The 576,716-nt window shown below is 42.1% G+C and overlaps 2 protein-coding genes across 15 annotated transcripts in view; one reads left to right on the forward strand and one right to left on the reverse strand.

Moving 5' to 3' along the window:
• bmpr1ba (bone morphogenetic protein receptor, type IBa) overlaps window positions 1–51,103 on the forward strand; it is a 602,440-nt gene extending 551,337 nt beyond the window's left edge. For 10 of the 11 annotated variants that reach the window (XM_063046872.1, XM_063046868.1, XM_063046873.1 and 7 more), the window contains 7 exons: window positions 12,922–13,018; window positions 17,173–17,311; window positions 18,876–19,068; window positions 32,864–33,161; window positions 37,283–37,458; window positions 40,693–40,823; window positions 46,694–51,103. In XM_063046872.1, coding sequence (XP_062902942.1) covers window positions 12,922–13,018; window positions 17,173–17,311; window positions 18,876–19,068; window positions 32,864–33,161; window positions 37,283–37,458; window positions 40,693–40,823; window positions 46,694–46,819 — 1,160 coding nt within the window. In that variant the 3' untranslated portion in view covers window positions 46,820–51,103. Of the gene's footprint in view, window positions 1–12,359; window positions 12,548–12,921; window positions 13,019–17,172; window positions 17,312–18,875; window positions 19,069–32,863; window positions 33,162–37,282; window positions 37,459–40,692; window positions 40,824–46,693 lie in introns of those variants that run through there. The other variant, XM_063046877.1, reaches the window with a different exon arrangement.
• Window positions 51,104–68,091: 16,988 nt separating this feature from the next.
• Window positions 68,092–444,360, reverse strand: LOC134345733 (netrin receptor UNC5C-like). Of its 4 annotated transcripts, XM_063046878.1 has the most exons (17): window positions 443,875–444,360; window positions 171,878–172,099; window positions 156,624–156,767; window positions 153,515–153,618; window positions 132,055–132,235; window positions 124,915–125,082; window positions 117,138–117,302; window positions 110,323–110,379; window positions 105,174–105,365; window positions 103,768–104,121; window positions 102,479–102,566; window positions 96,135–96,303; window positions 91,514–91,747; window positions 87,953–88,102; window positions 85,908–86,072; window positions 72,865–73,034; window positions 68,092–69,275 (listed from the first exon to the last, which is right to left on the reverse strand). In XM_063046878.1, the coding sequence occupies exons 1-17, from the start codon at window positions 443,969–443,971 to the stop codon at window positions 69,110–69,112; spliced, it is 2,826 nt and encodes a 941-aa protein (XP_062902948.1). In that variant the 5' UTR covers window positions 443,972–444,360; the 3' UTR covers window positions 68,092–69,109. The 4 variants fall into 4 exon arrangements, with proteins under 4 accessions (XP_062902948.1, XP_062902949.1, XP_062902951.1 ...); XM_063046879.1 differs by lacking the exon at window positions 110,323–110,379; XM_063046881.1 differs by lacking the exons at window positions 171,878–172,099; window positions 443,875–444,360 and adding an exon at window positions 156,860–157,035.
• Between the last annotated feature and the right edge of the window lie 132,356 nt (window positions 444,361–576,716).

Below are 576,716 nucleotides of genomic sequence, written 5' to 3' on the forward strand. Positions count from 1 at the left end.
AATTGACTTGGTACAACATTGTGGACTGATTGGCCAGTCCCTGAGCTTACTGTTCTGTGTTCCTCCAACATCTCAAATATAAGTGCAGGTTGGTTTCATTGTATTTGTACCACACAATACTGGTGCATTTGACAGTAAACTTGGCTTTTCAATTGACCACTGTAAATTGCCCCAAGTATATAGGTGATTGGTAGAATCTATGGGAGATGATGAGGGTGTGAGAAGAATAACAAAAATGGGATTAATGTAGCATGTTAAATATGGGGTTAATGTAGCATACAGTATTTCAGAGCATATACCAGCAATATTAAACCTAATTTTGATTCTGACTAGTGTAACTGAGGTTGATGGTCAACATAGACTTGATGGGTTAAAGGACCTGCTTCTATCCTGTCTGCATTTTAAGTCATACTAAGTGTGTGTGTGAATATATTCTGCATGTTGTCTAACTACAGGAGAGGAGTTCAACACTCCAGCAGGCATTAATGCTATACTGAGCTGGTTGTATTTCCTTTGACTGTAGGTACTCTTTTGCTTTGAAAACTCCCCATCTTGTTATACCACAGCTCTAAGCAGTTTTTTCCAGACACAATGTCCAACATAAGACCAAAAGACATTGGAGCAGAATTAGGACATTTGGCCCATTGAGTCTGCTCCACCATTCAGTCTTGGCTGATCCTTTTTTCACCTCCTCAGCCCCACTCCCTGGCCTTCTAATAATACACAAGGTGAGGCGCACCAGTCCCTTATAAAGCCTCATCATCACACCCCTGCTCTTGTATTCTAGACCTCTTGAAATAAATGCCAACATTGCATTTGCCTTCCTCACCACTGACTCAATCTGCAAGTTAACCTTTAGGGTGTTCTGCGCTAAGATTCCCAAATCCCTTTGCACCTCAGATTTTTGGATTTTCTTCCCATTTAGGAAATAGTCTGCACTTTTATTTCTACTACCAAAGTGCATGACCATGCATTTTCCAACATTGTATTTCATTTGCAACTTTCTTGCCCACTCTCCTAATCTGTCTGAGTCCTTCTGCAGCCTTCCTGTTTCCTCAACACTACCTGCTGCTCCACCAAACTTCGTATCATCTGCAAACTTGGCAAGAAAGCCATCTATTCCATCACCTAAACTATTGATATACAGCACAAAAAGACCAACCCCTGCGGAACACCACTAGTCAATGGCAGCCAACCAGAAAAGGATCCTTTTATCCCCATTTGCTGCCTCCTACTAATCAGCCAATGCTCTAGCTGCGCTAGTAACTTTCCTGTAATACCATAGGCTCTTAACTTGGTAAGCAGCTTCATGTGTCGTACCTTGTCAAAGGCTTTCTGAAAATTCAGCAATACAACATCCACTGCATCCCCTTTACCTATCCTAATTGTAATCTCTCAAAGAATTCCAACAGGTTCCTTAAGCAAGATTTTCCCTCAAGGAAACCATGCTGACTTTGTACTTATCTTTGACTTATTTTGTCATGTGTCACCAAGTACTCCATAACCTCATCCTTTACAATTGACTCCAACATCTTCCCAACCAGGGAGGTCAGGCTAACTAGTCTATAATTTCCTTTCTGCTGCCTCTTTCCTTTCTTAAAGAGTGTCCTCCAGACCCATGCCAGAGTCCAATGATTGTTGAAAGATCATTACTAATGCTTCCACAATCTCTACCACTACCTATTTCAGAACCCTGGGGTACAGTTCTCCCTTGTAATAGTAACTACATTCACTTCTCTTCCTTCACACCCTTCAACACCTGGCACTCTGCTAGTGTCTTCAACAGTGAAGACTGATACAAAATACTTATTTAGTGCATCTGCCATCTTCTTGTCCCTCGTTATCATTTCTTCAACCTCATTTTCTAGTGGCCCTATATCCACTCTCATCTCTCTTTTATTTTTCATATACTTGGGAAGAGCTTTTTCTTTCCACCTTGATATTGTTTTATAGCTTGCTTTTGTATTTCACCTTTTCTCTCCTAATGTTTCTTTCAGTTGCTTTTCTGTAGGTTTTTAAAAGCTTCCCAATCTTCTATCTTCCCATTAATTTTTGCTTTGTTGTCTGTCCTCTCTTTTGCTTTTATGTTAGCTTTGATTTCCCTCGTCAGCCACGGTTGTACTATCTTGCCATTTGAGTTTTTCTTTGTTTTTGGAATACATCTATTCTGCACCTTTCTCATTCCTCCCAGAAACTCAAGCCATTGCTGCTCTGTTGTCATCCCTGCCAGCATCTCCTTCCAATTTTGGCCAACTCCTCTCTCATAGCACTGTAATTTACTTTACTCCACTGAAATATTGTTATGTCAGACTTTACCTTCTCCCTGTTAAATTTCAGTTTGAGCTCAATCATGTTATGATCACTGCCTTCAAAGGGTTCCTTTACTTTAAGCTCCTAGTTCATTACACAACAACCAAATCATCCTGTTTCTATTCCCACTGGCACGTGGCACATGTAGCAATCCAGAAATTACTACCCTGGAGGTCCTGCTTCTCAGCTTTCTACCTAACTCTGTAAATTCTCTCTTCAGGACCTCATTGCTTTCCCTTCCAATGTCATTGGTACCAATAGTGCCATGACATTTGGCTGCTCTTCCTCCCCCTCCAAAATGCTGCGGACATGAGTTGAGTTATCTCTGACCCTGGCACCTGAGAGGCAACATACCATCTGCGTGTCCCGTTCTCATCCACAGAATCTCTTGTCTGTTCCACTGATCATTGAGTCCCTTATCACTACCGCTCCCCTCTTCGCCTTCCGCACCACGGATCTATGCTCAGTGCCAGTAACCTGGTCTCCGTGGCATTCCCCTGGGAGATCATCCGCCACGACAGTATCCAAAACATTATGCTTAAATTAAGGAGAGTGGCCACAGGGGTGCTCTGCGCTAACTGCCTATTCACGTTTCCATTTCTCCTGACAGACACCCAGCTGCCCACCTCCTGCCACTTAGGGGTGACTGCTTCCCTGTAACTCGGATCGATGATCTCCTCACTCTCTCGTACAAGCCGAAGCTCATCCAGCTGCTGCTCCAGATCCCTAACGCGGTCTTCAAGGAGCTGCAGCTGGATGCCCTTCACGCAGATGTAGCTCCCTGGGAACTACTTGTTTCACATTGATAGGAACTGACACCTTAAACTGCTACAAACCACACATTTTAGAAAGAAATAAAATGCTGGGTATAAATGCTAAACGGTTGATAAATGGTGTAAGACATTACAGTCGGGCACTGAAGTGAGAAACAATTCCCTGGAGTCAAGTCTCAGTTTCAGCTAATGCTTCAACAGAGCAGGGACCATTCACACCATTTGTCTTATGCTACAGGAGAGAAAAACCTTTTTTCTCTCTTCTCTTGTAAGTTATTTTACAAGAAGTTTATCTCCCGCCCCCCCCCCCCCCCCGTGAAACCTAATTCCTTCATTAGCTTTTGATTCATCTCCCGGTACTCAGGCGAACACAGATCGGAACAGATTACAAGTTGACCCATTATTGTCTTGCCGAGCGAGGTACCATATTTGTCGGCTCTTGCAGACCTGTATGATGGTAAGGGAATATTCCCCCAGGAGCAACCCTTGTCTTTGCTTCTTCAGTGTTATCATGAATCTGAAATCTAATAGCTTGATATCAGTAGAGATCAATGAGTGTAGGATTCAACCCATTTTCCTTATTCAGCTGTTTCCCTCTGTACTCTGGGTGTGCTTGGCTGTTTTGTGCTGAAGGGCCTCAGATAACAGGCTTTGGTAACCCTGAATCAGGAAGAAAAAGGAGGTGTGCTTAGTAGTAATAGGAAGTAAAAAATGCAGACTTACGCTGGAGCATCGTTCTGATTAGAAGCTATCAATACGTTTGATTATATTGACTGCTTTTCTGAGGCTGCGTGAAGTTTATACAGAGCCTGTGGAAAGGAGACTGGTTTTCATGATGTGCTGAACTGTGTTCACAACTCTGGAGAGGACTCTTGCGATTATGGTCAGAGCAGTGGCCAAACCAAGCCATAATACATCTGGATAGAATACTTTCTTTTATGAATCGATAAAAATTGGTGAGGGTCAAAAGGGACTTGCAAAATATCTTTATCTGCTTAATCAAGTAGAGGCACTGGTGAGCTTTCTTTGCCATGATCTCTGCCTTGTTAAAGCCTTGTACCTTGCTTGTCTACCTACACTGCACTTGCTCTGTAACTGCAATGCTTCATTTTGAATTTTGTTGTTGTTTTCACTTGTAGTACATCAATGCACTGAAGTAATAAAATGATCTGTATGGATGGCATGCAAAGTTCTTCACTGTACCTTGGTAATGCGACAATAGTAAACCAATTTAATTTGCATTTGAGTGTAGAAATTAGGAACGGCAGTAGACTATTTCAGCTCTGGCCTTCAGTTTGCAAGGCTATTTAATAAGATCATGACTGAAATGATTAACCTCAACTTGATATTCTGCCACCTTCCCAGCAACATTTCGCACCCTTGCATATCAAGAAATTATTTACTGTATGTCTGCCTTAAAGTTACGAGACTCTTATGTCCACTAAGGAAGAGAGTACACAAGATTGGTGATCTTATAGTAAAGCATACAATTTAAAATACAGTAAATATCAAGTGTTTCCAATTGAAGAAAGGTTATTATTTTTATTGATCCTTTCTTGCATATGCTTGCTTGATTAGTTGAAGCATTGAGTTCAAAATTCAGGAAGTAAAATCTTGCAACTGTATAAAACTCTGGTTAGGGCACATCTAGAGTGCCACAGTCAGTTCTAGATGCCCCATGATAGGAAAGCTCTGGAAGTTATGGAGAAAGTGTAGAAGAAGTTTACCAGGATCCTGCCTGGATTAGAGGGTATGTGCTCTAAGGAGAAGCTGGAAAACTTAGGTTGTTTTCTCTGGAATGGCAAAGGCTGAGGGAAGACTTAATAGATGTTTACAAAATTATGAGAAACATAGATAGGTATTCGGTATCTTTGCCCCAGGGTCAATATGTCTAATACTAGAGGGCACATATTTAAGATGAGAGAAGGGAAGTTCAAAGGAGATATTCTGAACACTCTTTTGCACAATGTGATGGGTACATGGGATACCTGTTCTTCCTTTCACATTCATAACATTTCAGAGTAATATACAATCCTTTCAAATTGTAGTCGCTGTTGTAAATTTAACAAAATCCTCACAACCATCTCCCACCAACAACAATATAGTTGTTGCCTACAAAATATCTTAAGAATGAATATTGCACTTGATAACTCCCTTGCTCATTATAAGACAGGAAGTAGAGAGAAGAACAAGCCTTGTATAGAATAATGTAGAAGAGAACTTTGACAGCCGGCTAAGCCCTACTTGACCATATGTTAAACTTGTCAAAAGCTATTAACATCTCTGGCTATAAAACAATTAAATTTTATAAAAATTAGAGTATCAACTTTAAATATTTAAACTTATTAAAATTTAAACTGGTTGAAAATCAGTAAAATTATTTAATTAAATTCTATAAAAAATGTGATTGACCAAATACTTATTCAGAGTTGTCACAGTTGTTCCTCTACATTACAATGAGTAAATTGCTCTTGTTGACATTGGTGCTGCTGATTCTCCAAGTGGATCCTGGTGAAAATGCTCATTCCCCCATCACAAACTAGCTGGCATCTAATTGATTATGCGTACCTTTGATTCTGAGTGGAACTTCAGGAATATTCTAGCAGATTCCAGCTCAATGGAGTTTTTGTGGCAACTTGGATGTTTCATAGTCACCACTGTTGATCCTGGTTTAATAAAATTCCTGGTTCATTTCAGTAATTAATGGAATTAAAATTCACTAGTCCTTTAGAGGCAGATACACGCTTTTGTGGTAAGCTAAACTTTATGGAGATGCACACTTAAATTGTTTTATTGACATAATTGCCACACGTCAAGAAGGTTAAGTTCTTCAAGTTTCTAAGAGTGAACATCACTAATATCATGCTCTGGCCTAGCCATGTTGACGTCATGGTCAAGAAACCTCACCAGTGCCTCTATTTCCTCAAGAGACTAAAGAAATTTATCATGCCCCCTTTGATTCTCACTGATTTTTATTAATGCACCACTGAAAGAATCTTATCCGGATGCATCATAGCTTGGTATAGCAACCGCTCTGCCTCTGACTACAGGGAAGTGCAGTGAGTTGTGTACATAGCTCAATAAATCACAGAAATTAGCCTCCCCTTCAGTAAGTCTGTCTATACTTCTCCATTCCTTTGTAAAGTGACCAATTTAATCAAAGACTTCACCCATCCAAGGCATTCTGCTTACTTCCCCTCTCATCAGGCAGAAGATGCAAAAGCCTAAGAGCACTTAACAACAGGTTCAAGGTCAGCTTCTAACCCACTGCTGTAACAATATTGAACAGTCCCCTAGTACAATCAGATCTCACAATCTATTTTTTTCTCTATTTAACTTGCTAGTCTTGCACCTTATTGTCTACTTACATTGCACTTTCTCTGTAACTGTTACACTTTATTCTGCACTCTGTTATTGTTTTACTTTGTACTATCTCAATGTAGTGTTGTAATGTATGAATGGTATGCAAGACAAGCTTTTCCACTTGGTTCAGGTGACAATATGAATTGATTTACCAAATTACCAAGGTACAGTGAAGAATCATTTTGCATGCCATCCCTACAGTTAAAGATTAAAGGTTAGCTTTATTTGTCATGTGTACATCGAAACATTGAAACGTACAGTGAAATACATTGTTTGCATTAATGACCGACACAGTCCGAATGTGTGCTGGGGGCAGCACAAGTGTGCTGCCATCCTTCCAGCATTAGCATACCCACAACTCACTAACCCTAACTTGTAGGTCTTTGGAATGTGATAACAAACCGGCACACTTAGAAGAAACCCACGTTATTGAACCCAAATTGCTGATTACTAATCACTATGCCACCATGCTGCCCTCTCAAGCTGAGCTCCCAATGGAAATTAAATATATTCAGAAGATACCATAATATATCTTGCTGGGTCTAAAGCACTTGGAGACAACTGGAGGCCTCAAAAGGCATAGTTTTTTTTCCAGTTAGAAACTTCACCCCAGTTGGTTGTACTCAACATGTAGTACAGTAGTGACTACGCTCTGTTTCCATAATTCTGTCCTCTTGACTTCAATGAATCCAAATTTTGAAAGTTGAGGATAGAATCAGAAAATACTGGAAATGATCAGCAGGTTAGGCTGCATCTACACAAAGAGTAACTGCCCTACTATTCAGGCCAAAGGCTCTTTGAAAGTAGAGTTCTTTTTTACTGCACTTTCAGGGCTGATGAAGGAAATTGCAACATCAGTCAAAGGATCAGGGATGACTTTATGGAGGTTCATAAAATTATGAGAGCAACAGCTAGGATAGATGGATTGGAAACACAAGAAACTCTACAGATGCTGGAAATTGAAAGCAATGCACATAAAACGCTGGAGGAACTCAGTAGGTCAGGCAGCATCTACGGAAATGAATAAACAGCCGACCTTCCAGGCTGAGACACTTCAAGACTGGAGAGGAACAGGGAACGTGACAAAATAAAAAGGTGGGGGAGTGGAAAGAAGATAGCTAGAAGATTATGGGTGAAGCCAAGTGCATAGGAAAGGTCAAGGGCTGGAGAGGAAGGAATCTAATATGAGAGGAGAGTGAATCAGAGGAGAAAGGGAAGGAGGAGGGGACACGGGGAGGTGACAGACGTGATAAAAGGCAAGAGGCCAAAGTGGGTAATGGAAGAAGAGGGAGAGAGAAGGAATTTTTTTTTACTGCGAGGAGAAATCAATGTTCACGCTATCAGGTTGGAGGCTACCCTGACAGAATATAAGGTGTTGCTCCTCCACCCTGAGGGTGGCCTCATTGTGGCAGAAGAGAAGGCCACAGACTGACATGTCAAAACAGCGATGGGAATTGGAATTAAAATGTTTGGCCACCAAGAAGTTCCACTTTTGGCAGATGGAATGGAGAAGATCGACAAAGTGGTGCCCCGATAGATTGGATCTCTTTTCGTCCCAGGGTCGAGGAGTCTGTGCTAGAGGGAACAGGTTGACAGTGAGAAAGGTGATATTTAAGGGAAGTATGAGGGATTAGTGCAGAGCATGGTAATTATCTGGAATAAGCTGCAAGAAGTGGTGGTGGAGGCATATGCAGTTACAAAGCTTCGAGTTTGTTTGGGCAGATATTTGGATAGGGAGGGATATGGACCTAATGTGGGATAGGCCTAATGGTCAGCATAGACAAAGTAGCCCAAAAGGGCCTGTTTCTGTGCTACTATAAGACCATAAGATCTAGGAGCAGAGTTAGGCAATTTGGCCCATTGAGTCTGCTCTGCCATTTCACAATGGCTGATCCAGTTTTCCTCTCAACCCCAATCTCCTCCCTTCATGTCTTGACCAATCAAGAACCTATCAACCTCTGCCTTAAATATATATAAAGACTTGGCCTCCACAGCTGCCTGTGGCAAAGAATTCCACAGATTCACCAATCTCTAGCTAAAGAAATTCCTCTCCATCTCTGTACTAAAAGGACGTCTCTCTATTCTGAGGCTGTGTCCTCTGGTCTTAGACTCTCCCACCATAAGAAACATCCTCTCCACATCCACCCTATCAAGGCCTTTCACCATTCAAGCAACATGCATAAAAGTTGCTGGTGAACGCAGCAGGCCAGGCAGCATCTCTAGGAAGAGGTGCAGTCGACGTTTCAGGCCGAGACCCTTCGTCAGGACTAACTGAAGGAAGAGTGAGTAAGGGATTTGAAAGTTGGAGGGGGAGGGGAAGATCCAAAATGATAGGAGAAGACAGGAGGGGGAGGGATAGAGCCAAGAGCTGGACAGGAAATTGGCAAAAGGGGATATGAGAGGATCATGGGACAGGAGGTCCGGGAAGAAAGACAGGGGGGGGGGACCCAGAGGACGGGCAAGGGGTATATTCAGAGGGACAGAGGGAGAAAAAGGAGAGTGAGAGAAAGAATGTGTGTATAAAAATAAGTAACAGATGGGGTACGAGGGGGAGGTGGGGCATTAGCAGAAGTTAGAGAAGTCGATGTTCATGCCATCAGGTTGGAGGCTACCCAGACGGAATATGAGGTGTTGTTCCTCCAACCTGAGTGTGGCTTCATCTTTGCAGTAGAGGAGGCCGTGGATAGACATGTCAGAATGGGAATGGGATGTGGAATTAAAATGTGTGGCCACTGGGAGATCCTGCTTTCTCTGGCGGACAGAGCGTAGATGTTCAGCAAAACGGTCTCCCAGTCTGCGTCGGGTCTCGCCAATATATAAAAGGCCACATCGGGAGCACCGGACGCAGTATATCACCCCAGCCGACTCACAGGTGAAGTGTTGCCTCACCTGGAAGGACTGTTTGGGGCCCCGAATGGTGGTAAGGGAGGAAGTGTAAGGGCATGTGTAGCATTTGTTCCGCTTACACGGATAAGTGCCAGGAGGGAGATCAGTGGGGAGGGATGTGGGGGACGAATGGACAAGGGAGTTGTGTAGGGAGCGATCCCTGCGGAATGCAGAGAGAGGCGGGGAGGGAAAGATGTGCTTAGTGGTGGGATCCTGTTGGATGTGGCGGAAGTTATGGAGAATAATATGTTGGACCCGGAGGCTGGTGGGGTGGTAGGTGAGGACCAGGGGAACCCTATTCCTAGTTGGGAGGCGGGAGGATGGAGTGAGAGCAGATGTACGTGAAATGGGGGAGATGCGTTTAAGAGCAGAGTTGATAGTGGAGGAAGGGAAGCCCCTTTCTTTAAAAAAGGAAGACATCTCCCTCGTCCTAGAATGAAAAGCCTCATTCTGAGAGCAGATGCGGCGGAGACGGAGGGATTGCGAGAAGGGGATGGCGTTTTTGCAAGAGACAGGGTGAGAAGAGAAATAGTCCAGATAGCTGTGAGAGTCAGTAGGCTTATAGTAGACATCAGTGGATAAGCTGTCTCCAGAGACAGCGACAGAAAGATCTAGAAAGGGGAGGGAGGTGTCGGAAATGGACCAGGTAAACTTGAGTGCAGGGTGTAAGTTGGAGGCAAAGTTAATAAAGTCAACGAGCTCCACATGCGTGCAGGAAGCAGTGCCAATGCAGTCATCGATGTGGCGAAGGAAAAGTGGGGGACAGATACCAGAATAGGCACGGAACATAGATTGTTCCACAAAGCCGACAAAAAGGCAGGCATAGCTAGGACCCATACGGGTGCCCATAGCTACATCTTTAGTTTGGAGGAAGTGGGAGGAGCCAAAGGAGAAATTATTAAGAGTAAGGACTAATTCCGCTAGGCGGAGCAGAGTGGTGGTAGAGGGGAACTGATTAGGTCTGGAATCCAAAAAGAAGCGTAGAGCTTTGAGACCTTCCTGATGGGGGATGGAAGTATATAGGGACTGGACATCCATGGTGAAAATAAAGCGGTGGGGGCCAGGGAATTTAAAATCATCGAAAAGTTTAATAGTGTGAGAAGTGTCATGAACATAGGTAGGAAGGGATTGAACAAGGGGGGATAAAACCGTGTCGAGGTATGCAGAAACGAGTTCGGTGGGGCAGGAGCAAGCTGAGACAATAGGTTGGTCAGGACAGGCAGGTTTGTGGATCTTGGGTAGGAGGTAGAAACGGGAAGTGCGAGGTGTGGGAACTATAAGGTTGGTAGCAGTGGATGGGAGATCCCCTGAGCGGATAAAGTCGGTGATGGTGTGGGAGACAATGGCCTGGTGCTCCTTGGTGGGGTCACAATCGAGGGGTAAATAAGAGGAGGTATCCGCGAGTTGTCGCTGTGCCTCGGCAAGGTAGAGGTCAGTACGCCAGACTACAACAGCACCTCCCTTATCGGCGGGTTTAATAATAAGGTTAGTATTAGTGCGGAGGGAGTGGAGAGCAAAGCGTTCCGAAGGAGTGAGGTTGGAATGGGGACAAGGTGCGGTGAAGTCGAGACGGTTGATGTCCCGTCGGCATCATTCTTCTTTCACCATTCAATATGTTTCAATGAGGTCACCCCTCATTCTTCTGAATTCTAGTGAATACAGGCCCAGAGCCATCAAACGCTCTTCATATGACAAGACATTCAATCCTGGAATCATTTTCGTGAACCTCCTTTGAACCCTCTCCAGTTTCAGCACATCCTTTCTCAGATAAGGGGCCCAAACCTGCTCACCATACTCCAAGTGACACCTCACCAGTGCTTTATAAAGTTTCAACTTTACATCCTTGCTTTTATATTCTAATCCTCTTGAGGTAAATGCTATCATTGCATTTGCCTTCCTCACCACAGACTCAACCTGCAAGTTAACTTTTAGGGAATCCTGCACAAGGACAAGGACTCCCAAGTCCCTTTTCGTCTCAGTTTTTTTTATTTCTTTCCATTTAGAAAATAGTCAACCCTTTCATTTCTTCTACTAAAGTGCATGATCATACACTTCCCAACACTGTATTCCATCTGCCGTTTCTTTGCCCATTCTCCTAATCTATCTAGGACCTTCTGTAGCCTCTCTACCCTCTCAAAACTACCTGCCCCTCCACTTATCTTCATATCGTCTGCAAACTTTGCAACAAAGCCATCAATTCCATCATCCAAATCATTGACATATAACATATAAAAGAATCAGTCCCAATACAGACCCCTGTAGAACACCACTAGTCACCGGCAGCCAAGCAGAAAAGGCTCCCTTTATTCCCACTCTGCCTCCTGCCAATCAGCCACTGCTTTATCCATGCTAAAATCTTTCCATAGAGTCGTAGCTTGTTAAGCCGCCTTGTGTGTGGCACCTTGTCACAGGACAAACCTCTAAGTTGCTTTTCTGCATGATGTATATACAGATCATGTTGAGCACTTTGAGAAATTACTTCTGTAAAAAATATACAGCATCAAATAATTTCCAGACTAGGGTGCTTTTTTTTTTAAGTCGATCCAAACCAGAGCTAACTGGACAGTAGAGTTCAATTTCAGTTTGCTACTCGTAACAAAAGCATTTGATCATTTGCAGGATGATGGGGTTTCCTGGCTCCCTCATACACAGCACAAAATTATAAGTTATTGCTCAAGAAATGTAGTGGAAGCTAAATCTACCAGTGATAATAGCCTTCAGGAAAAAAATCTATGAGAAAGAATTTCTAAACATGTAGATTATCCACTTGAAGTACATATAAACAATAAATACAAAGATTAAAGTAAAATTCCAGAGGGCTTTGCAAATCAACTTTTACTGGGTGAAAGATGTCCATTGAATTTCCCTGAAAGTAATCACACCACTTCAAGTGGATGTGGTTTCAGATGCTGAGCCCCAAGATTCTAGAAACATCCTCTTCCAAAAAAAAGCTAACCACCTCCCTACCTTTCCTTAAGACCTACCGTTTCACTTGAGTAGTTGTCCTCCACAATGACTCCTGGTCTGTGGTGACAGATTAGTTTTTGGAAGGAGATGGAAATTAAAATAAAAGGGATGGAAGCACTCGGCAATTCAAGCAGCATCTATAGAGAGGAAAACAGCACTTCAGGCTATGAAGCCATTCTGCTGTACTTTGCATCTTTCTACTATTTTGTGCTTGCCACTATCTTTTTTGGAGATACAAGAGACTGAAGGTACTAGCAATCTGAAGCAACACTCAAAGCAGATGGGAAAACTCAGCAGATGAGGGAGACTAATGGAGAGAAATGAACAGTCACTATTTCATGTCAAGACTCTTCATCAGAACTGGCCCAGAATTCTCGACCCGAAACATCAACTGTTCATTTCCCTCCATAGATGCTGCCTGATTCACTGAGTTTCTCCAGCTCCTTTGTGTGTTGTTCTGTATTTATTGTTACCATATATATTGTTCATTCTGTGAGCTCCACGTGAGTAAGGATCATTGCACCCTGATGTATATGGCAATAAGCTGATCTGCTTCTGACTGGGTACGGGTTTGTTTGTGTCCCAGGAGGTAACTTGCTTTTGATTCTGTGTTTTCGTACAGATTTTGTCGATGGAAGCACGCATCACTTGGCCCTGCTGATCTCTGTTACAGTTTGCAGCATCGTTCTTGCACTGCTCATTATTTTCTTCTACTTCAGGTCAGTACCAGGCAATTAACTGCATGTGACTGCACAGTAAGCTGAGCTGAAGATATTGCCTCTTTTAGAAAGCTTTGCTTCGGTGCCCTTTCCTGACCTGTCTGTATCAGGTAACACATAAAATGCTAGGGGAACTCTACAGGTCAGGCTACACCTATGGAGGAAAATGGACAGTCGATGTTTTGGGTTGAGACATTTCATGAGGACCTTCAGCTTGACCCATTGCATTCTCCCACATTTTGTGTGTTGCTCCAGATTTCTAGCAGCTGCATTCATTCTTGTGTCTGTGTCAAGTCCTGTTTACTCCTCATTCCAGTGCTGTCTGTCTTACTTAAGCTCCCCATCCAGAGCGTGAAGAAATTAATTAGGAGCAGGAGTACGCTACTTAGCCCCTTCAAGCAAGTTCTGCCATTTCATAAGATCCTGCTGATCCAGCGCATTCATGTTTACCTTTAACAACCTTTCATCTCCTTGCTTATCAAAGATTCATCTACATAGCCTTAAAAAGTTTCAAAGGCTGTACTTGGACCATCCTGTGAAGGGGCAAGTCCCAAGACTTCACCACCCCTTAGAAAAAAATAAATTACTTCACGTTTGGTTTTTAACTTGGCAACCCCATATTTTCTCTGACTCTAGACTCTCCCATAAAAGGAAACATCTTCTTCACTTTCAGGATCTGATACATTTCAATCATTAATCCACAACCTGCTGTCCAATCCACTTGCTTTTGGAATACAGAGTCATAGAATTCTAAAGCACAGAGAAGGGCTCATTGGCCATTGCCCCCATGTTGACAATTGTAATCATTTATACCAATCCATTCACTCTTATTTGCTCTGTAGCCTTCCATACCTTGGTGATTCAAGTGCCTGTTTAAATGCTTTTTGAAAGTTATGACAAACTTTGCTCCACTGCCCCCTCAAGCAGTGTGTTCCATATTCTTGCCACTCTTTGTGAAGAAACAGTCCTCCTCAGATCCCCTGTAACCCTCCTACCTTTCACCTTACACCTGTGCCATGTTTAGGGATTCCTATCAAGGGAAAAAGATTCTTACTATCTGGCCTACCTATCCCCTGATACTCTTCACTCTCTCCGACTCTTCAAGGTTGCTAGCCTTGTTGAAGAACCCCTCATATGACCCTGCTGATCTACATTTTGTTGTTCTCTTCCTCAGTAGCGAAATTCAAGTTCAGCATCAACCGTTATTATCATTCAACCATGCACATGTATACAGCTAAATGAAACATTGTTCCCCTGGGGGCTAGGGGCTAGGTGTAAGTATAGTCACACAGCACGTGTAGTTATGATCCAAAACAAATATCAAGAAAAGTCCTTGAGTGGTGTGGCGTGGCCTGAAGACTGGCAGAGTGACATCATGAGTGAGGTGCATCTTTATGTAAGACAGTATAATGTTACTGGCACTATTATAATAAAACAAGCTGTATTATAAATGTGTGAAACAGCAGCGATAAAAGATGAGAGGTGACCAGTGCAGGATGAGAGGTGTGTCTGTGGATTGGGAAGTGGGGTTGGGGGGTGGGGGGGGGGGTGGTTTGGGCATTCAGACAGGGTGTGCATCTGTGCAGAGCAACAGCAGGGTATCAAGAACTCTCACAGCTTTGGGAAAGACCCTGATTACCCAGCCTGACAGTTCTGATTCATATGCTGTTGCAGGGTAATGTAACGGGTGATGGATGACACATATTGTTCATAATAGAAACTGTTCTACATAGTTCACAAACACTGTCATTAAGTCGTGCATTCACTTCAAGAGACAGTGTCTGATGTAATGACATCAGTGTAGGGCACTGCTTTTGGTTTTGTTTGTGATGGAAGTAAGGGGTTGCAGCTTTTGTTAGGCACATTAAACAACTCTCGCATGTTTTATTCACAAAATCCTACACTGTGATACCTTTTGCCCAACAGCATGAGGTCAAAGAGATTGTGGGAGGGATGGGAAGGATCTCTGACAATGCTGTGTATGCAGTGTTCCTGGTATGTATCCTGACTGGGATGGGTGGGAGAGAGACCCAGATGATATATTCAGCAGCGCTGACTGTCCGTTGCAGGGGCTTGTGATCTGACGCATTGCAATTCTCGGTGATGCAGGTGATCAGGACACTCTGGATGGTGCACTGGTAGAATGGGGTGATGGAGGAGCCTCGCTTGCCTCAGTCTCCTCAGGAAGTGAAGGTGTTGCTGTGCTCTCTTGACTAACGAAGTGGTGTTGACAGGCCTGATGAGATTGTTAACACCATGCAAAGAAGCTTGGTGCTCCTGACTCTCTCCATGGAGAGGCCATGTCTCTAATTGCCAGTACCCTCCCTGAGACTCTTTGATTCTGTACTAATTCTCTCTCCTGGTTAGTCAACCCCTGCACAAGCCACTGCTTTGCCCTTTGCTGACAGAACACCTTGGGTAACGGAGACAGCCTTCCCTGTGACACTCACCCCATCAGTGACTCAAAATAAATCACATCCACCAAACTGCAACTGTTCATAGCATTGTGTAAAGGAATCCAATGATGTGATAAAAATCTGCTTCCCCACACCTCTCTGAAAAGAATTAGAAAGTGTTATTAGGGAGCAAAGCTGAAGCAACTGTCCACTGTTAAACCAGACATTAATCAGGGGCTTGTCTGCAAATATACACACATCTCCAGTAGAACTAATTGATTTTTTTAAAGCTGGTTATCAAAGACAAAATGATCTCTTGTACTGAAACAGGGTCAGTGTGTTCCCAAAGCTTGAAGAAAGCAGCATCTTAATGAAAGGAAATAACCCATGTGAATAGGCCAGAGGACTGTGAATGCACTCTATTAACATTACAGCTGTCTGCTATCAAAGCCTTTGATGATTGGCAAGAGAGCTCTGACTCACACAGTTATGGTTTCAAGTCCCACTCTGGAGCTCAGAAATCTAGGCTGGTCCTCCAGTGCGCTGTTGAGGTAGCGTTGTAACATCATCAGTTGGGACTTTAAGCAAGTGTATACAGAAGACAGTCATGGCTGGTAGAGCCACTGCCTCATAAAACTGGAGACCCCATTCAGTTTGGACCTTGAGTGCTATCTGCAAGGAGTTTCCACATTCTCCCTGAGGCTGCATTCTGATGCTCTGGTTTCCACCCAGACCTCAAAGACAAGAAAGGTCAGTAGATATTTTGGCTGATATAAGTAGCCCTAATATGTAGTGGAACCTGGGGGTAACTGAAGGGAAGGTGGTGTTAGTAAAATAAACTGCAGGATTACTGTAAATGGATGGTTGATGGCTGTCACTCTCAGTGGGCCGAAGGGCCTGTTTCTGTGCTACATCACTACAACACTTTCACATGGCACCCTTCTGAGTAAGAGTGGGTGGAATTCAAAGTAACCAGCCAGTTCAGACCACAAATAAGATTCATTTAGCTTTAACCACTTGTTTCTTGCTGTGCACGATTAGGCCACCAAGTTTCTGACATGACAACAGTTACTGCACTCCCAAAGTATGTACTTACCAATACATCACAGGCTTATCCCTCCACACCATCAGTAGTATTTACAGATGGTGCTGCCTCATGAAGACAACACTCATCATAGAAGACCTCCCTGATATGGGCCATGCCATCTTCTCGCAGAAACCTGAAGTCCCAAACCACCAGTTTCATGGACAGCTACTTCCCTTCAACCCTTCAGCCCTTGAAACAACCGACACAACAATAATCACTACTTCAGTACGGCAACGCTATGACCACTTTGCACTAAAATGCATTTGGTGCTTTTTGTTTATTCTAATTGTGTTCTTTTTCATTAAAATCGTGCATGATCTAAGTTTTTTCTTGCGAACGTTGTGTATCTGACATTAAGTGCCTGTGATACTGCTTTAATTAAGATCTTCATTGCACCTGTGCATATGACAGTAAACTCAACTTTGACTTTGCTTGTAAATTAGAATCAGAATCAGGTTTATTCCCACTGACATAGGTTGTAAAATCTATGGCTTTGCAGCAGCAATACAGTGCAAGACATAAGTTACAAAACAAATTAATAGTGCGGAAGAGGATAATGAGGTAGGGTTCATGGACCATTCAGCGATCTGATGATAGAAGGGAAGAAACTGTTCTTTAAATATTCTGAAAGGTGTAAGTGTTTGCTTTAATAATGCCCGTTCTTTGTGAAGGTATAAAAGGCAAGATGAAAGGCCGAGATACAACATGGGCATCGAGCAGGATGAGACTTTCATTCCAGCAGGTGAATCCCTCAAAGATCTGATTGAGCAGTCTCAAAGCTCAGGCAGTGGTTCCGGGCTCCCTCTACTGGTAAGCAACTCAAACTTCAAGTGTGTTTCACTGAAACAAGAGAAAATAATTCCTATGGGGCTCGACTAGCTGACCTGAACAATGTTTCTCCTGGCAGGGCTGCCACTATGAGTCGTCACCCTTACATAGAAAGATGTTATTATACTAGAAAGAGTGCAGAAAAGATTTCTAAGAGGCTGAATTAAAGAGAGAGGCTGGGCAGGCCAGGACTTTTTTCCTTGGACTGTAGGAAAGTAAGAGATTTTACAGGGGTGTATAAAATCACAAGGGCCATAGATGTAGTGATAGTACACAGTCCTTTAACAAGGATTTGGAAATCAAGAACTAGAGGACACAGCTTTAGGTGAGAGGGGAAACATTTAAAAAGGACCTCGGGGCAATTTATTCACGCAGAGCGCGGTGCATATGAGGAATGAGCTGCCTGCCTGAGGATGTGGTTGAGACAGATACTACAATAACAACTCTTAAAAGACACTTGGACAGGTATCTGCATAGGAGGAGTTTAGAGGGGTGTGGGCTAAATGCAGACAAATGGGACTAGCTGAATAGGTGTTTGGCCAATATGGATCAGTTAGGCTGAAGGGTCTGATACCATGCTCTGAGATACTGACTGTATCTGGTCAGCCATTTGCCACTGAAATGAGAAGAAATCTCTTCACCCCAACCAATTGAATCTTTGAAATCCTCTATTCAGGAGTGCTGGGGAGGTACAGTCACTGTTCATGACTGGTAGGATTTTAGTTCTTAATGGGATGTGAAGTTAGTGCGGGAAAGTGGTGCAGAGGCGATCTTACAGAATGGCACACCAGGCAGGAGGGGCAGAATGGACAGATCCTGGTTCTCAAGCTTTTACGAGTCACCCCTACTCGCATGCAGAAGAGAAGTACGTGCCTGCTCCCACCTGCTTGATACTGAACTGATCCTAGCCTCATCTTCACCTTGGTGCTGTCCAGTTCCCCAGCTCTAGAGTCTACTGTCAGAGCCAGTCCATCTCTGATTTTCATCTCTTGACAATATTTAGCAGCATTTCATGATCTTGTACATAACAGCACAAATAAGCACATGCATATACAGTAATGTGCACGCGCGTGTGCACACACACACACACACACACAGAGCTCTTTCTCTGTTGCTGTTGAACTTCATTCTGCGTTCTGTTATTGTTTAACCTTGTTCTACCTCGATGCACTGTGTAATGAATTCATCTGTATGAATAGTATGCAAGAGAAGCTTTTCATTGTGCCTCGGTACAGTTCCAATTCCATGCACATAAACACATATATATGCATACACATGACATGTGCACTCTGAAACATGTGTAAGTAAAATATTTGAGCTGTGAATTAAAGTTGCTACTGCTGTCAAAATCAGTCTGTCTTGGCTTTTCATATTCTGCCAATATTCAGCAGTTTATGTTGTTTACGGTCCATTACATGCACACACACACACACACACACACACACACACACACACACACGTATACAGTACATTTATAGACATGTATGTGAGTAGAGCTTTTGAGCTGTGAGTTAAAATTGCCGCCATTTGCTCTGCCTTTTGACAGGTACAAAGGACGATAGCAAAACAGATTCAGATGGTGAAACAGATTGGAAAAGGCCGTTATGGTGAAGTCTGGATGGGGAGGTGGCGAGGTGAGAAAGTTGCTGTGAAAGTCTTCTTCACCATGGAGGAAGCAAGCTGGTTCAGGGAGACGGAGATATATCAGACCGTGCTCATGAGGCACGAGAACATCCTAGGTGAGTTCACACGGCCTGGTGTTCACCTGCTTCTGTCAGCGCCCCCCCCCCCCCCCACTTGACTCTGTGTCCCAGCTTGGAGTTCCCACCAGGCAATGCTGCAGTGTTGTCGGACTTCAGTCAAGATGGAACTAAAGTTGGGGGCAAGGAACACAAAGCTCCCAGTTCCTCAGGATTTAGCTTCCCTCTACCAGTTTAACCACCTTGCGATTTTCAGATCTGGAGGAAAATTTGGGGGGCCTGACAATGACTCTGGATGCAGTGCTCTTGAATAGACTGCGTGAAACGTTCTTGAGGACCAGAATCAGGTTAACTATGGCATATGCATAAAATTTGTTGATTTGTGGCAACAGTACAGTGCAAAGACATAAAATTAATATAAATCACAAGATAAATAAATAGTACAAAAATATATGAAAGATGTTATTAAACTGAAAAGAGTGCAGAAAAGATTTACAAGGCTGCCAGGACTTGAGGGACGAACTTATAGGGAGAGATTTGGCAAACTAGAACCTTTTTCCTTAGAACGTAGACACTGTGAGGTGATCTTATAGAGGTGTATGGAGCAAAGAGTGAATGAGTGCACCATTTTTTCGCAGGGTTGGGGAATCAAGAACTGCAATGCATGTTGAAGGTGAGTGGGGAAAGATTTAACAGAAGCTTGAGGGACAACACTTTACATAAAAGATTGTATGTATGTGGAATAAGCTGCCAGAGGAAGTGTCTGAGGCAGGTACAATAACAACCTTTAAAGGGCAGGTACATAAATAGGAAAGCTTTAGAAGGTTATGGGTCAAACCCTGGCAAACATCTTGGTTGTCATGGACAAGTTGGGCTGAAGGGCCTGTTTCCATGCTGTATAACTCTGTGACACTATGGGATGTCTATTAGCATACACTGTCCAGGTTCACCAATGTACATTTGGTGTCTCCTCGGGGATCTGTGGTGTTGGAACCATTGCACAGCCCAGGGTCATTAAGAGTGGATAAGAGAGGGAAAACTGCGAGAGAGAGAAAAAGTGTTTAGAAAACGCCTTTGACAATTCAGGAAGGCACAGCCATGTAGTTGGTCATGCTCCCACTTCACAGCACCAGAGACCCAGGTTAAGCTCGGACCTCAAGTGATGTCTGTGTGGAGTTTGCATGGTTTCCCAATGAGCAAGTGGGCTTCTTCCACAATGCCCCTAGTGATAAAATCTGGATGGAGTTGATGAGGAAGTGGGGAGATTAAAATAGGATGAATGTAGGAGTAGTTTAAATGGATGGTGGATGGTTGATGTTTGGTCCGGACAGTGGAATAAAGTCGGTGTTTCCATGCTGTATCTGTTTATGATTATGAGACGGGAGGCAAGTCTTCCATCGTCCAAACAGTTATTAACCATTGGATATTGATTTCAAGTAATCAGTTAACAGCTTGAAGGCGGATGAGTACAATGCAGTTGTAAGCTGGAACACATTGCCAAAGCGACTGTTCAACCGGTGCTCCAGTTAAGAGGAAAACGTTTACAATTTGGAGATTGATTAAATGGTCTCGGAGGTCCCAAAGATCAGAAGGGCTGAATGGTTTGCCTCTGATTGTACCATGAATTAATCACTGCATAAAGAATAGAAGGGTTTGTAGGGCTGGAGTCTACATCTGGGCCATTTATTTTTAACCCTTACAGACCAATACAATACTACATTTTTACCTCTATTACTTTTTACTTCCGGTTTAACTGGTACCCCCTTTTAAAGGTACAAGAGCCTTTTGCCGCACCTTGCAACATTTAACCTGTAATAACTTCTCCACATGTCTTGCGGCACTGCTCCCTCTATCCAGCACTGGCACAGAAGTTCGTGCAGGTGGTTTAGCAGGATGTCCTTTGCGCATTTGATGGCCTCTGGTGGAATGCCTGGTGCCTTTCCAGTGGGCAGCCTGTCGATGGCTTTACTCAGCTGTTTGGCAGTTGGCAATGCATCCAGTTCCTCCATGTCAGGCAGGCATTCCACGAACTACTGTGCCAGTGCTGGATAGAGGGAGCAGTGCTGCAAGACATGAGAGACTGCAACATTGTCATCATATATAAGAACAAAGGGGACAGAGGCGACTGTAACAGCTTCGGGGGAATCTCCTTGCTGAGCATCGTTGGGAAGGTCTTCACCAGCGTGGTCCTGAACAGACTGCAGAAAATAGCCGAAAGGGTATATCCCGAGTCTCACTGCGGTTTCAGGTCTGAACGCTCCACAATCAACATGATCTTCTCCCTTCGACAGCTACAAGAGAAATGCAGAGAGCAAAGGCAACCACTCTACGTCGCTTTCATTGACCTTACGAAGGCTTTCGACCTTGTGAGCAGAGACGGCCTGTTCAAAATCCTCACCAGGACTGGTTGTCCCCCAAGGCTCCCCGAGATCAACAGACGGATCGGACGAGCAGCCTCAACATTTGCCAGGCTGACAAAGAGAGTCTGGGAGAACAGAAAGCTGGCGACGCACACCAAGATTGCGGTCCACAGGGCCTGCGTCCTCAGCACACTGCTTTATGGCAGCGAGACCTGGAGCCTCTACTCCAGACAAGAGCGGCGTCTCAACGCCTTCCACCTTCACAGCCTGAGACGCATCTCCGCTGGCTGGGCCACGTACACCGCATGTCAGATGGGGGGATCCCGAAAGACCTGCTGTACGAGGAACTGATCACCGGCAAGAGAGCACAAGGGCGGCCCCATCTTTGTTTCAAAGACGTCTGCAAGAGAGACATGAAGTCACTGAATATGAACGTCGAGAGGTGGGAGGACATCGCAAGTGATTGCTCTCGCTGGAGGCTGGAACTACGCAGAGGTCTAAAAAGAGGAGAAGAGAAGCTGAGGCTTGCTGCTGAAGAAAAGTGCACTCGCCGAGAAAACAGCACCGAGACAACACTGGAGGACAGCACCTTCAAGTGCAGTCGCTGCAGCCGAGACTGTCACTCCCGTGTGGGCCTCTACAGCCACAACAGACGCTGCTCTACCAACACAGACTGAAGCAAGACTTTCCAGGCGCAGATCCATGGTCTCGTGAGACTAACGGATGCCACCAAAATTAACACCAACTTCTCCACATTAGAGAACGTGCTTATAAGGTGTGAGAGAGGAAGATTAAATTTGATAGGTGTGGCAAGTTTTTAACACAGGCAGTGAGAATGGACTGCCAGAGGTGGTGGTGGAAACAGACAAGATAGTGGTGTTGAAGAGGCTTTTAGACAGATTCATAAATATGCAGTGAATGGAGGGATATGGGTCATGCATAGGGAGAAGAGATTTAGTTGAATAAGGCATCACGTTTGGCACAGACATCGTGGTCTGAAGGCCTGTTCTGCGCTTGACTGTTCTATGTTCTGCATTAAGTAACACTTGGAAAAACCCTAAAACCAGAGAGTACACAAAATATACTCTGGGTGAGTTTTCCAATATCCATGTCAAGAGTGGCTTGGTATAACCACCACTGACCAAGGTGGCCAGTAGGACACAGCTGCCCGACTGGGCCTGTGGACATTGAGAGTGAATCAACCCAGAGGAATGAAGCTACTTGACTTCATCTTCACCAATCTATCGGCAGCAGATGCAGCTATTAGTCTTCACAGTAGTGGCAGATTCATCAGGGACAATTCTTAGAGAGGCACTGGAATGATAGAAAAATAAAAGGCTATGTAGGAGAGAAGAGTTAGATTGATCTTAGAGTAGGTTAAAATGTTGGCGTATCATTGTGGTCTGAAACGTCTGTACTATGCTGTAGTTTTATATGTTTACATAGTTAAAGTGAACAGCACAGTCCTTGCAACAAAGAGGACACCCTCCTTTGTACTGCGTGGCTAGAGAGTGGTGCAAAATAAGATGGTCAGAATAGATCTGATTCCCAAAACCTCGCCTCCATGGCAATAGTGGAAATACACACCACCAAAATTTGGCTATCATTATGGGGATTGCAGAAGGGGAATCTGAAGAAGGATTGTCTACCTGGTGAAAGTGCAACACTGTGCACTCAACACCGGAAACAACATGTAACAGACAGAACTGAGGGATCTGACAACCAATCGATCTGAGCAAAGCTCTGTAGTCCTGCCTAATCTTGCAATATGTGGCAGTTGACAATTAAACCGATGGTGGAAGAACATAACTATTCTACAAGATTTTGTACCAGGTGATCAGTAAACATTTGCAATCATGTGAAATCAGAAGTATTGAATGGATGACCTGTGAACTCTAACACCACAGATATCAGTTTATACCCAATTACTTTCACTCTACATTACACGAAGAATCATCTGAGATCGTTGGATAAAGCAAAGAGTATGAGACCACTGCACATCCTGGCTGCAGTCCAGTATACCTGCAACCCAGAACTAGCTGTGCCTCTAGCCAAGCTGTTCCAGTATAGTTACAACACTGGCATCTAGCCAGCAGTGTGGAAGATTGCCCAGGTACGTCCTGTTCACACAGTCTGCTCTCAGTCAGAAACATGAACATGAGGCAGTATTACAATGTGAACTTTCCTGTGAGCAGTGAGAGGTCCTTGTAACTATTTTTGATTTTTATTAATGAATAACCTGTTCACTGACACCTAGATTGGGTTTCACCATGACCACATTGCTCCAGATCCAATCACAACGCTGGACCAAAGAGCTGAGCTCCTCAGGACACGTAAGAGTGATAGCCTCAAGGAGCCTTGTTAAAATTTATCGAGAAGCATCAGGCAGAAACTGGAGTAGTATCTTGCACAGCAGAAGATGGTTCTTCAGGGTAATGCCATAGTCCCAACCATCTTCAGCTGAATCATAACAGAGGTCAGGAATTAGTCATGAATTTTGTTTATTACAGGCACATGAACAGTTTCATCTAGTATGACATCCATACAAATCATTTTGAAATGTAAGTGCATTGAAGTAGTGCAAGGGAAAGGCAACAAGGTGCAAGTGTCATAGCAAAGTAGATTGTGCAATGTGTAGTTGTGTAATTTTTTTATGTGCAAGATGTCTGTTCAAAGTTCTTATAACAGTGGGGTGAAAGCTGTCCTTGAGTCTGGTGGTGATGGAAGGGAGTGAAGAGATGTCTGGGGTGGGAGGGGACTTTTATCATGCTAGTTGCTTTTTTGAGACAGAAGTGAAGACAGAATCTATGTAGGGAAGGCTGTTTTTTTTTGTGTGATGGACTGAGCTATGTTCACAACTCCGCAATTTCCTGGGCAGAACAGTTGCTATATCAAGCTAGATAGGATGGCTTCAATGATGCATCTATAAAAAACGGGGAGTATTTGCTTATTACATAATGTTCAACTCCATTCAAAATTCCCTGTAAATAAAATGGCCAAAGAATGACAGCAGCCACTGTCACTTGCATCACACAATGGCCAGGTGATGACCATGCCTTTCAATGGAATTACCATTGCTGTGTACCTTACAATCACCTTCCTGAGATGGGGAGTGTCACTGTTGACCAGAAATTAACTGGACCAGATACATCAATACCTGGACTACAAAAGCAAGTTAGAGTTTGGGTATCCTATTAGCTGGTAACGCACCTCATGACACCCAAAAGTACTTCCAAATGACAAATCAGTAGTCTAATGGAATACTCTTCACTCGCCTGGATGAGTACAATACCAACAGCTCCCAAGAAGCTCAACACTATCCGGAACAAACAGCCCACTTGCTGACATCCATCTGTCCATCTGTCTCTGGAAAGGTATATTTACTCTACCACTGGCACACACTGGGTATAATCCATATGATTTACAGTAGCCATGTACAGAAGAGCATCTCTGAAACCACAATACATCGAAGCTTGAAGTGGATGGTTTACAGCAGCAGAAAACCACGAACATACACTCAGTGACTCAGTGACCACTTTATTTGGTACAGGAGGTACCTAATAAAGTGGCCATTGAGTGTACATTGGACGTCTTACACTTAGCAAAAGATATTTTGTTTCATCTCATTTCCAATGACTCTTCTAACCATTACAACTCATCATTAATTATGTCTTTATGCACCTCATTCAACATTTCTTCGTTATGTGTCTTGTCATATGACATGGACGATCATGGTTCTTGGAAAATTTTTCTAAAGAAGTTGTTTGTCAGTGCCTTCTTCTGGGCAGTGTCTTTAGAAGACAGGTGACCCCAGCCATTATCAATACTCTTCACAGATTGTCTGCCTGGTGTCAGTGGTCACATAACTTGGACTTGTGATATGCACCAACTGCTCATACAATCATACCCCACCTGCTCCCATGGCTTCATGTGACCTTGAATTGGGGGGGTGGGGGTTGCGAAGCAGGTGCTACTCCTTGCCCAGGGGTGACCTGCAGGCTAGCAGAGGGAAGGAGCGCTTTACAGCTACTTTCATAGAAATGAACCTCCACCCTGCCACCTAACATACAATGTTTAAAGGTCTGTGAACAGGAGAAGTTTGGAAGGATAGGGACCAAACACAGGCAAACGAGACTAGATCAGGAAGGCACTTTAATCAGCATGAATAAGTTGAGTTGAAGGACCTGTATCTGTGTGACTCTAGGACTCTATGGTTGGATTGTTGTTCTCTGATCTTGGCAATTTACTTGCAAATGTTTCATCTCCATGTGAGGAGACACATGGTCAGTGTACTGTTGATTGTGGTGTGTCCTCCAAATGCTTGGCCTTGATGTACTTTTCAATCAGCTGGCTGGACGTCATTTCAGCTACTCAAAAGTGATGTGGGGAAGAAACCTCATTGCTGATGGGCTGTGTGGCAAACTTTGTGCACTGTTCTCTGGAATTTTGCTCCCGTCTGCTCATAAATAGGATTGAGGTTTTTATTTGCTTACAGAAGTGCTCACAGAAATCCACACTTCTAGGAATTCTCCTGCATGCCGTGTGTTCACTTGTATCATGACTTTTACTGGTGCCAGTCAAATTTGTGCCTCTCTCGATCTTCATGGATAGAGACTAGGGAGAGTTGGTCATGTTGCTTTACAGTTAGTTCATGATCGTGGAACACACACAAAGTGCTGGAGGAACTCAGCAGGCCAGGCAGCATCTATGGAAAAGAGTAAACAGGCTCAGGACTGATGAAGGGCCGAATCGTTGACTGTACTCTTTTCTGGCCTGGCCTGGCCTGCTGAGTTCCTCCAGCATTTTGTGTGTGTTGCTCCGATTTCCAGCATCTGCAGATTTTCTTGTCTTGATGTTCATGGATCTGCGTGGATAGTTTTCTCCCAGTTTGGTCGACATAATATTTACTGCAGTCCCCATATTGTATTTCATAGGCCATACTGGTCTTGTTTTATAGTCTGGTTTGCTCTTCTGGTCTGCAAAGTTGCTGTTGGCTTGGCTCTATGCATCCTTTACTTAAATAAAAATTCTTAATAAATCTTAAACTCTTATTTGTTATTCCCAGTGGAAAACACCCCAAACACATTGTTTTTTTTTTCCCTTTCCCCCCTCTATTCTCAACCCTTTCATCAGAGGGTCTTTACTTCATGTTTTCAGTGCTTAATGTCAACATCAAGGAGGTCTACTGGGAACTAATTATTTCCTTATTTAAGTTTCATTGATCTCTTTGTCTCTGTCAATCCTGGAATTCCAAAGGGAACATTGAAGCTGGAATTAGAAGGGAAGAAATTCTAACATTGTTTTACATCCTAGGGCATGACAGCCAATAAAATGCCTCTGAGCACAATCCACATGTGATAGTGATGCAGACTTCCCAAAGTAAGAAGAAAATGTGGACACCGTTAAGACCCTAGCAATGATGCCAAGGTGGCAGTGACATACAGCAGTCAGCATCTGTGTGGATATGCCAGTATTAGGTTGTCATATCTCTTGCTGGTAGGTTATATCAGTGGTTCTCAACCTTTTTCTGCTTGTGGCCCCACCATCTATTGGTTCCGTTAGTTGCTCTACTTTTATTTGGTCAACTGTACTAATTATTATAATAAACAGTCAATATTTATGTTTTAACAGGTTATAGGTATTATTACACATTAAGCATAATGTTACAGGTGTAGAAGGAAAATAAAACTACTTTGAAGATTGAATAGGATATTTTATATCCTTGAGCACGGCACTTAACCACACAGTGCTCTGCGACGACACTGGTGCCAAGCTGTATCAGCCCTTGCCCTTCCCTTGGACAGCATTGGTGTTGTGGAGAGGGGAGACTTGCAGCATGGGCAACTGCCGGTCTTCTATACAACCTTGCCCAGGCCTGCACCCTGGAGAGTGAAGACTTTCCAGGCGCAGATCCATGGTCTCGCAAGACTAACGGATGCCTTTATATTATATATATATTTCCAACGCTAAAAACCCAAATAAAACTCTCTCCACCAGCATGTTAGAGAGGGTGCAGCTTCAATGTGTTACCGTGAAAAAAAATACAACAAATAACGTAAGTTGAAAAAGTAAGAAAACTAGTCGGAACGGCTGCATGCACGACCGGTGCATGCGCACTGATTACCTCTTTTTCCAACATCACAATGGTTACAAGCTTTTGGTAGCTGGTGAAAAGCTTGACTAAAACCACATTCAACTTGATGAGGAAAATTCAATTAAAAATAACTTTGCTTTCTCCCCATGAGATGTCAACATCATTCTTGCAATGTGATGTCAACATCATTCACATTCATTCCAAATGGATCCACCACCCAGTCTGGAATGTGCACCTCCAGCATGTCTCTGGACCGAAATTCCGTTATCAGTGTGCAGTTGATTCAGATAATCAAGATATACAACTAGATCATCATCTTGCAATTCTATTTTAAGCGTGGCCACTGAAGGAAATTGCATAAACACAGAATGTCCTATACTACTGCTGAAAAGTTGCGTGAGTTTTCCAAGGAAAGTGATAATATCCTTTTTGCATGATAAGAGATTGCAATTTTTACCTCGCAATTGTTCAGTTTTTCAAATATATCTGACAGGTAATACATGTCAGACTTAGCAGTGACAATTGTTCTCCAAGCAGCTTATCACCTAGAAATGCTGCAAAACTATCAAGAAAAGCAAATTGAACTTCTTTTCAAAAATGATAAGTATCAGGGATTTAATTGAAGTTGTAGTGGTAGATACTGATGCAGCGGTAGACTTCACTCAGTCTTGCCTCTCTGCAGTTTAGCCATTTCTGGCAGATGACCCCATGTTTTATAAGTATAATGTGCAACAGTCACTGGAAGGCAAGCAGAACCGGCCTCCTGCTGCAAACTCACTGACTGGCCTTGCTGCAGACAGTCCTGCCCAATCTGCAATTTGTGATTTGGGAGTGGATGTGGGACAGGCTGCCTACAGGGTGTGAATGGTGATTTGTCTCTGGTCAAGCAAGAGCAGATATATCACACAAACACCCTGCCCCCCCCCCGCAAAACAAACAAACACACACACACACACACACACATCAAAGTTGCTGGTGAACGCAGCAGGCCAAGCAGCATCTCTAGGAAGAGGCGCAGTCGACGTTTCAGGCCGAGACCCTTCGTCAGGACTAACTGAAGGAAGAGTGAGTAAGGGATTTGAAAGCTGGAGGGGGAGGGGGAGATCCAAAATGATAGGAGAAGACAGGAGGGGGAGGGATAGAGCCGAGAGCTGGACAGGTGATAGGCAAAAGGGGATACGAGAGGATCATGGGACAGGAGGCCTAGGGAGAAAGACCGGGGGGGTGGGTGACCTAGAGGATGGGCAAGAGGTATATTCAGAGGGACAGAGGGAGAAAAAGGAGAGTGAGAGAAAGAATGTGTGCATAAAAATAAGTAACAGATGGGGTACGAGGGGGAGGTGGGGCCTTAGCGGAAGTTAGAGAAGTCGATGTTCATGCCATCAGGTTGGAGGCTACCCAGACGGAATATAAGGTGTTGTTCCTCCAACCTGAGTGTGGCTTCATCTTTACAGTAGAGGAGGCCGTGGATAGACATGCAAAATGGGAATGGGATGTGGAATTAAAATGTGTGGCCACTGGGAGATCCTGCTTTCTCTGGCGGACAGAGCGTAGATGTTCGGCAAAGCGGTCTCCCAGTCTGCGTCGGGTCTCACCAATATATAAAAGGCCACATCGGGAGCACCGGACGCAGTATATCACCCCAGTCGACTCACAGGTGAAGTGATGCCTCACCTGGAAGGACTGTTTGGGGCCCTGAATGGTGGTAAGGGAGGAAGTGTAAGGGCATGTGTAGCACTTGTTCCGCTTACACGGATAAGTGCCAGGAGGGAGATCAGTGGGGAGGGATGGGGGGGACGAATGGACAAGGGAGTTGTGTAGGGAGCGATCCCTGCGGAATGCAGAGAGAGGGGGGGAGGGAAAGATGTGCTTAGTGGTGGGATCCCGTTGGAGGTGGCGGAAGTTACGGAGAATAATATGTTGGACCCGGAGGCTGGTGGGGTGGTAGGTGAGGACCAGGGGAACCCTATTCCTTGTGGGGTGGTGGGAGGATGGAGTGAGAGCAGATGTACGTGAAATGGAGGAGATGCGTTTAAGAGCAGAGTTGATAGTGGAGGAAGGGAAGCCCCTTTCTTTAAAAAATGAAGACATCTCCCTCGTCCTAGAATGAAAAGCCTCATCCTGAGAGCAGATGCGGCGGAGACGGAGGAATTGCGAAAAGGGGATGGCGTTTTTGCAAGAGACAGGGTGAGAAGAGGAATAGTCCAGATAGCTGTGAGAGTCAGTAGGCTTATAGTAGATATCAGTGGATAAGCTGTCTCCAGAGACAGAGACAGAAAGATCTAGAAAGGGGAGGGAGGTGTCGGAAATAGACCAGGTAAACTTGAGGGCAGGGTGAAAGTTGGAGGCAAAGTTAATAAAGTCAACGAGTTCTGCATGCGTGCAGGAAGCAGCGCCAATGCAGTCGTCGATATAGCGAAGGAAAAGTGGGGGACAGATACCAGAATAGGCACGGAACATAGATTGTTCCACAAACCCAACAAAAAGGCAGGCATAACTAGGACACACACACACACACACACACACATACAGACTAAGCTGTTTTGCTGCCTCATTTACATCATCTAGCATATTTTTCCATTGATTTCATTCAGGGTTCTAACTAAATTACATATTCATTTCTTTTTATTTAATATATTTTCATAATATTTAATTAAAACAGTAAACTTATCATGGCTCATTCAGAAATTCCTGTGGCCGTCAGATTCTTGTTTTTTTACTTGTGACCCCTTTGAAGTCTGGCATGGCTCCTTTGAGACAAAACTGGGTTATTTGACCACTGTAATTTGTTCCCAGTGAAGGCAGTTGGTGAGAAAATTAGGTGGAACACGTGTGAGAAAATGGGTTACAAGGAAAAAAGTAATGGGAATGTGAGTGTTGAATACAGAAACTATCACTGCCTCAGCATAGTAACCACTTTACACAACAGACTTTGTTTTTGTTCATTCTAGTTGTGTTCTTTCCTGTATAATTTACATAGCTAATCTAGGTTTTTCCGGTGAATGGTGTGTCTCTGGTGCATGGATTGCTCTCAAAGCAGACTTGGAAACAATAAGCTGAAAGTTGTCCTTCAGTATCATAAGGATTAAGCTGTTTTAATTTATTCATTCATTCATAGGATGTAGCTATTGCAGGCCAGGATGGCATTTACTTGGTCTGGAGTCACAAATGAGCCAGACTGGGGTAGGTAGGTAGATCAGGAAGACAAGGTGTGGCCAGGACAGTAAGTTCTAGGCAATAGAGAGAGATTGGACAGGCTGGGACCTCATTCATTGGAGTACAGGAGAGTGAGTAGCAATCTTATAGACCTGTTGAAAAATCATGAGGGGTATAGATAGAGTGCTGCACACGGTCTTTTCCCCAGGATGGAGAATCAGGAACTAAAGGGCATAGGTTTAAGGTGACAAGAAAGAGGTTTAATAGGAACCTGAGTGGTAACTTTTCACACTGAGGGTGGAAAGTAGATATATAGTATAAAGATGTGGTTGATTCTTTATTCTATATATTAACCACATTGGACCAATTCATGGATAGGAATGATTTGGAGGGAAATGGGTCAAGTGCACCCAAACAGGACTATATTAGGGCACCTTAGTTGCCATGGGCTGGTTGGGCAGAAGCCTGCTTCCATGCTGTACGAGTCTATGACTCTACCTCTTTCTCTGAAGCACATGTGTAAACCAGGAGGGTCTTCACAACTGTCCAGTAGTGTTACAGTCTGTGCTTCTGAGACTTGCCTTTTCTGTATCAATGCTTCTCAGCAGCCAGTCCCACACTTTCTCTTGTGTGTTCTAGGCAAGTGTTATAGATTAATTAAAACAGGATTTAGTGGGGAAAATTGAGAGGCTGAAAGAGCTGTGTTTTCAACTCTATCAAGGGCTTGATGAGCTGCTGCCGATCACTCCCCAGGGTCAAATTGACTTTCAAAATAACTGAAATCCAATCCATGCTGTCAGTCGTTCTCCTTCCACTGGAGAGTATCGGCTTTATTTTAGACACCTCTCTTTCAGGTGACCTTGTAACGCCAATCACCAAGTTCATTCCCACTGGGACCAAGCACTGTCTTCAGCTAAATCTGAACAAAGTAGGAAATAACCTGACAGTTTCAGTAGTGGTGTCAATATTTGTACATAAGAACAAAACAGACCTCGTACTAACTGTGCATAAATCCTTGAAAGTGGCAGGACATCTGGTTACTAAAGTCAATGCAATTCTGATATTTATCTAGTGCAAAGGCAAGGAGTTACTTTGAAACTGTGCAAAATATAGATTAACCCACAATTGGAGTATTGCAGGATGTGAAGATCCTAGTGAAGGTGAAGTAGGAATGAAATGGAATGACTCCAAGGAAAGGGATTTCATCTTCAAGGTCAGGTGCAGGTTATTTTTCTTGTACCAAAGATGATGGTTGGTAGAAGTTTTGACAGTGGTGTAATGATTGAATGGTTGTTGTAGATAGTGTAAGTAGAGGGGACACAGATTTAAAGATTGATGGTGGCAAGGTTTTTTAAATTTGGAGTTTGTTGCTTGAAGATACGATGTAGAGTCAGAAAGGAATTCAAAGTATAACGTCAGAATTTTGTGTAGAGCAAACTCTCACAGGTAGCAATTACAGAAGGATTATTTAAGGGTCCCCTGGTATACCAGCTCTTTTCTTTTCAATGCACTTGCCTTGGGGTCTTTATCACCTTGCTGTGATGTTTCCTTCAAAAGACAGTGCAGAACACCCTTTATTAATTATCTCTTTAAGTTCCAATGGAACAATTTCAGCTTCACTTGTCGGCAGGAATCACTTATTAGGCTTAGATATAGGAACAGAATTAGGCCTTTCAGCCATTGAGTCTGCACTGCCATTAAAATCATAGCTGATTTTTTTTAAATCAACCACATTCCCTTGCTTTCTCTTTGTAATCTTTAACTCCCCCCCCCACCCCAACAAGGACCTACCAATCTGCTTAAAGTATACCCAATGACTTGGCCTCCACAGCGCTCCATGCCAATAAATTCCACAGACTCAAAACCTCTGTCCACCATTAGAAATTCCTCCTCATCTCGTTTCTGAAAGGATGTCCCTTTATTCTGAGGCTGTCTGTTCGGATCCAAGATTCTCCTGCTAATGGACACATTCTCTCCATGTTCACTCTATCCCGGCCTTTCAGTATCCAGCAGGTTCCAATGAGATCCCTCCCCATCTGCTCCCCCCCACTCCTCATCCTTCTGAACTGTGTCAAATACTGACCCAGAGACATCAAATTCTCCTCAAGCCAATTCCAGGAACCATTGCTGAAAATCATTGTACCTGTCCCAAAGATTTGATAGGATAATTTGTTCCTAATTTGATTGTCAGTTTGAACACCAATGATGTGTGCTTTATTTTCAGGTTTTATTGCTGCTGATATCAAGGGAACGGGGTCATGGACACAGCTGTACCTGATCACAGATTACCATGAAAATGGCTCTCTCTATGACTATTTAAAGTCCACTACCCTTGACACAAAAGCCATGCTGAAATTGGCATATTCTACTGTCAGTGGACTGTGCCACCTGCACACGGAGATCTTTGGCACTCAGGGAAAGCCAGCCATTGCTCACCGGGACTTGAAAAGCAAAAACATCCTGGTGAAGAAAAACGGAATGTGCTGTATCGCAGACCTGGGTTTGGCTGTTAAATTTATCAGGTGAGCAATGTCAGAGTCCTACAGCACAAAACAGATCCTTCGGTCCAACTGGTCCATGCCAACCAAGATAATCCATGTACTTCTGCAAGTGCCTCTTAAATGTTGTCACCGTACCTGCCTCAACCACTTCCCCTGGAAGCTCATTTCATATATTCTGGGTGAAAAGATTGTCCCGAGAGTTCCTGTTAAATACTTCCCTTCTCTCCTTGAACTGGAGCTCTCTTGTTCTTAAGTCCTCAACCCTGGGAATAACTGATTTTATACACCTCAATAAGATCACTTCATTCTTCTACATTCTAAATAAAGTCCGAGCCTGCTCAAACTCTTCCGCCAGTGCCAGCAATACCCTCTGGTAAATTTCCTCTTCACTCTTTCCAGCATCTTTCCTATAGCAGGTTGATCAAACTGAACACAACATTACAAACATGACCTTACTAATGTCTTGTACAACTACAACATAAGATGATGAGTACTGAATAGCTTCTATACTCGGTACTCTGATGAAGGTCAGCATGTCAAAAGCCTTCTTCAAAACCAGGGACCAAGAGAATAATTATCATTGCCCAGATCTCTGCAGACATAACATCCAATCCTTGTGCTTTGCAGCTCAATTTGCCTTTCAAAGGTGTCTTTAAAAAGACAAAAGCCAAACTTTGATAGTGAGGTACCAACTAACTACAGGCCTACATCTTCCATTCTTGGGCAAGATTCTTGAAAAAGTAATTTTCAATCAACTCACCAAATTTCTGAATGAGAACAATTTTCTAGAAAAGTTTCAGTCAGGTTTAAGAGTAAACCACGGCATGGTGATGGTCCTTACCAAAATTGTCAGTGACCTTAAGCTCAACACTGATGCCAAAGGCGTCTCAGTTCTAATTCTTCTACAAACCCCATTTCCAGAAAAGTTGGGATATTTTCCAAAATGCAATAAAAACAAAAATCTGTGATATGTTAATTCACGTGAACCTTTATTTAACTGACAAAAGTACAGAGAAAAGATTTACTGACCAACTTAATTGTATTTTGTAATTATACACAAATTTAGAATTCGATGGCTGGAAATGCAGTTTTTAGATCTAAATGCTGCCTTTGACACAATTGACCACAGCATTCTCTTGGATCACCTTGAGAACTGGCTTCCCCTCTCTGGTTGTGCCCTTAATTAATTTCTTTCACGTATCTTAGAATTTTTTTAGTTTGTCTTGGAGATGTTAAGAGATATGATGTATAATACCTTCTGGTGTTGCAATGGGAAGATGTCTCAGTCCCCTACCCTTCTCCTTATACATGCTTCCATTAGGAGACATCATTAGGGGTGGAGAATTGGTTAGCAGACAGGAAGCAAAGAGTGGGAATAAACGGGACCTTTTCAGAATGGCAGGCGGTGACTAGTGGGGTACCGCAAGGCTCAGTGCTGGGACCCCAGTTGTTTACAATATATATTAATGACTTGGATGAGGGAATTAAATGCAGCATCTCCAAGTTTGCGGATGACACGAAGCTGGGTGGCAGTATTAGCAGTGAGGAGGATGCTAAGAGGATGCAGGGTGACTTGGATAGGTTGGGTGAGTGGGCAAACTCATGGCAGATGCAATTTAATGTGGATAAATGTGAAGTTATCCACTTTGGTGGCAAAAATAGGAAAACAGATTATTATCTGAATGGTGGCCGATTAGGAGGTGCAACGAGACCTGGGTGTCATTATACACCAGTCATTGAAAGTGGGCATGCAGGTACAGCAGGCGTTGAAAAAGGCGAATGGTATGCTGGCATTTATAGCGAGAGGATTTGAGTACAGGAGCAGGGAGGTACTACTGCAGTTGTACAAGGCCTTGGTGAGACCACACCTGGAGGATTGTGTGCAGTTTTGGTCCCCTAATCTGAGGAAAGACATCTTTGCCATAGAGGGAGTACAAAGAAGGTTCACCAGATTGATTCCTGGGATGGCAGGACTTTCATATGAAGAAAGACTGGATGAACTGGGCTTGTACTCGTTGGAATTTAGAAGATTGAGGGGGGATCTGATTGAAACGTATAAGATCCTAAAGGGATTGGACAGGCTAGATGCAGGAAGATTGTTCCCGATGTTGGGGAAGTCCAGAACGAGGGGTCACAGTTTGAGGATAGAGGGGAAGCCTTTTAGGACCGAGATTAGGAAAAACTTCTTCACACAGAGAGTGGTGAATCTGTGGAATTCTCTGCCACAGCAAACTGTTGAGGCCAGTTCATTGGCTATGTTTAAGAGGGAGTTAGATGTGGCCCTTGTGGCTACAGGGGTCAGGGGGTATGGAGGGAAGGCTGGTGCAGGGTTCTGAGTTGGATGATCAGCCATGATCATAATAAATGGCGGTGCAGGCTCGAAGGGCCGAATGACCTACTCCTGCACCTATTTTCTATGTTTCTATAACACCCTATCTTCCCTGACTTCTGGTATGGCTGCAATAAACAAATGGATGAGCAATAATTTCCTAAAAAAAACAAATATAAAACTGAAATACTTTTTCTTGGTCCCAAAGCCAAAAGAGATAACTTCTTGTTAAACTTGGGAACTTGGCTCCCCTTGTAAAATTGGAAGTAAACAAGCCTGGGTGTTATCCTTGACTCAAATTTGTATTTTAAATACCACATAAAGAAAGTGACCAGAGCAGCATTTCTACATTTAAGAACTATTACAAAGGTACATTCATTTCTGTAGGGTAATAATGCTGAAAAGCTAATCCACATCCTTATATCAAATAGACTGGATTACTGCGATGCACTTTTTAAACTGGCCTTCCAGAGCAATCTATTGACCAATTTCAACTCATTTAGAATACCACTGCTAGATTTTTAACTAAAACCAGGATAAGGAGACATATCCACTCCCATCCTAGCTCCTCTGCATTGGCTTCCTGTATCTTACTGAATTGATTTTAAAGTTTTCTTACTTGTTTCTAAAGCTGCTAGTGGTCTGGGACCAGAGTACATCACAGAATCATTTTCATTTTATAGTCCTGCTCAAGCTCTCAGGTCTTCTTCTACCAGTCTCTTAAATTAAACAGTCTCCTTCAAAAGATAATTGACAGGTCAGCTTTATTGAATTACGCTCCTAAACTGTGGAATTTAATACCTTAAACTATAAGAAATGCAAACTCAGTTGACACTTTTAAACACCAGCACAAAACTCATTTATTTAACTTTGCTTTTAACTAACATCTTTTAGTCTTTTATTTCTATATTTATTATTATTTTATTTTCATATTTTCACTTTATTCCATTGTAAAGCACTTTGAAACACATTATATTATCTGTATGAAAAGTGCTCCATAAAGAGTTGTTATTTTTATTATAGAGGATTGGCGCTCTCAAGGAAATTATTAGTACAAATTGTAATTTCACATGTATTTTGTTCTAATTCATTCACTGAAGCTGGGCCTCATGGTCAGCAGTTCCTTCCCATCCTTCTTTACTCTTTGAACTAGTGAACTTCCAGGATACTTCAGGGGCGATTCAGAGTCAATCAAACTGGTGGGTGAGGTGTCATAGGTGGAGGAGACTGGGTAAAGGTATCACACAAGCTGCTTTTTCTGCATGGGATTGGGCTTCTTGTATGTTGTAGCCGTGCTCATCTGTAAAAGTGGGGAGTATCCCATCACATTCCTTCAAGAAGTGGAAAGGTGTTAAGAGTGTCAGGATGAGTTATTTGCCACAGAATATCCACCCTCTGACTTGTTTGCGTGGCTATGGCATCTATGTAAAGGTCCATTTAGCTGTCCTGTGAACACCCAAACCCAGCATGTTGATGACGATGAAAAACTATTAAAATGTCAGAGACAGGTGGCTAGCTCTCCCTTGTCTGTCTGTGAAGGAAGAAGAATTTGGCACTGGTCTGTCAAGTTTTGATAATTTAAAAAACTGAATTAGAGTGGACTTATTTGTGATGCTTATCCAATTGTTTTTTGTAGGGTCTAATTACATTTCAGTACTTTAGACCAAAAATTCCAAGTTCAGAGCACCAAATAGTTATCACTCATTGTCAATTGATTTATGCATTTCTTCTCTCTCATGTAATTATTCACTTTCTTCTTTAACAATAAAAGGTAAGGTATCTTAATTCTCTCCCATTTTCATTTTCTCCACAGTGACACTAATGAAGTAGACATACCGCTCAACACCAGAGTAGGGACAAAACGATACATGGCTCCAGAGGTGTTGGATGAGAGTCTTAACCGTAATCATTTCCAATCATACATCATGGCAGATATGTACAGTTTTGGACTGATCTTATGGGAGATAGCACGGCGTTGTGTGTCTGTAGGTAAGATCCTGATTGATTGTATTTGTTTTGTCTTCATGGGGAAAATTTGTGGAGAGATTTGCCAGGCAACAGTAATTTCTATCTTGAACATGGAAAAGAATTGCCAAGCACTTTACAGCATACTAAATTTAGCAAAACAAAACTTCATAAAGAGGAACAGCAGCTCAAGTTCTGCATGGGCAGTGTATAACCTGATGGCAGGGACACTGATTCTTCAGCTTTCAGTCACTGCTCCCCCTCTGTCCCTTATCTCTCTCCTCCTGAACTACCTGGCCTCCATCATGTGTTCCTGATAGAGAGGCAATCGGCAAGGTGACCACAACTTTCTTCAAAGATGGTCTTGAAAGTGGTGGAGAGACGGAGGGGTATCCCAGAGATTCAGGGGCCAGGCTTTTGCCAGTGGGGAAGTGATGGATACTGGGAAGGCCAAAGGCCTTAAAAAGTTGCCATTCACATAACTACACTATGTGAGATAAATGAAATTAAGAGATGTTTTACTGAATAGATGCATGTGCATTGGGAAGGGATTTTGAAAGATTTGAAATACTAGATTCACTTTTAGCATTTACATTGAAATATACAGTAAAATGTGTCATTTGCATTAAAGTCTGTAGATGTGCTGGGGGCAGTCTGCAAGTGCTACCATGCTTCCGGCACCAATGTAGCATGCCCACAGCTCACTAACCCTAACCTATACATCTTTGGAATGTGAGAGGAAACACACACAAACTCCTTACAGACAGCAGCGGGAGCTAAACCCTGATCACTGGTGCTGTAAAACATTATGTTAGCTATTATGCTACAGTGCTGCCCAAGTGGTTTGAGAGTGGGAGAGTCAAACTGAGTTGTGATCTTCAGAGAAAACCAGCTGTGCAGCCTACTTTTACAACTCACAGGGTAATACAGCACAAAATAAGCCCATTGTGCCAGCTGAAATGTTCCACAGGGATGGATAATCACTTTCCAGGCCCAAGAAGCTTATTGCTAACCTCAGCTTCTTAGTACAGCAGCAGAAACTGTCCAAGGTTCAAGAAGATTGTTAAACTTAAAAATAATACTTTGCCCACCCTGTTGACATACTCAGGAGAAACAAGAGGGTCCACGTTGACCATCCACCTAACCTCATCAATGTTTAATTATTGGTTGATACATTGAGTGGCACAGGGGCGTAGTGGTTTACAGTGCCTATGATCACCATTGTACATTATTCCAGCGACGGCACAAGTTTCCTCCCATATGCTCTAGTTTCCTCCTAAAATTCCAAAGACATATGAATTAGGGTTAATAAGTTGTGGGCGTGCTCTGTCGGCACTGGACACATGGTGACACTTGTAGGCTGTCCAGACCAATCTTTGTTCATTTAATTTAATTGAAACAATGCACTCCACTGGATATTTCACTGCAGTTGTGCCAAATAAAGCTACCTTTATCTTCAATATCCCTAAGGTGAAAGTATTTGTAGATACTTATTCCAGAAAGGATTTAAGTTTAGGACTACTGAATGTGTACACACCGTGTCATCACTGCCTAAGCTAGTACCATTTGCCCGTATTTGGCCCATTACTCTCAAAATCTTTCCAATCCATGTACCTATCGATATGTCTTTTAAACGTTGTTAGCTTTGAACTAATAGACATTTGCCTTTTCAGTAACTGATGAAAATTCTTTAAGATCAGTGCTCCAGTGGCTTGCTCCTGGATTACAGAGTGATCACACATTGTAGTACTCAACACACATTGTGCTGACTATAGATAAATTTATCTTTCACATTTAGCAACAAATAAGATGTTAGAGAGAATCACTGGGTCAAGAAGTGTCTGCAGAGAAAATAGACAGTTGATGTTTTGAGTCAGGACCTTCACCTGGATTGAAAGAGAAGAAGGAAGATAGCTAGAATAAAGGGGTGGTGAGTAGAGATGAAACAAAAGCTGGCAAGTGGTAGGTGGATCCAATTGATGAGGGCTGACAGAGGAGGGAAGAGTGGAGGCATTAAAAGGCTGAATGTGATGAAATCTGATCAGAGAGATAAGTGGAGCATGGAACCAATGAAGGTAGGGGAGATGAAAATAGTATGGGGGGCATTCAGTGTAATAGGTGAGAGATAGATGGAGGAGGGGAAAGATACAGAGTGATGGGTGGGGGTTGCCACTGTGGTAAGAGTAGTGTAGCCTCCTGGTAAGCCTCAGGCTCGCTCAGCTCGCTTTCGTTTAGGGGGAGCGGCCTTCGGCCCCAGCAAACTGGGTAATCAAGTTGGTGTAGATGCTGTGTGATGTACCCCACCACGCCAAATAACAGACAGTACACCATATGCGATTAAATGATTACACTTTATAAGTATTTCTTGGTGATGGGTTAGTAGAAACAAATACAATAAAGGCGCCAAGTCAGTAACTCTATCAATTCTTATAGAACCGGGTCTCTCTTTCCTCCAGCCGATGTCCTCCAAACTCCGCCGACCCTCGAATGGGACCACCCTTGGTGGTTGACCAAATGCTCCATACGAGTCTGTCCTCGTCTCCTCTCCTTGCCAAAGACCCTGGGCCTCGGACTCCCGCTCGGGGTCCGTTCCTCGCCCATCTTACAGCATCTCTCTCATCACGTCTCCTCTCTCTGTCCCCATCACGCCTTCTCCCCAAAGCCCATGAAAACAATAGCTTACAGACACACAAGAAAGAATAACATCTATCCCAATTGGTTAGCAAATGAATACAATTCTTGTTATCAGTAATTATAACCCAAACAAGCTGCTACCATTAACTCAGCAGTTAACATTACAGAGAAGCCATTTTATTACAACATAACAAAGAAGCTATTTTATTAGCCTTAGCAGTAACAAAAAAGAACCAGATAGACCAGGAGGAGAATAAAAAGGGAGAGAGGGACCACAGGTTATGTGAAATTGGGAAAATTCAAGTCTTCATATTGATTGTCTTCCCAAAATAGAACTGAGGAAACTTCTCTCTCTCCTTTGCATGTTGGGATCTCTCTGTGTAACCAGACTGTTGAGAGGCACTCAGCAGAACTATGGAAGGAGGAAACGCTAAGCTACATCCTGTTCTAAAGTCTGTTATAAACAGTTGGTTGGCATGAATGACCTTGGGAGCAGGCTGCCCTTGCTAAGGCTCATTGCATACATCAGACACTGAGAGAAGGGATAAAGTTTCAAGGCTTGTGTTTCAACAGAATGCACCTAGTATGTATGGTTTGCCAAGGCTGTGTTTTTTCCATCCGCAGGGATTGTTGAAGAATACCAATTACCATATCATGACTTGGTGCCCAGCGATCCATCCTTCGAAGATATGAGAGAAGTTGTGTGCATCAAGAGGCTGAGACCATCGTTCCCCAACAGATGGACCAGTGATGAGGTGAGGAGCAACCTTGTTAATGACCTGAATTTGATAGACAACGGCATCCAGGATTTATTACTGTCTCATTTCTTTGAGGTTTTATGAAAACTCCTGGATATTGAAAGGCCTGGAGAGAGTGGATGTGGAAAGGATGTTTCCACTAGTAGGAGAGCCTAGGATCCAAAGGGAGAGCCTTAGAATAAAGGCACAACCCTGTAGAACTGGGATGAGGAGAAATTTCTTCAGCCAGAGAGTGGCGAATCTATGGATTTTTTTTGCCATAGTACGCTTTGGCAGCCACGTTTTTGGATCTATTTAAGCCATAGCTCAGAGAGTTTTTGATAGTAAAAAGGTTAAGGGTTACAGGGAAAAGATGGGAGGATGGGGTTGATTAAAAAAAACAGCTTTGAATGGCGGACCAAATGGCTAAATTCTACTCCTATATCTTATGGCCCTTGGTTTTGGTCTTGCTTGTATAAGTACACTTTCTATGCAATTCAACCTCTCAAACCAATGCATTATCCTAAATGTCCAGAGAAATATCCTCAAGTTCAGAGAAATAGTTCCATCTCCAGGCTACTTCTGCGGGTTATATTTGAATCCAGCCAAGACTAGTAAATGGAAATCCTCCTTCATTGCATTGGTAAAATGGAGCAAGAAGGTTTATGACAAAATATAAATTACAGAGCTTACGAATTGGTGTTTGAAAGTACTGCCACCAGTGGTAGAATGAGTATGTTTGAGACTGTGGGTAATGCAGAACTGGAAGAGTGCAGCTGAAAGAGCCTTCATACACATAAAGCAATGAGACAGGCTTGAGCATAAGGCTTTCATACACACAAGACTGTCACTGCTGGTATTTGGAGCAAATAACAAGATTCTGGAGGAACTCAGTGTGTCAGGCAGCATCTGTGGAGAACGAAGAATGATTGAACACTTCCTATGCAATTCAACCTCTCAAACCAATGCATTATCCTGTATCAGGACTGAAATTGTATATGGAAGATGGCCAGTACAATGGGGTGCGAGGGAGTGATGAGACAGGTGGCAAGACTAAGAGACCATAAAATATAGGTCATTCGGACCATCAAGTCTGCTCCATTATTCAGTCATTGCCGATTTTTTTTTCTCTCAACACCATTCTCCCACTTTTTCCTAATAACCCTCCATTCCCTTACATGGAAACATAGAAAAATAGAAAACTTACAGCACAATACAGGCCCTTCGGCCCACAATGTTGTGCCAAACATGTCCCTAGCTTAGAAATTACTAGGCTTACCTATAGCCCTCTATTTTACTAAGCTCTATGTACCTATCTAAATGTCTCTTAAAAGATTCTATCGTATCCGCCTCCACCACCGTTGCCGGCAGCCCATTCCATGCCCTCACCAGTCTCTGAGTAAAAAGCTTATCCCTGACATCTCCTCTGTACCTACTCCCCAGAACCTTAAACCTGTGTCCTCTTGTGGCAACCATTTCAGCTCTGGGAAAAAGCCTCTGACTATCCACATGATCAATGCCTCTCATCATCTTATACACCTCTATCAGGTCACCTCTCATTCTCCGTTGCTCCAAGGAGAAAAGACCAAGTTTACTCAACCTATTCTCATAAGGCATGATCCCCAATCCAGGCAACATCCTTGTAAATCTCCTCTGCACCCTTTCTACGGCTTCCACATCCTTCCTGTAGTGAGGCGACCAGAACTGAGCACAGTACTCCAAGTGGGGTCTGACCAGGGTCCTATATAGCTGCAACATTACCTCTTGGCTCCTAAATTCAATTCCACGATTGATGAAGGCCAATACACCATAAGCCTTCTTTGCCACAGAGTCAACCTGCGCAGCTGCTTTGAGCGTCCTATGGACTCGGACCCCAAGATCCCTCTGATCCTCCACACTGCCAAGAGTCTTACCATTAATACTATATTCTGCCATCATATTTGACCTACCAAAATGAACCACTTCTCACTTATCTGGGTTGAACTCCATCTGACACTTCGTAGCCCAGTTTTGCATCCTATCAATGTCCCGCTGTAACCTCTGATAGCCCTCCACACTCTCTACAACACCTCCAACCTTTGTGTCATCAGCAGATTTACTAACCCATCCCTCCACTTCCTCATCCAGGTCATTTATGAAAATCACGAAGAGTAAGGGTCCCAGAACAGATCCCTGAGGCACCCCACTGGTCACCAACCTCCATGCAGAATATGACCCGCAAAACAATGTCCCCTTGGATCCCATGCCTCTGTACTTTCTCAATAAGCCTTGCTTGGGGTACCTTATCAAATGCCGTGCTGAAATCCATATACACGACATATACGGCTCTACCTTCATCAACGTGTTTAGTCACATCCTCAAAAAATTCAGTCAGGCTCATAAGGTACAACCTGCCTTTGACAAAGCCATGCTGACTATTCCTAATCATATTATACCTCTCCAAATGTTCATAAATCCTGCCTCTCAGGATCTTCTCCATCAACTTCCCAACCACTGAAGTAAGACTCACTGGTCTATAATTTCCTGGGCTATCTCTACTCCCTTTCTTGAATAAAGGAACAACCTCCGGAACCTCTCCCGTCCCCATTGATGATGCAAAGATCATCGCCAGAGGCTCAGCAATCTCTTCCCTCACCTCCCACAGTAGCCTGGGGTACATCTCATCCGGTCCTAGTGACTTACCTAACTTGATGCTTTCTAAAAGCTCCAGCACATCCTCTTTCTTAATATCTACATGCTCAAGCTTTTCGATCTGCTGAAAGTCATCACTACAATCACCAAGATCCTTTTCCGTAGAGAATACTGAAGCAAAGTATTCATTAAGTATCTCTGCTATTTCCTCTGGTTCCATACATACTTTCCCACTGTCACACTTGATAGGTCCTATTTGTTCATGTCTTATCCTCTTGCTCTTGTAGAATGCCTTGGGGTTTTCCTTAATCCTGCCTGCCTAGGCCTTCTCATGGCCCCTTCTGGCTGTCCTAATTTCCCTCGTAAGCTCCTTCCTAATAGCCTTATAACCTTCTGGATCTCTAACATTACCTAGCTCTCTGAACCTTTTGTAAGCTTTTCTTTTCTTCTTGACTAGATTTATTACAGCCTTTGTACACCACAGTTCCTGTACCCTACCATAACTTCCCTGTCTCATTGGAACATACCTATACAGAAATATCCCCTGAATATTTGCCACATTTCTTCCGTGCTTTTCCCTGAGAACATCTGTTTCCAATTTAAGCTTCCAATTTCCTGCCTGATAGCCTCATGATTCCCCTTACTCCAATTAAATGCTTTTCTAACTTGTCTGTTCCTACCTCTCTCCAATGCTATTGTAAAGGAGACAGAATTAAGATCACTATCTCCAAAATGCTCTCCCACTGAGAGATCTGACACCTGACCAGGTTCATTTCCCAACACCAGATCAAGTACAGCCTCTCCTCTTGTAGGCTTATTGTGTCAAGAAACCTTCCTGAACACACCTAATAAATTCCACCCCATCTACAGCCTCGCTCTAGGGAGATGCCAATTGATATTTGGGAAATTAAAATCTCCCATCACAACAACTCTGTTAATATTACACCTTTCCAGGATCTGTTTCCCTATCTGCTCCTCAATATCCCTGTTACTATTGGGCGGCCTATAAAAAAACACCCAGTAAGGTTATTGACTCCTTCCTGTTCCTAAGCTCCACCCACAGAGACTCCGTAAATAATCCCTCCATGGCGTCCACTTTTTCTGCAGCTATGACACTATCTCTGATCAACAGTGCCACGCCCCCACCTCTTTTGCCTCCCTGTCCTTTCGGAAACATCTAAAATCTGGCACTTGAAGTAACTATTCCTGTCCCTGAGCCATCCAATTCTCTGTGATGGCCACCACATCATATCTTACCAATCAAGAAACTATCAATCTTTGCACTAAATTCATCAATGACTTGTCATCTGTGGGAACGAATTTCACAGATTCACCACCCTCTGGCTGAAGAAGTTTCTCCTTATCTCGGTTATAAAGAGACATCGCTTTATATTAAGCTATGGCCTTGGGTCCTGGACTCTCTTACTACTGAAACATTCTTTCCATGCCCATTCTATCCAGGCCTTTCACTATTTGGTAGGATCCCCTCTCAACGTTTTGAATTCCATCAGGTACAGGTCCAGAGCCATCAAAGCCTCCTCATATGCTAAAACTTTCCTTCATGGGATCATAATTTGTGAATTTTGTCTGAACCCTCTCTGAAGCCAGCACGTTTTTTCTTAGATACAGGATCCAAAATTTAGGACCATAAGAATAGGAGCAGAATTAGGCCATTCAGTTCACTGTGGTCTGCTCCGCTATTCCATCATGGCTTCCCATAACCTTTGACACCCTGACTAATCAAGAATCTATGAAACTCTGGTTTAAATATACCAAATAACTTGGCCTCCACAGCTAGCTGTGGCAATGAATTCCACAGATTCACTATCCTCTGGATCCAATTCCGTGTACACCACTGTAATACTGATACACCTGATTTTAGCTTCTCCCTCTTAAACTGCAGGGTAAAAACTTATTATATTATGATTACTTTCTCCAAAGGGTTCCTTTACCTTAAGCTCCCTAGTCAAATCTGGTTCATTATACAACAGTGAATCCAGAATTGTCTTTTCCTTAGTGGGCTTAACCACAAGCTGCTCTTACAAATCCTGTAGGCATTCCACAAACTCCTTCTCTTGGGATCCAGCACCAACCTGATTTTTCCAATCTACCTGCCTGTGGAAATCCCCCATTGCTATTGTAACATTGCACTTTTAATATGCCTTTTCTATCTCTGGTTATAATTTGTACCCTACATCCTGCCTACAGTTTGGAGGTCTGTATATAATTTGCATCATGGTCTTTTTAACCTTGCAGTTTCTTAACTCTACCCACAAGGATTTGATATCATCCTATCCTATGTCACTTTTTTCTAAGGATTTGATTTTAATTTTTTACCAACAGAGCCACCCCACCCCCTCTGCCCACCTACCTGTCTTTCCAATGTGTATCCTTAGGAGTTAAACTCCCAAATATGATCTTCCTACTGCCACGTCTCATTAAGGCCCACAACATCATACCTGCCAATTTCTAACTGTGCTACAAGATCATCTACTGTACTTTAGTCCAGATACTGTGTGCATTCAAATATACCACCTGTATTCATCAGCCTTGCAAATTTTACCCTGAAGTTACATTTCAACCTATCCCACCGACTGCAAGTTTGCCCTAACATCTGCCTGTCCTTGTTCACAGTCTCACTACACACTGCATTTAGTTTTATACGAATTGTCCCTATCCCTCCAGTTCCCATCCCCTTGCCACAACTTTATAAATGTCTCAAAAAGCCTCAGCAGTACACCCTCACTTTTATATTCCAGGTGTGGACGGCGATAATGGGCAGATAGAGCTAGATGGAGGAGGGATGGGGGGATTTCATTTACCAATGAACAATAACTATCTGCTTTAATGAAGAGTAGATATACAGGCAGCTCAGAGTACTGGAGACACATATTTAATCCTGGCCACTGGTGCTGTCTGTGTGGGGTCTTGTTCTCCTTGTGACTACGTGGGCTTCTTCCCACATCCCAAAGACGTTCAGGTTGATATGTTACTGTAAATCACCTGTCGTGTGCAGGTGACGGGTAGAATCTAGAAGTTGGGGTGACAGTTGGAGGGGAATTAATGGGAATATGGGAAGAACAACATGAGTAACATTAGTGTAAATCAGCTCTTTCCCTAATCTGTCACTTGGTGGCTCTAAAGTATTGGAGAAATGTTGCTGGCAACTGGCTATGACTTGTGTTTGATGTAGCAAGTTTATTTGTATCTGGGCATCACTGATGTTTCTCCGTGCTTGTGTCTGTTCACTTCCACAGTGTCTGAGACAAATGGGTAAAGTTATGAGCGAATGCTGGGCCCACAACCCAGCCTCCCGGCTAACAGCCCTACGAGTGAAGAAGACCTTGGCCAAAATGTCCGAGTCCCAAGACATAAAGCTCTGATGTCAACCCAGAACTCCACAGTTCCAGAGAACCCTTGTGTAGCACCTGACCCACAACAACTGGAGGGAGGTGTGACCTCTCGACCCTTTTCAAATATTTTCCTTCTTGTTGTCTCGTTCGCGATGCCATCGAGTTGGCACTGCCGTAAGGGAGGACTGCACTGTCCAAATCACCAGGAATGGGCTGCAGGAGCATTCATGGGGTTTTCTTTTTGTTTGTTTATGCTTGCATCTAGCAACAGGTTTCAGAGATCAGTGCAATGGAGATTGCATGCTTTGCTTTCTGTGAAAGCTGCTCACGTCATTTTTTTTAAAGTATTAAGCATTGCAAGACAGATGGCAATTTAAGTCTGTTCTGAATTGTGCATAAGCTGAGTAGGTTGCTCACCCTGTTAACTCCAAGCATGTCTTCACAAAGATGCTATCTGTTTAACTTACTCAAGCTTTTAAGAACTGAGGGCTGGGAGCTGGAAAACCCAACTGCACCGTGATCTGCTTCCTGAACCCAAGTTGGTTTGAAGATGGAGGATCTGCTCAGAAGCTCCAGTGGATTCCACCATTGTCAGCTTTGAACTGAAATGTTTTGTTGTGATCCTTTTATGGGATTTGGCCATCATGGGCAATACCAGAGTTGATTTCCTCTCCCCAGTTGGCCTTGAGGAGGGGTAGTGAGCCATCTCCTTGAAAGGCTGCAGTCCGTACACTGAAAATGCTTCCATAGTGCTGATGGACAGGGAATTCCAGGATTTGGACCCAGCCACTGCAAAGGAGTGGTGAAGTATTTCTAAGTCATAATGCGGAACATATTGGAAAGGAATCTGCAGGGAGCGATGTTCCCGTGTGCCTACTGCCCTTGTACTTCTTGGTATTAGAGCAGTCGGTTTAGGAAATGCTGTTAGAATAGCCAAGTATACACACTGAAATAACAACAGTGCATTTTTATTGACATACACTGAAGCCACAGCATGCCATTGACATAGGGAATGAACGTTTCGGGTGACGGTTCAGTACCAGCCAAGTGCTCTGATTTGTCCTGGATGGTACTTTATAACTAACAAGTAGTTGGAGATGGACACCTTTAACAGGAGCTAAATGCTAAAGATCATACAAGAAATGTAGAATTTAGCAGAAACACAGAGACATATACACTGCAGGGCTGATTTCTTTAACTTCCTGTAATTTTTCTCCCCCTCCATTCCCCATTCTGGCTCCTCTCTTACCCCTTCTCTGTGCGAGATTTTTGTCTATTGTAGTTCCCCCCTCAAGGAAACACATCCCAAAGCTCCAATGTATCACCTTCAGAGAGCAGGAGAAGGGAAGTGTTTTCGCTGAGTTAATAAATGAAGGTCCACTCTCTCTAAAATGATCTCACAGTGAAGGGGCATTATCCTTGCTCACTCTGAAAACAATTAAAATCAGACCAGTCTTTCTGGTGAAGGTGCTCCCACTATACTGATGGGCATGGTATTCCAGCATCCACTCCCAATAATAGAATGGCAATATCTTTCCAAAAGGCAGGAGTGATCAGTAGGGCAGGGGAGGGAGGTTTGGTAGCATTTCTGGTTCATTGCTTTCCCAGGTCTTTAGGGGTCAGGGTTAAAGGTTAAAAACATATAACAATATAGTATAGTGAAAGGCTATTGGACTCAAGATGTTGGAAATGACTATGATATCACTTTAAACTAGCTCCATTTGGCTGCATGTGATCTTTATCCTTGCATTCCCTGCCTGTTCATGTGGCAATACCTCTTGAATGCTGTAATTGTATCTGCTTCAACCATTTTTTAAAATTCCATTATGCCTGGTCCAGGCAGCTACCTCTCTCTGCTGAAAAACTTACCTTACAAATCTCCTTTACGCTCCCCACCCCCACCTCCACTTTAAAGCTGTGCTCTCCACTACTGGAGAGAAAAGTGACTTAAGCCTGATTTATATTTCTGCGTCAAATGTATGCCGTACGTACTACGTACCCTACACCGTAGGGTGACGTTCACCTCCCCAAAGAAGTAACTCACGCATCGTGGCGAGGCAGACCGCAACAACTGTGATTGGTCCGCTTTCAGTAACATCACATTTCCGCTTGCTTTTCTCCGCCATGTCCGTACACTGATGCAAAATAAATGGTTGGAGATGATGAACCAAATCGTCAAATCTACCTGCCGACATCCGAAAAAACTTGAAATGCATTTCCTTGTCCATGTCTCTCATGAAGAAACTCAACACAGTGGCATAGAAACCCCACCACTAACTAGCGTTTTGGCGGTGAGTTGCAGAGGGACGCAGACACAACAACACATGCTCGCTGCAGTGTAGGGCTACGCAGAAGTATAAATCACACTTAAGCCACCAATGCTTCTCAGAATTTATACACTTCTCTCAGAAGTGGACAATTCAGCTCCCCACTCCATTTTGCCTGGTTATTTCATCCAAATCATTGATACAGTGGGTGTACAGTTGGGGTCCCAGCACCCAGCAGTTGAAGTGAAAATGTACAGTTGAGAAGTGAAGCAGGCCCCACATCTGAATGTCAGTTCTGATGTTAGTCAGGGGTAATAGTTAACATTTCACTGAAGGGAATGTGTATCAGAAGGGTGCAACATAGTTTTAGTAACCAGTGAATTACATAATGGGTTTGCACCATACAGCTATGGATCACACTTAATCAGTTTGCAGAGTTTCTCCACCCCTTGTGGCTGCTCATGCTTTGAAGTTGGTACTGTGTCTTTGGCTAATAAGGAATCCATTTGTCACTAAAAGAGAGAGGAGAGTGACCCAGTCTAGACACTAAGGGCTCAGATAGGGTGCTAATGGTGAGGCTATGCCACTTACCTTTGACTTTGGGGAAAAAAAAATTCTGCTAAAAGATCTAATGAACTCAGTGACTTGAACCTACCTACTCTTCACCGACATCAATTTCTGTCAAGTCTCAGTTTGGTGAGATTCCTGATACTCGGAGTTGTCATCAAGCTGACTGGACAGCCAATCACATTAAAGAATTATTTGGCTGAAAAAGCACAGTTGTAAACCCACATTTCTTAAACCTTACAAAATAAAAAGCACAAACATAAGAGCAGAATGTATAGACAGAGTTAAACGCAATCAGGATTATCATGAGTAGACTCTGATATTTTAAAATATTTTATGGTCCATTGTATTTTGATAGATTTATCTGGGAGAATTATAAATCCAAACACATAAATTAGGGATAGACAGGTTGCAAACAGCATTTATGACTCAGTATACTATTAAGATCCAGTTTATCTTACAAGGAGAATAGTTTATAAACACCTGAAGATTACATTCCCTTACATACAGTGCTTTCTCCAGAGGAGCTGGAATGGACCCAACATCAAATTCAGGGTTTTCTTGTTTAGTTGTGCATGTATGCATTTGAATTAGCAGTGTAATGACAGCAAGCTCCAAGCCATTGAATTCTCATGCAAATTCTGAATATTAAAACGAGGACTATGCACCAGAGCTTGCATTGGACAATCAGAAACTCAGTTGGAAAGAAGATTAGGCACAATATGCAGTAATTCAAGCTTATGTATTATTTTGTTTTAAAATAAATATAAACCCTTTAAGTGCACATCTGTGTCTCAGTAGATTGTGCTCCCATTTTTAAGGAATACTAATTTTATCTCTCCTTTAACCTCACCCTTTTTGGTTGAAACTGCAGTGTTTAGTTTTATGAGAGCCTGAGATTGAAGTTAAAGGGAATTGTTCCGTGCTGTGTTTAGTGTCTTAAAATATGGCAGTGAACAATTTCAGTTGTGCGTTCTTCTCTCATCCCACACTCCTCACCCACCCCACCCCTTTACCCTTCCTCTCAGTCCTGTCAGGTTTCAGGCAGGATTGAGGAAATGCTGTTTGCTGCTTTTGTGAGCCAAATGAAGTCAGAAAAATAATGGGCCTGAGGGATCTCAGATTCCCTCACCACCAAGGGGGTAATTGGCTCCAATCGCTACATCAGGAAAGCTGAAACCGATGACAATGTTAGAACACCTGAACTTTGCAGAGAGTGTTGTACTTTGTTAAATTACTAATGAAACTCTCTTGATTGTATAACTGGAAGCAAACCATTGTTTTATTTTACATCTGTATAGATGAAATATGATAAACAGAAAGCTGCAGCTCACTGGGAAACAGTGCCTTATTTAAACTGTACATAGTTGTAAATCAGAAAGATTAGAAGACAGAATATTAGTTGTATATGCTATAAATATGTACTGTGTTTACCATTTCCCTAATAAAGAAATTCAGACAACCACACTTCCAACTCGCTGGTGTGCTTGTGCCTTCCCTCCCCTTTAATTTAATTGCTATATTACAGGTAATGTCACAAAATGAACTTTCCGCCCAAGCCAGGCTTTGATGAATAAATCTTTTTGTGAAATGCAGACTTATACAAATTGTTAGAATCAATACTTCTTCCTTCAGACCCAGCTCCATCTGTCCAGGTGCTACAACTCAAATTTGTACTGATGGGTGCTCGTGCCTTGCCACTCTTCAGGACTAGTTTTATGTGCTGGGGCGCTGTTGAGGCTCAGACATTGAGTCCATTCAAGCCAGAGATGAGGAGATTCTCAAAGAGCAGGGGAGTCTAGGATTATGGAGATGGTGTAGGAAAGTGTCATTGAGGTAGAAGATCTGTGATGATCTTGATGAATGACAGAGGGCTCAAAGAAGCAAATAGCTCTAATCCCGCTCGTATTTTCAACAAACAAGAGAAAATCTGCAGATGCTGGAAATCCAGGCAACACACACAAAATGCTGGAGGAACTCAGCAGGCCAGGCAGGACCTATGGAAAACAGTACAATCGATGTTTCGGACCCAAACCCTTTCATGTAATACAGAGTCACAGCATGGATTCAGGCCCTTTGGCCTAACAAGTCTGTGCTAACCATGGTTACCACCCCGGGTAGTCCCAATTTCCTGCGTTCAGCCCATATCGCTCCAAGGCCTACCCCTCCATGTACTTATCCAAGTGCTCTTAAATGATACTAACACCCTCAATAAAAACTTTTCACAGTTCACTTCCATACACTCCTCACCTTCTGTGTGAAAAAGATGCCTTAGGTACCTTTTAAATATTTCCCTTCTTACCGTAAGCCTATGCTCCCCAGTTTTGGACTTCCATACGCTGAGGAAAAGGCTGTACTATCCACGTTATCTGTGCTTCTCATAATTTTAAATACTTCTATAATGTCACCCTTCATCCTACATTCTAAAGAATAGAGACCTAGCCTGGCGAATCTCCTCCTAAAACTCTAGTCCTGGCATTCTTATCATAACCTTTCCTTACAACTTTAATCCTGGCATCATTCTCTGCATTCTTTCCAGTTTATCAATGCCTTTACCATGATGGGGCAACCATGAATGTACACAGTACTCCAAGTGGGGCCTCACCAATGATGTATATATCTGAAACACATTCCCAACTCTCGTACACGAGGGAATCATGGTTAAACTGATAGCAGTAGAACAGGAGTGAGAGAGAGTCAAAACACTGACTGAACTGGCCAGATGGTCTATTTCTTTGCAGAAAATAGCACTTATGGCTAATACAAGGGGGGCATAATTTGAAGGTGATTGGGGGAATGTCAGAGGTAGCTGTGCTTTTTTTTAAAAAAAACAGTGTGTTTGGAATGTGCTGCCAAGGGCGGTGGTAGAGGTAGATACATGAACATTTAAGCTCTAAGAAAGGCACATGGATGATAGAAAATGTAGGAGGAAAGGGTTAGATTGATCTTAGAGCAGGTTAAAAGTTTAGCATAACATTATGGGCTGAAGGGCCTGTACTGTGCTGTACTTTTGTTTTAAAGATTTAGTGACTTACAGCACAGTAGCATAGGACCTAATTCTGCTCCTATATCTTATGGTCAAATATGTTTCCCATCTGAGTGAATGCATTCAGTTATCCCACTGTGTGCATGTGTTACTGTGGGACAATGGGTACTTGCAATGAAGTTTTATACAGAGTGCATTATTTTCTGGTGTAATTATGTAGAAGAGTTCATTGTGGTAATCACGTTTGGGGAGAAAGGTGCAAAAGCAGGTAATTTAGCAAGACACAAGAAAGAACGTTACCTGTCAATCAACTGGAAATGAAAGTGCAGTCAATTGCAGAGCAGAATTCTTGAATGCAGGAAAATAAAACCAGGATCAGAAGTTGACCACTCAGCAACTGAAGCTTGTCCACCATTTAGTATAACCTTGGCCTCATCTTCTCTTCTACACACTTCTTACACTCAATTGCCTGTATTATGCATCTCCTCTTTAAATGCCTCCACTGATCCAGCATCCAAATCCCTTCGGAGATTCACTGCTCTCTGTGACACTGCCACTCAATAAATCCCCAAAAAACACTTTCCTCGGTAATTATAGAGACCAAGAGTCCTGCACATTTTTGTGGTGATCTACAAACCAAGAAATAGGGCAATGATAGACCATTGCCATTGGGAGATCCGATCATTAGAGGCTTACAGTTACCATTACCCTGACCTCCACACCATTTCCCATGCACGAACCTAATCAGTCTTTGCCTTTTCAAAATGCAAATAAATCCCTTCTCTCAGAATCTCATTAACTTTCCCACTACTGATGCAAGGCTTACCGATTTATAGTTCCCTGGGTTACTACGGCTGCCCTCTGAAATAAAGGCACCCCGTTTGCTATACTCCAGTCTTTGGGCAGCTCACATGTAGCTAACAAATCTCTGTTCTAACCATCTCTTCTGTTGTCACTCAGGAAACACTAGATCAGCCCCAGGGATTCATTTACCTTTATACCTCCAACAATTCCTACTTCACCCTGATAAAAGGTCTCAACCAGAAACATGAATAGATGACTCCTGACCCCATTTCCTCCAGAATTTTGTGTAAGTTGCTTAAGATTTCCTGCATCTTGCGTCTCATATGTAATGTTGATATCAGGTTGTCACTTTTCCCTCCCATGAACTCAACAGCTTCCAAGTCCTCCTCAGTGAATATAGATGAAATGTACAGTATTCATTTAAAACCTTATCCTCTCCCGGTGGCTCCACAGAAAGCTTACACTACTGACCCATTCATCATTCAGGATGAGGTAGTAAATTGGATTCAATATTGGCTTAGCGGGAGAAGCCAAAGAGTAATAGTAGATGGTTGCCTGTCTGACTGGAGGCCTGTGACTAATGGTGTGCAGCAGCGATCAGTGCTACGTTCTTTTATGGTAAAAAGCAAGGAAGGCTATCATCTCGCAGAGGGATCTGAGCCAGCTCGAAAAAAAACATAGCAGGTGGAACTTAATGCAGACAAGTGTGAGGTGTTACACTTTGGTAGACAAATACTTGGGGTAGGATATACACAGTGAACTGTGGTAGAACAAAGGGATCTGGGAATGCAGATTCATACTTCCTTGAAAGTTGCATCACATGGAGATAGGGTCAAAAAGAAAACTTTAACACATTGACCTTCAAAAATAGAAATACTGAACACCTTCCTAATTTTCTTGTTAAGTGCACTCCCACAGTACATTCTGTATACTCCCCAAAGACTAACGTAAGTAATCCCAATTGCCTTTACCTGACATATGCCTCCTTTTTCTTGAATAAATTCCCAGTATACTTGACAACCAAGATCTCATGATCTTGTCATCCTTACCATACTGGTAGCAGTACATTACAATACATAAAACCTATAAATTACAATAAATATATACACACACACACACACACGGGGTGATTGGTAAGTTTGTAGCCTAAGGTAGAAGGAGTCAATTTTAGAAAACCTAACACATTTATTTTTCAAGCAACACACATAAAAGTTGTTGGTGAACACAGCAGGCCAGGTAGCATCTCTAGGAAGAGGTACAGTTGATGTTTCGGGCCAAGACCCTTCGTCAGAACTAACTGAAGGAAGAGCTAGTAAGAGATTTGAAAGTGGGAGGGGGAGGGGGTGATCCGAAATGATAGGAGAAGACAGGAGGGGGAGGGATGAAGCCAAGAGCTGGACAGTTGATTGGCAAAAGGGATACGAGAAGATTATGGGACAGGAGGCCTAGGGAGAAAGAAAAGGGGGAGGGGGGGAAACCAGAGGATGGGCAAGGGGTATAGTGAGGGGAACAGAGGGAGAAAGAGGATAGAGATAAAAAGAATGTGTGTATATAAATAAATAATGGATGGGGTACGAGGGGGAGGTGGGGCATTAGTGGAAGTTTGAGAAGTCAATGTTCATGCCATCAGGTTGGAGGCTACCCAGATGGAATATAAGGTGTTGTTCCTCCAACCTGAGTGTGGCTTCATCTTTACAGTAGAGGAGGCCGTGGATAGACATGTCAGAGTGGGAATGGGACGTGGAATTAAAATGTGTGGCCACTGGGAGATCCTGCTTTCTCTGGCAGACTTTCCCAGTCTGCATCGGGTCTCGCCAAAATATAGAAGGCCACATCGGGAGCACCGGACGCAGTATATCACCCCAGCCGACTCACAGGTGAAGTGTCGCCTCACCTGGAAGGACTGTCTGGGGCCCTGAATGGTGGTGAGGGAGGAACAACATAGTCCCCTCCTACATTGACACACTTTGTCCAGTGGTCGTGGAGCATACGGATCTTGGACCTCCAGAAAGTGTCCACAGCAGGGGTGATTGATAAGTTCGTGGCCTAGGGTAGAAGGAGATGAGTTATACGGCTCTTGTTACATGCACGTGCAGTTCATCGCTGAGTGTTTATGCAGAAAGTTTGAATTTAATAACTCATCTCCTTCTACCTTAGGCCATGAACTTATCAATCACCACAGATGAGTTATTAACTTTAAACTTACTGCATAATCAGTCAAAGAGTTGAACTGCATATGCATGTAACGAGAGCCGTATAACTCATCTCCTTCCACCTTAGGCCATGAACTTATCAACCACCCCTGCTGCAGACACTTTCTGGAGGTCCAAGATCCATATGCTTCACGACCGCTGGACTAAGTGTGTAAATGTAGGAGGGGACTATGATGAAAAATAAATGTGCTAGGTTTTCTAAAATTGACTCTTTCTACCTTAGGCCACGAACTTATCAATTGCCCCTCGTATACTTCTTATTGTAACTTATATAGTCATAGAACACTATAGCAGAGAAACAGAACCTTCTGCCTATCCAGTTTGTGGTGAACTATTAATCTGCCTAGTTCCATCGACCAGCTTCTGGATGTTAGCCCTCCATATCCCTCCCATCCATGTACCCATTCAAATTTCTTTTAACTGTTGAACTCACCCCACACCTCCCACTTATGCTGGAAGCTCATTCCACTCTCACCACTAAGTGAAGAAATTTCCCCCAATATCCTCCTTAAACATTTCACCTTTCACCCTTAACCCATGAACTCTTGTTCTAGTCTCACCCAACCTCAGCGGAATAAGCCCACTTGCATTTAGATTATCTATACCCCACATAATTTTGTATACCTCTGTCAAATCTCCCCTCATTCTTTGAAGCTGTAGGGTGTAATGTCATAACCTATTCAACCTTTCCCTATAACCCAGGTCCTCAAGTCCTGGCAACATCCTTGTAAATTTTCTCTGTACTCTTTCAGTCTTAATGACATCTTTCCTCTAAGTAGGTGAACAATACTCCAAATTAGGCCTCACCAACATCTTACACAACTTCAAAATAGCACCCCTACTCTTGTAATCAGTACTTTTCATTATGAATGCCAGTGTGCCATAAAACTCCACCATGGATGGTACCAAGCTTGGTTGCAAAAGGAGGAGGGTTTGGCATGAAGCTAGCAACCCCATCCTATAAAGCTCGGTGCTACAAAAAAGCTACTTTGAACTCCAAAGATCACATCCATGGGAGAGGAAGGATCTAAGATGGGTTCTAACAGTGACAATTTGAAAGACTGGCCCAGGACAGAGGATTCTGGTGAGTTGCTGGTGGCAGCCTATGCCCCAGTAGAGCCGATGGGCTTAGGAAAAAGAAGAATGAGCCAGAAACTTTTTTTATGACCCCATCCACCTGTGACAGTACTTTCAAGGAATTATAAATCTGTTTTCCTAGATCCTTCTGTTCTACTGCAATCCTATCACTCCATGCAAGTCCTACCCTGGTTTGTCTTCACAAAGTGCAACACCTCAAACTCGTCTGCATTAAATTCCATCTGCCATTTTTCAGCTCATTTTTTCCAGCTGCTCCAGATTCCACTGCAATCTTTGATTGTATTCCTCGCTGTCAACTGCACCTCCAATCTTGGTGTCATCTGCAAATTTGCTGATCCAGTTATCAACATTATCATCCATTATATATAAAACTTTTTCCCATTACTATTTGAAACTATTACAATTTTAATCAGTGGTCACAAAGTGCTCCCTTACTGGCAAACTGATTACTTGGCTAGCCTCATTTCCCAACAGGAGGTCCAGTGTCGCCTGCTCTTTAATTGAGTCATCTAAGAATTGCTTCATAAAACTTTCCTGGACACACTTGTAAGATTCTGGTCCATCTAAACCCTTGGAAGTAAGGCAGTCCCAGTCAATATTAGTTACAAATCACTATTTCATCTCTGTTATTCCTACACCCATCTTTGATTTTACTACATATTTCCTCCTCTAATCCCCTGTCACTATTGCTTGCTTAGACTTTGACTTACCCTGCTGTAAAATAGAGACAGCTATGGTTCCAGCCTACCTGCTGTTGTATTGCCCAAGAAGCCATCCAACCCTGAGCATTATCCAAAATACGATACCTATTACAGATGGGCACAGGCACAGGAGACTCTGCCCTACCTGCCTGATCATCCTGCCAGTCACCCATCTATCTGGTTGAACCTGTGGTATGAGCACCTCCCTGAAAATCCTACGTGTAGCACTCTCTGCCTCCCAAGTGAGACCTAAGCAGTAATGCTGAGGCTAAACCCACCTCCTGCAAATGTAGTCACCACATCCCTTTGCTTCCAACTTCCTTCCCTTTGTTTCATGGACTACTGTCCTCTCCTATCAGATTCCTTCTTTTTCAACCTCATACCTCTTTCATTTATCACCTCCCAACTTCCTCACATTATTTCCCTTTATCCTCCCTCCCCCATCCACCTACCTTATCCCTCACCTGGTTTCAACTATCTCCTGGCAGTTTGAGCTCCTCTCCCACCCCCACCTTCTTATTCTGCCTTCTGCTTCCTTCCTTTCTAGTCCTGATGAAGTCTCAGCCGGATATATTGTCTAAATTTCTTTCCATTGATGCTACTTGACCTGCTAAATCTCTCCAGCATTTTGTTGCTCAAGATTTCCAGCATCTGCAGAATCTCTTGAGTCTGTATGACACTGGCTGCCATTTCTACCTCTGAAATTAGTGTTGAGTTAAAAGAAAACAAAAGGAAACGATGAATCTTGACTTATCTTACCTAGTCACTGCTCAGCTTCCTCATTAAAGCCTTATTTGTCAAAGCCTCTGCTCTAGGACTTCAGACACAGCACTTTAACCTCCATGCACAAGATGCAGCCTCAAGAACTAGCCTCTTTATTTTTAAATGTGCTGGACCTTGTCCACAAGGTCTGTCAGCGTGGAAAAGGAGTTATTTTTATCTTGCTCAGCCTTCTCACTTCTCAATCTGCTCACTAAGCCTTGACAGGAGGTTCTGGTTGATAGTCACTTGACAAAACTTCCACCGAGGTTCTTCCAAGTGCTGCCTCACAGCTGAGATCCGGATTTGTCCCTGATCCCTGATAGTGTTGGTGCAGAATTTGTACATTTTCCCCATGGTATTGAAGGATTCCTCTAGTTTCCTTCTATATTCTCAAGACATGCAGGTTGCTAGTGTTGTGTATTTAATATTTCAATAATATTTGAGTAATCTTGTTTGATTAAGCATGCTCATTCATTTAAATAATTAATTATAGGGGTGTGTGTACACACACACACACACGTGAATGACATATGTTATCATGCTACGTGATATGTGCATGCCTCGCTTAAAGTAAACTCAAAGTTAGTCTCACATTTTGGACTCCTGTGTCTTCCTTGGAATTAGTTTAATGTTTTGAAGTTACAAAACATAAACGGGAGGTTAATTGGCCACCATAAATTGCTGCCTAATGTGTAGGTGAGTGACAGCAGGATCAGGGAGGGGTTAGTTGATGGGGAACTTTAAGGAAAATGGGATTAATGTAGACAGGTGTGCAATGATTGGCATGGAATGAAGGGTCTGTTTACATACTGTATCTTTTTGAGTTGATGGCCAGTTCTAATATGCATCAAACTCAACCAAGACAGCTCCATGCTGGTACCAATTAATGGCAGAATGAATTCAATTTCCCCTTGTCAATGGGCGGAGAACTGATAACACTGTTGAAAAATTCTTGGTTCAGTGATAGCAGATGTGTTTTGGAAAGTGTTCAAATGCAACACTGGAGAATTGAGCACAAATTCTAGGCTGAAACTCTGAGAGATTCCTGTATTGTTGGAAGATCTCCAAGGCCAAAGCCATCAACTAAACAATGCTGTCAGATTATGATATTCCTCTGTACCTCTGCAGCTCGTTCTCTCTCACATGCTTCTCAACTCTCCTTTAGCTCTTTGTGATGAAATTTTAAACCAAGACCCTATTTACTCTCTAAGGTTACATATAAAAAGATCCTATTCAAAGAAGAAGTAATTCTCCAAAACAAATTCCAAGTTTCAGAAATCAATTTGTTCAATTACCTTATTGTCTTTTGAGGAATCTCACTTTCTGTACATTAGCTACTCCTTCCACAGAGCATAACACAGGAAAGCACAGGACCAAGCCCTACAGCCTACACTGCACCAAACACAATGATAAATTAAAACTAAAACTCTTCTGCCTGAACAGTAGCTCTCCATTACTTCATACTTCCACTATCCTATCAGCTCCCACCATTTCCTTGGTAACCAGTTCCAGGCACCCACAAGGTCAGTAAAATATCTGCCCCACGCATCTTCAAACCTTGCCTCCCTCAACTTAAATGTGTCCTCTAGCACTTGACATTTCTACCCTGGGAGAAAGATTCTGGCTGTCCACCTATCTAGGCCTCATAATTTTATAAGACCAAAGATTAAATGGTCTTGTCTTCGCAGACATCCACAAAGAACAGATGTCAGATGTGTACAGCAAGTCATTCCCCCCCCCACCCCGCACAATTAAAGCATGGAATAATCTTAGAACATAGAATAGTACAGCACAGTACAGGCCCTTCGGCCCACAATGTTGTGCCGACCCTCTTCATCCTCCCACAGTCACACAACCAAACCCAATTAAATTTAAGGCAGCTTTTCTTCTTCAAAAATCTCCTTCTTAAGCCCATCCTCCACCACCTCCAGTTTAAATTCCATGCGGAATACTTTGGGAGGATCAAGAACCAAGAACAGAAGAATCCTAAAAGAATAAACAACAGAAAAACGTTGGATCCCCAAAGCCCCCTCCCCCTGCCCGATTCAGGAAAAAAGCGTGAGCACCAACCATCCGCCAAGCACCCAAAGAGAGACCAGGATGTGCAGTCAACAAACACTATTGTTTACCTGACAATTCGACATGCCACAGGCTCGCTCTCTCTCACTAACAAGGCACAGAGGTATCACCCATTTCACAGGAAAGGGGAAACTGACAGTTGTTGTTGCGGTATTACAATCAGCGCTGTTGTACTGACCACCCTCCTGTACGGCTCCGAGTCGTGGGTCACCTACCGTCACCACCTACGACTCCTTGAGCGTTTCCACCAGCGCTGCCTCCGCACCATCCTCAACATCCACTGGAGTGACTTCGTCACCAACACTGAAGTCCTCGAACAGGCGGAGGTCACCAGCATCGAGGCCATGCTGTTGAAGACGCAGCTGTGCTGGGCAGGGCACGTCTCCAGGATGGAGGATCATCGCCTGCCCAAGATTGTGCTGTATGGCCACCGTGACAGAGGGGCACCGAAGAAGAGGTACAAGGTGCCTGTCACAGTGACCATCGCCAGTGGTCTAATCTAGCCTCCGATTGCGAGGCCTGGCGACACACCATTCACCAGTCTGTCTCCTCCTTCGAGAACGCACACAGGGCTGGCATTGAGGACAAATGGAGAAGGAGGAAGAACCGTGACACAGAAGCACTAAACCCAGAACAGAATTTCCCTTGCAGCCGCTGTGGCCGGACCTGCCTGTCCCGTATTGGCCTCGACAGCCACCAGTGATCCTGCAGCGGACGTGGGTAGCCCCCTTCCTAAATCTTCGTTCGCGAAACCAAGCCATGAATTACAATCTGCCGCGTCGCTTTTTATTCCGAGATTCTCCGACTCACAACACATTATTCGGCCATTCACCCCATCGACTGTGCTTCGCCATTCCTTATCCCTCCCCTGCCCTTGTTCCCGTAACCTTTGACTCCCTTACTAATCAAGAACCCATCAACCTGCGCTTTACAGATTAACAAATGACTTGTCCTCCACAGCCGTTTGTGGCAATGAATTACACACCAGCAATTTATATCAGGTGTCCCCTCAGACTATAATGCTCTAGAGAAAGGTCCTTTCCCTAGATTTTGCCCCTTGTGGAATCAGGAGGTAAATTGGCTAAAATCAATGTGCAGTTTCTTAATCTTTCCACAAGATTTAAATTTTTCCAAAATGTATGAAATGAGTCTGATCTGTACTAATAAAGAACATTTTGCACCTCATATTAAAAAGGTTTTTACAAACACAGATACTAGTTTTCAAGTTGCTTATAAATATAATTTATTACTTGTTTTAAAAATTCCTTTGTTATACTTTGTACATGTTGAGGTGGCGGAAAGAACTCCAAGCACGCCAACAGATAGGGTACACTAAAAAAAATCATCACAATGCTTTATCAGTATTTGGTAAGGCTCAGGTTAATGGTTAGCACTTGGATTGTTAATTCTGTTGTCTTAAGTGAATCTTGTTTTGCAGAATAGGTGCAGATTTGGAGAGAAATCAGCCAGCAGAAGTGGATGGCAAGCACTTACATCTCAGGTACATACTGCAAAATTTCAAAATATCCCAGTGAAAATATTTTGTCATTTGAATTTTGCTGTTTTTAAAAATTCTTACACCCACTTCTTTGAAAATACGTTTTTTTTTCCTTTTTTCAGCTGATAAAATTCTTTCAGCAAGATTTATTACAAAGTGAACAATATATTTTGGTTTCAGAATGCATCCTTGATGATGCAGATACTGTCGAATCACATCATTTTCTCCATATGTATTGGGATAGTCAGCGTTGTGTCTGACCAAAACTGAGAGTACTGAGAAGAAGACTAACTAGTAAGAATAAAGGCAACAAGAACTTATTTATTCTCATTTAGTCACTACAGGCCATCCCCAGGTTACAAACACTCAACATACGGACACCCCTACATAGGACAAGCTTACATAATATTATTAAATTCAAAATTTTGATGTTCCTCTATGTACATATGTTGGTTTCTTTGAATTAGAACCGTCATCTGCAGAAATTCTCTGATGACTCAGCAATAGTTGTGTGTATAAAGGGAGGATGGGATGATGAATACAGGGCCCTGGTGGAGGACTGTGTCAAATGGTGCAAGCTGAATCATCTGTAAGACAAAGGAGATGGTGATGGACTTTAGGAAGACCAAGCTTGCATTGTTCCATAACTATTGATGGTGAGGACATGGATGTGGTGAGTACTTGCAAGTACCTGGGGCGCACCTATAGAGGCTGTGTAAAAGAAGGGCCAGAGTCACCTCTTCTTCCTGAGGAGACCGAGGTCCTTTGGAGTATGAAGGCCTCTCCTTCACATATTCTACCAGTCTGTTGTCACCAGTATAATCTTCTATGCAGTGGTGTGCTGGGGCAATGGCATCAACACGGGTGATGCCAGCAGGCTCAGTAAACTGATTAGAAATGCTGGCTCTGTTAATAGGATTCAAAGTGGACACATTTGAGACTGTGGTAGAACAAAGGACCCTAACAGAAAATCTTGGCAATTCTGGACGTTTTTTACCCTCTGCATGCCACCTTGGCTGAACAAAGGAGTACTTTCAGTAATAGACTAAGACAACTACACTGCTCCAACAAAATGAGATCATTCTTACCCTCAGCCATTAGGCTCTACAATGAGTCAACCTATAGCCAGGGGAGTGACAACCCCCTCCTGTTAGATTGTTTGTGGTAACTTATTTTTTATTCTTTCTACTTCTCTTCCAACATTTGTATCTGTGCACTTGTGATGCGACTGTAACACTGTAATTACCTTTGGGATCAATAAAGTATCTATCTATCTAGTTTATTCCCACTCTCCAATTTTAGTGACTTATCTTTCTTATAAGTCTTGTGTGCTTTTGATACTGTGGAGGGATGGTAACCATATTGTGTGAATTCTCTGTATTTTCCTGATTTTTTGTACAAAAATCAACAAATGAACATCTGTAAAAGCAGTATATCTTTTCAATATCAGGGATGGCCTGTATTACAAAAAATAAAAGTTGGTAAATTTGTCTAAAGATCTTTTCACAATTGAAATGGCCGAATTTTGTAGTTTCTTCTGATAAGACAACCGTAATTTGAACATGAAAAAAGTGAAAAATTCAAACTCAATTTATATGTTACTAGTGCCCAAAAATTAACCATCAGCCAAGCCATTACATCAAATGACATATTAAGAAAAGGTTTTAAAACACAGTGCAGTGTTTTAATCCTTTGCAAGTACACACTGCAAATCAAAAATAATCTGTCTGTGTTTGTGAGCAGTAAGACACAATGAGAATCATAGCATTAATATATATAAAAAGTCAAAGACTAAATTAACAAAGCATCCTTTAAGTCAGAGAATCAGCCAAAGTTACATAACCTTTAATAGTTTTAGATAGGTTTAGGAGGACACCATAGAACTATGGTGCTGACCCAGTGATTCAAGTTCCCTACCCGCAGTGAAAACTAATCCACTTACTACTGTTCAGAAATGAAAAATTTTCAGAGGCTGTTCTTTAATACGTCTTTTGGAGTCAATAAAACAAATTAGCAGCCCATTTTATATGGTTTGTGAGTGAGATACTGTGTGATTGATGTAGCTTGCATTTACATGGCGCCTGTCTTAACCAAGAGAAGACAAGAGGACAAGCAAGTTGAGACTGATGTAAATAGGCTGATTTGCTTATTAGGCTCTTGTGGTCTTGTTTGAGACAGATTGCTTGAAAAGGTGACAGGTGAAGGAGAGAGCGTTTTAGAAAAGCTCCGTTTTCAGGGGAGGAAAACGCCGTTTCAGTGTGGACAGAGGGTCAAAACGAAGAGAAATAGCTTCGGTTACGGATTTATCTGGTCTAGTGTGGACGTAGCCACAGAAATAAACTGGCTGCTGTGTAGGTCCTGGATACTGAGTTTCAAATGAGGACAAGGCCATTCTGGCATCTTTATTGACATCTGTCACCAAGGGACCTACTCAAAAATGGTTCTTAAAACTTTTAACGACAAAAGAAACATTAAACTTTGTGAGTGGTTTGGATGCTTAAAAATAATGTTGGACAAATACAAAATTGCTATATACTGTACTTGTTTCTGTCTGTGTTGCCTGCCTTTTTTCTTTTTCTGTTTCTGATGCTGCTGGATATAATGGTGTTTACTACAGCCTGCAAGCTTCTGGGTCCATCACAAACAGGCTTGTCCACACCCTGAACCTATCCTCTTCTTTACAAGTAGCTGGCAATATGCAAAACTTATTTATGCTTTGTACAGATACCATTCTACATGAAGAGCATTCAAACAGAAAATAGACTCTGCACTTCCTTCTATAGACAATTAAATTCATTAAACTGGCTGGTTCTAGAAGATATTTTCTCTACATTGTTTAAATGATGCTGGCAAGGTTAGAATTTGTTACCCATTTACAACTGCTCTGGATAAGGCAAGGGTGAGCTGCTTCCTTGAATCATTGTCGTCCCTCTAGGAGGGTGCATGAGATCTGGTGACAATGATGGAACAGTGATGTATTTCCAAATCAAGAACCGGCACTAGGGTAGTGGTGCTCCCCTGCATCTACAAATCTGGACCTTCTTGGTGCTGTGTTTGCAGGCTTAGGAGGAGCTCTCAGAGTAATGTAGGTGCGTTACTGTAGAGCTTCATGACAAAGGTTCACTTTGCCATTACCGTGTGCTGATGGTGGAGGGAGGAAGCATTCAGAGTGGTGATTGGAGTGCTAGCCATGCAGGCTGCTACACCCTGAGTAGTGTCGAGTTCCTTGAGAGTTTTTCTTTCAAATACGCTCAATTAGGCAAGTAGAGAATGTTCCATCACATTCGACTTATGGCTTGATGTTGGTGGAAAATCTCTGGGGTGTTGGGAACTGAGACACTCACCAAGGGACTCCTGGCTTTCTAACCTGTGCTTAGAGTTGCAGTATTTATGCACCTGGTCGCAGGTGGGTGAATATTGAGAATTGTGAAGCTGTTGGAATAGATATTACTCAAATCAGCCCAATAAATAATGTTATCCCTTCCCTGCCACCCATACCTCATACCCATCCACCTCATGCCCCTGAGTTACCCCATGGCTTGCGTCAGAACACAAGAAACAGAAGTAGCAATAGGCCATTTGAACCCCTCTCTTCGGCTTTGCCATCCAACAAGATCATTAGTGTTACATTCTTCCAGTGAACCATCGAACTATAGAGGCATACAGTGAGGAAAACAGATTCTTCAGCGCAGCTCATCTATTCCAACCAGCTGGCCCCTAATACCCAAACATCCCTTGATTCGTATCTTATGCATTTTTAGAGACTTGAGCTTCCACCGTCCTCCTGAAAAGTAAATTCTGAAGATTTTCTACCCTATGAGTGAAAAAAATCATCTTATCTCATTCTCAATACCCTATCCCTTATACTGAGTCTGTGACCAGCACTGATTCTAGTGGAAACATCATCCCTGCAAGCACCAGTCCCACTGGAATTTTCAAATGAGATTGTCCTACATTCTTCTACACTCCAAAGTTTATAATCCCAGTCCGCTTAATCTCTCCTCAAATCCCTCTGCTGCCTTTGGCTGTGGAGAATTCACTCTGTTCTATGGATCAACATATTTCAATCAATGCTCTTCCAGGTGACCCAATCCCACTACAGATTGGCGTCATCACTCAATGCACTGTCCTCAATTTGTTTTTGCCAAATAAGTATGTCTCAGTTTAAATAAGGTGGTATAGATAGATGGGAATGTAATCACTTGGAAAGCACGTATCATCAAACTTAAGACCACTTTCTATTCCACTGTTATCAGAATCTTAAATGGATCTCTCCATTACTGAAAGATGAACACTTGATCTCCCAACCTATCTCATCATGGCCATTGTACTTTATTTGTCTACTTGCACTGGACCTTCTTTGACACTGCAACACTATATCCTGCATTCTGTTTTTCTTTTGACTCCCTCAATGGTATGATCTGTCTGGATGGCACATGAATAAAAACTTATCACTGTATGTTGTGACAATACGAACACCAGTACCAATATTACAGCCAGGGTCTCTAGGCCACATTTACTTGGTGCAACATTGTAAACCCATGGCTCTGGGTGTCTACATTTCACAGAGTGGAAATGGCGTCTGAGCATCAAGTGTTGTGAGTCCCCATCCCAGCTGGAGGCCATACCTCAGATCATCTAGTGTCCTTCTAACAGCTTGCTGTTGTAAAGCATTCTATCAGTTTGTTTTTAATTCACTGATAATCCAAGATACTTAAAAATAGTCTGAACACAATAAAAGATGTTGATTAAAATAAAGTAGGAAAAAGGGCACTTCTCTCCACTTAGTGATTTACTGTCTCAACCAAGGGTAGAGAGCATTTTGAACGAACATGACCAGAGTATACACACCAGAGGTAAATCGGGGTGGGGGGAGTGGTGAGGAGTGATGGGGAGTTCACTGAGTCCCTGCATTTTTTTGTCTCACCCTTGGTGAATCTTACAGCAAAGCGGAGATCAAATATACTGGTATTAATCTTCATGAAGTTACGTATAAACACATAGGGAGGTGAGGTCAGGAACAAGATAGCATATTTTACTGGAGAGGAATCTCTATCTGCTGAAGGTCACTCCAATCTGGTCCTCCATCACCAGCCCCACACAAGGCCCGTTTCCACCAATTCTGTTCCTTTCCAGGAATGAACGTGTAACTGACCCTGGAGCCATGATGAAGCAAGCTTCCAATTAAATAACCCCAGTATTCAATAGCCCTCTGGGATGTCTGGGAGCAAATACATTAAGGGATTGTCCAGAATATTCTGTTCACCCAAATACTGGCAGAATTTTCTACTTCCAGAAAAGCAGAGGAAAGATTAAATCAGACTTTTGGACAGATTGGTTTGAGAAATCTTCCCGATTCTAACACACAGGGGAATAAATGCACATGATCCTCAGTAATCGCATGGAACTATCTACTTTGATTAGCATTTCCCCAATTGGCCTTAACACAAATTCCATCCATCACCGGAACACAGTAGGTGCAGTACGTAGCATCTGTATAATGCACAGTAAATGCTGCAAACAGCATCAAACAGCAAACCCGAAACCATTACCAGAAAAAAGGACACGTGCAACAGGTACTAATAGCCATCGCCAGCTGTAAGTTCCCCTCTCTGTGCAGTATCCTGACTTGAAAATGTATCACCCTACTAGGTTCGGTGTGGTGGAAAGAGGATTTTTCATTCAGGACCAGTGGAGCCAGATGAGGCAAAAACTAGACACTATAAAGCTGGAGACACAAGAGACGGCAGACGCCAGAATCTGGATCAATGAATACTCTGCTGGAGGAACTCAGCAGGTCGAGCAACATCTACGAACTGTCAATATTTAGGATTAAAACCCTGCATTAGGAGTTTTGATCGAGGATTTCATCCTGAAAGGACAGCAATTTCTTTCCTTCCACAGATTCTGCCTGACCTGCTAATTCCCTCAATAGATTGTTAGTCAGTATCAAATTAAATAGATCCTGCCTGCGTGTCTGTTAGTCCATATTTGGAATCTGCCACAGGAAGGATGACCCCTGTGGTATAGCCGAATTGTGGTAATTTAACTGACTAGTAATCTGTGGACCAGTAACCTAGAGATTTGGGTTCAAGACCCATCTCAGCAGCTGTGGAACTTAAAGTGTTCAGTGATGCTCTTCTGGAAAAAAAAATCTATTGGCCTTAACTCTGCTGGTCCACACTATGGGAGCGCTATCACTATAAAGGCTACATCCAGCTTCAAGATACAACTCATTTACCAAGGGCAGTAAATGCAGATTTTGCCAGTGACCTCAAGATCCAATGACTGAATTTCAGGAAGTTCCTTCCTATAGGGTAATAAAACCTCCAGGATCCAGTGCAAATTACCATCTCAAAAAGCGGAATTTATTCAAAAATATTCTGAATTCACAAGAGCATTGAGGCGTTTGATACAAATTAACGATTTACAGTAAAACTTTTATACACATCTTACCACATCTTCTTATAATTCATCGATTGGAAACACACTGACACACCTCAATATGTCTGCCCCAGATTTGCCTGAAAGATTTTGCCTCTGGTTAGCACGACAGAGAAGAAATTCAGTGTATGTAGAAAAACAGAAAGGGTTCTTCAAAAAAAAGCACAGCTGAAGGGAATATTCTGGGCAGAACTTGTGTGAATGTAGACATGTGACACGGTGTTGTGTGATATGTGTGTTGGGGTGTGGACCTGGATGTGTGGGTGTGGACAGGGGGGTGTGGATGTGGAGGTGCGGAGGTGGCAGTGTGGGAGTGTGGACTAAGTTAGCTTTTCGTTCCTTGCACCAGCGGTGTGTTGTTCTCCGGGACTGTCGATCGGTTCCATTTCTGTTGACGCGCTTTGTGCTTGAACTACAAACAGAGAAAGATGTGCCAGGGAGTATCCGGACAATTTTAAGAGTTGCCAACTCGAGAAGAAAAGCAATCCTCCACCGGGTGTGTGAAAACGTTGCCAAGAACCTCAGCATAGCCGCAGGAGAGGAGGGAGTGACAACGAGCCGACACTTCAGACACAGGAAGCAAGTCCGTCTCTTGTGAAGTGGCAGAAACAGGGACTGCTGGAGAGGTTCGATCCATTCATTTGGATAAAAAATTCCGTTTCCTAAGAAACTATAAAGAAATCTGTACCAGGCTGTGTACAGTCAAGCTGAGATGAAAGCAGCAAAAGGCAGGTCGGGGAGGTGTCAGTCAGACTAGCACAATGTTGAAACCTTGCGTTATCGCGCAGAATATTAGGAAGGATGGTTTCAGTATGGCTGATCAGATGTGGGGCAGACTACTTGTTATCCAGTGCTCCCCCTTCAACTAAAGCAGGCTCGCCCCACCCCCACTCCTCTGTGCTCAGCGTTTCATCTCTGTGGCCAGGGACATCACCGTCTCGTGTCTTCCCATCTCTTCAAGGGCTGCAGCCAGAGAGCTGAGGTTCCCTTCTGGAAAGTTCTGGGCTTCCCATAGGTCCAGGATGACACCGGTTGGGCTGGATTTGGTTGCAAAGTAGTTCAGGTAACTGGAAGGAAAAACAAACAAAGGGAACAGAAAAAAAGTGTGTGAGAGAGATGCTTGCCACTTTGCAATTGTACACTGTACAACAGAGAAGGTTCAGGATAATTATAAATTGTCACCTATACTGAGATTGATGAAAGTTCGTTTTGCACCCATTCCAAACATAAGTACATTTTGTGATCTCAGCCTAGTCAATCATGAAAACAGCCTCCCCTCCACTGACCCCCTCTACACTTCCTACTGCCTCGGAAAAGCCTCCACATAAATGCACCACCTCTCAGATGTTTGGCATGGCATCTGCTTTGCCCAGAGCTGCATGATAGGGCAGAGAGCTGTGGACACAGCCCAGTCTGTCATGAGAAACGACTTCCCCTCCTAGAACTCTGTTTACACTTTCTCCTGCCCTGGGAAAGCAGCCAACATAATCAAGGACCCCTCCCATTCCCTCTTCTCCTCTTTGCCGTTGGGCAGAAGATACAAAATTTTGAGAAAATGTGCCAGTAGGCTCAAGGATAGTGTCCATCCTGCTGTTATAAGACACTTGAACGGACCTCTTGTATGTTAAAGATGAACTCATAAACTCTCCATCTCCCTCAGTATGGCCCATGCACTTCATTTATCCACCCGCACTGCATTTACCACGTAACCACAGCACTATATTCTGCATTCTGTTACTGCTTTCCCTTTGTACTTCCTCAATCAAGAAACTTAATGGAGGCATTTTACTATCATAGGGAAGTTGTCAACAGTTGCTTGGTATGGCACACTGCCTATGAGTTTGAAGGTTAAATTCTAAGCTCCAGCCTCGAGGCATAGGCTGGCATTCAGGTGCAGCACTCAGGGGAGTGCACCTCTGTCCTTTGGGATGAAACGTTGGGTCAGTTTATATGGGTAGGTGCAACTTATCCTGTGGCACTGATCTGAGGAAAAGCAGATGACTTCTTCCTCGTAGATCGGGGGGCAATGCTCATCCTGCAATCAATGCATTGCCTGTTGTTGGAACTGCAGTGTGAAAACAACTGGGGAGAAGGGGAGTGCACAAATGAACAAAATCTTCCGTGGATTTAAATGCAACCTTGCGGCAATCTTCAAGAGCCGGTACCTCAAGAAGGTGGCATCCATCACTCAGGACCCTCACCATCCAGGACACGCCCTCTTCTCACTACTATCATCGGGGGAATAGGTACAGGAGCCTGAAGACCCACATTCAACGATTCAGAAATAGCTTCTTCCTCTCTGCCATGAGATTTCTGAACAGTTCATGAACACTATTTCTTTTTGTTTGCACTATTTATATATTTTGTAATTTATAGTACTTTTTCTGTACTTGCACTGTACTGCTGCTGCAAAACACTAAACATCAGGTCACTGATAGTAAATCTGATTCTGGTTCTGATGGTTCCTGCTTGATTGGAGGTGGTACCATTCTGCCACCCTGTGGTAGAATCAGTTATTACAGCAGGCAAATCTGGTGTGTAACTCACATGTGCATTGAAACGTACAGAGAAATGCAGAATATGTGTTAACAACTATCACACCCAAGGATGTGTCTGGGCAGCCCACAAGTGCTGCCACACATAGCATACCACAATATTCCACAGGACAATCGAAACAGCAAAAACAAGACAATTGTTTCCCTGCTGCTGTCTGTAAGCAGTTTGTACATTCTCCCCATGATTGACCAGGTTTCCTCCCACCTTCTAGAGGGATATGTAGTTAAGGTTAGTGAGTTGTGGGCATGCTATGTTCAAAAGTTCCAAGTACATTTAATATCAAAGTACGTTCAGTAAATGTCATAGTATATGAACTTCAGTAGAACAAAGAAATACAATAGAATCAATGAAAAACTACACACAAATGACAAAAGAAGACAAACTGTGTAAATACAAAAAAAAGAATAATAATAAACAAGTAAATAATTAATACTGAGGACATGAGTTGGCATTGAAAGTGACATGATTTGCTGCAAAACAATGCATCTTTCCCCAGGGCTGAAATGGCTAGCACGAGAGGGCACAGTTTTAAGGTGCTTGGAAGTAGGTACAGAGGAGATGTCGGGGCAAGTTTTTTTACACAGAGAATGGTGAGTGGTGAGAGCTATGGGTAACCCCAGGTAATTTCTAAAGTAGGTACATGTTCGGCACAGCATCGTGGGCTGAAGGGCCTGTATTGTGCTGTAGGTTTTCTAGGTTTCTGTGTTTCTATTTTCATTGGGTTTCTGTATCTTAACTCCATGATATTTCTGACTTGGTTGTCACTTTTGCCGGCTATTGACTCTAGCAAGACTACATGAACTACAAATCTGAAAATAGACTCTTTCAAACGAATAAGGACTCACAGGAAAATAGTAGAAGGAGGCGGCCACTTGGCCCTTCAAGCCTATCCCACCATTCATTACAATAGTGGCTAATTTACCTCAGGCCCCTTCTTTTCCCTGGGCCATTTGGGCAAGGCAACGTCTTGCCAATGAAGTAAATCTCAGTGTTTCACTGCAGGAAGCATATCAGCCAATTTACACACAGCAAGATTGTACAAATAGCAACAGCATTGTGATTAGACATCCTAGTGTCATAGAATCATATAGCAAAGAAACAGGTCCTCTGGCCCCCTGAATCGGTACTGACCATCAAAGGCACTTTTACAATAATCTATCTTGTATTCTCCACACTTTCATCGACTCACTCAGAATCTACAACGCACCTACATGCGAGCTATATTTTACAGTAGTTAATTAATCTACAAACCTTGAAATGTTAGTCCTGTTTCTCCCTCCACAGATGCAGCCTGAGAATTTCCAGCATTTTCTGCTTTCATTTTAACTGACATATCTTTGGGGTGCGGGGTCATGGTCAGAATGTGTAAACTGCACACAGACTGTGCTGGAGGTCAGGATTAAACCAGATTGTCGGGTGTGCAGTGACAAAATTCTAAATTGGTAAACTGGTTTATCAAGGTCATGTGTACAGTGGTAGAGTGAATAATTTTGTTTTGATGCCAACCATTGATCATTTCATCACGTCAGTGCACTAAGGTGGTTCAAGTAAAACCAGTAAGAGGATACAGAATAAAGAACAACAGAGAATGTGCAGTGCTGGTAGATAATAAGGGGCAGTGCCATTACTAGGTAGGTCGTGAAGTCAAGAGTCCATCTCATTGTACTAGGGGACTGTTCAATAATCTTATAACAGTAGAATAGAAACTGTCCTTGAACTTCATGGTACGCGCGTTCAGGTTTTTCTACCTTCTGCCCAAGGGAAAGGGGCTGAAGATGGAGTGTTTGTGTTCAGTGGGTCTTTGATTATGTTCGGCGCTTTTCACGGAATGCTCTGCTCATTATGGAGAACATTTGATTAGAAGCAGCTTTAAATCAGGGCAGCGATAGATCATTGCTATTGTTCTCGTCATTTTTCTCAATGTGGCTTGTGGGAGCCTGCTGTGCACAAGCTGACCACTGTGTTTCCTGCGTCACAGCGGTGGCTCCATCTTCAGAGACACTTGATTGATTGAAGTCTATCATGGCCTACCCAAAGATGTGACAGGGATACATCAGTATGAACCCCTGTTGCTCAACCATCTCTTCCCTGCAGACTTACCCGTCCAGGTTAAGCTTATGTGCCAGCAGCCTCCAGTCGTTCCCTCTGTTGTTAGGAGCATCCAGGCTGCTGCAGATCTTCTGTCGGATGGAGAACGGGATCCTGAAGGCACTAGGGCCCACCAGGCAGGTGACACTGGTCTCTGGCTCCATGTCCACTGGCTGCATTTCCTGTGGAAGATAAATTACATTGCATCAGGTTCAGTCGCTGCAGTCTTTCTTCATAATCAATTTCTGCAGCCGAATTGCACACCTTCAGGTGACCAAATAGAGGTTTGTAAAATCATGAGGAATATAGGTAAGGTGGATGGTCACAATGTATTTCCTAGGACAGGGGAGTCTAATACTAGAAGGTATTGGTTTAAGATTAGAGGGGAAAATCTAAAGTAAGAATATTTTCCCACAGAGAGTGGTATCATAGAAATGGTAGAAACAGGTAAATCTAAAATGTTAAAAAAATTATAAGGTATTGGGACAGAAAAGCGTTCGGGCCAAATGGGAGTAACACCCAAAGACACTGGGGGGACCCAGCAGGTCAAGCAGCATCAATGGATGAAAATGAATAGTCAATACTTTGGGTTGAGCCTCTTCATCGGTACTAATTAAGCAGGCAAATGAGATCAGCTTAGACGGGAATTGTGAATCAGCATGAAGTGTTGGGCCAAGATGGCCTGCTTCCATGTTGTACAGGTCCATCAGCAGGAGTTATTAAACTATTTGTCCTGTGGTCAGGATCCTCCACCACGAGTTCCAGCATGTCATTGCCGTGCTGGTAAGTGACCCATTATTAAGGGAAAGACTCATTCTGAGTACTTGGAAGAGGACTGATGGGATGGGACCTGTAGATAATTAGGATCCCAAATGGAGACTGATGGAGTTTTGGACATTGGAGGAAACTAGGGATTGGCAGCCTTTTTCCTTCTTGCCTCCTCCAGCAGCTGTCTCCACTTCTACCCTCATTCCTCCTCAGGCTCCATCTGTCTGTTTTTTTCTTATCTGTCTCCAACTATCATCCATCTGCCTCTCTCTCCCAACTCACCCATCCCCCTTCAACACTACCTGGCTGGATTTGCCTGACCTTTGCTCTCTTCCTCCTTCTACAAATTATCTACAGGACCCATCTCATCAGTCCTCTTCGCTTCCTTATACTGCATCCCTCCCTCTCCAATCTCAGTCCTGATGCAGGGTTTCATTCCAAAATGCTGACAGTTGCTTTCTCCCACAGACACTGCTCAGTCCACTGAGTTCCTCCAGCAGTTTATTTGCTGCTAACACAATATCACCCTTCGATAGGCCTTTTTTATCTTGGGCTCCAAATGTCAACCCATTCAAAACACATCATGGCAATTTGACCAACAGGAGATACACACATAATAAGACGAAGCAGTGAAATATTTAAAGATGTGCTCATAAAATCTTTTAAAGATGAACTCCAATCATAATTTCTGTCCAGAAATTTCAATACATAACTCGATATACTGATATCTCACCTTGGCCTTCAGCTTCTATACCCGAAACTGAACTTGATTTTGGCATGCAGTGTTAGACTCTGAATTTATGCAGGGGAAATCCATGCCCTGAAACTATGTTGTCTCCACATGAGCTGTCAATCTTCAAGCTGCAACTGGGGCTTCTGGCCAATAGGTGGCCCCATGTAGCAGATTTGGCATTATTTCTCAGCCAATTATGCACCATCACAAATTGCAATGTCAACATTCATGATGAAAATGTGACATCTGGCCAATAGATTAAACCCATGCAGCAGTTTTTAGCACTTCTTCCACCCAATCATATGAAAATCTTGCACGTATGAAAGGCCACTTGCAGACATTGCTGTAGGTTTTGTTTAAATCTCCAGTTGACAAAGAATCAGTTGCTGAGTCATGCCCTCTCTACTTCCCTCCAACCCCACAACTTCAGAGATCTCCGTGTTCCAGCAACCGCCTGTTTTGGGGTATCTTTGATTCCCAGTTACTCCACCATTGGTTGTCATGGTTTCAGCTACCTGGGTGCTGAGCTCTAGAATTCTCACCTGTTTCCTTTACAACTCTCAGGATGTTGCCTGGATTAGAGAATATTAGCTATCAGGAGGGGTTGGCTTGCTTTCTCTGGCATGTCGGAAGCTGAGGGGTGACTCGATAGAAGTACATATAAAAATTCTGGGAGGCATAAATAGGGCAGATGGTCAGGGTCTTTTTTTCTCAGAGTAGAAATGTCAAATATTAGAGGGATGGGTTTAAGACAAGAGGGGTGAACCTCAAAGGAGAAGGGTGAGGCTAGTTGTTTTTTTTTTACACACAGTGTGTGCCGGGTGCCTGGAACGTGGGCCCAGGAAGATTCTAGAAGCAAAAATCATAGTAATGTTTCAGAGACGTGTACAGTAGCTAGACACATGACCAGGCAGGAAATAGTGGATATAGACCATATGCAGGCAGATGGGATTGGTTTAGATTGGCACAGTGATGAACACAGACATGGTGGGCTAAAGGGACAGTTCCTGTGCTCTACTGTGTCTCATATTCTTTCTCCTCTTTCGACTTGCCAAAAGCCACAACTTTTTGAGTCAACATCTTTTTATGACTGAAGTGTCAAATTATTTTTGAGTGGTTTCAATGCATTAAAATACTGTACAAACAGTGTTAAGGATCTTACAAATAATATCTGATCAACTCTAGATGTTGGAAAGTAACAGCACGGGCTAATGCAATTGGAGAGAGGAAGTGCTCTGCGAGGGATGGGATGGGGACAAGATGTCGACCCAAAGAAGCACACTAGCACCTCCACTTCCATAGAAAGCTAAGGGAATTTGGCATATCCCTATGAGCCTTATTAATTTTAACCAATGCATCAGAGAAAGCATCCTCTTCAGGTGAATCACATCTTGTAAGGTATTTGTTCTATCCAAGGCCTAAAGAGACTGCAGAGATTTGTAAAAACACAGCCCAGTCTATTACAAAACCAGCCTCCTTTTTATTGATTTATGTCGATGGCGTGGCACAGAAGTATAGCAGTTAGCACGACACTTCAGAGTGCCAGCTGTGTGATAGGGTTCCTGCGCTGTCTGTAAGGAGTTTCTTCCCATGATCACAAGGGTTTCCTCCAGGGGCTTTGCTTTCATAGAAACATAGAAAACCTACAGCACAATACAGGCCCTTCGGCCTACAAAACTGTGCCGAGCATGTCCTTACCTTAGAAATGATCTAGGGTTACCCATAGCCCTCTATTTTTCTGAGCTCCATGTACCTGTACAGGAGTCTCTTAAAAGACCCTATCGTATCCTCCTCCCACATTCCAAAGTCATGCAGAATGAGTTAGGGCTAGTAAGTTGTGGGCATACTATATTGGCACTGGAAGTGTGGTGACACTTACAGGCTGCCCCAGCGCATGATTGACACGAGCAACTTATTTCACTGCGTGTTTTGATGATGTGACAAATAAAGCAAATCTTTAAATCTTTAGATATCTTTAAATCTGCCTCGGGAAACAACCAAAATAGTCAAAGACACCTCAGTCATTCTCTTCTCCCCACTCTCAATGGGCAGAGTTTGAAAACACAAATGACCAGGCTCAAGGACGATGTCTATCGCACTGTTATCAGACACTTGAATGGACCTCTAATATGCTAAAGATAAACTTTTGATCTCCCAGTTTACCTCAACATGACCCTTGCACTTTTTTTGTCTACCTACACTGTACCTTCTCTGTAAATGCACCACTCTGTAAATTGGTTTATTATCTCACATACCAAAGTACAGTGAAAAACTTGTGTACTATCCAAAAAGATCAGTTCGTTACATGGTGCATTGAGGTAGTACAAGGTACAACAATAACAGAATCAGAATAAAGTGTTACAGTTACAAAGAAAGGGTGGTGAAAGTAGACAGTGAGCAAGAAGATCATGACGAGGTACATTGTGAAGTCACACCATCTTATTGTACTAAGGAACCATCCAGTAGTCTTATAACAGAAGCTGTCCTTGAGTTTGGTTGTGTGTTTTCATGCTTTTGTATCTTCTGCCCGACAGGAGAGCGAGAAGAGAGAATACTTGGGGTGGGTGAGGTCTTTGGTCGTGCTGGCTACTTTATCGAGGAACTGAGAAATATAGACAAAGTCCATGGAAGAGACATGGGTTTCTGAGATGTGCTGAGCCACATCCACGACTCTGCAATTTATGGACGTGCAGTTGTCATATTAAGTCCTAATGCATCTGGATAGGATGCTTTCTATAGTGGATCAATAAAAATTGATGAAGCTCAAAGTGGACCAATTTAAATGGCATATTTAATTTGAATTCAAATAGTTAAATTTAAGTTAACCAGTTTAAGTGGTGACTTTTTAATTGGTTCAAAATAACATAGCTACTGCTGAAATATGCTTTCTTCCAAAATCATGGATCGATAGACTTTTATCCTCCTCTCTTCTCTCACTGTCCTGTGACAACACTTAGGGAAGGTTCTAGAGGTGGCTGTCACTGCGGAACTTGGTAGAGTTTTCCACACAAAACCCAGCAGCTGGGGTCACATCAAGGTCAGCAGCACTGATCTTCACAATCAGGTTCTAGAAAGAGTGTGTGTTTTGAGAATGGGAACAGGAATGGGAGTCACTTCAGACAAACACATCACGGCTTCCATAACTTATGAGTTCAAATAAAAAATAATTTCCACTGTCTTTGATCCTGGTTTAACGATATCCTATTAATCTTGTTCAGTTCTGTCAGGACTTGGAACTCTACAGATGTCTTGGCAAGCTGTCAAGACCAACTTCAGAAAACAAAGGGCTGTGCGTTGTGTAAATAACACTAGATATCTGTCCTTTGACTGATTCTTTCATCTTCACAGGCACTAATTAGCATCAGTGGAGATCCTTCAGACCTATGGGACAGGAACTGTGACTTGCGCAGCAAAGCAGAAAACAACACCCGGACTTAAGCAAGCTGCTCCCTGCCTTGTCATACTGTTAATGCTACGTCTATACTCAGCTTGCTGGTCTGGTTTCCCACAGCTCTGTTAAGTTAGAGGATAATGCAACAGGCAGGTCATGAGAGTCATAGAGCAGGGGTCCCCAACCTTTTTTGAATTGCGGACCGGTTTAATATTGACAATATTCTTGCGGACCGGCCGACCGGGGGTGGGTAGGGTTGCCAACGGACGAGAGTAGCAGTCAAATACGTTGTTTACCCAGATAAGACTACAATGACCATGAAGCCTTGCGCGGGCACCTGTGTGCGCATGCGTGTACGTCTGGATTCCCCACCCCCCCTTACAGATTGAGTTTAGCGATTCTCTTGGGGGGGGGGGATTAATCATGACCGGAATACAGGTGATAAGTGGCTAGTGTACTCAATTTCGTTTCTAAAAGGGTTTATCTAACGAATTTAATATTAAACACAGCGCATATTTTCCTCGCATGAATATAGAGATACGTCAATTATCAGGGGAGCTTGAAATAAGTGTGGCACGAAGTTCCAATAGAAGTGGTAGACGCAGGTTCGATATTATCATTTAAAGAAAAAATGGATAGGTATATGGACAGGAAAGGAATGGAGGGTTATGGGCTGAGTGCAGGTCGGTGGGACTAGGTGATAGTAGCGTTCGGCACGAACTAGAAGGGCAGAGATCGCCTGTTTCCGTGCTGTAATTGTTATATGGTTATATAAGTCAATGGCATCATAACATTTTAAGTAACGTTTGGATATTAAACACACAGCATATATTTTCCCCATATGAACATATAAAATCATTGCAACACACCAATATCGCTGAATCAGTGGGAGCCCTGGGCTTGTTTTCCTGCAACAAGACGGTCCCATCGAGGGGTGATGGGAGACAGCGATACTGGAAGGGGGTTCCTTATGTCCAGTCTATTCCGCAATTTAGTTTTCGTTCCATTCATTGCAGAGATAGCAACGTTTTCAGCGCTTTCGTGGCTATCTCAGGATATTCAGCCTTTACTTTGATCCAGAATGCCGGCAGAGATGTTACGTCAAACATACTTTTCAGCCCGCCGTCATTTGCAAGCTCGAGGAGTTGATCTCCTTCCCGCGCTGACATGGATGACGCGCGGGTAATGACCTCACGTGCATTCAAGCTCAACAGTGCGGGTGACAGGGGATGAGAAAAGGTGCAGCTGACTCCTATCGCCAAAACATATCGTTTCCTCGCGGCCCGGTAGCGCATGCTTTGCGGCCCGGTGGTTGGGGACCGCTGTCATAGAGCACAGAAGACGGCCCTTTGGCCCATCATATCTATGTCAACTATCTACACTACCTACATTAATGGCTTTGGATAGCACTTCTGAATGGTCTTTCCCGTATAACAACTGTTTATTTCCTCTCTATAGACGCTGCTGCTAACCTGCAGAGTTCCTCCCAGAAGGTCTTCTCTGACATTCAAAGTTCGAAGTATATTTATTATTGAAGTATGTAAAGCATACACAGCCTTGAGGTTCAGCTTCTAGCAGGCAGCCACAACCAAAGAAACAATAGAATTCATCAAAAACCCCACACAACAAAGATGGTTAAACATCCAATGTGCAAAAAAAAAGAACAAATCGCACAAACAATAAAAAGGTACACAAATAATATACAGAACATGAACCACAGAGTCTCCACAAGTGAGTCAGCCGCAGAGCCAGTTCAGCACTGAGGTGAGTGGAGCCTGATGGCTGCAGGGCAACAAATGCTCTGGAACCCATGGCATGGACACAGGGTCCTGTAACACGGTGATTAAAGTTTTCAACTCGATACTTCTTAAATGTTGTGTGGGTCTGCCTGCACCATCCACTCAGTCAGTGCATACCAACTTCTAACCACCCTTTAGATGATAAAAAAATCTTTTTAATATCTACCTATCTATACATTACTAAAATTCTCATTCTGTTTATCTGTTTGTCTGTTTGTGCCCTCAATTTAGCCCAAACGGTGCATTAAAGCAGCACTTTCTTTGACTAAATTGACTTAAAATGAGCTAACTTACAGAATGCATGTAAACGTCAGGGTTATATTCGTTTAAAATTGCTCACTCATCAACAGGCCCCGCTTTCCACACCTGATCCCAGCTTTCGTGGAAACCGCGACACGACACCACGACGCACGCCAGCCTCAGCAGCGACACCAACCACAGCAAAAGGGCAGGGCAGCTCTATTTCGAGTGGTCACATTCTGCTAATCACCATCAGCATGTGTAGGATTGGGACAGATCAAACTGCGACCCATCAATAAGAGATAATTAAATCTTATTGTAATGAAGTACTTCGAAACACCCTATTCCCAGATTCTACACTTGGACTAATAAGAGATGGGAAAGAAGGAGAATGGGGAAAAGAGTGGAGGACTACTCTGGGATTTTTGAAGCAAATGTTCTGGGTTGAATGTATACCGTTTCTCCACGAAGTGGTGACCTCTACTATTTGAGACTTCTTCTTCATCACACAAAGGGACCAGTATCTTTCCATCATTGAAAACACATGATGGAGATATCCTTCCATCATTCAAAGACGTCTGCAGAGAGAGAGGTTTGTTGCAAGCTAACGATCATTGACAGCAAACTATGGAAGAGTCAGAGAGAACAAGAATGCCCAGAGCAGTGAGAGGTCTGTTTGTCATCTTGCTAACAAACACTGAAATCAACAATCCACAGTAATTATGGAACCGGTTCAAGAATGCAATATCTGAAGATTTCTTACAAATGGAGAGCAGAACTATCAATGATCCTAACATCATGATCGATGAGAGGCATCATGGACAAACTCTTCTGTATTTCCAGGAGAAGCTTGAGAACTTGGGCAAAACACTCGAAGAATATAACTTGCCGACACCAAGAAACAGTACAATTACTCAAAGCGCTGGCAATCTGGAATTTTTGCGTGAACTGCAATACAACAGAGACAAACAGCGGGAATTTGTTTCACAGAAGGACCCCCTATTGAATAATGAGCAAAGAGAAGTATATGAATATGTGTGCGACTGCTTGGAAAGGAATCTCTCTTCAATGATTTTCTTTGATGCACCAGGAGGAACGGGCAAGACATTTATCATCAACTTGATCCTTGCTAAAGTTAGGGGAGATGGACGTGTTGCTATTGCTGTAGCATCATCCAGTATTGCAGCAACATTCATGCCTGGTGGTAGGACAGCGCATTCAAGGTTCAAGATACCCCTCAAAGTCAATGAAGATGCCCTTTGTAACATCGATAAAAACACCAAATCTGCAAATTTACTCCAAAATACGAGGCTTATTGTCTGGGATGAGTGCCCATGATTAGGAGGGAGAGCTTCAAAGCCATAGACTGGACTCTTTGTGATGTATGTGGCACGAATGAGGCCTTCGGGGGTATTTTAACCATTTGCTGTGGCGATTTCCGTCAGCTTCTAGCAGTTGTGAAACGTGGAAATGATGCTGATGTGGAGAATTCATGCATAAAAAAAATCCTACTTATGGAGAAGCTTCGTCAAGTTTCAATTGAAGAGAAACATGCATGTTGAGTGAGGGAGAAGGACGATATTCTGAGTTCTTACTGGACGTTGGAGAAGACAAGATTGAGAAAAATGAAAACGATGAAATCGAATTACCTGAAGATATGATTCTGCCAGCAAAAACTATGGAAGAATGTATTGATTTCATCTACCTGACATTCAACAATCCTGCAGAACTGTTCTTGAGGAATTTTATCTTGGTTCCTCTCAATGAAATGATGTGAAAAATAAACTTCACATGCATTAGAAGCTTCCTTGGAATCATGAAAGAATATTGTTCCTTCAATGCTGTAAGTGAAGGAGCTAATGCCACTCATTTTCCAACAGAATTCCTTGATTCGGTCGAACTCTCTGGATTTCCACCACGTAAACTGGAATTGAAGAGGGGATCTCCCATCATTTCAATGAGGAACTTGGATCCACCAAGGCTTTGCAATGGAACGTGAATGATGATGGAAGAACTGCACGACAATCTCATCGGAGCAAAGATAAACATTGGTGCATTCAAAAGTGACATTGTCCAAAGAATTACTCTCAGTTTATCAGAAGGGGAAGATGTCCCTCTCCAGCGGAGCCAGTTCCCGATACAGTCATGCTTTGCTATGCCTATACGTAAGGCGCAAGGCCAAACCATGGAGAATGTGCTGATTTTTCTGGGGAAACTAGTATTCCAGCATGGTCAGCTGTATGTGGCTTTAAGCTGGGGAAAAAGAAATGAAAACCTTAGAGTATTCTTGAAGTGTGGCAGATCAACCAGAGATGTTGTCACCAAAAGTGTCCTTTGTTAAAAGAGGAGGAGCTATATTTGTCTTACTACGTGTCTTTCTTCTTTAATAAACTGAGCTGTTCTTCTTTAATTTCTAAAGCAAAGCGACAGCAATAGCATTCAGGGAAATTTAATGTTCATTCTGGTCACATCAGACTGCACTATCTTTCTCTCAAAGGGTGCCCCAACTGGTCACCCGGTTGTCTATTTTCTTATAAATCTCTTACTCCTTAACTTAAACCTATGGTTATAGACACCTCTGATATACAGAAAACTGGCGTTTTTATTTTCAGAATTATTTTAGACAAGAGAGGGATTCCTCTTCTCCACCTGTACTCCAAGGTCCCTCCTGAGATACTTCTATATTTCAGTAAACATAACCCCTCACCTTGTTTATTCTCTCTTCTCCCCTCTCCCATCAGGCAGAAGATATAAAAGCTTGAGAGCACGTACCACCAGGCTTAAGGTGTTTTTAGAACTTTGATAGCAGATTCCTGAACAGACCCCTTGATCATCTCTTGATCTCCCAATCTACATCATTGTGGCTCTTGCATTTTATCTGTCTACCTCAACTGCACTTTCTCTATAAGAGGAACACTTCCTGTTTTCCTTTATACTACCTCAATGTGATTATATATGGTATGATCTGACTGGATGACAAACAAACTAAAGCAGCGGTCCCCAACCACCGGGCCATGGACCGGTACCGGGCTGCAAAGCATGTGCTACTGGGCCATGAGGAAACGATATGAGTCAGCTGCACCTTTCCTCATTCCCTGGCACGCACTGTTGAACTTGAACATAGGGTTGCTAACTGTCCCGTATTTGCCGGGACATCCCACATATTGGGATAAATTGGTTTGGCCCGTATTTCCCCAGCTAAGGTAGAGCGTTCTTATGAAACCTTTCATGCCGAAATGGCATGAAGCAAAGAAGCAATTACCATTAATTTATATGGGAAAAATTTTTGAGCGTTCCCAGATCCAGAAAATAACCTAACAAATCATACCAAACAGCACATAAAACCAAAAATAAATAACACTAACATATAGTAAAAGCAGAAATAGAAACATAGAAAATAGATGCAGGCGTAGGCCATTCAGCCCTTCGAGCCTGCACCGCCATTCAGTATGATCATGGCTGATCATCCAACTCAGAACCCTGCACCAGCCTTCCCTCCATACCCCCTGATCCCTGTAGCCACAAGGGCCGTATCTAACTCCCTCTTAAATGTAGCCAATGAACTGGCCTCAACTATTTCCTGTGGCAGAGAATTCCACAGATTCACCACTCCCTGTGTGAAGAAGTTTTTCCTAATCTCGGTCCTAAAAGGCTTCCCCTTTATCCTCAAACTGTGACCCCTCGTTCTGGACTTCCCCAACATCGGGAACAATCTTCCTGCACCTAGCCTGTCCAATCCCTTTAGGATTTTATACGTTTCAATAAGATCCCCCCTCGATCTTCTAAATTCCAACAAGTATAACCCTAGTCGATCCAGTCTTTCATCATATGAAAGTCCTGCCATCCCAGGAATCAATCTGGTGAACCTTCTTTGTACTCCCTCTATGGCAAGGATGTTTTTCCTCAGATTAGGGGACCAAAACTGCACACAATACTCCAGGTGTGGTCTCACCAAGGCCTTGTACAACTGCAGTAGTATCTCCCTGCTCCTGTACTCAAATCCTCTTGCTATGAATGCCAGCATACCATTCGCCTTTTTCACCGCCTGCCGTACCTGCATGCCCACTTTCAATGACTGGTGTATAATGACACCCAGGTCTCGTTGCACCTCCCCTTTTCCTAATCGGCCACCATTCAAATAATAATCTGTTTTCCTGTTTTTGCAACCACAGTGGATAACCTCACATTTATCCACATTAAATTTCATCTGCCATGAATTTGCCCACTCACCTAATCTATCCAAGTCACCCTGCATCTTCTTAGCATCCTCCTCACAGCTAATACTGCCACCCAGCTCCGTGTCATCCGCAGACTTGGAGATGCTACATTTAATTCCCTCGTCTAAGTCATTAATATATATTGTAAACAACTGGGGTCCCAGCACTGAGCCTTGCGGTACCCCACTAGTCACTGCCTGCCATTCTGAAAAGGTGCCATTTATTCCCACTCTTTCCTTCCTGTCTGCCAACCAATACTCTATCCACATCAATACCTTACCCCCAATACCATGTGCTTTAAGTTTGCACACTAATCTCCTGTGTGGGATCTTGTCAAAAGCCTTTTGAAAATCCAAATATACCACATCCACTGGTTCTCCCCTACCCATTCTACTAGTTACAGCCTCAAAAAATTCTATGAGATTCGTCAGACGTGATTTTCCTTTCACAAATCCATGCTGACTTTGTCCGATGATTTCACCGCTTTCCAAATGTGCTGTTGTCACATCTTTGATAACAGACTCTAGCATTTTCCCCACCACCAATGTTAGGCTAACTGGTCTATAATTCCCCGGTTTCTCTCTCCCTCCTTTTTTAAAAAGTGGGGTTACATTAGCCACCCTCCAATCCTCAGGAACTAGTCCAGAATCTAACGAGTTTTGAAAAATTATCGCTAATGCATCCACTATTTCTTGGGCTACTTCCTTAAGCACTCTGGGATGCAGACCATCTGGCCCTGGGGATTTATCTGCCTTTAATCCCTTCAATTTACCTAACACCACTTCCCTACTAACGTGTATTTCCCTCAGTTCCTTCATCTCACTGGACCCTCTGTCCCCTACTACTTCCAGAAGACTATTTAAGTCCTCCTTAGTGAAGACAGAACCAAAGTAGTTATTCAGTTGGTCTGCCATGTCCTTGTTCTCCATAATCAATTCACTTGTTTCTGTCTGTAGGGGACCTACATTTGTCTTAACCAATCTTTTTCTTTTCACACATCTATAAAAGCTTTTACAGTCAGTTTTTATGTTCCCTGCCAGTTTTCTCTCATAATCTTTTTTCCCTTTCCTAATTAAGCCCTTTGTCCTCCTCTGCTGGACTCTGAATTTCTCCCAGTCCTCAGGTGAGCCACTTTCTCTGGCTAATTTGTATGCTTCTTCTTTGGAATTGATACTATCCCTAATTTGATAATATGATAAATATACAGCCTATATAAAGTAGAAATAATGTATGTACAGTATAGTCGGGAAGATGAAGGCAAAGACGATTTGTGGGGAAAATAAATCGGCACATACGCGCATGCACACATCACATGCGCAGGTCACATGCGCACGTTACGCATGCCCACAAAGGTGCCCGCGCAAGGCTTCACGGTCATGGTAGTCTTTCTTGGGTTAAAGTGTCCCGGGATTTGACTGCTACTTTTGTCCCTTATTTGGGAGTGAGAAAGTTGGCAACCCTGACTGTAAAAGACATGTTGAGGTGAGTTTAACCCTACTTGAACACCACCCCCCCCTCCACCGGTCGGCCGGTCCGCAAGAATATTGTCAATATTAAACCGGTCCACAGTGCAAAAAAGTTTGGGGACCCCTGAACTAAAGCTTTTTTCTGAATCTTGATATACATGTCAACATTTCTAATTCAAATAGTATTAAACTCTTGCAACCCTTTGTGATCCTTGTCACCATCTCTCTCCACTCTCTGTCTTCCAAGTTTTGAACCACTGCCACTTAATGCAAAGGAGCAACAATCTGCTGGAAGAACTCAATTGGTTGAGCAGCATCTGTGCGGGGAAGGGAATTGTCGATGTTCAGGGTTGAAGCCCTGCAGCAGGACACATTCCAACAGCTTCAACCTTTGGTGTCTCCACCAAACGCAAAGGGTTAGGTTCACAATAGTGGACATACCTCGGACAAGGTGCTCTGGATCTGGAAGATCTGTCCCTCTCCCTCCACTTGCCGCACGCAGAGTTTACATACCAGCTCGGCAGTGACGAGACTGAAACGTTCTAGTGTGAAGCTGCAGTGTAGGTTTTGTTGACACCCACTCCAAATCTGCTGGAATGGAATCTCCTGGTTGAACAAAAAGTCAGATTTAATTACTGAGAGTTCGGGGCCACCACAGAAGTACCCAGATAACAAACCAGGAGTATTTCTAACTGCTGAACCCATTCTCATTACATCTTTTCACTACCTTGAGGTACTTATATACAGTTTGATCTGTCTGGTTGTCATGCAAAAAAAAGCTTTTTACTGTATCTTGGTTCACATGACAATACTAGCCCAATGCCTTCAAACTGAAATGGGATTGCCTTGTGCTAAGTGGTTAATTTTTAATAGATTCAACCCACCAATGGAAGGATACATGACATTGACTTTTAATGTCAGTCCACCAGCAATTTACAACATGAGATTGACCTTCTGCTCAGCTAGTCCATTCGACCATTAACCATTCACGTACACTAACCTTAAATTAATTCCATTTTATTTTCTCTACGTTCTCATCAACTCCCACCAGATTCTACCACACACCTACACACTAAGAGCAAAGTTCAAAGTAAACTTATCATCAAAGTACATGTATGTCACAATATACAACCCTGAGATTCATTTTCTTGTGGACATTCACAGTACGTACAAAGAAATGAATAAAATAATGATAATAAATAAATAAGCAATAAATATTGAGAACGTGAGATGAAGAATCCTTGAAATTGAGTCCATAGGTTGTGAGAACAGTTCAGAGATGGAGTGAGTGAAGCTATCCCCTAGGAAATGGATGCCAAAAGGACAATGTTGCAATAATCACGGGGAATTTTAATATGCAGGTAGATTGGGAAAATCAGGATGATATGGGATCCCAAGAAGGGGAATTTTTAGAATGCCTATGAAATGGCTTCTTAGAGCAGCTTATGATTGAGCCCAATAAGGGATCAGCTATTCTGGACTCAGTGTTATGTAATGAACCAGAGCTGATCAGAGAGCTTAAGGTAAAAGAACCCCTAGAGATAAGTAATCATAATATGATCGAATTCACCCTGAAATTTGAGAAGGAGAAGGTAAACTCAGATGTGTCAGTATTTCAATGGAGTAAAGTGAATTACAGAGGCATGAGAGAGGAGTTGGCTAGAATTGATTGGAAAAGAACACTGGCAGGGATGACAGCAGAGGAGCAACAGCTGGAATTTCTGGAAGCAGTTCGGAAGGCACAGAATATATACATCCCAAAGAGGAAAATGTATTCTAAAGGCAAGATGACACAACCATGGCTAACAAGGGAAGACAAAGCCAACATAGAAGTCAAAGAGAGGACATATAATAGAGCAAAAAATTAGTGGGAAGTTAGAGGATTGGGAAGCTTTTAAAAACCAACAGAAGGCAACTAAAAAAGTCATTAAAAATGTAAAGGTAGAATACGAAAGTAAGCTAGCCATTAATATTAAAGAGGATACCAAAAGTTAGATACATAAAGTGTAAAAGAGAGGAAAGAGTGGATATCAGACCACTGGAAAACAATGCTGGAGAGGTAGTAATGGGGGACAAGGAAATGACTGATAAACTAAGTAAGTGTTTAGCATCAATCCTCACTGTGGAAGACACTAGAAGTATGGTGGTAGTTCCAGGTGGCAGGAGTCACGAAGTGTGTGAAAGCTCTTGGGAAAGTGAAAGGTCTGAAGGTAGATAAGTTACCTGGACCAGGGTTCTGAAAGAGGTGGCTGAAGAGATCGTGGAGGCACCTTGAAGAGATCAGCGTAGTCACAGGGAGAAGTGTGAATTCCACACAGACTACACCTGAGGTCAGGATCGCACCCAGCTTTCTGGAACTGTGAGGCAGGGGCTTTACCAGCTGTATTACAGAAGAGTAGGGCTAGGACAAATAATGTTCCTAATTATATAGAGCCTTCCCTCCTCAGCTGAAAGCAGTTCACCATAAATTTGGAATTTATTCCTACCTGGTACTTTGTGAGCAGTTTGCTTCGCCAGAGTGAGTGTGGTATATCATGGACAGACAAGCGCAAGTTGTAAGTGCTGTCCTTAAATAGAAGGGTCTTTGGTTCATCCACCAATTGTCCGCCCAGTTGTCTCTCCAGCTGAATTACTTCCTGTGAATAGAGATCAGTATTGAATGACTACAGGACATCCAGTGGTTTGGTTCGCAATTAGCTACAGGCATCTGTTAATGCTCCACCATAATTAAGCTTATCCTTGCTACATTTGCCCAGATTTATCTCATCTTAATGATGAAAACTAGTTTGGTTTAGATGTCAATTAACTTCAACACAATTAAACTTAACTTAAATTATCTACTCATTCCAGAACTTTAAAGGGATGAAGCTTGTAGAAGATCAGGAATGCTTGTGGATGGGCAAAGGCCAATCCTACCCCTTCCTCAAAATATTTCTCTCAAAGGGCTTGAGTGGAAGACACACATTAGCACTCCTGCAGCAATTCTGAAGGGATGCTGCACTGTTAACCAATCTAAGGTCCTCTGAAGATGAGCAGGAGAGACTCCAATCAACATTCATCTCTCAAAGATCAGATTATCCATTCATCACATTGTGGGCTCTTGCTGTGAAGAGAACATAGAGCAACACAGCACAGTACAAACCCTTCAGTCCATGATGTTGGACCAGTCTTTTAACCTATTCCAAGGTCAATCTAATGTTTCTCTCCCACATAACTCTCCATTATTCTTTCATTCATGTGCCTATCTAAGAGTCTCTTAAATGTTAAGTTTATTGTACTTCAACCAAACACATGTACGCTGCTAAACAAAACATCGTTCCCTCTCGTATGTTATGCCCTCTCATTCTAGTCATTTCTGCTCTGGGAGAAAGGTGTTGGCTGTCCACTCTTATCTTTGCCTCTTAACAATGTATACCTCTATCAAATTATCTTTCATTCTCCTTCATTCTAAAGAGAAAACCCCCGGCTTGCTCAACCTTTCTTCGTAAGATATGCTCTCTAATCCAGGAAGTTCTGGAGAATCTCTGTATCTTCTCCAAAGCTTCCACATCCTTTCTATAATGAGGCGACCAGGTGTGGTTTAACTGGGTTTTCACAGAGCTCCAACATTACCTCGCAGCTTTTGAACTCAATCCCCCTGACTACTGAAGGCCAACACACCATACTGTTTCATAACCACCCTATAAACTTGCATAGCAACTTTGATGGATCTATGAGTATGGACTCTGAGATCCCTTTCTTCATACACACTACAAGAAACACACGAATTGGCTGCCATATTTCTCACTGAATTGGTTCCTGGATGTTTGAAGCCATAGCATAACTACCCATACAAGTTGCACTGAGGGTCTTCCTCTTATTCTTTCTCTCTGCTCATTCAGTAAACCCACCAATAAGACTAAGGAGCTGGTGGTAGACCTGAGGAGAGCTAAGGTACCGGTGACCCCTGTTTCCATCCAGGGGGTCAGTGTGGACATGGTGGAGGATTACAAATACCTGGGGATACGAATTGACAATAAACTGGACTGGTCAAAGGACACTGAGGCTGTCTACAAGAAGGGTCAGAGCCGTCTCTACTTCCTGAGGAGACTGAGGTCCTTTAACATCTGCCGGACGATGCTGAGGATGTTCTATGAGTCTGTGGTGGCCAGTGCGATCATGTTTGCTGTTGTGTGCTGGGGCAGCAGGCTGAGGGTAGCAGACACCAACAGAATCAACAAACTCATTCATAAGGCCAGTGATGTTGTGGGGATGGAACTGGACTCTCTGACGGTGGTGTCTGAAAAGAGGATGCTGTCCATTGGCCATCTTGGACAATGTCTCCCATCTACTACATAATGTACTGGTTGGGCACAGGAGTACATTCAGCCAGAGACTCATTCCACCAGATGCAACACAGAGTGTCATAGGAAGTCATTCCTGCCTGTGGCCATCAAACTTTACAACTCCTCCCTTGGAGGGTCAGACACCCTGAGCTAATAGGCTGGTCCTGGACTTATTTCCTGGCATAATTTACATATTACTATTTAATTATTTATGGTGCAACTGTAACGAAAACCAATTTCCCACGAGATCAATAAAGTATGACTATGACCATGACAATAGAAGAATCCATGACTTCCTGAGAGTGGCTACACACACACAAAGTGTGAAGAATGTGTATGGCATTCAAATGGGGCAGTGAGTGCAAGGAATTGGATGCCACACGCCAGCTGTACAGGACTTTGGAGGGACAGCACCTGGAACATTGTGTGCCATTCTGGTCAAACTTTAGTGTGAATATGTTAAAGTTAGAGATGGTGCAGAAAAAATCGACAAGGAGGTTGTTGGGACTGGATGGATTGAGACTGAATAGTATGGGACTGCCTTTCCAGGAGAGAAAGAGGCAGAGGGGGGGACATAATATAAGTTTATAAAATCAAGAGGGCCATAGATAAAGTGAATGGTGATGGCCTTTCTCTTGGGGTAGGAGAGTATAAACTTAAAGGACAAAGTTTTAAGATGAGAAGAGAAAGATTTAAAAGGGACCTGAGAGGCAATTTTTTTTTTCACTCCGAGGTTGGTAGCTGAATGGAACGAGCTGCCAAAGGAAGTAAAAGATGTTTGGACTGGTAATTGGATAAGAAGTGTTCAGAGGAATATGGGCCAAACGTTGGCAAATGGGACTCGTTCAGGGAGATGTATTGGCTAGCATGGATGAGTTGGGCTGAAAGCCTTGTTCATGTGCTGTATAACTATGATATCTAGGAAACAGAATTGGAACACTGGTTTATTGTTGTCTCATGTTGCAGTGGAAAACTTTGCATGTCATCCATACAGATCATGTTATCACATCAGTGTATTGAGGTGGTAGAAAGGAAAACAATAAAGTGTTACAGGGAAAGAGCAGTGCAGGCAGATCAAAAGGTGAAAAGCCATAATGAGATAGACTGTGAGATCATCGTATCATACTAGAGGGCTGTTCAAAAAGCTCAGAACAGCTAATTGAGTCTAGGCAGTAGTTAGTTCATGGCAAGATTGGGGGTACAGCTAATTATAAAGTCGAAGTACATTTATTATCAAAGTATGTATATTACATACAACCTTGCAATTTGTCTCCTTACAGGCAGCCACAAAACAAAGAAACCCAATAGGATCCATTTTTAAAAAAGGCCATCAAACCAAAATGCAGAAAAAATTGTGCAAACAATAAAAGCAAGCAAGTAACATTCAGAACTGAAGTTCAAGAAAGGGAGTCCACAGCCATGAAGCAGTCATCACTGCAGTCTTAGTTCAGCGCAGAGATGGGTAAACCTTGTGGAGCAGCAAGCTGAACCATCCCATCCCTCATCTCTGGCCCTGACACCTTGACCTTTTCAATCTGGCCTGATGCTTAAATCGTCCAAACCTCGGGCCGTTCCTCATTCTCAGACCCAGGGCCTGCCACTTCAGTAAGTTCTCAGGCCTAATCTAGTCATAAGGGTAACCTTATTCTGAATAGAGCACTCGTGTGTAAGAAGCATCATGGCATCCTAGCAAAGGATTAAGTTTCTTTTTCTGTGAATTACCTTCAGTCCATCCTGTGTATCGTGCAGGCAGTAGACCCGCATGGTGTACTCCAGTGAGGCACAGACTGCGGGTGCAAATATGGCCAGCTTCAGGCGCCTGGTTGCAGACTTGTTGACGGATTGTCCTACCAAGCAGTAGGTACCAAGATGCTCAGTCACGACATGGCAAGCGTGGGAATCCAGCTGGACGTAACACGGGGTGCTGAGGGTCTCTGCTCCCAGTACCACCACATCCTACAGAGGAAGAGAAAACACATTTACAGATTTGAACTACTCTCTCCAGTTCTATCCACATTCAGGGCTGCAATCCACCCTTACATTCAAAAATAGGGACAGTAGAAACAGTCAATGATAGCTTCCAAAAGTGAATTGGATATGCAGTTGAGAGGGAATTGTTTTCAAAAGTACATTAGAACAGGAATAGAAGTTGGCCAGTTGGCTCCCCAAGTCTGTCCCTGCGTTCACTGCAGTCATGGCAGATCTGAAACATAGAAACATAGAAAACCTACAGCACAATATTGTGCCAGACATGTACTTTAGAAATTATCTAGGGTTACCCATAGTCCTCTATTGTTCTAAGCTCCATGTACCTATCTAGGAGTCTCTTAAAAGACCCTATCGTATCCGCCTCCACCACCGTCGCTGGCAGCTCATTCCCCGCACTCACCACTCTCTGCGTGAAAAACGTACCCCTGACATCTCCTCTGTACCTTCTTCCAAGCACCTTAAAATTGTGCCCTCTCGTGTTAGCCATTTCAGCCCTGGGAAAAAGCTTCTGACTATCCACACGATTCAGCTGTGTTCCACACGTCACTCAGTTCCCTGTTCTTTCAAATTGCATCTCCTTTCTCTTTAATTATCCACAGTGGCATCATCTCCACAACCCTCCGGGGTAGTGAAATCCAGCTGACTGCCCTCTGTTCCCATACAGCTCAATGACCATCCCCTCATCTTGCAAATATGTTCTTGCCACACCTCCTCAGCATCTTGTAGGTTTTAATGAGATCATTCTACTTGGAATAAACCCTCCCTAGATGGTTATTTGTTATAAATGGGGCAATGATTGTGCAATGAGTTATTAATCTAGATATTCAGGGCAAGTTCTGAGGGACCTGTGTTCGGATCTCACTAAAGCAGATGGTGGTAATTTTGAAAATGGCCTCTGGAATTAAAAAGGTCTACTAACGACCATAAAAAAATTGTTAATTGTTGTAAAGGCCTGTCTGGTTCAGTGCCAGAGGGGAAATCTGTCATTCCTACTTGGTCTGACCTACATGCGACTTCAGACCGACAGCAGTTCGACTTTTCACTGAAGTGGCCTAGCAAGCCATGCAATTGTAATAAACCACAAGAAATCCACACGGAAATCACCATTTTGAAAAGGCAGCTCACCAGCACCTTGTCAATGGCAACTATGATGGGCAGTTGACTCCTGGCTCAGCCTGCAAATCCCTTGAACCAACATTTAAAAAAAAATTAATGCAGACAATCATTATAATGGAAATAGTATGACCCATACACTAGAAGGAAGATGTAGTGGGGCGGATGCAAAGGGGAAAAAATTGCTTGTACATTGTAGGTTTGCAAAGAAGAAAAAATAAGTATTTGTATTGTTACGAGAATACACATAAAATTAAGATGTTTGCTGGCCTGGGCTAGCATCAGTGGCATCAGCAGTTGGTCTGCCACCTGCCCTCAGGGGAAGGAGAGATAAGGAACAATGGAGCAGCGTCTGGAGATGTGTAATGGAGGGACGTGGGAGAGGGAGCTGTCTGGAGCGGCTCCCCCTTTGAACCCTGAACTGTTTGAAGTGATGGACAGGCGATACCCCAGCAGGGGGATAAAAAGGGGACAGGTTCACTAAGACAGGGACACACGCCACCCGAGGTAACGAGACCCTGGAAGCGGTGCGCCTCTCACGAGTGGATGAGAAGTACCAGACAACGACAAGGGTGGAAAGGTACGATCAGCGGGAACCCGGTGTGTGTCCGCCCTTGCCTGGGTGCCGGGTTCACTGCAGAGGATCGACCGCATCTGGAGGAGGGGTCACAGTCGGTGACCTCAGGTGACATCACCAAGGACCCGCCCAAAAGTTGCTCGTGAGCAATCTCGCTGGTCTGTGAGTGAAGCTGTGCTGAATGATGAGTTGTTCCTGTTCTCTCTGTCTCTCTTCCCCCACCTTGTCCATCGCCATGGCAACGATTACTGCGAACTGAACTACTAACTGGACTGAACTTTGAGTCATTTTGAAATTGGTCATTTACCCCTAGACAACGATAGAGCTTGATTGATGCTGTTATCTTAATTCTGTGCACATGTGTGGTTATCATTGTTGAATTGTTGCATTTATTATCCTTTCGATTACTGTGTTGCTTGTTTCTTTAATAAAACTTTCTTAGTTCTAGTACTCCAGACTCCAACTGAGTGATCCATTTCTGCTGGTTTGGCAACCCAGTTATGGGGTACGTAACAGTATTTACATAACAACTTATATATGTAGGATTCTCCAAAGTGCTTTGCAGCCAACAAACTCAAGGAATTGATCGTAACCAAAAAAAAGATACTTTTTCATTTAATTTTCATGAACTTATAGAGTCATTGAATCATAGAATTTTAGGGCACAGGAGGAGGCTATTTGTCGCAGTCTTTCAGAGATGAACCAGTCACATTTTCCCCAGTGATTTAAACATTCACACTGCACACACAATAAAAAAAAAGATGCACTTGGACAAAACTTTTCAAATGACAATGGAAATTTTATAGAAGCATTATCAAACAAAACCGGATAGTGAGTTACTGATGGTCTGATAAGGTGGGGTGTCCAAAGGGTCACAGTCCAAAAGAGAAGAAAGAGGCAGGGACAGATTTAATGTCTCAGCAACTGAAAGCAGGCCATCAGTGGTGGAACGGAGAAAACTGGGACTACTTAAGAGGTTGAAACTAGTGGAGTGCAGAATCACATCACTCAATAGAGTCCATCTGCAGCATCCCTTTCAATTCTGATATAATATGGGAAGAATTAATAGAGGCTAGCCCAAACCATCAACTCCATCAAAACTTCAAATACATCAGCGGACCTTTGGAGATTTGAGAATAGCTCTTGGTGGTGCTAAATTGATTCTAATGAAAGGAGTGTAAGAATCAGGACTGAAATGACATGGAAGCAGGAGCGAGCCAAAAATAACTGAACTTCTTCAAACTTTCTCCTGAGAACTAGCAACATCCAAGAATAACACTGCAAAAATATTAGGAGCTAATTCTCCTTACAAGCCCCCAGAAAGCACAGTTAACTTTTCTGCTAAATGCTTTTTATTGTTTTGTGAATATTATTCTTTCTTTTTGAGTTTATTTTAGATGTTGCAGTTATTTCTGGCTGTACGGAGGCACTGATTTCCTTTACAATGACTCTCACACTCAGCACTATCAAGGCTGACATCCTTCCTGCTGGATGCCACTTTTCCTATCTTGTATGCCTGCTCTGTACCTTCAACTTATGCCCATCTCTGTGCCCTCTGTCAGGGACTACCAGCCCACTCCAGCTGGAGCCTCACGGGTTTGAGTGAGTAGGAAGTCCTGGGCACTTTGCTTTCAGAAGGACCTCAAGTCCACTCACCTCTGACATTACAACAGTGATTGCACATCAATAAAAAAGGAAGGAGTAAGCTTTCAACTGTAATAGATAAACAGAAGTGTCAGTTGTCAATACTAGTGTCAGTTTCTCCATTTACTTGGTTGTAAAATAGATTTGAGGGTTTTCGGCTTAAAATGGGCAAATGGGATTAGCTTCGGTGGGAATTTTGGTTGGCATGGACCAGTTAGCCCTGAGGATCTGTTTCCATGCCGTAGAACTCAATAGCTCAATACGTAAAAAAAGAAGTTTCATAGAGTTAATGCATTCTGTAGTGTAGATGGGAACTGTTTACCTGTGTATGGTCTTTGTAAGAGTAATCTAAATAATTCATATCACTCTTGCTCATTCTCTCAATTGTCATGTGAAACTCTCCCCTTAATTGATTTCTCCAATTCTTCCCTTGAAAATATTATTGAATCTGTTTCCATGCTTTTAGAATTTAGTAATTCATAAATCAGACCCAACACCAACCCTTGCAGATGCTTGCGACTATGATCAGAAAGGGGACCTGAGTGGTAAGTTTTTCACACAGAGGAAGGAAGATATATGAGATGAGGTGCCAGAGGAAGTGGTAGAGGTGGGTACCATGACAACAATTAAAAGGATTTTGGCCAGACGCTTGAATAGGAATGGAATAGTGGGATCTGGACCTAATGCGGGCAGATAGATTCAGTCACAATTGGTATGGTAGGCCGAGGGGCCAGTGTCTGACTCTGTTGCTCATTGTGGGAGCTTGCTGTGCACAAATAGTCTGATGTTGTCCTGAATTACGACAATATTTCATTGGTCGCAAAGCACTTTGGGGTTTTAATGAAGGACGTCTTAAAGTAAAAGTGGTTCCTAACCATTCCAACAGTCACAGTTGTTCGGCTGATTTTACCTGGGGTGGGCAACAGGAAGGAATGAGAAGACAACCCCTGAGCACTGAACTGTGCCCCAGTGCCTCAAAGACAGCTTGCTTTCCCATGCTGACCGTTAGTGGTCTCTCACCTCCCAGGTTCCTTCTGCGGACATGCTCTTGAGTTGGAAGATCCAGTCCTCCATGTTCGGCTCAGCGCAGTGATGGATGGTCAGGACGACAGGTCTGGTTAATAAAGCACCGGCTGGTCCACAGCTCACCACCGGGCTCAGCAAGGTCTGGCTGCCCTCCAGTGCTGGCCTAAGCAGACCACAAGAGTCAAAAGCTATCAGTCTCTGCTCTGCACAATCCCAGGCTTCACCCTCTGCAACCCACTGAAAAAGCACAACAGACCCACAAGGGATTCTGCAGATACTGGAAATCTTGAGCAATATACACAAAATGCTAGAAGAACCTGAGCAGTATCCACCATCAAAGACCCCCACCATCTGGGCCATGCCTTCTTCTCACTACTACTGTTGGGTAGGAGGAACAGCGGCCTTAGGTCCCACACAAACAGGTTCAGGGACAGATGTTATGCAACGACCATTAGGCTCCTGACCGATGTGGATAACATCACTCTGAACTGATTCTACAACCTACAGACTCACTTTCAAGGACTCCTTACAACACGTTCTCAGTATTATTTTTTTATTTACACAGTTTGTCTTCTTTTGCATATTGGTTGTTTTTCAGACTTTGTGTATATTTTTTCATAAAATACTTTCTCATAATATTCTATTGTATTTTTTCTCTGTAAATGCCTGCAAGAAAATGAATCTCAAGGTTGCATATGGCAGCATACGTGGTGGTTGTCCATTGTGTCTGATGATGACAGGAACCCCATGTGGGAAAGTTTTTAAAGCAGAAAAGCCCATGCACTGGAGCTATTCCACTCTCTCAAACTCAGAAGTCCGGGTCCACTGGTACGAACAAGCGCCACAATCTGGGGTCTTCCTTGGTTACCATGGACGACCACAACGACAATGTGCCTTGTCATGCCCTTCACTCTCCATGGAGTGTTGGAGTACTGCCTTCCTGGCAGAGGGATCTCACTGTCGATCTCATTCGCCCAGTCCAGCAGATCTGACTAGGACAGGCATGGCATCATATACATACTTTGATAGTAAACTTACTTTCAACTTTGAATCTTAAATTCAGCAAGTCAGCCAGCATCTATGGAGGGAAGTAAACAGGTAATATATTGGACTGAAACCTGTTTATTTCCCCTCATATTTAGCTTTATTTGTCACATGTACTTCAAAATATGCAAACAATCAAACCTGCTGCCTGATCTGCTGAGTTCCTCCAGCATTTTGCTGCGGAAGAGCAGCTCTTTCCAATTTAACCAGGTGGCTCGAGCCTGGACTCAGCCTTCCACAGATATGAGCAATCTATTGGACTGACACAGTCTGCAGAATGCTGTATTTTATGGTGTATAGCCCCAGAAGCCCGGTGGCCATGTTATTGGACTCAGTGACCACTGGTCCAGAGATGTGAGTTCAAGTCCCACCTCAGCAGGTGGTGAATACAAGTCTAGGCATTTAGCAAAATGTGGAACAATCTGATGGGTTCAGTAATAGTGATGATGTAACAACCAATCTGGTTCATTGAATTCCACATGGGAAGGCAAGCTGGCATTATCACCTACCCTAATCCAGACACAGCAATGCAATTGGCTCTTAACAGCACCCTCTACTAGCTTGGGGTGGACATGCTTGCTGACCATAGTTCTGACATTTGCTCAGTTTTATTTTAATTTAATATCCTTATCATTTTTGTACATTAGCATATCAATAAGCGCATTTCAGGGTTCAATTCCTACAGATGCCTGTAAGGAGTTTGTACATTCTTCCCACGTCAGTATTGGTTCCCTCCAGGAGCTCCAGTTTCCTCCCATATTCTAAAGATTTATAGTTAGAGCTAGAGAGCTATGGGCACATTATGTTGGAGCCAGATGCGTGCCATCACTTGCAAGCTGTCCAGCACAATCCTTGCCGATTTGATTTGATGCAAACAACGCATTTCAGTATATGTTTTGAAATTTTGATGTACAAATGACAAAGAAAGCTAATACTTTCTCTCTTTAAAATCTTCCAGGATCTAGCGTTCTCCCTCTGTCCACATCTACATACTGCCCATGTCTGGTGTAATACTGCCAAAACCAAACAGTCCTCTCTATCTCTCTCACACACACGCACACGTGTGTGCTGACAGGTGTACTGCTTCACAGAGGGTGGGTGGGTTATTTAGTATCTAAGGACAGGTAAAATTCCCTGCATAAGTCATGTTTTCCCACCAGTGACCAACTGCTGATGTGTGTGGCATTGTTTTTCAGAAGACAGAAAAAAGCACAAATGCAGAGACACAAGAGACCGCAGGTGCTGGAACATGGAGCAACAAACAATCTGCTGAAGGAACTCAGCTAGTCGAACAGCAGCTATTGGGGGAAAAGAATTGGTGAGAGTTAAGACCTTGATCCAGGACATGAAATGTCAACAATTTGCACAGCATAGCAACGCGTAAAAAACACTCACATGAGTGTGGGAGGTTGATTGGCTGAGAGTTGGAAGTGATGCTTTGACCACATGATTGGATCACAGTGAGGCAGGAAGCCAAGAAACTGGAGAATCCCAATTGCACTCACTCGTGCTAATGGAACACAGTCTTTCCACCTAAAAACAAACGTTAGCTAACCAATACAAAATGGGAATGACAAAGGGCTCAGGAGTGGTATGCAGGGCTCTGATATGTCCTGGTGAAATAGGTGTCTCTTAACTCCCAACTTCTAGCTAATTAGTTTTCTCCTTTAGACTGATCCTGATGTTATGGTTATGAACATTTGTTCCTGAAAGATTCTGCTGCTGGCTATTCGGAATACCTGCCAGGAGATCAGAGCTTCCAAAAGGAAGGACAATTTCAGTCCTTCAAAATAAACATTTACAAGGTCTAGCTATAGTTTATAAAGTCATTACGCATTGTCCATCCCTTTACACCTTTGAGAAGGCAGTGGTGAACTATGTTTTTAAGCTGCTGCAGTCCTTCTGGTGAAAGTGCTGAAGGAGAGGGTGTTCCAGGATTTGGGACAAAGCAATGATGAAGGAATGTCAATGGTTTTCCAAATTAGGATGGTGTAAGACTTACACAGGAACCTGCAGATAGTGGTCTTCCCATTTACCTAACACTCTTGTTTCTTTGGTAGTGAAGGTTTGTCTTTGGGAGATGATGTTGGAATGGTGTGGATGTATACCTGTAGTGTGTTTTGGAGATGGTACACATTGCGACTACAATGGAAAGAGGGATTGTTTAGGGAGTTGGGTATGATGTTGGTTGACATAAGGTTGTGGATCAACATCACTATCCAACTCCTCACACGAGACTTAAAGAAGCCTGCTGCTTAACTTTCAAAATATTCGTATTCAATACACAGGTTTCCCCCGCCACCCTATGAAATGGTTCGTAAGCCGAAATGTCGTAAAGCAAAGAAGCAATTAGCATTTATTTATATGGGAAAATTTTGTGAGCGTTTGCAGACCCAAAAATAACCTACCCTAATGCCAAATAACACAAAAAAACCTAAAATAACAGTAACATATAGTAAAAGCAGGAATAATAAGATAAATACACAGCCTACATAAAGTAGAAATACTTCTCCACAATCATTGCCGGCACTGTTCGCCGAAGCAAAAATCTCATGCAAGCGCTGTTGGCAAAAACACTCTCTCCAGTAACTTTTAAGCTATGAAGCTGCCAAATCATACCAAATAACACATAAAAATACACAGCCTATATAAAGTAGAAATAATGTATGTAGAGTGTAGTATCACTTACTGGAATTGGAAAGACAGCGCCGAGCACACTGATGATGGTGTTTTAGACTGAGTCATCGCAGGTTGGGGTGGTGCAGTGCCCCCACCCTCTGGGCCGCCGACTGATACATAGCCGCGAAGCATGCAGGGGTCTAGCAGTAGCCGGGAGGCACACAGCACGTCTTTAAGAAAAAAGCCGAAACAAACATGCTAATTAATTAGGTGCCGCCCGACACGTAATTGTTGGCTCAGATCAGTGCCGATTGCGTCATCTCTGATCTGGGCCGACAATTACGTGTCGGGCGGCACCTAATTAATTAGCATGTTTATTTTGGCTTTTTTCTTAAAGATGTGCTGTGTGCCTCCCGGCTACTGCTGCATTCTCCGCGAATCCGTATCTGTCTGTGGCCCAGGGATTGGGGTGGTGGGACACTGGGGTGTCATTTTGTCGTCTATTTCCATTAGACCAGGTGGCTCATCTTCTCCTATGACTGCCCGCCTCGATGTCGAAGGTCGAGGTTCGTCGTCTGCTGTGGCTGATGTGGAAGGCTTGCTTGACTGCTTAGCCTCGCGCATTTTTCTCTCATACAGTTCTTTGTAAGGACTCAAACCATCTTGCAAATATCCCCTAAATCTACGTACCCTTTCAAAATTAAAGTCGTACTTTATCATTGCAGCGAAAATCTCACGCAGTTGCTTCACGTTCATTTCGCTACTGCATTCGGTTTTGATTGCTATCCTTTCCTCTTCCAATTGCATCAGCTCTTCATCTATCAGTTCTTGGTCATGGGATGCCAAAACCTCTTCTACATCATCTTCATCAGCTTCCAGAAGCCAAATTCACACTGTCCTTACTTGGTTCACCACGATCAAAACGCTTAATTATGTCTAGTTTTACGCTGAGTGTAACACCCTTACGAGCTCTTTCAGGCTTTTTCAATACCTCAGAACGCAACTTGCGAACGGCTGCTCACAGGCATATGTTAAAACAATGCCGTTCCGAATCCGGGGGAGAGCAGCCGCTCAGGGCGCGCGCTGCCTTTTATCGCACGCTGATTTTTTTCGTAACAGTGAGGTTTCGTAAAGCGAACGTTCGAAAAGCAGGGGACACCTGTACATTTATTATCAAAGAATGTATAAATTATACAAACTTGAGATTTGGTTGCTTATAGGCAGTGGCAAAGCAAGGAACCTGAAAGGACCCAATTTTTGATAAAGACCAACCTCCAATGTGCACCGAGAAAGAGAGTAAAAAAACAAATCATGTAAACAATAAAAAAGCGAGCAACAGCAGCATTCTGAACCAAATTGAGTCCTTAGATCCAAACTCCCGGGGTAGCCTGGAGTAGGTGCAAAGCCTTGGTATTCTGTTCATCACATTAGCGGGGTGAATCACTACAAAATTAGCAGAAACGAAGCACGGGTGCAGTCTCACAGCTTTGGCATCGCGCAGAGAGGAGCCTCCAGTCTATCTGGGCTTGCATTTAAACTGTCCAAATAGCAGATTGCGCCTTGCATTAGGATCCAGGCCCTGCCGCAGCAGATAGATTTCACTGCTGAAGAGGCCGTTCTTGATCTCTTTCAAATTGGCTTGGCGCCCAGAGCGACCCAACTTCGCCCAACTCTCAACAGCTTACACTTCCAGATATACGGATCAGCGTTTAGCTGTTCCAAACAGTGGATTGTACCTCACATTAGGACCCGGGCCTTGCTGCTGTGAGTTGCTCCGGGCCTAGAACACGCCACCCAGCCATTCACTTTGGACCTGGATTTCAATGCCGAAGAAGCCGTTCTCGACCTGTCTAAATCGGCTTGGCACCTAGGGCAATCCATCCTCACACCCGGGTCAGCTGATGGGTATTGGAACTCTCTTGTCCCATTTTCTCCCCTCCAAATCGTCCACTCCAACCAGCATGGCTCCAACTCCAAGTGCGTCAATTTTGCAGTGCACCGGTGGGGCAAATCTTGTGAAATCGCTCTTGCCTTTGCTCACCTCTTCATTGCTTGCGGTGATAGTTCATCACAATTCACCTCCAAAGAAGTGATACTAGTATTGTTTTGAATTGAATTCCTTTTCTTCTGAACTACCAGTAAGCTGTTGGATTCCTTCAGTAGTGCCACGTTTGACATTGAAAATGTCCTCAGTGAGCTTGCCTATTTGTTAATATGACCTTGTTGTAAAGTAGGCAGAAATCTCCAACTGCTCCATTGTGGCCAAGTTATGGTGATTCTGTGAGGGAATTCTCAAAGAAAGTTATTGACCTTGTGTGCACATACTCCATGGGTTCACTCAGGTCTCAGTTCTGTCCTCCTCACAGAAGACCTTTCTGCTCCTTACCATGGTACTCCTCACTTCTTCCAGACTTAATGTGACATCCTTCATGTGCAAGTCAAGATTCAAGATTGTTTAATGTCACTTCCTGTACACAAATACATGGAAACCCATGTGGTCACAGGTGGAACATACAAACTTCACACTGATAGCACTGAAGATTAGGATTGAACCCAGGTTTCTGGAGCTTCATAGTGGTAATTGTAAATATAACAGTGATGTGAAGTCCTAAAGAAGTTGGACAAAGACATAAATAACTTCCGCAAAGTACAAGTTAGTGAGGATATCTCATTACCTGATATTGTCTCTCCGATGGACCGTCACATACACTTCATAGGCTCTTCCTGGGGGAATAGCTCCTGCTGGCACCAACAAACTCACACCTGGAGTTAATGAAACAGGAGATGAGGACAAAATCTTATCTTACATAACACAATTTTTCATAATTGACAAAGAAAGTTTTTTTCGTCATTTCTAAATGCCAATGCTTCAGAATATGCCAAGGTTTACAGTTCTGGTTGGAAGTTACCAGACACAAAATTTCTCTTTGAGGACTAGATGAAACATTCTTCTTATAGTCAGTTTCACTGCTGTTTGTGGCTCAGTAAACATCAGTTTAAATGCAGATGTGAGTTAAGAGCAGCCAGTGCCGACACTCAAAAGAATGAGACATTCAAGTTCCAGTACACTTATAAGGAGGCTATTTTGCCTTCACTACGATTACCTAATTTACAGCAGTCAATTATCTATCACCTTGTATGTTCTTGGGATGTGGGAGGCAACCATAGAACAGAGGAAATTCATGTAAGAGCATACAAACTCCACACAAAGAGCACCTAAGTTAGAGTCATGGAGGCATAGAGGAGTACAGCACAGTAACAGGCCATTCGGCCCATCTAGTCCATGCCAACAAATTTCTCTTTGAGGACTAGATGAAACATTCTTCTTATAGTCAGTTCCACTGCAGTTTGTGGCTCACAGTTGCCTGGATGAGAGAAACTTCAACACCCTCAAGAAACTCAACACCATACAGGACACAGCAGCCTGGTTGGTAGGTATCCTATTCACAGCCATTCACACACCCAACAATCAAATAGAAAGTCTCTGACTATCTACCCTATCTACACCTCTAATTATTTTATATATTTCTCAGGTTTCCCTTCAGCCTCCGATGATCCTTGGAAAGAAAATCCACATTTGTCCAAATTTTCCTTTCTAATCCAGGCAATATTTTAATGATCTCTTTTGCATCCTTACCAATGCTTCCACCTCCTTCCTGAAAAAGGCGATGTTCATCAAAACCTGGAGGAGATGTATCATCAACGTTTTCCTAATGAATTATGACAAGTTTGACTTGGGCATCCCTTTCCTTTTGTCTGAAAATAACATCAAATAGTTGCTGAACCACAAATTGTGCAGTGGCAGATAGAACATCATTTAAAAGACATTTGGTCAGGTACCTGGATAGTGATGTTTTAGATGGATGTGGACATATTAGATGGGCAGCTTGGTTGGCATGGACCAATAGGGCCAGAAGACCTGTTTCTGTGCTGTTTTGCATTGACTCTAGAGTAAGTTACCAACCTGAGTTGGGGATGCTGAGGTGTCCTCCCAGGATGTTGAAGCTCCCCAGGGCACTACACGATGGATCCAGCTGTGGGAACAGACTTTGGTTCTTGATGTTCTGAGCCTCATTGTCAAGTAATGACTCTGTTAGCTGTGGTGAGAGCTTCGAAGCCAGGTCCGCGGGCTCGCCTTGCGGTGTGACCCCACAAGATGAGTTGAACACCTTGATCTTGAGGTTGGGCAGTGGATCAAGCAGCGGAGAGTTGGTCATCGGGATCTTGTCCGAGATATCATGCAGGGCGTACATGGGGCCTCTGTACATGGCTGCAGCAGCAGTGAGATCTGGCTGCACGGCGAGGAGGTGGGAGTTATCTGCACAGGGAGAAGGCAGAGGATCATGGTATGTTGGGTTCTATCAGGCCCCAACGGCAAAAGTCAAGTACTAGTTCCTCATTTCACTCCTCAAGAGAAAGAGCTGATATACAACTTGACCATCATACCACACTTTCACAGGTCACGGTTGTTCACTGGATCAATTCACATTCATAACACAGCATCTGTCAGGTGACCCTTTGACCTTTTATTTTGCTCCCCCATGACTCTGAAGAGAAAGGAAATGGATGATCCTAAAGTTCTCCCCTTTCATTGCTAAGATCACAAGCACAAGTTAACCTAAAAGTTCTTTATGTTTACTAATAGTGTAAAGACCTTTCTCACCTTATTCCCAATGGACAGATGCTCACCATACAGTTGACCAGCAAACAATCTGCTGGAGAAATTCCAAGGGTCAAGCACCATCTGGGGTGGGGCGGAAGGGGGAGGAAGAATTGTCCCTATTTCAGTTTGAAAACCTGTATCGGGACAAGCAGGTTGAAACCGAGAGATAGTGGTGGGGGCAGGGAGAAAAGGGAGAGAATGACAGAGAATGATAAAAGGGAAGAGAGAGAGATAAAGGACGGTACAAAGAAAGATTGGAGGCAAAAGAGTGGAAAAATCATATGAGGAAGAGTAAGCGACCGAGGAAAGAGACAAAAGATAAAAAAGATAGAGATATAAAGGAGATATAAAAGAAACATTATACAACACATAGAAAGAAGGGAAAATAAGGGAGAGAGAGAGTGCCTGACAGGGTGAGAGGAACAGAGAAAGGCAAAAAGGAAAAGAGAGAATAATGGTGCGAGGGATAGGGAAGAGAGAGGGGGAGATGGAGTTTCTGTTGTGTAAGTTCTTAAGTAGCATTTTTTGACATTGGATTTTAGTTAGTGTCTGAGATCTGGTGGAAGGTTTATAGTGTAGACTTAAATGATGATAAAAGATACAGACCCCCAGTCCTACCCCTTCTCTCCAGAGGTTCAAAGTATATAACAAGCCTGAGAGCACAATATTAGGTCAAATTTGAAACATTAAGAAGAGTCTCATCCAACCTGGCCTGGACGTCTTGACATTCACTGGCTGGAAAGCGCCGTTCAGGGCTGCAGTGTCTCTGATGTCGGATCTGAAGTCGTGGTGGTTCTTGCGGTATACAAACATCACCACCACCAACAGAATGGCCAGGCACACAATCACAGCCACAGCCACTGCCACGTAGAGTGCGATGTCGTCAGAGCCTGGCGCAGCTGCAGGGGGAACGAGAGCAGAGGGAGTTGGAAACCACCACCAGCCAGCAGGCACATGGGACATGCTTATCAGGACTGCCCCTTGCCCTCCAACTCTTGTGGTGCGAGAACCCCTCACTATTCCAGAGTTTGTACTGTAATTGTCTCACTGCTTAGGCTAGGTGATGATAGACAAATGCCAGTCTTGTTTCTGCTGGCAATTCTCATGTTGGATTCAGGAAATTGATATTTCAAATCTCTGTACAGTGACTTGAGCCTGGAATATAGGTTGATGCTCCCAATGCAGAATGGGGTCGGATGGGATGTTAAATTAAGGCCTCAGCTGTCCTGGATGCAGAAGATCCCACGATATCCCAAAGAGGTGCAGAGGTATTAATCCCTGGAGACCAGATGGATACTTATCCTCAGTCACCATCAACATTACTTACTTTGTCTGAGAAGATGCAGTGAGCAAATTGACCTTACAATGATTATGGTCAACCATTTTTGAAATAGTTTGTGTCACCCAATTTCTATATTAATCCCATTTTTTAAATTTGCAACACATTTTCCATTAACTCTCTCCAGTCTTACACTTACCTACATACTAGGGTTAGCTTACAGTAGTCAATTAGCCTGTCAACCTGCACCTTATTGGGATATAGGAGGAAACCGAAGCAACTGGGAGAACCACAAGTAACATGCAAACTCCACACAGACAGCATCAAATGTCAGGATTGAACCGGGGTCACTAGCTGCACTACTGACTGTGGCGCTGTCCTGCCCTAGTAGAGGGAACTCTTCAGAAGTCTCTCACTACTTCTAAAGAGCCGTAGAATGGCTCACGGTTACAAATGAAAGTAGATATTTCTATTCTTTTTCAGAATGGGAGACCATTTATGTTGACAGCTGAAGGCAAAATCCAAACTGACTTAGAGCTCAGTTCAAGGTATAGGGCTGAGTGTCAGCATTACACCATCCTTGAAGCTGTATCTCAGGTTTTCAGCATCTGCGGGTTTTTGCTTCTCTAATGAAGGCACAGTGTTTGGCGGGAGTACAACCTGTTGTCATTCAAAACTAAACCCTCTGCAGACTAAGGACTTCAGAAGAATGCAGGATGCAGGAGCAGGAGCAGGTCACTCGGCCTCTCAAGCTTGTTCTACCCTTCAATATGATCATGGCTGATCTATGCTGGCTGCAACTCCTCTTCTATGCCAGACTCAATTTTTCACATATTTACTTGCCTCCATCTCAAATTTGCAAATGATCCAGCTTCAGGGGCAGGGAACACCGGAAATCCACCTCTCTCCAGGAGAAAATTTAAATGGCTGGCTCCTGATTTTGGAGTTAAGTTTTTTTTTCTGTAATTTCCCCCCACTAGAGGAAACATCCTTAAGATTGTATAAGTTCACACCACACTCTTCTAAACCCCAAGGAATATAGACCCAAAGCTTTTCAAGGTAGGAGAACCTTCTCATCCCAGGGATTATACTGATGTATCTCCTCTGAACTGCCTCCAGTGTTACTCTATCTTTTTTGTCTCTGGTAAGGAGATCAAAACTGTGCACAGTATTCCAGCCGTGGCCTGACCTATGTAAACTAGTACAAAACTTCCTATTCCTTAACTCCAAATCCTTTGCAATAAAGGTCAACATGCCATTGGCCTTCTTAACCACATTTTGGACCTATTTGCTGGCTTTTTGTAATTCATGAACTCGAACACCTGATGTCTTTGTACTATTTTCAATCTCTCTCCATTTAGCGAGAAATTGAAAATAAGTAAATTATCTATCTACCTTTTGATCCCTCTTACTGAAGTGCATGTCCTCACATCTCTTCCCCATTCTGATGTTAGGTCTGAACAACAACTGAACCTCTTGACCAAGTCTGCATGCTTTTATGCCACTGAGTTGCATATTTGCATTAATGAGCAGGTGTACAGCTGTTCATACATAATAACGTGGTGACTGTATTTTGCCTTCGTTCTTCCTCATCTACTTTTTGCAAATATAATATGCATTCAAATAAAGACTGAGCTTTGATTCTTTACTATTTTTACTAACTCTAGATTTTTTCTGAGCTGCTTATGTGTATTTATATTTTCTGCTCCAGCCTGTCACACTTGTCTCATCAAATCTTACCTTACCCATACTGTGACACCACTCTCTCATTTCCTTTTGATTTAATAACCATCCTGTTCTTGGAGACCCCCCTTATTATTTAATTTAAAAGCCTTTCTCAAGCCGTGTTTATGCAATTCACCAGGACATTGGTCCCAGTACGATTCAGATGTATCCCATCCTTGGTGAATAGTTCTCTCCTTCCCAGCACTGGTGCCACTGAAGATTATCACTCTTGTGGTTCTGCTTTTCAATTTTGTCCTGAACTCCTCATTAGCCCCCAGTAGAAGATTCTCCCTCATTTTACCTTTCCCTATAACATCTTTGCCAACCATGACTACAGGATTCTCTCTCTCCCGATCCAAATTCTTCATTATCCAGATGAGCTCTCTTTAAACCTGGCACTAGGCAGACAACACAGCTCCTGAGACTGTCTTTATGGCAAAGAGCGGTGCCTGTTCTCCTAACTATGCAATCCCCAGTAACTACACTTCTCTTTCCTCCCTAGCCCTCCTGCTGCACCACCTGAATGGCTCCTAGTACATGGTACTATGTACAATTTGCATATCCTTCCTGCATTCCCCACCCTCATCCACAGGGGGACCAAGAATCTCCTATCTGTACAACTACACCAATTTGAATTTACGTAGCAGCCTACCTGTACCATCATTTATGTGCAGAGGCATTGCATTCCTGAAGAGCCTAACATTAAGTTTGGGATTGTTTCTTCAAATTCTAACTCACTGGAGGAAATAAATTCTCTGCTTCCACTCTCTGACTCCTCTTTACATCTCGGTTAGATCACCCACTAATCTCAGAGGATTATTGGCCAAATTTACGAACGTTCTAAACCCTTTCCTTCAGTTTCTTTCCATTAATAAAATGGAGTTGCTCAGTGAGGGAAATCAAGATCAATTCTGTGAACCTTGGAAACACTGCTTGTGTTTACCTTCAAAACCACATTAGCTTGCAGAAGCAGCAATTCTTAAAGTAAACCAGGATAATTGTTAACACCACTCTCACTGACAAATTAAACAAACAATTTCTAAATGTGCCCAATGCATAATCTGCTGCAGAAACTCAGCAGACTGAGCAGCACCTGTGGAGGGAAAGGAGTTGTTGACAATTTGCTCAGAACTCTGCATCAGTCTTGATGGTCCTTCTATCCCCACAGATGCTGCTTGACCTGCTGAGTTTCTCCAGCAGATTATGTATTGTTTCAGGTTCCAGCATCTGCAGTCTTTTGTCCTCCATTCTAATCTGCCTGGGGTTCTCTTCATTTCAGCTCTGATTGGTTGATGGACAGTGTTAATAGTTACAGGAATATGAAGACTCTGACCAAGATATAGGAAAGGCAGGATAAGCTAGCATTTAGTATCTGATAAACCCAGTCATTATAGAATGTGGCATAACTCCAGCAATGTGGGTTTAATTCTGACCTCTGGTGCTGTCTGTGTGAGCTGTTGTAGATTGCTCCTAGTATGTAGGTGAGTGATGGAGTCTGAGGCAAGTTAATGGGAATGTGGAGAGAATAAAATGTGTTTGGGTAGAATTACTGTAAATGAATGCTTGATGGTTAGCATGAATTCAGTGGACTGAATGGCCTGTTTCATTCTTGACCCTTTAAAGAAACTTACATTTGTGATAATTAATGTAGTGTCCAACTACTTCCATCCAGTTTAGGGAAGGGAATCTTATCACAACTGCTTTGGAAATGGCTGAGAGGGATGGAGGGAAGTCCCAGAGGGAGACAAAGTGAGAGGGAGGGAGTGAGGAATCCAGGTTTCCAACTCCTCCTGTATGTAGGACTGTTTCAAACTTCACATTGAAATGTTTGGCCCCATTTTGTAGACTCTGCCTCCTAGTCCCAGACACCCAATCCCTCCTCCCTGTTGGTTCTCCCTAACCTCCTAAACTCTTTGAACAGTTCAACTCATAACCCTGTAAATTCTAGGAAATACAATCACAGTTTTTGTGATCTCCCTAACACAGTAGCAAAGAGCAGGAGAGCATGGCAGTGGGAATCTTGTTAACCTGCATGATTGAACTTTCACACAGTCACACACACACACACACACACACACACACACACACACACAGAGTTCCTACACATCACTGCAAGTAGCCACCCCAGTTCTTTCTGCACCTACTCATAGCCAGTACACTAGGAATCTCCTTTGTCCCTCAAAAACACAAACATGTGACTAGCAGGGAGGGTGTATCAAACTAGCGCAGGGAAGGCACAAAAGATTCCTGCATAGTATTCCAATTTTCCAAAATTCCAAGGAATAAAGTTGCAGCTTGCTGAATCTTTTCCTGTAACCTCTGAGTCCTGGCAACATTCTTGGAAATCTCTTCAGCTTATTGGCAACTTTCCTGTAGCCGAGTAACCAAAAATGAACACAACAGTCCAAGAGCGGCCTCACCAATGTCTTGTTTAACTTCAATATTGTATCCCAAATTCTATTCTCAGTGCCCCACTGATGAGTATGGAGATAGGACACTGATCACCCAGTGCAGGCTTGATAGACTAACCTGGTGTCAACTGGATGGGAGTGCTTCAGAACAACATTGGAGGTCACAATGCTTTCCTTATCACAAATGACGTGTTTGATTCTATTTGGAAAGGATTTCCAGATGTCCAACGAATCTACCTCTCAACCAACAGGTCGACATTTAATATGCAAATCAGGGAGCTGCGAAGGGCAATGAGCTGCAGTTTTACCCCAGATCCTGAGCCCCATCACTCCATCCACCACCTCAGATGCGGACGACACTGCAGCAACAAATCCAGCATGTAATCTCAAAAGATGTGGTAAACAAAAGTAAAAAAGGAAACACAAGGGAATATAACTTACAGGAATATCCAAAATCTGTGCGACCTTTTGGTTCTTTGGAAATTTGATAAAACAAACCTTAAAGAAAATAAGCAAAGAAAAAAGAAAAGAAATGAAAAAAATTAAATGTTCACAAAAAACACAGGCATTAACATAACAACAGGCCAAACATGGCAGCCATGTTCTCAATATCACCAGTGGAAGGCCATATAGTGTTGACTGGATTCGGCAATTCTGGGCATTAAAGTACCTGATTACATTATATATTGCAATTGGGGTCAGAAAGGCAACCACAAGAGAACTTAAATTCTTTGACAAATTTAGTAGATGGAATTCCTTTTTGTGCCAACATGTATACTTAAGAGCCTTTTAAGCTCCAGTGTTCCTTAGTTCTGAACACAAGTGGTGTGTGGGATTATTCTGACTGACTTTGTGCAGGGTGCTGGCCAAGGGCTGTAGTTTTAGGGGCTCTCTGATATTTTCCCTGTTTAAATTCAATGTCTACTTATTAGGTGGCACAATAGCTGCTGCCTCCCAGCTGCAGTGACCTGGGTTCAGTCTAACCTCAGGTGCTCAACATGTGGAGTCTGCACGTTCTCCCTTTGAATACATGGGTTTCCCCCCAGTGCTCTGGTTTGTTCCCACATCCAAAAGAGCTGTGGGTTGTTTGGTTAATTGGCTGCTGTAATTTGCCCCTAGTATGTAAGTGAATCTGGGGGAAGAGTTAATGGGAATATAGGGAGAAGAGGTTGCAGAGAATTTAAGGGGATGGGATTGATTAGAGAGGTAGCACAGACTCGAAGAATCATAGGGTTATGTTTGTGGCAGAGAAGCAGGCCATTCGGCCCAACTTACCCATGCTGTCTAAGTTGCCCGTCTAACCTAGTCCTAGTTGCCTGTGTCAGGCCCACATCTCTGTACAGTTTGTTTAACTGTGTCTCTATCTTTTCTCTCAAGTGGAATTAAATACCTTTTTGACTAGAGAAGTGCAGGCTGAGACCCAGCAGGTGCTCTAGATAATATTGATTCTTCAAACAGCATCACCAAAACAGATTGTTCAGCTATCATGCCATCATTGATCCTGGGACCTTGCTGTGCACAGCATGACTGCTCCATTTCCCAGCACTACAACACGTGAAGTGGGACGGCCCGAGATTGTAGAAGAAGCTGCATAAATATAAGATGAATCTTCTTGCAAACCACTGACAGCTACCTAGTTGAGAGCAAAAGAAATCTTCTGGAGGACAGAAATACTTAGAAGGTGCAAAAATGTTTTTTCTGTATTTTCTTTACAAAGTTGTATTTGTTAGTAATGGCAAAAAGAAGGGTGAAAGTGAAGAACTTGTCTTGTAGGGTAATGAAAAGCACGTCTACTTTCTGACTGGCTCCAGTACATGGACTTGTAATGCTAGGGGAACCAGTGAGGGGAGTGGAGTGGGTGCAAGTAAATGGTCACCTGACAAATCTCCAGGAACATTCGGTCAGCTGACAACTCTTTCCAGTGGCCACGGACATGGTAATTAGTTCTATTACACAGTGACCGATATGCAGTCTTTTTAAAGCAGTTACATAGTCAGAATAAAGAGTCTGGTGGAGGATCTCAGGAGGTCGAGTAGCATCAATGTGATCAATGTGGAGAGAAGAACTGTGGCTGTGTTGAATTGAAACCCTGCACTCATTCCCCAAAGTTGCTGCTTGACCTCCCTTGTTCCTGATGCAAGGTTGCTCCAAGTTCCAGCATCTGCTCTCTCTTGTGTCTCCAGATAATTAGGATAGTTTGCCATCATTAACTGGGAGAAAGATTTTGCCTTTTGGTTCTTCCGTTTCAATTTTAAACATCATATCGTGTGGAAAGGGGCCACGGGGAGGGAGACAATGATGGGGATTGAGCAGATTAGGACAGAGATTTCTGCTAGATTGGCTAAATGACATCCACCTGCTCTGTGCCAACCCTACAAAATTATCCCTCTTTTCCCCAGATTCCCCATGGACACCTTCTCCTGAACGTGGAGAAAGTGGATACTTGGTAGGCTATTCCATAATGCTTGGCATCTCATTGCTTTTGGTCAGTATCCGATCACCATGCCCGCATCAATCACTGGAGAATCGGTTCCAAGGAGCAGGAGGCCACCCGGTCTTTGAGTCTGTTCTAGAGTTCTATCACATGACACCCAATCCCAGCTAGCTAGAACCTCTGCCTCTGAGTCGGAAGACTGCTATGTTCATGTGGCACTTGAAGGGAGTGCAGGAGTGCAGCACTGACAGAAATGGTCTTTTAAAATACCCTCCCTGCCCCAAGGGTATAGAAGATCTTTGCTGCTCCTTTTAAGAAGAGTGGAAGTAGTCCCAATATCCGAACCAATTGTTCTCCCTCAATGAAACATGGTCATCAAACTTACAACTGATGAACTTGTAATCAGTGTTCAGTGTCATTGTCATAGAGAAACAGTGTGGAAAGGCCTTTTGGCCCATTGAGACCATGCCAACCATCAAGCATCTACTTTTACACTAATATTGCCCTAGCCTATTTTGTTTACTCCCATCAACTCCCTCCAGACTCTATCACTCACCTACACACTAACAATATTCATACATCTTGCTATATTCATGCTGCTGTGTAGGTTTTGTATAATTTATTTTAATTTAAGCTGATTAAGTTTATGCTTAGGATGTACTGTGCTGCAAAAAGCTCACTGTCATGGTATTTATACCCCACACCAAGCATGAACTTAGACTTGGACACCTGGGGAAATTTACAGCAACCAATCAACCTACCAACACACAAACTGGAGAGAAACCTATCCAATCACAAGGAGAACATGTAAACTCCACATAGGCAGCACCCGAGGTTAGGACTGAACCTGAACCTGGGTTTCAGTCAGTCAGAAAGCTGCTGTACCAACAAGACCAGTGTGTCACCCTTGTCATTTGTAATCGTGGCATCTAAAAGCACATTTAAAGCACTAGTGAGGATTGGCAGAATTCCTTCCCTAAATCTGGGATAACAATTAGGTGTAATAATGATGGAGCGTGACATTTCTTTCTAGGTAAGTTCCTGTCTGTTTCTGTTATGTGATGTGAAAGATTCTGTATTGTAACTTAAAGTGACCCATGTGTCCCTCAATAAACATAAACAAAATTGGAAATAATTTGCAAATCGGGCAAAGAAGCCTCCCTGGAAAATGAAGCAGAGTTAACATTTTAGTTCCATCATGAGTTCTGGGACAGGGTCTTCGATCTTAAGGATTAACTCTGGTTCATTCCGCCTGATCTGCTGAGTGCTTGCAGTCCTTTCTTCTTATTTTACAGTTACAGAACCTGCAAGTATTTTCCCTCAGTTTTTCAATCAATAGAATTGACGTGGCCCTTAAGCACATTGCTATTTTGGGATCTTGCTGTGCACGCATTGGCTGCCATATTTCCTGCATTACGACTCTGACTGTACTTGAACTACACCCCTGTTGGCTGTGACACTTCCTGGGAAATCCTGAGAGAACGCAAGGTGTAGTGGCAATGAGTGCCTTTCTCTCTCAACACTTTGGCCTGCCTCTGCTCCATAATCAAGTGCCAATGCGCAGGGCCGGCTGAGCGCTGGGGAAATCCAGCATGTCTGGTTTCGGCAGCGTGCTGGTCTGCTGACAATCCCGCCTTGAGGTTTCATTTCAAAGCAACTGCTGTCTACACTTCTTGCTGCCTCAGTAAAGCAGCCAATATAATCAAAGCATCCTCCCACCTCAGAAATGTTCTCTTCTACCCCTTCCCATTGGGCAGAAGATTCAAAAGTATGAAAGCATGTACCATTGGCTGAAGGACAGCTTCCATTCTGTTGATATGACTATTGAATGGAACTCTCTTACCAATCTACCTGGTTATTGTCTTGCAAAGTATTGCCTGCAACTGCAACATGTATGTATTGTCTATAACTGCAACACGTTATCTGCATTTTTTTCCACTTGTACTACCTCAAGGTAGTGATGTGATGAAGAGATCCAAATAGATGGCATGCAGAAACAAAGCTTTCATTGCGCTTCTGACAATAATAAACCAATTTACCAATTGCTCATTCCCTTCCATGTCTATACTCCCCCCACAGCTCTGCAAATACTTTCCATTAATTATCCACATCTCCATGTAATTTGCTGGCCAGTCCTCTCTCCATTATTCCAAATGGGAATTCAAACATGGCTCTGTAGCTCCACATTGGTGGGCTTGTGTGTGGGAATATCTATGTTCCCTACACTGGAACATTACCCCAGATTCAGGGAGGGAATTCTGCTGGTCCTCAACCATGCTTTAAATGTGCTTCTAGACACCATGGTTCCAAATGACAAGGGTGGTCAGGCACAGATGCCAGTACTGCTTCCTGACAGTCCCAGAGACCCAAATTCAATCCTGACCGTGGGTACTGGCTGTGTGAAGTTTGCACACATTCCCTGTAACTGGGTGGATCTCTCCCAGGGCACCGGTTCTCTGCCATATACCAAAAACATGTAGGTTAGTGGGTTAATTGACCACTGTAAATTGCCCCTAGCTGTAATGTACTATTCCTGTTTGCATTCACTATTAAATCAAGTGGGTTAAAATACTATTACCCTGCCCATTCTCCCGTACACTCTAATTGACGGGAAAATTGGTGCATGAGGCAAAGCCTCACAAACACTTCGTGGGAACTTGGTGCTGCATTTCTCTACAGGGAGGTAGCAGTAAAGATATAGACAGCCTCATGACCAGCACTGCCACCCAGTGGGGTATATGGGTATTGCCACCAATTGTAAATGCACGCTTGCAATAATTGGAAACTCTCATATCTCTTTAGCATATCAAAGGTAGCTATTCTATTTATCGTCCATGCCAGCTTATCAGTGCATTCCACCCTTATTTCCCCATAGCCTACATTGTCACACGCACCCTTGATTCTCCTACCATCTGCCAACATTTGAGGTAATTTACTGCAGCCACTTAACTGACCTATCCACACATTCTTGGGATGTGGGAGGAAGATGGAGCAATCAATGGAACCCACCCAGTCACAGGGAAAATTCCACACAGATAGCACCAGGATCGAACTGGGGTCCCTGGAGCTGCAAGACAGCAGCACTACATGCAGCACCACTCCCTCTAGGCAACGGTGTTTCTACTGTGTTTCTTATTTGTTGATTATTTTATATTGACGTGCACTGATTCTACTCTTCCTTACAAGTGCAGACAATCTCTCTATGCCCATTTGGTTAAAACCTTCCATAATTTTAATTTCCTTTATTAGGTCACCCCTCATACTTTTGAAGGATATTTCTAAGATTCCTTTTCTCTCTGGGAGTTGGGTTTGGATTAAAGTTACCATATTTTGGATACATTCTGTTTTAAATCCACATCACACAGTAAGAGTTTTGCTTTATACACAGCTCTCATACTTGTCAATTAATATTATTTCTTTCTTATGAAGAAACTCAAAATAAATACACTGCTACTTCATTTGTGTCTCTGTGCCGTTAAACCTGAGTTCCACACTCACAATCAGGTTGGGTAAGTGGGATAGGTGGACAGAAAGCATTTCCTCAGGATGTCCTAAAGCATTTAGAAGCCAAGGGCAGTTTATCTTGAAGTTCAGTCAATGAGTCATAACACAGCAAGACTATTAATCAGCATTATCAGTTAGTTAGTTTGAGGTTACATGGACGAAGGAATAGGGTTAATAAAGGAGACCAGTGGCCTCTGTGCAACAATGCTACAAAACTATTGCGGAAAGCAGGTAACATTGTCTGCATTCTGCAATGGGGCTTGAACCCACAGCTCCCTGGCTCAGAAAGAGCTTACCTCGAGCTATAGACAAAAGCAAACAAGCACATAATTTGTCAACTGTGTGACAAGTGCTTTATTTGATGGCTTGACTCTCCTTTAAATTCTGACACATTACCCATTCAGTGCTGGCTAAAATGTAATTGAGTTTCCCCGATACTGTTCCACTCTGAGATCAACCCTTAAGTTCTGGGGCTTCAGCAGGAAGGTTATAGGTGTGTAGTTGGAGAGGGGAGATAGTGTTTTTTTCTAGCTGTACGTAATCTCCTCCAAGGGCCCTTAGCTACAAGCATGGACATGCACACACACAAACTCACAAATGCAGACACTGAAATACATAAACATGCACTCAAACACACATGTGTATAGATATTCATACATACTGTACGTAAATATAAGCACACTGATATACACAAACACAGAGCACACATATGCGTATACACACTTACACATTAAAACATGCAGATAAGCACACATATATGTTAACATGCAAGTACATACAAACATATACACATAAATCCACACGTTTGCACACATCCATAAATACAATATATGCACACATGGATATACATATGCAATTACATCCATATACATGCACAAACACACACAGATGCAAAGATAAGCACACATGTACAGAATTATATGTGCATGAACATAATGACAGAATGAGACACACTGATGGGTGCAGAAGTCCAAACAAAGGATGCACTGACACACACAAGGACAGCGAGGCATTTAGACAAAGACTCAAGCTGCCTATGCTTATATTGGACTACTTTACTACAGTGGGTCACTGACTCTGAAACACTCTGGGACATGCTGAGGTTGGGAAAGACACCGAGTAGATGCCAGAAGTTTGATGCTTGGTCACACTTCTGCAGGAGGAGTCGACAGATGGCAGGCACACAGTATGGAACAGGAAGGGAAGGCGCAAAAAGCTCAATATTATAGCAGGGAATGGGCGGAGGGTTCAGGAGAGGGTTACACAGGTGAGCACTGTGACCGTGGCAAGGGTACAGTGCACGTGGCTCCTCACTTACTTTGCATGCATAACCCATCAGTGCAGTTTTTGGAGTCTAGCACTGGTCCTTGGCAGTCCTTCCCACCGGTTTTAGGGGAGGGGGCGGTGCACTCCCTCCTCCGCCAGTGCATGCATTCCGTCCCACACGTTGACCACTTGCTCCACTCTGTCCACCCACCATCCACTACAAGAGAAAAACGTCAGTACACAAGTTCACAAGGGGAGATGTTGGCTTCCAGTTCCATTAGTAAACCACCCACCATGCTACTTAGGATCACAAAGCCATACAACATGGAAACTTGCCCTTTAGACCACCTGGTTCATGCCCAACAAGGTGTCCATTCAAGCTGGTCCTACTTGTCTGAGTCTGGCCCACTCCCTCCAAACCTTTCTTATCCATGTACTTGCTCAAGAACTTTTGAAATGTTGTTGCTATACCTGCCTTAACCGCTTCCTGCGGCAACTTGTTCCATAGACTGAATACCATTATTAACGTTTCACTTTCCATTAAATCTGTCTTCTCTCATCTTCAGTCTGTGCCCTCTAGTTTTTGACTCCCTAACCCTGAGAAAAGATTGTGTGCATTCACCCTATCTTGTGTGGCCGGGGATGAAGAAAGGTTCACCCACCTCCCTATGATCTTCACAGATCCATGTGATCTCCTCCAATGTTAAGTTAAGTTATCAACTTCAGTAAAGTCCTTTGTGAACCACTGGAAAGTTAATTGTATCTCTAGCTGAGTCATTGTATGCACCAGAGCTGAGGTGACAGAACTTTGCATTAAGTGCAATCCAAAGTTATATTGTATAGTTAACGAACACATTTGGAAATAGTGCTGGCAGACAGGCAGACATAGGCAGGTATATAAATAGGCTGGAGGCAGGTGTTACCTGATGTTACCTGAACATTATGTAAATAAAATAATAACACTTGATCACCCAGACTAACTTGTAAAGGACCTTGCACTATATTTGCATAACTTCTTACATAACTGCAACACTATATTCTGCATCCTCCCTTCTTTTGTACCAGCTTGATATATTTATGTGTGGAATAATCGATCTGCAAAGGATTTCCACTGTTTCTCAGTGCACGTGACAATAATAAACCAATTCCAACACCAGTAAATTTTTATTCTTTGTGAGCTGCATGGGAGATGACTCAAGCCTCCATTTTATCTACCAACTCCAGTAGAAAGACTTTAGTGTGCTAAGGAGGAGGTACAATGATTGTCCACAGTGAGAGTGTTGATTATTGGGTTATTATTAGTCATACTGTCGCACTTTTGGCCCAGCAGCACAGCTGGTAGAGCTGGTGTCACACAGCTCCAAAGACTTGGGTTCAATCCCGACCTCAGGTGCTGCAGAGTTTGCACTTTCTCCCTTTGGCTGTGTCGGTTTTCTCTGGGTGTCCCAGTTTCCTCCCACATCCCAAAGATGTTCAGGTTGGGAGGTTAATCGGCTGCTGTAAATTGCCCCTAGTGTGTAGGTGAATGGTAGAATTGAGAGCAGTTGATGGGCACGTGTTGTGAATAAAATGGGGGAAGTGCAATACTGTGTAAAAGTTTTAGTTAATATGCTAGTTGACTACTGTAAATTGCTTTTATATGGCTGGGATGAAAATCAGGATTTTGATGAGGATATATAAGTTACAGAGAAATGAGAAGTTAGATTAATAGGACTTTCTGAAAGTTGGCCTAGATGTGATGGGCTGAATAGCCCACTACTGTATATTGTCAGGAGATGTGAGAAACCTTGGGAAGGGCTTTGAACTTCATGAACCACAACTTTGGAGGTAAGAAGGAGACTGTGGAAGGGGCCCCTTCCTCCATGCTCCACTCTGCTGTTTCCTCAGCTCATATCGTGTTTCAGGTCCCCACACCAGCAATGCACCACAGCTTGTAATCTCCTTACTGGCATTGGATCAAGGCCACACCATCTGGCCTTGAACCATCTCTGTTCTGGGGAGAAGTCTGGGTCAGTACTCAGACAATGCTGCTCCCAGGAATACTGCACAGATTGAAGCTGCTGGTCCACTCCTGCGCTGGTTTATCAGTGTGGTGACCTGTTTCATTGCAATAGACAACACACACAGAATACAGGAGAACACAATGCTAGAGGCCAGGGAGCACCTGTGAAAGGAAATGGACAGTCAGTATTTCAGACCCTTCATCAGGACAGGGCTGACCTGATGAGTTCCTCCAACATTTTGTGTGTGTTACTCAAGGTTTCCAACAACTGCAGAATCTCTTGTGTCTCGTTGCAACCAGGGCACCTACCAACTGGTATCAAGGCATTTACATGGTTGGAGGTCACAGAGTCACAGAGAGGTATAGCACAGAAAACAGACACATTGGGCCCATCAAGTCCGTGCCAACAATCAACCAACCATTAAAAACTAATGATACCATGAACTATTTTATTCTTCCAAAAACACTAGCCATCAACTCCTTTCAGTTTCTGTCACTTTCCTACAGACCAAGGGCAACTTAGAGCTGCCAATTCATCCACCGACTCTCACCTCTTTGAAATGTAGGAGGACACAGAGCACGCAGAGAAAAATCACGTGGTCTCAGGAAGAACCTGCAGTCTCCACACAGACAGCATTAGAGGTCAGGAGTGAACCTGGCTCTCCAGAGCTGTGCGATAGAGAGAGGCTCCACCAGCCGAGCCACTGTTGTGCTGCCCCGTAATATCCTGCTACAGAAAGGAGATGGGAGAGGATGAATCAGTCTCCATCTGCCATGCATGGATTGGAGAGGTGGAATCTAATACAGAACAGAGGCCAAGAAGTGGACTTTTTCCAATAGTTCTGTCTGATGCTTAAGGTCAGATTTGTTTCTAATGTGCCTGAAAATTAATGGAGTAACCCGTAAGTTGAATTATTTGGTTTCAGTAGAGGCTAAATGACATGGAACATAGACCAGCACAGGTTCAGGACCTTCAGCCCAGTGTTGTACTGAACCAATTAAACTCATGACACCTAACCCCTTCTGGCTGCACATGGTCTGCGTTTCCCCTCCACCATTCTCTGTACACTTAAACACCACTATTGTAAACTTCCTCTACCGGCACTCGAAGCAGTGCATTCCAGGCACTCACCACTCTCTTTGTAAAAAAAAATTAGCCCCTTCTCATCTTAAATGCATGCCCTCTGGTATTAGATATTTTTTGGGGTAAGTTTTTTACTCAGAGAGTGGTGAGTGTGTGGAATGGGCTGCCGGTGGCAGCGGTGGAGGCGGAAACGATAGGGTCTTTTAAGAGACCCCTGGATGGGTACATGGAGCTTAGAAAAATAGAGGGCTATGGGTAAGCCTAGCGAGTTCTAAGGTAAGGACATGTTTGGCACACAGCCTTGTGGGCCGAAGGGTCAGTATTGTGCTGTAGGTTTTCTATGTTTCTAACCCTGGGTAAGAGATACCAGTTGTCTACTCCATGTCTCTCATAATTTTACAAGCATCTGACAGGTCTCCCGTCAGCCTCCTCAGCTCCAGTAAAATTAACCAATGTTTGTCCAACCACTCATAACAGATGTTCTCTTTAATCCAGGCAACAATCTGGTAAACCTTTTCTGTACCTTCTCCGCAGCTTACAATGGTCAGATCAGAATTGAATATAATACTCCAGATCTGGCCTAAGCACACTCTTACTCGAAGTACATGAATAAATGCAAAGGCATTAATTAAATGAATGTGTTTGCATTCAGGAAATGTTAGTGTTGAGTTTCTTTATAACGCCTGAATAAAACTGGAGATACCAGATATAAGTGGAGACGCCCGTCCATCACCTGTGAGGCTCACTAGGGGTCAAGATCTACATGGTGTTCAGGTAACATCAGTTTGTCTGCCTGCCTTCTAGTCATTTAGTTCACCAATTTATGTACCTGCCTTCCACCTTTTTGCTTAGTTATTTATCAGTTCTTTGTCCAGTTATCTTCCTATCGATTTACCTGTCAGCTTATTCATCTGCCTTCTTCCACCCTATCTATCTCTCTATGTGTTTATCAGTTGGTGTGTCTCTACACAACATGGCAATTCCTAACTTTGGCCTGCTAATTGATCTAAATCTCCTTGGAAGACTTCTGACATACCATATTTTGTTTTCCTCAGTAATCAAAATTTTGATGTTCATGCATGACTTAGATCTATTTTAAACATAAAGAATGAGGATTTGTACTGTGTCTTCAGGGATCAACCTCACCAGAGTACAAGCTGTAAGTGACATCAGGGAAAACTCATGAGGAGGGGAGCTGAGGGGGAACAACTGGAGGGATATCCAGGGGGAGGAAGCTGGGAGGTCAAGGACAAAGGCTGCAAAGAATTGAGTGTGGAAGATAGATCAAGAGAGGGCAGGATAGACAGATAGATAGAAGAGCTTAGGGAAGGAAGCAATGGAAAGTACAGCAGGTGAGGAGGTACTGCTAGGACTGGGTGAGCACCACCACTTAACCAAGTATTTCTGAAAATGAGGATTCCTCGAGAGAATGAGTGGGTAGGACTGTACAGAGGCCAGAGAAGTTCAGGTTTGTGGAGCAGAAGGGAGATAACTGGGAGGTCAATATCACTTGTCCATGTGCAGTGACCAGAATATATACCAATACATTTGATGAGCAACACACAAAAATGCTGCAGGAACTCCACAGGATAGGCAGCACCTACAGAGGCAACTAAACTGTCTACAGTTCAGGCTGAGACCCTTCATAGTCATGGAACACCACAGCAGAGAACATCTAGTCGGTGCTGATTTGGTATTTAGCCCAGCCCCACCGACCTGCTCCTGGACTCAGAACTCAGCCTGAAAGGTCAAGTGTTTCTTTACCTCCATTGATGCTGCCTGGCCTGCTAAGTTCCTCCAGAGTTTTGTGTGTGTTGCTGAAGATGTTCAGCATCTGCAGAATCAATTGAGCGCAGTACGTATGTTGCAACTCGTTGTCTACAACAACAGGACAAGAATGACCTTGTCAATTTTAGTGTTATCTTTGGAGCCTCCACTGCCCACAAAGTCTTCTTCCCTCTCCTCTCCTCCCCATTCCTCACCTTCCCACTTCCTGCTTCCATGCACTACTCTGGATTGGAATGGCATGAAGCCAGTGGGAGGTGAGTGTGATGGAAGATGCCCTTGGCTGGCACAGGCTTTAAGTCTGAGTGGGTCTCCACACTGATCGATGGACGTGAGGGAAAGTTGTCTCATTCCGGAGGATGAAAGGAAAGCAAGAATGGCAATTCAGTTGCGATAACTGGCTTTACAGATACAGCTGACAAGGTACACAACGGTCGATGAGGGTGAGGAGCCTTTTTAATGAGGGCTGTGCTTCTGGGACATGACTCTGAAGGTTTTATTGATAAAAGGCAGCAGCGAATTAAAGGCTTCTTCCCCATGGGCAGCCCAAGGCTTCCTCCTCCTGCAGACACCGGATTAATCAAAACTTCTCCTGAAGTACTACGGGCTGGAACAGCTCTTCACCCCAGTTAGCCAGAGTATTCTACCATTCTCTCAAATGTTTTGCATTGGTCCCCAGGAACTCACTGCCTTGCTATGCAGGCAGGAGCTAGTGCCTGGTGTAAGAGCAATGCATTTTTTTTTCAGCAAGGGGCTAAGGGGGGCAGTGATTGAGCACAGGGTCCTGTTGGTAAATATGCAGAGGTCACTTGTGCAGAGACAGGGCTGGAACTGGACCCTTGGTGCCCACACCAGTGTGGTTGATGCTGCCCGTAAATGAGCACCTTGACAACTGGAGAAGGTATACAATGGCTCATTCCACCAGGCATCTCATGCCTGCCTTGCACTCCTGTAGATCACACACAGGTAAACTCTGAGATAAAATAGCACTGAAATGCTGTATTATCTTGTTCAAAAACTTTTGAGGGAAGTAATCTGTTCCTGAGCTGGTGTAGATGACATGTGACTCCAGGCTTACCAATATGGTTGATTCTGGTCTACTCTCTGAAACAGCTCAACACGTCACTTGTTCCAAGGCAGGAGCAGGGCACGGTGAAGGAACAATCTTGGGCACCACTGATAAACTGAATTTCCAACACATTCTATACTCCTCAATATTGTGATTCACTCTAAGTAAAGACAATTTTCAATTCCACCACTTTTAAATGGCTTTTAAATAAACAACATTATGTGATTGAATTTCTTGTATAGTTTCTTTCAATATATGAGGAGGGAATCACTGGATTGTTCAGTATCTGTGGAGGTAGGGAAGACCTAATATGGGTCAATGACTCCATAACAGTTTGAGATTTCTTGTGTCTGCAAAACTTACGGGTAGATTTTTATTGGGTACAGGTTACAACAGCGTTCCATTCCTGTGAGCTGTTCATAATCCAGACACTTGATCAGTTGTAAATCCAGCTGTGAACTGAGTTCCCAGGCAGCAGAAGGTTCCTGCAGCCCTGAAGGAGCCATCAAATCCATTCCTACAGTACTTATGTTGGGCATTTGTAACCGGGGAGGACCTGTATGGAACCAGGGTGAACGAAAAGGGTTCAGATACAGAACAGGTAACAGCTATGCCTAGTGGGAGATTTCAGGGGCTGGGTTATCTACTTGGACTTGAGTAGCCTATTGTGATCCACCTGTTCCTAGATTCCCATTCCTGATATTCCTGTCCTTTACTTCATTCCACTGCTGGTATATACATATTTAAGATGTAAATACGTCACATGGGTGTAAAATGCAATGGCTTCTTCATGTGTATGTATTGTTTCTGACATAAACACACATGTTAGTATGTCTGATAATAAGATCAGACAGAAGTACACATGCTTGTTTGGAAAGCTCATGTATCCTATAGATATTGTGGTTAGACTTTACCAACTCTTCTGGCAATGCACCAAGTCCACTCCTTAATTCAAGGTTGACAGAGAAGACAATGTTCCAGGGAGGGGACTTGGGCAAAAGATACAAAAGTCTGAATCTTTGGTCTTCTCCCATTAGGCAGAAGATACAAAAGCCTGAAAGCACATGCCACCAGGCTTAAGGACAGTTTTCATCTTACTGTTATAAGAATCTTGAATGGTTCCCTAGTACTATAAGATAGACACTTAACCTCAACAATCCACTCATTATGGCCTTGCACCTGCACTGCACATTTTCTGTAACTGCAACGGTTCATCCTGCATTCTATAATTGCTTTTCCTTGTACTACCTCAACACACTGATGTAATAAACTGATCTGCATGGACAGGATGCAAGACAAGTTTTTCACGATACCAATTTAGATCTTACAGGAATTGGTGAATGTCAAGATCGAGCAGGAAAGTGGGGTTGAGGAAAAAACTACCACAGTCTTATTGAATGGCAGAGAATACATAGGGCTTCAAATGACCTATTCCTGCTACATTTCCTCTGTTTGTACACATTACAGCAGTTGTCTATGGGTAACAATTAACACCAGTTAAAGAGAAAGGAAATCTCCACTGATATCTTGTGCAGGTCAATAGTGGAGCACACAATTAAAGGTCAATATAAGCCTTGCAAGTCAATTGCCTGATAGAGCATGACAAAACAAGAACTTTGTCTAAACAGTAATCAATAGTATAGTGTAAGCACAATGGAAGATGAGTATTGTACACACTCTGTAGCACAGTCGATTCATAGGTCTCTTGTACCTCTGTCAGTTCATAAGAAATGCACTTGTTTCAGTGGAGGATCTCCCTCCCTACATTAAACAATCTTCAGCAAGTACAACCTTTTCCACACCAGTTTTCAGAAGGACCAAACTGCGGGACAATCCACTACAACATGGTCAGGGAGGTTAATGGTGTTATCCACTGTGTTTCCATTTACCAGGACACATGGTGGTGCAGGCAATTTTCTGGACACTTTGGCCCTCGCAGAAGGCCCCTCCATTGAGTGGCGCAGGATTGGTGCAAGTCCGCGTTCGTTTCTGGTAGCCCCGCCCACATCGGCTGTTGCAGGCTGACCACTCTGCCCATGTGGACCAGCCTCCATTTACTGGAGAGAGGAAGAGAGGAAGAGATGGTTAATTCAATGTCTGCTGGTCAAGGGCAATTAGGGATGGGCAATAAGTGCTGCTGAAAAATGAATAAGGTAAAATGTATCAACAAGCATCAGACATTAGTTTTAACTTTAAGTTCAATACAATATTTTCCTTTTTTTTTAGACTGGAAATTAAAGGGTGTACAGGAGCGAGATATACCAGCTAGTTGAGTGGTGTCGCAGCAACAAATGAGCACTCAATGTCAGTAAGATGAAAGAACTGATTCTGGACCTCAGGAAGGGTAGGATGAGGGAATATGAACCATTCCTCATAGAGGGAACAGAAGTGGAGACAGTGAGCAACTTCAAGTTCATGGGTGTCAAGATCTCTGAGAATCCAACCTGATCCCAATATATCGATGCAGCTGTAAAGAAGCCTAGACAGTGGCTATTTTCCATTGGGAGTTTGAAGGGATTTGGTTTATCTAAAACTCTTGAAAACTTCCACAGACGTTCCATGGAGAGCATTCTGACAGGCTGCATCACCGTCTGGTATGGGATGGGGTGCGACTGCACAGGACCAAACATGCTACAGGAAACTGTAAAATAAGTCAGCTCCATCTTGGGTACTAGCCTCCACAGTATCCAGCACATCTTCAACGAGTGGTGCCTCAGAAAGGTGAAATCTATTATTAAGGACCCCCAGCACCCAGGGCATGCTCTCTTCTCATTGTTACCATCAGGAAGGAGGTACAGGAGCCTGAAGGCACACGCTCAGTGATTCAGAAACATTGAATCCATGGGCACTACCTCACTTGTTTTTTAATATATATATAACTTCTGTTTTTAATCTATTTGATACACTATCCAATATAATCTATTATATTAGATTCTGATATATATATATTTTGCTTGGTTAAGCATTCTTGTTAGTTTATATCACCACATAATACACGCGCCTCGTTTAAAGACGAAGTTACGCCCATATTTTCAGACTTCCATATCTTCCTCTGAATTAGTTTGATGTTTTGAAGTTACAAAACATAACAGGTTGCGTCATGGTCTGAAAAGAGCAGAAACGTAAGAAGCTGCAGGGAGTACTGGACTCTGCCCAATACATTACAGGCACATCCCTCCCTACAACTGTTGCCTCACTAAAGTTTCATCATCAAAGATCCCTATGAGATTTATCATATTTTTATTGAAATGTGCAGTGAAATTTGTTGTTTGCGTTAAGAACCAACACAGCCATGGATGTGCCAGAGGCAGCCTGCCAAGTGTTGCCACGCATTCCAGTGCCAGCATAGCGTGCCCACAATGTTTAGCAGAACAACACAAGCAACAAAAACAACAACTACAAAACACGACTCTTTACTACCCTCCCAACAACCTGATCTTCGGGGTTCGACCCCAGGGCTCGCCAATCGGGGGTTTATTCTTCGGGTCTTGTCCTCCAGACCTCTGACCCCAGTGACCTGGGGAGTCACCAATTCTTGTGACTCCTGCCTGTATGGAACTCTGATCCAGGTCTTGTCACCCTAGGGATAGTTGGTCTCCTCAGTGCCTGCTGACTTGACCTTTGGGCTAGCTGACCTTTGACCACTGAGCGCTTCAGTCTGTATTCTGAACACAAGCTCCTGCCCTGACTCTTCATTTATTGTCATGATCTCTAAACTCTCCTTAATCCATGTCCCAAAAACCATCACTATGAACCTAAAAAACAATGAAATCTGATCTATGACATCGATGACTGGGGTATACAAGTGAAGAAATCCAGGATACAATTGTATAAGGAGGTATTGAGGCCAAGGTCTTGGAGCTTATTGATTAGTTATGAGGGAATGATAGTATTGAATACCGAGCTGTAGTCAATAAAAAGAATTCTGATGTATGCACCTTTACTGTCCGGATGTTCCAGGGTTGAGTAAGGGCCAATGAGATGGCATCTGCTGTGGACCTGTTGCCCCACTAGGTAAATTGAAATGGATCTAAGTCACCCCTCAGGCAGGAATTGATATGTTTCATCACCAACCTCACGAAACACTTTATCGCTGTGTTTCCAGATGATAGTCATTGAGGCAGGTCACCAAGTTCTTCCTAGGCACTGGTATAATTGAAGCCTGCTTGAAGCAGGTGGGTACCTCAGACTGCTGAAGTGAGAGGTTAAAGATCTCAGTCAACACTCTAGCCAGTTGATCAGCAAAGGTCTTTAGTGCTTGGCCAGGCACCTCAGCTGGGCCTTATACTTTTCATGGGTTCACCCTCCTGAAGGATGCTCGCTTGACGGCCTCAAAGACTGAAATCACAAGATCATCGGGCGGGGGCTGTGGGAATTCGTGATGGTTCCTCCATGTTTTGATGGTCAAAGCGAGCACAGAAGACACTGAGCTCTTGTGGATGTGATGCCCTGTTGTCGACTTTGTCGCTTGATCTAACTTTATAAGAGGTGGTAGTATTTAAGCCCTGCTACAACTGTTGAGCATCCTTCATTGATTCAAGTTTAGTCTGGAATTGCCACTTTGCCTTTGAGAAGGTTTTCCGAAGATCATACCTGTCCCCTTTGTAACCTTCTTGGTCACCAGACTTGGATGCTTTTGATCTGGCCCACAGCAGATTGCAGAACTTGTGGTTTATCCAGGGCTTCTGATTGGGGAAGACTCTGAATGATTTTGTGGGGATACACTCTCTTTGTTGTCCTAATCCCTGAAGCTTTGCTCTTTAGCCTCGCCTCTGCCTGTATGCAGGAAGAAGGACAGAGAAGTGATCCGGTTTACTGAAATGTGGCCAGGGCATGGAATAGTTGCCATTCCTTATCTTAATATAACAGTGGTCTAGTGTGTTGGGACCTCTGGTGCTACTGGTTATTTTCTGATGGTAATTGGGCAGGGTTTTCTGAACTAGCCTGGTTGAAGTCCCTGAGTATGATTTGAAATGCATCGGGATGGACAGTTTCTTGTCTGGAGAGGGTATCATGCAGTATCTCAAGCACTTGATTATAGTCAGTCACTGGAGGTATGTAAACTGTGGTCAGGATTATGGAGGAGAACACCACAGGTAAATAAAATGGATGGCATTTGATCATTAAGTGTTCAAAGTTGGCGTAACAAAACAGCCACAATGAAACACACACCTCCACCTTTTGCCTTTTCTGAATCAGCAGCTCAGCCCATTCGGTAAATTGAAAAACCTTCCGGTTTGACTGCTGTATCTGGCATGCTGCAAGAAAGCCACATCTTGCTCAGACATAGAACGCAACAATCTCTCATTTCCTCTGATGCAGCAATCTTGCCGCAGGTCATCAATTTTTTTCTCCAGTGCTTGTGAGTTTGCTAACAAGATGCTGGGCAAAGGAGACCTCATCCCTCTGCATTTCAGCCTGGCTTGGAGTCCCTCCCTCCTGCCTCGCTTCTGGCCATGGCAATGAACTTTCGTCTGCCTAAAGGTGCCGTACCTGCTTGGCCTGCCAAGTCCTTCAGAAGATTGTGACGTCTCTAGATCATTAAGTTGATCACTACCTCAGTATAGCAACACTGTGGACTTACTTTTTGTTCTAAATGTGTTCTTTCTTGTATAATTTTTGTTAATGTGTTTTTTTCTTGTGAATACAAGCAACACACAAAATGCTGGTGGAACGCAGCAGGCCAGGCAGCATCTATAGGAAGAAGTACAGTCAGGACGAAGGGTCTCGGCCCGAAACGTCGACTGTACCTCTTCCTATAGATACTGCCTGGCCTGCTGCGTTCCACCAGCGTTTTGTGTGTGTTTCTTGAATTTCCAGCATCTGCAGATTTCCTCGTGTTTGCGTTTTTCTTGTGAATGTTGTGTTTCTAGTGCCACGTGCCTGTGATGCTGCTGGAACTAAGTTTTTCTCTGCACCTGTGAATACAGTACATGGTACATATGACGATAAATTGAACTCGACTTGACTCAGCTAGCTCCATTGGGAACACAGAGTCAGGAACGTGAACCTGGCCAGTCTTCTGCAGCTGGTTGTGATTAGAGCCTTGATGTTTTGGACATTGACCTAAGAGAAGATGCCCAACACTGGTTCCTCTAATATATATTAAACAAGACCTTCAGTGAAGGATTAGATTTCTGATCTAATGTGGCAGCATAACCACAATTTAATTTGGAGCTGATTACTTGCAAATACCACTTCAATGAAATCTGGACGCTTATTTAATTAAGAAGGTAAAGATGACCTAATTAACTGAGATTTAATCACAATAATTTCAGTGTACAACTTCCCTATAGTGGGGCAAAGGGATTTTACAAGGCACACATTCTTTAATGTTTCCCATAATTATTTACCGTCTGTTAAGTCAGGAATAATTTCACACATGACCACTACTCTGTTTGACACTCCTGTGTTCTTATCGTAACATAAAACAGAAATACAGTGTTGGTTGTAATGCAGTTTGGGACCTCCAGGTGCTCTAGTAATCCAGATCTTGCTTTCAGAATCAGAATATGTTATCATCATTGACTTATGTCGTGAAATGTGTTGTTTTGTAACAGCAGTACAGTGCAATAGTTAAAAAGTACTATCAGTAACAACAAGAAATATGAAAAGAAATAAGCAGAACAAAAAGTAAGGTAGTGTTCATGGACTGTTAACAAATCTGACAGCAGAGGGGAAGAAGCTGTTCCTAAAATGTTGACTGTGAGTCTTCAAACTCCTTTACCTCCTCCCTGACGGTAGTGACGAGAAGAGGGCATGTTGTGGATGGTGAGGGCCATTCATGATGGATGCTGCCTTCCTGATGTATCGTCTTTTGAAAAAGTCCTCGATGGTGAGAAGGCGTGTGACTATGATCGCGCTGGTTGAATTTATAACCATCTGCAGCTTTTCCTAATACTGTGCACTGGAGCCTCCATATGAACCGATGATGCCAACCAATCAGAATGCTCTCTATGTACATCTGTAGAAATTTGCCAGTGTCTTTAGTGACATACCAAATCTCCTCAAACTTCCAATGAAACATAACTGTTGTTCTGTCTTCTTCGAAATTGCATCAATAGCTTGGGCCCAGGACAGAAGCTCAGAGATGTTGATGCCCAGGAACTTCAAATTGTTCAACCTTTCCACTGCTGTCCCTTCAACGAGGTCTGGTGTGTATTCTCCCAACTTCCCCTTTCTGAAGTCCACTATCAATTGTTTGGTCTTACTGAGGTTGAGTGCAAGGTTGTTGTTGTGAAAGCACTCAAACCAGTGGACCTACCTCACTCCTGTATGCCTCCACGTCACCACCTGAGATTCTACCAACAGCGGTCGTGGTACTGGCAAATTTACAAAGGGCATTTGAACTGTGCCTAGCCACACAGTCATGGGAGTAGAGACTAAGCACGCATTCTTGAGGTGTCCCTGTTTTGATTGTCAGTGAGCAGGAGATGTTATTTCTGATCCGTATTGACTGTGGTCTCCTGATGAAGAAGTCAAGAATCCAGTTGCAGAGGGAGATGCAGAGGCCTGGGATTTGAAGATTGCTGATTAGTACCAAGGGGATGATGATGTTGATGACCGAGCTGTAATCCATAAACTGCAGCCTGACGTAGACATTGCTGACATCCAGGTGGTCCAAGGCCAAGCTCAGGACGAGTGTTAGTGCATCCACTGTAGACCTACTGTGGTGGTAGCTTATGACTCTGTGCATTGCCCCCACTGTGTTTTCATGAATCTTAAGTATTGGTTCACCCATGTCTGTCTGCAACAAGCAGGTGGTCAACCATTTAAAATCCATTCCTCATCCTCATTCTGACATATCAGTCCATGGCCTCCGTTACTGCCACAATGAGCTCACTCAGGTTGGAGGACCAACACTTCATATTACATCTGGGTAGCCTCCAACATGATGGCGTGAATATTAATTTCTCCATTTTCTGGTAATCTGCTCCCCCCTCCCCCTTCTCTCTTTTTCTACTGTCCACTCTGGCTCCACTCTTACCCCTTCCCTTCTCCTCATCTGTTATCACCTCGCTCTCTTCTACCGTCTGCGTGAGATGATGGGTTATCGGAACTTTGAGACGTTTTTTACCGTGCCCATGGTCTGCTTTTATCAAATTACGGTATTGCTTTGCACTGCTGTAACTATATGTAATAATTATGTGGTTTTTGTCAGTTTTAGTCTTGGTCTGTCTTGTGTTTCTGTGAAATCATACCGGAGGAACATTGTATCATTTTTTAATGCATGCATTTCTAAATGACAATAAACGAGGAGTGAGTGTCCTCATAATCTAATCTAATCTAATCTTGGTACCCCTCCTGCTCCCATGGTCCACTTTCCTCTCCTATCAGATTTCTTCTTCTTCAGCCTTTTACCTTTTCCACCTATCATCTCCCAGCTTCTTGTTCCATCACCCCTCCTCAACCCACCTACCTTCCCCCTTACTTGGCTTCACATAACATCTTCAAGCTTGTACTCCTTCCCTTCTCCCCCACTTTTTTATTCTGGCTTCTTCCCCTTTCATTTCCAGCCCTGATGAAGAGTATTGGTCCTAAATGTTGACTCTTTATTCCTTTCCATAGATGCTGCATGACCTGCTGAGTTCATAAAGCATTTTCTCTATTTTACTCTGGATTTGCAGCATCTGCATAATCTCTTGTGTTTATGTCAAGGTTTCTGTCATAATGACTCCAGTTTTTACCGTACTTGTTCTATAATGATGGCAATTCTCATTTACATAGCGTCTTTAACATAACAAAACATGCCAAGAGGCTTCACAAAGATAAGTTAGGGCCCAGGATCCTCGTCTAAGAGGCAGGTTTATGGAGGGAATTCTTGATTCTTGGCAGCTGATGGCTGTCAATGGAGGGAAGATATCAAGGAGGGTGAAGTGGTTGGAAGTAGAGGAGTACAGAGACAGTGAAAGGTAATACTGCTAGTATAATGTATTAGCTGCTGTGCTTTTGCTGCTTACAGTACTGGAATGTTACCCAGTTACCTAGAGGTTACAATATCCCTGCTTTGGTTAAGTGAGTTAACTCACCATAAACAATGACAGTGGCAGTCGTACTTCGACGTCGGGCCACAATATTCTTGGCGACACATGTGTAGTTGGCGGTGTCAGACAGCCGGGCCTGCTTGATGATCAGATTGTGGTCAATGGTCAGGTAGAAATTCCGGTCCTCCTCTGGGTTGATGATCTCCTCGTTCCTCAACCATTCCACCTTGAGTTCAAGAGAATGAGCCACACAGTGAGAATCTACAGCAGCTGCTCACACCTTTGATCAAACACACTATTAGGCACTGGGTCAAGCACCTTTACAGAGGTAACTGAATGCAGTCTCCTTACTCCCACTGGTCAACGGAAACTGAAAAAACTTTGACCAGAGCCTAGACAGGGGATAAATTTCATTGTTGCCAGAATTAAGGAGAATAGGCGGTCAATTCATCCAAGACTTATTGTACTTTCATGCGACATGACTGCACTGGCTGGGGAACCATGTTTTGTTTGAATTTCCCCTGGGCTCTCCAGTTTCCTATCACACTCCAAAGATGCGATATCTGGAATTTGTGTAGGTGGATGATACAAGCTTGGGAGGGTGGGGTGTCAGTGGGAATGCAGAGAGAATAAAGAAGAATACTGTAGAATTAGTGTAAGTGCATGCTTTATGACTGAGATGCAGCAGGATAGGGCTTTCCCGTGCTGGGTGACTCAGTGACATGACTATATTATGTGATGGACGGGTAAAGCACTCCCTTCCCTACCATTGAGCACATCTACACGGAGCGCTGTCACAAGAAAGCAACATCCATCATCAAGGCCACCCAACCAACCAGGCTATGCTTTGTCCTTGCTACTGGCATCAGGAAAAATGCGCAGAAGCCTCAGGACCCATACCATTAGGTTCAGGAACCGTTACTACCCCTCAAACCATGAGGCTCTTGAACCAGAGGGGATAACTTCACTCAGTAACCACTGCACAAGCTGCTGTGGTTAGAAAGGAACGTAATTAAACAGGAGAGATGCAAGATGCCTTGTCTCAATTCATCCCCAGCAGTGGGCAATAGGAGACTCTCTAAGCTACAGGCTGTTGCTAAGAGTACACACTGAGACCGACATCAAATGTTGCTGGAAGATCATCAAAGATGCTTTTTGGTCTGCCTGAAACTTGTTTGTCTTCCAGCACACTGAGATGTCTGTAAGGGAATGCTACCAACGGGCACATTCCAGGCTGTAGGTGTACTTGTGGAGGGGTTAACAGAAACTTGGTGCAGTCAGTGATGTGTGGGGCAATTTTTTTTTACACACGGAGAGTGTAGGTACCAGAAACACACTACCAGGGTTGGCGGTGAAATCAGATAGGAAAGTGGTACTTGAGAGGTTTTTAGATAGGTACATGAATATGCAGGGTATGGAGTGGTATGAATCATATGCAGGTGAAGGGATCAGTTTAATTTGGCATGATGGTCTGCAAAGACCGTGGTATGCTCTACTCTTTTAGTGAGTGATAGAGACATCTAGCATGGAAACAGACCATTCAGCTCAACTGATCCAGTTCAAGATTCCCATTCCAGCTAGTCCTATCCATAGACTTGTCTGTGCCTTTTAAATGTTGCTAATATACCTGCATCCACCATTTATTTTGGTATCTCATTCCATATACAGACTAATTTTTGTGTAAAAAAAAGTTGCCCCTCAAGCTGCTATTAAAGCTTTCCCCTGTCACCTTAAAGCTGTGCCTTAAGTTTATGATTTCCCAATTCTAAGAATATTACTGTGCGTACTCATCCTATCGATGCCCCTCACGAATTTACCCATCTCTATCTGTTCAGCCCTCAGACTTCTGTGCTCCGAATAAATTTCCAGCCTGCCCAGCATTTCCCTATAACGCAGTCCCTCAAATCCAGGCAACAACCTGTAAATCTCTGCTGCACTCTTTCCAGCTTAGTAACATATTTCGTAACCGAAACTAAATACAATACTTCAAGTGTTTCATTATATCTATTTTTCAATCTATGTTTACATTATCTGGTAAACTAGCCTTCAATTTATATCTGCCCACCATCCGTCCCTCAGTTGGTTCTTTATTACTTAATCCTTGCCTATCAAATTCCATCATCTACAGCCCTTTATTGCCTCCATCTATCACCCTCAGCCTCTCGTCATTCTTCACTCTTTTCACTTTTCCCTCCTCCATCTGCCTATCAATCTCTCCTCACCTGGATCCACCTATTGGTTACAGCTCTTATTTCAACACTTTATACCTACAGTATACTGGCTATCTTCCTGCCGCTGTTTTAAACTAATAAACAAAATGTCAACTGTCCATTTCCCTCCACGGATGCTACCTGACCTGTTGAGTTAATTCCGCAATTTATTTTATCATCCTCAACATACGGGCTGGCTTTTCCTTTTAGGCAGTTACTGCATGCTACCACCAGGTGGTGGCATTGCTCTCTGCTGGTTCCCATGTCTCACCTAGATTGGCACATCTCTATCATTAGCCCAAGGTTGTACACCAGAATGTGACTATTGAGGTCCTTGTCACAGTGCTGTTTGTGGGAGTTACTGTGCACCTTTTTTTTACTATAATCTTAACAACAGCAGCAAATTGGAGCAACAGGTAGCATTGCTGCCTCACAATTTCACCACAACACACACAAAATGTTGGAGGAACTCAGCATGCCAGCCAACATTTCCAACATCAGCAGACTTCCTCTTGTTGGCAATTCCATCGATGTGGGTTTGATCCTGAACCACAGTGTTTCAGAAATCAGCATCGTATTTATTATCATCAATTATATGACATGAAATTTGTGGTTTTATGGCAACAGTACGATGCGGATAAAAATTACTATAAACTATAAAAATAAATAAATTGTGCAAAAAAAAGAAGAAATAAAGCGTTAATGTTCATGGACCATTCAGATGTCTGATGGTGGAGGGGAAGGAGCTGTTTTGTTGAGTGTGGGGCCTTTAGGCTCCTGTACCTGCTCTCTGATGGTGGTAATGAGAAGCTGCACGTCCCGGATGGCGAGAATCCTTAGTGATGGATGCTGCTTTCTCGAGGCACTGCCTGAGATGTCCTCAATGGTGGGGAGGGTTGTGCCCATGATGGAACTGGTTAAGTGTATAAACCTCTGCTGCCTCTGCGATCCTATGCATTGGACTTTTCTTACTGGGTTGTGATACTAACAGTCAGAATACTCTCTTACAGATATACAGTGGCATGCAAAAGTTTGGGCACCCCGGTCAAAATTTCTGTTACTGTGAATAGCTAAGCGAGTAAGAGATGAACTGATTTCCAAAAGACATAAAGTTAAAGATGACACATTCCTTTAATATTTTAAGCAAGAAAACTTTTTTATTTCCATCTTTTACAGTTTCAAAATAACAAAAAAGGAAAAGGGCCCGAAGCAAAAGTTTGGGTAGCCTGCATGGTCAGTACTTAGTAACACCCCCTTTGGCAAGTATCACAGCTTGTAAACGCTTTCTGTAGCCAGCTAAGAGTCTTTCAATTCTTGTTTGGGGGATTTTCATCCATTCTTCCTCGCAAAAGTCTTCTAGTTCTGTGAGATTCTTGGGCCGTCTTGCATGCACTGAACTTTTGAGGTCTATCCACAGATTCTCGATCATGGTTAGGTCGAGGGACTGTGAGGGCTATAGCAAAACGTTCAGCTTGCGCCTCTTGAGATAGTCCATTGTGGATTTTGGGTTGTGTTTAGGTTCATTATCCTGTTGTAGAAATCATCCTTTTTTCATCTTCGGCTTTTTTACAGACCGTGTGATGTTTGCTTCCAGAATATGCTGGTATTTAATTGAATTCATTCTTCCCTCTACCAGTAAATGTTCCTCATGCCACTGGCTGCAACACAAGCCCAAAGCATGATCGACCCACCCACGTGCTTAACAGTTGGAGAGGGGATCTTTTCATGAAATTCTGCACCCCTTTTTCTCCAAACATACCATTGCTCATTCCGGCCAAAAAGTTCTATTCAAAGGTTGAAAGGAACATCTAAACAAGCCTGATGCATTTTGGAAACAAGTCCTGTGGACTGATAAAGTAAAAATAGAACTTTTTGGCCGCAAAGAGCAAGACGGCCCAAGAATCTCACAGAACTAGAAGACTTTTGCGAGGAAGAATGGATGAAAATCCCCCAAACAAGAATTGAAAGACTCTTAGCTGGCTACAAAAAGCGTTTACAAGCTGTGATACTTGCCAAAGGGGGTGTTACTAAGTACTGACCATGCAGAGTGCCCAAACTTTTGCTTCGGGCCCTTTTCCTTTTTTGTTATTTTGAAACTGTAAAAGATGGAAATAAAAGAAGTTTTCTTGCTTAAAATATTAAAGAAATGTGTCATCTTTAACTTTATGCCTTTTGGAAATCAGTTCAACTTTTACTCGCTTAGCTATTCACAGTAACAGAAATTTTGACCAGGCGTGCCCAAATTTTTGCACGCCACTGTATATATATTTTTTTAAAGAGTCTTTGGTGACATACTAAATCTCCTCACAGTTATAAGACTCCTGAACAGAAATTAGGAAGAGCCAGCATGGTTTTGTGTGGGGAAAATTGTGTCTTACTAACTTGATTGAGTTTTCTGACAAGGTGAGGAGGGTGATTAATGAAGGTAGAGCTGTGGATGTTGTCTATATGGATTGTCTACAAGGTGTTTGTCAAGATCGCTCATGGGAGGCTCATCCAGAAGATTAAGACGCATGTGATCCATGGTGAATTGGCCATTTGGATTTAGAGCTGTGTTGCCCATAGAAGACAGAGGGTAATATTTGAAAGGACTTATTCTAGCTGGAGGTCTGTGATTAGTGATGTTCTGCAGGGATCTGTACTGAGACCTCTGCGGTTTGTGAGGTACAGAAATGATGAGGATGAAAACTTAGGTGGGTGGGTTAGTAAGTATGCAGATGATATGAGGATTGGTGGTGTTGTGGGAGACTGGCAAAGCATACAATAGGATATAGATCAGTTGCAGATAAAGGCAGAGAAATAGCAGATGAAATTTATCCCGGTCAAATGTGAAGTGTTGCATCTTGTTAGGTCAAATGTAAAGAGACACTACACTGTTAGGGACAAGATCCTTAACAGTGTTGAGGAGCAAAGGGATCTTGGGGTTCAAGTTCATAGCTGCCTTCACAGGTTGTTAGGGTGGTTAAGAAGGCATATGGTATGCTTGCCATATTGGCAAGTCCCTTTGTTATGTCTCCCCTCTTGTCGTGAAAGGGGACACCTCTTTTTCCCTTTATTAGGGAGAGAGAGAGAGACTGCGGCATGGTGAATTGTCGGGTAAGTGATTAGCTTTTGTTGTACTGCAGATCATAGTCTTTCCTGGGGCCCTTGCTATTGCTTGGTAGGCGGAGGGTGCTGATGCTTTTTTGTGGAAGTGGGTGGGGAGGGTCATTGTTTTATGCGTAGGAGGGGGAGTGGGGGGCTTGGGGTTCTAATGTTTAACTGTTTAACTCATTCTAATGTTTAAGTGTTTAACTCATTCTTTGGAGGCACTCTTCTATTTTCATGGATGTCTGTGAAGAAAAAGAATTTCAGGATGTATATCGTATACATTTCCCTGATATTAAATGGAACTATTGAACTGTTAAACTATTGAACTTTTTGTTGAAGAATTGAGTTCAAAAGTCAGGAAGTTATGTTGCAGCTTTATAAAACTTCAGTTAGGCTGCATCTGAAGTAGTGCATACAGGTCTGGTCAACCCATTATAGGAAGGATGTTGAGGGTTTGGAGAGGGTGCAGAAGAGGTTTACCAAGATGTTGCTTGGAGTAGAGGGCATATGTTATAACAAGAGGTTGGACAAACTTGGGCTGTTTTTTTCTGGAGTGGTAGAAGCTGTGGGGAGATCTGATATTTATAAGACTATGAGAGGCATAGTTAAGAAGCAATATCTTTTCCCAAGGGTTGAAATGTCTGATACCTGCTACCAGAAGGCATGTACTAAAGGTGAGAGCAGGTAATTTTAAAAGAGATGTGAAGGGCATATTTTTTTTACACAGAGAGTGGCAGGTGCCTGGAATGTACTGCTTGGAGTGGTCATGGTGGTAGATAAATTAGGGGCTTTTAGGAGATGTTTAGGTAGATAGGCGAACGTGAGGACAATGGAAAGCTACGGACATTTGGACAGAAGAGATTAGTTAGTCATATGATTACTAATTTATTTGGTTCAACACAACATTGTGGGCCAAAGGCCTGTTCCTGTGCTGTAATATTCTATGTTCTAGATCTCTTGTATGATTAAAAAAGAATCCTGATCTTTTAATTTACTTGGGTCATGCTCCTTTCATCTTACTGGCTACCTGCACAGCACTTTGTCTGTAACTGTAAAACTACATTCTGACTTCTGTTAACACACACAAAATGCTGGTGAACGCAGCAGGCCAGGCAACATCTATAGGAAGAAGCATAGTCGATGTTTCAGGCTGAGACCCTTCGTCAGGACTAACTGAAGGAAGAGATAGTAAGAGATTTGAAAGTGGGAGGGGGATGGGGAGATCAGAAATGATAGGAGAAGACAGGAGGGGAGGGATGAAGCTAAGAGCTGGAAAGTTGATTGACAAAAGGGATACAAGGCTGGAGAAGGGAGAGGATCATGGGATGGGAGGCCTAGGGAGAAAGAAAGGGGGAGGGGAGTGCCTTGTGTTTGCGTTCTGAATTCTGTTACTGTTTTTCTTTTTATACTACCTCTATGTACTTACGTATGGAATGGTCAGTTTCTGGATGGCATGTAAAGAAAGCTTTTCACTGTACCTTGTCACACATGACAATAATAATCCAATTAGCAATTAACCACTGAACCTTTGCCTTGATTGCTGGGTCAGGAATTGGCATAGAGGATTCTTGGATATATTCAAGTCAAACACAGCAGCTCAACTCACAGAAGGTTTTTCTCTTTTTTTAAACTAAAAGCTTCACCTTGCTTCTATTGTGATACTCAGCTTTGCAGTTCCTTGACTTCCAATTACACGAGCACTCAACAGTATTTTGCCTGCAGAATTCCTCTCCACTCCTCCAAGTTCAGAAACTGTCATCCAACTGCCAACCACAACTCTACCTGTTTAAATAATTCACAGGCTGATCAAGTGCTTCAAAATTTCAGCACTGTTTATCTGTTTATTTTCATTTGTGCTCTTTAAATACAAGCTTGCACAGGTTCATTAAGAATTAATATATATTTTAAATCTGCTCGTTTGCCAGTTCTCAGCTCTTTTTCTTTCTACCGACTGACATTTGCATTCTCCTTAAAGTTGAGCAGCAGTTTCTGAGAGTTAATTTGAACAACTGTGTGGGTTATTTCCATGGCTCTTAGGAATTAAGCAGGTAATTGAACTGAACATATTTTTCTCTCCCCACCTCCCACACCCCCAAATTCCTTTCCTCATCAGGGAGGCATGAAGTCAAAATGAGCTCTTGCCCAGGTGTAATCTCGTGGGGAAATGCCACATTAAATTGTGCTTTTCTTAAAGACTTTAGCAATTCATCACAGATTATAGTTCTGTGTAGCTGTGTAAGTACACAGGCTCAGTTAGAAGCAGCTGACTAGTTTGATAGAAAGAAAAGTTGTCATTCTCCATCATGTCCATCAGCAGATTAGGATGAGCAGAATGAAGCAGCATTTCTGTAAGCTTGATTTGAATCACCAAACACTGGAAGGTAACTTTCAGGATAGCTACGGATAAGGATAGGCCTGGTCCTTGTGGGAGAATTTTAAATTGGGTAGGGCAAATTATGAGGGCATTTGGCGGGAACTAAAAGGCGTTAATTGGGAACACTTCGGTGCTCTACCAGAAGCTGCTCACACAGCTGATGCATGATTGTGTTGCCAGATCTAGCTCAAACCGTGTCATCAAGTTTGTGGGTGACACAACAGTGGCTGGCCTCATCAAGAAAGATGACGAGATGGAGTATAGAGAGGAAGTGGAACAGATGGTGGATTGGCGTGAGAAGAACAACCCAAGCCTGAATGTAGAGATGACAAAGGAAATCATTGTGGACTTCAGGAAGGTGCAGTTGAACCACTCCCCTCTGCGAATACATGGCTCCTCTATAGAGAGAGTTAAGTGCACCAAGTTCCTGGGAGTTCACATCACGGATGACCTCACCTGGTCCCTTAATGTCAGCTCCCTGAACAAGGCACAGCAGCACCTCCAATTCCAAGAAGACTGAGGCAAGCAAGGCTCCCCCCATATCTTAACTACATTTTACAGGAGCACTATTGCGACCGTCCTGACAAGTTGCATCTCCATCTGGTATGGGAGCAGTTGAGCATCGGATCATAAGTCCCTACAAAGTACAGTGAGAACAGCTGGGAGGATCAGTGGGGTCTCCCTACCATCCACTGGGGACGTTTATCAGGAGCGTAGCATAGATAGAACCTTTCGTGTTATTACGAATCCCACCCATCCATCCAGCATCCTCTTTGACCTTCTACCATTAGGCAAGAGCCTACGATGCATAAAAACAAGAATAGTCAAGATGAGAAACAATTTCTTCCTCAGGCCATTAGGCTTCTGAGCTCCCTGCCACACTGTATTTGAAATGTCACTGGTTAATCTGTTCTGTACCTTAAAATATTTAATACGAATGCGCTTTAGTTTGTTATTCATATGTGATTCATCTGTAGATTTTATCCTTACCTTCATAAGTTATCATATGTTATGTGTGTTATGTGTACTATTGTGCTTTACACCCCAGTTCAAAGGAACATCCCATTTCTATAAACATTATATGGTCATATATGTCATATACATGTTTATAGTTAAATGACAATAAACATAACCTGACTAGACTTGTAGAAGGTGCTTAAAGACCAATTGCATAGTGTAGAGGAAAAGTATGCTCATACTAGAAGGAAGCTCAGGGATGGAAAGATAACAGAATCTTGGTTGTCCAGAGAAGTGATGAATTTAGTCAAAAAGAAAAAGGAAAATTATGCAAAACTTCAGAAGTTACGGTCAAATGAAGCAGATGAGAAGCACAAAGACAGCAGAAAAGAACTAGAGAATGAATTAGGAAAGCCAGGAGGGACTGTGAAAAGGCCTTGGTAAGAAGGAATAAGGTGAATCCCGAGGTATTCTACACATACATCAAGAGCAAGAAAATAACTGGGGAGAGTGCGGCACCACGCAAGGGTAAAAGGGGGAACTTTTGTTTAGATGTGGGGAATGTGAGTGAGGTACTTACTAAGTACTTTACTTTAGTACTTACCAAGGGAAAGGATATGGAGGACAAGGAGATCAGTGCTGAGTATATAAATACATTGGGACATTTCAAGGTCAATGAGGAGGAAGCATTGAGTTTCCTCAGGAGTACTAAGGTGGATAACTCCCCAGGGCCTGATGGCATTTACCACAGGTTACTGAAGGAGACAAGAGATGAGATTGCTGGGCCCTTGACCAATACCTTCATGTCCTCTTGAGCCACAGGTGAGGTCCCGTGTCCTGGAGGACTGGTGAGTGGCTAACATTTACCCCTATTTAAGAAACAATCAAGCGAAAATCCTGGGAACTATAGACCAGTGAGTCTCATGTCAGTTGTAGGGAAATTGCTGGAGAAAATCCTTTGGGATAGGCTATACGAGCATTTGGAAACCCATGAACTAACTGGGGAAAGCCAGCATGGCTTTGTGCATGGCAGGTCGTGCTTTGCTAACTCGATTGAGTTTTTTGACAAGATGATGAGAGAGATTGATGGGGGAAGGGCAGTGGATGTTGTCTACATGGATTTTAGTAAGGTCTTTGACAAAGTCCCTCATGGGAGGCTAGTCCAGAAGATTAAAATGCATGGGGTCCACGGTGAATTGGCTGTTAGATTCAGAACTGTCTTGTGCATAGAAGACAGAGGGTAGTGGTTGAAAGAATTTATTCAAGCTGGTGATCTGCAGTTAGTGATGTTCTGCAGGGGTCTGCACTGGGACCTCTGCTGTTTGTGACGTATCTAAATGACCTGGATGAAAATGTAGATGGGTGGGCTAGTAAGTTTGCAGATGATACCAAGACTGGTGGACTAGTGGATAGTGTAGAAGACTGGCAAAGAATACAGCATGATATAGATCAGTTGCAGATATGGGCAGAGAAATGGCAGATGGAGCTTAACCCAATAAATGTGAGGTGCTGCGCCTTGCTAGGGCAAATCCAAGGAGACAGTACAAGGAGAGCAGAGATATCTTGGGATCTAATTCTTGGCTCCTTGAAAGTGGGTACTCAGGTCAATAAGGTGGTTAAGAACGCTTATGGAATGCTTGCATTTATTAGTTGAGGCATTGAGATCAAAAGTCAAGGGGCTATTTTGCAACTTTATAAAACTGCTTAGGCCACATCTGGAGTGTTGCACACAGTTTTGATTGTCCCACTATAGGAAGGATGTTGAGGTGTTGGAGAGGGCGCAGAAGAGGTTTACCAGGATGCCACCGGGTTTAGAGAGCATGTGCTATACGAGAGGCTGGATGAACTCGGGTTGTTTTCGCTGGAGGCTGAGGGGAGATCTGATAGAGGTTTACGAGATTATGAGAGGCATAGGTAGGGTGGACAGAGAGTATCTGTTTTCCCTGGCTGAAATGTCTAATACCAGAGGGCATGCATTGAAGGTGAGAAGGGGTAGATTCAAAGGGGGATGTGAGAAGTAAGATTTTTTACTCAGAGTTGTGGATGCCTGGAATGCGCTGCCTAGTATGGTGGTAGAGGCAAATATGTTGGAGGCTTTTAAGAGATATTTGGATAGGCACATGGATGTAAGGAAGATGGAGGGATATGGACGGTGTAGATAGGTGGGATTAGTGTTTAGGTGTTTTTGATTTGCTTTTTAGCTGGTCTGGCACAACATTGTGGGCTGAATGGCCTGTTCTTGTGCTATACTGGTCCACGTTCCATGTTCTGATGACTTGGTGCAGGCAAATGAGGTGAGTATAGATGGATGCAACCATCAGCAGGAACATGACGGGCTGAAGGGCCCATTGTGCTGACTCTATTTACATAAACCATAGCCTCACCCCGGTGGTGATGAGTCAGCATACAGGAACAAGATAGGACATCTGATTAAGTAGCAAACTCTTGCTCAATATAGGCAAAACAGATCTGACTGTTGAATTCAAGAGGAGGAAGAGAAAACATATGCCAGTCTACATGGGGGATTGGCAGTGGAGAGAATCGGCAGCTTGAATTCCTGAGTATGAACATATTGGAAGAGCTGTCCTGGGCCCCGCATACAGATGCAATTATAAGGAAAGTGCGTCAGCATTTTTACTTTTTTTCTGAAGGGCAGTGTTGTCAGTAAACACTCAAACAAACGTTTGAGTCAGACGTACCTTTGAAAGTAGCCTGCCTGGTTACAAGAATCACTACCTCATGAAGACAACAGCTATCATTAAAGACAAAATACTGGAGGACCTCAGCAGGTCAGGCAGCATCTACGTGAATGAGTAAATAGTTGGTGAGACCCTTCATCAGAACTGGAAAGGAAGGGGGAAGATGCCAGAATAAGTAGGTGGGGGCGGGGGGGAGGAGAAGGAATACAAGCTAGAAAGTGATAGTGGGTGGGGGAGGGAGGATGAAGTAACAAGCTGGGAGGTGGAAAAGGCAAACAGCTGGAGAAGAAGGAATCTGATAGGAGAGGGGAGTGGACCATGGGAGAAAGGGAAGGAGGAGGGACACAAGGTGAAGGTGATATGCAGCTAAGGAGAAGAGGTAAAAGAGGGCCACTCATTTCCCCTCACCTACCCACCTGGCTTCACCTATCACCTTCTAAATTTTACACATTCCCCTCCCCCCACCTTCTTATTCTGGCAACTTCCCCCTTCCTTTCCAGTCCTGATGGAGGGTTTCAGCCTAAAATGTCGACTGTTTATTTATTTCCATAGATGCTGCCTGACCTGCTGAGTTCCTCTACTTTTCTACAACCATTTAATTCTTGAATCAACCATGAAGATCCTAATCACTACAGTTTATCAACACTACGACCACTCTGTACTCTATTAGACTATATTTGTTCTAATGATATCCTTTCTTGTAAAAATTGTGTAAAATATGTTTCTTTTCTTGTGATTGCTGTTTAGGTGATGTCATGTGCCTGCAGTGCTGCTGTAATCTTTCTATTGCAAATATCTACTTGTGCATGTGACAATGATAATAAATTTAGAACTCAGGAGTCAGCGATGTGATGAGTGATCTTGTTTGAAGAGTAAATATTGTGTGGTCCTCTAGTGAGAATTCTTCTCTTCCAGGTACATCCATGGGATCCTTCACACCTCCCAAGGGGTTAATTCCATCTTCAAAAGATGGCACCTCCGGCCATGCGACATCTGATCCGGCTTGAGAGAACAAGTGGCCGTATTGTGCTCCTAATTTTCCTCACGCTCGTGACTGGCAGTGGGATTTGAGCCTGTTAACTTGAACCACATTTGATCACTGTGTTCTTGAAATTTGATTCATTGGTACTTGGAACATAGGACACAGCTCTTTGAGTCTTTCCTCTCCATTTAATTAAACTGTGGTTCACCTGTACCTTACACTTCCTATACCACATCCATCAACACTTTAACTCAGAAGATTACTGCTTTTGTGTTTTCAACTGATCCCTAATGTCAGTGCGTTTCTGAGAGACCTTCAGTCATTCAACATTCCCACGGCAGGGGAGTCTAGGACAAGAAGGCACGACTTCAGGATTGAAGGACCTTCTTTTAGAACTGAGATGCGGAGAAATTACTTTAGTCAGAGGGTGATAAATCTGTGGAATTTGTTGCCACGAGCTGCTGTGGAGGCCAAGTCATTGGGTGTATTTAAGGCAGAGATAGATAGGTTCTTGATTAGCCAGGGCATCAAAGGGTATGGGATGAAAGCAGGGGAGTGGGGATGACTGGAAGAATTGGATCAGCCCATGACTGAATAGTGGAGCAGACTTGATGGGCCGAATGGCCCACTTCTGCTCCTATATCTTATGGTCTTATTCTTTATAGAGTAATACAGCATGGTAACAGGCTTTTTGGCCCAACTCATCCATGCTGACCGAGATGCTCTTCTAAACCAATCTTATTCGCCTGCATTTGGACCATTTCCCTCCAATACTTTCCTACTCAGATATTTGTCCAAATATCTTTTAAATGTTTTTATTGTACCTACCTGAACCACTTCTTCTGTCAGCACACTCATATTGAAGGAGAGCTCTCCTAAAGTTAGTCCTCAATGCTGGGCTCTCAGTTTAAAGTTAACACAAGTCATCCGGCACCTAAATAGGTCCTTCAGCTCACAATGCCGATGCCAACCTTCAATTGTCCACACTTCCCTTATCCTATTTACCAGCACAATTCATGAACTTTTATGCCCTTGGTAATTCAAGAAGACATCTAGATGCTCCTTAAACCGAAGAGGCATTTTTCATATTCTAACCACTGTCTAGGTGAAAAAAAATTCTTCCTGTTATCAACTCTAGTCCTTTCCACTCTTATTTTTGGCTTATGCCCTGCAGTTTATACCTCTGTTACGAGTACATTTTTTACTGTCTACCCTGTTTATGCCCCTTTTAATTTTGCATATTTCAACCAGCCTCGTCCACTGAAAAACTACATTCCAGTCGAAATTCTGGTATAAATTCTCTACACCCTCTCTAGCGCAATCACATCCTTCCTAGAGGGTGCTGAAAAATCTGGACTTCCTCTTCAAATGGAGAATTTCTCTGTGTAACTACGAATGCAGCATGTAACCTACCCTAGCTTTTAAATCTAATCAATTTCCTCTTTAAGATCTCATTTGTCCTGTGTAGTTTGGACTTTGAATCATGGTTAGCTTGAATCCAGCCAATAAATATCACATTCAGGTGGTTCTATTGATTAAGCAGTGAGGTTTCTGCTATCACGCTGTGCTCCATAATGGAGATCTATTGCTATTCACCTGTTACCTTCACACTGATGCAGTCATCAAGAGAGTGCATCAGCATAATCATTTTCTTAGGCATCTGAGCAGATTCACACATATTCATGACGGTTCTCTTGAACTTCTACAGATGCACTACAGAAAGTATTCTGAAAGGTTGCATCTCCGTGTGATACCATCAATGCTCTGCTCTTGACTGACTGAACCTGCAAATCCCATAGTAGTCTCACATCCGGACCAGCAGATGTGGAGATATTGACTAAATGGTCCCTAGACACTGATTCACTATAATTATGACTAAACCAGTCTTCATCTCTGTACCACTCTACCACTCTCTCCCTATATCTCCGGACCCTATTGGTTGCAATGCTCTCATTCAAGTCGCAGTGTTCTAGTTCATGTTGCAGCTGTATGAAACTTTGGTCAGGATGCACTTGGAGTATTGTGTACATTTCTGGTCACCTCATTACAAGACAGATGCTGAGGCTTTGAAGAGGGTATAGAAGAGGCTTACCAGTATGCTGTCTGGGTTAGAGGGTATAAATTAATAAGGAGGGATTGGACAAACTTGGGTCATTTTCTCTGGAGTGTCAAGGACTGAGAGGAGACCTGATATAAAGTTTATGAGATTATGAGAGGCATTAATAGGGTAGACAGTCAGAAACTTTTTGCCATAGTAAAAAAAATACCCAATAATAGAGGACATGCATTTGAAATGAGATGGGGAAACATTAAAGCTGTACATAATACTCCAAGTGCGGCCATGTCAACATCTTATATAACCGCATATTAGTTTTTGTGTGTCGTTGTCACAGGTTTGTCTATGAGATCTTGCTCCAACACAATTTATTTATTTAAATTTATGGATACAGAGTGGCCCATCGAGCCGCACCACTTAGCCACCCACTGATTTAACTTTAGCCTAATCACCGGGCAATCTACAATGACCAGTTAACCTACTAACCGGTACACCTTTGGACTGTGGGAGGAAGTTGGGACACATGGAGGAAACCCACGCATGCACGGGAAAAACAAACACCAACAGCCTGAGCTGTAATCGTATCATGCTGACCGCTAAGCTACTGTGGCGCCTACATTTTCATCATTGCAATATCTGCTTTCCTAGAGCACTTCAGTGGTTATAAAGACTGAGAAGAGAGTGGAAAGCATTACTGAAATATGAGGGCTGGCTTTCTTTTATAATACCTTAGCAGAAGCATATTTGAAACTGCTTGTGAGAATGTAGCCAACATAATCAAGGACCCCTCCCACCCCAGTCATTCTCTCTTCTCCCCCTTCCCATGTGGCATAAGATACAAAAACGTAAATATTACCACCATGGTCAAGGACAGCTTCTCTCCTGCTGTTTTAAAACTCTTGAACCGACCTCTTGTACGATAAAGATGAGCTCCTGATCTCTCAGTATAGCATATTATGGTCCTTGCACTTTATTTGTCGACCTGCACTGTACTTTGTAATTGTAGCACTTAATTCTGTATTCTGTTATTGTTTTTCCTTTTGTAGCACCTCAACATATGGAATGATGTCTGGATGGTCAAAGCTTTTCATTGTATCTCAGTTCATGTGGTAATAATAAACCAATTATCAATTAGCAAATGGTGCATAATTGGCTATGAGAAAGTCTCACTCCCTGTAACTCTTGTCTTGGCTTTCTGGGCATGGCATCCAATTCTGAATGCCTCGCATGCCTGCTTGCAAATCTCCTTGAAAGCAATTGCCAAACCAAGTTATCGATTGTCAGAGTTGCCTCCTAATAATTTGATTTAGTGCATGAATTAATGCACTGTATAGGGTAATGGCAGTCTACACCTCAGTGCAAATCAGACAATTATCTTCAAAGGTTAAGATTAAACATTTCCAGCTGCACTCTGATTGGAATCAGTGGAGGCTACAGTAAAGAAGTGTTTCCAGTTTGAATATGAAGAAAAATTGGCATTATGAGTTGTTAATAATTCAACCCATGAGGCACTGTGCATCACTTAAATCTGAACACCTGGGTGTTGAACAAACAACTGTTATTTATTCAATGAAGAAAGGATAATGGCCTTTAATATTTTAGTGATATGCAGATCTGCATAGGAAAAGGCACAACATGTCTGAGGTTAAGGCTCAGATAGTGTTTAATAATTAAAGAAGGCTGGGCTTTCATATGTAAAAACAGAAATCCATGCCTATACCAAAACAACACAATCAATCTTGCTCCTCAGTTCTAAAAATACTCCCTCGTAATACTTATTGCAGCTCAGAAAGCCTGTCAGTTTCATTAGCAGCATTTGTGGTCTGCACTTTGCATTGATCCACAGAGTCGCAGTCTGCGGCAGCAAGATATTGAAAATTATGTGAAAGTTATCGACAGGTAGGTGTCTGTTCTAAATTTACAAGCTCATGGCTGACTCCTTTACCTCAGGGAATAAAAAAGCTGACTGGTCACAGTCTTTTCTCTAGTGTAGGGAATCCAAAACTAGAGGGCATAGGGTTAAAATATATTTTTGCATAGTAGGGGAATTAAGGGCTATGTGGAAAAGGCAAGTAGGTGGAGATGAGTCCATGGCCAGATCAGCCATGATCATATTGAATGGCGGAGCAGGCTCGACAGGCCAGATGGCCTCCTCCTGCTCCCATTTATATGTTCTTAAAATTTTGAATTAACCTATTAATGCTATTAAATTGGAAAGGATGCAGAAAAGATTTACAAAGTTGAGAAAATCTACAGATGCTGGAAATCCAAGCAACAGCCTAGCCTGCTAGTTCCTCCAGCATTTTGTGTGTGTTGTGAAGATTTACAAAGTTGTTCCCAGGACTGGAAGGCCTGAATTGTAAGGAGAGGCTGGATGGACTGGGACATTTTTTCTGAACCGACCTCTTGTACGACCTCTTTATCATACAAGAGGTTGGTTCAAGAGTTTTACAACAGCAGGAGAGAAGCTGTCCTTGACCGTGGTGGTACTGTTCACATTCTTGTATCTTCTGGAGTGTAGGAAGCTGAGAGGTGACCTCACAGAGGTTCATAATATCACCAGGGTCATAGATAAGCTGACTGGTCATGATCTTTTCCCTGGTGCAGGGGGTCCAAAACTAGAGGGCATAGGTTTAAAGTGAGAGAGGAAAGATTTATAGAACAATACAGCATAGATGCAGACCATTCAACTCAACAAATCCATGCCAACAATGGTGCCCAACCATCTAATCCTAAATTCCTGTGTTCAGCCCATATCCTTCTAAGACTTGCCCCTGCATGTACTTATCCCTAAACTTAGATAATACTATTATACAATCTGTGTGCTCTGCCATGGATTGTGGTGGAGGCCAAGTCCGTGGGTATATTCAAAGTGGAAGTTGATAGATTCCTGATTGGTTGGGACATCAAGGGATATGGTGAGAGGGCTGGTGTATCGGGTTGAATGGGGTCCGAGATCAGCCATGATGAAATGATGGAGCAGACTCGATAGGCTGAATGGCCTTATTCTCCTTCTATAACTCAAGGTCTTATGGTCTTATACCTGCCTTAACCAATTACTGAGGCAGTTCCTTCCATATACTCAGCACTCTTTTAAATCTTTCCTCTCTCACTCTAAATCGTGCCCCCCCCCGCCGCCCCCCAGTCCTAGACTTCCTTATCCTGGGGAAAAGACTGCTGCTATCCACCTTTTCCATGTCCATCATGTTTTTATAAACCTCTTTTCTAAAGAACTAGCCTGGAAAACATTTCCCTACAACAAAGCCCTCCAGTCTTGGAAAAATCCTTTAAAATCTTTTCAGCACCCTTTCCAGTTTAACCAATCTGCCTCTCTGGTTTGATTTCTCAAAATGCATCACCTCACACTTATCTGTATTGTAGTCCATCTATCACTCCTGAACTTAATCAATTAATTGGTCAAGATACTCTCACTTCCCTGATCAAGATACTCCTGTAATCTATGATCCCACTTTAACTATCAAAAACACCTCCTAGTTTCGTGTCATCCACAAATTTACTGATGAAGAGTAACACATACAGAATGCTGGAGGAACTCAGCAGGTCAGGCAGCATTGATGAAGAGGAATAAATAGCTGATGTTTCGGACTGGGAAGACTCATCAAGACTGGAAAGGAAGGGGAAAGAAGCCCGAATAACAAGGTGGGGGGAGAGGAAGTACAAGCTAGAAAGTGATAGGTGAAGCCAGGTGGGTGGAGGAGGGGGTGAATTAAAAAGCTGGGAGGTGATTGATGGAAAAAGTAAAGGGCTGGAGAAGAAGAAATCTGATAGGAGAGGAGATTAGAATCATGGGAAAAGGGAAGGAGTAGGAGTAACAGTGGGAGGTGATAGGCAGGAGATGAGAAGAGAAGAGTTAAGAAGGAAGCAAGAGTAGGGAATGGAAGAGTGGGGAATGGAAGAAGAGGGAGGAAGTGAATGGACAGGTGTGGCCCCTCTTCCACCTGCAGGGGGAAGTGCCAAGAGGGGTGAACTGACAAGGGAATCGCGGCGACAGCGATCCCAGCAGAAATCAGAGAGTGGGGTAGAGGTGAAAGTGTGCTTGGTGATAGAATCCTGTTGTAGATGGTGTAAATTACAGAGAGTGATTTGCCGGATGCAGAGGCTCATGGGGTGGTAGGTAAGGATAAGAAGAACTCTATCCCTGTTAGGATGGCAGGAAGATGGGATGAGGGCAGATGCCCAGGGTGAGGGTAGCATCAGTGGTGTAGAAAGAGAAACCGATTTTTTGAAGAAGGAAAACGTCTCTGATATCCTGGAAAGGAAAGCCTAATCTTGGGAACAGGAATGTTGGAGACAAAGGAACTGAGAAAAAGGAATAGCGGTTTTACAGGTGACAGGGTGGGAAGAAGTTGACAGATGTGACAGTCAATTACTTTATAAAAGGTATCAGTAGACAATTTGTCCCTAGAGATGGAGACAGAGATTGAGAGAGGAGAGAGAGGTGTTGGAAATAGATCAAGTAAATATAAGGGTAGAATCAAAATTGGAGCCAAAGTTAACGAAATTGTCAAGCTCAGCATGGGTGCAGTAAACAGCACCATGCAGCTGTCAATATGGTGCAGAAAAAATTGGGAAGCATTATCGGAGAAAACTTGGACCATGGACTGTTCCACATAGCCAACGAAAAGGTGCGCATAGCTGGGGCCATGGCCACACCTTGCATTTGGAGAAAGTGGGAGATGCTAAAAGTGAAATTGTTGATCGTGAGTACCAGTTCTTCCAGATGGTAGAGATGGTGTTGGTAGAGAACTGATAGTGTCTGTTGAGAAGGAAGCAGGGCGCTATAATGCTTTCTTGTTTTGGGGATAGAAGTGTATGAAGACTGAACATCCATGGTGAAAACTAGGTGATTGGAGCCAGGGAATTGAAAGCTGTTGAAGAGATCAAGAGCATGTGAAGTGTTGTGGATGTAGATGGGAAAGGAATGAAACAAGGGGGATAAAATGGAGTCGAGGTATGCAGGGACGAGTTATAACTTGTGTTTATAACTTACTGATCAAACCTTATATGTTCACATTCAAATCAATTATCTGAAAAACAGGAAGATGAATATATTTGGGACCAAGTGTGGGCAAATGTGGATGACCTCAGTTAGATAACTTGATTGGCATGGGTGAGCTGAACAAAGCACCTGTTTTCCCTGTTCCATAACTCAATGACCCAATAAACCATCATCAATTAATATTTCCAAACTCTTTGTAGAACTGCTCCTGAGTCCCTGGCTGTTGACCCTATCATCTGGTTCCAGATTTTTCAAACAATTTCCCTCTAACTACCCTCAATATCTTGGAAATCTCAATCAAATCACTCCTTTAATCTTCTAGATCTCAAGGAATGCAACTCGTGTGGAATCTCATGTTGTAATTTAACGCTTGGAGTTTAGGTATTATTCTGGTAAATCTACACTGCACTCCTCCAAGGGATTTTTAATACTCTTGTTTATTGCTCTACCAGTTGCTAACCTAGGATTATCCAAGTTCCCAAAATCATGATTTCCACTCTGTAGAAGGACAAGGGAAGCAGGTGGGTGTAGGGTGTGTCACTGCCATGTTCCTCTTCATAACTTGGAAATATATCACTGTTCCTTCATCACGTCTGGATCTAAATCCTGGAATTTCGTGTCTGACATTGCTAGGGGATAATGTTCACTTCCCAAACTACAGCTACAGCACTAGCTCAAAGAACAGCTGCTTCCCTTCAACATTTGGTTCTTGAACCAAACTGGACAAGCCTAATCACAACCTTAGTATAGCACTATAATGGACTTACTTTGTTCTAATTGTGTTCTATCTTGTATAATTTTATATACTTTATGTTTATCTTTTGAATGATCTGTCTCTGATGCTGTGTGTCTGTGATGCTGCTGCAACTAAGTTTTTCACTGCACCTGTTCATACATGTACTTGTGCATATGACAGTAAACTTGACTGATTTTAACTTGATGTTTCAAGAAAGAGGCTGCCTAACAGCTTCTGGAGGGTAACAGATAGTGATCATTAATATAAGCTTTGACAGGGACATTCACACCTGAGAGTTAATTAAAAACACAGTGGATTAGCAATTCTTCCTCTGTTCTGCTTGATGAAGGCATGGAATATAAATACATGCACAATAAACCCCACTTCTGAAATCTGGATCTCTTGAAGTCAAGTGCATTTTTCATTTAACGCATGCAGCTGAGGGTAATTTCCTATGAGTTTGAAGGCAGCAGTTTGACTTGTTGATTCTGTAATTATTGCAATGTTTTCTCAGACTCAATTTTCAGACATGTCACTCTCAAATGCATTCTAGCGGAGAATTACTGAATGAGTATTTTCAAAACTTTTGTTGAATATGGGATCACCTCTCTGTTCTTCAATAACTTCTTTGGGAAGTCCAGTGCTCAGAATTCCAATACGTTGTTCCAGATTCTACAGTCTCTTGTGCCTCCATGATGTCACCGCATTGCGTCAGACAGAGGAAACCAGAGCACCTGGTGGAACCCCATGTGGTAACAGGGAGAACACACAAACCACATGGGTAGTGCTAAAGTTCAGGGTTAAACTTGGGTTGCTGGAGACACGAGGCAGTGGGTCTACCAGCTCTGACACTGTTGCGTCCAGTATAGAAAATACATTTGCCTTTGGTTTCTGCATCTCAGCAGCAATGTGGAGGGGGTCACACAATGCTAATGGTGTGAAAATGTAGTGGTCCTGGGGTTTTGTTGGAATGTGGTTAGGGGATCTTGGAGATAGCATACCATTAGGTTGGCAAGCTCACTTTTCCTAAAGAGCCTGCAGGATCTTGGCATGGTCAAAACCTTCCCAACATATATGGCCCTTAAGTTTTCAGTAGGATAACCTGTGCCTCAAAGGAGCCCCACAGAGAACAGCCAGAACATATTCCCAGCTGGATTTCTTAATTGACTGAACAGAATTCTTCAACTGAATTTGAATCCATTAATCTTTCCCAATCAACCTCTATTGCCAGAAGCACGGAGTAACTAATGTATTACAACTCATTAATCATATCATGTTGTATTTGTTTAATGTTATGGCTTCCCATTAACCTTGGAGCAGATCCAGTTCAGGGTGGTTGATGAACCAATTATAGATGGAGGAAGTTGTGACAGGCACTCACCTCAGCCAATGGGATACCTTCAGGGGGACGGCACTGAAGAAGCACCTCTTGCTCCATTGATACCTCTTTGCCTAATGGTTCCTGTTCAAAGGTCTTCCGCAGATCTGGACAACAGATTAGACAGGTCTTTAATCTCTGGCCTGCTGAAATAATTGAAAACATGGAAAAGCTGCACTGATATGACTTGGATATAGAAAAAGGCAGAATGTGCAGAATGTTGGGTCTATCTTGCCTTTATGGGCTGAGATGGCAGTGAAGAAGATTATCAAAGTCGAATGGTAAAGGTTATCTTAAAACTGCAGTGAAAAAACGGCGAAGGAGCTTATCAAAAATTGTAGGGGGATGTTGATCAGCTAAATTGAACACTTCAGCTAAAAGTGAGCTGTTGCATTTCTGGAAGTTAAATCAACGTAGGACAATCGCAGTGAATGGTAGTGTTGTAGAACTGAGGCATTTTGGAGTTCAGGTATATGGTTCCCTGATAGTGGAATCATGGCTATTCAGGGTAGTGAAGAAGGTTTTTGGCACGCTGGCCTTTGTCAATCAGGATACTGAATATAGAATTTGAGAGGTTAGTATACAGTTGTGCAAATCAATGGTGATGCTGCACTTTGAGTATTTTGTTATAAGAGGGATATTATTAATCTAGAAAGAGGGCAGAAAAGATTTACGAGATTGTTACCAAGACTCCAGGGACTGAGTTATAGGGAGGGGCTGCATAGGCCAGTATTTAATTCCTTTTGAGCATATGAGACTGAGAGGTGATCAAATAGAGATATTAAAATCATGGGGGGCATAGCATAGACAGGGTGAGCGCACACAGTCTTATTCTCAGGGTTAGAGAATCAAGAACTAAAGGGTTTATTGTGAGTGGAAAAAGATTTAATAAGAACTTGAGGGGAACTTATTTTTTACACAAAGGTAGGTATGTATGTGGAATGAGCTGCCAGAAGTGGTTGAGGCTGGTACAATACCATTTTTAAAAAGGCAGTTGGAAAGTTACATGGTCAAGAAAGGTTTAGAAAATTATGAGCTGGATAAACTCAAATAGGACTAGCTTGGATTATCTGGGCTGAAGGGTTCTGTGACTCTATGGCACGTACATGAGTTCAAAGAATGCACTGTTCCAGAGACTGCAAAATAAATTTCTTGGCTTCTGCACCTCTGCAGAACAGTGCTGTGTTTCAGATGAGATTGGAACTAACACCATCTGCTGTCATCGGTGGAAGTAAAGATCTCTCGACAATTAGCCCAGGGGCAATTAGGACATGGAGCTGTGAACTAATTTAGCACAGAAACAGGCCCTTCAGCCCACAATGTCCATGCTGCCTGTTAAACATATTTACGCTAATCCCTTAAAATACATGAAGTTCATAGCTTTCTATGATTTGGGGATTCAAGTACTTGTTAAATACAAGAGCTTCTTAAATGTGATGTGAGTATCTGTTTCCACCACCTATTAGGGATGGACAAAAAATGGCATCATTGCCAACATTGCCCCCATCTTATGAATAAATAAATAGCAAACTTGTTTTCATACAGGGGTAGGAATATTGGGAGTTACGCCTTTTCTAACCATTACTTAATGACTTTGGGTTTGACAGAGAAAATGGAATTTCTAAAAGCTGAGGAGAGACTGAGTTTATTTTAAATAAAATGGACATATAAAATATCAAATAAGCCAAGTAACGGTGAGGCAGCTTTACTGGCTACAGCCCATTACTTTGGAAGTGTGGTTTGAATCTTACCAGGGTTGTCTGTTGAAGAACCTAACCCAAAATGGGGGAAACATGGCTTTGGAATGTCACAAAACAACAGGCTATTCCTGGGTTACAAACAGGTTCCATTTTAACAAATATTTATAAGTTGATTCTGTCCAGACAAAGTGAAGTTTATTGTTCTATGCACAATTACTTGTACGCATTGGTGTGATGAAAAACATACTTGTAGCAACATCACCAACATACCATAAGAAAAACAAATTTCACAAGAGAAACATAGATTAGACAAAATTATAGAGGAAAGAGGAAAGAAAAGTCCATGTAGTGCAAAGTAGTCATGGCGTTCCTATACAGAGGCGTTGATTAGGGTCTATAGAGTCATACAGCACAGAAACTAGTCCACACTGACCATCAGGCACCCACTTACACAAATCCTACACTAATCTGATTTTATTTTCCCAAATTCCTATTACCTGCCCCCAGATTCTACCACTCACCTACATACAAGGGGCAACTTACTGTGGCCATTTACAGTAATCTGCTATCCTGCACGGTCTTTAGGATGTGGGAGGTTACCAAAGCATTTGGAGGAAACCCATGCAGTTACAGGAGAATGTGGAAACTCCACACAGACAGCACCAGAGGTCAAGATTGAACACGAGTTTCTCTGCGACAACAGCTCTATAGTTTGCACTACTGGGCTGCTTCGCGTATGTGTATGCATTAGAAGGAATCTGATAAACCATAGACTTCCAATGGACTCAGGCTTATTGTAAACGAATACCCATTAAATTACTAGCTTTTAACATAATTTAATGATATGGATACCAACTCTTCACAACTGGAATAAAGACCATTGCTGGAGAAGAATTAAAAGTATTAAAATATTTAGTGTCCTTTATGAATGATTTTCAACATCTCTGCTTACTGGCCCACTCGAGTTTAGAAGAATGAGAAGTGAACATATCAAAACACATAAAATATTTCCAAGTGTTTCAGGGTTGATGTAGTTGATAATCCCACTGGCTGGGGTGTCTAGAGACAAAATAAAGGGCCGGCTGGTCAGGGGGGAAATGAGGACAAATGTTTTCACTTGAAGGGTAATCAATATTTGAAATTCATGATCCTGAAGATTATTATTGCACATTTATGGAAAGCATAAAGGACAGAGGTTGGTAGAACATGAAGGAAATTGAGAGAAATGAGTGCAGGAGAGTGGTAGAGACCAGCTATGTTTTTAATTCTCTTCTGCTTCAATTTGTTGGGGAGCATGAGACAGCATTAGTGCTTGTGACACCTAGCCGGTTAGTTGGAGAGAGAAGGTCATTCCTGGGCCTTTCTTCCTAAAGAGCAGAAACTAGTTTACAATTCTTTGCAGCAACACTTACATGCAATCCGGACATAGGACTTGTGACTCTTGGTGGTTCCAGAAGAACTCCATGCAACACACTGGCACCAGTAATCCTCCGGTCCAAAGAGTTCCTCCACCTGCTGCCGAGAGATCTCGATGCTTACTTCTTTCACAATAAGCCCTGTTGGTCACAAGAAAGCATTGAAATTGTTAACCTCACTTCATATCTGGAACAGAGTGATAGCCTGTTGGGACTGTCAGAATGAAGTAGACCTTGGAAACACTTCAATAGTCATTTAGTAATCTTTGAATTTAGACTGAAATGGCTCCTCGATACAGAACTGGAGGAGGTTTGCAGATTTAATTGTAATTCTCAAGTGGGAACTAACTGGGTAAATATCTAAAAATTCTGAGGATACATGATGGGGAGAGGTAGGCAGAGAAGATATTTCTTTTTCTTTATATTTATTTATTTTATTTAGTGGTACAGCACAGTACAGGTCCTTCTGGCCCAATGAGCCTGTGGTGCCTAATTAGACCCAGGTGACCAATTAATTTACTAACTGTACGTCCTTGGAATGTAGGAGGAAACTCTTTCGGTCACGGGGAGATTGATAAACTCTGCTCAGACAACGGTGGAATTGAACCTGGATCACTGACACTGTAATAGCATCATGCTAGCTGCTGCATTTCCATGCTGTCTCAAGGACAATCGATGGGCATAATTCACGGACATTTTCTAGTTTGGGGACAAAGTAGATAAAATGCTTTACATTTGAAACATTATGACTGTTGTACACATCAATTTATTTTGGATATTTGAGATTTAACCTTGACTATATTTGTAATATAACACATAATATAGCCTGTTCTTGTGGAGGATTACAGAATTGGAGGTCACTGTAAAAGTGATAACTCAGTTGACAGAGATGAGTTAAAATATTTTAATATTGACAGTCACAAATCTTTGGAGCTCTCTTCCTTAAATGGCAAAGGAAGCAGATACTTTGAATATTCTTAGGCCAGGAGTAGAGAGATTCTTTTCAAGCATAGAGGTCAGAGCTTACAGACTGTAGGTGCGAATATGGAGATGAGTCACAGAGGAATGGATGCATGGATTCAGGCCTTCAGCCCAACCAATCCATGCCGACCATGTTGCCCAATTTCCTGCTTTTGGCCCATATTCCTCCAGGCCTTTCCTCTCCACATACCTATTCAAGTGTATTTTAAATGATATTATTTTACCTACCACAATTACAATACTTCCACTAGCAGCTCATTCCATATATTCATCATGCCCTGTGTGAAAATGTTGCCTATCAGCTCCTTTTAAAATTTTCCCCTCTCGTCCTAACTCTACACCTCTTAGGTTTGGATTCCACTACACCGGGGTAAAAGACTGTAAACATCCACCTTATCCATGCCTCTCTTAATTTTAAGCTCTTATAAAAGTTAACCCCTCATACTCCTATGTTCCAAGGAATAAAGACCAAGGCTGGCTCCCTATAACTCAGACCCCATAATCTTGGCAGCATCCATGCAAATCTTCCCTACACTCTTTTCACTCTAACCACATTGTTCCTAAAACAGGGTGACCAAAACTATACACAGTACAAGTATGGCCTCACCAGCAACTTATAAATCTGTAACCTAAGGTCCCAACTCCGATACTCAGTACCCTGATTGTTGAAGGCCAATGTGCTAAACCACCTTTTTCAGCAGCCTGTCTACCTGTGACAGTGTTTTCAGACATCTATGCACTTGTACACCTAGGTCTCTCTATTCCATTACTCTCCCTGATGCCTATATTATGAATTACAAGTTCAGGTTATAAATCGTACTCTGACTTGGCTTTCAAAAACGCATCACTTCACACTTAACTCTATTGAAATCCATCTGCCACTCCTCAGACCTGTTCCCTAACTGATGAAGATCACCTTTGTTATGTTTTGTAGCTTCAAAACATTAAATTAATTGAAGGAAACTTATAGGAGTCCAAAAATACAAGTGTAGTTTGAATTTACTTTAGGCAAGAAGTGCACGTATCACATGGTAGTGTGATGTCATATGCAATTAACATATTTTTACATATAACCCATGATCAATTATTTAAACAAACAAGATTGCTTAATGAAATCAATAAATACACAGGATTATCCAAATATAACTGAAATATTATATATACAACCAGCCTGTAATTTTCTTCACTATCAACAACACCTCTTAATTTTGTGTTATCTACATGAAGTTACAATCAGATGGCTGTGATCTATTAAGTGGCTTGATGGACAGAATGGTCTACCCGTTCCTTAATTCATACATCCATTGATGTGTATGTCATAGAGTAATAACACAGAAAAAGACCCTTCAGCCCATTTAGTCTGTGCTGAACAATTTAAACTGCCTACTCCCATCAACCTGCACCTGGATTCCTCCATACCCCTACCATCCATGTACCTATCCAAACTTCTATTAACTGTTAAAATTGAGCTTGCATGCATCACTTGCGTTGGCAGCTCATACCACATTCTCACCACACTCTCACCACCCTGTGAATGAAGATGTTTCTCCTCATGTTCCCCTTAAACTTTTCACCTTTCAGACTTAACGCATGGCCTCAAGTTGGAAAAGGCCTGCTTGCATTTACCCTGTCTATACTCCTTATAATTTTGTACAGCTCTGTTAAACCTCCCCTCAATCTTCCATATGTAAGATAAAGTGTTTGCAGAGCATTGGAAGCTTGAGAAAGGAGGGGGAATGATCTCAGCCAGAGATGGAACAATTGAAAATGTGATGGCATTTTGAACACTCTGTAGAGCTACTACATCACAGGGCCACAAAAGCCAGGTTCAATTCTGATCTCAGGTGCTGTCTGTGTGCAGTTTCCCTGTGGCCATGTGGGTTTTTCCTGGGTGCACTCTGGTTTCCTAGAACATCCCAAAAACGTGAATGTTAGTAGGTCAGATTAGGAGAATTGGTAAAGAAGTGGCAGATGGAATACAGTGTCGGGAGGGTATGGTCATGCACTTTGATAGAAGGAAAAAAAGGCATAGATCATTTTTTAAGTGAAGAGAAAATTCAAAACTCCAAGGTGCGAAGGGACTTGAGAGACCTCATGCAGGATTCCTTAAACATTAATTTGCAGACTGAGTTGGTGGTGAGGAGGGCAAATGCAATGTTAGCATTTATTTTGAGAGGAGGCAGAATGAAAAAAACGGGACGTTGTGCTGAGGCTTTATAAGGCATGATGTGGTGTGTGGCCAAGTGGTTAGGGCGTTGGACTAGCGATCTGAAGGTCATGGGTTCGAGCCTCGGCCAAGGCAGCGTGTGTGTCCTTGAGCAAGGCACTTAACCACACAATGCTCCAGCCTACCCAGCTGAGAACGGGTACCAGCAAAAATGCTGGGGGTTAACCTTGTGATAGACTGGTGTGTCTCATACTCTCAGTCGCTTCACACCACAGAAACCGGCATAAGCACCAGCCTGATGGGCCACAAGGCTCGTGAAAGACTTTAATATTTAATCTTTATAAGACACTGCTGAGGCCCTCATTTGGAGTATTCTAAACCGTTTTGGGCCCCTTATTTAAGAAGGGATGTCCTAATATTGGAGAGGGTTCAGAGGAGGATCAGCAGAATGATTCCAGGTATGAAAGGCTTTTCGTATGATGAGTGATTGATGGCTCTGGGCCTTTACTCTCCAGAATTTAGAAGAATGAGGGGAGGGGGTCTCATTGAAAGTTATCAAAAGACATAGAGTGGATGTAGAGTGGATGTGGAGAGGATGTTTCCTATGGTGGGGGAGTCTCACACCAGATGGCACAGCCTCAGAATAGAGGTACGTACATTTAGAATGGAGATGAGGAGAAATTACTTTAGCCAGAGTCACAGGCATCTGTGGAGGCCAGAACATTGGGTGTATTGAAGGCAGTGGTAGATAGGTTCTTGATTAGTCAGGGCATGAAAAGTTACAAAGAGAAGGCAGAAGAATGGAGTTGAGGGGGAAATGGATCAGACACGACGAGATAGCAGAGCAGACTTGATGGGCCAAATAGCCTAATTCTGCTCATGTTCTTGATAGAAGGAAGATCCATCACCTTGGTCATAGCCTGAGTAAAATTGAAATTGCTGGGAACACTCAACAGGTAAGGCAGCATCTGTGGGGGGAGAAGTAGTTACAATATTCTTAGTCAATGATTTAATTCCAATCATCAAGAAACTTTCACTCTCTTTCTCCCTCCATAGATGCTGCTTGACTGTTGGAGTATTTTCAGCAGTCTGAGATACCCACATGCTTCAAACAAGCTTGAATTTTACCTGTACCCAAGGAAAATATGGTAAATTACCTCAATGTCTATCATCCTGGAGCACTTATATCCATGGAGATTAAGTGTTTTGAGAGGTTGGTGATAAAATATATCGACTGCTGCCTGAGAAGAGATTTGGATCCTCTCCAGTACTTCTACTGTCAAAAATGGTTCACAGCAGATACCATTTCACTCAACCCTGGACCATTTGGACAGCAAAGATGCATACATCAGGATGCTCTTTATTCACTACAACTTGGCATTCAATACTATAATCCCCTCAAAGCTAATCAATAAGCTTCAAGACCTTGGCCTTAACACCTCCTTGTGCAATTGGATCTTTGATTTCCTCATTTGCAGATCTTAGTCTGTTGGGATTGGCAACAACATCTCCTCCACGATCTCATCAACACAGATGCACCACAAGGCTGTGTGCTTATCCCTCTGCTCTACTTGCTTTACACTTATGATTGGGTGGATATACGCACAGCTCCAATGACATATTTATGTTTGCTGATGACACCACAGTCAATGGCCAAATCATAGGTGGTGATGAATCAGCATACAGGACGGAGATTGAAAATCTGGCTGAGCGGTACCACAACAACCACCTCTACTCAATTTTAGCAAGTCCAAGGAGCTGATTATTGACTTCAGGGGGAGGAAATTGAAGGTCCATGAGTCAATCCTCATCTGGGAATCAGAGGTGGAGGGGGTCAACAAATTTAATTTTTTGGTGTTATCATGCCTTGGGGCCAGCACCCAAATGGAATTTAAGAAAGAACAACATCACCTCCACCGAACAGTTCCCACAACCTATGGACTCTCTTTCAAAGCCTTTTCATCTCATGTTCTTGATATTTATAACTTATTTAGGGTTATATATGGTGAAATATCTGTATTTTGATTATCAATTTACTTAGAATTTCAGAACTTTGAAATACATATTGCTTGGGCTTTGCACTCAGGTACCCCAAATACCAAGCTTCCTTTAGTGTCTTCTTGCCAGGTCACACTTACAGCAACTTATAACATTGATAGTTTGAAACCTCTACAATGCAATGTTCAACGTTGTAAAGAGGTATGTGTACCTTTGTCAATTATGGGTGTATAAATAAACTCCTTTAGATGCTGCAAATCAAAAAGGCTGAGCTGGCAGTTAGTCAGGAGGCAAAGCTGTCCAGGACGTTGTTTAAGAAAATATGAACAGAGTTTCGAAAGTAAGTTGATCTAATCTTCTTAGTGCACTTGAACTGAATATCGCAGTTGCTCAGACATTTAGCCAATGTGGCAATGGTGCTGAGCTCAAGGAGCTCAATGTAGAGAGGCCTACATTGAACAGAAAATCACAAATATAGCATTTCACCTCAAAAACAGATTATGTACTTAAGAAGCAGGAGGACTGTAAGCAACTTGTCAGATTACAGGCTAACTATTCAAGGTAAAAAGTATTTTGTGTTTGACAGTGTTGAGACCAAGATTAGCAAGGGATTACAGCATTATGCAAGCATGTAGCAGCTAACGTGACTTATATCGACTCTTGGGGCGATGTTAGGAAACTTAAACTCAGGCAAGTAGAAGAGGATTACACAGCAAAGCTTGTTGTTCAAATGTTGCCAAATGTAATTCAGGGATTTCACTGCTTCCTTTGAACATCAAGAAAACCCTTTTTTGAGTTTGCCATCCTCTTTAAATGCTAACACTGGTTTCATTCAGACAGCCTTGTCAGTTTGGCTGGGTGGTTCCTATCACTGAGCTGCCCTGTTCCTGCCCTGAGTATTGAAAAGGACCTATCACTCACCCCTGCAGAATCCCTGCAGTTTTACAAAGTCAACAGTGACCAACAGAATAATCAGCAATCAGAAACAATCTTCAGCTCCGGAGTCACAAGACTCTTTGGGCAATATAAATGAGATGAAGATGTGTTTATAAATATTGTATGAATCTCCATTAAATTCAGTAGGGAACTGAGGAGCAGCTTCCTTCACTTAAGAGTTTGAGTGGAATGTGAGCCAGTTTTCAATGGTTCCCAGGTTTCTGTTCCTGTCAACTGTTCTTAACTCAAACAGATCGTAAGAAGTATCTGAAAGGTCTACTCCATAAGTTGAGGCTCCGCTTCAACTCCATGCTTCTGATCCTTAGTCACCCAGTTTGGAAGGGGGAGGGTTGGTTGGGAAGATCTCTGGTTGGTTTGCTCAAGGATTGAAGGTTCTGCGATGGGGGATTTGTCTTTTGAAGAAAGATTGGACAGGGTATGCTTACAAACCTCTAAGTTTAGAAAAGAGGTGATTTTGTTCTAAAGTCTAAAATTCTCTGGGGGATTTTACAGGGTTGATACTAAGAGGATGTTTCAATTGACTGGAAGACTAGGTCTGGTAGGGCAGCTCAAAAGCTGCAGAGTAATGAACTGAGCTCAGTGTATCACAGGAACATCTCTCTATCAGATGTACCTACATGAGGCATCGCTTCGAGAAGGCAATATCATAGCTCCTCACTATCTGTGCCATACTATCTTTTCACAGTTATCATTGGGCAATCGGTACAGAACCTTCAGGTTCAAAAGCAGCTACTTCTCTTCAACCATTCCGTTCTTGAACTAAGCTGCACAACCCTAGTCACTACCTCAGTATACCAACACTGGCCACTTGCACTACAACGGACTTTGATTATTTTTTGTTGTAATTATGTTCCTTCTTGTATAATTTTGTATAATTCATGTTTAATTTATGTTTTTCTTATGTAAGTTGTGTCTCTGCTGCTGCTTTGTGCCAGTAAGTAAGTTTTTAATTGCAACTCTGCCAAATGTATTGGTGCTCTTGGAAAGGAGCTGATAGAGGTCCTTAAAATTTATGGATGTTGAGGGAGTAGGTATGGGGAATCACATTCTTGGGAGAAGTAAGGATTATTGGTATCAACAAGTGCAACAATTACATCCATGAAGCTCTGATTCAGAATGGGATTACATAACAGCACCGTTAAAGCAAATTTGGCAATGAGGAGATTCGAGCATTTGATCAAACATTTTGGTCAAAGAAGCATGTTTTAAAGGAAAAAAGTCAGAAGAAGGGATTTCTGGAGTCCAAGTTTTATGGATGAAGTAAGGGAAGCTGGCAATGGAGGAGCTTAAGGGGATGTATGTGTGTGTGTGTGTGTGAGAAAGAGAGCAAGAGAGAGCGAGAGAGAGGTGGGGAGAGAGAGAGAGAGAGAGAGAGGGGGGAGAGAGAGAGAGAGAGAGAGAGAGAGAGAGAGAGAGAGAGGGAGTGAGGGAGAGAGATAGAGAGAGAGACGTATTTGCAAAACAAGAGACTGACCATCAATATATGTTTGAAGAGGGTGAACCTTTGCAAGGCATCAAGGCCCAATGGTGTATCAGGCAGGGTATTTAAAATCTGGGCTGTCCAACTGGTTGGAGTGTACAAGGACATCTTCAACTTCTCACTGCTGCAGTCAGAGGTTCCTACCTGTTTCAAAGTGACATCAATCACAGTCTGGAAGCACTCACTTCTACTGTGATGAAGTGCTTTGAGACTTGGTCATGCTGAGCAAGGAGTTGGACATGCTGCAGTTTGCCTCCCAGTACAACAGGTCTACAGTGGATGCAAACTTCCTGGCTCTCCACACAGGTTTGGAATACCTAGACAACAGCATTGAATACCATCATCCCTTCACTGCTAATAAACAAGCTGATAAACAAATCTGGACCTCCGTATCTCCCTCTGCAAATGATTGGGAGATCACGGTGTAGACTGGTAATAACATCTTCTCACTGCCAAAAAGCACAAGTGCACTTCAAGGATGCGTGCTCAATCCATTGCTCTACTCATTCTACACTCATGGCTGTGTGGCTAGGCACAGCTCGAACACCATCTATAAATTCACCGATGTCACCACAGTTGTTAGAATCTTAGATGCTGATGAAAAGGTGTATTAGCATGATTTAGATTGGCTGCCTGAGTGGTGCTGCTACAACAACCATGCACTCAACATTAATAAGCCTAAGGAATTGATTGTGGACTTCAGGAAGGGGAAGTTCAGAGAATACAAACTACATCTCACTAAGGCGTCAGTGGTGAAAAGCAGAGTCAGAAGTTTGGATCAGCAGATTGTTCAAGGACTGGAAGAGTGAAGAGATTCTGAAGGTACAAAGTGAATGTGAGTATAATATTTATTTTAATCAGAGAGGGGCCATGATATTGAATTCACCGCTTGTGGGAATAATGGAAACATAAATGGAACTGCATAGGCAATGAAATGTCTTCTATCCTTCATTTACATAGATAGAGTAGGAGTCTGCATATTTTATGCTTATTAGTATAACAGTAAAGCCGGAATTTGTTACAGCAAAAAAGCAATACATCTAATAAAATACTACATAAAATCTATCAATAGTCATTTGAAGATTAGTGATGCAAACATTAAGTCAAAGTTCAAAGAAATTTATTATCAAAGTACATACTGTATAAGTCACCATATACACCCCTGAATCCATTTTCTTGTAGGCATTCACAGTAAACTCATGATACACAATAGAACCAATGAAAAACTGCACCCAACAGTACAAACAACCAAATGCAAAAGACAACAAACTGTGCAAATAAAAAAAAGTAATTATAGTAATAAATAAGAAGCAATAAAAATATCAAGAGTATGAGATGAAGAGTCCTTGAAAGTGAGTCCATAGGTTGCCAGGTGCCTTAGTCAATGGTATAATGAACATTTCATGTCAATTTTTCTCATGGCTGTGACGTACGCATCTATTGCCTATTACCAGTCAATCTCTTCCCCCTGATAACACAAGAGAATGCAGATGCTGGAATCTGCACCAGTAAACAATCTGTTGAAGGAACTCAATATCGGTGGGAGGAAGGGAATGGCAGGGTTTCAACTCGATCATCGAAAATTTGTTTCCTTCTACAGATATTGATCAAACTGTTGAGTTTCTCCAGCAGATTTTTTTTTGGTCCTGCAGTTAGTCTGATTGTACCTACGCTCGCTGGTTTTAGGCTCCCCTAGGAAAAAAGACTGTGACTATCTATGTCCCTCATAAATTTATAAACACCTGTAAGATTATCACTCAGGCTCTGTTGCTCCAGGGAAAACACGGCACAATCTATTCAGTCTGTTCTTATAATTCATGCCCGCCATTTCCGGGAATACACTTATGAATCTTTTCTGCGGACTCTCTAATCTAATTACATCCTTTCTAAAATGTGGTGACTAAATCTACACTTTATGTGCCTGTAACGTGACGCCCCAAGTACTAAGTGGCAATGGCAAATGCCACAGCCAATGAAGATCAGCATTCCATATGACATCTTCACCATCCCTATTTGTCACTTTCAGGAACTATGTACTTGAATCTCTGGATTTCTCTGTTCAGCAGCACTTCTTAGGGCCCTGCCATTCACTGTGCATGTTCTGTCCTTGCTTAACTTCCCCAAAATTCATCATTTGTCGAATAGTGAAGCCACTCAAGTGGTTGAATGGTCCATTCTGGCTCCTAATTCTCAAGTCAACTGGAGTCTATGGCCTGAGAAATCTCACAGTTAACATACCAATTATTCTTATCCAGTATGTTTACTAAGAGTTCTGATGAATGATCATCAACCTGAAACTTTAACCAGTAACCTAAAGGAGAAAGAACATACAAATTAGGATCATGAACAGGCAAGGACCCTCAAGCCTGCTCCACTATTCAATAAAGTTGTGGCTAATCTGATCTTGCACCACCACTTTCCCCCATAACCTTTGACCAAAAATCAGTCTATTTTTGTTTTAAAAATATTAAACTAACCTAGCCTTGACACAGGAGACTGCAGATGCTGGAATCTGGAATGACACACAAGGTGCTGGAGGAATTCAACAAGTCAGGCAGCTTTGATGGAGGGAAATAGACAGTCAATTCCCAATGAAGGGCTTGAACTGTAACCCTGACTGTCCATTTTCCCCCACAGATGCTGCCTGACCCTCTGAATTCCTCTGGCATTTTCTGTGTAGCCTGCAGATTTCTTTGGGATTGGGAATTCCGAAGAGTCTTAATACTCTGAAATACAATTCCTCCTTAACTCTACCTTAAATGGGTGACCCTCTCCCCCTTTATTCTGAAACGATGTCCCTAGGTCTGGATTCTCCAGGAAAAATATTGTTTCATTATTAATCCTATCAATTCCCCTCAGAATGCTTCAATAAAATAACCTCTTTTCTCTGTTCTACTCCCTCCACGGATGTCACCTGACCTGCGAAGTAATCCAGCATTTTCTGTTTTTTATTCTTATTTATTGAGGCTTATCCCTATCATCAAAACATCCCAAAATCTATGCACACCAGAGAATAGAATATATATAAAAAATCTTTTCCTAGTTTGTTAGAGAAGGCCTCCTTTCTCTAGAACCCATGAGATAAACACTTCGTTTGGCTAATTCCCCTTGAGATGTATGCAAAATAAAGGTGAACTGCCAACTCCTCAATCTTAAATTGATTTATGTGTCCAATTAAGAAAAATATATCAAAGAGCAGTTAATTTTGGCTCAGAGAATAAACACAGGCTTTTTAATGATCTATGTATTCAGTAATACAAATGTGATACAGAAGCCTTGAAGCCCCACACCACCAGGGACAGCTACTATCCTTCAACCATTTGGATCTTGAGCCAACCAGCACAACAAATCACTACATTTTAGAAACACTTCGACCACTTTAATCACTCTACACTAATCCCAGGATTTTTTTGTTCTAATTGTGTTCTTTCTTTTAAAAACTGTGTATAATTCCTGATAAACGGTCTCAGCCCAAAACGTCGACTGTTTACCCTTTTCCACAGTTGCTACCTAGCCTGCTGAGTTCTTCCAGCACTTTGTGTGTGTTGCCTTGGATTTCCAGCATCTGCGGATTTTCTTGTGTTTATAATTTATGTTTTGTTGTTAACGTTGCTTATATGAAGCAATGTACCTGCGATGCTGCTACGAGTTAGTTTATCATTGAACCTATCCATACTGTACATGCACTTGCACATATGATAATAAACTTGACTTTGACCTTGACTAAATAAACTAAAACTTGGGTGCTGGTTGAAAAAAATACTTTGTTTACTCATTAGTTTCAAGATCTGCGCATGACAAGCCAGTTTCAGCATTTGCTGCCCATCTCTAATTGTCCTTGAACTGACAGCACTTAAAAATTCAGCCTCAGTAATAGTTTGTGTAATTACAAATAGTCCAAGCCAGGTAAGGGCGGGAGCTTTCGGCCTCTGGATTTCAAACCATGGATTTACCTGACATGTTGCTAGTTCCACAGACAACATTGCTGAGACCAGTCTTGTGGTTGAAGTTTTTAATAATTACTGTAGTTCCTTTTTAGTTCTGGGTTGTTAGCTGATACCAAGAAAGCCAGGGTATGACTTCAATACCTTTCTTAGATAAATAAAGATATTTGCTGCATCAAGGCCAAAGCTCTTTCAGCTCAGAATCAGAAAAATACTGCCAGTTTGTGAATGTTACTGGGACCACTGTGCACATGGCTTTGGGTCTGACAACCTCTCCTTTTCGTAGTTCAGTCCAGTCAAAAACACTTGGCCTAGCAGTGCTCCTCAACTCCACTACCATGAGCCAACCTTAATTCCACTGCCAAGACTACCCCATTTCAGTCTAAGTGGAGGAGCACCAAATCTAGGCCACATAGACACAACAGCCAAGATTGCATCAAAGAAGTATCTCTACTTCCTCAGAAGACTGAAAGAAATTTGGGCTGCCCTTGATGATTCTCACCAATTTTTACAGATGCACCATAGGGAGTGTCCTATCAACTGCTCTGCCCAAGACCATAAGAACTTGCAGAGAGCTGTGAACACCACCAGCCTCCTATCTACATTCTGTTGCATTGGGAAAACAGCCAACATATGAAAAGATCCCTCCCACTCTGGTCATTGCTTCTTCTCCCCCTTTCCATTGGGCATTAGACATAAAAGAGGACATTCAACATTGGGCTCAAGGACAGCTTCCATCCTGCTTTTATAAGACTCTTGAATGAACCTCTCATATGATAAAACTAAACTTGTTATCTCTCAGTCTACCTTGTCACAGACTTTGCACTTTATTGTCTACCTGCACTGCACTTTCTCTAACTGTAACACTTCATTCTGCACTTTGATATTGTTCTTCCTTTTCTATTGCTACATGGAAATATCTATCTGGATGGCACGCCAACAAAGCTTTTCATTGTATCTTGGTACATGTGTCAATAGTAAACAAGTTACCAATTATCCTTTGAATGAGGGAGTATTGCATAGTCAAGGATGCTGCCTTTTGGAAACAATTTCAAACCATCTGCCCTTCCAGGAAGCTAAGGAAGAACACTGGGTCATTATTTCAAAAAAGCACAGAAGGGAAGCTCTCCCTGGTCTCCCATCCATCTATCATTACTGATAGAGATTATTCTGTCTTTCTCACAATTGCTGCTTAAGGGAGCTTGCTGTGCATATATATTGGATACTAAGTTTCCAAAACCACTACACTTTATAAATAATTTAATTGTTATAAAGCACTTTCAAGGAATAATAAGTTCATGAAAAACGCTGTAGAACTGTGAGACTTGCCCAGTTTGTTGAATCACTCTGAGTCAAATGCTCCCAGAGGCAATAAAGGTAATGTTGCTATGTTCAGAAACATGTTGTATTTATAGAACACCCTCAAAGTGATAAAGTGTCCCAAGGAGCATTTTCAAACAAAAATACTACAGCAGATGTCCAAGAGCTTTGACAAGGAGGTTCAGAGGGGGAGATATAGAGGTGGAGATAGGTGGGGTTACAGAGACAAGGTTGGTGAATGGGGTTGAAAAATATATCAGCCATAGTTGTACAGTGAAGCAAACTCGATAGTTCAGAATGGCCTAATTCTGCTCCTTTGTCTTCTTGTCCTATGCGTCATCAATTCCAGGGGCATCAGTAGCTGGAGGAATGGCTGACAAAGGTAGAGCAATTAAAACAGGGATTGACCAAGGGTTGAAGGGGTGCAGAGACATTGTTTGGAACTTATATCCGGGTTTATAAAGGGCAGAATCATACAGCATGGAAACAGGCCCTTCAGGCCAATGTGTCTGTGCCAACCATCAACCACCCACTTACTCTATCTCCGCTTTGCTCCTTCTTTATTCACCACTCACTAACAGTTTAAAGTGGATAATTCATCGACCAATCTGTAGGTCTTTACCATGTGGGAGGAAGCCATAGCACACAGAGGAAACCCACGCTGACACAGAAAGAAAAGCAAACGCCATACAGACCGAGCCGGAGGTCAGGATCAGACCTCCTGGAACACTGAGGCAGCAAGTATATCAGCTGCACCGCTCAATTGCTCATTGGCTTTAAACACCTTCAAGCTCTTTCAGAGTAGACATAGAACTATCGGTACAAATAAATTTGGAAAGAACAGCTTTTGTCAGATGTGGTAGTGTCTGATCTAAGCAGATTGATTCCTTATTTTAAGGGGGGGGGGGCAAACAGATTTACTGTGGCAATTGAATTATTTCACCTGCACACATCTTCATCCAAAAACAACCACCACAACAATTAGATGAGGAACTGTAATATTTTGCAAGGATTTGGTGTTAAGTGTGATGTGGTGGAAACAGATGGAACAACATCAGCAGCAAATAGCTTTCTGTTGGCTTGCACTTACAAACTATTTATGGGGCATGATAAGGGTCTGATCCCATGATATGTAAAGAATATATCATCTCCACCTGACAACAAGCAAACACAAAGGCTGAGCCAACTTAGCATGCCTACAACTTGCTAACCCTAAAACTTAGAGAGGTCTGACAATTAAGACACAACTGACACTTAAAAGGCACTTGACTTCTCAGTGTCAAAGCTGCTGCACATTGGCACAGCCATTAGCTCTGCTATGTTACTGTTCCATGGAACTGGGTTTAAGCCTGACCTTAGGTGCCACGTGTGCAGAGTTTGCATAGCATCTCCACAGACACAGGGATGTCATCTGGATGTTCTGCTTCCCTCTCACATCCAAGGACATGCTGGTAAATTTATCACTCCTACTTCAGGTTAATGTCAAAAAGAAATTAAAGGGAATTAATGGACATGTTGCAGAGATATGGCGAAACACTGCCTACACTTCTCACTGCCTCAGTAAAATAACCAACGTAATAAAAGCCCTTATTATAATCCCTTAAGATAAAAGACATTTTATCTTCTCCCATCAGACAGAAAACACAAAAGCCTAAAAAGCACGTACCAACAGACTCAAGGACAGCTTCTATCCCGCTGTCATAAAACCACTGAATAGCTCCCTTGTACTCTTAACCTCACATTTTATATTGTTAGGAGCTTGTACCCTATTGTCTGCCTGCCCTGAATTTTCTCTATTAACTGTAATACTTCACATTTTTTTCCAGTTTTGCCTTCCCTTGTATTAGCTCGATATACTGATGCGATGAAATGATCTGTATGAATGGCATGCAAAACAAAGCTCTTCTCTGCTCCTTGGTTCTTGTGACAATAGTAAACCAATTTACCAGTTTTAAATAAGGAAGAAGGATAAGACAACTAGCATTGCTCATTCTAGAGCCAGCATGGAACCAATGCGCTGAACATCCTCATGCTGGGTCATTATAAATGATTATCTCATGGATGTTTGAGAGATCTTGTCTGGAGCATATGAACAAGAAGCAAGAACAAGCTAGGCTAACCTGAAGTTAACTAATTGTCTGGGAACGGTCTGCGATGTGCATTGAGGCATTCTGAGACAATGAAAGACATCTGATGCAGGGTTGCAACCCGTAACATCAACGTTTTCTTTCCCTCCCACAGTGTCTGCCTGACCTGCTGAATTCCTCCAGCAAATTGCTTGTTGCTCCCGATTCCAGCATCTTCAATGAAGGACCCTTTTGAAGTAGGAATAATTGTCTTTTCAGGGATGGGAATGCCAGTTGGCTTGTCAATGGCTAACAATGATATGGCAGCCGTTACTCACCCGAGGTATCGTCCATATACTCTTCCGTCGTGTGTTCCTTCTGATGGACCCATTCACTGTTGCACTTGAAGTAAATCTGAGTAGCAGGAGTTGCTTTGCAGTACAGGTTCACAGGCTTGTTCTTTACTATGTATGCATCCCGGGGCTCGATCAGGAAATGCGGCAGCGGGTCAGGAGGATCCGATGGGAAGAATTCCGGAAGTTCTCCAAAGATGTCATCCTCTATGGAGGCAAAAAGAGAAGTGAAGGAGTCATCAGAGAACCCAGAATGCTGTAAACATGGTATGATAAATTCGACCTTCTGTTTAGATCCTCATCAATTTTTATAGATACACCACAGAAAGCACCCTATCCAGATGCATTATGGATTGTTATGACAACTGCTCTACATGTGACCACAAGAAACTGCAGAGAGTTGTGGACACAGCTCAGCATATCACGGAAACTAGTCTCCCCTCCATGGTCTCTGTCTATATGCCTTGTTGCTTCAGTGAAGTGGCCAGCATAATCAAAAACCCCACTCAACCCAGATATTCTCTCTTCTCTCCCCCCCCAGCCCCACATCAGGCAGAAAATACAAAAACCTGAACGCACATAAGACCGTTTCTATCCTGCTGCAATAAGTCCATTAAATGGTCCACAAGTATGATATGATGGACTTTTGACCTCACAATCTAGAGTACTGCATAAAAATCTTAGGCACATATATATAGTTAGCTTTTTGTACAGTACTGTAGTAATTTTATGTATTGCACTGTACTACCACAAATAAACTAATTTCCTTGCATATGTCAGTGATGATAAACCTGCTTCTGATATGGGTCTCTATCGTGGACTGAGAGTGAGAAGGAGGCAGGGAGAGGGGAATCATTGTTAGGAAAGGGGAAGTTGAGAGGGGAGGGAGCAGGAAGCACCAGAGAGAAATTCTGAAATGATCAATAAACCAGTTGTTTGGAACCTGCCACCCTCCTCACCCAGGTCCTGGCACTCCTTCTCTGCCACCTGTACCACATCTCTCCTGTGGCACTCTACCCTTGTTATTCCCAACACTTCTTGCTCCCACCAGATTTGCAAACTTGCTCTCCACTCGACTTTGACAAATACAGTACTGTGCTAAAGTATTAGACACCCTAGCTGTATGTATATATTATTGTCACGTGTCACTCAGTACACGTGACAATAATAAACCATTTTACCAGTTTACTAATGGTGCTGGAGATGCTGAAAAATTGAGGTAGAACAGAAAATGCTGAACACGCAGAAGACTACTGGAGAAACACTGAGTTAGCATTTCAGGTTAATGATCTTTCTTCAGAACTGGGCATAGTTAAGGGAAAAAAGACTTTAGCACATGGGAAAATTGGAGTTGCATTGTTAAAAATGCTTTTATCTTTCTCTTCAGGTACTGATGAGAAGTCATCAATCTGAAACATGAACATGGTTTCTCTCTCCATAAAAGCTGCTTGACTAGGGGAGTATTTTCCCCATTGCCATCAGGTTCTTGAACCCACCTGTAAAACTGTAATATTACCTCAGACCATATTTTTTCCTTCTCTCTCAATCTTGTAGTAGTATCATTAGGTTTATTTTTTTTGTTTATTTTCCACATGCGTATATCATGTACAACTTATGTTAATATAAGTTCATATTAATTTATGTTTGTCTCCATCTTGTTCTGTGAAGTTGCTTGAAAAGCTAATTTTCGTGGCATTTATACTCTGTGCATGTTTACCTATGACAATGACAAACTTTAACTTGAACAATTTCTTCGTAACTTCCGCCACCTCCAACGGGATCCCACCACTAAGCACATCTTTCCCTCCCCCCCTCTCTCTGCATTCCGCAGGGATCGCTCCCTACACAACTCCCTTGTCCATTCGTCCCCCCCATCCCTCCCCACTGATCTCCCTCCTGGCACTTATCTGTGTAAGCGGAACAAGTACTACACATGCCCTTACACTTCCTCCCTTACCACCATTCAGGGCCCCAAACAGTCCTTCCAGGTGAGGCAACACTTCACCTGTGAGTCGACTGGGGTGATATACTGCATCCGGTGCTCCCGATGTGGCCTTTTATATATTGGTGAGACCCGACGCAGACTGGGAGACCGCTTTGCTGAACATCTACGCTCTGTCCGCCAGAGAAAGCAGGATCTCCCAGTGGCCACACATTTTAATTCCACATCCCATTCCCATTCTGACATGTCTATCCACGGCCTCCTCTACTGTAAAGATGAAGCCACACTCAGGTTGAAGGAACAACACCTTATATTCCGTCTGGGTAGCCTCCAACCTGATGGCATGAACATTGACTTCTCTAACTTCCTCTAAGGCCCCACCTCCCCCTCGTACCCCATCTGTTACTCATTTTTATGCACACATTCTTTCTCTCACTCTCCTTTTTCTCCCTCTGTCCCTCTGAATATACCTCTTGCCCATCCTCTGGGTCACCACCCCCCCCGTCTTTCTTCTCGGACCTCCTGTCCCATGATCCTCTCATATCCCCTTTTGCCTATCACCTGTCCAGTTCTCGGCTCTATCCCTCCCCCTCCTGTCTTCTCCTATCATTTTGCATCTCCCCCTCCCCCTCCAGCTTTCAAATCCCTTACTCACTCTTCCTTCAGTTAGTCCTGACGAAGGGTCTCGGCCTGAAACGTCGACTGCGCCTCTTCCTATAGATGCTGCTTGGCCTGCTGCATTTACCAGCAACTTTGATGTGTGTTACTTGAACAATTAACTTGAATTTCTATATTTTCTGTCTTAGTTTCACAATCCACTATATTCCCTAGTACATTTTAATTTATAATTTACAGAGGTATAAATCCATTGAAGTGAAATGTTAGAACAATAAACAATTATAATTATTCCCATTTCATAACATGAACGCATGGAATCACAATGAGATTCAAAAGAGAAATCCATTCAGGCCATATTGCCTCCACCAGCAGTTTAAAAGAACATTCTCATAGTTAAATTCCCCAGTTCTTACCTATTCTCTTTCAGACATCGAGCCAATTCTCCCTGCATATCTCCCTCACACTTTCCCAACTGATTTCTTCAGGTAGTTCACTCCAGATTTAATACTGACATGATTACCCATAGCAAATTATGACATGCAGTGGCCACTTTATTTGCTGCACCAGTACACCTGCTTGTTATTGCAAATATCTAATCTGCCAATCATGTGCCAGCAACTCAATGGATAAAAGCATGCAGACATGATCAACAGGTTCGGTTGTTGTTCAGACCAAACATCAGAATGAAGAAGAAACGTAATCTAAGAGACATTGACTATGGAATGGTTGTTGATGCCAGATTGTGTGCCTTGAGGATCTCATATCTCCTGGGATTTTCACAAACAACAGTCTCTATAAACTAAAAAAGTCCAGTGAGTGGCAGTTTTGTGGGGAAACACTGTCTTGTTAATGAGAAAGGTCATAGGAGAATGGTCAGACTGGTTTAACTGACAGGGAGGCAACAGGAGCTCAAATAACCACTCTTAACAACAGTGGTGTGAAGAAGAGCAGCTCTGAATGCACAGCACGTCGAGCCTTGAATAGATGGGCCGCTGCAGCAAAAAACCATACTGGGTTCCACTCCTGTATCTAATAACGTGCTGACTGAGAGTGTGATAATATTGCCACCTAATAGTGGGAAATTACTGATGTTCTTTCCTACAAACCTCTGAGTCAGGTTGGCATTTTGATACAATATTATAATGGTACACCACAAAAATGCTAGCTCTTAGATTCGGTATCGACCTTGATTCAGACTAGATTCTCAGAGTAAAGAAAGGAGACAGAGAGCATGGTGGCATGGTGTCAGGATGCCGGTGATAATAGACCTGATTCTGATTCTGATTTTGAGTATCAGTAAAACAGAAGAGCTGGACGTTGAGTTCTGGAAGCAGGGTAGTGGATATGCTTCTGTTTACATCAGTGGTACTGAGGTTGTGATGGTTGAGAACTTGAGGTTCTGATATTTAAGTATTGCCAATAGCTTGTCCTGATCCAACCATCCACTGTAGATGCCACTGCTAAGAAGGTACACTACTACTTCCTCAAGATGCAAAAGAAATTCAGCATTTCCCTGTTCACACTCACCAACTGTTGCTTATGCACCATTAAAACATCCTACTAGGATACACAAGAGCTTGGAATGGGAACTGCACTGCCCAAGACCATAAGAAAGGGCACAGCTCAGCACTTTGCGAAAACTAGCCTCTCTTCAATGGACCCTGTCTATACTTCCCCCTGCCAACATAAACAAAGACGCCACCCAGCCTAGGCACTCTCTCTTCTCCCCATTCCAATCGAGCAGAAGGTACAAAAGCCTGAAAACATATCCCACCCACCATGTTCAAAGACAACTTCTATCCCACTGCTATAAGAGTTTCAATGAACCTTTTGAACTCGTCTTGGCTCTGCACCTCATTGCCTGCCTGCCTGCACTTCCTCTGTAACTGTAACACTATATTCCAAGTTCTATTATTGTTCTTCCCCGGTTGTACCTTGATATACTGATATGATAAAATGATAAGTAAGGATGACGTGCAAAACAATGTTTTTCACTTTGTTTGGGTTGAGTTCTCTGATCTTGGCAATCCATTTGCAAATGTTTTGTCAGCATACGAAGAGACATCATTAGTGCATTGTTTACTTATGGCGTGTCCTCCACAAATGAACAGCGCACTGATGATGTCTCCTCATATGGTGATAAAACATTTGCAAATGGATTGCCAGGATCAGAGAACAACTCAACCCAACCATCAAACACCCAAGCTAGAGATTTCCGAGTTTCTCACTTTATCTCACTACATGTGATGATCAGAAATGAATTTACTGATTTACCAATAAAACAAGGCTTTGATAAAACATTAACTCCATTAATGCTTTGAGTAATGGAGCACAGCCTCTTATAATATGCTTGGCTGTCAAAACACACCTAAAATAACACAGCTACATGTGGAAAGGGGCCTTCATTCAGCAAAATGTTAATACCAAACCACTTGAAGGCAGTAAGAGAGTGCTAGGTGCAGAGGAAGTTATGTCCTATGGTTTGAAGGTAGAGTTAAAAGGGCCACCTGTCTTTACTGACTCCTCCTTCAGTAATTTGTACAATGATAGGGTCCATGAGATTTTCTGCTCCTTTGATGGATCACACCTTGTGTCAATTTAGGGCATTCTTTCAAACTGTACAATGATGAATGCCACTAGGGAGTAATCGTGTGCCAGATGTTGATATTGCTTCTAATGCTTCCCTGTTTATGCTAATTATTTGCATTAACTTCAGGGCTGTTGTGCCACTTTAACTTGAAGTCTGCATTAAGTGTCTTGGAAGCAAAATGATGTGAGATGCTTCAACATAAATCGTTCACTGGGTCAGTGTTTGTAAAACAGGTCTTGATACAATATAGGTTGAGAAACACTACTCAGTCAGATGTTAGCATTACTCAGTGTTTAATCTCTCAATGCCATGCACAGGCACTGGTTCCTGTTCCTATTCACTGCTACCTTGGGACAGCCACTGCAATAGGACACTAATGACGAACAAATAAAGCCCAAATGCCTGCAATAATCTGCCATTTCTCAAGCAGTATTGGAATAATGAATATAGATGTACATTTAATGAAATTAGATCCTGGCTCTTAATAGTAACTGTGAGTTGCACCATAAAAATTAAATCAATCGAATGAGTTCATTAAAATAATTGAACAAAATGTTAAGGATCTCTGGACATGTGGATGTATCATCTGCCATGCTTAACTCTATTCCCAACCATTCAATTTCACCGTCTGCCAGAAGCTCAGTAGGCTGGGAAAAGATGTAGTGACTGGAGTTCATGGAGCTCCAAAATAAAGAGAGACAGAGTGTCAGAGAGAGAGAGGAGAGCATGAGAGGGAGAGAGAGAGAGATGGATAAGGAGAGAGTAAGCAAGAAAGGAAAGAGCAAGAAAGAGAAGCTGTTTTTTTTTTAACTCCAAAAACTACTCAAAAGAAAAGCACAGGAGCCGGGAAATTGTCTACTTTGTTTTTCTTTATCGTGAGGCACTCACATATTATGGTGTATGCCAGTCATGTACTTCTTACATATAGCCCATAATGATTTATGTAAACAAAGAATGCTAAAACAAACAATATATTTATGGCATTACTCACAGCCGTGATAGGGCTTGAATGCTGCTACCTATTACAAAGTGAATACAAGTGACATACTGCAGGTGACACAGGGCTTTGCTCCCAGATGAACTCAATGCCTTCTATGCTCAGTTTGTACATCAAAACTCCTGTTAATGAACACCTACAGCCCCCGATAACATTGTGATTTCAGTCTCTGAGGACGACACGAGAGCATCCTTCGGGAGCGTGAACGCACAGAAAGCGTTCAGCCCAGATGGGATACCTGGCCGAGGTCTGAGCACCTGTGCTGATCAACTGGCTGAAGTGTTCACCGATATCTTTAATCTCTTGATTCAGCAGTCTGAGGTAACCACCTGCTTCAAGTAGGCTTTAGTTGTGATGGTGCCTAAGAATGAGGTAACCTACTTCAATGACTATCGTCCAGTAGCGCATACATCCACTGTAATGAATTATTTTGACAGGTTGGTGATGAAACACATCAACTCTTGCTGGAGAGAAGAGCCTTGGATCTGCTCCAATTTGCCTACAGGTCCACAGCAGATGCCATTTCATTGGCTCTTCACTCAATCCTGGGCCATCTGGACAGCAAAGGTGTATACATCAGGATGCTCTTCATTGACTATAGCTTGACATTCAATACTACCATCTACATTCAGAACTAACCAACGAGCTTCAAGAGCTTAGCTTCAATACCTCCTTGTGCAATTAGATCCTCCATCTCCTCACTTGCAGACCCCTGTGTGCTTGGGCCCCTGCTCTATGCGCATTATACTGATGATTGTGAGGCTAAGCACAGAGCCAATGCCATATTTAAGTTTGCTGATGACACTACGGTCATTGGCCGAAGCAATCATGGTGACGAGTCAGCATATTGGAGGGGGGTTGAAAATCTGGCTGACTGGTGCCACAACAACAACCTCTTTCTCAATGTCAACAAGAGCAAGGAACTGTTTATTGACTTCAGGAGCAGGAAACTGAGGTCTTCTGAGTCAAACTTTGACAAACTTTTATAGATATGTGGTGGAGAGTATATTTACTGGTTACATCACAGCCTGGTATGGAAACACCAACGCCCTTGAATGGAAATCCTACAAAAAATAATGGATATGGCCTAGTCTATCACTAGTAAAGCCCACCCTGCCATTGAGCATATCTACATGGAGTGCTGTTGCAAGAAAGGAACATCCATCAACAGGGATGCCCACCACCCAAGTCATGCTCTCTTCACACTGATACCATCATGAGGAAGGTATAAGGGCCTCAGGAACTGCACCACCAGGTCAGGAATAGTTGTTACCACTCAACCATTAGGCTCTCATACCAATGGGGTTGACTTCACTTACCCAATCACTGAACTGTTTCCACACCCTATGGACTCACTTTCAAAGAATCTTCATCTCATGTCCTCAATACTTATTGCTTTATTTGATATTATCATTATTATTATTATTTTTTGTACTTACACAATGTCTGTCTTTTGCACATTGGTTGGTCGTCTGCCCTGTTGGGTGTGGTCTTCATTAATTCTACTATGGTTCTTGTATTTACTGAGTATACCCATAACAAAATGCATCTCAGGGATGTATTTGGTGACATAGGTACATATATGTACTTTGATAATAAATTTACTTTGAACTTTGAAACATTAAATACACTTCAGAAGGAGCTATATGCAGAGAGGGAGAGGGAGAGATGGATAAGGAGAGAGCAAGAAATAGAAGAATCTAAAGGGAGGGAGAGACTTAGATGAGGAGAGAGCAAGATTCAGAGAACAGATAGTCATAGAGGTAGGTAAATAAACACCAACATGGAGAAGGACAGAGGAGAAAGAAATAAAGGTTCATAGAAATCTGCAGCATGGAAACTGGTCTCTTGGCTTATCAAGTCCATCATGTCTATTATTTAGACATTACTTCTATTTTATTTTCTCTACATTTACATCAACTCCCCCCCCCCCACCAGCCCCAAGATTTACCACTCCCCTACACACTAGGTGCAATTCGCAATGCTCAATTCACCAACTTTGGAATTTGGGAGGAAACTTGAGCACCGGGGGAAACACACACAGGTTATATGTCAAGAGACTGAAACAGAGAGAATGAGGATCAAAGAGAAAACCTATTTACAAATAAAGCAAAGATACCTAGCTTAGGCTTGTGATATGTAGTTTTCGAGCACTAATTAATATTAAGCAGATTGAGCGGCTTGTTTCAATTGCTCCTTGTGTCCTGGGCATGCCAGTAAAAAATGGGGTGATTGTACCTTCACTGTTCATATCACGTGTTCTTATACTGAACAATCCTTTTAATGGTGACATAAGTATTCAGCCTCTCAGGTCTGGCCTGCCATTAAAGATTGATCCGAAATAATGCTCAGCTTTGCATTCCTTTGGAATCCAATGCCCTCTCATCCCTTGCTTATCGTAGTTTCAAGATTCAGGAATGTTTACTGTCATTCTTCAAGTGTAGAGGAGAATGAAATGATTGTTACTCCAGATCCAATATAGCATATAAAAACACAGTTAAGCATAAAGAGCACAAAAACACAATAAATATAAAAGCAATCTATAAAACACAACATACAAGAATCTGTTATATATATGGATTGATGGTGTGTACCTGTACATAATGTAACACAAGGTGATGTGTACTCAGAGGTGGTGGGGTGGGTTAATAGGCAGAGCTGTTGATCAGCCTCATGGCTTGAGGGAAGTAACTAGTTTAGAGTTAGTCATCCAGCCATGGATGCTGCATAGACTCTTCCCCGGCGTGAGTGGGATCAAAAGTCCATAAACAGGACTTTTTATGATACCTTTCCCTATACAGTATATATTATCAAGAATCTCTCTGTCTTAAAGTTATTTCAAAGCCCTACGTTCACCATTTTTCGAGAAGTGATTACTGTTTATCAAGGGATTAGAGCTCAGCGTTCAACAGCATCATCCTCTCAGTACTAATTACCAAGTGCTAATACCCGAGTTTCTGTACCTCCCTCTGCAACTTAATCCTCATCCTCTTTGTTGGGAGACAAGTCAGTATGGATTGATAATAACATCTCCTCCTTGCTGACTATCAACACAGGTGCACCTCAGGGATGCGTGCTTAGCCCACTGCTCTATTCTCCCTACACTCAGGACTGTTTGATTAAGCACATCTATAAATTTGCAGATGACGTAACTGTTGTTAGTGGAATCTCACATGTTGACCATGCTTATAGGAGTGAGATAGATTGGTTTGTTGAGTGGTGCCACAACAACAAACTCACACATCAGCAAGATCAAGGAACTGTGGACTTCAGGAAGGGGGAGCTGGAGAACACACAGCAGTCCTCACTGAGGAGTCAGTAACAGAAAAGTTGAGCAGCTTCAAGTTCCTGAATGTCAATATCTCAGAGCATCTGAGATGGGCCCAACACATTGATGATTTTGTTGTTCTGAAGTATAACTTTAACTTTACCAATTAGCCAAGTCACAAAACTACTGGTTGCCAAGAATCTCACAACAATTTTACATTAAATGTTGCTTAGTATAATGTCTGGCTGTGCGTTCGGAATTGTAACTATCTTATTTAAATCCTCAAGTTAATGTGAAGCCCAACATTCTTGATTTTGAGAAATAATTAAAGGACTGAAAGTGGCTGCACAAATTGATACGGCAGTAAAGAAAGCATACGGTATGCTTGCTATGTTTGCTGAGGCAATGAGTTCAAGAGGCAATAAATAATGTAGCTTTATAAAACTCTGGTTAGACTGCATCTGGAGTATGGCATTCATTTCTGGTTGTCCCACAATAGGAAAGATGCAGAAGCTTTGGAAAAGTTGTAGAGGTGATTTACCAGAATTCTGCCTGGGTTTGGAGATATTCATTTAGGGTGAGAGGGAAAAGTTCAAAGGAGATGTGCAGAGTAAGTTAATTTACACCTATTGAGTAGTGGATGCCTGGAATGTGCTACCAGGGATGGTGTCAGTGGAGGTAAATAGAATAGAAGCTCTAATATAGGTGCAATACTGTATAAAGAATAGAGAGAGGCAGAAGGGATTAGTTCAATCAGGTATCCATTGTGTAGGCAGAAGAGATTAGTTTAATTAAGTATCTAATTACTAGTTTAATTAGTTCAACACAACATTGAGGGCCAAAAGGCCTGTTCTGGTCTATGTTCCATCAGACAAATCCTCTCTGCTTTGGTTCATTAGCTGGAGCTATCTTCACCCACCACACCTCCAGACTCAAGCTGCAACCAAAATGATTTAATGAATTTTACTGTCTGTTTTGATGTACGTATAATAAATACAATAAATCTGAACTCTGAAATGCAGATAAAACAAGAGCAGCAGCAAGTCTATCATCCTTCCAAATGGCCTCACCATTCAACGTGATCATGGATGGTCCTTCAACATAGAACAGAACAACACTGAACAAACTATTTGGCTCACCATATTGTGCTGAACCTAACCTCAATTTATTCTAAATATCCTCCTCCTGTACCCCATCCATAACCCTCACTTCTCTTCATATTCATGTGTTTATGTAAAAGCCTCTTAAACTCTATTGATCTGCCTGATTCCACTAATGCCCCTGGTAAACTATTCCAGGCACCTACCAGTCTCTTCCTCTCATATTGTCTTTAAACATCCCACCTCTGGCTTTTGATATTTCTACCCTGGAGAAAACACTCTGATTTTACTCTTTCTATGCTGCTCATAATTTCAAAAAACCTCTTATCAGGTCTCCCCTCAGCTTCCAAGTCCTACAAGAAGAACATCACAAGTTTGTCCAACATTTCCTGCTAATCCGGACAACATCCTGATCAATCTCCCTATGCATTCTCCACATCCTTCCTATCATGAGGGGACCTGAACTGCAGGCAATATCCCAAGTGCAATCTGACTAAAGTTCTATATATATAAACATATAGTTCTATATATTTCCATACTCTTCTACTCAACACCTCTACCAATAAAGACATGCATACTATATGACTTATTCACCACCTCATCCACCTGTGAAGCTACTTCTAGGGAGTGATGAACCTGGACCCCAAGAACCCTTTTACCTCAATACTATAAGGGGTCTACAATTAACGTTGTACTTTCTTCTCTCATTTGACCACCCAAGGTGCACAAAGTCACACAAAGTCACTTGCCACTGCTCCCCAAGTCCTAGATTCCCAATAACCTTTGGATCACAGCATTGAATGTATTTATTAACCAACATGAGTCTTTCTAGAGCCGAGAATTCCAAAGATTTACAAACTTCTGTTTTAGGAAACCTCTTCATCTGTGACCTAAATGGCTTGTTCCTTGACCAGTGCTTATGCGTTTTAGTTCTGACCTCTTCAGCCAAGAAACAGCTTCTCAGATATGATCCAGCTTTCTCAGAATCTTGTATGATTTACTGGGATCACTTCCGTTTTCTAAGCATGGGAATACAAACTCATCCTAATCAATCTCTCCTCACAGGACAACCCCCTTCAGGCCAGAAATTAATCTATTAGTCTAATAATTATGAAAGTGACCTAAAACTGGTAGTCTAGTAAAATCAATCTAAAGTTAATAACTACTTTCATGTTTAATACCCAGAAGGCTGACAGTTTATTCACCAATTGAATTATGTATTCTACAGAGGAGTCATTTGCAAACAATCTTTCCTCTGTGCGTTTAAGAATGTCAATTAATCATGGTAGGGCATAAATGGAAAATCTTAATCTGTCAAGATGGATCTCATCTTGAGATTTGCCTAGATGGGTGGGGGAAAGACTTGTTTGTAATCACCAATGAACAACAGTTAAATTAAATTCTGATAGTTCATAAATCATTCAGAATGCCATTGACAATACAAATATACAGAGTTAACAATTTCTGCTCTCCAGTGATGTCAAATGTTTGAAAGTAAATTTTAATCCCCACAAGCCTGAACTACTTACATCAGCAACAAGTATGCACAGAAATTGTGGCTGATATTTAATCTACTTGCTCAATGCACAGGGTCCTATTCAACTAGGCTCAGTAGGATAAATTCCCTCTTGACCACCTAATCTGCTCCTGAAAATATTCAGGCAGCTATTTTAGCGGCTTACTTTAAGGACAATTGTCATCAACTGCTCGGTTATCAGTGAGAGAGATGATTTTTTTTAAAAAACACAAGAGGATCTGAATCCATCAGCTTAAAAAGAGTAATTAACTTTACAAATAGATACAAGACTAATATTTGAAGAAAAGAAAATCTGATTGGGGAAAGAGACAGGAGAATGCAGCCAACTGAAGAACTTTAACAAAGCTTCAACAAAGTTCAGTGGACAGAATGGCCTGGAGGTTTTGTTACCCTGGATACCAGTATGGGCTTGCTTTGTGGATTGGCACATTGAGCTGCCAAGGATTGAACTAGCGGAATCTTAGCCTTGTCTGACAACATCTCTAACGACTTGGATTTGCAGTGTTTCTTTGTCATAGCAATACATCACACGGTGCTTCAAAGGACTGTCATCTCAGAAACCTTGACACTCAGTTACTGAGGGATAATTTTTGTATAATGTATGCTTAAATTATGTTTCTCTTTTGAATGCTGCATCTCTAATGCTATGCACCTGTGATGCTGCTGCAAGTAAGTTTTTCAGAGAGCCTATGCATACAAATACTTGTGTGTATGAGAAAAAAAGTCAAGTTGATCTTGACAAGTGATCAAAAGCCTGATTTAAAAGTTAGGTTTTAAGAGGCCTTAGAATAAGTGAAAGTGAGAAAGAGAAAGCGAGAAAGAGAAAGACAGAAAGAGAAAGAGAGAAAGAGAGAGAGAGAGGGGTATGGAGGGAGGAGGGAGGAGGGAGGAGGAGGGAGGGAGGGGGAGGGGAGAGGGAGCAAGAAAGAGAGAAATAAAGAGAAAGAGAGGGAAAGAAGAGAAAAGAATTGATGGGATTGAGAGGAGAACAAAATGGGATTAATGTAGAATGAATGGGTTGCTTGAAGTCAGAGTGGACAGTGGGCTGAATGGCCTGTTTTTACACAATATGAGTCTGACTTGGTTCTGGTCTTAGATTCCAACTCTGACATAGAAGGAAGAAGGGTGACTCCACTGTAGGCTTCAACCACCAAGCATAGTGAAATATTTCCAAACATTGAGTAACAACTCGTGTGGTCGATCAATATTTCTCCATCTTGACCAGAGTGTACACAGCAATTGAAGTTGTGCTACTGACAGGTGATGGCAGAAGCTCGAATCTGGATCAACAAATTGCCGGAGGAACTCACCAGGTCAAGCAGCAGGGGGAACAGGAAATATATATGACTTGTGTCAAATCTCTGCATCAGGGCTATCATGCCTATCTAAATTAATCCCACTTACCTGTATTAATTTCATATTCCTCTATGGCTTGCTTGATCAAGTACCCGTCCAGATGCCACTTAAATGTTGTTACTGTTCCTGCTTCCACCACTCCTGTGGTAGCTCATTCTAGATACTAACTGCACTGTGTGGAAAAAGTTACTTCATAGATTCCCCTTCCACCTCCTCCCTCTCACCTTAAACATATGCCCCTTATCTATTGATACAACTGCCATAGGAAACGCACTCTGGCAACTTACCCCATATTTGCCTTTCATGATTTTACATAGCTCAATCATGTCAGCCTCCTACACGCCAGGGAAATTTTTTGATGGCATCAGAAATGATCTGGCAAGTGTGGTTCTGGACAGGTTATTTTCTGGAAAAGGTGTACTTGGTAAGTGGATGTTTTGCATCAGTATTTACTCGGGAGATGGGCACAGGGACAAAGGAGTGAGGCAATGCTGCAGCGAGTTCATGGACCTTATACAGATTATAGAGGAGGAGGTGCTCACTATTTTGAGGTAGATTAGGGTGGATAAATCCCCAGGGCCTGACAAAGTGTCCCAAGGACCTAGTGGGAGGCTAGCGCAGAAATTGTAGGGGCCCAAGCAGAGATATTTAAAATATTCTTAGCAAAGGGTGAGATGCTAGAAGATCGAAGGCTAGCTAATGTTGCTTCTTTGTTTAGGAAAGGCTCTATGAATTATCCAGGAAATTATAGGCCAGTGAGCTTGACATCAGTAGTGGGCAAGTTATTGGAAGGTATTCCAAGGGATCAGGTGTATACTTATATCAATAGATAGAGACTGATTAGACTATAAGACATAGGAGCAGAATTAGGCCATTTAGCCCATCAAGTCTGCTCCACCATTCAATCATGGCAGGTCCTTTTTTCCCCTCCTCAGCCCCACTCCTCAGCCTTCTCCCTCATTAGGGACAGTCAACATAGCTTTGTGCGTGATGAGTTGTGTCTAACCAATTTTATGGAAATTTTTTGAGGAAGTTACCAGAAACTTGAAGGCAAGGCAGTCAGTATTGTCTACATGGACTGTAGCAAGGCCTTTTACAAGGTCATTGGGAGGCTGGTCAAGAAGAATCAGTTGGTTGACATTCAAGACGAATAGATTAGTAAAATAGATTAGACATTGGATTCATGGAAGAAGCTAGAGAGTGGTAGTAGGTGGTTGCTTCTCTGAGTGGAGGCCTGTGTCTAGTGGAGTGCTATACAGGGATCGGTGTTGGGTCCATTGTTGTTTGTCATCTATATCAATGATCTGGATGATAATGTGGTAAGTTGGATCAGCAAGTTTGTGGATGACATCAAGATTGGGGGTGTACTGGACTATCAAAGCTTGCAGCGAGATCTGGACCAGCTGGAAAAATTGGCTGAAAAATGGCAGATATAATTTAATGCAGATGTGTGAAGTGTTGTACTTTGGATGGATCAACCAGGGTAAGACCTACATCGTGAGCAGTAGGGCACTGGAGAGTGTGGTTAGAAGAGAGGGATCTGGGAATACAGATCCATAATTCTTTGAATGTGGCATCATGGGTAAATAGGGTTGTAAAGAAAACTTTTGGCACATTTGCCATCATAAATCAATATATTGGGTACAGGAGTTGGGATATTACCTTGAAATTGTATAAGACTTTGGTCAGACCTAATTTGGAGTATTGTCCAGTTTTGGTCATCTCCCCACAGGAAAGATATAAATAACATAGAAAGAGTGCAGAGAAAATTTACAAGGATGTTGCCAAGGCTTGAAGACTTGAGTTATAGGGAAAGGTTCAATAGGTTAGGACTTAATTGCTAGAATGCAGAAGATTGAGGGGAGATTTGATAGCGGTATACAAAATTATGAGAGGTATAGATAGGGTAAATGCAAGCAGGCTTTTTCCACTGTGGTTGAGTGAGACAAGAACGAGAGGTGATGGGTTAAAGGTGAAAGGTGAAATGGTTAGACCATAAGATATTGAGCAGAATTAGGCAATTTGGCCCATCGAGTCTGCTCCACCAATTCCACAAAGAATTGGCAAACAATTCCACAAATTCACCAGTTTCTGGCTGAAGAAATTCTTGCTTAAATCTGTTCTAAAAGGACACCCTTCTATTCTGAGGTTGTCCCCGCTGGTCTTAGATTCTCTCAATATGGGAAACATCCACTCTTCAAGGCATTTCACCATTTGATAGGTTATAATTACATCATCCCTCATTCTTTTGAATTCTAGTGAGTACAGGCCCAGAGACATCAAATGCTCTTCATATGTAATGTATATGGATTTCAGCAAGGCATTTGATAAGGTACCCCATGCAAGGCTTATTGAGAAAGTAAAGAGCCATGGGATCCAAGGGGACCTTGCTCTGTGGATCCAGAATTGGCTTGCACACAGAGGGCAAAGAGAGGTTGTAGACAGGTCATATTCTGCATGAAAGTTGGTGACCAGTGGTGTGCCTCAGGGATCTGTTCTGGGACCCTTTCTCTTCATGATTTTTATAAATGACCTGGATGAGGAATTGGAGAGATGGGTTAGTAAATTTGTTAATGACAGAAAGGTTGGGGGTGTTGTGGATAGTGTGGAGGGCTGTCAGAGGTTACAGCGGGACATCGATAGGATGCAAAACTAGGCTGAGAAGTGGCAGATGGAGTTCAACTCAGATAAGTGTGAGGTGGTTCATTTTGGTAGGTCAAATATGATGGCAGAATATAGTATTAATGGTAAGACTCTTGGCAGTGTGGAGGATCAGAGGTACCTTGGGGTCCGAGTCCACAGGACACTCAAAGCTGCTGTGCAGGTTGACTGTGTGGTTAAGAGGGCATATGGTGTATTGGCCTTCATCAACCGTGGGATTGAATTCAAGAGCTGACAGGTAATGTTACAGCTATATAGGAACGTGGTCAGATCCCATTTGGAGTATTGTGCTCAGCTCTGGTCAGCTTACTATAGGAAGGATGTGGAAAGGGTGCAGAAAAGATTTACAAGGATGTTGCCTAGATTTGGGAGCATGCCTTATGGGACTAGGTTGAGTGAACTTGGCTTTTTCTCCTTGGACTGGTGGAGGATGAGAGGTGACTTGATAGAGGTGTATAAGATGATGAGAAGCATTGATCATGTGGATAGTCAGAGGCTTTTTCCCAGGGCTGAAATGGCTAACACGAGAGGACACAGTTTTAAGGTGTTTGGAAGTATGTACAGAGGAGATGACAGGGGTACGTTTTTTATGCAGACAGTGGTGAATGAGTGGAATGGGCTGCCAGTGACTGTGGTGGAGGCAGATACAATAGGGTCTTTTAAGAGACTCCTGGATAGGTACATGGAGCTTAGAAAAATAGAGGGTTACGGGTTACCCTAGGTAATTTCTAAGGTAAGTACATGTTCAGCACAGCATGGTGGGCCGAAGGGCCTGTATTGTGCTGTAGGTTTTCTCTGTTTCTATATGTCAAGCCATTTAATCCTGGAATCATTTTCTAGAACCCCCTTTAAATTCTCTCCAGTTTCAGCACATCCTTTCTATGATAAGGAGCCCAAACCTGCTCACAATACATACACCAAGTCTGGCCTCACTAGTGCTTTATAAAGTCTCAACATCACATCCTTGCTTTTAAATTCTAGAAATGTTTAGGGAATCCTGCACAAGGACTCCCAAGTTCCTTTGCATTTCTTTTTTTTTTGTATTTTCTTTCCATTTAGAAAATAGTCAACCCTTTGATTTCTTCTACGAAAGTGCGTGACCATACCCTTCCCAACATAATAGTCCAACTGCCATTTCTTTACCCATTTTCTTAACTCTAAGTCTTTCTGTAGCCTCTACTTCCTCAAAATTACCTGCCCCTTTACCTGTCTTCATTTTGGCTGCAAACTTTGCCACAAAGCCATCTATTTCATCATCCAAATCATTGACCTGTAATGTAAAAATAATCGGTCCCAACACAGACCCCTATGGAACACCACTAATCACTGACAGCCAACCAGAAAAGGATCCCTTTACTCCCACTCTTTGCTTCCTGCCAATCAGCCACTGTTTTATAAAACCATGCTAGAATCTGTCCTGTAATACCATTGGCTCATCGTCTATTAAGCAGCTTCATATGTTGCACCTCATCAAAGGCATTCTGAAAATCCAAGTACACAATATAAACCAATTCTCCTTTGTCTATCCTGCTTGTTATTTCTTCAAAGAATTTCAACAAGTTTGTCAGGCAAGATTTTCCCTTGAAGAAACCATGCTGACTATAGCTTATTTTATCATGTGCCTCGAAGTACCCTGAGACCTTATCCTTAATAATCGACTCCAACATAAGGGGAACATGAGGGGAAACTTCTTCATGCAGATAATGGTGAGAGTGTGGAATGAGCTGCCAGTTTAAGTGGTGGATGTGGGGGTGATTTCAACATTTAAGAGAAATTTGGATAGGAACTTGGATGCGAAGGGTATTGGGGGCTATGACTCAGGTACAGGTCAATGGGAGTAGGCAGTTTAATGATCTAAGTTGGATCTGTAATTGTTAAATGCATAATCTCTATTTACAGTACACCAGTGAGAATGACTCATATCACACCCTTAACTTTGCTGAATTATGAGTTCACCCTCACCAGCGTATTATAAATAGGTGGTTCTCACATACTCTCCACACAACCTTAATTTCGATAGACTGGAGAATTAATTATTTCTAACTCTTGGTGACATATGTCTGGCTTGATAGAACATTACAGAGTACAGGCAGAGATCATATCTCTTTTTGTATCTACACCACCATTTACTCTCACTCCCTCTTTCCTTCCCCATAGATCTGACTCTATTGTAATTGGGAAAAATGTACCTAATTCACAACCACTGACATTGTATTGGGGTTTCATTTTAAGAGGCTGGCATTATGTAAAGATTTTCAGTGTGCTTTTATGTTTAGTTTTTGGAGTTCAGTAAAATTTGTTACGGGTTTCATTAAGCATAAGGTGCTTTCATTTGCGAAAACCTACATGATTATTCTTTTCTTTTCCAAGTATTAATCCAACTTTTGATTGAAAGCTCAAGAAAAGTTGTGTAGTGTTTATAATGTAATCCAGAAGACCTGCCATCACAAGATTCCAAGCTGGCTTAATGAGCTGGAATGCCTCTTCCAATACTTCAACACAATGAGATGAAACACCATATCCCTTCTGCAAAGGTCACTGTACAATCCCGAGACCTGCTGATGAATAACGCCGTGCTCAGACGTATCAGCAGCTAATGCACAATAAAGGGAGCTTATAGTGGAGAACAATAATCCAATTATGGAAATTACATTTGGCTGAGATCAATTACTGGAGCTGCCAATAGCTTAAATCTTCCTTTAAGTTCCCCATATGACCCCACATTTTTCTTCATAATTGGTGAAGATCTTACTTACTGTATAACAGAGTCACAAATTGATCACAGTGCACTTACAGTTGGAATATCCTACTATACTCCTTACCCTCATCTGCATCTCTTCCATTTTGCACACATCTGCCCTCACACCATCCTCCCACCGCCACACCAGGGATAGTCTTCCTCTTGTCCTCACCTACCACATGGGAGCCTGCCTCAGTGTCTGTCATCCAGCATTTATATCCACAGTGATAAAGTGCTTTGAGAGTTTGGTGATAATACCAATCAACTCCTGCCTGAGAAGTGACTTTGATCTGTTCCAATTTCCCTACCATCACAACCGTTCAACAGCAGATGCCATTTCATTGGCTCTTCACTCAACCCTGGAACATTTGGACAGCAAAGATGCGCACATCAGGATGATCTTCATTGAATACAGCTTGACATTCAACACTATCGTCCCCTGAAAACTAATCAATAAGCTTCAAGACCTAGGCCTCAATACCTTTATGTGCAACTGGATCCTTGACTTCCTCACTTGTAGACCCCAATTGGTTTGGATTGGCAACATCATCTCTTTCACAATCACTATCAGCACAGGGGCACCACAGGGCTCTGTGCTTAGTCTCCTGTCTACTCGCTTTATACTTATGATTGTGAAGCTAAGCACAGCTCTAATGCCATATTCAAGTTTGCTGACAACATCTCTGTTATTAGCCCAATCACAGGTGGTGACAAATCAGCATATAGGAGGGAGATTGAAAATCTGGCTGTGTGCTACCACACCAAGAACCTCTCACTCAATAACAGCAAGATCAAGGAGCTGATTATTGACCACATGAAGTGGAAAATGGAGGTCCATGAACCAGTGCTTATTGAGGGATCAGAGGTGGACAGGGTCAAAAACTTTAAATTCCTCAGTGTTATCATTTCAGAGGATCTGTCCTGGGTCAAGCATGCAAGTGCAATACAAAGAAAGCACGACAGTGCCTCTACTTCCTGAGAAATTTCAGGAGATTTGACATATCATCTAAAACTTTGACAAACTTCTATAGATATGCAGTGGAAAGTATGTTGACTGGTTGCATCATGGCCTGGTATGGAAACATCAATGACATTGAATGGAAAAGCTTACAAAAAGTGGTAGTTACAGCCCAGTCAATCACAGTTAAATCCCTCTCCAACACTGAGCATATCTGCACAGAGCACTGTTGCAGGAAAGCAGCATTCATCATCACCCCCCCCCACCCCCACTATTCAGGCCATGTATTCCTCTTGTTGCTGCCATGATGGAGGTGGTACAGGAATCTCGAGACCCAGGAGCCATTTGGGATAACTCCACTCAAATTCACTCACCCCATCACCGAACTGCTCCCACAATCTACGGACTCACTTTTAAGTACTCTTCATCTGATGTTCTTGATTTTTATTGCTTATTTATTTTTTATTATTATTTTTCTCTTTTTGTCTTTGTGCAATTTCTTGTCTTTTGCACATTGGTGTTTGTCGTCTTGCTGGGTGCTATTGACTCTGTTGTGTTTCTTTGTATTTACTGAGAATGTCTGCAAGAAAATGAGTCTCAGGGGTTGTATATGCTGACATATATAGTACATTGATAATAAATTTACTTTGAACTTTTACTGGTTGTATCATGGTCTGGCAGAGCAAGTTGAGTGCACAGGACTGTCCATTACAACACTGACACAACTCTCTCTCCTACTGCTAGTGTCTACATAAGGCACTGTCAGAAGAAGGCAACACTTATCACCAAATATCCCCATCATCCATGCCAGCTATGATTGGACAGGAGGTATAGAAGTTTCTTGAACCAGCCGGCATAACCCGAGTCACTACCTCAGTAAAGTAGTACTGTGACCAACCACTCTGAATACTTCGCACTGCAGTGGAATTTTTAAAATTCTAATGTTGTTCTTTCTTGTATAATTTTTATAATTCATGTTTTTCTTGTGAATGTTGTGTCTCTAATATTATGTGACAGTGATGCTACTGTAAGTGAGTTTTTCACTGCATCCATGGATATTTGTACTTGTGCCCATAACAATGAATTAAACTTGGATCAGGGGTTTCCAACCTGGGGTCCTTGGACCCCTTAGTTAATGATAGGGGTCCATGACACAACAAAAGTTAGGAACCCCTGACTTAGATCAACAAATAAGAAAAGAGAAATGGTCTATCAGTGAACATTAGGAACGGATATCATTTGTAACCTAATTTGTTGGTTGCAAATACAAAGGATCAATTGAAAGGCTGGGTTATTACTGCCATATATTATTCTCCACTATCTTTGATGAACAGAGAATAAACCGAGTTGGAACCAGTACATGCAGTTTCCCTACAGTTACTTGAGGTTAAATTTGCTCTAGTTGTGTGTGTTTCAGGTCATGGTTGCACCAAGGCAACTCATGGGATACTTGACCTTTGAACTCTGACCACACAGGCCTTGAACCTTAAGCAGCTCAGGATTCTTTCAAGCTTTAAATCTTATTTCCTAGTTTATCCTTTAACAGCATTTCTTTCCCCCAAAGCAGATGTCAATGACAAGTAATTTACTGCCTTCCCTAATATCCCTTGAAATTAAATGGCTCTTTTGCCACTTCATTAGGCAGTTGAATCAATCAAGCGACCATTGTTCTGGAGTCCCACTTCACCTGACCAGCTAAGGATGGCATAACTCCTTCCCTGAAGAGCATCAGGGAAGTAGATGGGCTCTTGCAGTGATACAGTAATTTTGTGGGCTTAATATTTCAAATTTTGTTCAGTAAATGAATTTAAATTTCCCAGATGGCATCCAGTAAGACAACTGTAGTGTTACTATATTCATAATGAGCTAGAAAGCCTGATTATTTTTTTAGTACTGCTACCTCTTTGGTTGATGCCTCATTGGAATCAGCATTCAGCAATTAGAGTGTAGATTTAAACCTCACATAGATCTCCCAAAGTTCCAAGATATGCACTATTCTCCTTTTGGAAGTTTAATTTATTGATTTTTGAGGCTCCTTCACTTCCTAACTATTTTTCAGCAGTGACGTTAGTTAAGATTGGAGATGAATATACTTCGTCATAGTCAAAGACTCATACAGAACTGAAATGTGTTCTTTAGTCCACCATATCTATACCAACTATCAAGAACACATCTACACTAATCCCACTTATCAGCACTTGGTCCAAAGTCTCCTATGGAATTGCCTGTCCTATCCAGATGCTTCTTAAGTATAATGAGAGTATGTGTCTCTACCCTCACCTCAAACAGATTCCAAACATCTTCTGGTCATTCTGAGCATGGTCTTTATCTTCTCTGTTTGCCATCTCTTTCCTCCTTCCTGCTCTCTCCTCCAACAGGCTTGGAGCATAAAATCTCTTTTATGTTCCACAGACCCCAAGAAGACATAACTACATACTTCCAGTGTGGCCAATTAAGAATCTGATTGGTTCCTAACTCAAACCTTGCTTCCATGAAAAGATCCGATATAATAATAAAATACGGAGGAGAGCGAGCGGTTCGGGTTGCTACCCTCAGAGTAATGGTAGATTGGACACTTGTTCCTATTGGCCTCTTTCAGGTCTTATGCTTTTTTTAAATGTTCTTGACCATTCTTTCTTGTTGCCGATTGGCAGGCTGGGTTTTGGGGTTTCTCCATGTGGGTGATCCATTAGTTTTTGCGTGAGGGAGGAGTTGGGGGCTGGTTTCGGGTTTGCGAGTTTTTGTTTCTTTTTCTTTTCATGTGGGAGGGTGGCATGATGTCTTTCAACTACTATGTTTTTTCCGTATTTCATGGCTATCTGGAGAAGACAAATCTCAGAGTTTTCTTCTGCATACATACTTCGTTAATAAAATAAACCTTTGGCCTTTTAACAAACTATCTCAAATCTCTTCATGAAGATGTCATCAGGTGAAGAAAGACACAAGAGACTGCTGATTCTGGAATTGAGAGCATCAAAAATTCTGCTGGAGGAAGTCAGCACATTGAACAGCATCTGTGGGGAAAGGAACCCATGGTCAAAACCCAGTATCAGGATTGGTGTCAGACAAAATTTGACAGTGATTCATATACTAGAACAGTTAACCAGAAACTTAATAACTAACATTGATTTTACGGGTTAGATGTGAGGAAAGAGTGTAGAGAGATGTGGGGAAGAAACTCCAGGGCATAAGGGCATGACACCTAGGGGGAGAGGTAAAATTTGGAAATAGGCCAGAAATGGACAAATGCAGAAATGTCAAAAAGGGTTGTATGAGGTTCAAGGGTTTGAAAGGTGAAGCTCTTAAATAGTTAACATGGCTTAAAGTGAGGTCCCTAACCTACTGTGGTGAATTATGAGAAGTCAAATAGCTTTGTATTCATCCAGCTACAAATGAAACATGCTTCTATTTTATTTATTATTTGTGATATGCAGTCCATTAGTTGCTTTAATGGATGACCCAGGGTCACAATTATGAAATCTTAAAAGAGCTTAGTTTCCTCTCAGAATGAAGCTTTGCAATCGTTTGACACATGTCACAGACAGCCAGAGGCCCATGACCCAGCCTTTAACCTTGATTACTAATTAATGTGGATGAAGCTTAGGTTCATAAATCTTTTGTGAGGTCCATTCATACAAGTGGCCTGAGGCTTTTGAAGATGCCCATATCTTATTCCTCTCAGCGAGACAGACCTACAGCAGAACTAAAGCTTTCACAGAGACCCACGCTGACCACACAGTCTGAACAATTGTTACCAGTGGTGAGGGGAAAACGACCAGTAACATCATGAAGGATCCCATCCATTCTACTCGTGGACTATTTGTCCCACTCCCATCAGGGAGGAGGCTGTGTAGCATCCACACCAGGACCATCAGACTCAAAAACAGTTACTTTCACCAAGCAGCAAGGCTAATCAACACTCCAGCCACTAACTCACCCCTCCATACCTCCAACCAACCATCATTTCCTATCAGTCTCCTGATGTACAGACATTCCTTGCCTAGTGTCTCTTTATGGACTTACGATCAATCCATGTATATAAGCTGTCTTACGTAGTTATATTATTGTGTTTTTTCTATAAATATTTTGGGTTTTTTTTGGTGCTGCATTGGATCTAGAGTAATAATTATTTCATTCACTTTACACTTGTGTACTGGAACTGACATGAAACAATCTTGAATCTTGAGCAGAGAGCGAGTTCTTCATTCTCAGTTGATCCCAGCTCTGCCTTCCTCTGACCAGCAGGCTACAGTCTAAAGTTTCTCCAACGTTCATTCCTCGAAACTGACGTGGATATGGAATTACTTCACGAACACACAACAATGCCATTGAAGTAGTGCTAGAGTTAGGGTAGGAAATGTTGATCTATGAGTGTGGGCAGAATGTGCACCATGCCCTTGAATGACAATGCCAACACAAAGGAGAGGACTGGCCTTCTACCTTACAGTCAATATATTCAAGGACCTCTCCCTCCCCATTAATTCTCTTGTCCTCACTCCTGTTATGCAGAAGGTACAACACATACCACCAGGTTAAAAGATAGTTTCTGGCCTGCGGCAACAAGACACTTGAATAGACTTCTTATATGATAAAGATGAACACTAGGCCTCTGAGTATACTTTGTTGTGGGCCTTGCACTCTATTTGTTCACCTGCATTGCACTTCTTCTGTAAATGCAATACCACATTCTGCATTCTGTTTTCCTTTTAAGACCATAAGCCATAGGAGCAGAAATAAGCCAGTTGGCGCATAGAGTCTCTTCCACTATTCTGTCATGGCTGATTGATTTTCCCTCTCGACCCCATTCTTTTGCCTTCTCCCTGTAACCTTTAATGCCATTACTAACCAAGAATCTTTCGACCTCTATTCCAAATATACCCAATGACTTGGCCTTCACAGGCCTTCAAAAAAATTTGTCCTCATTTCCGTTCTAAAGAATTATCCTTCTATTCTGAAGCTGCACCCTCTGGTCCTAGACTCTCCTCACCAATAAAACAGTAGATTTCAATGAGATTTCTCACTTATTCTTCTAAACTCCAGCGAGTACAAGTCCAGAGCTATCAAACACTCCTACTAGTTTGATAATGACCCTTTCATTCTTGTGGACTTCTTCTGGACTTTCTCCAATACTAATACATGGTTTCTTAGATATGAGGCACAACACTGCTTACAAAACTCAAAATGTAGTCTGGCCAATAGGCATCTGTTAGTCTCATGAGACCATGGATTTGCACCTTGGAAGGTTTCCAGGGCGCAGGCCTGGGCAAGGTTGTATGGAAGACTGACAGTTGCCTATGCTGCAAGTCTCCCCTCTCCACATCACCGATGTTGTCCAAGGGAAGGGCACTAGGGCCGATACAGCGTGGCACTGGTGTCGTCGCAGGGCAATATGTGGTTAAGTGCCTTGCTCAAGGCCAATGCCTTACAAAGCCTCAACTAGAACTACACATGACATTGTGACCCACACCTAGACTACTATGTACATTTTGGAACTCCAAATTTAAGGAGGTGTGCATTTGCAATGAAAGCAGTGCAAAGTGTTGTGTATTTAATATTTCAGGAGTATTTAAGTAATATTGTAAACATATTGCTTGATAAAGTATTCTTGTTCTTTTAACTAATTCATTATGAGTTATATGTAAAAGTATGTGAATGGCATATGTCATCATGCCACATGATATGTGCACGCCTTGCTTAAAGTAAAAATGAAGCTAATGTACATACATTCCAGACTCCTATCTTTTAAACAAAATATATTTTTATGTTCCTGAGTTAATAATCATTCCATACATAAATATACTGGGGTAATGATAAAAAGGTTGGGGGGGGGGAACGACAAAAAGAACATAATGAAACTACAGAGAAAGAGCAGTGTACAGTGCAGTGGAGTCATGATGAGGTAATTTGTGAGATCAGGGGTTCATCTTTATTGCTATGGCAAATGTTCTACCCAAAACTGCAAGAAACTGTGGAGGGCAACACATACAAAATGTGGGAGGAACTTAGCAGGCCAGGCAATGTCTATGGAAAAGAGTAAACAGTCTTATGGGCCAAGACCCTTCATCAGGACTCATGAGTAATCTAATATAGATAACATAGAAACATAGAAAACCTACAGCACAATAGAGGCCTTTTGGCTCACTATGCTGTGCTGAACATGTACTTACTTTAGAAATTACCTAGGGTTACCCATAAACCTCTGTTTTTCTAAGCTTCAGGTACCGATCCAGGAGACTCTTAAAAGACCCTATTGGATCTGTCTCCGTCAGTCGCCGGCAGCCCACTCCATGCAGTCACCAACCTCTGCGTAAAAAACTTACCCCTGACATCTCCTCTGTATCTACTTCCAAGCACAAAATGTTCAAAAATTTTCAATAAAATAAGCAAGTATGTTTGATGTTTAAGCCTTTTTTATTTATTGCAAGGAAAGGTCTGCATAAAAGTTCTTACATGTATTTGCCAACTGTATTTCACTTATGAAATTCAGTTCCATTTGAAGGAGCCAGATGAAATGATGTTCAAGCTCCATTCACCCACTATATCACACAATTAATCAGCAATAATGTTTTTCCACGTTATATTTAGGGAGAACTTCATTGCTGATTATGTGTTGCAGATACAAAGGGCTTATTCCCTTCAGCATACACTAGACTGCTGCAAATCCTTTAAAGACCTCACAAGGATGATGAAAAGATATGCCTGCAGTTCTACACCATCATAGCGTCAGAACTTTGCAAAGGGCTTTTAAAGCAATAACATGTTTAAAGTGTGGACATTGTTGCAATAGAGGAGAAACTGCAGTGAATTTATGCACAGTAAAGTCCCAAAAACAGCAACATGATAATGACATTTTTAAACAGTTGATATTTGTTGTGGAACAAAATATTGTTTAAAAAATAAACAGATAACTGAGACTATTAAATGTTGAATGCATTGTTACTAAACACAGGTAAAGAAATTATCTTTGGGTTATTAATCAACGTGCATCAACTTGCCCCTGGATGAAGCATGTACCAAAAGATTCAAAACTTTTCCCTTCAACAATCAGTTATCCCAATTTCTCATCGATAATCAAAGAAACTCTCAGAAAGTCATAGCTGTAATGAAAAGAGAATAAATTATGACTTTCTGGGACTTTACTTTCATGAAGAATCATAAATACCTAAGTAGCAAGAGATTTATCTCTCTAGAACTTTAATTCACATTAGAAATCCATTAGCTGGTTAGGAGAAAAATGATTCCTGCCACACTGGCCAAAAAGCTTCATGAAAAATTATTATGTCGTTGCCCTACATTCTGCAGGAATGAAATTCTCTTTGGCAGATAGCAAGTTCAAAGGTGTCAATGTCTAATTTAGTAAAGGAGGTCCACTGCTTTGCAATGAAAACTGAGGCCAGGAGGAATATAAAAGGAGAGCCTGGGTGATGGGCAAATGGAGAAGGTGGGGGAGGAGAAACACATAGGGTGATGAGAGCTGGAGGGATAAAGGATAAAAAGGGAAGGATCAGATGGGAGCCCATCAGAATTTTTAAAAAATCGATGTGAGTTCTATCAGGTTAGGCTGAATCTGAGGTTCTGCTCCTGTGATATACATCTAACCTCAACTTGGCCATCAAGGAGGCAGAGGACAGACATGTAGGCCTGTAAATGGGAAGTGAAATTAAAGTGGCTGGTTATTGGGAGATCCCAGCTGTTATGGCAGATGGAACAAACGTACTCAATGGCCCTCTCCATTGGAGACACTCCTCCCACTGGTTCCCTTCTCCACTTCCTTCTCTTTATTGCATAGTCCACTGTCTTCTCTTATCAGAGTCCACTCTCTTCAGCCCTTTACCACTTCTAACTGTATGGGAGGGGTCGTGACTGTCATGTGACAGCACTGCCCATTACCTGGTCGGAAGGCACGCCACCTGCCAATCAAGGTTTGACCCTTCCTCACCCATCAATGCACACCTAACCATTGGCCCCTTTTATTAGCCTTGTACTTGGCCTCGGGCAATTGGCCTTTGGCTTAACTCTGCTGGCACCCCTGTGAATTACCTGGGCTGGACCCTCCAGCCCTCCTGCACTAAAAGGGTGCCACGTCTGCTGAGCTCTCTCTCTTTTCCATCTCCGAGGGACCACCCTGCTTCACTCCAGGCTGAGAACCGTGGAACAGTGCTGGAGAAACTGTTGGTGAGCTGTGCATTGAATAGGGTTGGGAGTGTTGATTATTGTCCCTAATAGCATAGAGCCGTGCCTGCACAGGGTCAAGGGGTGGCAGGTATCATATCATATTGACTTTTCCCTTGGGTGGTGTGTGTGTGTGTGTGTGCGTGCGCACTTTGTTCCCATGCGATTTTCCCACGTTCGTTATTAATTGTCCGCGTGTGTTTTATTGTCGATCCGACTTTTCCCACGACTGCTGTAAATTTTCCCACGTTTGCCTTCTGCAAATAAAAGCCTTTACTACCAAGACTGTGTGTCCAGAGTCCTTGCCTTTGAGACCTACTAAATCTGTTTCCTCATTTACAACACTATCATCTCCTTGCTTCTAAAATGATCCTCACTCAGTACTTGTCTCCTGCCACCCCCTCCCACTACTGTGATCCACCTAGCATCTATCAGCTCTTGCCTCACCACTCTCCATCTTATACTGGCTATCGCCCCTATTTCTTTCCTGTTGTGATGAATGGTCTCAAACTGAAACATCAAGATTTCCCTCCACGGATGCTGCCTGATCCACTGAATTCCAGAAATTTCTTTGTGTGTTGCTCCATATTTGCAGCATTCAGCCTCGTGTCTCAGTGATATTCAACAGTCTGCTTTATTTTTCTTTTTGTACTACTTCAATGAACTTGTATCTGGAATAATCTATCTGGATAGCACACAAAGAAAAGCTTTTCAATGTATCTCAGTCACAATAGTAAAACAATTACTGATTACCAAGAATAAACCAATCACCAATTAGCAAGAATTCAAAAACAAAGTACAACAGATGCTGGAAACCTGGAATTGCAACAAGGTGTGTGTAACAAAGACATCTTCCGCAGTTCAGTGACTTTGACCCTGTGGGATTGAAGGCTTTGCTTTATCATATGGGGATGGCATGTGACTTCCTAGTGATATTGTCCCAAAGCCCCTGCTGCCCTGACTTGAGTATGGGATGCATTATTGAAGAATTTTTGGCCAAGAATTAGCAGTTTAGTTGGCCCAATAGTAGCCAAGATTTTTTCAGGTTGGTTGACAAACAGATTGCTTACTTTCCAATTGCAGGGCATGGGGAAGGCAATGAAAATTAGGAATTTGAGTATCGAGGAATGGGCATGATCTTCAGGATTACACCCACTAGAAAGGACAATGCCACAGGACATGCACATACGATTGTGGTGAATGGACTCAAACTGGCAGAATTCTTGATTAGCTATTTTATTTCTTAAATGTAATTGTTAACTGACCAGGATTTTTGAACAGATTAGCCTTCCCTGACAACTATGTGAAGGAAAGTCACCAATTCTCTTGGAATGTAGAACAGTACAGCACAGTGTAGGCCTTTCAGTCCAAATGTTGCAACCTACTCCAAGATTGTTCCAATGCTTCCCTTCCACATAGCCACCCAGTTTTCTTTCATCCATGTGTCTATGATTCTCTTAAATACCTCTACTGTTTCTGCCTCTACCACTACCTCTGGTTGTGTGGGTCACACACCCACCACTCTCAGTAAATAAAAAAAAACTACCTCTGACATCCCCATGATGACAAACCTAACTGTGACTCCATCCCTTTGACATCTTCACATCATTTAGACAGAAATTAAGCTTGAAATTGTTAATATTGTTGAGGGATCACATACTGGATCTCTCTGCATAGTATTGCACTTGAAAGGAACTTTAATTGCTAAGGCATAGAAGGTTACTGGCCTATTCCTGGTAAGTGAGGTTCGTATCAATGAGTAAAATGATCTGACATGAATGCGGAGAGCTGAAAGGCCCATTTCTGTGCTGTATAACTCTACAATGAAGACCTTTTCATAAAATAGCAGAATGATTGCAATGTGTATTCTATTTATAACACAGCCATGGGCACTTCCAACAATTTCATAGCCCAATGATTACTGCATTCGTTCCTGGATCAAAGGTTCAATTGCTTCTTTAGTATCCTTTATTTTTCTTGGGACATGAGAGCCTCTGGCAAATCTAGCCCCACTATTTACGGTCGTAAAGCATGGAAACAGGTCATTCGGCCCATCAAGTCCATATTGACTATCAAACACTCATTTACACTAATAAGAACATAAGAAAAAGGAAACAGATCAGGCCATCTGGCCCATCCCCATACAATAAGTGATCTGCTGTGGATTCTCTCACGGTGGTGTCTGAAAAGAGGATGCTGTCTAAGTTGCATGCCATCTTGGTCAATGTCTCCCATCCACTACAAAATGTACTGGGTGGGCACAGGAGTACATTCAGCCAGAGACTCATTCCTCCGAGATGCAGCACAGAGCATCATAGGAAGTCATTCTTGCCTGTGGCCATCAAACTTTACAACTCCTCCCTTGGAGGGTCAGACACCCTGAGCCAATAGGCTGGTTCTGGATTTATTTCATAATTTACTGGCATAATTTACATACTACTATTTAACTATTTATGGTTCTATTACTATTTATTATTTATGGTGCAACTGTAACAAAAACCAATTTCCCCCGGGATCAATAAAATATGACTATGACTATGACTATTCAGTTCAACTTGTCTTTTCCCCGTAAACCTTAATTATCCAAAAATCTATCTAACTACCTGGAATATACAAATGAGGCAGCTTATGCTGCTTCCCTGGGTGGAAATTTCCACAGATTCACTACTCTCAGGAAAATCAGTTTTTCTTCATCTCCAAATAAAATCTCCTTCACAAAATCTTGAGGCTGTGTCCCCTACTTCTCATCTCATCTACCAGTGGAAACAATATTCCTGCCTCTGTCTATCTATCCCTTTTACAATTTTGTTTAGATTATGAAGACACGCAGTCCTCTTTTATTGTCATTTGGTAATGCATGCATTAAGAAATGATACAGTATTTCCTCCGGTGTGATATCACAAAACGCAGGACAGACCAAGACTGAAAAAAACTAACAAAACCACATAATTATAACATATAGTTACAACAGTGCAACAATGAAGAAGTCCATGAGCACAGTAAAAAGTTCAAAGTCTCTCAAATGTCCCACATCTCACGCAGACGGGAGAAGGAAGAAAAACTCTCCCTGCCATACCTGACCACGGTCTGACTCTGAGTCATCCGAAAACTTTGAGCTCTGATCAGCTCTCCAACACTGAGTACTGAGCGCCATCTCTATCTGAACGATTCGACCTCCATCTCGGTCGCCAACAGCAGGCAAAGCCGGGGATTTTGAGACCTTCCCTCCGAAAGATTCCTGATCATGCAGTAACCACAGCAGCGAACTGGCGTTTCAGAAATTTTTCCAGATCTTCCTCTGTGCTTTCACGTCCCTCTCCATCAAATCAGAATTGTCCACGGCCCCTAATTAATGGATACGATATCATTTTTCACTGGAGGGCTGCGCATGCAAGGAGTGCTGCTTTCTCTCCTCCCGCCTTTAGTAGAAGTTTTGCAATTGTATAAGTTTCTACAATATCCCCTATTATTCTTCTGAATTCCAGGGAGTATAGTCCCAGACAACTTAATCTCTCTTTACAAGCTAAGCTAAACATCTCTGGAATCAGCCTGGTGAACCTCCTCCACCCTGCCTCCAAAAACAGTAGATCTTTTCTCAGGTAATGAAAACAGAAATGTATAGAGTACTCCAGGTATGGCCTCACCGGTACCTAGTACAGTTGTAGCAGACCCAAATCCTGCTCTTAAATTCTGTGAATATCAGCATTCCATTTCCCTTTTTGATAATCAGTTGTACTTGCAAACCAACCTTTTGCAATTTATGCGCAAGCCCTCCAAAATCCCTTGCACGAAACTATGCTGCAATGTTCCAGCATTCAAATAATAATCTGATCTTCTATTTTGCTGATTGTGGATTCCCACTGGGAGCTCAAGGCTGGGCTGCTTTGTCCATACTGTATCTGTTCTGTGACGGTAGAATGCTGCGTCTCACTTTGAGCTGACTGAGGAACGCTAATGACTTTATAATGCTATCACTTTGGCAGGTAACATCAGGTTAATAAACTAAAACACAGTGTCATAGAACTGTACAGTATTGATGTGGGCCCTTTGGCCCATCTCATCCATGCTGACATTGAACTTACTTTCAGCAATCACATTTACTTAGACCTGATCTGTAGATTGCATGGTGATGTTAATAATTGACACAAGAGAATGTAGATGCTGCAATCTGGAACCAGCAAACAATCCGCTGGTGGAACTTAACGGGTTGAGTAGCATCGAAGGGAGAAAAGGAATTGTTGACATTTTGGGGTGAAGCACTGCAATAGTCCTAACTGTTTGCTGCAATGTTTAACTGTTTCTCTTTCTACTGGGGCTACCTGACCTGTGAAGCTTTTTCTGTATTTTCTGTATTCATTTCAGATTTCCAGTATTTGCAGATTTTTGTTTCTGATTTTCATTCCAATGTGCATCCATTTCAGAATTAGCTTCCTGTCTAAGTTACTTAGAGTGATAACCAGACCGAGAAGCAGAGCAAAAACCGGATGCTAGTTGCTAACATGAAATACGTGAGAGTGCTAGCCACCAGTCACAATCCCAACGTGCAGTTCCATTGACTCCATTAGTCTAGGGTGAGCACGAGCAACTCAAATACATTTAGCACAAACATTCTAAGATTAATTTTCCCCTCAGCGGGTAACGGTGCTTTATGACGGGATAACAGATAACAACAAGATTAAAGACTTGAAGCGCTGATCAGTGAAGCTCGATCTACAAAGGCATTTGTTTGCAAACTCCTTCAGTTCCTATTTCCACTGACATAAAATCATTAATTTTAAGCAGGCAAACACCTCTGTTAAACTAAGACGTCCAGTTGATGAGTCAGACATGAACACACTAGATGTTACACACACCAATCTCAACTCAGCAAATAATTCTTTTGTCAAACATACAAAGTAAATCTAGTATCAGAATGAAGTCTGACTTCACATATATCGCTGAGTTAGCATTCACTTTTCTTTAAGTGACAAAAATGTGTACATCTATTTGAAAAATATTAGTATACATAGGTCCCTAGGGCCAGACAGGATATACTGTATTCCAGGTTACTATGAGAGGTAAGGGAATAGATTGCTGCACCTTTAGCAATGATCTTTGCATCCTCACTGGCTACAGTAACAGTACCAGAAAACTGGAGGGAGGTTAATTTAAAAATGCAAACATGAAGAATTCTGCAGATGCTGGAAATTCAAGCAACACACATCAAAGTTGCTGGTGAACGCAGCAGGCCAGGCAGCACCCCTAGGAAGAGGCACAGTCGACGTTTTGGGCCAAGACCCTTCGTCAGGACTAACTGAAAGAAGAGCTAGTAAGAGATTTGAAAGGGGGAGGGGGAGTTCCAAAATGATAGGAGAAGACAGGAGGGGGAGGGATGGAGCCAAGAGCTGGACAGTTGATTGGCAAAAGGGATATGAGAGGATCATGGGACAGGAGGCCTAGGAAGAAAGTAAAGGGGTGGGGAACCCAGAGGATGGGCAAGGGGTATAGTCAGAGGGACAGAGGGAGAAAAAGGAGAGAGAGAGAAAGAATGTGTGTATATAAATAAATAATGGATGGGGTACGAGGGGGAGGTGGGGCATTAGCGGAAGTCTGAGAAGTCAATATTCATACCATCAGGTTGGAGTCTACCCAGACGGAATATAAGGTGTTGTTCCTCCAACCTGAGTGTGGCTTCATCTTTACAGTAGTGGAGGCCATGGATAGACATATCAGAATGGCAATGGGACGTGGAATTAAAATGTGTGGCCTCTGGGAGATCCTGCTTTCTCTGGCGGACAGAGCGTAGGTGTTCAGCGAAACATGCTGAGCTCGTTGACTTTATTAACTTTGCCTCCAACTTTCACCCTGCCCTCAAGTTTACCTGGTCCATTTCCGATACCTCCCTCCCCTTTCTAGATCTTTCTGTCTCTGTCTCTGTAGACAGCTTATCTACTGATGTCTACTATAAGCCTACTGACTCTCACAGCTATCTGGACTATTCCTCTTCTCACCCTTTCTCTTGCAAAAATGCCATCCCCTTCTTGCAATTCCTCCGTCTCTGCCGCATCTGCTCTCAGAATGAGGCTTTTCATTCCAGGACGAGAGAGATATCCTTTTTTAAAGAAAGGGGCTTCCTTTCCTTCACCATCAACTCTGCTCTCAAACGCATCTCCCCCATATCACGCACATCTGCTCTCACTCCATCCTCCCGCCACCCCACTAGGAATAGAGTTCCCCTTGTCCTCACCTACCACCCCACCAGCCTTCGGGTCCAACATGTTATTCTCCGTAACTTCCGCCACCTCCAACGGGATCCCACCACTAAGCACATCTTTCCCTCCCCCCCCCACCCCCGCTTTCCGCAGGGATCGCTCCCTATGCGACTCCCTTGTCCATTCGTCCCCCCCATCCCTCCCCACCGATCTCCCTCCTGGCACTTATCCTTGTAAGCGGAACAAGTGCTACACATGCCCTTACACTACCTCCCTTCCCACCATTCAGGGCCCCAGACAGTCCTTCCAGGTGAGGCGACACTTCACCTGTGAGTTGGCTGGGGTGATATACTGCATCCGGTGCTCCCAATGTGGCCTTCTATATATTGGCAAGACCTGACGCAGACTGGGAGATCGTTTCGCTGAACGCCTATGCTCTGCCTGCCAGAGAAAGCAGGATCTCCCAGTGGCCACACACATTAATTCCACGTCCTATTCCCATTCTGATATGTCTATCCACGGCCTCCTCTACTGTAAAGATGAAGCCACACTCAGGTTGGAGGAACAACACCTTATATTCCGTCTGGGTAGCCTCCAACCTGATGGCATGAACATTGACTTCTCAAACTTTCGCTAATACCCCACCTCCCCCTCGTACCCCATCTGTATTTATTTATATACACACATTCTTTCTCTCTCTCTGTTTTCTCCCTCTGTCCCTCTCACTATACCCCTTGCCTATCCTCTGGGTTTCCCCCCCCTCCCCCTTTTCTTTCTTCCTGGGCCTCCTGTCCCATGATCCTCTCATATCCCTTTTGCCAATCACCTGTCCAGCTCTTGGCTCCATCCCTCCCCCTCCTGTCTTCTCCTATCATTTTGGATCTCCTCCTCCCCCTCCCACTTTCAAATCTCTTACTAGCTCTTCTTTCAGTTAGTCTTGATGAAGGGTCTCGGCCTGAAACGTCGACTATACCTCTTCCTAGAGATGCTGCCTGGCCTGCTGCAGCAACTTTGATGTGTGTTGGGAAGCCAATTTTATTCCTTTGTTCAAGAAAAGTGATATGGAGAATCTTGGAAATTACAGACCAATGAGCCTTACATCAATTGTGAACAAATTATTGAAGAGGATTCTTAGAGAAAGGAGTTACAAGCATTTGGAGAAGCATAATCTGATTAAGGATAGTCAGGATTGCTTTGGGAGGAACAGGTCATGGCTCAATGAGCCTGGCTGAATTCTTCAAGGTACTGACAAAACAAACTTTTGAAGGTAGAGCTGTGCATGTCGTGTATATGGACTTTAGTAAGCATTTCAACAGGATGTGCAAGCTCATTCAGAAAGTCAGATGTCATGGGATCTAGAGAAACTTGGCTTTATAGATTCAAAATTAGCATAACCAAGCCTGTTCTTAAATTCTATGAAGATCAACATTCCATTTACCTTTTTGATAATCTGTTGCATCTGCAAACCAAACTTTTGCAATTCATGCACAAGTCCTCCCAAATCCCTTTTACAAAAGTACAGTATTATGCAATCTTTTGGCATTCAAATAATAATCTGATCTTCTATTTTCCTGATTGTGGATTCCACTGGCTGGACTGCAGTTGTCACAGAAGGCAAAAGGTGGTAGGAAATGGAATGTTTTCTGCCTGGAGGTTGGTGACCAGTGATGTTCCACAGGGATCTGCTCTGGAACCCCTGTTCTTTCTGATTTTTATAAATGACTTGGATAAGGAGGTGGAAGGGTGGTTTAGTAAGTTTGTTGATGACACAAAGGTTGGTGGTGTTGTGAGTAGTGTAGAAGCTTGTCGTAGGTTAAGGGACATGGATAGGATGCAAAGCTGACCTGAGAAGTGGCAGCTGGAGCACAATTCAGAAAATTGTGAAGTGATAGAGTACACTTTGGAAGGTCAAACTTGAAGGCAGAGTACAGGGATAATGGCAAGTTTTTTAGCAGTCTGGATGAACAGAGGGATCTTGGTGTCCACACCCATAGATTCCTCAAATTTATTACACAATTTGATAGTGTGATTAAGAAGGCATGTGGTTTGTTGGCCTTCATGATTCATGGGACTGGGTTCAAGAGCCACGAGATAATGTCAAAGCTCTATAAAAACCTGGATGGACCACACTTACAGTATTGTTCTTTTCTGGCTGCCTCATTATAGGAAGGATATGAAAGGTTTAGAGATGGTGCAGAAGAGATATACTGCAATGATGCCTGGATTAGAGAACATATTTTTGAGGAAAGTTTGAATAAGGTTGAGCTTGTCTTCTTGGAGCGAAAGAGGTGGAGAAGTGGTTTTATAGAAATGTATAAGATTATAAGAGGAATTGATAGAGTGGACAGCCAGGGCCTTTCTCACAGGGCAGAAATGGCTAATGTGAGAGGGCATCATTTTAAGTGGATTGTAGGAAAGTATAGGGGATATATCAGAAGTAGATTTTTTTTTACACAGAGAGTGGCAAGTGCGAGGAACGCTCTGCCAGGTTTGGTGGTAGAGCCAGGTACATGAGAAAGATTTAAGAGACTCTTAGATAAGCACATGGATGAAAGAAAAATGGAGGGCTGTGTGGGAGGAACGGGTTAGTTTGATCATGGAATAGGTTAACATGTTGCACAATCTCATTGGCTGAAAGACTCATACTGTGCTGTACTGTTCTATGTTCTATTTTATTCCAGGAAATTAGACTACTAATTTTAAACTCACAACCCTGTTTTTTTTAATTTTTCCACAATCTCCTTCCCTTCCTAACTCTATCTATTCCTTCATTACTAGTTTCTTGATTATCTCTTGACTTTAACCATTGCATCACAGGTAGCTGTGCCTTTAGCTCTAGAATTCCCTCCACAAACCTCTCTGCTTCTCTATCGTGATCCTCTTTCTAGACCTACCATTGATCACCTGTCCCAATTTCAACTGGCTTGGCCTCAAGCTTAGTTGGATGGCCATTGTGTGAAGCATTGACGCCGCATCCAATTCTTGGCACCACACTTTAGGAAGGAAGTGAAGGAATGTAACCAAAATGGCTCATGGAAGTAAGAGCTTCAACTCTACAATTAGACTGGAGAAGCTGAGGTTGATCTTCCTTGACAAATGAAAATTGACGGGAGGCTTGATACATGTGCACTAAATCATGTGTAATTTAGATGAGATGAGATAGAAAGAAGCTTTATCACATTTAACTGTACAGGTAGGTTGAAAACTTTGGGCAAAGCATGCAATGGAGATGTGAGGGATAGCTTCATTAACAGAGAGTGATGAGATGATGAGATGATGAGATGAAAATCTGGAACTCAATGCTTACAGGGGTGGTGAAAACAGAGTCAATCAAAAAACAGACAAACGAGACTGCAGATGTTGAAATCTGATGCCGATAAATGATTTTGAATGGAAACACTGGCCGTCCATTTCCCTCTTGACTGTTGAGTTCTTCTAGCATCTTGAGAGTTGCTCAGTCAAAGGAGAATTGGACAGGCCTTGTGATAGAATAAAAGACAGGGTTATGGAGAAAGAGTGAGGCAATTGGACTGAAAATAATTGCTCTGCCAGAAACCAACATCAATTCAATGGGCCAAATGGCCTCTATTGGTGCTGTATTGATTCAATAATTCCATGCATTAAACACAAGTTGTTGCTCTGTTGACTGGCTGAAAAACATCCCCTCCCTTCAGTAGACACTACAAAAAATAAGATGGCAATGGATCTGCCAAGTTTTATGTCATAATACTCATTCTTGATTGGATAAATAGCTGCTTAGGTACATGGTTTTGAAAACAATGTGCCTAATTATCTTCAGCTCCATCAATGGTTGGCTGATTATGGCATTATGACTCAGTCACCTCCCCAGGGTATCTTAACACTGATGGGTTAGCTGTCAAATGCTCCATTGCCCAAATTTCACAGTTTCTGTATAATCACTGTCTTATTTATAGAAACCAGATAGTTAAACACAATTGATCAAGAATAGGAAGATGCTTTAAAAACAGATAAATATCTAGGCAAGATCAGTTTAAATTAAAATGGTTAGAATTTTTACCTTGGTGAGCCTAATTTTATAACTTCAACATGGATGACGGTAGGGTCAATATGTTGGACCAACGAGCTCAAACCTAATGAGTGTTAGCACAGGACTCTGTGGTCTTTGGGTGCCATGACCTCAGGCACAAAACAAGGAAGGCATCATTTGAGGCTGCAAAATTATCAAATGGATGAAGGGATTTTGTGATCTGCTCAAAGGATATTCTTCTTCCAGATGTACGCACATGTACACGTCTGAGCACTGCTGAACAACAATTTCTACTGTCCAGCAAGCTTGCTTTCTGGCAACGGGTAACAGTCCTGTTGAGCAAAAAAAGACCATCTCCTGACTGTGCAGATGCTTGAAATCCAGAGCAACACACACAAAATGCTGAAGGGTCTCGCCCAAAACATTGGCTGTTTATTCCTTTCTATTGATAACTGCCTGAAGGGCTGAGTTCCTCCAGCATTTGGTGTCTGTAGCTGAAGACTATCACCTATTTCCCTTTGCAATTTATTAGTGCTTCTAGTCTGAGTTCATCCTGTCTGTGATTACAAATATGCAACTCATCCCTGGGCAATGAACGGGTTTCATTTTCATGCGAGTCTTTAAGTCGATTTTGTCCATAAGTTAGGAAAATACACAAAATCATTTGGCATGGCAATCATGGTATTGTAATGAATGGCACCTAAAGCACATAGGATTGATAAGAATGACTGAAAGTGGAGAGAGTGGAAACTAGCTCTGCTGGTTCTAGGAACAAATGTATGTCTGCATGTTAGACTTTGACATTTAATGATATTATGGGAGCTCATTAAGATGTAAGAGTGTTCCTAACCTGGGATGGTCTGTATGATATCAGATGTTATCTCTGTCTGGATAATTATCTATCATTACCCCCATCTGGATCATGCCCTTTTATCACTGCTGCCATTGGATGGGAGGTACAGAAGCCTGAAGTCCCACACCATCAGGTTCAGGACAACAACTATCAAGGTCTTGAACTTACCTGCAGAGCCCTTATTCTGTTTCACTGATGGAACACAATGGACCACCTCTTTCACTACCATGGTCTTGTCCTTAATTGTGCCTTTGATTTTTGCACTAGGATGTTGTTTTTGCAGTTACATTTTACGAAACAGTGAAGATAGAGAGAAAAATGCATAAATTATAGATAATAAATATCCTGTGTATTGTCTGGACCTACAAGCCTGTGATACTGCTACAAGCAAGTTTTTCTCTGCACCTGTACCTCACTGTACAGTGGCACGCAAAAGTCTGGGCACCCCTGGTCAAAATTTCTGTTACTGTGAATAGCTAAACGAGTAAAAGATGAACTGATTTCCAAGGGGCATAAAGTTAAAGATGACACATTTAATATTTTAAGCTAGAAAACTTTTATTTCCACCTTTTACAGTTTCAAAATAACAAAAAAGGAAAAGGGCCGGAAGCAAAAGTTTGGGCACCCTGCATGGCAGTACTTAGTAACACCCCTTTTGGCAAGTATCACAGCTTGTAAACGCTTTTTGTAGCCAGCTAAGTCTTTCAGTTCTTGTCTGGGGGATTTTTGCCCATTCTTCCTTGCAAAAGGCTTCTAGTTCTGTGAGATTCTTTGGCTGTCTTGCATGCACTGCTCTTTTGAGGTCTATCCACAGATACTCGATGATGTTTAGGTCAGGGGACTGTGAGGGCCATGGCAAAACCCTCAGCTTGCACCTCTTGAGGTAGTCCATTTTGGATTTTGAGGTGTGTTTAGGTTCATTATCCCATTGTAGAAGCCATCCTCTTTTCATCTTCAGTTTTATTACAGACAGTGTGATGTTTTCTTCCAGAATTTGCTGGTAATTAATTGAATTCATTCTTCCCTCTACCAGTAATTGATCCCAGTGCCACTGGCTGCAACACAAGCCCAAAGCATGATTGATCCACTCCCATGCTTAACAGTCGGAGAGGAGTTCTTTTCATAAAATTCTGCACCCTTTTTTCTCCAAACATACCTTTGTTCATTGCGGTCAAAAAGTTCTATTCAAAAGGTTCAAAGGAACATCTAAACAAGCCTGATGCATTTTGGAAACAAGTCCTGTGGACTGATGAAGTTAAAATAGAACTTCTTAATGTATCTACATACACTAACTCAGTTTTATCCCCCCTTGGCTCAGTCTCTTCCTAACTTCACACGTTCTCGATCTTTTCAATGATTTCACGTTCCCTGGCCCCAATCATCTTATTTTCACTGTAGATATTCTGTCCCTTTACACTTCCGTTCCCCATCAAGAAGGCCTCAAACTTTTAGTTTCTTTCTGGGCACAAGACCCGGTCATTTCCCCTCCATCACCACTTTCCTCTGTCTGGCAGAATTTGTCCCCACTTTTAATAATTTCTCATTCAGCTCCTCCAACTTCCTTCAAACAAATGATGGGCACTCGCATGTGTCCCAACTATGCCTGACTTTTTGTCAGCTACATGGAAGTCTACGTTATTACTGTTATCACTCCCCCACTTTTCCTACGTTACATCAACGACTGCGTTGCTGCTGCTTCCTGCACCCATGTAAAGCTCATCAACTTTGCCTCCGGTGTGATGTTTGCTTCCAGAATTTGCTGGTGTTTAATAGAATTCATTTTTCCCTCTACCAGTGAAATGTTCCCCATGCCACTGGCTGCAACACCATCCCAAAGCATGATCGATACCTCCATGCTTAACAGTTGGAGAGGTGTTCTTTTCATGAAATTCTGTACCCTTTTTTCTCCAAACATACCTTTACTCATTGCGGCCAAGAAGTTCTATTTTAACTTCATCAGTCCACAGGACTTATTTCCAAAATGCATCAGGCTTGTTTAGATGTTCCTTTGAACCTTTTGAATAGAAGCAAACATCACACCGTCTGTAAAAAAAGCCGAAGATGAAAAGAGGATGGCCTCTACAACGGGATAATGAACCTAAACACACCTCAAAATCCACAATGGACTACCTCAAGAGGCACAAGCTGAAAGTTTTTCCATGGCCCTCACAGTCCCCTGACCTAAACATCATCAAGAATCTGTGGATAGACCTCAAAAGAGCAGTGCATGCAAGACAGCCCAAGAATCTCACAGAACTAGAAGCATTTTACAAAGAAGAATGGGCGGGAATCCCCAAACAAGAATTGAAAGACTCTTAGCTGGCTACAAAATGTGTTTACAAGCTGAGATACTTGCCAAAAGGGGTGTTACTAAGTACTGCCATGCAGGGTGCCCAAACCTTTGCTTCAGGCCCTTTTCCTTTTTTGTTATTTTGAAACTGTAAAAGATGGAAATAAAAGTTTTCCTGCTTAAAATATTAAAGAAATGTGTCATCTTTAACTTCATGCCTATTGGAAATCAGGTCATCTTATACTCGCTTAGCTATTCATAGTAACAGAAATTCTGACCGGGGTGCCCAACTTTTGCATGCCACTATATTTGTGCATATGAAACTAAACTCAACTTGACAAATTGTTCATATTTTGGGAGAATCTTTTTATGATATAAACTATTTAATTTTTAAAGGATAAAAGACATGCTTTAAACTGTACACATATGACCCCTAACACATGAAGGGCAAGGATTTGAAATATATCACCAGTGAGTCTAAATCCTAGAATTCATTTCCAACTGTAACATAGAACACTTTCACCACATGGACTGGTGAAGGGCATGATCAGGCTCACCATGTTTTCCTTGTGGATAATTAGGGATCGCAATCAAGTGATGCAGTGATGTCCTTTATTCACTAATGACCCATTTAACATAATAGACAATAGACAATAGGTGCAGGAGTAGGCCATTTGGCCCTTCGAGCCAGCACCACCTTTCACTGTGTTCATGGCTGATCATCCACAATTGGAACCCTGTTCCTGCCTTCTCCCCATATCTTTCGACTCTGCTATCTTTAAGAGCTCTATCTAACTCTTTCTTGAAAGAATCCAGAGAATTGGCCCCCATTGCTTTCTGAGGCGGAGCGTTCCACAGATCCACAACCTTCTGTGTGAAAAAGTTTTTCCTCAACTCCGTTCTAAATGGTCTACCCCTTATTCTTAAACTGTGACCTCTGGTTCTGGACTCCCCCAACATCGGGAACATGTTTCCTGCCTCTAGCGTGTCCAATCCCTTAATAATCTTATATGTTTCAATCAGATCCCATCTCATCCTTCTAAATTCCAGTGTATACAAGCCCAGTCGCTCCAATCTTTCAACATATGACATTCCCGCCATCCCGGGAATTAACCTCATGAACCTGCGCTGCTCTCCCTCCATAGCAAGAATGTCCTTCCTCAAATTTGGAGACTAAAACTGCACACAATACTCCAGGTGGGGTCTCACCAGGGCTTTGTATAACTGCGGAAGAACCTCTTTGCTCCTATACTCAACTCGTCTTGTTATGAAGCCAACATGCCATTAGCTTTCTTCACTGCCTGCTGTACCTGTATGCTTACTTTCAGTGACTGATGGACAAGGATATCAAGATCTCATTGTACTTCCCCTTTTCCTAAATTGACACCATTCAGATAGTAATCTGCTTTCCTGTTCTCACCACCAAAGTGGATAACCTCACATTTATCCACATTAAACTGCATCTGCCATGCATCTGCCCACTCACCCAACCTGTCCAAGTCACCCTGCATTCTCATAATATCCTCCTCACATTTCACACTGTCACCCAGCTTTGCGTCATCTGCAAATTTGCTAATGTTACTTTTAATCCCTTCATCTAAATCATTAATGTATATTGTAAATAGCTGTGGTATCCCACTGGTCACTGTCTGCCATTCTGAAAAGGACCCGTTAATCCCTACTCTTTGTTTCCTGTCTGCCAACCAATTTTCTATCCATGTCAGTACCCTACCCCCAATACCATGTGCTCTAATTTTGCCCACTAACCTCCTATGTGGCACCTTATCAAAGGCTTTCTGAAAGTCCATGTACACTACATCCACTGGCTTTCCCGTGTCCATTTTCATAGTTACATCCTCAAAAAACTCCAGAAGATTAGTCAAGCATGATTTCCCCTTCGTAAATCCATGCTGACTTGGACCTATCCCGCTACTGCTATCCAAATATGCCACTATTTCATCTTTTATAATTGAAAGGGCACAATTTTTCACTAGGTAGCATCATAGCAAATGTATTAGCCTCATTGTATATTTAAGGACTGGGGCTTCAACCTGCTTTATAGTTTGACTGCCAATAAGGACTCAGCAGTTCAGGGAGCATCTGTGGAGAGAAAACTAAAGCTCACACATCATATCAATGACCCTCCATCAGAACTGGGAAAAGATGGAAATACAATGAAAAGGAAATATATTCCTGTTCACGTATCCTGAGGTTTCAATATAGTAGAGCAAGAGCTTTTATTAACCCTCAAGCATCAGGCTTTTGAAAGAAAGGGGATAACCGTCTCTCACTCCATCCCTGAACTGTTCTCACAACCTAAGGACTTACATTCAAGGACTTTTTCATCTTATGTTCCAGATATTTATTGCTTATTTACTGTTAGTGTTTCTTTTCTTCTTTTTGTATTTGCACTGTTTGTTATCTTTTGAACATTGGTTGCTTGTTCATCCTGTTGGGTGCAATTTCATTGATTCTATTGTGTTTCTTGTATTTACTGTGAATGTTTGCACAAAATTGAATCTCAGAGATGTATATAGTGACATACCTGTACTTTGGGAATAAACTTGCTTTGAACTAGGAACTTTTTGAATTTTGACTCGTCAGCCTCATCAATGAATGCAGAGATGGCAGAACTGAGAAAATGTCAAACTTTCCATTGAGAAAATTTGCTCAATATCTTACCATGTACAGGAGACAATTCAGCCAATGGAGTTATAGAATCATAGAGCAAGTCAGCACAGTCACAGGCTCTTTGGCCGAACAAATCCATGCTGATCATAATGCCCACCAGCTAGTCCCAACTTCCTACAATTGGTCCATATCCCTCCAAGCCCCACCACTCCATGTAACTACCCAAGTGTTTCTTCAAATGACCTTGTTGTATCAGTCTCATCACCTCCTCTGGAAACTCATGTCCATGTCGTAAATCTCCACTCTTTTCCTTGTAATCTATTCCCTCCTTATCCTTATTTTCCAACCACCCACAGCAACTAACCTGCCGCCAATACTTCTTTGGAATGTGGGAGGTGGCTGTAGTATCTGGGGGAAACCTAGACAATTACCCTTTCTCCAAAAGACAGCACCAGAGGTCAGAATTGAATATAGAACATAGAACATACAAACATAGAATAGTACAGCACAGTACAGGCCCTTCAGCCTACAATGCTGTGCCAACCCTTAAAACCTGCCTCCCATATAACCCTCTACCTTAAATTCCTCCATATACCTGTCTAGTAGTCTCCTAAATTTCACTAGTGCATCTGCCTCCACCACTGACTCAGGCAGTGCATTCCACACACCAACCACTCTCTGAGTGAAAAAACCTTCCTCTAATATCCCCCTTGAACTTCCCACCCCTTACCTTAAAGCGATGTCCTCTTGTATTGAGCAGTGGTGCCCTGGAGAAGAGGCGCTGGCTGTCCACTCTATCTATTCCTCTTAATACCTTGCATACCTCTATCATGTCTCCTCTCTTCCTCCTTCTCTCCAGAGAGTAAAGCCCTAGCTCCCTTAATCTCTGATCATAATGCATACTCTCTAAACCAGGCAGCATCCTGGTAAATCTCCTCTGTACCCTTTCCAAAGCTTCCACATCCTTCCTATAGTGAGGCAACCAAAACTGGACACAATACTCCAAGTGTGGCCTAACCAGAGTTTTGTAGAGCTGCATCATTACCCCGCGACTCTTAAACTCTATCCCTTGACTTATGAAAGCTAACACTCCATAAGCTTTCTTAACTACCCTCTCTACCTGTGACCAACTTTCAGGGATCTGTGGACCTGTGCCCCCAGATCCCTCTGCTTCTCCACACTTCCAAGTATCCTGCAATTTACTTTGTACTCTGCCTTGGAGTTTGTCCTTCCAAAGTGTATCACCTCACACTTCTCCCGATTGAACTCCATCTGCCACTTCTCAGCCCACTTCTGCATCCTATCAATGTCTCTCTGCAATCTTCGACAATCCTCTACACTATCCACAACACCACCAACTTTTGTGTCGTCTGCAAACTTGCCAACCCACCCTTCTACCTCCACATCCAGGTCATTAATTAAAATCACGAAAAGTAGAGGTCCCAGAACTGATCCTTGTGGGACACCACTAATCACAACCCTCCAATCCGAATGTACTCCCTCCACACAACCATGTGCTTTCTGCAGGCAAGCCAATTCTGAATCCACCTGGCCAAACTTACCTGGATCCCATGCCTTCTGACTTTCTGAATAAGCCTCCCGTGTGGAACCTTGTCAAATGCCTTACTAAAATCCATGTAGATTACATCCACTACACTACCCTCATCGATATGCCTGGTTACCTCCTCAAAGAATTCTATCAGGCTTGTTAGACATGATCTGCCCTTCACAAAGCCATGCTGACTGTCCCTGATCAGACCATGATTCTCTAAATGCCCATAGACCCTATCTCTAAGAATCTTTTCCAACAGCTTTCCCACTACAGACGTAAGGCTCACTGGTCTATAACTACCCGGACTATCCCGACTACCTTTTTTGAACAAGGGGACACCATTCGCCTCCCTCCAATCCTCCGGTACCATTCCCGTGGACAACGAGGACATAAAGATCTTAGCCAGAGGCTCAGCAATCTCTTCCCTCGTCTTGTGGAGCAGCCTGGGGAATATTCCATCAGGCCGCGGGAACTTATCCATAACCTAACGTATTTTAACAACTCCAACACCTCCTCTCCCTTAATACCAACATGCTCCAGAACATCAACTTCACTCATATTGTCCTCACCATCAAGTTCCCTCTCATTGGTGAAAACCGAAGAGAAGTATTCATTGAGGACCTTGCTCACTTCCACAGCCTCCAGGCACATCTTCCCACCTTTATCTCTAATCAATCCTACCTTCACTCCTGTCATCCTTTTGTTCTTCACATAATTGAAGAATGTCTTGGGGTTTTCCTTTACCCTACTCGCCTAGGCCTTCTCATGCCCTCTTCTTGCTCTCCTCAGCCCCTTCTTAAGCTCCTTTTTTGCTACCCTATATTCCTCAATAGACCCATTTGATCCTTGCTTCCAAAACCTCATATATGCTGCCTTATTCCACCCGACTAGATTTTCCTCCTCACTTGTCACCCATGGTTCCTTCACCCTACCATTCTTTATCTTCCTCACCGGGACAAATTTATCCCTAACATCCCGCAAGAGATCCCTAAACATCGACCACATTTCCATAGTACATTTCCCTGAAAAAACATCATCCCAATTCACCCCCTCAAGTTCTAGCCTTATAGCCTCATAATTTGCCGTTTCCCAATTAAAACCTTCCTGTCCTCTCTGATGTTATCCTTTTTCACGATAATGCTAAAGGCCAGGGAGCGGTGGTCACTGTCCCCCAGATGCTCACCCACTGAGAGCTCTATGACCTGACCCGGTTCGTTACCTAAAACTAGATCTAGTATGGCATTACCCCCCCCGCCCCCCGCAGTCGTCCTGTCAACATACTGTGACAGGAATCCGTCCTGGACACATACTGCCCCATCTGAACCACTGGAACTAATCAGGTGCCAATCAATATTAGGGAATCAATATTGTTAAACATTGGACAGCAGAGATTCTGCAGATGCAGGAAATTTTGAGTAATTCACAGAAGATGCTGTAGGAACTCAGCAGGTCAGGCAGCATGTCAACATTTTGGCAATCCTGATGAAGCTCCTTGGCCCAAAATATTGATTGTCTATTTCTCTCCATAGATACTGCCTGACTTGCTGAGTTCCTCCAGCATTTTGTGTGTATTATTAGAGGTTAAATATTGTTATGTTCTATCAACTAATCCAATATTTCTGATTAACTTTGAGAAGTTTTTCATTTCCCCTCATAATTATCATATAACTTCTCGCATCACTGCACAAACAATTGAAAAAATATTTGTGGAGTGATTAAATGAACTCTAATTTCTTCAAAACAATCTAAATGATTTGTGCTGTTAATTTAAATGATTAAGGACTCATTACTCTGATGTCATATAGGAGAAACACTGCAAACAAAACTTAACTTTGGCAGGTAGTTTCATCTTGCTTTGAGATCAAAGATCATAGTGTTCCCCTGCAGTTATCTAAGAACGGCTAAGGAGATCATTTTTCTGCTTAACAGTGAACTGTTGAAATTATCCGTTAGAACCTGACACAGCAATGCCAATGCACTGAAACTCAAAATGCTGCACAGAGCAGTGGGCACAGCCTTCCCCATCATTGATGGTATGGCCAGGAGACACTGCCTCAGCTACAAACGGTAGATGCAATCCTTCATTTAAGGGTCTCCACTATCTGGACCATGCCCACATCTTGCTGCTGCCATTAGGCATAAGGTTTAGGAGCCTGAAATACCACACCACTAGGTTTATTGACAGTTAGTTTCCTTCCTGAATTAAACTACACAACTATGATAATCTTACCTCAGCAATCGAACATTACGGACCTCTTACATCACTGCGGACTTGTTGCTGATGGAGTTTTTTTTTAATTGCACTATTGTCTTGTTCTGCAGATTTTTTTCTCTTCACTGTTATATAATTTATCTACATTTTATGTATAATTTAAGTTTTGGATGTGTCTGTACCCAAGTGCCTATGATGCTGCTGCAGGCAAGTTTTTCCAATGTACCCCTCCTCATTGTACTTGTGCAAATGACAGTAAACGTGATTGGAAATTACTGCAGATTCAGAGAGTGAACCGCAGCCACTTGTCAGATACAGGCTATTTATTGAAATTCTTGTCAGGGAAAAATCACGTCCTCAGGTTTCATTTCAGGTTGCCTTATTCCCATGGCAATACAGAGCAGAACAAAAATAACACAATGAAGAAAGCAAAGGTAACTTGCAATTTATATAGTACTGCTTTAAGACCTGGAAACGGCCTAAAATAAGTTAGAGTAAGATTTGAATGGAACAGCTGATAAGGGGAAATGGCAATAGATGAGGAGGAAAACAACAAACTTATATTAATATAGCACCTCTCATATCATTTTCAGAACGCCCCAATGTGTTTAAGGCAAATTAAATAACTCCTTGGAATTTAGTTATTGTTGGAATGGTCATAAATAGTTCCTTCTCCAGGAGACATTGCAGGGAATTGTGAGCACAGCTCAGACATCACGGAAACCAACCTCTCCTCCACCTACTACAGTTCTTCCTGCCTCGGTAAAGCAGCCAACACAATGAAAGACCACACCCACCTGGGGGGATTCAATCTTCTTCCCTCTGCCATGGGGCCGAAGACACAAAAGCCTAAAAGCACATAACACCAAGCTCAAGGACAGTGTATACCTTGCTCTAATAAATCTACTGAATGGTCCTCTTATATGATGAGCTAGAATCTTGATCTCATAATTAGTTTCATTATGGCCTTAGACTTTATTGTCTGCCTGCACTGCGCTTTCTTTGTAACTGAAACACTTCCATCTGCATTCTGTTATTGCTTTTCACTTGTACTGCTTCGATGAACTGATGTGATGAAATGATCTACATATGGCTGGCATGTAAAAAAAAATTTTCACTGTACCACAGGAAAGGCTGATTTATACTTGTGTGTCAAATTGACGCCGTAGGTGCGGCGTAGCCGCGAACCTTACGCAGTGCCTACACGGATCCCTATGCTGTAGCCTGACATGCACCTCTCCCAAAATGTAACTACTCGTCGTGGCAATGCAGACTGCAACAACTGTGATTGGTCCGCTTGGTAGCATCGCATTTCCTCCTACGCTGCAATAGCTTCCCAGTGGGCGACTGAAGGGCAGGGAAGGAACTCTGGCTGCAATGCTTTCCATAAAGCTTTACAGAATCTCCAAAATTATGGAGGACACATTTCACTTTTATGAAAAAAGACGCTCGCTCTAAACTTGTTTATCCCAAGAAAGACTACCATGACCATGAAGCCTTGCACGGGCAGGTGTGTGCGCATGCGTGACCTGCGCGAATTGCAGAGCAACGCAGGCACACCAATGCAGAAGTATAAATGCTCACAATGGCGTTGCCCACTTGTGTAGACTACGGCGCAAGCTTGATGCACAAGTATAAATCAGTCTTAAGTGTGATAACAATAAACCAATTTACCAGTTTAATTTAGGAAACACAGCAGTCAATTAGCATATTGTATAAATGGACAGCAATATTCTTGCCTAACCACTGGGAATAAAAATGAATTTTCTTCAAAATTATGTTGTGGGATCTTTCAAACACACTATGCAACTATAATTTGCCCTAACTCCATCTACAAGATTACAGATGACACCACCATAGAGGGCTGACTCAGAAATAACATGAATTGGAGTGCAGGAAAGAGATTGAGAGCTTAGTAACAGGGTGTCATGACAACCTTTCCCTCAATGTTAGCAACACTAAAGAACTGGTGGTCATTGACTCAGGAAGAAACACATTCCTGTTCAAATTAATGTTGCTGAGGTTGAGAGGATTAAAAGCTTCAAGTTCTCAGAAGCAATCATCACCAGTCGCCTGACCTGGCCTAACCAAACGGACACAAGGATGTAATATTTATTTTGCTTTCTCTTGTTGTTTTCCATTTGTACTACTTCAATGCACTTTTGTAACAAAATAAGCTTCACAGAACAAGTGTTTTACAGTACAATAATAAACCAATTCTAATTCCCATTTTATGTTAATCCAGGAGAGCAGATGGATCTCATTTTAAAACAGTGCCTGGAGGTCTATAGAAAGGGAGTACCCAGCGTCAGGACTGAGCTGTAGTACCAACGTAGATTTTTCTACTCAGCTTTCTGGGCAGAAAGCTCTGGCCTTCTACATTGAATGGGTGGGCAAAGATATATCAGGAAAATGAACTGGGGAAATGAATTTAAGGGTTAAACCCTCTGGTACTAACACTTGAAAGCAGAGGGAAGAGGATGAACTGGTTTCAAGAGGCTTAGATTAAGCTCCAGGAGGATGGTGTGACTTGTAAATTCCCCATTCTATTTCCTTTCAGATGGGGATAGTTACAGGCTGAATGTTAACTACATGTTCTCAATTGCCTTAAGAGGTAGCTTCTGATTCAGGGATAGGTCACACCAGGTGGGGGAAGATGTCCACTTTTTATGCCTTTTGACAGGGACGTTAATGGCACTTCAGTGGATTTGTGCAATGCTTTCACCTCACAATTGATCGTGGAATTGAGTTCAGAGTTCTTGAGATGCAAAAAATATCCCATGGCACTTTTTCAAGGTACAGGGGAGTTATACCTTGTGTTCTGGCCATTAATAATCTTCAGTCTTCACTTCATTACAGTTCTTTTTCTCAGTGTGAAAAGAACACACATTCTTTTCTTTACCTTGTGATTTTATTAGCCTACTTAGATGAATTGATTCAAATGAACAAGTACAGGCTGAAAGTACGACATTGCGTCCAAGTGAGTGGCACACCCGTTACCGTTGACTGGTTGAGGCTGAAGGACCTGTATCTGTGCTGTAATTACTCAGTGATTGTGAAATATAAAAATGCATTTAATATTCTCAACTTAGAAGTCTGGTGAAAGGTCTGGCCTAAAATGTCATCTGTTCAGTTCCCTCCATAAGCGCTGCCTGACCTGTTGAGTTCATCCAACATTTTATGTGTGGTCCAATATTTGCCTTCTTTCTTGTGCCTTGGCTTAGGAGTGTTTCTGTTTCCAGTAATTGATTTACTTTTTAGATGTGGGAAGGGTTGGCAGGGGCAGAACTCATTATATCAAATATCTAATTATCCATAAGAAAGTGGCGGACTGCAATCTGATTGACAGCAATCCTTCTAAAGAGGGTGCTTTTAGAGTACTTCTCAGGAGCGAGCTCCAGTATTCAGACATAGTGATGATGAAATGGCAGCTCATTTCCGAACAAGGTTGGTGAGTGGGAGGAATCGGCAGTTGGTGGTGCTTCAGTGCTTCTGCAGGGCTTGTCTGAATGGTGGTAGAAATTACAGATTTGGGAGAGAGCCTGAACAAGAAACATTTTGTGGGTGGTACACACTATAGCCACATTCAGGAGTGGCGGAGGGAATGAATACTTAGAGTGGTGGATGGGCTGGTTCGTCCTGGGTGCTACTCAACTTCTTGAGAGTTGTTAGAGCTGTGTTGAGCCAGGTAGCAGAAAAATGCTCCATCACAATCCTGTCCTGTGTTCTGGGGCGTCAGGAGGCGAGTGTCCTACCACCCAGATACCTAGCTGAACTCTATGCACAGACCAACCCCAGGCTATGACAGGGTTTGGTTTCTGAGTGTTGTTTCTAACCTAAACAGTTTACAAGTTTGAAGGCAGCCATCCAGCAGTACACTCAGTGGCCACTTTATTAGGTACCTTCTTTATGTTTGTGGTCATCTGCTGCTGTAGCCCATCCACTTTAAAGTTCAACATGTTGCAAGTTCAGAGATGCTCCTCTGCATACCACTGTTATTACACGTTTATTTGAGTTTCTGTCATCCTCTTGTCAGCTTGGCCGTTCTCCTCTGACCTCTCTTATTAACAAGGTCCACAGAACTGCCACTCACTGAATATTTTTTCTTTGTTTTTTGACACCATTCTCTGTAAACTCTGAATGACAAATGAACCTCCCGAACATATCTGCATGCTTTTATACATTGAGTTGCTGCCACATGATTGGCTGTTTAGATATTTGCATAAACAAGTGAGTGTATCAGTGTACCTAACAAAATGGCCACTGAGTGTATATTTAACTACAAACAAGAGCAATGTGTAATTCACCCAGAGTGCTTAACTCAGTCACTGAGATACTGTCTCAAACTGAGTTCACACAGAAGATGCCCTCAGCAAATCCATTCTGCTGGTCTTCCAAACACTTATATGTACGGGCTGTACATAGGTTTGGTGATCATGACCCGGGGAGGACGTGTAACTGCTTTTGTCCGATGTTTTATAATAATTCTCTCAATCACTGACCTTCCTCACATTGATCAGCGATCTGTGGATAAGAATGTCAAATTTCTATCCATTGTTCCATCTCATTTGTGTGAAGAACCCATTCCTGATTTCAATTCCATATATTGCCACAACAGAAGACATATTTTCTTTCTTCTCTACCTCATCAAAGCTCCTTTCATTTTGATGAATTCACTCCTCAGCGTTTTTGCCACAAGGGAATACAAATCAGGAGAACGTCAAAATCCGACAGGGAACTCAGGAGGAAGTTCTTCCTGACAGGCTGGTACAGTGGTGGGAAAAACTGGTACAAACTGTTGAGGTGATTTAAGGGGACAGGAATAGAAAGGCGGAAGGATAGTAAAGATGGAGTGGGATTGGCAGAGGGTTATGCAGAACAAAAACACCAGCCCTCAATAGAAGAGCTAAACAACCAGACAATGGCATCTAACCTGACCCAGAATTCTAAAACTTCACGCCAGTAAATTTTGAAGAGGAATAAGGAAGTGCTAAGCAGGGAGACTTTAAAGAGAAAAGAAATAAAGAAAGAATTAGTGAAAGCAGATGAACAGATTAGAAAGAGTTGGTGTTGATATTTACAATGTATGAGGCATTCTCCACTGCTAAGTCCTCTGTATTTCACGGGATATTCTGCAGTGCCCGAGTGTTACTTTTTAAATGTCCTGGCATTTCATAAATGTCACCAGATCTATCTTGCCAACCCCTGAAACTTTACTATTTTACCGAAATGAGTCAATGCACTAAAGCAGCACTTTTATTTAAGAGAAGTTGGGAATATTGTGGCCGATATAGTAAGAAAGGGAATTCTGTGATGACCTTAGCAATGAGATTTACAGGAAGATGTTTCCTGCTTGGCATTGCTGCCTGGTGCACCTCCAACAGTGCCCTTGGCTCAGGCTCAGCTGTAGGGTCATCAGCCTGGGATTATACTTTAACTAAACCAATAGCTCTTGGAATTTTTAGTCCACTGGAGAATCTGATACCCTGTAACACTGAAGCAAAAAAACAAACTGCTGGAGAACTCAATGGATAAGGCAGAATCTATAAAAGGAAATGGACAATTGATATTTTGGGAGAGACCCTTCACCTCAATTGAGATATAGAGGGGAGATGGTCTAAAGAGGTCAGGAGAAGGGATGAAGCATGAAGCACTGTTGGGGGTTTGAGAGAGGAGGTTAGATTAAGGTTCCTGCAGGGACAGGCAGATGAAGAGTTTAATTCTTACCCTGAATCTTCTGTTTGTTTTGCTTGATATTTTCAGGACTCAGGCTCTGGATTACTGGGAGCGTTGTTTATGAAGAGATTGAAGCATGTTTGAGGATCCCTACTAGCCATCCCACAACCTGATTGACCCACTACCATCAGGAAGGAAGTACTGGAGTATCGGGACCTGGACTGCCAGACTGGTTAATATCTTCTTTACCCAGGGCTGTGAGATTAATGAATATCCTGCCACCACCAAGGTCTTGGCACTGTTTTTTTCCCCCTGTTTACTTCTGGCTGTACACTTCACATGCATCTTGAATTATATTTTATTAACCTACAGTATCTGTGGTTATATCTTGTTTTTTTTGTGCTGTGTGTGATAAATGAATTGTGGGTGTGGAGGAGTCATGTTTCATTCGGTTATATATATGTACAGTCAGATAACAATAAACTTGAACTTGAATTAATATATATTTAGACATTATGCTACAATGCCATTAAAATTTTCAAAAATAAAAAAGAACTTCGGATGCAGTTTAGTTAGGATAGGAGCATTTCTGAGTTCAGTGAAGGATGAGACTTGTGGACAGAATGTGAAAGTAAACAAGTGAGAAACAGAAAAATAGACTAAGATCTTCTGTATGTATGCTAAATGGGGAAGAGCAAATATGGACTCCTTATAGAGGCTGCAGCATTTATAAAGGCAAATACAAAAATGACAGATAAGTTAAATGAAAATCCTAACAATTAGATTGTTACACAGTGCTCTTTTATCATCATTTAGTAATGCATGTATTAAGAAATGGTACAATATTCCTCTGGTGTGATATCACAGAAACACAGGACAGACCAAGACTGAAAAACTGACAAAAATCACATAATTATAACATATAGTTACAACAGTGCAAGCAATACCGTAACTTGATGAAGGACAAGCTATGAGCACGGTAAAAAAAAAGTTCAAAGTCTCTTGAAAGTCCCACATATCACGCAGATGGGAGAAGGAAGAAAACTCTCCCTGCCATGCCCAACCACAGTCCGACTCTGAGCCATCTGAAAACTTCGAGCCTCCGACCAGCCCTCCAACACCGAGCACTGAGTACCATCTCTGCCGAGCGCTTTGACCCCAGCCTCGGCTGCCAGCAGCAGGGAAAGCCGAGGATTTGGGGCCTTCCCTCCGGAGATTCTCGATTGCAGCAGCAGCGAACCGAGCATTTCAGAAGTTTCTCCAGATGTTCCTCTGTGCTTCTCACGGCTGTCTCCATCAAATCAGAATTGTGCACGGTACCCTACTTAACAAATATGATGCCATTTCACCGGAGAGGCTGTGTGCGCTGCGTCGCGCCGCCATTTTCTCCTCCCCTCCTATAGATTCTTGTCCTCCTATAGATGATGCCCAACCACCGAATTCCTCCTGCAGATTGTTTATCTATCCAATATTAAATGGAGGCTCCATCTGGTCGCTGTGATCCCATGGCACTATTTTGATGAACACTAGACTTCTCCTTCTAGTCCTAATCAATATGTAATCCTCAATCTACATTAAAACAGATCCTCTGGTCTACAGCTGTTTGTGGGATCTTGCTGTGCACGCAATGGGTGCCACAAGAGAAACGCAGATGCTGGAGATCTTGAGCAACACATAAAAAATGCTGGAGGAACTCGGAAGGCAAGACAGCACCTATGGAGGAAAATAAACAGGTTCAACCCAAAATGTGACCTGCTGATTTCCTCCAACTTTTTGTGTTTGAGGCTGCCACATTACTTTGTTACAATATTGACGATACTTTGAAAAGTCCTCATGATTGTAAAGCCCTCAAAGACATGCTTTATATAAAAACAGTCTTCCCTAAATCACTAAACAAGGGTAGGCCTGCGGTTGGTAACATTAAAAAGTACTCACTACAATTAAGCCTGAAAGCGAGTGGTAAATGCTGTGTGGCAACAGTATTCCTTGTTGGTTGGATAAATAGCTGCACAGGTATCTGATTAGAAAATAATGCACCTACTTAGCTCTGCTTCATCAATGGTTGGCTGGTTTTAGTACCACAAACCAGTTTCCTCCCCAGGGTGCATTGCTGTTGATGGGTTGGCTGTCAAATGCTCCATTGTCCAAATTACACCACTACTGTAGGTTTCCTGCCAAGAAACAATTTACTGGCTTACTTACCAATCAGTCTTCCAAGCCAGAGAATTCCTTCTCCTTGGTGCAGTACCATGTGATGCATCAGGCAACATTTAACACTTCATGGTAGCAGCTCACAATCGCTCAGTTGCCCAACAGATTTACAAAGATAACATGAAGAACCTCTGTTCAGTTTTAGTCCTGACAAGCAATATGCCAGACACTTGTGAGCTGCAATTTCTGCAGGTCCTCCTCCATTTCACATGCCATTCTGATCTGGAAATAGATCACTCTTGCTTTATTGTCACTGGGTCTAAATCCCGAAACACCCTCCTAACTCTCCTTATGAAGGCACTCAAGAAGGCAACATCCATCATCAAAGATCCCCCCATATGGGCCACGCCACCTTCTCGCAGCTACTCTTGGCAGGGGGTACAGAAGCCTGAAGGCCCACAACACGAGTTTCAAGAACGCCTACCTCCCTTCAACCATTCTGTTCTTGAATCATTAGACATAACCTTAATCACTGGATTTCAGCAACACTATGAGCACTTCAATCACTTTGCATAAAACTAGACTTTTTTTGTTTGAAATGTGTTAGATAATAAACATAATTAAACATATATTTAGTTCTTGATTTTCTTGTGAATGCATCTTATATGATTCTATGTGCATGTGATGCGACTGAAAATAAGTTTTTCATTGCACCTGTGCATACATATATATGCTTGTGTATGTGACAGTAAACTTGACTTTGACTTTCTTCAAAATGTTGAAAAGGTGGTGGTTAAATTACTGCCCAACAACACAAACTAATTAATAGGGAAAATAGGCAAATGGAGAGCGTATGAACTAAACAGGAGAGTGAAAATCTGGACTGGGGATCGAGGATCAGATTTTAGCCAGTAATTTCATGAGGGTTGATCAACAGCACTTCAGTGAGGGTGTTCTCAGTTACTGAAGGTATTTTCTATTCATAGATATTGTAATGTTACTTTGAAAAACAGTCGAATTTGTCCTAAAGTTTACCTCAGTGTAACTCCTTTAATATCACTGCACCATCCTCGGCCACATTGTGTTTTTTTAATGTAATCTTGTTGTGCATGAGTTGTTTGCCAACTTCCCTGTATTACAATGGTCATTAAAATTCTAAAATACATTATTAGCTGTAAGGCTATTGTATGCCCTGTATCTGCTGTGTTTCTGTATACATTTTGAAGGACTATGGCAATGGTTGAGAGTTCAAAACTCAATAAAATGTTTACCTAGGAAAGAGTTGAAGTATTAGAGGTCACAAATTAAAAATTGATAAATTTGGAAATGAAAGCTGCACAGGCTGGTATTGTTCATCCAGAGGATAATAGAGTGCTTGAATAAATTACCAGTGAATGCCATTCAATGCAAAGTTAACAAGGTCAAGAGGTAATTTGATTCATTTCTTGAGACAGGCAAGTGACAAGGTGAGAAAGTGAGCTCATCCTCTGCAAAAAGGATTTACAAACTTGAAAGCAGAGTGGCAGGATTCTGAACAGTGTGGAGAAACAGACCGATATGGAGGTTCACATACACAGATACCTTAAAGTTGCAACACACATTGATGGTGTGCTTAAGAAGGTGCCTGATGCGTTAGCCTTCATTAGTTGGGGGATTGTGTTCAAGACCTACAAGGCTCTCTAAAGCTCTGGTCAGACCACGTTAGGAATATTGTTCTGTTCAACTCATTATAGGAAGGATGTGGAAGCTTTAGAGAGGGGGCAGAGGAGATTTACCGGGATGCTCTCTGAACTAGAGAGCATGTCTTATGTGGATAAGTTGAGTGAGCTAGGGTCTTTCTCTTTGGAGGGAAAGAGGCTGAGAGGTGACTGGATAAAGATTATAAAAGACTCATATATAGTGGACAACCAGTGAGTTTTTCCCCAGGGAAGAAATGGTTAATACAAAGAGGAATAACTAGATGTTTGGAATGGAGGGTGGGTGGGGAATGTCTGAGATAGGTTTTATGTAGAGAGAGTGTGTAAAACGCGTGGCCAGAGGTGGTAGTAGAGACAGAAACATTGGGGGAATTTAAGAGACTCTCAGATAGGCAGATGGATGAAAGAAAAATGAAGGTTCACGTGGGAGGGAAGGGTTAAATTGATCTTGGAGTAGGTTAAAGGGTTGGCGCAACATTATGCCTGAAGGACCTGTACTGCACTATACCATCCTATGTTCTATGTTCTAAAAAGAGGGAAGTCATTTGGATATAGAGGCAGGAATTTATTCCTAAATATTTTATCCTTCAGTTTACAGGGATAGTTTTTTTTCTGATGGCAATGGAAACAGATTTGATCCTTACAATATAATGGGGCTTAGCTGATAATATGGAACACATTGACATCAGAGTCAAATAGTGAAGCACTATTGCAATAGGTCATTATGACTTTGCATCATTTTATAAGAGCATAATGATATAACACAAGGTATCAAATTGTCAGGTGTATCAGATTATAGGTATAGTATATCATTGTTTTTTTCAACCATCTTTGGTTTAAAACTATTTCCAGCTGTCTCATTTGGCTTGGTGTTCTGCACTTGAATGTAAATGATTATTATCTGTAAATTGAGGCTGGCAGGCCAACACAGTATTGCAAGTGCCAGACCCATGTAGCGAGCTTCATTCTCGCACACTGCCCTCCTTATTTCAGACCATTGGTAGGAAATGTTAATTAACTTTGTAATAAGTGCAACTGGTTGGTCGTCAGGTTTGCTGAATTAAAGTCCATCCATATAACTGCTTAAGTTTTCTAACAGATAACACCTTTGAGCTCTAATCTCCTGGAGTCACATTCATATAGTTAGTCAAAGTTGTGATTTGGCCCTCCAAATCACAATGCCTGTATTGAACATGATGCCCAATTAAACTAAATCTCATCTGCCTGCACATGATCCTTATCCCTCTATTCCCTGGAAATTCATGAGTTTATCTAAAAGCTATGTTATTTGCTTCTACCACTCACCATGGTAGTTTGTTCCAGGTAACCTCCGCACTATATAAAAAACAACTTGCATGCACATCTCATTTAAACATTCCCTTTCTCACCTTAAATGCATATCCTTTAGTATTTGACTGTTTTACCCTCGGAAATAAATTGCGACATTCAATCTCAACAAAGCATCTCATAATGTTATAAATTTTTTTTGTCAAATTTCCCCTCATCCTCCATAATCCAGAGACAGCGACCCAAGATTGTCCAAATTCTGCTTTTAGCTCAGACACTAATCCAGCAAAATTTTGATAAACTATCTTTTACACTTTCCAAAGCCCCCCCATCCTTCCTTTAATGGGATAACACGAATTACGCTAATGTGTCAATCACGTGATCACTTTGGAATTGATTACCCCAAGCCTAGCGCAGACCCTGACAATTGGATTCAACATTGGCTTAGCGGAAGAAGCAGAGAGTGGTGGTAGATGGTTAGAGGCCTGTGACTGGTGGTGTGCCACAGGGATTGTTGCTGGGTTTATTGTTGAAATAGATGATAATGCGGTAAACTGGATCAGCAAATTTGTGGATAACACCCAAGACTGGGTGTGTAGTGGACAGCAAGGAGAGCTATCAAAACTTGTGAAGTGATCTCAAACGGCTGGAAAAATAGGCTGAGAAATGAGAAAGAGAATTTAATGCAGACAAAATTCAGGCTTAAAGTGGGGCTGGTGAAGCACAGGAAGCTACGACTTGCTGGCGGCGAACGCAGCCATTCACGGCTTTGTTACTCACATTTTTTTCTCAAAAATAATCACTGCAATCGATAGCCTGTAACTTCCCTTTTATAGCAGAGATTTTGAACTGCCTGTACAACTTGGCATTTTTGAGTTGTGAACCGAAGTCTCACGGGCAGCTGTGGCCTGGATCTAATGTCCTCCTGGATTGGTGGTGATAGGCTTCGTGGCTGTGGACTCACTTTCGTGAACTTCAGCCCTGAATGTTATTAGCTTACATTTATTGTTTGCATGATTTCTTTTTCTCCCTGCATATTGGGTGTTTGACCATTTTTTTAAAAAATGGGTACCATTGTTTTTTTTTGTTTTGTGGCTGGCTGGAAGGAGGCGATTCTCAAGGTTGTATGGAGTATACTTACTTTGATAATAAATGTACTTTGAAGTTTGAAACCAGGGTAATACTTACACAGTGAATGAGAGGGTCCTGGGGTGTGCAGTAGAACAAAAGGATCTTAAATACAGATCCATAACTACTTGAAAGTGGCCTTCATATATCAGGGCATTGAGTACAGTAGTTGAGATGTTATGCTGAAAATGTGAGGCCAACTTTGGAGTATTGTGTGAAGTTCTGCTCACCTATCTACAGCAAAGATATCAATAAGCTTGAAAGAGTGCTGAGAAAATTTACAAGGATGTTGCTGGGACTTGAGAATGAGAGTTGCAGGGAAAGGTTGAATAAGTAAGGACCATTCACTGGAATGCAGGAGAATGAGGTGAGATTTGAAAGAGATATACAAAATTATGACTGGTAGAAATAAGATGAATGCTTATTTCCCATGAGCTTAAGTGAGATTAGAGGTCATAAGTTTGGGGGTAAAAGACGAAATATTTAAGGGGAATCTGAGGTGTATATTCCTCACTCGGGTGGCGGTGTGAGTGTGGAATATAGCCGCCAAAGGAAGTGGAAGACGCTGCTTCAATTGTAACAATGAAGAAATGTTTGGATAGGTACATGGATGAGAGAGTTATGGAAGACTCAGGTAGGCGAGACTACACAGACGACCAGGTTGGCACAGACTAGGTGGGCTAAAAGGTCTGTTTCTATGACTCTCTGCTTGCCAAGTCTTCCTAAACCGGATCTAAATTCCTCAAAGATCTGTTAGTCTGGTGTACTCATCCTGCACAATGAGTGTGTTAAAAGCTTCCACTTAATAGCTGAAAATCAGCCAGAACTTTTGTCACTCTCTTCAAATTTTTATATTTTCTCTGAGTGACCTGGCCTTGAACCCAGATAGAATGCCAGAAGAGCTACTATGGGATTGTATGAGACACACTTCAGGGACCTGGTGTCTGTCTTGCTAATTTATCTGCTTTCACACTTGCCTCACCACTTAAATCATACCACCTTTAAGCTTTGCTCCAGCCTAGTCTGACACCCCTTCTATGGAAAACAGGATTTAATGTTCAATTAACCCTGAGAATGGTGTGAACAAAGGAACCGAGAACAAGTATATACAGTAGTTCGTTGAAAGTGGCTTCAGCATGTCGACAATCATCAGACAGGGCACTGAGTGTAGGAGTTGGGACGCTAAGTTCCAGTTGTACAGGACATTAGTTAGATCACTACTGGAGCGTTGTGAACAGCTTTGGTTGCCTTGTTAGAGGAAGTACATCATTAAACTGGAAAGAGTATAGAGAGTTTTACAAGGATGTTGCCAGTACTCAAGGGCTTGAATTATCGGGAGAGGTTGGGTGGGCCAGGACTTTATTCCTTAGAGTTAGTACAGTAAGGGATGACCTTACAGAGTTGTATACAATCATGAAGGATAAAGACAGAATTAAGGCAAGACAGGGTCAATAACTATCGTCCCATAGCACTTACAACCACTGTGAAGAAGTGCTTTGAGAGGTTGGTGTTGAGCATATCAATTCCTGCATAAGAAACAACTTGGATCCACTCCAATTTGCCTTCCAGCACAACAGGTCCACAGCAGATGCCATTTCATTGGCTCTTCACTTAATCTTCAAACACCTGGACAGCAAAGATACATCCATCAGGATGACTAGAGTTTGGCATTCAATACTACCATCCCCTCAAAACTAATCAATAAGCTTCAAGTCCTAGGCCTCAATATCTCCTTATGCAACTGTATCCTCTATTTCTCCACTTGCAGACCCCATTGAGTTTGTATTGGCAACAACATCTCTTCCACAATTTCCCTCAGCACAGGTGCTCAACAAGGTTGCGTGTTTAGCCCCCTGCTCTACTCGCTTTATGCTTAGGACTATGAAGCCAAGCACAGCTCCAATGCCATATTTAAGTTTGATGATGACACCATTGTCACAGGCTGAATCAAAGGTGGTGATGAATCAGCATATAGGAAGGAGTATCCTGAGTCCAGGGCGTAAGTGACATTACAAAGAAAGCCACAGCAGAGTATCTATTTTCTTAAAGATTTCTGAAGATTTGGCATGTCATATAAAACTCTGACAAACTTCTCTAAATGTGTGGTGGAGAGTATATTGACTGGCTGCATCGCATCCTGGTATGGAAACACCAATGCCCTTGAATGGAAAAGCCTACAAAAAGTAATGGATACAGCCCAATCCATCACGGGTAAAGCCCTCCCCATCTCTGAGCACATCTACATGGAGTGCTTTCACAGGAAAGCCGTATCCATCATCAAAGATGCCCACCATCCAGGCCAAGCTCTCTTCTATCTGGTGATTTCAGGAAGAAGGTGCAGGAACCTCAGGAATTGCACCACCAGGTTCAGGAACAGTTATTACTCCTCAACCATCAGCCTCTTGAATCAGAGGGAATAACTTCACTCAATTTCACTCACCCATCTTCTATGGACTCACTTTGAAGGGCTCTTCATCTCATGTTCTTGATATTTATTGCTTATTTATCATTATTACTATTTTTATCTGTCTTTTTGCATTTGTACAGTTTTGTTTTTTTTTGCACATTGGTTGTTGTCCATCCTGTCGGGTGAGGTCTTTCACTATTGTATTATGTTTCTTCTATTTACTGTGATTGCCTAGAAGAAAATAAATCTCCAGATTGAATATGGTGGCATATTTGGACTTAATAAATTTACTTTGAATTTTGAACTTTGATAGCTTTTTTGTTAGGAAAATAGAATCAAAAACTTGCAGGCTCACGTGTAAGATGAGAGAGGAAAGTAGTAAAAAGAACCTGAGGGGCAAATTCTTCACGTAGATGGTGGTGTGTAGTCAGAATGAGCTGCCAGAAAAACTAGTTGCGGCAGAAACATTAGTAGCATTTAAAAGACATTTGAGTAAGAGCATGAATAGAAGAGGTTTTGAGCGATATAGGCCCAAGGCAGGCAAATGGGATTAGTTTGGTTGGCACCATAGTCAGCATGGATGAATTGGACCATACGGTCTGTATTACACTTCAACTATAAAATGAAATTGCTGTGATATCTAGTTGCACACTGCTGAATGAAGTAGCAGAATGTATTACCACCCTGAGTTGTTGTTTCTTTCCTTTCGTTTAGCTGATGCTCTTTCCCCTTACAATTACACTGATTCGTGTTCACACATTTCCTTGTTCCTCTTGTTGCTTCCCAAGCCCAAGTACTTCCCTTGCCAAACTACGAACCCCAGTATATGGAGTACATTTAAATATGAAGACACACGAGACTGCAGATGCTGGAATCTGGAGCAAAAAAAAAACATGACCCTGAATTTGGAACAGTCAAAACATGTACTCTATTCTGAAATCCATCACTGGATGACATTGCCAGATGCACAAAAGGAAAATTCCAAGGATATCTCTTTCTTTGAAAAGTTGCAGAAACCCCTCTGGCACTTGGGTACCCCTGGCCAGTGATCACTCAAAGTGGAGAACTTCAATTTGGTCCCAGCAACCCACACACAATGCTGGAGGAACTCAGCAGGCCAGGCAGCATCTATAGAAAAGAGTAAATAAGTTGACATTTTGGGCCGAGACCATTCATCAGGACTGGGTAATGAGAAGCTCATATGTTATGAGCTTGGTAGAAATGGTAGAAAGAGGGCACTGCCTCCCAGAGTGTGATAGATGACAGAGTCTGTCTGGCACCCAAGAGCATTTCCTGTCACCTCAAAACACAAGAACTAAATATGAACTTCAGGAAGGAGAAGTCAAGCTAACTAGCACCATTAGAGGGTTGGCAGTGGAAATGGTAGGCAGCTTCAAGTTCTTAGGTGTCTAGATCTGAGAGGATTTATCTTAGGCCCAACACAAAGACACAACCAGGAAGAAGGTACAGCAGCATCTCTACTTTTAATTTGGCAAGACTAACAAACTTCTAAAGATGTACAATAGAAAGCATTCTGACTGCTTGCATCACAGTTGGAATGAAAAAACAAATGCACCGCAATACAAAATGCTTCAGTGAGAGATGGACTCAGCCATTTCCATCGTAGGTACAGCCCTCTGCACATCTACAAGAAGTGATGTCTCAGGAAAGCGACAACCACCATCAGGGATTCCCCAACATCTGGTCATGTACTCTTTTTGATGTTGCCATGATGTAGGAGGTACAGGAGCTTAAAGACTCACACCTCAAAGTTCAACTTTCTCACTGCGATTCTTAAACTGACCTGAAAAGCCCTCATTCTATCTCAGAATTTTTCCCTCTAACTTACACTAATAAGTCCAAAAGACATAAGGTATAGGAGCAGAATTAGGCATTTGGCCCATCAAGTCTGTCCCACCATTTCATTATGGCTGATCCATTTTTCCTCGCAACCCCATTTTCCTGATATCTCCCTGTAACCGTTTACGCCCTGACTAATTAAGAACCTAGCAGCTTCCGCCATAAATACACCCAATGACCTGGCCTCCACAGCTGCCTGTGGAAACAAATTTCACAGATTCACTGTCCTCTGGCTAATGAAGTTCCTCCTCATCTCCATTCTAAATGGACATCCCTTAATTCTGAGGCTGTGCCCTCTGGTCCTAGACACCCCCACTGTAGGAAACATCCTCTCCACATTCACTCTATCCAGGCCTTTCAATATTTGATAGCTTTCAATGAGATCCTCCTTCAATCTTCTAAATTCCAGTGAGTACAATCCCAGAGCATCAGAAGTTCCTCATAAAATAACCCAGGAATCATTCCCGTGCACCCCGTCTGAACCCTCTCCAATGTCAGCACATTCTTTCTTAGATAAGGCGCACAAAACTGCTCCCAATACTCCAAGGGAGGCCTCACTGCTAGTTGCCTGTTTACAACTGCCCAGGAGAGAGGTGTCAGAGTCAGTGTTCTCCACCGGAGATGGCGTGAGGTGGCGCAGTGTGGCGCCCAAGCTGAAGTTGGTGCTGCCCCTTAGTTTTTGCTCAGCAGAAGACAAGCTGTATTGTGTTTGACTGTAGATTTCTGCAATATTCATGAACTCAGGGTCCTAGACTATATTTTACTGATATCTTATATGTACTTTGTGTTGTGTTTAACTGTTGGTAATGTGTTTTATACCTTGGCCTTGGAGTAACACTCTTTTGTTTGGCTGCATTCATGGGTATTCATGAATGGTTCAATGACAATTGAACTAGAACTAAATATGAACTTAATTTTGTGTTCAGCAGCCTACATTACCTCTGCACAAGCCTATTCATGAAGATACTCATACATTTATTCTGCCTTAATTGAAGCATCTCAGCACTCTTTGCCTTAACACAACTTTGATCTATTTCTTGAAAGAAACACCAAGTTTGAAACTGTACTGTGGAGTTATATATATAGCCAACTGTTTCTCACTTGGCTTCAGTATAAACCACAAAGCACGGGCAAAACCTATGAATTTCTCACTCTGCTAGCAACTTGACCTTGTGTGAGCAGCAGTGTGGAACAATGAATCAGCTTTCCTTTACATATGAATACTACCAAAATGGATTCAGTAAATCCACTGGTTGATAAGCAAATAAAAACGAGGAGCAGGAGTTAGTTGTTCAGACCATTAAGTTGTTCTGCCAATCAATTAGATCATAAGTTATCTGACCTTGACCTCGACACCACTTTCCAAATCTCTGCAGGCCCTGGGCAATCAACGATTTCTATTTCTGCAGATGTCTGTAAACCAACTTTGTCCATTTGTCCGAAGATAAACAAAAATCACCTTATATGTAGTAACTGCATTTCTATGGTATTGCATTCTTAATAAGGCTGATAAGAAAGAACAATTACTAAAGGTGGGGAGAGAGGGGGAGGGAGAGGGAGAGGGGGAGGGGTAGGGGAAGGGTGGAGGGTGGAGGTAGGAGGGGGAGAAAGAGAGGGGGAGACGGGTGGAGTGGTGAAGGGAGGGATTGGGGATGGGGAGAGAGAGAGTGGAATCTAGTTCTGCTGTTCATAGGAACAAGCATATGTATAGACATAGTACATCTGAATTTAATAGTATAATGGGAGTTTGTTCATAAGTATGGATGTCTGTAAGTCAGGTGTTTGTAACACCTGTCAGGGTAGCCTGTACACATTTTAGGTTATTCACAGCAGACAAATAATCCACCAATTCAAACATCTTTAGGATAAGGGAGGAAACCAGAGGAACCTCAAGGCCAGCATGCAAAATCCACACAGATGGAACTCAGATCACTGGAGATGTGAGGCAATGTCCCGCTGTGGAATAAGGAAGAGAATCCCAAAAACTGGAAATCTGGAAGTGTAGCAAAAAGAACGCTGGAAACACTCAACAGCTCAGGCAGCATCTGTAGAATGAGAAACAGAGTGAACATTTCAAATGGAGGACCCCTCATCAAACCTTTGTGAAGCAATTGCAATGTCAGAAGTTTTGACTATTTACCTGGCAGAATCTGTCTCTTCTTTATTGTTCACTCTCAGTAGTTTCAGTTTCCCATTGTTAAAGTGTTGACCAAAGTTTGCTTCCACAGCCACATCTCTTTCCTTCGCACTTCTAACAAGTGTTACCAATCTGAAACATTAATTCTGTTTCTCTCTCCACAGATGATGCCTAACCTACTGAGAGTTTCCAACATTTCCGGTTTTTATTTCAGATTTCCAGCATCTGCACATATTATGATTTTTGTTTTACACCTTCCATGTTTACTTTGATTCTCTTTCCACATCTGTTTTCTGACTTGTTATGCACTTCCAGCATCCTCTGGTGTTATTCAAGAAAGAATCAGTTGTCAATCTCAAATAGTTTAATGATAACATGCTGGGCTCAATAATGCTGAAGAGAAGCTTGCAAACTCCAAGCTCATTTTGTTTTGTTTCACTTGACCTTTCTCTTGACAGACACGTGTGTTTCTTCTTCACCGGCCAGTGCTCTATTTACAGAGCTGTGACCTTTTCAGCTGCAAGTTCATCCAAATCAATTTGCCAAAAGTACCATTTTGCTTTGTTTTTCTGGGTCTAATGCCATCCCCACAGAAAACTGGAAGTCAAATTGTCCCTTTCTCTCACTCACTCTGCCCTGAGCTAAATTCAATTATTTACCAAGCAGGGTGAATGGCAGGATTGATCACAGATTTTGACTCACGGCAGAAAGCCTACATTGGGTAACACAGTGAACGTGCCAAGGGAGGAATAATGGCACAACAAGCAGAACTGCTGCCTCACAGCCCCAGAGAGCCAGGTTCAATCCTGACCTCGGGTGCTGTCTGTGTGGAGTTTCCACATTCTTGTTGTGACTATGTAGGCTTCCTCTGGCTGTTCCAGTTTACTCCCACATCCCAAAGATGTTCACTTTAGAAAGTTAATTGGTTGCTGTAGACGCTACGGTGTGTAGGTGACTGGAAGAGTCTAGAGAAGCCAATGAGAATGTGTAGAGAATAAAATGGGTTAAGGTAAGATTAGTGTAAAAGCGTGAGCTTGATGGTTGACATGAAATTGGTGGGCCGAAGGGCCTGTTTTCATGCTGTATGTATTCTTTCTATCAGTGTGAATGTGCACTTTATGGTCAACACAGTCTCGTTGATCCAAAGAATCCACGTTGTTTTACTGGTATTCACACAGTGCTTTTCCCGATCTCAACATGTCCTAAAGTGCTTTTCAGCCAATGAGTTGTCACCTCTGTTAGAACAAAACCCAGCAGCCTATTTTTATGTATGGCAAGCTCCCACAAACAGCAGTAATGGTGGCTGTTAGATAATGATGGCTGACCAATGAACATTGAGCACTGGTAGATGTCTTACAGTCTTCCTTAAATAACGTTCTGGCATCAAGAAGAGAAGCAGCTCTTCATGACATTTCCACTGGTCGCTAAGACAGTGTTGATCATTCTCATAAGAATTTAAGAAATAAAGGTAAGGATAATATAGCTCTGTTGCCATTCAATAAGATCTTGTTTGATTTTTTTGTACCTCTGGAACCTCTTACTTTCAGTACCAAACATACCTTAATGCGCTTAAAGTCCAAAGATGTGACTGAATTTACATTGCTCTCTTAGGAAGAGAATTCCAATAATTCAGAACAATCAGGTGAAAACATTTCTTCTCATCTCTGTCCTGAACCTTCATTTTGTGGCTATGACTTTTTTTTAGACACTTCAATTAAGGAAACATCACTTCACACATCCCATATTAATTTTGGGGTGGCATGGTAGCATAACAGTTAGTGAGGTACTATTACAGGGCCCATGACCTGGGTTCAATTCCCACCGCTGTCACTTAACAGTTTGTACATTCTCCCCATAACCACGTGGGTCCCCTCCAGGTGCTCCGGTTTCTTCTCACATTCCAAAGATGTACATGTTACTAGGTTAATTGGTCACATGGGTGTAATTGTGTAGCACAAGCTCATTGGGCTGTTGTTCCTATATGAAGAAAAAATATATATCTTTCAGTGCAATCGCTCTCATTCTAATAAACTCCAGACACATAGGCTACTTACTTGCTCCTCAAAGAAAAGCTCCTACCCCTATGTCCTAGGATTCAATCTGGGTGAACATTTACTGCACTCGCTCCATCACAAGTACATCCTTTCTCAAGTAGGGAGACTAGACCTGCATACTATATTGCTGAAGGCCAAATTTCTTCATGGTCACCTGATGCAACACAAATTTTTCATGTCATCCAAATGAAAGCAACTCAGACAGTGCATCACACAAGTGTCAACTTGCATTATGTTCAGGTCTCTGGAGACAGACTTGAACCTATGACCTGAAGACACAGAGGCAAGATGTTACCACTGAGGCGTGGTTGACACCTAATCATGTAAATCTTCACATAAATAAGTAATCTTCCACACACTTACATGGTGGATAGCTGTACCTCACCGCTCATTTCTTAATGTTGGTAGCTTGAGTGTTTTCTCAATACCTTGGAGCATTTCCAGCTTTAAGGTGCTTTAGAAATGCAAATCATTGTTGATGCCCATCTCCAGCCATTCAGCATTCTGCACAGACAGAATTATGGCTCCCCTTTTGCAATGCGCTATACTGTGCACCAAACCCCACTGAGGATATTTTGCACTTGGAGAATACAGAACATAACCAACAGCTAAAACATTAGTGGTTGAGTAGGTTAAATTCTGATAACAGTTTGCTTAGACTGGGTTCATTCTGTATCGGCAGATCAGAAGTGATCTCATGAGATGATGAGATATTTAAAGGAGTTCAAAGGTGAAAGATTAGAAACATTTTTAAAATTAATTTTGACACATTGCTGGCAAGGCAGGGACTTGTCATCCATTCTGATTTGCTCTGAGGTCATGGTGAGCTGCCTTGTTCAATCACAGCAGCCAGTTAGGTGAGCATACTTCCACAGTGCTGATATTTAGTGTCCTACTACAGTGATGCTGGGTAAGGTTCTCCAGCAGTGATGATGGTTAGGGAGCTCCCTCAGTGATGTTGGATAGGGGGTCTCTGGAATGATTTTAGGTAGGGGTCTCTCACAGTGATGGTGTGTAGGGATCTCCTACAATAATGTTGGATAGGGATCTTTTCCAGTGATGCTGGGTAGATGCTCCCACAGTGCAGTCATGTGAAGCCTTAAGTTGGGGCGGTGGGTGGGGGGGGGGCGAGGAGGACACCATTAGTTCAGGGATAACACCAGAATGTAATCCACAATGAAGTTCTGTAACTCACTCCTTTAAATGCTTTTAGGCTTCGGACAAATGAAAATTTCAAACTGCATCTGATATGAAAAGGGATCTAGTGCTTTCCCAACGTATATAACGAATAAACTCTTCCTGGGCTTCCAGCCGGGTACAGGTATTGATTATAACCAACATTTCAAAGACAAACTCTGCCATCTTCATCAAGGATGTTGAAGAATCCTTAAAGAGAATGGCAGAGTTTATCATCGAAACATCGGTTATAATTGATAACTGTACCCGGCTGGAAGCCTGAGAAAAGTTTATTCGTGCATCTGATATGTTATTGTTAAGTGAAGTATGAAAGAATTCCAAACATGTAAAAGTAGTTAGGCTATAGTGTAAACCTTAATCTGTTTGAATAATGGAACAGGCTGGATAGGCTGAAATGCCTGATCCCATTCTACTTATTCCTACAATGCGAGCCCCATAAATCATACTCCAGAAGAAGCCTTCTTATTCCTTGGAGTGCAAAAGACTGGAGGGTGATCTTGCAGAGGTATATAAAATAAAGAGGCTGAATGCACACAGTCTTTTTCAGAGAGAAAGGGAACCAAAAACTTGAGGGCATAGGTTTAATGTGACAGGGTAAATGTTTAAAAGAGCCCTAAAGGAGAACTTCTTCACTCAGACAGTGGTCTGTATATGGAACATGCTGCCAGGGGGAAATGGCTGAGGCAGCTACAATAACATTTTAAAGACTTTTGGATGCGTATATGGATAGGATATGCTTGGAAGGATATCGGCAAAAATGGAAAAATGGGACTAGCTCAGGTGGGCACCTCGGTTAGCATGGACAAGTTGGGCCAAAGGGCCTGTTTCTGTGCTGGATTACCCTCTGACTTTATGACTCTATGACACAAGAACCAGGATACATGAAAAATTACATTCACTGGATTACATTATAGATCACAGTATCATTCAGAGTATCAGATCACAGCAGTGCATTAGACAACAGGTCCTCTTCATCAACAACACTCCCTACAAACAGAGGCAATCCCAGATTACTGGCTTCCACTTAATGGACGATATTCAAATACCCATCTAGATTGGATCCACACTTAACAGCATAGAGAGGAATGATTTCAAAAATGCAATAATTACCAGCAAGGCACAAATGACTTTGATCTGTCCTATTAAATCTGTGACTGTGTCGATGCAATATGGTGCTCGCAGAGCCTGGGGCAAGGGAAAAAATAAATCATCATTCAAAATAATGGGACTACAACTTGTGAAGAAACATGGCGAGGAAATAATGCCTGTCATTATCTTAGTGCACATTTCGACATCATATCATCCAGGGGAACCGTAAAAGGCCATTTGAATAATGATCTACTAAAAGCTGGGACTGTTGCCATGATGGTGAGGAGAATGTGATGTTTCTTCTTACACAGGTGACCCAGTACTAATAAACTGAAGCCCCAGCTTTTTTCTCATTTTGCTTCCTCATTTCTTTTCAATTTGCAGTTCCTCTTGTGTGGTGTATTTTATTTTTCATAAAATCAGCATTTTAAGAAGGCCCCAGGGCACAACCTGCTCGGAAATGAAACTCCCAGACCTTCAGTAGGTGCAGAACTCTGACCGAGGCAGAGGGAATAAAGAGCAGCACTGGTGATCACTGGGCCTTGGTTAGATTCACAGTAAAAGTGCCTCACTAGAAGCACACCAGCACCTCTACTTCCTCAGGGGGTTAAAGAACTTTGGCTTGTTTCCTTTAACCCTCATCAGTTTTAAAAGCTGCATTGTAGAAAGCATCCTTTCCAGATGCACCAGCAGTGGGTATGGCAGCTGCTTTCCTGTGACTGTAAGACACTGCAAACACTTGCGGACACAGCTCAGCACATCACAGTAACCAGCCTTCCCTCCATGGAATCCGTCTGCAATTCTTACTACATTCGAAAAGCTGCCAACACATTATCCATAAATAAATCAGACTCTGGTTTGAATGAAGTGAGTTTCCTCAACTCTCTGGGGAAGAGAATTCCAAACATTCACCACAGTCTGAGTGAAGAAGTTTCTCCTCATTTCAACCCTGAGTGACCTATCTCTTATTCCTGTCTTAATATAATTATCTCACTACAGTTAAATAGAGACTCCTTCGGCAATATTGTGCACAAGTTTGGTCTCTTTACCTTAAAAATGATGTTTGTGTAAATTGATAAATAGGTAAATTCTTTCATTATTGTCACACGTTCCAAGGTACAATGAAAAACTTTGCCTTGCCTGACATTCATACAGATCATTTCATCACATCAGTAAAATAGTGTAGAACAAAGTGAGTAAGGTGTAGAAGGTGCCAAATAAAATATCGTTATAGAGAAATTACAGTGCAGGCAGTCAGTAAGGTGCATGGCCATAACAGAGGTAGACTGTGAGGTCAAGAGTCCATTTTATTGTGCCTGGAAACCATTCGACAGTCTTATGACTGCAGAATAGAAGATGTCCTTGACTCTGGTGATACATGCTTTCAAGCTGTTGTATCTTCAGCCGGATGGGAGAGAAGAGAAGAGAGAATGTCCAAGGTAGGTGGGATCTTTGATTACGTTAATTTCTTAACCAAGTCAATGAAAAGTGTAGATGGAGTCCATGAAGGGGAGGCTGGTTTTTGTGATGTGCTGAGTTGTGTCCATAGCTCTCTGAAATTTCTAGCGGCTTTGGACAGAGCAGTTGCCATACCAAGCTGTGATGCAGCTGGACAGGGATGCAATGGAGAGACTGCAATAACATTCACCAAACTTTTAGCAACGCACACAAAATGCTGGGGAAACTCAGCAGGCTAGTCAGCATCTATGGAAAACGGTACATTTCGGGATGAGACCCAGTCCTGATGGAGAATCTCAGTCCGAAACATCGACTGTACGCTTTTCCATAGATGCTGCCTGGCCTGCTGAGTTCCTCCAGAATTTTGTGAATGTTGCTTGGATTTCCAGGATTTGCAGATTTTCTCTTGTTTGTCACCAAACTTTTAGGTTTGGAACGATTGAGTAGATTAGGCTTGCATTTCTTGGGTATTTAATATTTTAGTACTATTTGAGTAACATTGTAAATATATTGTTTGATTAAGCATTCTTTGTTATTTACATAATTTATTGTGGATTATATGTAAAAGTATGTAAATAGCCTATGTCATGACAGTGCCATGACATACGTACGTGCCTCGCTTAAAGTAAAAATGAAGTTAGACTCACATTCCTGGCTCCACAGTATTCCTTTCAATTAGTCTTTATATTTTGGAGTTACAAAACATAACAGTGACAACAAGGAAGTTTTAAATGAACCCAAGATGATTACATCCCCATTGAAGCACAGCAAAACATTCAAGTAAAAAAAAACAGCAAGAAATGATCTAGTACAAAAAAACTTGATGTGCTTGTTTGGGAGGAAACAGAGATGCTCAAGTTTTAAAAAAAGGCAGAAAATAGACATATTCACATGTTCATAAACAATGAGAACCAGGTGATAACAATAATAAATTAAATAAAAGCAGAAATGGCTGGCTACATCAGAATGATTGATGGTTTTGATGGCACAACAGATAACTGGATTTTGTATACTGAGCAAATTGAGTAGCACTTTAAAGCAAATGGAATAGCTGATGAAAAGTAGGTGCCAGTTTTGCTGAGTGCGTTGGGTTTAAAGCAAAACAATTTGTTTAGAAGTTTGACTGCTCCAATCAAACCAACCAAAATGAGTTTTGCTGATATCATGAAAGTAATGCAGGAATGTTCAGGACCAAAGTCTTTGTTGATTGCAGAATGTTTTTGGTTTCATAAGCATAATCAAAAGGAAGGGGAGTCCATTTCAGTGTATATGGCTGAATTAAAGAAAGTTAAAACATCAAGATGCAATTTCAAAAGGAGCACTAATATCTGCATGCTGTTGGTGAAAAATCTGGTAATGATGAGAGTGACACAGGACTGGGTATACTTGAGATCAGATATGTGCAAACTAACAAAAGACAAGGAATATAGCTTACAGCAGAAGAGTACAGCAAATTAATTAAAATGGAATTGGCTTGGCTGTTTCTGTCTTTCCATAAAATGAGCTTGAGTGGCATTTCAAATATACTGAAGACTGCAGATATCCAACCAAGAACCTATACTGGAGAAAAGATAACTCCCGTGAGAATGACATTTGTAACAGCAAAATACAGCAACCAGCAAGCCACATTGGGCTTGTATGTGATAAAAACAGGAGAATCAGCATATTGGGATCACGATCCATCCACCATTTGCTTACCACATCCATTGCAACAGAAACAACTAAAAACAAATTAAGAAGGGTACTGAATGATGCCACAGCAGTGTTCGAGGATGGCATTAGAAAATTCAAAAATATCAAGAGTAAAATAGTATAAAATGAAAATGCCACACCCAAGTTTTGCAAGACCCATCCAGTTCCAGATACCACCCTTGATAAAGTAGCCAGTGAGCTAGATTGCATGGAGGGTCCCACGAGAACAGGTCCCTGCCAAACCTGGCTACTGTTCCCCTCTCCTTTAACTCATTACTATAGACCTGGAAGAAATGGCGATGGACAAAGCAGTGGTGAAGTGGCTTTCGAAAAGGTAAAGGAAATGGTACATTAGACATTGTACTCACACATTATGATCCACAGAGGGTGTTCTACTAACAGCAGCAGCACAGATACAGAGATGGGCTCTGTTTCTTGGAGGGCATAAAAACACGTTTGAATTCAAGAGGACAACTAATCATGGAAATGCTTTTGGATTGTCCTGTTTGCCCTTGGAAAAGGAAATACCTGAAAAATTTACAAGAGAGGACACTCCTCCTGATGTATTCTTCCTAATGCGAATTTAAAGTCTCCCTATTATGACAGAAACGATCTAAAGGGAAAGCAGAAAAGACCCCACACTCTCTCAAGAATAAATGGCCACTCCAAATTGTTGGAATGTGCACCAGCAATTCCAGTTCCCCCATATTTTACCAGAGCCAAGAAAAGCTTGCCCTTGACGGGCATTGCCTTATTTGAGGATTGAGAGTTGTAGTACCGTCCAAGCTGAGAGCTAAAGTGTTGGAGGAGCTTCATCCCAGTCATCTAGGTCTGGTCAAAATGAAAGCATTGGCTCAAAGTTTTGTCTGCTGGTCTAGGATAGTTCAGTAGATCAAGCAGCTTGCCATGCACTGTTTGGGATGCCAGCACATCCAGAAGATGCCAAGAGCAATGCCTCTCCTTGCTTGGAAATGGCCTGCATTACCCTGGCAGAGACTTCATAGAGATTTTGCCAGAAAATTCATAGGTACACATTTTTTGGTAATGGTGCTTTGTACTACTACTGTACAAGGTGGCCAGAAGTGTTCCCAATTGTCTCCATTTCAGGCCCGCACACTGCTGATGTACTGAGAAGCCTCTTCTCAAGGACTGGTGTTCCAGAACACTTAGTCAGTGACAATGGACCACAGTTTGTTGCAGAACAGCTTTAGTTATTCCTGAAAATGAATGGAGTAAGACATACCTTTGTATTACATTTGCACCATACCACCCAGATACAAATGGCTTGGCTGAAAGATTTGTCCAGAATCCAAAAAATGCACTGCAAACAACAGCAGCAGAACACACTATACTAACACTGAATTAGAAGCTCACCAACTTCCTTTCCGCATATCGCAATGCGGTACACTCCACAACCAACAACTCACTAGTTGTGCTGTTTCGGGTCGTCCCTTGCGTTCACATGCTTGCATCTCCTCAAACCAAAGCTCAGAAGGAGTATGCAAAGCAAACAGCTGAGACAAATTGAGGACTCCTCATACAAGGAGGCTCGATGTTTCACTCCTGCTGAGGGACTACAGAAGAGATCAAAAGTGGGTACTTGGAAAGATTAAGGACAGAACTGCATCACTCTCCTACTCAGTGGAGATTATGTCTGATATCATCTGAAGAGAGCAGAGTCAATTGTTAGAGAAGAAAGAGCTGTCAGAACTACTTCCTGCAGTCTCAGTGTCAGCTCCTACAACCACCATGGAAGAACCCCCAGAATCTGAGATTGTTTCACTGTCACAAATCTCACCTGCCAAGCAGAGTGATCCCTCTTGTCAGGACTGATGTTATCCCGGAAGAATAAGAAAACCTTCATGGCGATATATTGTTTGATTAAGCATTCTTTGTTGTTTACATAATTCATTACTGGTTATAGGTAAAAGTATGTCAATGGCATATGTCATTACACTGCCATATACGTACGTGCCTCACTTCAAGTAAAAACAGTGCTAGACTTGCATTCCTGGCTCCTTTGTTTCCCTTTCAATTAATTTTTATGGTTTGGAGTTACAAAACATAACAGCATTCTTGAATTTAGAAGAAAAAGAGGTGACCTCATTGAAACTTACCGAATTCCTACAGAGTTCAACAGGTTGGATGGAAGATGTTTCCCCGGCTGAAGGGTCTGGAACCATGGGTTAGGATTGAAAAACAAGGGATCAGTCATTCAGGACTGAGATGTGAAAAAAAGCTTGTCACGCAGAGGGTGAAGAATCTCTGTGCTTCTTTTTGGAGGATCAGTCATTGAGTTCAATCATAATAGAGGTTCAGAGATTTCTGGATGTTAAGGGGATTCAAGAGATAAAGGGAATGTTCTATACCTGTTGCTTTTTGCCTGCAGTGCTGCTGTAAGCTTCTCCACTGCAGCTGTGCATGCAACAACTATTTTTTTTTTAACTTTTTGATATGAAAACAGGGAAGAAAAATGATGAAGAAATGAAAAATCAACCATGAGGATAACAAATGGTGGAACAGATCGGAGAGAAGCTGCTTCTAATTCTTATGTTCTGATTGACCTGGCTTCATTTTAAGGTGATTGTTCTTCAAACCAGACTTCCCAAGCAGGTTTGGTCAATACTAATAACTACTGAACAGCTCAATCAAATAGAAACATATCAGAAAGAATGAAAACACCTTAATAATTTTTGCAGATGTTCGATAGAAAATATTCTACTTGGACACACACTGCTAGGTATGGCAACTGCTCTGCCAAATACTGCAAGAAATTGAAGGGGGTTGAGGACACAGTCCAATCCATCATGCAAACCAATGTTTGCTTTCCACACTGTCTACACTTCTCTCTGCCTCAGGAAAGCAGCCAACATAATAAATTATTCAACTCACCACTGTAATTCTCTCTTCTCACTCCTTCCATTGGGCAGTAGATACAAAAAGTTGAACGTACGTACATACTAGGGTCCAAGGCATACCAGAGTCACTGAAAGCTTCTACTCTGCTGTTATCAGACTCTTGTATGCCAATGATAAGCTCTTGAACTCCCAAACCTGCCTCATTGTAGCCCTCACATAAAAGTTGCTGGTGAACACAGCAGGCCAGGCAGCATCTCTAGGAAGAGGTACAGTCGATGTTTCGGGCCGAGACCCTTCATCAGGACTAACTGAAGGAGGAGTTAGTAAGAGATTTGAAAGTGGGAGGGGGAGGGGAGATCCAAAATGGTAGAAGACAGGAGGGGGAGGGATGGAACGAAGAGCTCGACAGTTGATTGGTAAAAGGGATATGAGAGGATCATGGGACAGGAGGCCTAGGGAGAAAGAAAAGGGGGAGGGGAGAAAAACCCAGAGGATGGGCAAGGGGTATAGTGAGAGGGACAGAGGGAGAAAAAGGAGAGAGAGAAAAAGAATGCGTGTATATAAATAAATAACGGATGGGGCACGAGGGGGAGGTGGGGCATTAGCGGAAGTTAGAGAAGTCAATGTTGCATTAGCCCTTGCACTTTATTTATGTACCTGCACTTCATCTCCTGTGTAACTCAGCTTTTTATCCTGCATTCTGTTTTTTTTCCCCTTACATGGAACGATCTATGTGGATGCCAATTGAGCAAAAATTTTGAAGATCCAACGTTATGAGTTGCCCAATTGCACTTTGCTTTGCTGTGTTCCAAGGTACATTGGGATTTGCCCTATTCCACTGTATATTTGATCTGTATCTGTAGTCATTATCTTCAACCCCAGTCTTAAGCAGATATTGATTCAGGTATATACTTCAAAGCAATTATTCAGTCTGTTGTTCTAGGAAGTCTATTCTCACAGCCATTACTCAATGTATTATTTATAACATTTAATTACAAACATAAAATCTATTTAGCTTCCATGATTAGCAGCTACCAGGAACACTGGTCATAGCAATGACATTCAGTGTGTGAGCCAAAATGTTAATAGAAGGTGTAGATCAAATTTGTAAAACACTACCACGTTTTACTTCAGCCACAGAAAAACTGGGAGTTAGTGTTCAGGTCTAGGAGATTCATTATAATGAAAGCACAGAAGGAATTTCCCACAGAATTCCTCATCAATGAAACACTTCTCTGAGCTTTCCAGAAGATCCTACCCACTCAAATACTGCTCCCCATCTCTGTTTGCATCACCTCATGCTCACTGTTAATTCAGGGGTGAAGTTCTTCTCCACATACCCCACCAGGTCATCACTACTGACACATCAGAATAACAACATATAAAACCATAAGATACATGCACAGAATTAGGCCATTCACCCATCAAATCTGTTTTAACATTCAATTCTGGCCAATATATTTTCTCTCAACCCCATTCTTCCTGTAACTTTAATCCACCAATCAAGAATGCATCAATCTCTGCCTTAAATACAACCAATGTAACCAATATCTGTTATTGAATTCTTCCTCCTTTTTCCTCTCTTTCTTTCCTTTATTCTCTTCTTTCACAGTTTTGATGCTCCTAGAATTAGTTGTCACAGGGAATTTACAGCATGGTTTTGGAAAGAGCACATTCATTATTCAAGAATGGAGTCAATCTACCAGCCTTTTCAGGCTGACCTTATTTACATCTCTATGAAAGACAGATATCAAGTGTTAAAAGTTAACAATTCTTCAGGACATCAGTGTAGCTATCTAGATTACAGCTCAGTGTCATTCTGCTTGGAGCCATATTTCCATATTTCATTTTCCCAAAGGAGGAGGCCATTTGGCATATCAGGTCTATGCCAGCTCACATTACTTCAAATTTTCTCCCTGTAATCCATTGCTTCCATATTCCCATCAGCTCTCCTGAGGTTCTAACACTCATCTTCATACTAGGGATAATTTTGATTAGCCAAGTAAATTCCACACCCACACAGCTTTGGGATGTGGGAGAAAATCAGAGCACTTGGGGCATATGGTCACAAGAAGATAAACTTCCATGGCTCACGTTGGTGGCTCCTGGTTTTGAACATCCACATGTGATAGAAATTACTGCACAGTGACCTTAGCAACATCAACATAATCTTGACGGGCTTCTCATTTCTTGAGAAGAGTCTCAACTTAAATTTGACTTTCTAGTGAGGTATAATTACTTCCAATATATTGACAGTGATAGACCTGTTTTGCCTGGATCAAAGGGCGCTGAGGAGTAACCTGATTAAACTGGATTAAATTTATGAGAGGCATAAATAGGGTAGATAGAATCCTTTTCTTCCTGTGGTTGCTGTGTCAAAACAGGAGAGCATCAGTTTAAGGTGAGAGCAAGGAGCTTTAAAGGGAATCTGTGGGGCAATTTCCACTGTTACACACAGAGGGGTGGCTGTTATTTGGGACTCTGACAGAGGTGGCCATGGAAACAAATATATTCACAGCAGTTTGGGAGAACTTAGACAGATGCTTGAATGACAAGTGTAGAATGGCGTGGGCAACATTAAATTAATGTAGATGAGCAGAAAGGTTAGCATGGATATAATGGGCTGAAAGGCCTGTTTCTGTGGCTGTATGACATCATGATTCTGTAAACCTAACTCTGGACCATCCTGAGCTGTGGGAACATTTTTAAAAAAAGAGAAGTCATGCCCCTGATCCAAGGCACCAATGGTTTTTAGTAACGTCCTCAACAAAACGTAAAGAAAATGCAGTCATCTAATCATTCATTTCTCTTTCCCTATAGACTTCAATTATCCACACAATTCTACTAACCAATTAATTACAGGCCAAATCTGACAACTGAGAGCACAGAGCAATAGACAGAATCATTTGTAAATACATTAATCATATACTGTCTCAGATTTGCATGAGATCATTTCAAAATAATTGAATGACTGGTGAATGAGAAAACAGGAATGCACAGTTGAAGGTCTGCATGGAGTGTATACAACAATTTGTATTCCCCCTGCAGAGGAGTACAGCAACATTCACCACTTCATGGCTCTGACAACATCACAAGGCCAGAAATTGCACAAAACTAACACTCCTGAATTCAGTCAATGCACAGAACTAATTTTTTCCAAGTTCATAAAATGTGAAGCACTATACTCTTATTTAGATAATACATAGCACAGACATCCCACCCTGCAAAAACTCATTTCAGGGAGGTAGCACCACCATTTCAGGGAGATAGCACCCCCGCCCCGTAACCCCATATCCCCCCCCCCACACATCGACCTCCAAGGGTGTATGTAATACTTTGTTTAGTGATTTTGTCTAATCTGTAAACCAGGTTGGGTATATGCAACAAATGTGACATTAAAGTATGTACCTATATTATATTATCATGTTTATTCTATTACAACTTTAAGCAAGTCTACAGGGAGTTTGGCCTCATTACGTAGGACATCAATAGCGTAGCTCCTTGGCAGCCAGCCAGCTAGTTTAAATCAGGAGTCCCCAACTTGTTTTGCACCGCAGACCAGTTTAGTATTGACAATATTCTTGTGGACCGGCCGACCTGGTGGGGGGGGGAGGGGAGTTAAACGCAACCAGAATATAGGTGATAAGTCAACTATAAGTCACTTGTAAGTAACTAATACACTCGATTTCGATTCTCAAGGGGTTTAACTAACAAATTTAATATTAAACACACAGCGCCTATTTTTCTTGCATAAATGTAGTGATAAATCAATTATAACAGTGGTCCCAAACCTCCGGGCTGCGAAGAATGCAGCGGTACAGCGGTGGCCGGAACGCACCCAGCACATCTTTAAGAAAAAAGCTGAAATAAACAAGCTAATCAATTAGGTGCTGCCCGGCACGTAAATGTCGGCCCAGATCAGAGGCGACGCAATCAGCAATCGCCTCTGATCTGGGCCGACATTTACGTGCCAGGCGGCACCTAATTAATTAGCATGTTTATTTTGGCTTTTTTCTTAAAGATGTGCTGGGTGTGTCCTGGCCACTGCTGTATTCTTCGTGGCCCGGAGGCTGGGGACCACTGAATTATAAGGCAATAGCATCATAACATTTTAAGTAACGTTTGGATATTAAACACACACTGCATATTTTCCTCGTATGAACATATAAAATCATTGCAACACACCAATACCTGTATCGCTGAATTAGTGGGAGCCCTGGGCTACAACACGGTCCTATCGAGGGGTGATGGGAGACAGTGATACTCGAAGGGGGTTCCTTATGTCCAGTCTATTCCGCAATTTAGTTTTCGTTGCATTCATTGCAGAATACTCTGCTTTGCAGAAATATGTTGGAAATGGAAGCAACGTTTTCATGGCTATCTCAGGATATTCAGCCTTGACTTTGATCCAGAATGCCGGCAGAGATGTTCTGTCAAACATACTTTTCAGCCCGTCGTCATTTGCAAGCTCGAGGAGTTGATCTTTTTCCTGTGCTGACATGGATGATTCACCGAGGACATTCACTAATGGGTCACGGACCCATTCCTTTGCACGTCTTGGCTCACTGATGACCTCGCGTGCATTAAAATTCAACAGTGGGTGACAGGGAATGAGGAAAGGTACAGCTGACTCATATCGCCAAATCATATCGTTTCCTTGTGGCCGGTGGTTGGGGACCACTCTTAGCACGAAGAGAGACCAATCAGGATGCTCGCTCTCCCTCTCCCTCTCCTGCTCAAAAAAATCTATTTCTGGGATATTGTATATAATTTCCGGGTGTCAGGGAGCCACTATCAATATGCGGGAGACTCCTGGAACTTCCAGGAGAGGTGGGATGTCTGATTGCATCATCACCCCTGTTTGGATAATGCATAGCATTGACACTTCTGAGCACAGATAGAAGATTAGCTTTATTTTTTATATATACTTTGAAACATCAAAACATGCAGTTGTTTTTGCATCAGCAGACAACACAATCTGAAAATGTGCTGAGGCAGCCCACAAGTGTTACCATGCTTCCAGCATCAATATAGCATACCCACAACTTACAAACCCTCACTAGCCCATACGTCTTGAAATGTGGGAGGAAATTTGAGAACCCGGAGGTAACTCATGCAGTCACAGCGAGAAAGTACGAGGTTCTTTCAGACAGTGGTGGGAATTGAATTCTGATCAGTGGCATTGTAGGGTGTTACACTAGCTGTTATGCTACCATGCTGAGTCAACTCTCGAGTTCAACTAATGCACAGTGATAACACTGAGTTCAATCAATGCACACCACTAACACCCCAAACTCAAAGATTACATGGCATTAGTTCAGAGAACTAATATACCCAAGATCATTCAATACACATGCTAGTAGTTCAGAATTCAGTCAAAACATAGCACTAACACTCTACTTCAGAGACACACCAGTAACGTACCCAAATTCACTCAATGAGCTCTGTCAACACATGGCCCAAACACTCCCAAAGTCAGTTCAGATAGTATTGCTGAGTGATAACACTCCCAAGTTCATTAGGTGCACAGTAGTAATGCTCCTGAGTTCAGAGACTACACAGTGCTAACACCCACATTTACTAGCGACAGAGGGAGCTCTTCCATTGGGATGGGCTTCACTTGAATCGGTTGGAAAATCCAGCAAGCCAAGTCATCAGTAAAGGTATTGAGATAAAATCATCCACTGTATAAGAGATTTATCTTAGATCCATGTTGGGATCTAATAGTATTGGGCACGTGGCCAAGTGGTTAAGGCGTTCGTCTAGTGACTTGAAGGTCACTTGTTCGAGCCTCAGCTGTGGCAGTGTTTTTGTGTCCTTCAGCAAGGCACTTAATCACACATTGCTCTAGTGTCTGTGCGAGGAGTGGTGCCCCACACAGACTTCCAAATCTGCCTGACGCAGGCCTCTAGTGGTCTGAGTCGACGTTCCCTCCCTTCCCCTCCCCATATTGGGAGCAACAAATGAGGAGGAATCAGGCTGTTTTAGATCTGCGATTATGCCCTGTGAAAGGTTAATTGATGATTTGGTAGTTAACAGTCTTATGCAACATTAACCATAATGATAGAATCAAATAAATATTTAAAGTGATTTATTTCAGTCTGAAATTAAGAGTCTTGTATCTGAATAAAGCCTTCTACGAAGGCTGGGGTAAGCTGAATTTACACTAAAGAAGTATAATTTACCTGGATGATGCCTAGTTTAAAGGGTATAAGTTATATGAGAGGTTGGACAAATATGAGTTGTTTTCTATGGAGCAACAGAGCATGAAGGATGACCTGAAATTTAGGAGAGAGGCATAGATAATCTAGAGGGTAAGAAACTTTCTCCCAGGGTAGAAAAGTCAAATTCTAGAGCACATGCATTTAATGTAAGAGACTAGAAGTTTAAATGAAATGTGAGGGTTTAAGTTTTTATGGAGGTGGTAGATTCCTGGAATAGGTTTCCATGGGTTGTGTTGGAAACTCAATATGATAGTGTTGTTTAAGAGTGTGCAGGAAGTAGAGGGAGATGGATCGTGTACAGGCAGGAGAGGTGGCACAGTAGTGCAGTGGTTAGCACGACACTATACAAAAGCAGCAACGTGGGTTCAATTCCCACTGCTGTCTGTAAGGAGTTTGTATGTTCTCCCAGTGACCGCGTGGATTTCCTCCGAGTGCTACGGCTTCCTCCCACAGTCATAAGATGTATCAGTTGGTAGGTTAATTGATCGTTGTAAATTGTCTTGTGAGTAGGCAAGGATTAAATTGGAGGATTGCTGGATGCTGCAGCTCAAGGGCCAGAAGGGCCTGTTCTGTGCTGTATCTCAATAATAAAAAAATAAAGTTTAATTTGGAATCTTGATTGCACAGACACTGTGGGCCAAAGGGCCCTTTCATTGCTCTGTGTTCTATATCCTGTGTATGAGATTGCACAAACATTGGCTAACAATTATTAAATAGCTTTCAACTCATTACACAAAACAAAAAAATAAACAGCCAAATAGTTAAGTTATGGCTATAAAAATAAGTTAAGGATAGTCTTAGATCAAAGGGGAAGGTTAGTGTTGTTGCCCAAAGTATAGTAATCCAAGGATTGGGAATGTGTAGAATTCAGCAAAGAAGGGATAAAATACTGATGAGGAAACACAAGAACTGTGGTCTTAGAGGAAGGATGTTTTGTTTAGCTGCATATATATGTATGGTTCAATGGCAAAAAACTGGAACTTGAACGCAAGGGCAACAAAAAGAATAATGACGAGTCTAACACATGCAAATAAGCCACTGTGTCTGAGTCAGCATCACATTTACATTTACAACAATTCTACTCTAGCCCCATTTTATTCTCTCCACATTCCCATCATCTTCCCTCAGACTCTACCACTCACCTATACACCGGGGACAATTTATAGTGGCCAATTAACTACAACATTGCTTGTCATTTGGATGTTTCAGGTAGGTGAGATCCATCATTAAGAACTCCCACCCCTGGCCATGCTCTTTTCTTGTTGTTGCCATGAGGCTGAAGGAATGGGAACCTGAAGACCCATAGCAGAAGGTTCAACAACACCTTTTTCCCCACTGCCATCTGGTTCTTAAACCAATTAGTAAACACTAACACTACTTTGGATTATACAGTGCCATGCAAAAGTTTGGGCACCCCTGGTCAAAATTTCTGTTACTGTGAATAGCTAAGCGAGTAGAAGATGACCTGATTTCCAAAAGGCATAAAGTTAAAGATGACACATTTCTTTAATATTTTAAGCAAGATCACTTTTTTTTAATTTCCATCTTTTACAGTTTCAAAATAACAAAAAAGGAAAAGGGCCTGAAGCAAAAGTTTGGGCACCCTGCATGGCAGTACTTAGTAACACCCCCTTTGGCAAGTATCACAGCTTGTAAATGCTTTCTGTAGCCAGCTTAGAGTCTTTCAATTGTTGTTTCGGGATTTTCACTCATTCTTTCTTGCAAAAGGATTCTAGTTCTATCAGATTCTTGGGCTGTCTTGCATGCACTGCTCTTTTGAGGTCTATCCACAGATTTTCGATGATGTTCAGGTTGGGGGACTGTGAAGACCATGGCAAAACCTTCAGCTTTCGCCTCTTGAGGTAGTCCATTGTGGATTTTGAGGTGTGTTGAGGATCATTATCCTGTTGTGGAAGCCATCCTCTTTTCACCTTCAGCTTTTTTTACTGACGGTGTGATGTTTGCTTCCAGAATTTGCTGGTGTTTAATAGAATTCATTTTTCCCTCTACCAGTGAAATGTTCCCCATGCCACTGGCTGCAACACCATCCCAAAGCATGATCGATACCTCCATGCTTAACAGTTGGAGAGGTGTTCTTTTCATGAAATTCTGTACCCTTTTTTCTCCAAACATACCTTTACTCATTGTGGTCAAAAAGTTCTATTTTAACTTCATCAGTCCACAGGACTTGTTTCCAAAGTGCATCAGGTTTGTTTAGATGTTCCTTTGCAAACTTCTGACACTGAATTTTGTGGTGAGGATGTAGGAAAGGTTTTCTTCTGATGACTCTTCCAAGAATGACATATTTGTGCAGGTGTCGCTGCACAGTAGAACAGTGCACCACCACTCCAGAGTCTGCTACATCTTCCTGAAGGTCTTTTGCAGTCAAACGGGGGTTTTGATTTACCTTTCTAGCAATCCTACAAGCAGTTCTTTCGGAAAGTTTTCTTGTTCTTCCAGACCTCAACTTGGCCTCCACCATTCCTGTTAACTGCCATTTCTTAATTACATTACAAACTGAGGAAATGGGTACCTGAAAATGCTTTGCTATCTTCTTATAACCTTCTCCTACTTTGTCTGCATCATTTATTTTAATTTTCAGAGTGCTAGGCAGCTGCTTAGAGGAGCCCATGGCTGCTGATTGTTGGGACAAGGTTTGAGGAGTGAGGGTATTTATAAAGCTTTGAAATTTGCATCACCTGGCCTTTCCTAACAATGATTGTGAACAAGCCATAGCCCTAACAAACTAATTAAAGTCTGCGACCTTGGTAAAAGTTATCTGAGAGCGCAAATCTCTTGAGGTGCCCAAAATTTTGCAGGGTGCTCCTTTCCTTTTTTTCCAACCTAATATTGTACAAAACAAAAATAATACACTAATCTTGCTTAAAATGTTGAAAATAATGTTTCATCTTTAACTTTATGACTTTTGGAGATCAGTTCATCTTCTACTCACTTAACTACTCGCAGTAACAGAAATTTTGACCGGGGGGTGCCCGGACTTTTGCATGCCATTGTATTTCCCTCAACTTGCATTAATGTAATTACATTTATTTTTCTTTATTTTGATGTGTCAATTATGAATAACTTATGCTAATTTAAATAGGGTAATTTATGTTTGTTGTATTTCTAATGTATTGCGCTTCTGCTATTGTGAATAGCTCATTTTCATGGTATTATAACTGAGGTGTGTATGTCCACGACAGTAAACATTGAACATGAACTTGAAACTGGGAGGAAAATGGAGCACTTGGGGGAAACCCATGTGGTGATAGGGAGAACGTGCAAAGTCCAATTAGCTAGAACCTGAGGTCAGGATGGAACCTGGATCTGTGAGGTAACAACTCTAACTGTGAAAAACTATGCTGCTCTGTTGATACACAACAATTTAACATTTTAGCTGAAGCTAAATCTGAACTTAGCTGAAGCTAAGTCTGCGTGATAGTTGGACGTACCTTTGTCAATATTCCTGCTCGCCCCTCCTCCATCTGCCGCTCACTCCTCTCACCTGGATCCACTCATTGTTTGCCAACTCCTGCTCCACACCTTCTCTTCACATTATACTGGCTATTTCCCCTCTATCCTTCAAGCCAGATCAAGGGTTTAGGCATAAAATGTTAACTGCCTATTTATCTCCACGGATGTTGTCTACTCTGCTCTTCCTCCAGTGTTTTGTGTGTAGCTGAAGCCATTATGAGTTCCTTGTTGAGACAGGATAAGTTACATTTGGAATAAGGAAATAGGAAGGGAAATTAAACAAATATTTTAACAAAAGTTATTTAGAGAACCTGGGCCTAGCATGCCCATGCCAACCATTAAGTATCCATGTATACTAATCCCATTTACAAGCATTTGTTCCTTGGCCTTCAGTGAATTGCCAATTCAAATGCTCATCAGGTACGTTTTATGTACTGTGAGTGTCTCTGTCTCTTCTACTTTCATAGGCAGTGTGTTCCACACTGTCTCTGGGTGAAAATATTCTTCCTCTGATCCCTGCTAAAACATCCTCTTCACCTTAAATGTATGCTGTCTGATTCTGGACATCTCCAGTGTGGAGATATTTCTCACTATTTACCATATCCCTGCCCCTCATAATTTTGCATAGGTCTCCCCTCAGCCTCTTCCACACCACAGAGAAAAACATGTATTTGTCTTCACAGAAGACACAGATAATTACCAAGAAATAGTGAAGCTAAAGGTGCAGAGTGATGAAGAGCTCAAATTAAAAAAAAAGTCATGGAGAAATTAACAGGAGTAAAAAGCAATAAATCCCCAGGATCTGATGATAAATATTGAAAGATTTTATAAGAGGTATCCATAGAGTTAATGGATGCACTGGCAGTCGTCTTTCAAAAGACTTCAGAGAGATGAAGAGAGGTTAAATGAAGGAGCAAGGACATGGCAGATGGAATATAATGAAGAAAAATGTGAGGTCATTCACTTTGGTAGAAAATTAGAAACGTGGAGTAGTTTTTAAGAGAGATTGAAAGACACTGGTGTTTCGACAGATTTGGATGTCCATGTACAGCAAGTAATTAGGAGAGCAAATTGTAAGAGGAACTGAGTACAAAAGGTACTCAGGATACAAAATTCTTTCAAGGTTTGATAGACAGATACAGATATCCTGCCTGGCATATCTATTGCCAAGGGTCATGGACTTAAAATAAGGTTGACTATTCACTGCAGATACTGCAGCAACAAACAATCTGCTGGAGGAACTCAACAGGTCAAGCAGCATCTGGGAGGAGGAAAATAAATTCAAAGTCTAGTTTATTGTCATATGCACAAGGTCATCTTGCACAGGTGCGATCAAAACCTACATGCAGCAGCATCACATGAATATAGCATCATTTTAGCAGCATTCACATGAAAAATAATGTAAATTTTGCACATATAGTATATTATTGTATAATGTTAGAACAGAATAAAGAGAAGTCAATTTTATTGAAAAGTACCTGACCAAGGAGTTGTTGAAAACATAGTAAGCTCAAACAAGCTACTGGGATGGCAGAGTACTAAGCAAATGATCCTGAAGGCACTGGAGATAGGGTGGTGAAGAAGGCATCTGGCACACTATTAGGACACTGAGTGCAACAATTGGGACATCATATTACAGCTGTACAAGATGTTGGTGAGACTTGGAATATTGTGTGTAGTTCTAGTTGGCTAGATATATAAAAAGTGTTACTAATTCAAAAAATGGTGCAGAAAAAAATCACAGGGATATTACTGGGACTGCTGTACCTGAGCTAAAGGAGAGACTGGACAGGTTGAGATAGCTTTTCCCTAAAGTGTAGAAGAATAAAAGGTAATCTTTTGGAAGTTTATAAAATCATGAGGGGCATAGATAAGGTGAATGGTCACAATCTTTATCCCAGCACAGAAAAGTCTAAAATTAAAAGGAGTTATTTTAAGGTGGGATGGGATAGATTTGAAATAGATGATCTACCATCAGGTTTCTCAACGGTCCATCATCCCACGAGCACTACCTTACTATTGCTCTTCTGCACTATTTATATATTTTCTGGTAATTTTTATGTACTGTATTGCTGCCACAAAACAACAAATTTAATGACATATGTCAGTGATAATAAGCCTGATTCTAATTCTGAGGGGCAACATTTCATACAGAGGGTGGTGGGTATATGGAAAGACTTGCTAGAGAAAGTGGTAAAGTTATGTACGAATGTGATATATAAAAAGCATTTAGACAGGCACATGAATAGGAAAGGTTTAGAGAGATATGAGTCAAATGCAGGAAAATGGGTCTAGTTTAAGTAGGCAACTTGGTTACCATGGATTTATTGGGCAAAAGGGCCTGTTTCACACTATGTATAGTAATGTTATGACTCTGACCCTAAGGTACTAAACCAAGCTGGTATAGCACTGACAAACTAATCGTGAATGTTTTATCAGAATGTACACCTGACCTGAATCTCCCTCTACAGTCGGGTCAGCTTGGCCTCCGGTCATGGAGCTAGGTTACAAAATCATCCAACTCTCAGGGCAACGACCGCAACCTCTGCCGCCCCAGAACACTGTCAGGCTCCCTGAGGACATACTAGTTACTGCAGGTCAGCAACATAATGCAATTTGTCAGGATAGGGACAAATGCCTCAATAACGATGCTCACGTTAGCAGGAGCAAAGGGAGCCCAGTTTAATTGTCCCTGCAAGCTCAAAAAGAGCATTTTGACTTAGACATTATTAGGACAATCCAGAAATAGTCTCGAGGTTTGCCTCCTCTGGGAACTTGTAATGGCTAATCTTAGAGATGATGGATACTCTTGGGTGACTCTTACAGAAATTGTTGAAGCTATTTCCATAAAACTTTGCACTATAATCTGTGTGCTATTGCTTTCACTGGATGCATTTGCAGCTGTGTTTGTATTTCACCCTAAATTTAATACATGCCAATTGATTACAATGCCTCTTTTGATAAATTCCAGTCCACAATTATGCATCCCTAATTTAATTACTACAACATAATTTTTCATATTCCTCTGGAGAAGGAAAGGGGGTAGAATGTATTTGGAATTGAGTGGTCATGCTCCTGACAGATTGCTGTGTTACATAACAGGCACAGTCATAGTGAAAATGAACAAGAGAAGAGTTGCCTGAATTTTGTCATGCGTTAATGCTGCCATGTCTTAGACACCAATCATGTGGATCCACTGCCTCGCTATTTCACTCCTTAATAATTTCCTTATTACCAATTGCCTACCAGTCCTTGGCATTGATTTATGAAATCCTTCAATGCCAAGAGCCTGCGATGGCGGTGCAGCAGTAAATGAGCTGGTGGATGTTTCAGAGTCACGGGCATTCAGGTGGAGGATTTGGGCAGGTAATTAGTGCACCAGATCGCACAGAATTACAAAATGATTACCGCATTGAAGGAGGTTGTTCAGTCTGTCACTCTGCAAGGTCGAGAGCAATCTGGCTGGTCCCACCGCTTGCTCTGGAAGTCCTTTCCACTCAGATATTCATCTACCTCCATTTTGAAGGAAATCCTCCACTACTTCCCCAGGCAGTGCACTAACTGGATGCGGTGTGTAAAGTTTTTCCCTCATGTCACTCTAGATTATTTTGATGGCAAGGTGACACTGGAACTCATTGCAAACTGCTCTCTGCATCTCTACTCAGAACTTATCAGGAGCACTGTGTACACAGAGCACTTGCATTATCAAGGACCCCACCCATCCATCCAGCATCCTCTTTGACTTTCTACCATCAGGCAGGAGATTACAATGCATAAAAACAAGAACGGTCAGGATGGGAAACAGTTTCCTCCCCCCATTAGGTTTCTGAACTCCCTGCCACATCACATTCAAAGTGACACCAGTTAATCTGTTCTGTATCTGACAACATTTAACTTATGCACTTTACTTGGTTTATTTATGCGTAATTCATAGACTTTATCCTAAATTATTTCCTGTGTTATACATGTGTTATGTGTACTACCGCACTTTACACCATGTTTCAGAGAAACGTCTCATTTAATGGTATACTGTACATGTATATACTGTAGTTAAATGACAATAAACTGACTTGAAAAACTTCTACTATAATTGCTCTACTATTCAAAATCTAAATATATGACTCTGAATTACTAATAATGTTCTTTTAAATCTACTTACAGGTCTGGTGATCTTCAGACTTTCTGGACCTCACAATCTGTTTCATCATGGCCTTGTATCTTATAGTCTGCCTGCAATGATTTTACTTGTAACCGTAACACTTTATTCTCCGATCTTGTTATTGTTTTGCTTTGTAATACTGTATTGGTATTGCTTTATTATTGTCACATTGTATCAGAATCAGATTTATTATCAAAAACAAGAGAAAGTCTGCAGATACTGGAAATCCAAGCAACACACACCAAGTGCTGGAGGAACTCAGCAGGCCAGGCAGCATCTATGGAAAAGAGTACAATTGACGTTTAGCGCCGAGACCCTTCGGCAGGACTGGAGGAAAAAAAGGTGAGAAGTAGAGCTTAAAGGTGTGAGGAGGGGAGGGAGAAACACAAGGTGATAGGTGAAAATGGGAGGGGGAGGAATGAAGTAAAGTGCTGAGATGTTGATTGGTGAAAGAGATACAGTCCTTCCAGGTGAGGTGATATTTCACCTGTGAGTCTGCTGGGGTTACTTACTGTGTCTGGTGTTCCCGGTGTGGCCTCCTGTATATTGGTGAGACCTGACGTAGATTGGGAATTGCTTCGCCGAGCACCTACGCTCCGTCCGCCAGAAAAAGTGGGATCTCTCAGTGGCCACCCATTTTAATTCTACTTACCATTCCCATTCCAATATGTCTATCGTAATATACTGTCGCGATGAGGCCACACTCAGGTTGGAGGAACAATACCTTACATTCTGACTGGGTAGTCTCCAACCGGAACATCGATTGAACATCTGAATCACTGAGTATGTGCCTTTAGGCTTCTGTACCTCCTTCCTGATAGTAACAATGAGAAGAGGACATGCCCTGGGTGATGGAGGTCCTTACTAATAGACGCTGCCTTTCTGAGGTACTATTCCTTGAAGATGTTTTGGATACTACAGAGGCTAGTACCCAAGATGGATTTGGCTACAACTCTCTGTAGCTTCTTTCAATCCTGTGCAGTAGCCCACCACCAGCCCCAGCAAAGGAGGAGATATTACCACCAATCCACACAGATTGTGGTCTTATGGTTCATCAATTTACTAATTATTTTTATATTTAACTCTAGATTTAACATTTCTTATATTTTTTTAATTCAACTCTACAGAGAATAGGGGGTATGTTACAGAGCCAGTGTTCTGCTCTGGGAGTCAGGTCTGGGATTTCCAGGAGACTCCCAGCCTCCCCGATGGCCACATCTGCACCAGGTGCATCAAGATGCAGCTCCTTAGAGACCGTGTTAGGGGACTGGAGCTCCAGCCTTATGACCTTCAGCTTTTAGGGAAAGTGAGGCAGTGATAGACAGGAGCTACAGAGGGTACCCAAGGCTACAGGATTCAGATAAATGGGTGACTGTCAGCAGAGGGAAGGAGGAATATCAGATAGTGGAAAGCACTCTGTGGCCATCCCCCTCAACAATAAGTACTCCATTTTGAGTACTGTTGGGGGGTGTGGGGAACCTACCTGGGGGAAGCAACAGCGGCTGTGCCTCTGGCCCTGTGGCTCAGAAGGGGAGGGAACTGAAGAGTGAAAAGGAAAAAAATAGTTAAGACCAAAATTGGGCCCTTGAAGACAGAAGTGGGTGAATTTATTATGGGGAACAAGGAAATGGTAGACGAGTTGAACAGGTACCTTGGATCTGTCTTCACTAGGGAATACACAAACAATCTCCCAGATGTAATAGTGGCCAAAAGATCTAGGATGAATTGAAGGAAATTTATATTAGGCAGGAAATGGTGTTGGATAGGCTGTTGGGTCTGAAGGCTGATAAGTCCCCAGGACCTGATGGTCTGCATCCCAGGGTACTTAAGGAGGTGGCTTTAGAAATCGTGGACGCATTGGTAATCATTTTCCAATGTTCTATATATTCAGGATCAGTTCCTGTGGATTGGAGGGTGGCTAATGTTGTCCCTGTCTTCAAGAAGGGAGGAAGAGAGAAAACAGGGAATTATAGACCGGTTAGCCTGAGGTCGGTGGTGGGAAAGATGCTGGAGTCAATTATAAAAGATGAAATTACGACACATCTGGATAGTAGTAACAGGATCGGTCTGAGTCAGCAAAATTAGGGCACATGGTATTGGGGGCAGAGTACTGACATGGATTGAAAATTGGCTGGCTGACAGAAAACAAAGAGTAGCGATTAACAGGTCCCTTTTGGAATGGCAGGCGGTGACCAGTGGGGTACTTCAGGGTTCAGTGCTGGGACTGCAGCTGTTTGCAATATATATTAATGATTTAGATGAAGGAATTAAAAGTAACATCAGCAAATTTGCCGATGACACAAAGCTGGGTGGCAGTGTGAAATGTGAGGAGGATTTATGAGATTGCAGGGTGACTTGGACAGGTTGGGTGAGTGGGCAGATGCATGGCAGATGCAGTTTAATGTGGATAAATGTGAGGTTATCCACTTTGGTGGCAAGAACAGGAAGGCAGATTACTATCTAAATGGAGTCAAATTAGGAAAAGGGGAAGTACAACGAGACCTAGGTGTCCTTGTTCATCAGTCACTGAAAGCAAGCATGCAGGTACAGCAGGCAGTGAAGAAAGCTAATGGCATGCTGGCCTTCATAACAAGGGGAATTGAGTATAGGAGCAAAGAGGTCCTTCTGTAGCTGTACAGGGCCCTGGTGAGACCACACCTGGAGTACTGTGTGCAGTTTTGGTCTCCAAATTTGAGGAAGGACATTCTTGCTATTGAGGGAGTGCAGCGTAGGTTCACAAGGTTAATTCCCAGGGATGGCGGGACTGTCATATGTCGAAAGATTGGAGCGACTGGGTTTGTGTACTCTGGAATTTAGAAGGCTGAGAGGGGATCTTATTGAAACATATAAGATTATTAAGGTATTGGACATGCTGCAGGCAGGAAGCATGTTCCCGCTGATGGGTGAGTCCAGAACCAGAGGCCACAGTTTAAGAATTAGGGGTAGGCCATTTAGACGGGAGTTGAGGAAAAACGTTTTCACCCAGAGAGTGGTGGATATATGGAATGCTCTGCCCCAGAAGGCTGTGGAGGCCAAGTCTTTGGATGCTTTCAAAAAAGAGACGGATAGAGCTCTAAAAGATAGCGGAATCAAAAGTTATGGGGATAAGGCAGGAACTGGATACTGATACTGGATGATCAGCCATGATCACAGTGAATGGCGGTGCTGGCTCGAAGGGCTGTATGGCCTACTCCTGCACCTATTGTCTATTATTGAAGAGGATGACAGCAGTTATATGAGACTCTATAGTCAGGGGGAAGATAGGCGATTCTGTGAACGCAAAAAGGAAACACGGATGGTAGTTTGCCTCCCACGTGCCATGATCTGAGATGTTTCTGGATGCGTCCACAATATACTGAAAAGGGAGGGTGAGCAGCCAGAAATCACGGTACATACTGGTACCAACAACATAGAAAGAAAAAGGAACAAGATCCTGAATAAAGAATATAGGGAGTTAGGAAGGAAGCTGAGAAGCAGGACCTGAAGGGTAATAATGTTGGGATGGCTGACTGTGCCATGCGACAGTGAGGATGGGAATAGAATGAGGTGGCAGATAAATATGTGGCTGAAGAATTGGAGCAGGGGCAGGGATTCAGATTCTGGATAATTGGGACCTCTTCTGGGGCAGGTGGGACCTGCATAAAAGGGACAGGTTGGACTTGATTCCAAGGGGGACTAATATTCTTGTGTACGGATTTACTAGAGCCGTTGGAAGTGGCTTAAACTAATATGGCAGGGGGATGGGAACCAGATTGATAGAGCTGAGGATGAGCCTGCAGGTTTACAAGTTGATGATGGGTATAACGTGAATGTAAGGAAGGACAAGCCAATGACTGGGTACAAATGTAGATGGAGCAAAGAGTTAAATTTACCACAGAGGAAAATTCAAAAGGGCGAAGAATGCAGGATTGAAGGTACAGTATTTAAATGTGTGTAGCATTTGGAATAAGGTGAACAAACATAACGGGAATCATATATAGGCCTCCAAATAGTAGCTAAGGTGTGGGGTTGAGATTGCAAAGGGAGCTGGAAAAGTCATGTAATAAGGGTAATGACAAAATTGTAATGCGGGACTTCAATATGCAAGGAGATTGGGAAAATCAGGTTGATGTGGGATTACAAAAGAGGGAATTTGTCGAATGCCTATGAGATGGCTTTTTAGAGCAGCTTGTGTTTTAGCCTACTTAGGGAAAGGCTAAAATGGGTGCTGTGTAATAACCCAGATCTTATTCGGAGGCTTAATATAAAGGAACACTTAGGAGACAGTGATCATAATATGACTAAATTCATACTGCAATTGGAGAGGGAGAAGTATAAATCACATGTATCAGCATCACAACAGGATAAAGGAAATAACGGAGGCATGAGAGAGGAGCTCACCCAGGTGGATCGGAGCAGATATTAGCAGGGATGAGGGCAGAGCAGAGATAGCTGAAGTATCTGGGAATAGTTCACAAGGCACAGGACAGATATGGCCCACAGAAGAAGAGGTTCTCAAATGGCAGGAGTGGGCAATCAAGGTTGACAATGGAAGTTAAGGACTGTATTAAAGCCAAGGAAAGGGCATATGAGGTAGCAAAAGTGAGTGGAACGTTGGGTGACTGGGAAGCTTTTAAAATCCAACAAAAGGCAACTAAAAAAGCTATAAGGAGGGAAAAGATGAACCATGAGGGCGGACTAGACTAAAATAATATAAATTCGGGATACCAAAAGGTTTTTCATTTATATAGAACATAGAACAGTACAGCACAGTACAGGCCCTTCAGCCCACAAAGTTGTGTCGACCCTTAAACCCTGCCTCCTACATAACACCCCCCCCACCTTAAATTCCTCTGTATACCTGTCTAGTAGTCTCTTAAATTGCACTAGTGTATCTGCCTCCACCACTGAATCAGGCAGTGCATTCCATGCACCAACCACTCTCTGAGTAAAAAACTTTCCTCTAATATCCTCCTTGAACTTCCCACCCCTTAACTTAAAGCCATGTCCTCTTGTATTGAGCAGTGGTGCCCTGGGGAAGAGGTGCTGGCTGTCCACGCTATCTACTCCTCTTAATATCTTGTATACATCTATCATGTCTCCTCTCATCCTCCTCCTCTCCAGAGAGTAAAGCCCTAGCTCCCTTAATTTCTGATCATAATGCATACTCTCTAAACCAGACAGCATCCTGGTAAATCTCCTTTGTACTCTTTCCAAAGCTTCCTATAGTGAGGTGACCAGAACTGGACACAATACTCCAAGTATGGCCTAACCAGAGTTTTGTAGAGCTGTATCATTACCCTGCGACTCTTAAACTCTATCCCTCAACTTCAGAATGCTAACACTCCATAAGCTTTCTTAACTACCCTATCTACCTGTGAGGCAACTTTCAGGGATCTGTGGACATGTACCCCTAGATCCCTCTGCTCCTCCACACTTCCAAGTATCCTGCCATTTACTTTGTACTCTGTCTTGGAGTTTGTCCTTCCAAAGTGTACCACCTCACACTTCTCTGGGTTGAACTCCATCTGCCACTTCTCAGCATCCTATCAATGTCTCTCTGCAATCTTCGACAATCCTCCACACTATCCACAACACCACCAACCTTAAAGAGTAAAAAGGGAGGTGAGAGCTGATGTTGAACCACTGGAAAATGACATTGGTTAGGTAGTAATGGGGGACAAAGAAATAGCAGTGAACTTAACAGGTACTTTGCATCTGTCTTCACTGCAGAAGACAGCAGCAGTGTGCCTGTGAGTGTCAGGGAACATGAGTGAATGCCATTTCTATTACAAAGGAAAAAGTGCTGGGCAAACTCAAAGGTCTTAAGGTGGATAATTCACCTGAGCCAGATGGACTACTTCCCAGAGCCCTGAGAGAGATTGCTTAAGAGATAACGGATGCGATGGAATGATCTCTCAAGAATCACTTGATTCTAGCATGGTCCCGAAGGACTGGAAGATTGCAAATGTCACTCCACTCTTTCAGAAGGGAGGAAGGCAAAAGAAAGGAAATTATAGGCCTGTTAGCCTAACCTCAGTGGCTGGGAAAGTGTTGGAGTCTATTATTAAGAATGAAGTTTTGAGGTACTTGGAAACTAATGGTAAAATAAGTCAAAGTCAGCATAGTTTCTGTAATGGGAAATCTTGCCTGACAAATCTTTTAGAGTACTTTGAGGAAGTAACAAGTAGGGTGGGCAAGGGAGAGGCAGTGGATATCATTTACATGGATTTTTAGAAGGCTTTTGATAAGGTGCCACACATAAGACTGCTGAACAATATAAAATCCTGTGGTGTTACAGGTAAGATACTGGCATGGATAGCAGAATGACTGGTAGGCAGGAGGCAACGAGTGGAAATAAAAGGGGTCTTTTCTGGTTGGCTGCCAGTGACTAGTGGAGTCCATCAAGGTATTGGGACCACTTCTTTTCACATTGTTTATCAGTGATTTAAATAATAGAGTTGATGGCTTTGTGGCAAAGTTTGCAGATGATACGAAAATAGGTGGAGGGGTAGGTAGTGCTGAGGAAGCAATGTGATTGCAGCAGGATGTAGACAAATTAGAAGAATGGGCAAAAAAGTGGCAGATGGAATAAATACAGTGTTGGGAAATGTATGATAATGCATTTTGGTAAAAGGAACAATAGTACAGACCATTATCTAAATGGGGAGAAGGTTCAAACATCAGAGGGGCAGAGGGACTTAGGAGTCCTTGTGCAAGACTCCCAGAAGGTTAATTTACAGGTTGAGTCTGTGGTAAAGAAGGCAAATGCAATTTTGGCATTTATTTCAGGGGGAATAGAATATAAAAGCAAGGAGATAATGCTGAACCTTTATAAGATCCCACAGACTGCGGTAGAGGCCAAGTCCGTGCGTACATTTAAGGCAGAAGTTGATCGTTTCCTGATCGGTCAGGGCATCAAAAGATATGGAGAAAAGGTAGGTGTATGGGGTTGAGTGGGATCCGGGATCAGCCATGACAGAATGGCAGAGCAGACAATGGGCTGAATGGCCTAATTCTGCTCCTATGTCTTAAGGTCTTATGATGTGCTGGAATGATCTGAATGGATTTTTCACTCTACCTCGGTGCATTTGACAATAATAAACCAGATTACCAATTCTTTTAACAATCATTTTCATTCTATAGAGACAAGGAAGGCTGCAGACTGCAGGTACTGGAAACGGGAGAAACAAACAATCTGATGGAGCAAGTCCGTGGGCCAAGCAGCATCTGTGGGTTAAGTCCTGATGAATTGTTTGTACCTGAAACATTGACAATTCCTTTTCACCCAGAGATACTGCTTGACCCAATGAGTTCCTCCAGATCATTTCTTGCTCCTCTTTATTTCCATATTTCCAGGTTCTTGACCCCTCTGGTAATAGTTTTTCTCTGTCTACTTTACCTTCAGTGACTTTAAATGCCTTTATTGTATTCCACACAACATTCTCTGTTCCATAGAGAACACATATTCCAACTCCTCCAGTCTATTCAAATTACTAATGTCATCCCTGAAATTATTTTGATAAATCTCTTCTGCACCCTCTGGTAAACCTGCTTATATTTTCTAAAATAAGGTACCAGAACTTAACGTGATACTCCACTTGTGACCAAACCTGTGCTTTATATAAGTTCTTCATGACTTCATTGTTCTTGCAAATAATTCTATTTATAAACCCCAGGATCATCCATGCCTTTTTAATCACTAATCAGCCTGTCCTGTCACTTTAGAGAATTTTACAATCATACTCCAAGATCCCTTTTGTTGTTCCACCTTTGGAACTCTGGTTTATATTATCCCTTCACAACCTTCCCGCTAAAATGTAAGAATTCATATTTTATCTGTCAGTTCTCTGTCCATTTATACTTACTTGCTTTATTGCTATGTTTCTTTATATATCTCATTTACAGGTAACATAGATCAGGTACAGATATATGCAGTAAACGGCAGATGGAGTTTAATACAGGCAAGTGTAAGATGTTGCACTTTGGGAGATCAAAATTAAGGGGCAAGTATACAGTAAATGGCAGGAACCTTAACGGCAGTAATATACAGTAATCTTCAGGTCCACGTCCACAGCTCTCTGAAAGAAGCTACACAAGTAGATAGGATGGTTACAAAAGGTGTATGGCATGCTTGTCTTCATTGTTTGGGCCATTGAGTAAATTTGCAATTGTATGAAACTTTGTTTAGGTTGCATTTGGAGTATTGTATGCATTTCTGATTACCTCATTACAGGAACGTTGAAGAGATTTTGGAAAAGGTGCAGGATGCTACCTGGATTAGAGGGTATGAGTATAAGGACAGGTTTGACAAAATTGGGTCACTTTCTCGGGATTATCAGAGGCTGAGGGGAGAGCAAATAGAATTATGAGATGCTTAACTAAAGCAAACAGTCAGTCCTTTGCCATGGTAGAGATGTTAGAGTAGAAATTTAAAGGGGGTATGCAGGGCACAGAAAGTGGAAGGTGCCTGGTATGCCCTGCCATGGACAGTCATGAAAGTAGATATGATAGTGGCATTTAAGATTCTTTTAGACAGACTCATGAATATGCATGTAAAAGAGGGATATAGATCATGTTCAGGCAGAAAAGGTTTAGTTTAATACAGCATCAATTTCAGCAGGGTTGAAGGGCCTCTTCCTGTGCTGTACTATGTTCTGTAGTTAACAATTCATGATTCGTCAGCATGAACACCAAATACAAAAGTTGATATAGGTGTCAGGTGTAGCACTCTGGAACGCTAAACTAAAACTAATCTGACACATCAGTGCATTACAGAAGGAGGTGCCGCCTTTCAGAGACTTAACTAATTCTTAGTTCACTGTGCACATCGCAATGGTGCTGTTCGACCTAAAGCAGAGTCAGATACACTTTCGCAGATGTTGATAGATTTGTGAATATTGAGGGAATCAAAGGATATGAAGTGAAAGATCAGAATGATCTTACCTAAAGGTGGCAGAGGCATAAAGCATTAGAGAGGCACACAGCACAGAAACCATCCCTTTGGCCCAACAAGTCAATGATAACCACTGTACTTAATCTACACTAATCTCATTGAGCCACATTTGGTCTGCAGCCTTGGCTTAAAGGAGATCAGTTGGGCAGGTATTCTTTTCCCCCCACAGAGAGTGATGAACGCCTAGAACAGGCCGCTAGAGTAGTGATGGAAGCAAATATGACGGTGACATATAAGGGGTGTTTAGGTTGACACATGAATATGCTCCTTAAATATTATGAGCATATTTGCTTCCACCACTCTTCAGTCAGCATGTTCCAGATTCCAACACTAACAGTGTGCGAAATAATCTTCCCCTCAGACCCTCTTTATACCTCCTCTCACCTTATTGCTTCAGACACTTCCACAAGAGGAAAAGTTTCTGATTTACCTAAGGATCGAATGCACCTTTCTGTTTTAATTTCTTACACCCCTCCAGTTGTTCTGGCCAATATTATCCACTACAAAATACAAAAGAGACTGCAAATGCTGCTATCCAGAGCAACAAATGATCTGCTGAAGGAACTTAGCAGGTCGAGCAGCATCTGTGATGGTAAAGGAATTGTTAATGTTTCTGGTCAAAACCTTGCATGAACTGTTGACAATTTTGTTACATCTACCATTCAACCAGCTAAGGCACATCAGCAGATCTTTTGTTGCACAAAAATCATATCATCTGGTCATTGCCACATGACTGTTTGTGGGAGCTTGCTGTGCCAAAATTATCTCCCACTATTTGTGATCGCAGTTGCAAGTAATTTACTGCAATGCATTTTAAGGCTCTGATGTCTGTCTTTTCTCTTTCTTCCTACCCACCTTGGACAGATGTGTGCTGTTCTTCTGTGATGGGGAATGGCCGCCTCTAATCATTGCAAGACTCAGAGTACCGTGGATCATAGTTACTGCTGATTGGGTGAAATTAGCTCCAATACAGAGCTGATGAATTCTGGGAAAGACTTGGAAAATGATGTTGGCAACAAATTGCAAGCATGAAGGTGTTTTGTTAGCAATGTTTGTGATGCAAGCCATTTTGCATGACTCTGTAGAGAGGGGAAGTTAAAAAAAGAAAGGCTTGTGTGCTTATCACATTTGATTTGATTTCATAATATCTCAAAGTTCTTTCCAGGCAATGAAATTGTGAAATGTAAGATACTTGACAACTGATTTAGGTAGAACAAAGTCAAAGTTCAAATTTATTTTCAAAGTATGTAATACTATATACAACTTTGAGATTCATCTTCTTGCAAGTTCCTATAAACAGCAATGTGATGATGGCAATCTGTTTTAGTGCTGTATATATATGTAACCACTAAATCAAACACCATCCTTACTTGAAAGTATATCACTGTTCCTTCATTGCTGCTGGGTCAAAATCATAGAACTCTCTGTCCAGCAGCTTTGTGGATATACCCATACATCAGGAACTGCAGCAGTTCAAGAAGGCAGCTTCCTACCATCTTCTCAAGGGTAACTGGAAATGGGCAATTAAAGCCTGCCCACATCTCTTGAAAGACTTTGAAACCAGATGTCTGCTCCTGTTCTTCACCAAGATTCAACTGGATCTTGTACCTCCAAACAAGAGAATAAATAAAGCCTCAGATTAACTCCTTACTGGGTAGATTTAAAGAAGGGCAACACTATGGCAGAGCAAGTAGGATTTCTGCCTTTCAGCTCCAGCGACCCTTGTTTGACCCTGACCTCGGGTACTGTCTGTGTGGAGCTGTATGAGAGAGACAACTGGACATTACAAGATATATAAAATTATGAGAGTTGCAGTTAGGGTAGGCTGCAGGAAACTTTTGCCACATCTCAGAGGGAGATAAAACTTGGAGACAGAGACTTAGGGTAAGGAGACGGAGAAATAGTTGGAGAGGATGTTAGGAGAACCACTTTCAAACAATGGATGGCTCTTCAAGTATACTGCATGAGACAGAGGTGGAATTAATAATGCTGATAATGTTTAAGAAGTGTTTAGATGAACACTTGAATTACCTAGGCATAACGGGCAAAGGGTTAAGTGTTGACACATGGGATTAAGTTAGACAGATAACCACATCAGCAAAAACCCGACGGGCTTTTCCATGCTGTGTATCATTAAGAGGGACCAAGATCAATGTAATTGTTCAGGGGGACAGCGCACGGAGGGCTGAATGTCCTTCTATGTGAGAATATATGAACAGAGCAGCAGTCCCTCAAAGTTACAGTGGAATGGATTTTTCATCTTCAAGATGCTGGGAAGGGATTGAACCCACAGGCAAGGTGAAGAGACTGAGCCAGCCAGGAAGGGCACAGTCATGGAGGATTCTACTTGTGACGCCACTTTGAAACGTTCTCGAGGTGCCAAGGATGAAAATGTGAATGGAGAGGGATTGAACCCACAGTCTCTGACTCAGCAGCAGTTGTATTTCATTATGTGATATGGCCCATGATCCATTCAGTATTTCCAGAAATCTTGCTGGGCCCAATGAAAGTTATTATTACTGCCTTGAGGTGCTACAATTGTCAGTGCAACCCAATCAACTTCGTAAGAGTTACAATTTCAAGTATGATTATGACTATGACTAAATGTGAAGGTAGGAAGCTGTTTAAATATACAGGAAGAGACAAGTTCTTCAAGATTACATTCATAAGAACATTGTTTTTTTCTCGCCGCCCCCCCCCCCATACTCTGGCCCACTCTGCCTTTTTTCCCCCCATTATACACCAAGCACGAGGAATGTAATTGCATTGAAATAGCTGTTCTCTCAGACTATATCCCTTGGATGGTTCAAACTGCACTGTTCTGAATGACTTGGCAGTTTCATAAATTCTTAATAGTGGCTGCAGTGAACTTTTGTACGCTGGTTTGATTTAGATGCAGGACTTGCGAGGTAAAGTCAAATAACTGAAACCAAGTAACTGTTACAAAGTTGATTGGGTTGCATTGACAATTGTAGCACCTCAAGGCAGTAATAATAAGTTTCATTGGGCCCAGCAAGATGTCTGGAAATACTGAATGGATCATGGGCCATATCACATAATGAAATACAACTGTGTTTAAAAAGAAAAGTAGAACTTGGCACCAATTTATCACCTTATAGTGTCCCACACTGCCTTGTTTTGGGTACAAAGGGAATAAAAATTGGGCAGGGTGTAGAGGTCAAGGATCGGTCAAGAATTTATTGAGCAGTGTAGTAGGATTGAGGGCTTCTTCTGCTCTTATTTCTTATTCTCATTTACTCCTATAGTGATTGGTTAAGTGTCTGGGTAAAAATCTGGTAGATGAAACATAATTAATGAAACATGAGACTATCTATTCTGGTAGGGAGGTTGAAAAAACAATGTTGTTTAAACAGAGAGAGATCTCAAGTTGTCATACAAAGGGACTGATTCCCTTCATTAAAAAAATACAAGGAAGTACTGTGTTGATACAGCAAGAAATAAGGATGTAAATTAGTATTTTGCCCTTTATTGCAGCGAGCAGCACCCAAAATGCTGGAGGAACTCAGCTAGTCGGGCAGCATCTGTGGAGGGAAATGGACAGTTGATGTTTTGGGTTGAGATCCATCATCAGGACTGGGAAGAAAGTCCTGATGAAGGATCTCAACCCAAAACATCATCTGTCCATTTCCCTCCACAGATTAAAAAGATGGAGGGAAAGGGTGGAACAGGATCTGACAGGTGATGGATGGTTTCAGGTTAGAGGGCTTAATAGAGAGGTTAATGAAGCGGAGAGTGGGAATCATGTAAAAAGCTGGGAACCAATAGGTGGAAGTGGCAAAGGCTGAAGAATATGAAATCCACTAGAACAGTGTACCATGGAACAAAGGGAAGGAGATGAGGAGGAATGTGTGGGTGATGGGTACATTGAGAGGATATGGGACAGGAAAGAGAAGGGGTGATGGGACTGGTGGGATAAGGGAAAAGAAAGTGGAACAGAGGGGAATGCTTACTAGAAGTTAGTAAAATAGATAATGATATTGTTAGGATAGAGACTATGAAAACAGACTATGAAAGGCTTCTCCTTTAATCTGCATCTAGCCTCAACTTGCCATTAGAGGAGGCTATGAAAGGACATGACAGTATGAGAGTGGGAAGTGGAATTAAAATGCTTGGACACTAGGAGATGTGGGTTGTTATGGCAGACAGAGCAATCCCCCAAGTTGCATCACGAATCACTAATGTAGAGGATGCCAGATGTAATAAATGACACCAATGGCACTCATAGAGTGATCAGAAATGGAGAGAGTGAGCAGTTTCAGGTTCCTGGGTGTCAAGATCTCTGAGGATCTAACCTGGTCCCAACACATCGATGTAGCCATAAAGAAGGCAAGACAGTGGCTATACTTAATTAGGAGTTTTGAAGAGATTCAGCATGTCAACAAATACACTCGGAAACTTCTATGGATGTACTGTGGAGAGCATTCTGACCGGCTGCATCACTGCCTGGTATGGAGGGGCTACTGCACAGGACCGAAAGAAGCTGCAGTGGGTTGTAAATCTAGTCAGCTCCATCTTGGGTACTAGCTATGTCTCAGAAAGGCAGCCTCCATTATTAAGGACCTCCAGTACCCAGGGCATGCCCTTTTCTCACTGTTACCATCAGGCAGGAGGTACAGAAGCCTGAAGGCACTCACTCAGCGATTCAGGAACAGCTTCTTCCCCTCTGCCATCCAATTCTGAAACGAACATTGAAACCTTGGACACTATTTCACTTTTTAAAAATATACAGTATTTCTGTTTTTTGCACGATTTTTAATCTATTCAATAAACATATACTCTAATTGATTTACTTATAACTATTATTATTTCATTTACTACATTTTTCTATATTATGTATTACATTGGACTGCTGCTGCTAAGTTAACAAATTTCATGTCACATGCCGGTGATAATTAACCTGATACTGATTCAATGGTTTCGCATGTGAAGGCCTATGTGTTTAGGTCTCTAAATGGGACGAGGGAGGAGGTGCAGGGCAGGTGTATCAGCTAGCGCAGGGGAATTATAATTTTATTCATTTACTTAGAGATACAGTACGGTAACTGGCCCCTCTGGCCAATGAGCCCGTGCCACACAATTATATTCATATAATCAATTAACCTACTAACCCATACATCTTTGAGACATGGGAGGAAACCAGAGCACCTGGAGCTAACCCAAGGAGTCACAAGGTGAAAGCAGAAATTCCTTACAGACAATGGAAGGAATTGAACCTGGGTCGCTAGCTTCGTAAAGTGTTACACTAACGCTATGCTACCATTCTGCCCAATATATATTGGTTTATTATTGTCATATGTACTGAGATAGATTGAAACATTTGTTTTGCATGCCATCGGGACAGATCAGGCCATATATAATTCCAACAGGGTAGAAAGAATGATGTTGCAGTTACAGAGAAAATAGGAAGTAGACAGGTAGAGTGCATGGGCCATAGTGAGATAGATTGGGAGATCAGGAGTTCATCTTTGAGCATACAAGAGGTCCATTTAAAAGGCTGAATACAGGGGAGCAGAAGTTGCCCTTGTGTCTGGTCATTCATGCTTGCAGGCTTTTGTATCTCCTGCTCAATGGAGAGATGAGAGAAGAATGGCCAGGGTGGGAGGGGTTCTTGATTATGTTAGCTGCCTTCTCAAAGCAGTGGAAAGTGTATTCAGAGTCAAGGAATGGGGGTGTTGCTTTGCATAATGGACTGGATGGAATATAGAAGTAGGAAAGTGTTGCTATAACTGTACATGTACTGGTGAGATCACAACTGAAGTACAGTAAATGGCATTGGTCTCATTTAATGAGTTACAGGCATCAGATGTAATAATACATAGAAATTCACTCAGCTAATTGCTGGGATCAAGGGATTGCCTTATGAGGAAAAGCTGTTCCGGTTGGTCCCAGATTTACTTGAAATTGGAAGAATAGGAAGTGATCTAATTGAAACATTTCCAATTTTGAGGGGAATTGACTGGACAGATGTTGAGAAGATTCTTTTCCCCTGTTTATGTTATCTTGCTATCTAGAAATGGGGAGCATGGTTTCAGGAAACAGATGCACATATTAATACATCAGGGGAACTTCTTCCTTCAAAGTATAATAAATCTTTGGAATTCTCTAACTCTGGAGCCTCCATTATCGAACAGATTATAAACTTAGATAGACGAAGTTTTGGAGCTGAAGAGACAAAGGGAGGACAGGCAGAAGGCCAAGTTCTTGCCCAAATGGTTACATGACCAAATCCTGTTTCTGTTATATTATGTCCTGTGTTCTAAATTCTTTACTCATCTAATTAACCTGAAATGATGCATGAACATTGAACAGTACAGTTCACCACAGGCCCATTGTCCCAATGTCTGTGCCAATCGTGATGACTATTTAAACTGTAAATCTGTCTGTACATGCTCTATTTCAAAGTAGTCAAAATACAATTATTATCAAAGATTGTTTAAGTCATACAACCTTGAGATTTGTTTGCTTATGGGCAGTCGCAAAGCAAGGATCCCAAAAGAACCCAACTTAAAAAAAAGACCAACCCCCAATGCACACAGAGACAGTGAGAGAAAAAAAACAGATCATGTAAACAATAGAAGCGAGCAACAACATCAACACTCCAAACCAAATTGAGTCCTTAGATCCAAATCCCTGGAGCTTCCCAGAGCAGGCCCAAAGTTTCGGTCATACAGTATTAGCAGGGCAAATCGCCGCAAAGTTCGCGGACGCGAAGCACAGCACCTTCCGTTCCCTACCTGTTCACGTGTCTATCTAAATGCCTCTTAAGTATTGATATTGTATCTGCCTCCACCACTTCTCCCAGCAGCCCATTCCTGGCACCAACCACTCTCTGTGCAAAAAAATCCTTATTAATGTTCTTTAAACTTTCACCTCTCACCTTAAACATAGGTCCTCTAAAATTCAACATTTCCACCCTGGGAAAAAGACCCTATCTATGCCTCTAATAATTTTATAAGTTTCCCCTCAGCCTTTGACACTGCAGAGAAAACCATCCAAGTTCATCTAACCTCTCCTTGTAGTTAATATTTAGTAATCAGGACAACGTGATATGAGCAAAGACAGCTATTATTTAAATAGAAACCACTTTAGTTGGTGTTTTCCTTCATTGATAGTAACTGAGAATGAACTGTGACCTTAGACCCGTCTCAACCCAATTTAGTGATTATTATTACTCTAAAGATCTGGGCATAATACCTACCTGGACAGGTCAGTGTACATTCTGAGAGGGTAGAGGGAATTTGTAAGTATTTGTTCTGAATCAGTATCAAGATGATTATACTAACGGGATTCAGTCAATAGAAACATTTGACCTGGCCAGCACATTTCAAAGCCCATGACATCCCTAAGTGTGTAATGTCTTGCAACACATTTTCTTAATGGGATTTGTGTGTCGTTGGCAAGGCAAATTATTACCCATCTGTACTTAGGCTTGAGAAGGTGATGGTGAGTCACCTCTTTAAACCATTGTCATCCTTCAGGAGGAGGTTTCCCACAGTACTGTTGAGGACATCCAACGACGATGGAAGAATGGCGCTATACATCTACGTCAGGGTAGTATGCGACCTGGGAGAAACCCGCAGGCAGTGGTTTCCCGAAGTGCCTTCTTGGTAATACAAATCACAGCTGAGAACGTGCTATCGGAGTAGGTTACAGATCCAGTAATTTAACAGCTCTCCATCATCTTATCTTGGGGAAGATTGTTATAGTAGACAAAATTCAGGTGGAAAATATTTCATTAATGAAGGGATTTTTCGCCCTCTTGACTACAATGCTATAATGGCATTGAGGAAGATAAAACAAAAATTAGATAACGTCTTTAATTCAAGCCAACTAACTTAATTTAGCACATATTTTCCACATAAAAGTTAGTGACTGAGGAAATAGATGAGCTCGAGACCTTGTTTATATAAATGACTTGGTTTTGTTTCAAGCCAGCATTAAACTGAACTGCCCTCATTAAAAAGCCTAGGCATGAAATATTAATCGATGTTCTGATCCTATGAATTTACATAGTAATGAAAGTGGCATCATTCGGCCTACTCTCGACTAATTAACTATTCTTCAGTCATTGCTGGGATCAAGAGTCCAAGGAATTCCCCCCTGGAAACAGTAGAAATAATGAATCTTATCTCTGCTCCATTAAATGAAACCAAAATAATAAAAAAAAATCTCTTGGTGGAGAGTTGCGATGATCTGTTAAAAAAATATTTTCCTTGATGAAGATACTTAAAATATCAATTAGCACTACATATTTTCGCCAGTCATGTGTTCAGGAAGTGGGAGCCAAGATTCAATCCTAGAATAGAATGTGTACATTTCTCCAATGCTTGTGACACATTCCCTTCTGATTCTGTCCCTCATGCAGGCATGGTCTCTCTTACTGCCTGGAAATTCTGTATTATTATTAGAGGGTTTTTGCTTAATATGGTACACTGCTGTAAATTCAAGAGCCTATCTTTTTGGGATCTCACCGCAGTTTTTCACCTAGGCTACTCCAACAGCATATCACAGTTCCACGGTCTCCACCGCCAAGGACAAAGGCAACAAGGGCAAGAGGGACACTGATTCTCCTCCACCTTGACTTGGAAATATATAGCTGTTCCTTCATTGCTGGGAGCTTAATCATAGAGTCATACAGCCATTAAACATGGAAATAGGCCATTCAACCCAAGTGGTCTATGCTGACCAAGATTCCCAACTAAGCTAGTCCCATTTGACCACAATTAGCCCATATCCCTTGAAACCTTTCCCATCCATGTACCTGTCCAAGTACCTTTTAAATTTCTTTAATGTACCTGCCTCAATCACTCCTTCTAGCAACTTATTCCATATATGGACCATTCCTTGGCTGACAAAGTAGCCACTCAGGTTCCTACTAACTCTCTCCCTTCTCGCCTTAAACCTAGCTCGTGATTCCCCAACCCTGGGTGAAAAATACTATGCCCCTCATAGTCCTGGAACTCATGAGAAGTTGTTCAAGAACTAGTGTATCTTTTTTAAATCCTTTTGCAAACATGCATTTGAATATTCTCCACTTGGTTCTATGGGTATACAAGGGCACCCTCAGTAATGAATGACTTGACATATGGAAATTCAATTTAGCGTAAATTCTTTCACACATTTTAATGCATTTTAAGCTACTAGTAATCATAAATTATAATATTAAAAACCATAACCCTAATCCTCATGCAGTTTTATCTACTAGTAATACTGTAATAATAATAAAATTATTCATAGAATAACTTGATACAGTACATATTTAATTAGTTTAATAATGGATAGTGTTAGGGTAGATATTCGTAAGTAAAAGAATTATAAAGTACATGCAGTGGTAATGTAATGGGTTACTATAGAAAATGGACATCTCTGACTTCAAGAGAAATTGGCTTATGGCAGTCAGGAATGGAACCTGGGGTCTCTCTCTGCATTCAACAACTCACTAGCTTGATGTCAACCAGGACAAAACAGCTCCACTTTAATGGTGCAACAAAACTTTCACTCCCTTTACCACTAGTGTATGGTGGCTGCACTTTGAGCCATTTTCACAATGCACCACAGTTTCTCACTCAGGCTACTCTTATAGCACCATCCCTACCATGAAGAAGGGCAATGGCAACAATTACATGAGCATACCACCATCTGCAGGTTCCCCTCCACTTCACTGGGAAATATGCTGTTGTTCTTTCACTATTTCTGAATCTTAGTCCTGGAGCTTCTACCCCGCTACTAATGCTGGAGCATCTCACTAGGACTGCTGTAATTCAAAAATATACCTCCCCTCCACCTTCTCAAGTGTAGCCCCATGTAATCAGGGTTTATACCTCCTTACTCTTCAGACAGAGAATTCATGCCTCCCCATCATCTCTAAGTGAGTTTTTTTGCCATGATTTCTTATCCTTCAGCCAATTACATAGTCATACTTTATTGATACCGGGGGAAATTGGTTACCCTAGTTATCGAACCCTTTGCCAAGATAAGTAGATGCTTTTGACAATCCTTATAGGATCACAGAAACTTTGAAACAAATACAGACAATATGATACATTGAAAAAGACATAGGACTTTATCCCACCTTCCAGCACTGATGCCATAGCCTTGCAGGTCACAACTGTTTGTGTGCTTGTTCCAGCTCTGTTTCAATGCGATGGAGCTTTCTGTCTCCAACACTTCCATGTAGTGAGTGTTAGATTCTTGCTAAATGCTGGTTGAAAACACTATTGCCTGCTTTAAACTAAAGCAGCAGGTGGATGGATTAAGAGGTAAGATGGGGAAAAGTGTTTTCACTCAGTGGGTGGTGGGGGTCTGGAAATCACTGAGGGGTTGCCCTTAGCAGAGGGTATCAAACTGAGGTAGTACGTGGAAGGATTGATGCACTCTACTGAAGGAAACTGGGACTTCCTATTTATTCTCCCCTTGGCCGCCACCATTCCAGAATTTACCACATTGCTATAATTTTCCAAACCTGGGAATAGCCTGATAAGTTCCTATAGAGTGCAATCACATCATTCCCACTTTAAAAGATGCTGAATTCCTCAATGTTTCCCACTTGCTTTGTTTACTCCAACCAATAATTACACACTTCTTTCAATCAACATGGTAAAGAACGCTACAAATTTTCATGAAAAATTATAGCTCCATCTTCTGCATCCACATAACTTTATAAATAGGTCCTGCCCTTCTCTTGGTTATGCCTTTTCATGCATATAAAAGTTAGGATCTTCGCCAGTCCTGACGAAGGGTCTCAGCCCGAAACATCAACTGTACCTCTTCCTATAGATGCTGCCTGGCCTGCTGTGTTCACCAGCAATTTTTACGTGTGTTGCTTGAAATTCCAGCATCTGCAGATTTCCTCGTGTTTAGGATTTTATTTGATTTTATTTGCCAGTATTTTATCATCTCCTGTTTTTGCTTACCTTTTACTTTTATTCCAAATTTTTCTATACACTTCCATATTTTCTCCTGCATAAACATTTCTCTATTTGTTTTACTCATCTCTCCCTGCACCCTATTTTTGCAGGAACTCATCTGTCCTGAATCATTGGATTATCCTTTTGATTGATTGCTATTGCTCCAAAGCTGACTTACCTTTCAATCAGCATTTCGAGTCCACTTTCACTCAATCACCCCTCGGCTCAGTAAAAGTGATCTTACCCCAATTTAGAACCTTTACTCCTATTTTATCTTTGTCCTTTCCATAACTGTGTTGAATTATGATCATTATCACTAAAATGCTCCCCATGTATAATATTTGAATATGATTGTTCTGTAAACTAAATCTAGAAAGGTTCCTTTTGGTTATAAAAATTCTCTGCAATACAATTGCAGTGCTTTATGTCTTGCTTATTCTGTACAATACGGAAGTCTCCATGATTTATTTTATTTATTATTATATATTTTTTTCTCTCTGCTAGATTATGTATTCCATTGAACTGCTGCTGCTAAGTTAACAAATTTCACGTCACATGCCGGTGATAATAAACCTGATTCTGACTCTGATTCTGCCCTTGTGCTTTTGCATTTGTCATAAATGTGCCTGCAATATTGCTCTGATATCTCCCTTAGACTCTTTGGAGGTTTCTGATACATGACTGATGGTGCGATTATGTCTTCTTCAGTTCTTTAATTCAACCATTACCACTCAATTTGATGTTCCTGCAAACAAACAACATCACTTCTCACATCTATGGTTGCGATTTCAACCAATATGGCCACAGCTCCCTGTATTTTTTTAAAATCGCTTTTATAGGAAATTCCTGGAACCAAGAATTTAAGCTGTCATTCCCAGCAGTTCAGCCAGCAAGGGAACATAACTTGTGGGGTGAATACTTACCATTTACCATTAAATAAAGCTTGAATGTTATGCTTATCATTTGTATTCTTTTCCACATGCTGCTTAGTGGAAGGACACTGTGTCTCTGCAGCTCCAACTTAACTACTGCGTCTTTTCCTTTTTTGGGTTTTTTTTAAGTAGACTCTTGCATGTTGAAGTGCAAAGCAAAATGCTACAATTGAGCTCCCATGGGACTTACTTAGCTGAATATAGTTCAGGATTCACATCTAAAGAAAGAAGCTGAGAAGCTCTGCTGTGGTCTGGTGAATATTCCACTCCTGCAACAGCTAACTAGTCCGTAAGGGAAAACTAATTCTCAGCTCTTCTCAACCCAGAGAAAACTAAAACTCTAACTAAGAGCTGCAATGAGTCCCAGAGGCTCGAGCACAGGGAAACCTTCTTGTGTTTGGTGCAAGGGCTTGCATTATGAATACTTTCTAATCAAAATCACAGGATTTTGAAATGATCATTAGCAAGCAAAGAAAATTGAAACAGCCATTCAACCTACAATACTGTCCTGGCCTTCGAGCAGATCCCACTGATCTGCAGCTTCACCATGTAGTTACTTGATTTTCTAACCCTTATTACCAAAAAAAAACGATGTTTTATTTGACCTGGACAGAATAAGTGGATGGTCCATCCCAAAAGAAGCAATTAAAGGAGTGGTTTCTATAAGTTGTTAAATAAATGAATGCTTAACCTGGGGAAAGAAAAAATGAATCCTTCAACTTTGAAGGACTCTGATTGTAGATTTAAGCAACATTTACAACAGAGCTGTTTGATTTTTCCCAGGATTATAATTGGCCTTGATGTTTCTAGATTAGGGAAAAAAGCTAACTGTCAGATTCTAGGAATATTGCAGCCAGATATCCCACTGAAAGATGAGAATCTACAAGTTACAAGTAGTTCTTTTGTTCGTTTGCAGAATGTGGGTTTTGCTGGCAAGGTATCCATCCTTAACTCATAAAAAACTCACCTCTCGTATGATATGTTGGACTCTTGACCTCACAATCTACAGTATTATAGCCTTATACCTTATTATCTACTTGCACTGCATTTTCTCTGTCACTGTAACACTTCATTTTGCTTTCTGTTAATTCTTCTCCCTTGTATTACCTCGATGTTCTGTTGTAATAAAATGATCTGTATGGATAGTATACAAAACACAGTTTTTCACTCTACCTCAGTACATGTGTCAATCATAAACCAATTACCATTTACTACACATAATCAGTCCATTCAGCCCAGCTCATACATGCTGGTGCTTCTCGAGTCTCCACCCACCCATCTTTCTCTCAACCAATTAACAAACCTTTCCCTTCATAATGCATTCAGCTCCCTTTAAAAAGTATTAATAGTGTTTTACTCAATGTAAATTCCACATTCTTTCTGTTCTCTGGAAGAGTTTCTCCAGTGTTCCCAGCCAGTTGATATTGATAGCTTGGAACCAGAGGAATAATCAATGATAGGGAAGATGTCTTCCTGTACAACAAAGCCACACTACCACATTTCCTCCATCATAGGCAAGTCCAAAATACACAGTGGGGGCATCCAGATCGGTTGCATGATGGCCTGGCATGGAACCACCAATGTGCAGGATCAGAAAAGTCAACGGAAAGAGGTAGATACAGTTCAGTTCATCATAGCCAAAGCCCTCTCCACCATTGTGCACATTTATAAGGAGCGCTGCCACAAAAAAAACAGCATCCATCATTAAGGTCCCTGACCATCCAGGCAATGCACTCTTCTTGCTACTACCAGCAAGCAAGAACCCTTTTAGAACCCACACTACCAGGTTCAGGGACAATTATTACCCTACAACCATCCTGAACCAATATGGATAACTCCACTCACCTTAAATCTGAAACTGATTCCACAAGCTATACAGTAGACTCACTTTCAGCGACTCTACTACACCTCATTTGCTCAGCATTATTTATATATTTAACTTTTAAATTTGCACAATTTGCGTTCTATTGCACGTGGTGGTTTGTCAGTCTTTGCATATACATAGTTTTCATCAATTTTATTGTATTTCTTTGTATAAGATGATGAGAGGCATTGATCATGTGGATAGTCAGAGGCTTTTTCCCAGGGCTGAAATGGCTAGCATGAGAGGACACAGTTTTAAGGTGCTTAAGAATATGTACAGAGGAGTTATCAGGGGTAAGTCTTTGACGCAGAAAGTGGTGAGTGTGTGGAATGAGCTGCCAGCGATGGTGGTGGAGGTGGATTCGATAGGGTCTTTTAAGAGACTCTTGGACGGGTACATGGAGCTCAGAAAAATAGAGGGCTATGGGTAACCCTAGGTAATTTCTAAGGTAAGGATGTGTTTGGCACAGCTTTGTAGGCCGAAGGGCCTGTATTGTGCTGTAGGTTTTCTATGTTTCTTTATTTTCCTGCAAATACCTGCAAAAAGATTACTCCCAAGGTAGTATGTGGTGACATGCTCATACTTTGATAATAAATTTACTTTGATATTGAAAAGTACTATAAAAGGTAAAATGGCCACTTCGATAAGATTTTACAATTGTTTCTGTAACTAAGTAGAAATTAACTTCTCATTTTAGAGGGAAAAGAATAAATTGTGTAGAAGTTAATTTTAAAAAAAACTTGGTAACATTTTGAAATAGTAAGTGTTGGAGGTGATTGTTATGCTTCATACTGCACTGTCTGAGCTTTGTAAACTACTGTATGTGAAGCTATAAGTAACAGACCTCTCTGGGTCTCAATTCATTCTCCTCAAAGGCAGCACGTGTAAGGATAATGGACTATCTTAGTGAGAAGCAGACTTTCACTCTTTCACGTTACAGCATCAGGAGTGAACTGTGTTTAATTGGTCGATCTGCTTCAATCAATAGCGTCCAGAGTCAGTAAAGTTGAAGAGCAACACACTTATAACCCAGCTGTGACCTCGTCACCATTAAATCGAGCACCACTGCTAATGGTTAATATCGACTGTGAAGATACCTGAACACGAAGTGTTCACTCACTGCGTAGTTTTCTGAACTCCCTGCTCTTTAGGCAGTACAATGACCTGAACAAACAAGTCTTCTATTCATAGTACAATCGATGCGTAATTATCCCAGTTTTTCCAACGTAGTCAAGTAGTCATGTTTTTTTAAAATAATAATAAACCTTGCAGATTTAACAAGGTAAAAATACTTCTAACTGCTATTCTGTGGTGAGCTGGAAGAGGAGAGAAATGTCTGTAATTAGTCAATTGGGCTTCAACTGTTGGTGTTGCCATGGCAAACTCTTTTCTATGACTCCATCAACAGGAGGATGTAATGATACTGTTGCTGAATCTTAGTCAGATTAATGTTACATCTAAAAAAAGGTAACAAAAATAAATACAAATTATTTATGAAATTTATTTATAAGAACAAGTTGAGAACAAAGCTGCTAATTAGCATGCACTCCTGACTAATATCCAGATACATCATGGCTTGGTAAGGCAACTGTTCTGCCTAAGTCCATAAGAAACGGCACAGAGTTGTGGACAGAGATCGGCACATCACAGAAAGCAACCTCGCCTCCATGGACTCTGCCTACACTTCTTGCTGCCTCGGTAAAGAATCATCACACGAAGAGGCTCCACCCATCCGGGACATTCTCTCTTCTCCCACCCCTCCCATCAGGCAGAAGATACAAAAACCTAGAAGCACATACCACATGTGGATCTCATGTGGATAGGGTGGTGAAGAAAGCTTTTGGTATGCTGGCCTTTATAAATCAGAGCATTAAGTATAGGAGTTGGGATGTAATGTTGAAATTGTACAAGGCATTGGTAAGGCCAAATTTGGAGTATTGTGTACAGTTCTGGTCACCGAATTATAGGAAAGATGTCAACAAAATTGAGAGGGTACAGAGAAGATTTACTAGAACGTTACCTGGGTTTCATCTCCTAAGTTACAGAGAAAGGTTGAACAAGTTGGGTCTTTATTCTTTGGAGCATAGAAGATTGAGGGGGGACTTGATAGAGGTATTTAAGATTATGAGGGGGATAGATAGAGTTGACGTGGATAGGCTTTTTCCATTGAGAGTGGGGGAGATTCAAACAAGAGGACATGAGTTGAGAGTTAAAGGGCAAAAGTTTAGGGGTAACATGAGGGGGAACTTCTTTACTCAGAGAGTGGTAGCTGTGTGGAATGAGCTTCCAGCAGAAGTGGTTGAGGCAGGTTCGATGTTGTCATTTAGAGTTAAATTAGATAGCTATATGGACAGGAAAGGAACGGAGGGTTATGGGCTGAGTGCAGGTCAGTGGCACTAGGAGAGAGTAAGAGTTCGGCATGGACTAGAAGGGCTGAGATGGCCTGTTTTCGTGCTGTAATTGTTATAGTATCAATTGTTTGGCGACAATAAAGTATAAAGTATATGGTTATATGGTTACAACGGGCTCATGACATCACAATCTAACTTGTTAGACCTTGCACCTCATTGTCTGCCTGCGCTGCACTTTCCCTGTAACTGTAACACTTCATTCCACTTTCTGTCATTGTTTTTCTATATACACATCAATGCAGTGATGTGAAGAAATGATCTGTATGGATGGCATGCAAACAATGTTTTTCAATTTACCTCAGTATACGTGTCGATAATCAACTGATTTACTGAATTATTTACAAATCCTTGCTGCAAACACGTGGAGATTCATTAATGGTGATCATCCAGCCTATCATGCCATTGCCAGCTCTTCAAGAACCCAATATTATAGTCACATCTCTTTCATTTCCCATAACCCTTCAAAATGGGGCCTTCTCAAATACAAAAGGTTGTAGCTAAGTGCTGGAATCCGGAGGGAATGTGGGAAGAATATTTTGGAAATATCATATGGTGAATGGGATTGTTCTGTGATCTGGAAAATGTCTGATAGACTCATTTATCTCTGTCTTATAGAGTCATGTAGCATGGAAACAGCCAAACTGCTTTACTAGTGCAACATGATCAAATGCCATTCCTGGATAATCCCAGTTGCCAGTATTTGTCCTATATCTCTCACTTTACTAGCTGGCTGGTGGCGTAGTGACATCAGCGTTGGACTTTGGAGCGAAGGCTCCAGAGTTTGAATCCAGCTGGCTCCCCTGCACGCTTTCCATCCGTGCTGGGTTGAGCGTCAAACTAGCAACTTAGCCTCATAAAAATAAGAAAGCCTGCTAAAAATACACCGTCATGATGGCGTCCCGATGACACCACTTGGAGTTAAGGGCTTTCTTCTTCTTCTTCTTCTTCTTTCACTTTCCTATCCATATACCTGTCAAAGTGCCTTTTAGAAGTTGCTCTTGTATTTGCCCCAATCACTTTCTCTTGGAGCTCAGTCCACATACATACTACCCTTTGGGTAAAAGTTGCCCAAGTTCCTATTAAATCTGCCCCCCCCCATATTATGTTGTAAGAAAATAAGAAAACTAACTTTTGAGAGTTAATGTGGGATCTTGATCCACTGCCCATTCACGCATTGCTTTCCTAGATCTTAAAAATCATTTATGTTAATAAAATTACCTCCCAATTATTTCTCTGAGACTTTGCTGGCATTTTTATACTTGATTTATCGGAATTAAAAGCATTAAAGGTTCCAGACAACTTGGGTCATTTGCCAGAGCTTGCTAGTCCACTACCACTTTTTATTATTTTTATTCCAACACTACAATATTTATGACCATCTGGAATAGGAAGAATGAAAATCACAGTGTCTGGCCCATATCGTTTATAAACTTCTTCTATTGATGTACCTGTTCAAGTGACTTTTAAACATTGTAATTGTACCCAAATCTACCACTTCCATTGATAGTTTGTTCCATAGACCCAACACTCACTGAGTGAAAAACTAATTACTCAGATCATCTTTAACTTCCTCCCCTCTCATCTTAAGTCTATGCACTTTAGTTTTAGGCTCCCTTAACGTGGGAAGGGGCCTGTGACAATGTACCCTATAGATGTTCCTTGTAATTTTATAAACCTCTATGATATCCCTTTCTGCTTCCTTCAATCAGGGAGAAAGCAGTCCCAGCCTCTCTAATCTCTCATTACAGCTCTAACTCTCCAGTCCTGCCATACCCTTGTCAATCTTTTCTGCTCTGTATAGCTTAATCTCATCCTTTCTTTAGCATGGCAATCAGAAAAGCACACAACTCAAAAGACAATAGATCAGAAATCCATTCACACAGCTCCAGGTAAAAAATGAGAATGTGCTATTGAGAATCAAGTTAGACTGAAGTAGAGCCATTTTCACCTCCCCCCCCCCCCCATGTCCAATGGAAATTTGTCTACTTAGATTGTCGAGGTTCCTCTGATCCCTTGGGATCACTCTCCTGTCTGCCTGCACTCCCATCAATGCAGTGTTCTTTGATTCAGTGACAATACTGCCCTGCAGGTGGTAAATGCTTCCTGCATTGTGGTATGTCCCCTCAAATGATAGCTGTGAGGATCACGCCTGCTAGCATGAATGCTCAGAACAATATATTGGTAGAGAATGTTGAACGTCTGCACTGAGGAGATCCACAACACTACCTTAATGTGAAACAAGGCACAGACCAACTTCTAAACCAATAGTTGTGTGTGCTACGAACATAGAGTTGTAGAGCACTACAGCACAGAAATAGGCCATTCAACCCATCTAGTTCATGCCAGACAGGTTCCATCTGCCTGCACCTGGACCATAGCCCTCCATACCTCTTTTATCCATGTACCTATTCAAGCTTTCCTCAAATGCTACAATTGAATCCACATCTGCCATGTTAGTTTCCTAATATTTTAGCTCAGCAAAGTCAATATTGAACACCTTATTTCAAATGAGAGAGACTCCACCATTTCTGCTCTGCAAGATATTGCGACAAATTTAATTGTACCTTTCTTGATCAGTTAAATCTGCCTCCCAATGAATACAAATAGACACAAGTGGCTGGAGGAACTCTGCAGGTCAGGTGGCATCAATAGAGGGAAATAGAATGAAGTCAAGACCCTGCATCTGGACTGGGGATGGATAGCCAAGTGTCTAATCCCAGAACGTCAACTTTCCATTTCTCTTCACTGTTGCTGTCTGGCCCACTGAGTTTCCCCTGTGAAAGGGCCTTCCCTTTGTCCCCTTTCACCCAGATCTGTCAGCTTGATGCCTGCCATGACGCCAAACTCTTCATTCATCACCTCTGTCTCCAAGCCAGCTCATTTTTTTGGCAAGAATTCCACACTCTACACTGATGACACCTTCTCCCATCTCCAACCATCCTCCTTCTTCTTGGACACCCCCACTCTAGTCCTCTGCCTGCTCCAGAACATTTAATTTTGAATTGCCGAAGAGACATTAGCCGGCTTGACTTCAGCACTCCTCTCTACTCCTCAAGCCTTATCCCTCTGAACGCATTTATCTCCACACTCTCCACAATAATCCCAACCTTACCATCAAACCTGCAGGGAAAGGGGGTGCTGTTGTAGTGTGGTGGACTGACCTCTAGTTTGGTGTGGCCAGGTGGGCAACTCTCAGACACCTCCTCCTTTGGAAAGGACCCTTCTCTGTTCCTTTGTCTCCTCTGCTTCAATTCCCAGGATGTGGCTTTCCATTCCAGGACATCAGAGATGTCCCCTTTCTTCAAAGAATGGGGTTTCCCTTCCTCCAACATTGATGCTGCCTTCATCTGTATCTCCTCCATTTCTCTAACACCTGCACTTACACCATCTTTTCACCACCTTAATAGTGATAGAGTTACTCTTGCCCTTACCTGCCACCCGATGATCCTCCACATTCAAAACATTGTTCTCAGCAGCTTCCACCATCTTCAAAGGGATCCTGCCATCGAACATATCTTTACTCTCCACTCTGTCCACATTCTGCAGGGATCACTTCCTCTGTGATTCCCTTGCCCATTCATCTCTCCCCACTAGTGACCGTTCTGGCACTTATCCCTGCAAGCAGTCAAAGTGCTACACCTGCCCCTTCACCTCCTCCCTCACCTGCATTCAGGGTCCCAATTACTTCACCTGTGAATCTGCTGGGGTTGTCTGTTGTGTCATTGGTGCTCCTGATGTGCTCTCCATTGGTGAGACCCGTCATAAATGGTGGGGTGGGGGGGTGGGCTGCCTCATCATGCACCTCCACTCCATCCGCCAAAAGCGGCAGAACATCTGGTGGCCGAGCCTTTTAATTCCAATTCCCAGTCCTGTTCTGACATGTCGGTCCATGGTCTCTGCCACAATGAGGCCATCTTCTGGGTGGAGGAGGAACTACACCTCACATTCTCTCTGGGTAACCACCAACATGATGGCATGAATATCGATTTCTCTTTCTAGTAAAAAAAATCCTCTCCCTCCCCTCTTTTTCAATTCCCTACTCTGGCCTCTTCCCTCTTCTCACCTGTCTATCACCTCCCCCGGTCCCTCCTCATTTCTTTTCTCCTCTCCTCTCCAGCCCCTTACCTTTCCTACCTACCTGGCGTAACCTATCACCTTCTCGCTATCCTCTTTCCCCTCCCCCCACCTTCTTATTGCGGTGTCTTTCCCCTTTCTTTTACAGTCCTGAAGGAGGATCTCGGTCTGATACATCAACTAATTATTCATTTGCATAGATCCTGCCTGACCTGCTGAGTTCTTTGAGCATTTTGTGCGTGTTGCTTTCTCCTGCTATTTGTGTGTTTCTCCAGATTTCCTGCATGTAGTCATTTGTTACTCTACAGTGAAGGAACCTTGGTGTTCTGATTGAGATTAGTCTGTTACTGAAGCAGTAAAATTAGTAATTGGTCTTACTCAGTCGATAGAGTACAGGATCAAGGAAAACTAAGAATGAAAAGACATGCACTTGAGTACAACTGAATGCCCTTGGCTTCATTGACTAGGTTTTCAAGGCCAGAGGCGAGAAATTAAATTTGTACTCAAGTGTGTAATTCAATGAATCAGTAAAGGTATAGCCAATGTGTATTCCAATCTTGCACACATTGACTGAAATTTTCATGTTGGACTTTCCTGTGTACTGTATCAGATGCTGCCGCAAGTAAGCTATTCATTGCACCTTTGCAAATGTGTACTCATGAATGTGACAATAAACTCAACTTTAACTTTGATTTTGATCTTGCAAACAGTGGCATGGAACATATGTCACCTTTTTCTCTACTCTGATCTTGCACAGACTTGACTGACATTGAACTAGAGACAGGAGATCCCCTTTATACCAGTTATCTCATATTGCTCTAAACCTAGGGTCCACAGACCCCTCAAGTTGATCGTAGCAGCTTGTGACATAAAAATGGTTGGGAGCTCCAACTCTAAACTTTTCCTATCCATTACTAAGATGTTGTTAATATATCTGACTCGGATGCTTACTTTGGTAGTTTATTTCATAAACTGATCACCCTCTGGGTGAAAACGTTGCCTCTCAGGTTCCTCTTAAGTCTCTCCCTCTTACCTTAGTCCTAGGAACTGTGCATCATTGTTCTTCATGATTTTATACACCTCTGTAAGATCACCCTAATTCTCTTTGAATTGAATTGACTTTATTACTTCCATCCTTCACATACATGAAGAGTTAAAATCTTTACGTTACGTCTCTGTCTAAATGTGCATTGTGCAATTTATAGTAATTTGTAATAAATAGTATGTACAACAGGATAGTCAATAGAGCATAGAAATACAATTGTATCAGCGTGAATTAATCAGTCTGATGCATGAAGTCCCATACTGATCAATCCCTCTCCATAACTCAGTCTCCTCATAAATCCTTCCTGCACTTTTTCCATCATTCCGAAAGCAGAGACACTAAAATGAAACACAATACTCCAAGTGCACCCCTACTGATGCTCTGTTCAAGTGGTGTTAATTATTTAAACAAGCTTTAATTATGGTATTTAAACTATCACACATTTTGCACACAGCCTCCACTACTATTCATCAAAAAAGAAATGCTAGAAGGACTCAGCCAGTCAGGCAGCACCTGTGAAAAGAGAATACAGTTGAAGTTTCAGCTCAAAATCCTTCAGAATTGGGAAAAAAGAGAAAGCAAGTTAGTCTGTGTAGCTCAGAATGTGGGGGAGGGCCGTGGCTGGAGCAAAGAACATGCAAAAAATGGAGTGAAATAATAGACAGCCAGTGAATGGAGAGTTAAATTCCATTATCTGTGCACAGGCAGTCCCCAGAGGTCCTGTACTTGAGAACTATTCATAACCCAAACTCTCTGTAAGTCAGAAATGGCCAGAAACAGTGTGTGGGAGAGGATCACAAAAATATCAACTGGATTCTCTTTCCACAGATGGCGGAAGAGTGAGTAAGCACGGGAAAAGAGGCCACCAGCTGTCCTCACTGACTCGGTGAGTGAGCAAATCTGTTCGGCCCCTCCCAGCTTCCGATTGTTGTAGCTTGGTTAGGGCTTGGGGAAAGTGAAGGCATAGGGAAAAGTACTGACCCAACTGGGCAAAAGATGCCCACATCAGCTGGCAATCCGTTCCCATTAATCCCACCAGTCCCCCCAATGCTCGATCATATGAATGGGCTGTCCATATGTCTAGCGTTGGTAACCTGGGGAGCACCTGTAGTGGTTGTCTATCTCCATTACCATTAATGTTCTTCCCAGGGTTCAGTTGAGCTGCAATATCTCCTGAACATCAGGTGAAAAGAATCATTTTAGTTAGCTTAAATTTTTTAGCATAAAACCTCTTATACTAATCAAAAAAACATAAGCATAGGAACCTTAAAAAAAACAGAAAATTCTGAAGAGGCAGCAGTTGTAGAGATGGAAGCAAAGTTATCTTATCAGGTCCATTGAAAAGTTATTAAGCTAAGACACTGAGTGATTCTTTCTCCGTTCACATTGCCTGATCTGCTGAGTAATTCCAACATTTTCTATTTTAATTCCTCTGATGAAAAAGCTGTATGAAGGATTTGGTTCCTGATCAGGGCAAAAGCAAATCTTTCCATTTAATTTATAGACTATAACCTTACAATCTGTCATGTAATATCTAAAGGCAGAATTACTAACCTCCCAAGGTTGACTTTCATAGTCTCTGATATCATCTGAAAACTGATTTGGTTTTATCTTGCAATTATTCAGTTATCCAGTACTTTTCAATCAATAATGCATATCTTCATATGCTACTCAAGTGTGCTCATTCAGTCCAAAACAATTGAGACTGTCTAGTTCTGCAGTTTGTGGTTTATCCAGTGACCCACAATAGCTCCAACTGGAGCAACATTTCAGCATTCTGTGACGTACAAAGAGAGATTACAAAGGCCTTGGCTCGATAACGATGGACTGCTTTGTCACACCAGGGAAGATTCCTTTACAATTCATACCAGCCATCAATCCAAATGAACAAACAATATAATGTCACAGATAGGTCCAATCTTGACTTCTAATGCTGTCTGTGTGGAGTTTGCATGATCTGCCTGTGACTCCAGACACATTAAAGACTGCTGATGCTGGAATGAAACAATACTTAAGGACTTCTCACTGAAGGGTCTCAGCCCAAAATGTCATCTGTCCACGTCCCTCCATAGATCTTGCCTGAGATATTGAGTTCCTTCAGCTTTTTTTTTAAGATTATGAGGACACTCAGTCCTCGTTTATTGTCATTTAGAAATGCATGCATTAATAAATGATACAATATTCCTCCAGAGTGATATCACAAAAAAACAGGACAAACCAAAGACTAACACTGACAAGACCACATAATTATAACATATAGTTACAGCAGTGCAAAGCAATACCATAATTTGATAAAGAGCAGACTATGGGCACAGTAAAAAAAAAAGTCTCAAAGTTCCGATCGACTCCCGATAGTCCCGATAGCAGGCGGTGAAAGGGAGAAATTCTCCCTACCATAAACCTCCAGGTGCCGACAACTGCCGATGCATTGGAAGCACCGGACCACAGCCGACTCTGAGTCCGTCCGAAAACTTCGAGCCTCCCACCAGCCCCTCCGATACAGCCTCCCGAGCACCATCCTCTGCCCAGCACTTCGACCCCGCCCCAGCCGCCGAGCAACAAGCAAAGCCGAGGACTCGGGGCCTTCTCCTCCGGAGATTCTGGATCACAGAGTAGCAGTGGCAGCGAAGAAGGCATTTCAGAAATTTCTCCAGATGTTCCTTCATGCACTCACGTCTGTCTCCATCAAATCAGGATTGTGTATGGCACCCTACTTGACAGATAACAGATATCATTCACCGGAGTGGCCGCTGCGCGCTGCGTCGCACAGTGTCAACCCGCCATCTTCTCCTCCTTTTTTGTGCGTTGATCCCTGTGACTGTGTAGGTTTCCTCCACACCCAAATATATGTAGTTTAATTGGTAAATTAGCCGCATATTTTGGCCCTCGCATGTAGGTGAGTGGCAGAATCTAAGGAGGAGTTGATGGGAGAGTAGGGAGAGTAGGGAGAGTAAAAGAGTGGGATTAGTATAGCATTAGTGTAAATGGTGACTGGGTTCAAAGATATTTGGTAGTGTCTGTGTGGAGTTTGCACGCTCTCCCACATCTACAAAGGAGTAAATGTTGCAGCATTCCTGTGCATGGTGCTTTACACACTATGCATAAAAATCAGTCCTTCCCTCACCTCTGGTTAATTGACCAAAGAAGTTATTACATCTCAACCAACAGGCTCTCAAACCAAAGGGGTACAACTTCACCTACCCTATCAATGAAATGTTTCCACAACCTGTGGACTCACTTTCAAGGGCAATTCATCTCATGTTCTTGATATTTATTGTTTACTTATTATTATTATTTTGTATATGCAGTTTGTTGTCTTTTGCACAATGGTTCAACACCAAGTTGGTGTGCTCTTTCATTGATTCTATTATAGATTTATTGAGTATACCCACAAGAAAATGAATCTCAGGGTTGTATATGGTTTTATTAGATTAGATTCAACTTTATTGTCATTGTGCTAAGTACAGATAAAAAGCCAATGAAATGCAGTTAGCATCTAACCAGAAATGCAAAGAATAGTGTTATTTACAAGATAAATATGAATAAAAAGTAAGTGCTACAGCACACAAATATAAAAGTACTGAGACAGTACAATATTGGTGCAATACTGCTTAGCGCTGTGATGTGAGGTTCAGCAGGGTCACAGCCTCAGGGAAGAAGCTCTTCCTGTGCCTGCTGGTGCGGGAGCAGAGGCTCCTGTAGTGCCTACTGGATGGGAGGAGAGTAAAAGGTCCATGGTTTGGGTGAGATGCATCCTTGATAATACTTTTCATCCTGCCCAGGCAGCATTTATGGTAGATGTTCTCAATGGTGGGTAATTGGGTGCCAATAATCTGCTGGGCAGTTTTCACCACACGCTGGAGTGCTTTGTGGTCCGATACGGGACAATTGCCATACCACACTGAGATGCAGTTGGTGAGTATGCTCTCAATAGTACAGCGGTAAAAGTCCGTCAGTATCATGGGAAAGAGGTGAGCTTTCTTGATGCTCCGCAGGAAATAAAGACGCTATTGCGCCTTTTTGATCAGGATGGAGGAGTTCAGGGACCAGGTGAGATCCTCAGAAATGTGGACACCAAGGAATTTGAAGCTTGATACACGCTCCACTACAGCTCCGTTGATGTAGATGGGGACATGAGTGTGGCTCCTAGCATGCCTGAAGTCCACAATGATCTCCTTGGTCTTCTGGGTGTTAAGGGCAGGTTGTTGTCAGTACACCACACGGCCAGGTGCTGGACCTTGATATATATGTAATTTGATAATATTACTTTGAACTTTGAAGTTCTTGCCCCTTCTGGCTCCACTGGTCTGCAAAGACTGTGACTCAACCTGCCTATGCCCTAGTATTACTTCAAGCCTTCAGAAATTGACAGCGAGAATACACCTAAAGTTATATAACATGGGATTAATTAACATAGAAAAATGCTTTTTGGTGGTGAGTTGCCTTCTTGAACTGCTGAGTCTCAGTGAGGATACTCCCACAATGCAGTTGGTTTGTGAATTTCAGGATTTAGTCCCTGTAACAATGAAAGAAGAGTGACATTTTTCAAAGCTAGGGCAGGGGATTTGGAGCTGCTGCCCCACTGTGCACTTATTGCCCTAGGCTTTTTAGATGCTTGAGATTGCAGGATTGACAGACGCTGTCAAAGAAAACTAAACAAAGAAGAAAATTGTCAAAGACACTGTCAAGTGAATGCCAGTGAAACTTTGTATATAATAGAAGTTCTCCAACCATTTTAGTCTAAACTGGAAGTATTTGTGTGACTGACAGGAAATGATGATCACTGATGAATCTACATCAATATCCTGTGAAAGCCACAGCAAGTCACCAATTAAAAATAATAAACATCTCACCTGAGGATCAGTTAGAAGCATTTCTGACTGAGTTACAGCATTGGCAATATGTGGCTGAGAACTTGTTATATAGATTGAAAATCAGAGAATAGAGAGTAATAATTTTCTTTTATATGGAATATTGTGTACAGAAGCAACAACTGGTAAATTGATAAACCGGTTTATTATTGTCACATGTAGTGAGATAGAATGAGAAATTTGTTTTACATGTAATCCATTCAGATCATTACGGTACATCAGTGCATCGTGATAGAACAAGGAAAACAGTAACAAGGTGCTGAATTGCAGAGAAAGTGCAGTGCAGACACACAATAGCAGGCAGTCAGTGGATGGGAGATGTTGGAGTCGATCGTTAAGGTTGAGGTCTCAGGCTACTTGGAGAAAGATAGAATAGGCCAAAGTCAGCATGGTTTCTTTGTGGGAAAAGCTTTGAGGAAGTAACAAGCAGTATAGATGAAGGAGAATAGGAGAAGGTTGTTTATTTGGGTTTTCAGAAAGCCTTTGACAAGGTACCATACATGAAGCTATTTAACAAGATAAGAGCACATGGTGTTACAGGAAAAACACTAGCATGGATAGAGCATTAGCTGATTGGGTGGAGGCAAAGAGTGGGAATAAAGGGAACATTTTATGTTTGGCAAGTAGTAACTATTGGTGTTCCATAGGGGTCGGTGTTGGGACCACTTTTTACGTTAAATGTTAATGATTTGGATGACAGAGTTGATGGCTTTGTGGCTAGTTTTGCTGATGATACAAAGATAGGTGGAGGGGCAGATAGTGTTGAGGAAGCAGGGAGACTGCAGAAGGACTTAAGCAGATTAGGAGAATGGGCAAAGAAGCTGCAGACAGAATACAGAGTTGGAAATTGTATGGTCATGAACTTTGGTAGAAGGAACAGAAGCATAGACTATTTTCTAGGTGGGCAGAAAATTCAAAAATCTGAGGTGCAAAGGGACTTGGGAATCCTTGTGCAGAATTTCCTAAAGGTTAACTTGCAGTTTGCATCAGTGGTGAGGAAGGCAAATGCAATGTTAGCATTCATTTTGAGAGGACTAGAATATAAAAGCAAGAATGCAATGCTGAGGCCTCACTTGATGTACCGTGAGCAGTTTTGGACCCCTTATTTAGGAAAAGATGTGCTGATGTTGGAGATGGTTTAGAAGAGATTCGTGAGAATGATTTCAGGAATGATAAGGTTATCATGAGGAGTGTTTGATGGCTTTGGGCCTGTACTTGCTGGAATTTAAAAGAATAAGTGGTAATTTCATTGAAACTTATTGAACATTGAAAGGCTTAGATAGAGTGGATGTGGAGAGGATGTTTCCTCTGATGGGGGAGTCTATGACCAGAGAGCACAGCCTCAGGTTAGAGGAACATCCATTTACAATGGAGATCTCGAAGGAGTTCTTTTCCGCAGAGGGTGGTGAATCTATGGAATTTGTTGCTTCAGGCAGCAGTGGAAGCGAGGTCATTGGGTGTATTTGAGGTGGAGGTTGACAGATTCTTGATTAGTCAGAGCATAGACCAAGGCAGAAGGCAGGAGAATGGGGTTGAGAGGGAAAATGGGTCAGCTATGATGAAATGCCAGAGCAGACTGGATGGGCTGAATGGCTTAATTCTGCTCCTCTTTCTTATAGTCTTACAGTCTTTGTGGGGCATTTTTCAAACAACAGTACAATTTAGTCAAGATGCTTTAATAAATTTCATGCTCCCTATGTCTAAGAAGAAAAGCAAACACAAACATTATTGCTTTCTTTTATTGGGTGTTTGATTTGCTACCATATTGTTAACTGCAACTTGTTTATAGAAGGGCTGTTAGTCCTAATTGGCTTAATTAAATAAACAGCAGCAGTCATTAAAGTGAGGTCCATAATAGGAAGATTGTCTCCCTGAAGGTTTTACAGCTGAATGTTTGGATGGCATTGTAGCAGAAGACAAAAGGAGCTGTAAAAGATTGGATTTGAGCTGTATGTTGTAGTAAACCCTTACAATGGGATTAACATGACTGTTTTCTCAACTAGTTTTAAGGGATTCAAGAGATATGGTTGTAATGCACATTGCACCAAGATAAAGGATCCAACATGATCTCAGTGATTGATGAAATAGTCACAAGGGGCCAAAGATATCTGCTCTGCCATTCAGTAAGGTTATTTCTTATGTAATAAGAATGAAAACAAAGCAAAGCAACAAGATCTATGGCCTATCATGTCATTGCCTACTATCCTATGATCATCCCCATATTTCCATCAACTTTCCGCAGATTCCACCACTTGCACAATTTACAGCAGCTAATGCACACGGATCTGCGAGGAAACCAGAGTTTGAGCTCCTGGGGAATATTCAAGTTCCACACAGGCAGCCCCCAGACCAGGATTGAACCAAGATCATTCGAGCTATGAGCAATGGCTCCACCAGCTCTACCAATATTCTGCATTTGACTGGAGAGAATTCAGTCATGTACCCATATATATTTGAAATTAAAGCATCTCCCTTTGTTTTCAGATCCCTCAGACTGACTCTGTAATCTCAACTAGCCCTAAATCTCTTTGAATGATTTAAGATTAATTTTCTCCTTGAGAAAACCTCTACAAAGTTCACAGGATGTGCTTACAACATTAGTGGTTCTATTTAAATGTAAACTGATGTTTTTATTGTTGTTGTAAAATGTCATTGCAATGAACACATTGACCTGAAAATCAATGACAAGTGCCTGTAATCAATACCAGCCAAGACTCTGACCCACTTGAAACAAATAGTTATAGCTAAATCTGATGTACAAAATCACAATCTACCTTTAAGTACATTACAGGTGGATAGAAGGGCCACAAGGACAGGTTATGAGCTGAGGCGTGCACATATAAGGGTATGCGCTTTGTACATCTGAAGAGAGCTTACACACCTTTCTTATGTAAGCTCCCTGCCTAGAGATATAAAAAAAACAATGTGTGAAACATGTGTTCCTCCACACATCCTGATTCGGACCTGAGCAGATATTCCTTTGAACGTATAAGAGATTACAAAATGATTGAGGGGACATGTTTAAATTTTGCAGCTGGTTGAATCAAAGCCTCACAGTGTTAAAGGTCCGAGTTCAGTCCTGACTTTGGGCACGAGTTTGCACATCCTCCCTTTCATCCCATAGGTTTCCCTGGGTGCCCTGCCCTGGTGTGCAGGTGAGTGGTAGACCTTGGGAAGGGGAAGTTTATGAGAACATGGGGAGAAGTAAAAATGGGATTTATGAAACATTTATGTAAGTGGGAGGTTGATGGCTGGTGTTGGCCCGAGGGGTCAAAGGGTCTGATTCCCTGTTATATATCTATAAGAATCTTTGAAACAATGATCTGGTAGATTGTGAGTAATTGCTTCAGTGGAAATCTGCCGGTAGAACTCAGAGGGTTGAGCAGAGGTAAGGAATTGTCTATGTTTTTGGTTGAAGCCCAAATGCAGGAGAGAAGTTGTTTCCTTGCATACTGAAAACAAATTCTAAATATTTAAAGAATTATTTTCTTAACCTTCAATATTGTAGTGTAAATTGTATTAACATCATGTCGTCTCAAAAGCCTGGCGTTTCATTTCTGGAGACAAATACTTGAAACTCTGTGCACGGTATCTTTCTTTTATTGTAATTAGCACCTAAAACAAAGGTGATAATCTGCCTGTATCATCTCCTCAATGACAAACTTGTCCTCACTTGTCTAGTCTGAGCTCCTATTGATAAAATCAAGCCCTCATTGTCTCCTTTTATCTTATATAAAGATAAAAGTATATACCTTCATGGAATTGTGTTGCACTTTCTTCATCTAAGCTTTACTGCATCGTTCCATTCTGTGCATGCTTCCAGGTCTTGATTTGCCTTGTTAAATGGATGTCCTCACTTTGCTCTCTAGTGAAATGTTTGCATCACCTCTCAGTATCCTCATCATTATCTCCACTGAGCCTTTCTACTCTTTGTCTATCTTCCTTTTTGTGCCATCATTACACCTACTCCATCTATTAGGCCACTCCATTTGCCCATCAACTACCCCCTCTCCCCATGGGGTCTCCTCGCACTACTCCTTCCTCTCTCCCTACAGCTCATCTGCCCTCCCTACCTCCCTTATTTGGTTTCTCTCTTGACCTTCCTTTCCCATCAGCTTCCATCATCTTCAACCTTTATTGCCCCTACTTATCACCTCCCAGCATCTGTTAGCATTTCCGCCCTTTCCTCCTCCAAGTGCCAATCATTCCTCCTTATCTGGATCCACCTATCACTTTCCAGCTCAGGCCTTATCCCTCCCCCTGCCCTATTTATACTGGCTTTCTCCCTTCTACTCTCTGAGTCCAAATGAAAGATCTTGACCCAAAATACCGATTGTCCATTTCCCTCCACGGATGCTGCCTGACCTACTGAGCAGTTTGTTTTAGCTTTAATTCATGATCCCTTGTTAAAAGCATCTGCACAAATATTAAGTACAGATTTGGACTCAGGCCTGAGTTCTGGGTTCCACGTCCACCCACCCACAAAGTGAGCAGCAGTCATTTACCTGAACTCTTGACTCCTGTCAATCAACCAAGCAGCAATCCATCCTTGCTGCCATACTCTCTCACATGTTCTCTTTCCTCCTCTACTTTCTTAGAAGTTTGCATACATTTAGGATGTCATTTGAAACTTTGACAAGCTTCTATAGATGCTGCTCTCTTATCACTACTACTCTGGGCAGGAGGTACAGGAACCTTAGGTCCCACACCACCAAGTTCAGGAACTGGTATTATCCTACAACCAGCAGGTTCCTGGTCAGGCATGGATAACTTAACTCACCTCAACTCTGAACTGATTCAACACCTACAGACTCACTTTCCAGGGCTCTACAAATCAAGTTGCCATTATTATTTATTTATTATTTGCACAAGTTGTTTTCTTTTGAATATCATTTGTTTGTCAGTCTTTATGTATAGCTTTTCATAAATTCTATTATATTGTTTCATTTTCCTGTAAATGCCTGCAAGAAAATGAATCTCAACATGTTGACATACTGTATATGTACTTTGATAATAAATTTTCTTTGGCTTTTTTGTTAACTGCATATCAGACTGTGGCATATGCAATTCTGTGTCAGAGGTTGTGGGTTCAAATTACACTCCAGAGATATCTAGGCTAGTGCTCCAGTGCTGAACTGTCAGAAGTGCTGCTATTTAAATGGGTTATTAAACCAAGGTCATGCTCACATTCTCTGCTGCTTGCAAAAGATCTAATTTCATTGTTTTAAAGAAGAGCTGCTGCGTCATTTCTGATATCCTGGCCAATAGTTATTCCTATTCAACAGCACAAAAGATAGCACTTATGCTCGAGTGTGTATAGAAAAGAAACACAAGAATGTTGCTGGGACCGGAAGGCTTGAGATACAAGATGAGACTGGATGGACTGGGGCTATTTCGCCTGGATCAAAAGGGGCTGAAAGGTGACACTTATAAAATCATGACGTAGATGGCCCAAAACATTTTTCCCAGGGTAGGGGAGTCTACTGTTAGAAGGTAGAGGAAGTGGTAGATGCAAAAGCAATTACAATATTTAAAAGACATTTGGACAGGTACATGGATAGGAAAGGTTCGGAGGGACACTATGGCTAAACACAGCTCAGGAAGGCACTTTGTTCAGACTGGAGGAGTTGGGATGAAGGGTCTGCTTCTGTAAAAGTCTACAACTCTAGCCATAATTACACCTATGCTTGTGAGATCCCGCTTGGTATAGATTGACATCTATATTTCCTACATCACAACAGCAACTGTAATTCAGAAATTACAGAATTGGCTGAAAAATGTCCAGTGAAGACCTTTAGCTGTGAAGCGTGTTATGTAAATAAAAGTCCTTCTATTCATACACTTCTATAGCTAGCCTACTATTAAATATTCTTATTGAATATCCTGCAAAGATCTTTACATACCACATCTAGCTCTTTCCCTGTTAGTTGTTGATTGGAGAATTTTACAAAAGGCATAGTTCTGCAAGACAGAATTTTCCTTCTAATAAATATTTGCTAGCTGTCCTTGATAAATATTAATCAATGTGCACTTAAGCACATTGGAGATTTCACAACAAATGACTTTAATGTTTTGTTTTTATGATTATAGTCTAGGTGCAGAAGGCATGTCTAAGTAGGTTTACAACCCTCAAAGAGCTCTGTTACTCTAACTTTCGCCTCTATTTGTACTGCGTTTCATTTGGTCGACCATTTGCAGTAGCATCCTTGGCTGTCTCGGTGCTAATTCTTAAAATTCTACTACAAACCAGTCAACCTAACATCAGTAATAGGGAAGTTATTGGAGGGAGTTCTGAGGGAAAGGAGTCATCAGCATTTGGATAGATAGTCTGATAAGGAGACCAAAATTAGGGGCCATAGATTTAGGGTGTGAAGGAAAATTTTATAAGAATTTGAGGGGCATTTTTTTCCATGCAGAGTGTGGTATGTGGAATGAACTGCCAGAAAAGTGCTCGAGGCAGGTGCAATAATATCGTTGAAGAAGCACTTGGATAGGAACATGGAGGGGTGGAACTTAGAGAGATATGGACTACACACAGAACATTGGGACTAGTTGAGTGGGTACTGTAGTCAGCATGGGCTTGTTAGGTTGACAGGCCTGTAGCCCTGCTGTAGTACTCAATGACATTAACTTACACATGCTGGGGGTGTGGGTCAAAACTAGATCACTTGAGGGAAATCTAAGTGGTCACAGGGAGAATGCGCAGACTATACACAGATAGCACAGGAGGTCAGAATCAAATTTGGGTGTCTGGTGCTGTGAGACAGGCAGGTCTATGAGTGTGCCCATGTTTGATTACAATGATGAGGTAGGTTGAGAGGTTGGATGTTCATCTACATCATACAAGAAGTCTGTTCAAGGGTCTTATAACAACAGGATAGAATATGTTCTTGAACCTGGTGTTGTGTGTCCTCACGCTTTTGAATCTTCTGCCAATAGAAGGGGTGAGAAGAGAGAATGACTGGGGTAGGAGGGGTCTTGTCTTCCATGTTGGCTGCTTTCCTGAGCCAGCAGGAAGTGTTAATAGAGGGGAATGCTTTCATATGATAGACCGGCTGTGTTCATAACACTCTGCAATTTCTTGTAGTCTTGGGCGGAGCAGTTGCCATACCAAGCTATGATACGTCCAGATACGACACTTTCTAAAAATTGTTGAGGGACTTCAGGGACATGCCAAATTTCCTTCGCCTTCTGAGGAAGTGTAAGGTCTTGTGTGCTTTCTTGGCCACAGCATCTATGTGGTTGGTGCTTATTTGTCTTCCTACATTGCAGATTCTCTGTAACTGTAATGCTATATTCTACCTTCTGTTTTTGTAATATCTCATTAATCTTATGTTTGGAATGAACTGTCTAATGGCATACAAAAGTGTTTCACTTATATCTGAGTCCATGTGATAATATTATAACAATTAAGTTGGAAAGGGTGAATAAGAGATTCATCAGTTTGTTGTCGGGATTGGAGGGCTTAAGTTATAAAGAGAAATTGGGATTTTTTCCCCCCTGGATTGAATGAAACTAAGGGATGACCTTATCGAGGTTTATAAAATCATGACTATTGTCGAGAAGGTGATGGTCACAGTCTGTTTTTCTATGGTTGAGGAGTCTAAGACTAGAGATTTAAGGTTAGAAAAAAAAAAGGAAAAATGCAAAGTGGACCTGCGGGGCAAGTTTTTCCACACAGACGACAGAGTGAGGATATGGTACAAGTTTCCAGAGGAGGTAGTGGAGGCAGGTACAATTACAATATTTAAAAGAAGCTTAGACTACATGGATAGGAAAGGTTGCAAGAAAGAGATTTGAGGAACAAGCTTAGGTAGGCACCTTGGTCAGTTTGGACAAGTAGAGCCAAAGGCCTGTTTTCCTGCTGTACAACTGTATGACTCTATGACTCGACATTCCTATCTATCTGTAGTAACCTTTCATCCCTTTGCTTTACCCGGGGCGGGGGGGGGGGTAGGGGAAGGTATGACGTTATTGCGTTGGACAGAAACTATACCTGTCCCTCTGCCTTTGCAATTGGAATTGGTTTATTAATACAGTAAAAAGCTTGTCTTGCATACTGTTCAGACAGATCAAATCATTACATGGGGCACTGAGGTGAAACAAGGTAAAATAATAACAATGCAGAATGAAGTCTAATAGCTACAGGGCAAGTTCAGTGCAGGTAAACAATAAGGTCTAACACAGAGAACTGAAGGAGGCCATTCAGTCCATCATTGTCATATTGACCATAATGACATAAGACATAGGAGCAGAATTAGGCCATTTGGCCCATTGAATCTGTTCCTCAGGATAACCCACTTGCTCTGATCCAAGCACTGCAGGTCATGGCTCCTCAAAAACTCATCTGGACACTGCTTCAATGTGGCAACTGTTTCTGCCTCCATATTTTCAAGGAGTGAGTTTCAGACAACCACCATGCATTATGTGAAATAAACTTTCCTTTCCTCTCTACCCAACCTTTAACAAACGTCTGCCTACTAAGTAAATGGACCAATACAAGATGAATTTGTTTTTACCAGGAATGAAAATCTGTTCTCAAAATCTTTGCATATTTTTTTTGCAGACTTCTTTCAAATACCACCACCATCTATTAATGAATTCCACCACCCCCCACCGATCTGACAGTTTGTTCAGAACTAATTCCTTGGTTACATATTCACAGAGAGTATGCATCTGTCTCACTTCCCTATCTCGCCCAGGATCAGGAGGACTAAAAAAATGACCTAGACTGGTGCAGGGCAGAGAGCGAACATGGATACTTGTACCTTGGTACTCCTGGGAGCACTGTGCCACAGACTGAATAAACTCACTGGGGCATTTGGATAACTGAACTGATGTAATTCTATTGGTAAATGCAAGATTACAGTTTAAACCATAGGGTTTCTGACACAGGAATCATATCCACAACCCTTCAACATTGTGAAATTTCCTCTGTATTGTCTCATTGTGTCGAGCTATTGCACACCATCATATCCACAAACTACCTGAATTAAATGCCATCAACAAACCCCTAATCTGGGGTTGTACTCTTTTATTTCTATTGAATAACACTTCCTTTATTAAAAGCAAATCAAATCACCATGGATACCTGAAGCAAAGAATGACTACATTAATAGCATTTCATCAAAAAAAAACCATCAGCCTATGAACCTGGTGAGGAAGCTCTGCTTGCAATACTCTGGGGCATAACATAAGCTACACTTTACACCAAACTTATAATTAGCTTCAAAATCTTTTCCATTTAGCGATATATTTGATATAGATGACTAACAACTTGAAAGCTCTGTGTTATTAATGCACTAATCACATTTGCAGGGAGGGGGTCGGTTTAAGGTAAGGTGGGTGAATGGCAGACAATTGCAAAGCACTGCTATCCAGATCAGTGAAGCAATGATCGCTTGGGCTCAAAATATAATCCAAGGCAAAGCCTGTCATATGCAACTTGTGATCTCTCTGCTCAAAGGAAAGATACTAAGTCCTGCCGAGCCCTGCGTGACCCCTTCACCTCCTACCAGAAGACAGTCAACAGCCAAGATGTGATACAAAAGTGCTCATTATTACTTTCTATACAATGACAGATTCAGCCCCTCGAATGAACTGTGCTGTCAGTGAATTACATAGAACTGCAGAGTCACTCAAAGACAAAACAAAATCACTTGGCCAGACAGATGTTCTGCTACTCATGTCCGTGAGGGTCTGCTAGGATCCATCCCCTAACTCTATCAATACAGGTCCCACACGAACTCCGTTCCCTCCACTTCATTCACCTCTTTCATTGTGAGCAGGTTTCCCGTTTTCCTTTTATATTTACCAGTCATATTACCCTATGATATAGGCCACTCAGCCCATTGAGAGTACGAACATGCCCAATTTCTTTCCCTATAACATGCCATTAACATCCTTTGTTATCCTATTACCCACCCACACCAGGGGCAATTTACAGTGGCTAATTAACCTCATAACCTGCACATCCTTGGGATATCTTGGGATGGATGGTGGCATCTACAGGAGGCGCTTCCTCAAGTGAGCCACAGTTATCATTAAAAATCCTCATCACCAACTTTTTCATTGAACCGGGGCATATGACCATGAACTTGGCTTGTACTGAAAGTCTTCACTTGCAGCAGCATCACAGGCACAAAGTGTCAGGTATGCAGTATTCATAAATAAACCGTTAAATTACATTAATTATAGACAAATTTTACACAAGGTCAGAATTAAAACAAAATAAAACGAGGTCTATTTTAGTGCAAAGTAATAAAAGTCATTGTGTTGCTAATCAGTAGTGATAATTCATGTGTTGGTTGGTTCAAGAACTGAATAGCTGAAGGGAAGTCACTGTTCTTGAGTGGTGGTGTGATACCCCTGCCCGATAGTACCCGGAGGAGATGGGGCGGCCTGGATGGTGGGGATCTTTGATACTAGATTTTGCCTTTTTGGGACACAGCCTCCTACAGGTATTACCAATAGTGCACTCTTAGGTTCCCAACTGGGTGTGAGAGCTAGGGTTGGGTATAGAGAGGATATGGAGACAACATTTGCTGTGACCATATGACAGTAGAGGGGCCTCTGGATTATTCTACTGACTCGTTGGGTTGCGGAGAGGAGCAGTCCGCTTGCAAGTGAGTACTTTCCCCATCTCCAACCGTGTTGGGTCTGCTGTCTTGTGAAATGTTGTATTCTGAAAAATTGGTGTTGGGGCTATGATGTTCAGCAGCACCGAACCATAGGAGAAGAAGCTTGTCCTCCAGCATCTACTGTTTCTCAGATTACTATGCTGAATCCTCCCTAATGTTATCTATGGCTGAGGGGGAGGGGGGGGGGTAAAACACTAAACTAATCAGCAGGTTATGGATTCAAGGCCCAAACAGGTGATGTGAGCACAAAGAATTTATAGCAGAGCAGGAACAGACCATGCTACACTGATGTGATGCCAAGCTGACCCTCACTCTATTCATTCTACGCTATACATTCACTGATGATGCCACTGTTGTTGGTAGAATCTTAGATGGTGACAAGGAGGTATACAGGAGTGAGAGCGATCAGCTAGTTGACTGGGCAGGCAACAGCATACTGGCATTCAACAATATTGAGAGGATCACCACCTTTAAATTCCTCAGTGCTGTCATTTCGGAGGATCTGTTCTGGACCTGGCACACAAGTACAATTATGAAAAAGGTATGGCAGTGCCTCTGCTTCCTTAGGAGATTAAGAAGATTCTGCATGACATCTAAAACTTTGACTAACTTCTCTAGATACGTAGTAGAGAGTATATTGACTGGCTGTTTCACAGCCTGGTAAGGAAATATCAATGCCATTGAATAAAAAATCCTACAAAAAGTAGTGGATATGGCTCAGCACATTACGGGTAAAGCCCTCCCAATCATTGAGCACATCTACACAAAGTGTTGTAGCAGGGAAGTAGCATGCATTATCAGGGATGCTCACCACTCAGCTCATACTCTCTTCTCGCTGCTGCCATCAAGAAGAAGGTACAGGAACTTGAAAACACACACCACTAAGTTCAAGAACAGTTATTACCTCTCAATTATCAGGCTCTTGAACCAATGGGGATGATTACCCCATCACTGAAACGATCCCACAACCTAAGGTCTCCTCATCTCATGTTCTCGATAGTTATTGCTTATTTATTTATCATTATTTATTTATTTTTGTATTTGCACATTTTGTTGTCTTTTACAGACCGGTTGAATGCCGAAGTTGGTGTGTCTTTCATTGATTCTATTGTGGTTATTATTCTATTATGGTTTTATTGAGTGTGGTCGCAAGAAAATGCATCTCAGGTTGTATGTAGTGACAAATATATACTTCGTTAACAAATTTACTTTGAACTTTTTGAACTTTGAACATCAGCAAGACAAAGGAATTGGTTGTGGTTTTCAAGAAGAGGAGGTCAGGAGAATACAAGCCGATCCTCATTGACAGGTTAGTGGTGGAAAGGGTGAACAGCTTCAAGTTCCTGAACATCAACATCTCAGATGTGTTGCCCTCAGCCCTCCACACTGATACGATAACGAAGAAGGCATGCCAGTGGGTTTACTTCATCAGGAGTTTGACGAGGTTTGGTATGTCACTAAATTCTCTTACAAATTTCTATATTTGGATGGCGGAGAGCATTCTGACTGGTTGCATCAGTCTGGTTCACAATACATAGCATCACAAGAGGTTGTAGAGATTTGTAGACTCGTTATAGGCACAATCCTTTCCACCATCAAGGTGATAGAACATAGAGCAGCACAGCACAGTACAGGCCCTTTGACACTTTAAGATACTCTTAAGATCAATCTAACACTTCCATCCTATATAGTGCTCCATATTTCTTTCATCCATCTAAGAATCTCTTAAATGTCTGTGAAATATCTGTCTCTACTACCACCCTGGCAGTGTGTTCCATGTGCCTCCCACACTCCGTGTAAAAACAAATTTACCTCAAACATCTCCCCATACTTTCCTCCAATCATCTTAAAATTAAGCCCCCCTTGTATTAGCTATTTCCACCCTGAGAGATAGGTGCTGGCTGTCTATTCTATCAATGTCTCTTATCATCTTATATACCTCTATCAATTCACCTCTCATCCTCCTTCACTCCAAGAAGAAAAGTCTCAGCTTGCTTAATCTATCCTCATAAGACACGCTCTCTGATCCTCTGCACTTTCTCTAAAGCTTTTACATCCTTCCTATAGTGAGGTGACCAGAACGAAACACAATATTCCAGGTGTGGTCTAACCAGGGTTTTATAGAGCTGCAACATTACCTTGCACTCTTGAACACAATCCCCCCCTCCCCAAATTCTTCAGGCATTGGTGCCTCAAGAAGGCGGGGGGGGTCCATCCAACACCTTTACCATCTGAGACATGCCCTCTTCACATTACTACCATTGGGGAGGAGGTACAAGAACCTGAAAACCCACATTCAAACTTTTAAAAACAGCTTCTTACTCTCCACCATCAAACACCTCATTGGGCCATGAACCCATCAAGATTGGCACATTATTCATCTTCTGCAATATTTATTTGATATTGTAACTGAAAGCAATTTTTTTTGTTTTGTATTACACTACTGCTGCAAAACAGAAATTTCATGGCATTTGTCAGTGATAATAATATGATTCTAATCATTCTAAACATTGTCCATATCCTTCCATTCCCAACCTGTTCATCTACCCATCTAGACGCCTCCTAAAGGCTATACCACATCGGCATCCACTACCTTCCCTGACAGCTCACTCTAGCCACACACTACTCTGTGAGAAAGTAATCTTGCTTCACATACCTTTCATACACTTTTCCTCTCTCACAATAAATGTCTGTCCTCTAGTATTTGACATTTGGGAAAAAGACTGATTACCCTATCAATACCTCTTTTAATTTATAATTTTCTATCAGGTCTCCCCTCAGCCTCTGCCACTCCAGAGAAAACAACCCAAGTTTTTCCAACCTCTCCTTATAGCTCACTCTCTCTAATCCGTTTGCAGCTTAGGCATGCACATGATAGCACTGAGGGCGATGCAGTCATACAGATGATGCGATTATTTCACATTACAAAAACCAATCTCTCCTCCATGGATTCTGTCTACACTTGTCACTGTCTCGGCCAATATAATCAAAGAACCTACCTATCTCAGGCCTTCTCTCTTCTCCTTCCCTCCCGTCAGGTAAATAAAAGTCTGAAACCAAATGTCACCAAGCTCAAACATAGCTTCTACCCTGCTGTTATACGACTATTGAACTGTCCCCCAAAACAGTACCAGAATCAGAATCAGGTTTATTTTCGATGGCATGTGTCATGAAATTTGTTAACTTAGCAGCAGCAGTTCAATGCAATACATAATATAGAAGAAAAAAAGATAAAATAATAAGTAAATCAATTACAGTATACATACATTGAATATATTAAAAATCATGCAAAAAACAGAAATAATATATATTAAAAAAGTGAGGTAGTGTTCAAGGTTTCAATGGCCATTCAGGAATCAGATGGCAGAGGGGAAAATCTGTTCCTGAATCACTGAATGTGTGCCTTCAGGCTTCTGTACCTCCAACCTGATGGTAATAGTGAGAAAAGGGCATGCCCTGGGTGCTGGAGGTCCTTAATAACGGACACTGCCTTTCTGCGATACTGCTCCTTGAAGATGTCCTGGGTACTCTGTCGGCTAGTACCCAAGATAGAGCCGACTAAATTTACAACCCTTGGTCCTGGGCAGTAGCCCCTCCATACCAGACAGTGATGCAGCCTGTCAGAATGCTCTCCACGGTACGTCTATAGAAGATTTTGAGTGTATTTGTTGACTACCAAATCCCTTTAAACCCCTAATGAAGTATAGTTGCTGTCTTGCCTACTTTATAACTGCATCACACATAAAAGTTGCTGGTGAACGCAGCAGGCCAGGCAGCATCTATAGGAAGAGGTACAGTCGACGTTTCAGGCCAAGACCCTTCATGACGAAGGGTCTTGGCCCGAAACGTCGACTGTACCTCTTCCTATAGATGCTGGCTGACCTGCTGCATTCATCAGCAACTTTTATGTGTGTTGCTTGAAATTCCAGCATCTGCAGATTTTGTGTTTGTGCTATAACTGCATCGATGTGTTGGGACCAGGTTAGATCCTCAGAGATCTTGACACCCAGGAACTTGAAACTGCTCACTCTCTCCACTTCTGATCCCTACATGAGGATTGGTATGTGTTCCTTCAACTTACCCTTCCTGAAGTCCACAATCAGCTCTTTCATCTTACTGAAGTTGAGTGCCAGGTTGTTGCTGTGACACCACTCCACTAGTTGGCATATTTCACTCCTGTACGCTCTCTTGTCACCATCTGAGATTCTACCAACAATGGTTTTGTCATCAGCGAATTTATAGATGGTATTTGAGCTATACCTAGCCACACAGTCATGGTATAGAGAGGATAGAACAGTGGGCTAAACACATACACCCCTGAGGTGCACCAGTATTGATCGTCAGCAAGGAGGAGATTTTATCACTAATCGGCACAGATTGTGGTCTTCCAGTTAGGAAGTCCAGGATCAATTGCAGAGGGAGATAGAGAGGCCCAGATGGACTGGTGCACCTTATTGTCTGCTTGCATTGTACTTTGTTACTGTAACACTTTTTTTTTGCATTTTGTTATTGCTTTTCCCTTGTACTGCCTCGATCTATTAATATGATGAAATAATCTATATGGATGGTATGCAAAACAAAGTTTTTTGTTGCACCTCAGTATGCAAAAATAGTAATTACTAATTCATGAATATTAAACATAGGTGCTAGTTGTTGCATACATGCATAAAATATTCCAATGACAAGAGGTACCTGGCCAATATTTACCCCTCATTTACCAGGACAATGTGTCAATTATCTTATGTTAATGGGAGCTATCTCTGTCCAAATTAGCTTACTGCTTCCCATGCTTCAACAGCAACTGCACCTAATTGGCTACAAAATATTTTGACACACTGACATCTGGGCAGTCGTCTGTTTTGCTGAGTCTTCTGTGATGTGGAACGACGGTTTAAATTGCTACATGACTCACAATGCCCTGCATCTCAATTACTGCTGATTGGCTGAAATCAGCTCTAACACAGAGTTGATGAATGCTGGGAAAGACTGGGACTAAAAAGTTGGTGACAAATTGCTAGTAAAGAAGGCTTTTTATTAGCGCTGATTACACTGAAAGCCATCTTACAGTGGTTCTGCATTTTGCTTTACTAAGAGAACCTGCGAATAACACCAATGCTTGGAAACAATCAGTCTCTCAGTGACAGTGTCAACTGGAAATTAACTTGATGTTGAATATGTTTCAATCATGGTTTCATTTATACAGACTCTCGCCTCTCCCCTCCTTTATAAATGTAGCAGCTAATTGGGATAGTTTCAGTGCTTATATAATTTAATGTTACTGATAAAAGCACAGTCCTCTGATGCCTTTGAATGAGTGTCATTAAATAGCACAAACAAGATCTGTGGAAGCATTCTCCTATTACATTGACAGTGCCCTGTGTCATTATGAGCCTGGATGTCAAAGCAACTTGCCTGCAGATGGATACACTATATTGGCAAATGTAAAATTGATGCCTTTTAAAAAAGGAAATCAAAGTACCACCGAGTGAAACCACTGTTAATACATCAGTTTAAAATTCCTGCAGCTCTTTGTCCTCTCTCTGATTCAAATAAATTGGTTCAATCCTCTGCTAAAGAGCAGACCTTGAAATTTGTTGTAAACAAATATCTGACTGCATGCTTTTGATCCATAAAATTAATACTGTGTGTCGATACCAAAATCTGTCTGGATGAAGTGTTGCTGGATCAGAGATTGACCGCCTGCTAAACTGAATAATGAAAGCTAACAAGAAGCCTGGGAGGTCTTGTATACTGGTTTGACAGGATGCTTATAGCACTGGCTCAGTTTATTTCCTGTAGCTACAGGCTTTGCCTCTTGAGTCAAAGGGTTGTAGGTTCAAGAACCACTCCCTGATATAATCCAGATTGCTTTTCCCACTGCAAATTGGCAGATGACAATAAAACCAATATCCTTTCTACACTCCCGAAGAAAGATTTCCCTGGTAATCTGGTCAATGTTTATCTTTACCCCAGAGTCGCTACAGAACATAGCACAGAACAGGCCCTTCGGCCCACCATGCCTATGTTGAATGTGATGCCAAATTAAACTAATCCCATCTGTCTTCACCTGATCCATTTCTCTCTACTTCCTGAATATTCATGTGCTCATCGAAAAACCTTTAAACACCACAGTTATATCTGCTTCCACCACCACCTCGACAGTGTTTTGAGGAGTCACAGAGCATGGAAATAGGTGCTTCAACTCAATTGGTTCTTGCTAACAAAATTGTCCATCAAATCTAGTTCCATTTACATTTCAGGCAACTATCACTACGAGTGAAAACATTGCCCCACACGTCTTTAACCTTTCCCTTCTCAAATGAAAGCTATGCTCTTTAGTATTAGATATTCTACTCTGGGGAAAAAGATTCAGACTGCCTGCCTCATCTATGCCTTCCATAATTTTATAAACTTACATTAGGACAATATCTGCCTATGATTGGCCTATATGCCTCCAAACCTTTCATAACAACCCACTCATTAAAATGTCTTTTGAATGTTGTTATTGTACCTGCCCTCAACCACTTCCTCTGGCAGCTCATTCCATCTATGCATCACACTCTGAATGGAGAAGCTGACCTCAGGTTCTTCCTAAATCTCTCCCCTCTCACCTTCAGTCTATGCCATCTTGTTTTTGGTTGCCTTTCCCAGTGTGCCTTTGCCCTATGTATGAATGTCTCTCGTTATTTTATACACCTCGCTTTGATTACTTTGAAGGTCATCTTTCTATCTAGCCGATCAAGACCCACAAGAGTTTTGTGTCTTTTAATAAGATCTCCAAAGATTCTTCTAATCTTGAGAACATAAGCACTCAGTTCTCTCCCCATATAACAAAACCACTATTCCAGTCTTCTTTGCACTCTCTTCATTGCTAGTATATCTTAACTTTGGTAGAATAGATCATATCTTATGCCAGTTGCCATTTCATCTCAGCAAGGCTTCGTGTAATTGCAGGATAGAACCTAAGTGTTCAACTATGGTCAACTATGGCTCTAGACCAGGGGTTCCCAACCCGAGGCCCACGAGCCCCTGGCTTAATGGAACTGGTCCATAGCATAAAAAGGGTTTGGAACCCCTGCTCTAGACTGGATTTTTGCCACACTGGAAGCAGCCTCCATAGATCTCACTCCACTTTGCTCTAATATTAGTAAGTTACAAATACAACTCCGAAAGCTGAGTACCATTGTGAAATGGAGGCAGTGTTAGATCAAGAGACATGGTATCACTGAGATTCTGTAGGCAGTCCAGCTGACTCCAATCATCGAATGATACAAGGTCAAGTCGTACCAAGGTAGCGGGCAAAGTTCAATTCTATTAAAAAAAAATACATGGAGATCTGCTTTACTTTTCTCCGTGAATCCTGGCACATGACAATGTGGTTGGCATAAATGGCCTCACAAGTCAAAGTTCAAAGTATATCTGTTATCGAAGTACAGATATGTTACCATATACAACCCTGAGATGCATTTTCTTGTGGGCATACACAGTAAGTCCAAGAAATGTAATGGAATCAATGAAAGCCCACACCCAACAGGATGGACAAATAATCAGTGTGCAAGATACAAACTGCGCAAATACAATAAATAAATAAACAAGTATCAAGAACATAAGATGAAGAGACCTTGAAAGTGAGTACGTAGGTCTTGAGGTAAGTTCAATGATGGGGCGAGTGAAGTTATTCTCACTGGTTCAAGGGTCTGATGGTTGAAGGGTAATAGCTGTTCCTGAATCTGGTAGAGTGGGTCCTGAGGCTCCTGGACCTTCTTCCAGAAGACAGCTGTGAGAAGAGAGCATGACCTTGCGGGTGAGGGGCCTTGATGATGGATGCTGCTTTCCTGCAGCAGTGCTCCATGTAAACACGAGGAAATCTGCAGATGCTGGAATTTCAAGCAACACACATAAAAGTTGCTGATGAACGCATCAGGCCAGGCAGCATCTCTAGGAAGAGGTACAGTCGATGTTTCGGGCCGAGACCCTTCGTCAGGACAACTGAAAGAAGAGCTTGTAAGAGATTTAAAAGTGGGAGGGGGAGATCCAAAATAATAGGAGAAGACAGGAGGGGGAGGGATGGAGCCATGAGTTGGACAGTTGATTGGCAAAAGGGATACGAGAGAATCATGGGACAGGAGGCTTAGGGAGAAAGAAAAGGGGGAGGGGGGGAAACCCAGAGGATGGGCAAGGGGTATAGTGAGAGGGACAGAGGGACAAAAATGAGAGAGAGAAAAAAAGAATGTGTGTATATAAATAAATAAGGGATGGGGTACGAGGGGGAGGTGGGGCATTAGTGGAAGTTTGAGAAGTCAATGTTCATGCCATCAGGTTGGAAGCTACCCAGATGGAATACAAGGTGTTGTTCCTCCAACCTGAGTGTGGCTTCATCTTTACAGTAGAGGAGGCCGTGGATAGACATACCAGAAATAACCAATTTCCCCCGGGATCAATAAAGTATGACTATGACTGTGACTATAAATGGGAATGGAATGTGGAATTAAAATGTGTGGCCACTGGGAGATCCTGCTTTCTCTGGCGGACAGAGCGTAGGTGTTCAGCAAAACAATCTCCCAGCCTGCGTCAGGTCTTGCCAATGTATAGAAGGCCACATCGGGAGCACCGGATGCAGTATATCACCCCAGCCGACTCACAGGTGAAGTGTCGCATCACCTGGAAGGACTGTCTGGGGCCCTGAATGGTCATGAGGGAGGAAGTGTAAGGGCATGTGTAGCACTTGTTCCGCTTACAAGGATAAGTGCCAGGAGGGAGATCAGTGGGGAGGGATGGGGGGGACGAATGGACACGGGAATCGCGTAGGGAGCGATCCCTGCGGAAAGCAGAGGAGGGGGGGGAGGGAAAGATGTGCTTAGTGGTGGGATCCCGTTGGAGGTGGCGGAAGTTACGGAGAATTATATGTTGGACCCGGAGGCTGGTGGGGTGGTAGGTGAGGACCAGGGGAACCCTGTTCCTAGTGGGGTGGCGGGAAGATGGAGTGAGAGCAGATGTGTGTGACATGGGGGAGATGCGTTTGAGAGCAGAGTTGATGGTGGAGGAAGGGAAGCCCCTTTCTTTAAAAAAGGACATCTCCCTCATCCTGGAATGAAAAGCCTCATCCTGAGAGCAGATGCGCCGGAGATGGAGGAATTGCGAGAAGGGGATGGCATTTTTGCAAGAAACAGGGTGAGAAGAGGAATAGTCCAGATAGCTGTGAGAGTCAGTAGGCTTATAGTAGACATCAGTAGATAAGCTGTCTCCAGAGATAGAGACAGAAAGATCTAGAAAGGGGAGGGAGGTTTCAGAAATAGACCAGGTAAACTTGAGGGCAGGGTGAAAGTTGGTGGCAAAGTTAATGAAGTCAACGAGCTCAGCATGCGTGCAGGAAGCAGTGCCATGCAGTCATCAATGTAGCGAAGGAAAAGTGGGGGACAGATACCAGAATAGGTATGGAACATAGATTGTTCCACAAAGCCAACAAAAAGGTAGGCATAGCTAGGACCCATATGGGTGCCCATGGCTACACCTTTAGTTTGGAGGAAGTGGGAGGAGCCAAAGGAGAAATTATTAAGAGTAAGGACTATTTCTGCTAGACGGAGCAGAGTGGAGGTAGAGGGGAACTGGTTAGGTTAGTGCTCCACGTAGCTGTGCACAATAGAGGAGGGGGACTTACCCGTGATGCACTGGGCCATAACCCCCTACATTTTGTAGGACTTTCCATTCAAAGGCATTGGTGTTTCCATACCAGGCCGTGATTCAACTAGTCAACATTCTCTCCATCATAGAAGTTTGTCAAAGCTTTAGATATCATACTGAATCTTTGCGAACTTCTAAGAAAGTAGAAGCACTCTCCTGCTTTCTTCTTAATTGTACTTTTGTGCTGGGGCCAGGACAGATCATCTAAAGTGTTAACATCAAGGAATTTAAACTTGCTGACCCTCTCCATCTCTGATTCCCTGATGCGGACTGGCTCATGGATCTATGGGTTTCTCCTGCTGAAGTCAATAATCAGCTCTTTGGACTTGCTGACATTGAGTGAGAGGTTGTTGTGGCTCCACTTGGCTAGATTTTTAATTTCCCTCCTATATGCTGATTCGTCGCCTCCTTTGATTCAGCTAACAACAGTGGTGACATCAGTAAACTTAAATATGGCATTGGAGCAGTGCTTACCCTAACAGCAATAAGCATAAAGTGAGTAGAGCAGAGGGCTAAGCCCACAGCCTTGTGGTGCACTGTACTGATGGAGATTGTGGAGGAGATGTTGTTGCCAATCCAAACTGACTGGGGTCTGCAAGTGAGGAAATTGAGGATCCAACTGCATGACAAGGTATTGAGGCCAGGGTCTTGAAGCTTATTGATTAGCTTTGAGGGGATGATAGTATTGAATGCTGAGCTGTAGTCAATGACAAGCATCCTGAAGCATGCATCGCAGCTGTCCACATGTTCCAGGGTTGAGTGAAGAGCCAATAAAATGGTATCTGCTGTGGACTTGTTGCACTGGTGGGCAAATTGGGGTGGATCCAAGTCACTTCTCAGGCAGGAGTTAATATGTTTCATCAGCAGCCTTTCAAAGCACTTCATCACAGTGGATGTAGGTGCTACTGGTCGATAGTCAGTGAGGCAGGTTACCATGTTTTTATTAGGCACCCATATAATTGAAGCCTGCTTGGAGCAGGTGAGGACCTCACACTGCCAAAGCAAGAGATTAAAGATATTGGTAAACTCTCCAGTCAGTTGATCAGCACAGGTCTTTAGTACTCGGTCAGGTACCCCATCCGAATTGAATGCTTTCCATGGATTGACTCTCCTGACGAATGCTCTCATGTTGGCCTCAGAGACTGAAATCAGAGTCATTGGAGGCTGTGGAAGTTCATGAAGGTTCCTCCATGTTTTAACAGTTAAAGCAAGTATTTAAGAGTGATCATGACAATGTCAGTAAACCCTGACCTTGACAACATCTGTAGAATAAGTAGGATTAAACATTTCTTTGTTTTTAAAAGCCAGTTATGTAAACGCAAGAGGCAGGACAGTAGGACAATTCATCTGCAGTCAATTATTGCTTCCTCCAGTTTCTTGACAGTGCAGTCAAACACAGTGTCTCAGAGGGACTGAGACTCACACCCATGATCAGAATCAGAATAAATATCAATGGCTTACATCATGAAATTTGTTGTTTTGCAGCAGCAGTACATTTCAATACATAATAAAAAAACTATAAATTTACAATACGATACATAAATAAGCAGAGCAAAAAGAACAAAAAATAGTGAAGGAGTCTGTATGGGTTTATTGTCTATTCAGAAATCAGTTGGTAGTGGGAAAAAGCTGTTCCCAAAACACTGAGTTTGTGCCTTCAGGCTCCTGAACCTCTTCCTTGACAGTAGCAATTAGAAGAGGGCATGTCTTAGGTGATGGGGTCCTTAATGATTGATGCTGCCTTTTCGAGGTATCACCTTTTGCAGATGTCCATGATGCTGGAGAGGTTATTGCCCACAATAGAGTTGGCTGAGTTTGCAATTTTCTGCAGCTTTTTCTGATCCCATGCAGTGGCTCTTCCACACCAGATGGTGATGCAACCAATTAGAATGCTCTCTACAGTACATCTGTAGAAATTTGCGAGAGTCTTTGGTCACATACCGAGTCTCCTCAAACTCCTAATGAAATATAGTAACTGTCATGCTTTCTTTGTAATTGCATCAATATGTTGGGCCCAGGAGAGATCTTCAGAGATGCTGACACCAAGGAACTTGAAACTGTCAATACTTTTCACTGCTGATCCCTCAATGAAGACTGGTGTATGTTCCATTGACTTTCCCTTCCTGAAGCCCACGATCAATCCCTTGGTCTTTCTGATGTTGACTGCAAGATTGTTATTGCAACACCACCCAACCATTTGATTTTTCTCGCTCCTGTATGCCACCTTGCCACCATTTGAAATTCTGCCAACAATAGTTGTGTCATCAGCAAATTTAAGATGGCATTTGAGCTGTGGCTAGCCAAACTATCATGGACGTAGAGAGAGTAGAGCAGTGGGCTAGATACGCATCCATGCTGTGCGCCAGTGTTGATTGTCAAAGAGAAGGAGATGTTATTTTGTTATTTCTGATTCACATTGACTGCAGTCTCCCAATGAGGAAGTCAAGGATCTGGTTGCGGAGGGAAGTACAGAGGCCCATGTTTTGGAGCTTGTTGATTAGTACTGAGGGTAGGATTGTGTTGAACGCTGAGCTACAATAAACTACAGTCTGAGGTTTACTCTTGAATAATGTTTTGACATCAGCTTCTGAGACAGAATTTACAGGGTCACTGGATGCTACAGGGATTCACAGGTGTATATTTATTCTCCCTTTCAAAGTGTGCATAGAAGGTGTTTAGCTCATCTGGGAGTGAAGCATCATAGCCATTCATGACGTTAGGCTTCGCCTTGCAGGCAGTAATGGCCTGCCAGAGCGGACTGGCATCTGATTCTGTCTCTGACTTCAAATGGGCTGGTAAAAGATGGAAAGTAATGCCAGCAGCACAGCTGACTCGATCCAGCTTCAGCCAATCAAACATGTACACCGACAGTAATATAACTATTGGAAACAGTGCTCTTAAATTGTGACATTTATTTTACTTTCAACAGAGAAACAAATAAAGCTTGAACATAAAACTGAATTTCCTCTGCCGGGCTCGACTAACTCACCAGCTGATCATGTGAATTGAATCTTTCCATTATCTGAATCAGAGAGATTGCTTTACATAAATTCCCCTGAAGAGATTTAGAAATGATTGAGATGTGCTGGTTTGTTGTTCCAGCAGCTCAGAGCCCTTGTGATTTCTTCATCTTTAGGCTAACAGCCAGAATCCAACAGTTCCCAAAATGGAAACTGGATGCTGGATTCTTGACCAGCATTAGAGAGTTGCAAATGGAGGAATGGCCCGAGTCTCAGCCCCCATCATAGAGGCCTTACGCACTCCACACCCCTCCGTGTACACAACCCCCTTCCCCCACTAAGATACTGCAACAACTCCCGATTATTCGGTTCAAAGAATGACATGCATTTCTACTCACCTTTCATACCCTCGGGATCTAGCCTGGCAGCTACTGAAGTAATTCCAGAATGTAGAAAACACCGCAGCTAATTTGCAAACAGCAAGTTCTCACAAATAGCACTGAGTTCATAACCATATGGTTTAGTTTCAGGATTTTACTTCAGGGATAAACACTGACCAGAAGCTAAAAACAGCTCCCTTCTCCTTCACTAAAATATTGCCTCACTACTGTTTACATTCATAAGAAATAAGAGGGTGCAATGAAGTAGAAATGCTGCTTTATCAATCATCTTTCAAGTGAGATTAGAACCCTTAACTATCTGATTCTGAGTGACAGCAGGTAACCTTCCTACCTCACTGACCAGTCTGGGAGCACACCCAGCACCTTGCACATCGAGTCTCATCAATGAACTGGAGCTTGCTGTAGAGGAGGACAGCGATGGGGTGCAGAGGCTTGATGGGCAAACAACAGGGAGTGAAGAAGGTTCACACACAGGTGGCACTGCCAGGACCGGAGGGCTTGAGTTATAAACAGGGACTGGATAGGTTGGAACTTCTTTCGCAGAAGCATAGGAGGTAAGGGGTGACCTTATAGAATAAAATAAAATCATGAGGAGCACAGATAAGGTGAGACCAAATAAGTGGGCATTAGTTTATGATGAGAGGAGAAAGATTTAAAAAGGGACTTGAGGAACAAGTTTTTTCCAGAGAGGGTGATGAGTATGTGGAACAAGCTGCCAGGGGAAACCGCAGAGGCAGCTTGTTTTAGACATTGTAGGAAGAGAGGAGATGTTTAAACAAAAAAAAAGGATTAGCCTTATTTGATACATGCACATCAAAACATACAGTGAAATGACAAACTATAGAAAATCTGCAGATGCTGTAAACCTGAGTAACAGACCCAAAATGCTGGAGTAACTCGGCAGGCCACGCAGCATCTACAGGAAAAAGTAGTCAACGTTTCTGCTGAAGCGTTTCGGCCCAAAACATTGACTGTATTTTTTCCATAGATGCTGCCTCGCCTGCCATGTTCCTGCAGCATTTTGTACGTGTTGATACAGTGAAATGCATCATCTGCATCAAGGATGTGCTGGGCATCCCGCAAGTGTCGTCAGGCTTTTGTTTATCAACCCTAACTCCTACATCTTTGGAATGTGGGAGGAAACCAGAGCACCTGGAGGAAACCCACACAGTCACAGGGAGAACGTACAAATTCCTTCCAGACAATGGCAGGAATTTTACCCTCATTTTACAATTAGTGCTGTAACATGTTGCAGTAACCATTATGCTACTGGGACACCCCAGAATTTAGAGAGCCAAATATTATGGGCCAAATATGAGCAAACGGGGCTAGCCCAGGTAGATAACTTGGTCGGTGTGGACGGGATAGGCCAAGGGGCTTGTTTCTGTGCTGCATAACTCTATGACTCCTTGACTTTATTACTCCAGTTTTGAACCGGTTTATAGGTCAGTGTTCCATATCACAGCATTTCATTTGCTTCACAGCCTTCTAAACAGCTTCTTTCCAACTGTGATAAGACTGCTGAACGGATCCTGACCCAGATCTGGGCGGTACCCTCCAAATATCCGGACCTGCCTCTCGTTTTTTTTTGCACTACCTTACTTCCCATTTTTTAAATTTATGATTTATAATTTAAATTTTTAATATTTACTAATTTTAAACTATTTTTAATATCTTTTATATTTAATATTTGTAATCCAGGGAGTGTGAAGCGCAGAATAAAATATCGCTGTGATGATTGTATGTTCTAGTACCAATTGTTTGGCAACAATAAAATATAAAGTATAAAACATAAAACAGGATCTTCCCTGTTTTTACGGCAGGTTATAGTTTACAGCTAATTTTTTTAAATGTAATTCAATAGTAATTAAAAAATGTTTGCCTAATGTAAAAAAATGAAGTATTGGTGATCTGACTGCACAAAAGAAGCTTGATAAAAAGAGCTCAGAATGATCTCCAGCTTCCATCTCTCTTCCTCTCTCCCGTGTCACATAAAATATTAAGAGCCAATTTTCAGCTGCACCTCTATCACTTCCATTATCATCCCACACATCCAGAGGTGATAATGGTCTGGGGATCCTGGAAGCCCTTTTTGCCATTGCCTACTGGAGGCTTCCTCACACCAGGGACTGCGATGTGCAAGGGTAGCTCCAGATGGAGTCTCCTCATCTTGTTGCTTTTGCCAGCAGCAACAGTTAATTCACTAGGAAATGGTGGTGAGGGAAGGGGGCTTTAAATCGAACACTGAGTGAGCCGGATGAGCAGTTCACAGCTTAGGTTTGACATCAGCATGTGCATTGGCTTACGGACAACTGCCAACGTTAATGAAGAAAATTGGGCTTTGTTTCTCTGTGATTTCTCACAATACTTGTCAACTGAGAAAAGTGGAAAGATTCATTGAATTTTTCATTGTCGCTGCCGGCACTCTTTTAAAGATGTTCTCCTTTGCAACGCCTGTCAAATACTCATGTACAGACACACATCAAAACAGACACATGGAAACTAGTGTAAATGTACACATGTTCATTTACACACATTTTGCAAGTTGATACACACAAAGAACAATGCCTCTCACACATGTGCATACACACTAGAACACACATGTATAAATAAATACACATACAGAAGTACATGTACTTTCACAGGTACAGGCAAATAGGAGATATGTACAATTACAAAAGATAAGCATATAAAGTCATAACATGCAATGAAGCCAGTCTCCATGTGAGAAACTTGTATCCAGTCAGTCTGTTTCTAATGCAAAATTTGGCCGTTAATTTCCAGCATTTCTGGGATTCTTTCCAACCTCTGACACTGGGGGGGGGGGGCAATTTAATTCAAACCCCTGATTATGTCAGCCTAGAAACAAACCTTGGCTAATGAAGAAAAGTCTCCTTCTTTTTGAGAAGTCCTGCAGCATCTTTTACCCCCACCTGAGACAAAAGACTTAGAATTTGCTTTACAAATGCACCAAAACTAAAAGTGCTCCCTCTCCTGTGGTGGGTGCTTCACTGACTAACAGGCTGGAGACTGGTTCAAAATTCCAAAGCGGGGTTTGAAACAGCAACCTTTTGTGATATACTTTAAGTGACAGTTCTGCCTTGTAAGCCAGGTTGACACAGTGAGCAAAATATAACACTAATGTCAAAGGTCACCATATCTGCAGAAAGGGGACATAGGGAATGGACATTAACAGGGAATATTTAAGGGGAGCAATTCTTGTTGCTCCCCTTAAACAAGAGTTTCAATGGGCTGGATGGCCTTCTACATCAGAACCCATCATTATGTTTCCATTAATAAGGAAGCACCGAATGTTCTCTCCCACTCCAGAAACGTTCTCAACAGCTTCTGACTGCTTTGCCATTACATTTCCTATGACGACTGCCATGAGGGATAGATCTGCTGTGGCCCTCTGCAAGGTGGGAGTTGAGTTGTTGGTGAACTTTTTATGAATTAGGGCAGAACAGTTAAGAGTCATAGAGTTTGTATAGCACAGAAACAGTACCTTTGTTTATTTGAGCTAGTTCTATTTGCTTGCGTTTGGCCCACTTTGCTCTTTTTTTCCTTGTTCTTATACTTTTCCCAATCCTTTTAAATGTTGTAATTGTATCTACTTCTACCACTTCCTCTGGCAGCTTGTTCCATATATCCACTACTCTGTGAACAGCTTGCCCTCAGATCCCCTTTAAATCTTTGTCTCCCAGCTTAAATCTATGCCCTCTAGTCTTTGATTCCCTTTCCTTGGGAAATAGACTGTGATCACTAACTTTATCTATCCCCCGCATGAAGTGATACACTTTCCTAGAGTTTCATGAATTTCACCCATTCAGAGTTGAAGATTTAGATATTGGGAAAAGAGTAGATGTATACAGGTCCAGGAATTACCATGTGAAAGGTGGAAGGAAATTCCCTAATGTCTAGATTGAATCAACTAATCTTTGAAAAAAGACTGATGCTAGCAAGAGTTGTAAAAACCATTCTGCTATCATTTTATTCTGTTCTAGAGACACAGTTCAAATCCTGGAAAACAGACAGACTTAAATTCCCTTCAAATATCACTTACGGAGATTGCATTGTGCCTTTGGGAAGTCAACTTAAGCAGGAAAAGGAACCCCTGGAAAAGAGAATGAACCATCGCTGAGTTTGCTGCATAGAGCTCCACCTCTTCATAATTTAAATCCATTAGTCTGTCTCCAGGGATAGCTTGCACTTCTGCTTAAAAGGTTAAGCATGATTTTTCAGCTAAACATTCTGTCCGATCATACTCCTTGTGACAGCCGCGGATACCATGTAAGTGCCACTTCTCAGACAGTCACAAGCTGCAAAGGGTACATCCCCTGGATGAAAAACAGGTTTTGTGATAGTGCATAATCCTTAAGCATAGAGGGCCTATATTGTCCATGTCAAGGAACAGTAAACAGTGGTACAAACTTATTAGAGATTAGTATAATATACGACAAAACAGTATCACGTTGACAGGAAGGGGAGAAACACACATTTGTATCACTGTGGCTCCTTTCATGGTGTTTGCAAGGTCAGAAGGTCAGATTCAAATCCAACAAGAGAAAATCTTAATATAGAAGTCAATGCTGCCTTAACAATACCAAGCTTTTGATAGGAAATGTTGATGTGATTCTCTCTTTGACACAAGATATCTGTGAAGTAAGAACCCTGAGTCTCTTTGAATGAATCAATGGTGGACAAAATAGGAACTTCTCAATCATCTCACTCTCCTGCTGTTGAGTTGGGTTGTGAGTTATCCCTCAATAGCAATAGTCAGATGATCTGGTTACCGTTTTATTTGAAGGGAGCTTTCTGTGTGTAGAGTGGTGATACATCACAGCAGTGATTTATTCTTCCAAAAAAAATCATTGATAGCTAGTACTTTGTTTACCAGCCTGCACTTTCTCTGTAACTATAACACTATATTGGGTGTCAAGCCTGAGGCACGGCCCAGTCTTCACCCAGTTAACAGGAGACAACTGCCACAGATTTCCAACTCATCACCTGCAGCATATTTAAACCTAGCCCTTCTCCACATTTCTTGTTCACCCATCAAACCAGTCAGCCTCAACCAGTTGCTCTTCACCGTCAGTTGCCTTGTTGCCTTGTGTGTTAAGTATCTTTTGTTTTGTGGCCCCTTGTGGCTTGTTATTTTTCAGTTTATCATTAAAGTTATCGCTCACTGCAAAATTGCCTCCACTGTTCTGCGTTTGGGACAAGCCTTCTCTACATTTCCTGACAATTATGCTCTCCGTTTTCCTTTTTTCTGCTTGGTGCGATTATATATGAAACAATCTATCAGGATGACATGGAAACAAAAGCTTTCATTTGTATCTCAGTGCATGTGACAATCAATAATAAACCAATAACAAACCAATAGTTTGTGGCACAATGAAATGTGCTATATAAGTGTTTTTTTTAAAATTAACTTTCACGACTTCAAGGCAAATTTCTCTATAGTTATTGAAGTATTTTTGAAGTATAGTTGCTGTTAAAATAGAGAAAGATTATTGAATAATAGAGACAGTGAACATTATGGATTACGTTTTATAAAGCATTTCTTTTAAAGAGCACCTTTGAGTGGTAGGAAACCACAGAGACCTTGAGTTCAGAGATCTTGGAAAGTAATTCACCAAATATACAACTTGTACTAAGAGTTCGATTGAGTACGTTCATCTCCGGTCGCTGGGAGAAGGTTCAATCCTTCCCCACAATTTTGACTGAAGATTGGTGGATTTCCGATTTTTAGCAAGATATTTCCCCATTGTTCTATGGAGGATAAATGGTTCAATTGAGAAACACCAAATCAAACAGTTTAGGATCTCCATTTTCTTTTCTGAAACCAGTTTTCAGAATCTGGGGGGTACGGTTATTAGACTAGCTTTCGTTGTCCAAATCTACTTATTCTTGAGAGGTGAGGATGAGGGAGTTGCACTCTTTCAGCCACTGGGGAGTATTCCATCATGAACCTGATGTATGCAGAAGATAGTATAAAGGCGTTGTGATGTTAGGAGTTGAGCCACTCACCACAACCTCTAAACTGCTCATGTAATCACAGTATTGACATGTCAAGACCCCACTCACAGACACTTCTGGCAGTAGGTTTTATTCCATTAAATCCATGTAGAGATACTGCAGCAACAAAGATTGTTGGACCTGCAGAGAGTGGTCAACAATGCTGTAACTTCCTTCCATCTAATCCACCTTCGCAGTGTGTTGCCTCGGTAATCTATAAGGATGCCTGCCATTCTGTTCACTCCCTTTTCTTTCTTCTACCTATTGGGGTACAACAGCTTGCAACAGCAGACTCAAGAGCAGCTTCTTCTTCACTGCTATCAGACTTCTGAAACAATCCCTTCTTTCATGTCCCTTCCCCAGTGCTGCTGCCATGTTCTCAAATCCTTAATCCTACCACTTACGTTATGTCACCTTTGGCATTTCTTTCTGCACTTCCTGAGTTTGTACTACTCTACTTTGCACCCTTTCATTGTTTTTGCACTTGTCGCTGTATATATTGAAGCGTGGCGGTTAGCGTAGTGCCTTACAATGCCAGCTTTAACACTGGGATTCAATTCCTGCTGCTCTCTGTTTGGCGTGTGTACATTCTGTCCGTAACTGCATGGGCTACCTCCAGGTGCTCTGGTTTCCTCCCACATTCCAAGGCCATACAGGTTGGGATTACTAAGTTGTAGGTATGCTACGATGGTGCCAGAAGCATGGTGACACATGTGGGATGCCCAGCACACTCTTTGCTGATTTAACACAAAAAAACACATTCCTCTGTATGTTTTGATGTGCATGTGACAAATCAAGCTAATACTTAAATCTTTACCATGTATATTGTCACACCTTGAGCTTCACATGAAAGCAGAATTTCAATAAACCCTGGTGCATATTAAAATAAACAAATCTGAAGCAGATATATCTGAAGGGTGATTTACATTGAAACACTGAAAATTAGAAAATCAACTCAAATGTTAGAAATCAATTATCAGACTCGCACCTAACCAGCTTACAAAGGAAGAACCTGGTTCCATTAGCTGGGATGATAATAACAGGTGGGCAGAGACGTAATGTAGTGGTGAAATAATAGAGTAGAGTTGAGGAAGAACAGTATGATCAGGCTGGAAGAAACTGGTGGAGGTATGACCTCCATCACATTTAGAAGAACTTGGAAAAGCACTAGAACAGTTGCAATCTGTCAGGCTACTAACTGATAGCTGGGAAGTGAGAATTACCCAAGAACTATATTTAGACCAAAGGACCATAAGATATAGATGCAGAAGCGAGCCATTCAGCCCATTGAGTCTGCTCCGCCATGCAATCATGGGCTGATCCAATTTTTCCAGTCATCCCTGCTCCCCTGCCTTCACCCCATACCCTTTGATATCCTGGCTAATCAAGAACCTATCTATCTCTGCCTTAAATACATCCAATAACTTGGCCTCCACAGCCGCTCATGGCAACAAATTCCACAGATTTACCACCCTCTGACTAAAGTAATTTCTCCGCTTCTCAGTTCTAAAAGGACGTCCTTCAATCCTGAAGTCGTGCCCTATTGTCCTTGAATCCCCTACCATGGGAAATAACTTTGCCATATCTAATCTGTTGAGGCCTTTTAACATTCAGAATGCTTCTATGAGATTCCCCCTCATTCTCCTCAACTCCAGGGAATACAGCCCAAGAGCTGTCAGACGTTCTTCATGCAGTAACCCTTTCATTCCTGGAAGCATTCTTGTGAATCTTCTCGGAACCCTCTCCAATGTCAGTATATCCTTTCTAAAATAAGGAGCCCAAAACTGCACACAATACTCCAAGTGTGGGCTCACAAGTGCCTTATACAGCCTTAACATCACATCCCTGCTCTTATATTCTATACCTCAAGAAATGAATGCCAACATTGCATTCACCTTCTTCACAACCGACTCAACCTGGAGGTTAACCTTTAGAGTATTTTGCACAAGGACTCCCAAGTCCCTTTGACCCTCTGCATTTTGATTTCTCTCTCCATCTAAATAATAGTCTGCCCGTTTATTTCTTCCACCAAAGGGCATGGCCATATACTTTCCAACATTGTATTTCATTTGCCACTTCTTTGCCCATTCTCCTAAACTATCTAAGTCTCTCTGCAGGCACTCTGTTTCCTCAAAACTATCCGCTCCTTCACCTATCTTTGTATCATCGGCAAATTTAGCCACAAATCCATTAATTCCATAGTCCAAATCATTGACATACATTGTAAAATGCAGCAGTCCCAACAGTGACCCCTGTGGAACTCCACTTGTAACTGGCAGCCAGCCAGAATAGGATCCCTTTATTTCCACTCTGTTTTCTGCTAACCAGCCAATGCTCCACACACACTAGTAACTCCCCTGTAATTCCATGGGCTCTTATCTTGCTAAGCAGCCTCATGTGCGGCACCTTGTCAAAGGCCTTCTGAAGATCGAAGTACACCATGTCTACTGCATCTCCTTTGTCTACTCTGCTTATAATTTCCTCAAAAAATTGCAGTAGGTTTGTCAGGCAGGATTTTCCTTTCAGGAAACCATGCTAGCTTTGGCCTATCTTGTCATGTGCCTCCAGGTACTCATCCCTAACAATCGATTCCAACAACTTCCCAACCACTGATGTCAGGCTAATAGGTCTATAGTTTCCTTTCTGCTGCCTCCCACTCTTCTTAAATAGTGGAGTAACATTTGCAATTTTCTAGTCATCCGGTACAATGCCAGAATCCATTGATTCTTGAAGGATCATCGTCAATGCCACTGCAATCTCTCCAGCTACTTCCTTCAGAACCCGAGGGTGCATTCCACTAGGTCCAGATTTATCCACCCTCAGACCATTAAGCTTCCAGAGCACCTTCTCAGTTGTAATTTTCACTGCACAAACTTCACTTCCTTGACACTCTTGAATGTCCGGTATACTGCAGACATTTCTATTTCTGTGACTTGGGCCTGATAGGCTGAGTGGCCTATTTCTATGTATCAGTGAAGAAAGCTGAAGACTTAGTGACAGAGAGTAATACTCAAAATGTAACAAGAGCTTCAGCTGAGGACATGTAAAGCAAAGTAAACTGCAATGACTGAACATTTCTTTATAATAAAATAATAACATTTGTCGTGAATTTTGTTCCATTCTTGATTTTATCCCTTGTGGATTACAGGGAACATGATGGAATTCTCTCCCCTTGCTTGGATGACTGCTGCTCCAAGAATTCTCAAGAAGCCCAGCACCATTCAGGACAAAGTAGCTCACTAGAGAGGCACCCAGTCACCAGTCCAAACATTAACCCTCTCTAGCAGCTGCAAATTGCACTGCAGTTATCTACATTGGCTTCTTGGACAACACTTCCCAAAGTCCTCATCACTCACACCAAGACACCAAGAGTACAGGGCAGCAAGTACAGGAGAACATCATCACTTCCAGGTTCCTTTTGAATTGCGTACCGCTCTGATTTAGAAAAATAGAAAACACAACATTTGATTGAACTGCCATTAACATAGAACAGTACATTCACAGGTCCTTGGCCTATGATGACTGTGCTAACAATAATGCCAATCTGAACTAATCGGCATAAAACATGCTGTTCCTTCGTTATCACTGGGATTAAGTTCTGGAACTCCCTGTCCAACAGAACTGTGAGAGCACCTTTGCCAGGAGGACTGCAACAGCTCAAAAGAGGTTGCTTGATAACATCCCCATGCTGGCCACCAACACAGATGTACCTTAAGGCAGCTGCAGCAAATAAGTTTTTCATTGCATCTGTGTGTACATGTAGCTGTGCATATGCCAATAAACGACCATCAGCTTCTCAAGGCTCATTAGAGTTGAACAATAATGGCTGGTCTCGAAAAGGTCTCAAAAATGAATAAATATTAAAATTTTTGTTAAAAATTCTCCATTTTCAATCAGAAACACGAGGAGTGAACAACCTTGTACATTTTTCATACTTGGTAGGAGATATCCTCAGTTTGCAGAACAAAAAATTCAATCAACATCTCTTCCATCTCAATGTATACTCTCTTGAACTGAAGATCTGATATAAATAACCTTCCTATGAACCCCAACCTTCCTGCAAACGCTTACATATTTCATGAATACTTCAAGACATAAGTTGTTATTTTTCTCACCATCGCTGGGAGTTAAAATGGCTTTCTATGTTCAAACATGAAATCTATTAGCAGTTCCTCTGAAGCCTTGATGGAAATTTCAGACATTTTAATCAGCTTTACCAAGAAAAACTGATGTAAATATGCATGCTCAGATCCATGGGTCTATACAGGGACAGTGTAAGGAGTTCAACCAGAGTGTGTGTGGTTTATTCTGTACGGATGGTCTTTCTATAAAACATTGTTGCAACAAAGAGACGATTATTCAAATAAAATGCACCACTAATCTCAAGGACAGCTTCTATCCCACCGTTGTGAGACTCTTACAGACCTCTCTCATAGGCAGAAAGATGAACTCTTGATCTCCCAATCTACCTCATTCTGGACCCTGAAATTCATCTTTCTACCTGCATTGTAGCTTCTTTGCAGCTCCAATACTCATCTGCATTCTGTTTGCTTTTAACTATCTAAATGTACGTTTTGATGGCATGATATGCCTGGATTGCACACAAAGTGCTTCATTGTATCTTGCACATGTAACAATGATAAACCAGTAGTATTAGAAGGATGACAGCCTTAAAGTAACAATTTTTGTTAACTATCAATAAAAATCTACCTTGATGTGGCATTGCACCTTATTATCTTCTGCACTGCACTCTCTAACTGTAGCACTTCATTCACTTTTTTGTTATTGCATTTTCCCTGGTACGACTTCAATGCATTGCTGTGATGAAATGATCTATATGGATGGCATGCAAAACAAAGTGTTTCCCTGTGCCCTGGTGCTCATGGCAATAATAAACCAATTGACCAATATTATATACATTATACGCTTCCCCCTATTTCTTATGCAAAAATGTCATAAACTGATTTAGTATATTTTCAGACTTTTTGTAAAAGTGTCTGAGTCACTGGTTCATGCATTCTCTGCAATCATGGCTGCAGTACTGGTGTGATAGATTTACCAGGTATTGTTGAGTATCTTGGGTGGCAGGGTGGAGATATGTCTCTACCAAAGAAGGTGAAAGGCGCTCCTTCCCTCTGCTAGCCTGCAGGTCACCCTTAGGCAAAGTGTAGCAGCTGCTTAGCACCACCCCCGATCTAAGTCACATGAAGCCATGCGAGCAGGTGGTACATATCACAAGTCCCAGCTTTGGGACCACTGACACCAGGCAGACAACCTGTGAAGAGAATTGATAATGGCTGGGGTGACCTGTCTTGTAAAGACACTTCCCAGAAGAAGGCAATGGCAAACCACTTCTGTAGAAAAGTTTACCAAGAAAAATTATGGACAAAGACTATGATCACCTACGTAATATGACATGGCACATAATGATGATAATAATGTTAGTGAATCATCCATCGCTGGATTTAACAATGTATCTAACTTTGATTCTTTGCTTTAATGAGCAGGTGTACATATGTACCTAATAAAGTGGCCAGTGAGTGTATGAATATGGAAAAACCTGTCAGAAGAAGTGGTTGATTCAGGTACAATAACAACATTTAAAAGACATTTGGACACGTATATGGACAGGAAAGTTTGAAAGAGTATAGGCCAAACATGGGCAAATGGGACTAGTTCATATAGGCACCTTGGTGGCCTGATTTCTGCAGGTCTTTTGCTGCTACACTTGGGTTCTTTTTCATCTCCTTCAGCATTGCACTTTGTGCTCTTGGTGTGATCTTTGCAGGGCACCCACTCCTAGGGAGAGTAGCAACAATACTGAGTTTCCTCCATTTGTAGACAATTTCTCTTGCTGTGGACTGATGAACACTCACGTCTTTAGAAATGCTTTTGTAGCCTTTTCCAAATTCATGCATCTCTACAATTCTTCTTCTAAGGTCCTCTGAAAGTTGTTTTGATCAAGGCATAGTGCACATAAACAGATCTTCCTTGATAAGCGCAGGCTCTGTCAGTAACCTGACTGTCTGTGTCTTTTTTTAATTATTATATAGGGCAGGGCACCTCTACAACCCCCACTCCAATCTCATCTCACCCGACTCCAAATAGCTTTTGTAGAAGGCATCACCCCAGAGGTTCACGTACTTTTTCCAACAAATAGATGTGATATCAGATAATTTTTCTCAATAAATAAATGAACAAGTATAGTGTTTTTGTGCTCTTTATTTAACTGGGTTCTCTATCTCATTTTAGGACTTAAGTGAAGATCTGATCACATTTTAGGTCATATTTATGCAGAAATAGATAAAGTTCTACAGGGTTCACAAACTTTCTAGCACCACGGTAGATGCAAATAACACATTTTACTGCATGTTTTGATGTGCATGTGAAAAATAAAGCAAATCATTAATATTTAAATCTTTAATCCCATGACAATAAACTTGATTTTGACTATTCCATCTTTCTAAATGAACTCACTCACTTGACTTATTTACAATTTTAACCGAGTTCGAAAGTTCATCATGCATCAAAATCAGTGTTGAATACATTCAGCTAAGCACCCATAATCCTCAAGGGTGGTGAATTTTGATGTAGCAGAACCTGTTGTATTTGAAAATTTCCCCTCATCTCAGGGCTGAATTGCTGCCCCACTGCCCTAAAACCACATCCTCTGGTGACAGCAATCCAACTGGGGGGAACCATCTCTTTGCACCTACCTCCACTCCTGTAAAGCTCATTGAAAGTTTTAAAATTCCGTTATGGACTTGAATCATAGAGCATTACAGCACAGCAGGCTGTATCCAGGCTATTGAATTTGTATTGTCTGCTAAAGCTATCTAGTCAGTTCCAAAAAAGCTTCATGTAGCACAGAAGGAGGCCAGAGGGGTGAAGGGAACAGAAGGGTGTGCAGGAAGAATGAGATGAGCTAGAATCAGAGGAAGCTCACGTAAAACATAAACACACCCAGACAGACCAGTGGATCGAATGGCCTGTTACTGTGCTGTACAGTCTATGTAATTCCATGTAACATTAGTTATTCAGCCTGAGGCCAAAACAGCAAGATATAAATCTGTGCGCCGTAGGGGTAGTAGAAGATTTCAGTCCGAACCAAGACTGTAGTCAATAACTCCTCACATCACCAGCAGAGAGCCCTTGGTGAGATAAATTGTCAATTTGTCACAAGTTCTTCATCACAAGGACGTGGAGAGTCTCAGAGAAATTACATGTAGATTCCCCCAGGTACAACATCCAAAAATCAAGTGAAAACATTTTCAACTGTGAAGATTATGGAAAAAAGAAATACTGATTATAAAAACAAAAACAACAGGAATTCTGCAGATGCTGGAAATTCAAGCAACACACATCAAAGTTGCTGGTGAACGCAGCAGGCCAAGCAGCATCTATAGGAAGAGGCGCAGTCGACGTTTCAGGCCGAGACCCTTCGTCAGGACGAAGGGTCTCGGCCTGAAACGTCGACTGCGCCTCTTCCTATAGATGCTGCTTGGCCTGCTGAATACTGATTATATCTAACTTTCATGTGGGATTGAACATACATTGCAAGTTTGATGAACACCACTCTCTGAAACTTGATTTAATATGTTCACTTGTGAGACCCATTGCAGCCCATTCATGATTTTCTGACTTGTGAAATGCATCATTAGATTCTACCTTAAACCACAGAGGGCAAAGAGCTCCTTTATACTGAGATACAACACTAAGGCAAAGTAAAGGATGCAAGCAAAGCACTCATTCTTCAGTGATGAGGAGAGAATGGAGAAGTTAGGTCTGCTCTGTCTGGAGAGGAAGTGGTTAAAAAGGCACTTGACAGAGGTATATATAAGTCAGTGGAGCATAGATAGTATAAACTGAAGGTAAAATATTTTCTATATGGGGGGTAAACAAAATAAGGCTTTTAGATAGGCACATAAGTATGCAGGGAGTGGAGAGATGTGGATCATGTACAGTCAGAATAGATTAATTTAATATGCCATCATTTTCAATGCCGACTGTGTCTATAGGTGTACAAGAATTATCACAGGAGTAAATGCTTGAATGTAAAAGGATGGTGTCTCTGGTTCTGTACTTGATGGGATTCAGAAAGATGCGGAGGGATCTCATATAAACCAGCTAAATATTGAAAGGTCTGGATAGAGAGAGAGAAAAAAACCAAATTAACATTTGAGGCGGTCTTCCTTTGAGGCTGCTTATATGATGCTATGTACCTGTGATGTTGCTGGAGGTAAGTTTTTCATTGCACCTGTACATATACTGTATGCAAACACAAGGAAATCTGCAGATGCTGGAAATTCAAGCAACACACATCAAAGTTGCTGGTGAACACAGCAGGCCAGGCAGTACCTATAGGAAGAGGTACAGTCGACGTTTCGGGCTGAGACCCTTCGTCAGGACTAACAGAAAGAAGAGATAGTATTAGATTTGAAAGTGGGAGGGGGCGCTCGAGATCCAAAATGATAGAAGAAGACAGGAGGGGGAGGGATGGAGTTAAGAGCTGGAAAGTTGATTGGCAAAAGGGATACGAGGCTGGAGAAGGCAGAGGATCATGGGATGGGAGGCCTAGGGAGAAAGAAAGGTGGGGGGGGGGAAGCCCAGAGGATGGACAAGTTATAGGGAGAGAGACAGAGGGAAAAAGAAAGAAAAAATGGGAAAAGAAAAAAAAATAATAAATAAATAAATAAATAAAGGGATGGGGTACGAAGGGGAGGTGAGGCATCAACATTGACTTTTCTAACTTCCATTAATGCCCCACCTCCCCTTCGTACCCCATCCTGCATTTATTATTATTTTTTCTTTTCCTTTTTTCCCCTCTTTTTTTCTCCCTCTGTCCCTCTCACTATAACTCCTTGCCCATCCTCTGGGCTCCCCTCCCCCCCCGCCCCGGTTTTCTTTCTCCCTAGGCCTCCCGTCCCACGATCCTCTCGCTTCTCCAGCCTTGTATCCCTTTTGCCAATCAACTTTCCAGCTCTTACTTAGCTCCATCCTTCCCCCTCCTGTCTTCTCCTATCATTTCGGATCTCCCCCTCCCCCTCTCAAATCTCTTACTATCTCTTTTTTCAGTTAGTCCTGATGAAGGGTCCCGGCCCAAAATGTCGACTGTACCACTTCCTATAGATGCTGCCTGGCCTGCTGCGTTCCCCAGCATTTTTTGCGTGCGTTGCATATACTTTATATCCTTGTGCATAGGACAATAAATTCAACTTTGACTCATCTTTGAATAATTGAAGCCAAGCATCTGTTACATGAATTCTTAGTTTATTGTTACATCTGTTCATCAAATCCATTACACAATGTATGTTAAAGTAGGGGATGCTGAAAATATTATCAGGTAGCATCTGTGAAGAGAGGGCAAGTCTCACTGCTTCATGTTGGTTGAACGTGCTGCTGTCGCCTAACCTTTCAAACAGTTCCAGGATTTTCTGTTTTTTTAAAACCATATTTTTTGCTTTTCTGTAACAGTATACAATCGTAAGAAACAGAAAACAGGATTACCCACTCACTCCCCTGTGCCTGCACCACCATTCAACAAGGTCAAGGCATGTCTTTTACCTCAGACTCAGTGGTGGATAAAATCATGAGGGGCATAAATAGGGGGAAAGCAAGTGAAAGGAGATCATAAACTATACCACAGGTTTAAGGTGAAAGGGCAAGCACCTGAAATGGAAGACAATTGGGCCAAAGGTGCATATGCTATGACTCTGTCTTTGTCCCGAATGGCTATTTTGACACTGTAACTTTTGGCTTGTGACACCTCAATGAGCAGAAACATGATCTCTGCAGTTACCCTGTCAAGCCCTGTTAGGAGATGGAAATTTTCAATGAGATCTCCTTTCATTCTTCTAAACGCAAGACTGCAGATCCAGTTAGCTTAATTTCTCCTCAAATATCAAATTCCCCTCTTACCAGGAATCAAGTTGGTGATCCTTAGCTGCCATAACTCTGTAGCTAGTAGAGTGTACTTTTCCTCAGGTAGGGAGATTATAATATGTAATATTCAAGGTATGGTGTCAGCTGGGTCTCATCATATTGGAGGAAGGGATATCTGCTCTTCAAATTCTCATGCCTTTAAGGCTAATATATCATTTATCTTTCTAATTTTTGGTGTGCAGGGAATATGGATCTGGGTCACAAGGAAGTACTCCAGATACTTAACACTAAGATAGTCATTTACAACTGTGAAAATCAAATGGCCTCACCTTCCTCTGCATAAGTAACCTCCTCTGGAGCTCATAACCTGAAGCATCTCTGTGCTCCTTCCATCCTGGCCCCTTCTGCCTTCTCATTGTTAATCCCACAACCACTGGTTGTCATGGCTTTAGTTTCCAAGAATCTGAGATCCAGAATTCCATTCTTAGATCTCTCTGCTTCTCTCTCAGAGTTGTACAGGACAGAGCACTTTGACCCTCCACGTCCCTGCTGACTTCTCTTCCATCTACACAAATCCCATTTGCCTACATGAGGACTGTATTTTTCAATGCCTTGCCTGTTCAAGTATCTGTCTGAATGTTCCTTAGATGTAATAATTGTATCTGACTCCACCATCTCACCTGGCAGTATATTCCAATTAAAATACTCCTTGAAAACTAGCTTTCAGGCAGACTTCTGATTGCCAGTCTTATATAGCTCTTCATCAAATTTATATCCGATTAACTTTCCTGCAGAACATTTTGGGTCAATTCACTCAAAGGTGCTAAATGTATGCAACTTGTCAAGGTCATGATCACAATTAAGGATGATAAAAAAAAACTTCCCAAAAAGTTAGACGTTGATAGAGCTGAGATCTGACATGCATTATGATCAGAGGACATATGAAGAAACCTTTTCAAATGATGTAGACAGATTTCGAAGAGGCACAGCAGATATGACAGCTGCCTTGCAACTCTAGCAGCCCGGGCTCAACCCTCACCTTGGGTGCTGTGTGCATTTCACCTGGTGCCAGCATGGAATCCACCCCCACCTGTCAGATGATCGATTTTCTGCCCACATCCCGAAGACATATCGGGTTGGTATATTGGCCACTGTAAATTAGCCCTGACTGTTATGGGGAGGAGGACAGGGAGTTGATGTGTATGTAAGAGGGAACAGGTTACTGGGAAATGAGAACTGCTCTGAGGCCTTGCACAGATTGAATGGGCCAAATGGCATCTCACTGTCAGCAGGAAATATGAATTAAACATTGAACAGAAGACAAAGATCCTGGAAGCAAAAATCTGTTCAGCTGAATGACAGATTAGAGCAGAGCATAACATCCCTGGGGTTTACTGTGTTCTCAGGCTGGCTTTGTGTGACCTGTTAAAACCTATATTGAGCCGTAAATCTTCAAAGGCAGGTAAATCATTGCGATCACAGAAATGCTGTTGTGGTTGCTATAATTTCCCCTTCCTACTGTTGATCTCCACCAGAGGTACGAGAACAGAAGAGATCCTACGCAGCTGAGCAGGAACCTGTCTGTAGGGATCAAATGGCTTCTGATCACCGATGTTAACCCCTCAGTGTTATAGCAAGACAAGAAAATGTCTTTGCTGGGCATTATAAAGTTGCTGGCATCAGTCCTTCCAGTCAAATCTTTCACAGCAATGGCATGCACCCATCTCATTACTACCACTGACCAGCCTGAGGAGCCACACACAATAATTCATAAACAGCTTCTTTCCCTCCACAAACAGATTGCTTAACTCTTCCTTTTGTTTTGCACTATTTATTTAATTCTGTAATTTAGAGGATATTTATGTTATTATGTTTTTATGTCTGCTGCTGCAGAACAACAAATTTTATATCACATAAGTCAATGATAATAAATCTCATTCTGTTAAGTGGCTCTCTGTGGCACAGTGTCACAAGGCAGTGGTATGCATGCATAATAATTCCTTATTAATTAATAAATAATCAATGATTTATACAATCTCTCTATCACTTGGCAGATATTGTTTAGATTTAATTAAGCCTCCTTTTATAAAGATTTTGTTTTGAGAGGCAGATTTTAACAATGAATTATCCCCTACAAATTATAGACTTTCTTTTCTCAAAAGAATGTTGTTTCATTTTTATAGTTCTGTAGATTTTCTTGTAACCTGGGTGACATACTATCCACCCAGACATTCTCTGGGAGGGATTGGATCGAGGGAAAAAGCTTCTTCCTGCACCGTCTTTCTAACATTGCTTCCCTACACCAGTAACACATGGAGCTGCATTGTGGATAATCTCCAAAGTTTGTTGCAGAAATTTGACCAGAGTAGGACCTCCCCACACACAAAGGCCACATGTACATTACATATAACCTAGAACAGTACAGCACAGGAACAAGCCTTTTAGCCCACCATTCTGGTGCCAATCATGATGCCAAATTAAACTGTGCATGGTCTATGTCCCTCCATTCCATGCCTGTTCATGTGTCCCTCTAAATGCCTCCTAGCTCCCATCTCCACTTCCACCACCTGCCTGGCAGTACTAACCAGGTACCCGTGACTCTGTGTAAAAGAAGTAACCTTTCAACTTTCCTCCACTCACCTTAAGGCTAATGCCTCCAACATTTGATATTTCCACACTGGAAAAATTAGATATTTCTATCAAGTCACCCCTCACCCTCCAGCACTCCAGAGAAAACAATCCAGGACTGAGAAAACAATTCAACCATTAAAACATCGCAAGCTACAAGCCATTGAAAATCTATCAGCTATTCCTTCACTCTCATTGGGTCAAGACTGTGAATTTTAAAGATTTACTGGAAGGAGCGGATTGTCTCAGGAGAATAGTGGGATAGGACTGATAGTGGGATAGGATATAGAGCTCTTAAAGATAGCGGAATCAAAGGTTGTGGGGATAAGGCAGGAACTGGATACTGATTGTGGATGATCAGCCATGATCACAATGAATGGCAGTGCTGGCTCGAGGGGCTGAATGGCCAACTCCTGCACCTATTGTCTATTGACTGCAGTGGTTGGACTTTAGAATAGTGAAAGGGGACTTATAATCAAGATCCTGAGTTCTCTGAGATTGGATGTTTCCTCTTATTGGAAAATCTAGAACCAAGGATCACTGTTTAGAAAGAAAGGATCACCTACTTGAGGCAAAACTTTTTCTTTCAGGGAATTATGGAACTTTCTCCTTCAAAGGATGGTGAAAACAGTGTCTTTAAATATTCTTAAAGCAGAGATAGATAGCTTTTTCCAATAGGCAAGGGGATACAATGTTACTGTGGTACAAGAGTTGTGGTTATAACCAGACATGATCCTATTAATTGGTCCAATATTTGTCAGAGTCATGCAACCAATTAGTTTGTGGTAGAAGCACCCATCTACTTTAATCCCACATTCACATTAATTCTCTCCAGCTAACACCCCTCACCTATACGCTACAAGTCATTTACACCAGCCAGTTAATCTACCTTCCCACATGCCTTTGGGATGTGAAAGGGAACCATAGCAACTGAAGGAAACCCAGGCAGTCACAGGGAGAAAATGCTATTTCCACATATACAGACAGTATTAGAAGTTTGTAGGTATGTAATCCTCATACCATTGAGAGGGAATAGCTTCATCCCAAAGTCTGCAGATCAAGAAGAATCACACCACCATCACCATCTCATGAGTAATTAGGGACCAGCAATGAATCAGCATTGAATGTGGCAACAACTTTCTGTGAATGCAGGAAGACACAGCTGTTTCCGTATCATGCTGTCTGTGAAAAAGGATCACAAATTGGACAAAAATATATGCACAAGTGACTGTGTTGTGAATGGGGGTTCACAAATTTAAAATATGTTTCAGAACCAAAACTACCTGTTTGAGGTATTTAGCATCTGGTCAATATTTTGGGTCGAGACCCTATATCAGGAGTGGTGGTCGGCAGACTTCTGGTTTGTCAGGCGGATTTATTTTTCAGAACTGTAGATTTTCTTGTCACACCAGAATAAATAAAGGGATTTATTTTTATTATTCTTATCCACTGAAGGAAGAATGACTTCAGTGGGAATTAACTGAGTAATTGCAGAGAGAGATCTACTCCAATTGGAATGAAGGCATAAACAAGAGAAAATCTGCAGATGCTGAAAATTCAAGCAACACACAGAAAATGCTGGAGGAACTCAGCAGGCCAGGCAGCACCAATGGAAAAAAGTATAGTTGATGTTTCCAGCCCATGGAGGGGAATGAACAGGTGACATTTCAGGTCAAGACCCCTCATCGGGATTGGACATGAAGAAGTCAGAATAAGGTGGTGGGGGAGGGGAAAGAGTACAAGCTGGCAGGCAATAGGTGAAACTGGGTGAGGGGGAAATGAGGATGAGGGAAGTGGTAAGAAGCTCGGAAAGGATAGGTGGAAGGGACAATGGGCTGGAGATGTAGGAATCTAATAGAGGAGAGTGGAGCATGGAAGAATGGGAAGGAGGAAGGGCACCAGATGGAAGTGACAGGCAGATGAGGAAAAGAGAAGGGGTAAGAGGACTACCAAAATGGGAAGTGGAAAAAGAGAGAATGGAGAGGGGAAGGAATTATTAGAAGTCAGAGAATTTGATGTTCATGCTGTTAGACTGGAGGCTACCGAGATGGAATAGGAAGTGCTCCTCCTCCAACCTGAGAATTGCTCATTCAATTTCTGAAAGGCCTGGTCTAATTTTTAACCATTCCACCTTAGAGATACGTTCCCCAACAGTGACAATAATTTCTCTCCTCAATAATAACTTAACTACTGCTTACCTAGATTCCATTACCTGGATGGACTTACTAATCTTGCAGTAGGTGAATTCTCCCAGCACAGGATGACCAGTAAAGTTAGGAGTTCCACATTTGCCCAGGAATTCAGATTTTGTGATATTTTTGCTGACATTTTCTGGAAGGTTCTGGCTCATTAATTGCCATCCACCCCATAATCACTTCATCCACAGAATGCTTCTGATACTCTTCCTTACTTGTCACTCTGCCCAGCTTCTAACTTCATCACATCAATCCAGTTGAGGATCAGCAGACTGATACATTAAATAATTATCCTCTTTGCAAATGCCACCTGACATGTCAGTTTTTTTCCCCAGTATCTCCCATTTTAACTAAAAGATAATAATCAAAAATAATAATCCAAATAATCAAAAGTACAGTCACATTCTATTGGGGAAGGGAGGTTGATGAACAATGAATTTGGTGGAGCTGTGTAACAAATGGTGACATGGAGAGGTCAAGCGATGACCTTGCTCTTCACAAATACGCTGCATTTTATTTTTGGGACTCGGCTGCTGCTGGAAATACCAGCATTTATTGCCCCTTGAAAATTCCTCTTAAGTGTTGGCGAGTCATCTTGAATCACTGTAATCCTTCTAGTGAAGAAGGTTCATTCGCTCCTATGATACTACAGGAAAATAGCTCCAGGGCCGACGAAGGAATGCAGTGAGTGGTAGAATTTTGCATGGCGTTATTGAGCAGACGAGAATAATAAGACAAAAGGATTAATGTAGGATAAGTTTAAATGGGTAATTGATGGTCAGCCCAGAGTCAGTTGACTGAAAGACCTGTTTCTGTGCTGAATTGCTCTATGACTATGGCCCAGAGGATTGTTCAAATACAAAATGAGGCAGGTGCATTGCCAACATTTAAAAGACACTTAGGCTGGTACACAGACAGGAAAGATTCAGAGCGATTTGGGTCAAATGTAGCAAATGGCTGTGGATTCGAATGGAATGTCAGTCAGCATGGTCATTTGGGCCGAGGAGCCTGTCCCATACTGTTTGACCCAGTGACTTGCTCTCAATGAAATGATGAGCAACAGCAAATATAGTGATCAAATAAATCACTTCCTCCTGCTCAAACATGGAATGAGAAAAGTAAACTGATGGAGTTTGGGTGTAATATCAGTTGACCTGACTTGATGTGAGTCTAGTTGACAGGAATTCCCAGAGAGCTCCCTGAATACATTGGTGAATGTGTGGTCAAATTTTAGTAAGGTGAAAAAGAGGAGGATCCAAGCGTGGCAATGTTGCAAATTACATCAGTATGGGTCAACTGTAGGTTACACTAACAGAATACAACAATAAAAAATTAAAATGCAAGGGAGTACAAAACCTTAAAAGCACTCGCCAGTGAGGAACGCTACACACCCCCAGAGGCAGGGCTGTTTAAAAGGCACTCTGGGGAATCAGTGCTTCAAACCTTGTTAATGTCTTGTGCATCTGCAGTTCCATGAAATCAGGCACTTTGCTGAGAAGCATTTCCAATCTAGGCTAACTATTTTCTGTAATGTGTTTCATATTAGCTCTTTACTCAATGTTGCTTAAAGGAAGATGCAAATTACTTCAATACATTCACCCTCTTGTGAAATCCCCCATATGTTAAATGATGCACATTAAGAGTTTCTTTTTGACTATAGCACCTTTCACAACCTCAGGACGTTACAGGAGCATGTTACAGCCAATAAACTACTTTCCATCTGTAGTCATTGTTTGAACATAAGGATCACATAGTACTGTATGCATTTCTGGGCTCCACATTACCAGAAGGATGCAAAGGCTTTGGAAAGGGAACAGAAGAGGTGCACCAGGATAATGGCCTGGATTAAAGGTTATGAACTAGAAGGAGAGCTGGAAACACTTAGGTTGCTTTCTCTAAAGCACCGGAAGCTGGGGGGACCTCAGATAGAAGATTATAAAATTATGAGAGGCATAGATGGGGTAGACAGTGAGAATCTTTCTCCCAGGTTAGAAATATGAAATACTAGAAGACCTGCATTTAAGGTGAGAGGAGGATGTGCAAGTCAAGTTTAAGAAAAAAACACAGGTAACGGTAGGTGCCTGGAATGGGCTGCCAGTGGTTGCTGTGAAAGGAGATACAACAGTGCCATATCGGAATCGTTTAGATAGGGACGTGAATATGCAGGATTGAGATATGGAAAATGTACGTATCAGAAGAGATTTATTTTAATTTGACATCTTGCTCAGCATAGACATCATGGGCTGAAAAGCCTGTTCCCACTCTGTACTGTTCCATAGTCTATGTTCTAGCAGCATCCTGTTGGCATGTAGTACACTCCCACATACAATAATGCTTACAATGACGTTAGTTGAAGGACTTAAAATCAGCCAGAAATTCCTTGCACTTCTATGAAATAGTTCAGTGACAAGGGATCACTTACATGCACCCTGGAGAGCAAGCAGTAACTTGGGTTAATGCTGCCATTTTTATAAGACTATTGAATGGACCTCTTGTACAACAAAGATAATTTCTTGACCTCACAGTCTCCCTAGTCATGGCCCTTGCACCTTAACATCAACCTACACTGCACTTTCTCTATAACTGTCCTACTATATTCTGTTATTACTTTTTCCTCATATTATCTCCATGTATTTGTGTTCTGAATCACAAACAAGAGAAAATGTGCAGATGCTGGAAATTCAAGCCAACATACACAAGCTGCTGCCAGAACTCAACAGGCCAAGCAGTATCTATGGAAAAGAATACAGTTGAGATATCGGGCCAAGACTGGAGAAAAAAAAGATGAGGAGTCAGAGTTAGAAGGTGGGGGGGGGGGGGGAAGAAAGAAAGACAAAGTGATGGGTAAAATTGGGAAGGGGAGGGGTGAAGTAAAGAGCTGTGAAGTTGATTGGTGAAAGAAATACAAGGCTGCAGAAGGGGGAATCTGAAGGCCATGGAAGGAAGAAAAGGGGGAGGAGCACCAGTGGGACGTGATGGACAGGTAAGGAGATAAGGTGAGAGAGAGAAATGGGACTGGGGAATGTTGAAGGAAAGCATCAATTTCTCAAACTTCCGATAATGCCCCCACCCACTTCACCATTCCCCAGTCCCAAGGTGCTTGTGTTTTGAACAATCTGTATGAATGGCAATGCATACAATCTCAATGCCTCCGTGCAAAGAAGGCACTCCTGACAATGTAGTATTCCCTCAGAATTGCACTGGAAATTGTTGGTATGTCCCTGGTAATGAACTGATCATTTCTAAAACAATCAAGGTGCTTTACAATGGAATTACTTCAACTAATACCAAGGCATCTTTGTTGATAATAATGAATAAGCTAAAAGATTGCAACCAGTAAACAATTTGTTCACTGCAATCTTAAATTATCAACTTTAAAATTAAATACAAATATAAATTGATGTGAGACGTACAATTACTGATACAATTGTCTTGCTCTGTAAGTGATAATTAAAAGGGGTTAATTTTTTTTCGAGGTTTGTAATTAACAAGATAATGCAATAAAACCTTTGGAATGAAACAAAACCATCAGCAACATTATGGAAGTTAAATAATTTATCTGTAATTTAATCTAGTTGAATCATCAAAAAGTTAATATCCATGTACAATTCCTGTTCATTTTCTCCCTTATTTTCTCCCTCTGTCACTTCCAGAACAGGGTCTGCCTCAATTGTTATGCAGTAGTTGCATCCGTCTTTTAGTATTCAAACAAGGGAATTTGGAATGGAAATATAAAAAGGTATGTAGGATGGTAAATTGGGCGTAGAACAAGCTCTAATCAGTCCTCAGCCTTTAACTCCACTTTGAGAGATTAGTTCCCTTGTGTACAACAGTAATTCAAAGTGTGTGACAACCCAGGAAGTTATGTTAACACAAGTGCCTACAGTGATGTTCAATTTAAGCAACTAAATCTGTTCATCCCAATTAGAATGTAACAAACATCCTGTCAAAGAAAGGTTTGATGTTAACAAAAATGCTGCTCATAGGAAAGTGAAGAACACCGACATTGACTGAAGCCAAGGTTGTTTGATGGCTATTGGTGGTGTCCCTTTGAGATGCTTTGTGGAATAAAAGGTGTAATAATGGTGCTGCGAAAATGCTGACATTGGAACCAGTGAACATGAGGAAATCTGCAGATGCTGGAATTTCAAGCAACACATATAAAAGTTGCTGGTGAACGCAGCAGGAAGAGGTACAGTCGACATTTCAGGCCAAGACACTTCGTCAGGATTAATTGAAAGCAGAGCTAGGAAGAGATTTGAAAGTGGGAGGGGGTGGGGGAGGGGAGATTGGAAATGATAGGAGAAGACAGGAGGGGGAGGGATGGAGCCAAGAGCTGGATAGGTGATTGGCAAAGGGGATATGAGAGGATCATGGGACAGGAGGCCTAGGGAGACAGAAAAGGGGGAGGGGGGATGGGGGGGAATGCCCAGAGGATGGGCAAGGGGTATAGCGAGGGGGAAGGAGGAGAAAAAGGAGGGGGGGGGGGGGAGGGGGGAGAGGGGGGAGAGGGGGAGAGGGGGAGAGGGGGGAGAGGGGGAGAGGGGGAGAGGGGGGAGGGGGGAGAGGGGGGAGAGGGGGAGAGGGGGAGAGGGGGGAGAGGGGGGAGAGGGGGGAGAGGGGGAGAGGGGGGAGAGGGGGGAAATGGATGTGTGTATATAAATAAATAACGGATGGGGTACACGGGGGAGGTGGGGCATTAGCAGAAGCTTGATAAGTCAATGTTCATGCCATCAGGTTGGAGGCTGTCCAGACAGAATATAAGGTGTTGTTCCTCCAACCTGAGTGTGGCTTCATCTTTACAGTAGAGGAGGCCGTGGATAGACATATCAGAATGGGAATGGGATGTGGAATTAAAATGTGCGGCCACTGGGAGAACCTGCTTTCTCTGATGGGCAGAGTGTAGGTGTTCAGCGAAACGATCTCCCAGTCTGCCTCGGGTCTCGCCAATATATAGAAGGCCACATTGGGAGCACTGGACGCAGTATATCACCCCAGCCGACTCACAGGTGAAGTTTTGCCTCACCTGGAAGGACTGTCTGGGGCCCGGAATGGTGGCGAGGGAGGAAGTGTAAGGGCATGTGTAGCACTTGTTCCGCTTACAAGGATAAGTGCCAGGAGGGAGATCGGCGGGGAGGGATGGGGGGACGAATGGACAAGGGAGTTGCATAGGGAGCGATCCCTGCGGAAAGCAGAGAGTGGGGGGACGGAAAGATGTGCTTAGTGGTGAGATCCCATTGGAGGTGGCGGAAGTTACGGAGAATAATATGTTGGACCCGGAGGCTGGTGGGGTGGTAGGTGAGGACCAGGGGAACCCTGTTCCTCGTGGGGTGGCGAGAGGATGGAGTGAGAGCAGATGTGCGTGAAATGGGGGAGATGCGTTTGAGAGCAGAGTTGATGGTGGAGGAAGGGAAGCCCCTTTCCTTAAGAAAGGAGGACATCTCCCTCGTCCTGGAATGAAAAGCCTCATCCTGAGAGCAGATGCGGTGGAGACGGAGGAATTGCGAGAAGGGGATGGCATTTTTCAAGAGACAGGATGAGAAGAGGAATAGTCCAGATAGCTGTGAGAGTCAGTAGGCTTATAGTAGATATCAGTAGATAAATTGTCTCCAGAGATAGAGACAGAAAGATCTAGAAAGGGGAGGGAGGTGTCGGAAATGGACCAGGTAAACTTGAGGGCAGGGTGAAATTTGGAGGCAAAGTTAATGAAGTCAACGAGCTCAGCTTGTGTGCAGGAAGCAGCGCCAGTGTAGTCGTCGATGTAGCGAACCAGTGAATCAGTCGCCATATCAGTGCCATTAAAAGTTGGGAAATTTAGCTTGAAACCCTTAGAGGTGGGGTGGGGGGGGTGGGGGGAGGATATGTTCTTGGAGTGTAGGTACAGCATTTGCTGCCATTTGCTCTCATCTATCAGAGAGCCATACAGCATGGAAACACTCTTCAGCCCAACTGGACAATTCCTACTGAGGTGTCCATCTGAGCAAGTCTCATTTGCCCGTGTTTAGCCCATATCTCTTTGAAACTTTCCAATTCATGTGCCGTTCCATTTTGTACCATTCCAATTCATGTACTAGTCCAACTGGTCGATTCCTACTGAGGTGTCCATCTAAACAAGTCTCATTTTCCTGTGTTTAGCCCATATCTCTCTAAATATTTTCAACTCATAACCAGTCTATTTGGCTCGGAGGTTGTCATGAAATGAAATATATGGCAGCATCTGGACTTCTGGTAGCTAATCCCTTTTTGTGTTCAATAGCAGCAAGCAGCAACAATGTTCTCTCCTTTAAAAAAGTACTACATTTCAGTTTTTTAAAAAATTCATTGTTGGGATATGACAAAGAGGTTGAGCAGGCCAGAACTTTGTCCCTTGGAATGCAGGGGACTGAATAGCAACGTGACAGAGGTGTTTAACATCCTGCAGGGCATAGAACACGTGAATGCATAGTCTTTTCCCCCTAGAAACAAGTTAAAAACTGCAGGACATAGATTTAAAGGGCTACTGCTTCTCCCATGTATTATCTTCTTTATCTTTATGTAAACCCTGAAATGACAATCTGATTTTATCCTTTTACCATTTTGGTGAAAGTTCTAACCCAGGTATAAGACATGAAAAAAAAATAGAATCACCAGGCTACATAACACAGAAGCAGGCCTGCCCAGGTACAAGTGTTTGACCCGAAACATTGACAATTCCTTCCCTCTACCAACCACACAACAGACGCCGCTCGACCTGGACTGGTTAGACTGAACGGTTTGTATTTGTGATTTGCTGAGACTTGCTGAGTTCCTTCAGCAGTTTGCTATTGCTAAGAAACAGGCTCTTTTGCCCATACCATCCCACGTGCCAATCTACTTCAGTCAAATTTGCCTTAAATAGGTCCTTGAAACACAGAAGAATGAGTGGCAAGTGTAAGGAAGTATTTAAAATTATGAAAGACATAGATAATGTGGACAGCATCAGTCATCAGGGTAGGAGAGTTACAAATGAGGGATTATAGGTGTAGGGTGGGAGGGAAAATATTTAAAAGGGATCTGAAGGGCAATTTTTCATAGCGAGGATAGTGAGCATATGGGATGTGCTGCCTGAAGGAAATGGTTGAAGCAGGTACAATAGTACCATTTAAGAAGCGCTTGGATGGCAGCGGTAGAGCTTAGAGAGATGTGGGCTGAACACAGGAAATTGGAACTAGTTGAGTGGACAATGAGGTTGGGATGGACTGGTTGGGCCAAAAGGCCTGTGTCAGTGCCATATTGCTCTATAACACTGCACCATGTTATCAGCAAAAATCATTTTCTAAGGAGAATCACAAAATGATATAGCCCTATCAGAAAGATTTGAATTTGTATAGCACCACTCAGTAAAACAGCCAGTGTAATCATAAACCCACATTAGATATTCTCCCTTCATTCCCTCTCCCATTGGGTGGAAGATGCAAAAGCCCGAAAGCATGTACCACCAGGTTGAAGGACAGCTTCTACCCTACTGTTATAGTCTATTAAATTGTCTCCTAGTTTGACAAGTCAGACTCTTGATCTTCTAATTTATCTCGTCACTGCCCGAGCACCTTATTGTTTGCCTGCACTGCACTTTCTCTGTAACTGTAACACTTTGCATTCTGTTATTGTTTTTCCCTTGAACCAACTCAACGCACTGTTGTAATAAAATGATCTGTGTGGATGGCTTGCAAAACAAGTCTTCACCATACCTCAGTACATGTAAAAAATAATAAACCAATTTACCAACTTAATGGCACAATCCTATTTCAGTTCCAATCCTATTTCTCCTGCTCTTTCTCCCCATCCCTGCAAATTAATCTCCCTCCAGTGACTGTCGATTCCATTTGGAGATTCTGATTAATTTTGTTTCCATAATCTTTACAAGCAGTGAGCTCCAAATTATAACTATCCTATTCAAAATAGAGATCATTACTTTCCCCATTCCCCTTTTGCTCAAAATGTGTCCCTGGTCCTTAAATTTAACAGGCCACCATTAGGTAACTATCCCTGCAATTTTTCCTCATGTTAAAAATGTTTTTAAACCAGTGCACCACTTTCTCAGCAATAAATAAAAATTGCAAACAGTCATCTGTAGCTTCCAACTGGTGCTATTGTTGACTGATAAATGGAAATATTTTATTCAGTGCTTTAGTTTCTGTCTTTGACCTTCAAGACTGTTAAGAGCACTGGCAAAGCAGTACTGCACAGATGCCCATAGTTCACTCTCTCTCAAGTTCCATCACAGCCACTTGCCAACTGCTGCAGAGCGCAGCAGATGCAAGAGTGGCTGGGACTGGGCAGGGTTCCCTTGGAGTGAGTGGCAGATAATGGGCCAGTCAGACAATGGGAGGGATTCAAGCACCACAAGGAAATGTCAATGGTTCTCCACCTGGCCACTGTGGGCATCCTGCTAACACAGCAGGGCCAGATTGGTCCCTCCCAGGGAACGTGAGAATTCAGGCCTGTGTCATGGATATGCTGCCCCTTTTACCAGCTGACAACACGGCCTATTGATGAGATGTCATCCATCTTATGGACAAGGGATACTCCAGAGCGCTCTTTCAACTTGATTCACCATCCACCACCCATTGGGTTTGCTGAAAGGAACAATCTCTCTTTTGTTGGCCAACATAATCTTTACTGTCCATGCATAAAATTCAAAAATAGATTACAAATCCTCATAACTTTGGCAAAATATTTCATGCATTAGAAGTAGCAGCACTGAAGTTTAAACCAAAGATCCACAGACATTATAAACTACTTTGGCCTTTTTGTTTTTACTGAATCTGTTTTTGTGTGTTCAATAGTGTAACGTCCAGGCCAACATCTTTACCTCTTCTGTCCTGTTTCTGTTAAACTTCCCAAAACAGTGAAAACCAGTTCAAAATTAAATTGATAAATTGGTTTATTATTATCGCTTGCACTGCAGTACAGTGAAAGACTTGTTTTGCATACTATCCACAGAGATAATTTCATTACAGCAGATAGGGGAAACAGTAACATACAATACTTATATAATAGTGTTGTAGTTACATAGCTTCTATAACCTCTGCAGAAATCTGATGAATATTATGCAACAGCATTATAATAAACAAAAGTTCATATTTTTCTAATTAGGTGGACTCTAATTCAAAGTTTGTGGATTACTATTGATTACGGGGTAAATGGCTTGTCTAATGAGTAGGTTCAAACAATCTGTTGTAGAAACTCTGCAGGCTGAGCAGTATCTGTGAGGCTGGGGTGGGTGGGTGGATGGACGAAATGGCAACGTCTTAGGTCAAGACCCTGACAGGGTGATTAAAAGTGTGCTTAGCATGCCGGCCTTTATATAGGAGTTAGGAATTTATGTTGAGTTGTACAAGTCATTGGTGATCACCCATGGGAAGAACATGGTTGAACTGGAAAGAGTGCAGAAATGATGTACACCAACATTACTTGCATCACAGGGCAAAAGTTACAAGGAGATGTTTGCAAGGCTGGGTCTTTATTCCTGGGAGTGCTAGAGAATGAGGGTGACCTTATAGAAATGTTTAAAACTATGAGAGGCATAATTGATAGGTGGATTTTAACTAGGGAAGGGGAGTCCAAAGCTAGAGGGACTGCATAGGGTGGCAAATTTTTCCACGTAGAGGCTGGTGCGTATATGGTTTGAACTGTCAGAGGAAGTGGTTGAGGCAGGTACAACAGTACATTTAAAAAGCACTAGATAGATATATGAAAGAATGGGGTTGAAAGGGCTATGAGCCTAGCATGGGAGATTGGGACAAGGTGAGTGGCACTACGGTTGGTGTGGATTTGTTGAGCCAAAGGGCATGTACCAGTGCCATATTGCTCTATGACTCCCCACGACTCTACGTCCTGTAAACTTCCATCAGAAGGCAATTTGACTGCGGGGAAAGCACTTGCCATAGTAACAGACCCCTCTCACCTCAGTGATTCTCTGTTATCTGCCTTCCTGTCAGCAGAAGATATAAAAGCTTGAGAGATACATATCACCATTCTCAAGTCTAGCTTTGATTGCACTATTATCAGACACTTGAAAGGATCTCTCTTACACTAAAAGCCAGACTCTTCATCTCCCAATTTACCTTGCCATGTCCAATGTGCCTTATTTGTCCACCTGCATTTCACTTTCACTATAACACCAGATTTTGCATTCTATGTAGTTATATATGGCATAATCTACCTGGGTGGAACACAAATACTTCTCAGTACATGGAAAAATAATAAACTAATACCACTAATAAACTAATGCCCTGCTACTTTAGACTTCCAGTCAATATTTATTTCTCTATCAATACAAAAATAACTACCCGTACATTCGAGACAAAGTTGTACTGCTGTGTAACAGCTCTGTAGTCTGCCTAACCATCAGACAAATTGCTCCACAACACCTTGTGGGATATTATTGTGGGCAAATTGTTCATTGCATTTCCTACATTACAGCACGAGTTCCTGCTTAAAAGTTCTCCAATGGCTAAAGTGCATTTTGGGATGTCCCAAGGTCTCAGCCTACTTTAGTTAACAGAGTGACAGAGAACTTAATTATCTGGAGGAAGTCCTTGTTGGAAGGCAATGTGGATGGATTTGGGGAGCTGAGTTCTAGAATGTTTCTAGGAAGTGTCAGAAGCTCACCACATTCCATCCTTGGCTGTTGGAATGCATTTCTGCTGGTGCAATTTGGGCATGAATTGGGTAAAGGAGCCTGGGCTTCGGCCAGAGGACTCCAGTCTTTTATTCCAGTAAAATAGTATGCTGCAGGGAGAAAAGTTGCACACTTACACACTGGAGTTAAAATATGTTCACCTGCATTGAGAAACGAATTCATATAATCAGTAGTGAAGACCATCTGCAGATATTCCGTGAATAGCTCATTGGAACAGATGGCTATTTGGCCCCTCAAGCTGTTTGTTCACCGGAATAGACATCACTGTCAGGACCACCACCATTTCATGCTAATCCCTAACTGCCCTTGCAGAACAATCCGATTTGCCCCACTAATCTTACCCCTATCACTTGCAACTTACTCACTCTTACACACACCCAGGTGGTGAGAGTCCTACCATACATAGCAGCCTTAAGTGGTCCTTTCTGTGCAGCTGGAATCATACACATGCTGTTAGGAGAACATATAGACCAGGTAATGAACACTGGGCTGATAAAAATGGATCAGATCAGCCATAATCCATCAACTATTGATCCAATCTCCTCACAAAACAAAATTATTCCCAGTTTAGAATTATCAGCAGACTCATTAATGTTTAGAGGAAGTAAGTTTAAGATTTCTGTTGGCCTTTGTGGTATTCCAATTTCACTTCTAAATTAATCAAATCTACACTACAATAGATGATTTAAATTTCTTGACCAGAAGAAATAGACCCTTTGTGTTGATGCTACTGAAGGAATTTTCTTTTTTTAAAGTACATCAAAGTCAACCAAGCCTCAATGGGCTAAATCACACAGAAAAGCAGTCTGCTTTATGCAAGATGCCCTGTTACCTTAATGTTTTAATTTAAATGGGAATTGTTCTCTGACAGGCAGCAGTAGAGTGGAGTTGTAATCATGTTAGTGGATGACACAAAGACACGTGGAGGGACAAGCAGTGCTGTAGAAGCAGGGAGACTGCAGAGGTACTGAGCAGAATAGAAGAATGGGCAAAGAAGTCACAGATGGAATACAGTGCAGGGAAGTGTACGATCATGTACTTTGGTATAAGGAATGAAGGGACAGACAATTTTCTAAAGGGGGCACAAATCAGAGTTGGAAAGAGACCTGGGAGTCCTCGTGCTGGATTCCTTACAGGATAACTTTACAGGTTGAGTCTGTGGTAGAAGGCAAATGCAATGTTAGCAATCATTTCAAGAGGACTGGAATTTAAAGCAAGGATGTAATGCTGAGTCTTTATAAGACATTGGTCAGATGGCACTGGAGTATTGTTAGCGATTTTGAGACTCGTATCTAAGAGAGGATGTACAGGTTTCCCTTGCCATCCGAAGGTAGAGCGTTCCTATGAAATGGTTCGGAAGCCGGAATGTCGTAAAGCGAAGAAGCAATTACCATTTATTTATATGGGAAAAATTTGTGAGCGTTCGCAGACCCAAAAATAACCTACCAAGTCATGCCAAATAACACATAAAACCTAAAATAACAGTAACGTATAGTAAAAGCAGGAATGATATGATAAATACACAGCCCATATAAATTAGAAATACTTCTCTACAACGATTGCCTGCACTGTTCTCCGTAGCGAAAATCTCACACAAGCGCTGTCGGCAAAAACACGGCGCAAGCACTCTCCAGAAACCTTTAAGCTATGAAGCTGCCAAATCATACCAAATAACACGTAAAAATACACAGCCGATATAAAGTAGTAATAATGTATGTACAGTGTAATATCACTCATGGGAATCGGGAAGACAGCGTCGAGCACACTGATGATGGTGTGTTAGGCTGAGTCGTCAGAGGTTGGGGTGGTGCAGTGGCCCCCACCCTCTGGGCAGCAAACCGACACTGATCCGTGAAGAATGCAGTGGTCCAGCGGTGGCTGGTTCGCACCCAACACATCTTTAAGAAAGAAGCCAAAATAAACAAGCTAATTAATTAGGTGCCGCTCGGCACGTAAATGTCGGCCCAGATCAGGGGCGACACAATCGGCTATCGCCTCTGATCTGGGCCGACATTTACGTGCCAGGCGGCACCTAATTAATTAGCTTGTTTATTTCGGCTTTTTTTCTTAAAGATGTGCTGGATGCCTCCCGGCTACCGCTACATTCTCCACGAATCGGTATCTGTCTGCGGCCCGGGGGTTGGGACCACTGGGTTGGTGGGACACGGGGGTGTCATCTCATCATCGATCAGGGCAGGCAGGTCATCTTCTTCGATGTCTGCCTGCCTCGATGTTGAAGGTCAAGGTTCGTCGTCTGCTGTGGCTGATGTGGAAGGCTTGAAAAACGACATTATGCTTGACTGCTTAGCCGCGTGCATTTTTCTATCATACAGTTCTTTGTAAGCATTCAAACCACCTTGCAAATATGCCCTAAACTGACGTACCCTTTCAAAATTAAAGTTGTATTTTATCATTGCAGCAAAAATCTCATGCAGTCGCTTTACGTTCAGTTCCTGGACGACTTCACTTTCGCTACTGCATTCAGTTTTGATTGTTATCCTTTCCTCTTCCAATTGCATCAGCTCTTCATCTATCAGTTCTTGATCATGGGATGCCAAAACCTCTTCAACATCATCTTCGTCAACTTCCACAAGCCAAACCCACTTCGTCCTTACTTCGTTCACCACGATCAAAACGCTTAATTATGTCTAGTTTTACGCTAAGTGCAACACCCTTACGAGTTCTTTTAGGCTTTTCCGATACTTTAGAACTCATCTTGCTAATGGCTGCTCACAGGCACATGTTTAAGCAATGCTGGCTGGAATGCCGTTCCGAATCTGGGGGAGAGCGGCTGATCGGGGCGCGCTTTTATTGCGCACTGATTTCTTCCGTGCACTCCTTTTTTCGTAACAGTGAAAACACCTTCTGTTAGCGAAAACAGGTAACTAATGTAGGTCTTTCGGAACAGCAAGGTTTCGTAAAACGAACGTTCGAAAAGCAGGGGACACCTGTACTGGCATTGGAGAGGGTCCTGAAGAGGCTTACCAGAATTATCTCAGGAGTGAAAGGGTTAATGTATGAGGAAAGTTTATTGGCTCCTTGGCTGTACTCTCTGGAGATCAGAAGAATGGGGGAGGGGGACCTCATAGAAACCTACTAAATATGAAAGGCCTAGATAGAGTGGACATGGAGAGGATGTTTTCAATAGCGGGAGAGTCTAGGACCAGAGGGCACAGCCTCAGAACAGAGATGAGGAGAAATTTCTTTAGCCAGCGGATAGTGATTCTGTGAGAATCTTTGCCACATATCTGTAGAGTCGAATCATTTGGTATATTTAAAATGAAGTTTGATGGATACTTAATTAGTAAGGGTGTCAAAGGTTATGGGAGAAGACAGGAGAGTGCGATTAAGAGGCAAAATAAATCAGCCATGTTTGAGTGGTGGAGCAGACTTGATAGATTGAATGTCCTAATTCTGCTCCTATATCTCATGACCTTATGTTGTACTTACTGGGCTAGTCATTCAGGGGTCAGAAGACATAATCCAAAAATCAAAGTACCACCCCAGTAACAAGGAAATTAGAATTTGATTAACAATCCAGAAATTTTTCAAAGAAAATGAGTGAATAATAATGATGATGACGGAATGATAATCTAACTTATGCATCAGGTCCAGCTTACATGCAACACCACCCAAATGTACTTTACTCTGAATTGGTTCAGCAAACCTCTGTTCAACGATCATGAGGGACGGCCAACAAATGGTGGCTATGACCCTGAGAGACAAGTTGTCCCTTCAGTAGAGAGATGTGAGGGTTAACCAAAGTTATCTGCACAAAGTTAGCAAGCCATATTTCCATTACACATCTCCTGACTTTTGACCTTTTGCTTATGAATGATAATGATTATTCCTCTTCCAAGTCCCTGCTACTTGGAGGAAGAATTGTCATTATGTGACAGCTGTTAAAACATTTCTTTAGGATGTCTCAGACCTTCATATATATATTTTTTTGACATGTTGTCCCTGGGAATTTCTCCACTCAGCATTCAACATACAGCAATGAAATCAATGGCTTTATTGGTGTTGATAATGCTACTGGACAGGCATCCTCGCTGCTGATTGAAATGGCAAAAATCATAATCCCAGTTTTGTTAATATCTGCAATACACACAATATAGCCAACACACTTTTCGTCCCTCTTCCCTCCAGGAGAAGGCTCAGGAGCTTGAAGACTCGTATGGCCAGATTTGGGAACAGCTTCTTTCCAACTGTGATAAGACTGCTGAACGGATCCTGACCCGGATCTGGGCCGTACCCTCCAAATATCTGGACCTGCATCTCGGTTTTTTTGCACTACCTTACTTTTCATTTTTCTATTTATGATTTATAATTTAAATTTTTAATATTTACTATCGATTTGTAATCCAGGGAGTGGGAAGCGCAGAATCAAATACAGGTGTCCCCCGCTTTTCGAATGTTCGCTTTACGAAACCTCACTGTTACGAAAGACCTACATTAATTCCCTGTTTTTGCTTTCAGAAGGTGTTTTCACTGTCACAAAAAAAAGCAGTGCGCGATAAAAAGCCGCACGCGCCCCAAGCAGCCGCTCTCCCCTGGATTCGGAACGGCATTGCTTAAACACGTTGCATTGAGCAGCCGTTAGCAAGGCGAGTTCTAAGGTGTCGGAAAAGCCTGAAAGAGCTCATAAGGGTGTTGCACTTAGCGTAAAACTAGACATAATTAAGCGTTTCGATCGTGGTGAACGAAGTAAGGACTAAATGAGTTTGGCTTGTGGAAGCTGATGAAGATGATGTTGAAGAGGTTTTGGCATCGCATGACCAAGAACTGATAGATGAAGAACTGATGAAATTGGAAGAGGAAAGGATAACAGTCAAAACCGAATGCAGTAGCGAACTGAACGTGAAGCAACTGCGTGTGATTTTCGCTGCAATGATAAAGTATGACTTAAATTTTGAAAGGGTACGTCGGTTTAGGGGATATTTGCAAGATGGTTTGAGTGCTTACAAAGAACTGTATGATAGAAAAATGCACAAGGCTCAGCAGTCAAACGAGCCTTCCACATCAGCTACAGCAGATGACGAACCTCGACCTTCGACATCGAGGCGGGCAGTCATAGGAGAAGATGAGCTGCCTACCCTCATGGAAACAGACGATGATGAGATGACACCCTAGTGTCCCACCACACCAACCCCCAGGCCCCGGACTCGCAGAGATTCGATTCGCAGAGAATGCATCGGTAGCTGGGAGGCACACAGCGCATCTTTAAGTAAAAAGCCAAAATAAACATGCTAATTAATTAGGTGCCGCCCGACACATAATTGTCGGCCCAGATCAGAGGCGACACAATCGGCAATTGGCACTGATCTGGGCCAACAATTACGTGCCGGGCAGCACCTAATTAATTACCATGTTTATTTCGACTTTTTTCTTAAAGATGTGCTGGGTGCCTCCCTCCCAGCTACCACTGGACCCCTGCGTGTTTTGCAGCAATGTATTGGTCGGCGGCCTGGAGGGTGAGGGCCACTGTACCACCCCAACCTGTGACAACTCAGCCTAACACACCATCAGCAGTGTGCTCAGCGCTGTCCCGATTCCGGTAAGTGATACTACACTGTATATACATTATTTCTACTTTATATAGGCTGTGTATTTTTACGTGTTATTTGGTATGATTTGGCAGCTTCATAGTTTAAAGGTTACTGGAGAGAGTGTCTCTGCCAACAGCGCTTGTGTGAGATTTTCTGCCGAGAGCGCTTGCGCGAGATTTTCGCTACGGAGAACAATGCAGCAATGATTGTGGAAAAGTATTTCTACTTTATATGGGCTGTGTATTTATCATATCATTCCTGCTTTCACTATACGTTACTGGTATTTTAGATTTTATGTGTGATTTGGCATGATTTGGTAGGTTATTTTTGGGTTTGCGAACGCTCACAAAATTTTCCCATATAAATAAATGGTACTTGCTTCTTTGCTTTACGACATTCCGGCTTACAAACCGTTTCATAGGAACGCTCTGTCTTCAGATGGCGGGGGAAACCTGTATCGCTATGATGATTGTACATTCTAGTATGAGTTGTTTGGCGACAATAAAGTATATATGTAACTGGTAAAGGAAATTTGCAATGTAATTAACCAGCTGCAGAATCCAGTTAATTATTAACACGTGGCTATAAAATTCAGTAAATGACTTCATTGTAACATTGAGTCAAAAACTTCTGACTTCCTGTACCAGACACATTAAACTCTCTTGCTAATACAAGGGAGAAAGTTGCAGCTAATCAGTTAATAGAGCATTACTAGGCAGGGAGGTCTTTGTTGACAGACTCTTGGCCTCTTATGGTTTCCTTTCACCCACAGCCATTTAGAGTCAAGAGTTTACCCACAAGAGCAATCTAGTGGAATTAACAAGGTTTTTGCGTACACAAGCCAGGACACTTCTATAGACATCCAGTCATGAAAGACTACAAGAATGCCTGTGAGGAGCCTGATCAGTGTTAAGGGGGATGTTGTATCAATTGCATTCTGGACGACACAATGGGCTCTTTGTAGGGCAACCACACAGATGCTGTTTTATGAAAGGAAAGGCAGTGCTAAATAGGTGGCCATCAGAGCGGAGGTCAAAACACTCACTTCATTCTGCTGCTGGATGCTGTCAAGTAATATTAGTAGATAATCTATGAGGTGTGGGGCTTCATTTTACAGCTGTGCCATTGGGTGACCATTGTGCAAGTAAAGCCTTTTAGAGGAATCAACTATTACAATACAATATGTTGAGTAACAGCACAATACATTAAAGATTTGAAATGCTATACCTATTGAGCTGCCTCAGAGTGTAGCGGGAATCTGGAACTTGCTCCCACAAATAGTTCAGATGTGTTTTTAAGAGGAAAATAAATAAGAGTGACAAGTTAATTCTTTAATGAAAATCAAAAAAGATGCAGATGTTGGAAATGATGGAAACACTCAGTAGGTTAGGCAGCATCCACGGAGAGATGAACTGTTTACATTTCAATAAGAGAATCATCATGGGTATTTTCTGATTTTATTAAGAAACAGATTACAATTGGTTTCATATATCTGGAGGATATTGGCAAAGCCAGTATTTACCACCCATCCCTTATTGTCCACACCTTGAGAGAGCAAGTCCCGGTCTCCTACTCTCTAAAACCAGCATTTAATACCCATAAATTGCTGCTGAGTTTTTTGCTAGGCAACATTTGGAGTCACATACGGTTAGACAGTGGGGGGATTTGCTTTTCTGAAGACTATTAGTGAACTAGATGGTTTCATTTTTCTATAACAATGTAGCAGTTTCCTGGTCTCCATTATTTAAAATTCTAGATTTACTTAATTACATAAAATTTAAATTCCCCAGATCCAATGCTGGGATTTTGAATTCATAACCTGAAACTAATACTCCAGCTCTTTGGTTCTTGGGCTATAATTTGCCACCATGCTTCACTGGGGAGCAGACTCACAGGGAGAATAAACACCACTACTAAGCAACCAAGTCAAATGGCTTTTCTCTGTGCTGTGAAATTCAACACATTTTACATGATAGCTGTCAGATATATATTGAGACATTCACTGCATGAAGGAATTAAACTGGCACTGTCTGTGCCAAAACTGCTTGGCAAACTTTTCCTTTAAGATTTATTTGCCAGACTGGCAATAAGTAGGATAAACTGATATCAAATGACTTCTTGGTGTTACATAAAACAAAGCACAATTGCACAGAGCCTTGACTATCCCCAGTAAGTCGGACACTGCTCCTTTGCATAATTTGATTGACTGGCGTGATCCTTTCCTTACTCAGCATCTCCTGTGAGTTCACCCTTTTTCAGCTTCCCAATTCAGAGGGATATTCCCAGAAATTAACTAGTGCATTGTCATCCAGACCATGACTTGCTTTTAACAAGTAGATAAACTTTGCTCATTGGGAAACACTTTTTTGCTGAATAATAATTTAGCACTTCATTATAGCAAAACTGTTTTACTTCACTGAATTAACAAAAAATACAGTACCACTAATCAGTAATGCATATATTTATCCAGTTCTTTGGATCAAATCCTTGCAAAAAATTTGATTGACAAAGTTTTGAATTAGGTACAAGAACAATTAATTGTTGTGTTTAATGCTCAGAAAACTAAAAGTTCAGTGCACCCAACAACAGGAATTCTGCAGATGCTGGAAATTCAAGCAACACACATCAAAGTTGCTGGTGAACGCAGCAGGCCAGGCAGCATCTCTAGGAAGAGGTACAGTCGACGTTTCAGGCTGAGACCCCGGCCTGAAACGTCGACTGTACCTCTTCCTGAGCTCAGTGCACCACCCAGTTTGGTCCTTATTATTTTTCTGTACTCTTCTGCTGCACACCTCTCTCTACCCTATTGTTTTCCATTGCCTGTGCCCCAACCTAACAGTCTCTGCAGCTTCCTCTGTGATCTCCAGAACCATTGGTTCAACCTTCTGATGCAACCCTGACGACTCCACCAGTAGCAGCTGTACCTTCAGCTACTTTGTACTCGGTCCCTAATATCTCAAAACTTTTCCCAAATCTCTTTGCCTTCTTCATAATAACACCTTTTGTGGCCCAGTATCCAAGCCCCATGTCCCTTCTTAAACACTTTCCTCATTCAGCTTTTCAGCCCCACAATGGAAGATAACTGCAGAGGAGCAGCCTAAACTACTCACAAAAAGAATGGCCTCCCCTCCATTGACTCTGTATGTGCTTCTCGGTGTCTCAAGAAAGCAGCGGCCATAATAAAAGGTCCTTCCCATCCTTGGTTATTCTCTCTGCTTCTCGCATAACAGAAAAAAAAAGCCGAGAACATGTACCACTAGTCCCAAGGACAGCTTCGATCCCTCTGTTATATCAGTTTTCAATGGACCTTTTATACAATAAAGTTGATCTTGTATCAACACAAAATCAACTCTGTTGTGGCCCTTGCACATCATCTTCTATCTGCACTTTCTCAGCAACTGTAACATGATATTCTGTACTGTATTTCCCATTGCAATATCTCAATGAAATTATTTTGGAATGACTTATCCAGATGGCACACAAAAAAAAACTTCTCACTGTAAATTGGTACATGTAACAATAACTAATTTGTCATAGAATAATACCTATAGATCAATGAGTCCATGCCAGCCATGGTGCCCACCCACCTAATCACAATTTCCTGCACTCAGCTCATATCCCTCCAAGTCCCACCACTTTATGTACCTGTCCAGTGCTTCTTAAATGATACTATTGTACCCATGTCAACCACTTCTTCTGGCAGCTCGCTCCATATACTCACCACTCTCTGCTTGAAAACGTTGCACCTTAAATCCCTTTTAAATATTTTTCTCTCACACTAGGTCTATGCTCCACCCGTACTTTGGGACACCCTGCCCCTTATTAAAAACTATCACACCCAATTCATCTATACCCACTATGACTTTATAAATATCTGTAAGGTCACCCCTTATTCTACTATGCTCCTAGCCTGGCCAATTTCTCCCTATAACTCAGACCCAGGGGTTTGAGTAACATTGGTGTTAATCTTTACTGCAACCTTTCCATTTTAACCACTTCTTTTCTATAACAGCATGAGCAAAACTGCATAGAGTACTGTGTGGCTGTACCAATGATTTATACAACTGCAACATAATGCCCCAACTCCTATACTCAGTGCCACAAAGGATATAAGCTAATGTGCTCAACACCTTTTTCACGACATTGTCTACTTGCAACAGTGCTTTCAACAAATTGTGCACTTGTACTCCTAGGTCCCTCTGTACCGTCATAATTTCTATTGCCCTACAACTTGCATTCTACGCTGGCTCTACTTTCTTAAATGCATCACCTCACACTTGTATGTAACAAAATCCATTTGCCACTACTTGGCTCACTTATCCAACTGATCAGTATCCCTTTGAAACCTATGATAACCTCATCACTATCAACAATGCTGTCCAATTTTGTGGCATCTGCAAACTTACTGATCAAGACTTATATATTTGCATCCAAATCATTTATAGAAGTAATAAATAACAAGGGCCCCAACACTGACCCCTGCAGCACACCACTAGTTACCAGTTTCTAGTAAACAAACTTCCAGGTAGTCTAACAATTATCTATTTGTCCAAATTATCATATCCTTAAAAGTCCACAGACACACATTTAGAGTTCTCGATGAAAGACACTTCGGGCTTCTCAAACCCTAGTTCACTGCATTCATAAACCTACATTTCATACAAAGCCCCCGTTCCATCACAGAATTGTTATAGGACAGAAAATAGTCATTTGGCCCATCAAATCTATTCTGTCCCCTAGTTGAGCACTGCAGTCAATTCCAATCCTCAATTGAATGCCTCTGCAAATTACACTGAATTCCACTACAAAAATCCATTGAATTCTTATGGTAAAGAAAATAAACTCAAGCAAACATAAAATAAATTGTGGAACTCAAAATTCAACAAATGCATCTTAAATCAAATTGAAATTTCTGGCTTCCTCAATTTGAGTGGTCTATCTGCAGTCTTGCATAATGAACTTGCGGTAAATATTAACAGCATTTTCATAGAAAATATCTAACTATTTTCTTCAATTATAAAACTGTTAGGAAAATGCAAGTTTGCTGGTCTTTGCAGATTTGCATTAAGTGGAACATAGCATAATTAAAGCATCCTCCCACAAGCAAAACAACATTTAGTGTGATCAGACCAAAGGTTAAAATGCTTGTGGGCAAAATGTAAAGCTTACATTTTGATGCCTGACATATCTAACTGCACTGATTAAGCTGAGAGGACCCTACTGCTCTTGATCGATAATTATTTGATGTTCTTTAATATCATAAATTTTCATTCCTTAAAGTGCATCCCAAAAACCTTGATTATCTGTTCAGCAGCGTCAAACAAAGCAAGTTTAATGTATCCATTAAAGATCTTTCTACTATACACTGTGATAGGGAAGCCAAGCTATAAGTAATTACTTGCTTCAGTCCTGTGTCTATTAAAGACCAATTACTCAGGATTGATTATTATGATTAGTCAACATTGTTGTGTCTTTATCTAGCTGAAGGGCGAATAGTTGGACCTTGCTTTTATTGCTGAAGCAATTTGTCTCCTATTAACCCATGAACACAGTGACGTGTGTAGTTTGATGGGTGGGACAGTCACACATACCAATCAGAGAATGAAAATTTAATTGTGCTTAGAAAAGGTGACTGAAGAGATTGTGGAGGTATTAGTAGGGATCTTTCAAGAATCACTAGATTCTGGAGGACACAAAAATTATAAATGTCCCTCCACACTTTAAGAAGAGAGGGAGGCAAAAAGACAGAAAACCAGTTAGCCTTATTTCATTGGTGGGGAAGATGTTGGAGTCCATTGTTAAGGATAAGGTTTCAGGGTACACATGGAGCCACATGGTAAAATAGGCTGAAGTCAGCATGGTTTCCTTCAGGAAATCTTACTTGAAAAATCTTTTGGAATTCTTTGAAGAATTAACAAACAGGCTAGACAAAGGACAATTGGTGGATGTTGTGTACTTGGATTTTCAGAAAGCCTATGACAAGGTGCCACACATGAGGCTGCAAAACAAGTTAAGAGCCCATGGTATCAAAGTAAAGATACGAATATGGGTAGAGCAATAGCTGAATGGCAGAAGACAAAAAAAGTGGCACTAAAGGGAGCCATTGTCGGTTGGCTGCCAGTGACTACTGGTGTTCGGACCGCTTCTTTTCAAGTTATATATCAATGATCAGGATGATGGATTTGATGACTTTGTGACCAAGTTTGCAGACAGCATGCAGACAGATGGAAGGGCAGATAATGTTGAAGAAGCAGGAAATCTGCAGAAGGACTTGGACAAATTAGAACAGGCAAAGAAGTGGCAGATGGAATATGATGTAGGGAAATGTATGGACATACAATTTAGTAGAAGGAATGAAGGTGTAGAGTATTTTCTAAATGGAGAGAAAATTCTGAAATCAAAGGTGCAAAGGGACTTGGGGGGCCCTAATGCAGGACTCCCTGCAGGTTGAGTCAGTAAGGAAGTCAAATTCAATGTTAGCATCTATTTTGAGGGGACCAAAATATAAAAGCAAGATTGTAATGCTGAGACTTTATAAGACATTGATAATACAGTAAGCAGTTTGGACCTTATATAGGAAAAGATGTGCTAACATTGGAGAGGGTCCAGAGAAGGTTCACAAGAATGATCCTGGGAATGAAAGGTTAAATTATGAGGTGCATTTGCTAGCTCTAAGCATGCACTCACTTAAATTTAGAAGAATGAGGTCAGATCTCATAGAAATCTACTGAATATTGAAAGGCCTAGATAGAGTGGCCCTGGAGAGGTTGTTTCCTATAGTGGATGAATCTAAGACCAGATGGCACAGTCTCAGAATACCAAAGCATCCCTTTAAAACAGAGATGAGGAGGAATCGATTTAGCTAGTTGGTTAGCAATCTGTGGAATCCGTTGCCACAGACAGCTGTGGAGGCTGTCACTAGATATTTCAAAGTGGATGTTGATAGCACTGGACAACAATTTTTTTTCTGAACGTGTGGCTTCCTCAGAAATTTCTTCTGGGTTTGGTAGGCAGCTTGAAGGTGAACTCAAATATCATTTCAGTTTACTTGTATCACGTGGGAATTTAGAGAAACATGAACTTAATGCTTATTGACTATAATGCATTTAATTGCATAATGGTGCAGAGACTTTGCAATAGATCAACTAAGCTAAAAATGTTTTGTTGATGATTTTCATTTGTACTCAGCATCTGAGGTTTCTTGTTTAAATATCCAACAATAATCAGACAGCATTGATGGATTCCAGTTGCCCTGATACTGTTTCTCCATGACTGCAATGTCCTGGTGAAGCCTTTCACCAGGTTTCTCACTGACAGTGCCCAGGTTTGCAGGACAGAAGTCTAAATGGAAATACAGAAAATGAATCTTGAGTGACATGTTGCACTTCACGATTTTGTATGCTTGAAGCATGTTGTCAACCAGCTGCATGTAGTTTGGTGCTCTGTATTTGTCAAGAAAATTTGCAACAACATCCTTGAAGGCCTTCCTTGTGATTTTCTCTGGTCCCGCGTGAAGTTCTTTGAATTGCCTGTCAGTGATGACCTGTTTGATTTTGGACCACCAAAAGTGCCGCCTTTAATTTTGGCATCAGTTATTCTGGGAAACATCTGTCTCAAATATTGAAATCCTTCATAGAAATTTATAGCTTTCCTAAAACCTGTTCTGCCATGCAACATCCATGCTGCCCAAGCATGCCAAGGACATCTGGACATGTTAGAAAACTTTTCAGTTTACATTGTAGGCAACATTTTGATTGACTTGAATTATGAATTGAAATAACAAATATAGGCAGTTTTTAAAAAATGATGCTTGATGGAGAAATTTTCTTGGTGATTTTCATGATCAGTAGCCCAAAACCAATAAGATGCACCCAAAATTATTCAGGATCTTTGTTGTCCAGTGTAGCCTTTTTTATATATTAGTAAGGGTGTCAAAGTGTACGAGGAGAAGGTAGGAGAATGTGCTTGAGGGGGTAACAAATCAGCCACAATAGATCAGCAGAGCAATCATGATGGGTCAAATGGCTAATTCTACCCCCATGTCCTATGGAGAAAAGCCCTAGCTCACTCAACCTTTCCTCAAAGTGGCAATGTTCCTAACTAAACGTTACTCAAGCCCTGTGTGATCAGTGCTCCTGGTGATACTGAAATAACAATTTGGAATGTGAACCTTGCCTCCATATCAATGACCCAGGTGTTTAGCTGATGATCTGATATTTTATCCACTATGTTACTGATCACAATTGATAACACTCCTATACAAACTTATAAATAAGAAGCAACTTAGGGAGGTTTAGCTAAGTTAAAGATTTTTTTTGTTGCATCCTCATAGTGAGGAAGACTTTCTGGTTCTGATGCTAAACTGGTGCATTGTTAAAGGGCTGTGAGTGATGGAAAGGATAAGCCTGTGGAATCACTGTTGGTATCCACGCAAGGGAGCCACTTATTTACATGTGGCAGGGTATAAACTAACGCAGACCATTCAGCCCCTTTGGTCCCATTTCCTCACCTTTCCTTCATATATGACATCCTCAAGTAAAGGTTATTTTTTTAAAAAAAAAACAGATGTCCATGTTGATATTGCCCATATGTTGGAAAATGTATGAAGACCATTCACTATGGTAGCCATAACTGCACAGCATTGCAATTAGTGGCATCAAAAGCACACAAAACAAATAAGAAAGAACAATTATGGAACCTGGCGAGACAGACAGGAAACTGGAGAGATGGGGCATAACTTTAAGGTGATTAGGGGCAAGTATAGAGAGGAAGTCAAAGTTATTTACAGAGAGCGTGGTGTGTATGTGAAATGCCCAGCCAAGGGTGGTGGAGGCAGATGTATCACGGACTTAAACTCTTAGATGTGCACACGGATGATAGAAAAAAAATGGAGGCCACATAGGAGAGAAATTATGATTTATTTTAAAGTTGAAACAACATAAACCAAAGGGCTGAATATGCTGAAATGTTCTAAACTAATTCTGCCATTCATAGAAATGAAAGTATGTATGTCAGATTTCTGAATTTAATATTATTTTGGGAGTCTGTTTGTGTGTGGGCTTATCTATAAATTGAGCATCTGCAACCCAAGGACAGTCTGTATCTTGTTTGTTTCCTCATTCATTTTACTTGTCTAGTTCCCCTTTGTGAATTACCATTGAATCTGATTCCCCTGACCTTACAGGCAGCACAATTCAGATCACATCTCTATGCTTTCATAATGCACCTTTAATTTAACTTGTATTAAACCTTAGGGTAGGATAACTTCAAGGTAATATGAGCTGTTTGAAAGCCTCAGGGACATAAGAAAAACATTTATTTGAGATCCAAATTTACAGAGTTTCCCAAAAGGCACAAACCATTATACAGTTGTTTGCACTTTTAATCTGACAACATGCATAGATGCCAACTTCTCCTTGACAAACTAGACTTCAGGCTCAACTTATTTACTCTAACCTCACAAGTCTCAATTGATTAGAGTAAATGGGCCGTCTTCCCCCACCTTGCTATCTTGACAGGTCTCAGTAAGTGAAGCTGTTAGGTGTGGATTGTGTTGCTGTCGTGATCCAGGTAATAACCCACTTCTCAGGTTTTCCAGTTCCTTTGTTATGTGCTGTCTCCAGGTTTTCTATTACTTCTGCTTAAATCTATAGATGCATGTCAAACTGAACTAGTATCCTTCTGTTTCCAGGAGCATTGTACTTCAACAATTACCTTTCTCTTTCGCCTATAAAACTCATTATTGTCACTTATTGAATTTAGTCTAAGAATAATTTAGAAGTTTGAGCAAAATAATGGGGAGATTAAATTCTCATCAGCTAAATATCTCAACATTTTCCCCCTATTTTGTCAGGTAATCGGCTTTATCTTTTCTGAAAATTTCATTCTTAACAATGAGCAACTTGCATCCGAGAGCAACTTTAATGTAGCAAAGCATTACAGGGCCACTTGTGTGAGAATGATCAAATAAGATCTATCCACAACATTAAAGAAATATTAAGATGTGACATAAAAGGTGGACAAAGAGGTAAGGAATGTTTTAATGGAGCAGGTGAGAGGGAGAGGTGCTTGGGGTGGAAATTTGACAGTTTCGGTCTCAGGCAGTTGAAGACACAATAGCTAATGTTGGAGCAATTGAAATCAAGGATGAGTATGAACTGAAAAAAGGCGGAAAATCTTGGAATTTTACCCTGCTGGAGGGGCAAGTGAGACAATCTAGACACGTGATAAACATTAAAATGATGCTCTGCCTAAGGAAAGAAACAATGGACAAAATGTAAGTATTTGGGAAAAGACATTTGCAGTCTGATATTTTTAGTTGGTTTGTTATGTAATTGATAATCACTGTCCTGGGCCAGGGAGTGTCTTTTTTTTACCAAGCTCAACTTTCGAAACACGACAGCTGAAACTTCCAAAGATCAAACAGTTGTCTTTGAGCAAATTCAACTTCCAACCACTGTTCTTTGTTTAGCTTCTTGTCTTAAATGGGAGCCAGTCTTCAGTTCTTAATGTAAATTGCAAACAGTAATCAGTTTGAAGTTAAAAGGACACCTTTGCAAACAGATGTCTGTACAGCAGATCGCTGACCTAAGCTGCATCTGGGATTATTGCTCAAGAGTTCCATTGTAATGCAACGGGTAACGTTAACTGGGCTTGTTTCAAAATAGACAGTGCTGACTAAGTTGTTTAATACAATGAAACTTACAGATTAATATTGTCACTTTGCATATTAAATAGCTGACCTGTTAATAGTTGGAAGGTTTATCTACTCAGGGAATCAGCTTCACAGCATTAGTGTGGATATCTGGGATCTGTCTCCAGAAGCTTATGGTAAAATGTATCTGAAAAATATCATGTGTGTGAAGTCACCCAAGTGGCAAAAGGACTGTATAAATACAGAGATCTCTCCAGGTTTATTTAGAAATTGTCCAAGAACATCAAGAAGAATGACAGAAACTTCCTCTGCCTTCGATTTATGTAATGGACAACTGGTTCATCTGCAGCTTGTGGTACGTCCTTTTAGTTTATAGGAATTGTACCTGTGTATTGGAAACCCTTTATGTTTTAGAAATTTTGTAATCAGGAAGTCTTTTATAAGATCAAAATCCTCTGAGTTTTAAATGTGTTTTAAGAATGTTGGGTGGATTTAAATATATACCACTAAAAAATAAATGAACTGTGTTTAAACTACTTTTTTAGCTAGAAGTATCTTCTCCTTGGTAGGGAGTTGGGGCAGGAGGCGGGGTGCGTGCACCATTCAAATAGTGAGGATTGGCAGCTAAACTTGCCATGGAGAATAAACAGGAAAATGAACTTGTCTTTGTAGTTACAGTATAACCTCCCTTTAGTCAGGGTACCAGTGGTTATTTATATCAGATGGGGCTAAAGGTCTTTGTTTGGGTTTCAAACTTTGGGGTCAATACAAAATACATCACCATTATTGTCATATATATTGAGATACAGTGAAAAGCTTTGATTTGCCTACCACCCATACAGATAATTTCATATTAAAATACTGAGGTAATACAACGGAAAAACAATAATTCAGTGTTACAGTTACAGAGAAAGTGCAGTGCAGGTAGACAATAACATGACATAAGCCATGACAAGGTAGATTGCGAGATCGAGTTTCAATCTTATCTATGAGCCTGGTGATGTGTTCCAAGACTAATATTATTTGCCCATTGGGAGGGGCGAGAAGAGAGAATGGCCAGGGCTGGGGGTGGGGGGGGTGGTCCTTGATTATGTAACAAAGGTGTGAACGAGGCTATCAGCAGCTAGTGAGCTCAGCTGTGGGGAAGCTTTGGGATGTCCTGAGGTGTTTAAAAATACAAGTTCCTCTATCTTGTGTAACCCCAGACGATGGGTGCTAACAAATCTACTTGGTTGCAGTGTGACAAACCCTCTTCTCAAGACCCAGCTGAGATGTATGAATACGCACATTGTGGCAATATCAGAGCAATGATAATAGAGGCAGAAGTGCTTGATTGAATTCTTTGTCCAAAGATTTGGGCATCATTCCCACTGCTGCCATCTCTAACCTGGCACAGAATGTGTGTCCCTTCCAAGCCACTGTTGTACCACTCTGCTCTGTGACAGCTAATTCATCTGTCAATTAGGTCAACTGAGGAACCTCTATCTGTACCAGTGTGCAACTTAAACAACTGCACACTTTCTCTAAATAAGAAAGCAATAAAACTTTGGCTCAGCTCCCATCCATTACAAGTGCGGCAATGTCATTAGTGGGTGAGGGGGTTGCCTGCCTGGCTGCCTTTTAGTGAAGGATCTCCGGGATTAATTTCACTGATTAGCCTTTCTGGTGCTGATCTCTGCAACACAAAAGCTGTTAATTCAGAATGATACAGGATCAGAGAAGTTGGCCAGCCATTTGTATATCTGAAAGATATCCAGTTATTCCACTTTTACAGTCCTTCCTCATAGCCCTGCAAATTTCACCTCCAAATATTTATCTACTTTCACTCCCTATGACGATACTGAATTTGCAATCTTCAGTTATATTAAGAATTTTTATTTTGCCTGTTTCTTTACAATAATATTTCTTTCTTCACCATTAAATTTCTTTCCTCTTATGGTTGCTGACTCTTCTTCCTGTGAAAGCTGGGAGAGGATTTATGTACATTTACAAAGGCAGCGGCCGATTGTAGATAGCACACGCCTTTGTGTGGGCTTTGTGTCTTGGACTATCAAAAGTGAATATCTATCACATCTAGATCAACTAGCTAAATGGATCCAAGATTGTTTAGTGATAGGAAGCAGAGGATAGTGGTGGGAGGATGCTGTTTTGATTAGAAGTCTGTGACTAGTCAGGTATTGTAGGGATATTTACTATGTCACATCAAGCGACATATTAACAGCTTGGATGGGAAGGTAGGAGATGTGATTAATAAGTCTGTGGATGAATAGAAAGTTCAAAGTTCAAAAATCAAAGTAAAGCTTTCAATTAAGGTCATCATATACAACCCTGAGATTCATTTTCTTACAGGCATTCATAACAAATACAAAGAAATTCAACAAAAACAATGAAAAACCAAACTCAACAAACTGGACAAACACCAATGTGCAAAAGGCAACAAGTTTTGCAAATACAAAAAGAATACATAAACAAACAATAAATATCAAGTCATGAGATGAGGAGTCCTTGAAAGTGAGTCCACAGGTTGTGGGAATAGTTCATTGATGGGGTGACTAAATTTGAGTGAAGTTATCCCCGCGGGTTCAAGAACCTGATCGTTGAGGGGAATAGCTGTTCCTAAACCTGGTGGTGTGGATCATGAGGCTCTTGTAACTCCTTCCTGATGTCAACAGTGAGAACAGTATACTAAGACTCATTCCACCAAGATGCAGCACAGAGCGTCATAGGAAGTCATTCCTGCCTGTGGCCATCAAACTTTACAACTCCTCCCTTGGAGGGTCAGACACCCTGAGCCAATAGGCTGGTCCTGGACTTACTTCATAATTTACTGGCATAATTGACATATTACTATTTAACTATTTATGGTTCTATTACTATTTATTATTTATGGAGCAACTGTAACGAAAACCAATTTCCCCCAGGATTAATAAAGTATGACTATGACTATGATGTTTGTCTAGCCCTGTTTTGTTCCGTTTGCTTTTTTGGGTTTAGTATTTGGTTCTTTTTTTCCCCTTTTTTTGGGGCGGGGGGTTTCTTTGTATTTTTTTCTTTTTATTTCTTTTTTTCTTTATGATTGATTACATAATGAGTTTGGAAGTCATTATACCTGTGTTATCTGAAATCTTTTCTGTATATGTTTATTAACAATAAAATTATTCCAATCTCTTTGTATCAACATTGTTATTGTTTATAATTTTGGAAAAATTAATAAAAAGACTTAAAAAGAAAGAAAAGGACAGAATATGGACTGGATGGTGAGGATCCCTGATGATGGATGCTGCTTTCCTGCAACAGTGCTCCCAGTACATGTTCTCAATGGTGGGGAGGGTTTTACCTATGGTGGACTGGGTTGCATCCACTATTTTTGTAGGCTTTTCTGTTTAAGGGCACTTGTGTTTTCACACTAGGTCATTATGCAATCAGTCAACATGCTCTCCACTGCACATCCATAGGAGTTTGACAAAGTTGCAGATTACATGCCAAGTGTTTGCAAACTTCTAAGAATACCGAGCTGCTGCTGTGCTTTCTTTGTATTGGCACTTTCATTTGGGACCCAGGGCAGATCCTCAACTAATAACACTGAGAGGTTTAAAGTTTCTGACCCTCTTCACCTCTAATACCCAGAGAGGATGGACTCATGGACTTCCAGATTTATTCCTCCTGTGATCAATTAGCAGCTCCTTGGTTTACTGACATTGAGCAAGAGGTTCTTGTAGTGGCACTCAACCAGATTTTCAATCTCCCTCATCACCACCTTTAATTCGGCCGTGTCATCTACAAACTTAAACATGCCATTTGAGCTGTGCTTAGTCTCACGGTCAGAGCTATAAAGTGAGTAGAGCAGGGGGCTGAGCAAACAGCCTTGTGGTGCACTGAGCTCTGCACGTGAGGAAATAGGGGATCCAATTGCACAAGGGAGGTATTGTGGTGCAGGATGAAGCTTATTAATTAGTTTTGAGGGGATGATTGTATTGAATGCTGAGCTGCAGTTAATGAAGAGCTCTCTCATCTATACATCTTCACTGCTAGATGTTCCAGGATTGAGTGAAGAGCCAATGAAATGGCATCTACTGTTGACCTGTTGTGAAGGTAGGTAAATTGGAGCAGATCTAAGTCGCTTCTCAGGCAGCAGTTGATATGTTTCATCATCAAATGCTCAAAGCACTTCATCACAGTGTATGTATATGCTACTGGACTATCGTCTTTGAGCCACGTTACCAAGTTCCTCTTAGGCTCCAGCGTTATTAAAGCCTGCCTGAAGCAGGTAAATACTTCAGACCACTAAATCACAAGGTTAAAGATAGTGAAAACTCCAGCCAGTTGAGCAGCACAGGTCTTCAGAAGTCAGTCAGGTGCCCCACTGGGAAATTTGGTAACGTTTGGGATAGTGACTGGATGTGTTTCTCCATGGGTGCTCTAGTTTACTCCTACATCCCAAAGACCATAAATTACTGTTCATAGGTTAATAAGACCTTGGAGCAGAATTGGGACATTGGGCCCATCGAGTCTGTTCCACCATTCCATCTTGGCTAATTTATTATCTCTTTCAACTCCATTCTCCTGTCTTCTCCCCATAACCTTTGATGCCTTGACTAAACAAGAACCTATCAATGCCTACTTTTAAATATACCCAATAACTTGGGCTCCACAGCTGTCGAGATTCACTACCCCGTAGCTAAAGAAATTCCTCATCTCTTTTCTAAATGGACGTCCCTCCATTCTGAGTCAATGCTTTCTGGTCCTAGACTCTGCCCCCCCCAAAACAAAACTATGGGAAACATCTTCTCTACATCCACTCTATCTAGGACTTTCAATATTTGATAATATTTACCATCCCCCCACCCCCACTCATTCTCCTAAACTCCAGTGAATACAGGCCCAGAGTGTTCATATGTTCATCATACATTAATCCTTTAACCCTTTCATTCCAGAGTCATTCTCGTGAACATCCTTTGGACTCTCTCCAATGTGAATCTTTTTTGAATTCCCTTGAAAGCCACAGTTGCATCATCCTCCCTTTAGAATACTTCTTCACCTTTGGGACGCATCTATCCTACACATTCCAAATTGCTCCCAAAAAGCTCCAGCCTTTGCTGTTCTCCCATTTTCTCTGCTAGTGTCCTCTTCCAGTCAACTTTGGCCAGCTTCTCTCTCATGACACTGTAATTCTCGTTAGTCAACTGTAATGTTGATACATCTGACTTCAGCTCTTTCCTCTCAAACTGCCAGGAGTCTCTGCCATGTAGGAGAGCGGTGACAGAATAAGCTATATTTGATTGGAAAGAAAGGCAGTATAGGTTGCTGGGAAGTAGAGAATGGTTCTGAATTAGACTGCTTTGAGAATGAATAGCCACCTTCTCTGTTGTAAGGAAATACTAAATATTCCAAATCATTTTACTCAGGTTGAAGTTTGAATGGCGGTGATTAAGCAGAGTTTTAATTTTATTTCAAGGAAGTTTAATTTTGTTCCTTTGTAAGGACAATGAACGAGTTCAACCATGTGCAATTGTATGAAGCAATAAAGAAGGTTCTTCTCCATTTTAAGCAGTAACAATGTGTGTTTAGTCAGTAATAAAGAAAATAAATCATTTGAGTTTAAAATACTAAATAATAGAACAGTCACAAATCTGATTTTTCTAGTGTTCTTATGTAAATTGTGTATTAGGATGGTAATTCATGCATTCCCACCCGTTAGTGACATATAAAAACTTAGATAGACACTTGAATATGCAAGGCTACAGATCTAATGCAGGAAATGGGATTAGTGCTGATGGGCACAATAGTTAGTATGAACATGCAAGACGGAAGGGCTGATTTGTGTGCTGGACAATTCAATAAGTAGAGAGTCAACAGGACATGAACAAAAAGGCCAATTCAGTTTAAGGGGAAGGGGTTGTCATGGTTTCCAGACAATAGAGCCACAAAGAGCGAAGATTTGTTTTGCTCAGATGATCTAATCGATCTGATGCACTTTTATCAAGACAGGAAAGATGGCTTTGCTTACTGTTTTTTTTTAACTAAAGGGATCATGACCCTCATTTATCAGTTTTATTCATACCATATATACATGGTTTTATATCGATGTAAAAGATGATGTGTCAAAGGCTTTTGATGGAATTTATTGTGTGGACAGATGGAAGGGAGTAAATGACTGTGTTGTGACTACATACCTGTTGAATGTTTTACATTCTATCAACTAAGAAATAAACTTTGTACAGAGTGATTTTTCAGGAAGCGGTAACTTTGTTTCTAACTCTGATTTTTGCAGGTCTTTTAACATTCTTTTGGCTATCTCCTGGATTTGTAAGATAACCCTTAGATTCTTGGTATTTTAACAGTAGGGAGGGAATTGTTTCAGCTCCTTGCATCTAAACAGTTATATTGAAAGATGCATGCTTAATCTGCAGCCTGGGTTAATTAAAAAAACTCTAATAAGAGAAATGGAGTTCTTTCCAATGCATTGTTTATGGTATCTTGCCATGTACATAATTGTACATGGTACCATATTGCCAAAGAAACCACTGATTGTGAAATTCTTTGGTGTGAGGATACAGTACAAGTTTCAAGAAAAACTCCACCCCCCCCACACCCCCATGATTTCATGAACAACTTTTCAGAATTAGAAATTAGGTTTACTATCACCTGCATACGATGTGAAATTTGTTCAATTTGTGGCAGCAGTACAATGAAATACATTAGAGAACTTTTCTTGCAACACACATAAAAGTTGCTGGTGAACGCAGCAGGCCAGGCAGCATCTATAGGAAGAGGTATAGTTGACATTTCGAGCTGAGACCCTTTGTCAGGACTTTCCTTTTAATTTTTAAACATTAGTTTCTTAGATGTCATTTTTAAATATTCACTTCAGGAATATAGTGTATATTGATTTTAATTTACATATTTACTCATAATTAATTTTAAATATCTAGTTGCTTACACCTTAGTAATATTAGATCTCTGACCAGTTTTATAGTTTGTTATATAGCATTTAATTAACATATAACACCATTTTTTCAGTTAACCCAATGAATATAATGTTCAACATGCAAATGATCATTTCAATTTGCTGTTCAATCTTGACAACTTTTTATTACATTCTCAGTCTGTTTTGGATAGCTTTCAAAACTGCAAGTCAACAAAAAAAAATGTATTGCTTACAATGTGGAATTTTACAATTGCATGGGGAACTCCTGAGTAATAGAGTATATTAGAACAATAGGTGCTCTCTCTAAGATCACCAGTGCCTCAAAAAGGTTGACAAATTGCTTTGTCCTCAATGTAGCCACTGCTGGGCAAATGTAACAGGTATCTCACCACATGACCATTTAATCTATTTCTATGACAATGTCTGTCCAGTGGTAGGTGCTGATGAGGGAGAATTCTCCTGGTCTTCTTCAGACTTAGCAGAGCAAAAATGGGAGTATTGATACCCCTCAGAACCAAACTTATGTTCGTATTACTCAGAGATAAAATGGTCATAAGGTTTGAGATTCCATTTCCCAGGGTTGAATACCTTGAAATTTAGAAGGATAAGATGAGATTTGATTGACTTTATCTGCATATTAAAAAAACTATTATGAGGGGTGATAGGAGACAGCGATACCCGAAGGGGGTTCCTGATGTCCAGTCTATTCTGCAATTTAGTTTTCGTTGCATTCATTGCAGAGATATGCTGGAAATGGAAGCAACGTTTTTAGTGCTTTCCTGACTATCTCAGGATATTTAGCCTTGACTTTGATCCAGAATGCCGGCAGCGATGTTATGTCAAACATACTTTTCAGCCCGCCGTCAGTTGCAAGCTCGAGGAGTTGATCTCCTTCCCGCGCTGACATGGATGACGCGCGGGTAATGAGCTTGCGTGCGTTCAAGCTCAACAGTGGGCGTGACAGGGAATGAGGAAAGGTGCAGCTGACTCATATCGCCAAATCCTATCGTTTCCTCGCGGCCCGGTACCGGTCCGCGGCCCGGTGGTTGGGGACCGCTGATATACAGCTCCACACCACCTCTCACAACACCCCCCCAAAAAAAAACAGTAGTGAGAAAATGGGATACAAATTACAACAGGAGATAAAGAAAGTCATGTAAAAAAAAGGCAATGTTACGGTAGTGATACAGGATTTTAATATGCAGGTAGATTGAGAAAATTAGTTTGATGCTGAATCCCAAGACAGAATTTGTATAATGCCTACAAGATGGTTTTTTAGAGCAGCTTGAGGCTGAGCCCACTAGAAGACAGACAATTCTGGATTGAGTGTTGTGTAGTGAACCAGATTTGATTAATAAGCTTAATTTAAAGGAACCCCAAAGGGATAGTGATCATAATATGATGGAATTCACCTTGCAGTTTGAGAGGGAGAAGATAAAGTCAGTTGTATCAGTAGTCCAGAGAATAAAAGGTATTATAGAGGCACGAGAGAGGAGCTGGTCAAAGTTGATTGGAAGGGTACACTACTCGGGCTGATGGCAGTAGATCAATAGTTAGAGTTTCTAGGAGCAATCCAGAAGGTGCCAGATAGACACATCACAAAGATGATTCTTTGACTCTTAAGTTTTATAAAGGGAGGAAGACACAACAAAGGCTAAAAACCAAAGTGAAAGACAACATAAAAGCAAAAGCGAGGACATATAATGTAACAAAAAGAATCAGTGGGAAGTTAAAGGATTGGGAAGTTAAAGGATTGGGAAGCTTTCAAAAACCAAGTGAACACAACTAAACAAGCCATAAGGTGAAAAAAATTAAATATGAATGCAAGCTAGCCAACAATATTAAAGAGCATGCCGGAAGTTTTTTTTTCCCAGATGTATAGAGTAAAAGGGAGCTGAGAGTGGATATTGGACCACCGGAAAATAATGCTGGAGAGGTAATAATGGGGGCCAAAGAAATGGCAGACAAATTTAAATAAGTATTTTGTGTTAGTGTTCACTGTGGTAGACAACTGCAGTACGCCAGAAATTTGAGCGGACAGAAGTGAGTGTAGTTGCAATTACTAAGGAGAAGGTGGAAGCTGAAAATTCTGAATGCAAATATGTCACCAGGACCAGATTTGACTACACCCCAATGTTCTGAAAGAGGTAGTTGGAGATATTGGAGGCATTAGTAATGACCTTCCACTGGATACAGTAACACACACAAAATGCTGGAGGAACTCAGCAGGCCAGTCAGTGTCTATGGAAAAGAGTAAGCAGTTGACATTTTGGGCTGAGACCCTTCATCAGTGCTGGAGGGGAAAAAAAGTCAGAATAAGTGAGTGGGGGAGGGGAGAAAGACATACAAGGTCAAAGGTGATAGGTGAAACCAGGAGAGAGGGAGGGGTGAAGTAAAGAGCTGGGAAGTCAATTGGTGAAAGCGATAGAGGGCTGGAGAAGGGGAAATCTGATAGGATAGGACAGGACAGGACAGAAGGCCATGGAAGAAATGGGAGGAGGAGGAGGAGCACCAGAGGGAGGTGATGGGCAGGTAAAGAGACAAGGGAAGAGGGGGAAATGGGAATGGGGAATGGTGAAGGAGAGAGGGGAGCCATTACCAAAGTTCAAGAAAATCAATGTTCATGCTGTCTGGTTGGAGCTAGCCAGATGGAATACAAGGTATTGCTCCTCCAACCCGAGTGTGGCCTCCCTGCGTCAGTAGAGGCGGTCATGGAATCACATGTTGGAATGGGAATGAGAAGTAGAATTAAAATAAGTGGCCACTAGGAGATCTCGCAGTTTCTGGCAGACGGAGCGTAGGTGCTCAGCAAAGCGGTCTCACAATCTGTGAGGGCTCATCGATATGCAGAAGGCCATAATCGGGAACATTGGATACAGTGGATGACCCCAATAGACTCAAAGGTGAAATGCCACTTCACCTGGAAGGACTGTTTGAGGCCCTGAACGGCAGTGAGGGAGAATGTGTTGGGACAGGTGTGGCACTTGTTCTGCTTGCAAGGATAAGTGTCAGGAGGGAGATCAATGGGGAGTAACAAATGGACAAGGGAGTTGCGTAGGGAGCAGTTCCTGTGTAAAGCAAAAATTGGGGAGGGGAGGGAAAAATGTGCTTAGTGGTGGTATCCTGTTGGAGATACTGGAATTTATGGAGAATTATGTGCTGGACGTAGAGGCTGGAGGGGTGGTAGGCGAGGACAAGAGGAATCCTATCCCTCGCGGAGTGGTGGGAGGATGAGGTGAGGGCAGACGTGCTGGATTCTACAATGGTTCCGGAGGACTGCAAAATTGCAAATATCACTTTTCTCTTTAATAAAGGACAGAGGCAGATGAAAGGAAATTATAGTCAGTTACCCTGACCTCAGTGGTTGGAAAGATGTTAAGAGTCCATAATTAAGATGAGTTTTAGGGTAGTTGGAGGCACTGGGTAAAATAGGTAAAGTCATCATAGTTTCCTTAAGGGGAAATCTTGCCTGAAAAATCTGTTGGAATTCTTAGAGGGAATAGCTGGTAGGATTGACAAAGAATTGGTGTACGTTGTGAACTTGGATTTTCAGAAGGCCTTTGACAAGGCACTGCATGTGAGGTTGCTTAACAAGATAAGGGCCCAAGATATTACAGGAAAGCTACCAGTGGGGATAGATGATTGGCTGACTGGTAGGAGGCAATGAGTGAGAATAAAGGTGACCTTTTCTGATTGGCTGCCAGTGACTAGTGGTGTTTTGCGGGGGTTGGTGTTGGGACCACTTCGTTACACATTATATGTCAATGATTTGAATGATGAATTGAATCGACTTAATTTCTTACATCCTTCACATACATGAGTAAAAACCTTTAGATTGCGTCTCCATCTAATGTGCAATCATAGTAATTTATAATAAATAGAATAGTCAGTGTAATAGAGTACACTCAAATTAGCACAAGTTCATCAGTCTGATGGTCTGGTGGAAGAAGCTGTCCCGGAGCCTGTTGGTCCTGGCTTTTATGCTGCAGTACTGCTTCCTGGATGGTAGCAGCTGGAATAGATTGTGGTTGGGGTGACTTGGGACCCTAATGATCCTATGGATCCTTTTTACACACCTGTCCTTATAAATATCCTGAATCATGAGAAGTTCGCACCTACAGATGTGCTGGGCTGTTCGTACCACTCTTGTGGAGTCCTGAGATTAAGTGAAGTACAGTTCCCATACCAGGCAGTGATGCAGCCAGTCAGGATGCTCTCAACTGTGTCCCTGTAGAAAGTTCTTAGGATTTGGAGGCCCACACCAAACTTGCTCAACCGTCTGAGGTGAGAGGCGCTGTTGTGCCTTTTTCACCACACAACTGGTGTGTACAGACCACGCAAGGTCCTTGATGATGTGGATACCGAAGAACTTGAAGCTGTTTACCCTCTCAACCCCAAATCCATTGATGTCAATGGGAGTTAGCCCATCTCCATTCTTCCTGTAATCCACAACCAACTTTGTTTTTGCAACATTAAGGAAGAGGTTGTTTTCTTGACACCACTATGTCAGAGAGCTGACTTCTTACTTGTAGGCCACCTCCTTATTGTTTGAGATAAGGCCAATCAATGTAGTATCATCGGCAAATTTAATAAGCAGATTGGAGCTGTGGGTGGCAATTCAGTCATGGGTATACAAGGAGTAAAGGAAGGGGCTCAGTACGCAGCCCTGAGGGGCTCCTGTATTGAGAGTCAGAGGGTTGGAGGTGAGGGAGTCCACTCTTACAACCTGCTGGTGATCTGACAGGAAGTCCAGGATCCAGCTGCACAAAGCAGGGTCAAGGCAGAATTCTCCGAGCTTCTTGTCGAGCCTGAATGGAACTATGGTGTTGAATGCTGAACTGTAGTTGAAGAACAGCATTCTCACATAAGCATCCTTCTCCAGAAGCACAAGGACTTTATGGCCAGATTTACAGATGATACAAAGATAGGTGCAGAAGCAGGTAGTGCTGAGGAAGCAGGGAATCTGAAGGTCTTAGATTGATTAGGACAATAGGCAAAGTGGTACATGGAATATAGTGTAGGAAAGTGTACGGTCATGCATTTTTGTAAAAGGAATAAAGGTATAGACTATTTTCCAAAAATTGAGAGAAAATTCAAAAATCAGATGCAAAGGGACTTGGGAGTCCTTGTGCAGGATTTCCAAAAGGTTAATTTGCTGGTTGAGTTGGTGGTGAGGAAGGCAAATGCAATGTTAGCATTAATTTCAAGAGAACTAGAAGATAAAAGCAAGGATGGAATACTGAGGCGTTATAAGGATTTGGTCAGATTACACTTGGAGTATTGTGAGCAGTTTTGGACCCATTGTCAAAGTAAAGGTGTGCTGGTATTGGAGAAGGTCCAGAGGAGATTCATGAGAATAATTCTGAGAATAAAAGGGTTAATATCTGAGAAGCATTTGATGGCTCTGGGCCTGTACTCACTGGACTTGAGAAGAATGAGGGGGTCTCATTGAAACCCATTGAATATTGAAAGGTCTAGATAAAGTGGATCAGTAGATATGTCCTATAGTGAGAGAGCCGAGGATCTGAGGTCACAGCCTCAGAATAGCAGGACGTCCATTTAGAACACAGATGGGAGGAATTTCATTAGCCAGAGAGAAGTGGATCTGTGGAATACATTGCCACGGACAGCCAAGGAGAGCAATTCACTGGATATATTTGAAAGAGATTTTGATAGCTTCTTGCTTAATCAGGGTGTCAAACGGTATGGGGAGAAGACAGGAGATGGGGTTGAAAGGGACAATAAATCAGCCATGATAGTATGGCAGAGCAGACTTGATAGGCTGAATGGCCTAATTCTGCTCCAATGTCTTATGGTCTTCTGCTCTTAATCACAGCGAGTCCTGATGAAGTGTCTCAGGCTGGCACATCGACTGCCTATTCCTCTCCATAGATGTAGCCTGACCTGCTGAGTTCCTCCAGCATTTTGTGTGCGCTAAATGGGTACGTGATGGCTAGCACAGACTGAAGTGGGCTGAAGGGCTTGTGTGTATACGCTATGATTCATATGACATTAAGGCACTTTTGGAAGCAGTCCCGTGGTTAAACTACAGGAATAGTAACTTGAGTTCTGAAGGACTGATATAGAGATACAAATTCAAACCCTGCTGGGGAACTCAAGTTCAATAAATCTGGAATTCTTTTCATGTGGTGCAGTTGCAGTTAGTGCTGTTGCCTCAGAGCTCCATGGCCCCAAGTTCAATCCTGTTCTTTATTGTTGCCTTTGTAGCACAGGGTTTTCCAACATGGGGATTATGGATTCCTTGCTAAATAGTATTGGTCCATGGCATTAAAAAAGGTTGGGAACCCCGGTGCAGTATTTGTATGTTATCCCTGCGACCCTATGGATTTCCTTGGCAAGTTCATTGGCTACTGTAAATTGCCCTTTAATGGAGCTGTGTGTGGGTAGAATTAATGGGATGTTAATGGACACCAAGTTGCAGGGAGATGAGAAGGGGGATGGGACTGATGGGATTGTTTGGTTGGGATCCAAAGTGGACCCAATGGGCCAAATTGTCGGTGTTGCAGTAAATTTCACAGATTAATCTTGAACGAATAACAGGCTGAAAAAGCAGATTAATGTATTCCTATCATCACCCTTTGAGAGAAGGCTATTATACTGCACTACAATAAACCTTGTCATTTCTTTATCTGTGTTCTTTTTGTTCAAATTGTGATCTTTTGTATGATGTTGAATAATTTATATTAACATACAAATGTTATGAATTTTGTAAATTTTGTGCCTGTAATGCTATGTGTCTGTGATGTTGCCGCATCCGTGCCTACAGGTACTTATGATAATAAACTCAAGCTCGACTTTGAGATATCCAGCACGTCCTCAACCAAGGTCTGGCATGTGTCACTTCTATCAAAATTGATTTTGGCATTACAGACCCCCACCCCTGAACACAAAGGAAACATTACTTCCAACATCTTACATTAAAGTCATAGTCAGACAGCACAGACACAGGCCCTTCAATCCAGCTGGTCTGTGCCCCATCCAAACTAGTCTCTAGTCTCACTTGTTAGCACATAACCTTCTAAAACTTCCCAGTCCATGTAACTGTCTTCTAAAAGTTTTTATTGTCCTTGTATCAACCACTTCCTCTGGCGGGTCATTCCATATAATGCCCCCTCAAATCTAACACCCTAAGTTCCAATGGTTTCTCACCTTAAATCTATGCCCTCTAGTTCCTGGTTCCTTATCAGAGACAGAGACAGAGACAGAGACAGAGACAGAGACAGAGACAGAGACAGAGACAGAGACAGAGACAGAGACAGAGACAGAGACAGAGACAGAGACAGAGACAGAGACAGAGACAGAGACAGAGACAGAGACAGAGACAGAGACAGAGACAGAGACAGAGACAGAGACAGAGACAGAGACAGAGACAGAGACAGAGACAGAGACTTTATTGATCCTGAGGGAAATTGGGTTTCATTACAGCAGCACTAACCAAGAATAGAGCATAAATATAGCAATACAAAAATCACAAACAATCAAATAACAATATGCAAACTATGCCAAATGGAAATAAGTCCAGGACCAGCCTATTGGCTCAGGGTGTCTGACCCTCCACAGGAGGAGCTGGAAAATTCGATGGCCACAGGCAGGAACAACCTCCCGTCACGCCCAGTGTTGTATCTCGGTGGAATATGGCCAGAGTCCAACAGCAAAAAGTTCAATATCCGGTCTACAAACACGTTCCTCAATCGTAATATGACCAGGATTGCACCATCCGTTGTTAACCAGAACAGCAAGCCCCCAACTCCTTTACGTTTACCGCTCTCAGTGCACTTCCCATCAGCCCGAACGGTCTGGAAGCCCTCCATGGAAAAGTTTTGATCGGGTATGTTCTCATGCAGCCCCGTTTCAGTAAAACACATAACACTGCACTCCCGAAATGTTCTCTGACTCCTGGCTAGCGCCGTCAACTCGTCCATTTTATTACCCACCCAACTCCTCCTCTCCATAAGTCTCTGTTGTCTCGACCCAGTCCTCTTTCCTCGCCTTTGTGATCCCCCTCTGCATCCTCTGTGAATAGGTATTCACCCTATCTATGCCCCTCATCATTTTATGAAATATTGATCCCACATATTCTGACAGAATCCTTAATAGAATTGAGCAATGAGTTGCAATGTGATCACTAAGAATTAATCCCCTTAGTACTCCAAGACTTTTAACTTTATGTAGTTAACAAAATCTATTATCTTTCAAGAAACCCTCCTTCTCCAATGGTGTGGAAATTAGTCACACACTGAGCAGTGAAACAAAGTGAAGTTGGAATTAAACTGACAACCATTGTCCTTTAGTTAGGTGTGTTACCTCCTATTTTTAATATCTTGCTTCTATTCAGCGGAATTCCTCAGTCCAAGTGAGCGCACTGAACTCCAAACACCTTGACTGATTAGTGCCACCATAAAGATCTAATCTCTGTCTAGCCTTTATCAATGATTTCTTGGGCTATTGAGAGAAAGACAATGAGCTCACAGCAACAAGCACTAGAGTCAAGTTAGGCGGGCAGTGGCCCTCTGAGAAGGGGACTGAACCGAGAGCACTTTAAATTGAAGTGTGTAGCATAGTGGTTTTGTTCCTAAACTACAAGTCAGCACTCTGGATCATTAATGTAGGGATGTGTGTTCTAATCTCATTCTGGTCTCCTTGCTGCTAATTAAGTAATCTGGAATCATTTTTTAATTAGAGCAACACATACAAAATGCTAGAGGAATTCAGTATTTATGAAGAGGAATAAACAGTGGTTAAAGATGAGGCTATAGAGTACTTGGTGACACAGAACAAGATAGGATAAAGTCAGCATGGTTTCCTTAAGGGAAAATCTTGCCTAATGAACCTGTTGGAATTCTTTGATGGGATTACACATAGGATAGATAAAGGGGAAGTGGATTTTGTGTTTTTGGACTTTCAGAAAGCCTTTGACAGGGTGCCAAATGAGGCTGTTTACTAAGTTAAGAAACCATAGTATTACAGGAAAGTTACTTGCATGGTTATAGCATTGGCTGATTGGTAGGAGGCAGTCAGCGGGAATAAAAGGATCCCCTTCTGGTTGGCTGTCAGTGACGAGTGGTATTCCGCAGGGGTTGGTGCTGGGGCCATTTGTTTTTATGCTGTATATTAATGATTTAGATGATGGAATAGATGGCTTTGTTGCCAAGTTTGCAGATGATATGAAGATTGGTGGAGGGGCAGGTAGGGTTGAGGAAACAGGAAGGCTGCAGAAGGACTTAGATTAGAAGAATGGGCAAGAGTGTGGCAAATGAAATACAATGTTGGAGAATGCATTGTCATGTGCTTTGGTAGTGGAACTAAACGTGCAGTCTATTTTCTAAACAGGGAGAAAATCCAAAAGTCTGCAATGCAAAGGGACTTGGGAGTCCTTGTGCAGAATATCCTAAAGGTTAATGTGCAGGTAGAGTTAATAGTGAGGAAGGCAAATGCAATGTTAGCATTCATTTCAAGAGGTCTAGAGTACAAGAGCAGGAATGTGATGCTGAGGCTTTATAAAGGCACTGGTGAGGCCTCACCTTGAGTATTGTGAACAGTTTTGGGCTCCTCATTTAAGATGTGCTGGCATTGGAGAGGAGTTCACAAGGCTGACTCCAGGAATGAAAGGGTTATCGTAGGAGGAACATTTGATGGCTCTGGGGCTGTACTCGCTGGAATTCAGAAGGATGAATGGTGATCTCATTGAAACCTTTCAAATGTTGAAAGGGCTAGACAGTATATGTGGAAAGGATGTTTCCCATGGTAGGGGTGTCAAGGACAAGAGGGCACAGCCTCAGGATAGAGGGGCATCCATTTAAAACTGTGATGCAGAGGAATTTCTTTAGCCAGGGGGTGGTGAATTTGTGGAATTTATTTCCACAGGCAGCTGTGGAGGCCAGGTTGCTGGGTGTATTTAAGGCAGAGATTGATAAGTTCTTGATTGGATACAATATCAAAAGTTATGGGGAGTAGTGCTGAGATTGGGGGGGGGGGGCGGTGTAGGATCAGCCATGATTAAATGGCAGAGCAGACTTGATAGGAGCAGAATTGGGATGTTTGGCCTATGTCTTATGGCCCTTCTTCACATAGAAGAGCAGAAATCTAGAAAATTCCACCCAAAAACCTGTTCAGGAAGGGAATCATTTGAAATTTCAAGACTGAGATTAATAGATATGTAGGCAATGGTGTAGATAGTTCTAGATACAGAACAGATAGACAAGGTTAAGATGCAGGTAAGGCATGATTGGCCTCCTCTAGATTCCTATACAATGGCCTTGAAAAGTTGATGGCGGTGGTTCAGTCAGGTACTTTTTCGTCAATCAGACTGTGTTGCAAGCATTATTTAGTGTTGCATGTGGATTCAATACTGTGCGTAGATATTGCAGCACAGTGGTGTAACTGGTAAAGCTGCTGTCTTATGGTTCAGGGATCTGGGTTCAATCCCAGCCTTTCCCCCCCAGTGACCACAAGGATTTCCTCCTGCATCCCAAGAACATGCAAGTTTGGTGGGCTTATTGACCACAGGGAATTGCCCATGGCATGTAGATGAATGGTGGAATCTGGGAGAAATTTGACAGGAATGTGGGGAGAATACAAAAAGTCGTATTAATGAATTAGTATATTGTGTGCTTGATAGTTAGTAAAAACTCAGTGGGCTAAAGGGTCTGTTTCAGTACTATATCTTTCTATGACACAATGATTCAATGCTCTGTGTTGAATGTTCTTAGACCAACCAGCATGACCTTAATCATCATAGTTTAGCAACACTGTGACCAGATTGCACTAAAATGGACTGTTTCATTTTGTCCTAATGGTGTTTTTTCTTGTAAAAACTATGTATAATTTATACTTAATTTATGTTTTCCTGTGAATATTGCTTATATGACGACATGTGCCTGTATATATGTGGATTATGCACCTGACAATAAACTCTGGCTTGAGACCAGTGTTGATTAATGCTGTGTATGGATCCAGTGCTGTGTGTGGTACCCCAACAGTAGATTTATGCAAGGCTCACTTTGATTAAAAAAAATAAACTTACAGTTCTCCCTCCAGATCTCTGTGGAACATTTAACTCTCCTGGCCTTTATATCTGGCCCATTTCAATGTCACTGGAGAGCTCTCTTGACAGATAGAGATACTTTAGCAGGTTGAGTAACGGTGGAATTCTTTCATGACCTTTAATCCCTCAGTAGCTCCATCCTTTCGCTTACTTCTCGATGAGGTTTTCCACTACCCTGACCAGTCTTTCACCTACATCAATCACAACTTGCAATTCCGTAGCATCTTTGCCCAAAGAAACTTAAGACAGCAGCCTATACCAGATCATGTCAGGAGATGAGAGAAAGAAAAATTACTGGAATTACTGGAATCCTGATGAGACCACAAATGAAGTACTATGTACAGGTCTGGTTGTTTTGTCCAAGAAAAGCCAGAATGTTGTTAAAATAGCGAGTGTAAGGTTTAACAGATTGAAATCAGTGCTGCTGCTGCTTGTACGAGTCACCATCCTAATGGCACCACTGGAAACAATGGACATATAGAGCAAAGATGTAGTATATTTGGCCTAATGAGTTTGCATTAACCACCAACCATATTTTTTTTTACATTATCACTACACTAAATTGATTCTGACCCTTTAAGTATGGTATTGACTCAACGGGCGGAAGGGTCACTTTCAGTGTTCTATCTCTTCACGAAGTAAAGACCACAAGACCATAAAACATAGGAGTAGGATTAGATCATTTGCCCATCAAGTTTGCTCTGCTATTCAATCATAGCTGACCCTTTTCTCCTCTTCCTCAGACTTCCATTGTCAGCCACTATTGTACTATTTTGCCATTTGACTGTTTCTTCATTTTTGGAATACATCTATCATGCACCTTCCTTGTTTTTCCTAGAAACTCACGCCATTGCTGTTCTGTTGTCATCCCTGCTAGCATCTCCTTCCAATTTACTTTGGCCAACTCCTCTCTCATACCACTGTAGTTTCCTTTATTCCACTGAAATACTGCCATATCAAAATTTACACACTATCAAATTTCAAATTGAATTCAATCAAATTGTGATCACTGCCTCCCGTGTTCTTTTACCTCAAGCTCCCTAATCATCCAATCCAATATAGCTGATCCTCTAGTTGGCTCAATGACAAACTGCTCTGAAAAGCCATCTCGTAGCCACTCAAACCCACTCGTCAGATCAATTACCAGCCGGATTTTCCCAAATCGACCTGCATGTTGAAATATCCCATGATTATCACAAGTATCTTTTTGATATGTCTCTTCTATTTCCCCATTGTAATCTGAGGTCCACATCCCAGCTACTATTGAGGGGCCAGGATGTAACTGCCATCAGCGTCCTTTTACCCTTGCAGTTTCTTAACTCAACCCACAAGGATTCAACATCTTCTGATCCTATGTCACATCCTTCTACTGATTTGATGCCATTCTTTACCAGCAGAGCCATGCCACCCTCCTGCCCATCTTCCTATCCCTCTAATACAACATGCAACTTTGGCCATTCAGCTCCCAGCTACAACCATCCTTCAGCCATGATTCAGTGATGGCCACAACATCACACCTGATAATCTGTAAAACATCATCCGCCTTATTTCTTATACTCTGTGCATTGAGATATAACACTGAGTACTGTATTTGCTACTCTTCTTGATTCTGCATCCCCAATGCACTGATACTCACCCTGCTGGCTGCAGTTTTGTTCTATCATCTGCCTGCCCTTCCTGGCAGTTTCACTGCATGCTATCTTTGCTTTATAACCATCCATCTCCATCCCCCTGCCAAATTAGTTTAAACCCTCCCAAACAGCTCAAACAAACCTGCCCGCGAGGATATTGGTCCCCCTTGGGTTCAGGTGCAACCCACTTTTATACAGCTTACACCTCCCCTAGAAGAGATCCCAATGATCCATGAACCTGAAGCCCTGCCCCCTGCACCAGCTTCTCAGCCATACATTAATCTGCCATCTCATCCTGTTTCTAACCTCACTGGCACGTGGCATAGGCAGCAATCCAGAAATTACTACCCTGGAGGTCCTACTTCTCAGCTTTCTGCCTTGCTCTCCAAATTCTCTTTTCAAGACCTCTTTGCTTTTTCTTTCCATGTCATTGGTACCAATAAGTACCAAGACATCTGGCTGTTCTCCCTCTCCTGTGGACCTGATCCAAGATGTCCCTGACTCTGGCACCTGGGAGGCAACATATCTGCTCATTAAATTTGTGACAACACTACACTGAAGTCATCACCCTCTGATGAGACAGAGAGACAGAGAGACAGAGAGACAGAGAGACAGAGAGACAGAGAGACAGAGAGACAGAGAGACAGAGAGACAGAGAGACAGAGAGACAGAGAGACAGAGAGACAGAGAGACAGAGAGACAGAGAGACAGAGAGACAAAAAATTGAAAAGCAATGTCTTGGCAGATGGGGCAAGGCTCAATGGAGTTTAGAAGGATGAGGGGAGAACTCAATGAAACCTATCTGATATTAAAAACTGCAGATAGAGTTGATGTTTTCATTAGCAGGGGATTCTAAGATCCATGTGCTCAGCCTCAGAATAAAGGGACATCCCTTTAGAACTGAGATTGAGAATATCAGTGCGAGGCAAATCTGTAATTTATTGCCACTGAGGACTGTAGAGGTCAAATCAATTGGCTGAGATTGACATGTTCTTGATTGGTGAGGTTAAGGAATTATGGGGAGAAGGCAGGAGAATGGGACTGAGAAAATATTAGCCATAATTGAATAGCAGAGCAGATTTGATGGGCCAAATGCCCAATAAGCATATAGTCCCAATGAAGGGCCTTTTTCTACGCTTTATAGCTCTGACTGGCATTTTGTGAAACTGGGACATTCAGTTACATCTGCATCTCAGAGCTCTGCAATCTCTCACCATTTGGATAATATCCATTTTCTGACCAAAATGCACAATTTTACATTTTTACACATTGCACTGCACTTGCCAGATCTTTGCCTATTATCTTTGCATGTCCCTTTATAACTTATTGTCCTCCTTGCAATTAGACAGATTGGAAAATTCCTTCAAAGAGAATGAAAAGGTACTTTCCGTGATTTTATCTGAGTGTTCACATAGCCACCTGGAGATCATTGCTGAGTTACCATGGAAGCTTGAGAGGTCAAAGCTAATTGGTCAACCCACAGTTCACACAATAATTTAGTGCTACCTAACAGTCTCTGGCATTGGAATAGTTCAGTTACAATAACTCAATCTCAGAATACTAATACATTAAATTACTGTTGGAACTCAAACAAACAGATGATTTTAATTTATACTGCACTCTTCATATCCCTTCAGGGTGATCAGTATGGAATCTTATTAACATCAGCAAGAAATGCACAATATGAACCATTAGAATATAGAAACCCCAACACAGCAACTCACACAAATATCAGAATGATAATGATGGAATACTCTGCCATGCTGACTTTGAGTGAAGGGTAAATATTGGTCTGGACATCAAAAAGTTCCCAACTCTTTTTCAAATCAACACAATGAAACATTTGACATGGACCTGAAGGAAGGTGCTACTGACAGTGCAGTATCAGTTTAGAATTTAAGCTGGAGAGAATGCCAAGAAGATTTACAAAGATGTTGCAAGAACTCAAAGGCCTGAGTTATATAGAGGAGTTGGACAAGCGAGGACATTTCTTTCTTGGGATGTAGGAGTCTGAGGTTATACAGGTGTATAACGTCATAAACAACATACAGTAGATTCCCAAAGTCAGCCGGCTGGATTGAGTGTTGCCAGCTTTCATTGCTGGGAGCTCTAGACCTCATTACAGGACCTTCTCCTTCCAAGCAGGCACCCACTCCACACTCCCACCATCAGCTGCTGCAATATGACCATAATACCCCATGGCCTAACTAATCTGAACACTGATACACCCTTCTTTCTGTGACAGGATGTTTTCAAACATCAGAAATAGGCCAACATTAGCAGTCAACCAACCATCCCTTTGAGTTTACCCCAATCTCATTGCTGGCCTCCTACCTCAATATCATAGAGTCATAGAGCTAAACAGCACAGAAATAGACCCTACTGTCCAAGTGGTCTAGGCCGACCAAGATGCCCCATCAAAACTAGGCCCATTTGCCAGCATTTGGCCCATAACTTTCTAAACCGTTCCAATCCATGTACCCATTCAAATGCTGTTTAAAAGGTATTTATTGTACCTGCCTCAACCACTTCTTCGGGCAGCTCATTTCAAATATGTACCACCCATTATGTAAAACAATTGCCTTGCATGTCCTTAATAAATCATCTTGATTTCCACAACCTGAAAAAAGACTGTATTCACCCTATCCATGTCCCACATGTCTGTAAGATCTCCTCTCAGTCTTCTACACTCCAAGGAATAAAGTGCTAACCTGTCCAATTTCTCCCCAAAACTCAGTCTCAAGGCCTGCAACATCCTTGTACCTATTTTCTGGGTTATTTCCAGTTTAATAAGATCTTTCACAATATTCCAAGTCTTCTACACAACCACACTATTACCACCCAACTTCTATATTCAATGGCCTGACCAATGACATCCAGTGTGCTGAACGCCTTCTTAGCTTTTGTCTATCTGGGGCTCCGTTTTCAGGGAATCATGTATTTGTACTTCAAGATCCCTCGGTTCTGCAACACACCTCAGCATTCTACCACTCAATGTGAAAGTCCTCCCGAGATTTGACTTTCCAAACTGCATCACCTCCCACTTATCGGAATTAAACTCCATTTGCCATTTCTTTGCCCCCTTACTCAGCTAATCAATATCCCCATTGTTTTTCCTAGTTTTATCCCATATCTCTTGATCCTCTTAACATCCAGAAAGTCATTTCCTCTCCATCTGTAATATCTTTACAATCAGTAGTTTAGAAAGTTTAGCAAAATATTAATAAAAAAGATATTAATGTTCCGTCTACCTTAGCTTGTGATCTTGTGTGTTGCAGTGACCCAGAGGTAAATGTTATGCTTCTGAAGCCACCTGGCGATCTGGCTTATTGCTGTCTCAGTGTTTTTATGCCTGTAAAATTGCCCCCCTCCAGCCACCCACATTGATCACTGGCAGTGGAGTTTACTGTTTTCATTTATAAGTCCTCTTTATTGGCTGGATGTTTGAGAATGTCCCAGTCTGAGGGCCAGACATGTGACAAGGACCACGCAGGGCATTTCACTTAGTTAAACAGAGGTCCATTCAAAGCTTCACTCCCTGCTTTTGCCTGAAGCTGCCCTTTATGAGCACCAGCTGCTGGGAATTCATCCTGGAAAAATAAACTAAGGAATGGCTTTGGAGTTAATTGAGATACCCTGAAATTCTCAATGGTTGCATTGTTCAAGTCATTTCTTTCATCAAAGCTTATTATTCACTCCACAGATATCACATCTCCACAGCTTTGAATTTGTCTGTATCAGTAAGGGAGGGCTGCAAAAGTTTTTTTTTAAATCATAGTCTGAATGCAACTAATTTTAAGCTATTAATTCTTCAGATGTTTTGAAAAAATAATTCTTCAGCATGTTTTCTTTGAAACTGACTGAGCACACAAACTGCTAAAAAAGTTAAAATTGCTAAAACTGCAAATTTAAGCTACCAAATTAAGACATATTTGAAATAGGTTCAACAGAAAATATTACTCCTACTTCCAAGGGTCATATATTTGCAACACAGAAACTGAATTGATTGCGATGAGTTATGTTTAATCTGTGTTAGGAGAATAGTTTAATTAAAACAGGATACTACTTTCAAATATAATGGCACAATAAACCCCTTTATTATCAGGCAGAAGAAAGGTGGATTTGAAGATCTGTATATTGCTGTGTTTCAGTTGCTTCTCTCTCAGGTATGCGATAATGTGCATGGTGACGGTAGATAGTAAGAAAGCTATCCCTAAGCAGAGTTGCATATCCATAGATTCAAAGTGGGAGGTGATTTTAGAGCGGATTTGATGAAGATTTTTTCTTAACTGGGAGAATTGACATCTAAAGGAATGGTACAGGCAGACACTCTCACAACACTTTATTTTGAGTACTTGAAACACCATGGCATATAAAGGTAGAGATCAAATGCGGGAAAAAGCAACCAATTTAGATTGACACACAAGAGAGTACAGGTGCTGGAAATATAGACTAAAATACAAAAAGCTGGAGGAACACAACAGGTCAGCAGCATCTATGGAGGGGAAAGGACAATCGACATTTTGGATCAAGACCCTTTATCAGCTGTCTGATCCACTGAGATCCTTCAGCTATGTGTTGATCTAGATCAATACAATGGTCAGCATAGATATGGTGGGCAAAACAGCCTGTTTCCGTACTGTATGACTCCATGACTCTGTTGAATGCAAACAACAACCAAGCCACTGTAGAGACAACACCGCCCCCCCCCACCCCTTTTAAAATCATGCCACAGGTTCTCCTGGTAAAGTAGGTGCTGCCCTGATTTCCCTTCAAACAATACAACACTCACTCAGTAATTATGGCTCCAGAGTGAGACTAGATGATTCTTTATGTTTACTTAACCAAATATTTTTCTGAATGTTTTCTTTAAACTAGGAATTATCTTCAAATGGGACTGGAAAACAAGTTCACTATGGTTTTTTACAAAAGTTGTCAGCGAGTATGGAGGGAAAAGGACAGTTGACATTTTGTTGAAATCCTTCAACAGGACCAGATGAAATCCATGTGAAGAGTTTTGACTTGAAACATTGACTGCCCATTTCCGTCCATATGTTCTGCCTGACCTGTTGAATTCCTCCAGCACCAGATTCTAGCACCTACAATCTTTTCTGCCTCCATGCTTCCTGATGTTCCTCCCGAGTTTGAGATCAATCTACAATCTGTGCAAACTCCAAGGTAACTGTTGTGAGTTGGTGACCCTTGGAGAAATCCAACAGTTGATGTCATGGAGTCTCCAACATTCACATCAGCTGCCAGTGCTTACTATCTAAACTTATGATGAAATGCATGTGCTGCAGAGCTACTACTACTGATAAAATCACAACACAGCTGCACCCAATGCATGGGAAACAAAAGACTTAGCCAACATTGATTAATGGGTTTCACTCTCCCTTCTGTAACTCAGAAGGGCATGCATTTCAGTGGCCAATGCACCAAAACTTCAGGGTCTTACTGTGCCCAAAATTGGTGGTCTATTTCCTCATCATAGCTCAAACTACACTTAACTTGTATATTATTGATTATGCAGAACTTGCTATAAAGTAAAGAGATACAGCTATGAAACAGGCCATCCAGCCCACTGAGTCCAGTCTGAACATCAACCACTCACTTACACTAATCCTTTATTCAGATTTTTTCATCCCAAATTCCATAAAGTTACAAATTAATTTTTAAAATTTTCATCCAATCTCCCACTCACCAACACACCAGAGCTAATTTACAACAACCAATTAACCCATCAATCCAAACATGTTCGGGATGTGGGAGGAGACCTGAGCACTTGGAGAAAACCTACATAATCACAGGAAGAACGTACAGTCTCCAAGCAGACATCATTCAAGACCAGGACTGAACTCGGTCTCTGGTGCTGCAGATAGACAAGCTGTGCTACTGTGAAGGACTGAATATTCTTAGGTTGTAAAACAGACTACGATAATGCAAGTAACACACACCAAATGAGGAACTCAGGAGGTCAGGAATAGGAACAGAAAATGGAAAGGAACAGTCAACACTTTGGACCGAGTTCCTTCATCAGGATTATTCTGTGTTAACTCTGGTTTTCATAGTCTACAGAATCTCATGTTTACAGTAATGGAAGTATTTTGTTCAATAAAGCACTGCTCAAAATTTCCTTTGAACAAGTTAAGGTATTAAAACAAAAATGTTCTAAATAAACAAGATCATAGAAATCTAAAGTGGCATTTACCGGAGGGTTTGAGAGCAACAAATGCACAGGTTCAAAGATATTGTTAACCTTTTGCTCACTAGAGCTTCAGTCAACCAACAGACGTCATACAAATTGACTAGCTTCAAATCGCAAATCCATACGTATGAAACATTTCACTACAATGACTCAAACTCCTTTTGTTTGAGCAGGATGAACCCAAAGCAGCAACCTGGCTGTTTAATTGTGGACTGCTCTAGCTTTCACAGAACCTGGCTTCAAAGTGCCCTCATACTTTAGTGCATTCATATTCTGTCAACTCCTGCCATTTAGACCTTGAGACAGTTATTCTCAGAGGCCACTCATAAGGCTTCACACATCACCGCTATAACACAACAATGATGGCAGGAGACAGGAAAAGCAAAGAGCAGCACAACTTTTGTGATTTTGAAGACACAGGCACAGAAATTTGTGACATTGAGACTATTTGGCTCATTGTAAGTGTGCCAGCAAAAATTGCTTGTTAATTGCACTTTTACAATGTAATCTAGGGCTGCATAGAGTCCCCGCCTTCACTCCCTATATATCCGTGACTGTATTGCCACCCACAGCTCCAAACTAATTAAATTTGCCAACAACACTACACTGATTGGCCTTATCTCAAACAATAATGAGGTGGCCCATAGGCAAGTAGTCATCTCTTTGACACAGTGGTGTCAAAAAAAAAACAACCTCTCCCTTAATGTCACAAAAACAAATGAGATGGTTGTGGATTACAGGAGGAATGGAGACAGGTTAACCCCTACTGACATCAATGGATCTGGGGTTGAGAGGGTAAACAGCTTCAAGTTTCTTGGCATCCATATCACCAAGGAACTCACGTGGTCGGTACACACCGGCTGTGAGGTGAAAAAGGCACAACAGCACCTCCTTCATCTCAAACGGTTGAGGAAGTTTGGTGTGGGCCACCAAATCCCAAGAACTTTCTACAGGGGCACAATTGAGAGCATCTTGACTGGCTGCATCACTGCCTGGTATGGGTACAGTACCTCCCTTAATCGCAGGACTCTGCAAAGCGTGGTGCAGACAGCCCAGAGCATCTGTAGTTGTGAACTTCCCATGATTCAGGACATTTATAAGGACAGTTGTGTAAAAAGGGCCTGCAGGATCATCGTTGACCAAGCCATCCCAACCACAATCTATTCCAACTGCTACCATCCGGGAAGCAGTACTGCAGCATAAAAGCCAGGACCAACAGGCTCCAGGACAGCTTCTTCCACCAGACCATCAGACTGATGAACTCACGCTGATTTGAGTATACTCTATATTACACTGACTGTTCTATGTATTATAAATTATTACAAGTTACCGTGATTGCACATTGAGATGGAGATACAACGTAAAGATTTTCACTCCTCATGTATGTGAGGTACGTTAAGAAATAAAGTCAATTCATTACAAGTAGATTTCAAAGTTGTATGCAACTTGTATTCAAAATTGCACTTTGGTCATGTACGTTGGTAGAAAGAATAAAGGCATAGACTATTTTCTAAATAGGGAGAAAATTCAGAAATTGGAGATGCAAAGGAACTTGGGAGTCCTAGTCCAGGATGCCTTAAAGGTTAACTTACAGGTTAAGCCAGTAGTAAAGAAAGCAAATCCAATGTTAGCATTCATTTTTAGAAGATTAGAATATAAAAGCAAGGACGTAATGCTAAGGCTTTACATGACATTGACCAGACCACTTGTGGAGCATTGAGAGCAGTCTTATCACCATTTGCACAAAAGGATGTATTGCTATCGGAGAGGGTCCCGATGAAGTTTATGAGAGTGACCCAGGAATGAAAGAGTTAATGTACAGGGTGTATTTGATGGCTCTGGGCCTGGACTTGTTAGAGTTTATAAAAATGTGAGGGGGATCTCATTGAAACCTACCAAATATGGAAAAGCCTAGAGAGAGTGAACATGGCAAGGATGTTACCATTATTGGGAGAGTCTAGGAGCAAAGGGCACAGCCTCAGAATAAAAGGACAAGAAGAATTTCACTAGCCAGAGGATGGTGAGTCTTTGAAATTCACTGACAGATAGTTGTGTTGGCTAGGTTACTGGATATATTTAAGCTGAAGGTTGATATGTTTTTGATTAGTAAGAGCAACGAAAGGCAATGGGGAGACGGCAGGAGCAAAAGGCTGAGAGGGAAAAAAATCAGACATCCCACCCTGCAAAAACTTATTTCAGGGAGGTAGCACCCCCCCCCCGCCCCTCACAGCCCCGTATCCACCACCCCCCGACCTCCAAGGGTGTATGTAATACCTTGTTTAGTGATTTTGTCTAATCTGTAAACCAAATTGGATATATGCAGCAAATGTGACATTAAAATATGTACTTATATTATCGTGTTTATTCTATTACAAATTTAAGCAAGTCTACAGGGAGTTTGGCCTCATCACGTAGCACATCAATAGCGTAGCTCCTTGGCAGCCAACCAGCTAGTTTAAATCAGGGGTCTCCAACCTTTTTAGCACCACGGACCGGTTTAATATTGACAATATTCCTGTGGATGGGCCGACCCGGGGGGGGGGGGGTTGTTAAACGCACCCGGAATATAGGTGATAAGTCAACTATAACAGTGTAACAGTGGTCCCAAACCTCTGGGCCGCGAAGAATGCAGCGGTACAGCGGTAGCCAATGCACCCAGCACATCTTTAAGAAAATAGCCGAAATGAACAAGCTTATTAATTAGGTGCTGCCCGGCACATAATTGTCGGCTCAGATCAGAGACGACGCAATTGGCAATTGTCTCTGATCTGGGCCAACATGTATGTGCCGGGCGGCACCTAATTTATCAGCTTGTTTATTTTGGCCTTTTTCTTAAAGATGTGCTGGGTGCGTTCCAGCCACCACTGTATTCTTTGCGGCTCGGAGGTTGGGGACCACTGAATTATAAGTCACTTTAAGTCAATAGCATTGTAACATTTTAAGTAACTTTTGGATAGTAAACACACACCGCATATTTTCCTTGTATAAACATATAAAATCATTGCAACACACCAATATCGCTGAACCAGTGGGAGCCCTGGACTTGTTTTCCTGCAACAACACGGTCCTATCGAGGGGTGATGGGAGACAGCGATACTTGAAGGGGGTTCCTTATGTCCAGTCTATTCCGCAATTTAGTTTTCGTTGCATTCATTGCCGAAAACTCTGCTTCGCAGAAATATGTTGGAAATGGAAGCAACGTTTTCAGTGCTTTCGTGGCTATCACAGGATATTCAGCCTTGACTTTGATCCAGAATGCTGGCAGAGATGTTATGTCAAACGTACTTTTCAGCCCACCGTCACTTGCAAGCTCGAGGAGTTGATCTTTTTCCTGTGCTGACACGGAGGATTCACCAGGGACATTCACAAATGGGTCACGGACCCATTCCTTTGCACGTCTTGGGTCACTGATGACCTCGCGTGCTTTAAATTCAACAGTGGGTGACAGGGAATGAGGAAAGGTGCAGCTGACTCATATCGTTTCATATCACCAAATCATATTGTTTCCTCGTGGCCCGGTAGTTGGGGACCACTCTTAGCATGAAGAAAGACCAATCAGGCTCATTCTCCCTCTCCCTCTCAAAGAAATCTATTTCCGGGATATTGTATATAATTTCCGGGTGTCAGGGAGCCACTATCGATATGCAGGAGACTCCCGGAACTTCCGGGAGAGGTGGGATGTCTGGAAAATAAATCAGTCATTGAATGACGAAGCAAACACAATGGGTCAAATGGCCTAATTCTGCTTCTGCGCATTATGCTCTTAAAATACACTGCTGCATATTCCCTTTGGTTCAAACTAAACAAAAAAGGATAGCAAAACGCCTCCATAGAAATCTACATTCACAAGATGCTTCAGTTTATTGGTGATGGGTGTTGAGGAACAGCACAACCTTGCAAGGGACTGAGTGGAAAACTTATTCTGGTCAACACTCACAAAATGCTGAAGCAAATCAGCAGCGCATGCCACATCTATGGAAATGAATAAGCAGTCATCGCTTCAGGCTGAGACCCTTCAAGACTGGAAAGGAGGGGTGAAGACACCAAAAAATAAAAATAAAAAACAGGGGCAAGGAGGAGGGCTTGCTAGAAGGTGATAGGAGAAGCCAGCTGGATGGGAAATGTAAAGGGTTGTTTTTTTTTATTCTGAGGTTGGATACTTCTGGTGATTATATTTTTTATTCATACTCACTACATCCTGTTTATCTCTGGTTGGAAAAGAGACCTTGACATTATCTCCTTAGCACAATGACAAAGACACAAATAGCAGATGGCATAATATGAATAAAAGCTGACTGTGGATCTTTCCTTACAAAAATTAACTCAAAGGAATTCTCATAATGACTGCAGATGCAACAGTAACGGTAACCCCGAGAGGGGTCACTCACACTGCCTAACTTGTGCTGTTGAATACAACTATTCCCACCTCTGAACAAAAGTCAACTCCCTTCCTCTCTCTCCAAAGGTGCTGCCGGACCTATTGCGCCCCCCCACCCCGCCCCCGGCATTGTCTGCTTTTATCAGAGATTACTACCATCCACAGCTTTGCGCTTCTGAATTACATTTGGTGACGAGGAAACCAGAACTGAAGGAGCTCTGTGATCTCAGAGCTGGAGATGATTACTAAAATAACCATTTTTGCACAATGCATTTTCATTGTTTGATAATACCCTGGTGATATAATTTGCATATTAAAGATGATTTGTACTTGGAGCCTGTGTACTGGTAATTTCAGATATGCTACAAATTACAAACTGCAAGTGAAGCCAGTCCCAATAATAAAGCAAGGGTACATTAGGAGTCATTTTCTTACCATCCAGTTACTGACCCTGCATCTTGTACGCATAAAATCTACCAGTGGAGGTGTACCACTGTGCTGCTCCACTAGTGAAGATGCTGCCTCACAGCACCAGTCACCTAGGTTCAAGATGAATAAAAATTTTTTCCATTTAACAACTTTGGTGCTTCAAGAAGGCAGCATCCATTGTCTAGAACGATCACCATCCAGGACATGTGCACTACTCATTACGACAATGAGGGAGAAGATACAAGAGCCTGAAGCATCACACTCAATGATTTAAGGAACAGATTCTTTCCCTCCACCATATTATGAATGGGCCATGAATCATCATTATTCCTTTCAGGGTTTACCCTTCTAATTTATAGTAATTTCTCATTGGGCATCGTGCTTGTACTGCTAAACAATAAACTTCATGTCCTATACATCAGTAGTAATAGATCTAATTCTGATTTATGACCTTTGTCTCCTGCACTCTGCTCTAACTGTAACACTATATTCTGCATTGTATCTGTATAGTCTCTGTAACTGTAATACTATTTTCTGCATTGTAACTGTACATATTCTCTAACTGTAACACTATACTGCATTGTTTACTTCAATGTACATATATGGCACGATCTGTTCAGATGGTATGCAAGCCAAAGCGTTTCACTGTATCTCAGTGACAATAATAAAGCAATTATCAGGAATTTAGAAAAGTATGACAGATGACAGGAACCCAGAAGTGCCATTTCTTAGTATGTGACAGTAATAAACCAATTAATAGCCCCAACGGTTGGGATAAACGGATTAGTGGGAATTAATGATCATAGATTTAGACAGTGGGCCAAATAAATATACTTTAAAGTTTTTTAATTATCTGTTAAAGCTTTGGGACATTCTGAAGTTGTGAAAAGTCACCACACTGATTGACCTTTAAAGCTCAGCCCAAGGCTTCTCCACTGGAAATGAAGCCACATCACTTGGACACTTGATATCCCACAGTTGGGTTCCTAGAATATTTGATTCCAGTGCATGTGAAGGTAGGGGAACCCTCGACCATGAGTCACTAATGGTTACTGCCTGTGAGTGGGGTTTTATTTCAGCAGGCACCTTTGATAGACATTAATTCAATATAGCTGTCAGCAGTCCATTGTTAGACATGCTCAATTATTTATTTAGGTCCTTCTCAGCTTTTGTTAATGATTTTCTCTTTCTTCCTTCTTTTTTCTATTTCGTTATCTGATAGCCAATCAATAGTCAAAAGAAGCGAGGGGCTCTGTTTAAGATGTGTGGAGGAGAGGAAGAGAAAGTGATCCCCAGGATCAGAGAGACCAGAGCGCACTTTCTGCTTTGACATGGAATCAATCATAAGAAGAGCCCAGTCAGCCCCTTATTTTTCCCATTCAATGAGATCATGGCCATCTATGAGCAAACTCCATAGATTTGCTCATTTCCTGTTTCCAATTACTTTACAGAAATCCATCAAGCCTAAGCTTATAGTTAGGACCATAAGCCTTTAAGTCACAAGAGCAGAATTAGGCCATTTGGCCCATCAAGTCTTCTCCACCATTCTATCATGGCTGATTTGTTATCCTCTTCAACCCCATGCCCCGCCTTCTCCCTGTAACCTTTGACACCCTTGCTAATCAAGAACATATCAACCACCGCTTTAAATATACCCAATCACTTGGCCTCCACAGCCACCTCTGGAAATGAATTCCACAGATTCCCACCCTCTGGCTAAAGAAATTCCCCATCTCTGTTCAAAAATGACATCCTTGTAGTCTGAGGCTCTGGTCCTACACTCTCTCACTCTGTGAAACTTCCTGTTCAAGTCCACTCTATCTAGACCTTACAATATGCAATAAGTTTCAATGAGATCACCCCACCCCCCATTCTTCTAAACTTCAGCAAGTACAGGCCTGGAGCCATCAAACTGTCCTCATTAGTTAACCCTGTCATTTCCAGGATCATTCTTGTGAACCTTCTCCAATACTAGCACATCCTTTCTTAGATAAGGAATCCAAACTGCTCACCATATTCCAAGTTTGGTCTGACTAATACCTTATAAAAGCTCAGCTTACATCCATGATTTTATATTCTAGTCCTCTTAAAAATGAGTGCCAACATTAACAACTATGCCATTTCCAGAAGATTCCCTCATTTTCAATTCCTACCATGTGTAAAATTGCCTTCTACTTTCACTCCTAAAAGAACAGGCTCAAATTTTTACCCTAGTTTCAGATTTCTGGACCACTGGAAATAGTAACCTGTATGTCTACTACCAAGTGTCAGAGTTGTATAGCAAGCAAACAAACAAGCCCTTCAGCCCAACTTGTCTATGCTGACTAATATGCCACCTAAGCTAGTTGAATTCATATGCATTTAGCCCATAATTCTTCAAAACTTTCCTACCATGGACCTGTATAAATGTCCTTTAAAAAATGGAATTGTGGCTGCCTCATCACCCTCTGTGTAGATAGGCTTGTCCCTCTGGTTCCATTTATGTCTTTCCCTTGTCACATTAAACTTATTTTCTCTTTCTTCCTTCTGTTTTCTCTTCATTATCTGATAGCCAATCAATAGTCAAATTTTATACTCCATTACTCTGGGATGAAGACTGTGACTACCCTATCTATACTCGTCATGATATTATCAATGGCTGTAAGATCACTGCTTTATGCCAGAGAAGAATTCCAGCCTCTCCAGTCTCATCTTATACCTCAAGCTCTCTAATCCAGAATAACAACCTTGTGAGTATTTCTATTTTAATCATACCCTTCCTGCAGTGTGGCAATGAAAACTCCATGCAGTATTCCAGTGGTGACCTCAATGTTTTTCACAGCTGTAACATGATGTCCCAATTCTTGTACTCAACACCATAATCAGTGAAGACAAACATGCCATATACTTTTTGCACCACCTTGTCTACCTGTGTGCACTCTTAATATTATGAATACCTTTGTAACAAAATATTATTCCATTACACATTGCACTCTACATTACATGGAGTCTGCATTACATACTATGTACTGTATATGCTTTCTGTGTGGGTCCAGACATGCACATAGTGCTCCAGGCATAGTCTAACCAGACTTTTCCATATTATGATAAAAGATGATTTGTACTCCAAATTCAGGTCTAGCTGGCCAGCCAGTGGTGGCAAACCAGACTTTGAGGTGAGTGGTCCTGGATTTGAATCCAGCCAGCTCCTTTCTTGCTTTCCATCCGTGCAGGGTTGAGCATTGAGCTAGTAACTCAACCTCAAAAAAAAAAGCAAAGATACAAAAAAAAAGGCAAGGTTGCTGCCTTTTGTGCAACAAGGAATGGAAGGAAAAACAACAATTCATGTCCAGTGGATAGAAATAAAGTAAAGGCATCCGTTAGTCTTGCAAGACCATGGACCTGCGCCTGGAAAGTCTTCACTCTCCAGGGCGCAGGCCTGGGCAAGGTTGTATGGAAGACCAGCAGTTGCCCACGCTGCAAGTCTCTCCTCTCCACAATGTTGTCCAAGGGAAGGGCATTAGGACCCATACTGCTTGGCACCAGTGTTGTCGCAGAGCAACGTGTGATTAAGTGCCTTGCTCAAGGACACAACACAGGTAGCCTCAGCTGGGGCTCGAACTCACGACCTTCAGGTCGCTAGTCGAATGCCTTAACCACTTGGCCACGTGCCAATAAATAAAGTTTATTTAAAGGACATTTAGTTAAGCACATAGATAGGAAAGGTTAGAATGTTGGAAAGTGAGACTGGTTTGGTGGGTATTACAGTTGGCATGGATGAGTTGGTCTAAAGGACCTAGTCAAAGCTATTATTCTCTGATGCTATCCCTAATAAAACAAATATACACAGAAATAAGCAGTGCAAAAAGCCCTTGTGTCACTTGTTTAATACAATCAGTTCTGTTGGTACTTTTTTGTACATAGAGCACTATTGCCATTCATGTGTTCCCCTGTGATGACTCCACCTTAGAGTGTTTGAGTGGCTTCCCCACTGGACTTTGTCCCTCAATGTCCAGTAGCAGAAAAAGCCTGGACTGCACTCTATTTATGACACAACATTCAACTCCGTAATCAGATCAGTCTCCAGATGAGATTAGTTGAGGCTCAAACCCTCACATGACCAAGGATACAACACCTCACTGTTTTTTTAAAAAAAATACAAACGGAGATTATGAGAACTGTCTATCTTTGACGAAAGAAGCAGCAAGAATTCAAAAGAGGAAAAGCTCATCTCAATGCAATGATTTCTTTCTTATAGTTGAAAGGAAGATAACATGTATAATGGAATGGATAATGAAATGCAAAAGCTCACAAAAGGAGCAGCCTGTGCAATCAGTGTTTTTGCATGTTTGCTTTATAAATTATTAAGACAAGTTAAACCCCTGTGTAGGTCTCTAGTGCCTGGAAGACAGAGGGCGGGTGTCAGTTGTCCACAGCATCAGACAGGAGGAATAATGCTTCATTGTAGGTTGTGGAAAACTTCAGTATATAAAATGCCTCATTTCTGCCAACATAACACAAGGCACAGCACATACACTTAGAAAAGAGAAAATATATTGACTGATTGCTCAGAGAATATTCTGATTAAATGCAGGGGTAAAAAAAAACGAGGGACTCTCTCAGTGCATTAATTCTGAGACATTCATTCTGCTGGTCACCCCAAATTCTCAGATTTCTATTCTTGGCCTTCCACATCTGTGGTCTATTTTTGGACTCTAGTTGTTAGCGTGAATTTGCTCCAGTTGTCTACTAGTTATCGTGGTGATCTGTCCCCTGAACCCAGGATTCGTTGGGGCTAGCCCAGAGACAGTCTTCACAAGAACCCAAGAAGATTGGAGCAGGAATAGGCCATTCAGCCCCTCAAACCTGTCCTGCCATTTAATATGATCTATGCTAGCCTCTTCACTGGTGTCAGTTCCCATAGTCCTCTCTTCCTTAATCTTTCAAATCTATCTCCACCTTCACTTTAAAATAAAAAATAGTCAAGCTTCCTCTTCATAGACTGTCTACACTTCTTGATGCCTCAGTAAAGCAGCCAGCATAATCAAAGACGCTCATCCATCTGGGACATTTGCTATTCTCCGCCTCTCACTGAGCAGAAGATACAAGAGCCTGAAAGCATGTAGCACCAGGATCAAGGGCAACTTCCATCTCCATTAAATGGTCCCGTAGTACAATAAGCTGGATGTTTGACCTCATTTTAGCTTTGTTATGGGCTTGAACCTTAATGCCTGTCTGCACAACACTTTACATTACAGCAACACTTCACTCTGCATTCTGTTATGTAATGACTTGTTTGGATGGCATGAAAAAAAGTCTTTCACTGTACCTCAAAGCAAGTAACAATAATAAATCAATATACTCTCAAACTTACAAGAATGAGAGATCATTTTGAAAAAAACAAAATTCTTACAAAGTTTGATAGTATTGTTACGAGAATACACCTAAAATTAAGATGTTTGCTGGCCTGGGCTAGCATCAGTGGCATCAGCAGTTGGTCTGCCACCTGCCCTCAGGGGAAGGAGAGATAAGGAACAATGGAGCAGCGTCTGGGGATGTGTAATGAGGGGATGTGGGAGGAAGAGCTGTCTGGAGCGGCTCCCCCCTTTGAACCCTGAACTGTTTGAAGTGATGGACAGGCGATACCCCAGCAGGGGGATAAAAAGGGACAGGTTCGCTAAGACGACACACACGCCACCCGAGGTAACGAGACCCTGGAAGCGGTGCGCTTCTCACGAGTGGGTGAGAAGTACCGGACAACGACAAGGGTGGAAAGGTACGATCAGCGGGAACCCGGTGTGTGTCCGCCCTTGCCTGGGTGCCGGGTTCACTGCAGAGGATCGACCGCATCTGGAGGAGGGGTCACAGTCGGTGACCTCAGGTGACATCACCAAGGACCTGCCCAAAAGCTGTCTGTGAGCCATCCCGCTGGTCTGTGAGCCATCTTGCTGGTCTGTGAGTGAAGCCGTTCTGAATGATGAGTTGTTCCTATTCTATCTCTCTCTTCCCCCACGTTGTCCACCGCCATGGCAACGATTACTGCGAACTGAACTACTAAACTGGACTGAACTTTGAGTCATTTTGAAATTGGTCATTTACCCCTAGACAACGATAGAGCTTGATTGATGCTGTTATCTTAATTCTGTGCACATGTGTGTTTATCATCACTGAACTGTTGCATTTATTATCCTTTCGATTACTGTGTTGCTTGTTTCTGTAATAAAACTTTCTTAGTTCTAGTACTCCAGACTCCAACTGAGTGATCCATTTCTGCTGGTTTGGCAACCCAGTTACGGGGTACGTAACATAAGTGGGGTTCTCGTCCGCGATTTTGAACGCTAAATTTGGGACGGAGTAAATTGATTGGGTTAAAATTCCCGAAAGAAAGAAAAGACAAACAGCAGAAATGGAGGTTGAGGAATTTATAAAGGCGCCGACCTTGGAGGCATTAGAGGATGCCAGGAAATCGGAATTGATAGCTGTGGCAAAACGGGTGAATCTTGCTAAGGTGAAGTCGACAATGAGGAGAGAGGAGATACACAGAGCTATTGTAGAGCACTATGTATCTAAAGGTGTGTTTCCCCAAGGTGAGCTGGGGGAGGTGTCTATTGAAAAACCTGCTGGAGACGCGGTACAGGTACAGCTTGAAAAACTGAGACTCGAGCACGAGTTCCAGGTACGGCAGTTAGAACACGAAGAGAAGCAGTTAGAAAGGCAGGAGAGGGAGTTAGAAAGGCGGGAGAAAGAGAGAGAGTTAGAAAGGCAGGAGAAAGAGAGAGTTAGAAAGGCAGCAGAAAGAGAGAGAGTTAGAAAGGCGGGAGAGAGAGAAAGAGGTAGAAAGGCAAGAGAGAGAAAGACAGTTGGAGAGAGAGGAGAAACAGAGGGAAAGGGAATTTGAGCTGGAGAAGTTAAAGATAAGGGCCGAGCAGGGGCTCGTGCCGAACCAAGGTGGAGGGTTCCGGGCGACCCAGGAGGTTAGGCTGGTTCCCCCATTTGACGATACCGATGTGGATCGGTACTTCCTCCACTTCGAAAAAGTGGCTATAAGTCAGGACTGGCCAAGGGATAAGTGGGTTGTTTTACTTCAGAGTGTACTGAAAGGGAAGGCCCAACAAGCTTACTCCGCTTTATCCGCGGAAGATGCCCAGAAGTATGAGGTGGTGAAGGAGGCCATCCTCAGGATTTATGAGTTGGTCCCGGAGGCATACCGGCAGAGGTTCCGGAATGCGAGGAAGCGGTGGGACCGCACGTATTTGGAGTTTGCTCGCGAGATGCAAACATATTGTGAGCGTTGGTGCGCCTCGAAAGGGGTAGAGGGGGATTATGACAGACTGCTGCAGCTGATTCTGATTGAGCAGTTTAAAGGTTGTGTCCCTGAGGGTATGAGACCCTACCTCGATGAGAAAGAGGCAGCCACGTTAGCCGCAACTGCTAAGTTAGCGGATGAGTATGCGTTGACGCATAAAATGAAGTTTGCCCCGAGTAAAGGCTACCAGAAGGGTAGTCAGGACGGCGGGGAGAGTCCACCGGAAAGGTCAGAAAGTAAGCCGGGGACTAGTGAAAAGGATAAGGTAGACCGGGAGCAGTCTGGTAGGAAGTCTCCTGGGGTCGTCTGTTATAATTGTGGGAAAGTCGGACACTTTGCGTCCAGGTGCTTTGCCCCAAGGAAGGAGACGGGGAAAGGAAAAGCGGAAATTTTGAATGGCTGTATTGAGCTGTTAAGCGAACCGCTAGGGAAGGACAGGTCTGAAAAAGTCCAGGAAGGGCGCGAGAGGTTTATCTCGGCCGGACTGGTGTCAGTGAAGGAGAGGTTAAAACCAGTTCCAGTGCGGATCTGGAGAGACACGGGAGCGTGTCAGTCACTAATACTGAAGAGTGTATTAGAGTTTAGCTCAGAGACCCAGACTGGGGAGGTAGAGGTCAAAGGTGTTGGGGAAGGGACAGAGTCAGTCCCTTTGCACCAGATACACTTACAGAGCAACCTGGTCTCTGGACTAGTCACGATTGGGGTGAGGTCCGAATTACCGATGAAAGACGTGGAAGTCTTGCTCGGTAATGACATCGCCGGAGGAATCGTGTTCCCAGTCGTGAGATTGACGGGTCAGCCTGCCAGCATGGAGGCCCCGCCCGCGATGGTGAATTTGGCTGAAACATTTCTGCCAACCTTGTATGAGACAGGGTGTAGTGAGATAAGAGGTAGTGAGGGAGCTGGGACGGACGTAGCAGTAGCCAGGAAAGAATTTGTGCAGACGCAGGAGCGAGACGAGGGGCTGATGGTTTTTGCCGAGACCGCTCTCTCTGACACAGCCTTGACAAGCTATTGTGCGGATGAGGAAGTGCTAAGGAAGAAAGGGAAATCAAGTACAGCATCCGCAGATGAGGAGTGGGGGGTGGTGCAAAAGAGTTATGGGGATGAGGTTTTTAACATGGCCCACGAGGTACCCCCCGGTGGACATTTTGCGGTGCTGGAGGAAACAGTTGGTGGAATCATGAAAGAGAGTTACCGGCTGCCCAGGGGGAAAAATGTTATTGATCATGACCGACGCGAACTGAGACGGTCACCGGCTTTTGATATGCTAACAAACCTAGTCGGTGTTAGCGTGGAAATCAATGAAGCTAGGGGCCCCCTGCTAAGAGAAAAAAAACCATTTTGAAAAGATTAGGATGGGATCGGTCAGATGGGAGAAGGCTATTGTTTTGGCCAGGTCTACTGATAAGGTCTCTCCCTTAATCCCCGAAGGAGTAATTAAACGACTCGCACCCATGTGTTTGATTGTCCCGAGGAAATGCAAAGAACTGGGACGTTGGGTGATTGTGGTTACAATAGGGCAGCCAAGCAAACAACACCCATATTTTTCGAGTAATTCAGTGACTAAAGGGCTGATGAACACAGAAGTGTGTATTGGCAATTTAACACGGCTGTCTGAAGCCAGTTTGATAGTGAACCTTGAAAAAAATGAATTTGGCCACACGAGAGTCACTTACCTGGGAATTGTGGTGACACAGGGGCAGCTGGCAGTGATGCAAGCTACAGTGCAGGCTATCGCTGACCTCCCAACCCCGACAGACAAGAGGGCCCTCAGAAGGCTCTTGGAGATGGTGGTGTACTGCAGGAAGTTTTGCAATAACTCTGCGGTCAATACCCGTCCCCCTCCTACTAAGCCCTTGCGAGAGAAAATTGAGTCGGAATGGGACGACCCTTGTTGTTGTGGTCCGGGACAAAACCAAATGAGAGGTTACATTGGTCGCAATTCATCAGTGTTTTTGGCCACTATGAAGTTTGCTGAGTTGGAGCCTGGTCTAAGGGATTATTAATAACACGTGTAAAAGGAACAGAAAATGTGATGACTGTCTGTCAAGGTGTTGACAGCTTCAAATTCTCTGTATTAGCTAAATAACTGTTAAAGATGTATATTGTGTATGTATCAGATAATGTAGTCATGTTTGTAATTTTTACCTCCCGGTAAAAATCCTTAAAGGGGGGAAGTGTTACGAGAATACACCTAAAATTAAGATGTTTGCTGGCCTGGGCTAGCATCAGTGGCATCAGCAGTTGGTCTGCCACCTGCCCTCAGGGGAAGGAGAGATAAGGAACAATGGAGCAGCGTCTGGGGATGTGTAATGAGGGGATGTGGGAGGAAGAGCTGTCTGGAGCGGCTCCCCCCTTTGAACCCTGAACTGTTTGAAGTGATGGACAGGCGATACCCCAGCAGGGGGATAAAAAGGGACAGGTTCGCTAAGACGACACACACGCCACCCGAGGTAACGAGACCCTGGAAGCGGTGCGCTTCTCACGAGTGGGTGAGAAGTACCGGACAACGACAAGGGTGGAAAGGTACGATCAGCGGGAACCCGGTGTGTGTCCGCCCTTGCCTGGGTGCCGGGTTCACTGCAGAGGATCGACCGCATCTGGAGGAGGGGTCACAGTCGGTGACCTCAGGTGACATCACCAAGGACCTGCCCAAAAGCTGTCTGTGAGCCATCCCGCTGGTCTGTGAGCCATCTTGCTGGTCTGTGAGTGAAGCCGTTCTGAATGATGAGTTGTTCCTATTCTATCTCTCTCTTCCCCCACGTTGTCCACCGCCATGGCAACGATTACTGCGAACTGAACTACTAAACTGGACTGAACTTTGAGTCATTTTGAAATTGGTCATTTACCCCTAGACAACGATAGAGCTTGATTGATGCTGTTATCTTAATTCTGTGCACATGTGTGTTTATCATCACTGAACTGTTGCATTTATTATCCTTTCGATTACTGTGTTGCTTGTTTCTGTAATAAAACTTTCTTAGTTCTAGTACTCCAGACTCCAACTGAGTGATCCATTTCTGCTGGTTTGGCAACCCAGTTACGGGGTACGTAACAGTATAAACACATGGATAATGTTTTCTCTGCTTGAATCTAGAACCAGAGGTCACAGTCTCACATTCAGAGGAAAACCCTCTTCACCAAGAGAGTGATGAACCTTTAGACTTCAGCGAGTATACCGCTGACAGAGATGATTAGATCTTTGGATACTGAGTGAATCAAGTATAATATACAGATGTGTAAGAAAGTAGAACAGTTAAAAAAATCAGTTATGATCTTACTGAATACTGAAGCACGCACAAGGGACTGAATGGCCTACTCCTGTTTCTAGTTATTAAATTCTAATGCCAGCTTTAGATAAAACTTGTACAGGAATTCATGGATCTGGATGCCTGTTATGAAACAATGCTTGTTTAGCTTTCTTCTATCCTGCTGTTTTGAACCTCAAATCAAACTCTAGTATGATAAAGATGAACACAATCTGCCTTGTCACAATTGAAATATTGTGTGCATTTCTAGTCATGCACTTTCGTATGGATGCACAGGCTTTGGAGGGGGTATGGAGGAAGCTGCCTGGATTAGAAAACATTAAAGAGAGGTTGAACAAACTCAGATTGTTTTCTCTGGAGAGTCAAAAGCTGACAGGAGACCTATGTAAGTATATACAATTACGAGAATTATAGTCAAGGTAGACATCGAAACCTCTTTCCCAGTGTAGAAATGTTAGATTTAGGGTGATGCGCAAGGCAAGTATTTTTATTTAAGCAGAGTGTTAGGTGCCTGGAACTGGTTGCCAGGGGAAGTGGTGGAAGTAGACTCAATATTAAATGTTCGAGAAGTATTCAGGCAGACTCATGAACAGGTAGGGAATGCAGAGAGATTGTTCATATGCAATCAGATGAGGTTAGTTCATTTGACATCATAGTTGGTACAGTTGTCACAGACGTGGTGCACCACAGGGCCTGCTCATGTGCACTACTGTTCTCTGCTCCATTCAACTCAGAAAAAAAAACACTTTGTGTATCTCCTTAATTTTTGAATATCAACCCTAGTTTTAGGTTCTACTAAAAAAAAAGGGGAATGATCTTCTCCAAAGCCACTCTGTCAAAACCTCTCAGGGTCCCTTCTCTCTCTAATAAGTCTGTCCAATTATTCTTCATAAGACAATCCACTCATTCCAGAGTGCATATGTTCCTCCAGCATTGTGTGTTGTTTTGGATTTCCAGCATCTACAGATTTTCTGGTGTTTGTGATACCACTCATTCCAAACATCATCTAGTAAACCTTCATTGAATTTCTTCCAATATATTAACATCCATCCTTAAACAAGGCAATTAGCCTCTGCACTGCATTCCTGCAGGTGATCTCAACAATGTCCAATATAACCACTCAATGCAGCATAACCTTCCTTCTTCTGTGTTCAAATTCCATTGGTAATGACCAATAACATTCTGTTAGCTTTCTTAATTACTCGCTGCTGTCTACCACTCATTTGCAAATCACACACAAGGACTGAGATTTTTCTTTGCCATAATGGACAATCTCATTTATTGCACAGGTGTAGAATTTAAAATCTATACCTGTTCCCATCTCTGACCTCTCCACCAACCTTGTTCTTTGCTCTTTCAATTCTGGTCTTGGATTTTTAAACACAGCAGTTGTGACATCAGATGTCACTCTTCTAAGCTCTGGAATTCCCGCTCCAAAACTTCCTCTTAAAGATTCCCCAAACTTTTAGACATAAAATCTTCCAAAGCCAGATTCACTGTGTAAAGGTTCTTCTGATACAAAGTAGTCTGCGCAATTGGGAAATGTCAGAATGATTTCAAATGGAAGCCATTCAACACATTGTATCCGCAGCCAGATTAAAGCAAGTTGATTATTTCATTTTCAGTCCCTCCCTTTATTTCACCTGAGTGCAGGAAAATTTTCAAATGGGATTATCCCATTCTTTCAGAGTTACTGACAACTCTGCTTCCATCCACCTCTCCAGCAAAGCAGTTCAGATTGCAACAACTTGTCACACAGGATGAATCTCTCCGCATCTACCGAGCATAATCTTGTACCTGGGTCCTGTCTAATCTATTTTGTCACAGATTGTATAGCACAAAGACAAGCCCTTTAGACCACCACGTCTACGCTGACTGCTGCAGGGAATCTGCAGGGGTGGTGGCTACTGTCTGTGGAATTGGCCAGGATGGTCTTGGAGTTTTACAGGAGTGAGAGTGGACATTTTTGAGGGGTCTTCTAAGTGTGGATATGGGAGAAATGTAGACCGGGGCCATTACTTGACTTAATTTGGTTAGTTAATATCCATTTAATTGTCTATGTCTAGGTATTTTCAATCTGATAAATATTTGTGATTTTGTTTCATACTTTATTTATTTGGAGAGATTCAGCATGTCACTAAACATTCTAACAAACAGCTACAAATATACTGTTTGAGTATCCATGGTTGCATCGTGGTCTGGTCCGGCAATCTGAATGTGCGGGATACAAGTAATCAGGAACATACCTGGCATATCCAACCCACCATTAATAGTATCTACAGGAGGCAATGCATCAAGAACATCTATCAAAGAGTCCCATCATCCAGGCCATGTCATCGACTCACAGCTACCACGAGGCAGGAGGTAGAGGCTCACATCACCAGGTTCAAGAACAGCTACTTCCCTTCACCAGTTACTTCTTGAACAAACTAGCACAACACTAACCGTAACTCAGTATAGAAACACTGTGACCACTTAGACTACAATGGACTTTTTTTTATTGTGTTCTTTCTTGTACAATTGTTAGATAATTTATGTTTCATTCATGTTTATCATGTGAATATTTAAAATCTGAAGCAAGGCGTCTGCTGAGCTGCTGCAAGTTTGTCATTGCACCTGTGCAAACATACTTGTGCATACGACAATAATCTTGACAGATCACCTGCCAATTTGTACTCCTCACACTCTCCCAACATTATTTTACAACATTGAATCATAGTGGATTTAAATTTGGCTTTTTTGACACTGATCAACAGAGAAGACTCTTTCATGTCAAAGTGAAAACAAATTTCTACAAATCGGTCTAAATTTATTACAATATTTAAACAAAATAACTGATTGCATAATTACTCACCCCCTTGAAATTAGTATTTAGTAGATGCACCCTCAGCAGCAATTACAGCCTTGAGTCCGTGTGGATAGGTCTCCATCAGCTTTGCACATCTGGACACTGTAATTTTTCCCCATTCTTCTTCACAAAACTGCTCAAGCTCTAAGATTGCATCGGGATCATGAGTGAACAGCCCTTTTGATGTCCAGATATCAATGGGATTGAGGTCTGGACTCTGACTTGGCCACTCCTGGACATTAACTTTGTTGTTTTTATGCCATTCCTGTGTAGCTTTGGCTTTATGCTTGGAGTCATTGCCTTGCTGGAAAACAAATCTTCTCCCAAGTCACAGTTCTCCTGCAGACTGCATCAGGTTTTCCTCCAAGATTTTTCCTCTATTTACCTGGGCCTGCTGCAATGAAGCATCTCTACAGCATGATGCAGCCACCACCATGCTTCATGGTAGAGATGGTGAATTTTTGACAGTGTGGTGTTTGGCTTACACCAAAAAACTCAATTTTGGTTTTATCAGACCATAGAACCTTCCTTCAGTGGACTTCAGTATCCCACATGCCTTCAAGCAAACTCTAGCCAAGATGTCAAGCGAGTCTTTTTCAACAGCAGCATTCTCTTTACCACCCTCCCATAAAGCTGTGACTAGTGAAGCACCCAGGCAACAATTGTTGTATGAACTGTCTCTCCCACCACAGCCACTGAAGCATGCAACTCCCCCAGAGTTGTTATAGGTCTCTTGGTGGCCTCCCTCACAAGTCCCCTTCTTACACAATCACTCAATTTCTGAGGACAGCAGTATCACATTCTTTCCATTTCTTGATAATTGACTTAACTGTTCTCTAGGGCCTATTCAGTGACTTGGAAATTTTCTTATATCCATCTCCTGACGTGTGCTTTTCAATAACCTTTTCACAGAGTTGCTTGGAGTGTTCTTTTATCTTTATGGTGTAGTTTTTGCCAGGATACTGATTCATCAGCAATTGGATCTTCCAGATACAGGTGTATTCTTACTACAATCAGATGAAACACTTTGACTGCACACAGATGATCTCCATTTAACTAATTATGTGACTTCTAAAACCAATTGGCTGCACCAGTAATGATTTGGTCTGTCATATTAAAGGAGGTGAAAATATGTGCAATCAATTATTTTGTGATTTATATTTTTAATTAATTTAGATCACTTTGAAGAGATCTGTTTTCACTTTGACATGAAAGTGTTTTTCTTTTGATCCATGTAAAAAAGCCAAATTAAATCCACTGTGATTGAATGTGGCAAAACAGTAAAACATTAAGAATTCTGGGGGGGGGCGGGAGGCGTGAATACTTTTTATTAGCACTATATGTTGTGAATTTTTTTGTGGCAGTAAAATACAAAAAATGTACTATAAGTTGCAATAAGAAATAAGTATATAAAAATTAAATGGTGCAAAAAGAGAGCAAGTTGGTGAGGTAGTGTTCTTAGACCATTCAGAAATCTGACGGCAGAGGGAAAGAAGCTGTTCCTATAATGTTGAATGTGTGTCTTCAGACTCCTGCACATTGATGACCATAATGGGAAGAGGGCATGTCATGGATGGAGAGGGTTACCATCGATGGAAACCATCATTGTGTGTGTTGCTCAAGATTTCCAGCATCTGCACAATGTTCCGTCTAGAAGTCTACCAACCAGCTTGCACATGCCTGCTCCTCTGTTCAAAACAATAATAGCTAATCTTTGACCTTGGATTCACTTTCCCTCTCCTACCTCCTTTCCCTTAATATCCAACACAAAATGTAAGAAAAGGCTCATACAAAGCATATAAAAATGTATATTTCGCATGATTAAGTATCAGAGAACAACACAGTTGTTACTAGGAGCTTCTTGGATACAAAATCTGTTACCATCTCAACTGTGTAAGATCAGAGAATTTGTTTTAATTAGTATGGGTCTGAGAGGATGAAGAAGGTAATTTATCTGGTGCTGGCATTAGTGACAAGGGATTTTCAACATAAGGCTATTGCAGAAGACTGGGGAAAGGTGAAGGGATAAAGATAGTCTTACATTTACATTTTTCTTTTAGTGTTGCTTTTGGATAGTCCCAAAGTATTTATAGCCAAATGAAGTGCCTTTGAAGAAGTTAACAACATGGTAGGAATCATAATGTCTGATCAATTCAAAATAGCTCCCTCAAACAGCAATACAATGAGCTGGTAATTTGTTTGTCTTAAACATATGATTGAGGGGATAAGGCAAGTCCCTCACCCTTATACAAAATTATTCCGAGGCATGTTACATTTAACTGAGGAGAAAGCCAAGCCTCTATCTCATCCAGAAAGACAATTCTCAGCCTTTGATTTAAGAGTTCACTATCTCTGCGGAGGGAGCTGACCTTCCTGCTCTATAGATGAGAGATGTACAATTCCTCCACATTAAGCAGCTTGATGAGAAGCACATCTCATCCACAGAGTTTGTTCCACCCTCAGAAGAACTGCAGTATTAGGCTCTTGAATGGATTTTCACAGGTCAGGGAATTTCAAAACTAGTGGGCATAGGTTTAAGGTGAGAGGTGAAATATGTAAAGAAAACCTAAGGGGCAACTTTGTGTGTATATGCAATGAGCTGCCAGAGGAGGTGGTTGAGGCAGGTACATTGGCAACATTGAAAAGATGCTTAGACAGCTACGTGGATTTGAAAGGTTAGACAGATATGGGCCAAACATAGGCAAATAGAACCACTATAGATGTAATTTAAGGACATTTGGGCAGGTAACTAGACAAAAGGGGCTTAAAGTGATTTGGACCAAATACAAACAGATGGGACTAGATTGGTGGGCACCATGGTTGGTATAACTAAGTTGGACTGAAGGTCCTTTTCCCATGCTGTGTTACTCTATGACTATCCCTTATACACTAAAAGGTGAACTTTTGATCTCCCAATCTACCTCATTGTGGCCCTTGCGTCTTGAAGTCTATCTGCACTGTAACACTATAATCTGTTTTCCTTTTTACCAATTTGATGTAGTTGTACATGGAGTGATCTGTCTGGATGGAATGCAAACAGAAGTTTTTCCACTATATCTCTGTGACAATAATAAACCAATAACAAAACACTTCCGCCCTTGCAACCTTCTGGGAGAAGCCGAAGCTCAAGGGAATAGTCCATGCCAAATACAGGGGACAAGTTATTCCTAAAAGTAAAACAGAACCACTGTCAATGTAGCTTCCTTCAAATAAGACTTTAAGCTAAGGCCCCATCTCCTTTGCATGCATTAATTCTATCTCCCTCTATGCCCTACTTCTTCAAGTACCTTTCCAGCTGCTATTTATATGTTATTACTGTTCCTGCCTCCACCAACTCCTCTGGCAACTCATTCCAGATCTCAACTATGCTTTAAGTTAAAAATTTACTACTCAGATCCCTGTTAAACCTACCTGCTCTCACCTTGAACCATAAACATAGAAACAGAATTAGGACATTCGGCCCATCAAAACTGCTCTGCCATTCGAGCATGGCTGATTTATTACCTGTCAACCCTATTCTCCTGCCTTTGCCCTGTAACCTTTGACATCCTTACTAATCAAGAATGGATCACCCTCCACTTCAAATATACCCAATGTCTGGATCTACACAGCTAGTTTTTGTGAGGAAATCCAGATTCGCCTCTGGCTTCTTGCTTTAATCACCCCTACCATGGGAAACAAGATTCTGGCTACCTACTGATCTATGACTCTCATAATTTCATATACCTCTATCATGTCATCACTTAACCTCCTTCTCTTTAGGGAAAACAGTCCCAGCCTATCCTATCTCCCCTGATAATTCATGCCCTCCAATCCAGCGAGCTTGGTAAATGTTGGCAATGTTGATGATTTTGGTAAATGGTTCCAATCCTGGGAGATTCTGTTCATAGGTTTATTTGCTGTGAGTATCTTATACAGCTCCCTCTACCTTGGAGGTGACTGGTGTTAGCAATCTCTGCAGCCAGAGCCCCGTACATTACAGAGGCTATAATTCTTTTGGCTTGAATAGACTGGTTCAGGCCTCATGCTGAGACAAACAACTACCTTCCCAGGGCTGTTGGAGATGGGAAGTCACATATTAAAACACTTCAAATATTTGAGAAGAGAATTTATAATCCAGAGCCCGAGGATGGACCACATTCACTGTTTTAAATGCATTAACACAGTAATTACTACATTAACTAAGCATCCAAGGGCTTGGAAAAAAAATTCCCCACTGATTAATATTAGCATATTAATTGGAAATAAGAACAAGCAGGCAACATTAAAAAGATCACTTAATTATACTCTGGCAATGAATTATAGAACTTTGGAGGGCACAATGAGGCCACTCAGCCCACCACAGCTATTCCAGGCTTGTCGACAATTATTATTGGATTAAGTGTATGATTTGGGTTTATATCGAATAGCTTCTGCCTTTACAAAGTACTACAATGCTTGAGATAGCCAATGAAATTCACATAAATTGTGTGCAGTATTGTAATGCAAGGAAACACAACAGGTAATTTGCACACAGCGAGCTTTTACTAGCAGCAGTGGGCTAATCACCAGAGAGTCTACCTTTGTTACATTGCTTACGGGATAAATATTGGCCAGAACACTAGAATGAGAGCCCTTAAACAGAGAACATTCTCAAGCACGATTCATCGGCAGTCTCCAAACACATAACAGCAGGGAGTAAAAACGACTCCTCATGGATTCTGTTTCCAATTCTTACTGCCCTGGTAGCATAATTAAAGACCTGATTCACCCTGCACATACTTTCCTCATCCTCTTCCACTGGGCAGAAGATACAAAAGCCTAAAAGCATGTACCACTGGGCTCTATCTCATGTTTGCAAGGTTATTAAATGGTCCCATAATATGAATTTTAAAAAAAGGCCCCTTGACCTTATGAGCTATCTCATTATGGCGTTGCACTTCATAGTCTGCCTGCACCGCACGGTACTTTCTCTGGAATTGTAGCACTTCATTCTGCATTCTGTTATTGTTTTATCTTGTACTATCTAATGCACTGTTGTAATTAAATTATCTATATGAATTGCATGGAAAACAAGATTTTCACTGTACTCGGTACATGTGACGATAATAAATCAATTCAATTCAATTCACTTCAAAATTCACAAAAGAATCCTAGCAAGCAACTATGGGTACCAGATCCTTGATGTTACTATTTGCTGGAGTATCACCAAAACTCACTTAAACCAGAGGACACCATTTGGATCATCAAGCATATGCTGCCTTATGGTACAATGATCTTATCAGTCCTATTCTCAGCTCTTCCCCCTTTTGTTTTAGTTATTATTCTGTCTTCCCTCTCCAGATAAAGGTCATCAATGATTGTGTTCCCAGTGGGTCCACTGGCAAAGTAATCCCAGATGACGGGGCATAAACTGCTCCAGATCCCAGCACTTGCAGTCTCTATGCCTTTACAATTACTGATCTGACCTGATTTTTGAGTGAAAACTTTCTTCTCTGATCATCAATCAGAGAGCAATACAGGCCATTCAGCCCAACCAGTCCATCTTGCCCACTAACTAGTACCAATATCCTACGTCCAGCCTTGCCACTAATGCAAAAGTGCACATTAGATAGTTTTTGACAAGAACAGGCTATTAAACACCCCAACATTATTCATAATAACTTCCTCCTTGATTTTTCTTGTACTACTAAAGTATTGAAACAAAAACCTCTTCTAGTCAATCTTAGCATTATCAGCAATGTCCTTCTCAATCTGTCTTTTGGCAATCAAATTTTCCCTCTTGACTATAGCTCTCATATTTTTCTATGGTTAACATCATCACCATTTTTTCTGAATTCCTTATATAGCTGTCTTTTCTTCAATAATTTTTAATAAATGAAAATTACTCTTCCAGACTCCCTTCCAACAAGAGCGGTAGGAGCATTTTCACCAGAAGGCCCACAACACCTTCTGAAGGACAACAAATGGTGACATCGCCAACAACGCAGACATTTCCTCAAATAAAATGTTCTACATTTTACCTTAAAAATGTCATTCATAATGTATTTCATTCATAAACACATGAGATTCTGGAGATGCTGGATATCCAGAGTAACACATAGAGATAAATATGAAATATGAATATTCCACACTTAATTGTGACAGAACACCTTCAACATAACTATTTGAACCTACTCCTTGCCTCCTGGCTTCACCTCCTTAAACCAGACAAAATATCTCAACCTTGTTACCAGCTTTATGCAGAGAACCCTGAAAAAAACAATATTTTTACTGCACAGATCAACCTTTGACAGGAAGCTGACAGATCATTTCAAATTTGGATTTAAGGGTTTGAAACCCCAGTCCAGAAGAACAAGTGATTGGAAAGGGCCTCTTTCTGGGATTTCCAGGACAAAAGTGCATGAGGCACCTGGCTTAACTTTCCAAACTCCTCTTCATTTTAAGAATGTACTTTTCAGGGACTTTGGAGTGGGCTTTGCTTTACCAAGTCCACCAGCAATTTAAGCTTACAGGTGGCCCCCGTTTTCCAAACGTTCGCTTTACGACACCTCGCTGTTACGAAAGACCTACATTAGTTACCTGTTTTTGCTAACAGAAGGTGTTTTCACTGTTACGAAAAAAGGCAACGCGTCGCTGAACGGCCAAGCTCCTCCCCCGGAACTGCATTCTGGCCGCCATTGCTGAAACATGTGCTTTATCTTGATTTATTTTGTGCATTCGTTAGCAAGATGAGTTCTAAGGTATTGGAAAAGCCTAAAAGAGCTCGTAAGGGTGTTACACTTAGCGTAAAACTAGACATAATTAAGCATTTCGATCGTGGTGAATGAAGTAAGGACATTGTCTGCACATTGAACTTGCTTGTGTCCACCTTTCGCTCTATTTATATGTGGAGAGAAAGAATTTTGAAAGCTGCCGATGTTACTGTTGGTTCTGCTCGTAGCAAAGTGGTCTCTCTTAGTCGGCATCCAATAATGGATAAAATGGAAAGTCTATTGCTTGAGTGGATTGATGGGTGTACAAAGCGTGGTGTTCTGTTAAGTTTTTTTACTTAAGGAGAAACCAGTCAGTCTTTTTAATAAGCTGAAGCAGAAAGCACCGGACAATGGTGATGAAAGTGTTGTGAAAGTGGAATTTAAAGGTAGTCATGGGTAATTTGATCGGTTTCCGAAGCAAGGGCAGCTTCATAGTTTAACATTTACCGGAGACAGTGCTTCGGCTGATACTGAAGCTGCCGAAAAGTTCCCAGCAGAACTGAAGTTCGTATAAGCAAGTGCTTAACCGTGGCAAAACTGCAATTTATTAGAGTCTTCCTGATTCCGCTAAGTGAAACTACATTGTACGTACATTATTTCTACTTTATATAGGCTGTGTATTTTTATGTGTTATTTGGTATGATTTGGCAGCTTCATAGCTTAAAAGTTACTGGAGAGAGTGCTTCTGCCAAGAGTGCTTCCGCCAAGATGTGCTGCCATGAGATTTTCGCTGCGCTAGACAGTGCTGCAGAAAAGTATTTCTACTTTATATAGGCTGTGTATTTATCATATCATTCCTACTATATGTTACTGTTATTTTAGGTTTTATGTGTTATTTAGCATGATTTTGTAGGTTATTTTTTGGGTCTGGGAATGCTCAAAAATTTTTCCCGTAGTAATAAATGGTAATTGCTTATTCACTTTACAACATTCTGGCTTACGAACCATTTCATAGGAACTTTCTACCTTCGGATAGCAAGGGAAACCTGTATATCCCAAGATAAAATATAATAAGATTCAAACAATGTCTGGCAGAAATATGCACTAATGCCATGCCGGACACACAATTAAGAATAATTAATTTCCAAACCTTGAGAAAAAAATGTTGGAAGTGAAGTGCCCCTCTCACGGCATTTAAAATTGTGGATTTAGTGGATATGGATTAATTTCTATCCTGACGGGCATTTTCCATTATCAATCACTTCCTTATCCGTTAGAAAAATGAGGAGAAGAAGCTGATTGGATGAATCCTGTCTGTCAGCCAATCAGATAATAAAAAGTCTACTTTCCTCTGATTGGCCTCAAATAGGCATATCAGAAGACCAATGGTAAATGCACATTAAGGGTGTATGTCTTTAGCAACAAACTGCAACAAAGCTGGAAACCCCAGAATTAATAGGATGCCCCGGCAGATCTCTAAGTATGTGTTCACTTTTGCTACCTGTTTACAGAGCAGGGGCATTGTTGGCAAGCCTGCCATTCATTGTTCATCTCAAAGTGCCTCTGTGAGGGTGGCATTGAGTCATGGGATTGGGAGTGACTGTGAAAGAAACCCTAGTGACATGCTGCAGTGCATTTTATAGATGCAGCCAGCGACAGAGGGAGAGAATGTTTAAGTTGGTTTGTTGTTACATGTACTGAAGTTCTGAGAAAAATTTTGTTTTGCATGCCATCCTTGCATGTCATTTCATCACATCAATCAACTGAGATAGCACAAGGGAAACCAAAAACAGAATCCAGAATAAAGCGCTATATTTACCAAGAAATTTCGGAGCAGGCAGACAATAAGGTGTAAGGAAATAATGAAGTAAATCCTACTATGGGACCATTTTATTATGCGGGGGGGGGGGTGCACTGGGTGGATGGCTGCTTTGCTCCAGATACTTTAAAGGGTTAGTTCTGCCTTTGCTAGTAAAAGTTTCCAATCAGTGAACATCAAATCGAAGTTCTTCTCTTAGCCGATAACTTTCAGCTAACAGTGAGATTGCACTAATATCAATCCTCATTTTAGAAAGAAACTGAAAGGCAACTAATGTACACTGGGTCGGCCACTGGCATATACATTGGGGAGACCCATCGTAAATTGGGGGACCTCTTCATCAAACACCTCAGCCCCGTTTGCTTAAAGTGGAACTTCCCAGTGACCTAATATTTTAATACCAACTCCCATTCCCACTCTGACATGTTGTTCTATGGCCTCCTCTTGTGCCAAAATGAGACCATCCTCAGGGTGGAGGAGCAACATCTCATATTCCACATGTGTAGCCTTTGTGTAACCTGATGGCATGAATATAGATTTCTCCTTCTGGTAAAAAAAATTCTCTCCACCTCCCTTCTTCCTCTATTCCCCACTCTGGCCTTTTATCTGTTCTCATCTGCCTATCACTTTCTCTTGTCCCCTCCACCTTCCCTTTCTCCTACAGTCCACTCTCCTCTTCCACCAGATTCCTTCTTCTCCAGCCCTTGAATATTCCCACCCATCTGGCTTCACCTATCACCTACCAGCTGGCTTTCTTCCTCCCTCTAACTCCGTCCACATTTCTATTTTGGCATCTTCCCCTTTCCTTTCCGGTCCCGAAGAAGGGTCTTGAATGCCATTTTCTCCTCTTCCCAGCTAGGCACAGCTTCTCCTTCTCTGACTCGCTCACCGGCTTCCTCAACACCCCGGCCCATGGCTCTGAACAACAAACAGATCACTGATGCGGTAGACCCGTTTACCCATTGTTCTTGGAGACCAGTATAGTCTTACAATCATAAAAAAACACATTTTAAAAAGAAAAATTCACCTTGGTTGGCCCTGAGAGGCCGTTGTGTGTTTGAACACGCTGCTGTCTTTCCAGAAAAGGGATATCACTTGGATTATGAGAAAAGGAAAGGGGATTACATTTATATGTTCAATTAAGTATTTTTGAAGTACTTTTAATTTTGTGGCTGAGTGCTATTCTTTGCAAAATGGATTTCCTAGTTAGCTACAGTTCGGCCTCAGCGTGAGCCATTTTCTCAGGAAAGCGGCATCTATAATCAACGATCATCAGCAACAGAACACTACACACCTTTCACCTCTTGGACTTGTTTTTGCACCAATATCACAGTCCAGTATAATCTACCTATATATAATTTATGGGTGAATCTAAGTGCCTGTGATGCTGCCACAAGCAAGTTTTGCATCGTGCCGGTATTTTGCAGTACTTGTGCATATGACAATAAATTTGATCTGAATTGAAATGGTATTGCCCATGCAGAGGCACTGAAAGAGTCCTTCAAAAATAAAACATTGATCTATCAAGTGAAGCAAGCTGCTTCTGGTTACTGGTACAGCTACCATTAACTGCACTGAGTAGAGTTTTGATCCCAGCAGCTCTATTGGATATTTTGTTAAATGTTTTAAACACTTTCAACCAAACAAGGAGCCTTTCTTCCCGACACTTTTTCTCATAAAACTGCAAGTAACAGTGGTCCATTCATAAGCTGCATGCAGTGGTTAAACCCCCAACTGTGCTCCTCTTGCACAGGGTGCATGCCAATGGTCAACAGGGGAACAGTAAAGGGGTTTGGACCACACTGCTTCCCCTCCCATCTCAGGACCTGACATTTCACCATTTCTTCCAAAATCTCTTAACAGCCAATGAAGTAAATTGAAGATTAGTCATTATGACTTCACTGGCGAACCGTTTGCACGCAAAGGTGAAACTCCCAGTTTCATGGAAACAAAGGCCTGGAATTTCCTCGCTAGGGCAGGCAGTTCTGAACAGGACCACTGGATATTCATTGACAGAACACCAGGCCCGTCATATGAAGCCCTGAGAGTGGAGGAATGGATCAGCAGTCCGTAGCCATCAGATTGTGTTTCTCTGGACCCTGTATGAAACTATCCTGTAGTTAGGTAGCAGAGAGTGACTGTGTCCATGACCTCCATGATCAAAGCTGTCTAGGCACATGGGGTTGTGGGGTCACAAACTGAATTAAGGCAAAACATGTATTCTGAGTTCAAGCCCTTTAAATGCAGAGAAGGCAATGTTTCACATTAGAATCAGATTTATTATCATTGACTTAACTGCCGTGAAGTTTGTTGTTTGTGGCACCAGTGGTAATGCAAAGTCATAAAATTACTGTTGACTACAAAAAGAAAGAAAGAGTGCATAAAGAGGGAATAACATGGTAGTGTTCATGGGTCATTTAGAAATATGATGATGGAGGGGACAAAGCTGTTCCTGAATCACTGAGTGTGGTTCATTAGGCTCTTGTACCTCCTCCCTGATGGTAATAACGAGAAGAGGGCATGTCCTGGACGGCAAGGGTCCTTGACGATAGCTGCTGCTATCATGCCTCTTGATGATGCCCTGAATGGTGGAGAGGGTGGTGCCAGTGATGGAGCTGGCCAATTCTACAAGCCTCTGCCGCTTCTTGCAATCCTGTGGTTTGGAGCCTCCATACGAGGTTGTGACGCAACAAGTCAGACATTTTGTAAGAGTCTTTGGTGACCTCCTCAGACTCCGAGCGAGGTAGGTCCACTGACGAGGCTTAGTTATAGTTGCATCTAGGTGTTGGATCCTCCAAGGTGTTGATTCCCTGGAACTTGAAGCTGCTCACTGTCTCCACCACTAACCTCTCAATGTGGACTGTTGTGAATTCACCTGACTTCTCTTTCCTCTGAACCAAGCTTTCCAGATAAGTGAGACTGAATTTTGTGTGTAGCTCTACTCATGGAAGCCTTCGGGGGACGTTCATGCCACAAATAGCAGTCCATGCCACCTCACTGAGAAATCCTAATCCTCCTGTAAATGTCCTGAAACCTCTTCTCCCCACATTCCCACCAACTCTCTCCAGATTCTACCATTTACTTACATACTATTTATAGCAGCCAATTAACCTCCCATGCTCTCCTCTTTCAGATGTGGGAGGAAACTAAAGCACTGGAGGAGGTCTGCACGGTAACAGAGAACGTGCACACTCCACACAGGCGATATCTGAGGTCAGGATGGAACACGGGTTAGGAGGCAGAAGCTTTGCTAATTGTGCCACTGTGGCCTAATTCCAAAGCCTTTAACTTTTTCTCTTTCTCCGAAGATGTTGCCTGAATTGTTGAGTATACAGCATTTTCTCATTTCCAGTCATCAGCATCTGCGATCTCTTGCTATTGCCGTTCTGTCTGTCTATTGATTCTTGTACAATCTTATCAGAATTCATGCCATCCGCGGCCTGCAACAGAAACCTGTGGCACTGACTGACGGGGAGGCAGGCAGCCACTGACTATGCAGGAGGATGGAAATGAGGTTGCTTGATTAAGTTGGTTGCCAAGTGTTGTCGTCCTTGGTGAAATGACATCAGAAGCAAATAATACAATGGCCTTTTATGATGTGATGACATTCTCACAATGCAAAGGACTTTGTAGTATCAGACACAGTAAGAAATCTATCTAGAGAGATCAAATTGAATTGAATCACAACTTTAGAAGGACACTGACTTTTCTGTAATCATGTTAGGTGAGCAAAGAGGCAGCAGTAGTTAGGTGTAAGAGCTTGTAATCCGGAAGCTGAAATTAATGATGCAGTCACAAGTTGAGATCTCATCTCAGCTACTAAATCTCATTAAATACATTCAATTTTGGCCCCATTTTCTTCTCAGCACTCAAAAGCATTCCCAATGCACAATCAACACACATCAAAGTTGCTGGTGAACGCAGCAGGCCAGGCAGCATCTCTAGGAAGAGGTACAGTCGACGTTTCAGGCCGAGACCCTTCGTCAGGACTAACTGAAGGAAGAGTTAGTAGGAGATTTGAAAGTGGGAGGGGGAGGGGGAGATGCAAAATGATAGGAGAAGACAGGAGGGGGAGGGATGGAGCCAAAGGCTGGACAGGTGATTGGCAAAGGGGATATGAGAGGATCATGGGACAGGAGGTCCGGGAAGAAAGACAAGGGGGGGGGGAACCAGAGGATGGACAAGGGTTTTCATTGAGTCAGTCCAGCAGGTAAAATGGAACTTAGGTCAAAAGAAAAGAGAGAGGAAGGGAAAAGAAAGAGAAGGAGGGGAAGGGACAGGGTTGAGGGGGTGAGGGAGAGCGAGGAAGAGAAGGAGAGGGGGGAGGGAAGAATAAGAAAAGGTAGGACATGACAGAAGGAAAGGGAGGGAGAGAGTGAGAGAAGAGAGAGATTGGGCGTGTGAGGGGTAAAATCAAGCAGCTGAGATAGGGAGAAAAGCAGAATGAGTGGAAGAGGGTAAGAGAGTAGGGAAAGAGATAAGATAAATTAGAGAGGAATGGAGGGGAAACGATGTAGAGAAAATGGAGATGAAGGAAGGAGAGAAGAAGTAAAAATCTTAATGGAAAGGGGAGAAAGAGAGAGGAGGGAGCAAAAGTTAAAAGGGTGGGAGAAAGGTTGGGAGAAAATAGAAAGAAGGGGAGACAGAGAAAAGCAGCAGAGAAAGGAAGAGAGAAGGGGAGAGAAGAGGGAGCAGTGCATGCATTTATGTAACATCCTTCGCATCCCTTTCCGTTTTTCTCAGTGGATTTTAAATCCAATGAAATTTATGTAAGTAGTGCAGAATTGAACCCTATGATTAAAACTGGAGGCTCACCATTGGCATTTGCCCCTTTACCTTCCCTCAGCTCTCGCCTCAGGATAAACCACCTGTCTATTGCTCCACAGCTCCCTCTGTTGGCACCATTAAGATGCAATGTCACCCCACTTGGTTGATTCCAAGGGTCACTAATGCAGTGGGGTCACTGGTGGGATGGCTGGGGTACGTGAGAGAAGAGGTCACCCTGTTGGTGCCGATTGTGCCTGAATGCTGAAGAACTTTTGCCTCAGGGTGCGATCATGGGTTAAAGTCACACTCGAATGAGAAACCAGGGTCAATACTGAAGGTGTGCTATATTGTAAGAGGAGGTGGCTATCTGCTGATGTGGAGGTCTTGTCTCTTCACATACCCTTGTGTCCTTAACCAGTATCAGCATATATAACCCAGGCATAAGGCATACAGCATGCAAACAGATTGTGCACAAGTCCACGCTGACTGTCGAGCGCTCTTTTACACTAATCCCTATTGGTTCTTCCCATATTCCCATCAACTTCCCCCAGACTTTACCAACCCCACCCTCCACACTGAAGGCAATTTACAATGGCCAATTAACCTATCAATCTACAGGTTTTGGGATGTGAGAGGAAACTAGAGCACTCAAAGAAAACACATGGTCTCCGGGAGAATGTGCGAACTCCACCCAGAAAGCGTTGAAAGTCATTGGAGTTGTGAGGTAATGACTCTACTAGCTGAGCCATTGTGTTCCAAACTTTGTGGTCATTATCATATTCCTGTGTTTGCAATACTGGCAACTGTGCTTCCCACAATGCAGTAGGAACTGCCAGATTTAAAGTTTCATTGGCTCAAACTGTTTGGAGAAAGATTAAAGATTTTCATTATCAATTCATGTCCTGGTTCAGAAGACAACGATGGACACAGGAGCAGCCTATCCTTTAGATATATGATGACAGGATCTATCCTGGGCCTAACACATTGAAAACACACCAGCAGCTCTACTTCACTAGGAGTTTGAGATTAGGTATATCACAAAGCACTCCTGAAAATTGTATAGTGGAGAGCATTCTGACTGGTTGCATTACAACCCGATATGAAGACTCAAATGCATAGGATCACAAGAGGCTGCTGAGAGTTTTAGGCTTAGCCAGTTCCATATTGGGCACAACTTTCCCCACAATCAAGCACCAATTCAAGAGGCAGAGCCTAGGAAGGTAGAATCCATCAATAAAGACTCTCCAGGACATGCATTCTGCTCATTTCTACCATTAGAGAGGAGGCACAGGAGTCTGAAGACCCACATTCAATCATTCAGAAACAGCATTTTCCCTCTGCCATCATCTCCCTGATTGTCCATGAACGCTACCTTGGTATTCTTTCTTTTTTCTCTGTTATTTAGTTTGTAATTGACAATAATTTAATGTCCTTGAATTGTACTGCTGCCACAAGCTAACTATTTTCATGTCATATAAGACATGATAATAAACACAAGAGATTCTGCAGATGCTGCCAGTCCAGATTAACACACACAAAATGCTGAATGAACTCAGCAGGTCAGGTAAGGAATAAACAGTTGACATTTCAGTCCGAGATACTTCATCGGGACTGAAAAGGAAGTGGGGAAGATGCCAGAATAAAAAGGTATGGGGAGAGGAAGGGGGACAAGCTAGAAGGCGATGGGTGAAGGCAGGTGTGTGGGAATGATAAAAAGCTGGTAAAGGAGTCTGAGAGAGCAGCGAGTGGGCCATAGGAGAAAGGGAAGAAGGGGTACCAGGGGGAGACGATAAGCAGATGAGAAGAGATAAGAGGCCAGAGTGAGGAATTGAAGAAGGAAGGGGTAAAGGAAAAAAAATTACTGGAAGGGGAAATCAATATTTATGCTATCAGTTGCTCCTCTGAACAGAGATTGGCCTTATCGTGGCAAAAATGAGACCATGGACTGACATGTTGGAACAGGAATGCGATAGGAATTGAAATGGTTAGCAATCAAGAAATTCCGCTTTTGGTGGATGGAGCGAAGATGCTCGACAAAGTGGTCCCCCGATTTACGTTGGGTCTGACCAATGTAGAGGAGGCCACATTGCAAGCACCAGGTTCAATAGACGACACTAACATATTTGCAGGTGAAGTGTTGCCTCACCTGGAAGGACAGTTTGGAGCCTTGAATGGAGGTGAAGGAGGAGGTGAATTGGCAGGTGTAGCATTTCTGTCACTTACAGGGATACGTGCCAGGAGGGAGTTTAGTGGAGTGGACGAATAGCCAAGGGACAGAAGGTGGGGTGAGGTAAATATATACTTGAATGTAGGATCCCATTGAAGATGGCGGAAGTTGTGGAGAATAATGTCATGAAGTGGTAAGTGAGCACAAGAAGAACTCTATTCCTGTTAAGCAGGTGGGAAGATGGGGTGAGCACAGATGTCCAGGAAATGGAGAAGATGGGAGTGAGGCTAAATAGTGGAGGAAGGGAAACCCCATTCTTTGAAAGAGGACATCCTCGTTGTCCTGGAAAGGAAAGCCTCACACTGGCAACAGATTTGACGAAGACAAAAACACTGAGAACGAAGAATAGCATTTTTACAGGAGACAGGGTGGGAAGAGCTATAGTCAAGATAGCCGTGGGAATCAGTAGGTTTATAAAAGTTGTCAGTAAACTGTATACCTCCAGAAATGGAGACAGGGAGATCAAGAAAGAGGAGAGAGGTATCAGAAATAGACCGAGTGAATTTAGGGTCAGGGTGGAGGTTGGAGGCAAAGTTGATGAAATTGACGAGTTAGCATGAGTGCATGAGGCAGCATCAATGCAGTCGTCAATGTAGTGCAGAAAGAGTTGGCGAGAATGCCAGGGAAGAGTTGGAATATGGACTGTTCCACATTGCCAATGAAAATGCAAGCGTAATGGGCCCATGTGGATACCCATGCCTACCTCTTGAGTTTGGAGAAAGTGAGAGTAACTGAAGCAGAAATTGCTGAAGGCGAGGACCAGGTGTGACTGCCACACAGAGGCTGGTGCTGGAGGGGAACTTGTTGAGAAAGAAGTGAAGAACTTTAAGGTCTTCTGGATGGAGGATAGAAATGTAGGGAGTTGAAAGTTGTTGAGATCAACAGCACGTGAAGTGTCATGGATGTACCTAGGTGGGAGGAGACTGAACTAAGGGGAATGAAATGGAGTCGAGACATGTTCACTGGGACGGGAGCAGTCAGAGACAATAAGCCTAGCAGACAGTCAGGTTTGTGGATCTTGTGTGGATCTTGAAATGAACAGTGCAGAGTAAGGGAACTATGAGTTTGGTGCAGTGGATGGGAGTTCTCCAAAGTTGACGAGGTTAATGATGGCATTAGAGACAATTTTCTGATGGTCCAGAGTAGGGTCCTTTTCAAGAGATAAGTAAGTGGAATTGTCTGACAGTTGCCAATAGGCCTCAACAAGATAGAGGTCAGTCTTCTTCACTACAACAGCACACCCTTTGCCTGCAGTTTTGATGGTAAGGTTGGGATTGGTGCAGAGAGAGTGGAGAGCAGTTCATTCAGGGGGGTAAGGTTTGAGAGGAGAGAAGAGTGTTTTAGCTGAGCCCCTTGATGCCTCATTGGCAATTAGAGATGAAAAGCTCCAGAGCAAGCAAGGTATCCAAGAAGAAGGAGGGATGGAGACAGCAGAAGTGGTCTTCAGTGTAGTGTGTGATAATAAGCCTGATTCTGATTCTGAAGTTAAAACCATATATGTTCAAGGTCAAGTTCAAGTTCAATTATCATTTAACCATATGTGAATATAGCCAAACAAAACAGGGTTCCTCTGGGGCTGAGGTGCAAAACACATTAGCAACAGCACACAGCACATAGCACAAATAGCACATATGGTTATGATTTCGGAAAAACATGCAGTCACAAAGAAAAGGTCTCTGAGTGGCATGACTACAGAATTGATAGTAAATTGTCCCAGTCCAGCTTGTTCTTGCACCCAACACTAGAGGGCAGCACCAAGTGAAAACTGGAAAACAGCACTGAGCAAACACTGGAGGGCAGCACCGATGGGAGGGACTGACCTTCAACCTATGTCTGGATTCCAGCGTGTCCCACAGAGGCTCTCCCACACTGCTTCAGTTTCTCCTATGCACGGCAGAATCACATCATCAGAGGCATCTACAATGGGTGATGTTTCAGGAAGGCAGCACCCATACTCAGGGACACCCACCCCATCTAGGCCATATCTTTTCATTGCTGATATCAGGCAGGAGGTACAGGAACCTAAAGACCCATACCTTAATGTTCAGCAACAGCTTTTTTCTTACTGCTATCAATTTCTTGAACAGACCAGAAGAAACCCAAACACTACCTTGGACTAGATTCTTTATTTTCCTTCTCTCCATTTTTAATCAATCTTTATGTTGCATATGTGTACTTTATGTATAATTTACTGTATGTTAATTTAAGTTCATGTTAACTTATCTTTGTCCTTGTACCGTGCTTCTATTGAAAAAACTTCATTTTCATGGCACTTATACCCTGTCTCCGTAATGCCCTTGGCAAGAATAAACTTGAACATGAAAATACCTATTCAGTTCAATGTCACTTCACTGAAGTCGAGAACAGAGTATTTGGTAACCTGGATGGAGAATCTGGGCCGCATCCCAAGAGGGTGAGAGAACAGAAAGGAAATAGTGGAAAGAGCAGGATCTGAAATCCAACCCATTTCTGTCAGAGTGAGGATGGATGGGGGGTCTCAAATCAAAGAAATCCTAGAGTGATATGTACTGTACTCAGAAAATCTTTATGGCATACAGTCACTGGTCATAGGATATGGCAGTGTAAGGTTACAAAACTAGCAGCCATAGTTCAGGACCATTGATCCGGTGACATGTGTTCAAATCCCATCATGGCCACTGGGGATTTTAAATTTAAGTAGTTCAGTAAAACTGGGATTAAAAATAAAACTACTCTCAGGAATGGTAATTACACTATAAAGCAACTATTTGTTGTAAAGTCCTTTCTATTTCACTATTGCCTCTCAGGGAAGGAGCTCTGACATCCTTGTTTGGTTTGTCCTGTATCTGTCTCCCAACACTCTGTCTACACTTCTCACTGCCTCAGAAAAGCAGCCAACATAATGGCAAGCCAACGCTAGAGGGAAATCGCATCGTTGAAAACCTTCTCTGTCTGCCATGCAAACTGGGATTTCCCAGCGACCAGCCACTTTAATTCCACTCCCACACTGATATTTCTGTCCATAGTTTCCTCCACTGTCAAGTTGAAGCTACAGTACTGTGCAAAAGTCTTAGGCACATATATGTAGCTGGGGTGACTAAGGCTTTTGCACAGTACAGTTGTAATTGTATGTATCGCATTGTACTGCTGTCACAAATAAAAACAACAAATTTCATAACATATGTGAGTGATGATAAACCTGATTCTGATATGGGTCTCTATTATGGACTGAGGGTGAGAAGGGGGCAGGGAGAGGGGAATCATGGATGTGAAAAGGGGAAGGGACAGAGGAGGGAGTCAGAAGCACCAGAGAGACATTCTGTAATAAACCAATTGGTTGGAATTAAATGACTTTTTCTGGTGTCTCAGGGCTGGGTGTTTCTATACCCACGCTACCCACCGTCCCTGGCATTCCTTCTCTGCCAACTGTCTCACACCTCTCTCGCGACACTCCTCTCTTGCCATTCCCAATTATCTTTTGCTACCGCCAGATTTACAATCTTGTTTTCCGCTCCACATTGACAAGTACAATACTGTGCAAGAACTTAGGCACCCTAGCTCTATATTATGTACAAATATATGTTTAAGACTTTTGCACAGTCTGTAGATATAGATTAGAGACACAGCACTTCATGTCCACTTTGGTTGTCCCCAACCTGATGACAAAAACATCAATTACTCAAAATTCTGGTAACCACTCCCTTCTGTCTCTTCTTTTTCTCTACTTCCCTCTCCCTTTCCCCTCTCCTGCCCTCTTTATCTTCCCAACACCGACACATCCCTCCTGCTAGTAATTTCCTCTCATCTCCTTCCATTTATTCCATGGTCACTGACCTCTCCTATCAGATTCTGTCTTCTTTAGCCCTTCATCAATTCCACGTATCAGCTCCCAGCTTCTTACATTATTCCCATGATCACCCCTCCCCTACCTGCTTATCACCCTTCTCATCTGGATCCACCTGTCACTCACAAGTGTTGCTCCACTCCCCCCCTCCCCCATCTTTTATACAGACTATCTCCCTTCTTTTTTTCCGGTTCTGATGAAAAGTCTTGACATGATATATTGACTGTCTATCTCTCCATAGATGCTGTCTGACGTACTGAGTTCCTGATGATTTTTTTGTGTTGCAACATAATCAGAAACCCCTTCCACCTTGGACATTCTCTCTTCTACCCCTACCACTCCTATCAGGCAGAAGATACAACAGTCTGAAAATATGCAGGATCACGTTCAAAGACAGATTCCATTTCACATTTGAATGGACCCCTTGCATATTAAGGACGAACTCTTAACATCACACTGGTGGCCCTTACACTTTATTTCTCTACCTGACCTGTACTTTCTCTGTAACAGTAATGCTATATTCCATATTGTTGCTACTTTTCCCTTGTACTCCCTCAATGAACTTGCAATTTGAAATGGTTTGTAATGTTTTCACTTTATCACTTGATTTGACAATAAGAGCAATTACCAATTCACTTCCTCTCAGTTCAGGATAGACAATAAATGCCAATGATGTCAACATACTGCGATGGTACAAATAAATAAAAATCATTATTTCCAATTCAATTCTGAAATAATCAGTGGAAATGAATAGATGGCATTCTCTCAATTGTATTTAGCACCAGAAAGCAAAGACAGATTTCAACTATCCTGTTACATATGCGATGAGATAATACCCTGACTGATGAGTCAATGATCAGTGTTTAATAACTAGTGCAACAGTTGGAAATCTCCAGTGGGGGAGAGCTGAGAGAATGTTGATGTTCCCCAGCTGCCCCTCCCATGCAGTGAGTTCATTCAGAACAAAACCAGTAGATTTCCTGTTACTAAGCGAATCAAGCTTGAAAGTCCAAACATCCAGACTTCAGAATGGCTTCTTCCCCACATTATCAGACTTCTAAACCAATCAACTCTTTCACAACTCCTTCCCAGTGACACCACTTGGTTATTCCATAATATTTTTGCACCACTTCAGATTGCACTACAATCTTTGCACCATCCTGCTGTTTTACGCTCATTGCTGTACTAATCGTTTTTATTATTATCTTGCATACTGAACAAGGAATTTAATGGGATTTTGGTGTATATGACAACAAGATAATCCATGTTAATATTTGCTAAACACTTGGTTTATAGTCATTTATGCCTTGGCAATTCAAGAGCTTGTTGAACTATAAATCAGAACTCTCTGGTTTGTTATTCTATGCCCTGGTAACTCCCATGATCCAGCAGGCTTTGAATGGAGTTGTAGCATGGAAACCATCCCTTCAAGCCAACTCATCCATGCTGACTGTGTTGTCCAGTGAGCTAGTCCCATCTACCTGTATTTGATACATAGCCCTCAAAACCTCTCCTCTCCATGTATCTATCTAAATGCTTTTTAAGTGTTACTTATTTTATTGATCTTTTATTTAGAGATACAGCACAGAACAGGCCCACTGGGCTGCACCACCCAGCAACGCATTGTTTTATCTCTAGCTTAATCACAGGACAATTTACAATGATCAATTAACCTATGAACCAGTACATCTTTGGACTGTGAGAGGAAGCCAGAGCACCCGGAGGAAACCCATGTGCACACAGGTAGGAGTGTACACAACTTGCTTACAGATGACGCCGGAATTAAACTCCGAACTCCGATGCCCTGATCTTAAATAGTGCCACATTAACCATTACGCTACCATGGTGCCCCAATGTAGCTAATGTGCCCACCTCGACCACTATTTCCAGCAACACATTTAACATCTATTCTGTGAAGAAGTTGCCCCTGTCCCTTTGAAATCTCTCCCTTTTGATCTTAAACCAAGCCCTCTTTTTTTTTGTGATCCCCTCCCTGGGAAAAGGACTATGAGCTTTCAGACTGGTTATGCCCCTCTTGTGATCTTGTATAAGTACTGTACATCAGGTTACCCCTCAGTCTTCTGCATTCTTTGGTACAGATCTAGTCCAACGGACGAATTGGGCTGGCACAGTGGTGTAGTGGTAAGAGCAATGCTTCACAGTGCAGGCGGCCTGGCTAAGTCCCACCACTGCCTGTAAGGAGTTTGTACGTTCTCCCTGTGCCTGTGGGTTTCTTCCAGGTGCTCCAGTTTCCCCTCTCAGTCCAAAGATGTACCGATTGGTAGGTTAGTTGGTCATTGTAAATTGTCCCGTGATTAGGATTGGATTAAATTCGGGGATTGCAGGCCCAGCATGGTTTGAAGGGCCATGACGAATCCCAAAAAATAAACAAATAAATAAACAAATCTAAGAATTATAAGTAATTAAGTTCTGTCCTAACCTGTAGCTAATTAATCTAGCAGTATAACTTTTGTGATTTTAGCCGACACTTTACCAGCTTATGAAAACTTTGGGTTACAGACAGTTCTCAGTACTTCCAGTTCCCACCATACCTGAAAAGAACCATTCTGTTGCTCAGACTATGACGATCAGTAGATATTTCCTGTGTCCCAATCTCAGCTGATGGGAGAGTTTCAACATATTCTTATTAAATGTTATGAGGGTCTTTGCTTCCAGCACTCACCCAGGCAGTGTGATATCCATTCCACTCCCCTGGGTGAAAAAAAAAATCGTCTTCCTATCCCTAACCCAATATACATAATGAATATTCAGGTCCCAGGGAGTTGGTGCATGGCCAAGTGGTTAAGGCGTTCATCTAGTCATCTGAAGGTCGCTAGTTTGAGCATCAGCTGAGGCAGAATGTTGTGTCCTTGAGCAAGGCACTTAACCACACATTGCTCTGCGACGACACCGGTGCCAAGCTGTATCAGCCCTAGTGCCCTTCCCTTGGACAACATTGGTGGCGTGGAGAGGGGAGACTTGCAGCATGGGCAACTGCTGGTCTTCCGTACAACCTTGTCTAGGCCCGCACCCTGGAAACCTTCCAAGGCACAAATCCATGGTCTCACGAGATTAATGGGTGCCTATAAGGAAGTAGAGGAGCAGAAGGCAGCTACATAGGTAGATAAGACAATGAAGCAGATATACAGATAAGCAGATATGCCTTCAACAGAATATCAGAGCAGGAGGGTTATGGTATACCGAGGACAATATAGCACTAGAAAGGCCATTTAGCCTGCTATTCTGAACCAACCAATCTCTTGGCCAGCAAATAATTCAACTCAAGGCCACTAAGAGAATGGTCAGTGATTACTGTTGTTGCCCTCTCCATGGAGCATAGAAGACTGAAGGGTAATCTTACAGAAGGATATTGAATCTTGAGGTGCATAGGAAAGGTGAATGCACACACTTTCTCCCAGCATTGGGGAATCAAGGACTTGATGGTTTGGGTTTAACGTGAGGAAGTAAGATTTAACAGGGTCCTGGGAAGCAACATTTTGCACATGAAGGGTGGAGAGTATACGGAATGAGCTGCCAGAGGAAGTATTTGAGATTGAGCACATTTAAAAATACACTTGGATGGGTACACGGATAGGAAAGGTTTAGAGGGATACAAGCCAAATATGAGCAAATGGGACTAGCAAAATGTGAACATTCTGGTAAGCATGGACACATTGGACCAAAGCACCTGCTTCATAGTTTATGACTCTATGACTCCATACATAAATGAAATGTTAAAGGGAGGAAGCTGTGGATGAGAAACTTGCAAAGGAGAATGGATGTTCACCTGGGGCTGTTGAACTGAGTTGTGAAGGATGAGAAGAGTTACAGTGGGGTGTGAAAGCAAACACCAGTCACCATTTCTCCACCTGACCTCTGAACTGCCTGCTCTTAAAGTTCAAAGTTCAAAGTAAACTTATTATCAAAGTACATATATGTCACCATATACAACCCTGAGATTCTTTTCCTTGCAGGCAGTCACAGCAAGTACAAGAAACAAAATAGAATCAATGAAAGACCATACCCAACATGGCAGACAACAACTAATGGGCAAATACAAAAAAAAACAAAAGAAATAAATAATCAATAAGTATCAAGAACATAAGATGAGGAGTCCTTGCAAGTGAGTCCATAGGTTATGGGAAGGATACAGTGATGGGGAAGTGAAGTTGAGTGAAGTTATCCCTCTAGTTTTAGAGCCTGAATCTTGAGGGGCAAGAACTGTCCCTGAACTTGGTGGTGTGGGTCCTGAAACTCCTGCACCTCCTTCCTGATTGCAGCAGAGAGAAGAGAGCATGGCCTAGGTGGTGGGGTTTCCTGATGATGGATGATGTGACAGCACTCCATGTAGATGTGTTCAATGGTGGGGCGAGCTTTACCTGTGACGGCTGGGCCCTATCCACTACTTTTTGTAGGCTTTTGTAACTGAAACAATTACCTACCTTTCAAAGTTCAAAGTAAATTTTCCATCAAAGTACATATATATCACCATATGCTATCCTGGGATTTCACATTTCTGTGAACTATTTCCAAATCAGAATCATTTATTCTGATAAGTAACATCTATTTATCAGAACAACACAGTCTGTTGTAGTTTGCACATTGGTTGTTTGTCCGTTTTTGTTGTAAGTGTTTTTTCATTGATTCTATTGTATATCTTTGTATTTACTGTGACCCATTTTCATTTATATTTAATTTACATTTACCCGCAAGAAAATGAATCTATGGTGGCATATCTGTACTTTGATAAAAAATTGATTTTGACTTTGACTTTCTGTGGATTCTTTGTGATTCAGAATTGGATTGATTATCACTAACATATGATGTAAAAATTAGATGAGAAAATCTGCAGATGCTGGCAACAGACACAAAATGCTACAGCAACTCCGCAGACCGGGCAGCGTACATGGAAAAGAGTGAACCGTTGACGTTTTGAGCTGAGGGTCTCAGCCCGATATGTTTCATGTGTGATGATGTAATTTTTTTTATTCTGCAGTACCAGTATAGTACAGACATAAAATGACAACAAATTGCAAATAGTGTATAGTGAAAAAAAGGAATAATGAGGTGGTGTTCATGAACCATTCAGGAATCTGATGGTAGAGGAGAAGTTGCTGTCTCTGAATCACTGAGAGTGTGTATTCAGGTTTCTGTACCTCCTCCCCGATTGTAGCAATGAGGGGAGGGCATGTCCCAGATGGTGGGAACCTTTGATAGTGGCTGGTGCCTTCATGAGTCAGTACCTCCTGTGGATACCACTGATGGTAGGGAAGGATGTGCCTGTGATGTATTGGTCAGAATCAACTACACCCTGCAGCTTCTTACATTTCTCCACATTTGAATTGTTGTACCCGGCCATTATGCAACCAAGTAATGTGAAGAGGACATGTCCCAGATGGTGCAATTAGGATTTTGCAACTAGTCTCTGATTTTTGGTCAACTGAGAAACTACTTGAGGTGTAGTCACTGTTGTACTGAAAGAAACACAACCTTTGCGCACAGCAAGGTACCACAAATGATTATAGGTTAATTCCCAAATAATCTATCTGCGGGGTGTTGAATGAGGAGCAAACATTGACTGGGACACCCACTGTCCTTCCCTCCTCAAACATGGAGCCATGGGATACAAAACACTGAGCTGAAAGGACAGACGTGATTTAACCTAATCTGCAAGAAGTTACCTCTCTCAGGATTTGAGAGTGTCGGCCTGGATTATTCTGCTTGAGTCCTTGCAGTGAGCCTTGAAGTCACAAGGGTGAGCACAACTGACTGTCAATAGGGCTCGAGAACTAGTCATGTGATCAGGATAGCACCCGGCTTTGTTTTAAGAGCTCTTAACCCCAGAGTCTGTACTAGCAGTCCAAAGAATACTGAGCTAACTGACTTCACACAACTAAAAGGGTAATGCTATCCACTTGATGGCCAACAAACAGCAATAAAACCATGGCATGACATGAAACACCCAGATTCGGTTTAATCAACTTTCACCTTTTACAAAGCCACCTTAACTGTGACATAAGACAATGAGATTTGTACAAGCACTCCAAAATATGTTCTGATAATATACTGGCTGGTAGAGATATAAAAAATAAATGCATCTTGTATCAAAATGAATTTTTATGACTCACTCATAAAATATTTGCTCACCTAGTCAATTGATCTGTATTATCACAGATCATTAAATACTGTGGTCTCTGTGAGTAGCCTGATTAGCAAAACCAAGATCTGAACAATGATTATTTGTTTTAAGAGTTTAATCATCAATAGGTTTCGGAATCATCAATCACAGCACTTTTCTCACTCCACTTTATCTCTGTGACACCATCATTAGCTTGACTGGTCCCTTGAGATCCAATAATCTTAGCAGTAAGGATTAAAAGGACAGCCCTTCTCATCAACATTATAACTGTGTGGAATTTGGGTGCCTCAGAATTAACAAAATGATGAAAAGTGATTTTAAAATTCACTAAATCAATTGTGAAATCAATGAAGACCAGTTAAGTGCTTTTCAGAAACCTCACTCGAAAAGATGCACAGCAGTCAAAGTATTAAACACCCCAACTTTTTCTTCATTTCTCACACATGGATACTAAGGAGTGCCTCAGTGGTAAAAGACAAGGTTTTCCAGGGTGGTGGCACAAGTAAAGGTTATGCAACAACTTATTAAAAAAGGACATTTGGATTTTTAAAAGACATCACTGCGAGCCTTTGATGAAAAAATAATTACTGGTGCACATTTTTAAAACAGAATTTGTGAAATAAAGGTCAATAAAATTGAGAAAAATACATTTGCAAAGTGAAGGCACAAGGATTATCTGGATATGTCAACAAATTGGGCTAAGTGGCCTTTTCCTCATCTGATTGTTAGAGAGTTTTTCTCCAGCTGTTGTGTTTGGAATGGAAATTTTGTGTCAAGGAAATCCAGTATTATGTACTGCTTACCAACTGACGCTGCTGGAAAGGGATGGGCAAAGACATTCTGAAGAACCATTTTTCAGAATGTACTTTTCTGGAGACACACAACGGGAAAACTAGACAGCTTCTCACAGCAGTCAGGGCAAACATTTCTTCAACTTCCAGTCCTAATATGCAATTTGCAACTGAGTTTTGAAATCACTGTTTTCCATGAGGTTGTTCTTTCACATCCTCAATGAAACTATCAGATCACCATTTGATTATATTAGAGGAGAACAGGGAATTAAAACTCTACTACATGCTGTGAAACCTTAAACTTAATGCAATGAGGTATCACTGTAATGTCTGGATGTTCCATGTGACCATCCTTGGTGACGTTATTGACAGTTCCAGAGTTCGGCAAAATTTTCTAAATTATTCCCTTAGAATAATACACTCCATGGGAATTATGGGCTTTGCTAGTGGATGCTATTCTGTGAAAACTTTCTCTGCTCACATACACACACACACACACACACACACACACACACACACACACACACACACACACACACGCACCCCCCCCACACTATGGAAATGTGTGCAGACACAAATGCATTGGTGCACAGCCATGTACACATGTAAACACCGGACCAAAAACATATGCATATATAGCCAGGCACACACTTTCCCTCACTCTGCACTGTACTACTTTTGTAAGACCATGGTCATTATTGAATCATCACTTGTTTCTTGAACACAGCACAACCCTGATTAATTCATTTCAGCAACACTACGCCACTTCACTTTATTTGTTTCTAATTATGTTCTTTCTTGTAAAACTTGCATATAACTTATGTTTGTGTTCTTGTGAATGCTTATATGATGCTGCGTGCCTGTGATGTTGTTGCAGGTAAGATTTCATTGCATCTGTACTTACATGTACTTCAGTATATGATGATAAACTCTGACATTGATAATCCCTACCCAAAAACATTGAATAGCAATCACAAACTTGGGCAAATACTGCCACTTTAACATGTTACATGACATTTTTAGAACAATAGTAGGCCATTCTGCCCAAGCAGTCTGTACACTCTTCAATCCTTCACCCACTCCCTTCCACCTCTCCTGATTGCTGATTTTCCCTTTCATTGCAGAAATGCTTCCATAATTTGAAATACAAACCTTGGAGAAAGATGGGTGATGTTTTAAATAATGACTCAGCTCTTCCTATTCACACCTCCTCAATGTTTATGTTTGCACATCTGTCCCACCACTGCTGGTTTTCACTATTCAACCTCTGTTTCCTTCCATCCCTCCTAATTTTTCTGTGTTTCTATCTCCCTCCAGTCATCCTAACTTTTTTTTCCAGCGATGGAAGTTCATCACTGTGAAATATTGAAACTGTTTCTCTTTCCACAGCAGTACCTGACCCATTGAGTGTTTGCAGAATTTTCTGCTTTTTGAGAACAACATTTGAAGTGCTTTGCATTTGAAAGTAATGTTAATTATAAGAAGGTTAATACTCTCTGTTGAATCAGTCTTCAGCACACTCATATCTAAATACTTAGGAATATATGAACTGGGAGCAGGAATACACTACTGTGAACTCCTTGAGCCTGTCCCACATTAATACTATCATTGTTGATCTGAATGTACCTAACTCTGTACACTTATGTTTCAGGTTAAAGATGCTTCATCAGGACGGGGTCTTTTGAAAGATTACTGACTTAAGCGTCAACCTTGTTTCTCACTCCACAGATGCTGACTGACCTGCTGAGTGTTTCCAGCATTTTCTGTTTTTGTTTCAGATTTTCAGCATCTGCAATTTCCTTTTTACTTTTCACACATTCTTCTAAACACTTGCAAATAAATGCTTGGCTTGGTAAGCCATCCCTGGTTTACAAACGCCGACTCTGGCCCCCTACAAATAAATGAGCTCCGTAATGTCAAATTCAGAAGTTCGATATATATGTACACAGATTTATTGCTTCTAACAGCAGGGCTAGTTTCCCGCCTCTCGATCTCTTCACTTTTAGTAATTGTCCTTTCTTATCAATCTCACGTGCTGTTGATGCCTTTCCTTACAGTATTATGAAGGCATGACACATATATCGCGTGATTTTTGTATATTTTCCGAGCAATGGACAAAATCAACTTAAGAATGCCTGTAAAATCTGCCCGTTAACCAGGATGCAAACTTTCCTTAGAAGAGACCCACCCATTTTCAGTTATCTGTCTAGCAACTCTCTGAATTGCTTTCAGCGCGTTACCATGCAGAGGAAAGAGACACTTCATCTTTCGGTTCGAGGCGGCTGCTGTATTGTTATCATTGCAAGTTTATAGTCAGATTACAATCACAGTGTGTGACAATATCAAGTTTAAAACAAGCCATCAAATGGAAACAATGAATTCCGTCATATTTTTAAATATATACTTTACAAACTGGGCCCGTTACAGACATTTGAGACATTTGTACAAAAAAAGACAATACGCGCCATATTTCTGATAATAATCAAGCCTCATATTACTGCCAGTTATTTTACGAGCCTCAAACTTTTAAAAGCGTGATCGAGATCGCCACAGGGAACGGAGAAACAAGATATGCAACGCTTTTCAGCGGAGGACTGCACTGAATTACAGACGGAATATATATATCAAGTTATTGACAGCTCAAAAGGATAACTGTAAATTCAAGACATGGGAAATATAAGATAATCCCGAATGTAATAATTGCAGATTGGATTAATCAAATGGGGAGTGTTTTAAGGACGAAACAGTGAAGATCCTGATAGCTGGCTGTGCCTCGAGGGTCTTGTATAGTGGGTTTCTTGTGCGAGTTTCCCCAAGGACCTACTGACCCTGAGAAAGGCACTCCAGACCAGCTAAATGGCTCTCGCGCGCTCTCTCTCTCACTACCACCACCCCACCCAATCCCTCCAGCTGGTCCCTGCCATTATAACAGCCCACGTACTCCTCTCAGCAACGAACACTAGCCAACAAAACTGACAACCAATTTAATTGCCAACAGCACCGGCGCCACGGTGCAGACAGAAGTCGGACTTTAAAATCCCGACACCCCACCCGCGATTTCACATCTCACTCTCCGTTATTTATGAATGGCATCTCTTTAAAATGATATTCAGGCACATTGTTGCACTCGTGCTTTTATTTTCCATCAATGGGGATTCTGCAGAGGCAAGGGGTAATGCAAATGTGTTGAACTGGGAGTTCGCTGCAGCATCAGGTATTACGGAGCGCGGCTGTCCACAACAAAGATTGTGAAAGAGAATGAGAGAGAGAGAGAGAGAGAGAGAGAGAGAGAGAGAGAGAGAGAGAGAGAGAGAGAGAGAGAGGAGGGAGAGGGAGAGAGAGAGAATGAGAGGGAGAGGGAGAGAGAGAATGAGAGAGAGAGACAGAGAGAGAGAGAGAGAGAGGGGGGGGCGAAGGGAAAGATGAACACTTTGCCATCAAGGGATGCAGTGCTGGAACGCCCAACTCACTGTCCCTCTCACGCTGAATAATATGGATTTTCTTTTAACATCGATCGCTGACCGATTTGTACTGTTTTGTCACTTGCAGAATCCCCCGCCCTCCTAGATGGTTGTCAGACTTAACGTCTGTCACATACAAGAAAATAAATCAAACGCGACAGTTTTACCGAGCGATTCTATTGTAAAGCGGGATTATTTTCTCTTTAATCCATCGATCAAACCTGCTCCGGTGTGTGAGGGGGAAATTAACCAACTCTTCTAGGCAGAATCTTTATAAAGCCGGGGTAGCTACCTTAACAAAATACACATTAAACAAACTTAAGGTGCAAGTGCATCTTCAGCCCTTCAGTCTTGGCCATTAACTAACAGAGACGCAGCATTTAGAGATTTGGGGAGTCGCTTCACCTGGATGGAAGAGGAGCATTGCTCTGTTGGTACCGGCACTTCAACAGCCCTAGTGACCGGTGCAGTTCACCGGAATCAGGTTCATCAGAGCTCACAGTAATACAGAGATGCCCAGCGCACATCCGCGTTACAGACACAGGAACCCCATCAAAGCAAGCTAACTATCTCCGGTTAACACATTGGTCTCAATCATATTATTTTTTTCAAAACAATCGGGCAATGACTTGCTCACACCATCAACCACCTCCGACCTACATCCTCATTTATATGTAGCCACCCGTCAATCTCCGAGATTATTCTTCCCAAACCTCCAGCGGAACGGCTCGGGATGTGCTCCCTCTTTTCTCCCAATCCCAGTCCCTTCACTTGGTGTTCCCTCTCCGCACCATCCACTGTCACTCACACTCCCCTCCCGTCTGCTTTCAGTATTTAATCTTCACATTTCCATCTGTGTCTCGCCTAGTTCCCCGTCCTTCTCTGTCCCCTGGCCAGTCCCTGCCTGGCTCCGACTCCTCCTGACTCTTTCTCCCCCTTTGCACTCTCCGTATCTCTTCCTCCTGCCCTCTGACCCTCTTTCCCTCCACTCACCTCTACCCTTCGCCTCCAATCCTTTTCCTCCCTCTCCCGTCTCCCCACTCTCTTCTCTCCACGTTTGCCTTTCCCTTACCTCTCTCTCTCCTGACCCCCCTTTTTCCGGCACATCTTTCATCTCTTTCCCCTGAACTTCTGTCTTCATGCCACTGCCCCGCTCTCCGACTCCCCGGTCCCTCTTTTACTCCTTTCCCTCAATTTTCTCGTGTTTCCTCCCATATGCCCCATCTCCTCTTCATCCCATCTCCTGGCTTCCCTCTTCCTCCCCGCCTTCTCTCCTTTCCCCTCAACCCCTCTTTCTCCTCAGCATTTTTCTTTTTTCCCTTTTCCCGTGTTCCCATCTCTCCTTTCCCTTGTCCCCACTCTCCCATTCACCCCTCTCTCTACTCTGTCCTTCCTTCTCGTTCTGTTCCTCACATGCATCTTCACATCCTCCTGGATCTTCTCTCTCTCTCCGCGTCCCATATACTAATTTCGCCTCTCTGTTGTTTCCCCTCTAGCTCGAACCTTTTCACCAGTCTCCCCGCGCGCCTCTCTCTCTCTCTCTCTCTCTCCCCTCCCATCCCTCTCTCCCCGTTTCTCTATCTCCCAATTTCCTTCCTTTCATTTCCTCTCGCCCTCCACCTTCTCTCCCCTCTACCCCTACGCTTCGTCCCTCCTTCGTTCGGTCTCGCTCTTATCTCCTTACCTTGAGACGCCCGCAGTTCCGCCACCGCAGCCAGCGCAGGTAACAGCAACACTCGGAATAACTTCTGCGCTCCTATTCCACACTGACTTTCTCCCATGCTTTACACTTGAAGGGAGTCCAGCAGGGGGAATTAAGGGGAAAGGGGGTTCGGGGAATAGGACAGTTTCCCCAAAAAGCACTAGAGCCACCAAAAGACGATATCCCTTTGAAGTTGAAACAGGCTCTGTTTGTAACCCGCCGCTAATCAAATGTTGAGAGAGTGAGAGAAAGGATTAGCGATGAGATAGCAGGACCGCAGTCAGTCAGAAAGGTGAACACACCGCCCTGTCACCTCTGCTCTCCCCCTTCCGAACTACAGCCGCGTCAGGAGAAATTTAAAAGTTTTCTCCTGGGTTAAAATGATTTTATGTGTGTCAGGAGCAAGTTTTAAAATGAATATCCAGATCGGAAGCAAGTCAATGCTGTGCAGAAGAACTCTGCTGGTGAGACGGTCTGGGCTGTGGTTTCATAGAATTCTTGTAGATTGCAGCGACTCTGCACTCCGGGCTGTGAGAGAACGTGGAGTAAACACTAGGGAAGAGTGAAAGGGAGGGAGAGAGCTAAGACACATTTGGCTGTCCAATAACACTCAACATTTCCCTTTGCCGGCTTCAACTGCAAAACCTGGGTTGGATTCTCCAGGAACCGGAGCAGACTTCAGTGTTGTTCAGCACCTTATTGCAGTTAGAGGGGCCGGTCGCTCTCCTTCGTAAAGACATGAGTATTTTTACAAAATACCTCTCAGAACCACATGTCCCAAAGTTGATAACACGGGTATTAGAAAGTGGGTGGGGGAAGAGGCCATTTGGTCCTTCCAGTCTCCCACACCATTCTCTCAGATTATTAGTCAAAGAGGGATGGTTACAGGCCCTTCCACCCAATGAGTCCTTGTCGACCATGGTACACACCCAGCTAGTCCCAGATTTCGGCAGTCGGCCCATATTCCCCAAAGCCACGCCCTCCATGTACCTCTGAAAGTGTAGATCAATCTCAACATCAGTGTCCTGTCTTGTCTTCATATCCTTTGATTACAGAACAGGCCATTTGGCCCACAATGTTCTGTTGAACTAATTAAACTGGAAAATGTGTCCCTTCTGCCTATAAAATATCCATATCCCTCCATTCTCTAAGAGCTTTTCAAACACCTCTATCATATCTACCCCCACCAGCAGCCCTGGCAGTACATTTCAGACATTCAACACTCTCTGTGTAAAAAGCTTGCCCTACGCATCTCCTTTGAGCTTACTGAACCCCCCCCCCCACCTCAATTTCATGTCCTTTAGAATTAGGCATTCTGACCCTGTGAAAAGGATAAAACCCATATCTCTATCTTCCTCATAACTTATAAACTTCCGTCAAAGTTCAAAGTATTTTTTTTCATCAAAGTACATACATGTACCGTAAACAGCCCTGAGATTAATTTCCTTGTGGGCATATTCAATGAAAGACCACACCAACCAGTGTGTAAAAGCCAACAAACTGTTAAAATATTAAAATAAAGAAATGCTGATAATAAATAAATGAGATGAAGAGTCCTTGAAAGCAAGTCCATAGGTTATGGAAACACAAGGAAATCTGCAGATGCTGGAAATTCAAGCAATACGCACAAAATGCTGGTGGAATGCAGCAGGCCAGGCAGCATCTATAGGAAGAGGTACAGTCAATGTTTCAGGCTGAGACCCTTCATCAGGACTAACTGAAAGAACAGATAGTAAAAGATTTGAAAGTGGGAGGGGGAGGGGGAGGGCGAGATCCAAAATGATAGGAGAAGACCGGAGGGGGAGGGATGGAGCTAAGAGCTGGAAAGTTGATTGGCAAAAGGGATACGAGGCTGGAGAAGGGAGAGGATCATGGGATGGGAGGCCTAGGGAGAAAGAAAGGGGGAGGGGAGCGCCAGAGGAAGATGGAGAGAAGGCAAGGAGTAATTGTGAGAGGGACAGAGAGAGAGCAAAAAGAAAGAAAGGAAAAAAAAGGAGAAAAAAAACACCAAACAAATAAATAAATAAAGGATGGGGTAAGAACGGGAGGAGGGGCATTAACAGAAGTTAGAGACGTCATTGTTCATGCCATCAGGTTGGAGGCTACCCATAGGTTATGGGAACTTTAATTGAAGGGGCAAGTAAAGTTAAATGAAGTTATGCTCTTTGGCTCAAGAGCCTGGTTACATCCTCCACTGATCCTCTGTCATTCCAGACAAAACAACCAAGACCATCAACCTTCTTCCTATTGCATATGCCCTCTGATCCAGGACCTCTTCTGTACTCCCAACATTTTTAATATTCAAAAAATGCATTCATCTTGATTTTGAATGAACTTAGTGACTGAATTTCCACAAGCCAATAGAGTAGACATTTCTCCTCAGTTCAATTCTAGTTTGAGATTTTAATCCTTGTTTTATGCCCCTTATCAAAGTAACACAATCTCCCCATATCTACCCTTTGAACTCTGAAACATCACTTCTCCTTTTTTTCTAAGTATAGAGACCTAGCCTACTGCTAGGGTTTGAAAAGATTTAGAAGGATATGTGACTAATGCGGGCAAATGAGGCTATCTTTAATGGGCATCTTGGTCGGCATTAAGGAGATGGGCTGAAGGGTCTGTTTCTGTGCCTACTACATAATGACTCCATTTAATGTCTCATCATGTGATTGCCCCCACCATCCCAGGAAACAGTCTGAAGAATCTTTATTGCACTCCCTCTGTCACCAAATATAATTTTTTGGGGGCAAGGAGATCAAAATGGTTCACATATTCAAATGAAGCACTTTTACTGTGTGGTCATCATTATAACATTGAGGATGCTACAGGAGAGTAGGCTTCCATGGCTTCTTTGTAGTGTCCAGTGCAATGGATTGAAAGATGAGTATGGGTCTGGGCACTGGGGAGAACTCTTCTGTTCTTGAACATCAGCTGCCTTCAAGACAGACAGGAGTTCACTTTAAAATTTCATTCATAAGTCAGTACATCCAGTGGATGAGCAGTTCCTCAGGCAATATGTCTATGCACAAGCATCTAGAGTGAGGATGGAAACTGTAAGTTTCTGATTCAGGGAAAGAGAGTGAGCCAATTGTCCTCATGACTCAATCAATGTTTTGAAAATCAAAATAACTGTACATGCTGGAAATCTAAAACAAAAATGGAAAATTCAGGAACTCCTCAAAAGACCATGCCACATCTGTGGTAAGAGAAACAAAATTAACATTTCAGAATAGAGACCCTTTGTTGGAATGGAAGAAAGATCAAATGTTTTCCTTATCTAGAGGATTGCATATTTGAGACTAAAGAGAAACAGAGCACTTACTAAGATTTTTCAACGTATCCTTCAAGCACAGCTTGTTTCGCCTACTCTTACCTCACAGCCGTGCATAACATCATTATAATGCAAACTGAGGCATGTCTTCTTTACCTTTCATACATTTTGTTAGGAATTTCTTGGGTGAAAAACATATCTTCTCATGGGTTTATATATTTGTCTGAGGGAGCACTTCTTTGGAGAGTATATTTTTCAAGTTATCCTGAAACATTGATTCTATTTCTCTTCCCACAGAAACTGCCTGAACTGCTCAATGTTTTCTGTTTTTATTTCAGATCCTCTGAAAGAATGTCAATACTTATCTACGTTGCATTTGTGACTGTATTTCAAATGCATTGTACTGTGTGATGGGTAAACCTAAAGCTCCGAAAAGCTCTATGTAAATCCCTGGTCTTTGTGGAAATCCTGTCAGTCTTTCTTGGGGGTGTACATAGGTGTTGGTTACACCGACTGGTTGCATCACAGCCTGGAATGAAGGCTCTGATGCACAGGATTGCAAGAGGCTGCAGTGGTTTGTAGACTCAGCGAGCTTCATCATGGACACAACCCTCTCCACCATCGAGGACATCTTTAAGAGGCAGTGCCTCAAAAATGACAGCATCCATCATTAATTCACTTAGCCCATTACGGAGGAGGTACAGGAGCCTGAAGGTCTACACTCAATGATTCAGGAACAGCACTTTCCCCCCCTGCCATTGGGTTTCTGAATGGTTCAATGAACCCTTAAACACCACCTCGTAATTCCTCTTTATTGCACTATTTATTTATTTTTGCAATTTATAGCAATTTTATGTTTTTACACTCTACTGCTGCCACAAGACAGCAAATTCCATATCATATAAGTCAATGCTAATAAATCTATTTAGTTTCTGATTCTGATTCTTTGAAATAGTTAATGGTCTTCTGATCTCTGGACTATGGGTATGAGTCCCTCTCTAAAGGTCTTAACACAAAAACTCACCCTCACACTCCAGTCCTCTTTTGACAAAGTACAGCACTGATGAAGGTGCCATCTTTTGGATGAGGTGTGAAGGATTCCTGCAGCAAAATCATGAAGGAAATCAAGACCTTATCCCTGATATCATGGGCAATATTTATCTTTAACTCAATGTGACTGTGCAGATGATTTAGTCATTATCACATTGCTGTGTAAGTAAGCTGACTTGGTCTAAACTGGCTGCTGTGTTTCTTACCATATGAAATTGGTTTCATTTCATAACTTCTTTGGCAGTGGAACACATAGAGAGATAGTTTTCATAAAATCTTTTTTTCTTCAACATAATGATAAGATGTTAAAGGAAGAACCAGTTACGTTAGTATTGGGTTTGGATGATCCTAAATTAAGTTATGGTTCACAGATGCAGAATCTGTACTGACATGGTGTGAATGAACAGCAGAGATTAGTTCGGAGGAGGTTAATACGAACTGGAAAGAATGCATCTTAGCTCAATATGCAGAAAGGAAATATGCTGATGAATCTTGATTGGTGCATTAACCATCCATTATTCACAAGTAACAAAGCATTATTTTTCAAATGTGAACATTCAGTTATATTCTCAAAGTTTCATATTTTAGTGGCAATTAATTTCAAAGGTTCAATTAACATATTTTATTTCCACTGTACAGGTGGGATTAAACTTCAGGTAATAATGAATGTTCTGATTCTCCAAGTGGATGTCAAAATATTATTCAGTAATTAGGACTAAAATAGAAAATGGATTCATTGAGATTTCATCTCATTATGAAATTCTACTGTTCGTGTGAATGGCTACTCCTGTTTATAATGGAACAATAGTAACTGCAACTATAACAACTGAATTTGATAACAGAAGATATATTATTGTACTAAGCAGCAACAAGATTTAAGAAAGCAATTCATCAATGATAAAATAGTGCTAGGAATAAAATAATCTCCCTTTCTAAGGCCACTTAGTCATGGTTATGGGTGGCATCCCAGCTACAGTCACAGAAGGGAATATCAGAATCTGTCCAAAACGGCTAAACATTATCCTTACTAATTTCAGCTGTGTTTTGGACACAATATTACTTTCATTTCTCAGAAACAGACTCCCCCACTTTTTCAAATCTCCAGAATAGGAACAAATATACATGGACAGGAAAGCTTTAAAGGATATGTGTCAAATGTGGGCAAGTGGGACTTGCTTAAATGGGAATCTTAGTTGACATGAACCATTTGAGCTGAAGGGCTTGTTTCTGTGCTGTATGACTCTATGACCCTAAATGAAGATTTCTAAATGATATCCTTACAGATGAACGATTGGTGTTGAGTGTGGAAGGAAAACATCATGCTGGCTGGCTCAGCACTCCAGTCGATTGATTATGCACCTGCCTCATATGGTTGTTCTCCCTTTTATCATTGTATGGTTCTTCCATCTCCACCTGTCCATAGATTACGCATTCATACAGTTCTCCTTGGGAGTTTGTTATTGCTTCAACTCTCAGCACCACTTTGTCAATGCTTTCCAAATCACAACAATACAATTCTGAAAATAGAACATCTGCATGGGATGTAAGAAACTACACAGAGTAATGAACTTAGCTCAATACATCATACACATCCCTCCCAACTATTTGTAGTATCTACAGGAGGCGCTGCCTCAGGAGGGCAACATCTATCATCAAAGATCTCACCATCCAGGCTTGACATCTTCTTGTTGTTCCCATCGGGTAGGAAGTACAGAAGCCTGAGGTTCCACACCATAGGCTTTCTGTATTTCCCACCCAATGGTCACTGCAAGAGCAGCTATTTCTATTCAACCATTTGGTTCTTGAACCAACTGGAAAACCCTAATCACCACAGCTTAGCAACACCTTGATCACTTAGATCACTTTGCAGAAATGGACTTCTTTATTCTCACTGTGTTTTTATTTGTAAAATTACATGTAATTTATGGTTAATTTTTGGTTTTCTGGTGAACGTATTTTATTAAATCAGATCAGATTCAGATTGATTTATCACATCTACATCGAAGCATACACTGAAATGCATTGTTTTGCATTATAACGGGCTTTGTGCCTGTGATGTTGCTCCAAGTAGAATTTTCATTGCACCTATGCTTACGTGTACTTGTGCGTATGAAAATAATCTTTGGCTCCAACTTTGACATCTTCTCTCTGATATTTTCATCAGTTTTCCTAAAATTTTCCTGTCTTTCTGAGGAGGAGGGGCTTTGGTGGGTGGGGGAGAATTTTAAATGGAATGGCTGGATTTACTCCGGTACTTAATCCCTGCCAGATAATTGTTTTGGTGTGAATCTCCAAATACAAATAGTATAATAGGTGTTTTTGAAAAGTAGCTGGATCCAAAAACTGCCTTAATAAGAAAAGATTTATTCAGAAATATCCAGTAAAGGTATAGCATAACCTCATTGTTAAGCATGGCCTAGTTCGTAATGACTAATGCTTACTGTGTATATGGAGCAAGCTAAATATTTTGACTTTAAAAAGTATTGGAAAACCTCTGTCATTTAATATACTGTCCTCTCTTTAAAGCGGCCCCCTACATAGTTCAATGTGTTTTCAAGAAGCTATTCATAATATTGATAATTTTGAGGTTTCTAACGAGCTTAGACCTACCGTGTATAATTGAGCAGTCTGCAGCAGAACACAAGATATAAAACAGAAGCTGATATCCTTGTGCTTTGATCATCATACAGCTCCCAGTTACAGAGCAGAGACGGTGGATCATACACTCTGGACCATGTCTGTTTTGTAATTACTATATCATCAAATTTCCTTTTATATTACACAGGTTTATGGACAATTTGGAGATGGCATTCCGAAATTCCCTTTACCTTTCCATCAAAATTGAAATTTGGCATCTCATGCCTGGGTCCATTATTGGATACTTCACTTGCTTCCATGCTGACAATCATTTGATCCAGATATGAGTATGATTGCTTTCAAACTGACTGCTTGAAACTTTGAACAGACTGTCGGAAAGACTCCAAACTGACTGTGAACTAGTGATCATAAGCCTTGGAGGAGATTGTTACTGTTGCTGCTAGCTTTGTGTTTTACCTCAAGCTTCAACTAGATGCACTTTGTCATGAGACCACATTGATTTTAATGGTGCAAGCTAGCAATACCAGGCACTGGTGAATACTTAAAGACCTAGCCTTAATGTAGTGAAAAACAACAGGACAGGTAGAACCTGTGGAGGCAAAAAGATGTTTGACATTTCAGGTCTAGACTAGGGGTGTAGGGAGGAGATTCATTACCTTATCATAACCTGCATCAGAATGTAGCAGCATCAGATTTTCTAGGTCCAACTAACCTGGAGGAAGCAAGTACCCATAACATTTAAATAGTCTATTGGTAAAATGTTGATGGATGTCGAGCACATCTCATCTATGGCTATGCAGGTGACTCCAAAGTATATCTTTCTGTCCACAATATGGGAAATGGAAGCCTCTGTGTTGTTATTACATCTCTACCACAATAAAACAATACCATTTCCAACAGATGATTGGATATCTAACTCTCGTCTCCCCACACAGATCCCTTACTCCCAGATGAAGGAAGGTCAGTGAGTCCCTAGTGGGCTCTTCAAACATAACATCAAAATCCGCCTGAAGAAATTCAACATTACATCCAAAAGCTGGGAAGAAATTGCATTCGACATATATATCTGAGGGAAATCTTTTCACAAAGGAGCTGTGCTACACGACTTCAGCTGTGATGCTTGAGGACAAGAAGGAGCTGTGAAAGGAGAGGCAGGATAGCCAGGTGAGCCAATCACTAACCACAGCCATCACTTACCCTTGCCCACACCGCACCAGAATATGTACAAAAGTTCAAAGTAAATTTATTATCAAAGTACATTTACGTCACCATATACTACCCTGTGATTCATTTTCTTGTGGGAATTTACAGTAAATGCAAAGTAACACAAGAGAGTCAACAAAAAATGCACAACCAAACAAACAACTAATGTGCAAAAGTCAATAAACTATGCAAATACAAAAAGAAAAACAGTCAAAATAATAATAATAATAATAAAAATAGTAAACAAATAAGGAATCAATATTGAGAACATGAATGAAGAGGCTTTGAGAGAGTTTGTGGGAAAAGTTCAGTGATGGGGCGAGTGAAGTTGAGTGAAGTTATTCCTTCTGGTTCAAGAACCTGATGGTTTAGGGTAATAACTGTTCCTGAACCTAGTGATGTTGGTCCTGAAGCTCCTATACCTCCTTCCTGATGGCAGCAGTGAGAAGAGAGCATGGCCTGGATGGTGGGGGTCCTTGACGATGGATGCTGCTTTCCTGCGACAGCAGTCCTCGTAGATGTGCTCAATGGTGGGGAGGGATTTACTCATAATGGACTGGGCTATATTCATTACTTTTTAAGGTCAAGATCAAGGTCACTGGTGTTTCCATACCAAGGCTTCATGCAACCAGCCAGTATACTCTCCACCATGGATCTATAAACATTTGTCGAAGTTCTAAATGGCATGCCAAATCTTTGCAAACTTCTCAGAAAGTAGAGGTGTTGGCATGCATTCTTTGTAATGGAACTTATGTGCTGGATCCTGGACAGATCTATTTAAATTGATACCAGCAAGGAATTTAAAAATTGTTGACGGTCTCCACCTCTGATCTCATGATGAGTACTGGCTCATGGACCTTCAGTTTCCTCTTCCTGTAGTCAATAATCAGCTCTTTGGTTTTGCTGACATTGAGTGAGAGGTTGTTGTTGTGGCACAACTCAGCCAGATTTTCACTCTCCTTCCTACGTATATGCTGATTTGTCACCACCTTTGATTTGGCCAGTGACAGTGGTGTCATCAACAAACTCAAATACGGCATTGGAGCCTCACAGTCATAAGGATAATGTGAGTAGAGCAGGGGTTAAGCACACAGCCTTGTGGCACAGCTCAGCTGATGGTGATTGTGGAGGAGATGTTTTTGCCAGTCCAAAATGACTGGGATCTGCAAGTGAGAAAATCAAGGATCCAGTTGCACAATGAGGTATTCAGGTCTTGGACCTTATTGATTAGTTTTGATGGAACGATAGTCATGAATGCAGAGGTGAAGTCGATGAATGCATCTTCTCTGTCCAGATATTCCAGAGTTGAGTGCAGAGCCAATGAAATGGCATCTGCTGTTGATCTTTTGTGACACTAGGCAAACTGAGTGGAACCTATTTGCTGCTCGGGCGAGAGTTGACATGTTTCATCACTAACCTCTCAAAGCACTTTATCACAGTGGATGTAAGTGTTATTGAGCAATAGTCATTAAGACAGTCATGTGGATTCCAGATCCTTTACAGCCACCTGTGGACTCACCAATAGACAATCCTTTAGGAGAACATCATACTCGACTCGAGTGATCAAAGAGAGATTACAATACAGAAGGATAGGCCTCATCAGTACCAAATCCCCAATTATTTCCCTGTAATCTATTCTCACTCAAATGTCCATGCACTTCTCTTTGATTCTTTTTACCAGCTCATCTATGTGCACTAAGGGTAATTTACATTGGCTAATTCATCCACCTGCTTGTCTTTGGGATGTGGGAGGGAACCAGAGCACCTAGAGGAAGCCCTCATTGTCATGGGGAGAACCCACAAACTCCACACACACAGCACCTAATGTCAGGCTCAAAATTGGGCTGCTAGAGTTGAGAAGCAGTTGCACATCTGGAAGGTTTCTTCTGGAAGAAGATGGTGCCGGCAAACAATATAATCAAGGATGATAACCTTCAGACATTTCATGAAACTGCTTCTTTCACTTTGTTTATTTAATCTTTTTCTTTCAAATGTGGTTCTGCTATTGTTGGAGTCTGTGATCTACTTTTCGGTGGTGTGTTTTCAGGCCAATTGAGCGGTCTGGCACTTTTCTGTCTCTGAAGGATTTTGGCGTGTTTTTGAGTGAAACGTGTAGCCTGGAGGCTAAGAAGCTTAGAGATGGGGCACAAGCCCGTGATCGATTCCACTTCTCACTGATCCCACCAATTCAAGCCTCAAAAAAGAATGAAATCAATGAGGACGAGTGTGGATAGTGGGTGAGAGTTCAGTGGCAAGTACCTGCTTGTAAACAGTTTCTCTCTCTCTCTCTCCCTCCCTCCCTCCCTCCCTTGTTGCTTCTGGAGGAAAGTGCCTATATACAAATGATCTCTCTCTCTCTTCCTCTTGCTTGATGCTGTTAGAGGATGATTTCAGAGTCTATGGGCCTTGTGCAAGATTTAATTGACTCGGTTTGTGGATTGGACTCTATAGTTCATATTATGATGCCTTTGTGATTTGATGTTTTATATTATGTATTTTTTGCTTGTTTCTCTTGCCGTCTGCGCAATTTTTTTGTGTTGGAGGTTCGAAGCTTTTCTTTAAATGGGTTCCATGGTTTTCTTTGTTTTGTGATTGTCTTTGGGGAGATGAATCTCTAGGTTGTATATTTTGAAAGTAGATGTACTTTGAATCTTTGAATCTGCCTGGTGCACCTTTCTGCTACCTTCAGTAGTGTTTGATGCACAGTCCACAAATGGTTTTGTTTATCATGCTCAAAGCAGCTGTAAGCATGTCTTGTCGTGGACTGTTGGCAGATTTTGTACTAGCCCACTGGCATGAGATCTTTTGGGATGATACTTGCCAACTAAGCTCATTACTCTTGCCTCCCTCTTCTACCTTCCTCTTCTCCTCATATAATCTGTATTGATAAATTGAATTGGTTTATTGGTAAGTGGGTAAAGGTTTTGAATGGTTGAATGTTGGATCAGACTCAATGGGCTGAATGGGTTAATTCTGTTCTTTTATCTGATGGTCTTATTACTGTCACCAATACGGAGGTACATGTCATTTCAAAAAATAAGTGAATTGAAGTATACAAGGGGAAAGCAATAACAGAATGCAGAATATAATGTTAAAGAGAAAGTGTAGTGCAGGTAGATAATAAGGTGCAAGAGTTATGATAAGGTAGATTGGGAGATCAAGAGTTCATCTCTAACAAGCAAGATTTAATCAACAAACTCCAAAACCTGGGCCTCTGTAATTGGATCTTTGACTTCCTCACCGGGAGACCCCAGTCAGTGTGGATATACAATAACATCTCCACCTTGCTGACAATTAACACTGGGGCACTGAAAGGATGTGTGCTTAGCCCACTGCTTTGCTCTTTCTATACCTGCAGCTATGTAGCCAGACACAGCTCAAATGCCATCTTAAACTTGCCGGTAACACAACTATTGTTGGCGGAGTTTCAGATGCTGATGAGGAGGCATTCAGAAATGAGATAGATCAGTTAGTTGAGCATTGTCACAGTAACAACTTTGAATTCAATGTCAGTAAGGTCAAGGAATTGATTCTGGACTTCAGGAAGAGGAAGTCAAGGAAACACACACCAGTCTTCATCGAGGAATCAGCATTGGAAAGAGTGAACAGTTTTAAGTTCCTGGCTGTCCTCATCTTTGAAGATCTATCTTGGATCCAACATATTGATGGCAATTACAAAGAAGGCATAACAGTGGCTATATTTCATTAAGAGTTTGAAGAGATTTGGTATGTCACCAAAGACTCTTGCAAATTTCTACAGATGTACTATCATTTGAACAGATAATTTGATCATTTGAACAGGGCATTTGAACAGTTTGCATTACTGTCTAGTATGGAGGCGCCACTGCACTGGATCAGAAAAAGCTGCAAAAAGTTGGGCACTTGCCTCTCCAGCACTGAGGACACCTTCAAAATCTAATTCCTCAAGAAGGCAGCATCTATCATTATGGGCCCCGATCAACCAGGACATACCTTCTTCTCATTGCAACCATCAGGGAGGCGGTACAGGAACCTGAAGACACACACTCAATGTTTCAGGAGCAGCTTTTTCCCTTCCACCATCAGATTTCAGAGAGGACAATGAACCCATGAACACTACCTCACTATTTGTTGTGTTTTTGCTCTCTTTTTGCACTACTTACTTAATTTAATTATTTTATTTATTTATATTGTAATTTATAGTTTTTTAAATTATTATTATGTATCACAATGTACTGTTGCTACAAATAAGCATATTAAATCTAATTCCAATTCTGAATTGGTCCATTCAATAGTTCAGTAGCACAGGCTGTCCTTGAGTCTGGCATCACATACTTTCAGTCCTTTTTATCTTCTGTCCAATGGGAGGGGGAGAAGAGGGAATGTCCAGGTGGGGTGTGGATTTTGATTATATTGGCTACTTACCCAGTGCACTAAAAAATGTAGATAACGTTTATGGAGGGGGGTGGTTTCATGATGAGGCTGTGATTTTACATCCTCTCAGAGAAGGTACTTTCTAGATGTTCAATGTTGGTCGTTCCGCTCCAGTAGCCAAGGCTCATCATTGGGTATTGTTCATCAACATTGGCTTTGTTTGTTTTTGTAATTATTGTAGAGTGATACAGTGGTACAACAGTTAGTTCTGTTGCCTTATAACTCCAGAAATCCATATTCAATTGAAAATTCCAATGTTGTCTGCATAGAATTCACACATTCTTAATGCAACTATGTGTTTCTTTCCTCCCATGTCCCAAAGGTGTGCTGGAAGGTTAATTGGCCATTGTAAATCACTTCTAGTGTAGGTTGATAGCAAATAAAATCATTGTAAAGTGATTGGCACATGTTAGGGGGAATCAGTTGCAGGAATACAGGGAAATTACAAGATTGAGATTGAAACTCATGAGATGTTCTGCTGGGTTGAATGATCTTCTTTGATGTTAGTATAAATATGATCGTAGAAGGTAAGAAGCTGCTTGAGTTGTTTGATGTGCCATGTATAAAAGCTCCTCATCTCAGAATAGTGAATGGGACAAGACATGTAGATCTTCATGGCATTTATGCAATGGCTGAGAATTTTGAACTCAGAGATATAACCTGGGAGTGGAAAATGTAAAATGACTCCTCCTTCCACTACTAGTGCTTGGTCTCTGCTTCCATCAATAAAACTCATTTTCCAGACCATTCCTGTCTGTGTGGCTTTGGAGCTAGGGATATGCTTGATTAAAGGGAGGTGCTACATATTTTAAGGAGGTCTCTGAGAACATAACTGGAACATTACTTCTGTCCTCAAGGAAATGCCTCCCAATGATGAACTGTTTTGAGAGTCTGATACCAGGCATGTGGACAATATGGTTCATCTACCAAAACTTAAGCATAATCAGAACCTTAGTGTCTCAGTGCTGGGGACGTTAACCGAGAAAAGGGCGCTGATGTTGTTTCACTTTTGCTGCCAGTGAAGTTGGAATATTTTGTGGAGACAGTGTTGGTACTACATCTCCAGTGTATTGCAATATCTGCTGTGGGTAATCCATATTTCTGAAGTATAAATGATAAATGGGGATTACTACTATGGGCTTGTGGCTTGTGACAGTGTTTGAGGTCACAGAATCATAGTTATACAGCATAGAAACAGACCCTTAAGTCTAACCCATCCATATCAACCATGGTGCCTCAGTGAGGAAGTCATGTTTTCCTGCATTTGGCCAGTATTTCTCTGCTATCTGTCTTGGTCCATGTATGGGTCTTCAGTTTACTTGGAGAGGATTTCACACAGTCCTGCTTGGCGACAAATTGTCTTTGAGAACTCTTCCATGAAGCATGCTGGGAATTCTTTACCACCTCAGTGTGATATAAGATTTTTAAGACAGTTGTTGATAGAGAAGACATCACTTTAAATTTTCCAGATTCGTTAACTATAGAGTCAGAATTATTATTAATAACAATGATAATAATTATTAATAATAAACATTATTATTAACCATCAGCAAGAATCTATGGTGTCCAAATGAGAGAAAGTAAGAGGGACCCTAGGCTGGGTCATATTATAATAAGCAGGATGACTGCCCAGAGGTGCAAGTTGATGTGGAGGACGGTGGGGGTGGGTTTTGGGAGGGCATGTTGAGGGAAGTCCTGGACTTATAGGCAATTGAGATTGATTTCTTAGCTTGGACTATTACTGTCCTGTCAGGCTGTAAATGACATCTTTAGCACACACAGTGCTCCTGCTCAGGGCATCAGGTGAACAACTGTGAACTTGGCATCGTTCCAGATGGATGATAAGAACTCATTACCTGAGTACCTGTCCTATTTCCACCTGGCTGGAAAGGTTAAAGTCCACTCTTAATCTCCCTCCTCAACTTACACTCATGAAATCTATCATTTTACAATCCTTTCATCCATCTCCACCTCCCATTTGGCAATCAGAATATGTTATATTTAATTGCCCTTCAACAACATCAGTAATGCCAGTGCTAACTAATGTATTGTGACTTCTTCCCCCCTCCCTCTTCAAGACCAGCCGACTTGGAGGCTTTGCAGAGGAGCCAACCAACATTGCTGACTTGACTTCCTTGTGACTTTTCCCTGCAGAATGCAAGGAAAGGAAGAAAGCCTTGCAGCTATTTTTATCCCCCTGTGGTTGTGCAGTCATCAGGCTGGATAGCTGACACCATCAGTTCATTAGAGAGAAAAGGAGAGCTGCAGCTCAAAGATAAATCACACAACAGCTTTTTATCAGCATGAAGACACAGACCCATCACTTGCTTCCCACTGCAGATATCCTACCCCTGTTTTGTTAAAGCTGCGTGTATTTGGTTCTGCTGGCTTGCACCTTTGCTGCCTGTTGCACTGGAGAGAATCACTGCATGTTCAAGCCTTCACCACAGTGCACCAGCATCTGACAAGCAACTGAGTTGCCTATTCTCTAGAGTTTAAAGAGGTAGCCTCATTTAGATTCACACTTTTGACATAACAGTGTAATACATGAAGCTAGGTCATCTAAACCTAGGGTTAATCTCAGAATGAGGGGCAGGCTTTCAAGAACTGAGATGTGGAGAAATTTCTTCACTCAGATGGTAGTGGATTCTCAGCCTTGAAGGGCTGTGGAGATTCAGTCATTGATTCCATTCCAATCACATTAGGAATATCAGTGTGATCAAATGGCAGTGAGATAAATAATTAGCCTTGATCATATTGAATGGTAAAGCAGAGTTCAAGGGGCAGAATGGTCTGCCCTTATTTCTTTTGTCTCTAATGATGCATTGGTTACTGCCTGAGTCTTGTACAATTGCAGCCTTCAGACAATGATCCAATACAGCTAACCCACTGACTTTAAATCAAGCTCAGCTAAAACTTTAAAATTTTCACTCTTGTTCTTTGATCCTTCCTTGGTCTTGTTTCCAATGGTAATTGGTTTATTATTCTCACATCTACTGAGGCAAAATAAAAATTGTTGCTCTGCATGCCATCTAAATAGATCATTCTGTACGTAAGTACTGAGGTAGTGCAAAGGTAAAAAAAACAACAGAATACAGAATATAGTGTTACTGTTACAGAGAAAAAGCTGTGTAAACTCTTTCAGCCTCAGTAGCCTCTGAAATCTTTGTATTCCTCTAATTCCAGCCTCATGCCCCTTTCACTTTAATCACTCCCATATCAATGGTCGTGCCTTCAGCAGCCAAGGTGCTGTGCTTCAGAATTTTCACTTTAAACCCCTCTACCTCACCATCTCTCTCTCTTTCTCTCCTCCTTAAATGCTCTCTTAAAAATCTACAGAATTTCATTAACTATATGACTGATGAAGGAATTGTTTGAAGACTGTCTCCGATGTCTCATCAAGTACTCTGATAATTAAATTCATTTTATTGTATAATTCTCCACTATTTTAATTGCCTCATATGCTTAATATCATACTTTGATGAATGTTCCTGTGAAATGCTTGCGGTGTTAAAGGCACAGTGGAAATCCTTATGCTTGCTGCTGATAGGATTGGCACAGTTCTGTGGTGGCCAGGGACTGGTCTGCTGCTGAGCAGTGAGGGTGCAGGCATTTCCTATTTCAGAGGGCACATTTGATTGTAATGGAGAAGCACTGAGCAGATTCCAAATGTATCCTTAAGGGGGAGACATTCCTGGCTTCAGTCAAGGTTTCAATTGCTTTCTCTTTCTGCCTGAGGTGGAGCTAACGTGTGGCCTTAGGAAACAACATGAGTACAAAAAATTGAACAAATCAGCACAAATCAGAAATTTAGGCTGTTTTTCGTTATCTTTTTTCGTAGCACTGTATTCAAACTTCACTTCATAATCTTCAGTGATAAAACAAAATCAAAGTCGAAGTTGGATTTATTGACGGATGTACATGTACGTGGATCCACAGGTGCAATGGAAAACTTACTTGTGGCAGCATTACAGGCACATAGCACCACAGATTTCACAGGAAAAAGATAAATTAAGCATAAACGTAAATTACACAAAAAAATTTTACAAGGAAATAGATGATTTGAACAAAAATGTCCATTTTGATATAAAGTGATCAAGGTGGTCCTAGTGTCAACCTCTATGGTGATTAGGTCAATATGCAGTAAGATAACTACTCCATTGCCAAAGGCTTTTCAAGAGAATATCAAACAGTACAGCACAAAAAGAGACCCTTAAACCCATGATGTTGTGTCAACTAATTAAACCAGTATTTAGATCAAACTAAATTAATCCCTTCTGCCTACATGATGTCCATATCACTCCAGTCTCTTTAGATTTATGTACCTATTTAAGAGCCTCTAAAGCACTCCTAACATATCTGCCTCCACTGTAACCCCTAGCAGCACATTCCAGGCGCCTGGCACTCTCTGTATAAAAACTTGCCACTCACATTTCCTTTGAAATGATCGCCTTTCATCTTAAATGCATGTCTTCTCATAATTTTAACCCTGGGAGAAAGATACCTGCTATCTCCTCTATCTATGCCTCTCATAATTTTACAATCTTCTCCCCCCAGCCTCCACCATTCCAGTGAAAACTGCCCTAATTTGTCCAACCTCTCCCTATAGCACATACACTGCAAGCAATACAACATCCTGGTAAACCTTTTCTGAAGCGCTCCAAAATCTTGACATTTTCCTCTAATGTGGTAATCAGAATTGAATGTCATTGCTGTAATCATTTTGAGGTCCTGAGAGACAGGAACTCAGGCAACAGTAGGAAACCTAATATAGAGCTCTTCTGATTCGCTATAGTGCTTTTTCAGAAAAAGGATTTTCTATGGACTAAAGGTGAGCCAATAAAAGAAAAGCAGGAACCAGCAGAGTGGCCATTTTGGAGTAGCCATTCTGAGAGTGGGCCACTGTTCGTTTGGTAAGTGAAGAGACTTTGGCAAGCTGGGACACAACTAAGGTTCCATGAATTTCCTTTTTAGTCATAGATCATTCAGATGACATTTAGGACTGTGGCATGATCTTTTTGCAGGATGTGGGATCTCTGGAAGACTGCCAGTGTCCCTGAAGATGTCACCTGTGGGAAGTGTGCCCTAACCGACCAAGTGAAGGTGCTGGAGCTGGAGTTAGAGTTGAATGCACTCACTACCATCTGAGGTGCTCAGAGTTTCCTAGGTAATGAGGTGGTCATCCTGAAGTACAGTCAGAAAGTAGTTAGGTAACCACCAGAAAAGGAAAAGGGAGTAGTGCAGCTAGTGCAAGGTTCCCCTGTGGACTTTCCCCTTGGAAGCAAGTATACTGTTTTGGGTACTGTTATGGGGAGATGACAGTTCAGGAGATTGCTGAGGCTCAGCGGGGAAGGATGAAGCAGAAAAGATTTTAGTGATAGAGGACTCATCAGTTAAGGTGTAGTTACACAAGGGACTTTGGAAGGATGGGTTGCTTCCCTGTTACCAGGGTACAGTATGTCACAGAGCAGCTACAGAACCTTCTCAGGGAGAGGGCTTTTAAGCAGCCTTTATGCAGCCTTTATGCACATTGGCAGAAATGACGTAGATAGAGAAAGGGATAAGATCCTACAGACTGAATATAGGGAAGTAGGGCGAAGTTAAAAGGCTGGATCTCAGGGGTAGTAATCTCTGGATTACTTCCAGTGCCAAGTGCTAGTGAGGGTAAGAATAGAAGGAAATAGCAAATGAACGTGTGGCTGGGAGCAGGGATTGGGACCTTTTCTGGGCAGAAGTGACCTGTATAAGAACATTAGGAGATGTGGGGGGGGGGGTGCGTGGGGGGGGGTTAAGTAAAAGATGGAATTCTAAGCATCAAGGAGGCAAATGAGAGGCTGGAAAGTTATGCAGAAGTGAGTCATTGCAAGCCCAAAAGGCAGGACAGGAGGAAGAATTGCAGAGAGTGAGGAAAGCCTATTGGATCCATTTAATCTACTTCAATGCAAGAGTTGGAATGGATGAGGTGAATGAAGTCACGGTTTAGACAGCTATGTGGGGGTGGGATTCACTATCCAATACAGAAACATGGCTAAGGGAGGGAAAGGACTGGAGGCTTAATGTTTATTTATTTATGGAGATAAAATGCAGAGTAAGCCCTTCCTGTCCTTCGAGCCATGCCTCCAGCAATTACCTGATTTAATCCTAGCATAATCACAGGACAGTTTACAATGTTCAATCAACCTACCAACTGGTATGCCAATGAGGAAACCCACACGTACATGGCGAGAACGTAAAAACACCTTACAGGCAGTGGAGGGAAATGAACCTGGGTCACTGGTGATACAAAGCACTGTGCTAACCACTACGCCACCATAATGCTCTGGGGTACAGGTGGTTTAGGTGGGATAGTAGTGGAGGAAATAAAGGAGGGGAAGTTACTTTTTGATTAGGGGGAATATCACTGCAGTCATCTGAGATTAAATTAATGAAAGATCATTCCTGTGATAGTTTGAATGGAGCTGAGAAATAAGAATAGAATAAGAAGGAGAGGCCAATGACAGGGCAAAATTGCAGTCAAACAGGATGTGTTGCAATATAAGAGGTTGACAAAATAAAAAAGGGTGGATACAGGTCTACAGTTGTTATATTCAAATGCATGCAGTTTATGGAATAAGGTAGATGAACTTGTAGCACAGTTATAAATTGGAATGTATGATGCCCTGAATCATAGCTGAGCGAAGATTATAGCTGGGAGCAGGTAAGTAGAAAGGATCGGGCGGCTCTGTTGATAAAAAATGAAATTAAATCCTTTGAAAGAGGTGACATAGGATCGGAAGGTATAGAATCATTGTCGGTGCAGCTAAGAAACTGCAAGGGTAATAAGACCCTGATGGAAGTGATATACAGACCTCTGAACAGTACGTAAAATAGATGTGGTCTACAAATTACAACAGGAGATAGAAAATCATGCGAAAAGGGCAAAGTTACAGTAGCCATGGGGGATTTTAATATGTAGAATCTTTCCTGCAATTCTATTGGTTCTTAACTTGTTAAGCACCCTCAAGTGTGGCACCTTGTCAAAGGCCTTCTGAAATTTCAAGTTCACAATGCCATCAATTCTCTTTTGTCTATCCTGCTTGTTATTTAGAAAAAAGGAACATAGAACATTGAAAACCTACAGCATAATACAGACCTTTCAGCTCATGATGCTGTGCCAAACATAGAAATTACCTGGGGTTACCCATAGCCCTCTATTTTTCTAAGCTCCATGTCCCTATCCAGGACCCTGTCATATCCGCCTCCACCACCGTTGTCAGCAGCCCATTCCACACACTCACCCCTCTCTGCATAAAAAACTTACCCCTGACATCTCCTCTATACCTGCTTCCAAGCACCTTAAAACTGTGTCCTCCCGTGCTAGCCATTTCAGCCCTGGGAAAAAGCCTCTGACTATTACCTCACTATAGGAAGGATGTGGAAGCACTGGAAAGGGTACAGAGGAGATTTACCAGGATGCTGCCTGGTTTAGAAAGTATGCATTATGATCAGAGATTAAGGGAGCTAGGGCTTTACTCTTTGGAGAGAAGGAGGATGAGAGGAGACATGATAGAGGTATACAAGATAATAAGAGGAATAGATAGAGTGGATAGCCAGTGCCTCTTCCCCAGGGCAGCACTGCTCAATACAAGAGGACATGGCTTTAAGGTAAGGGGTGGGAAGTTCAAGGGGATATTACAGGAAGGTTTTTTACTCAGAGAGCGGTTGGTGCGTGGAATGCACTGCCTGAGTCAGTGGTGGAGGCAGATACACTAGTGAAGTTTAAGAGACTACTAGACAGGTATATGGAGGAATTAAAGGTGGGGGCTTATATGGGAGGCAGGGTTTGAAGGTCGGCACAACATTGTGGGCCGAAGAGCCGGTACTGCGCTGTACTATTCTATGTTCTATGTTCTATATCCACACGATCAATGCCTCTCATCATCTTATACACCTTTATCAGGTCACCTCTCATCCTCCATTGCTCCAAGGAGAAAAAGCCAAGTTCACTCAAGCTATTCTCATAGGGCACGCTCCACAATCCAGGCAACATCCTTGAAAATCTCCTCTGCACCCTTTCTAAAGTTTCCACATCCTTCCTATAGTGAGGTGACCAGAACTGAGCACAGTACTCCAAATAGGGTCTGATATAGCTGTAATATTACCTCTCGGCTCTTAAACTCAATCCCATGGTTGATGAAGGCTAATGCACCGTATACCTTCTTAACCACACAGTCAATTTGCGCAGCAGCTTTGAGTGACCTGTGGACTTGGACCCCAAGATCCCTCTGATCCTCCACACTGCCAAGAGTCTTACCATTCATGCTATATTCTGCCATCATATTTGACCTACCAAAATGAACCACCTCACACTTATCTGGGTTGAATTCCATCTGCCACTTCTCTGCCCAGTTTTGCATCCTATCAATGTCCTGCTATAACCACTGACAGCCCTTCACACTATTCACAACACCCCCAACCTTTGTGTCATCAGCAAATTTACTAACCCATCCCTCCACTTCCTCATCCAGGTAATTTATAAAAGTCAATTTCTTCAAAGAATTCCAACAGATTTGTCAGGCAAGATTTTCTCTTGAGGAAGCCATGCTTATTTTGGTCTATTTTACCATGTGCCTCCAAGTACCCGGAAGCCACATCTTTAACAATCATCTCCAACATCACCTCAACCACCGAGGTTAGGCAAATTGGCCCATTATTTCCTTTCTTCTGCCTCTCTCCATTCTTGAAGAGTGGAGTGACATTTGCAATTTTCCTGTCTTCCAGAACCATTCCAAAATCACTTGATTGTTTAAAGCCTCCATAATTTCTTCAGCCATATCTTTCAGGACCCTGGGATGTACACCATCAGGTCTAGGTGACTTATCTACCCTCAGAACTTTCAGATTCCCAAGCACCTTCTCCCTAGTAATGGCAACTTCGCACACTTCTGCCCTGTGACACTCTCGAACTTTCATCATATTGCCTGTGTCTTCCACAGTGAAGACTGATGCAAATACTTATTCAGTTCATCTGCTATTTCCTTGTACCCCATTACTACCTCTCCAGCATTATTTTCAAGCTGACTGATATCTACTCTTGCCTCTCTTTTACATTTAACGTATCTGAAGAAACTTTTGGTATACTCTTTAATATTATTGGCTAGCTTACCTTCAATCTTTTCCTTCCTTATGACTTTTTTAGTTGCCTCCTGTTGGTTTCCAAAAGCTTCCCAGTCCTCTAACTTCCCACTAGTTTTTTGCTCTATTATATGTCCTCTCTTTGGCTTTTATATTGGCTTTGACTTTCCTTGTCAGCCATGGTTGCATCATCCTGCCTTTAGAATATTCTTCGTCTTTGGGATGTATCTATCCTTCTGAATTGGTTCCAGAAACTCCAGCATCACTGCTCTGCTGATATCCCTGATAGTGACCTCTTCCAATCACTTTTGGCCAGGTCCTAATCTCATGCCTCTGCAATTCCCTGTGCTCCACCGTAATACTGATACATCTGACTTTAGCTTTTTCATCTCATATTGCAGGTTGAATTCGATCAAAGTGTGATCACGTTCTTCTGAGGGTACTTTTACCTCAAGCTCTCTAAGCAATTCCCATTCATTGCACACCACTCTATCCAGAATAGCTGATCCCCCTAATAGGCACAGCTCACTGGAATTCTGAAAAATGAGATGGAATCTCATTGAAACCCGTTGGATGTTGAAAGACCTCAAAAGAGTGGATGTGAAGAGGATGTTTCCCATAGTGGATGAGTCTAAGACCGGAGGGGACAGCCTCAGAATAGAAGGACGTCCATTTAGAATGGAGATTAGGAGGAATTTCTTTAGCCAGAGAGTGGGGAATCTATGGAATTTATGCCAGAGGCTGCTGTGGAAGTCAAGTCATTGGGTATATTTAAGGCAGAGGTTAATAGATTCTTGATTAGTCAGGGCATGAAGGGATACAGAAAGAAAGCAGGAGATTAGGACTGAGAGGGAAATGGATCACCGTGATGATATGATAGAGCAGATCTGATGGGCCAAATGGCCTAATTCTGCTCCTATATCTTATTATGGTCTATAGAGGGCCAAGCTTGAGTAATAGGACAGGGGAATGGACTGAAGGTATCAGTGATGATAAATCTGTTAGTTTTAAAATAATCATGGAAACAGGAGGTTTTAGTTCTAAATTGGAGAATGCTGAATTTTGATAATATGAGACAGGAGCTCGCTGAGGTTGATTACTGGCAAACATAGGCAAGAGGGAGGCATGTAAAGGTAAGATAATAGGAGCTCGTGGATTGCTTGTTCCTGTAAGAGTGAAATGCAAGTCCGGTGGGAATAGGAAACCCTGGAAGATGAAGCTTGTTGAGGTCCTGGTCAGCGAAGAGGTATGGTATAAGCAGCAAAGATCTAGGAAATCCCTGAAGGACTAGAAGAAATATGGAAGTGTAATCAGGAAGGAAGTCAGGAGGACAAAAACGAGGCTTATGGTAATGCAGGCAGAGCAGATTAAGGACAATCTAAAGATACCTTACAACTTTATTCGGTGTAAAAAAGAACTAGAGACAAAAGTACTCCTCAATGTACAAAGGGAACATCCATGTGTGGTGCTGCAGGAGGTGAGCAATAGTCATTCTTTGATGACCAGTTCCGTATTTTTATCATGGAGAAAAGCATGAAGACTTTGAATCTAAAATAAAGTAAATGGGGATGTCTTGGGGATTATGGTAGAAGAGGGGCTAGATGTCTTAATAGGTATGAAGGTGGCCTGATTAGACTTATTCAAAAACACTGGAAAGCTAGATAAGAAATGCAGGAGCCAGGGCTGAGATATTGGCACCATTGTTAGCTGTGGATGAGGGAATTATGGGCTAGCAAGTCCAGCAACTGTGGCAGGTTAGTTAATGGAGAGGATTCTAAGAGATAAGATATACATCCTGTATCTGGAAAGACAGCAGCTGATTAGGGGTAGCTAATATGGCTTTGTGCACGGAGGTTATGTATTACAAATGTGTTTGAGTTTTTGAGGTTATCAAGCAAGCTGATGAACTGGAGGTAGATATGGACTCCGGTAAGGCCTATTAAAAGGCTTCATATGGTTGGTTGCTCTGAAAGGTTAGACTCCATTGAATCCAGGGAGATCTGCTTAATTGGATACACATTTGGTTTGTTGGTAGAAAGACGAGGATGATGATTGAAGGTTATTTTTCAGACTGGAGACCCAGGACTAGTGATGTACCTTAGGAGTTGGTGCTGGGCCCATTATTGTTTGTCACCTGTCAATAATTTGCATAAGAAAGTACAAAATTAGTAAGTTTGCAGTTGACACTAAAATATGCGGTACAATGGACAATGAAGAAAATTATTAAATTTTGGGGGGGATTTTAATCAGCTGAGTAAGCCAGGGGGAGAATGACAAATGGTGTTTTATTCAGATAAGTGTGAAGTGTTGCATTTGGAAAGTAAAATCTGGGTTGGACTTGCACAGTGAATGGCAGGGCCCTGGGGAGTGTTGTAGCACAGAGGGATCTTAGAATGTAGGTACGTTGTTCCCTGGAATTGAAGTCACAGGTAGACAAGGTGGTGAAAAAGGCTTTTGGCATGCTGGCCTTCATAATTCAGGGCCCTGAGTATAAAAATTGTGAGCTCATGCATGGTTGTGCAGGATGCTGGTGCGGCCAGACTTGAGTACTGTATTTAGGTTTGGTCACCCTTTTATAGGAAAGATGTTATTAAATTGGAAAGAATGCAGAAAACATGTACAAGGATGCTTCCAGGATTTGAGGGAGAGGTTGCATAGGCTAGGACTTTATTCATTAGAGCCAAGGAAATAGAGATTTGATCTTACAGAGATGTATAAAATATCTCTCTTTGTCTCGCTATGTCTACCTATTTCATATGTGTGACTGACGTATCTGTTAAGCAATAAAAAACAACTTATTAATGAAAATGCTTAGTAAGATGATGGAGGGTGTTGCTCATCCAATTCCATTATTAGTTATGTGATAAACTCAACTGCTTGCTGACATGCCACAGAATGTCTCCCTTTCTATGAAATGCAAGTGCCTAAAATCTGTGGTTTTGTTTTTTTCAGATGTGTTTTATCTCTTTTTACCCTGATGCATGAGATCAGTTGGCTAATTTGTCGGACCTTTCCAATAATGATAGATCACACACATTAAGCAGTGAAAATGATCCATGATTGCTCCTACAGTGTTTCATGAAAGAAACTGAAACAGAATAAAAAAAAGATAGAGATTCCAATAGTGTCTTTCAAGTCACTCCATGGAGCTTTGTGTCTAATGAAGTGTTTTGAGGATGTAGTCAGCAAAATGCAGCAGCAATTTTATGCACAGCAAGCTCCAACAAACATTGTGATATGGGCGATGTTAACTGAAGAATAATTGCACTACTCTGAGAAGTAAGCTGTGTCGATATTTCCTTCCTTATCCAGTCTTCAAGTCTGTTCACTTTGATAATCAGCAATCCCTTTCAAAATGGAGACTCATGAGACTATAGATGTTAGAATCTGGAGCAGCAACATTCTGCTGGAGGAACTCAGTGGTAAGGAAAGAATCTGTGGGAGTGGAGGATAAGTAGGAAAGGAATTGATGCAAGGTTTTAATATAAAACATCAACAAATCATTTCTCCCCCCACCCCCCATAGATGCTGCCTGACCCATTGATTGTTGCTCTGTTAAAGTGTGCTGTGTGGTCACTTTCAGCATGTGCAATGTCAACCAATCTCGAGGGCACACAATCTTTTATCAACACAATAGTCTTCTTGGGCAATCAGAGCCAACTTAAATTATTCATGGAAGTGATTAATTTAGTTACCCCGATGAGAGACCTTGAATAAAGACAAGGTTAAAGCACATAATACCCCAAGTAATGGATTTTTCTAGAATACAGAAAACCCTTGTTGACCCTTCTTTGCAGGAACAAAATAAAACACATTTTCCTACTGTTTTTATATAAGTTTCAGTTTAAAATTCTGAGGTGTTAGGATATAACTGAACTATCAGAGTGCAACAAGCAAAAATATTTTCTCTTCTCTCTCCCCATGAAGTTAGAGCAGCGTAGAAATGTATCCAATTACCTGAGCTAAGTGCATGATGATAGCTTATGCACATTGAATTCTAACCTAAGTAATTTGATTTCAGTAAGGTTTGAGTTTCATTAATGTAAACACTACAATATGACCTGTAATATATGTAGTGTGATGGTATCTTTCAGAACTAAGTTACCACAATTACTTGAGAGTAAAAATTTGTTCTGTTAGTTATTGTACCTCAATCATTTTGTGAACACTAAAGAGCCAACTAGTGTCAGAGAGATATTTCTATCCCTAGCATTTTGTACTGATTTCAGAAATCAAATTTATTAAATTAACAAGGACAGCAAAATCTGCAGATGCTGGAAATCCGAGTAACACACACAAAATACTGAAGGAACTCAGCAGGCCAGGCAGCATCTATGGAAAAGAGTAAACAGTCGACATTTCGGGCTGAGACTCTTCATCAGCACAGGTCCTGTCTTCCATGGATGCTGCCTGACCTGCTGAATTCCTCCAGCATTTTGTGTATGTGCTTATTTGTAACCAGGTGACTGTTGAATGTTATTTTTTATTGTTAGAGTGCACTTATGTATTTATCCTGGTCATGCTAAAATAGCTGCCTGTGCCTTTAAGAGAAAACAGTGACATCATTGTGCACGTGTGGAGTAGAAAGAAGAGTTGCAAGGTTCTAGAAAGGACATTGAATGCTAGTCATATGTTGAGGAAAGATTTTTGCGAGTAAGGTTTCAGCACTGGATAGTGTGGTTGTGCAAAGTTCCTTACTGGCCTAGTAGCGCGAGCGAGGAGAACGCGTTTCAGGGTATCTAGCCTATATGTGTTTGGAAGTTAAGCACATGTGCGCCAAAATTGCCACTACCCTATTGGTTTTATACATTTTGTTTTAGTTATTTTAATACTGCATACATAACAAGGGCGTGTTCTGAAATTAAACTGAGATTGTGACATTAGGAAGGTCTTTTAAAATTCATTTCATTGTTTTTATTTTGATACCCTCTTTCTGCATTAAAACATCTGAAAGAGATAAAGGAATTAAAGACCCGAAAAAGTATTTGTCGTCCTGTTTGTGTAATTTTCCCCAGACTACAAAATTTTAAATTAGCTTTTGAGTTGGTTCATTTCCAGGAGTAGGACAATATTGACAAAACAGGAAGTCATTGTCTTGAAGAGTTGGTAGCGGGGCTTGAACTCTTTAGTAGCCATTTCAAAGTCAAAGTTGAGTTTATTGTCACATGCACCAACCAGTACATGCATATAAATGAGTAATGAAAAAACAATTTTAGCAGTAGCACATACACTTAGCATTATAGACACAACATTCATAAGATTCATAACATTCAATTGCTTGCATTTGGCCCATATCTTCTTAAACCTTTACTACTCATGTACCTGTCCAGCTTTCTTAAAATGTTGCTGTTGTACCTGCTTCAACCACTCTCTGACAATTCATTACTAGTTCTCTACTCTCAATGTCTATGGGTTTCACATTTACTACAGTTGTTGTATTCTCTTTTCATATCTTTAGAAACGCTCACTATTAATTCCCACTGTACTTGCCAGTTCTCTCATAATCAATTTTCTTCCTCCTTATTGAAGTTCTTGCCTCTTGCGGTTGGTTCTTGAAAATTTCCCAATCTTCTAGCTTACCACAGACTCTTGTGGGGGCAATGATGTAGCCATGCTGGTCACCACCCTTCAGTGAGATTAGCTTTGTCATAGACCTATTGGTTAGGATCATGGCAGGAAGACACAACTGGCACCTGGAGTAACAATGTGCTGGAGGAATTCAGTAGGTTGAGCTGCATCTGTAGTGGGGAAGGGAGGAAGAAATTGTTGACATTTCAGTTGAAACCCTGCATCAGTGCTTAATTTACTGTATGTCCTCACGATAAAATTTAATATTTTCCTTGACTTCCTTTATAGAACATTGAACATTCCAGCTCAGGAACAAGTTTTTCTTCCATTGGTGTCTGTGCTGATTGCAACTGTCTGCATATGGTCAATATCGAACCATTACCTGCCTGTTTATGTGCCTCCCTTTGTTAACCAGAGATGGTTCAACTTCCTTACTGGAATCCCTCTTTTTAATTGGAATAAGTTTCTGCTGAGTACAGTATTATAAACTATCTGTTTAAATATCTGTCACTGCTCATCCACAGACCTATCCCTGAGTCTAATCTAGACAACTCCACCTTCAACTGGCTTTAAGTGCACTGGTTTTGGACAAGTGATGTTGACCCTTAAAACTGTATCTGGAAATCTACCCAGGAGATGCTCTCTTACTAATCCTCCCTCAAACACAAACAAATCTAGGACAGTCTATTGCAAGGGATGTTCTCCAATGTACTGCTCATAGAAACAATACCAAATAGATTCCACAAATTTCCTTTCTGTGATACCCTCACAGTTTGAGTAGTTCAATCAATATGCTGATTAAAATTACCCACGAAAATTGGCAATTTAAAGCCCAAGTCGATAGGTTTTTTTTTATTAGTAATGGTGTCAAAGGTCACAGGGACGAATCAGAAGAATGGGGTTGAATAGGTCATGATGGAATGGTGGAGCAGAAAAATTAGTTTATTATTCTCATGTAACCATGCTACAATGGAAGATCATTGTTTTGGATGCCATCCTTACAGATCACTTCATCATATCAGTACTTTGAGGTAAAACAAGGGAAAACAAATAATAGAATGCAGAATTTAACAAGGTAGTTTATGAGGGCAAAAGTACATCTTATCATACTTCGGGACAGTTAAATCATCTGAAAACAGTGGAATCGCTGTTCTTGAGCCTGGTGGTAAATGCCTTCAGGCTTTTGTAAATTGTCACACACACAACATGCTGGAGGAGCTCAATAGGTCAGTCAGTATCAATGGAGAGAAATAGTTGACATTTTGGGCCAAAACCCTTCATCAGGACTGAAAAGGATGAGGGCTGAGGCCAGAATGAGGAGGTGTGGGGAGAGTACAAGCTGGCAGATGAAGGGCGAGACCAGATGAGGAGTAAATGAGTGGGTGAGGGAGGGGGATAATGTGAGAAGCTAGGAGGTGATAGTTGGAAGACATAGAGGGCCAAGGAAGGAATCTTCCTCAGCCCTCTCTAACTGTTGCGTGTGTTGCTCTAGATTTTCAGCATCTGCAGAATCTCCTGTGTCTTTGTAAATGGCAATAGCCTTCTTACATGTCCATTTATGCATTAGTCTTATTGAGAAACAGCATCTTCGAGTCCTATCGGCTAGTTCTACTTGTGTCCTTTATTTCCCATACAGTCCATTATTTCTACCCAACCAATTCCACATCACTATCACTGCAATTATATCACGACTAAGTACCCAGGAAGGAGGCCTGTTGCAGAGTTTCAACCCAAAATGTTGACAATTCCTTTCCTCCCGCTGACGCTGCTTGACCTGCTGAGTTCCAGGGGCAGATTGTTTGTTGCTCCAGATTCCAGCATCTGCAGCCTCCAGTGACTCTGTGACCAAGTACTGTGCTGACACCTTTCTTGATTAACAACACCACCCCATTCCTTTCCCTTCTTGCCTGTCCTTTTGGAATATTGAAGTTTGCAGAATAATGAGTTCCCTATCTTGGTCATCCTGCAGCCACGTCTCAGTAATAGCTATTAGATCAAACTCATTCATTACTATTTGTAATGCCAACTCATCTGTCTTGTTAAAGTGCTGTGTGCATTTAGATAAAGAGTCTTAAGAATGACTTTTTACTTATTCTAGATTTCACTTTCTGTTTCACAGTTTTACCTAAACTTTGTCCCTTCCTGTCACACTTCAATTTTTGTTCCTTCCCTTGCCTTTCTTTGATTTCCTTTTGACTTATTATAGGTCCCATTCTGGTAAACTCTTCATAGCCTGGGCAGTTTGAGAGTCAGAAATGCAGCCATGAACCATGGTCCCACAGGAAAGAAGATGCCCACCAGCCCAGTAGCAGCCAGCAAATCCATATTATTGGTTTTCCAAATGTTCAGCCATATCTTTGGGTGCATGCAAGTCAGGCATTCATACACTGGGGAGGACCTACAGACTTCCTGTCCCTAGAGGTGGTGAGGTTTTCTCAGCATGTCAAAGTTGAGTATATTGTCATGTGCACAAGTACATATATGCACAGGTGCAATGAAAATCTTCTTGCCGCAACATCACTGGCACATAGCATCATATAAGCAGCATTCACAAGAAGAATGCAAGTTAAACATAAATATACACAATTTTACATGAAAGAACACAATTAGTACAAAAACAAAGTCCACTTTAGTGCAAAGTGATTAAAGTATTCAGAGTGCTGCTAAACCATAGTGGCTAAGATTATGCCAGTCACTTCAAGAATCAAATGTTTGAAGGGAAGTACAGTAGCCGTTCTTGAACATGGTGGGTGTGTGACTTCAGGCTTCTGTACCTGTTGCTCAGTTGTAGCTGGAAGAAGATGCTATGGCCCAGATGGTGAGGATATTTGATGGATGTTGGCTTCCTGAGACAGTGCCTTCTGTAGCTACTAACAGTGGGAGGGAGTGTGAGCTGAGTCAACTACGCTCTGAAGTTTCTTATGTTCCAGTGTATTCAAAATAGACCATGGTGCAAACAGTTGCATCTATAATTAGCATCAGAGTGAGCCATACCTGCCGTGTGGACAAAGACTCCATAACAGAGGGCAAGATGGACAGAAGATTGTGAAATTTAGTAAGCCATGCAGATACCTAGTGTGCAGAAGTAGGAGAATGGAATCTCCAAATGAATCAAAGGAGACTTAGTGGTGTTAGATGGGGGTGATGTGGGAATGTAATCATAATCTGAACCAGAACTTAATTGCAACAGCAGCCACCACACATGACTGCGGAACACATGAAATGCATTACAGCATTTGTGGGTGAAGGTGCACATGTCCCAACACTGTTAGCAGCATCACATCCCCCTAATCCATGCCAACATGAAATAGTGACAGATTCAAGAACAGCTTCTTCCCTTCAGCCATTCAGTTCTTGAATCATCCTGCACAGTCTGAATCATTATCTCTGTATAGTGATATTTTTTTTCCACTTTGACCACTTTGCACTAAGATTGACTTCTTTTTTGTTCTATTTGTAACCTTTCTATAAACATTGCATTTAATTTAGGTTTAATTTATGGTTTACTTGTGAAAACTGCTTGTAAGCCTATTGAAGAGTTTCCTTGCAAGACAGAATGGACTCAACCTCATAATCTGCCTTGTTATGATGCTGTGCCTTGTCTGCCCGCACTGCACTTTCTCCATAAATGTAACATTTTATTCTCCATTCTGTCATTGTTTTACCTTGTTTCTTCCATAAAACACTGTAATAAATTGATATATGAATAGTTTGCAACACATAATTTTCACAGTACCTTGGTACATGTGACAATAATAAACCAGTTCATATGATGCTGTGACTGAGATGCCACTGAAAGTAAGTTTTTCATTGCATCTGTGCATACATGATAATAAACTAGACTTTGATAAAGTAGGTGAAGTTAACATACTCCTTACATTTGCTTCATGCCATGCTCATAACCTAGGTGTGTGAGTTGTTGGGTAGTTTATGAGGCAGTGTGATCCTTTTACTTCTTATTCAAGGTTTCTGTGTATTCCTGATAAATGGACTCAAGCTTCACAATACAATGTTGATCCATCCTTCTCTGCTTCGTGCAACCATGGTCCAGGCATATGTGAGAGACAGTGGAGATGAAGCATTTTCTATAGGAAGATTTTAGCCTTCAGCCCTATCTGTTAGAACTCTGTCTCCCTCTCTGGCCTCATCAGTCACCATAGAATGTCTAACGGGGGCACTGATGGTGGACCCAAAGGCAAGACACAGACACTGAAGTATAAGGAACAGGACTTGACTAGAGTAAGGACGTGATAGGATACAGAAAAGGAGCGGGCACGCAGACTTGGGCTAGGACATGGACAAGACAGGGAACCCAGACAAGGAACTATGCACTAGGAGTCTGGGCTTGGGCTCCGAGCCAGAGACTGGACAAGGACCCAGAACCTGGTCTTGCCTCGGGCCCCAGAACCAGGCAAGGACATGACATGACTACAGGACAGGATGAGGCTGGGGTCTTGAGGCTTGAGCTTGGAGACAGGCTGGGGTCTTGAGGCTTGAGCTTGGAGACAGGCTGGGAACTGTACATCAACATAGAGCCAGGACTTATAAAACCAAAGAACAGCCAGTTCCATCTCTGCATTGGGGTTCCTCCGAGTCACAGTGTGGCCAGAAACCTCAGCTGGCTATGGAAACAGCTGGATCCCTATCTTGCTTGGAGTGGCTGGCAGCCACTCAGCTGGCCCAGGAAACAGCCAAATCAATACCGCAAACAACAGGAATTCTGCAGATGCTGGAAATTCAAGCAACACACATCAAAGTTGCTGGTGAACGCAGCAGGCCAAGCAGCATCTGTAGGAAGAGGTGCAGTCGACGTTTCAGGCACATCGACTTCTCTAACTTCCACTAAGGCCCCACCTCCCCCTCGTACCCCATCTGTTACTTATTTTTATACACATTCTTTCTCTCACTCTCTTTTTTCTCCCTCTGTCCCTCTGAATATATCTCTTGCCCATCCTCTGGGTCCCCCCCCCCCGTTGTCTTTCTTCCCAGACCTCCTGTCCCTTGATCCTCTCGTATCCCCTTTTGCCTATCACCTGTCCAGCTCTTGGCTCAATCCCTCCCCCTCCTGTCTTCTCCTATCATTTTGGATCTCCCCCTCCCCCTCCAACTTTCAAATCCCTTACTCACTCTTCCTTCAGTTAGTCCTGACGAAGGGTCTCGGCCTGAAACGTCAACTGCACCTCTTCCTACAGATGCTGCTTGGCCTGCTGCGTTCACCAGCAACCTTGATGTCTGTTGCTCAATACCGCAAAGACAGCTCTGACTACCGACAACAAGGCTCCATGAAGTGATGGTTCTCCAACACAGCCTAAAGATAGCAAGTGGCCACTCTAGCCTTCCACCAGCAGGTTGCTCCCAGGAAATCTTGACAAGACAAACCAGCAGCTCACACTTGACCCCAAGGCCACTTATATTCCAAGCCCCAAGATGGGAATCAGGTGCCTATGATTAACTCAACCAAACAAGGGACAGCTGGAAGACCTGGAGTCCTGAGTCCACGGACCGGACTGTGAACCAGAATGTGGACTTCTCGGACTGGACCATGACACAGAATCCATGAAGTAATGGAAACAAGCCCTCCTCAACCTTGAGGGGCTGTCGAAGAAGACTCACAACCAACCAATTACAATTGGCTGGCATCATAGAACATAGAATTGTACAGCACAGTATGGGCCCTTCATCCCACAATGTTGTGCTAATACAAACTTACTCCACTGTTAATCTAACACTCCCTGCCTGCAGAGCCCATCACCCTCTAGTTTTCTTACATCCATGTGCTTATCTCAGAGTCTTTTAAATGTCTCTACTGCATCAACCATTACCACCAGTGCATTCCAGGCACCCACCACTCTCTGTAAAAAAAGAACTATTTCTGACATCACCCTTAAATATTCCTCCATTCACTTTAAAGAGCTGTCTTCTAGTATTGACCCTGCTGTCCTGGGAAAAAGATGCTGACTCTCTACTCTACCTATGCCTCTTATAATCTTATATGTGTCTATCAAGTTACCTCTCATCTTCCTCCACTCCAAAGAGAAAAGCCCTTCCTCTCTCAACCTTTCCTTGTAAGACATGTTCCAGATGAACTCCATCTGCCTCTGTCCACCTCTGTATCCAGCCTGTATCCCATTGTAACCTAAGACCAAACTCTACATTATCCCCAATTCCGCAACCTTTTGAAAACTTATTAACACACCTCTCCACTTCTTTATCTGAAGCATTTTATAAAAATCGCCCAGCAGGATTCCCAGAACAGATCTTTACAGAACCACTAGTCACAAACTTCCAGGTAGAGTACACACCTTCAGAAATTTAATGAAGCATTTCAGTATTTTTTTTGTTAAAAACACTACAGTTGGAAAAAAAAGAGAAGGGTTGTAGTAGGAACTTTGGAATCACTATCTGATTTGTTATGTCTGAGGGGGAGAAGCTGTTTCATAATCACTGAGTGTAGGTCTCCAGTTCCTGCACATCTCCATGGTGGTAGTAATGAAAAGAAGGCATGTCCAGATTAATGAAGGTCCTTATTGGTGGATATCATCTTTCTAACTCACTCCCTCTTGGAGATGTCCTCGATAGTGGGGAGGATTGTGCCCATGATCGAGCTGGCTGAGTTTCTAACTCTTAAGATCCTGTGCATTGGAGCCTTTGTACCAAGCTGGGATGCATATAGTCAGATTACACTCCACCATACATCTATAGAAACTTGTAAGAGTACCTGGTGATCTACCAAACCTCCTTAAACTCCCAACAAAGTTGAGCCACTAGCATGCCCTCTTTACAATTGCATCAATGTGCTGGGCCTGGGATAGATGCTCCAGAGTTTTGAAGAGATAGAACACAGAGTAGTCCTTTTAAGTCCCTCAGCCCCGCTCTGTTATTGTGCTCTGTCCAAGAGAGTTGTTGACACATCCCGCAAACCTACCTCCCCTCTGAGGACTCTGCCTGTACATCCTACTTCCTTGGGAAAGCAGCCAGCATAATCAAAGACTCCTCCCACTGCAATCATTCTCCCTTCTCCCCATTTCCATCAGGCAGAAGATTCAAAATCTTGAGAACATGTACTACCAAGATCAAGGACAGCTTTTACACTGCTGTTGTAAGACTGTTGAATGGAACTTTGATATGCTGAAGATTAACTCTTGATCTCTCAATCTACTATGAAGATAATAATAAACCAAATCAATTTACCTCAGCGTCATTTTTCTGTGCTAGCTCTATATCCCTTGACTCCTTTAACATTTAAAAGCCTATTTCTTTTCTCTAAATTTTAGTCAGTGACTGAGTCTTTACAGCCCTCTTTTTAAAGAGAATTACAAAGATTCAGCAGACGCTGAATGAAGATTTTTTTTCTCTTTTCAGCTGCAATTTTCAGGTTAAGTCCCATGATTCTAGACACATCTGCCTGAGGAGCCATCATCCGTGTATCTATCCTATAGGAATTTTACTGAGATTGTTGAGAAAACAGACAAAAGGAAAATGGCTAGTGACTATTGGAGTGGATATCTGGCATTGTGGCTGAAGGAAAGACAATGGCTCTTCATGTAATTGCTTGTAGCAGCAAGCTCGATAAAGAGATTTGTGAGCTCAATATCGCACAATGCAGACTGTGTGTTCCTGTCAATTCTGACCCACCACCAATTAGAATTAGCTTCAAGGCCCTTTTATTAACAGCAATGGAGATATTGTGGCAATAATTGAATCATCCGTCAACCAGTGGTGGGAAGAAATCAAGGAAATATATACAGAAAGCTGCTGGTAAATGGCCAGCAACATCATGAAGGATCTCACCCCCACTGCACATGGACTGTTTCTCCCACTCCCATCTGAGAGGAGGCCACACAGCATCCACACCAGGACCGCCAGGCTCAAAGCAGGAAGGCTGATGAACACATCCGCAAATTAACCCATCCCACCACACTCCCACCACTACTTTATCATTTCCTGTCGGAGTCGCCTTATGTACAGAGAATCCTGTGCCCGGCATCACTTTATCAACATACACTCATTCTATGTATCTAAGCTATCCTATGTTTATATACAGTATTTATTGTGGGTTTTTTTGTTATTGTGTTCCTTATCTTCTTGTGTGTGTGTGTGTGTTTTTGTACTGCGTCAGACCCAGGGTGACAATTAGTTTGTTCCTCTTTACACTTGTGTACTGGAAATGACATGAAACAATCTTGAATATGTAGGTTAAGGTAAGTGTTACCTTTTAAAATTTAACACATGGTGTGTGGGGGAACGTCTTCTCTTAGTGAAGTCATTAGGGTGATAGAACACACTTTCTCAGAAGGCTGCAGGAATTTGTCATGTCCCTGATGACTCTTCCCTGTTTTTATAGGTGCATTATAGAAAGGATCCTATTCAGGTGCATCACAGCTTGGTACTGCAATATTTAGGTGACAGAGCTCCCACAATCTCATGTTAGGGGCACCAACATGAGCCTTCCCATCAAACCATCTCTCAGCAACACCATCACTGTTTAAATCCTGCTAATTCTCACTACATTTTCCTCTCTTGTTGTTGATGATTGCAGGCATCCGACAATCGTCTGTCAGTAACTGCAATGAGTTCAACTGATTTGACAAGTTCATTCTCTGTGCTTTGGCAACATGTCAATGGTCACTATAGTCCATGAATAACATGGTGATTTTTAATCCAGAACATGCTACAAGCACTCATAGACAGCATCTGAGAAGAGAGAAACAGGTCTGTGATCTTTCATCAGAACTTGGTAAAGGAGTCATATAAGTTTGTTTTCAGCAGAAGAGAAGGTGGGTGAGGAGGATGGTAGAGAATAAAAAGGAATATGTCTGATAGAGTAAGACCAAATGACAGAATGGTTAGTTTTGTTTCAGATTTCCAGCATCTACAGTTTTTTTACATTTGGTTCGGAGGCTGTTTGAAAATATAATTCAGTTGTCCTTGACCAAAGAATAATGAATGAAAGAAGCGGCAGGTCTTTTTGTATAGGTTAGTATAACCCAGTGCTAATGTTACTCGGCTTCTTACAGAGGATATAGCAGAGCACTTATAGCGTGTGTCTCTACTCAAGTGATGGAAATTCTCACTTACATAATTTACAAATCACTTCAAAAATTTGACTCAGATAAAAAAGCCACTCTGACAGAGTATATTTGAAAATAAATAAACACAAAATGTACACAGAGAACTGACAAAGTTTACTCAAGGACAATGATTGCATGATGCAGGTTCACAGCAGGAGGCCACTTGGAAGGATTTGCTAAGGAAACTGACATGGCAGTCTCTTCTAGTCATACCTGCATGACAATACTTCATTTGACAAGGTAACATGCATTTCTAGTTAATTAAAATAACAATGTTTTTTCTTCTGCCAACAATGCACAGCCACTGGGCCGTTACCGTCAAGAGAAAAACTTCTTGTAGAAATTCATTTTCACTTTTACATGCATTTCCATGGGACAAAAATGGCTTGCATTGTGAAATATCACGATGCAGATGCTTTCCTAGGAATATATCCCTTCAGTAATGTAAGGATACATATATAAACTTAAAGCCAAAGTGGCTTTGTGAAAAGAGGATCGTCACTCAGCATCGGGATTAATCTGTATATATATTCCACGTTGGTGACCTGCATCCATGCCCCTCAATCAGCCTATCTCAGGTTTGAATAGACTCAGCTTCTGAGGACCCAAGATCCAAATTCCCTCTTCATTCAGTACCAGACATCTAATTTCAGTGACCATGTTGAGGAAGCAGCTTAAGTAAACTACAGTGGTAGAAGGTAACTGAATAGCCATACTATGTGGATTGAAATGAGCCTCTTGATAAAAATAATTAATAACATGCAGATGACACAGGCAAGGGCAACATCTATTGCCTATCCCCTATACACCTTGAGAAAATGGTTGTGAATCTGTATGGTGAAGGAATTTTTGCAGCTCTCCTGCAGCATAACTTGTAGGATAAAGACACAGCGATGAATTTCCAAGTCATGTCTTACTAACTTGATTGAGTTCTTTGGCAAGGTGACGAGGGTGATTGATGAAGTTAGAACTGTGGATGATGGCTACATGGATTTTAGCAAGGTGTTTGACAAGGTCCTTCATGGGAGGCTCATCCAGAAAATTAAGATGCATGTGATCCATGGTGAATTGGCCATCTGGATTCAGAACTAGTTTGCTCATAGAAGACAAAGAATAGTGGTCAATGGGACTTAGTCTAGCTTTAGGTCTATGATTAGTTCTGTTCTGCAGGGACCTCTGTTGTTTGTGATGTATATAAATTACCTGAATCAAAATGTAGGTGGATGAGTTAGTATGTTTGCAGATGACACGAAGATTGGTGGTGTTGTGGAGTGCAGAAGACTGGCAAAGAGTATAGCAGGATATAGATCAAAGTTCAAAGTTTAAAGTAAATTTATGATCAAAGTACATATACTGTATATTATCATATACAACCCTGAGATTCATTTTCTTGCTGGCATACTCAATAAATCCAATAATCAGAATAGAATTAATGAAAGACTGTCCTATAGGGTGGACAACCAGTACACAATAGACATTAAAACTGTGCGACTGCAAATAGAAAAAGAAAAAAATGAAATAATAATAACAATAGATAAATAAGCAATAAGTATCGAGAATATGAGATGAAGAGTCTTTGAAAGTGGGTCAATAGGCTCTGGGAACAGCTCAGCCAAATGTGAAGTATTGTAACTTGCTAAGTTAAATTTAAAGAGACAGTAAGCTTTTAAAGGCAAGACCCTTAACAGTGTTGATGAACAGAGGGATCTTGGGATCCAAGTTCATATCTCCCCGAAAGTGGCTACTCAATTTGATAGGGTGGTTAAGAAGGCGTATGGTATGCTTGTCCTTATTGGTCAAGGTTCTGAGTTCAAAAGTCAGAGAGTTATGTTATGCTTTATAAACCTCCAGTTAGGCTGCATCTGAAGTGTTGCATACGGTTCTGGTCACCCCATTATAGAAAGGATATTGAGGGTTTGGAGAGGGTGCAGAAGAGGTTTACCAAGATGATGCCTGGATTAGAGGGCATGTGCTATAATGAAAGGTTGGACAAACTTGGATTTTTTTCTCTGGAGCAGTTAAGGCTTAGGTGAGATCTGATAGAGGTTTATAAGACTATGAGATGCATAGAGTAGACAGACATTTTCTTTTTTCCAGGGTTGAAATGTCTAATCCCAGAGGGCATATATTTAAGTCAAGAGGGGGTAATTGCAAAGGAGATATGAAGGGCAAGTTTTTTACACAATGGTGGGTGTATGGAACGTGCTGCTTGGGGTGATGGTAGAGGCAGATACATTAGGAACTTTTAAGAAATGTTTAGATATGCACATGAATGTGAGGACAATGGAGGAATATGGACATTGTGTAGTAGAAGAGATTAGTTTAGTTGGCCATTTGATTACTAAGTACGTTATGGGATGAAAAGCCTGTACATGTCTTGTACTGGTCTATGTTCTATGTTCTATGTCAGGATAGTGTGTAATTTGGAGGGGTGTCTGCTGGGGGTGGCATTTCTTTGTTTCTGGAATACTCATTGTCCTTAGAGTTGTACAGTAGAGTCATACAGCACAGAAGAAGGCTCTTTGGCCCAACCAAGATTCACATCTATGCCAGTCCAATTCTCCTGTGTTTGACCTATATCTGTCTAAACCTTTCAAATCCATGAAACTTGTTAAGCACCTTCTCAATGTTGCCAATGTACCTTCCTCAGCCACTCTCTCTGGCTATTCATTCCATATATTGACCACAGTCTACACGATAAAGTTACTCTGTCAGGTTCTCTTCTGTCACCTTAAACCCATGTTCTTGATTCTACGACCTGAGAAAAATACAGTCCACGTTCATCTAATCAATGGCTTTAATTTTATACATTTCTTTTAAATGCTCTCCTATCCTTCTATGCCTAAGTGAATAAGGTCCCACTTTGCTCAGCTTCTCCCTTTTACTCAGTCCTTCAAGTCACAGTAATGTTCTTAGTAATCTCCTCTGTACTCATTCTAGCTTTCCCATAGCAAAGCTGAACACAATATGACCAAAACAACCTCACCAGCTGGCAACGAGTTTGGAAGGTGCTGTTGAACACTGATCAGCTAAAAGATAGAAATCTGCATTATTAAATGCTTTAAAAATGTTTCCTTTCAAAGCTGCTTCTCAGAGAATTTCTTCTTTGAGACAACTGGCCATGCTAGATGAGATATAGGTGACCAACTTGTAGACAAGTTGCAGCAGCTAGGCATGATGCTAACAAAAGACAGGTAAGATGCTACTAAGGTGACAAGTACTTCAATCTGCCCTTCTGCCACCCAATCTAACCCCCGCCCCCACCTTCTTGCAGCTTGGCAGGACAGGTTGGAAATTTCCCCATGCAGTGAATGAAGGCTGCAATACCAAAACCTACCACTGTGTGGCATAGTATGCTACCACGCTGCCCAAACACAGTATCGCAAATGCAATTTCTTCCCACACTTTAACAACTTACTCCCGTGGATTCAAATATTGACCTCTTGGCTCTTCAGTAGTCACTGGCCACTCTTCAGCAGCTCACCTGAGTGGGGAGCGAAAGGTTCCTCCACAACCTTCATTGTTAATGCTGAATATTCTACCCTAGTGTGCCAAAGTTGGTATGAGTCAATAATAACCATGGAAGCTTGCATTTACTAAGCGACTTTAACATTGTAAAAAGTCTTATCACAGGGAACTTATCAAGAAAAAAATTGTCACTGACTTCAGGAAGTGTAGCTTTGCAACCTGTTTACATAATGAAGTTGAGGTAGAGATGGTTAAGTGCTTCAGGTTTCTAGGTATAAGAAACATCAGTAGCTTTTTTGGTCTTGCTACATAGATGTCTTGACTGAGAAAGTGCATCAGGTTCTCTACTTCCTCAGGAGCCTAAGAAAATTTGGCATGTTTCCATTGCCTTCACTAATTTTTATAGATGCACCATAGAAAGCATCCTGTCCAGTTGTATCATGAGTTGATATGGCAGTTGCTCTGGCCAAGACTGCAGAAAATGGCAGAGATGTGAATGCAGCACATTGCATCATGAAAAACCTGCCCACACACTGTAGATTCTGCCTACACTTCTGTCTGCCTCAGTAAAGCAGCAAGCATGATAAAGGAAAACTCTCTACCCAGACATTCTCTCTTCTTCCCACTCCCACTGGGCAGAAGATGTAGACACCTGAAATTACATATCACCACGGTCAAGAACAGCTTCTCTCCATCTGTTACAAGGTGTGAGGTCGATTAAGATTGTGAGGTTAAGAGCTCACCTTATTGTGCACATCTCTTGTACAATAAGATGGACTCCTGACCTCACAATTACTTCATTTTGACCTAGCTCCTTATTGCTTGCCTGCACTGCACTGTCTCTGTACCTGTGACACTTCATTCAGCGTTCTGTTATTGTTTGCCCTTGTACTACCACGATGTACTGAAGTGACGAAATGATCTGTATGGATGGCATGCAAAACTAAGGTTTTTGCTCTACCTTGGTACTTGGGAACAAAAAAGAACCTCTCTTTCAATTACCAATTACTTTAAAGAGGTGGTAAAGATATGTAGCCTAAATCTTGGGTGAAGTGGTGCAATTAAGTAACATCTTCAAAGTGTCTTGCCTTACGAATAGATGCCAGGCCACGTCACATGCCTTGGCAGTCATATACAAACAAATCTCAGTGACTATTAGTAAGATTAAAATATCTTGGTGTGGCAGCTTTATATCTATTCTGTCATAAAGTGTATTTACCACAAAAAGGTAAAAGCAGAGATGTTTGCTGAACTATTTCAAAGGACAGTGTCAACAGATGACAACATCGTTGTCAATTTGGGGCACCACGTAAAGATGAGACTCCTAGACATAAGATCATTAGTAATGGACTTTAACAATAATCTTTTACTCATCATTACTGGTCTTATATTTCTTAATATTCTAGATTTACTTGCCTAGCTGAAATTTCCCTGTTGCTATGGTGGGAACTGAGCTCTTTAGATCATTAGGTTTGGTCTCTGGGCTACAATTCTTGTAACATAACCACAAAGCTACTGCGTCTAAAAACATAGTGGTTGTAAAGAAGGCATATATAAACTCAGCTCACGTTATATATGTTGCATTAGCCGATGAAGGAAGAACAGATTGTGGCTGAATTGATGGATTAGCAGAAAGATTACATGTGATCTCTCTGCACAGTGGCTCAGTTAGTAGAGATGTTGCTTCAGAATGCCAGTGCCCCAGGTACAGTCCTGACCTCCGGCACTGTTTGTGTGGAGTCTACATGTTCTCCCTGTGACCGTGTGGTCTTTTCCTGGGTGTTCCAGTTTCCTCCCACATATAAAGCAGTGCTGTAAATTGCCCCTGGTATATGAGTGTGTGATAGAAACTGGGGGGAGTGGATGGGACTCTGGGGAGAATAAAAGGGGATTTGTGAGGGATTGGTGTAAAAATCAATGTTAGAGCATCAGCATGGAGTTGGTGGGCCTAGGGCCTATTTCTGTGTTCTTTTCTCTATAACCTGTGTGTTGGGGGTGGATATTGCAATAGTGGTGGAGGTATGAGTGAAGGAAGAAGGTCCAGATGTAGAAAGCAAGATGCAGTGAAGTTCAAGGTACATGAGTAATCTCAATCTACTAAGATAAAAGGGGAATAATTGTATTTTACCCACAAATGATTAATTAGCATTTAGTTCATTACTTTCACATGTACTGAGATACAGTGAAAAGCTTTTGTTAGTGTGCCATCGAGACACATCATTCTAAAGCAACACACACAAAATGCTGCAGGAAATCAGCAAGTCAGGCAGCATCTGTGTAAATCAATAAACCATCGACATTTCAGGCCAAGACCCCGCTTCAGGACTGGAAAGAAAAGAGGAAGACAACAGAATAGCAAGGTGTGGGGAGGGGGGTGGGAAAGGGGAAAACGGAGAACATTCCATATATAAGTACATCGATACAGTGCCAAAGGAAAACAGAATGTACAATATATTGATACAATTACAGAGGAAGTGCAGTCTTGATAAGTAAGCTGCAAGGACAATGATGAGATAGAAGAGAAATCAAACATTCGTTTTTATCATGCAAGTGGTCCATTCAAGACCACTTTCAAATCTCTTACTATCTTTTCTTTCTGGCCCACATCATCCCACCCCCTTGCCCTCCTCCACCCTCTCAGTCTGCCCATCACCCACACATCCCTCCCTCTGGTTCCCCTCATCACTCTCTTCCATATATTCCACGGTTCACTGTCCTCTCTGATCAGATTCCATTTTCTTTAGCCCTTTGTTGCTATCACACATCACCCCCAACTTATATTATTTTCCCTCTCCTTCCTCCTTCACCTGTCTATCACTCACTGGAACCACCTATCATCCGCCACCTCTTGTTCCACTCCTTCCTCACTCCTTTTTGTACTGGCTTTCTCTCCTCTTTCTTTCCAGTCCCGATACAGGGGTCAGCCCAAAATGTTGACTGTCCATTACTCTCCATAGATGCTGCCTGAGCCACTGAGTTCCTTGAGGTTTTTGTGCAGAGCTCGCAGTTTAAAAGGGAATTGGATGGGTACTTGAGGGAGGCTAGTGGTGAATTGAAAGTGCAACAGACTTGATAGGCTGAACGCCGTTCTTTTGCCTTGTTATAATTCTGAGGTCATTGTAAACAAAAAGTGGTACAGGAATAATGGCAGAACAACAATGGCTGGGGACTCTGGGAGCAACTTAGAAGGTGCGGAACAGATAAATCCAAAGGAAGGAGCATTCTAAAGGCAGGATGATGCAACTGTGTCTGATAAAGGAAGTCAAAGACAACATAAAAGCAAAAGAGAAGGCATGTAAGACAGCAAAAATTAGTGGGAAGTTAGTGTATTGGGAAGCTTTTAAAAACCAATAGAAGGCAACTAAAAAAGCCATAAGGAAGGAAAAGATAAAATATGAAGTTACGCTAGCCAATATTATCAAAGAGGATACCAAAAGATTTTCAGATATAAAGAAAAGGAGAGGCAGGAGTAGATATCGGACTGCTGAAACGTGACATTGGAGAGGTAATAATGGGGGACAAGGAAATAATAGATGAACTAAATCAGCGGTCCTCAACCACCGGGCCGCAAAGCATGTGCTACTGGGCTGCGAGGAAACGATATGAGTCAGCTGCACCTTTCCTCATTCCCTGTCACGAACTGTTGAACTTGAACATAGGGTTGCCAACTGTCCCGTATTTGCCAGGACATCCCGTATATTGGGCTAAGTTGGTTTGTCCCGTATTTCCCCCGCTAAGGTAGAGCGTTCCTATGAAACCTTTCGTGCCGAAATGGTGTGAAGCAAAGAAGCAATTACCATTAATTTATATGGGAAAAATTTTTGAGCATTCCCAGACCCAAAAAATAACCTGACAAATCATACCAAATAACACATAAAACCGAAAATAAATAACACAAATATATAGTAAAAGCAGGAATGATATGATAAATATACAGCCTATATAAAGCAGAAATAATGTATGTACAGTATATCCGGGAAGATGAAGGCAAAACCGATTTGTGGGAGAAAAAAATTGGCACGAACGCACATGCGCACATCACATGTGCACACAGGTGCCTGCGCAAGGCTTCACGGTCATGGTAGTCTTTCCTGGGGTAAAGTGTCCCAGGATTTGACTGCTACTTTTGTCCCTTATTTGGGAGTGAGAAAGTTGGCAACCCTAACTGTAAAAGACATGTTGAGGTGAGTTTAACCCTACTTGAACACCAACACCTCCCCCACCCCCGGTTGGCCGGTCCGCAAGAATATTGTCAATATTAAACCGGTCTGCGGTGCAAAAAAGTTTGGGGACCCCTGAACTAAGTAAGTATTTTATATTAGTATTCACTGCAGAAGACACTTAGTATGCTGGAACTTTGAGAGTGGAAGGGAACTCTTGCTAGGGAGAAGGTGCTTGGGCGGCTGAATGGTAAGAAGGTAGATAAGCCACCTGGACCAGACAGACAACACTCCTGGGTTCTGAAAGCGGTAACCGAAGAGATTGTTGCAGCATTAGTAATGTTCTCTCAAGAACCACTAGATTTTGGCATGGTTCAGGTGGACTGGAACATTGCAAGTGCCATTCTACTCTTCAAGGGAGGAAAGCAGAAAAAAAAGGAAATTATAGGTCATTTAGCCTGACCTCAGTGGTTAGGAAGATGTTGGAGTCTATTATGGTACTGAGAGCTGGCTGCCACTTTTGGAAATGGAAATAAAGTCAATAGATGGTATAGTTATTCTGGCAGATGAGAGGTTCTTCTGTTCCTTATCCCACCACTCCCCTCACTGTGGGCATGCCATGGATACAGTGTGTCCGCCCTCTGAGCATTTCTTAGCTGGAGCTCTGAAATCTACAACCCCCATCTCCTCCTGTGTCAAGGCCAGTCGGAACAGCAGAACCATAGCACCTCCTAGCTCTACTTAAAGTCCCAGTCATCACCAGAGAGAAGGTCAATAAATGCCAGAAATTCCACAGATACACACATTCTGTAAATGAATAAAGGTTAGAAGCAGACCCTCTGTGGGTACCATCTGGAATTATATCATTTATTAAAAAGACAGATTCACAGCTCACTTAGAAACTGAAAGAAAAAGAAATATTTCTCTCATCATGTTCAAAATATCATTGAAGGAACTTAGAGACAGCTCCTGAAAGGTACAAAGAAATAAGACAAAATGTCACCATTAATGAGGTTACATTGCAGCGGCTGTAGAGAACGCAAATGGGGATGCAGGAAACAAGATTTTAAAAATTCTGTTGCAGGAGCAGAAAGCTTGAGCAAACTAAGACTCTTGGATTTAAAGCAGCAAACGAAATGGAAAGTCAGCAATACTGGGAATTCAAGGGGATTTATCAGGAAGATCAAAGTTAATGTATCTTCTATTGAATGGTCATGGATTCAAGCCATATTCTGGCTAGAACTGTTAGGAACTGTTATTAGATAGAGCCAGGCGTAGTGTCTGAATATGCTGAATACTCTGAAGACTGGACATTCTGTCTCATTCCTCCACTACTTGGCAAAAGATAAATTAGTAAAAGGTAAACTGGTAAAAGATAAATCAGATTCCAGTCAAGATTGCATCAAGCTGCAGTCTTGATGTACCCGTGATAATGAATTGATTATGAATCTGGTTTATTATTGTCACATGTACCGAGGAGCAGTGATAAACTTTGTTCTGAGGCAATCCATAGTGATCATTTTGTTGCCTGTAGTGCATTGAGAAGACAGTAACATAATGCAGAGTACTGATTTGCGGGTACAACAAGAGTGAAAAGCATGTAAGTAATAAGGTGCAAGGCACAACAAGGTAGATTGTGAGGTCAAGAGATAAAACACAAAAGCCTGAAAGCACCTACCACGAGGCTCAGGGACACCTTCTACACCACTGTTATAAGTCCCTGGTCTAAGATGGTCACCTTGTATAAGATGGACTCGACCTCACATACCCATTAATTTCTCTTTCATTCTTTTACCCACTTATTCCTATTAAGGAGTAATTACAGAAGCAAATTAACCAACCACTGCACCTTTGAGATGTTGAAGGAAACGAGAAAACAATGCTGTTTGCAGGAGAATGTGTGAACTTCATGCAGGTGGCACCAGTCAGGATGGAACCCGAGTTCCTGGAGCTATCAGGAAATGGCTCTTGTTGCACCACTGTGATGCCCTTAACATAGCCCTGTAAGCACCTTTACCTTCAGATACAGATCTGCCCCAGGTCACTGCAGAATTCTGTTCCTGTGAACATTTCATGATTGAAGTAGTTTGCATGTTGGAAATGCAGCTGTGAACTAAGTTCCCAGATGGCAGAAGATGCCTGCAACCCTGCAGCAGCCAGAAAATCCATCGCACCATTCTCCCCAACACTCATTTATATGTACAGGCTCTACATAAGTCAAGCATTTGTTGCTTGGGGAGAACCTGTACTTATCGAGCACTTTAGTGACTACTGCCACTGAAACTGCCTCCACTACACACCTGCAGATATTTTCCTGACCAGAACCATACACTGTGTGAAAACGTTTCTAATATTTCCCTTGGTTCATTCTGTACCCCTTATTTCTTGACCAATATGATGGTGGAAACAGGTGCTCATGTACCCTTCATGACGTTAAGTACCACCCTTAGATCTCTTCATAGCTGTCCCAAGGAAAACAACACCAGTTCTCTAAGATCATAGGTGGGAGCTTAACATCCAAGGATACGCATTGTATTGAAAGGATAGGTAGGTAGGCAGAGGGAGTTGGAAAAAATGAAATCAAATCCTCAGACGGAGGTGATAGAAGATGTAGAAGCATTATTGGTTGAGTTAAGAAACTGCAAGGGTAAAAAGACCCTGATGGGAGTTATATACAGGGTTCTGAGCAGAAGCCAGAAATTACAATTGGAGATAGAAAAGGCATGTCAAAAAGCCAATGTTCCAATAGTCATGGGGGATTTCTATATGCAGTTAGATTGGGAAAATCAGGGTCGTGTTGGATGCCAGGAGAGAGAATTTGTAGACTGCCTGTGAGATGGCTGTTTAGAGCAGCATGTGGTTGATCCCACTTAAAAGCTTATTCTGGATTTGGGTGTTGTGTAATATACTAGATTTGACTTAGGGAGTTTAAGGCAAAGCAACCCTCAGGAGCTGTAATCAAAATATTATAGACTTCACCCTACAAGTTGAAAGGGAGAAGCTAAAGTCAGATGTAAGAGTATTACAGTGGAGTAAAGGGAATTATAGAAGCATGAGGGAGGAGCTGGCCAAAGTTGTTTAAAAAGTGACACCATCGGGGATAACCACAGAACAGCAATGGCTGGAGTTTCTGGGAGCAATTCAGAAGACACAGGATAGATACAACTCAAAGAAGAAGTATGCTAAAGGCAGGATGATGTAACCGTGGCTGAGAAGGGAAGACAAAAACAACGTTAATGCAAAAGAGAGGGCATATAATACAGCAAAAATTAGTGGAATGTAGGAGGATTCAGAAGCTTTTAAAAACCAAAAGAAGACAAATAAAAAGCCATAAGGAGGAAAAAGATGAAATGTGAAGGTAAGCTAGCCAATAACATCAAAGAGGAATAAAATATCTTCAGATTAACAGATAGCAAAGGAGAGGTGAGAGTAGATATCAGACCGCTGGACGGGTAGTAATGGGAACAAGGAAATAACAGATGAATTAAATAAGTATTCTACAATCCATTTTCACTGTGGAAGACACTAGCAGTATGCTGGAAGTTTGAGAGTATCAGGGGGCAGAAATGAGAGCAATTGCTATTACTAGGGAGTAGGTGCTTGGTAAGCTGAAAGCTTTGAAGTGGATAGGTCACCTGGACCATATGGACTACACCTCAAGGTTCTGAAAGAGATATTGGCTGGGGATGTTGTGGAGGCATTGGTAATAAACTTACAAAAATCACTAAATTCTGGCATGGTTCCAGAGGACTAGACAATAGTCCATTCTTCAAGAAAGGAAGGAGGCAGAAGAAAGGAAGTTATAGGCCAATTAGCCTGCTAAGTTCCTCCAGCTTTCGGTGTATGTTGTTTTAGATTTCCGGTATCTGCAGAATTTCTTGTTTTTATAATTATTCAGGGTCTTATTTCACCGGCCGGTGGTGTAGTGGCATCAGTACTAGCAAGGTCATGGGTTCGAATCCAGCCAGGCCCCAGCACGCTTTCTGTCTCTGCTGGGTTGAGTGTTGAGCTACCAACTCAGCCTCACAAAATAGACAAATGCTAAGAAAATGGCAAAAATGCTACCCGATGTGCCACAAGGTGCGAAAAGGTACAACAGCAGGGACTTAGGGCTTTTAAGCAGAGTTTTGTCTGGTGGTCTATATTTCCATTTGCCAAAGGAGGAGTCAATTTTGCCCATCGGACCTACGCCACTTAATAGAGTGATTCTGCTTTCCATTTGATCTTTGAACTGTTCATAAATTGTAAATAACCAGAAGCAGCGTGTGGGAGAGGATCACAGAATCAGCTGATTGGAGAACAAGCAGGCATGGGAAGAGCGATCGCCTGGCTTCAGTGACTCAGTGAGTGAGTGAGTCTGCTCCGTACTCCCAGTTCTGCTCAGATCCACCCCCCCCCCGCCCCCCGCCCCCCGGCTGACCACCCAACTTACATATGAACTAACAAATGGAAGACCAATGGAATGATGTGCCAGTTACTCTGGGGCTGTAGGCATCTTCTTCCAGGTTAAAATGGAGCATTTCCAAATGCTTTCTATCGTTCACTCCACATCCCCATAACCTGCTGAAGACCTGTGACATGTTCTCCTCATATTTTCAATAACTCCTTATGAATTCTCCCACCCATCTACACATTAGACCATAAGCTATAAGAGTGGAATTAGGCCATTTGGCCCATCAGGTCTGCTCTGCTATTTCATTATGGCTGATCGACTTTTCCTCTCAGCCCCAATCTCCTTGTATCCATTCGTGCCCTGACCAATCAAGAATCTACCAACCTCTGCCTTAAATATACAGAGAAAATTTGGCTTCCACAGCTGCCTATGGCAAAAAATTCCACAGATTCACCATTCTCTAGCTAAAGAAATTGCTCCTTATCTCCACTCTAAAAGGATGCCCCTCTATTCTGAGGCTGTATACTCTAGTCTTAGGCTCTCCTTCCATAGGAAACATCCTCTCCACATTCACTCTATCAAGGCCTTTCACCATTCAATAGGTTTCAATGAGGTCACCCCTCATTCCTCTGAATTCCAGTGAACACTGGCCCAGAGCCATCAAACACTCTTCAAATGACAAGCCATTCAATCCTGGATTCATTTTCGGGAATCTCCTTTAAACCTTCTCCAGTATCAGCACGTCTTTTCTAAGATAAAGGTCCCAAAAGTGCTCACAATATTCCAAGTGAGACCTCACCAGTATTTTATAAACTCTTAATATTACATCCTTTTATATTTTAGTCCTCTTGAAATGAAAGCTAACATTGCATTTGCTTTCCTCACCACAGACTCAACCTGCAAATTAATCTTTAGGGAATTCTGTACAAGGACTCCCAAATCCCTTTGCTTCTGTTTATTTTTGTATTTTCTCACCATTTAGAGAATAGTCTACCCTTTCATTTCTTCTACCAGACACCAGGGTAGCAGACACCAACAGAATCAACAAACTCATTCGTAAGGTCAGTGATGTTGTAGGGATGGAACTGGACTCTCTGACAGTGATGTCTGAAAAGAGGATGCTGTCCAAGTTGCATGCCATCTTGGTCAATGTCTCCCATCCACTACATAATGTACTGGTTGGGCACAGGAGTACATTCAGTCAGAGACTCATTCCACCGAGATGCAACACAGAGCGTCATAGGAAGTCATTCCTGCCTGTGGCCATCAAACTTTACAACTCCTCCCTTGGAGGGTCAGACACCCTGAGCCAATAGGCTGGTCCTGGACTTATTTCCTGGCATAATTTACATATTACTATTTAATTATTTATGGTTTTATTACTACTTAATTATTTATGGTGCAAATGTAACGAAAAGCAACTTCCCCTGGGATCAATAAAGTATGACTATGACTATGACTATGACTACCGAAGTACATGACCACACACTTCCCAACACTGTATTCCACCTGCCACTTCTTTGCCCATTCTCCTAATCTGCCTAAGTCCTTTGGTAGTCTCTCTACTTCCTCAAAACTACCTGCCTTCACCTATCTTCGTATCGTCTGCAAAAAGTTTACAACAGAGCCAAGAATTCCATCTTGCAAATCATTGACATATAATGTAAAAAGAATTGGCCCCAACACAGACGCCTGTGGAATACCACTATTCACTGGCAGCCAGCCAGAAAAGGCCCCCTTTATTCTTACTCTTTGCCACCAAGCAACCACTGCTTTATCCGTGCTAGGATCTTTCCTGTAATATCATGGGCTCATAGCTTGTTAACCCACCTCATGCATGGCACCATATCAAAGGCCTTCTGAAAGTTTACATTAAGTGCAGTTTACACTGACCAGTTGATGCACCAATCTGCACACCTTTGCAGTGTAGGAAGAAACCGCAACACTGAGAGATAACACACATGGTCATGGGGGTAACATGCAAACTCCACATAGACAGCACAGACCCCAGAACCTTGGACTAATTGCACCACTGTGATTCCTTAACAGAAATCCCATTCCAATACATTAACAAGTAGCAGAAGGAGCATAATAGTCAGTTCCTCTAAAACCTTCGCCTCAGTCTGACTCCATGCACCCACAACCCTCCCACTGGCTTTTCATCCTAGTTCAAACCCTTCCCCACTCACCACTGCTCTCACACCCTCCAACCTTCTGCACACCTTGAATTCTGGCCTCTTGAACATCCCTGAATTCTCTCCTCCATCATTGTCTCAGCCGCCAAGACCCAAAGCTCTTGAATTCCCTCTATGCTCAAACATCTATTCCCATTCCTTGTTTGGGTGGGTGCTGGTTGTTACAACTCTGAAGGCTGTTATCAATCTGCCTGGATTAGCTTCCAGAGACCTGGACCAATGGCCTGGAGGTGTGTCTTTGTATCCTGTCATGGGAATAGTAAAAAAATTCAAGTTATTTAATGTTTACTCTATAAAAGGAATGGCAACAATGATGGATTGTTGAAAGTCCCATCTGCTTCACAAGTATCCTTCAGGCTTCAGGCATTACCCTGCTGGCAATTACAACAGGTAAGAGGCATGTAAACAGGTACTTGGATAGAAAAGTGTTGGAGTTGTTACGAGAATACACATAAAATTAAGATGTTTGCTGGCCTGGGTTAGCATCAGTGACATCAGCAGTTGGTCTGCCACCTGCCCTCAGGGGAAGGAGAGATAAGGAACAATGGAGCAGCGTCTGGAGATGTGTAATGAAGGGACGTGGGAGAGAGAGAGCTGTCTGGAGCGGCTCCCCCTTTGAACCCTGAACTGTTTGAAGTGATGGACAGGCGATACCCCAGCAGGGGGATAAAAAGGGACAGGTTCGCTAAGACACACGCCACCCGAGGTAACGAGACCCTGGAAGCGGTGCGCCTCTCACGAGTGGGTGAGAAGTATCAGATAACGACAAGGGTGGAAAGGTACGATCAGCGGGAACCCGGTGTGTGTCCGCCCTTGCCTGGGTGCCGGGTTCACTGCAGAGGATCGACCGCATCTGGAGGAGGGGTCACAGTCGGTGACCTCAGGTGACATCACCAAGGACCCGCCCAAAAGTTGCTTGTGAGCAATCTCGCTGGTCTGTGAGTGAAGCAGTGTTCTGAATGATCAGTTGCTCCTGTTCCCTCTCTCTCTCCCCCCACGTTGTCCCTCGCCATGGCAACGATTACTGCGAACTGAACTGGACTGAACTTTGAGTCATTTTGAAATTTGGTCATTTACCCCCTAGACAACGATAGAGCTTGATTGATGCTGTTATCTTAATTCTGTGCACATGTGTGGTTATCATTGTTGAACTGTTGCATTTATTATCCTTTCGATTACTGTGTTGCTTGTTTCTTTAATAAAATTTCCTTAGTTCTAGTACTCCAGACTCCAACTGAGTGATCCATTTCTGCTGGTTTGGCAACCCAGTTACGGGGTACGTAACAGAGTATATAGAACAAATGAGACCAGCTCGGATAGCTGAATTGATTGGCATGGATGAGTTAGGCCAAAGGGCCTTTTCCATGTTGTATAACTCTTGGATGACTTTATGGTCAATATAACTAAGATCTAGGTGATTTTAGACCACTAACATATCTGGTGCTCAACAAACTCCTCATTCAGTTAAAGATGGATAATAAATACCAGCAAAGTTACATCCTTGAATAAAGGAGACAAAAGACCATTGATGCTGTGCTTCAGAGGTTCAAGTTTATTGTCATTCAGTCGTATACATGTATACTGCCAAATGAGACGACATTCCTCCAGATCAGAAGTTCCCAACCTGGGATCCCCAGACCCCTTGGTTAATCGGAGGGGTCCATGGCATGAAACAGGTTGGGAACTGCTCTGGGTCAAGCTGCGCAATATATTACATATACCCACACAACACATAAAATAATATTCCCACAGATAAGTTAACAAATAATATAATATATTCCTGAAGGTTGACATTTAGCATAGGGTGCATTTACAACACAAGTTAAAAAGTAAACAGTGTAGCATTTCTGGCGCTTCATAAATGATGAGTCCAAGGTACTGACAGGGAGTTCAGTAGTCTCACGGCCTGGAGGAAGAAGCTGTTCCCATCCTAACAGTTTTTGTCCTAATGCTACAGTACGTCCTGTATGATGGTAGAGGGTGAGGGTCAAAGAGGTTGTCCAAACATCCCAGGCTTAGACCCCCCTCCATTGGAATAAAACAAGTTGCTTCACAAGTCTGATGATACATGGCACTAGAAACAGTAATCGAAGTTTTTTTACACCACTGATCGATAGCACTGAAGTTACCCATGAACTGAATTGCAAAGTAATTGTCTGCAAATAATCCCCAGTATGATCTATGGGAAGGGAAGGAAGAAACTTAAACAGATTGAGACAAGACCAATTAATCTTTTCATTGATGCTGATAAATCTTCATTGAAGACAATATTACCATGCACTACTAATTTGTATGGAGCTTCACTGACTCTTGTTACAACCCTTCACCCTTCTGTATGTTCTTTCAACAGCTCTTTATATGGTTGTTAAATCAGAGCTGACGTGGTTATGTTTATAATTTCACATGTGGATGGCTACTTACTTATTTTTCTCTTTTTATTGTCTCCCATCCCTCTATTACCTTTCCTCAGTTGGGCTTGTCCTACTTAACACTTTCCTACCTAACACAGGTCTGGGAACCTCGAAGTTGAAGGCACAAAAATTAATTTCTCTAACTTCTGATGATTTCTTTCCCTCCCCCTTCTCTATTTTTCCATTCACTCTTCTGACTCCCCTCTTACCCCCTCTCCTCTCCTCATCTGCCCATCACCTCTCTCTGGTGCCCCTCCTCCTTCCCTTTCCACTCTCTTCTCCTATTAGATTCCTTCTTCAGCCTCTTCCACCTATCACCTCCCAGATTTTAACTTCATTCCCCCTCCGCCACCCATCCACCTTCCTCCTCATCTGGTTTCACCTCACACCTGCCAGATTGTATTCCTTTCACTCCTCTACCTTCTTATTCTGGGTTCTTTCCCATTTCATTCTAGTCCTAACGGATCTCAGCCCGAAACATTGACTCTTTACTCTCCTCCATAAATGCTGCCTGACATGCTGAGTTCTTCAAGCGTCCTTGTGTGTGTATGTTCATAAAAAAATGTCACCAGGTACCAAAGCTTGGAGGTGTGAGGCAATGAGGTCACAATCAGCTCTTACATGACCATTGTAGTTGGAGGTCCCAGGTTGATGTTATAAGCTGGTTGAAATGCTATAACCATCTCACAGGCAATGAAAGCATTGAGTAAGGGGCAGAATATGTTTTCTCTGGAACTCCAGAAGTTTTAAAACATTATGAAGTTTTGTGGTATAAAAGCTTCTCCTTTTCAAACTTACTGAAAGTTTTAAGTAAATTTATTATTGAAATACATTTACAATATGTCATCATTTACAACCCTGAGATTCATTTTCTTGCAGGCAATCACAGTAAATACAAGAAACACAACAGAATCAATGAAAGACTGCACCTAAAAGGATAGACAACAACCATTGTGAAAAAAGCAAACTGTGCAAATGCATAAAGAGAAGAAAAAAAAAGAAATAATAAGAATAAGAATAAGAAGAAAGATGCAATAGAGCTAGTAGAATACAATAGAGAGCAGCAGGATACAACACAGCTGATGGATGAAGTTGAAACATAAGTATCCGGGATATCAACAAGCAAAGAAAATAGATTATAGTGTGGTAATGGGAATGCTTTCAACAGAATTTACTTCAAAGCTTAAGAAACAGAGCACAATAGTAAAAATATTACAAAAGCAATAAACACTTTCACTATAGCCATAGTAAACTGTTCTTTTGGCATAATATCTTGGTCTGAATCTGATCTGGAAAATTTATAAAGAAAAATAAGAACCAAAATGACAAATTTTAGAAAACACTATGTACACCCAAACACAATTAGAATAACACTACCTTGGACAGGAGGAAGGCCTACACAGCAATACCTATGTAAATTTCTAGAAAGCCACAATAGTAACCATCACTAGCATAAATAAATAAACAAAGGAGCAAACAAACATACATACAAGCAATAAATATCAAGAACATGCAATGAAGAGTCCTCGAAGGCGGGTCTATAATTTATGGGAACAGTTCAGTGATGGGGTGGGTGAAGTTGAATGAAGTTATCCCCTCTAGCTCAGGAACTAGATGGTTGAGGGGTAATCACTGTTCCTGAACCTGATGCTGTAGGTCTCGAGGCTCCTCTACCTTCTTCCTGATGGCAGCAGCAAGAAGAGACCGTGGTCTGGGTGGTGGAGTCCCTTGATAATGGATGCTGCTTTCCTGTGACAGTGCTCCTTATAGATGTGGTCAATGATGGGGTGGGCCTTACCCATGATGGACTAGGTCATATTAACTAATTTCTGTAAACTTTTCTGTACAAGGGAATTGATGGTTACAAACCAGACTGTGATGCAACATGTCAATCTACACCATATATCTATAGTTTGTCAAAGTTCAGAATCAAAATCAGAATCAGGTTTATTATCACCGGCATGTGTTGTAAAATTTGTTAACTTAGCAGCAGCAGTTCAATGTAATACATAATATAGAAGAAAAAGAAATAATAATACTGTAATAAATACAGTATATGTATATTGAATAGATATTTTAAAATCATGCAAAAGCAGAAATATAGAAAGTGAGGTAGTGTCCAAAGATTCAATGTCCATTTAGGAATCGGATGGCAGAGGGGAAGAAGCTGTTTCTGAATCACTGGGTGTGTGCCTTCAGCCTTCTGTACCTCCTACCTGATGGTAACAGTGAGAAAAGGGCATGCCCTGGGTGCTGGAGGTCCTTAATAATGGATGCTGCCTTTCTGAGATACCGTTCCTTGAAGATGTCCTGGGTACTTTGTAGGCTAGTACCCAAGATGGAGCCGACTAAACTTACAACCCTCTGCAGCCTCTTTCGGTCCCATGCAGTAGCATCTAACCTGCCCCCCCATACCAGACACTGATGCAGCCTGTCAGAATGCTCTCCACGGTATAGCTATAGAAGTTTTTGAGTGTATTTGTTGACATACAAAATCTTTTCAAACTCCCAATGAAATATAGACACTGTCTTGCCTTCTTTATAACTGCTTCAGTCTGTTGGGACCAGGTTAGATTCTTAGAGATCTTGACACCCAGGAAATTGAAACTGCATACTCTCTCCATTTCTGATCCCTCTAAGAGGATTTGTATGCATTCCTTCGTCTTACCCTTCCTGAAGTCCACAATCAGCTCCTTCATCTTACTGACGTTGAGTGCCAGGTTGTTGCTGTGGCATACTCCACTAGGTGGCATATCTCACTCCTGTACACCCTCTTGTTTCCATCTGAGACTCTACCAATAATGGTTGTATCAGCTGCAAATTTATAGAGATATTTGAGTTATGCCTAGCCACACAGTCATGGGTATAGAGAGTGTAGAGCAGTGGGCTAAGCACATACCCCTGAGGTTCACCAATGTTTATCGTCAGCGAGGGAGAGGTATTATCACTAATCTGCACAGATTGTGGTCTTCTAGTTAGGAAATTGAGAATCCAATTGTAGAGGGAGGTACAGATGCCCAGGTTCTGTAACTTCTCAATCAGGATTGTGCGAATTGTGGTGTTAAATGCTGAGCTATAGTTGATGAGCAGCATCCAGGCATAGGTGTTTGTATTGTCCAGGTAGTCTAAGACTGTGTAAAAAGCCACTGAGATTGCATCTGCCGCTGACCTATTGTGGCGATAGGCAAAATGCAATGGGTCTAGGTCCTTGCTGAGGCAAGAGTTCAGTCTAGTCATGACCAAACTCTCAAAGCATTTCATCACTGTCGATGTGAGTGCTACTGGGCAATAGTCATTAAGGCAGCTCACACTATTCTTTTTAGGCACTGGTATAATTGTTGCCTTTTTGAAGCAAGTGGAAACTTCTGCCCGTAGCAGTGAGAGGTTGAAAATGTCCTTGAATACTCCTGCCAGTTGGTTGGCACAAGTTTTCAAAGCCTTACCAGAGCCTTACTCCTTTGGGATCTTCCTCCTTGCGCGGGTTCATCCTCTTTAATGACAGCCTAACATCAGCCTCTGAGACAGGGATCACAGTTTTAGATGACATGCCACAACTTCGCAAACTTCTGAGAAGTGTTGTCATGCTCTCTTTGTAATAGCACCAATGAGGACTGGAGAATGGACCTGCAGTTTCCTTTGCCTGAAGTCAATAATCAGCTCCTTGCTCTTGTTGACATTGAGTGAGAGGTTGTTGCTGTGGCATCACTCAGCCAGGTTTTCAGCCCCCCTCATATATGCAGATTCATCATCACTATTGATTCAGCGAATGATAGTGATGGTGTTGCCAAACTTAAAAATGGCATTGGATCTGTGCTTAGCCTCACAGTCATATGGATAATAAAGTGAGTAGAGCAGGGGGCTACGCACACAGCCTTGTGGTGCACCTGTGCAGAGAGAGAGATTGTGGAGGAGATGTTGTTGCCAATCTGAACTGACTGGGGTCAGCAAGTGAGGAAACCAAGGATCCAGCTGCACATGGAGGTATTGCGGCCTGGACCTTGAAGCTTATTGATAGGTTTTGAGGAGATGTTCGTATTGAGTGTCAGGCTGCATTCAATGCAGCGCATCTTCACTGTCCAAATGTTCCAGGGTTGAGTGAAGAGCCAAAGAAATGGCACCTGCTGTTGACCTAGAATCATAGAAACATAGAAATCTACAGCACATTACAGGCTCTTCAGGCCTCAGTGTTGTGCCAACCATGTATGCTACTCTAGAAACTGCCTAGAATTCCCCTACCACGTAGCCCTCTATTTTTCTAAGCTCCGTGTACCTGTCTAAGAAGCTCTTAAAATACCCTACTGAGCTGTTGAATTTGGAGATAAAAATGGAAAATGGTGCAAAAACTTCAAAGACTGGACAGCCAGGAATGTTGAATACTGGAGTAGGTAGCACTTATTAAAGTGACAGGCATGGGCTTCTTGTGATGGTAGTGGAAGCAGATACAATAGTGGTGTTCTAGAGCCTTTTAGATAGGAATATGCAGAGCATGAAGGGATATGGATCATGTGCAGGCAGAAGGGATTAAACTGACATTTTTGTTCAGCTTAGGCATTGTGAGACAAAGGTCTGTTCCGTCCTCGTACTGTTCTATGTTCTGTGTAAAGGTTAAGATTTTCATTTGGACCAAGCCTGATCATTGTCAGTCTTGTTGGGCATTAAGTGTGGTTTGAATGTAAGAATGCACAGATAATCTTTTTCCAAAAACAAATTTTAAAAATCTTCCTTCTTCCCCCAACTTCTTATTCTGTCTTTTTCACCCTTCTTTTCCAGTTCTGATGAAGGTTCTATTCCTCTCCATAAATGCTGCCTGACTTGCTGAGTTCCTCCAGATTTTTGGTGTGTTACCTTCAAGCAATCCATTTCTGCAGTAGTTTTTCTGTACTCTTAAAGTTTATTAGCTTTGTTCAGTTATTATGTTTTAGCTGGAGTTAAGCCTCTGTATTCCCTGTATTAGTGGCTGGAAGGATCTTTATCATTTCGAGGCTTACAATAACTTCCTAAACTTTTAAACAAGGAATTTTTGTATTTGGAGTCACAGTTAAGTAATATGGTAACCCTTTGACTCTTTGGTGTTAAAGCCGTACTAATCGCCTTCTCTGTGTCAAAGACAAGGAACAATGTTTTACAGTGAGATGATGTCTGCTATTTTGTATGGAATGGAGTGCGTATGTGCCATTGAAACAGTTTGTTTAAAGCAGGTGCATGAAAGGTAACGGATGTCACTGGTGATTATAGCAGACAAGTCTATTGGCTCATCTGCACACTTCTTCACTTCAAAGTGCAGGACACGTGGGTAAAACAGCTCGGATATAGATGCCGTGCAATCATTCAGCACTCTCATGATACCTCTGAAATCTTACATGTTATTCATTCTGCTGCCTGATCCCAGCAGAAAATGTTCCTCATCAAAACTCCTGATCAAAAGCAGTAACACATTTAAAAGCATTTCAAAGACTCTGAATTCTTATCAATAGATGGTCAGTTACTAGAGGACTAATTAAACCAGTTAAGTAACCATTACCTCATTATGAACTCTTTTTTATACTTATTATTTATGCGAACTGTTTGCAAAGTGATCACAGAACTCTTTGAACTATTAAGAATCAAAGTCATAGATAAGAACAGCCTGGAAGCAGGTCTTTCAGCTGATGTGGCCTGCAACAAACACACATTTTTATTGTAATGAAAGTCAAGGCTGAGTTTACCGGCATATGCACATGTACAGGTGCAGTGGAAATCTTACTTACAGCATCATCACAGGCATATAGCATCATATAAGCAGCTTCACAAGAAAAGTACAAATGCACCATAACTTATACACATTTCTTACAGGAAAGAACACAATTAGAACAGAAAGAAACAAAGCCTACTTTAGTAACGAATTGCTGCTAAACTGTAGTGATTAGAGTTGTGCTGGCTTTGAACCTGGTGGTGTGGCTTCTGTACCTTCTGTCTTGCGAACGTTGTGGTAAGGCAAGGGTTAACCTAATATCCAGACAAGGCTAGACTACAGATAGAATGCAGGCAGTCCAGACAAGGAAGGTCTGTATGAATTCATATTTTATCAAATGGTCACTATCCCTAACTGCAAGCCAAGTCTGTATAAAAATGACTTTTCGCTGTTCAGAATTTGGAACAGTGTGATGACAGGAGCTATGCTCTTCTCTGAGTGCACAAGTAAAATCAAGTATGTTTGTGTTGAATTGAATTGACTTTGTTACTTACATCCTTCAAATACATGAGGAGTAAATATCTTTACGTTACGTCTCATTTAATATGTGCAATGTGCAATTCTAGTAATTTATAATAAATATCATGTACACAGGATAGTCAATATAACATAGAAATACAGTTGTGTCTGCATAAACTAATCAGTCTGTTGGGCTGGTGGAAGAAGCTGTCCCAGAGCCTGTTGGACCTGGCTTTTCTGCTGTGGTATCGTTTCCCGGATGGTAGCAGCTGGAACAGTTTGTGGTTGGGGTGACTCGGGTCTCGAATGATCCTTATGGCCCTTTTTATACACCTGTCTTTTTAAATGTCCTGAATAGTGGGAAGTTCACATCTACAGATGCACTGGGCTGTCCGCACCACTCTCTGCAGAGTCCTGCGATTGAAGGAAGTACAGTTCCCATACCAGGCAGTGATGCAGCCAGTCAGGATGCTCTCAATTGTGCCCCTATAGAAAGTTCATAGAACTTGGGGGCCCATACCAAACTTCTTCAACTGTCTGACATAAAAGAGGCGCTGTTGTGCTTCTTTCACCCCACAGCCGGTATGTACAGACCACGAGAGATCCTCGGTGATGTTTATACTGAGGAATTTAAAGCTGTTCGCCCTCTAAACCTCAGATCCATTGGTGTCAATAGGGGCTAGCCTGTCTCCATTCCTCCTGTAGTCCACAATCAGCTCCTTTGTTTTTGCGACGTTGAGGGAGAGGTTGTTTTCTTGACACTACTGTGTGAGGGTGATGAATTCCTCTCTGTAGGCTGACTCATTATTATTTGAGATTAGGCCGATCAGTGTAGTATCGTCAAAGCAAATTTAATTAGCAGATTGGAGCTGTGGGTGGTGACACAGTCATGGGTATATAGAGAGCAAAAGAGGGGGGCTTAGCTCACAGCCCTGAGGGGCACCTGTGTTGAGGGTCAGAGGGACAGAGGTGAGGGAGCCCACTCTTAACCACCTGTCGGCGATCTGACAGGAAGTCCAGGATCCAACTACACAAGGCAGGGTGAAGGCTGAGGTCTCTGAGTTTCTTGTTGAGCCTGGAGGGAATTATGGTGTTGAATGCTGAACTGTAGTCAAAGTAGAGCATTCTCACATAAGCATCCCTCTTCTCCAGATGTGTAATGATGGTGTGTAGAGCTGTGGCTATTGCGTCCTCTGTCAATTGGTTGCGTTGGTAGGTGAATTGTAAGGGGTCCAGTTTGGGTGGTAGCAAGCTGCAGATGTAGTCCTCAACCAGCCTCTCAAAGCATTTGCTTATTATTGAGGTGACTGCGACAGGACGCCAGTTGTTCACACATGTTATCATGGTCTTTTTAGGTACAGGGACAATGATGGATGTTGTAAGTGTACTTGTGTTCTGCCTCCAGTTATGGTATTTTATTTTTGGTAACGCCAGTCTGATGGTAGTTGTGAGAAGATGGTATAGCCTGGATGGTGGGGATCTTTGATAATAGTTGCTGCCTCCTTGAGGCTGTACCTCCTGTAGATCCTACCGATGGTGGGGAGGGTGGAGCCCCTGATGTAATCCCACATTAATCCTATTTTTTGAAATTCTTCCCACATTCTCATCAACATCCTTCAGGTTTTAGCACTCATCTGCAGACTAGGTGCAATTTACAACAGATGATTATCCTCCCAACCCAAATCTTCAGGAAGTGGGAGAGAACAGAGTAGCCAGCGGAACCCAGAGAATCAGAAGGGAGAACATACAAACACCACACAGACAGCACTCCAAGGTTGTTAGAATTGAACTGAGGTCTCGCAGCAATGTTGAGGTTATCAATTATTAATTATCCGTTACCAATTTTAAAAAATTATGAAAGAGGACGCTAAATTTTAGCGATAGAAGTGGAAATTAGGAACTTGCTTTTGAGTGGCACTGAGCGCCCATAAGCTTCCCTTTACTGATTTTTCATCGGGAGACAGCATACTTATACACAGACCATTGCTATTGGTCTAGTAACATAATGATTATAATGATCAGGAAGGACAAACATTGGGGAGGATTCCTGGTTTGAGTTCTGCTAATCCTCTTCCAAACAAAAAAATTCATGATAAAAACAATAACTAGGAACAGAAGCTAGAAGCAATCTGCTGGATGAACTCAATGATTCAAACAGCATCTGAGGAGGCAGAGTAATGATCTACATTAGAACCAATAGTGTGTGTGGGGTGGGGGGGGGGCGGTGGCGGAAGCCAGTATATACAGTTCAGAGAGAGGAGTGGAACAAGTTCAGGTAGGTGACAGGTAGATTTAGTGAAGGATGATTGTCAGATGGACCCAGGTGGGGGAGAGGAGGGAGGAACGTTGAGAGAGAACTGGAGGGTGATAGGTGGAGCCAGGAAGGGGGACTTTGATGTTGTAACCCTGCTCCCTTTTCTGACACAGTTTACATAGAACATGGAACAGCACTGCACAGGAACAGGCCCTTTGGCCCAGAATTAAATTAGTAATTAAAGCCCTAACTAAATTGACTCCTTCTGTTTATACAATGTTCATATTCCCACATGATATGTCTATCCAAGAGCCTCTTATACACCTGTGATGCCCTGGTTCATATTTTTTACTGTTATGCTGTATGTATTTCATTTTATGCTGTTCTGTGCCAGCTGCTTGTTTTCAGCTTATGTTTGGGTTATTGTTGAAGATAAGACATGAGGAGAAAAGTGTGCTATCCAATTAGGACGGTCGGATTCAGGGGAGGTTTCTCTGGTGAGAGGCACTAAGGTTGGGCTTGCGGCTGTTATTTGAGAGGAGGTGAAGAGTGAAGATGCTGGGGAGAACCAGTCACAGCGTACGGTCCAGTGGGAGACCCGTTTGTTCGAGATGGATTGCGAGCGACGTTCGGAGGGTGGTGTGTGCTTTCACGTTGACCGAAGGCCCAGCGTGTAAGTGACAGAGAAATTCAAGATGACCTCCAACTTGGGCACATTTGACTGTTTAATTAGAATGGGCCCTTTTCTTTTTGCTATTCTTTTCTAACCCTTTAGTTAAGATCCATAAATATAATTCCTTTAATCATATGCAGTGTGCTGTCTGTTTTTTTGTGGAATTAATTTGTAGCAGGGTGGTGAATGACACAGCATCCACACAAACCAGGGTTCAGGGTGGGGTCAAGCACGCCTCAATCTCATGAGTTTGGTGGGTCCAGAGCTTGTCTTCCATAGACTTACGCAGCCAAGGAAACGAGGGTGTTTCACACCTCTATCCTATCTCCCTCCACTACCACCCCAGCCACACATTCCAGGCACCTGCCAATCTCCATGTAAAGAACTTGTCCCACGCATCTCCTTTGAATTTAACTCTACTCACTTCAATTGCATGCCCTCTGGTATTGGACATTCAACCCTGGGGAAAGATATCAGCTGTCCTATCTATCTATGCCTCACATCATTAAGATTAACTTCTATCAGCTCGTACCTCAGCTTCCACCATTCCAGAGAAATCATATAACCATATAACCATATAACAATTACAGCACGGAAACAGGCCATCTCGGCCCTTCTAGTCCGTGCCGAACTCTTACCCTATACTAGTGCCACCGACCTGCACTCAGCCCATAACCCTTCATTCCTTTCCTGTCCATATATCTATCCAATTTAACTTTAAACGACAACATAAATCAACCCAAGTTTGTTCAACCTTTCATTATAGGACATGCCCTCTAATCGGAACAACATTCTTATAAACCTCTTTTGGACTGTCTCCAAAGACTACCTATCCTTCCTATAATGGGGCAAGCAGATATAAATGCAATATTCCAGATCTGGCCTAACCAGAGCTTATAAAGCTGCAGCTTGTGGACATCCAATCAGTGAGCATCAGTATATTGTTTATCCTAACGTGTTCTTGAACTGGGTGAATTTCAATTACTGAGGAACATAAAAAGTTAACTTTATTAGTTGGAGTGGTTTCAAAGAGAGGGTGGGCAACAATTGATAGTTTTTGTATCTTTAGGATATAATTAAGCTATCTGTACTTAAAAAAAGATCCAGAGGTTCCACAGTCACCATTACTAATACCAGCCATTAACCCAGTTTTATTTCAGTCTTTCATTGAAATTCACCAGCTGCTGAGGAAGCTTTTACACCTCTTTGGATCAACAGTCAAGGTATCAGAGTACAGGTCTGGAAACTCCACCATCATTCTCCTGGATAGGATCACTTCTAACTGTTCCCTCAGGTTCCAGTTCACACACTTAATCCAGGCCAGCACCAGCAGTGCATTGCAGGGGCATGTCGCACTTCCTGTCTGTGCCATGTTTTGGAAATGAAGCTATTTTTAAAAAAAGCATAGCGAAGCTATAATATAAGATTCTCAAACTGAAAACTCCCCACACAGATTGCAACCTGATCTGCTCAATATTTCCAGCACTTCCTGTTTTTTTATATTATTATAGCAATGGTTTAGAGCCATAGAATCAAATATGCTATAGAAACACTCCCAGCTCTTGGTTCCCCAACTCTAGAGGGAAAAAAGCTGTGCAGTTTCACCCATCTATGCCCTGCTTGATTCAATACACCTCTGTATGATCACCTCTCAGTCTATTACCCCTCAGTTCCTCAACCATAAAGCTCTTAAACCAGAGGGGATAACTTCTGTCACCCCCAACGCTAAACTGATTCCATGATCTATGAATTCACTTAAAGACTCTGCAACTCATGTTTTCAATATTTATTGCTTATTTATTATTATATTTTAAAATATTTTCTCAGCTCAAGTTGATAAATCCTGAGGTATGGGCGTAGCCAAGCACACTTATTTCTCAATTGCTAGGAACTTTCGGACTATTCTAGTGGTGTTTAATATTACAACTTTCTGAAGACTTAGATACTACTGTGTACCCTTAGTTGTTTAAAGCAATTCTGTAGTGCCTTTGGGACGACACCAGTTGTAGATATTACTATTGGGACAATGAATATCTTGCTCATGTTCCAAAGTCTTTTAATTACCTCTTTTAATTCAGCATATTTCTAATGTTTCTCGTTGATTGGTTTCTGTAATTTATGTGCATTTAGAATGGCTATATCAATTAAATAAGTTGTTCTTGCTTGTTTATTCTGTATTATTATATCTGGACAGTTATTATGGATTGCCCTGTCCATAATAACTGATCGGTCATTATATAATTTGTGGTATTCTGACTCTAAAACTGGATGAGGCTTGTATTACAGTAAGGTGTGATTTCATTTATGATGTTTGTCACTTGATTGTGCCTGTGCAAGTAATCAGATTGTGTTAACCTGCTAAAGATCCTGTAGTGTGTTGGATTGTTTCTGCTTTTTTGCAGCATTTTCTACATTTATCATCTTGAATTTGTTGGTCTTTTTATTATGTATTTTTGATCATTTTTTTGTGTTATCTGCCTGGTCCTGTATTGCCACAAGGAACTCTTCTGTTTCTGGAAGAGGTCTCCAACTCTGAGCCAGGCGTTCGATGCTTCCTTGTTGCTATCTTACCTGCTCAGATCATGGGGATGCCTTCCATGGAGGATCATGCTCTTCCATTGGTTAACTTTTCCTTTAATAGTGATAATGTCTGCATTTTTCTGGGTTATGGTCTCATTTAAGTTTCTTGATGTATGCTTCTTATTAGAATTGCATACGCTTTCATGGAGTGGTGATCCCTGTTTTCGTTGATGAAAGTGTATCCTTAGAAGTTTTATCTGACTGTTGTGTAGATATTTAATGTCTGTTATTCCTCTTCCCTCTTCTGTCCTAGGTAGTGTTAATCTAAGGGCTTGTGAATGTACATAATGTTTTCTGAAATTTGTCATTATTTATAACTTATTATTATTATTCTTTTATTTTGTATTTACATAGATTGTTGTCTTTTGTACATTGGTTATTTGTCTGCCTTTGTCATACGTGGTTTTTCATTGATTTTATTATGTTTGTTTTTATCTGCTGTGAATGATTGCAAGAAAATGAATTTCAGGTTTCTATATGGAGGCATATATGTAGTGTGATAATAAATGTACTTTGAACTTCTGTGCTCCTACGATTGGGTGAGGACAGGAATCATTATGTGTTCCTCAACTCTCCAATGAAAATGTCCCAGCTTGCTATGCCTTTCTCCATAACTCAGTCCTTCAAATTCCAGAACATCTTCGTAAATATCCTCTGCAAATCTTTCCAACTTCATGGCATCTTTCCTGAGCACAATATTCCATTCTTCTTTTACAGAAGAACATTCATGCCTCAATCATTATCACCAAAACAAATAAAAAGGTCTTTATCACTATGCTGAAATTGATTCAGTGGCTGCAAATCACTTTTGGGAAGTTTGCAATGGGCTGTGGAAAGGAAATTTGTTTTTATGTGAGGGCTGCTCAGCTTGTGAAGATTGCTTTGCCATCTGACACAAAAACATCCTAACCTCGTGGAGCACACATCTTTATAAATTGTCATCCCTTGTGAGGTATGATGTATCACTGGAGATAATGGTTGCAGGGTTAATGCTAATGATTACAAATCCCCAAGAATAAAAACTGGAAATGATTTTTAAAACCAATTGTTCAAATTACTCTCGCTTTCTTACTTTTCTCAGATGGTTAATCAGCTGCAATTTGCATTAATGTAATGCTCTTAGTAAAGTAATGCATCTCATAAACAATTATAATCCTTTTATCAAGAGCAGAAATTGGGAAATGCTTTTATTTTGTTTCTGGTGCATTCAGTTTTTATTATTCTCTTACAAGCATAGTGTGTATTATTGTGTTTAAAGGGATTCCTGCACTGTATTTTTTTACGTATGCTGGTAAATCAGGCTCTTTTTTAACAGATTAAGAGACTGCAGATGCTGGAATCTGAAGAACAATATAAACTGTTGAAGTAACTGGCAGGTCAGACAGCATTTGTGAGGTGGAATGGGTACCCAGTTATAATCCTTGGTAGTTCCTGGCGATTGAAGACGACTAGCTTCTGCTCTGGTTACCATGGGAACAGTACAGTAGAGGAACAGGCCCTTCACCCTACAATTTTGTGTCAAACTAATTAAACTAGTAAATAGATGCTTAACTAAACTAGTCCCTACTGTCTACTCTGTGTCCACATCCTTCCATTCTCCACACATTCATGTGATTAAGAGACTCTTAAAATGCCTCTGTCATATTTGCCTCCACCACCATCCTTGACAACATATTCCAGGCACCCAACACTCTCCGTCTGAAAATCTGCCCCACACATCTCCTTCAAACTTATCCCCTCTCAGAGATGGTGCAGAAAGTGGCTAATGGGGGCTCTTGTTCCATATTCTCTGTAGGGTTAGTTTGTGCTCCCAAAGCATGCCCTTCCATGTTCTCAACACCATCCCAATTGCTCCTTCTCCACTTTGTAGTCCTGGGCCAGAATTATAAGAGTCAATGGGGAAATAGTATTTTTTCAAGAAGGTTTTGAGGACATCCTTGAATCTTTCTCTGTCCTCCTGATAACCTCTTTCTGTAACAAAGATTGGAATAGGGCCCCTGCTTCTGGAGTCTGGTGTGAGCAACATGGCCTACCCAATGTTGTTACTTTAGTGCATCTAAGTCCAGAATGCTGGGGATGTTGAATTGGGGGAGGATGCTGTGGAGACATTAGTAGCCTGCAAATAACATGTTTCAAACTCTCTTTTAGCTCCATCTTCAGAAGAAAAAACCAGCAGCCACATTAGGCCATTATCAAGTTTCCTTCTCAGTCATGCACACGTCATCCAAACCTGGAGATCGATTGCTTTTCCTCGATCATGCTGGAACACTCTGCCCAATAACACTATGTCCTTCATCAGCAAGACTACAGGTGAACTGAGGAAGAAATCTTTCACCCCAAGGTGATTGCAAATGAAACATGTTGCATTATAGGCATGGTGGAGGCAACATTTGAAAATTATCGAGATGATCATTTGAATAGCCAAGATATAAAAACTGCAGAACAAATTGTAATTGGGGTGTATACTTTACTGCTTCCATCTCCCAGCTTCAATCTTCTGCATTTCTTAAGCCCTTCCACCCCTTACCTCCCAGCTTCTTACATGATTCTCCCTCCCCAACCCACGCACCTTTCCTCTCACCTGGTCTGACCTTTCACCTGCTGTCTTTCACTCCTTCTCCTCCCCACTTTCTTGTTCTGGTTTCTGCCCCCCACCTTCCTTTCCAGTTCTGATGAAATGTTTCAGCCCAAACCATCAACTGTTCACTCCCCTCTATAGATGCTGCCTGACTTGCTGAGTTCCTCTAGTATTTTGAATGTGCTGTTCTAGATTTCTAGTACCTGCAGAATCCCTTGTGCTAAGTCTAGACGGGTATCTGATGCTTTCATGTACAATGGACAGAAAGGACCATTTATTCACAAAAGGGGATGGTTCATCATAGCTCACCACTGTTGTTCTTAGTTTGACTATGGACAAGAGTGTTAAGATTCACAATACCATTAATAGAACATAGAACATAGATGTCTACAGCACATTACAAGCCCTTCAGCCCACAATGTTGTGCCGACCATGTAACCTACTCCAGAAACTGCCTAGATTACCCTACTGCATAGACCTCTGTTTTTCTAAGCTCCATGTACCTATCTAAGAGTCTCTTAAAAGACCCTATTGTATCTGTCTCCACCACCATCGCTGGCAGTGCATTCCACACACCCACCATCCTCTGTGTGATAAACTTACCTCTGACATCCCCTCTGTACCTACTTCCAAGCACCTTAAAACTATGCCCCCTCATGTTAGCCATTTCAGCCCTGGGAAAAAATCCCTGGCTATCCACATGATCAATGCCTCAAATGAGGCAGTTTCAGTGAACAAATGCAATCAAAAAGTAGAGTGAAACAAGATTTATTCTATTTTACACTGAGACAGTTTTGAATACTTTGAAAGCATAGTTCCACTTGACCTTCACTGCACACCCCAGCTATCTCTCCTCTGCAGTTACTGGCTCCGATGTTTATTGTAATTTGCACTGCATTTTGGAAGATTAATAAATGCTCAAACAAAATTGAATTGAACTGAATGACAGCAATTAATTCCTGATCAAAGCAATTAAACTAAAGACTCATTGTAAGGTTTTAAAGAGTTAGAGTGTAGATTGTGTTCAGAAGTATCATTCTTAAAGAACTAAAGCATCGACTGTCAAAAGCACAAAAAAAAAGTCGAACTGAAATGTCTAACCAAAACTAATGTCAAAGCCATTGATTCTCATACACTGCATTTTAGTTGGAATAATAAAACTTGCCTTCAAAAGATTCAATTATTGTTCTGTTTCAGTACAAAACCTGCCAGCTTTATTCGTAGTAGATTTATTCATTTTAGCATACATCTCATTATATAAGTGCTTGACTCAATGCAAGTGTGATACAATGTGCTCAGAGCAATGCATGTGATCCTCAATTTTCAACCGTTTACAAGAAGAATTAACCTGCACTTTGATCATTGTTAGGCTGTACCTGATTTATGCAGGCATGCGCACGGTCAAGCATAGTCACACACACACATGCACACGCATACAGATACACACACACACATATAGACACAGATACACAGACAGACAGACAGACAGACACACACACACACACACACGTACAGACACAGACAGACATACACACACAGAAACGTGTTATACTGTATATCTGCATAGTATTTGTATTCATCAGATAGTTTCTCAGATTACAAAAAAGTGAGAACGTCCTGCATTCTATGAATAACAGCCTGTTGAGGTATTTTTGATCAATGGTGCAACATTTGCAACAACTTGCTTTGAATTTTCTCTTAATTTGACCTCGTTTTCCTTCCTTTTTATGAGCCTTGATCTTGGATTAAGAAGATTGAGGACCCTTTCATTGTCTTTCACAGCAGCACTTTACAGAACAGTAGGTTACGGCAGTTCAAGTTTTCACCCAAATTCCTGTTAAATGCTTTCTCCCACTTAAGGTCCAGGAACCTTCGATTGTAAATGCTTCCAGGTATGAAATGCTAAACTGCTTTGCTTTTTACTGAAGCTGCCTGACCTGCTGAATGTCTCCAGCATTTTCTGTTTTACCCCTCAGTTCCTGAACCTCACTGTCCTCTCTCCAGCAATATATAAAGCAGAGCAGGAGTAAGCACTCCTGCAAAGCTTTTTTCCCTTTCCTTTTTTAATCAAGCTTTCAAAGTGTTAAATCAATAACTTGGCTTATTATTGTTACACGTACTGAGCGAGGTACAATGAAAAGCTTTGTTTTGCATGCCCTCCATGCAGATCATTTCATCACATCAGTGCCCTTAGGTGGTTCAAGGGAAAACAATAACAGAGTGCTAAATGAGGTTTGGTGGTTACAGAGAAAGTGCACTGCAGGCAGGCAATAAATTGCAATGCCGTAACAAGGTAGATAGTGAGGCCAAGGGTCTATCTCATCATCCTGGGTGGGAAATTGTTCAACAATCTTATAACAGCGAGATATTTTTGTCACCTCTGAGGATATTTAACTGTATTAAAAACTCTATGGAAGGCCACATTAGTACAGTTGCAAGTGGGTTGGGTCGACCTTCTTTGCTGCATTTAGGATGGGCTCACCATCCTCATCTGCTAACAAGACAGAAATGGAGAATGTGCAGTCATCTTGGTGGGACATCACTGATGAGAGGACGTTGTAACGTGAGCCTTCTATTCACTGATGATTCAATCACTGATGATTGGCAGGGCTTTGCTGCATGTATGTGAGGTGTGTGTAATAGACATTAATTACCCCAAAGGTTAATTAAACATCCACATCAGCATGTCCATTAAACCAGTACTGCAAATTTTTAATGAACCCTTCAAGGATCTTACTAGGTTCTAATATTCTTTTGCTGTGTTTAGAATAGATGTTCTGAATCCTCCCCAGCTGGGGCATTTCCATGGGAAGGGGGAGGGGCAGGACTGGGCAAAGGTGCCATCCCATGCAAGCGGTCCTGGAACATTGAACGCCGTCTCGTCATCGTCTGAGCCTTCTGACTTTGCTTCCCTTCTCGCGCTTCAGAATTCCCCTCTCCAGAACAGCTGTAATCCTGGAGACAGGATCAAGTTCACTCCCAATCAACACTGATGAAATTTGTTGTTTTGTGGCAGTCATGCAGTGCAATAAATAAAAAAGAATATAAGCTACAATAATAAATATAAAAAAATGAATAAGTCATGCAAAAAGAGAACAAAAATAGTGAGATAGTTTTAATGGGTTCATTGACCATTCAGAAATCTGATGATGGCAAGAAGCTGTTCCTAACATGTTAAGTGTCTGCGTTCATGCTCCTGTATATCCTCCCTAATGGTAGTAATGAGAAGAGGGCATGTCCTGATTGGTGAGGGTCCTTAATGACAGATGCCATCTTCTTGAGGATTGCCTTTTGAAGCTGTCCTCAATGGTAGGGAGGCTAGAGCTCATGATGGAACTGGCTGAGTCTACAAACCTCTACAGCTTTCCCCAATCCTGCACATGGATGCCTCCATACCAAATGGTGACTCAGCCAGCTAGAATGCTCTCCACCATACATCTATAGAACTATGCAAGAGTCTTCTCAAACACCCAATGAAGTAGAGCCCCTAGCATGCCTTCTTCATGCTTGCTTCAATGTGTTGGATCCTCCAAGATGCCGATACCCTGGAAATTGAAGCTGTTTACCCTTTCCACTCTCATTGAGAACTGTTATGTGTTCACCTGACTTCCCTTACCCCAATAATAACCATCCTTTTTCAGATAAGTGAGACTGATTTTCCTCCGTGGCTGAAAACCTTCGGAGGAGATTCCTGTCACAAATAACTGGCATAACTCCACTGAGCCCATGCGGCCAGTCAGAATGCTCTCAATGGTACATCTGTAGATGGTGACATACCAAATCCTTCTTTGTAATTGTATCAATACGTTAGGCCCAGGACAGACCTTCAGAGATGTTGACACCCGGAAGCAAATATGTCACATAATGTTTTTGAAGCTAGTTCTTTATTCAGGGAAAAAAAATCATATTTCAAATCATTGCTTGAGTCCATTAGTCCCTGGCAGCCTTTATTTTAACATTCCTATTTCATTTTCTATTAAATTTGAATGGAAACTTGAAAAATTACACACCTCCCAGGTGAGTAGAATTTGGGGAAGGAATATTAACAATTCAAAATGTAATTTCATCTTAGAGAAAAGTTTAAAATTACTCTTTGAGATACATACAGTATATTAAATGGTGATAGCATGGCAAAGCTGTATTAATGAAGCATAAAGTGGATCACTAATTAAGTCAAATGTGTAAATGACCTCTGAGTATTCTGTTCTATGTTCATTATGGTGACTTATGAAATGTGGTATCAAAAAAATTGAAGCTGATGTTATGCACCTTAAAACTTCTGAAATGCTAGCTCTCCTTCCCATTCCTGTTTGTGATGAGAGTGAACAGGTGTAAAGGTAGAAGATTGCATGTATCCGGGCAGAATCTAACTTGGAAATCATAGGGAGATCCTGAGAATTGTTTGCCATCAGTTGTCACAGTGTTATCTTGTATTTCTCTTAAAATTATTCCATCCTTAACACTCAGCAGATTAGGCAGCACCTGTAGGGAGAGAAATAGTGATAATATTTTATGCCATAGACACTTCATCAGTTCTGTTTCTGCCTTCCAACATTTTCTGTTTTTATTTCAGAATTTCAGCGCTTGTCATTTTTCTTTTTGCATTCATATTTCTTGATGATAAGTATGAAGTGTGTGTGTATCATTTTGCCAGTGTCCATCCACGGATACAATAGTCCATTTATCAGCTTCAGTCTCATTTCTACTAGCAGAGGACACTGACAGGAAGGAACATGTTGCAGAGTGAAAGAAGGGAGAGATTTCTTCACTTGGTCGGTTGCATAAGCTGAAACAAGCAGTCTGAATGTAAGGTAAAAACAAATTCTGTGCTGGCTTTCAAAGGGGAATTGAATAAGTAGCTGACAATAAATTTTATGAATGGACTTTTGATGAACATGAACATGGTGTGGCTATTTCAAAGGTACAATGGACAGAATAATCTCAGGTTGATTCTGTCCTTTTATCAGTGTTGTAAAGCTTCAGGCCAGATAATAGGGAATTTCATTTAACTGCATTTCCCGGGAAACAGCAATTTTAGAGAAATTTGTTCCCAATTGGTTCACTTTTGATCAGTATTTCTTCAGGCATGGGGATCTGTGGAGAGTTCCACTACTGATTGGTCATGTGTAGGAAATGTCCCTCAGGAGCCCATCCATGTGTATGAAAAGTTGCAGGGTAATGGCATTCAACTGTCCCTTATTTTCACTTCTTTGGAACTACACATTGCCGAAACATAGGTGAGTGGTGATAACTGTCATGGATAAGTGGATCACTAAAGTCAGTGAATTGTGAAATCAGGTCTTTGTCTAAGATCTTCAGATATTTCATCCAATCTGGCCTCTCTATATCTGTATGGCTCTGAGATCCTGGACACCATGCACTGGGAGCACATAGAAGCTTTTCTAAACAGGGGTAGGAACAAACATCTCAAAATCTACCTACCCCAACATCTACCACATCTTGGTTGTTACTGAACACTTCAACAAACTTTTACTGATGAAGTGGTGAAGGTACCCTGACTGGTTGCATCATGGTCTGATATGGCAGTTTAAATGAACATGAACATGAGAGGCTGCTGAGATTAGAGGACACTGCCCAACACATTATGGACACATCTCTCTGCACCATTGGCCCAGATAGGAGACATGGCCTCAAGGAGGCAACATCCATCATAAAAGCTGCAGCCATCTGGACCATTCCATCTGCTTGCAGCTACCAGCAAGTAGGAGATACAGAAGCCCAATGACCCACACCACCAGATTCAGGAACAGTTCATTTGCTTTAACCACTTGATTCTTGATCTAACCAGCACAGCACTAAGGCCACTTTGATCACTTTGCACTAAAACGAACTTGTTTATTTTTGGCTCTATTTGTGTTGTAATAAATATTTATCACTGACCCTGTAGTTTATGTTTATCTTGTGAATGCTCCCTATGTGATGTCACGTACCTCTGATGCTGCTGCAAGTTTTTCATTGCACCCTATGCATACATATAATTGTACATATGACAATAAACTTGACTTTGACTTTGAAGTCCTTTTCAAAAATGGAAAAGCTAGTCCCATTTGACCACATTTGGCCCATATCCCTCTAACCCTCTCCTTTCCATGTACCAGTCCAACTACCTTTTAAATGTTATTTCTCCTGCCTCAATCATACATGAATGCAAGTTTCCCTCTTTGCGTGTGCAGTAAAAATTATGTTGTAGCTGATGAGCTGGCACAATTGGGCTACAGAATATTCATTTAAACAGTTTCTGTTGCCTCAGGGCCAAGCAAGGTTCATTAGAGCCCTTCAGAATTTATAAGCACAAGAGATTCTGCAGATGCTAGAAATCTAGAGCAGCTTCACACAAAACGCTGGAGGAACTCAGCAGGCCAGGCAGCATCTATGGAAATGGATAAATAGTCAATGTTTCAGGCTGAGATCTTTCTTCAGGACTGGAAACTAAGTAGGAAGATGCCAGAATAAAAAGATGGGGGTAGGAGAAGGAGGTTGGCTACCCTGAAAGTCTCTTTGAGGTTTGCCTATCTGAGTTTTATTTTTGATGTGAGTTCAGTGAGACCCTCTCTCACTGCTTCCCTCCGTGACCTCTGCTGCCCGCCGACTTTTCGACCATGTAATCACCCAGACTCATTACCACAGCTACATATCCTTCCTAGCAGCTTGTCTTCACCGCCATCTTATTCCACAAGGCTCCCAGTCTGGATCTACTGAGGATCCCCGCCACCTGCCTTCAATTGACAACATCTCTCACTACATTTCCCTCCAAATTCTACTTGTCACCCTCTCTGCTATGCTGAGATACAAGTGTGCCTTTCTCAGTCTCTGCCACAGCTCTGGGCCTCTTACTCCTCTGCCTGCCATGCACCTCACTAACATTTCATCCTCCACTGAATCTACACCTTCAACCACCAGTTCTTCACCTTCCTCATGTTCAGGAAGGATTGGAAGATCACCCATCTCCAAACTATGGAAACTGCCATCTCCAGCCCCGGTTCCAAAGGCCCTGGATGCCTCCAGACCATGGATACCACCGTCAGCAACTCAAGCTCAAATAACCCCTGCTCTACCACCCTCCTCCATCTGGTAGAACTTGTCCTCAACCTCAACAATTTCTCCTTTGATCCTCCCACTTTCTCCAAACTCAAGGGGTAGCCAAGGGCACACACACGGACCCCAGCTATGCCTGTCTTTTTGTTGGCCATGTAGAACAGTTCATGTTCCCTGGTAATGCTCCTCAACACTTCCTATGCTCCATTGAAGACTACATTGCTACTGCTTCAATTTCAATAACTTTGCCTCCAACTTCCAACCAGCCTTTAAATTTAACTGGCCTATTTCTGTCACCTTTCTTCCTTTTCTGATCCTCGTCTCTATTTCTGGTGACAAACTGTCCACCAGCATCTTTTATATACCGACAGATTCCCGCGACTATCCTGACTATACTTCTTTCTACCCTGTCTCCTGTAAAAATCCTTTGGCATTTTTCATTTCCTTTGTCTCCACCACATCTGCTCCTAGGATAAGGCCAGGACATCAGAGATGTGTTCCTTGTCAAAGACAAGAGTTTCCCTTCCTCCACCATTGATGCTGCCCTCACCTGCATCTCCTCTATTTCCTGGACATCCATGCTCACCCCATCTTCCCACCACCTTAACGGGGATAGGGTTCCTCTTGTCCTCATCTTCTACCCCATGAGCTTCCATATCCAAAGCATCACCAACCACCCACCCCGCCTCCCCCCGCCCCAACTCACTGCTTTCTGCAGGGATCACTTCCTCTGTAATTCCCTTGGCCATTCATCCATAAACACAATTGCAATTGCAAAGAAAATCTGTCTACAATCAAATCCATCACTGATTCATTGCCATATTCCTGGACTGCATTGCTTTGTATATTTTGCAGCTGTAGGTCCTGGATTAGCATACTTACACTATGGAAAGGTTTTTGATTCACTAATCTAACATTTCTTAATTCTCTCACTTAATGAAAGAATGACAAGAGATCTGCACTCACTGTGTGGAATATAATGTCGTTCTGTGCTTTGAGGAGAGTTTTCCCTGAACATGTAATTAGAAAGTTTGTGGGAAAAGCCTGTATGACCGCACCCTCTTTGGAGAACCTTGTTATGCAATTTGTTTATGTGTATGGAGGTTTACACAAAGGCTGAGTCAGAGTTAATACTACCATTGCAGTTTTCTGACCAAAATACATGCTATTGTGCATCATATGGGCCATATATTAAATCAACTAGGAATGCTGCTTCAAGAAGACATCATTCGTCATCAAAAATCCCCTCCACTAGAACCATGCCATTTTCTCACAGCTACAATTGGGCAGGAGGTAGCGAAGCCTGAAGTCCCAAAACACCAGGCTCAAGAACACGTACTTCCCATCAACCACTCATTTCCTTAACAACTCCAGTCACTTCCTCAGTATAGAAAAATTCTGACCATTTTAATAAATTTGCAGTAAACTGCCTGTTTTTGTATTTTTGTTCCACTTCTTTCTTGTAAAAATGATGTGCAATTAATGTTTTCCTTGTGAACACTACTTTTCTGTTGCTCTGTGGACATGAGGATGCTGCAAGTAAGTTTGTCATTGCTACCGTACATGCATATGACAATGAACTCCACTTTGATGTTGGTATTTTCTTGTGGCTGATGTAGTTATCAGCAACATAGGCACTGTGATATTTCTTGGTGCTGCTTTTATTAAATACACCAGCATGTGTAGTCAATATGGTAGAGTCAACGATGGGAAAATCATTGTCCCACTGGGGACCCTTTAATTTATGCATGGTTCCCATGAGCTGTTAATTTTACAATTAGTGAACAGGGAAGGCTCACAAGACCATAAGATCACAGTAGGAAGAGAATTAGGCCTCCAAACCATTGTCTACTCCACCGTGGCTGATTTATCATTCTCTCTCAGCCTTATTCTCCTGCCTTCTCCTCATGGTCTTTGACTCCCTTGGAATCAAGAACCTAAAAACCTCCACTTTAAATATGCCCACAGCCATCTGTGGCAATGAATTCAACTGATTTGCCAGCCTCTGGTGAAAGAAATTCCTGCTTATTTTTGTTCTAAAGGGGCATCTCCTTATTCTGCCTCTGTGCCCTGTGCTCCTCTACTCTTCCACTGTTGGAAACATCCTCTCTACCTTCACTTTATCCATGCATTTCAATATTTGTTAACCCTCAGTGAGAACCCCCTCATCTTTTTAACTTCGGCAAGTACAGGCCCAGAGCTATTAAATACTTCCCATATGTTGCACACACAAAATGCTGGAGCAACTCAACAGACCAAGCAGCATCTATGGAAAAGAGTTCACTCGCTGAAGGGTCTCAGCCTGAAGTGTCGACTGTTCTATAGATGCTGCCTGGCCTGCTGAGTTCATCCAGAATTGTGTGTGTGTTACTTGGATTTCCAACATCTGTAGATTATCTCTCACTTCTTATATGTTAATCTTTTCATCCCTGAATTCTTTCCCCATTTTGAAAGTAATTTATTACGTTTTTACTTTTACATAAATGCATGACAATGCACATCCCTATGCTATATTTCATTTGCCTCTTAATTGCCCATTTTACCATATTATCCAAATCTCCCCTTTCTGTTGGTAATTCACAAAGTAACGTGCAGCAGCTGCATGCTTTAAATTTCTTTTACTTTGGCCTACTTTTCACATTCCCTTTAATGACCTTTCACCTTAACAGTACTAATCTACTGCCTAGTGGATGGAGCCAGTGACACAACAACCAGGACAGGATTTGCCGTGGGTGGAATCAGATAGAGTAATTGCATTTAAGAAGCATTTAAACAAGGCACAGTATAATGCAGTCCTAATATGGGTAAATGGGATTAGTAGAGATTGGCAAAAAGGGTCAGCATGGAGACGATGGGCTGAAGCACCCATTTGAATGCTGTACAGCTCCATGGCTCTAAAATTATTACATGAAAATATTATTAGTGTTGACAGGAGTAAAATGCAAATCACGGTTTCAGCCTCAGACAGTTTATAGATTGCACCATGATTTACAAATAACCATCATGGAATAAATGATTAAGTTGCTTGTTAAAACATGCTTTAAGATGGATTGAATATGCAGTCCACCACTGATTTCATTTTCTGGGGCACTCTCTAGCTTTGAAGACCACAAGTGGAAATCAATGCACTTGTCTAAGGTCTCCACAATTGGCTGACAGGGTGTTTAGAAAGATGTCATCGAACAGGGCCCAGTGGAGAGAGGTTGTAGATCATTTCTTTCTCTTCAAAACAAATGCGGCATAATTTGTTAGAAACCTCCCCCCACAACCACTCCTTTCTAAAAGTAATCGTGACTTGCCATTCACACAAAAGACTGCCAATGCTGGAACCTCGAGCAACATAAAAGTTGCTGGAGGAACTCTGTGGGTCTGATAGCATCTATTGAGTGAAATGGACAGGTGATATTTCATCTGGATTGGTAATAGATAATTGATTAAATTTGCCACATGTACTGAATTGGTATTTAGCTTCTTACTGTCATATTGCTTTGCATGCCATTTAGATAGATCATCCAAGACATAAGTACATTGAGACAGTACAAAGGAAAAACAATAATACAATAGAATGCAGAACATAGTGAAGAGAAAGTTACATAGTTACAGAGAAAATGCAGTGCAGGTAGAGAAAGAAGGTGTAAAAGCACAATGAGACAGATGAGAGATCAAAAGTTCATCTTTATCATGCATGAGGACCATTCAAAAGTCTGATAACAGAGGGATAGTGTTGCCTTCAGCCTGGTGGTATGTGTTTTCAAGCCTTTCTATACTCTGCCCAATAGAACGGGAGAAGGGAGAGAATGTGGGAAGGCCTTTGATTATGCTGGCTGCTTTCCTGAGACAGTGGGAAGTGTGGACAAAGTCAATGAGGCTAGTCTCCATGATGGCCCCGGCTACATTTACAACTCTCTGTAATTTCTTGTGGTCTTGGGCAGAATAGTTACCATACCAAGTTGTTATGCATCTGGATAAAATGTCTTCCATAGAAAGGTATAAAAATAGGTGAGGGTCATGTGAATCATTTGGGTTGTAAGAAAATAGGTGAGGGAATGAGATTGGTGAGATTGTTCTTGGAGCCAACGTAGTTGAGTCAACAGGTCTCCTTCTGAGTTGGAAGAAAAAATACCAGAAAAATATATGAACATCATGGATAGCTAAGGTGCAAGATCATCAAATGAAGAGGCTGCCATGTTATGGAATGATACTGCTCTGCTGTTCAAACCTCCAGGAGGAGAGCCAATCCTGATTTTGAATTGTCGGCTTGTTCTCTTTGTGATTGTGTGGGCTTCTGAAAGGAAATCTAATTTGTCCTACATCCTACAATGTGCTGAAATGTCTTTGTGTTTTTGTACATGTTGCTCAAGATTTCCAGTATCTGTTGAATCTCTTGTGTTTATGATCAGATGAAAGGTTAAATGTCTAAGATAAGCTACTCTGATGTGTAGTAAGTGGTAAAAGAAGTCATGCACTCTTGGAAAGCATGTGAAAGAGAGAAAGTTGTAGGGCTATGATGCACCTTCAATTACTCCAAAAGACTGAAGTAAGGTAAATACTGAAAGGTTTTTATTCGCAGTAAAATATGACTTCCAGCATGCTGAGTGTCTGCCCCTGGACTGAGGAGGAGGAGGAGCAAGGCAAAATCACCTTTATTCAGGGGTCTGTGGGAGGAGCCAGAGGGGCAGTCAGCAGAGGGGAGTGTCCAGACAGTTAACCCAGTTACAACATATATATATGGTTTACCACATGCTACAGAGAAGAGAGGGAATAGGACTGTTGGGGTGTGTTAGACTAAAATCACCTTCCTCTGTGTGATAAGTAAGTAGTGGGTGGAGATGTTGATCATCCTCTTCCATTTTCTGTAGGGCAGAGAAAAGTTCGGTACATTCTCTTTAGTCCAGAATATTTGAGCTGAACATTAAACGAATTAGTACTGCTTGCACATGATTCATAATCCTCCTTTCCCTGCATGTTCATTGGCCTATTTATAAACCTCTTAAACACTTGTAGTGTATCTCCCTCCACTTCCAATTCTGGCAGTGCATTCCTGGCACCCATCATTGCTAGTGTAAAAATCCTACCCTGCACATCTCCTGTAAGTTTCCCCCCTCATGTTAAAGCTATGCTTTCCAGTACTTGATATTTCCACCCTGATTTTCTACCCTATCTATGCTTCTTGTAATTTTCTAGCAGGCAGGCATGTAAAGTAAGAGGAAGAAAGTACAAAGGAGATGTGAAGGAAAAGTTTGTTGGATAAAGAGTGGTGGGTGCTGGAGACAGATATGATACAGGCATTCAAGACTCAAGATTGTTTAATGTCATTTTCCGTACACAAGTGTAAAAATTGTTACTCTGGATCCAATGCAGCACAGAAAAACACAAGATAAAGAACTCAATAGTATAAAAGCACAATAACTATAAAGAAATAAGATAGTTTATATACAGAGATTGATTGTATGTCCATAAAGTGACACTAGGCATAGGAGTGTCTGTACATAAGGTGAGTGACAGGAAATGATCAAGTAGTGGTGGTGGATGTATGTGCATGGAGGGGTTAGTTAGTGGGTGGAGGTGTTGATCAGCCTTACTGCATGGAGAAAGTAACTGTTTTCAAGTCTAGCAGACTTGACTTATCCTCTTCCCTGATGGAAGTGCGACAACTGTCCATGAAAAGGGTGGGTGGGAGGGTGGGATCCTACATGATGTTACCAGCCTTTTTCTGCCTCTTACGTGCTTGATTGTGGGTAGGCTGGTGCTAGTGATGTATTGAGCAATTGTAGAGCCTTCTGGTCTGCCGATGTGCAGTTACCATACCATGCAGAGATGCAGCATGTTAGGACGCTCTCTACTGTACGTCTGTAGAATGATGTGGATGGATGTGCATAGACCAGCCTTCTCAGAAAGTAGAGGAATTGGTGAACTCTCCTGATTGTATAGAATGTGCTCTAGGGCTTTGAAAGGTTATGTGTGATGTGCACTCCCGGCAGTTTCAAACTGCCTGCAGTTTCTACTGCTGTGCCACCAATGTAAAGGGGTGTGTGAGTGATGCGAGTTCTCCTGAAATCGATAACCATCTCCTTTGTCTCACTGATGTTGAGGAAGAGGTTATTTGGCAGGCACCAGGCCTCAAGCTCTTCCACCTCCTCTCTGTGGGCCATCTCATTGTTGTTGATGAGTCCCACCACTCTCATGTCATCAGCGAATTTGACTCGAATGTTTGGCTGTGCAGTCACATGTAAGCAGAATTTACAGCAATTGGCTCAAGCACACAGCCCTGGGAGCAGGGTGGGGGGGTACCCGTATTGGGAGGAAAGAGCAGTTGTGCGTTCTGACTATCCGAGATCTGTTGGTTAGGAAGTCCAATACCCAGATTTACAGTGATGTATTTAGACTGAAGAGGTGGAGTTTGTCCTCTAAGATCTCTGGAACAGTAGAGTTACATGGGTCAATGTAAAATCCAGAAACAGCATTCTAAATGTCCTTGATCTCTAGGTGTGACAGGGCCAGGTACATGACAGGTGCAATGGCATCTTAGATAGGCGCATGAATATGCAGAGAATGATAGGATATGGAGAGGAGAGGAGGAGAAGATGGCGGCACGACGCAGCTTGCGCAGCCACTCCGGTGAATGATATCTGTAATCTGTCAAGTAGGGTCCTGTGCACAATCCAGATTTGATGGAGACAGACGTGAGAGAACGGAGGAACATCTGGAGAAACTTCTGAAATGCCTTTTTTGCTGCCGCTGTTACTGTGTGATCCAGAATCTCCAGAGGGGAAGGCCCCAAATCCTCGGCTTTGCTTGTTGCTCGGCAGCCGGGATGGGGTAGAAGCACTTGGCAGAGATGGCGCTCGGTGCTCGGTGTCGAAGGGCTGGTCGTAGGCTTGAAGTTTTCGGATGGACTCGGAGTCGGCAGTGGTCGAGTGCTTCCAATGCATCGACAGTTGTCGGTGCCTGGAGGTTTATGGCAGAGTGGGTTTTTCCCTTCTACCGCCTGCTATCGGGGACTATCGGGAGTCGATTGGAACTTTGAGACTTTTTTTTTACCATTCCCATGGTCTGCTCTTTATCAAATTATGGTATTGCTTTGCACTGCTGTAACTATATGTTATAATTATGTGGTCTTGTCAGCGTTAGTCTTTGGTTTGTCTTGTTTTTTTTGTGATATCACTCTGGAGGAACATTGTATCATTTCTTAATGCATGCATGCATTTCTAAATGACAATAAATGAGGACTGAGTGTCCTCATAATCTAATGTGGAAGCAGAAGAGATTAGTTTAATTGAACATGATTGGCTTAATTAGCTTGATGCAACATCATAAGACAAAGGGCCTGTTCTTGAGCTGTACTTTTCTCTGTCATAATGTATATCCTGTATTTTATGTTCTTTTTCTCCCCTCAGCCTTTGGCACTCCAGAGAAAACAATCCAAGTTTGTCCAACATCTCCTTGAAGGTCATATTTTCGAATCCAGTCTCTTCTCCCACTCCTTTCCTTAAATACTGAACCACATGATTATTACACACCACAAGCTTCTCAAGAAGACTGCTGTCCAACCACCTCTCCAGCTCAGCGGTCTTTCAAGTCTTGCCTCACCCAAGTGCAGGAGGGGAGCTCAGTGCCAAGAAGATAGGTGTCAGTAATGTGCCACTAGCCAGTTCCTTGTTATGGACCTGAGTGCAAGCCAAAATGGATTTGGCTTGCAACGTCATCACTTGCCCTTTGCAATTGGTCCAGATGAGAGTGCCATGCAATTTACCTGCAGTGTCAGGGTCAATAAGACAACAGAGTCTGCTGCTCAGTATAGACTGAAAAATGGCAGACCTGCTGGTCGATTTCAACAGTACAGAGCACCCAGTCACCAACAATTTCATTGCTTGTCTTAGAATACAGGCAAGCACCAAATAAATGCTCACTGTGGAACTACATTTGATCTAAGGAATCTGCATCAACGTAGTTCCGTAGTTATGGTAATGTAGTGGTTAGCGAGACCCAATTGCAGCTTGGGGGCATCAGAATTCAAAGTTTAATTCCAGTGTCTTCGGTTTGGAAATTTGTACCTTCTTCCCATGTGTGAGATGCTTCCCTCTGGTGGTCCCATTCTCCAAAGACGTACCAGTTAGTAGGTTAATTGGTCATTGTAAATTGTCCTGTGATGAAGTTAGGGTTAAACCAGTGGATTGCTGGGCAGTGCGGCTCAGGGGGCCAGACAGGCCTGTTCCACAATGTATCTTTAAAAAATATTTTATAACTGCAGATGATCCAAGTTTAAAATATAAACAGGGAAAGCTGGATAAAATTCAAAAGTCAGCCAGCGGCTGTGGAGAGTTCTGAAACTATTTATCGGAACTTTGTCCTCCAGTTTCCTCATCTTAATGAACACCAAGCTCAATATGATGTCGAACTCTTCTTCTACCACCTCTACCTTCTGTACCCATTTCTTTGGCCATTACTTTTTACCCCAGACTGCAGACTCCTTCTCCTGTCTCCAGCATTCCCAATCCACCTACACCACTCCCTCTGTCCTATCACCTTCTGACAATCTACTCACCGCTAACAGTGGGTTGGATATTGACCCCAATGGCTTTTCCACTCTCCTCACTCATTGTAACCACATACCTTCTAAACCAACAGCAGGTCTGATAAAGGATCTCAGACTTAAAATGTTAACTATTTCTCTCTCCATAGATGTAGCTCGGCCTACTGAGTATTTCCAGCATTTTCTGGTTTTATTTTTGGTTCAGCTGTTTGGGCCACAACTGTTTTCTGTTTACTATCATTCTCCTGATTATTTGTCAGTCAAACTTCCCCTCTGCAGTAACATTTCAAAGGCACATATACACATCACTGTCAGTTGTACTCTCATATAAACACAAGGATAGGAGGGCAAGAATCTGAAAGGGCTGATTTACTCCTTCGGTTATTTACTTCTGGCTGTTGTTTAAGGCATTTTATTGATCCCTGAGAGCAAGAGCTGAAGGAGACACATTCCACAACCCAAGGCATGTAGGTGACACAATTAAAACTGTGGGTCAGCTGCCTGGAAAATGTCAGTCACACTTCCTCTCTGGGTTCTCCATGAGAGGACTGATGCACTGTCAAAATCTCCATAAAGTGTAAATAAGAAAGTCACATCTAAAGAAAGACTCCTGATCCACACAACAGCTTGAATTTTTATAGCACCATTGATGGGGCAAAAGCTGTGGAGGTGCATAAGACCATAACGCCATTATACTTTAAGATATAGTGCAGATTGAGGCCACTTGGCCCATTGATTCTGCCCTACTATTCAATCATGGCTGATTTTTTTTCAATGCCATTCTCCATCCTGCTCTTAATCCCCTTTACAATCAACGTTGGCCTTAACTGTACCCTATACCTTGGCCTCCACAGCCTTCTGTGGCATCAGATTCCATAGATTTATCATCCTCTGGCTGATCATTTTAAAAAGGTGTCACTTTATTCCGAATATGTGCTCTTAGTTCCCAGACCCTTAGACTAATGGAAGCAGACTCTCCATATCCAAACATTACAGCACCAGTAGATTTCAATGAGATCCCCCTCGTTTTTTGGATATCCATGAAGTAGAGGTCCAAGGACATCTAATGCTCCTCACGGGTTATGTCTATCATTTCTGATATCTTTCATGTAGGAGTCATATCTTAGTGTTCCTTATAGGAGCAACATCAGAATGACTGAACATCATATTGTCATGATACAGAGTTTAGGAAGGATGGATGAAAGAGAGGAAGAGAGGTTCAAGGACTGAATTCCCAACATTAGAAATTTGGTGGGTGATCAATTCATTTTGGAGTTAATCTAAAGACCAATATCGGAGAAAAAAAGAGAGATGTGATCCCTAACTGATTTGGTAGCAAGGGTGGGAATTTAAAACAGAGGCTTTGCATATTTGGGGACATGTGTAGTCAAATAAGCACAGGGGTGGTGAGTAAATGGGACATAGATGCCCTCTAATACAGCAGTAGAACCTTTTAGACAAGCCTATGGAAGGTAGAACATGGGAAGTCAGACTGGAAAGCATTGGAACAAACAACTTGGAACAGAGGTAAGAATGAGTCCTGCGAAAGCACAAGAGATGACAGAGACAGCGGTGGGTGATATTCTTGGTCCATATACATATGTAGGCAAACACTCAGCTTCCTCATGAAGAAGCCAAGCAACAGAAGTTTTCCCGCCTGATACCTAGATTTTAAGTCAGAGCATAAGATATAGGAACCATTTGGCCCATTGAGTCTGCTCTGCCATGTCCTCATGGCTGATCCAGTTTCCTCAGCCCCAATCACTTGTCTTCTCCACATATCCCTTCATGCCTTGACCAGTCATGAATCTATCAACTCCTGCCTTAAATATACATAAAGACTTAGCCTCCACAGCTGCTTGTGGCAAAGAATTTCACAGATTCACCACACTCTAGCTAAATAAATTCCTCCTCATCTCCATTCCAAAGGGATGCCCCTCTATTCTGAGACTGTGTCCTCTGGTCTTAGACTCTCCCATCATAGGACACATCCACTCTATCAAGGCCTTTCACCATTTAATAAGTTTCAATGAGGTCACCCCTCATTCTTCTGGATTCTAGTGAATACAGGCCTAGAGCCAAATCTCTTCGTATGACAAACTATTCAATCCTAGAATCATCTTTGTGAACCTCCTTTGAAACCTCTCAAGTTTCAGCACATCCTTTGGACCCAAAACTTGTTTACAATACTCCATGAGGCCTCACCGGTGCTTTATAAAGTCTCAACATTACATCCTTGCTTTTATATTCTACCCTCTTGAAATGAATGCTAACATTGCATTTGCCTTCCACTCCACAGACTCAACCTACAAATTAACCTTTAGGGAATCATATACAATTACTTGCAATTCCCTTTTCTCCTCAGTTTTTTTGTATTTTCCCTCCATTTAGAAAAAAGTCTACTTTTTAAAGTTCTTCTTCCAAAGTGCATGACCGTACACTTTCTGACACGGTATTACACCTGCCATTTCTTTGCCTATTCTCCTAATCTGTTTAAGACCTTCTGTACCCTCTCTATATCCTCAAAACTACCTGCCTTCCACTTGTCTTCATATCATCTGCAAACTTTGCAACAAAGCCATCAATTTTATCTCATCCAAATTATTGACATATAACATCAAAAAAATTGGTCCCAACAGAGAAAACTGTGAAATACCACAAGTCACTGGCAGTCAACCAGAAAAGGATCCCTTTATTCCCACTCTTTGCCTTCTGCCAAGCAACCACTGCTTTATCCATGCTAGAATCTTTCCTGCTATGACAGGTTCATAGCTTGTTAAGCAGGCTCATGTGTGGCACCTTGTCAAAGGCCTTCTGAAATTCCAAGTACACAACATCAACTGGTTCTTTGTCTATCCTGCTTGTTATTTCTTCAAAGAATTCCAACAGATTTGTCAGTCAAGAATTTCCTTTGAGGAAACTTTGCTGACTATGCCCTATTTTATCATGTGCCTCTAAGCACCTGAGACCTCATCTTTGATAATCGACTCCAACATCTTCCCAACCACTGAGGTGAGACTAATTGGCTTATAGTTTTCTTTCTTCTTCCTCTCTCCCTTCTTGAAGAGTGGAGTGACATTTGTGATTTTCCAGTCTTCTAGAACCATTCCAGATTCCAGTGATTCTTGAAAGACCATTACTAATGCCCCCCACAATCTCTACAACTACCTCTTTCAGAACCCTGGGGTGTACACCATCTGGTACAGGTGACTTATCTAGCTTCCGACCTTTCAGTTTCCCTAGAACCTTCTCTCTAGTATGAAATGATGACTTCATACCCTACATGACCCCTGACACCTGAAGTTCCACCATACTCTTAGTGTCTTCTACAGTGAAGAGAGATGCAAAATACTTAATAAGATTGTCCGCAGTTCCCTTGTCCCCCATTTCTACCTGTCCAGCATTGTTTTCCAGTGGTCTGATAGCATTCCTGCCTCTCTTTTAGACTTTATGTATCTGAAGAAACCTTTGGTATCCTCTTTAATATTATTGGCTAACTTACTTTGTATTCTATCTTTACCTTCTTAATGACTTTTTAATTGCCTTCTGTTAGTTCTTAAAAGCTTCCCAAACCTCTAACCTCATTCACTTTTGCTCGATTATATGCCCTTTCTTTGGCTTTTATGCTGGCTTTGATTGCCCTTCTTAGCCTTGTTGTGTCATCTTACCCTTAGAATACTCTTTTCTCTCTGGGTTGTATGTGCTTTCTGAATTGCATCCAGAAATTCTAGCCATTGTTGCTCTGCCAACATCCCCGCCAGTGTTCTTTTCCAATCAATTCTGGCCAAGTCCTCTCTCATGCCTCTGTAATTCCCTTTGCTTCACGGTAATACTGATGCATTTGACACTAGCTTTTCCTTCTCAAATTTCAGGGCGAATTCATTCATATTATGATCACTTTCCCCGAAGGATTCTTTTACTTTAAGCCCTCTAATCAATTCTGGCTCATTGCATCCTAGAATAGCTGATCTCCTAGTGGGCTCAACCAAGATCTACTCTAAAAAGCTATTTTGTAGGCAATCTAGAAGCTCCCCCTTCTGGAATCCAGCACCAACCTGATTTTCCTAATCTACCTGCATATTGAAATCCCCCATGATTATTGTAATATTGTCATTTTGGCATGCATTTTCTATCTCCCATTGTAATTTCTAGGCCATATCCTTACTACTGTTTGGGGTCTGTATGCAACTCCCATCAAGGTCTTTTTAACCTTGAAGTTCCTTAGCTTTACCCACAAGTATTCAACACCTTCTGAATCTATGTCACCTCTTCTTAATAATTTGATTTCATTTTTTACCAATAGAGCAACAATCACCCCCTCTGCCTTCCAGCCTATCCTTTTGATACAATGTGTATCCTTGGACATTAAGCTCCCAGCTATAATCTTTCTTTCAGCCATGATTCAGTGATGCCTACAACATCATGTCTGCCAATCTCCAACTATGCTACAAGTTTATCTACCTTGTTCAGTATACTGCGCACATTCAAATATAGCACCTTCAGTGCTGTATTCACCCTGTTCGATTTTGTCCACCTACTACTTTGCAGCTCATCCTGTGGACAGCAATTTTGCCCTATCAACAGCCTCTCCTCACTGCACATTACCTCTGTTTGTAAACCAGCTACCTCATCTTCAGCACTGTCATCCGCCTTTCCTAAGATTCTTTTTTTATTGAAACGGATAACTCACATCTGAGGCAAGGAACATGGGAAAGCACATCATGTTTGGTGGTTTCATTCAAACATTCCTTCATTATGCTTTGGCTAACCAAAGCAACAGTGTTCAAATCGTGTTTTGACTTCTTTCCCTGGATGGCATTAGCAGCACTGCCCCAGAGTGCAGCAGTTCAGTTGTGGATTATGAGGTCATGGGTTCAGATTCATGCCAGAACCTGAGTTTCAGTGGAGAATGAAAGCTTACTCTGATGTATGAGCTCTCCAGTGAAGATCGGTCCAGAGTAGACTGTTGTTCACGGAGAATACCATTCCCCATTCCTCTTTCCCTCTTTAACCTTATCTCCTTACCTGCCCATCATCTTACTCTGATGGTTCTCCCCCTTTCCTTTCTTCCATGGACTTCTATCCTCACCTATCAGATTCATCCTCTTCCAGCTTTTATCTCTTTCATCAATCGATTTCTCGGTTCTTTACTTCACCCTCTCTCGCTCTCCCAGTTTCACATATCACCTGCCACCTTGAACTTCTTCTCCCTCTCCCCCTTCTTACTCCAGCTTCTCCCCTTCCTTTCCAGTCCTAAAGAAGAGTCTCTGCCTGAAACGTCGACTGTTTACTCTTCTCCATAGATTCTGCCTGGTCTGCTGCGTTCCTCCATCATTTTCAATGTGTTGCCCTGGACAAAGAAGTCCATTATAGTATTGTTCCTGCTCTTCCCGTTGGCTTGGGGATCTTCTCTTAGATCACATGGAACTATTGGGAACAGCATTTCAATAGGGATAGTCAGGTTGTGGCATGAATAAAGTGGGTTAAACTTTTCTAAGTTGTTTGTTATTTTATGTCTAAGTATTTTAAAATATAAACATTTAAACATTTTAAACTATGTAATTCCGAGTAGTCCATAGACGTTTCTGAATGTCAAAGATATTGAAGTTTGTGACAATTTAACAGCTGGATGAGCAGGGTAGGGCTTAGCTGTCTGTCAAAGGCTTTCAAAGGAAATTCATGAGCAATACTTGAGGTCCCTGTTGCCTGTCAGTGCTTGCCACATAGTTCAGATCAGCACAATGGATCTTCTGCATTTGAGTAGGATGTGCTTGAGGGAGAAGAGAATGTGGGTGGTGTGTATGGATGGTAGGGGGTTGTCAGTAAATCCTCTATCACTATATAGATTCCATCACTTTATCCTATAATACGGGTTCATAATGCATATCTTTCTTGTGAGGCCCTAAAGGTTAAATGTAAAGAATGAACAGGGACCTCAAATAATCTACTGGAAGAACGCAGAGGCTTGAATAGCATCTGTGGTAGAAAAGGGATTGTTGGTGTTCTGTGTTGAAATTCTGCATCTGTACAAAGGATACTCAGTCTCCCTCTCTCCTTGGAACACTTTACCTTTTTAGCATCACTTTATGCTCAATATCTCTTTGTTAATTCCATTCAATTTTCAGTGCATCTGTGTAATGCACAATTTGATATTGGTGCTTTCATCTTTGATTAGAAACCTCAGATGTGGAAGATTACTGCAATGCCTTTAGCGAAGCCTAGGCAATTACATCCAAGGGAATATATTCATCCTTTCTCTTAATCGTTCTCTTCAAGTGAAGCTTAATGGAACTTCAGGTTTTCCTTAACACAATTCAGGTAGGTCTAATTGTGCAGTTATGTCGTCTCTCTCTCTCTCTCCCAGTCTTTTGACTGGGGATGCCAGTATTGCGAAAGAGACCAGAATGACAAATTTTGAAATTAGATGCCAGATTGAACAGACATTGTTCTTTGTGTTTTCATTACAAGATGACCGTACACTATCAGAATCACAGAGTCATAAAATAATACAGCACAGAAACAGGCCCTTCAATTCCCCCCCGCTCCAGCACCACCCCCACCTCCCCCCCCCCGTACATGACGGCCATTTTGCCAATCTGCTCTAATCCCATTTGCCTGCATTAGGGCTATATTCTTCTATGCTTTGCCTATTTAAGTTCATCTAAATATTGTGAATGTATTTGATTCCACCACTAAATCTGGCAGTGAGTTCAGATAACAGCCATTCTTTGTTATAAAAATCTGCCACTCAGATCCCCTTTCAAACCCTTCCTCTTACCTTAAACCTTTACTCTCTTGTTATTGGTACTCCTACCAGGGGAGAAAGATTTTGACTATCTACCTTATCTATAACATTCATAATCTTATATATTTCTATCTAGTCAGCCCTCAGCCTCCTTCATTCCAGAGAAAATTATTTCCGTTTATCCAATCTTTTGCCTTAACTAAATTCCTCCATCCAGGCAACATCCTGGTGAATGTCCTGTCTACCTCTCCAGCAGAATCACAACCTTCTTATAGTGTTGCAGCCCAGATTTTCATGATTTCTTGTTTGTGCCGGTCAAGGAGCACATGCAAAAGCTTGTATTTTAGCTGAACTGATCAATTTATTTCATATGATTTAGAATTAATTGGTTAACTGGTTTATAAGATTATGAGAGACACAGATGAAGTAGGAGGCCAGTATCTTATTCCCAGGGTTGAAATGTCTAATACTAGAGGCTATGTATTTATGGTAAGTTCAAAAGTGTTGTACGGAACAAGCATTTTCACAGAAACTGAGGTCTGTCAGGGGTGTAGTGACTTCAGGTTCAGATTCATTTATTTATCATGTGTACATCAAAACATACAGTGAAATGTGTCTTTTGCACTTACAACCAACACAACCTAAGGATGTGCTGGGGACAACCCACAAGTGTTGTCTCACATTCTGGAATCAACATAGCATGCTCATTATGTTCAGCAGAACAATAACAACAAGACTTCTGATCTATCTTTGGGCTTCAGTATTCAATATTGACCACAGGACTCTCCGATGATGGGACCCTGAACTCCAGACTTGCTGACAGTACAGTACCTAGGGGATCACCAGCTCTCATGCCTCCTGGATGCATAGACCTCCAATCCCACTGACCTGAGAAGGGGACAAATATGATAAAAACGTTCTTAGGTAGTACATGAATGTGCAGAGAATGGAAGGCTGAGTAAACAAAAGGGACGAGTTTAGTTACACATTTACTTATTGGTTTAATAAGTTCAGCACAACATCGTGGGGCAAAGGGCTTGTTCCTGTTCTGTATGGTTCTATTTTTTATGGTGTGTGTTCTAATTACCCATCTTTTATGTAAGACTCTTAGATGGAATTTAAAGAAAGTTAAGGACACTTAACAGAAAGTTTTGGTTGATGTTCCAGAGCATTGCTGAGAGAGTGTTGGTACAGACTTTAGGATGCATACAGTATTAAACTTAGGCATTGTCTACTCTCTCACCCAGTCATAAAGAAATCCCAGTACAATAAAGTGCTCAAATCTGTTTCTCTTTCCACAGATGCTGCCTGACTTGTTTAAATATACGCAGCATTTTCTACTTTTATTTTAGATATGCAGTACTTGTGGTCTTACTTACTGAGATCAACATTCCTAGCTGTATCATAGAAGCCTAGAAAATTTGCAAGAGAGGAGACCACTTGACCCACACTATGTAGTCATTATGAAAGAAAGAAGATAATTGTCATAATATATTTGATCCATCACCAATTTTGTAATCTTATGATTGGGAATGTCTCAGGTCATAGATCTTACTTTGGATTTCACAGTCCAGATTTTCTTATAAGTCAGGAATTTACTTTTGGCGACAGTTAATGTGAAGTGGAAAGATGTGGAGGAAGATCTTAGAGTCAGTAGAGCCATACAGCACAAAACCAGGCCTTTCAGACCACAATGTTCATGCTGACCATGAACTATCTATCTATACTGATTCCATTTACCAAGCACTTTGTCCACAACCTCCTATAGCTTGATAAGCCAAATGCTCATTTAGATACTTCTTAAATATTATGAGAGTAGCCACTTCTATCCTCACTTAGACAGTATGTTCCTGACTGCAACCACACCAGTAAAGGAACTTGCCCTCAGTTTTGTTCTAAATCTTACCTGCCTTATCTGAGAACTATGTGCTCTTGCTTTGACCCCTCTATTATGAGGGAAAGTTTCTGGCTCTCTACCCTGTCCATCGATTGTTAGGGATGAGATTACAGAATACCTGGAGGCACGTGACAAGATAGGCCAAAGCCAGCATGGTTTCCTGAAAGGAAAATCCTGCCTGACAAACCTACTGCAATTCTTTGAGGAAATTACAAGCACGGTAGACAAAGGAGATGCAGTAGACGTGGTGTACTTGGACTTTCAGAAGGCCTTTGACAAGGTGCCGTGCATGAGGCTGCTTAGCAAGATAAGAGCCCATGGAATTACAAGGAAGTTACTAGAGTGAGTGGAGCATTGGCTGGTCGGCAGAAAACAGAGAGTGGGAATAAAGGGATCCTATTCTGGCTGACTGCCGATTACCAGTGGAGTTCCACTAGGGTTGGTACTGCGATCGCTGTTTTTTACGATGTATGTCAATGATTTAGACTACAGTATTAATGGATTTGTGGCTAAATTTGTTGATGATACAAAGGTAGGTGGACGAGCAGGTAGTGTTCAGGCTGTATCGGAGCGGCTGGTCGGAGGCTCAAAGTTTTCGGACGGACGGACTCAGTGTTGGCTGTGGTCAGCTGCTTCCAAGGCATCAGCAAGTTGACGGTGCCTGGAGGTTTATGGCAGGGAGTTTCTCCCTTTTGCTGCCTGCTATTGGGGACTCGGGAGTCGATCGACTCGGGGAATTTGAGACTATTTTTTACCATGCCCATGGTTTGTTCTTCATCAAATTAGGGTATTGTTTTGCACTGCTGTAACTATATGTTATAATTATGTGGTTCTGTCAGGGTTAGTCTTTGGTTTGTCCTGTTTTCTGCGATATCACTCCGGAGAAACATTGTATCATTTCTTAATGCATGTATGCATTTCTAAATGACAATAAAAGAGGACTGAGTTTTCTCATAATCTGATCCTTTCCAGTCCCGAAGAAGGGTCTCAGCTTGAAACATTGACTGATATTCATTTCCATGGTTGCTGCCTGACCTGCTGAGTTCCTCCAGCATTTTGTATATGATGGCCTGTTGAGTGTTTCCAACATTATATGGTTTTATTTATTATAAAGATATGTAGAACATCATGTGGCTGAGCAACAAACAATCTGTTGAAGAACTGAACAGGCCCTAGCAGGGAAAGGAATTGCTGACATATCAGATTGAAATCTTGCATTAGGACTGAAAGTGGAGAGGGGTAATAGCTGGTGAAAGGGGACTCCACAGCCTCAGGCCAGAGGTGATTCATGTCTTGGTAAGAACATGAGGAAAGAGCTGTTGAGCAGTAGAATGCTGCTGGACTCACGGAGCAACTCCAGATGATTGTTTGTTACTTCACATTCCAACATCTGCAGGATTTTATGTCTCCTTATCAAATTGCTCTTTATGGAATCTTGCTATGCACAAATTAGGTATTGTGTACAGCAGTGACAATTTTCATGAACAGTACCAAATTAGGGATGTCCCAAGTTTATGGAAAACAGTGTAAAATGCATGATTTATTTTGATAAGAAAACCCTGGCTCTCTTAAACCATATCATGGTTGCATTACATAGAAACATAGAAACATAGAAAATAGGTGCAGGAGTAGGCCATTCGGCCCTTCGAGCCTGCACCGCCATTTATTATGATCATGGCTGATCATCCAACTCAGAACCCAGCCTTCCCTCCATACCCCCTGACCCCTGTAGCCACAAGGGCCATATCTAACTTCCTTTTAAACATAGCTAATGAACTGGCCTCAACAGTTTGCTGTGGCAGAGAATTCCACAGATTCACCACTCTCTGTGTGAAGAAGTTTTTCCTAACCTCGGTCCTAAAAGGCTTCCCCTCTATCCTCAAACTGTGACCCCTCGTTCTAGACCTCCCCAACATCGGGAACAATCTTCCTGCATCTAGCCTGTCCAATCCCTTTAGGATCTTATACGTTTCAATCAGATCCCCCCTCAATCTTCTAAATTCCAACGAGTACAAGCCCAGTTCATCCAGTCTTTCTTCATATGAAAGACCTGCCATCCCAGGAATCAATCTGGTGAACCTTCTTTGTACTCCCTCTATGGCAAAGATGTCTTTCCTCAGATTAGGGGACCAAAACTGCACACAATACTCCAGGTGTGGTCTCACCAAGGCCTTGTACAACTGCAGTAGTACCTCCCTGCTCCTGTACTCGAATCCTCTCGCTATAAATGCCAGCATACCGTTCGCCTTTTTCACCGCCTGCTGTACCTGCATGCCCACTTTCAATGACTGGTGTATAATGACACCCAGGTCTCGTTGCACCTCCCCTTTTCCTAATCGGCCACCATTCAGATAATAATCTGTTTTCCTATTTTTGCCACCAAAGTGGATAACTTCACATTTATCCACATTAAATTGCATCTGCCATGAGTTTGCCCACTCACCCAACCTATCCAAGTCACCCTGCATCCTCTTAGCATCCTCCTCACTGCTAACACTGCCACCCAGCTTCGTGTCATCCGCAAACTTGGAGATGCTGCATTTAATTCCCTCATCCAAGTCATTAATATATATTGTAAACAACTGGGGTCCCAGCACTGAGCCTTGCGGTACCCCACTAGTCACCGCCTGCCATTCTGAAAAGGTCCCGTTTATTCCCACTCTTTGCTTCCTGTCTGCTAACCAATTCTCCACCCACACCAATACCTTACCCCCAATACCGTGTGCTTTAAGTTTGCACACTAATCTCCTATGTGGGACCTTGTCAAAAGCCTTTTGAAAATCCAAATATACCACATCCACTGGTTCTCCCCTATCCACTCTACTAGTTACATCCTCAAAAAATTCTATGAGATTCGTCAGACATGATTTTCCTTTCACAAATCCATGCTGACTTTGTCCGATCATTTCACCGCTTTCCAAATGTGCTGTTATCACATCCTTGATAACTGACTCCAGCAGTTTCCCCACCACCGACGTTAGGCTAACCGGCCTATAATTCCCTGGTTTCTCTCTCCCTCCTTTTTTAAAAAGTGGGGTTACATTAGCCACCCTCCAATCCTCAGGAACTAGTCCAGAATCTAACGAGTTTTGAAAAATTATCACTAATGCAAATTTTAATTCAAAACTCAATTTGTCTCCTGAAGTGGGATTTTACTGCCTCTTCGTTGAGTAATAGATCAATTTCTCTGGGTTATAAGTTCACTGATATAATTCTTGCATAAGTACGTCCATTTAAGTTCAACGTGGTCTCTGAATGGAGAGATAATCGATGGCAATTGGAGAAGGTGACTGAAATCAATTGTGAAGAACGGAAAGAAAGAAACACAGAAGAAGGGCAAAATAAGAACATGGATGTTCACTAATTTGAAAAATTGTGGCACGACTGATATAATAACACAATACCCAGCAAACATCTGACAGGAGAGATCACATTAAATTGGTGGCAGGCATAAGATTTCCATAGAGATATGGAAGTCTAACCCTAAATATAAACTTCTGATCAGAGCATGGTGAAATAACAGGTCCTGACAAGACAGAAGCGAGGGAGAAAATTAATGAGAAATGGTATGAATCTGACAATATACCTGAGCAAGAAAAAAAGCTCAAGACTTGCTGCTCTATCTTTTCTCCCAAGGTGCACTGTCAAAATCGTGACATTTATCACTATTTCTCTGCCTCACTGACCCCTTTTCAGAGATCGGTTATTTCACTGCCGCCTGGCAATATCTGATCAGAAAAGTTTAGATTTCTCTGTTAGACTCTCTTGTCTCCATGGAAACTCACCCTGCTGACTGCCTTAATGTGATCCATTCTGTCAACTGTACACCATGCACTGTGATATTGTACCAGTTGCTGTTTGCCACCTCAATGAATAAGCACCGTTCTGTATTTTTATTTTGTTTCACTATTAATCTTTGTCACCTTCGCTCACTTACATTTATTTTTATTTCAAAATTTAAGATATCTGAGTGCTGCCATCTGGGGATATTCCTGTTGTGTACCCCAAAGATCGCATACCATCGTTACCATTTATAGTTCACCATGATCACTGCAGTTTGGCAGGATATTTACTGTATGATCCAACTTCACTGAGAAGTACTGATGATAAAAAGTATCAGCAAAAGATTAAAGGCTTCTCTGCAGTGATCACACAAACTATCCACAAAGGGTACTTCTTAAAAGAGTGATGCTGTCACAAGTGTGGAGCACGGGTGGACCCAAATGCAAGACACAAACATGTTTTCTAGCATCAAGAAGAAAAGAGTTTATTAATCATTACTAGGAAAGCAGGGAAGCAAGGATTGTTCAGAGGGAGATCAAAGAATGAGCAAAACAGAAGCGGGAATAAGCGTGGCTAGACTCGGACTTGGACTTGGAACCCGGAACATGGAACTTGGGACCCGGACTTGGAACTTGGAACATGGAACTCGGGACCAGGACTTGGAACTCAGAGCATCAGAGCCTGGACTTGGAACTCGGAACACCAGAGCCTGGACTTGGAACTTGGAACATTGAAGCCTGGACCTTTCTTAGACACAGGACACGGAACACTGAGACGGGTCTCCTCCTTGGGTACAGGACATAGAGCCGGGACTCTTCTTTTAGACACAGGATGCAGAACACTGAGAGACAGGATTCCCCCAACTCAGAGTAGCGGCAAACGGCTGGACCTACTCAGTGGAGATGAGAATACGAAGAGACAGTTTGTAACTCAGGGTAGCGGCAAACGGCCGGACCTACCTAGCGGAGACGAGGACACGAAGAAACAGTACCACACAATGATAGACAGTTCATACCTTGACACAAAATGCCTCCAAGTAGTGGTAAGCCCTTGACGTGGCCCAGGAACTACAGACAACAGCTCTAGCCTCACTCCGGCGGGTTAACTTGATGGACCCGCTTCATTGAGGTAGCTTAGCGGCTCGATCAGGCAAGGTAACTTAACAGGCTGGCTCTGGTGAGGAGAAGCGACTTACTGGCACTCACTTCGGGGAGAAGACTTGAGTAGCCCCAGCGATGTAACTTGGCTCGTTCCGGCAGGGTGACTTGCTCACACTTGCTTCGGTGATGTCCGATGACGATCTAGCGCTGAGTAGCTGTAAGCCCGACACTAAATACTGCTCATTCAGCTGAGACTCAAGTGCCTTTAATTACAGAGCCCAAGAAACACGGGGAAACAATGAATTAAGGAAAATGAGGAGTCAACGGTCCTGCTCATGACACAAAGTAAATTTAAAGGGGCCTAGGGAATAACTGATCAGAACCATGACAGATGTGTCTCTGAAGTATAAGTCAGGCAAAGTTATTTTTGTTCAGGGAAGGAGTGTCTTCAGTGTACCCACATGTATTTTGCTTGTAATGGGAATGAGCTTCTAATGATGTATTTTCAGGAAGGCATGGCATCTCTGCTTCACTGGCAATGCTGAAATGCCATATAAATTAAAGTTATTTAATTGTTGCCAACAGGAAGAAGGTACAGGAGCCTTGAGACTCATGCCACCAAGTTCTTAAATTGTCCTGGATCAAGTCTGGTGACTACGGAGGGCTATCTCAAGAGCACAAGAACAATACCGATTGAGTTTAGAGGGAGAATCGGATGCATGTCAACTCTGGCAGGGTTTGCAGGCCATTACTCCCTACAGAGCGAAACCCAACACCGTGAAGCTTTACTCCCAGATGAGCTCAATGCCTTTTGTTTTCGCTTTGAAAGGGAGAATAAAACTACAGCTTTGAGGATACCTGCAGCATCCGGTGACACCGAGATCTCTGTCTCTGAGGCTGGTGTTAGAACATCTTTCAAAAGGGTGAACCCTCGTAAGGTGACATGCCCCAATAGTGTACCTGGTAGGGGTCTGAAAATCACACCAGTGCCCAAGAAGAGCAGGGTGAGCTGCCTTAACGACAATTGTCCAGTAGCACTCACATCTACGGTGATGAATTACTTTGAGAGATTGGTTAGGGCTAGAATCACCTCCTGTCTAAGCAAGGACCTGGACCCACTGTCATTTGTCTATTTCCACAATAGGTCCACAGCGGATGCAATCACAATGGCTCTCCGCCCGGCCTTGGATCACCAAGACAACAGTAATACTTATGTCAGGCTGCTGTTAATTGACTACAGTTCAGCATTTAACACCATCATTCCTACAGTACTGATCAAAGAGCTCCAAAGCCTGAGCCTATGTACCTCCCTCTGCAACTGGAACCTTGACTCTGTCTGTGTGGACAGGAAATAACCTTTCCACTTTGCTGATAATCAACACTGGCACACCTCAAGGATGTGTGCTTAGCCCACTGCTCTACTCTCTCTACACCCATGACTGTGTGGCTAGGCACAGCTCAAGTGCCATCTATAAATTTGCTGATAACACAACACAACTACTGCAGAATATCAAATGGTAATGAGAAGGTGTACAGGAGCAAGAGAAATCAGTTGGTTGAGTGGTGTTGCAGCAACAATCTCCCACTCAACATCAGTAAGACCAAAAAATTGATTGTGGAGCTCAGAAAGGGTAAGACGAGGGAACACACACTAGTCCTCATCGAGGGATCAGAAGTGAAAAGGGTTAGCAATTTCAAGTTCCTATGTGTCAACATCTCTGAGAATCTATTCTGGGCTCAACATATCGATGCAGTTACGAAGAAGGCACAACAGTGATATATTTTGTTGGGAGCTGGAGGAGATTCAGTCTGTCACCAAAGACACCCACAAATGTCTACAGATGTATTGTGTAAAGCATTCTAACTGGCTGCATCAGCGCCAGGTGTTGGGGGGTGGGGGGTAGGGGGTAGGTGTCCATTGCACAGGATCGAAATACGCTGTGGAAAGCTGTGAACTCAGCCAGCCCTGTCATGGGCACTAGCCTCCCTAGTACCCACCACATCTTCAAGGAGTGATGCTTCAAAAAGGCGACATCTATCATTAAGGACCCCCATCACCAAGGACAAGCCCTCTACTCATTGCCATCATCAGGGAAGAGGTAGAGGTGCATGACAGCACACACTCAGCAATTCAGGAATAGCTTCTTACCCTCTACCATCTGATTCCTGAATGAACATTGAACCTATGAATAATACCTCAGTACTTTCTTTCCTCCTTCTGCACTAATTATTTAATTTAACTTCATGTATATACACTTCTTACTGTAACTTACAGCTTTTATTACCATGTATTGCGATGTACTGCTGCTGCATAACAACAAATTTCAAAACATATGCTCGTGATACTAAACCTGATTCCGATTTAGGAACAGTTATCACCCCTCAACGATCAGCTCTTGAACCAAACAGGATATGTTCACTCAACTTCACTTGCCCCATCATTGAAATGTTCCGACAACCTATGGACTCAATTTCAAGGATTTCATCTCATATTCTTGATATTTATTGCTTTTTTTTTCATTTTGAATTTGTATAGTTTGTTGTCTTTTGCATACTGGTTGAATGCCCTAGTTGGTGGGGTCTTTGATTGATTCTATTATGGTTATTATTCTATTATGGATTTGTTGAGTGTGCCCGTAGGAAAATGAATCTTAAGGTAGTATATGGTGACATATATGTATCTTGATAGTAAATTTACTTTGAATTTTGAACGTTGTGATGATTATATGTGAAAAACATGTGTGCAGATCTCCACAAATTGTCCTTTGTGTTACTTATGTAATCTGAGTCATGGAGTGATTCAGCATGGAAATTGTCCCCTTGGCCTAACTGGTCCGTGCTAATCAAGGGGCCCCAACCAAGCTGTTCATCTTTGCTTGGTCTCCTCCCTTGCATTGACTTCCCTCTGTTCTATTTCCCTCCTCATTCTCTACAATTAAAACATGCCTATTTACTAACACTCCTTCGTCCTGATGAATGCCCATCAATCAGAAACACTAACTCTGTTTTACTCTTCATGTGTGCTGTCTGACCCAACAGCATCTCCAGCGTTTCCTGTTCTTATTTCAGATTGCCAGCTCTACAGCTCTGATGAAGGGCCTCTGCCCAAACTGTCAACTGATCCTTCATTTTGAACGTTCGAAAGGTTAAAAGGTTCATTTATTATCAAAGTATGTATGCAGTATACAACTCTGAATTCATATTCTACGGATAGCCACAAAGCAAAGAAAACCATGGAAGTCACTGAAAGAAAGACACCACTTCCTCCCCCAAAACCCCCAACTCCCTCCCTCGTGCTCAAAAATCTAACGGATCACTCCACGTGAAAACTGCAACAAGGAAATCAAAGCCCAAACTCCCATTCCTCAACACACCAATCAGCAATCAGAAAGAATGGGTGAAAACACAGAAAACTGAAGCAGACCAATTGATGCTGCCTGACCTGCTCAGTTCTTCCAGAACTTTCTGTGAGTTTCTCTGGATTTGCAGCACCTGTAGGATTCCTGTGTTTATGATCTGCAGTTCTACAATGTCTGCTTTTTGTATGCTCTCCATGTGTTAGTGAACATATTCAATGAATGTAACAAATAGCTAACTTATAACCCATTAGGTCCCCCTTTGACGGTAGATGCAAGAAAGTAGAATGTTAGAATACAAGTCATTAAAAAAAGAATATTATATTATAGAGTCATAGTGTAATACAGTGTGGGAACAGGTCCTTCAGCATAACTTATCCATTCCAACTAACCTGTCTACCTGATATGGTCCCAGAAGTCTGTGTTTGAATCATATCTCTCATCTAAAACCTTTCGATCCATGTATTCTCCAAATTACTTTTAAATGTTGTTTTGTACTTGACTCAACAGCTTCCTTAGGCAGCTCCTTCGATATACTCACCACCTTCTGTGTGCGAGGAGTGGCGCCCCACACAGACTTACATTCTGCGCCTTGTGAGGCATGAAAATGCCCGACGCAGGCCTCTCATGGCCTGAGTCGACGTTCCCCCCGCGCCCCCCCCATGTGAAGAAGTTGTCCATCTGGACCCCTTTAAATCTTTCACTTCTCACCTTTATCCTCTGCACTTGAGTTTTTAGTTCTTCTTTTTCTGGGAAAAAGAAAGATTGTGTGCATTCAGCCTTTCTCTGTCCCTCATGATTTTGTACACCTCTGTGAGGTCACACCTCAGTCACCTACATGAATTCCTAGCTTGCTCAGCTTCTCCCTATAACTGAGGCCCTGGAATCCTGTCAGAATATATTGTCACACTGCTTTACAAATGTTGATCTCAATTATGAAATATTTCTGAGGCATTATCCACCAAAGTAATAAAGAGTGAGGGTAATCATTTTAAGATCAGCAAGCCCTTATTAACAGCAAGGAAATGTTCACATCGTGTCTCTTTTTAAATAATGGTTGATATATAAATATGTGCCATAAGTTACAAACCAAAAAGTAAATGTGATACCAGCCAGATCTCAATAATTTGCACTGAACAAATTAATATTGCCGTTCAAACGTCAGATTGCTCTGTACAAATGTTAGCTAGACCACATGTGGACAATTGTGTATATTCTGGTCTCAATACTACAGTAAGGTTCTAGTAGCTATAGAGAGATTGCAAAGGAGATTCACCAGGAAATGATAAACATAGGAGATTCTGCAGATGCTGGAAATATTGAATAAAATATATAAAATGCTGGAGGAATTCTGCAAATCAAGCAGCATCTATGGAGGGGAATAAACAGTCGGTGTTTCAGGCCAAGACCCTTCATTAGGACTTTGTGTGTGTTTCACCATGATATTACCCTGAATACAAGGCTGTAGTTACAAAGAAAGATTGAATAGGTTGAGCTTATTCACACTGGAGCATATGAAACTGAAGGATAACCACATAAAGGTTTATGAAATGATAAGGCCCATAGATTCTCCCAGAGCAGGGGAGTCTAAAACTAGAGAGCATAGGATTAAGGTGAGGGGGGAGAGAATTAAAGGACATCTGAGAGGTATGTTTTTCACATAGAGTAGCGAATATCTGTAAGGAACTACCAGAAGTGGTGGCGACATGTAAAACTATAACAGTTAGAAAGTGTTTAGGAAATTGGATAGGAAATGCCTTACAGCAAATGCTGGCTTCTGGGCTTAGCATGGATTAGTGTGGACAAGGTGAGCTGAAAGGGCCTGGTTCTGAACTATGATTCTTTTTTTTCTATGGAATAAGGAACTGCTCTGAGAATTTCCATCTGAATTTTGTACCAACTATATTTTTTACTCTCCAGGGTGTCAAGCTTCAGTGTCTCAATAACTCAAACTCAGGAAGCTCAAAACAGAGCTTGCCCTATAAACTCATACAGGTTGTCAGGTTTAGAGCAACAGACTGTAACTTTGCATAACTAAATAATTCAAAACTGTCGCTGATGGAATTTATGTAGTGTTAATTGACTTAGTCGGAATTAATGTTCCTTTTATAGATTTAGTCTTTATATTTGATGCTAAGATGCTGAGACCCCCTAGTATGTAACGGAAACCATTCTTCAGATGAGTTATTAAAAACAGTCTTATCTATAAGTTACAGAAACTCAGCAATTATTAAAAATTAGAGGATTAGCCCTGGTGCATTGAAAATCTAAATATTGAAGAAAGAAGTCTGGAGTAAAATACTAGAAATTCCCTCAACCTGAAAAACTTAAAAGTGAAAATGAAAGAATGAAAATGCAAGAAATTGGAAATAAAAGTAGAAAATGCTGAAAATATTCTGTAGCTCAGGTAGTATCCATGGAAAGAGAACATACTTAACATTACAGGGCAAAAATCCTGGCTTGCTGAGTTTTTTTTCTCCAGCATTTCTTTTTGTTTTTCTTTTCAATACTAATCTTTGAAAACTTCAACAAGGTGTCCATAGGGAATATTGAGGAAGTGAGGCATCTTGGTCTATAAGTCCATTGATCCTTAAAAGTGGCAACACAGTTGCCTGAAGGGAGATCTGATCAAGGTTTATAAGATTATGAGAGGCATGTGTAATGCTAGAGGGCATGCATTTATGGAGAGAGTGGGTAAGTTCAAAGGAAATGTGCGGGACAAGTTTTTGGAATGTGCGGCCAGGAGTGGTGGTGGAGGCAATTGAATGGAAGTGTTCTAAAGACTCTTAGATAGCACATGATTGTGAAGGAGATAGAACAGTTTTGGATTACCGCCCCCATGGCTTCTAGACCACCTCCCCACTGTCCCCCTCTCACCTTCTAGTTGTTACATTAAAAACTAAAGAATTTTCGTTTACTATGCATAATGAGAGAAAATAGGAACTGCAATTCCAAGCAGACAAATGATTGCAATCATTATTCAAATTTATCTAAAAAAATAAATTAAATAAAATAATTTCTTCATTTATTTACAGTAAAACAAAATTTTCAATAGCAGTACAACTATTTACTATTTAATTGCATTTTCACCTTTCAATGAGCTGGATGGGCTTGGTGCAGTGATATCAGTTTCTCAACATCAGGATGAATGTCACTTAAAATGAGTTTCAAATCCCATGTTCCGTAATTTGCAGTCTGTTTCGTTGCTTTGAAAGAAGTTGGTCACTGCACTGAAACTATGCTCCACTAAATATGATGCTGGAAAGGTAATAAAGAACATCTTGACCTTTTTCCACAGTTAGGATAGCGTTCAGAGATTTCTTTCTGAACCTCAGCTTTAGCTCAAAGTCATTTTTTAGTGAGTTCAGTTCTTCCTCCATCCTTCCTGTTAATTCCTCATTTCAAGTGTTCATGAATAGAATTATTACCCAATCTGGAATTTGATCTTTGAGAGAAGATCCTGAAATCTCTCTGACATATCTTAGGCAGCTCATGCAGATGGGCGCAGTATACGTGAAGATCCTCATCTGGTATTCTTTCTTTCTCATCCAACTCAGAGAAACTTGTAAATTGGAAAAAGGTCATCATGGCTAATGTGGCTCTTAAAGGGGATTAACTTGTCAGAAATGTGGAGACAACTGATCTGACTTTGATAAGATTCACATAATTTCCTCACAATTGATGAGTGATTTCATTAAACTTTATGAGTAATTCTGACAAATATGCAATGTTATGCAAAATATTCTTGAGTTGATTACTGAATGAAGCATTCGAGTCTTCAAAGAATTTTATCACTGTTTCAAAAAGCACATAAAAGCATATTAGGTAGTTTCCTTTTGAGAACCATCTGACTTCTGATTTCTGTGTGCAAAAGCAAACATTCAAACTGCTCATTATTCTCAATACAAAGCTCTCAAAACAGTTGGGAATTGAGAGCATGGGACTGTGGTAACCGCATTTAATAATTTGTGCAAATGTTTTCTGTGAATTACACAGTGTAAATATATTAGCTACAGCTTTTTTTCAAGAAAGTAATAAACCCACGGTGGTGTCCTGTCATTGATGGTGCCCAATCTGTTGCAAAAGTAAGTATAGTGAGCAGAATGTCGTTCTTCTTGAATAATTGCTCAACAACCCAAAATATTGACTCCATTTTCCTAACTGTTTCTAATCCTTTTATAAATAACAATTCTTGATCCATGCTTTCATCTTTTATGAAAGGAGCATAAACACGAAGCAAAGATTCATTGCCTGGCAAAGTTGACTCATCCAAATGCAGAGCAAATTCTGTTGTCCTGCATATGTTGCACAATGTGTCTTGCACATTCTTAAGAAATTCATCTTTGAACAGAGTTGTTGCTGAGTGAAATTGCCTTAATTATTTGGTCTGGTAACTTATGCAAAACCATACTTAAAACTTCTCTTACTGCCTATCTTCTCCAATTGTATTGGGCTTTTCAGACCTAGCAATGAGCAATGAAAAACAGAGTGAAGCATGGAAGCCATCACTGTTTTGTTGTGAAGTGCGGCAAGCATGTTTTGAAGCGTTTTCCATTTCTGAAAGTTTTCACAAGTGACTGAAAATAAGCCAAGCTCTTGTTTGTGTTATCAGAGTGTATGCTCTTCAAATGTTCAAGGAGCTTCAGCAGTTTCATTGCCTCATTTGAAAATAGGTCTTCACACAACAGGCACATTGGTTGACCAGCGTCGTGGAGGTAAAGTAATAGTCAATGTTTTGGGGTGAGGCCCTTCATCGGGATTGTGAATGTAGAGGGGAGGGAGCTAGTACATAGAAGCAAAGGGGACGGGTGAGGCAGGAGCTACCAAGAGATAGGTAGGTAGGTAGGTTTGATGGATAGAAGGAGTCAGGACATAGTGGGCTGAAGGGCCTGTTCTGTGCTGTTTGACTCTATAACTCTAAATGAACAAGCATGTAGCATTATGTTTTAATGTACACAGATAGTGAGTGGGCATTTTATATTGCTTCTTGTTTGTAGTTCAACTAGATATGCAGGCTGTGCAATTGCCAGTGCAACTGAGGACAATCTTATAGTCACTTGGAACTGCTTTCTTCATAGAAGGGTACGCTAGTTCGAGAGGCTACCCCATGAGCTCCTTATCCAGTACAGTAAATCCCTGCCTTGGGAGAGACATCCATACCCTAAGATTCTTTCTGGGGTGTCTGATTTCACTTGGACATTAGACAAATACCTTCTGGAAGGTTAATTGGGCACTCTACTTACACTACCTTTTACAGGTATATTAAGAGCAAAAGGATTGTAAGGGATAAAATTGGTCCTCTTGAAGATCAGAGTGGTCGGCTATGTGCGGAACCAAAGGAAATGGGGGAGATCTTAAATAGGTTTTTTGCGTCTGTATTTACTAAGGAAACTGGCATGAAGTCTATGGAATTAAGGGAAACAAGTAGTGAGATCATGGAAACTGTACAGATCGAAAAGGAGGAGGTCCTTGCTGTCTTGAGGAAAATTAAAGTGGATAAATCCCCGGGACCTGACAGGGTGTTCCCTCGGACCTTGAAGGAGACTAGTGTTGAAATTACAGGGGCCCTGGCAGAAATATTTAAAATGTTGCTGTCTACAGGTGAGGTGCTGGAGGATTGGAGAGTGGCTCATGTTGTTCCGTTGTTTAAAAAAGGATCGAAACGTAATCCGGGAAATTATAGGCCAGTAAGTTTAACGTCGGTAGTAGGTAAGTTATTGGAGGGAGTACTAAGAGACAGAATCTACAAGCATTTGGATAGACAGGGGCTTATTAGGGAGAGTCAACATGGCTTTGTGCATGGTAGGTCATGTTTGACCAATCTATTGGAGTTTTTCGAGGAGGTTACCAGGAACGTGGATGAAGGGAAGGCAGTGGATATTGTCTACATGGACTTCAGTAAGGCCTTTGACAAGGTCCCGCATGGGAGGTTAGTTAGGAAAATTCAGTCGCTAGGTATACATGGAGAGGTGGTAAATTGGATTAGACATTGACTCAATGGAAGAAGCCAAAGAGTGGTAGTAGAGGATTGCTTCTCCGAGTGGAGGCCTGTGACTAGTGGTGTGCCACAGGGATCAGTGCTGGGTCCATTGTTATTTGTCATCTATATCAATGATCTGGATGATAATGTGGTAAATTGGATCAGCAAATTTGCTGATGATACAAAGATTGGAGGTGTAGTAGACAGTGAGGAAGGTTTTCAGAGCCTGCAGAGGGACTTGGACCATCTGGAAAAATGGGCTGAAAAATGGCAGATGGAGTTTAATACACACGTGTGGTATTGCACGTTGGAAGGACAAACCAAGGTAGAACATGCAGGGTTAATGGTAAGGCACTGAGGAGTGCAGTGGAACAGAGGGATCTGGGAATACAGATACAAAATTCCCTAAAAGTGGCATCACAGGTAGATAGGGTCGTAAAGAGAGCTTTTGGTACATTGGCCTTTATTAATCAAAGCATTGAGTATAAGAGCTGGAATGTTATGATGAGGTTGTATAAGGCATTGGTGAGGCCGAATATGGAGTATTGTGTTCAGTTTTGGTCACCAGATTACAGGAAGGATATAAATAAGGTTGAAAGAGTGCAGAGAAAGTTTACAAGGATGTCGCCGGGACTTGAGAAACTCAGTTACAGAGAAAGGTTGAATAGGTTAGGACTTTATTCCCTGGAGCGTAGAAGAATGAGGGGAGATTTGATAGAGGTATATAAAATTATGATGGGTATAGATACAGTGAATGCAAACAGGCTTTTTCCACTGAGGCAAGGGGAGAAAAAACCAGAGGACATGGCTTAAGGGTGAGGGGGGAAAAGTTTAAAGGAAACATTAGCGGGGGCTTCTTCACACAAGAGAGTGGTGGGAGTATGGAATGAGCTGCCAGACGAGGTGGTAAATGCGGGTTCTTTTTTAACATTTAAGAATAAATTGGACAGATACATGGATGGGAGGTGTATGGAAGGATATGGTCCGTGTGCAGGTCAGTGGGACTAGGCAGAAAATGGTTCGGCACAGCCAAGAATGGCCAAGAGGCCTGTTTCTGTGCTGTAGTTTCTATGGTTTCTATGGTTTCTACCTGTAGGCAAATGGAAAAAGGTACAAAGAAAAGCTGATGAACATATGTAAGCAAATATGCAAACAGAATTCAGGGAAACTAAGGGTGAATGGACCTGATACTTTGGTGGAAGCCAGCATAGATAGCAAAGGGCTGAATGGCCTCTTTTTGTTTCACCATAAGCATAGTAGCCTGTAAGATGCAGAAACTGTAACAAATACCCTGTAGTAATAAATGGACTTTCACTACGTAAGGAAAAAGAAATGCATACAGAAAAGATAATCTTTTAACCATAAAGAAAGCACAAGGTTAATTGGATCTGGTAACTGCAGACTTGAGACCAGCCAGTAACAGAAGCCAAGACAAATTATATGATGAGTTGATGGGTCACAATATCTGTCATTTTTTTCAGGGAAGGTTTCATGTACAAATATGATTAATGAACAAGATGGATGAGTTCATCAGGAATAAGTATGAATTAACAAATGATCTCATGATTGACTTGCTCTCATTGAGAAGATTTTGCTCTACCTAAAAGCTTTAATGCTCTGACATGGGATATTCTAAATTTGAGAAACCATTGCGCCTGTTTATTGCTTTTTTTGCCCACCATTGTATGATTATTTAGCTGTATCAATTAGATTATACATTAAAGCAAACCATATTACTATTCACATATTATTTTACTGTTTCTTATCCAATTGCCATTTAAATGCTAATTTGCATCAGATCAGTTACCCAGTTTATTGGATGGCACATCATTTGGTGGAGGATTTAGCATTCAGGATGAGCACTGGAGCCATGAATCAGCTGATTCACAATACAAGCACATATGCCAGAAATTGGAGGATATAGAAAAAAGGATCAGCATGATTAAATGGTGGAGCAGACTCAATGGGCCAGATAGCCTAATTCTGCTCCTATATGTTATGGTCTTATGGTCTAAATTGTAAAGAAAATAATTGTGACAGTATCAGTATTTATTTATACCGGAGGAAATCTGATAGTAACTTCCATTGCCCACATGTGACTATGAAATGTGGACATTCCGGATTTCCTTTCGATGATTTCTTGGTTCTCCAGTGGCAATGAAGCTGCAGTTTTCTCCAATGTAATCTGCAGATATCAGTGAAGAGTTGAAGGTCAAGTGGATTGTGGTCAATTGGGCCATCGGTTAATTGGAACAGCCACATATTTGGGACAGTTCTTAAAGAAGAAAAAATAATCTTTAAGAACTGTCCCAAATGGCTCAAGTGACCATTAGACACAACACCTACACAAACTTGTTTTGAGAAAACAAATTTTGAACAGCATAACTGGCATGTGCTTGTGTTCAAAAAGCAGCAATTTTTGTCGCAGAGATGTAGTTGGTGAGAAATAAGCAGTAAGATAATTCAGAGCTGTTTTGCTCACTGTGGGTTCAAACACTTGGGCTTGGAGAGGCCAGGAACAGCCTGGAGTGAAAATGAAATATTTCGCCACTTCACCAAGTTAGGAATTACGAAGAATTTGAAGGTACTGACAATCAGCTGGAATGTTACAACGCAAATAAAGATTTGGAGAATGCAATCGTTGACAGCATTGTATGAAGGCAGACCATTATCTGAATTAGGTGTCTATGTTGACTTTGTTCACTTACTGCCAAAAGAACGTGATGCAGAAGAATGACTCCATCGATAACTACTAGGAATGAATAGACAGGGTTGTAGTACTGCAGTGGTGTTGGTAACTTGTTTGGTATTTCATTGAAATATGTAATTTGTTGCTCATTCTTTGCATCATCAATGGGGACTGGAGAGGTTCCGGAGGATTGGAGGGTTGCGGATATTGTTCCTTTATTCAAGAAAGGGAGTAGAGATAACCCAGGAAATTATAGACCAGTGAGTCTTACCTCAGTGATTGGTAAGTTGATGGAGAAGATCCTGAGAGGCAGGATTTATGAACATTTGGAGAAGTATAATATGATTAGGAATAGTTAGCATGGCTTTGTCAAGGGCAGGTCTTGCCTTATGAGCCTGATTGAATTTTTTGAGGACGTGACAAAACACATTGATGAAGGAAGAGCAGTAGATGTAGTGTACATGGATTTCAGCAAGGCATTTGATAAGGTACCCCATGCAAGGCTTATTGAGAAAGTAAGGAGGCATGGGATCCAAGGGGACATTGCTTTGTGGATCCAGAGCTGGCTTGCCCACAGAAGGCAAAGAATGGTTGTAGATGGGTCATATTCTGCATGGAGGCCGGTCACCAGTAGAGTGCCTCAGGAATCTGTTCTAGGACCCTTACTCTTCGTGATTTTTATAAATGACCTGGATGAGGAAGTGGAGGGATGGGTTAGTAGGTTTGTTGATGACACAAAGGTTGGAGGTGTTGTGGATAGTGTGGAGGGCTGTCAGAGGTTATAGCGAGACATTGATAGGTTGCAAAACTGGACTGAGAAGTGGCAGATGGAGTTCAACCCAGATAAGTGTGAAATGGTTCATTTTGGTAGGTCAAATATGATGGCAGAATATAGTATTAATGGTAAGACTCTTGGCAGTGTGGAGGATCAGAGAGATCTTGGGGTCCAAGTCTATAGGATGCTCAAAGCAGCTGCGCAGGTTGACTCTGTGGTTAAGAAGGCTTATGGTGTATTGGCCTTCATCAATCGTGGAATTGAACTTAGGAGCCGAGAGGTAATGTTGCAGCTATGTAGGATCCTGGTCAGACTCCACTTGGAGTACTGTGCTCAGTTCTGGTTGCCTCACTACAGGAAGGATGTGGAAGCCATAGAAAGGGTGCAGAGGAGATTTACAAGGATGCTGCCTGGATTGGGGAGCATGCCTTATGAGAATAGGTTGAATGAATTCAACCATTTCTCCTTGGAGTGATGGAGGATGAGAGGTGACCTGACAGAGGTGTATAAGATGATAAAAGGCATTGATCGTGTGGATAGTCAGAGGCTTTTTCCCAGGGCGAAAATGGTTGCTACAAGAGGACACAGGTATATGGTGCTTGGGAGTAGGTACAGAGGAGATGTCAGGGGTAAGTATTTTACTCAGAGAATGTTGAGTATGTGGGATGGGCTGCTGGCACCGGTGGTGGAGGTGGATATGATAGGGTCTTTTAAGAGACTTTTGGATAGGTACATGGAGCTTAGAAAAGTAGAGGGCTATAGGTAAGCCTAGTAATTTCTAAGGTAGGAATATGTTCAGCACAACTTTATGGGCCGAAGGACCTGTATTGTGCTGTAGACTTCCTATGTTTCTTTGTTTCTATTCTTTTTTGCCCTTTTTATGCCCCTTTAACTATTTCCATGGAACTTCAGCCAAATGGGGAGCCACTTAAATGAGACAAAATGTACTGGTCCCAATGGATCCCAATTAATTGGAATCAACTGCATTTGCAAATTGTGCTAAACTCTGAAAAACCCTTGCTGAATTGAACTTGTAGAGCCATTGTTACTGCCTGGCGATATTATGAGCCTAAAACTCAGATCTTGTTTGTGTTGTGTCCAATTCCCACATACAGTATAATTACAAACTTTGTACTTTAAAATTCCATGGATTTAAAATAACAAAGTAATTTTTAATTTTATGCTTCAAAATTCATTTCATAGTGTTAGAAAGCCATAGAGCACAGAAATAGTCCCTTCTGCCTAATTTGTCCATGTGTTACTCGGTCCATATAGACAGCTTTTGATGCTTTAATTTAGAATATACTCCCATACGTTTGGGGAAGTGTTTATTTCACTTCCAATTAAGTATTTGCAAAGAGTGCAAACCCCACAAAAGATTAGTTTAAACTGAGCGCTGCACTCTTTTCTTTATTGAGAATTTGTAATGAAATTGAAGGTTGAGGAATCAGGAACTATAGGGCAGAGGTTTAAACTGAGAGGGCAAAGATTTGCTAGGTGCTGGTGGGGCAACTTTTTCATGCAGAGGGTGGTGGGTGTTTGGAGTGAGCTGCCAGAGGAAATAGAGGAACACCATACAGAAGACATGTGCGCATGTATATGGAAATCAAAGGTTGGGAGGTATATGGGTCAATGGGTGTAGCTTAGATTGGCACCTTAGTCTGCATGGACAAGTTGGGTCTAAGGGCTGTATAACTCTGTGACTACAAAATGGCCACTTAAATACTTGACATCTTCTGTTTCTGTCAAAGTTTACCCAACAGATGAGGACTGCTAAAATTTTTTACTGGCAACTTAGCAATCAATAGTGAGCACCATTCCTCTAGTAGCAGCCTCAGGCTTCTGGTGAATTGCTATTCCAGTCTAATGAAAAACAAAATTACATGGACTCTGTAATTGGTGTGAATGTATCCTCTGTGGTAGAAGGTGATATGGTATAACACATAAAAATGAACAAGTTATTTGAATGGGTCATGTTAATTCCCCCAGTGAGGCACAGGGAGCTGAGTTGGAAGCAGCTCATGGATTATGTCCAACCCTAGGTGGAGCACTTCACTGATAGAGCCAAGTACCCATGCGGGTTGTGCATTTACTGTATTGCGATGAAAGGTTGATGCGACTGGCTGTTGAACAGTTATCATAGAATCCTATCATATCATATATCTGTTTGTTATGATCGCCTGAGTCTACATCAGCAGTGCGTGGAGACCCAGAGTGATCCAGCAACAGTTCACTGAATCAGCACTGACTGCCTACTACCTAGTTACACTAACCCTATGCTAATCTTATTCTTATTCTCTCCACACTCCCATCATATGGTCCAGACCCTCTAGGGTCAAATTACAGTGGCCAGTTAACCTACCAGCACACACATCTTTGGGATGTGGCTGAAAACAGGAGCACCCTTAGGTCAGGGCTGAACCCAGATCTCTGGTTCTCCAAGGCTCCGCTACTTGACACCCATATCCGGCGCATTGCCTGCAGTCCTACAGACAATTCTTCCCCAAATCACACAAGCTCAGCTGGTCAGGCAGCATCAATGAAAATAAACGGTCCATGTTGCAGGCTGAGACCCTTCTTCATCATTGAGAAGGAAGAGTGAAGGTGCCAGAATAAAGAACGTGGGGGGAGAGAAAGAAGGATAGCAAGAAGGTGATAGGTGAAGCTCGGTGGGTGGGAAAGCTAAGGGGCTGGAGAAGAAGGAATCTGATGGGAGAGGAGAAGGGAGGAGCAAATATCCAGGCAATATTCTTCTGAAGAGATTGATGGTTTGTTTCCATACACCCTCAGGGACACCAAGTTCGTTACCTTCATCACTCTCTAATTAAAATTCTGTTACTCCTCATCACCTCTTTTCATCTTCCATCACATCCCCTGCACTTAAACAATCCAATGGATTTCCTTCTTTAATCCAATCTAAGTTAATCAAAATGTTGGGTTGCTCCTTTTTTGCTCTGAAGAGAAACTCCATCTTCTTCGCTGGTTGAAGTAATTTGTACCAACATGTTTGCTTCTAACTGTCTTGGATAATTTACTGTCTGTTCTATGCATTGCCTGAACCTAAATTCCAGTGGTGCTACTGCTAGTAACTTTTTCATTATACCTGTATCTCGCTGTACCAGTGCAAATGACAATAAACATGAAATCACCCAGCCTTTGCAATAAATCTCGTCCTTAACCCTTCGGAACCTTTCTGTACCGACATAGATTGGGAGACTGCTTCGCAGAGCATCTACACTCCGTCCGCCAGAACAAACAGTATCTCCCAGTGGTCACCCATTTTAATTCCACTTCCCATTCCCATTCCGATATGTCCATCCACGGCATCCTCCACTTCGGTTGGCGAACCAACACCTTATATTCTGTTTGGGTAGCCTCCAACCTAATGGCATGAACATCGATTTCTCAAACTTCCAGTAATGCCCCCCCACCCCCCCGCCACTTCACCATTTCCCATCCCCTTTTACCTCTCTCACCTTAATAACTCCTTGCCTGCCCATCGCCTCCCTCTGGTGCTCCTTCCCCATCCCTTTTTTTTTCTTCCATGGTCTTCTGTCTCTTTCACCAATCAACTTCCCAGCTCTTTACTTCATCTCACCCTTTCCAGGTTTCACCTATCACCTGGGATTTCTCTCTCCCCTCCCCCCACCTTTTAAACCTACACCTCCGCTTTTTTTCTCCAATCCTGCCGAAGGGTTTCGGCCTGATGCATTGACTACCTTTTTCCATAGATGCTGCCTGGCCTGCTGGGTTCTTCCAGCATTTTGTGTGTTGGTTGGAACCTTTCTGTCCTTCAATTAGTGAAGGAGCAGAATTAGATTGAAGAGACCACCTAAGGCCTAACAAATAAACCCTTCTATCCATGAATTATAGTATCCAATTAGAAACAGCTTCTTTACATATAGATTGCAGGTTAAAATTTCATTCCTAGATGTAGGTACTAAAAGTATGCTTTAGTGGACTAGAAGCATTGTTCTGTGCTTTTGAAATTGGTTTCGATTGACATCACTATATTGTACAGTACATGTAAACCAAGCAATGGAAGGAAAGTACTAATCTGCCAATTTTTTGACATCAGGATACCCCAAAGCTATTTGACAGCCACTTAATTACTCAGAAGCAGTTTCTTTTTGTAAGGCAGCCCCTATAAATCTTTAAGCAATAAAGGAATCCAACACTAGAAAAATTAGCATACAGTCCACTGGAAAGCCAGGAATTAATGATTAAATTGTTGGAGATTGCAGATGCTGGAGTCAGGAGTGAAAAATAAGCTGCCGGAAGAACTTAGCAGGGCAGCCACCATCTGTGGAGGAAAATAGGTAGTCAATATTTTGGATTGAGAGAATTCACCTGGACTCTTCCGGGAGAGGGTAGAGAGTTAGTCAGAGGGAGAAGCAATGAATAGAGACTTAATACCTGATGTCCTGGCTGGTACAGAACTGGGAGGCCTGAAATGGAGTTGAAGACCACACGGGACAAGGTGGCAGTGAAATCAAGTACCAAGGAAGGACAAGTCATGGGTGAGAATGTGAGCCAAGAGTAAGGAGATCAGGAGAAACAATGTAAGGGGAGCAGTGAGAAAGGCTCTCACAGAATTCCTGTGAAAGAGAAGAAAAACTTCCTCAAAGTATGAGGGGTGATTGATAAGTTTAGATTATGAAGACACGCAGCCCTCTTTTATTGTCATTTAATAATGCATGCATTAAGAAATGATACAATATTTCCTCTGGTATGATATCACAAAACACAGGACAGACCAAGACTGAAGAAACTGGCAAAACCACATGATTATAACATATAGTTACAACAGTGCAACAATACCATAACTTGATGAAGAAGTCCATGAGCACAGTAAAAGTTCAAAGTCTCTCAAATGTCCCACATCTCACGCAGACGGGAGAAGGAAGAACTCTCCCTGCCATGCCGACCACAGACCGACTCTGAGTCATCCGAAAACTTCAAGCTCTGATCAGCTCTCCGACACCGAGTACTGAGCACCATCTCTGTCTGAATGATTCGACCTCAATCTTGGTCGCCAACAGCAGGCAAAGCCGGGGATTATGAAGCCTACCCTCCAAAAGATTCCCGACCACGCAGTAACGACATCTGCGAACGAGCATTTCAGAAATTTCTCCAGTTATTCCTCTGTATTTTCATGCCTCTCTCCATCAAATCAGAATTGTCCACGGCCCCTATTTAATGGATGCGATATCATTTTTCACTGGAGGGCCGCTCTCTCTCTGTCTCCTCCCACTGATTCGTGGCCTATGGTAGAAGGAGTCAATTTTAGAAAACCTAGCACATTTATTTTTCCTATATTTACATACTTAGTCAAGCGGTCGTGGAGCATATGGATTCCTTCTTTGTAGAAGTTGGCATCTTGGACCTCCAGAAAGTGGTCCACAGCAGGGATGATTGATAAGTTCATGGCCTAAGGTAAAAGGAGATGAGTTATTATCTTCAAACTTTCTGCATTTTCACTCAAAGAGTTGAACTGCACGTGCATGTAACAAGAGCTGTATAACTCATCTCCTTCTACCTAAGGCTACAAACTTATCAATCACGCGTGCTGTGGACCATCTGGAGGTCCAAGATGCTCTCGTTACATGTACAGGTAGTTCAACTCTTTGAGTGATAATGCAGAAAGTTTGAAGTTAATAACTCATCTCCTTCTACCTTAGGCCACAAACTTATCAATAACCCCTGCTGTGGACTACTTCTACAAAGAAGGGATCTGTATGCTCCATGACCACTGGACTAAGTGTGTACATGTAGGAGGGGACTATGTTGAAAAATAAATGTGCTAGGTTTTCAAAAACTGACTCCTTCTACCTTAGGATACAAACTTATCAGTCACCCCTCGTAAGTGTATCTTGAAGAAACTTCACGGTGGAGTAGCAAAATGGAGAAATGGACTGCTGGAGGAATTCAATGGATCAGATAGCATCTGTGAAGCAAAATGGATAGTCGACATTTTGGGTCAAGATCCTCATTTGTTTTGATGATGGAGGTTAAAAAAATGTAGGTTAGGACATGAGGAAGACATCAATTGCTCTTTGAAATAGTCTCATAACTCAGCACTTACTTACAAATGAACTGAGCATCAAGATGAAGCTTTGAAGTCTCGAGAGTGATTCCTTTGCTTTTGCAGCAAATAAGTTATTCCGACTGCCAACTACGGAAAGCTTATGTAGAAGTCTTGTCAATTATGATAAGTGGAATTGGATGGAATATGCAGGTTTTCTTGATTATGCAGATTTTAAACAGCTATGGAATCATTACAATCAAAGAAACAATCATTGCTTGATATGTTAAGGAGTTGTCGAGAAAGTCAATGTGGTTGGCAGAGAGAAAACAGCAAAATGAGCAACATTGCCACTTGAATACAGGATTAGTTTTGCATTTCTAGATTTTTAATTCTTTAGACAAGTACGTATTGTGTTGAGAAGAAAGGTAAGGTATGGTTAAATTACATGATTCAAAGGGTTAACATCAAATGTACCCATAATCATAAATAGTTCCTGAAAATTCTGTAGGTCAGGAAATGCTGAAAATACACAGCTGGTCAATTACTGCCTGGCCTGTTGAGTGTTACCAACATTTTCTGTTTTTATTTCAATTTCTAAAACATCTAAATCCTCAGGGGACTTTTCAATACTGGCATAGCAGTTTAATGATTATATTACAGGATGAGTAGTTTTGCAAACACAAGTCCAAAACCTGCTGTGAAAATTGAGATACTTGAATTCAGTTTGAAAAAAAGTCAGAATTAAAAGTTGATATTGATAAACTTGACAATAAAATGTTCCCGTTGCTGAGAAACATATGGATTTCATTAACATATAATGACAAAGAAAGAGGCCATTTGGTCCTATTTCCCACTCCTGGATAGTTCCTAATTGTCCCTTTCTCCCAAACACTAACTATATCACAATGTCTCCGTTGTCACTGGATATAATTCCTGGAACTCAGCCCAAGAATGTCATTGGAGCACCCTTACCAGAAAGATTACATAAGCTGGCTCTCTTCAGCTTTCTCAAGGGCAATAAGGGATGGGCAATAAAAGCTTGGTACATATCCCAAATAATACACAAAAGCAAAGAAGCTCATTTCCTGCATTACAATAGTGATGTTAGTACCAGTCACTACACGGGTTCTTTTTTGACCTCACTGAAGCCTTTGACATCATCAGTTAGGAGAAACGACAAAACCCTCCTCAAATGTGGCTGTCCTTTCATCTTCATTTTATGTTTGTTTCATGATAGTACGTAAACCATGATCTTAAGTGGATGGTCCACAACTGAGCATCACTGTGCTGATGTCCTTCTCAGTCTTCCTTGAAGTAATGTTGCGTAAAGCTCATAAAGCCCCATAAAACTTCAATATACCCTAATCACTACAGGCTAGCAAACCATGATCACTTTGCACTAAAGTTGATTTTTTGTTGCGTTTTCTTTTCAAAATTGAGTGTGGTTTATGTTTGATTTATGTTTTCCTTGTGAATGTTGCTGATATGATGCAATATACCTGTGATGCTGCTGCAAGTACATTTTACTTTGCATCTGTGCTTGTATGTATTTGTACATATAACAGTAAACTCAACTTTGACCTTGACTTCCCATGGGAGTAGAGCTAGTCTTCAGAACTATGGGGATTTGTTCAGCTGGGGAGGGGCGAGGATGACAAGCGAGGAGCTAGGTAGGAGAAGGGGGGATAACCCCCCATCATCCATCACCACTCCACTATCTACCAATCACCTACTGGCCTGGTCTCACCATTCCCCCTCTGTTCATTTACTGGCTGTCTTCCTTCTCCAGTCTCAGTACTGGTACAGAGTTTCAACCCAAAACAATTCCTTTCCTCCCATAAATGCTGTACTCATTTCCTCCAGCAGATTGTTTGTTGCTACATATTCCAGCATTAGCAGTCTCATTTGCCTCAACGTTAATTAGATGATTTCTTTTATAACTTATTGTTACTTCTGTAGTTTCTGACTACATCTTTTCACCCAGCAATGAAGCTGATGTTGTCACTCTGCGGATAAGAGCCAATAATGACCCAGTTTCGCCAACCTATATCTGCTGGGGCAGTTCGCCTTTCTGTTGAACAAGTGTAATTAAGGCCTGGCTGATAGCTGAGGCCAACTGCCTGCTCCTAATTAGTTCCATCAATCACCGACCATCTCTCTGAATTTTCAGCTCACAAACTGAAAATTGACGATTTCCATCAGAATCTCTTTCTAGTCCAACTGCTAACTCATGTGTAGCAATTAGTCAAACATAATGGGACAGAGATATAATTGCAGCAAGGTAAAATGTCCATCAATGCTCCAATTACAAGTATTAATTCTTTCATACTGGTGTGTGCAGCTGGACTTAGCATGCAGGTGACAGACACTTCAACAGACAGAATGCCTCGGGGGCAAATGAAGCCAATGATCACTAATCTTAGCTCTAGCAATCAACGATAAATTTTTCCCTGTCCTGCAACAACGCATGGAATCTTTCCATAACTGTATCGATCTTAGTCATAATTTTCTCCAGACAAAATATCTGCAATCTGTTGATGTTTTCCTTTTGTTACACTCACTCATATTTTATGTCACCTGTTGGAGTGCTGGATCATGAAAGATGATCCTACCTCTCCTCTCTCATGCTGGTATATGCACACAAGACCATAAGACATAGAAGCAGATTTAGGCCATTCAGTCCATTGAGTCTTCTCCACCATTCAATCATGAATGCTGTAATATTCTCTTTCAACCCTATTTTCCTGCCTTTGACAGGAATTAAGAACTATCAACCTCTTCTTTAAATATGCCCAATAACTTGTCCTCCATAGCCCTCGGTGATAATGAATTCCATAGATTCACCACCCCCTGGCTAAAGAAATTTCCCTTCATCTCTGTTCTAAAGGGATGTCCTTTTATTCTAAGGCTGTACCCCTTGGTCCTAGACTCTCCTACTACTGGAAACATCTTCTCCACATCCACTGTATAAAGCCTTTCAATGGGATCCCCTCTCATCCTTCTAAACTTCATAGAATACAAGCTGAGACCCATTAAATGCTGCTCATACATTAACCCTTTCATGTCTGGGTTCATTCTTGTAAACATCTTCTGGAACCTCTCCAATGTCAGTACATCCTTCCTTAGATAAGGGGCCCAAAACTGCTCCCAATTCTCCAAATATGATCTGAGCAACATCATACAAAAACTCAGCATTGCATCCTTGCATCTCTCTTCTGTCCCAGATAATGCCTTATAGTTGAGAATGGCTTTGAATGACATCATGATGGTTCCTTTCATGCTTATCTCTCACTTCTCTCACATACCTAAGGTATTATAACCAGTCTCAGAGTTGGCAGATTCATGTGTAATAACAGCGCTCTTACTAAAATAATAAATAGTCACAAGACCAGGGAGAACCCACAGAGAGGCAAACAGAATCAATGTTCAGACTGAAGATATTTTCGAAGAACTTACTGGGATTGGTGCCTATAGAGTGGTGATGGTTATGTGAAGTTATTTGTTAAGTTGAACTAGAAGGAAGGAAGTCAAAATTATTTGCAATATCATTCTTTGCAACTTCTGCCAGCTTTAATTCGAACCCATCACCAGCCAAATCTTCCTGTCCCCATCCCTTTTGACTTACTGCAGGATCACTCTCTCCATGACTCCCTGGCCTGCCCATCCCCTACCTTCCCCAGCCACTCTCCCCTGTAATCATAGGAAGTGTAGTAACTTAGCCTATACACCTACCCAATTTCTATCCAGGGCCTTCTGCAGCCCTTCCAGGTGAGACAGAGATTCACATGGACCCATGCTGAGCTCGTCAATTTCTTTGACTTTACTTCAAACTTCCACCCAGCCCTCAAATTCACTTGGTCTATCTCAGACACTTCTCTCCCGTTTCTTGAGCTCTCAGTTTCCATCTCTGGAGACAGACTATCCACTGACTTCTTCTACAAGCCCACTGACTCTCATAACTACCTCGACTATATCTCTTCCCACCCTGCCACATGCAAAAATGCCATTCCCTATTCCCAGTTCCTCCATCTCCACCGCATTTGCTCCCAGGATGAGGTTTCTGTTCCAGGACATCGCAAATGTTCTCTTTCTTTAAAGATCGTGGTTTCCCTTCTGCCATTATCAATGATGCCCTCACCCGCATCTCCTCCATTTCCCGCACTTCGGCCATCACTCCATCCTCCCCTCATCACAACAGGGACAGAGTTCTCCTTGTCCTCACCTACCAACCCACCAGCCTCCGGATCCAGCACATTATCCTCTGCAACTTCCGCCACCTTCAACAGGACCCCACCACTAAGCACATCTTTCCCTCTCCACCCCTCTCCGCTTTCCGCAGGGATTATTCCCTCCACGACTCCCTGGTCCACACGTCCCTCCCCATGGATCTCCCACCCGGCATTTATCCCTGTAAGCGTAAGTGCTACACTTGTCCCTACACCTCCTCTCTTGCCACCATTCAGGGCCCCAAACAGACCTTCCAGGTGAGGCAACACTTCACTTGTGAGTCTGTTGGGGTCATCTATTGCATTCGGTGCTCCAGGCGCAGCCTCCTCTACATCGGTGAAACCCGACACAGATTGGGGGACTGCTTCGTCGAGCACCTCCGCTCCGTCCGCCAAAACAGACAGGATCTCCCGTTTGCCACTCACTTCAACTCTGCTTCACATTCCCATTCGGATATGTCTATACATGGCCTCCTCTACTGCCATGATGAGGCTAAACTCAGGTTGGAGGAGCAACACCTCATATACCGTCTAGGTAGTCTCCAGCCCCTTGGTATGAACATTGGATTCTCCAACTTCCGGTAATTCCCTCCCCCTCCTTTCCCTTATCCCAGTTTCACTCTGCCCCCACCCCCAGCTGCCTACTACCTCCCTCATGGTTCCGCTTCCTTCTACTACCCATTGTGCTTTCCCTTATTCCTTCTTCACCTTTCCTGCCTATCCCCTCCCTGCGTCCCCTCCCCTACTCCTTTATCTTTCCCCTTACTGGTTTTTCACTTGGAAGCTACCAGCCTTCTCCTTCCCACCCTCCCCCGACCTTCTTTATAGGGCCTCTGCCCCATCCCTCTTCAGTCTTGATGAAGGGTTCCGGCCCGAAACGTTGACTGGTTGTTTCCATGGATGCTGCCCGACCTGCTGAGTTCCTCCAGCGTGCTTGTGAGTGTTGCTTTGACCCCAGCATCTGCAGAGTATTTTGTGTTCACATGGACTTCCCCAGGCCTTGTTTATCGGTGTTCCCAATGTGGTTTCTTCTACATCGGTGAAACCAGGCACAGATAGTCAGGTGATTGCTTCACTGACCAACTGCTCTTTGTCCACTGCAGTCATCTGGAACTCCATGTTCTCAGTCATTTTAATTCTTCATTACGATCCACGGACATGTCTGTCCATGGTTTCCTCGACTGCCATGGAGAGGCTCAACAGATTTGTTGCGACATATTCAAACTTCTGCAGTATTTTGTGTCTCTTGGTTGAAATTATGTTTTTCCATTGGCAGCGGATACAATATTTACTTTGGGGATAACGGGTGAGTAGCAGAGCAATCTAGCATCACTAAAGTTGTGAGAATGGTGTGAGAGATCAGTGCTTTATTTGCACAATACCTTCCACCCATATTACACAGACTTTACAGACTTAAATCAAAAACAACCGCATGCCCCTGCTTCATATCAGGCTGATAGTTTTCTCCTGAGCTGGAAAGACAAAAGGACGGTTCTTGAGGTGTTCGATACCATGAATAAGACTGAACTTTAAAGAGTGATGGCTGCTCTGCAGGCAAGGCAGACAAAACTGTTGAAAAGTGTTATTTACTTTTATTAGTAGACATTTTACAGCTCAAGTGATACAAACACATTTCAAACATCTTTGAGACATTTAAAGCATGTCATTAAATCATGTCTGTAGGGTAAATTACTCTTGTTCTGATGCACATCTGTTACTGCTCTAGACTCATTGCAGAAATGGGTTGAAGATTAAATGGTCACAGTGGCACAACTTGTAGAGAGCCGCCACCTCACAGCGCCAGTGACCTAGGTTCAATCGTGACCTCGGGTGCAGTCTGTGCGTTCTCCCTGAGATGACATGGGTTTCACCCAGATGGGCTGATTACTGTATATCCCACATTCCAAAGATGTGCAGATCGCTAGGGTAATTTGCCAGTGTAATTTGTTCCATTTTTTTGGGTAAGGATTTGGAAGGGAAGATATTGAGAATGTGAGAAAGAGAAAAGCTGGAAATAACCTAATTAGTGTAAATAGTTGCTTGATGGTCAACACAGAGATAGTGTGCCTTAAGGCTGATTTATACTTGTGCGTATTAGCTTACGCTGTAGCCTATGCAAGTGGGCTACGCTGTTGTGAGCACTTATACTTGCGCGTTCGTGTGTCAGTGTCGCTCTGCAATTCACCGCCAAAATGCTACTTGGCGGTGGGGTTTCTGTGCCACTGTGTTGAGTTTCTTCGTGTTGAAACTCAACACGAAGAAGCTCAAACTTCAAACAATGGCGGCTGAAACTGAAGGAAGATGAATTTTCTGTGCTTGTCCGGCCACTGAGAGACATGGACGAGGAAATGCATTTCAAATATTTTCGGATGTTGGCAGGTAGATTTAATGATCTGGTTCATCATCTCCAACCATTTATTTTGCGTCAGTGTAGGCACGGTATACTCAGAGACCAGCAATCACCATTTGAGTTTTAGCCTCAGCTGGAAGTCAACAGGCTGTAGCAGCTAGCTACAAACTGGCGTCAAGCACAGGGTCCTCCATAATTTCGGAGGTCTGTAAAGCTTTATGGAAAGCATTGCAGCCAGAGCTCCTTCCCTGATCTTTAGTTGCCCAATGGCAAGCTATTGCAGCGTAGGAGGATATGTGATGCTATCAAGCGGACCAATCACAGTTGTTGCGGTCTGCGACGCCGCGACATGTAGTTACATTTTGAGAGAGGTGTGCATTAGGCTACGGTGTAGGGTTGGCGTAGAGTACAGCGTAGGGTATGCTTCTACGCTGTACCTACGGCGTACATTTGACACACAAGTATAAATCAGCCTTACAGTAAGTCCGCATGTCTCTCTGTAAGCCCTGGGAATATCTAGAAGAAAACCAGAAACCCTGCAAGCACAGAAAGTAGAGAGCAGAACCCCCAGGAGAGGAAGTGATTGAATGATGGAATATACACTCAGTGGACATTTTATTAGGTATAGGAGTGGAACCCAGTGTGGTCATCTGCTGCTACAGCCCATCCACCTCAAAGATCGACATTCACACCACTGTTGTAACGCATGGTCATTTGAGGTACTGTCACCTTCCTGCCATCTTGAACTAGCATAGCCATTTTCCTCTGATTTCTCTCATTAACAATGTGATTTTGCTCACAGATCTGCCACTTCATGGATATTTCTTGTTTTTCACATCAATCTGTAAGCTCCAGAGATTGTTGTGTGTGAAAATCCCAGGAGATCAGCAGTTTCTGAGATATTCAAACCACTCCTTCTCGAATCAATAGTCATACCACAGTCAAAGTCACCTAGACCACATATCTTCTCCATTTTGATGTTTGGTCTGAACAACAGCTGAACCCCTTGACCATGTCTGCATTAACAAGCTGGTCTACAAGTGTACCTAATGAAGTGGCCAGAGTAAAGTACATGGACCATAGAACATTACAGGCCCTTCAGCCCACGATATTGTGCCAACCTTTTAACCATGCTAAGATCAATCTAACACTTCCCTTCTAGATAGCGTTCCAGTTTTTCTTTCATTCATATGTTTATCAATGAATTTCTTAAATCTCCCTAATGAGTCTGGCTTTACCACCACCCCTGGCAGTGCATTCCTCACACCTACCACTCTCTGTGTAAAAACAGACCCTTGATATACCCTCTATACTTGCCTCCAATCACCTTAAAATTATGTCCCCTCATATTAGCCATTTACACGCTGAGTTAAAATGTCCTGGTTGTCCACTCTATCTATGCCTCTCATCATTTTATACATGTTTCATCCTCCTTCATCCCAAAGAGAAAAGCCTTAGCTCGCTCAACCTACCCTGATAAGACATGTTCTTTAATCCAAGCAGTATCCTGGTAAATCACCTCTGCACCCTCTCTAAAGCTTCTACATCCTTTCTATAATGAGGTGACTAAACTGAACACAATTCCCGAAGTGTGGTCTAACCAGAGTTTTACAAAGCTGCAACATTATTTTGCAGTTCTTGAACTCAATCCCCTGACTAATGAAGGCCAACACAACATAGGCCTCCTTAACTACCCTATCAACTTAAGATGCAACTTTGAGGGATCTTTGGACAAGACCCTAAGAGCCTCTATTCCTTCACACTGTTAAGAATTTTGCCATTAACCCTTGATTCTACCTTCAAGTTCAACATTCTAAAGTGTATCACTTTACTCTTTTCTGGATTAAACTCCATCTGCCAATTCTCAGCCCAGTTCAGCATCTTATCAATGTCCTATGTCACCTATAACAACCTTTTACACTATCTGCAACATTAGCAACCTTTGCTTGATCCACAAGCTTAAAAACCCATCCTTCCACTTCCTCATCTAAGTCATTTATAAAAATCACCAAGAGCTGGAGTCCCAGACAGCATGTGCTTGATCTACTACCACTGCCTGCCTTCTGCGGGCAAGTTAGTTCTGAATACACTCAGCCAAGTTTCCCTGGATGGCATGTCTCCTGACTTTCTGAATGGTGGGGAATCTTGACAAATACCTTACTAAAATCCATTTACACCACATTTATTGTTCTACCTTATTCAATGTGCTTCGTCACATCTTCAAAGAATTCAATCAGACTGGTGAGGCATGACCTGCTCCTCACAAGGCCATGTTGACTATCCCTAATCAGACTATCCTTCTCCAACTGCTTGTAAATCCTGACTCTAAGAATCCCCTCCAATAGTTTGCTCACCACTGATATATGACCAAATGGTCTATAATTCCTAAGGTTATTCCTATTGTCCATCTTGAACAAAGGAATAACATTTGCCAGCCTCCAATCTTCTGGTGCCACTCCTATGGCTAGTGAGGATGCAAGGATCATCACTAAAGGCACAGCAATCTCTTCCTTCACTTCCCTCAGTATCCTAATATACAGTATATGCTGTCTGGCCCAGGGTCTTAGCCATGAAAAGTTTCAGCATATTCTCTTTCTTAAAGTCGACATGTTCCAGAAGATCTGCCTGTTTTATGCTGTCCTCTCAAATGTCAAGATCTTCTCACCGGCGAATACTGGAACAAGTTTTTCATTAATGACCTCCCCCATCTCCTGCACATTTTCTTGTTTATTCCTGATTGGTCCTACCTTCACTCCAGTCATCCTAATATTCTTCATGACCATGTAGAATGGCTTGGGGTTTTCCTTAATCCAACTCGCCAAAGCCTTCTCATGTCCCTTCCCAGTTCTCCTAAGTCCTAAAGTTAAAGGTAGACATCAGAAGGCCTTGGCAAGTAGATTTATTATTGTCCCATGTATTGAGATACAGTGGAAAGATTTGGTTTGTGTACCATTTGGACATATCATTCCATGTAAGCACATCAGTAAGCACATTGAGGTATTACTGAAGAAATAAAACATAATGCAGAATAACAGGAATTCTGCAGATGCCGGAAATTCAAGCAACACACATAAAAGTTGCTGGTGAACGCAGCAGGCCAGGCAGCATCTCTAGGAAGAGGTGCAGTCGACGTTTCAGGCTGAGACCCTTCGTCAGCACTAACTGAAGGAAGAGTGAGTAAGGAATTTGAAAGTTGGAGGGGGAAGGGGAGATCCAAAATGATAGGAGAAGACAGGAGGGGGAGGGATGGAGCCAAGAGCTGGACAGGTGATAGGCAAAAGGGATACGAGAGGATCATGGGACAGGAGGTCCGGGAAGAAAGACGGGGGTGGGGGGAACTCAGAGGATGGGCAAGGGGTATAGTCAGAGGGACAGAGGGAGAAAAAGGAAAGTGAGAGAAAGAATGTGTGTATAAAAATAAGTAACAGATGGGGTACGAGGGAGAGATGGGGCATTAGCGCAAGTTAGAGAAGTCAATGTTCGTGCCATCAGGTTGGAGGCTACCCAGACGGAATATAAGGTGTTGTTCCTCCAACCTGAGTGTGGCTTCATCTTTACAGTAGAGGAGGCCGTGGATAGACATGTCAGAATGGGAATGGGATGTGGAATTAAAATGTGTGGCCTCTGGGAGATCCTGCTTTCTCTGGCGGACAGAGCGTAGGTGTTCAGCAAAGCGGTCTCCCAGTCTGTGTCGGGTCTCGCCAATATATAAAAGGCCACATCGGAAGCACCGGACGCAGTATATCACCCCAGCCGACTCACAGGTGAAGTGTTGCCTCACCTGGAAGGACTGTTTGGGGCCCTGAATGGTGGTAAGGGAGGAAGTGTAAGGGCATGTGTAGCACTTGTTCCGCTTACATGGATAAGTGCCAGGAGGGAGATCAGTGGGGAGGGATGGGGGGGACGAATGGACAAGGGAGTCGCGTAGGGAGCGATCCCTGCGGAATGCAGAGGGGGGGGAGGGAAAGATGTGCTTAGTTGTGGGATCCCGTTGGAGGTGGCGGAAGTTACGGAGAATAATATGTTGGACCCGGAGGCTGGTGGGGTGGTAGGTGAGGACCAGGGGAACCCTGTTCCTAGTGGGGTGGCGGGAGGATGGAGTGAGAGCAGATGTACGTGAAATGGGGGAGATTCGTTTAAGAGCAGAGTTGATAGTGGAGGAAGGGAAGCCCCTTTCTTTAAAAAAGGAAGACATCTCCCTCGTCCTGGAATGAAAAGCCTCATCCTGAGAGCAGATGCGGCGGAGACGGAGGAATTGCGAGAAGGGGATGGCGTTTTTGCAAGAGACAGGGTGAGAAGAGGAATAGTCCAGATAGCTGTGAGAGTCCGTAGGCTTATACTAGACATCAGTGGATAAACTGTCTCCAGAGACAGAGACAGAAAGATCTAGAAAGGAGAGGGAGGTGTCAGAAATGGACCAGGTAAACTTGAGGGCAGGGTGAAAGTTAGAGACAAAGTTAATAAAGTCAACGAGCTCTGCATGCGTGCAGGAAGCAGCGCCAATGCAGTCAACGAGCTCTGCATGCGTGCAGGAAGCAGCGTCAATGCAGTCAACGAGCTCTGCATGCGTGCAGGAAATGAGCCCCCTCCCCCCTCTGATCCCAGCTCTCATCCTTGCCGGGTCTTTACCATCCCCTCCGACCTTCAACTGTCAGAGGCAGAGCGCTCTGTCCTCAGTAAGGGCCTCACCTTTGTCCCCCTTCGCCCACACCTCAGCGAGTTCCGTGTTCGCCATGATGTGGAACTTCTCTTCCGCCGTCTCCGTCTCCGAGCCTACTTCTTCGGTAAGGACTCTTCCACCCCCACCAATGACCCCTTCTCCCATCTTCAACCCTCCTCTTCTTCATGGACACCTCGCTCTGGTCTTCTGCCTGCTCTGGATCTCTTTATCGCTAACTGCCGACGGGACATCAACCGTCTCGACTTCACCGCACCTTGTCCCCATTCCAACCTCACTCCTTCGGAATGCTCTGCTCTCCACTCCCTCCGCACTAATCTTAACCTTATTATGTAGTCTGGCGTACTGAGCTCTACCTTGCCGAGGCACAGCGACAACTCGCGGATACCTCCTCTTATTTACCCCTCGATCGTGACCCCACTAAGGAGCACCAGGCCATTGTCTCCCACACCATCACCGACTTTATACACTCAGGGGATCTCCCATCCACTGCTACCAACCTTATAGTTTCCACACCTCGCACTTCCCATTTCTACCTCCTACCCAAGATCCACAAACCTGCCTGTCCTGGCCGACCTATTGTCTCAGCTTGCTCCTGCCCCACCGAACTCGTTTCTGCATACCTCGACACGCTTTTATCCCCCCTTGTTCAATCCCTTCCTACCTATGTTTGTGACACTTCTCACGCTATTAAACTTTTCGATGTTTTTAAGTTCCCTGGCCCCCACCGCTTTATTTTCACCATGGATGTCCGGTCCCTATATACTTCCATCCCCCATCAGGAAGGTCTCAAAGCTCTACGCTTCTTTTTGGACTCCAGACCTAATCAGTTCCCCTCTACCACCACTCTGCTCCGTCTAGCGGAATTAGACCTTACTCTTAATAATTTCTCCTTTGGCTCCTCCCACTTCCTCCAAACTAAAGGTGTAGCTATGGGCACCCGTATGGGTCCTGGCTATGCCTGCCTTTTTGTTGGCTTTGTGGAACAATCTATGTTCCGTGCCTATTCTGGTATCTGTCCCCCACTTTTCCTTCACTACATCGACGACTGCATTGGCGCTGCTTCCTGCACGCATGCAGAGCTCGTTGACTTTATTAACTTTGTCTCTAACTTTCACCCTGCCCTCAAGTTTACCTGGTCCATTTCTGACACCTCCCTCTCCTTTCTAGATCTTTCTGTCTCTGTCTCTGGAGACAGTTTATCCACTGATGTCTAGTATAAGCCTACGGACTCTCACAGCTATCTGGACTATTCCTCTTCTCACCCTGTCTCTTGCAAAAACGCCATCCCCTTCTCGCAATTCCTCCGTCTCCGCCGCATCTGCTCTCAGGATGAGGCTTTTCATTCCAGGACGAGGGAGATGTCTTCCTTTTTTAAAGAAAGGGGCTTCCCTTCCTCCACTATCAACTCTGCTCTTAAACGAATCTCCCCCATTTCACGTACATCTGCTCTCACTCCATCCTCCCGCCACCCCACTAGGAACAGGGTTCCCCTGGTCCTCACCTACCACCCCACCAGCCTCCGGGTCCAACATATTATTCTCCGTAACTTCCGCCACCTCCAACGGGATCCCACCACTAAACACATCTTTCCCTCCCCCCCCCTGCATTCCGCAGGGATCGCTCCCTACACAACTCCCTTGTCCATTCGTCCCCCCCATCCCTCCCCACTGATCTCCCTCCTGGCACTTATCCGTGTAAGCGGAACAAGTGCTACACATGCCCTTACACTTCCTCCCTTACCACCATTCAGGGCCCCAAACAGTCCTTCCAGGTGAGGCAACACTTCACCTGTGAGTCGGCTGGGGTGATATACTGCGTCCGGTGCTCCCGATGTGGCCTTTTATATATTGGCGAGACCCGATGCAGACTGGGAGACCGCTTTGCTGAACATCTACGCTCTGTCCGCCAGAGAAAGCAGGATCTCCCAGTGGCCACACATTTTAATTCCACATCCCATTCCCATTCTGACATGTCTATCCACGGCCTCCTCTACTGTAAAGATGAAGCCACACTCAGGTTGGAGGAACAACACCTTATATTCCGTCTGGGTAGCCTCCAACCTGATGGCATGAACATCGACTTCTCTAACTTCCGCAAATGCCCCACCTCCCCCTCGTACCCCATCTGTTACTCATTTTTATGCACACATTCTTTCTCTCACTCTTCTTTTTCTCCCTCTGTCCCTCTGAATATATCCCTTGCCCATCCTCTGGGTCCCCCCCCCTTGTCTTTCTTCCCGGACCTCCTGTCCCATGATCCTCTCGTATCCCCTTTTGCCTATCACCTGTCCAGCTCTTGGCTCTATCCCTCTCCCTCCTGTCTTCTCCTATCATTTTGGATCTCCCCCTCCCCCTCCCACTTTCAAATCCCTTACTCACTCTTCCTTCAGTTAGTCCTGACGAAGGGTCTCGGCCTGAAATGTCGACTGTACCTCTTCCTAGAGATGCTGCCTGGCCTGCTGCATTCACCAGCAACTTTTATGTATAATGCAGAATAAAGTGCTATGGTTATAGAGAAAGAGGACCGTAGGTAGACAAATAACTTTCAAGGGCATGATGAGGTAGACTGGCAGATAAATAATTCATGTTTATCAGACATGAGGTCCATTCAAGAGTCTCGTAATCAAAGTTGATGCTGTCCTTAAGCCTGGTGGTACATATTCAAACGCTCTTGCATTTTTTGCTTGATAGGTGGGGGTGGGAGATAAAAGAGAAAGAGCAGGGCGGTAATAATTTGCATGAAGTTGTGGCAAATATTTAACCCAGAACCAGCATCACCAAAAGAGATATAAACACAAGGAACAGGAATTCTGCAGATACTGGAAATTCAAGCAACACACATCAAAGTTGCTGGTGAACGCAGCAGGACAGGCAGCATCTCTAGGAAGAGGTACAGTCGACGTTTCAGGCCGAGACCCTTCGTCAGGACTAACTGAAGGAAGAGTTAGTAAGAGATTTGAAAGTGGGAGGGGGAGGGGGAGGGATGGAGCCAAGAGCTGGACAGGTGATTGGCAAAAGGGATATGAGAGGATCATGGGACAGGAGGCCCAGGGAGAAGGAAAAGGGGGAGGGGGGGGAAACCCAGAGGATGGGCAAGGGGTATAGTCAGAGGGACAGAGGGAGAAAAAGGAGAGTGAGAGAAAGAATGTGTGTATATAAATAAATAACGGATGGGGTACGAGGGGGAGGTGGGGCAGTAGCAGAAGTTAGAGAAGTCAATGTTCATGCCATCAGGTTGGTGGCTACCTAGACGGAGTATAAGGTGCTGTTCCTCCAACCTGAGTGTGGCTTCATCTTTACAGTAGAGGAGGCTGTGGATAGACATGTCAGAATGGGAATGGGATGTGGAATTAAAATGTGTGGCCAAAAGAGATAACCTGATCATTATATCAACAGCTTCCATCCTGCTGTAATAAGACTATTATACTATCTCCTACAGCACTCTTGACCTCACACTCTAGTTTGTTATATCCTTGCACCCCAGGTTTGCGAATCTGTGTGAGTCTGCTGGGGTATTCAAAGGGCCAATATCAGCATCTGAATCCACTGGAGGCTGGGGAATAAAGAAGACGGCCTGTCTTGGTTAGTGTATTGTGCGTGTTCATAGGTGGGAGTAAGGAATGGGGCTTATCTTGCTGCTGTTGTTCTATCTTGTTGCGTTCTGTGTTGTTTCTGCTGAGCATTGCGGACATACTATGTTAGTGCCAGAATGTGTGATGACTCTTGCAAGCTGCCTCCAGCACACCTTCAGGTGTGTTGGTTGTTAATGCAAATGACACATTACACTCTATGTTTCGATGTACACGTGACAAATAAATCTTGAATCTTGAATCTTCATTTTGCATTCTGTTATTGTTTTCCCTTGTACTTCCTCAATTATTTGTTGTGATGAAATAATCTGCATGGATGGCATACAAAACTCAATTTTTCACTGTTCCTCGGTAAACGTGACAATAATAAACAATTTACCAATTTAGCAATTATCATTCAGCTGTTTCAGAAGGCTTGCTGTGTACAATTGGGCTGATGTGTTTCCATTGCAACAGCCATGACAAATCTGAACTATTTCTGTTACTTAGTAATTGCTTACAGATGTCCTGAGGTTGAGAAAGGCCCAGCAGAATTGCAAGCCTTTGTATTGTGTTATAATTAATAAACAGAAGCATAATTTCCAGAGGTTTTGTTTCTATAGCTGACAGTTATTCACAAATGCTGAAGCACAGTAAACTCACTTCTCCATTCTAAACCCACAGGGTATGTCAATCTTAAGTCAGGAGAGCAGCCAGGCATATTTGATCTGAGTGATCTTGTGTGAAGGTACAAGTATGAGTAGTTTTCTTTACCTGTCAAGATGCTGCGCTGCCTTCAAGATGCTGCACACCCATCCCTGCATCGGAGTCATTATTGAGAGCTCCATCATATCTTTTATCAGGTCACGGGTGATATAAGGTAAAGTCACCAAAATGAACTGCCTGAACGGTTCCCACAGCCTATGGACTTACTTTCACCTGACTCTTCATCTCATGTTCTCAATATTTGTTGCTTATTTATTATTATTTCTTATTTTTCTTTATTTTTGTATTTGCTTGTTGTTTTTTGCACATTGGTTGTTTGTCCATCCTGCCAGGTGTGGTCTTCCATTGATTTTATCAGGTTTCTTGTACTTACTGTGAATGCCCACAAGAAAATGAATCTCATGGATTTATGTGGTAACATATATGTATTTTGATAATAAATTTACTTAATAAATAAAGTTTGAACTTTGAGCTTTAGATGGTGGATCCTTCAGGTGATGAACTTGAATCGTGAAGAATGATTGCTGAAATCCTTTGCTATTTTAAGCAGCTTCAAATTTTACCTCAAAGGCTTGCGTGCCGATATTCAGACTGAAGTTCCAGATTGTGGAAGTTCCAGATTCCATATTGTGGAGCTGCATCATCATCAGAGAGAGATGTAGTCTTTCAGCTAAGGTGTTAAATTAAGCACTGTCTTCATAAAACTGCTCACAAAATTGATTCAACGATAAAGCAGCACATTAGTGCAGCTAGTAGAGCTGCTGCCTCACCAGCTCCAGGGACGTTTGAATACTGAATGGCCTGGATAATGTGAATGTGGAGAAGATGTCTCCATTAGTAGATGAGCCCAGTGTCTGAAGGCACAGCCTTGGAATAAAGGGACATCCCTTTAGAACTGAGATGAGGAGAAATTTCTTCAGCCAGAGGCTGGTGAATCTGTAGAATTCATGCCATGGGAGGTTATGGAGGTGAAGTCATTGTGGGTATTTAAGTCAGAGATTGACAGTTCTTGATTGGTAAGTGGGTTAAGGGTTGCAGAGAGAAGGTGACAGAATGGTGGAGAAAAATATCAGCCATGAATGAAAGATAGAGTAGACTTAATGGATTGAATAGCTTTATTTTGCTCCCGTGTTTTATGGTCTGATGTTGTGATGAACCTATGTTTCAAGGAGCTGTGAAATTGGATCCCAATATCCCTCTGCTCAAAATCCTCAAAATACTGTTAAAGATTTTGCCCTTAAAATTGTACTGTCTCCTTGGATTTGCCCTAACAAGGCGTAATACCTCACATTTATCTGGGTTAAACTTCATCTGCCATTTCTCTGCCCATATCTGCATCTGATCTATATCATGCTGTATTCTTTGCCAGTTTTCAACATTATCCACAACTCCACCAATCTTGGTATCATCTGCAAATTTACTAAGCCAGGCATCTACACCTTCATCCAGGCCACTTATATACATCCCAAATAGCAGAGGTCCCAGTGCAGATCCCTGCAGAACATCACTAATTACAGACCTCCATTTCAAATAAGTCTCTTCAACCACTACCCTCTGTCTTCTATGCACAAGCCAGTTCTGAATCCAAACAGCCAAGTTGCCATGGACCCCATGCATCTTAATCTTCTGGATTAGCCTCCCATGAGGGACTTTGTCAAAGCACTTTACTAAAATCATGTAGACACCATTCACTGTTCTACCCTCATCAATCTCTCTCATCACCTTTATCCTTGAGTGGTCCCACCCTCTCCCTAGTTATCCTTTTGCTCTTGATGTATGTATAGATTGCCTTGGCATTCACCTTGTTCCTACCACAAACAAGAGAAAATTTGCACATGCTGGAAATCTGACCAACATGCACAAAATGCTGAAGGAACTCAGCAGGCCAGGCAGCATCTAGGAAAAGAGTACAGTCTTTTCTGTACTCTTGACATTTTGGCCTGAAACATCGACTATACTCTTTTCCTAACTGTTGCCTGGCCCGCTAAATTCCTCCAGCATTTCGTGTGTGTTGTTCACCTTATTTAGTTCTTTTCCTACTTCTTTATACTCCTCATGTGCTTTGTTTGAACCTAACTTCTGAAGCTTTACACACTTTTCCTTTTTCTTCTTGACTAAATTCACCACCTCTCTGAACATCTA

Source organism: Mobula hypostoma, chromosome 4 (assembly GCF_963921235.1).
Source record: "Mobula hypostoma chromosome 4, sMobHyp1.1, whole genome shotgun sequence".
In the NCBI taxonomy this organism is placed as follows: domain Eukaryota; kingdom Metazoa; phylum Chordata; class Chondrichthyes; order Myliobatiformes; family Myliobatidae; genus Mobula; species Mobula hypostoma.

Excerpts from the sequence above, each read along its gene's own strand:
- LOC134345733 (XM_063046878.1), bottom strand. The coding sequence starts at position 443,971 with ATGGGAGAAAGTCAGTGTGGAATAGGAGCGCAGAAGTTATTCCGAGTG. Across the intron at positions 156,768-171,877 it reads GTATATGGACGATACCTCGG|GGCTTATTGTGAAAGAAGTA; the intron begins GTGAGTAACGGC and ends TGTGACCAACAG. Across the intron at positions 132,236-153,514 it reads AAGGTATCCCATTGGCTGAG|GTGGAATGGTTGAGGAACGA; the intron begins GTGAGTGCCTGT and ends CTTGAACTCAAG.